Source organism: Ips typographus, linkage group LG8 (assembly GCF_016097725.1).
Source record: "Ips typographus isolate SLU linkage group LG8, UJ_Ityp_2.0, whole genome shotgun sequence".
NCBI lineage: Eukaryota > Metazoa > Arthropoda > Insecta > Coleoptera > Curculionidae > Ips > Ips typographus.
This window is the reverse complement of record NC_138429.1, coordinates 7,525,220-8,095,041: the sequence shown is the minus strand read 5'-3', so window position 1 is coordinate 8,095,041 and position 569,822 is coordinate 7,525,220. Positions and strand designations below refer to the sequence as shown.

Genomic DNA, 569,822 nt, shown 5'->3' with positions numbered 1-569,822 from the left:
GACTTTTAGAAACATTTTGGAGGTACCAGACACCTTCAAATACTCCTGATAACGTTATAAAAATTGTCAAAAGCTTCTATAAGTGTTCTAAACTTTCCCAGAAGGTTTTAAAATTGTCAGAGGCTTTAGATGCATTTTAAAGGTATCAGAAACATTTAAATACTCCTGACAACCTTCTAAAAAATGTCAGAAGCCTCTATAGGTATCCTAAACTGTCCCAAAAGGTTTTGAAACTATCAGAGGCTTTTAGAAACATCTTGGAGCAACCAGACAGCTCTAAGTACTGGTGACAACCTGATCAGAAGGCTCTATGAGCGTCCTAGAATTTTCCAGAAGGTTTTAAAATTATCAGAGACTTTTAGAAACATTTTGGAGGTACCAGACACTTTCAAATACTCCTGACAACGTTATAAAAAATGCCAGAAGCTTCTATAAATGTCCTAGACCTTTACAGAAGGTTTTAAAATTGTCAGAGGCTTTTAGATACATTTTAAAGGTATCAGAAACATTTAAATACTCCTGACAACCTTTTCAAAAATGTCAGAAGCCTCTATAGGTATCCTAAACTGTCCCAAAAGGTTTTGAAACTATCAGAGGCTTTTAGAAACATCTTGGAGCAACCAGACAGCTCTAAGTATTGGTGACAACCTGATCAGAAGGCTCTATGAGCGTCCTAGAATTTTCCAGAAGGTTTTAAAATTATCAGAGACTTTTAGAAACATTTTGGAGGTACCAGACACTTTCAAATACTCCTGACAACGTTATAAAAAATGCCAGAAGCTTCTATAAGTGTCCTAGACCTTTCCAGAAGGTTTTAAAATTGTCAGAGGCTTTAGATACATTTTGAAGGTACCAGAAACCTTTAAATACTCTCTTGACAACCTTATAAAAGTTTTACTACTTTCCGAGAAGGATTTAAAATTTTCAGGGACTCTTAGAAACATTTTGGAAGTGCCACAAACCTCTAAATACTACTGACAACCTTACAAAAACTGCCAGAAGTGTCTAAATCCTACTAAAAACCGCACTGAACTGGCAAAACATCGTCACAAACTGACTTAACCTAAACTTGGATATTCGAGATTTAAAGCACTTTACCTGCAGGACTAAGTTTCTCTCTCGGAATGTGTGGAGTCGGAATTCGTCCCCAATACCATGGCAAAGTTCGTGGATCTGTGGTCGCTCCACAAAGGGCTGCGTACCTGCTGCTCGCCGCTGCCAATGCCCCAAAATGGGACATAATCCCCAATCTGAAACAAATCGATCGGTATGAGGAAAGCGTATCAAAATAATCCGGTAACAAAGTCTCGAAAGTGATTCAAGTCAAAGCCATAAAAGGCGCTAAAAACACTGAAAAAATTTCGCTTAATTGGGAAATCTGGTTAAAACAAGTTGAAGGAATAATTAAAACCGACGGCGGAGCCCGGCTTAAAGCGAAAAGCCATTTCCCGACGTTTAGTGCTTCCCAGATGGGAAAATCGGCTCGTCTCGTTTGCTGTTCGCGTTTTAAAACTCTTAAATCACGTTTAAATATTTAGAAAAGTTTAATGGTAGGCAATCGATATTTTGTCACAGTAGCGTAGGATACGAAACAAGTATTATTAAGTTAATAACCAAACGCTAAATAGAAACCACCGTTCAAAGACCAAAAAGTGCTCCAAATGAGACTATATAGAGTATTATATTACGTTATTCGATTCAGCTTGTTATGGCCTACTATATGCTGTACAAAAAGTGTACAGTTTCAAAGATACAGGGTGAAGGTTTGAACCGAAAAACAATGTGAATTAACGTCCATTTTGGCGTCAATCTATTTCTGTTTTAATAGCAAAACCCATTAAGATAGTGGCTTATTTCAAGCAAATTTGAACCATAATGCTATTCGTTATTTTTGCTGTGATCAAACTTTTTTGGGATCTGAAGGAAATGAAATATTTAAACCTTCTAAAGTTGACTTTTACAGCAATCTGCAGATGTGTCAAAAACGTGATTGAAATTCTCTTCCAAAAAGTGCCTAGCTTCTTAGCTGATTTATGCCTGTTTTCCCGACACTTTCAAGGCAATTTCAAGTACAACTTCAGTTGAGGTTTAAATGTGACAGGCTAGATGCAAAATAACACAGACAAAATTGTTTGAAAGTAAATTTGATATAAAAATTTTGTTTCACACCGATACAATTGTTTCTTGAAGCTGCTTTATAAATAAATTGATAAAACTGTGTAAAACCGGCTTTAGACTCAAAAAGATCGGGAACAGACTGTAAATATACTTTCGTACGCCATTGTCTTTTCAGTTTTCATCGTTTACCATTCCAGTTGTGGCATTAAATTTGCATCAGCAAGTTGGAGTTCTCAAGCAGGAGAACTTCTTGAACGGAAGCGGCAACTTCCGCTGATTCCCTAAGCGGATTGAGCAGACCCTCTTAAGTGCTTCAATATATCGTTCATACAAAATAGCTAATGTTTAAAATAACTCACTTAAATATGCTTAGTAATTTTCACCGTTAAAAACTTTTTATTAAAGATGCTTTCCCCAATATTAAAAATCTTAATAATTATCCTTCTATATTCATGATATAAAACAATATGAAAACACATATTCATATAAAAGCAGAACATTTTAAACAAAATTTATACGGAAACTACCATTGACAATTCTAATTAAAATACAGTCATTTACCGATTAATGTCTCGCATTTTGGCTACCCATTTTGTTGTATACGAACAATATTAATTATAATTTATTGGGAGCTGCCGACTAAATCCCAATTTTATATGGAAAATTCGTTTTCCCTAATAGAACTATTATTATGCAATCACTATTGGTATTGGCATTAAACGATCATTAATAATAAATATTAAAAGTGTTAACCAAATTTAGCGCTGTTTTTGTAATAAGGAGTTTTATAATTATTTTGTAATTATTGCCAAACATAAACGATTCGCATGATCAATTTTGCTGTATAAAGGCATCGACCAATTTGTTAATTAACAGTGGTAACATGTTTTTGAATAAAATGGTTTCGATTTAGCTGTGATTGAACCAAACGAGCACATCAAAGGTGGAAAAATTGATTCCGACGGTTTATTTGCGCTACTCAGCTTTTTTCAATTCAGTGTAATTGAAATGATGATTTTAATTTGTTTAATTTCCTCAGTCAGTTTTATACTTGAATTAAATATTATAGAGTTACATTGCGCGAACATATTGATTTAAACAAAACATTTTCACTCGAAATTGAATTGCACGCTTTTATTGAACAATTTAATAAACCTTCCTAAATAAATACCAGTAGAAAACAGGCAAAAAATAAGCGTAATTAACAAATTAAAAAAAAAAAACAAAAAGTGTTAAATTAAATAAATACAACGAATTTGGATGAAATGGTAGTTAGTTAAGTGAAAATTGATTGAAATACTACAGGGTGTTTCATGAAGAAATAACGCCAAGGGCATATATGGTAAATAGTATTGTTTTTAGAGTAACAACTTTTACAAGGAATAATACCTTCATCATGAAACACCCGGTATTTATTTAAAAGACAACAATTTGCAAAGCATGTATGTCTCACCGTTTCTACGATTGCACTAGTGGTTTATAGTGTTTTAGATACACTGGTAGGCAGTTCATAGCACCATTTTTCTATTTTAATTCTTTAATAAATCGAGGATAGGACTTTGTGACAAGTCCACGCCCAATTTGTTGTGTTTTTGAGCAAGAATGTGTAGAAATTATTGACCAATTTCCCAGAAAAATCAAAATGTTAAAATTAAGCTGGCTAATCGCCCAGACAATTAAAAAAATTAGTTCATAAAAGAAGAGCCGAAGAATATGTAATTTTGAGTTACCAAGGTAATTAGAGGCCTCTGACAGTGTTATAATTTGCTTAGAAAGATTTTAAAGTAGTTTTCTGGCATTCTAAAAATTAATTTTTAGGTGGCTCTGAAAAATGTATAATTTTTCTAGAAAGATTTTAAAGACATTTTAAATATGATTTAAAGTACATTTAGCAACTTTATAACGATTCTAGGAATATTTTAGAGGCGTTTGACATTAAAGTTGAATCCTTGACAGGTTTACAAGATATTTGGAGGCTTCTGACAGTATTAACGGTTGCTTTGAAAGGTTTTGAAATATTCAGACATTTGACATTTATGATGGACGATTTAGGAGTTTCTAAGGTATTTAGAGACCTCGGACAGCATTAAAAGTTGCTTTATATTATTTTGAGATTTGTGGCGATTTAAAAAATTATCTTAGGCACTTCTGGCCGCCTTATAATGTTTTCAGAGAGATTTTAGAGACATCTGGCATTTATAATGGATGATTTAAGTTATTTAGACGCTTCTGACAGTATTAAAGTGTTTTAAGGTTTGTAGAGGTTTCAGACATTTAAAAAAAATTATCTTAGACACCAGGGAGAATATGTTGAGATGATTTAGTTTCTTCTAGGCAATTGCCTAGAAACTTAAAGAGAAGACAAGCTGTTATAAGAAGAGAGGAGAAATGTGATGAAATTATTGAGCTGGCTAGATGTAGCAGATCATTTTGCGAAGTATAAACTATGTACTATTCTAGTAATCTACTAAAAATTATATATTAAAAAACTTCAAGAGAAAACTAACTGGTAAAAGCAAACCGGACGAATATATGTTGAAATGATTGAGATGGCTAATTACTCAGATAATAAATTGATTTTTTTTATTGTTACGCCCTTATTTGATTGAAAGTTGTAGATACGAATGTCTAATATATTTTAAACAAATTTTAATTATACAGGGTGTCACAAAATTACATGGGCAAATTAGTGAAAATCACCAATGCACTTGTGGTTCCATACTACTCTAGTAATGTAAATAACTAATTTAGTCTAGTGTGACATAAATATTACCTTGACAGCATCGTACTATTCGCAGTAGTTGTGTCCAAAATACTTTGTCCGTTGGTCAACGAGTTCGTATTCAAGTCAAACCTCTTGGAAACCGGTTCGTCCCGAGACAAGATACTAGAAATGGAAAAGTTCGTGGAACTACCCGAAATTTTTTGCGTGGCGGTAATTTTCGACTCTTTTTCGTGTTTGTCCTCGTCGTCACTGGTCCTGATCACCGGAAAACACGTAGTGACGTGATGGTTCACCATTCTGCCAAAGTCCGGTTCTGGGGAATTATTTCGGCTGTTGGACTCCGGCGACGATACTACGTTAACCTCAATGTCCCTACCCGAAGAACTCATGATCACCCACTAAAACCACCAAGAAAACGAAACGATAAACGCGTATTTTTCCACATTAATCAAAAAAACCAGTCCGAACGGAACAACCACTGCTCCAGCCGGTCGTGAAATAGCCCTTTCCGTTTGTTTAGATTGCATTTGCTTGCTCGGGGCGGTCATGCCAAGAACACACCCCTAAACAGAAACGATCACGGGAGCCACCCCTAGTTTGTTCCTTTCTTTCTCTTGGACATTGCGGGCTCGATATCGACGTGAGGGTTTACTCGTGTCGTTTCTTTCTCCCACTTTCTCTTCTTATTTCATCCCCCACGTTTTGCGATGGGGCTCTATTTCCGCTCACTCTCGCTCATTAGGACAGTTATTTGACGTCTCTGTTCAGTCAGCAGCTTTTATAGTGGTGTTTCTTGGCAGTTGGGGAATTTTTGCGCCAAGGATTATGCCATATTCGCTTTGCCTAATTTGTCGGCGAGGCGAACTGTGAAATTGGCTGTTTTCTAGCTTACGAGCTGAGGGTTTTGTCGGGAAATTGGCCACTATTTTATCAGAATTAACCTGTTTCATAGTTTAAAAACCTTTTCAAATTTGATTTAACTGAAAAAACTTATATCGACACTTTTTCTTCTGAAAAGTTTCTCTCTAAAATTTGTCGTTTTTGAGATATTTACCATTAAACTTTTCAATATTTGGAAGGTTGTACAAGGCAAACGGTTTATGTTAAGACAAAACGGTTTGCATGTTTTTGATCTTACTTTTCTAAAATCTATATTATGACTGCATTTTCAAAATTTTCAAAAATTCAACATTTTGACATTTCTTCTGGTTTCAGAAATGTAATTTAGGAAGATGTAAACTTTTTTGCCCTAACATCAACCGTTTGATTTCTACAGTATTCCAAATATTGAAAATTTCAATGTTTTTAATGGTAAATATCTAGAAGACGAGAAAATTTAGAGTGAAACTGTTCAGAAAAAAAATGGTCAAGAAAAGTATCAGTTATTAAAGTGGTCAAACAAAAATCCGTTGTTGCCACTGATTTAATGTAGATGTGGCAACGCTGGAATTACAAAAATATTTTGTATGAGTTTTTCTTCGCTCAAAATTGTCAAAAATTAGCAACAACGCCTCTTTTGAGACGGTATCTTGAAAACACCACAGACTGCATTCACAGGTCAATTGTCAAATGAGAAAGTTTTTAAATGTCCTCTGTAAACAATGAACACTGTCAGGTGTCAAATGTCAATAATCGGTTATTATTTTGGATATGTTTGGTTCCAAAACCTTTATTGATTGGGATCGTCTGGAACTTATTCTGACATTATAAATGTATTGGATATTTGTTTAAAAGTAAAAATTGTTTAAATACTTATTTCTTAGGCACAATTAAAATTATGTGATCTGAACTTAGACTGTGACAATTTCCTAAGATATTTATTACTAGGCATCACAGTTTGAGTCTACATGTCACTTAATTGCAATTAATCCTAAGCTGGCACCCTCTACTTCCATTATCACATAATAGAAATGAATGTCATTAAAACAGAGAAGAAGTCAGAAGTCATCTGCCAAATAGACAGATAACACTGACGACTCTTTACTACAACAGAAATGAGTTTCTACTATTAGAGCAAGCAAACTAGGAAATATTAAACGTTGAAATAACAGTAATAATGAAGCAATTAACTGCACCACACGAGCCTCTGATCACAATCAAAACCGCCGGTGATGCAACGAGTATCAGAAAAGTGGAGGCATGTTAACACGCGTTAAGTTATGGCCATTTATCGCACGACCAAAGACGACGCAACAGTTGTAAATTTCGGCTCTGAAATCTGATTGGTCGACGAAGGGTGAAGGGGGTACGAGGAGGGCACACCCTTTTTATGGTGGGGAGAAGGGCGCGTCGCCGCTGTTCAGTTGTTTTGTTGTTTAGCTCAATAGGTTTGGGGAATTAGCCTGATTGTCCCCCTGATGATGGCGGGATAGTCGACGTTAAATACTGTTAAAAGGTTGATACAATAAAACTGTAAACGGAGACATTTTTAATGTTTACTTAACGTTATACAGTGTTTGAGGGTATTCAGTGTCATTGACGAGTTTTGTATAATCTAGATTGTGTGTAGAACTGGCTTTTGGCCGGCCATTTTGCTTGACCCGCAGCAATTTAGCTCAATCAGCGCTAATTGATTAAGACCGCCGTAGCACGCCTTATCGATTTCTACCAACAGACACTTGAGCCGCTGGCCACTGATTGATTGACTTCGGGCTATTGATGTTTAATACTGAATAGATAGTGGCTTGCAGTTTCGTAAACCCTCAATTCGATAACAATTAGCTACAACTGTGTGGAAATATCTTATTTCAATTTCTACGTCTTAAAAAAAATCGTCAGTTTAAGCATTCATAACTATACACACTCATTTTGCACAAAAAAGTCTGAGATTGATCGATGTCAGAAGCCCACATATTCTAAAGAAGAATTGTGTTCCTCAGCTTTCGAAAAAAGTGGAAAAAAAGTTTGATATGATTGACCTCTGGTTAATCGCCCAAAAATTTTGAAAAAAGACTGACTTATCAATTTTAAAAACCGACATATTTTAAAGAAGAATTAAATTGTATCAATGTCTTAAAAGCGGTATAACTTTCGAGTTGAAAAATTTCCTTTCTTGGAACCGGAAAATGACTTGATATCTATAATGCAAATTTTTCCTGATACTGAATGACGAATGTAAGTTTTTCCACTGTCAAAGTCATTGTCAAACTTGTGATTCAATGTAATGGGAAAACTCAAAAACATCTAAATTTATTAGGCGCTTTTTTTCGACCCGTTATTTCAGATCCATAAAAAATCACGTGACACTATGATTACAAAATCACACAAAGGTCACGTGACTTTGGGATCATGACGCGTTTGGATCCGAAAACACAAAATGTTGATAATCTAGTAATACAAGTCTATGGTCACATTCATAAGAACTAATCGATTAGCAATCGAAAAATCGGATTTTAAATTCGATGAGCAAAATGAGGTTTAAGTAATGCTTTTTGGATTAGTAATCGATTTATTTCAGTGCATTCAGAAGAAAATTGTCTAGCGATAGCTAATCGATGTGTTCTTATGAATGCGGCCGATTAAACTACATTTTGTCACACATTCCTTTCTCTACATAATTAAATTCACATACTATTCGACCAATATCATTGGATCATAATACCTATATAATATATTACAAAGCAAATCCTGGAATATACTACAGCTAACTCTTATCAACACTAATTTCTGATTTATTCTCTTTTTGTAGGAAAGTCCGATAGTAAAACTTCAGTAATTAAGTACGTTTATAAATTTTTTTATCACAAAGTAAGTCATCCGGTAAGTATAATAACTTAAATTACCATTGCAGAGAACAAACACTAGAATGTACACTTTCACAAAAACAGTACAGCAAACCAGACAGACCATATTAATATTTGGCAGACCATTGACTGTCTCTATAGTACCGAACCATTCAAAACTAACATAAAGAAGACCGACAGTTTTGAACGCATGAAGAGAAAAAGAAAAAAGAGTTGTCTTATTACGAAGATTAAACCTAATTCTTCAGTTTCCAGCTGGCGCCATCGTTTGTCTTCAACTAGGGATGTTTTAACGGATCATTTGGTGCGGTAAAGCAACAATAACCGAACCATGGAATAGTACCAATTTGTGCTGACAAGTTGGGTTATGGTGATTTGAGGTTGAAATTTTGTTGCATGAATGATTTTCTAAGTAATAATGTATTTATAGGTTTGTCAAAACCAGCTGGTTAGGAAGAACCAAAGATTTTCACCAGAGAAACTGACAGAATTTCTGAAAAAGTTTGCTTTTTACAGTGACTAACAAACCACATTTTAAAGTAGCTCTTACGAAAACATAATCATTGTCAAACAGTACAAAGGTTTCTTCAGTAAACACCTTTCAGTTTACAGCACAAAAGGCTTAAGTAGTGTAGCAATTTTAACAGGTCTTTATCCATGTGAAGATGTTTACCGAGAGACAAATTGAGTATCCTAAGAACGGTAAAGTGTTTTAACAAAAAGAAAGTAATTTTTGAAATTACTTTTAGTAAAGTTGTCAGCTTAAAAGTTCCAGAATGTTTATCATTCCAATTATAAACCTGGCAAAGGAAACTTCAACATACAGAAGTTTTGATTCGAAAGATATCTTTTCAAGTCCTTCGTTAACTCGGCGAGACATCAAAAGTAAAATTAAGGGAATCGTCGTGCTATTCACTTCTTTGATCAGCGATGAATGGCCCAGGCCAGAGGAAATGAAAATGGAGATGATTACCAACCACCGAGAATATTTTTTTTTTTGGATAGGCGCTTTTAATAACGCCTACAGGAGACAGTTTCACTAACGTTTTGTATCAAATATTGAACCTGGACAAGTAAGTACGTTAAGTACCACTTCCGAAAAATCGTTGATCTCGGTTTTAAGGGCTTTTCAAGAAACTCGTACGTAAACCAGAAGGGCCTTTACGCGACACAATAGGTGACAATAGATCTGTTTTGCTAACGAACGATCACTTATGTACGCCTGACTCGGTTCTATTGTGTCAAGAGGATTATACGTTTAACCCAAAGTAAGTGGTTGTGTGTCGGCATTCGCACGTCTTAAGCACCTTTAGTTAGGCTAATACCATTGTGCAACGCCTTATTTGGATATCTAATTCCCGTATTCACACATTTTGAATAGCTGCACCCGGACCAGGTAACATGATTGTTAACCATGAATGGACTGATGTAATATTAAAACTCCATCTAAAGTACTTCAGATGAACCAAATGAATGGTACCAATAAATGTTACATTCTTTTCTTCCTTTAGATCCTATAATCACAAGTTTGTACATTTTAAAATATTAGTAGCTAAGTGATGGTTCTAACAAGAATAACAACGAAATCAGCCAAATTGTGGGTTATTTGCAAGACAATTTGTCAGATAAAGCATAAATAAAGCAATCTACTGAAACTAATATAACTGGTAATACCAGAAAAAGTTAAAATAGGAACATGCAAGTCTGCTCTGACTCCTTCTGTTTATGACACTCCAAAATGTGAAAATATAATTTTTTATATGTCAATATCTCGAAAACCATTGCAGGTAGATATAGGTTATCATACATGAAACATACTTCAAATTGTTAGCAGAATCCAAAAATATAATATTATTCAGGCTGTTCTATTTAAAATAGTAAAGTTGGTACTTACTTCACGTAATTACCAGTGGTACCGCGAACGTAAAAATAATTTGGATAGGGGAGGCCCAAACGCAAATATTAAACCCAGAAATTTTCAAAAAATTATCTTTTACAGTTTTCGAAATATCGACCGCGGTATTTCCCGGTGGGACACCCTGTATAGTAGGTAAACATAGACTACACCATTTACATATGTAGTTTAGAAAATATCACTTGGATTTTAAAAATATAAGTTGGATATCAGAATCTATAACTTGTATTTCATTATCGTAAATTTGGTTTTTTTTAATATCACTTTAAGCAAAAAAAACCGCCCATCGGGAGTATTAATTTATATAAAATATACAGGGTGTCCCATAACTATATGACAATCTCTCGGGGGCATGCAGGGGAGGTCAAAATAATACGATTTGTTCATATAATGTTTTTTTAAAGTCACTCTTAAGGGAAATACTGAGCCCCAAACAACTGCCTTCCAATTAACGTTTTTGGCTGTAACTTTTGAAACATTTTGTATATTGTAATGATTATTGGGTTTAATGTTTTATCGAAAGAGACCTTCTATTTGACATGAGAACCAGGTATCTCGTCTTCGAAAGGCAGGAACTAACGACCTAAAACACAATTTGCTTAAACTTTGACAGCTGTCATTATTTTCAGCTGCAATCGCCATTAATGGATACTCTTGACATATTTATCGAAAAATTGTACTCTTCCTTTATTTCGATAAAATAAACGGTTTTCGAAATAAATCGATTTTTCATTGAACTGCTTAAACCACAATGTTATTAAAAATATTCGTTAAACTATTTACTTTTTTTACTTATTTACTTTTCCAAATTACAAATGACCACGTCTAAAATCCAACTGCTCTTTTCTATAATACAAGTGACTAATCTGAAATACAAATTGCAATTTCGAAAATCAAAGTTATTATTCTAAAATTGAAAGTACCTTTTCTGAAATACAAGTGATATTTTTTAAATCCATCTTATGGTTTCTAAAATTCAACTGACGCTTTCTAAACTAAATGTGTAAATGGTGTAGTTAAAATTGTTCTATGATAAAATCGTGCATTAAAGTAAAACAATTGAAAAATCATGCATTAATGGGACTTATTAATGAACGATTTTGTATTCGTTGTCGTCCATTAAAAAAAGCTGTTAATACATGATCGACGGAAAAAGTTTATTACGATCCAATATAAATAGAAAATTTGGAATTAAAAGAAATTTGATGAGTGCTAGGTTTTAAAAATATTTTCATCTCTCTGTCACTTCCGGTTTAACCGGAAGTTGATGTCGACTTGCTTATTTTAATTGGAACACCCTGTAGGATTGTGTGTGTTAGTTAGTTAGTCAGTTTTTCTTACAACACACAGTCGACAATAAAAAAAAGTTGTAAAATCAATTTTTTTTTAATTCTCATAAAAGAATTTTTTCTCCCAAACACGCTGGTGCAGTCCGTTTTTTGATATCACTTACCGTTCCCGAGATATTCCATGTCGACAAAGAAACAAAATATAAATTTCCTCAAAATTACAATAAAAGTGACTCAAATGTAACCTATATCTATCTACAACGGTTTTCGAGATATTAACGTTTGAAAAATTACACTTTCAGGTTTTTCAGTTTTATAACTCTTAACCAGAATGAGATAGAGCAAAACGGCTTGCATGTTCTTATCTTAACTTTTTGAGATCTATCATTTGGTAATATTTTTAATTTTGACAGGTGTCAAAAATGTTATATCAGTAAAAATCAAGACACCTGTCAAATTTTCTAATATGTTCACGCAATAGATCTCAAAAAGTTAAGATAAGAACATGCAATTTTCAAACATTTTATGATACATCAAAAATATTTGAAATCGACAGGACTGTACAAAAATACATAAATATACAGGGTGTTCCATTTAAAATAGGCAAGTTGACATCTACTTCCGGTTAAACCGGAAGTGACGCAATATTTGACCATAAGCATAGCCTAAGTTTATCGGAAGATAAACCTTTAATGAACGATTTGGGGGTCTAACCCTAGATAAGGAAAGTTTTAGAGAATTTTATGACAATCTCATACCCGGTTTTCAAATTTGATCTCTTCCCGTTTTTAAAAGAGAGTTTCTAAGTAACTTTGTTTAATCTTGTAGTGGGTAGTTGGGAATCATAATAAATTAGTAATAATTTTTTTAAGTGTTTTTTTAGTGTTTTTTTTACTTTGATACAAGCAAGTTTTTGTTAGAAAACTTTTTAAGGCCTCTTAACTTACTAAAAATATTTTTTACGTTAGGGACGTGCCAATAGTATCAATCGTAGAAAAGGAAACACGCAGCTCTTTCCAATAATGCAAAAAAAAATAAAATGGCGTCTATACAGGGTGTCCCACGACGAAAGACATCGATTGATATTGGAAAAAGTATAAATAGGAGAGTTTTGAAAATTTGGCAGGATACTGATGCCCACATCAATCTATCCCAATCTAACTAAAATATTTTCAAGATGGTTGCACTTCCGTTTATACCGGAAGTCGATCACAACTTTCTTATTTTAAATAGAACACCCTATACATTATTACGTATTTGAATTCCTCACAAAATTCTGACCAACTTTTGTGTACAATGCCGTATGCCTATCTCTAGCCGTTTTTGAAATATTTGATGTTTTTCCAAAAAAGTGACAGTTGCAACACTCAACATATTTTTTTATTCTGTCAAAACCGTATTTCATTTTGCAATGAAACTTTGGGTTATTGTAAATAAAGGATCGTTTTATTAAACTGAGGGTGCGTAATGACCCATTTGTATACAGCGTCGTCAAAAAAAATCATAAACTTGCCACTAAAAAAAATGAAAAATTTCAAGTTTTTTAAATAGAAACCCACATTTTTATGACGGAATCATTTTGAGCATTAAAAATTACTATACGTTTCAATTTACTTGCCTATACCTAAATTCAACCCATTTCGTTTTATTTGAGAATAAACATTTTTTTATTATGCTGCACGGTTGGGATTATCTGGTATTCTAGTTGGTTATGCTTTTGACACACGGTGATATTGGAGACCTGCAGGGCATGTTAATAACACTAATTTTGAGTGTTTTAACAACTACAAATACGCAATCGCGGTTACGTTATTCAAACCAAGATTACTTAAATCTGTTTATTATTTACGGAGAATGTGATAAAGTTGTAAGTAGAACATGTGAGGTATTTGCCGCTCGTTATCCAGAAAAACGAAAGCCATCACCAAAAGCTGTCAAGCAAATAATTGAACATTTTAAGAATACGGGATCTGTGAAGAGAAAACCTATGAAAACAAAACCAATCCTTAATAATACAAATGTAGAAATTGCAATTTTGGGCTATTTTGTTCCAAATCCAACTTCGTCAATAAGATAAGTTCCGTAGAATCAGGCATATCTAAAAGCTCAATTCAGAGGATCCTGAAGAAACATAAATTTCACTCTTTTTCATTTAAATTAGTGCAACACTTAAAAGAGGTTGACTTTCCGAAGAGAGTGGTTTTTAGTGAGTTTTTGCTGACTAGTCACTATGGAGAAGAATTGTTTTTGAATAATATTATTTAGAGCGACGATGCCAAATTTACTAAAAATGGAATGTTCAATAGACATAATTCACACTACTGGTGTGACATAAATCCACACGTAATTAGGAAAGAAGTTTTCAAGAAATCTGGAGTTTTGATAATAAAAAATATTTATTCTTAAATAAAACGAAATGGGTTGGATTTAGGTTAGTTTAGGTTAGGCAAGTAAATTGAAACATATAGTAATTTTTAATGCTCAAAATGATTCCGTCATAAAAAATGTGGGTTTTTATTTAAAAAACTTGAGATTTTTCATTTTTTGGCAGGTTTATGACTTTTTTTGACGACCCTGTATACAAATGAGTCATTACGCACCCCCAGTTTAATAAAACAATCCTTTATTTACAATAACCCAAAGTTTCATTGCAAAATGAATTAGGGTTTTGACAGAGTACAAAAATATGTTGAGCGTTGCAACTGTCACTTTTTTGGAAAAACCTCATATATTTCAAAAACGGCTAAAGATAGACATAGGGCATTGTACACAAAAGTTGGTCAGAATTTTGTGAGGAATCCAAATATGTAATAATATATAGGGTTTTCTATTTAAAACAAGAAAGTTGTGATCGACTTCCGGTATAAACGGAAGTGCAACCATCTTGAAAATATTTTAGTTAGATTGGGCATGCCCACATCAGTATCCTGCCAAATTTTCAAAACTCTCCTATTTATACTTTTTCCAATATCAATCGATGTCTTTCGTTGTGGGACATCCTGTATACAACGTGCACAGGTGTTTCTATGTATAATAAAAGAAGTTTTACAATTAGCTAAGTTGTGGAATTAAATCAAGGAAACATATTATATTTGATATAAAAGAACTGACTTTGATGTATTTTTAATGTGTTTATGTAAATCAATGTTTTCTGAGCTCAAACTAACTGGGTTATAAAACAGTTGAGAAAATACTAAACTTGCTAGTTCAATTATTCTATCATAAGTCGTTATAAAATCATAAATAAAAATGTCTGTCGTAAAACATTGACGAAAACTCTAGGCAAACACACATCTGTAATGCTATAAAGAATCTCGTATAAAATACATATAAGGCCGCTACAAAGGAAATAAGCACATTTCGATGTAAAAGCCTCTAAAGCCCCTGAGCCGTCGCAGGCTTCCAGAAGAAAGACTGCTAATAGAGCTTTTCCAGAGCTTTTACCGGGCGCGCTGAAACCCAATTCGTGATCCAATAACAAAAGACAACTATATTACCGGCCGCTCGGACAAAGGCACCACCGTTTTGCCTGAGATTGGATCATGTCGACAGGGGAAAATGGGGGCCGACTCCCCATTTTTACAGGGGGAGATGCTCATCCTCGAGTTTACGAGGGTAGTTGAAAAATGTGTTTTTTTAACAAACGACCATCATACTGTCACAAGTTATGAAATGCTGTCATTTAAGGAAAAACGTTTGGCACAATTATCCATTAGCCAACTACCATTCGTAAATTTTCCCAAATAACCGTCAATACAAATCCTAATTACATACAGACCATTGAAATGACATTACTCCTCTTAATTAGCGTTTAATTGAACTGGGGGGCGGAGCTTCTGCGGGAATATGCTAGTTGATGTAAGCCGCTGGTGGCAGAGCCAATTTCCATTTTAATGTCCGTTCCAAGTTGCCACGATAGCGGTCCAGGGTGGGGTCGAATGGAGGGGAACATGATGCCCACTATACGACACGATTTCGCAATTAGCCCGGTTGTCGAGTTCTCTTTGTTTCAGTTAATGGCCCTTTACCTGAACAAATATTGCAATACTTATGTTGCTGCTATTTTTGCATTTACAAAATCCATCCCTGTTTTGAACTAAGCAATAAGCATTTCAACTCTCATTCCATAAAAGACCGTAATGGACTTTTGATGTGTTTCCAAGAGTCTGGAAATCACCGCTGTTGACAAAACAAACGAGCCCGACTCCGGCAACTGTTTTTTTTTTGTTTTACCGACCCCGGGAATGACACCAACGCTTGTTTTATTACCGCCATGTTGCTTTGTTTTATTTGTTGACAAAATGGCCAAGCGCGTTAAATAAAATAAATAGCCGCCCCTTCCTAAAGTCCGAGTGGCAACAAACTTTCGCTCAATAACCGGTTCCTGGTTTACTAATCAATTGGACGGCTATTTAAAAAGTACTTAGTCACGCTATTGTCCCGCCTACCCCAACAGATAGAAAAGTAATCTAAAGCAAAAATAGAGAGAATAAAAGGCGGATTACTCAGTCAAATGTCAAAGTTGTATTCTCGTTCTGATTAAAAAGCGAGTTGCGACATCAAAAGCCGCTGCAGGGTAAACGACGACAATCAGGGGCCACAATCGGGACCCAATTTGCCCGCATTGTTGTCTTTTTTCAATCAATATCTGCCTTTGTGACTAGCAGTTTAATTTGTTAGTATTTCTATTTGCGGGGACCAGTCAACGCTAGACGATATTTTTAAGTTCAATTTTGGCATGAAATTTAGTTGAGATTTACTCACTGAAATATTTTAGGTATATTTTTTGTCGGTGCTGAAAACTAAAACTATTTTCTTGAAGAGCATTAAAAAGTGCCTCCAGAATGTGCCATTGATTTTCCAAAATAATCAATAATAAAGTGGTAAAAAAATAAAATAGAAATTTGACTTTTTCGGTTTTTGTCAGATATCTCTCATCGAATTTGTAACACCCTGTATACTGTATCAAAAATAAGTAAAGTGAAGTAGGTATGGTTCATTTTTTTTCCCGTGGCGGTTACGTCATCAAGGGCTCCGCCATATTGAAATTTACGCACGTCGTTTATTACAAGCTAGGCTATCCATCTTTTTAATCACCTGTTTGGACGTTGCCGTATTGACAAATTCCTCCTTTAAACTTCACAATATGTATCTTTCATTAAGCAATTATAAATGAAAATGAGAAAACTATATTGTTTTGAAAAAAAACATTCTAAGAATCTCAGATGTTTTGCATGCAATAAATGCTTTTTTTTTCGAAATCTGTATAATTTATCTGTCCGTTTATTACTGCAACCAACAATACACCAGGTTCACATCTGCTCGTGGAAGATGTAGCAACATAGAGCATTTGAGGTTAGGAATTTTAAAAAGTTGAAAAACACCAAAAACTACAAACAGAAGAAATAAAAACTTAATTTAGGGTTGTTTAAGTTTATTAATTAGTGTTGTTATTGCGAGACCTTTGTAGAATTTAAGATTTTTCTTCACCAAACTGGAAAACTTGCAACATTTGGTGGTAAACAAAGGCGGAAAGTTCCAATCAAACTTTGGCTTGGGAACAAGAACCACATTCAATTTAAATTATCTGGAAAGAACATCACAGATAGGTGCATTCAAACGAGTTATTAACAGCCCAATACCAACGTTTCAAGAATTATTCCATAAAATTTGCAAGAAAGGAAAGGCAATGTGTGTATCCTGGGGACTATTAAATCCTAAAGCAGTGTTTTAACTTATAACAGAATTGTTGGTGTTTTAAGAACTTGCTTCTTGGTTTTGTGATATAGATTGCTTATTTATTTCCTGTTGTAAATTTACCCAGCATTAAATACATATCAATTTGGTTTTGTTGTGTGATTTATTTAACATCTTTTTTCAATTTGTTCAATTTTTTGGAAGAGCAGGTAGGTACCTCAGTTAAAGAAATTATCTAATTTTATGATTGTTTATGAAGAAAACTAGACTTCTTAGATAAAAAAGAAATTTGAGTGTACTTTTTAAAGATTATATTTGTATATTTCATAGTGTGTAAATAATACAATTAAAATAGTAATTTAACCTACTATCTGATGGAAAAGTATTTAACAGTAGCACCATCTGTTTCTAGCCTTATAGTCAGAGAAGATACGGCAAAATGTATAAGGGCTAATTCTGCAAAATAATGGCAGTTGATCAAATTTATGTATTAAGTAACTTGTATCTTTCTAATATTACCTGAAACTTATTAGAAATTTGTTTTTTCAACACTCTGCATATGGATTTTGACAACACCATTATTACCATAGCTTCAAACACCTTTTGTTTAGAGTCTTTTACAGCAATTGATAATGGGACTTTTTAAATTTGGACCCTTTCAAAGCATGATAAGCAAACTGTAGATTAGGCAAATAAAGGTACCTGAAACATAAGCTATTTAGTATTAGCAGCTCATTAATACCTCTACCAGAGTCCTTTTTATAGTATTAACTTGGTTTTTGGTAGGGTTCTTGTAAAAACTCTTCTTGGGAGTAAGTAAATAATTATATAGGCTGTTTCATTGTGACAGTGTTTTCTATTAGAAAAGGCATCCTTTTCTGTTCCACAAACTCTAGTTCCTTCAGAATGTTTCACTGGGCCCCTTTTTGACCAACTGCCAAATTACGTCATTGTGACGTCAAAAACACTCTGCTCGCTCCATGGAGCTTGAAAACGAATGTAACTTCATTTATGTAATCTAAATATCAACAAACTTAAGCCAATGTCACTCAAATCTGGGGAATTTTTTTGGTAACTTTTGGTTGTGTATGTCAGATTACAAGCTTCATCATTTGCTCCTCCTAAGACGTATTTTAGCGTCAGTGTAGAATGTTTACGTCTTCTCATTTCAACTCATTCTGATAAAACAAGATGGCCTATGTTACTACAGCTTAAAACTTAGGTTAACACTGACGCCAAAATACGTTTTATAACTGTTATTTAAGACAAGAATTCACTTCCACAGTATATTATCCATCAAGTTTTGACATTTTATCTCAAGTAAGCAAATTTTTGATATTTAGAATAGACCGGTTTTTTATTTTTAATTGTGTTTTGGTTATTTTTATTCAATGAATAAAAAAATTGAAAACATACAAGGAAGGAGCAAATGTGACGGACCTAGGGGACAAAAGTGGTGTGGGCATATGGCGGCCGTAAATTTCCGGTTGGCACTGTCAGTCATCGTATATGTCAATTCATGTTCCTATTATATCAAATCAAGATTTTCTTTTATAATAAGAATTGTGTAAATTGAATTTCTGAATAACATTAAAGATGAAGAATGCTTTAAAATGTAACCAGTGTTGGTGGTTACAGTTTAGTAACCACTGACTCCAATTTACATCTTTTGATTTGCATAGTTCTTCCATTCTTTTCTAAACCTCAATGGTTATATGACAATAATTCTATTTCTTGCTACTTTGCCAACTAGTTACTTTCTGAACGAATAATAATGGTATGTCCAAGCAAACTAGGCTAATATGCTAAATGTCAATTAAACACAATTTAAGTGTCATTTTCTCATAAAACTCCTTGTATAAAGAGCACATTTTGTAATGCTAAATTATTTGGAATATAAGAGAATTTCCCATCACATTACAAGAGGGTTAACCCACATAATAGCATCAAAGCTGTATTAGGTGATTTCTAATGTTTGTGCACTTAGAGAAACTCGAGCACCTATCCATCCTCCCATCTGACAAATAGGGTTAATTTGACCAAAAATGTACCGCACTCGTCCAAGAGCGTAAGCTCGTTAGGAACAAAAGCGAATATAATACAATTTCTAAGCGAAAATGGACGTTACATTAACAAACACGTGTGAGAAGAGCACCAATTAGGGCGCAGCACGCGTACCTAAGGACTGGCTAAGGTCGTAAGTGGTATTATGATTCGTTGCTATTGATACACAGCCCTATTATATTCGAAGCTTTTTTTATACAATTAATTGTGATTGTTTGAATTTTAACGTGAGAGCGAGGGATTTACTCACCTCCCGGGGAGTTATAACAACCCTGCTACTGTGTTTCAACAGTTTTATTACCATATTGTGTTATGAAAGTTTCGAGCCCGTCATTGGTGCGTTAAGAGAAGTTTTTCACATGGCAAAAACCCTGTACAAAACGGAAAATTAACAGACTGTAAACTAAGAACTCCCCGAGCTCGTGTCTAAATTTCGCGGGCAAATAATCAGGAAGTTGTTATTTCCCTAAAGAAATCATCCAGGAGGTGGTCGGGCCCACAAACTCCCTCTGTTTATATTAAACGTGCTTTGATTTTATTATTTCCCTCAGTTATTAAGTTAATTTAAATTCAGAGTCAACCGTGGCAGCAAAACTTTTAATAGGATATTACGGACGGATGCAAATTTTAAATGTAATTGGATTTAGAAAGTTATTTTCGATTTATTACGTGCAGGTTTTTCGACTTACCCTCAATTGTGAGATTAGATATTTTTTAGTTAAAGACATCCTAAACATTGTCAGACGTATGTGTAAACCATAATCTTAATTATTATTTGGTTGGTTTATTTGTCCCTGAAAAGAAAATGACAAACTAATTACAGTTAAAGGCTAGACCAACACTGGTGATAAGCTAAAATTAGTTTTTGTTAACATTGATTACATTAAAAGTTAAAGTAGACTGTGTTTAAAAGTCAGTTTTACACAGTAGGTTATTGCTGAATTGATAAAAATTTAAGATTTATTAATTGAAATTTGACTATTTGAGATTATCTAATTTAAAATGTTCAAATTTTACTTGTCTATTTCAACATGTGAAATCGACTGTTTTATTGATGAAATTTAATTGGTTCCAAGCCGAAATTTTACGGTGGATTTGAAACTATCTAACTAGACAGCTGGAATAATAAATTTGTGATGTTTCAAACGCTGAAATCGAATATTTTTTTGCTAAATTCACCTGTTTAATTGATAAAATTTTAAGGATTGGGAGTCCAAATTTCACTTATAATATATCAAGTTACGTAATTTAAAATTTTAAGTGATAAAATTGCAGATTTTATAATGTAAAACCGAATATTTTTTTAGTGACATTATTCGAAATTATCGAATTTAAAATGTTCAAATTTCACTTTTCTATTTCAACATGTGAAATCGACGGTTCTATTGATGAAATTTGAATTATAATTCGGTTGAAAAACTCACATTTTACGGAGTGCATTTAAAATTACCTAACTAAACCATTGAAATAAGAAAATTGCAATGTTTTAAATGCTGAAATCGTTTATTTTATTAGTAAAATTACTTGTTTTATTGATACAATTTTAAGGGTTAATACTTGAATTTCCAGAATTTTTGATGTTTTTAAAGTTATAATAATGAATTGTTAGAATTCTAGCAACATTTGGAAGAGTTGCAGTATTTTACTTTACTTTTGCAGTATTTGTTAAAGTATGTAAGGAAGTAGTTACATATCTGTGTATTAAAAACTATGCAATTATAATAAAACATTGTCCAATGACTCCAATGCAATTACTTTTCACTATGGTTATCTACTTTTACAATGAATGTTTATAAAGCAACCTAACTCTAATTACACTAAAGTGTAGGCAACACTAAAGATTCATATACTTATAATGTGTCCTCACTGTAAAAATTGTTCCAAAATTTTCTCGTTTTATTTACTTATCTAATAGTTTCTCATTACTGCATTTGAAAGAAACAAATTTATTTAGGAAATTCTCTCGTTTTTTAAAACGTTAAATAGTCAGACTATTCTCCTGCCTTTTGAAACTTAAAAACCCTATTATAATCGCCCTAAAAATGTAGTCTGGATTGGCATGAAATGGTCCATGGAATTCAGTTTCAACAGTTGATCCGATTGTTATCAACAATTGAATATTTTGATATGCCAATATTTAGAGTTTTGCTTTAGTTTCCAATCTTTCATTCAGTTTTCCACTTGAATCTGATAGAAACGACTCACCCGACAATCACAGTTTAGTTAAACCTAACTAAAAACTTAATTTAGTTTGATGGAGTACGTTTGCAAATACTTTGAAAATCTGTACATCATATTTAGGAACACTTTGTATACTTAATGTTTGACATTATAAACTAGAGTTGAATGATCAAATAAATAGCTAAGAATTCTTTATTAAACAAAAGTATTAATGATTGTTATGACAAACAAGGTGAGCATATTGATTCCTTCTCAAAAAGTTACATGTTTATTACTAGGTGGCAAGTTGACTAAGAAATTGAAAAAAAAATTATCGTATAACCTCCAAGTTAAAATATCAATTATTAAATGAATACAAACTTGTTGAAAATGGATTTTTCTTTTCTAAGTGCCAGTTACAAACATCACTAACGAGACCCAGTGAACTACTAAATAACAAAAGGAAAGGATAAGAGACTTTTAAGCCGGAAGTAATGTCTGCCTCAGCATCAAGTTGTGTCGCCGACAAACAATGGATCATCAGTGAACGATGTTCTCTTGTTTTGTGTTTGTTTCTGGAGCCCACAGGCCTAACCTGTCCAATTAAGCTTTTATTCTGCTTCAGTCCTTTTTTTTCGGTATAATGCTACTCAATAATGCTAAGTCTACATGTGCAGTATTTGTGTTGATCATAGCAGAGTGAGTAATTTGTGATTGGTCCAAAAAGCAGTTAGCTGCTCAAACTTGCAGACTTTCAACACCTCCAGCTCCGCAGTGAGACGATTAGCATTCCGAATGCCCGGATTTCATAAACAGTGGATAGAATTGTACCTAGAAGCAGATTTTTAAAACCATTTCCGTCATTTTGGCTGTTCCAGACGTAACCATGATTGATAACTACAAAAAAGCAGCTTGCAATCACAAACTACCAACATGCTATAACTGACCATCAGTCATTCATTGTCAATATATTTTTCAACTGACGTTCATTCAATATGAAAAAGTTAAAACACTGGCCGATTTTTGCGCCGTTTGAAGTGGTGGTACACAACAGTCCCCATGATTGTTGGATATCTTTCCTGGGCAAAGTCTTCGACATTACCCCTTTAATAGCTGAATACAATGGCCAAAAGTGCATTAAACCATTACTGGCCATGGCCGGTAAAGATGTTAGTCATTGGTTTGATCCTGCCACCGGAGATATCCAACATTACATTCAGCCAGAAACTGGCGTGAGAGTTCCTTACTGTCCTCATGGAGTGTTGCCAGATGTTTCATGTGAAGTTCCTGCTACGTCCTGGAAACCGTTAGATGGAGTTCCTTGGTGGAAAAATGAAAATTACCAAATAGGACTTCTCAGCAAGAAAACTCGGCCAATTCGAATTATTAACATGCTAACTCTAGCTGAAGTGACCATTAACGTTTGCTGCGAAGACACTTTCGGACGTATTTTGGAAAGGTACACCTTGTTTAACAGCGATGCTAGCAGTTACACTTGGAGGTACCTGGATAAGAATATCGACATGTCTAAAACCATGGAGGAAAACGGAATTTCCGATGAAAGAGATGTATTCACTGATTTAGGTTTACCGCAAAATTTCTATTTACCCAGTATTTTTCTCTACTACAACGACGATATGAAATGGGCCATCAAAGATGATGAGGATTAACTACTCACTTTTTTGTACTGAAAGACTGAAGTAAACTTAAAAATCTTTCCAATTGTCGGTTAGTTCAACTTTTGTTTCAGCAATTTATACTTGGGTGTAACTATTTCTTGTAAGAGACAAAGTAGTTCTGGAAAACAAAAGACTGTAAAGCTTTCAGGGAGTAAACTTCTTACTTGTTTTATTAAGTTTTCGAGTTGTTCTCGAGAAAAGAGCGAAACCCGACGGATTTAATAAAACTGTCGGCTTGTTTCGATCTTTAATGGCCTCTTCAGATTCTTAATAGAACTCTGACGGTTTTAAGTGGCAAGAATTACCTGACTTTCTGGTTAGTTGCGAAAACGACTAAAAACTTTAATGAAATCCAGACGAATAATTTTTTTTTGTATAAAAGGCTTTAATTAGGGCTTGAATAATCGTTACGTGAAATAAAAGCGAGTAACTTTTAAGTAAGGCTCGCTTTATCATTCCGTTTTGAGTAGTCAGATTTCAGCATCCGTACATTTTAATTAATGAATTAATGTAGCTCGACTCTTAAGCAGTGTTTATGTCACGATAATTACAAGAGTTTCTGTCGGCAGATTATCTTTTAGACAGGACCGGAATTTTAGTAATTATATTTACTTTAATTGTATCCACAATTAACTATAATGATCCAAATTTTTACCCTGTATAGATATCAGTAATTAATTTACTCTATCACTTTAATCCAAAAAATTACACATAGTTTAGCCAGTGAACCAGAAAAAAAAAACTAATGAATAGTCTTTAAGAGCTAGATTCGGTTGAAACAGAATGCTATTTTAATGGAATTTTCTGTGATATTAGCTGATAATAGCATGCAAAATAGAATCTTACGAGTGTCAAAGAAATTTATAAATTTATTCATAAAGCAGCTTCAAAAACGAATTCTAAACGTCAAATTTACCTTCAAATAATTTTATATGTTGTACCAATTAAAACAGTGCAGTGTCGTCCACTTAATAATGAAGAACTGTCATTGGCGTTAACGAATGTAAATTTAACTATAGATAGACACTATAGGGTGGCCAAAAAAGGACTTTAAATGCTACAATTTACATACTATTAAGTGGAACTTGACGAATTTATTACTAAACAACTATTAAGTTAAGTTATTTGACACTTGCTACATCATCATTAGATCAAATAAATAGTACCAAAATGGCGGCGGATATCCAGTAATCCACGAAGGCAGAAAAACTATCACTTTTCCAAAAAATTCTCTATAACTCGCTTATTTGAAACATTCTGATTAAACACACCGTAATGATAAAAGAAAGCTAATGAATGGGGCTATCACGTGACGTTAACAGGACCAGGCTAAGTCATACAGGTTGGCCACTAGAGGGCGTTAAAGTTATTTTTTTTTTTTGATATCTCAAAAATGAGAGACAGACAGACGATGGGAGACAACTTTTACTACGTCACTCCCTTCTATTGACATATGGAATATGACATTTAAAAATAGGCAGGCAACAACGCTTACAAATATAAGTATTGGTTAATACTACAATAATTATAAATATTGGATTTAGTTTGAGTCCGTTTCTGCCTTGCATCACATGAACCAACTCCGCCCAAAATTGCGCCCGAGGAGAAGTTAAAATGTAAATAGGGACTTGGATCTTATTGCCATAAAAAGGGGGAATAACGCTGGGTGTAAACCCACTAATTAGAGATGTCGAGCTAATTATTATTTATTCGTTTTGTCATGTCGGGGGCACAGAATAACCCGCGTAAATGGTGGCGTAAATACGTCTTTGTTGTCAAGAATTAACTCTTTAAGCTACACCCCAATAATTGGGCTTCTTCTAGTGAAAACGTAAATATCTTTGCAAAGTTGGTGTTTTTGAACAAGCCCTAAGTTTACCGATTCAACAAGGCAAGGATAAATCCCTTTTTGAAAGCCTTTTAAGACCGCCTTATTTAAGGGAAGGAAGTAATTTGACGGCGGGCAGGTCGACTTGTTAAAGGTTCTTAATAAAGTAGTTTAGTTTATGTGAGTGAGTGGTAAGACTTAATGAATGTAGCTCGCAGGACAGTGGCGTAACCTGCTCAAACATACTTCAGAAAGTTTTGAAACTGAGCTCTTTCACTTTTAAAGTGCTTTTTTTGTACTTATTTGCTATGCATTGGAACCCTTATAGACCAAAATAAAAATTTGCTAAAATTGCAGTTTTGACAAAAATTTAATTTTTATACTTTTCGAAAATTCGTAGCTCTTTTATTTGAACCCTCAGGAAATTCGTTCATTCGAAAAAGCATGAAAAATACTACAAAATGAGTTAAAAATGGCCTCTCTAGCTCTTCATGTTACCGAGATATTGAATTTTCTAAAAGTACTTAAGAAACACCTCTAATGCTCTAAATTTTTTTAAAAAGTGAAAAATTTGAAAGTACTTTTTTTGTGCTTATTTCACCCAATTTAACGTTCCTTGGTGTAAATATGCCCTTTGCTGTGCATTGGAACCCTCCTGGAGCAAAATAAAAATTTGCTAAAATTGCACTTTTGACAAAAATTTAATTTTTATACTTTTCGAAAAATCGTAGCTCTTTTATTTGAATTCGCAGGAAATTCGTTCCAACGACAATCGAAAAAGCATAAAAAATACTACAAAATAAGTTAAAAATGGCCTCTCTAGCTCTTTATGTTACCGAGATATTGAATTTTCTAATAGTACTTTCTATTATTTATTATATTATTTATTATTTATTATTATATGAAAGAAGTAGTAGTCCATATTCTTTCAGTGGAGTCGCAGGAGTACGAAAGGAAGGAAATGACAAACAGTCTTCTCCACAATACTTTATTATGACCTTAGATGGTAAGGTCTGCTCAACAAGTTTCGGTCACACAAATGACCATCTTCAGGAGCTCAAATCAGTCGACCAATGTGACTACTGTCTTTTTACAAGGGGAGAGACAGAGAGACCCATGTTATGAAGAAATAGTGAAATTAACAAAGTTAAATAGGTGAACAAAGCTCATTATGGATATAGTTATTTTTTCTCCATAATGAGCTTTGTTCACCTATTTAACTTTGTTAATTTCACTATTTCGTCATAACATGGGTCTCTCTGTCTCTCCCCTTGTAAAAAGACAGTAGTCACATTGGTCGACTGATTTGAGCTCCTGAAGATGGTCATTTATGTGACCGAAACTTGTTGAGCAGACCTTACCATCTAAGGTCATAATAAAGTATTGTGGAGAAGACTGTTTGTCATTTCCTTCCTTTCGTGTTATTATTATATTCTTTCTGTTTTTTTGAAAAGTGAAAAGTGCTTTTATTGTTCTTATTTTACCTAATTTAAGGTTTTTTGGTATAAATATTCCCTTTGCTGTGCATTGGAAACCTCCTGGAGCAAAATAAAAAATTACCATAATTGCACTTTTTGCAAAAATGGCATTTTTTCAATTTTTGAATGATTGTAACTTTTTTAAAACACTTTCACCCTACAAGCGTCTTTATACACAGTATTTGTTTTATTTGAAAAAAATTTAAGGACGCCACTGTGATTCCAACGATGCCATCCAAAAGTTTTCATACGACAAACTTGGGGGAGCCTACCTTACAGGGGTGTAGGCTGACTACTAACAGGGTGAATTAGTCGAAGATTAGGGCACTACCCTTCGCCTATTCACCGCTCTGATATCAAAGATGGCTGATTCTTTCTTTGGCCAACTTTGTTCCCGATTTAAGAATATTAAACGGATAAATCAGGGGCAGTCAAGAGGCGGTAATAGTATATTACACACCGGGGTGGGAAGAGTTTCATTACTGTCGAGAGATTAGTTAGATAGCCGAGACGCGAAGCGTCGAGGTTTAGCTAGGATCTCGAGACAGGAATGAAACTTCCTACCGAGGTTTGTATACTATTTTATTTACAACCATCATATTTCTATCAAAATTTACAAATCATTGTTTCATTCTGAACATATCTAGAATATTAGATTTAACAAAAAACTACCAAGCAGTCATTTTTCTATATGCTTTTCTTCTGCTTTTCTGTTATGCTGTCCCAACGTGCCATGTCTTCTGAAGCTGTTGCAAGTAGTTCACAAACCTCAGTCATTCAGCAGCAAATTAATTTGTCGACCAAAGAGACAACTGTTGGAGACGCCAGTGCTGGTACTGGCCTAAATATTTCTATAAACACTTATAATAATTCAAATGTAACCATTAATTTCAATAAGTAGTTTGTTTTAGTTTAGATCATGTTAATTTTAGTATTGTAATGTATTATAGGCATTATAACCGTTAGAATGCATACAATTCGAGTTGTAATCCAGGACATTTTTCTCAATTTATTATTTGCGAACTGAATATCGATCCGACTTTATCTGACATTTAAAAAATTTGATTCAATCATCTTTTTTTTTTAAAAAAATATTAACAATCACAATTTTAGAGGGCGGGAAATGAGGGCGGGAAGTGAGGGCGGGAAGTGAGGGCGGGAAGTAGAGGTGCGCAATATGATACTTCCTAACCTTCAATGACGTTAGTAATGACAGCATTACATATATGGTTGTAAATAAAGTAATTTTATTTTCAGGGTGTTGAAATATTACTTATTATATTTTCATTCAAAACAAGCCAATATCCGTCGTGTTTGACAATTGACAGTTTTAAATTAAGATACAGATCATCGGATGTGGTGTGAAAATATAAAAAAGCGACAGCCAGTCAAGCCGGATAGCGAATCCCGGATTCCCAAGGGAAATATACCTGCCTCGCCGCCTAGAAAGGTGACGCCAAGACAGGGAGTCGCTGAAATATTAGCCAACTTTTCGTATGGACGAGCGCAGTCATTTGTTTTATGTAAATAAGTATCAAAAAGTTTGTCGTTTGTTATTTTGCTTTGCCGTTTCTTTCGGATTGGTTTGATAGGAAAAAACTTTGTTTTTCCCTCGCGTAATTTCGTTGCAACAAGCTTGTCAACCGACAAAAATATTATCCGATAGGGAAGCTTTATTTTGGGGTAAAAAAAAATCATTTTAGTTGATGTCAGAATTCGAAATCCGTTATTAACTCAAAAAATTATGGAATTTCTAAAATGCTAGAAAAGTAGACTACACGTCGCCCCGCTCCCCTGGATTTAATCTTGACATAACATTATTGACCGATTAGTAAATTGAAAAATTTTAGTTTTCTCTATCTTATTGGTCATTGTTGATCTCGGTCAAAAATAGAGTCTAATGTTTAGTTCAAGTCTGACACAAACACAACAAAAGAGCAAATATTATTAACCTAAGTTAATAATAAAGTCAATGTTTATTAAGACATATGAAATATACTTGACTTGACAGAGACAATCTAGTAATTAACTAAAATGAAAACTGACTTAATTAAGTACATTTTCGCCTGTTCAGTCAATATTCACGAAAATTCAATCCAAAATAAACTGACACTAGAAATTAACTAACACACAGTTTGTATTATTTGCTCATAGTGTACGGGTTTGAGGTTAAAATGCAAACAAAAATCGTCTCTTTTTTAGGGAAGCCACTCTCCAATCCCCCCCTGTATGGAGAATAATTTGAGAGGAGTAAAGATTAGCCAGAATTCCGCGCATGGATATGGCAAAAAGTGATTAATTCCACATCGTTCCGCCTCTTGTTCGTATCTCATCGATGTTGCATTCAAGTTATCATCGTTTTATTGCTCTTTTTATTCGATGCGATGCCAATGCGGCCTCCATTTTACATTTTCTCTGATTTACACATGTGATTGATCGCCAAAGCAAAGGCTTTTTACGTATCCCGACAGAGAGGCTGCCTTTTTATTTTCGTTCAGTCTCTCCGCATATGAGTATGTAAATTAATGGGATTTCATTACCTCATTCGACATTTCTGTTATTTATCATTTTTTGGTTCAGGAGACAGAACTTCGAATAAGTCTTGTTTAGTTTCACTTCTACTTTAGGCAGCTGAATGCAGAAAGTGAAGAGTATCGATTATTTGATTTGTTGCGTCAGTTTCGTGAAGCAAAAAAAAAAGCAACGATTATGCGAAAGAACTGAATCGGATAAAAGCCCTCAAATGAAAATAGCAAAGATGATTAGGGCCGGTATACTTAGCCACGATTACGGCACTATGGGGTGTCTGTTTACAATGTCAACAGCGGCACAAAAGGGGGCGGCAACAAAGAGAAGATCCACTACTGTTTCGTGGCATCAAAGAGCGGCTATAGAGCGATCACTTTTTAAGAGTCAATCAACCGAATGGTGTTTTTGTAACCGACACTAGATTACTTATGACTACTATACGAAACTAAAATTCAAACGTTAAATTATGATACCTTTTTGGTAACAGCTGCTCTCAGGTTCATAGCTTTATTTTGGTCTCAGAGAATTTTTCATTCATATTATATGAATAAAGGTTATTGTGCTAATAATTGGTCTTTTGTACTGCACTATCTATAACAATAACAATATTTGTTTTTGAGTTTAATACCTCGATAGTTAACTGTCTAAAAGCTACGTCCAATTCTCGAAAGTTAACCATCACATAACAAAGGCAAATCATACAAAGTATTTCTGAAACTGATCGTTAGCACTGAAAGAGCACTAGTACTATTTGCCAATCTGACACCTGACATTTGACATTAGTCATGACAAGACTCAACTTTTGAGTCAGATTATAGTTTGTATACTTTGTTATGTACTATTTTATTTTCAACCATTTATCAAAATCTCATCGAACTTTTAATAAATCATTCAGTTGAAATATTGATTGCTAATAGTCTCTAACAATAAGGTAGTATAGGTACGAGAGTAGTTATTCATAATAAACGACTGGTGATTTGTTTACAATCTTGACAACGTCAATATTGTGTTAATCTGTCTATAATATTTTGAGCTAAAACGTTTCTTAAAATGCTTTTAACATGGAGATTTCTGAAGACGCAGATGTGACTCATCATCATCTGAGCTGCGAGCTGTTGCAGAGGTGGCGACCCAGTCTCTTAACTATAAAAAGTAAGCCCTGAATATGACAAAACGCATATTGACATTCACCCGGGTGGAAAGTGACATTTACCCGGGTGGAAAGTGAGTACTTTCCACACACTTTCTTCCACATACTTTCAATACACCGAGTGGAAAGTAAAAGCAGGTACTTTTCATGTTTCCACCTGGTTTACTCATAAGAAATAACGTTATAACATACCTGGTTGAAAATAAAAACATTTTACAACGATTAAGCAAAACAACATTGGTTTGATTTGTTTTGAAACAAATCTTAAAAAATGGTAAAGTCCTTTTTTTGTACTTATTTAACCTAATTTAAGGTCCTTTGGTATAAATATGCGCATTGTAACCCTCCTGGAGCAAAATAACAAATTGCCAAAATTGCACCTTATTTAAAAATAGCATTTTTTCAATTTTCGAATGATTGTACCTTTTTTATTTCAACTTTAATCAATTTCGCTAAAACGCCATTTGAAAAAGCATAAAAAATACTACAAAATGAGTTAAAAATGGCCTCTGTAGCTCTTCATGTCACTGAGATATTGAATTTTCTAAAAGTACTTAAAAAACACCTCTAATTCTCTAAATTTTTTTAAAAAGTGAAAAGTTTTAAAGTATTTTTTTGTGCTTATTTCACCTAATTTAAGGTTCCTTGGTGTAAATATGCCCTTTGCTTTGCATTGGAACCCTTATAGAGCAAAATAAAAATTTGCTAAAATTGCACTTTAGACAAAAATTGAATTTTTATACTTTTCGAAAAATCGTAGCTATTTTATTTGAATTCGCAGGAAATTCGATCTAACGCCATTCGAAAAATCATAAAAAATACTACAAAATCAGTTAAAAATGGTCTCTCTAGCTCTTGATGTTACCGAGATATTGAATTTCAAAAAGTACTTAAAAAACACCTCTAATACCCCTCATATTCATTCACTTTTGTTGAAAAATGGAAATTTTTAAAGTGTTTTTTTTTGTACTTATTTTAACTAATTTAAGGTGCTTTGGTATAATTATGTCCTTTGCTGTGTATTGGAACCCTTATGGAGCAAAATAAAAAAATGCCAAAATTGCACTTTTTGAAAAAATATAATTTTGTCAATTTTGAACGTTTTGTAACTTTTTTATTTGAACTCTTATAGATTTCACTAAAACCCCATAGAAAAAGGTAAAAAAAAATATATATATATAATTATATTCAAAAATAAAAATTCCTAATGCTTAGTTTACATGAACAACGTTTACGTAAATCTCTGTACAGTGGGTCTAGTTTGTAAATGGTCAAAAGCAGCAGCTTTCAGCTTGGTGCTTTTTCCTGACCAATCACAAATTACCCACTGTGTTATGATTTACTCAAATGCTGCACATGTAAAATCATAAACGATGTTTATTTTACTTATAAATGTTCTGTAAAATGTAAATTTATACAGTGTGGAACAGCCAAGTGGAATAAATTCGATAAGACGAATAAATGAGAGCGTGTTGGGAAAAACGCTTGAACACGTCGATTTGTATTTTTAGATGCGCATTTAAAAAAAAACTTATATAGGGTGTGTCATGTGATAGTGGCCGATACCAACTTTCTTATTTTAAATACATCCCCCTGTATATTATTAGTTTTTTGGATTCTTTAGAAAATTCTAGACATAATTCATGTAGGTACAATGTCCCATACCTATCTTCAACTGTTTCGGAAATATTAAGTGTTTTCAGATGTATTACAAAAATTAACATTAAAAAAAGAAAATTATTTTATTTCACAAATAATGTAAAAAAAAACAAAAAAACATTAATTTGCCATACCCCACGGGTGATGTACAACATTTTATCTACGACCATCAGAAGCAGCGTAAAGTAAGAAAAAAATTAATATTTTGTGCAATGTGAACTATTTAGGAACGTCTCGTATATGCTTGCTACGGGTAGTTATTTGTTACCCTTAAATCTTGTCATCTACGCTGTACTGTTTTGGTGTTGTTGCTATGGTGGCCATTTGTTTCCACATATCACTTAAGCGACAATTTAACAGTGTCAGTCACAAATTTTTAAAAGTGCATTTCGTTATGAACATGTCTGAAGAACTTCCGTCAGATATTGAAGAAGCTGCCGCAAACGTGGTATCTGGCTTGTTGCCTGCCAAGTCAAAGGAGAAATATGAAAAAATGTATCAAAGTTATGTTTAAATTCAATAAACAATTACAGCAGAAATTTTCATTTAAAGTTGTTTTATCGCACTAGTGCGATAAAATCGATTATTATCGCACTAGTGCGGTAAAATCGCTCATTACGTAACTCAAAATGAGCTATGTAATGAATGATTACCATGCTAGGAGTAGATAAAATAATTTTCTTTTTTTAATGTTAATTTTTGTAATACATCTGAAAACACTTAATATTTCCGAAATAGTTGAAGATAGGTATGGGACATTGTACATGAATTATGTCTAGAATTTTCTGAAGAATCCAAAAAACTAATAATATACAGGGGGTGGTATTTAAAATAAAAAAGTTGGTATCAGCCACACACTCAATTTAAAAAAAAGAACAAATTTTTTTAGGTAAAACCTCAAAAAATTATCTGTGCAAATGTGATTAGTGTTTCACTCCACTGTATTTAATTTAATAGCAAAATTTATTGCGTCCATTAATTTAGTAAATTAAAGTTTAATCACGTCATTAAAACGTAGCCCCGTCATAAAATTAATTACACGTAATGTTGCCCGTAGAGTTTTGCCAGGATAATGCGCTCTAAAGTTAAAGTACACAAGGAGATTATTAGTCAATTAAGTTCAAATGTTTCCAAAATAGCTGCAGGAAGTAAAGTTATTGGTTTTACTTTTGTTCGGGGCGGTTTTGCGTTTAAAAGGTTGGCCCAATGGGTCTGGAAAGGTTTGAACAATACTCGATACACGGGAAAAATTAATAAAACGTCAAAACTTAAAAAAAAAAACCTTTTTCGTTAATGGGAAGCGGGAGGGCTTATTCCTGGGCCCGCTAATGTAATTTGTTCATCTGAACATGTTTAGTGGGCTTTCGCGTGACTGCCACTTTTTCAAAAGGCTTCGCTTTTATTATTCTTCGCTCGCTTTTATCTTTTGTTAATTATTTTTATGAATCCACGCTCTCAGCTTTAATGCCTTTTGTTACACGGCCACGCATAAGGGATTAACGTCTACCCTATAACCTTACATGTCTATGTATGCAAAAATTGCCTTTTTCGATTACATATAGATTTGAACGAGTTGACCAGAAACATATTTACTGTTGAATGAAGATAAAAACTATTTCAGGACCTCAATTCAGACAGAACTCGTTGACATTGGCTAGTTCCTATCACATTCCCTTCCAGTGTTTCAATAATCCTCCCCCAGAACACGTGATTTTGACGGATATCTGAGTGGTCGAATTGACTGGACTATTATAGTTTCACACTTTGGTGCCAATCGAACTTTTATCCCAAGAGCGTTTCGTGTTTATTTCCCTTCATCATTATTGCGAAACAAAAAGAACTAATTATCGGGCATCACTTGATGTACTACCGGTCATTATAAGCCACTAAGTAGATTAAACAATCACTTAATTACGGAATCATTGATATACGACCATAATGAGGCCCGAAACCAACCCGAGGCCACTCCAATAAAGCGTTAATTAGATTACGCTCTTAATTTTCCCGGTTCGAAACTACACGCAAAACAACATTTTTATATGTGCCACTTCTAAAGTATCTGGTGCCGATTATCATGGACTTTAGTCACGCAATTTAACGAAAAAAAACGCGTCGAAACAAAAGGTCAGATTTAGTTTTTGTAACGGAAAAATCAGACATAAAAGAGGACAAATGTGTTTAAAAACCTCAAATTTAAGGCACTAAGTTCTTTGGTTGCTGTTTTTTGGAATGAGCCTGAGTGTATTTTACCAGTAAGGTAAAGTAAAATTCAATCAATTTCGCCAGTAAATTCCAATTTGACCAGTAAATTTATGGGTCTAATTAAAATTTGCTTAAAAAATGTCTCTTTTTTTTGTCATGACTCTCATTAATTTGAAAGTCATAAATTTAACTTACTACACTTTTCATGCACCTCCTGTATAGTACCGACACTGACGAACTGTAAAACTTCCACTAAACAGTTCTTTACGAACTTTTTTGCTCACTTCAAAATTTTTCGTAACTTTAGAATTTGAGCTTTTTAAATTTGAGCACCCTGTAACTCGGTTATTTTTGGAAGTTCAGGGAGATTGAACCACTCAAATTAACCGTCTTCAGCTCCTCATTTTAGTGGTGTAAAGCAAAAAAATCTATCTGAAAAATTGCGTACAGGGTGACCAAAAACAGTCAATCACTATACTTTTCATGCACACCCTGTATACTGGAAGCAAAAACGGTCCTTCAAACTTACGGTGCTGAATTAAGGAGTTGATTAGAAACATTTTTGGTCTCTTGCAAATTTTCCGTAACGTGCACCATTTCTGAGTTATTTAGCAAAAACTGGTTTGATTCTACAAATTTTCAAGTGACACTTCAAAATTTTTCGTAACTTTAGAATTTGAGCTTTTTAAATTTGAGCACCCTGTAACTCGGTTATTTTTGGAAGTTCAGGGAGGTTGAACCACTCAAATTAATCGTCTTGAGCTCCTCTTTTCAGTGGTGTAAAGCAAAAAATTCTATCTGAAAAATTGCGTACAGGGTGACCAAAAACAGTCAATCACTATAATTTTCATGCACACCCTGTATACTGGAAGCAAAAACGGTCCTGCAAACTTACGGTGCTGAGTTAAGGAGTTGATTAGGAACATTTTTCTTCTCCTGTAAATTTTCCGTAAGTTTCACCGTTTTCGAGTTATTTAGCAAAAACTGGTTTGATGCAAAAAAATTTCAAATTAGTTGAAATTGTGGCTTGAATTTGAGCACCATGTAACTCGGTTATTTTTGGGAGTTCAACGAGGTTGAACCACTCAAATTAACCGTCTTGAGCTCCTCATTTCAGTGGTGTAAAGCAAAAAATTCTATCCGAAAAATTGCGTACAGGGTGACCAAAAACAGTCAATCACTATACTTTTCATGTACACCCTGTATACTGGAAGCAAAAACGGTCCATCAAACTGACGGTGCTGAATTAAGGAGTTGATTAGAAACATTTTTGGTCTCTTGCAAATTTTCCGTAACGTGCACCATTTCTGAGTTATTTAGCAAAAACTGGTTTGATTCTACAAATTTTCAAGTGACACTTCAAAATTTTTCGTAACTTTAGAATTTGAGCTTTTTAAATTTGAGCACCCTGTAACTCGGTTATTTTTGGAAGTTCAGGGAGGTTGAACCACTCAAATTAATCGTCTTGAGCTCCTCTTTTCAGTGGTGTAAAGCAAAAAATTCTATCTGAAAAATTGCGTAAAGGGTGACCAAAAACAGTCAATCACTATACTTTTCATGCACACCCTGTATCCTGGAAGCAAAAACGGTCCTTCAAACTTACGGTGCTGAATTAAGGAGTTGATTAGAAACATTTTTGGTGTCTTGCAAATTTTCCGTAACGTGCACCATTTCTGAGTTATTTAGCAAAAACTGGTTTGATTCTACAAATTTTCAAATGACACTTCAAAATTTTTCGTAACTTTAGAATTTGAGCTTTTTAAATTTGAGCACCCTGTAACTCGGTTATTTTTGGAAGTTCAGGGAGGTTGAACCACTCAAATTAATCGTCTTGAGCTCCTCTTTTCAGTGGTGTAAAGCAAAAAATTCTATCTGAAAAATTGCGTAAAGGGTGACCAAAAACAGTCAATCACTATACTTTTCATGCACACCCTGTATCCTGGAAGCAAAAACGGTCCTTCAAACTTACGGTGCTGAATTAAGGAGTTGATTAGAAACATTTTTGGTGTCTTGCAAATTTTCCGTAACGTGCACCATTTCTGAGTTATTTAGCAAAAACTGGTTTGATTCTACAAATTTTCAAATGACACTTCAAAATTTTTCGTAACTTTAGAATTTGAGCTTTTTAAATTTGAGCACCTTGTAACTCGGTTATTTTTAGAAGTTCAAGGAGGTTGAACCACTCAAAGTAACCGTCTTGAGCTCCTCTTTTCAGTGGTGTAAAGGAAAAAATTGTATCTGAAAAATTGCGTACATGGTGACCAAAAACAGTCAATCACTATTCTTTTCATGCACACCCTGTATACTGGAAGCAAAAACGGTCCTGCAAACTTACGGTGCTGAGTTAAGGAGTTAATTTTGAACATTTTTTTTCTGTAAATTTTCCGTAAGTTTCACTGATTTCGAGTTATTTAGCAAAAACTGGTTTGATGCAAAAAAATTTCAAATTAATTGAAATTGTGACTTGAATTTGAGCACCCTGTAACTCGGTAATTTTTGGGAGTTCAACGAGATTGAACCACACAAATTAACCGTCTTAAGCTCCTCATTTCAGTGGTGTAAAGCAAAAAAATCTATCTGAAAAATTGCGTACAGGGTGACCAAAAACAGTCAATCACTATACTTTTCATGCACACCCTGTATACTGGAAGCAAAAACGGTCCTGCAAACTTACGGTGCTGAGTTAATGAGTTAATTAGGAACATTTTTCTTCTCCTGCAAATTTTCCGTAAGTTTCACCGTTTTCGAGTTATTTAGCAAAAACTGGTTTGATGCAAAAAAATTTCAAATTAGTTGAAATTGTGGCTTGAATTTGAGCACCCTGTAACTCGGTTATTTTTGAGAGTTCCGAATGGTTCAACCACTTGCAAGAACCGTTTTTAGCTCCACTTTACAGTGGTGTAGAGTAAAAATTCTATTCTAAAAATTGCATACAGGGTAACAAGCTTCCAGCTTGCTGCTTTTTTGACCAATCACAAACTACTCACTCTCTGAGAGTTAGGCAACATGTGACACGTGATCATAAACAGCAAGATTTATCACTGAAATGACATGGTAAAATGGGCTTTCTAATAGGTTTCGTATAGAAATCCCCTGATGATTTTTAGCTTTAAATAAGCCAGTGGTGCATTTATGAAATGGTCAACGAGGCAGCAAACCAAAGCATTCTCCAGGGATTTTCCCTATTACCGGCGCTCGCGCCGTCTGTCGGGCACATCTGTTAATTCTTTCACCCTAACACCGCGCGATTAGTCCTTTGCGGCTTCACAATCTTCTCTACATAGTGAACCAAAATCTCAGCTAATCGAATCGTTTCTAACACTCAAAAATTCAGAAAAACCATACAGGTAAGAATAGTTCATGCAAACTCAATGCCTTACACGTACTACATTTCCAATAATCAAACACAAAATAAGACTGAAACATAAAGGTGTATTCACCCTGTAGCTGGTCCCCCTGGAGTTGCTCACAAAAGGTTTTAGAGCAGATATAAAGTGAAACAAGTAATTAAAATGTATGTGGTGTTTTGACAGGACAAGAGCCACCCTCCGTATTATCGGGACAAAAAAATATTAGGGCTCATCATCCGAGCCCTGTTTGGGTTATTAACTCGTTATAGGGCAAATCATTTCGGTTGAGAGGGAGAGTGCAAGGGCTTGATTTTACCAAGTCAAAATTTCAATATGTACATCAAATCTGATTAAGATCCAAAGGGGTTTTCCCTTAATAATAATTTGCGATTTATAAGAGATTTGGTAGGTTTGTAAAATTGCGGCACAGTGCAGTGATACAATTTAGAGTTCTAGAATTAGAACCCATATTAAGAAATAAATGAATAAATTACATTCACAGTTGAATAAGCACCTTAAAATTTGATACACCCTGTGTAGTAAACTCAGATATGCTCAAATGCGCCCTCTGTTGAGCAGCGAAACTAATAAACTTAATTTGTGTGTACTGAACTGCAGTTTGCTCCCTTGCAGCCAACCCTTAGGAGTTAACGAAGCCCTTTTGTACTGCAAAGAGCCCTTTAACACCAGTCTGGCTCCATCTAGGGACAAAAAGTATCAATTACGAAATATCGATTTTTATGCAGGGAACAGTTTATCCGGTTTGCTGAATATAATCAATAATCAATATTTCTATCAAACTTCCTTCCAAAGTTCCATTACAGTATTCTTTATTGTACGTTAATATAGAATCAATCTATCTAATACTACAACCAGATGGAGCTAGCAGCATCAAATCAGTTTTTGTTTGTCTGAAGAGGCCAGCACACTGGACACTGTTAAAAGTGCTTGATGGATATATTTTTACTTATTAATTATATAATTATTAAATCAAACAAAAATTGCAGCTAAATCTGTATACGTAGGTGGTCCTAGAAGGCATCAGAGACTTTATTAATGATCTGAGCCTATATTAAGCCCTAGTTAACATTTCAAGCATTCCCGAAATAATAAATCTCGAGGAAACGACAAATTTTTATTTCGAGAGAACCTCACGCAATTTGTTTGTGGTTAATTACCGGAGATGATTAATGAATCCGTATGGAAACCCTTAAGTTTTGTCACTTTAGTGTTGCAAGCGTATAAATAAAACATCATAAAGAATATTTTGTTCTTTAAAGTAACTTTATGATTGCACTAAAGTATAAGATTTTTAAATTTATTTTTTATTTTTTATGGTGGAAAGTAGTGTATTAGAGACTTATTGTCATTAACTCGAATTTTTATTCAGTATGTCTGTGTTATCATTTTATAATTTTTTATAGAATTAGTGTGCCAAGTTTCGTCATGATTGGTTTATTGATATTTAGGAGCTACAAGCTTCACCAGCTCCAAAAGTCCAATTAGAATTAATTAAAAAGTTTACCCTGTAAGGTTCTCAGATAATGGAGATATGCTCAGTCTAAATACAGTTAGTTTAAGAAAAGCAGTTTGGTCTTTTTTGTCTTGTAACTCCTTAAGGAGGGCTTAAAGGGCAAAAATACCTTAAAATACAATTTTCTAGAGGATACAATTTCGTACAACTTTATTTACATTTTTTGTAGCTCCTCAATTAAAATGGTGCTAATTTACAAAAAGCATTTTTGTGCAACCACTCACTCTTTGCCTTGTAACTCCTTATGGAGGCCCCTAAGCGTAAAAAAAATTTATGTATTATATAAAACATTCTATAGTTTACATATTCTACATGTATAAAATTATGTATTATACATGAGCGTATTATACTTCTCATTCCTGATTAAGATTTCAGAAAGTACTTAAAAAAAATTGTATTGGGCAAGTGCTCAAAACTGTCAAATATCAGTCAAAAAAACAATTTATGGCAAAATCACGTGTTTCAATCGTTTTCTAATTAGTTATTGTATATGTTTCTTACTTCTAGATAGTTTGAGAATAAACGCAGTTAAAAATCATAAATCGTAATCTTAAATGAGAATCACTTTAACAAAGAGAAATGTAAAAAGTACATTACAAAAATCTCAAAACAGAAATTACACCATGATAACTGTAAAAGGTAAAAATCCTGCTTCATTGGTAAAAATAATACTGAATTATATCACTTCTTGGTAATACATTACATATTTTTATACTAATAGCAAATTGTTTTAAATTGAATCAGCAATCAGTATTTTCAGAAAACTGGCTTAAAAAAAGTCGAGTCGTATACAAATAGGTTCATTAGGACATAGTATATCAAAAATAATGCAAAATTGGACGTGGGCCAAAAACAATTTGATGGATAATGGCCTGGGACCACGAACGTTTATGTCGCTAATATTTAATTAGTGCTGCTATTTGCGGTGTTACGATTGGGTTCAGATCCTATTTTTAAGCTGCCTTTTGACTGTTTGTTCAGAAAATTAAGTTGCAAACACTTCAGTCAGTTAGGATTTTTCAAACTTTAGTACAGAAAAGATTTTAACCTAAATGTAGCCAATTAAAAGTCGTGATTTCTTAATTGAAAACTCGAAGCCAAATGAGTTAATTGGCACCAACACTTTGCCGGCACTGATTGATGATCTGCCGATTTTTAATTAACCACCGCAAAGACATGTGATGGGTCTTTGTCGGCATTTTTGGCGGTGGGAGGTGTAGGAGTGTTTGTCATCGTTCCATTAACTCTCTTCCTGTGTTCCGAAATTACCTAAACTTTTGTAACAGGGGACCTCCAGACAAAATTTTGACATTTTCAGAAAAAGTAAAAAGAATCGTAGAATTGCATTGTTAAAAAACCAAAAATGGTCTGGTCTGCCATATGTTTCTAATTAACACGAATTATATCCAGCCGAATGGAAGCGACAATAAGTGAATTAAACCATAATGCCTGAAATCACAAAACATCTAAATTACCAGCCAAAATTGCCCTCCAGATTTTACTATTTGAGGTCCTAATTGGATTTTGTATCTCTGAGGCTTTCCAATTATTTTCGCCATTGTGAGCATTTTTGCCTCTTTATTGATTCATTCTACCTGCGATATGCAGGACCGTAATCACAGGGGAATGAACAACAGCCCTGTTGTGATTGATTAACTACTATATACACAGTGATAAACTAATAAACTTATTGTAAATTGCATAAAAACTCCTATATTGTTATTCGTTATTATGATTTACGTACCTGGATTGGCTAATGAGGTAATTAAAAATTAGAACTTCTCGGAACAAAAAGTAACAATTTTATTTCGTCATTAAAGTAGCATAAAATTAGCTCGTTAAAAGTTTTTTATTCGATTCGATTTTGTTGGGTGATTGTTTATCGTTACTCGCATTTTTTTGCAATTATCATTTTGTTTTTATTTTTGTCAACGCCAATTATATAAAATTCACAATTTTAATTTTTAGGCTTGAAAGCTCACCATTGTCGTTTGTTACAATATCTCTGAAAGTTTGAAAAACTGTATAAACTAAGTATGTGTAATAGTAATATTTAGCAAAGTTGCCAAACTAGAGAAAAATGTAAATCCCTCTTGTAAACTAGAAAATAATATTAATTAAATAAGTTGAATTGTGTAGTTTTGTAGTTAGGATTTTGACAGTTGTGACGTTCCAAAACTGTTTGCTGTAAATGTGGCAACTGGCAAAATTGTCAAATTCGTTCCATCGAGGTATTTAAAACCTTCTCGTAAATTAAAAAAAAAGTATAAAAAATGAAAAAATTGCTTATTTTGCATTTGGTTTAAAGACAGTGTTCTGTTTGTGTCAAAGGGCGGATTGGAAGCATTTCTTTTAGATTTTCTGGTCAGATAGGTTAGGTTAGTTTCAAGTTTCTGCACAAATGCAGAAATAATACATGAAAGCTTCTGGAGAAATTCATGTATTTAGCTTAATTTTCTAAAATGGATGTAAACAATTGACTTTAATTTATTACCGAATCGCCTTAATCTCGTTTAGAGCGATATACAACTCTATTAAACCACTTACTCTTCACATTGGCGTAAAGACCTTCGGCAAATAGCCGAGCGAGCGTTCGAATTAAACTTTATAATGCCGAAGGAAACACATCAAACAGGCTCGAGTGTCGGCAAATAGACCGAGGGCCGATTCCATTACCGGCCCTATTTAGCCCTGATTGAAATGAAATTGACACATCTGCTACTTACAATCGCTATCGACTAGTCCCATCCACTTGGCCCTTTTTAAGCGGTTTTAGCTAATACAAACGTACAAAAATATTCCAAGTAGCTTAATTTCCTGCCAGGACTATGTCTAAAAAAACAAAAAAGGCAACGTAAAGTGTGTTATGGAAAGTTAAAACTCAATTATAAAATCAACGAGACCATAACCCCGAAAATAACCCAAAAATAAATACAGACCCGAAGCAGTAAATTTGTCCCCTGGTATTTCAGATGGACTAACAAGACGTCGTTAACCTATCTTCACCCTGAAAAGTTCTCATATCCGGCGAACACATTTCAACAATTTTGCTTTAATTTATCGTATTAACTATTATTAAGATCAAACAGTCGAGTTTTCGGTTCAAAGAAAATATTTTCGGACCGTTTCACTATTAAAATATGATTCAGCCAATGACAGATATATTGGGATAAAATCTATCCGTCGTATTAATATCAGGTTTGAAAACAATAATAATTTGCCCGCAATAAACTGATACAAATATGTTCGGTATAGAAGAAGAGATGTAAAAAAGACTATAACATAGAGTATTTAAGTATTTGGTCAGGTTATATACAGGGTTTTTCAATGAAAAGTAGCCACCCTGAATATCTTCCAAAATAATTTCTCTGTTAAAAAATGCTAAGACACGTCAACAAAGATTGCAAGGGGGACATCTTTTTACGTAGGATTTGAATTTCTGCCATCAGCCCCTTTGCCGCCATAGCCACCCCCACTAAGTTTTCAAATGGCACCATACCCTGTGTGGCACATCGTTGGAAAGGGTATTTCATAAGGAATTAATTGCACTATTTTATTTGTACATTTGCTTTGAATTGAGACCAAAAAAAATAAAAAATTCTTTTTGTTATTTTGGTCAAACTGCTGATAACACTACCGAATACCTGTTTTCCATTCCATGTTTTTGCCTCAGTCGGTCAACTTGTAAGTTCGTTTTGAAGGAACATTGTCAATATGGTTTACAGGCCTGCCGAAAGAATAGAAATTGTACATTTTTATTTCAAACATAACGCTTTCAATGCAATCCATCCAGATAAATTAATTGGTTATCAATATGTCTTAAAGTTGATGCAAAAATTCATGGAAACTGGTTCAGTGACAAACAAAAAACATCTACCTGAAAGACAAATTATTAATGAACCAATTGAAGTTGCTGTTTTGGGACACGTTGCAATGGATAATAATCAGTCTTTAAATCAAATTTCCCATGCATCGGGTGTTTCGACAAGCAGTGTATGGAGAATTTAAAAAAAACACAATTTTCATCCATACAAGGTAAAATTGGTTCAGGAATTAAACGAAGATGACTATGATAGAAGACTACAATTTTGTGAAATTATGTCTACTAATCTGACAAACAACGTGAACTTGTTGGTCAATATTTGCTTCAGTGATGAGTGTATGTTTTTTTTGAATGGAGAAGTGAACAGGCATAACTGTAGGTATTGGTCAGACACGAATCCACATTGGTTTAGGGAAACCCATACCCAATATCCAGAAAACTTAATGTTTGGGCAGGTATTTTAGGAGACACATCGTTGGTCCGTTTTTTATTGACGGTAATTTGAATGGCGCTACTTATCTTGAGCTTCTTGACACCACTGTTGATCCGACCATAACAGAGCTACTAGAAAATGATGAAAATTTATTGGAAAATCAACTAATTTCCCAACAAGACGGTGCACCTCCACACTATTCACTTCCCGTTCGAGAATATCTGAACAATCGATTTCCTGGAAGATGGATTGGTAGACGTGGTCCCATGGAATGGCCTGCGAGATCACCCGACCTCACTCCGTTGGACTTTTTTCTATGGGGGCATTTAAAATCTAAAGTCTATGCAACACAGCCGGCCAATATTGCAGACCTTAGACAGAGAATAATACATGAATGCCGACAACTGACACCGCAAGTCCTCACAAATGTTCGCGAACTCTTCCAAAGTTGCTTGTATTATTGTATGGAAGTTAACGGAGGTTATTTTGAGCCATTAATTACATGATTTTTTTGGTCTCAATTCAAAGCAAATGTACAAATAAAATAGTGCAATTAATTCCTTATGAAATACCCTTTCCAACGATGTGCCACACAGGGTATGGTGCCATTTGAAAACTTAGTGGGGGTGGCTATGGCGGCAAAGGGGCTGATGGCAGAAATTCAAATCCTACGTAAAAAGATGTCCCCCTTGCAATCTTTGTTGACGTGTCTTAGCATTTTTTAACAGAGAAATTATTTTGGAAGATATTCAGGGTGGCTACTTTTCATTGAAAAACCCTGTATAATATTTCAAATACACTTGTTATTTTCAATTCCTTCCTGAAAAGATGATACCAAATTTTCTATTTGTGTGAGTATTTCTCAAAATGTCACCAAAACGTCTAACTTGTATTATTTATATTTTAAAAAGGAACTTACTGGGAGGTCTCTACTCAAAGATGAAACAAACATTTCAAACCGTCGAACTTCAAGTCCAGCTTAAGTTAAGCATGGTCCAGACTGTGACTTTTTTCAACTGTACACACACAGTCTGAACCATACTTAACTTAAGCTTGGCTTAAAGTACACCGGTGCAAATGGGGAGAAGTGTCATGTGTCACTTTGCTGGAACGGATGTGACGTCATTTGATAATCGATAAGGTAGCCATAATTCTTGTTATTATTACTCCTTGAGGGTGAATGATTATTAATATGACCCTGAATAATCGTTCCTTCATGAAATTTTAAAGACTCCTAAGCAAAGGAATCCTTGGCTTTTTCATATAATAGTTCATTTCTTAAAGAAGTAATGGTCAAGGAGAATATTTGAAAATTTGAGAGAGATTATTTGACAAAGTTGACGTCTGAAATCGAAAGGACAAATGGAAGTTTTGAGTGGAAAAGTCAATGAATGAAAAAATAAAATAAAAACATAAACCTATGAAAAGACCACGTGGACGCGGCTGTGAAGGTTATGCCCATATCCTCCATGTTGGTTTTGGGCTTTGTTGCACTTCCTTCCTGAATCCCCTATCTAACTAGGGGAATATGGCTTCTGCTCCATTTATGGGGCAATTTGCCAGTTTGCTCGCACTTACCCTTTTTAACTAAACAAAATAACTCCTTTAACCGTTACGTGGATAAATTTGGAAACGTCAAGCCGTATTTTGATTCTATTTGATCTCACGGTACACGACCATATGCACCATATAATATTCTTGTCGCTGTATACTGCACGCTTCAGGTAAACCAACTTTCACGCTATCTGAGCCTGAGGAGCTTAATACAGTTAGTGTAATTCAAGTTTTTACGTTCATTGAATTAACATACTAAGGATGTGATAGCAAGATCGACAACAGTTATTTCAAATTTATGTAATTTAATTGAATTCAGCCCAGTACTAGTAGGAGGGTTAGTATATATCCACGTCCAATTACCATCAACAGTTAGGAAGTCGCGACGAACTAATTCGGCAATTTGTTAGTCGTTAAAATTCCCAGCTGTCTGGATCTGTCATTTGACGGTCGGCTGATTTAGAAGTCGGCCGCGAACACGTGTGTCGTCGGTTCTCGAGCAAAGTAAGATATTTTAAGACTGAAATTAGCTGAATTAAATGAACGGAAAAAGCACCAAATGACTGATTTAACTAATTAAAAAAAACTAATTTTCAATGTGTTTACCATCGATTCCTAAGCCAGTTTGATGCAGTAGAGATGTCACTTTTCTCTGTTGAAGAATAACTAAATAATTTGTGGAGTTATTAATGTATCCGGCTCGAAGGACCAGTATGACTGACACGACAACTCTCTATTCGATTTATTTATTTTTGTTATTCAACCCCATGAAACCATATTTCAGTAGGTTCATTTTGTACTAAATTGGCTCGCAGAAGATAACGGGCCGCATCCATAAAACATCGGAATATTACGGGCGCTCATAAACAGTGATTTGAGGGCGGGCGCCATTACCCGCTTCACAACTCATCAAATATTCATCAAACAATCATCATTCGGCCATCAAGCGCAACATGGCGGCGGTCGCCTGGGACATGCCGAACTGTTATGAACCTCGCTTAAATATTTATGCCTGAATAGAGATACCTTTTAAATTCGCTGGCATTTTGGCAAACAGGGTTGGGAAAACTACAACAGAAACCAAACAGGAGGGGTTTTGTTTTTTCTCCCTTTCTTCTGTGAATTGGAAATTCACTAGCATGAACCTACATGTACTGTCCCGATTATGGTACAGATCAACTTAAGTGGCCTTTTTGTCATCATCAGAATTTATAGGGGCAGATCGAGAAGTTCTTAGACTAATCATAATAAGAAATAAATACTATAATTACCATAAACCTTTAGTTTGTCCTAAGAGTGGAAGGAGGATTGGTCAAAAATAGGTCTCAAAAAGTCACTTCTAAAAAGGGCAAAGTCAACTTTTTTCCTTATTTTTATAATCTTTTATTACTCCCTGTTCAAAATTATCAGATTGTATTAAGGTGTTTTTGCTTTTAAGGACCTCCCTCAGAAGATACAAAGCAAAAATTGACATGGGTGTACCAAACTGCTATTTTCAAACTAACTCCATTTCGACTGACGTTATATAGGTTATGTTATCACTTTTAGGGTCGGTATTTCCATCTGCTAATAACTATTTGGCCACTAAAGTGTATTCTAAAAATTAATTGTCGAATAAGTTCCATCCCTATTTCATTACAAAGTTATTTGGAGAATTGTTATTTGAAGGATTGCAATACAAAAAGGAGGAGAAAAAAATACTCCTCTTTGATGAGGGAAATAACGATATTTTTTAATAGAAACAATTTAGCAACAAGTTAGAATACTATAAAACTGAAAGAGGATTGACATCCATTCTCACAAACCTTCTTCCATGTATCTTAGAATTGTTCTTTGAATTACATTATTATTGTCCAAATTTTTATGCAAACTCAATGTAATAAGAAAATCAAACAAATCAATTTAGAAAACTTAAATTTTTTAAAACGGTTATGTATATGCAATTTAACTTTCTGTTGAGAGTAAACAAATATACATAATACTTCTTGTAAAGGGAACTAATTGGTTTGGTATTTTTTTTACTTGCTTGCCTAATTGATTTATTCCTTCATGTATAAAATAAAAATTCTTCAAATAAACTGCTTTATTCTTCCATAAATCTTGTTCCACGTTTGATATACACAACTAAGTTTTATTTATCTAATAATCAGGGTGTCTCTAAAAGATCTGTACAAAATCCTATAACATAATCCTGTGAAATCAAAATAAGCCGATTTAAAGCAACTTACCTCAGTCCGTAATTACTACGTTTTCGAAATACAGGGGTAAAGTTAAAAAATAAAAATCGATTTTTTTAAATACAATAATGTAAATTTTGTAAAGTATTACTTTTCAATCTGGTACTCAGGGGTTTTTTGAGATACGAAACCCGAATTTTGACACATTTTTACTGCGGCCGTTAGAAGGCGCTTTACAGTGTACTTCTGATGGGTTTTTTAAGTGACCGTAACTTTTTCCTCAAGGTAATTTTCTTATTTATTTTTTAAGAAAATGATGTGTTAAATATTATAAAGCGAAAAAGGTACTTCTGTTAAGAACCGCTAATGTAAACCTTTGTCGAGTTATTTCGGTTTTTAGTGTTCGATACTGTAGGTACCGAAATACTGTCACCTAAAATTTGTTCAAATTGTAAGTGTCCAAATTCTAGTTCTGCATCTCAAAAAACCTCTGGTTTCCAGATTGGATTGTAATATTCTATAAAATGTACAATAAATTTAAAAAAAAATAAAATTATTTATTAACTTTACCATCCGGTATCTCGAAAACGGAACAATTTCGGACTAAGGTAACTTTTGTCATAAGATATTGTTTTTAATTTAATTTAATAAGATATTCATTAATGTAATTTAGTTAAGATGTAATATTCCTTGTTTTTCTCTTTTGTATTATTTCAATATTTCTACATTCTCAAAAGGCTCAATGAGAAATAATATTTATAAGTATTATTGCATTTTCGTATGCCTGTTCTCTGATAATTTATAGGATATTTGCGTTTTTCTTTCAAAAGTCTACCAGCACCCAAATACCCAGCACCAACTGCCCAATTGCGGTTGGGATGACTTTTGTATTTGTAGGATAAAGTTCAATACTAGAGCCTTGCCAAAGAATAGCTAACAGGAAGAGACAGTTGAAAAGAGAAAGAAGCAAACTTAAAACACTGACTCAAAAGAAGTATAAACAATGATTATAAGAAATTAGAGTATGATTGATCCTGAAAATTGAATGCAATTTTTATTTCAAAATAAAATAAACAACCGGCAACATGTTTCCTACCAAAGGCAAACCGAGGTCAGCCAAAAACATCAAAGAAATTATGCCGGTTGTCCCTTCTTGTTAAATAATTCTTTGGCCTTGCTGTACTGTTTCAATGACGTTTGACAGAGGAGGATACACATACACTAATTGACTTATAATATAACGAAGTTAGTTAGGGCCTGCAGTTATGTCATTTCTATAGAAATTATTTTATATGAATAAACTTATCCGGAGGTGAAATTATCGGTCCTAAATTGTAAATTGTTCTTATAAATAGTTGTTTCTATTTTACCATATTTTAAGATGGTCCTGAATTAAAATATATATTTATTTTTGACTTTTATAGTCAGTATATTCGAGCTATAAATATAATAGTATACAGGGTGTCCCGCGTGGCAAGGGACAAAATTTCACTATGTGTTCTAACATAAACATGGGTCCGCAAATGCTACCTTACCAAGATATGATTTTTTTTAAATCAGTAGTGTTATTGTGCCAAAAAGTACAATGCTATAATTGGTATGGAGGTATGGAGTTAGGAATAATCCTAAAATTAGAGAATCATTAACGCTTTGTGTCATTTAGCGAAGTTGAGAGCGATAAGCACCCAGTCTGCCGAAATAACAACACACAATCGGGTCCCAATTAAGCGCTGACCATAACATTTTCACCGCTACTAAATTTAAATTGTTTCATCATGCCGCGGTGTATAAGTGCCTTTGTGCAACCGACTAATTTCCAGCGACTCCTTCTGTTATTACAAATCATATTCATAATTACAAAGCAAATAGAGCCAGCGGCGCTCCCCAGGGCTCCGCCTATGGACGAATGCGACGTCCAATCAAAACAGGGACGCCAACCAATCGGACTTTAGTACGGCCCACATCGCTGAAACCCAGCATCCATTCTGCATGTAGCTGCTTCCGGCAGAGTTTAGTGAGTGTATTAGGGCTTAATAACAGAGTCAACATCAGTAATTTGACTACTATGCCCTAGTGTTTACAAAATGACTATGCTGATGATGGAACGTTTAGTGTCGCCCACTCACAAGTCTCAGGAACTAGTGTTACCCGACAAGGACTTTTATATTCAACAGAAGAGATTATCCGAAGACTCACGCGACATGGAAATGTGCGAAGAAGACGAGGAAGATCTAAACGTGGACGTGGAGAATGACGAAGGTTCCTTGTGTCCAGTCGATCTCACGCGGAGGGAAAAGTTTCCTTTCTGCCCGAAAAGTGACTCGCACAGTGACTTTAGTAGTTATAAAGAAGACTTAAAACGGTCGGAAAGTGTTTGTAGTGATGTGAGTAGAAGCAGAAGTCCGCTAAGAGACCCAAGTCCATCGGTTGTTGTATCACATCCACAAAGACGTTTAGCGTTTTCGGTGGAAAATATTTTGGACCCTAATAAATTTACGGGACGACAAGGATTGTTTAGTGATGGCATTTGTTGTTGGAAACCTTTGGAATCTTCGAGAGACTCAGCTGATTTCGATGAAAGTGAAACAGGTGGGTTATACTTTCCATTCAATTACAATCTAACTAAATTCATATTAAGATAACGTAAAAAGTATAGAAAACCCAGGAATTGTGATAATTCAGTTGACTTTCCCATAAGTAGTAGGAAACAACAATGATAAGCAAAAACGTTAAATTATATTGCAGTTTGTATTCAAACGACAAGTAACCAAATTTCGTTGTTTATTTTTGTTGGTTTATTATGTTTGTATTATGGTCAAAATTAGCTTGAAACATTTTTCTTAATCAGCAGGTTTCTCTACAAAATTCTCCACAAATTTTATATGCTGTTTTAAAACTTAAACGAATTTAATCAGTGGATTTAACATTTTTGGTAACTTATTAAGTATTGAATATTTGGTCGCCTAAATGGTACTCAATTTTAGAACCTTTTCTGGAATTCTAGAAACCATTTGGTAACCCATCTTCCTAATGGCTTGAATTTTTATAGTAAACATGGAATTAGGGAATGACTTTCTTAATTTTTTATGCTTTTGGTCCTCCTAACATTTAAAAAAAATCATGATTGACTTTCCGGCTGTAGGCAACTTTGATTTTAAACAAATAAAGGACATCCATCCAACTTCTAGATGCAATATTAACTTGACGTGGTATATACTGGAAATTTTGTGATAAATATTCCAAGGAATTTGTTTTTCTCTTTATGGATAAGTCTCTAGTTATTATAGAACCAGAAAGACCGGACCAAAAATCACTTATTGGTAAATCACAACCAGATTGTAAATCTTTTACCTCAAATAATAAAATACGCTCAAAAACCAATATATCAATACTACCAATAATACTTACAGCCGTATTCACTACCATCAGTCATTTTGAACGTTTAGGCTTAATTTAAGTTTAGACTGTGAGTGTTCAGTAGCATGCATTACAAATAGAATCACAATCTTAATCCTTTAAAATGACTTTCAATGCATGTGACAATGACATTAATTGTCAAACCGGTATTTCATTAGTGCTGCCAACTTAATAATACTACAACAGTGTCTACTACTGTTGATGTTTTGTTTCTGATACTATACCCTTAATGCCTGTTTCCCCAACACTTGCAAGATGACTTTAAGTACAACTTAAGTTGAGGTTTGAATGTGACAGATCAGATGCAAAATAATACAGTCTAAACTGTCCTTAAACTCAACTTAGCTAATGTTGGGGAAACGGACATAAGACACTTTTACAACCAAATAAAAGCTCTATATACACTGGTCACAACAAAAAAACTGCTAAATCTCCTTGTAGAGTGTAAATCACCCTTATGAACGTTAAATCAATGCCCTAAAATTTTTCATTCTGACTTTATTTTCCAATTAACGAACTGAATCGGATCTTAAATTGGGGGTCGCGTGCGCAAAATATTATCCTCAGCGGAGCGAAAAATTAGGGGGAGTTATACTAAGACCCTTGCACGACATTGATGTATCGTTACTAGTAATCTGTCCCCCATAAATTGATTGGTTACACTTGCTAAACACATAAATGGGCATCGTTTGCCATTGTGATACCGTCGAACTGGCGAATCTATTAATTAGGGCGTTAAGAATCGCGATACGAGGGTTGAACTATTATTACGAAACTGTATGAAAAGTCAATTAAATTAGTTCATTTTGTGTTTTGTGAGTCAATGTTCGATAGGCTCAACCCAATATCAAAACGTGGCAAATACAAGGAAAACAGCACTTACTGAACTAAACTGTCTGTTCTTGGTGAAAGTTAATACGATGATAGTTCGTTGGTTCTAGATAATCATAACGAAAGCGGTAACAAAACCGAGGGATTAATTACCAAATTCACGGCTTGCTAACGAGCCCAAGAGCCAATTATGTTACGACGCCGACGCTGACGACGCTTTTAATTTTCCGACGGCGCTCATTGTCTTCTTTGTTCTGAGATGCCTCCTATACGTTTTAATGGCAACTTGAGCGTTCTCGTTTTAAGCACTTATGAAAGATTTTCAGATTTAATACGAAAAATTTGTCTGCTTGAAAACTACAATTTGTGACCTAATAAGAAATAGTAATAATTAAGTTGTTCACAAAAAGAGAGGTGGAATCTTCTTGCAGGAACTCACTCTGGGAATTATACTACTGTTCAACCCATTTTTCAGGAAAAATTTCCTCATATTTACAAAATTGAGTCTCTCTCGTCAGATTTTCAGCTGCTGAAATGACCTTATAGGTTGAAACCGGTCCACCAAAAGGACTTATAAGAGACTTGCACGAAGAATACACCCTCTTTTTGTGATCAATTCAACGTGCATATAGCGTAGCAACCCCTTTCAGTAATAATTAACCCTTAATTCAAAAAAAAAAGAAACACAGGGCTTGTTATTAAAAAAATAAAGTTGACTGTTGTAACTTTTTTTGGGCCACCTTGTATACATGATTTTACTACAAGAAAAACCAGAGAAAAAAATAGAAATTGACGAGTTTGAGTGTTTTTTTTTCAAAAACCGAACCAACGTTAAATAAAATGAATTTTTTCAACCTCACTGTATGTTTGCGCCTGTTGAAACGTCGGAGACATCAACAGTCGCGTACAATAGAAACCCAGTGAAAGAAGAATTAAATAAATGTTTATACAGATATAACAATTTTTGGGTTTATTAAATTGGAAATTTGAAAATGGTGGTGGAACGCCACTGTCTCAGCTTTCCCGTGTATTGTTTTCGCGGTTTTCCGCAGGCAAATGAATGTGGTTAACACGACTGTCACATCGTATTGATTTCACGAGCCGAGCTCATCTTCTCGCATTACCGCGCTTTAATCATCCCCAGCCCCCGGATTAGAGCAGCTCGTATTCCATAGACACACAAAAACCAGCGTTAATTTGACAATTTAAACGGATAAATTTGTTTTTGTTATTTTCAGGTAAGGACCATCAGTCAGACGATGAAGACGATCTTCGAAGCGACATTAGTAGCGAGGACATCAAAGACCCAAACGGTAAAAAGAAAAAAAGCGACTCCAAATCACAAAACACCGGAAAACCGCGAAGAGCCCGAACAGCGTTCACTTACGAACAATTGGTGGCGTTAGAGAACAAGTTTAAAACCACACGATATTTGAGTGTATGCGAAAGACTCAATTTAGCACTCAGTTTGAGCCTAACCGAGACTCAGGTGAAAATTTGGTTCCAAAATCGCAGAACCAAATGGAAAAAACAGAATCCTGGAATGGACGTGAACAGTCCGACGGTGCCACCACCTAACGTTGGTTCTGGAGGCACTTTTCCGGGTTTTCCCGGTCATCACACACATTCAGGTTTATTGTATTCGCACCACGTCCCTTATGGGGGAGTGTACCCTCTTCAGGCTGCTAGTTCTGGGGGGTACACTCCTTACTTTCATTTAGCCAACCATGCCCATAATTTGGGTTCGTGAAAGTTGAATCTATAAAATTGTAAATAAATTCCTTGTATTTATTTGTAAATAATTAATGTTGTTAACAGAAATAATGTCAGATTTTGTGATCTCGTCGTATTGTATAATAGCATTTCTTAACAGGATAATGTGGAATAAATGAATTAAAATTGTGTTATTTTTAAGTTGGAGTAAACGTGATTCATTTATTATTTGTTTACAATTTCACCAAAATTACAATATTAATGCAAATTGTCACAAAAGTAACGTTTTTGTAAATATAGAAGAAAATTGTTTACTTACCTACTTTATCTGTACAAATTGTCTATTATAACGTGCTATAAACTTTCATCTTTTTGTGCTAGATTAATGCGGTATTTACTTGTAAGTAAATCATCAAAAATGTACAGATATTATAAACTATAATATTTAATTTGCAGTTTTATTTCTGGCAGTCTGTGTTCCTGTTTCAAAACATAGTGTATTTAGAGGCCTCTCCAATTTTAAAAATTATTTTAGGAGCCTTTGAAAATTTTAAAATTATTCTAGAAACATAAAATCATAAATAAATGTAATGTAAGTAATCTACCGTTGCTCAAGCACCATAAATTTACATAGTTTTTTGCTCTAAGATTTTTTATTATGGTAGAAAAGGTTCTTGTAGTGTCTGTAGGGCAAATATTCATAACTGTTAAACGTCATTGCTGACATATTTTTGATACCGACTTGACTACGTTTCTATCGCGTTTTAGACGTAATATCTACGTTTCTAACGAGCTAAGTGTAAGATTCTGATCATGAGATTGATGCATAACGGGTTGCCTGAAATAACAGAGACTCAATCTGTCATGGTCGGGACCAGTAGAGAATCTCATACAAAAAGCTGAGAATAGAAAAAACATACATATTGGCATAAATCGACAATTAAGACATTTTGTTGCCATGTTTGTAATAACTGAATTTTTTGTCTTTTTAGTTTAATCATAGTTTAATTAAACAAAAAAACATTCATGTTTACAGTAGTTGCACCTCTTACATATGGTTGAAAGCAGTTATAACATCATATCAAGCAAACATCATTCTTTTAATGGTATGAGAATTCACAAGATTGTACATCTTTCACGTTTATCATAAAAAAATCAGATCTTAAGACTGTAAGTAAAAATTAGTCTGTGGTGAGAATGGTCATATCACATGTAAAAATTTCCCCAGCCTTAATTAAGAAAATAGGACTCCAGGGCCTTAATTCTTGAAATCAAATGTGACAGAAGAAACTGAATATGGCAGGTTTCTGTCACATTCTTCAGACTTTTCTCTTGATAACTCACTTCCCTTGTTTCAACCCTGGTATTAGTTGACACATAACCGATTTTGACAGAATGTTAATATGTGACGTTATGGTCGTCTATGACGTGCAAGCAAAGATTTGTGAGCAGTCCTATAGTATGAGATTTACTGGTTTATCCTTTAAAATGACCACTTTTCACATTACGGAGTGAGTGAGGCATCCAGTTAATGTTGCTTGTATGTCTTCAAATAATTCTCTCTTTTACTTCCTTTACAAGAAGAGAAATCTACTTCTATTAACTAATAATATCCAATGTTAACACATTATTGCCAAGATCACAAAGGCATTCGATACGGCCGTACCCTACAGTTTCCCTTTGTCATCGATGTTAATAAATAACCGGTCACGACACCCCCGAGACCGTGCAACGACACTAAACGATTGTGTTGCATTATGGCCTTATTAGCGCTCTAATGGCATCTATTTATATTATAATTGTGGAATTTTAAATGAGGGGACCGGAAATTTATCGACCTGAACATCGGCGCCCTTTTACCCAAAAATCAAATTAATTCAACAGTCCATTTCGACCACAACATTTTAATGTTGTTGGTTTTGATGTCTTTTTTATCAAAAAATGTGATTGTGAGTGTGAAGAAAATTGCAATTAGTACGCCCCTGTGCTATTGCCACGCGACCCGAGTAACAGAGCAGAACTAAACTAAATCGAGATCGTATTATGGCCTGGATAGTCTCATTGCGCATATAATAGACGAGGCTGTTTGTGCAGTTTAACCACTTCCAAGGAACAGCGGAGTAGAATTAGCATTTTCGAGCAGTTCCGAGCTGCTCCGCATTGATTATTTAAATTTAATACGGGGATAAAGCAAAATCAATTATCTGGAGGGGCTCAGTTTGCGTAGGTGCGATCGGGACTTGTACCAGTTAATTGGTTTTCTTTGCATTGGCAGATCGAATCCAATAGACGTTTTGAATGTTTGGATTTGTTGAAGAAATTGGATACTTGAAATGGGACTCTGGTTTGGTGAGAAAGTGATCGAATTTTCCTCAAAACGGCAACAATAACGATGACTCTCTTATTATAGCGTTGTTTATCTTTTACTTTTACTTAAAAAGTAAATACTGAAGATGACTTTCTACTCCATCATTGAAACGACTCAAATACGTTCGATAAAATTGCCAAACACGCTTTTTATTATCGGTTTAGGCCCAAAGATTTAGAAAACAATTGCCTGTCCAGACACCGGATCTATTCGAAGCTCGTTAATCATTTCTTGGCAAGCTGCGCCCTATCGCAAAAAAGTTACGACGAAATTGTGGCTAAACTTTTTTCTATTGATTTCACTTTACTGTTTTGCGAGACATCACAGGAATTATGCTTTTGTTTGATGTTTTAGTTTTGGCCTAAACTGTTTCAGTTGTCGAGCTGTTATGGTAAGTTAGTTCTGGTATATTGTATAGTTGACGTATCTGACAACTAGAGAGAGACGCAGCAATTGTCAAAACTTTCCACATGCAGGTATAAAACTACATTTATGGTTTATGTTCTTGCTTAATTTTGACTCATGTTTGTTTGACAGCTTTGCGCACAAACGTTGACAGCTGTCACGTGACCCAAAACTGTCAAATTCTAGTCAATAAACTTATAACACCCTCCTTGCCTGGAGGTTTCTGACCCTTAAAGATGTTTTACAAATTTTGTCTGCTTGCGAAAAAGTTTTGACACTTTTGACCTATCACGTGACCTTAGACTATGTCATAAATGGAGAGAGACACCAAACCTGTCAAAATGTTGCGCATGAAGGTATAAAATGACATTTTAATCTATCGTTTTGGCTGAAAATTGACAAATGTTGGTTTGACAGGTTTGCGTACAAACGTACAAATTTTTACATATTTTGCAGCTGTCACGTGACCCTAAACAAGCCCCTAAATTGTCCCTGACGTCACACCTGTCAAATTCCAGTCCATAAACATATAACACACACTCCTTATTTAGTAGTTTCTGACCCTTAAAGATGTTTTACAAATTTTGTCTCGTTTGTGAGAAAAAGTTTTGACACTTTTGACCTATCTGACAGCTGTCACGTGACTTTAGACTATGTCATAAATGGAGAGACACCAAACCTGTCAAAATGTTGCGCATGAAGCTATAAAATCACATTTCAATCTATTGTTCTTGATGAAAATTGACAAATGTTGGTTTGACAGCTTTGCGTACAAACTTTCACATATTTTGCAGCTGTCACGTGACCCTAAACAAGCACCGAAATTGTCCCTGACGTCACACCTGTCAAATTCCAATCCATAAACATATAACACACACTCCTTGTTTAGTAGTTTCTGACCCTTAAAGGTGTTTTACAAATTTTGTCTCGTTTGTGAGAAACAGTTTTGACACTTTTGACCTATCTGACAGCTGTCACCTTAACCATAAAATACGTCATAAATAGATACAGACACCAAACCTGTCAAAATGTTGCGCATGAAGGTATAAAATGACATTTCAATCTATCGTTTTTGCTGAAAATTGACAAATGTTGGTTTGACAGCTTTGCGTACAAACATACAAATTTTCACATATTTTGCAGCTGTCACGTGACCTTAAACTAGTCCCTAAATTGTCCCTGACGTCCCACCTGTCAAATTACAGTCTATAAACATATAACACACTCATTGTTTAGTAGTTTCTGACCCTTAAAGGTGTTTTACAAATTTTGTCTAGTTCGTGAAAAAGCTTTGACATTTTTGACCTATCTGACAGCTGTAACGTGACTTTAGACTATGTCATAAATGAAGAGACACCAAACCTGTCAAAGTGTTGCGCATGAAGCTATAAAATCACATTTCAATCTATGTTCTTGCTGAAAATTGACAAATGTTGGTTTCACAGCTTTGCGTACAAACGTACAAATTTTCACATATTTTGCAGCTGTCACGTGACCCAAAACAAGCCTCTAAATTGTCCCTGACGTCACACCTGTCAAATTCCAATCCATAAACATATAACACACACTCCTTATTTAGTAGTTTCTGACCCTTAAAGATGTTTTACAAATTTTGTCTCGTTTGTGATAAAAAGTTTTGACACTTTTGACCTATCTGACAGCTGTCACGTGACCTTAGATTACGTCATAAATGAAAACAGACACCGAAACTATCAAAACTTTGCTTATGAAGGTATAAAATCATATTGTTTGCAGCATTTGCGTGATTGGTAGAAAAACAAACAAGTTACCTAAGTCAGTCCAAATTTCATGCCAACCAAACTTTACCAATCTAGCGTAACCCGATAATTAATTAATTTAATATCGATTAGCCACTTAAATGGCACATAATAGTGTTAAGCAACGAGGCGAAAATCATTTCCTAAACGCGTTGATTAATTTTCGCATTAAATTTACAAACCGCGTCAATTAATCGATTTGCTTCCTGTTAGCGACGTGATTTGTCTACTAATTGTGACAAGTTAATTAATAATGCACGTTTAGGCGATCGATATTTGCGTTAAAAGCAGTGTAAGTTGGTTTTCAGTCAGAAATGGAATGACTTAATGTAAAAGTAAGCTTTTTACTGTAATTTTTGTTATAAGTATACAAGTAGTTCAAATTGATTGTTAGATAATTCAAAGGTGTCAAGTAAAGTGCCCTAAAGTACTTTCTATCTTCTAAGTATCCTACAATCATTTAGACTATCCTGTATATTTCCATTCAGGACCCTAATTCTTGAACGCAGGGAGTAGAATTATGGATAGAAGTGTTGATAGAATGTGACAGAACTGGTTGACAAAAGCAGGTTTTTGTCAAATTATGTGTTCCTTTCTCTTGCATGATAACTCCCTTCCCTCGATTCAAGAATCTAGAGCCAGGCATATTATACTGTTTTAGTATAAAATAGAGCAATACGCAATTAATCGGGGGAGCCCGTTTTTAAGCGGAAATCCGTTTTCTAGCCGGAAGTGTGAATGTTTAATGGCTCTAAGAGCGTGAATTAGGATGCGGTCAGCAGGAGCGTCCCGACGCTGCTGCTTGCGGTTTTAGCTCCTGCGGCACCAGGAGCAATGGCTGCCGACAACGACGACATAAACGGATGTGTAAATGCAAAATACCACCTGATTGTCCGAATTAAATCCTTTTTTTGTTTTGTAATTGAAATTTTATTTAGTCCAGAAAAATTTGCTAATTTTCACTATGACAATGTTGACAAAATAGTGTCATATAAATAGAACTATAACTGTAAAAGATGTACAACAAACGACAATAGATAGAAACTGCATGAAATGAATTTGTTCTAGTGGGAGGAAAGAAAAAGGAAATAGGTTGCTCCAGAATCCAGATTACACGTCGAGTCCTAGGGCGTCCTAAAGTGGTTGAGCAATGTGCCATGCGAGTCTATTCATTTTAAATGGGGTTGGCGGCAGCGCTTTCGACCCTGAATAATTAAGGAGGCCGTTTCTCCCTATCCTCTCAGGTGCCGTTTCGCGAAACAGCTCTAATATCCAGTGGCAATGCCATATCTGCGCTACTCCTGCTTTTCTTCCCTTATTTACAGTTCTATTACAGATTGCAGTTTTCTAACCCATTTATAACATCCAATCCTACAAGATATCATCAATTTCAATCAAGCACTCTATGAAGACAATAGATAAAATGCTTGAAGCATGAAAATTATGAAGAAATGGGCGATATTTTATCAAGAATGCAATTTTAGGACCGTAACTGAACGTATGATGATAACTAATAATTTGGTTGGCAGAGAGAACTAACTCAACTAGATATAATAAATAAATAAAGTAAAACAATGTTTGAATTCTTTTGAGTTGCAGGGGTTGCCACAGGTCAACATTTTGTGATCGTTATTGTGTTCTCGTTATTTATAGAAAATTATTATAAACGGACAGTAAAATTAAAAGATAAAGGGCAATTTATCAACGACATTTCAGGCTCCGCCCGTTTATATAGGAAGGCCTCGACGTCGGGACGCCTGTTTGGGAACGATAGGGACGTCGTGTCATCGACTTGTTGAGATTTCATTAGCCGCAGACCCACATCACTCAAATGACGATGACACTCAAACTTGGCTCTTTACAGTCAACTGACAAATTGCCAAGATATCAAACGTCCAATTTTCACAATGGATGTTGGTATTTAAAAAGTCTGGATCTATCTTACCCATGAAATTTTTTCTGTATTAGAAAATGACAAGGAATCTTCAAGACTTTTTTTGTTAAACATCAAAATTCACCCTAAATGTTATCACTTCTGTCTCTGGTTGAAACTTTCACCCTGTATATCCCTCAACTGTACAGGGTGGGCCAAATTGGACGCATTTAAAGTGCTCTTATTAATACAGGGTGGTCCAGTTTTAAATGTCAATAATTCACCAATCGATAGCCCATCAAAAAATAAGTTGACATGCATTATGGCATTTTCCTGAAGAACGCTTCTTAAGGAAGACACATGCCTCCAAAATTTAGTTTTAAAATCGTAAATAATTTTTTTTTGCTACAATTATCAGACCGTTGGATCAATTTTGATCAAATTGGGAACAAGTACACTGAAAATAGTCAAAAAACAGGATTTTTACTAATGTTTACTGCCGTTCAATTTTTTAAACTATAGGTAGTGTAAAACTGATCATTCAATTCAATTTTTTTTTAAATCAATTACACTGGTAACAGTCCGAATTTTCGGACTAATTTAATTCTAAAAATTAGTGTTTAAGACTTGATATCGTAGCATTTAATGCCAAAATTGTTTACTTTCACTAATGAAGAGTCTGAAACTTTACTTTTACTATAAAAAACAATTTATAATTCGATTTTTCAGTCTTAAAGCACAGTGAAGCGTCTAGAAGTTAATTTAATACTGAAAAAGCTTGAAATGGCATGTTTAAGGCTATGGACCATGTAAACATAGTTTCTTAATTCTGCTATGTCAAAAACTTGGTGAAGATAACCCTAAAACTCGATTTTCCAAGCTGACAGCAGTTTTTGAAGCCCTAAAAATAGTCCAGAGTTCTTCTTCTTCTTCTTTACGTGCCGTCTCCTTTAAGAAGGTTGGCTATCATCATGGCGATTTTTATCTTTGAAGCTGCGGATCTGAACAAATCAACAGAGCTACTGTTGTACCACTGCCTTAGGTTGTTCAACCAGGAGATGCGTCTTCTTCCTATACTTCTTTTACCCTGTATTTTCCCTTGTATAATAGTTTGCAACAGTGTGTACCTCTCCCCTCTCATCACGTGGCCCAGATACTGCAATTTTCTGATTTTGATTGTGTTGATTATTTCCTTCTCCTTTCCCATTCTTCTCAACACCTCCCTGTTCGTTGTTCTGCTCACCCAGCTTACTCTGAGGATTCTTCGATATGCCCACATCTCGAATGCTTCCAGCCGGTCAGTGTCGCACTTCTTAAGCGTCCAGGCTTCCATTCCATATAATAGTACTGGAAATATGTAGCATTTAAGCATTCTGATTTTAAGATGTAGACTAAGATCTGTTCTGGTTAATGCATTCCTCATTTTATTAAACACTGATCTAGCCTTTCCGATTCTTGATCTTATTTCTTGTGAATAATCATTATTGTCATTTACAATTGTTCCCAAGGACTCGTATTTGCGGACTTTCTCCACTGGCTCCCCTTTGATCCATAATGTTTCTCGCTGTTGCTGGTGTTTTGTGATTGTCATGAATTTAGTCTTTTTGGTGTTAAGTGTGAGCCCCCTTTCTTCGCTGATCTGTACTACTAGATCTATCAGCCTTTGCAGTTCTTCCAGGGTTTCTGCTATTAGTACTGTGTCATCCGCGTATCTGATGTTGTTTATAACCTTCCCATTAACTTTCACTCCCGTTGTTTTTTGATTTTCCAGTGCTTCTTGTACTATGTCTTCTGAATACAGATTGAAGAGTAATGGTGAGAGCACGCATCCTTGCCTTACTCCACGTTTTATTTTTATCTCTTCTGAAAGTTCATTTTGCACCGAAACTTTGGCAGTCTGGTTAAAATAGAGATATGTTATTATCCATTATTCATATCCATATTATCCAGAGTTCTAAGAAAATGAAAAGCAAAGTAAAAAAACCTGAAAAGTTAGTCTTCAAGTCAATTTTCATGAATCTAATGTCAATATCCTGTATTTAAGACTATTTTCAATACTAAAATATTGAAATGTATTTTCAAATTATGAAAACTTACTTCAAATGCAAAATTTAAGCTTCTGATGTCACTTTTCATTGGTTCAGAGTCACTTTTTGGTGTCCAAGTTATTTTTCAAGGTTGAAATGTATGAATTTGTAGTAAAAAATTCTAGATAAAGTAGTTTTTCATGCTACAAGTCAATTTTCCCTACTAAAGTTTTTCAACTTATCTGAAAACTATAACGACTGACTACAAAGACAATTTTTAAGCCTTTCAAGTCAATTTTCACTGTTTCAAAGTAAGTTCTTTGGTTTCTAAGTCAATTTTCAATACTAAAGACTTTCAATTTGTCTGAAACTATGAAAACTGGCTACAAAGACATTTTTTAAGCTTCTTAAGTCAATTTTCACCGTTTTTAAGACAATTTTTAAGTTGGATTGGGTTGGTTTTGGGTCTTTGAACGTAATAACTCAAAGTTTCAAATCAGACTTTTATAAGAGATACTTACTTTGTCAAATTGAACAAGTAAAGTAATAAAAATAAAATTTTTGAAAAATATCCATTGACGTAGAGAATAAGGCAGAAAAATGAAAACCATTTTTCCACCACCACTGGACAATTTCGACAAACGTCATTAACATCAGAATTAATTTCTTATAAATTTGTTCTACATTTCATTAAAATTGCTCCAGCGGTCTGACAGTTATGACCAGAAACCGATTTTTTAAACTGAACATGTATGGACTGTATTTTCCTTGGGAAGCCATTTTTCAGGAAAATGACATAATGTATGTTAACTTATTTTTTGATGGGCTTTCGAATGGTGAATTATTGACATTTAAAACTGGACCACCTTGTAGAGTTAGGCGAAAACTGATGTCGGTGTCTGAAGCTCAAATTTGATAGAAAACTTAATGGTGAAAACCGTTGGTTAATATCTGTCACCGTTTGACAGATATAGGGAGTTTCTCAGAACTCGTATTTTTTTTCAAAAATGGTTAGCGTCTTCCAGGTGCGTTATTTTTTATTTCTGAAAATGAATTTCTGCAGCAACTTTTTTCGTAGAATCCAGTAGTAAAAATAGTTTTTTTCTATTATACACGGTTTTTAAGCCACGCCCACAAAAATTGTTTTTTTTTTTAATGAAACAACCAGTATATTATTTCATTTTTGAAAAGATTTTTACTTCAACGATTTTTTTGTGCGTATCTCAAAAACCGTGTCTAATACAAAAAAAACTATTTACATTACTGGATTCTAAGCGAAAAGTTGCTGTATACATGTATTTTAGAAATAAAAAATAATACACCTGAAATTAAGAATGAAATTAGGTAGTTATCTCGAGACAGAAATTAAACTTTCCACCGTGGTTTGTATACTATTTTATTTTCAACCAATTATCAGAATCTTATCAAACTTTTACTAAATCATTCAGTTAAAATATTGATTGCTAATGATCTAGCGTAATAGACTTTAGTTTGGTCAATCACTACAGATTTAAATTTTGTAGTTTTGGTAAAAGAAAGTAGAGTTCATCATACTTAATTTATCTTGGACTTTAGTTCTACTACAATTGCTAATTTAAACAGAATACCTTAGAGAAAAACAAATTCAGTTGGCCAAACTGATCAATCCATGTTCCAAATCCCCAACTAGGCGACACAAAGCGCTTCATTAAATTGACGTAGCCCTAATAATCGAAAACAATCGCGTCTTTAAGATAAGTAGCGAATAAAAAGCTCCAGATTGAAGAGCCCTTGCTCTTATCTGACTCTCTGGCTATTGCAGTCTTTGTCGCTCCCGCAGAAACTCCGTATCGATCAGGCGCGACTGAGTTTATCCTAATAGGATTTCCTAGTAGTTGATTACCATTTCAATAGAGGGATTTGTCATTTTCAATTAAAGTTGAGTCCTGTATCTCTCAGAGTTAGCCTGGGCTTTTAGCGAGACGGCCGAAGGCAATCCAGAAGTGGACGGTCGGAATTTTTTAGCAGGTATTTGACGGGACAAAGTTGTTACATTTGAATGCCATTAAAAGTTGCTAACCAGACGCAACTTTTTTTATTATTTCAAGTAATCAAAAATGTCTGTCTTCCACAATAAACGAGGGTAAGGTTAATTATAAGCCAGGCGGGGACATAAAACAGAAAACAGATGTGGTTATCGTGTTCCTCCACTTATCGCCGTTATAATGAATGCAATTTCCGTAACAAAAGAAGTTGGAAATTTTATTACGCAGATTACGGCGGTGGTGTTCCCTGCTGAAAAGATCACTATTAATATTATTTAGGCGACACTTTGCGGGACATTAATGAAGTCCCCGGTGTAATATTCTCGAGGCCGTGTCATAATTCATGCAGCTCCGGCGGGACAAACGTGTGTCACTAAATAAATTGGCCTTCAACCGACTGGGATTACTGATATCTGATACGATCTCGCCATCCGATAAGAGAAATCTTTCCAAAATCAATTTATTATCTGATTAGCTTTTCTAAAAACCAATTTCAGATCGGATTTTTACATCGAGAGTCGGTTACAGATTTTATCACTTTTATCAATCAACGGTGTATCATATACAATTCAATTATGAAAGAAAAACTGTTTGGTTTACGAATTTGTATTAAATGTAATTTTTATAAAATACTTTCAGTTAAAATACACTTAATTTCAAATAAACTGTTAGCCTATCGAAATAGATTTTTCCAATTTTTTCGGTTAAAACTAATTTAGGTTTCTGGTTAGTCAGTATGCAAAATATCTTTTAAGTATACAGAGAAATTTATAAACCCCTAAAAATCTAGCGAAACTGTATTATAAAACATAACTATAAGTTTTTACTTATTTGCACCAATTTCATTACTGGATAAATATTTTTAACTTTAGATTTAATTTTTTTGCTTTTTTTAACTTGTGGTCAGTTATTTTACATTGTATAAGTATGTAGATACCTCAAGACAAGAATTTATCCGAAATCTTTTTCATGGCATTTCAAGGAGTTTGAGATAAGTTTTATTTAAGCAAAATTTGAGTTCTATTTTGACATTCTAAGCTATTCAAATTTCTTAAGAATCATTCACCAAATTAGTTACGAATACAAAGTAAAGCATCAAAGTGATATGAAATGGTTGAGTTAATTTAAGTTTTCGCTTTATCAAAGATATTTAATGCAAGAGGGAACAAAAGTGTAGGAAAAAGCGGAGCTAATGTGAAAAAGAACCGGTCGCCATCGCTTAACGTGGGGATTCATGCATGAAATTGAATTATACAAGAGACCGCCGTGCCATCCCTCGTTCCCAATACAGTCTACATATAAACTGCCTAAATATTTGACACCGATCAGATACACACCGCTCCATACGAGCGGAAAATCCAAATCGAAAAAGGTCCCGCGCTAATACTCCAAACCTTCTTTTGATCGGATTTATTTTGTTTTTCGTTTTTCTTCGATATATCCTCCTTCCAGGCGTCGCTGATAAAAATTCGGATGCTATTCCAGATAATACGGTTCAAGAAGATGGCTATATGGTGCTCATAATACTGCCATTTTCCGTATCTCCAAAGTTTCTTTATACTTCCAAAGAAGTAAATTAATTTATGTCAATCACTTTGCCACTTTGCACTTTGAAGAATTAGGTTGTTTTATTTTTAAAATAGCAACTCCAAAAATATATTATTACCTTTCCGATTTTTACAACTCCACTGAGTGATAATGGACTTCTACTTCTCATTAGGCACTCCAAAGAAATGTCAAAAACAGCTGATTGAAACTTTTGGAAGGGCCAAGCACGGCCATTAAAGCACACTTTCTTATGAATACATAGAGTTTTAGCTGAAATTTAGCGATTTTCTAAAGACTTTCAGTTGATATTTCAAAAAATGCCTGCCAAATTCATAAGAAAGTGTGTTTTAATGGTCGTGTTTGCCCTTCCAAAAGTTTCAATCAGCTGTTTTTGACATTTCTTTGGAGCGCCTAATAAAATTCACAATCCACTACTAATTATCCACAAAATGAAGGAAAAACGTCATATAACAGCGATCTCTAAAATGAAACTAGTGATAGCATTTCCTGTGTTTGCCCTTCCAAAAATGACATATGACGTAAACAGCTGATTTGCTGGAGCGCCTAATTAAAAACAAATATGTATGGTTATGGCTTGTTGAATGTTGAAATGACAATTAGTACGTTTCCATGCAATTGAAGGCGTTTTTAAAACGATCTCAGAATTGAAATTTGTTAGAGTTTTCATGCTAATTTTCAAATTGTTTTCAATTTTTTGGTTTTGAAACTAGATTGAGCTTTTGACAAAACGCATAAACGATTGAGATGTGTCATTTGAGTTCCGATGCACTTCTTTCTTCATATTCGTCAAGAGTGTCCAACCCACAAACTGAATGATGGTCTGGCACTCAATATTTCATCAAGCATGGCAAAATAGTTACACTCTGAACGGACTTCTCCACTTGTCCCATTTTTACGCTTCACTTTATAATACATGCACTTCAAAGCTTTCCATTTATTTTTAATTTGCAAAACGTTCTTAGTAGTTACACCTTTCTTTACGAATTCCTCATAAACCAATTGGTAAATTTCTCCATTTTTATACTTTTTGGTATCAAAATACCGATTGATGTTTTGTGTTTGGAAAATTTCCAGTAGAAGTTTTACTTCTTTATCCAGCCAAACATTTCTGGTAGCCATGATAAGGTAAAATGTAATTGTTGCTTACTTTATTAGTAACAACAATTAATGAAATTAGAAACAATTCAAATAATAAAATGAAAAATTTTTAGTTATGTTCTCTAACTTAAAGAAGTGAAAAATGACATTTACAGGTTGACAATACATAATTGTGATGTATTTTCTCGATTTCAAAATCGTTTTAATTTTTAAGGTGTTTCCATGCTATTTCAATCCTGATACGATCCCAAAAATCGGCGAATCAACCTTGTGAAATAAGTGAGTTAGATGTGAAGTGAAGTGAGTAAGATGAAGATGTGAAGAAGAAGTGAGAAATAAGTGAAATAAGATTGAAACCGAATTGAAAACAGGTTTACAAGGCAAAATTCAAAACTCAAAACGTTTTTAATTTGCATGGAAACGTAGTAAATGAGCCAAAAGCCAAATGTCAAATTGAATGTTAACATTTTGCACAGTTGAGTCGTCTTGTACCGTGTATTTGACTTGTTCTAGGCACGCTGACGATTTGACTGTGACAGTTCACGTGCAAAATGTCATAGTCAAGTTAAAACCTAGTCTAAGGTGGTCTTAAATATGTCGGAGCAATCGTCTCTTACAATTTTAAATTCTAAATTATCTAGACCATTACATGCTCAACCTATTATATTCTATTATTATACTTTTTGAATTAAAGTTGTCCTGTCAGATTTTAGTAAAATTTTAGTTTGTATGTTCAACTGTAATAGTATATTACATACTCAGGTGGAAAGTGTTTGATTTCTGTCGAGAAATTAGATAGTTGAACTTTATCTCGAGACAGAAATTAAACTTTCTACCGTGGTTTGTATACTATTTCATTTTCAACCAATTATCAAAATCTCATCGAACTTTTAATAAATAATTCAGTTGAAATATTGATTGCTAATAGTCTCTAAGAATAAGGTAGTATAGGTACGAGTAGTTATGACTTCAACCATAATAAACGACTGTTGATTTGTTTACAATCTTAACAACGTCATTATTGTGCTATTCTGTCTTTAATATTTTGAGCTAAAACGTTTCTTAAAATGCTTTTAACATGGAGATTTCTGAAGACGCAGATGTTGCTCATCATCACCTGAGCTGCGAGCTGTTGCAGAGGTGGCGGCACAGTCACTTAACTATAGAAAGTAAGCCCAGATATGACAAAACGCATATTGACGTTCACCCGGGTGGAAAGTGACATTTACCCGGGTGGAAAGTGAGTCCAAAAGCAGGTAATTTTCATCTTTCCACCTGGTTTACACATAAGAAATAACGTTATTACATACCTGGTTAAAAATAAAAATATAAATTCATCCCTATTAGACCTAAGTCTATACAGGGTGCCACACATTTTTGTCTAAGTATTGGGATCTCGAAAACGGTAAGAGATGCAGAGTTGGTTAAATGAAGGCAAAGTTGCAGAATTTGGAATTCAATAATCTTATGCCGTTTTTTTTTTGGAAATATCCGAAAAAACACGAAATTTCGGAAAAACGGATTTTATTTTATTGTAATCTTATTCGATTAGATAATTTAAATTTATTGACACTTTGTCATTGCAACTTTTTTTCCTCTAAAACTGGACATTTTCTCGTTTGGAACTTGTTTAAAAGATGACACTAAACTGAAACATTTAAGAGCGTAATTCAGTTGATGATAAATGTTTGGCAACAAAGCCAAAGCTACCGCAACAAAGAAGCGTAGAAATTAGTTAATGTGGAGCCGAGTTTCCGCCAAACCTCCCCCTTTAAACGGGGGTTTCATTTATCGGCAAAGATTGCATGACTGTCTAAACAAAAGCTAATCGGGATTGGCTCTTTTGGGGCGGCGGGGGCGGTGTGCAAACCCGCCACCGCCGCCGCTCTCTCTTCCTTATCGGCTGCTCTGTCACGTTGTTAGCGGTCTCGCTGGATAAATAAACACCATTGTCCCCGTAACCATGGTGAAATCAGCCGCTTACCGGATATATCTATGACAGCGACCGGGGACCGGGTTTGTTCGCTCATCGTTTCGTAGCGCACTCGAGGGTGGAAAATTTTAACTTGCTAAGGTATATTGCGGTTTACACCCCCTGCACTGGTTTTGCTCTTTTCCATATTCTCTTCAAACTTATACAAACAAATCATTTGACAAATATACTTACGTCAACGTCAGATGACAATTGAACATCCTGTGTCACTTGTATGATTAGTTATGGTTATGCTATTAGCTTTTTTGACGTCACAATGACGTAATTTGACACTTGGTCAAATTGTGATTTTGCTGAATTACGTCATTGTGACGTCAAAAACGCTCTGCTCGCTCCATGGAGCTTGAAAACAAATGCGGCCTATGGAGATCCAAGTGACAGTGACGCAATAAATGGTGACGTCAAAAAAAATGAAATTCACTCATGTCTTAGATTAGTTCCAAAGGTTTTCAATTACTTTTCATTGATATTTCGCGGTTGCCACCTTGAGCGTTCTATATAATACCTTTTTTACGAGAGCATTCGACAACATGGCATCAGTGTGTTTTCAAGGTTAGCAAATGACAGAAACATATTGATTGACAAATGACATTGACAATGCTTCAGTTGTTTACAGAATGTTTACAGGTTAAGCTGGTAAAAAACAACAAGAGCGGAAAATTAAATCAGTGTTGATATTACTACTTGAATTGTGCAGGCTGGTGTTAAAATGTCTTCTTTATGTCATTAGTCATTAGTGTCATTCGTAATGACATTTGCAGAAAAATTTATGAGGTTTTATTTGAAGTTATGTTTATTTGTGTAGTTAACTTTGGACTAACTTTTTAACGCGGTTTTTGGATTGGTTTTTGATTAATTAAAAAAAGTCATGGATGATCTAAATCAAATGAGTTTCGTACTCCTGGTGTGCTCTACCACCGCCCTCTGTACAAAAAAGCCTAGAATGTCACTTTTAATGGCGGCGTTAGCGGTTTTCGTTTTGTACACAAACCTATGCAGATGCAGTAGAAAATATGTTTTTTTTTTATTTTTTCGTGTAGTTGATTAGAAGTTGTGAGTGAAAAATCAAAGAACGCTTCATTCCTGATCCAGATATGTATAGATATGGCTTTTTATACCCAATAAAGTCCAGCCAAAGCAAGTTTGGTTAGAACCCTTTATCCTGGAAAGTACAACAAACTAATGTGAAAACTGCTCAATCAAAGAAAATTTGGAAATCCTTGAAGCTAGGTAAGCAAAACTGGTAAATGGGTTTTATATTATTACCAAGACCTTTCTTTTAAAATGTAAATGTGCCAATGGAACTTCTAAAAGCTGTCCTGTTTCTTCAGAGTAAACCTTTGTTGCTCTCAAAATGCAGGCGGCCCCAAATGTAACTCACATACCTATAAGAGGCAATAAGTTTACTAAATGAGAAAGCATATTGTACTTACCACTGAGTATTGTGTTGGAGTAAAATCATTCCAGTTCAAAGCTTTCAACCACTGTTGGGTTCGAGCAAGGTCTTTTGGAAAGTAAAAGACTGACACTTTTGGGCCTTTTGCCAAATTGTAAAAGCAATTTGGTGACAACAAGTGGACGGCATATTGTAGAGGCAATAGAATTTAAGTTAAAAACCCAACAACAAATTATAAAACAATGAAGGAACAATAACAATAGTGATAACACAATAAAATGAACACAAACTACACTTTCACTAGAACAATAAACATATAAACAACAATATATAATAGCAAACAAAAATTACTTTGGCAAGTAATCCCAAGTCTTGGCTTTAAACCTTAAAAATTAATTTAATCATCGAAAAACTCAATTTCCACAATACAAACAAATGCAAACTGTCAACCACTATTTCGGCCATATTGGAATTTTTGGCATGCACCTTCTTGGCTTTCTTGTACAGAGGGCGGTGGCTCTACTCCTCTCATAACATGCACGTAAAATCAAACCGAATTTTATTGAAGGTTAGGAAATTGTTTGTTTTCTGTTGGACCATCCTCATACACATAGAACCAGTTCTATTTTTCGGCCACATTCGTTTTCAAGCTCCATGGAGCGAGCAGAGCATTTTTGACGTCAAGATGACGTGATTTGGCAAAACCATAATTTGGCCAACTGTTAAATTACGTCATTGTGACGTCAAAAAAGCTCTGCTTGCTTCACGGAGTGTAAAAACGAATGCAGCCTTCTCGTCTATTTTTCAATCCTAATCAATTTTCGGGCCAATTTACTGTATGCTACTATCCAATCTACCTTGGAAAGAAAATTGTTCAAAATCTTGTATAAGAAATTGAATAATCTAAAACTGGCCATAATAACCTAATCTAATAAATAAATTTAAGTTGCAACGGGAAAAGTTTGAAGAAACTGTCAACTGTCAAAATTTATGAATAATGGCGTTGCGAACAGATTGGTTAAAGAACATACGTTAATGACGTCGAAATTCCGTCTCGATCAGTTCACAACTAATAGACAAGGAACGACAATTATCACGTCACTGCCGCTAGCCCTGGGATAGACTTTATTTTAAAAATGTCTAACGTCTTTCTTTTATTAATTAATAAACATCAGTTTTAATTACGACTTTCCTTAATTAAGCATCAGACTCAAAGCCCTTTCTTGACATGCTTCTACATCCGCCACTGTTTGGGATGGAACTTTTTATTATTATTGTTACTTAAACACCATGAATCACCCTGTATATTCCTTCGTAACAATTGGTTGTACCGTAGTGGATATTATTAGGTCTGTTCGCAGAGAGAATCTCCAACTAGTAATCAGAGAAATAGATACATCCATTGGCCATAAGTCAGAAAACGTGATAGTCACGTGAGCATTCAACCAATGAAACTTGACATTTACTGTTTCTGAGTCGGAATTTTATGTTTTATGTTATTTATCAAGGTTTGCCGGTATGTCACCTCTAATCGTGACTGTTTTACTTTGTGTCTTACCAAACTATTACTTCTGAGAATTTCAGAATTCTAAGGAAATTTGTGGAACCAACCCTTACTGTCTTCAGAAAACAGTATTTTACTTTATGGATCTTTTGCTCCTAATAAACCTTGCAGAGCTCTACTACTAATTTAATTTAACCTACTAAATATATTATTCCTTTTTTTTGTTGATGTTTTTCAGGATTATTTTGTTATTCCGAGTGAGTTTCAGTTTGCAGCAGTTGCAAACTAGTAACTCTTCCAAGATTTTGGAATACTTTAGCTTAAAGTCTAGCTAAGCAATATACTGAATTGCTTTTAGCTAGACTTTGAATAGGCAATTGCAAAAAGTAAGTAATTAACAAAACATGTTACATTTTTATGAACTGGGTTAATCTCGATTCAGCAATCGTATCAATATGCATTAGACCGCATGTTGCAATACAGCCGCAATCAATTTTCCGGAGTAATTAATAATGCCAAAAGGGAGTCCAATTAATCAAAAATACATTAGCAAAACAAACAGCATCGATTACACTTTTAATCTGTTCTGCGGCAGCGATTTAAAAGCACAATCGACGTAAAAAACAGACCCTTGGTAACCGGAACTATGCAAACACCAGCGCAGCAGCCGGCGAGCGGCGGAGCCCCGTCTAATAAAGAGCCCCGTTTACACAGGCCGTATTAAAAATGTATTAATCCATTTTTGAATCGACGGCTACAAACAAACGGCGAACGCCGGGGGTAATTATTCTACCATTTCCACCCCTAATCAATCTCTATCATTCATTGATCAAACTTGCGCTCGCCACCCCACAAAACGATCTTTATTAATTTGGCTTTGCCAGTATCGTTTATGTGTTAACACTGAAATAAACTCGTTTATGATAAGGGACTTAGGGGAGGCCCTTTTCTTTTTGTCACGGAATGGAAATGACCGTCTTGAGGTTGCAAAAGAACATCAATAACAGAATTAAATATTATTTTACGATCGCTGGCTAGGCTAATTATCTGATGTTCACTTGAACGAGTCAAAGGGACAGATAAGGGCAGAAGATTCAACAATAGCTGATAAGTTTGTGGTTGGTTGCACTGTCGTTGTACCGAAAGAATATAACGATCATAACCTAGCAGGTGTGTGACATCGCTCTTTTAACTTTTACCTTGACAACGACCAATTGCAGACTTGTATTCAGGTAGAATTTTCATCTGTTTTATAGTTTTAGGTTTATAGCGAGGTCCATCGATGTATTTAAAGGACGTCATAGGTCTCACTTAAGCTAAACTATACTTTGACTGCGACAGGTGAGGTGCAAAATGTCACAGTCAAATGAAAACTTAGCGTTAGGGTGCCTTTAAATATGTCATGGCAAATGGCCCTTAGAACACTTGTATAATCCTCTGGCAATTTTTAGAAGGTTTTCAGTAGGGTTTAAGGGCCTCTGGCAATTGTAAACAATTAATTCTTATACAAGGTTTAGAACACTTTAAAGAAGATTGTCATTACCACTTAGAGGTCTCCAGCAAATTGAAAATGATCATAGAGGTCTCTGACAATTTAAAACAACTCTGGGAAGGTTTAAGACACTTGTAGAGGTTGCTGGCACATTCAAAATGGTCTTAGAGGCTTCTGAAAATTTAAAATAAGTCTAGGAAGATTTAAGACGCTTGTGGCACTTTAAAGAAGGTTGTCATTAGCACTTGTAGGTCTCTGGACTCCCTGGCAGATGCAAAAGGGCCTCTGACAATTTAAAACAAGTCTAAGGAAATTTTAAGACACTTGTACATTTGTAGAGATTTCTGACACTTTAAAGAAGATTGTCAGTATCACTTAGAAATCTCTGGCAGACTCAAAATGGTCTTAAAGGCCTCTGACAATTTAAAACAACTCTGTGAAGATTTAAGACACTTGTAGAGGCCTCTGACACTTTAAAGAAGGTTGTCAGTAACACTTAGAGGTCTCCGGCAGATTGAAAATGATCATAGAGGTCTCTGACAATTTAAAACAACTGTGGGAAGGTTTAAAACACTTGTAGAGGTTGCTGGCACATTCAAAATGGTCTTAGAGGCTTCTGAAAATTTAAAATAAGTCTAAGAAGATTTAAGACGCTTGTAGAGGCCTCTGACACTTTAAAGAAGATTGTCAGTAGCACTTAAAAATTTCTGGCAGACTCAAAATGGTCCTAAAGGCCTCTAACAATTTAAAACAACTCTGTGGAGATTTAAGACACTTGTAGAGGCCTCTGACACTTTAAAGAAGATTGTCATTAGCACTTAGAAATCTCTGACAGACTCAAAATGGTCCTAGAGGCCTCTGACACTTTAAAGAAGGTTGTCAGTACCACTTAGAGGTCTCCGGTAGATTGAAAATGATCATAGAGGTCTCTGACAATTTAAAACAACTCTGGGAAGGTTTAAGACACTTGTAGAGGTTGCTGGCACATTCAAAATGGTCTTAGAGGCTTCTGAAAATTTAAAATAAGTCTAGGAAGATTTAAGACGCTTGTAAAGGCCTCTGGCACTTTAAAGAAGGTTGTCATTAGCACTTGTAGGTCTCTGGACTCTCTAGAAGATGCAAAACGGCCTCTGACAATTTAAAACAAGTCTAGGAAAGTTTAAGACACTTGTACATTTGTAGAGACCTCTGACACTTTAAAGAAGATTGTCATTAGCACTTAAAAATCTCTGGCAGACTCAAAATGGTCCTAAAGGCCTCTAACAATTTAAAACAACTCTGTGGAGATTTAAGACACTTGTAGAGGCCTCTGAAACTTTAAGGAAGGTTGTCGGTACCACTTAGAGGTCTCCGGCAGATTGAAAATGATCATAGAGGTCTCTGACAATTTAAAACAACTCTGGGAAGGTTTAAGACACTTGTAGAGGTTGCTGGCACATTCAAAATGGTCTTAAAGGCTTCTGAAAATTTAAAATAAGTCTAAGAAGATTTAAGACCCTTGTAGAGGCCTCTGACACTTTAAAGAAGATTGTCAGTAGCACTTAGAGGTCTCTGGCAGATTCAAAATGGTCAGAGAGAATTTTAAATCTGACAATTTAAAACAACTCTGGAAAGATTTAAGATACTTGTAGAACCCTCTGACACTTTTTAGAAGGTTCTCAATAGCATTTAGAGGTTTATGGAACTTTCAAAATGATCCTAGAGGCCTCTGGCAGGTTAAAACAGTTCTGAGAAAGTTGTAGAAGGCTCTGTGTCGTCTTTGGCATGTTTGAAACGGTCCTAGAGGTCTCTGGCACTTTATAAATGGCCCTAGAAGTTCCTGGTAATTTAAATCAATTCTTCGAACCATAGCGCGACTTGACCAACCAATCAAAGTTTATACAGGGTGTCCGGAAAATACGTGTACAACGTTTGACGACAGACTCCTGACGTCAAAATATGTCGATCTAAGCCGACTTAGTTATATCCAAAATTGTCTCGTTTAGCCGGTAGAGGGCGTCAAAAATTTGTAAAAATATTGGGTACAATTTCATTTCTTAAAGAGTATTGATAAGTGTATTCAGCAAGATGGCGGTCATTTTACACATTTGCTTAAGTAATGTTTTTGGTTTACTTAGTTTCTTACAATAAATAATTTCAACTTTATTATACCTACTTTGATGTATGCAGGTAATTGTAAATTTTTTTTTTCTGGCGAAACAGCTCATCCACCGGGAAATATTAAAGAGGTAAAATAGCTTCAAAATACTTCCGGTCACTCGACAAAAATATCTGGGTTGTCATAACGCCGTTCATATAAAAAATGAGGAGAAATGTTGACGTATTATATCACTTTTATAACACTTCCACTTATTTACAGCCGGTGACTATACTACTAGAAAACGTCATTTTATAGTATTAGTCTACATACTAAAATTAATTAAAATCCATTAGCAGGTTTTCACGTAATTTAGTAAAAAACCAATATTTTTACAAATTTTTGACGCCCTCTACCGGCTAAACGAGACAATTTTGGATATAACTAAGTCGGCTTAGATCGACATATTTTGACGTCAGGAGTCTGTCGTCAAACGTTGTACACGTATTTTCCGGACACCCTGTATATCGTTGGAAAACCCATTCCGCTAGTTTATTTTTTAAAACTTTTATCTTTGTTTACACCATTTTGTACGTTAGATTTGAAAATGCTTATAAAGCATCTAACCCTCTTTAAAATGTGACATCAGAAGCAAACAAAAACAGCGTTGTTAAACAAAAACTTACACTGAAAAAAGCGTAACTCTTTGTCTCATAGAAAGAAAAACTGTTGAAGCAAGAGAGCTCAACAGTCAATTAGTTCAGTAACACATAAACTACCAAAGGATTTATATGTAATGTTTTTAACAATTTTAGCAATTGTGTATTCCTTGTTAGAGTTCTTAGATGTAAATAAACGGTGTGTAATTTATTTCAAGTTGACAAGCCTAAAAACTTATTTTTTTCGCACAACGGTAAATATGAAAATAAAATCGCAGAAGTATTACGGCCTTTCAAATTTTATATCAAAGTATAATCATGCGGAAGCGTGTGTTCAAAGGCAACTCAGTTAGAAACTTTTCTGTCGAGCGAAACGTTATGCAAACATCTTTTTCCCCCACGGTTAATTTAACAAACCTGACACAGCTTGCCATAAAACTCTCGCGCTATCTCCCAAATTCGCCACTTAATAAAGGAATAATAAAGTGCCTCCCAGCCAGACACTCATACAAACTTTTCTTATTTTCCAAACACTTCTCTGTCCAATTTGCCAACAACGAGGGTGAACCAAAACCTCAAATTAGCTTGCGCTGTTGATTTAGCACAAATAATGAGCCGTATCAAACCAATAACCAATTTAATGTTTCCTGGTAGACGATTGTCAAATGCAGAAGTAACGCGACAAGATCAAAAGAATAAATGCGCATCTAACTCTTAAAAGACATTATGACTGGGATTAGTCACACATGTGCAAGTCGTTTGGGCACCACTGTGTCTCTGTGTGCGTAACCAATATGCTAACCGCTAATTGCCGTCGTGTAACTAAATAGTTGAAAATTACTATGAAGTCGGTATAATTTCTGTTACGGTTGGTATGCTTGTGCGCTTTGAACAAATGGCCACTGTTCTGTGATAAATATCACTGTGTACAGCATTTTGTTACCTACAAATATGGCAACAAGAAGTCAATTGAAATATGAAAATTATATAATGAAAATTTCATGTTTCAGTCAAGTCAATTATTCAGATTTAATGTACACCTCTTATTACATCCTAAACAACACTCAATGGCGTCAAATTTGATTGAAAAACCTTGAAATGTAACTATACCAAGTCAATTGTCACGTTTTCAATTTTTCATATACGATTGACAATTTGTAGTTATTTTTCTTTAGTTTCATTAGGTACTTTCCAAGAAATTTACTCAAGAGTTACAAATCTGATTAGGAAACCTTAAAATGTAATTACCAAGTCAATTTTCCTCAAGTCCGCAATTTAAATTTTAATCTTCCTAATAAGAAAATTGACTTTTTTCAATTTTTACCTTAGTTTTATTATTTTCAATTTTTTTCAAAGTTTTTAATTGTAATTTCAACAATTTTACTTTATGTGTCGCCGAGTTACCATCTTTGTTCTTTTCTGCTTTTTACAGAATTACACACATTAAACTACTTTTCATTTTAGTTTCAGATTTTTAGTCTTCCAAACTATAAAGCAAATAAAAGAACTAATACACTAAATAAATGTTGAAAACTATCCAAAAGTTGTTTTATCCTAACTCTAAATTCCCTCTGACTCGTATAGGCATCAATGATGTACATCAAACATCGTAGTGGCAGTTACATGATTCCAATGTAACAAACGCCAGATGTTTCCATATCATTCGGCTCTTAACGACCGCAATAAATTTACCAAAATGTACGATAAAATGATAAAATCTCATATTTATTAGGTGATTTAAATTCGAGGAAACAATAGCACTGTACGTTGTTTATATGGTTGATGATGTTATTAAAGTTATTTACCGGAATGACCAAAAATTGTTTATTGAAATATCAAAGCAATCCTCCCCAATCGAACGCGAGTATTAAGCCGTAAAATTGAGTTCCTCATCTAGAAAATTGGCAGTACGATTTATACTTCGAAGCATTAGCATAATTGCTTAATATTTTGACTGCAACTTAGTAATTTACATTTAAATGGCGATCAGCGAAAACCAATTTAAAGTTGTCAAATGTCTGAGCGCGTCCTTTGTCGTTTAATTCGGGATCGGTTAATCGCCGGATCGGCTTAAGAGAAGACGCATCCGACCGTGAATGAGGGTATATCTGCTTATAGGTCCAGCACAAGTGGACTCACATGGTTGCATAATTGTTTACTGTCAGATTTATGGCCAATAACAAATATTGAGGGTCATTAAATTTGAAGAAAATGTGAAACTGTTAAAAATACTGGCTATTTTTAATTGGCAAACGTTTCTAATCTGTAGTGCAAATCAAAATTCAAAAAAGGTGTCAGTCAGTTGTAAATTCTTGCAAAACTGAAAACTGTCCTGTATCATTTTAATTTCAGGCGCTTTTTCTGTAAATAGTACTTTCAATACATTCTGAAAATGTAGTTGGAATTTTACCTTTTGCAAATTCATCTTTTTACATCTTTGTTTCTCGCATATCAAACATATGAAATGAACAATTTTAGCAAAAAAAACACGTTGTTGATTTTGTCATCTTGTCTAATTAAAAACGTTGTCATTTGTGGTTGTCATTTACTGTCACTTTGATTGCTACACACACTTCTACCCTAAATTCCGAATAAAAAAAGTTCGAATTTAAGCTGACGACACTTATTTCACCAACATTTCTAAAAAAATGTCGGTCAGAATCCAAAATAACTACATTTATGAAGAACACAATGTTAGATCAAATTAATGTATGCTAAAACTCTAAAACAGAATTATTATGTAGGAATGGAAATTTTCCAAAAAGAATAATTATTGCACCAAGACCAACTTGCAGGGCCATTTCTGTCTTGCAAATATGATCAAACTATTGGTTTTAAATAGAAATTGACCAGTAAGTGCCACAGAAAACTATCTCCGACTGAACAATCAGTGAGTAATCTTTAGTAAAAGTCAAAAATGTTGTTAATAACCGAGCTGTGATTTATATTGATAAGCAGATTTTTACCTTTAAAAGTAGATACAGAAAAGAATATGTCATTAAAAAAATAAAAAATTTGAAAATTTAAAAGTTTTAAAGTGCTTTTCTTGTACTTATTTCACCTAATTTAAGGTCCTTTGGTATAAATATGCCCTTTGCGCATTGGAACCGTCCTGGACCAAAATAAAAAATTGCCAAAATTACACTTTTTGCAAAAATAAGGTTGTTTCATTTTTTGAATGATTGTAACTTTTTTATTTCAACTCTTATAGATTTCACTAAAACGTCATTAGAAAAGGGATAAAAAATACTACAAAATGAGCCAAAACTGGCCTTTCTAGCTCTTCATTTTACCGAGATATTGAATTTCAAAAAGTAGTAAATAAAAAAACCCTTACTTTGTAAAAATTGTTAACAACCGATAGATTTCCACTTTGAGTGTGAATGAATGATGAGTGAACCTACTTCTTGATCATCCAAGTTTACGTATTTAGTAACGCGCCATTTTTTCAAAACATTTGCAGGTTAAATTTTGTGATCAACTTCAAGACATGCGTGTTTTTTCACCTGCTTCATTTTAGGTAGGAGTAACATTTTGACTATATAAGAACAAGCGGAATGAATGCACTTTTTGACGAATCCTGTAGGCCAAAAGATAAGTAAATCACATTCGAGCATTATCCGAAAACCAATGGATTAGGACAAAGTGGGGTGTGATTGTTTTTGTCGTTGTAAGAAGATTAGTGTCTGATCCTTTCCGGGAGTGATGTGTGAACTGACGCCCGGCGTCGCAACGCCTCACCCTCTTTCCATCAAATCCGGTGCCATTAGCTCATCACTTTCGCATTTTAAATTAAGGACTTCCACAGGCAATCCGGGAAACTTTTCGATGTGGTTTCAGGAAGCGTATGTTGCCAAAGTGCTTTCAAAACGCTTTTGCTTTGAACGAATAACAGACCTAATTTTTTCCTCAAGTCATTAAATCAGACATTATTAAAATGAGGAATGGGCTGCTTTTAATTACTACCGCTCACACTAAATTAAACGTCATTTCAAAAGTGACATGTGTTGGTGTTGTCGGACTTTTTTTGCGGTCGGAACTGATAGAGACACGTCACGCCCTTGGAGTCGGTAAGATCGAATATCAAAGCACATTAGGGATATCGTCATCACATCTGTTATAACAAACAAACCGACAAAGATGCGAATGATAGCTTAGGAAAAGACTGGAGGTGTTAACACTTTCAACTAAGGCGTGAATGCTAAACTATGTTTTAATATAAACCAATTTCGTTGATTTATCAAATGTTATGAATACAAAACATTATGTGTTCACTTATTATAAACAGACAAATGTGATTTTGAGTTAGTTTAGAAAAAGAGAGTAATGGTAAGTCCACATGTGCAGTGTTCAGTGTAAGGTTGTGGTTTGTGATTGGTCGAGAAAAAGCAGCAAGCCGAAAGCTGCTTTTTTTGACCAATCACAAACTGTGCTGTAAATTTTATGCAAATAAAATTTTTATTAAAAAAAGTCAGTTTAGAAAAATCAGTTAGTCACAAGATATCAATCAGTCTTTCTAATGAAGTGGTCATCTGACCACAAAATTCGTTTTGGCAAACTACCACATACGATGGTATTGTCTAATGCCGATTTTAACATGTTTAGTGCAAAAGTAGAGTATTTCCACACTGTTTTAATGACATTTGATAGAGCAGGATACAGTTACATTAGTTTTGCACTAAACTTGCCAATCGAAAACGCCGTAACACTCTAACTCATTGATTTGTATCAGGCTTGCCAGAATAGGAGATTTTCTCAAAAAAATAGAAAATATTTCACTCACTACTCGAAACCACTCTTTTAGGAATAGTTTTTAAACGAACTATACCTTCAAAATCTGTTTTGTATTTAAGTTTGGCGTGCACCACAGTGTTCTAGGCCGGTTTTCTCAGTTATTAGTGTTGCTTTCATAAAAACTCTGTCTTGACAAACGAAAGTAGAAGTTTTAAGCTGCATTTTCACGTTGGGACAAATTTTCTAACTGTCACAGGAACCAAGTCAAAAGCTGTCAAATTGTGACATCTTTAAAAAGCTTGTTCACTAGGGCTACTCTATTTCCCGGCCAATATCTCGGTTATGTGCGATTTTTGAAAGCAAGTTGTGTTTAGATTAAAGATAGACAAAATTACGGACTATATTTTGTCATTTTGGACGAACCTCCTAGCTGTAGTAGTAACCAAGTTAGCACGTGTCAAATAAAGACACCTATCATTTTTAAAGAAACAGGAAAAAAGTGGTAGTTTTCAAACTCGTAGAAAGAGAGATCTCCAACTACACCATTTACACATGTAGTTTAGAAAATATCACTTGGATTTTAAGAATGTAAGTTGGATTTCAGAATCTATAACTTGTATTTCATTAACGTAAATTTGGTTTTAGAAAACGTAAGTTGTATTTCAGATTCGTCACTTGTATTTCAGAAAAGCTCACTTGTATTTTAGAACGCGTTATTTCAATTTCAGATTTTTTGTGTTTCTATGTGGTTATTAGTTCATTGTTTTTTTTTAATATCACTTTAAGCAAAAAAACCCGTCCATCGGGAGTATTAATTTATATAAAATATACAGGGTGTCCCATAACTATATGACAATCTCTCGGGGGCATACAGGGGAGGTTAAAATAATACGATTTGTTCATATAATTAATTTGTTTTAAGGGAAATATCGAGCCCCAAAGAAATGCCTTCCAATTAACGTTTTTGGCCGTAACTTTTGAAACACTTTGTATATTGTAATGATTATTGGGTTTAATGTTTTATCGAAAGAGACCTTCTATTTGACATGAAAACCAGGTATCTCGTCTTCGAAAGGCCGGAACTAACTACACCATTTACACATGTAGTTTAGAAAATATCACTTGGATTTTAAGAATATAAGTTGGATTTCAGAATCTATAACTTGTATTTCATTATCGTAAATTTGGTTTTAGAAGACGTAAGTTGTATTTCAGATTCGTCACTTGTATTTTAGAACACGTTATTTCAATTTCAGATTTTTTTGTGTTTCTATGTGGTTATTAGTTCATTGTTTTTTTTTAATATCACTTTAAGCAAAAAAACCCGTCCATCGGGAGTATTAATTTATATAAAATATACAGGGTGTCCCATAACTATATGACAATCTCTCGGGGGCATACAGGGGAGGTTAAAATAATACGATTTGTTCATATAATTAATTTGTTTTAAGGGAAATATCGAGCCCCAAAGAAATGCCTTCCAATTAACGTTTTTGGCCGTAACTTTTGAAACACTTTGTATATTGTAATGATTATTGGGTTTAATGTTTTATCGAAAGAGACCTTCTATTTGACATGAAAACCAGGTATCTCGTCTTCGAAAGGCCGGAACTAACTACACCATTTACACATGTAGTTTAGAAAATATCACTTGGATTTTAAGAATATAAGTTGGATTTCAGAATCTATAACTTGTATTTCATTATCGTAAATTTGGTTTTAGAAGACGTAAGTTGTATTTCAGATTCGTCACTTGTATTTTAGAACACGTTATTTCAATTTCAGATTTTTTTGTGTTTCTATGTGGTTATTAGTTCATTGTTTTTTTTTAATATCACTTTAAGCAAAAAAACCCGCCCATCGGGAGTATTAATTTATATAAAATATACAGGGTGTCCCATAACTATATGACAATCTTTCGGGGGCATACAGGGGAGGTCAAAATAATACGATTTGTTCATATAATTTTTTTTTTTAAAGTCACTCCTAAGGGAAATATCGAGCCCCAAAGAACTGCCTTCCAATTAACGTTTTTGGCCGTAACTTTTGAAACACTTTGTATATTGTAATGATTATTGAGTTTAATGTTTTATCGAAAGAGACCTTCTATTTGCATGAAAACCAGGTATCTCGTCTTCGAAAGACCGGAACTAACTGGACCTAAGATACAATTTGCTTAAACTTTGACAGCTGTCATTATTTTCAGCTGCAAACGCCATTAATGGATACTCTTGACATTTTTATCGAAAAATTTTACTCTTCTTTTATTTCGATAAAATAAACTGTTTTCGAGATAAATCGATTTTTCATTGAACTGCTTAAACCACAATGTACTTTTTTTACTTATTTACTTCTTTTTTTATTACTTTTTTTTGCTCCACTGTAATTTTCCAAATTACAAATGACCATGTCTAAAATCCAACTGCTCTTTTCTATACTACAAGTGACTAATCTGAAATACAAATTGCAATTTCGAAAATCAAAGTTATTATTGTTACGGTTTGGGCCTACTATACTCGAGTCAGGATGAAACCGATGCGCCGCAATATCTGGCCGGGCGCGTATTAAAGTAGGCCACAGTTAGGAAGCGCCACACCTGGAAGATTCGAAGCAAATCGCGAAGCGTTTCGCGGTCATTCTAGAACGTGGTTTGTGAATATAAAAGAAGCGGCGTCGACGAGAGACTTGGAGAGTAGTGTAGTGTAGTAGTGAATTTGGGAACGCGGTAAAATTTAAATAGAGGAGTAATTGTGGAATTGTAGTAGTGTTTTTATTAGCTGTGTTAATTATTGTACGGAGTGTTTTGAAGTATTAATAAATTTATTAATTGTTGAGTTAAATTGACTTTGTGTGAACCCACGGGAAAACCGTAACATTATTCTAAAATTGAAAGTACCTTTTCTGAAATACAAGTGACATTTTTCAAATCCATCTTATGGTTTCTAAAATTCAACTGACGCTTTCTAAAGTACATGTGTAAATGGTGTAGTAATCAGAGAAATAGATACCTCTATTAGCCACAAGTCAGAAAACGTCATATTCACGTGAGCATTCAACCAATGAAACTTGACATTTACTGTTTCTGAGTCGGAAACCAGTCAGGGATTGCCTCTGCGAACAGACCTCTAAATATATAGAGTATAAATGTCTCTATGTTTAGCTTTTATTGAGGCAATTCGAAAAAAACTAATTATATTGACCTAACTTCCGATTAAATCTCTTTAAATGCAGAAAATGATCTCGATTTCCTCGTGCTCTTGGACCAGCCATAGAAGTTGAGAGAAGTCGATCTAAATTCAGCAAACAACCCGTAGAAAGTTAGCTACAGAGTGAGGTTAAAGAGCCGAGACAGATAAAGTTGGTAATTATCGTCTTGCCGAACAATGTAACGGGCCATAACTTTGCTTAATTACGGAATATTCAGGACAATAACCGGCGGCTCTCATCTTGGCGTTAACTAACCAAGCTGGGTTTATCCCAATTAGCGTCTTCGCTATTGTTAAAGGAAAACACTGGTTTGTCACTTGACTTATAATTGCTTGACAATTTTTCCGATACGGAAAATCATAGCTACGCCACTGGGACCGTTGGAAAAATATTTCCGCCTCCTGGAGATTATAATTAGCACTTTTTTAGAGCTCCAACAGTTTTTTCATTTTTTCGTCCGCTTCGTTAGATTGTATAATTAGATACTTTTTGTTACCTTCAAGGCGAGTAGCGCGCAATTTTAACAGCATTTTAATTATCTCTCCATGAGGGTGAAGCTTTTATGCATTGTTTCGAAGACGAGCACAATACCGCGGATGCTAGGGAAAGTTATATGAGCTAGTAGAATCTGCTTAATTTCAGTGAAATCATTTATGAAGTTGTTTGTACGGAATAATGCGCAGTTTTTGGTGACATAAGCCACTGTTATCGACCATTTGCAGAGAGATCTTTCGATACACAAAAAAAGCTAATTAAGTGATCCATCATGCGTATATGGTTGTTGTAAAACACGTGTGGACAATACCGCACCGATTTTATCTACATTCAAGCTGAAATAGGGGGAGACTTAATTTTAAAATGATATGAAATTGATTGGGTGGTGGATTCACTGTGGGAATTTTCGAAACCATACAAACCAGATTTTTTTAATTTTAAAATTAGATGCAATATCAGAGAAACAAGCATCCTTGGACATGATATTAATCAACAATTTATTAAATAAGAGCGCGTTTTGTGTTATCATCTAACAGTTTGTCACATGATTATTCTTTTACAAATGGCAGCAATATCACGTGGGCTAGTGTCATTTGAACATAGAACATCTTTGTAAGAACATAGTTTTCGTTATTATTACGGCATTGCAAGACTACTTACATCATCGTAATGGCCCAATTCAAAAATGTAAAAATCTAATGTTGCATCCATAAGAGAAATGAAAGTTGATGATGGTAACTTAAAACCGAAACGTCGGATATCAAATATGACATTCCCACATGCAGAGATTAGACTGACTGAAAACTGCTCGCTAAATCAATTTTTATGATATTTCTTCGAAAATCCGAAAAAAGACTATTGGGCAAATAAAATGTTGGGTGTCCCAATTAAGGTAACACGTGTCAAAAATGTGACATTTGATTGACATACGTCAATTTTACTAATTTAAACTATACTGTCAGATCAAAATTTTACAGAGTTAGTTATTGAGTAAAATATAAATAATCACCTTGTACAGGGTGCTGCATTTTCGATGGTTTTACGGGGACAGAGAAAACGGTAATAGATAGAAAAAAAGTAGCATACGTGTTCTGATCTCTTTTTCTGAGCTGAGATGACTGGCGAAAAGTGGGCGGCGCAAACTTCTTTTGTTTCAAAGATACGGGGGGGTTTTCGAAATTTGGTAATTTTTGAGCCTCTTCTGTATTTCAGTTGCTCTTAAAGTTATCAAAAAAGGAAGAACGGTTTCCGGTAGTAGTTTTCATGTAGAATCCAATGGCGTAGTAAGTTTTTTTCTATTCCGTTTAGTTTCTGACATATGACAGTAAGTTACATTTTTTTAAATGGAAAATCCTATATATTTTTACGTCATTTAATTCAGTTGATTTTTACCTTTTCAACGGTGTATTACAACATATAAGTTTGTAGAGGTTAATCCTGTTATTTAAAAAAAAGACCTTTGCTAAGCTAAAAAAAGGCCAATATCTAAAATACCAAAAAAAATTGGAAATCATATAAATTAACACATCAGAAAATTAAATATTTTTAATAAATCTTATTAAAAATCTAAGTTACAAACAGTTTTACCGTCACTTTAATAAGAAAAGTGGCCATTTCTATTTTCTACTATTTTTAAGGTAGAAGTTGAAAAAACTGTTTACAAACAACATGTAACATGTTAATAAGAACATAGCCAAATTTTGTTTCGACTGTGGGTATTTTTATACATATTATTTAGCACTTTTTTGTTAAGGAAACGCTTTTTTTCTAATTACCAAGATTAACGTTTACAAACTTATATGTTTTAATACACCGTTGAAAAAGTAAAAATCATCAGAATTAAATGAACTAAAAATATATAGGGTGTTCCATTTAAAAAAATATAACTTACTGTCATATGTCAGAAATTAAACGTAACAGAAAAAAACTGACTACGCCATTGGATTCTACGTCAAAACTTCTACCGGAAACCGTTTTTCCTTTTTTGATAACTTGATAACGAGGGGGTTCCAAAATGACCAATTTTCAAAAGCCCCCCGTATCTTTGAAACAAAAGAAGTTTGCGCTATCTATTACCGTTTTTTCTGAACACCCTGTACATACATGCTATTGTATCACAGATTATTTTAATGGAAAATGGACTTGTAATAGACCAGTAACCCAGATGATGATGTATAACTGTCATTTACGTTGGGTTCAACCTTACTTTCGGAAAACTATACAGGGTGGTGCAGGGTGTTTCTGGTGGAGAAAAATCTAAATAGCACCAACATTTTTCATTCCTAACAATCCTTTCATTTACTCCCAAAATTGCTTGACAAATATTTCATACTCAGCCTGTACAAAAACATTCATAAATTTTTTTGGCTTCTGCGCAACAACAAAAGTATCACCACACCCGTAAATACTTTCGTCGTCAATAATTTAAACGTAAAAATGGAGTCTGGGAAAATCCTTAATATTAGGAAAAGAAAACGCTGCAGTGGTAAAGTGGGAACGAGCAAAAGCAAGAAAAATATATATGTAGCCGCCGGAAGACTGTGGGAATTAAAAATCTGTTGTTTTTCCAGGACGAAGAGCCAGATGGAGTTTCGGGAACGTGGAAAAAGGACGGAAAATAGCTACTTAAGAATTTAAAATTCTTTTTCGCTAAATCCTGCAAGTATAGCACTTACGGCATTGGATGGGGTAGGATCTATGAAATGGCATTTTAAGTTGGATTTAGGTTCAGATTTAAAACGTTGCCAATAATACGGAGAAGCTAAAGGAAGTGGAATTAAATTTGATCTTTTTAAGGAACTGAAATTTTAATTGCACATTTCGAAACAGTTTACAGTTAGTAGTGGTGTGTTTATTAAAGGAACATACTCACTCATCAATTGCACTAATTTAGGGAAGTTGGAGGAACATCTCATTGTCACCGTTCCGCCTCCGGCGTTGCCGAAACTTAAGGCAACAATTACAAACGTAACTTTGTAACCAAAGTGGTAAACTCCACTCCGTAACTTCCAACTTCCATATTTATGTCTCGCAGTGCAAGCGTTTTATCCGACAAAAGGGAAGTTGCCAACAAAAGGGAGCCTAACGCTTTACCCAAAACCCTCTTGACAATTATCGTCTTTTCCAACAAATAACAACCCGTCCAATTTATGCGATAGCTAACTTCAATAACACTTTGTATTTTAACAGATTAAAAAATATTTTGGTGCATCAAACAATGTGAATACTATGGAACGCTTTATAACAGGTAATTTCGAGAGTATTTTAGCCCTTATTTGCGTATATATTTGCGGAAGAACGTTTTAATTAACGTGATTAAGTAACTACCGTACCTCCTCCTAGTTTGTTCTGACAAATAAATTAACTTAAAAGTGAATTAATTGCCTTTAGACCCCGAATTTATCTTACGGAATTATGTACGGCTTAACGTGTTGTGGGCCTGTACCATAAATTAAAAAATCTTTCTTTCACCACTTTCAAGTTATTTAGGAAAAACTGATTTGATGTAACAAATTTTCAAATTAATTCAAATTGTGGTTTAAAGTTATTTAGGAAAAATATTACAAATCAGTAAAATTGTGATCTGATTTTTGAGTGATTATTTCCCTCATTGTACTAGCAGCCAATAAAATTCAATGAATCTTTCTAGTTCGACCAATGAGAGCCGTTATATACTGAATAAATCCCTAGTTGCTAAAATTTTACACTGAATAAACACCTCCTACCTTTTTCGAATACGTTTTTTTGAAGAACATTTGATATTAAACGAAACAGGATTTAGACACATAAAATTTAAGCTATTTTCTTCAATATTAACAATTAACAAATCACTATATCGTAGTTTCCATTAAAAAATTACATAAATTAAAATATTATGACGTCTGATTGTCAATCTGAAATGTAAACAAAAATATACATGGCTGAACGAAAATCTGTCGTCTGCTGGGGTGAGCTCAATATTATCATTAATTTCATCACGTTTAGTTTAATATTTGTGTTCTAACTAAGGTGTTTTCTTGTTAATAAACTAAAATGTGAGTTTTCAGGAAATAATCTTGACATATACCCCTCGGCGTTCACGTTTTATCACGCAATATGTGCATTGGTAGGTTTTTTGCAAAATTTTTCTTTTAGGCAAATGGTTTCGACTAAATAATTCGACGATAAAAAAAAAGAAAAGATCTTCTCCAAAGATCTCAATCATTTTCCAAGCAAAATTTTGCAAAAAATCACCTATGCACAGTTTACCCGATAAAACTTGAACGTCTCGGGATATAACCTATGAAAAAATGTCAGTTTTAAGCACATTTTGAGAATACTCATTCAATTTCCTATCCAAAAAAACACTACAAAACAGAACTGCCAGAAACTTTATTGGTAATTACAATCTTCTTAAATATTAAATTAAAAAAAATTATGGATTGAAGTTTGAAGATCTCAGTGGCTACTCTATTGGATGTCATCCATCAAAAGTCTAATTTTTTCCATTAGGAGAACATTTTACTGCATTTTGTAAAGTCTGTCCTAAAAATTAATCTCTACAACAATCTGCTAAAAATACTGAAATAAAAACGAAACTTCAAGCTGAAAAACGTTCGATAATAAGCTTTTAAAAAGTTTTTAAGTTTTAGAGTTTCTTTCTTTCCCCAGGGTTTCCGCAAGCAGCAAACTGGGAACGTTTCCGCCTCCACTCCTCCCGATTAGTAAGTTAATTAAGTACTCTAACTTAATTGGAACGCCGATTTATTAATTACCTATTATAATTAGATTCATTGTACTGTTTTAATACGGATTGAAGTTTGTTCTCGAGGAAAGTTTTTAGATTAAACGCTCTGCGAGAGTGTTCATTATCAAGCAAGCAGAGATTTCTCTCACTCTCTCTGATACTTTAATATGTATTTAACCATTTCAGAGAAAGCAGCCCTAAAGTGACCAACGAAAAGTTGTAAAGCTTTCAGCGTTAAAAATTTAGCTGCTGAAAAATTCAAGGGTGGAAAAAAAAAGACGAATCGAACTGACTGGATAATGAGGGGGTTAGACAATCGTTGATCGCTTGTAATGACGCAATTCGACGATATGTGAACAGCTGTTAGACAAATGACGGTCGAGGCAACAAGCCACCGGGATTTCGATTCCGGATCCCTGGGGATGGTCGCGCGTGGCCCAGGGAATGAAATATATCCGCAGCCCGGGACCGAGGCAAGATTTATTTTTAATTGAATTGAATAAGTAGTAGGGCCGAGAGGAGAGACGCGTCCATTGTTCGAACTAAATGATTTGGTTAATTTTGGAACAGGTTTTGTACCAAACCGGTTAATGATCATCTTCCAGGTTTCGTATTAGGTTTCGTATTTTGAAAGAAAAATGTTCTTATTAACAAGAGAAGTGTATTTGTATGATCGTCCTTTTCGATATGCTGAATTTTATCAGATCTATTCAACCAGAAAGTTATCCTATGAACACATAGGTATATCGTATTAAAATGTTTAAGCTCCTTTGAGCCAGTAAATAACCTTTCTGAGTGAGTGTTTGGATCTTCGACTGCAAATCGACTAAACCTGAAAAATCAAAGCCCTTCTACAGGGTGGTCCAGTTTTAAGTGTCAATAATTCACCATTTGATAGCCAAGCAAAATATAAGTTGACTTGTGTAATTGTGTAATTTTTCTGAAAAACGTTTCCTAAGGAAGATACAGTCTTCCAAATTTCCATTTAAAAAATCGTTTTATAGTTTAAAACTGAACATTCAAGACTTGTGAAAGTCCAAATTTGTACTGAATAATCTAAAAACTTGCTTTTTACTATTAGGAATGGTCTTATGATTCGCTTTCTCAGACTGCCATCCTGGCTGAGTGTCTGAAACTGGCATTCAAGAACTAAAAAAAGTCCGGAAATCAAGACAAAGATTGTATTGTGCATGAAACTCATTTTTTACTACTAAAAATAGTTGACTTTTAATGCTAGAACGAACCTTACTAGGACTAAAGAGAGTCCAAAAGTATATTTTCAAGACTTTAATTGGTGTACAACTCAATTTTCTGGACTGGACAACAAGTCTAGAAGTAAATTAAATTTTCGGACGTTTTATTTCTAAAAATTAGTTCTCAAGACTATTATTGTAGCATTTGGTACCAAAATTTTTTACTTTTATTAATGAAGAAACTTGACTTTTGGAAATAGTCTTAAACTCGATTTTTCAAAGCACTAAAAACAGTCTGAATTTCTTAGAGGTGCTACAATTTATTGCACCTATGAGTGTAGAAGTCAATTTAATAGTGAAGAAGCTTGAAATAACATTTTCAAGATTATGGTCAGTGGACACACTGGCTTTTAGGCCTGATAAGTCAAAAACTTTGTAAAGATAGTCTTGAAACTCGATTTAAGGCACTGAAAACAGCCTTAAAACACACAAAACAGTCTAGTTTATTAAGAAATACCCGAATTTTTAGCACTGAGGTGTCTAGAAGTCGATTTAATAGTGACAAAGCTTGGAATGCTATTTTAAGTCTATGAAGAATGTAAAAATTGTTTTTTAAGTTTGCTATGTCAATAACTTGGTAAAGATAGTCTTGAAACTCGATTTTCCAAGCTGAAAGCAGTTTTGAAGCACTAAAAATAGTCCAGAATTCGAAGAAACTGAAAAGCAAAGTAAAAAGCACGAAAAGTTCGTTTTCAAGACAATTTTCATGAATCTAATGTTAATGTCCTGCATCTAAGACTATTTTCAAGACTAAAATATTGAAATTTGTCTTCAAATTATGAAAACTTACTTCAAATGCAAATTTTAAGCTTCTGATGCCACTTTTCATTAGTTCAGTCACATTTTGGGGTTCAAGTCAATTTTTAAGGTTTAAATGTATGAATTTGTAGTAACAAATTTTTGAAAAAGTAGTTTTTATGTCTACAAGTCAATTTTCAGAATTAAAGTCTCTCGATTTGCATGAAAAGTCAATTTTCAAAACTAAAGTCTTTCAGTTTGTCTGGAAACTATGAAAACTGGCTACAATAATATAATATATACAATATAACTTCTTAAGTGAATTTTCCGTTTCCAAGACAATTTTTAAGTTGGGTTGGGTTAGTTTTGGGTCTTTGACTGTAATAACGTGTAATAAAGTGCTTGTTCCAAATTTGATCAATATTGCTCCAACGGTCTGACAGTTATGACAAAAAAACGATTTTTTAAACAGAAATTTGAAGCACTTTTTAGGAAAATGACATAATGAATGTCAACTTATTTATAATTGGCTATGGATTGGTGAATTATTGACATTTAAAACTTGACCACCCTGTATATGCTGTTCTTAACTCTACAACTCTACTAGATCGGTTAAGAGTCATTCTAGTTTAGTTTGTGATTTTGAGTTGACTTGACCAATCACAAACTACGAACAATGCTGTGATAGTGTGATTTTCGATTGTGTACAAAAGAAAAACATGCAAACTGACCGATTTTAATTTCTTCTATTAGAAAATGAAATTAAAACATTCAAAGGTTCCACAGTCCAAGCAACAAGCCAACTTAACTGTTAGCATTATGTAGATATCTTAAAGAAATCTTCGATTAGGTTAGTGATTATTTAAGTGAAGCATTTAGGTAGCATTTTGTTCTCGGTGACGTAATGGAGCATTGGATGAGAAGTCGCGGTGGCCAAGGGAGCGGCAAATTGAATCGTTACGCCCGGAGACGGAACGATTTTGCTCGACATGTTTCCAAACGAGCACGCGAAAATCGCTAGATTTACTGGCCCTGTCCAGCGATATTTTTTTAGATTTCGAATAAATGATGATCTTCTTGAGTGAATGCTACACTTAATGAACTCTAACAAAAATATGGTTACACTTAATGTAGCACACAAGTCAATGAACTTACAAAAAGATCTAAAAACTCAACTATCCTGGATCAGGTCTCGTCAGTATAACTTTCTTGTTAGCCAAAGTCGTAAAAGCTGTCTCATTCGGAGTCACTCCCAGAAAAAGAGTTTCCAACTAAGAGTAGCGATCGTTCGCTATCTAAACGGTCGTCTTAAGTATCGCTTACGCTAAAGGACCGTAAGGTGTCGTTAAGGAAGGACAATTCGGGTACCGTTTATCTGCTAAATGAGCCACAACAAGTAACAAACGGTCGTTTTCGTGCTGTCTGAGCGCGCGCGTTTTTTTATCGGTCCGACCAATCCGACCGGAAAATGAATACGGTCGCGCGGTGACAAAAGAGCGCTCCATCATTTCTGGAGATATGGCCTCCATTAGAGATGCATAGATGTGGAGCCGTGGCGGATTTTATTGTTATTGGCGCAAATGACTCGGCAAATTGCCGGCCAATCGGTTTTTAGATACGTCGCTAGCTGGAACATTTTTCGAGTAAGGACAAAGTAATCGATTTAGCATTTTTACTGCAAATCAATCCATACTACAGTAGACTCAATCAAATATTAAACTTAGTAGTATATCTGGGGTACTACTCCAAATAGCAACAAATGAACACGATTAAGTACATTACACTACGAAGTATTTATTTATCACAGATCTGGACTTCATACAAGTAGATGGAAAACTGGTTAAAACAAGTAAACTACCTGATATTTTAAGTCTTACTTTAAAAAAATTACTTTGTCCACATACGTCTTACGCCTACATTACTTATTTCGAACTAGAATGAAAAAACAACAAAAAAAACTCAACAGAGATTCTTACAAAATATGATTGGTGATCCACTTCGAATGGTTCAGTCAAACTAGCTGGTGCTACCCTGATTTATTCTGTACTTATTGACTTTGTCGTGGAAGAGTTTTACCGACTCGGCATTATCGTAGCTCTCCTTCAGGGAGTAAAGTCGAAGTTTGAACTCTTGCTGGCATTCCAGCAGTCCCCATTTTTGGTAAAGTTTAAAAGCATTCTTGATGGAATCTACTGATACTGCTTCATCTAAGAACCAAAATCAAATTATTGTAGTAAATTTATTATCTAACTGACCATGTGAGCAACTTACCATTCATAATATATCCTTCTCCTAATTGAAACTTCAGTTCTTCCATAACCTCTTCAACTAACTCGTTCTCCAGCAATTGTTTCTGAATCAACCTGTTCATCACATGACCGGTAATGGCGTATGTTTCTAATATCGGCATTAAAATATTCGATAAAAATTCAACAGTCTCAATCTGGTCCGGGTTGATTTCGTATTGTTTTTGCAATACTTGTTCGTCCTCGTCGTCAAACTGTTCCGCAATCTTTCTACTCTTTCTCACTAGTTCATTACTTTCAGGTTCCTTTAAATAAAGCCATTATTACAAATTATCCTCTAATATCTATCTATTTTCTGTTCCCGGAGAAATGACAGTGTCAACATTGACTGTAAAGCATATTGAAATTCACTTTTGTCTTAGATTAGTTCATAGATATTTTGTGGTTGCCCTGTAAAGCCCTGTTTTTGTTAAACCAGACATCCAACGAGGTTGGTTAAATTTCCTCTCTGTGGTAAAAAATACCTCTAACTTGAAGGGTTTCTGAGATATTCAAGAAAAACTAGAGTCAACTTTGACGATTTTTAGGCCCAGTTGTAAAACAGTGGTTCAACCTTAGAACCTGGTTCAAGTCAGAAACGTCATTTTGACAGCAATGCAATTCATATGGGAAAGTTTAAGTACCAGTCGCAGATCAACTGAACTGTCTTTGAACTGTGATTGTATAGAGTGCTGCATTTTCGATGGTTTTACGGGGTACAGAGAAAACGGTAATAGATAGAAAAAAAGTAGCATACGTGTTCTGATCTCTTTTTCTGAGCTGAGATGACTGGCGAAGAGTGGGCTGCGCAAACTTCTTTTGTTTCAAAGATACGGGGGGTTTTTGAAAATTGGTCATTTTGGAACCTCCTCTGTATTTCATTTGCTATTAAAGTTATCAAAAAAGGAAAAACGGTTTCCGCTAGAAGTTTTGACGTAGAATCCAATGGCGTAGTCAGTTTTTTTCTATTACGTTTAGTTTCTGACATATGACAGTAAGTTATATTTTTTTAAATGGAACACCCTATATATTTTAAGTTCATTTAATTCTGTTGATTTTTACTTTTTCAACGGTGTATTAAAACATATAAGTTTGTAAACGTTAATCTTGGTAATTAGAAAAAAGGCGTTTCCTTAACAAAAAAGTGCTAAATAATATGTATAAAAATACCCACAGTGAAAACAAAATTTGGCTATGTTCATATTAACATGTTACATGTCGTTTATAAACATTTTTTTCAACTTCTACCTTAAAAATAGTAGAAAATAGAAATGGCCTCTTTTCTTATTAAAGTGACGGTAGAACTGTTTGTAACTTAGATTTTTAATAAGATTTATTAAAAATATTTAATTTTCTGATGTGTTAGTTTATTTTATTTCCGATTTTGTTTGGTATTTTAGATATTGGCCTTTTTTTAGCTTAGCAAAGGTCTTTTTTTAAAATAACAGGATTAACCTCTACAAACTTATATGTTGTAATATACCGTTGAAAAGGTAAAAATCAACAGAATTAAATGACGTAAAAATATATAGGATGTTCCATTTAAAAAAATGTAACTTACTGTCATATGTCAGAAACTAAACGGAACAGAAAAAACTTGGCGTAGTCAGTTTTTTCTGGATTGGATTCTACATGAAAACTTCTACCAGGAACCGTTCTTTCTTTTTTGATAACTTTAAGAGCAACTGAAATACAGAAGAGGTTCAAAAATTACCAATTTTCGAAAACCCCCCGTATCTTTGAAACAAAAGAAGTTTGCGCCGCCCTTTTCGCCAGTCATCTCAGCTCAGAAAAAGAGATCAGAACACGTATGCTACTTTTTTTCTATCTATTACCGTTTTCTCTGTACCCCGTAAAACCATCGAAAATGCAGCACCCTGTACAATCGGACCTTAGTGGCCAAATGATACAACTTAACCCTACCCATTCAATGTCACGTGATATTTTGCTTTTTTTCGTCATATAGTGTGTCTATACAGAATGTTTCAAATAAACGAGTTATTGCCTACTATACTAACAGCGGCCGTTTTGGATTTTCCTTAACCAAAGTGAGTTTTTCACTAATTTGAAACTGGAAAACACGAATCTGACGTCCGTTTTGCCCTAACTGGCACGGTTTTGGAGATGACAGTTTTTAGACCCTTAAAAAATTATCTTGATAAATGACACTCCACGTCACAATTCTACCATTAACCTAAAGCTATCTAGGCAATTAAAAACACTTTTCAAAATTTAAAAATTTCCGAAAAAATCATCCCCAGCCACAAATTTAAAAATTTGTCAATAACATAAGTAAAATTTCCATCTCACTCAGTTCACATGTAACAGAAACGGAAAGACAATTATTACGTCACTGCCACTAGCCCTGGGACAGACTATACTTACTGCTAAAAACACTCCTTTAACACTCAAATCGTCTATACAGCTAGTTAAAATCTGCTCCAAATTTTGGCATGGTTTGTTGAACAAAAACTCATATTGAAATATCGAGCATAGTTCTGTAGCATTTTCCAATAAGTTATCGTGTGTCATTACAGTGCAACCACTTGAAAGAGATCGAGTAATTGCCAGGGCAATCACTGACTCTAAAGCATAATGAGTGACAACACTGTTACTGTAGTATGACAGTTCTATCACGTTAGGTAATATTGCGATGGGTTTAATTGTATCTTCTCCATTAATTTTTTCTTTCTTTACTAGAGCCGGCCCTAGTAAGTGAACCTACGAGAAACCCTTTAAAAACCGTGTTAAGGTATAAAATTCCGTTTTTTACTGCATAGTTAATAACATCAACCGAATCTCCACTGAAACCAACATCTTTGTTTGCAGCCAAAAAATCTCTTTTGAGGTCTTCCAATGCTCCCACTAACGTTTCCAATTTGGCACCGTTGCGAAATTTGGTCAGAAGGAGAAACGCCAAGGCGTTGGTTGACATGACTGAAGTAGCCTGAGCGCAATCTATGTAGGAAATTTATTAGACTAATAAAAATGAGTGTGTGATTATTACCAAAAATCACGTGTTTGGATATGTTTTCCACTAAACTCTTATGCTCGTCAGACACAACATCAGTTCCGTACAAACTGTTAGTAGACGGATTTGACTTTAAGACGCGACTTTTCACGTTCGGAGTAAGCATTCTGGTGTTAGAGTTAAAAGTATTAATAAGCTCCTACAAAAGATGCAAATTGTTGTTCTTTGCCTGGCTATGTCTAAAGTCCACTCACCCTTAACGAAAACGGCTGATTAAAATCAACTCTCATCATTCCATAGTTGCTATTCAGCACATGCCAAATACCCTTAAAAGCATTCCCGAATGTTTCCATTTTTTTCGGTTGCCCCAACTGTTCCTTTACGAAATTACCATCAATCAACTTTTCATAATTGATACTGACAGGCACCAGTAGAGCATCTTCAATGGTACCATCCATAAAAGTTTCCACGATAACACTCAAAACACCGTATTTTGGCATGCAAGGTTTCCCTAATAATTGTTTGCGGATTACGTGAATTTAAATAGGAAATACTGGTTAGTTACCCGTTCTTGTACGACCGCCTTCCAAGAAGAACTCAATATTATGTCCTGCCCTTAAGCAGAGATTCATGTAAGTGTGCAGAACTGCTTTGTAAACGTAGTCTTTACGTCCCATCACCGGGTCTATGCGACGTTTTATGAAAAAGGCTCCTAGTGCTCGCAAAAGAGAACTAAAATTTAACATTTATTAGATTTTAGAACTGCTCCCAGTTGAACACTTACCCAAAAAAGGGAATTTTCAAATTATCACCAGCAGCAACTAAAGGGGAGCGAATATTATTGTTCAACAGTATAAAAGAGAGAAGGATATAGTCTAGATGGGATCGATGCAAAGGAAGGAAAATTAGAGGAAGGTTTGTTTTGGAAGCCTGTTTCAACATTTCAACCTGTCCTGGAGGGACAACCACTGAGGTAAGAAAGCACGGAAGCAGTTTATATAGAATCCAAGACGTAAAACTGCAAGTTACCTAACTTATTAAACCAAAAAAACACACATAAAATAAAAAACAAACCGTAACAAAAAGTCAGATAAGGTAGAACGCATGTCAAAAGTAAGCTTTTTCGCTCTAGCTTGATTCTTTTGTATGAGCTCTTGGTAGTATTCATCTTCAGTACTATCGGAATCTTTAAGCTGTTGAAGAGCGGCTTTTTCAACCGCTGTTTTTACTCGGTCGTCTTTGAGTACCAAATCGGCGATTTGAGGGTATGAGTACTTTTTGAGCATTGACACTTGATGGAGATGTGAAAATATTCTGGATAGAATACCTCGACTTGCGAGTGGGGTCTGATAATTTAGTATGTTGATGAGCGCTAGATTTTCTGTAGTTCTCTTTACCAATGAATCCTAAAATATTTTTTTCCTAGTTAGTCACATGTATAATTCGTGTAATATTAGAAAACCCTCTTTTGCGTTTAGTGTACGAATAACTTATAAAAACAATAACAAAAGTCACTTAACTCTGAATCATTAAAGTAAATCAATTCATTGACCCTTCGTCCTGCATTCCCATACAATAGAATGAGTTTTTAAACTATTCTCAATCCACAACAACATCGATCAACCACCAACACAGTTAACAGAAATAGCTTACAAAAGTATAAATAGAAGGAATATTGCGACAAATTAACGAGCGAATTCTAAATTTAACAAAGCTTGGCATTGTTGATATGCTGATTAAACACACATTCAAAGTATAAATAAAAACTTACCCTGCTAGTTAAAGTGCAATTTTGACAGCATAAACCCATAAATGGTCTTCGTTCAGAAACGTGGACTTCCGGGGCGCTTTCCTTGATATGCAAAAGTTGACGGTCGCGAGCCTGATAAACCAATTTTTTAAATTTTTTTTTTGAAAAAGTAGATTTTAGTCTCGATTTTAGTACTTACATTAGCATCAGCCTCGCGAGACAGTATTTTTCGGTACCTTTGATCTTGTGAAAACCTTTTTAATGTTGCTAAAGATGATAAAGTTTCTTTCTCATGATTGGTTACTGGAGAATACTGAGTGTAGGTTTCAAAACTCCTATTGGTTAAAAAGTCCACCATCCTTTTTAAGCTGAAAAAGGTTACGTTAAGTATAAAAAAACTTTATAAGGAATATCAAGGTGCGTTCAACTTTAATAGCGATGCCTTAGTAGTAAAGTTGACAACACAACGTTTGGCCTAGCATTTAAATATTCTCATTGTTCACTAATTACACTCTTAATTTGGCCTAATACACACACATACATTTTATAAACATATCTTAATAAACTTGCACACTGTGGATAAACAGACCATACTGTTATCTGACTGAAAAGCATAGTGTCTAGATAAAGACTATTGATTAAACTAAAACAAGCCTGATAACCCAAACATTATAAATTTACGCCAAGCAATAATTGTGTAGAGTTCAAAGATCTGCAGTATTCACGTGTTTGTGTTAAATCCACTGCTGCAGGATGCAGGTATTACAATAATAATAATGTGTTAATCACCATTTTTTTAGTATTGCACAGGACAAAATCAGAAAGTTAAACACTACTTGAACACACGTTTTACAATAAAAAATTATAAACTTTAAATGCTCGAGTTTAATAAATGCATTCATATTTGCTGATATACTTGAGTAAAAGGAAAAACAAACTACTGTAACCAAAACTACATTAATATTAATGATAAATCCACCTTTTTGTGAATAAAAACGTCACCAGATAAACATAATACTTGAGGAAAGATTAACTTTTACTCATCCCTACCATTTTTGTTTTACAACTGGTTTTATTCAAAAAGGTGATTTATTCACCAGCTGCGTTATTATTAGGACACTCTGTTAATGTACCTAACTTACATAGTCCACTTCGACTTTGTACTTGCATATCTGATGATGTTTTTTCAAAAAATATTTGTATATTTATAAGTGTTTTCAAATCCTAACTCATGTATAAGACCAGTAAATTTTTTCCTGGTTTTGTCAGCTTAAAGAATGGCCTGACTTGAGAATTATGCAACTACACCAAGCCTATCACATCCAGAACTAGTGTTAAAAAGTATCAATGCACTTACCACCGAACAAAAAACAAAAAATAGGTAAACTGCAGTACCAAACATAGCTGAAGAGCGCCATAAAACGTACTTAAAAACCCAGTTTGAACTAAAAGGAGAAAACTGCAAAACACGCCACCCAACGTGAGATACATATTGAATTGAAGACGTCTACTATCCACATTAGACTGATAATCACTGTGAACCGTTTTGGTTAATGTTATCAGCGACAAGAAGACTGAAGATTTATTCTGACATGGTCATGACCTAGCCACCATCATCCAAATACAAAAAGTAAAAGGTTATCCGAAAATATTGTTTGAAGCGCGTTCGTTTGAGTACGAACACAGAAACTTATAAAACTTAAATGGAATATTTTGTTTTTATTTTACAGATAACACAGCTATTGTTATAGTTAATATCAATTGTGAATGTGGAACAATGTGAATGGTTATAGAAAAATGTTTTTCAAGAAGGTTTGAAATATTGGGTTAACACTATTTGATTGAATGTTTTAGATATTGAAGTTGGTTTATAAATAATATCCATGTTATCTGAAAATTGACCACCTATACCAAAGTACAAGTTGTCAGCTTGTGCAGCCTAGCCAGGATGTATTAAATTTAAGTTATTTCAGTGTTCCAATATCCAAATAGCAAAACAAACCAAATTTTAGTGGGAACTGGGATAACCAAAAAACAAGTAGAAATTTTGAACAAATGATCTTCTAAAGGCACACCTCTTAAAATTTCCTCACAACTTATAAAAAATCTAATGTATAAATTAATGTGTAAAGGACAACTTAAATAATAATTGCATAACAGTTTTGGAACCAATTGTAACTTTATTTTTTAATAAGCTGCGTATATACTTACGTGTCATTTACAAAAAAAAATCACTAAATATGTACCTTGAAAATATTAAATAATTACAAACGGTATACTAGTGTAATAGAAAAGTTTATTATTTAAACAAACTCCAATAATTCCACAAAATGGCACAAAATTTGTAAAATTAAAAAAAGTTGGGTTATGATAGTTGTCAACTACTTCTTTTCTTCTCTTTAACAGCTTTTAGCATTGTTGCCAAATCTATTCGATCGAATATAGGCTAACTGAATTGAGTTTCCAATTTGCAATCAATCAATAAAAAATAAGAGAAAAGTTTGTATTGTACACAGGAATAACACATTAGCTAAGTATATTTTTTAAACTCTTTATTGACAATATCAACTTTACACATCTTTTTTGTCTTAACAACATTAATTATTAATTATTACTCAACAATATAGGTTCCGTTTTGACATCGAAACTTGTACGTAAAAGTTTACGATTCTACAATACGAATACTGAAAGCTTTTTATTTCTGAAGAATTGAATATCCTTGAAAAACAAATTAAAACTTAGTGGAATGTATCCAAAAAATTATGGTTTTTTACGCCAAGGTTGCACAATTTAGGTTGGAGCAATATAATTTGCTCTACAATTAAGTAGTATAATATATGGAATCACTACAATATCTACATATGTGATTAACTGATCAATTTGATGTATATGGGAAACCAGGAAACAATCTATAATACAATAAAAATTGCACAACACATTAAAACTTACCAATGAATGGAGAGAAAAGTGACTTTCTAAAAATTACAGAGGGAATAGGACTCTCAAGTCCCAACGATAAACTAAAACACATATAGTGCGTAAATACAAAGAGAAAAACTAATGACGCGAATCTCTGGGATAAAATTCGGCGAGGGTGGCAGCGGGGATACGTTTCAACATTTCTTTGGGGAAAATACGCAGCAACTGCCAACCGATGTCGAGGGATTCGAATACGGTCCTGTTTTCGTAGTTTCCTTGCGCGATAAAGTTCTTTTCGAACTTGGTGAGGAACTCCAAGTAAAGGAGATCGTCAGGTGTCAACGCTTCTTCACCTACTACAGCTTTCATGGCTTGGACGTCCTTACCGATAGCGTAGCAAGCATACTGAAATAGATAAGAGCGTATTTCCAAAAGTATGGGTCAATTAAAACCAACTCACCAATTGGTTAGAGACATCAGAGTGGTCCTTCCTGGTCATACCTTCACCAATAGCAGATTTCATCAAACGTGAAAGAGACGGCAACACGTTAATTGGAGGGTAAATCTGCCTGTTGTGCAACTGTCTGTCAACGTAAATTTGTCCTGAAATTAATTTAGAAACGTTTAAAATTTGGTTACAGTGTTGTCATTATAGAGCACCTTCAGTAATGTAACCAGTCAAATCGGGAATAGGATGGGTGATATCGTCGTTAGGCATAGTCAAAATGGGGATCTGAGTGATTGATCCGTTTCTGCCTTCAACACGTCCGGCACGTTCGTAAATTGTAGCCAAATCAGTGTACATGTAACCTGGGAAACCTCGACGACCGGGCACTTCTTCTCTGGCAGCTGATACCTAACAAAATACAACTTGTCAGAAATTTACGGTCTTTCCAATAACAAAGATACAACATTTTTGTATTCTAACAATATATTACCTCACGCAAAGCTTCAGCATATGAAGACATGTCAGTCAAGATGACCAACACGTGTTTCTCGCATTGGTAAGCTAAAAATTCGGCAGCAGTCAAAGCCAAACGTGGAGTAATGATTCTTTCGATGGTGGGATCGTTGGCCAAGTTCAAGAACAAGCACACGTTCTCCATGGAGCCGTTTTCCTCGAAATCTTGCTTGAAAAATCTGGCGGTTTCCATGTTGACACCCATAGCGGCGAACACGATGGCAAAGTTGTCGGTGTGATCGTCCAAAACCGATTTACCGGGCAGCTTGACAAGACCAGCTTGTCTACAAATCTGAGCGGCGATTTCGTTGTGAGGCAAACCGGCCGCCGAGAAAATCGGAATTTTTTGACCGCGAGCAATCGAGTTCATTACATCAATAGCGGAAATACCGGTTTGGATCATTTCTTCCGGGTAGATACGAGACCAAGGGTTGATGGGTTGACCCTGGATGTCCAAGAAGTCTTCAGCCAAAATTGGCGGTCCTGAATTACAATATTACAAATTTATATATTTATGTTTCACCTATACGTTATGAACACATTAATACCTTGGAAACTGTGTAGGTTATAGTGTTCATAACAACCTGAGGGCATTATAAGCAGGCGTTATCTTAACCACATAACACTTGCCATATTACAAATTATGATAATTAAAAATATTATATTATTATTATTTACTTACTTACTATATACTTATTACAGTGCGTTTTTTTTAACGCGCAACATAGGATTTTACGTGTTAAATTTTTAAGCCCATGTTAGACCATGTTATTTTGGAACTGCAGGTATAAAACTTGACGGGTGTCTTTAGTACCCTGAAGCTTAAGTAAGTTAACCAATTTGGTCTAAAAAGTGATTAAAAACTGGCAAAAAATAATTTTTTTTTCGAAAAGATTTTATCGTTTTATACTCCCTGTATGCATTGTTCTTTTTTGTTTTTGATATCGGCAGGGCAGGTACCAGGTAGAGTGACATATTTTGACTGCATCACGACCCGACATCTTTTGAACGTCAAAAGAGGGCATTTTATGATTGTTTGGAATACTGTTTGGCTTCAAACTGAGGTCACTTTGAACAATTCACTTATAAAAATACCTCTTTTGTTCTTAACTTTCTTGATATAAAGTTAATGATCACCCTGTTTTACTTTCTACAACAAATTTTACCTGCTACCTGCCGTGCCACTATCAAAAACAAGAAGCACCTATCATACATACAGGGAGTATGGAAAGATAAAATCTTTTCGAAAAAAGATGATTTTTTGCAAATTTATAATCACTTTTTAGGCCCAATTGGTAAACTTGCTTAAGCTTCAGGGTACGAAACAGCCACCCGTCAAGTTTTATACTTGTAGTTCTAAAATAACATGGTCTGACATGTGCTTAAAAATTTAACACGTAAAATCCTATGTTGCGCGTTGTATAAGTGATATGTGATCATAACGCCCGCTTATAACGCCCTAAAACCTTTTTTAATATTAGCAATGGATTTTTTATTCTTTAATGCCATAAAAACTACATATTCCCTACCTTAGGTTGCTCTTGACTTTTGAGATAATAAACTTTTGTTAGCTGTTGCTGCATTTTCTTTTATACTTTCAAAAATTTCATCCAACTTTTGCCATTTTCACTGACTGACAGTAGTAGTAAAGTAAACACTAAACAACATACCAGTAAAGGTACTTTTCAATGCCAGAAACAGTAAATAATTGCTGAATTAGGTGAAACATAAAGAGAGTATAATGTCCATCTGGCTTCAGGACATTATGTTCCCTCTAACGCCCTTCATACATAAATAGCTATATTAGCTGTGTGGTTTTAATCAATTCATAATTCATATATTTTTATAGATGATACACACTGTATAGTTAAAATTAGTGGAAAATTCTGATGAGAAAAATTACTCACTATAAAAATAGTATTTTAATTTTACTTGTAGATTTTTGACTGACTAAACCTAAAATAATAATAAATCATTATTAATTATTGACCAAAAAAATAAATTAATATATTATATGTATATGCTGATGTGTCCCAAGATCACATCAGCTGATCAAGAGAATAACTAATATACCTACCTAACATAAACATGTGACCCATTAAAAAAAAACATTTTCAAATTCTACCAACAGGTATAGAAGATACAAGCACTCAACTAAGCAAATTAAAACATAACAATCCTCACCTTTGTCAATGGGTTTGCCAGAACCATTGAAAACACGCCCCAACATGTCTTCTGAGACTGGGGTTCTCAAAATATCCCCAGTGAACTCACATAGTGTGTTTTTAGCATCAATTCCCGAGGTGCCCTCAAACACTTGTACTACAGCTTTAGAGCCACTGACTTCCAATACTTGACCGGACCTGAGAGTTCCATCAGGCAGTTTGAGCTCCACAATTTCATTGAATTTAGGGAATTTAACATCCTCCAAAATGACCAAAGGTCCATTTACACCGGATACTGTCTTGTAGGCTAAATGTTAAAGAAAAATAAGGGTTACAAGCCAAGGAGTGGCAGTCACAAGAAAGGTCACATGACCAATCAACCCAAATGATATTCTCATTCAAAACATTTATACTGTAAATTTAAAGTAGAAAACTGCATTTAATTAACCAAAAAGGTGATTTAAAGTAGTTTTTGATTAAGGACCCACTTTGGTAAATAGATAAATGAGAAAGAACATGCATTAAGTGGCAAAAAACCTACTTACTCAATCTTGGCTGGGAGACAAAATCACGGGAAACAGCTAAAACATGCTCCCTGGCAGCTTGCCTCACTGATATGGACATCTTGAAAGATTTTTGGGAAAACGCCTCAAAATTAACTCACAAACCTAAACTGGGAGTTTGTGAGCTTGTAAAAGCGAACTGAAACGTAGGGATATGTGAGGACCAATTCGATTATCACACAACTATGAAACGTCAAACTGGATTTCACGTGACGTTCAAGTGACATTAATCATGTGGTAATAAGTTAAGGTAAAATTGAAAGAGGGCACTGCGGTTGGTCGGTTTAATAGAAAACTGTAACAGAAACGTTTTTAAGAGATTTTCTTGTAATTCAGATATTAATTTACTATTAATTTATCAATCAATACCAAATCAGTTTAAACGTTAACTAATTCTAAATTAATAAAACCTTTTTGTTTAAATAATTTAAAGTTAAAGATGTTCTGATTATTAAATGTTGCAACACCGACAACCCTGTATCAGTGTCAGTGGCTGACCGATGACGTCTTCAATGTCAGACGCAATAATTTAAACATATGATTTGAAGGCAATTAAAAGTTTTATTTTTATCATTTTAAATTTGAATTACCACGGTTTAAGTTAGCTAGCATTCATCAGACGGGTTCGGGCGCTCGTCGTCGTATCGTATTGCCAGCTAAATTAGTACGGTTTTCAGTCATAATAAACAAATTAAAATAGTCGGACAGTTGTAAAAATGTCGGTTTCTCTGCGGAGTTTATCCAGCAAAATTGGAGCCTTCGGACCCCTAAAAATTGCCTCTGCGTCTAGGACCTACTTCACCTACGTAAATGAACCTGCCCAACCCATTAAAGGAAAGGAGCCCAAATGGGTCACACCTGAGGAAGCATTTCAGGATTTACAATCCAGTAAGTGTTTATTTAGTAGTTAGTTCACACAAGATAAATATCAAAAATTATGTTCTATTTCACATGGTCAATATACTAATTATCATGGATGGACTTTGTTCATGTAATGGTTTTTTTATCACTATAGGAGATTGGGAGTTCTTTAGTTTGGTTCATCAGCTTTTAAAGCATTTTATTATAAGGTAAATATAAGGAATTAAAGGCAAAAGAACTAGATGAGTACCTACCTGTTATGAAACTTCTTATCTTTATCCTTCATAGTATTTATAAATAAGTAAATGAGGATTGAGATAAGTTCCTCTTTGACTAAATCTTCACACAGAAATCCCAGTGGTCAATTTAATTTATTAAAACAATAATGTCAATTTTGTTGTGCTCTATTATGGAGTGTTATCCTAGGGAGGTTATAATGGTCATATTTATCATCAAATGAACTTTGATCATTACTGTTTATGAACCTGTGTTTACACAATTCAAATCCCAACTACAGCAAGCAGTGTCAGTTTTGTTTTTATTTGTACACTAACAAAATTGATAGAACAGATTTAAACCTGGATTTTAACAGAATGTGCTGTAGGTATTATTAAAATACTATTTTAGTAATATGTATTATTAAGTACATTACCTAAGTAAACAGGCAGAATTTGCTTTTACAAGCATATATCAAAATTATTGCACATTGTACAGTGAATAAAACTGGCACTGCATCAATTTTAGTCTGATATCAATAACAAAAATATTGAGGTTGAATTCTAATTTTATTTTGTTTTTATTAAGGTCTGGATGTGCTTAATAAAAACCAGAACAGTTATAATAAAAATAGTGATTTTTCTACAGAAATTTACTAAATGTTACAATCTCTTTAACAAAATATTTAGGATAATACATACACGTGTCGGCAAACAAAGTTTGAGTTAGGTAAACAGAAACTCTATTAATCATTTGAAATTCTGAAACATGACAAACCCAATCCAAAGTTCACATATTAGCTGATGTCTGTTGAATTCTGGTTGAATCCAGCATCTATTTTAAAATAAAAATCATTTTCTGAACAAATGGAATATTTAATATTGTTGACAAATGTTAAATAAACCTGGCTTTTTGGTGTGTTGATGGACACTTTAGCTGAAGCTGAAAATAACTTTCAAAACATTATTGATTAAAAACAACTTTATCTTTAAAAAGTCACAGTAGGCAACAAACTTAGAGTCCAAATGTGCTTATAGTGCACACAGAACAGAGTGTAGAGATAAAGCAAATCATAAATATATATATATGTTTAGGCCCCTTTTATTAATTTTATTTTTCCTGGTTTTCAACAAAACTACTTAATTAACTTTTATCAGCTGTTTGCTGAATAAAAAAAGGTCAGTGATTCATTGTTTTTTATGCTTTAAAAGTTAGAGTGTCTCCAATCCAGATTCAGGCTCTTTAAATAACCCAGTTCGGCTATTTTCGATTCTTACTCCAACTATTTATTCTCCAATCAACATCACTTAAATGTACCTACTAATTACGTGGTTGTTGATCAAAGATTAACGGTAGCTATGGAAAACACCATGAGTTTTTAATTAATACTCTTATCTTTGAGTTCCTATACTTGTCTAAACCCTATTTATGAAGATATATCAAATACATTATGAGTATCCTAAAAATGCTATCAGTAGGTAATTTAATAAAATGTATTGCAGAGTAAGATGGATAAAATAATTTTAGCAAGCTTGAGCTTATGTTATGAAAATCATATAAAACGATTTTGGCACATACTTTAAAATCAAGAATGTCAAAAATAGGTCAAAAATTCAAAAATAAGCCGAAATCACCTCCCACATTGACATTTTATTAAAGGAGTAATCCTTAAATCTTGAATGAACACATGACCTATCATCACAAAACACATTGGTTTTGGCTATTTTAAATGCAAATAGAGATTTAAAATTACATTTTATAGCCAACATAAATCAGTCAATTTAAGGGTAACAAATTTTTCTAGATCAGACTGTATTCTCCCAGGGCGCTGCCGCTACTCCAGTAGCCCTTTTGACTGCCATGACAGAGGTGGGGAAGAAGAAGGGCTTGAAAAATGTTACAGTCTGTCACATGCATACAGAAGGTCCAGCAGCTTATACTGACCCTTCTTGTGAAGGCATTTTTAGGTAAGTCATAATTTGATTTACCTAAAACCGAGCCTAAAACACTACACTAAAAAATGTTTGTCAATGACCTGCTGAATTACCTTCCAGCTTGGACCCTGTATTATAAAATAGGCGCCAATTACAAATGGCAAGTTTAAAGCTTAATTTTGTTGGCAATCGCTGGAACGTAATGCTGCCAACAAATAAAAACACATTAAACATCCAGACACGTTTGCTTACGTGTATTGATGTTTTGGGATTCCAGTTTATAATTTTAAAACATATTTTTTTCTGCTGGATATAAATAGCAACCACTTTGATTTGTTCCTTTTAAAAAACTATTGAACTGGATTTGGTTAGGTCGAATTCGTTCTTTATGGGAGGAAACGTACGTAAAGCGGTGGCTGAAGGTCGCGGAGATGCCATCCCCATTTTCTTGTCCGAAATTCCATTGTTGTTTTACAAAGGAATAGTTAAGCCCGATATTGCTGTTATTCAAGTAAGCTAAATGTTTTGTCCTCTTAAAGAGGTTTATTAAAGTGTTTTTCAGGTGTCACCTCCAGATCAGCATGGATACTGCAGTTTGGGTACTAGTGTTGATTGTGTGAGAGCTGGCATGACTCATTCAAAAATAATTGTAGGTAAGTAACCAAAATGGTTCAAACAGAAAGTTTGTTTCCTGGTAGATTTAAAGGAAATTTGTTTCTAACACCTAAATAATAACCTTCCTAACAAGTATTATCTTTAAAAGGCAGCAACTTTTGCCTTTTATATAATAAGCACACTAGTAACATTTAGATTACACACAGTTTTGTGGGAGAAATTCGTACCAGCTGATAAGTTAAGTTATATTTGACAGGGTTTTCTTCCTAAATAGGTCAATTAAACTCACCAGTAATTAATTTGTAAATATTTTTATGGTCAAAGGAAGATAAAACCTAAACAAAATTTGACTAGAGGTTTTAACGACCGATTATTTGATAATCTTTGACATGGACAACGTTTACACAGGGAATCTAATTTTTAAGACTATACAGTGTGTCCCAAATTACAAGAGCTACAGAGTCGGTTAAATGGGGAAAGTTTTAGCGAATTTTATGTGAAACTTATTTCCGGTTTCCAAATTAAATTATCTTTCTCCGTTTTCCGGGAAATTGGGAAAACGTCAGAGGCTGCATTTTAAACACTCTTTAACAAAGCCAAAGAGAGTTTTGAAACTAAGACATTGTTAAGGCACTTTTTCACGTAGAATACGATAACGTAATTAGAAAAAATCTATTGTCATTGGTTTCCGAGATATGGATGATAACTTTGTAAATTCTTATGACCGCCTTCAAGATGGCTTACAAAATTATCATCCATATCTCGGAAACCAATGACGATAGATTTTTTCTAATTACGACATCGTGTTCTACGTAAAAACGTGCCTTAATAATGTCTTAGTTTCAAAATTCTCTTTAGCTTTGTTAAAGAGTGTTTAAAATGCAGCCTCTGACGTTTTCCCAATTTTCCGGAAAACGGAGAAAGGTAATTTAATTTGGAAACCGCAAATAAAGTTCTCTAAAACTTTCCCCATTTAAGCGACTTTGTAGCTCTTAAGCTGGATTTATAAACTCTGTTGTTCCCGTTGCTCGTAATTCGTTGTTCGTGATTGGCGCTGTTCCGAAAATAACACATAGGGATTCGCACGCATACATTTATAAACCTCGGTTATCGCGTTGCTCGTAGTTTCCATTGTTGCTGGCCGTTATTCTCTGTTGTTCCCATTTAACCAAATTTTATTTCTGTTGCTCGTGATTCGCGATTCAACCAATGAGAGTGCTTAAACAGATCAGATGATATTGACATTTCCAACATCAACACAAAATTATTAAAAGGCACGTTCCAGTCGTTCGACCGTTTTATTTAAAAAATTGAGGTTCATCTAGTTTTTTCATTTTTTGGTAGTAATAAAAACTTCCACCAACCATCCGCTGCCGATTGATGGGCCGAACTTTGTATCTGCAAACTTGCTTTTTTCTTTGTGTAGCTGATGCCAAATAGGCACATATAACTAAGCCAAAAGCACCAAGGAGAATCCGTTTATCCATATCCATTTTATACCACCAACTTGTCGAGTAAACTGAATTAAAATTGAAGCCAGGATAGACAAAAATATATGAAACAAATAAAATACAAAATAATCTTTGGTTACATTGGAATTGTGCTGAGATATGGGGTATGTCAAATGTCAAATATATCTGACCAATCAGAAACGAACAACTCCAACAACCAGTAACACAATATAAATTGATTAATCTGTTAACACACAAACAACCGGTCCGAGCAACGAACTACGAGTAACGTGGAAACGACGCGAATTACGAGCAACGGGAACAACAGAGTTTATAAATCCAGCTTTATGGTTACAGAGATCCTAATACATGTAGAACCAATTTGGAACACACTGTATAGTTTGGAGTTTAATTTAATTTTTCTAATTTTGGCATATAAAGTGACACTTTTCAAAACTGATTAGAGTGACAAAACGTTTTACTTTATGTAACTAGTTATGAAATAGCTATTTATGTAACCAGTTACGAAAAGTTAGATTTTGTGTAACAAATGAATGTTTGTAGGGCGAGCGCAGCGAGGTCCTACAATTTGAATGAGTTACACAATCAGACATTTTCGAAACGTGTTGCATACATAATTTTTTCTAATTTTGACCAAAAAGCGGTAAAAACCATCTTTTAAAGTGATTTAACACAAATATTCACTTTCATAGCACCTTGTATAAACTGTGACAACGACATGTTATGATGGATGTCGCCCATGTGTTTCTACGGAAATGCATAAAAACAGGGAGTGATGAAATGAACTTTTCATAACTAGTTATAAAGTGATACTTTTCGTAACTAGTTACGAAAAGTAAAACGTTTTGTCACTCTAATCAGTTTTGAAAAGTGTCACTTTATATGCCAAAATTAGAAAAAGTTCATTTCATCACTCCCTGTTTTTATGCATTTCTGTAGAAACATATGGGCGACATCCATCATAACATGTCGTTGTCACTGTTTATACAAGGTGCTATGAAAGTGAATATTTGTGTTAAATCACTTTAAAAGATGGTTTTTACCGCTTTTTGGTCAAAATTAGAAAAAATTATGTATGCAACACGTTTCGAAAATGTCTGATTGTGTAACTCATTCAAATTGTAGGACCTCGCTGCGCTCGCCCTACAAACATTCATTCGTTACACAAAATCGATATTTTCGTAACTGGTTACATAAATAGCTATTCTTTTAAACAAATTCATGACAATCCTACCAAAACTAATGTTATTGTAGAGTTAATTACCGTTTATTCGTTCAAAGGCAATTAGAATGGAAAGAGAGAGGGTTGTGAGAAAATAAAAGAATCTCCATTAATGTATTTTTGTCATCAGCAACACAATTCTTTTTACGAAGATTGTTGCATTGTTTCATAACAATTTTCGTTCTCTATTTCAGCACAAGTCAACCCGAAACTTCCACGTACTTTCGGAGATGGAATTATCCACATCAGTCATATAGATTATGCCGTAAAAGTGGATACTCCTTTACCGGCTCATGGTGGTAAGCCTGCGACAGCTGTAGAGACAAACATCGGCAAACACATTGCGGAAAATCTGGTTGAAGACGGTGCCACACTTCAAATGGGTAACAAATTACTGTTTTTGAAGTATTGTGGTTGTAAATCGCATTTTACTAGGTATCGGCAGTATTCCGGATGCAGTTTTATCCGCCTTAACCAATCACAAAGACCTGGGAATTCATTCAGAAATGTTTGCCGCCGGTGTGGTTGATTTAGTTAATCGGGGCTGCATTACAAACAACCGTAAAGTCATTCACAAGGGCCGAATTGTTGGTTCGTTTTTGATCGGTACCCAAGAGTTGTATGACTTTGTTGACAACAATCCTTTCATCGAAATGTTGGTTGTCGATTATGTAAATAACACCAGTAAGCAATCCTTCAGTATTTTTATAAATAAATTTTACGTGAATTTTTCTAGGTATAATTGCAAGGAATCCAAAAATGACAGCGATCAATTCATGCATCGAAGTTGATTTAACTGGTCAAATTGTGTCCGACTCTATTGGAACCAGAATGTATTCAGGCTTTGGAGGTCAAGTCGATTTTCTTAGAGGGGCAGCTGAAGGTTTTGACGGCAAAGGCAAACCTATAATCGCTTTGCCTTCGTCTACCAATAAGGGCGAAAGCAAGATTGTCTCCACACTCAAGAAAGGTAAGTCAATGTTACAGAGTGACCAAAAAACGTGAATCAAAATTTTTTATCTCTCAGGTGCTGGGGTTGTAACAACAAGAGCGCACGCACATTACGTGGTAACCGAATACGGAATTGCCTATTTGTTCGGTAAAAATCTACGTCAAAGAGCGCACGCATTGATCCAAATTGCTCATCCGGATCACAGAGAAACTTTGGAAAAAGAAGCCTTCGAACGCCTCAAATGCATGCCTTCCCCTTAGATATTATGACACAATAACTTTAAACGCAAACAAAACCAACCAACAGTAATAAACTAGGTAATTTTTTGTTAAATTTTTAAATTAATAATTCCAAATAACAGAATAGTGTTACAATAATCAATAGCAATTTAAAAATAAAACTAGTTCAACACATTTTATACCCGATTTTATAGTGCAAAATGAGATTGATTTTTCTTTTCTAAGTGATGTTAATATGTTTTAAGCAATTAGTCGTAAGTGATCGTGTTATTGCCTCATATTTCTATGTTTTTAAGAATAAATATTTGTAAGTCATAGTGTTTTACTGTTTATTCAAAATGTCTGGAAACAGACATTTTTCCATATTTGTCAAAACCAAAGATGTAAAATGCAACTTATCACAAACATAATAACAACTTCTTATTTGCAGAACCTTTTAATTCCTTAGAAATTTCACTTTGCTTTTTTCTCTTAAATTAAATAAAAACTTTCAACTAATTTTACTTAAAACAATAAACTAAGGGCAAAATAAACTTCAACTTCTATAGACAACCAAATAACTTTCTGTAAATTCTTATGAACCAGCCAAAAACAAATAGCATATTTTTACCTCTAGTAACTTTCTAAAAAGTTGCCCCTTAAAAAAATTAAAATTACCATCTCAAATAAATGTAAACACAACAAGTTTCCAGGTCAAGAGTTCTAATAAAAAATGGAAAGACAATTCCTAAAAAAACTAATACAAGTTTGATCTTATATACCTACTGTAAGTAAATAAAATTAAAAGCTTTTATATTTTTGATGTCTCAGTTGTCTTAACTTACCTTCTGAATTAAAGTACTTATAGTCTAAATAAATATTATCAGTCAGAGTCAGGGGTTTCTGGTGGGTCATATTGGTGGAGTTTGATCCTCCATTGCTTTATCAATCCCTCCCAGCCTCTCCTTGAATATTTTTTATACTTTGGAGGAGTTTGAGGATCTTCTCGTTGTCTCTCTGACCTATGTCACAACAATGTGATTTTAATTCCCCATTTTTTAAATTAATTTAACAAACAATGAACTAAAACTAAGATAACAACAAGTACTTACTTGGGAACAAGTTTCACATAATTTTCATAGCCTATAGTGTTTTTCCCATACTCAATTTGTTTTTCCCTTCTTGCCAGACAATCAGGATCTGTTTCCATGTTGCTGGCTTTATGTTTTGAGCTGGAATAATTAAAATTTTCATCATTACATACACTTTAAAATTGACAAAGTAAAATATCCCTACATAATAAAATCACCCTTGTCTGATTTCCTTTTTATTCCATGTCTGTGTTGGATTAAAACTCTTAAATCAGCAGTTTCAATACTGCCAGCACCAGTTTCATATGGTGATGGTCTATTAAACACTGTTCGCTTGGCACTTTTAAAATAATTTCTTGTTAAATGACTACTAGAAGGACCTTCACAGTCTTCCTCAGTTTTAACTGGTGTTGTTTCCTTAATATTCCAATTTTTCAACAACTCCTTGTTGTAGGGTGAGTGATCAAACATATGATCTGAGTGTTCTGCAGCACTATTTTCCTGTTTGGCCTTATAAAGTGTATCATCACAAATATGTGGAGGTGGTGGTGTTATTGGCTTGTTGATTTTCAGCCAAGCTGTTTCACAATTGATCTGAGGTGCTGTAGGTGGGTCAGAGCATTCAGTCTTTATAGTGCTGCATTTCTGAAAATCTTTATTGTCCAAATTAAAACTGTCTTGAAGCTCCACTTGTTCTAGTGTAGTGCCATCAAAATCTTTTTCTTGCTTGATTGGTCTATCTAATTTACACTTATTTTGTTCACCACCTGATAGTGATGGCTGCTGCTGTGTATCATCATACGAATCATCACTTTCTACTTTAATTTTTCGAACCGGAAATTCACCACTATCATCCCATGCATCCTTGAAATAACAAAAAAATTGTTATTATTCTTGTCTTAAAATTGCTTGAACATATCATACTTACATCGTCAAATATTCGTGCATTTTTCAAAGAAGTATTCATCGAGAGTCTGTGTATGGACTCCATTATAGGGTGGGATAATAAAATGAGAGGTTTTTTCTAAATAACAAGTAATAAAATAACTCAGTAAATCAAATAACAGAACAATGTTTAGCCATTTCTTTTAAAAAATTGACAAAAGTTAGGTTAGGGTGAACAAATGGCGGGGTTTTCTCTATCTTTTGCTTATAAACGGGCACTCACGTCAACCTAGCTGTCATTTAATTTTAATGAAAACTTCCTAGAGGGCGATGATCTCACCCTCCATTTTCCACCTGACCTAACCTCAATTAAAAATTTTTAGAAAAATTATCTGGGTTGGAACTTTTTCGATTTTATCTCATTTATTAAATAATTTGCTGGTACTGCGCTTTGTGTGATTGGAGCTACATAAAGGTATCTATCAAAATTTTCCAGTGTCATTTAAATTAGCGGACTATTTCAATGACTTTTCGACGTTAGAAAAAGTTGTGCAGAGACTTTTCAAGAGGTTCATTTCATTATTTATTTCAAATCCCAAGTGATCAATTTGATACCATGTTGATGCTAAAAATGATAGGCAGGCTCCTAAATCGTCGAATTTGTTGGGTAAGTAGTTATACACCCTTAAATTATATTGAATTCCAAATACATTTTCCAAGGTTAGTGTTATGTCATCTCTATTTTGCCTGAAACTTCAAATTTATTCTAACTGCTGTTTTTTAAAATTAGCCTTTGCGGTGTCTCCCTTTTTTATTATGCCGAAATCGTTCAATTCCCTTTCAGTAAGCAATTAACTCTAGCAGGTAGGTATTTTAGTGTTGTTATTTTTTTTTAGAAACTTTTAAATGCACCTCAAACTAAGCATCAGTGTTTATCAAGTTCTGTGAACTCTACTGTAATTAGTAGCCCTGGGACACGCCAGTACAGCAATAAACCCATTTGCCCTCCAGGTCAATCCAACAAGCATCAAGAATCAGGTGGAGGAGGTGGAGGAAAGTTTTTCTTAACTTTCGGTGAGACAAAATAAATTATACCATTTGCACCTTACAGTTGTTTTAACAATGTTTCAGGAGCCTTAACTTTGGCTGGGGGGGCAACCCTGGTGTATGCTAAGTATGATCCAGATTTTAGAAAAACATTGACTACTTATGTGCCATTCACTGAACCAATATTAACCACCATGGATGATCTGTCACCAGCAAAGTTGTATGACAATGCTAAAAATTCATTGATGAGCACATTTGGAGGGGATGGTCAGAAGTCATTGGGTGATAAACCATCAATTCCACCACCAAAAGAATATAAAGGTATTTTTTAAAAATTTAAATGTTATACTGAAGGGTGCTATGAATATGTTTGTCACCACTGTTTGATTGTTAATTCTCAGTCCATTTAGTGTGGGTTTAAACTACTTAAAAAAGGTTTAAATTTGATATCATCTGCCACTAGAACAAGGATAAATCAATGGAACAAGCATCATTGTCTTGTGTTTTACCTTTAACTTTAAGTTATGTTGTTCTTTTGCATCAGACAATATTGCAAATTGTTTCTAGGGTAACATATAATACAGCTATCTTGAATATTATCCAAAATGGTTAAGTTCTGTTCAGTGGCTTTTGACTGTTGAGTCACATCTCATTTTATTAGACAAAGATTGAATAAGAATATGTGTTTCATAAATAAACAGAGTGAGTCATCTTAAATAGAGCAGTTTTTAATTTATTTTTTTTGTACAAAATGCAGTTTAAGTAAAAACTTGCTTGATTCAATTCAAATTTGCCATGTTTTAAGGCTGTTTTGAAAGAAGCCAGAACCCTCTTAATTCTTTTGAGAACCTTCTTAAAAGTGGCAGAGGGTTCTGCAAATGTTTTAAACCTTCCTAGAGTTGTTTTAAATTACCAGAGGCCTTTAGGATCATTTTCAATGTGCCAGAGACTTTCTGAAAAGTACCAGAGTCCTCTACAAGTGTCTTAAACCTTTCCATTCCCATTGAAAGTGTCAGATATTTCTAAATGGTACTGAGAGACTTTTTAAAAGTGCCAGATGGTTATACAAGTGTCTTAAACTTTCCCATAATTGTTTTAAATTGCCAGGTGCTTCTAAAACAATTTTGAAAATTCCATACCCTCTAAATGCTTTTGAAAATGTTTTAAAAAATGCCAGAGGCATCTAGGACCATATTGAAAGGTCTAAACCTTCTAAAAATTGTTGGTAAATAAACATTGATTGGTTGATCATATACTGTAAAATTTATTGTAGCCTCTGCCTTAAGTCAGCTTTCACCGACATACGTTTTTTGCTGGTGCTTGCAAAAGTTACTGAACAGACTTGTTATTACCTGAAAATAAGGAAACAAGTGTATTTTAATTAAGTATTCAGGGTGTATTATTCAACATATTCCATACTACTAGACTTTTTCATTATTTTTTTCCTTGTTAACATGAAAAAATTATCAACAATTCACCTTCTAATAAATCATCAATAAAACAACTTTTTGAGAGTGTTGTCAAGAGAGTGGGCACTAACAAACACTAACTGCTTTGCTAGCTCCTTTGCCGATCTTACCAGCACTGGAAAAAGAGGCGAAACACCATGAGGAGCCTTACACAGAAATCCGGGTGGAGAAGAAAGAGAAGGACAGTGATAATAGTGAACTGGACATTGGTACATAATTTTTGCTTCACACATTTTCTGACATTTCCCTTGAACTTTGAATGAAATTTTTGCGCAATTTTTCAGCTGGAGAACCAAAGCCTCCCTTAAGTCCCACTGATTCTAAGTGTTTGGCTGATTTAGAAGCAAAAATTTGTCAATCGGCAGAAGAAGCGGTGAACGCGTACAATAAAGCTTTGCACGTGCTGTTGAGCTATAATCGCGACATTGAGTATATTATTGATGAGGCAGTGAACGAAATTAAACCAGATGTGTGGACTAGCATTAAAGAGAAAACTAGATCCAAAAATGAATGTATTAAAAGAGCGAGAGACAAAGCTGATGAGGCTACTAAGGACGTTAACAAATTAAAAGCGTTAATATCAAGTTCAGACTTTGATGCACCTGAAAATACCAAAGTTATTATTAGGAACAACATATCAAAGGTATGTGTTAGTAAAGTGACTGTTTTTTTTATTTTTACAAGATTTCTTTGAAGGTACAAGATGATATTGAGTCAGCAAAACGAGCGTTAGATTTGGAGTTGAAACGCGGCAGCGTAACCGAAAAATACTGGGATAAAGTCGAAAAAGCACGTAAAAACTTCTCAGAAGAGCTGGAAATCCTGTTCCCCAACGTGGACATTTCTAAAAAGCGGCTCACTATTGATCCTGAAGATTTAGATTTATTTGTTCTGCACGTTTATGCTAATGTGCTTTTCTACCAGAAGGTGAGGCATTTCAATAGAGCTTTCACTATCAGTTTGACGCATTTATAAACAGGAATTAGCAAAAATGGAAACTATACTGCAAAGCAAAGTGGATCAAGCGGTGGAACAAGCCCGAAGAGGTGGTCTGGAACCGCTTACAGTGGCGCAAATTTGCGAAGCGGTAGAACAAGAGAAGAGACGTTTAACCGCATGTTTTCAGCAGCAGGTAAACAAACACATTTTCAGCACTCCTGAAATTGATTTAGTGCGTTTAGGTGCTGAAATTGCGAAAGGAAGCCGAGCAGGAGTTGTGCCAACAGTTGAAACGACAATCGCAAGCTTTTAACGATCATTTGGCAGATGCGATCAAAGTGCGCGAAACGGAAATTGAGAGGTTGTTGTCGAGAAAGTTTGACGAAATGCTGGAGGAAGAAAGATGCAGGTTTAAGATGCAATTAGCCGCCATGGTAGGCAGACTAAAGGGTTTGGATGAAGGCATTAAAGGTAGGTTTGTTGTATGTTTATGTAGTTTGTTGTTTTAATCGTAAATAACGTTTTAAAAATGAGTAATGTGTTTTAAATTGTCAGAAGCCTCTAGGACCGTTTTAAATATGCCAAAGACCTCTAAATGCTACTCAGACTTTGTGAAAGGCTCCAGAGCCCTTTACAACTATTTTAAACTTTTCCCGAACTGTTTTAAATTGTCAAAAGCCTCTAGATCTATTAAGACAATCCATATCACATTTAATCAACGACATACGTTTTTTGCTGGTATTTATCACTAACAGCAGAATAACACTATTCGTCTTTGAATTACTGTTCTCGCGGACTGAATTTACCCGTGTGTCATCCCCCTGTGAGTTAGAAGTAGACATGCATTATTGACTTCATCCTTGTCTAGTGTTCACTTTCAGAAAGGGTAAATATCTAAGTGAATGTCTTCCAAAAAAAACATTTACTGATTAGCGCTTCTATTTCAGTCATTGTCAGTTTGACAACCATCGAAATTTATTTGATTTGTTTACTATTAATTCTTTTCCGTTTCTTTGTGTTATTAATCATTTATAAAGTTTTCTATTTACCACACCACCACAGTTCTTTTAAGAGCTATTGTTTCTACGCTTTTAACATTCTGTAAGTACTTTCATAATATTTTTATTTTTTTTATGTCGGCTGTCACGATCTAACCAAAATTGGCACAATTTCTAACCTGTTTTAAAAAAAAAGTGGGAGTGTCTATTAGGGTTTTTATTTAGCCATTTGGTTTTTCCTAAATTCGGAATTACTTACTATTACAGTAGTTTTTTAGAAAATGCCTGGAAAAATTCTCCACAGACAAGCCCAGCAGTTAATACTTAACCTTTGTGAATATTTTGAATTGGAAAAAAACAATGGAGGACCTTTAGAAGCTTTATCATCTATTCAGGAAGAAAATAAGAAATTTTAAGACCTTACATATTCTTACTGATTTTTTTTGATACTAGAAGGTTGTAGCTGCTTTGAAAATTTCCCGCAAAACTGTTTATTCGATTCGGAAAAAACAAGCAAGTAATCTTATGATTTTCTCACCTAGAAAACGTAAATCGAGATGTTATCGACGGGCCAAGACCACTGATTTATCTGAAAGCATTAAAATGGATATTCGAAATACATTATATGATATGTACAACGAACAACGATAGTATGTTAATAATAGTAAAATATATCTACTTTTGTAAGAAACATCTATTAACATTTCATTGTTTCCAGAGACAGATTTTTGGGTTGCATTATAGATTTTTCATAAAAATTTCTTGAAATATATTAATAATAAAGTCATAGAAAAATAAAATAAGCGTCTAAAATGTTTTCCAGCGAGTTTAAAATAAAATAAGTGGATTGCAACCTGAAAATGAGATATGAGATACTACAGCATCCCTCAAAATGTCTTATTGAATTTTTAATTTGTTGTATTTATTTTAGAGAAACATGTAACCATCCAGAACCTAAATCAAGAGCTTAAAATTAAAAAAATACTACATATTGATGATACATCTCTGCGAATTTTGGTAAATAAATTAGGTTTCAAATTTAGACGGAATTCTATGATCCAAACAGAGACTTCTCATAAATAAAAAATGTTATTTCGGTCAAGATATTTTTGATTTTGTATAAGGTTGTTTTAGTGCAAATTTGCAGCCAAAGATCTCTACTTTCTGACTGACAAAACCTGCAAAATTTTAAACGTGACGAAGATTTAGACACGCCCTTTTCTATAATATGAACACAACAGGTTTGTTGACGAAAACTTGATTTGATTCATATGATTATAAATGACGTAGCCTTCGTGACGCACGGGTAAACTCACTCCGCGAGAACAGTATAAGCACTTGTGTGTTTATGTAGTTTGTGGTTTTAATCGTAAATAACGTTTTAAATTGTCAGAAGCCTCTAGGATTGTTTTGAATGTGCCAAAGACCTTTAAATGCTACTGAGACTTTGTGAAAAACTCCAGAGCCCTTTACAACTGTCGTAAACTTTTCCAGAATTGTTTTAAATTGTCAGAGGCCTCTAGGACCATTTTGAAACTGCCAAAAACCTCTAACTGCTACTAACAATCTTCTAAAATGCGTCATAGGCCTCTAAAAGTGTCTACAAATTCTTGAACCTTCCAAGAAGACAATCAATATCACATTTACTTTGAATTATAAGCACTTTTTGACTTTTTAAACTTAATAGGTTTACGGTCTTTTATTGTTGAACTTAGCTAGAAACGATGCCGACGCATCATCTAAACAGGCTCAAGTGTTGTGGAGCGCTTGTCAATCGTTGTTGCGTGCCATTCGAGCAGGTTGTCCGGGAATCCCATGGAAGGACCAAATCAGACCTTTGGACCCTGAAATTAACGCCGTCGTACGTGCTGCAGGTAAAAAATCCTGTTTAGTTTCATTATTAAACTGTACTTGAAGGTTGGTTGACTTTTAGCTCCGAACGACGAACTAGTATCGGTCGTTATTGGAGGCATACCAAAGGAAGCCATTGAACGTGGAGTATTTCCAGAAGACGCTCTCCGAGAACGGTTTTTAAAAGTGGAACAAGTCGCTCGTACTCTTGACTTAGTACCCGCTGAAGGTTGGTGTGTACTGAACTTTACGTCTAGTACAAAGACACACAAAATCGTATGCGTTTTAGGTGCAGCTCTTCCAGTTCACGTGCTGTCTTACATACAATCGTTATTGCTGATTAAATCTCCCAGTCCCATTCCACAAGCTGAACTGAACGATGAGAAAGTTGATTTCGGTGACTTAAAAACGAACGATATATTGCAAAGAGCACGGTAAGTTCGGACATTAAATGGAAGTAAAGCGTTACTTACCTTACTTTCTAGATATTGGCTAGATAGAGGAGATTTCGCCCAAGCTTTAAAATACATGAATTTGTTGCAAGGGGCTCCCAGATGTGTCGCCAGACAATGGATGAACGAAACCAGAATTCTGCTAGAGACTCAACAGGCAGCTAACACTCTGATGGCCCATGCGGCCTCAAGTGGGCTGATGTACTTGTAATTTTAAACGAAAGTGGAAAGTATTTTGTTATTGAGTATATATTTTTTTCAAAAACTTATTGTCCGAAGTGAGTTGTACGAAATTATTTATTGTTAATTCGATCTTTTTAAAAATATACTTTAAAAGGAATTCATTTAATTGGATGTTATTTTATTTCGTTACTTTACGTCTAAGTAATGTTTCAAACTATACCTACCGAGGTTCAAAAAAAATAAAGGTTTTTATGCACTTTAGGGATTAAAAGTAATTTTGAGTGAATCCACCATGCAAACAACAATCAATAACAACTATCAGTAATACGAGAGTACCGTTGTAACCACTGTTAGTTTTGTAATTTTTTTTATTTTTAGTTTCTCGCATTCTAAAGTGCATAAAATAGTATATAAACCTCGTGACTAAAGTGTATCTATATACTATTAAATCCCCGGAAAGAATAAACCCTCATGCAGGCAACCAGAAAATATTAAAGAAAATCTTAAGAACCAATCTAAGACCGAAGTGAATTTCAATATGATGTCACAGTTAATGTCGTCCCTGGCATTTCTTCTGGGACAGAGAATAGTCAATGTTACAGTTTACTCTCTCAAGAGTAAACTACAGTTTTTGTAATGCCCTCGTACAGATCACGTTTACCACAGGGTTCATTTACCGAGTACAATCGATTAATCTGCAAAAATATCCGGTCTTGCGCAAAAACTTCTTTCTCTAGATTGATAAGTATTTATTTAACCTTCACACAAAATCATACTAATTACATTTTACAATAACAGGTGGCTGAGTATGGGTGTAGAAACCACAGTTTTACCACACTGTTAAGACAAAAATTAAGTGCTTTTTATCACTGAAAATCTGATCTAAAATTGTAAAATTTTCTACTAAATCAAAAAAAAAATTGATTGCGACTGGCCAACACGTGCAAAAACTATTTTAAAACGCTTTTATACACAAAGTATGGTAAATATTTTTTATAGAGCATATTTCACACTTGGTTCACATTTATCTGATATTTAGTATGGATTAAGACTAATCCTCTGTCTGATAATTTTTGTTTAGTTGTGGTTCTACCAGTATTAGGTGTACGAACCTAATTAGAAAACTTGCTGCAGGGTACCGGTCGTAAATTATCCTACGTTTTAGGTTGAAATTGGAAATCCGATATTTTGCTTCTACTGAATACAGTTTGTCGGTCGTGAATCTACCTGCCATAGTTAATGTCCTTTCTGTAGGCAGATTTCAGTTTATTTCAAGAGCCTTTAGTTGGAACGTTTTATCAGAACTCCAGTCATTTTTAATTAATAAACCAGCATTAATTATTACATCATAAAAAAAAACATAATAATCATTCTCAAGTGCTCATTATAATTGTTATCACGGTAAACATGAGTTTAAATCTCAGTGCACCTATTAAATTCGGTCGGAAAATACTACTAAAAAACGAATTATTCACTTTGTTTCGAAGCAGTGATCGTCATTTTTCATTATCAAGGAAAAACAACATGAGGTACGTTCAATACCGAAATAAGAATGGAGGACAGCAACATTTAGGGGCACAATTATCAGTTGGAGGTGATATTTTTGATATAAGTTCAGTGGATTCTACTATTCCCAATAATTTGGTGGATTTTTTGAAATTGGGACAGAGTACTTATGAAAAAGCTAGAAGGTGAGTGCTGATTTGTTTGTCTCAGGTTAGGTTAGAATAGTTTAAAGAGGGTTATTCTCTGATAAATATTGTTAAGGTTTTCTAGAGAGGGTTCAATTGAAAAGTTGTTTTTTGTTGTTCCAGTTAATTTCTAAGTTTTTAAATAAAATAAAAATTATTAATTATTTTTTTGTCCTTTTTAGAATAATTGCTGATGGTAAATCAATAACCCCATTATCAGATGCTATACTTCTTTCACCTATCACTAATTGTGATAAAGTGGCATGTGTCGGTTTGAACTATTCTGGTCACTGTGACGAACAAAACGTACCTTATCCTAAAGAACCTTTAATATTCAGCAAATTTTCTTCAGTAATTGTCGGCCCTAACGACAACGTAGTCATCCCTCCAATTACAAATGTAAGCTTTGTAATTTTTGTTAGAAAAGATAAATCAGGATTTTAATTGTAGCAAGTGGATTGGGAAGTTGAACTCGCTGTAGTCATAGGAAGACAGGCAAAAGCTATCAGACCGGACCAAGCTCAAGACTACATTTTTGGATACACGGTGGCCCAAGACATTAGCGCTCGAGACTGGCAGAAAAGCAGAAACAACGGACAGTTTCTGTTAGGGAAGTCCATGGACACGTTTTGCCCCCTTGGACCTGCGGTGGTAACCAAAAGTAAGGTTGACCCCAATAATTTGTCTATCAAAAGTTGGGTGAATGGAGTGTTGAAACAGAACGGCAACACATCCGAACTGATCTTCAAGATTGACTTTTTGGTGTCGTATCTTTCACAGTAAATGTTTCTATTAATTCTGTTATATATCCAGGGTAATTTTTTATTTTTAGAATAGTCACGTTGTATCCTGGTGATATTATTCTGACGGGAACACCTGCTGGGGTGGGTATGCACAGAAAACCTGCGGAATATCTTAAACCTGGAGATGTGTTGGAGAGTGAAATTGAAGGTATTGGAAGGCTGAAAAACACCGTTACGTCCAAATGATAAATCTTTATTTTGCAACATTAAAGGAGATTTTAAAATTTATTTTTTTAATTATTTCTGTATAACCGACAAGGCTGAGGAAATCTAATGAAGTAGCTAATTTATGATTATAAGCAGGTAAAAATGCATTTTGGGAAAAACCTTCCTACTAAAATGCATTTTAACTGTCTAGGGTCCTTAAGTGGTTCATTAGCTACCGCAAAACCGAGTTTCAGCTTTGTTAAATAACCAGGAACAGTTTTATTACCATTACAGAAATCTTGACACATACAATTTGTATACAGTGCATTCACCATGTGTCAGGATTTATGAATTGGTAATAAAACTATTTCTGGTTATTCAACGAAGCTGACACTTGGTTTGGCAGTAGCTAATTAACCACTTTAAAATTCTAGGAAGTTAAAATAGATTTTGAAAAAAGATTACTTTTTGGGTGCAGGCAACCAACCATTTATATACTTAGTTGTAATTCTGGTTGCATAACTTACACATATCATCAACATGCTGTTTGGAGTGTTTGGTAGGTTTAAGTAGAAATGAAACATCAGTAACGAGTATACTGAAGCCTGTATATGTCGATAGTTCAGTAAAGTGTCGATAATGCTACATAATAATAATATTTTATCAGCACATGACTATAATTATAATAATTATGTTTAGTAAAAAAATAGGAAAACTAGAGTACAACTCTTAATCTAATTTAAAAAAAATATATAATTTCAACTTTTGAGCACTTTTTAATCTGCAGGAATGTTCTACAAAACCCAAAAACAAAAGTTATTAGTAATTATTAGTGTTGTGTAAATACATAAAAAAAAACTTAAAATTTTAAAACTCTTGAAAATCAATTGGTTTGTCTTCATATTGAAGATGAAAATTTAATAAGATAATCTTACGTAAAACTCTCAATGCAGTTTATCTCTAGAGGTTGATAAGGGCTTAGCAGTTTTGTATTCGGTTTCAATACAATAGCAATAACAGTTTTCTTTATTGTTTTATGAATGCGACGATCAATTTTCCCGAGTCATTTAACTATTCAAAGTGCAGTTGGACAAAAAATAATACGATAAAAATAAAACTAATACCAGGGCTTATCAAATTCTTTCTAATCATGCTGACCTTTGGGCTGATCACTCAATTTACGTGCTGGGATAATGTGTCATCAACTGCGATATCTTCTAAAAATATTAATACTTGAACTTAAATTCGATTTGTGAACTTTGAGATCCGTTTAGAATATAATATTGGATAAGATAAAGGAAGTAAAAGGTCAATATAGCGATACGTATATGAAAACAAAACACTTTTGTGCTAGAATTCGTTTGTGGTGGTTCTCTATTTTTTTTTTTTGGTTTCTACTCACTTCTGGATCAAAAACATTAAAGGTAAGTAGCATTTTAATTTTTTTATGATTAAAGTTTTATTGCTTACACTGTTGTACTTTGTACTAAGAAATTTAAATAATTTTTAATCTTGATAAAATTCGCAAATTTTATCGATAATCTTTACATTATAGGTATAATAAAAACCAATAAATGAACACCTCTTTATTAGTGGATTACATCAATATCAGAAAACTAAAATTTGAATGAAACTTTTACATGAATTTTTTTAATTAAGTTTACTTACCAGAACTGAACTAACAAAGATTTTTAACGATTTACAATTATTTGAACATTCGACTTTAGAATAGGAAATCCTTTATTTTACGACCAAACGTACAATTTTGAGAATAATTAGTCACACATTCTAACTCAAAAGAGTTTCTCGCGTGTTTGTGACTTGGACACGTTTTTGATAGTGATTCCAAGGTAAATTCTATTACAGTCATATTTCAACGTTTTTCCAATTATTTTACTTTTCTGCAATCATTTTAATAGCACTATTATTCAAGCAAAACTGCTTAAATGTTGCAACAAGCTACTTATCAATTCTTTACAGGTTTACAAATAGGAGTGATTTAGAAACAATGGCGTCGAGATTTACCCTGAATTTGGACCCTCTCAGTCCAGAATTGAAGGAAAAAGCAGCTAGAGAACTTCGAGAAACCCCCGATGTTGTGCCTGGAGCTTTGTCAGAGTTGCGGGAACTGTTAGCCAAGGATGATAAAATTTACTTCAAGACTGACGATGATAAAGTCCTGATTATGTACCTGAGACCGTGCAAGTTTTATGCCAAAAGTGCCTACGAATTGGTAAGTAAGGAATGTCAAAGTGAAGGTATCTCAGTCACTTCCTAAAATAGAACAACTTACACACTATAGTTCAGTTCAAAATAAATCCTTTGTTCCTAAAAAAACTTTCAAATTAATGCGCACTTATCAATTCATATATCTTAACGTTCAGGAAGAAATTATGTTTTGCAAGTTTATCACTCAAATTCTTTTTGTTCCAATTTCCAAAATTTAAAATTTATATATAATTTCGTCACTAAAATCGAAGTACTACACTTTCATAATTATCATAAGTGCAAGCAAATGTTTTTCTTGTTTTCATTTATATTATTACATGAAAAGTAAATAAGTTCATAATCATTTCCTGGTTTATGAACTAAACTTGTTCAAGAAGACTAATCAGATTAAGTTAAAATTACGTAACTAAATATTTTCTGTTTTTTTTTTCATACACACTTGTACTGCAATATTTTGATAAACATTTTTTTATTATTTAAGTTTATTGAAAAACACTTACCGAGAAGTGCTATAATCTTTTTCCATGGCCACTGCAAAACGTCTGTGATGTATATTTAGTGATGGTAAATTTCGGTAAAGTAAATATTTTACTTACCAAAAAAATTTGACCGGTAAATTACAAATATTGGGTTTCTGGCAGGTCAAAATTTGACACCGCTTTTCTCCCTGACTGAAATTTTTGTAGTGTTTTTTCAATCAAATTTCAATTAATCCGATAAATTTACTGGTCAAATTGCAATTTTTCCTGATACAATTAGTAAATTTTCCTGTCACCCTGAGTTTTACTTTACCTTACCTGCCTTACCAGTAATTTGTATCGTTAATTTCAGATGAAAAGTATTGCCGAATTTAAAGACAAACACAGAGCAATCTTACATAATCTCTTACCGGCAGATGAAAAAGCTGCATTTTGTGAAAATGACATTGTAAACGTGCTTGTGGATAGAGATCATATAGGCAGACGAATTTTGATTGTTCATTGCGGTTGTAAGAAACCTCAGCACTACTTCTTACTACATTTGAACTGTATACTAACATTTTCTAGCAATTTGGGATCCTTCAAGAGTAACCACCGACCAAATGCTCAGATTATTCTACCTCATCCATGAAGCAGCATTGCTGGAAGAAGAGACTCAAGTGAATGGAGTTGTAGTTATAATGGATTTTGATGGATTAGGAATGACACAAGTATACATTTTTGTGACTAAAAAAGGACAACAATTTACAACTAATCGTTTCAGGTGAAATCTATGTCACCATCTTTCAGTATGAAACTGTTGGGTTTCATTCAGAATGCAATGCCTTTGCGTCTGAAAGAAGTGCACATGGTGAAACAACCTTTCATTTTCAATATTGTATGGAACATGTTTAAGCCGTTTATTAAAGAAAAACTGAAGAAAAGAGTACGTTTCTTTTTCTTTTATGTTTTGGTGGTAAAATTATATATTTATCTGATTGCAGATTTTCTTCCATGGTTCCAAAATGGGATCTTTGCATAAATTTATTCCTCCAACGCATTTGCCTGCTGATTACGGTGGGGTATTACCGGCCATTGATTATACCGGTAAGGACTGGTATCCAGTCATTGAAGACCAGTATGACCATATTAAGATGATGGACTCTTTTGGTAAAAAACTACAATAACTACAGTATTTTTATATTTTTTTATACCTCAGTGATGTTGTATTTTACTAAGCAGTTTTTTATGCTCATCTTTTAAGTTTGTAATTTGTACGAGTTCTTTTAATAAATTTGATAATTGTTGCTAAAAAAAAAGATCATTGCGTAACAACTAAAAATCTAAATAAACGGTCATTATTGTGGTGTCCTTTCTATGTATAAACTATCCGTATCATTGACCAAGAGCACAATCCTAGTTTGACAGTTGATGCAAAAATGGAGGAAGAATCATTAATAAGTCAACCTAACCTACAAAAAACAAAATTACACTCATGTGACATGTCATAAGTCATAACCTCAAAAATTATTAATAATTAATCAAAATTGAACAGAAAAAACTATAAATTGAACACATATCTGATTAATAATTTATTATTAAAATGGGTGATGTAGCACCTTTGTCCAATGAAGAAGCTTTGAAGCTTTGTGGTCAAACTCCTGAAGAAACCAAGGTTTGTTCTTAAATCCATTCATATTTTGGTTATTAAAGCATTAATAAAGTAAATTTTGAAGCTGTTTAACTATGCTATTTATTGACTATAAGAGATTTAACCTTTCCTAATGTTTATTTTGTACTTGCACTAAATGCTTTAAAAGTTGTAATATCTGTTTCTCCAATACTCACTAACTTGGGTTTGATGGAGCCTTAGATAAGTTTAGTTTAGACTGTGATTTTTTCTGTCTAATCAGTCACATTCAGGTGTCAGCTTAAGTTGTCCCTAAACCGTCTTGTGAGTGCTTGGAAAAATAGTTCTAGTTATTTCTCCCAATTATGATTGTTAGAGAGACTTTTTGGAATCTATTCTAGCTGTGATACTGATTACCACTTTTACAAACACATCTACGATTAATCCATGGGTTTGCAGTATACGTCAAATAAATTTAATACAAGAAAATTACAAAGAATTACATGATTGCATTTCAGTCTCTGTTTTATAGATTTAATTACAATTATGGATTTCCTGTTATATGCCAGTGTTTCAGTGTTATTGTGGGCAAGTTTGTGAAGTTTCAACATCTAAATATACATTGTCATGAAAATTTCACTTTTATTGTCATTTTTTATTAATAGCTAAGGTACTTAAGAGCTATTGTTTGCACAAGATAGTAAACTGTCTGCCTTATTTCTTAGTTCCTAACTTACTTATCATGCTTGCTTGGCTGTGTTAATGTTTAATTTATAAGAGCTGTAGAAGACAGAATTTAAGAATGCTTAATGTTTACAGCACCTTGTATGTTGCTGTGTTTTTTTAACACGCCTTTTAAATAATAAATACTTATTCCAAAAATGTGAAAATTTATTAAATTATTCTAGGACTTTATTATGCAACAGACAATGTATAGAATCAAAGATCCTAAAGTGTCCTTGCCGTTTTATTCTCAAGTTCTCGGAATGAAACTATTAACAAAGTGGGATTTTCCGGATATGAAGTTTTCTTTATATTTTATGGGATACGAGGAGAGCACGCTTGGTGAATTGGGAACCCGCTCGCGTTCTGAATGGGCTATTTCACGGAAAGCAACTATCGAATTAACTCAGTACATGCAATAAAAACAAAAATTCAGCATATCAATTAGTTAAATCTGGTTTTTTGCAGTAATTGGGGTACTGAAAATGATCCAAACTTTAAATATCACAACGGTAATCAGGAACCTAAAGGGTTTGGTAAGTTTGGTTTTAATTTTTGGAAGTTTCTGGAATTATAGTTGTTTTTTAGGTCATATTGGTTTAATGGTTCCTGATGTGTACAAAGCTTGTGAACGTTTTGAGAAATTGGGCGTTAATTTCATTAAAAAACCAGATGATGGCAAAATAAAGGGGATTGCATTTTTACAAGACCCTGATGGTTACTGGGTTGAAATTTTTAATAACAAAGCTATTGCAGATTTTGTTGAAAAATTCTAAATTTTAGTTGCTGCTTTATTTGTGAATGTTAATGTAAGTAATCATTTGAATTGTTGTCTTTTATACAGATTGTAAGGCAATTAAAACGTAATCAATCCTTAAAGTGAAGGTAATTATATCAAAAACAAGCATATATCAACGGCAACAGGAAATTCATGTTCCATTATAATGCAGTAGTCTAACTTTTCACTTTGAGGGAATAAATAAACTATTACGCATTACAAATTCGTTCATAATTGCATCAACTGGAATATTACCCATACCCACACATAGTTTTATCGACCCCTGATAATTTAATTAAAATCACTGGGAAAATTGGATTTTTGTTTTTTCTCCTCCTATCTGTGTCACTTTGCTGATTTATAGCATCCCATACTACATTAACCGCTTATCGTGTGTCCGCATTCAGTTTTGTTAAAAAAACCGGACCGCGAGATAATAATAAAACCAGGTTGCTTTAGTTTATTTATTGGAATTAATAATCAATGAGACGATAAAATTAATGCTAAATTTTAAAAGCACAAAATGACATAAATAAGCCATTTTAAAAACACATTTTTCTTAATTCTTTTACTTTTGCGTCAGCCTAAAAATATTGCATTAACCCAACTACAAAAGAATAAAGCTCTTAATAGTGTGCTCCGTTATGGAAATTTAAAACATGCTAACCGTAGCAAGTCATAAAAGCCTCCATTCATTTTTCATCTTTTTCTCTCTGGAAAGCCATTTCTAATAGATTGTACTTCCAGCGAAATATGGAGGTAGAGGGATGGAGTTTTAAGCAAATACAAAGAGTTAGCTTCGTATAACATTCATTAGTAAAGTTGCAAAGAGTCTTGAGAACTAAATTATATGAGTTAGTTTGAGGTCAGCAGTGATGTAGGTATTTCTGTTATAGTGTTACGTAACGAAAAAAGTTAAATTTAGAGAACGGCACTCAAAAATACGTATACTGACCACTTTACCAGAGCTGTTTTCAAGTAAAGTGTATAATTCTGCGATTTTTCTGTAGCAGTTTTTTTTACCAACTAGATTTTCATGTAGTAAAGTGGGTTTTTTTTCTTGCCATCGACATCCGTATAAAACAAAGCTCCCAGAACTAATAAAGAACCACTTCCATAAATTCACTTCCGTTTATTCTTTCCGTCATATAAGTATTGAGTAAATTGAATTTCTGGCTCTTGCCTTTTAGTAACTTTGGTTTTATTCCAAGTCAAACACTAAATAAAACACATCAAAGATTTTACACTCAACTTTTTTATTCCAGTACTAAATCTGCCACAAAAACAATGAAATTCAGATTGCCCTCAAGGGTCCACTCCAAATTTCCATTTGAGCTTCCTTCTAAATTTATCTCCAGGCCATTTCTCGCTAAATAATAAAGCACTTTACGAAACAAGATGACCTTTTTTATTGTTTTTGCTTTTTTTTGTAATTTTTACGATCGGTACACGCAAGGAAATTGGCAAAACTTTTTTCCTGTCAACACGTGTCGAACCGGAATGGGAAAAGCCTTTAAAGCGATCTGCGAACGTATGCAAAAGGTTCGTGAGAAAACAGATGCGAAGGCTTTTTGTTTAAGCTGGAATAAGTTCGTGGAAATTTGCCTTTCAAATTTAATCTTTTCGACACGACGACGTGGAATTTCTGGCCGGCTTGTTATTTAAGACAACCGAAAGTTTGCTTAAGGATTGTCCTTTTAATTTAAAATTGCAAGGACAATGCAGAGTAAGGTAAGGTTTTCAAATTAAATCAACCTATTATCATCAACCTAACCTTAGGTAGTAGGAACTCAAATATAAAACTCAGTGTTACCAATTCACTAGTGTAACAATAACACTATTAATGAACGGAAACTTGGACTAAATTACAATTCTAATTTTAAAACAGTTTTCAGGATGCAATTTTGATTAAACGGTTGAACGAACTTCCTTAGTTTTAAAGTTTTCAACTACCTACATACATTTTTTACGGACATCAGAGGCAAAGTTTCCTGCGATCCTTTTAGGAAACCTCTTACATTAGAAAGTCACTGGAAGAAAATTTAAAGACTCTGAATTCGAAAGCTTCTTAAAGATTTCTTACTTTGATCACAGTTTTAATATTTGATAAGTGTAAGTCGTTTGATATGGCTGGCAAAATCCTGAGAGAAGGATGACACACTTCTGGCTTACTTATTAGGAAATAAATGCAGTTTTTAGTGTTTTCTACACCTGTCATCATAAGCAATTTTCAAATTTTCATCAAATCTTAAACGTTAGAGTATAAACGCAAGCGCTCGGATAGTTTTCCAACTCCTTTTCCAATTTTCCATGTTCATTTTAGTATAAAACAGCGGTCTTATGCGAAGAGTTGTGCCAGAATTCAACGCGCATTTCCCGCAAAACTTTCAAAATGTTGTTCAGTTTTAGGGAATTTTCTTTTAATATTATTTATTTTAAGTTGCTTTTACCGTTGTGTTATGGATCTGGTTACGATGTGGGAAAGGAAAAGAATAAAAGTAAGTTTGATTCGATTTATGTCCAAAATACCAAAAATTATTTTGGGTGGTTTTAGTTCTTGAAATTCAAACTTTGACTACTTTTTAGTACTGAACGTCAATTTTTAATATTTTGTGGCTATAATATTTGACTGACGCATTTTTTTGTAACACCTTGTACCTGTATAGATTGAAGAAACTTTTAGTAGATACATAAATTATTTACTTATAAACATTCTTATAAAAGTTTAACAGTATCTTTTAAAGCTTCTGTTTATGACTTTTTTGTTAATGTTTTTTCCTTGAGGGTGAAATATAATTGGCGTTAGGAAAATGAGATTACGGACCTTTTCTTTTGGATTTTTCAGCTTATTCCCTGAAGGTGAAAGTGGAAAAACAGGAAAATTGTCCTTTTTGCGGGCACGAAATAAATGATTCAAATTCTCATTATGTCATAATGGTGCAGAGGATTAATGGAAATGCTTGCAAATGCTGAAATTGACAGATGGAATTTTAAGTACGACATGAAGTATTTGAAAAAAAAATAGTTTTTATGTAAGCGTGAAAATTGGAAAGTTCTAGTCTGGTGGTACCGCAGAAGCATTTTGGTTTAGCATTTATTAAACTCAAATTTCTATCTCATCTATGTTTATTATGTTTTCCGGTGTTTGTTCTAATTAAATTGAGACAGCAATTAACTTTCCTGCTCTATTTAATTTAAATTCAAATACACAAAGTTGTCTTTGTGCAGACAAGATCAGAATAAAGGAAAATTCCTACGCGATCTTATAATACATGACTCCAAAGAGTAATAACGTCTGAAAGGAATATTTCCTTTCAGAGTTGCATGTAAATTTCAAAGTTAATCCAACAAAATCAAATTTGTTTTGTAAATTTTGGAGAACTTTCCTGCTTTATTGCGTTACTATGAAAAAAATTTACCTCTGAAAGGGTCGAATTTAGGACAACCCTAAAATCTAGTGAAATCATTCAATGTGGGTGGCTAATAGAATTTAAATTACCTTTCACTAAATTTTTTCAAGTAATTAGGGTTTTTATGGTTTCATTATTGTGGTTCATATCTGCAAAGCACATCAGCAAGAAATTTTTGTATATGGCTGCCAAGTAGGTCAGCAACAAGGGTGTATTTTCGGTTCTTATTAAAAGGGATAAAAGAGAGAAAGGATAATGTATTTTTATGTTATGAACTACCTTCATCCTCAAATAGGGTACTGATAAGCTCATTTAACTGTTCAATTAGGTTGGTTTGAGTTCAATTTTTGTACGTATTTCTTCTGCTTTGTCTTGCTCTTATTCATCATATTTTATTACTAAAACTTTCCCATTTTAAGAATGTTTCCTATCGTTAAGTAAACCCACAAATCACGTTTCTGAGACAAAAGAAATTCTCGAAAACTTTCTAAGTTATTTCTTGCTACAGTCGATTGGCGTTTCCTAGTTTCCTGCAAAAGCTAAAACACCCGTTTTATGTCAAATTCTACTAGAAATCACAAGGATTATTCGTGAATTTAATTTTGGGCTTGAGCTTAGAACAGTGTCGTTAAAAGCAGATATTTCCTTTGCGAGATGATTGAATGACAAAATTCCTTCAAACTTTACAAAGCGCAGCTTAACTGTAAAGACATTCCGCTCGATATCAATGGATTTTACACGAAAGGTGTAAGTTTAGGAGTTACAAGTTTATTATAGAGAATTTGCTTTAAAATCAAATCACTTTTTGGTTTGAAAGCTAAACATTCGCCCACAAACTGATTACGCTTCTTGAATCCTTAATAACTGATTGCTGTTAACTCGATTATCTTAATTGCATTCACCCTGAATGTAAATAAGGGATTTGGAGGGATGGTTATTTAAATAATTATTGTTTCAGATTTAAATTGTGACCAGATAATAAGCAGTGATTCAAGCAAAAATGGCACTGTAACTAGTCCCTTGTACCCCTCGCCATATCCATACAAATCCTTGTGCAGGTATGAGTTCCAAGGCAAAGGAAAGGAAGTGGTCCAGATTGTTTTCCACGATTTTAATTTATTCAGTCCCTTTGGAAATTTGGAGTAAGTATCCACTTAACCACCAGCACCGTTTTAAACTGATAAATCATACAGATGTGATCACCAAGATGCTCTAGACGCTTTCATATACGTTGGAGAGAGAATGGAGAAGATTGATTCGTTTTGCGGATCAGTGATACCAAAACCAATAATGTCTAATGGACCCAAGTTAACTCTTCACTTTCGTAGTAAACTTCCTCCAAGATTTCCTAGAGGATTTAATGCCACTTATAGTTTTACAGAAGGTAAATCCCAACAAATTTCAAATTTTTTTTACACACTCTGTATTTATTCTAGACTATGGGATTAAAACAGGAACCCAACTGTCGGACTTTCGTTGTGCCTTTGAATATTATAGCAACAAATCAAAAATCGGATATTTTCACACACCAAACTTTCCAGGTTTCTACCCCAGAGATATGGAGTGTCATTATTTTTTTTACGGGAACCCAAATGAAAAGGTTCTGTTACACTTTATATATTTTGATGTGGAAGGTGTGCTACCGTAAGTGGCTTTATAAATTAACCTAAACTTTATCAGTTATAATAACGAAGTTTTGAACAAAATGTAGTTAAAAGTTTGGTTGTAAAGGGTCGATATCAGATTGACGTAACTGTATAGCATTTACGACTAGGTTTTACACCGCAGTTTGATGTAAAGGAAGTTGATAAATTTATTCATAATGCAGCTTCAAGAACGAATTTTATGACAAATTACATTACATTACATTTTACTTAACACTTAAAAAATTTATTTTTTACATATCTACTGTAGGTTTAAATATTCCATTTACTACTCAGGTCCTAAAATGCTTTAATTACAGCAAAAGCAAACAAATATCATTATTTTTCAAATTTGCTTGAAATAAGACACTATCTTAATCAGTTTTGCTCTAAAAACTGAGAGTAGTTTGAAACAAAACTGCTCCAAAATGGCATATTATTTATTACTAAACGAATTAAGAAATGAGGCATTTTTAAAAGATTTTTTCACGTTTTTGACACATCTGCACATTGTTGTAAAAGTGAGCGTACGGTTTAAATATTTCATTTCCTCCAAGTTCCAGAAAGCATTATTATGGTTCAAATTTGTTTGAAATAAGCTTAACTTAATGGGTTTTGCCATAAGAACTAAAAAATAAATGAACGTAAACACTAAATTCTCTCCAAATATGCATGCATTTGAGGCAGAAAGAGAGAATTAAAACTTTTGGTGTAAAACTTGCTTTAAGGGTGAAAAAAAGTTTATAGAGTGTCTCAAACATTTGCATCAAATATTGGTTTTTCTGTAGGTGTGAACCAACTTCAGCTAGTGATTACGTCGAATTTTCTGGATTCATGGAAATAAGGGACCGCAAATACGAAAAACATTGCGGTTTCTTCAAAAATGGATTTAACGTGGAGTCGGACAAAAAATTTCTCAGAGTGTTTTTTCGGTCTAATGACAGATTAGATGGGACAGGTTTTAATGCCACATACCACTTTTTGGATAGAGTCGAAGTTGGTAGACCTTCACCTACCACAAATGGTGTTAAAGCATTTTCAAAGAGTTTAGGTAGTTCCTGAATATTTTAGCTGTTTACTAGGTAAAAGTGTTGTTTTTTTGCTGTTTCAGAATGTGTTGCAGTAGCCTGGCTGGTTGTAGTGATATCACCACATTTTAGATCCCCATTACTTTGAAACTTTTTAGAGACTGCTGTGTATTAATAAAATCAACAATTTTTAATGTTTATTACTAACCCTTTATCAACTGGAAACACAAATTTTATGTTTGACAAAACCAAAATACCCAATATGTCGGTAACGACCTTTTAAACGTGAGTTAACATATTCCTAATGTATGGAAAGGTATTGTTTAATTTCAGATCAAAGGTTTCTCATTAGAAATTCATTTTTCTTGATTCAGTTCAGCGTAATATCACGAATTGAGGTTTAGATTGCTTACTGAATAGCACGATCATTTAGAGTCTATATGTAGTGATTAAATGGTGAGTGGTGAGTTAAGTAACATTAATAAACTAGTAAGTAATTTTTTTTTCAATTTATGAATAAAAATAAGCCAAAAACGTTCTATGATTTGACATGTTTGATTGATTAACATACACTTTTGTTAAAGGTATATTTAATACTAATATCTTGCCCCTGTAAATCACTTTACGTAACTTATTTACTTTACGCCGTTTTGGATCATAATTTACCAAGTTTATCGTCGTCCCTGGTATTTCTCTGGTATATTGATCGGTGAAATAAAAACGAAACCTGTTGATCATCGTATGTACGTAATTTCCTCAGTTGAACGCCACATTTAGTCTAGCAAACGACGAAAAAGGCATCTAAATTACGTAATTCCTATGGAAATTATACGCTTTCTCCTTCTGGTCATGGGTAAGTTGGAGTAATGAGATCAGTAGTGTTCAATTCCAAAGCTTCTGTTTGTTTAGTAATTTAGAGCATTGAGTAATCTTTGGATATCTCTGTAGTTAAGCAGTAAAGGGTCTGGCAATACTGGCATTTTTGAGTACCCACAGAAGGTCTCAAAAGATAATGGTTCAGATAAAACATTGTTATATTTTTTGTTGTTGTTAATGTAAAACTAAACGTACTTTATTGAGTAGCAAACAGAAATATTTTGATTTGCCAGACATGTTCCAACGTTAATATGTTTATAGAATCTAACAAAAATAATTTTTGGTCAGTGTTCGCGAAAAGTCTACTGACCATGACATTGAACTACTTTTAGTAGTTCTCACAATTTTGTTCGGCTAGTTAGTTTTATAAATATATTCGTGTTTCCCGATTCAGTAAGTACTTAAATAGGGACAAAAATAGCAACATAAATTATGCAAATAAACACTAAATTACCAGATCTATAAAAGTGCAAAGTGATTTTTAATGCTTTTTTGTACCCAATTAGGTAACTTTCCTGTATTTATTTATTTCATATTAGAATACACGATGCGAACATAGCAATCAAACTAATAAAGTTAGAAAGGTGTTGCAGTTGCTCAAAAAAGTATTACATACGAATTACCACCTACTACTCTAAAATTTATGAATGTAATCCAATTATCAATTACTCCTGTAAAGTAGTTGAACTACTCGAATTATCAACTACTCACAAATGACTTATGTGCAGTGCCAAATTAATATAATAGTAAAAAATAACAAACATATTTTTTAGCCTTGATTAATTGACAGATACATACATTTTAACTAACAACATTATATAATAATAAATATGGCAAAGGTAAATGTGTGTGTGTACTTTATTTACGTATATATTCGTAACTATTTACCAAAAATTATATGAAGTTCTGTAAGTGGACATTTAGGACACTTATTTGCCCCCATTAAACATTCTTAAGCAAATAACTCGCTTTTTATGAACAAAATGTATTTTTAAAGTTTGGTAGAGAATTAAACTATAGCTACAATTTTTTCCTTACACTTTTTCTCCGATTTTGCCAAGGACACAAAAATACAGAAATTGTTTTTCCTGGACTCACAGTTCTTGTCTTGGTTTTCGAAAAATAACTCTCTTCTAACGCTCTTGAGGTCAAAATGTCCCTCTTAGGTTTTCGTAGAAAATTAAATTTCTTGCAGTTTTTGTTTCTTAACATTTTCCTGAATTTTGCCATGTGGTCGAGTTACGGAGGATTGAAGTTCTGTAGTAGACATTTAGACACTGAGCTCACTAAACATCCTTAAACAAATTTCTCCTTTCTGAGGTTCTTAAGGACAAAAGGTCTCTCCAAAAATTTGGTACTTAGATAATTAAACTTCTTTTAAAATGGTTTTTGAAACGCAATTGAATTACAATTCTCAATTAAACAGCTCTGGTTTTACAGTATGAAGTTTAGCAAGAAATGGGTAATTATTACAATACTAAACCGTTTAAAAAACTCCATGTAAAGTCAGTAAATCTGTTAAAAAATAGAGCAATAATGTAGTCTTTAACATAACAAAATCGTTATAAAATTTTAGTAGCAGTGATATTTTGATTAAACAGCATCTTTCAAATCTTGGGACTACTGAAAATTCAAAAATATTTCTTTGTTTTCATGTTTTTTAACACTTTCACTTACAAAATTTGTCAACTTTTTAATAATCATATAATATAATTGTTTTCTGTAGTGCACAAAACTGTACTTTTTTCAATTTCACTCTCATTTTCAAGAATTAGTTATTGATAATCCATAAAATTCATAATGTTACATAAATATATACGCGTTCATTTACTTTAAACTGATATACATATAATTGGTGTTCAAATGAGATAAACACGCATGTTGACTGTAAATTGACCGACTTTTGCGATGTACAGAGTGTACATCGGTTTAGTAGCCCACAACTGATGCGTTCAATTTCAGTCTTTCGTTGTCGTTGGTTCTTTGCACAACATTAAGTGAAATTTCTGTTACTGTGTAGTAAATGCCGTTGACCAGATAATAAGAAAGGTACGGTATATCTGCGTTATTATGATCTGCAGTGGATTCGATTACGTTTTTAAACGACACTTTCATTTTCATCACAAATGAAATTGCTTTGTGTTGGTATCGTGATTCATCGCAAATATTTAATTGATTCTGCTAACTATTGTTTGATAGAATCCTGTTTTACGTATAAATATATTTTTAATATTGTCTAAAAGAGCAAAGTTTGACTGCATTGAAATTTTTTTATAAATGTTGTTATGGTTGTTAATTTTTTTGTCCTTTTTATTTTCCAGTTATATTACCAACTCTACTATATTTTCATTACTGATTTTTATAAATATTGTTTCATAAATCGACTCTTAGAAGTAATTATTCTGTCGGTTTTGGAGAAATGCTTAAAACTACTAAACTGTCATGGTTGAATAAAACACATTTGAATACAGAAATTAATCTCTTTTTCCAATCTTTCTTCTCAATATTTCCAATTAATTTTTAATGCTGTCAGACAATGAAATTGGTCAAATTCCTTTTCTATATAAATCCCCAACAAGAATAAACACTAATGAGTCCGTGCGGAACGTGCTTAAACCGAAATATCGCTATTTGTCTGAAAGTTCTATTGTATCTAATTGTGGAGCTCAATTAAGTCTTTCAGTGGAGTTCATAGGGTCAAAATTTGCAATTTTCTAATTTTGACGTGAAAAATCAGACTTTTACTTTAATTTAGGATATTTCAGCAATCAGTGAGTTATCAAGGTGAACTGTAGAGAATTTTAAGCAGAACAACATATCAAAATTTCACTGAGTTGAATATTGCAACTCTCTTTAGATATTTCAAAATCAAATATGTTTAATAAAGCTCAGTACAAAAACATCACCTTTTGACCTTAAAGAACAATAACAAATACCATTAAATCATTTTTAATAACAACAATTATTGTTTCAGACCTATAAATCACATAATGCCGATATGCGTGGAGACTGATGAAAATGGAAGTCCCTTTGTCACATTAGGACCCTACCAACTACGTTTAGACTTGGAAGAAATTAGCGGGGAATTCGAAGAACGGGCAAAAACTGAACTGCTGGAAAGTCCAGAACGAGTTCAGGAAGGACTTCACAAATTTAGGGAATTAATTAAAGGTAATGAGAGTCAAATTAATTCCAAACATGTCAAGATAGACGAAATAACAGGAACATTAGTAAAACATTAACCTTCACAGTCGAAAATGTACAGGATTTTAGAATAAAGAGAAATCAGTGATTCAAGTGCTATTACATGTCTACGCTAAAGATATTACAAGTTTGTGTTGCAAGGTTAATTATTTGGAAAAAAGTAGTTCTTAGCACTAGATATTGGTAAATTCTATAGTTAATATATGCAATTTCAATACTTTTTGTTGATTCAAAGGTAGTAAAATTTGTATTATAATTCTTGTTGCTATTAAACTTAATTCATTTAGAATTGATGATCGTTTTCAGCTGAGAAAGGTCTTAATCTTCCAATCGAAGATGAGAAATTCCTTATCAAGTTCCTACGACCCTTCAAATTCAACGCAGACCAGGCATTCAAAATGATGCGAAAATTCTACAAATTCAAAGTGAAATACCCAAAATATGGAGGATTTGGTATAACACCTGAAGGAGTACGTCACGTGTTTGATAGTGAAGTTTTTATGGTTTTACCTACAAGAAGTAAATACGGTGGTCGGATTATGATAATCAATGCTGGAGGTATGTCAGCGTTATTTTTCCAGTAATACACTGTATTTAAGTACTTAAATCAGCAAAATGGAAACCTAAAGAAGTAACGCTGGAAGATATGTTCAGATCCATAATGGTAGCGATTGAGATTGCAATGATGGAACCGAAAACCCAAGTTGGAGGAGTGAATGTGATTTTAAATATGGAGGGTTTGTCCATTACTCATGTGTATCAGTTTTCTCCATCAATGGCTAAATTAATCGCTGATTGGGTACAAGTGAGTGGTTTTTAATCAAAGTTGCTATTACAACAATTTAAAAAAATATTTTTGTAGGATTGCGCTCCAGTGCGTTTACGAGGTCTTCATGTGATAAACCAGCCATATTTATTCAACATGCTTTACGCGTTATTCAAACCAGTTTTAAGCGATTACATAAAGAAAAGAGTTAGTTATAAACCACTACTAAAACCCAAAAAAAAACTTAAGTAACGAGTGTTTTAGCTGTTTTTCCATGGAACCAATTTCAAGACGCTTTGCGAACAAATCGGTGCTGACAGTTTGCCTAAACAGTTTGGCGGAAATGCCAATGTACCTGAATATCCAGGATCAATATTTTCGGAAATGCTGTTTTACTATCAGCATGACTTTAAAGGTTCGTATTGATTTCATTTTCTCTACAAGTAATAAATAAAACATTTTTGCAGTTTTTAATTCTTATGGTTACTTTACTGAAATTAAAGAAGTGGAAGAAGCTCCAGAATCTGATAACAAAACTGTGATTAGTACTGGTAGTTCACCTGGTTGATAATGTGATTTAGTTTTTTTTTCAAATATACTAATTTTCTTATTTATGTGTCATTTTTATCTTCTCTATTTTCCTGGTTTTTATGAATGCAAATTATAAAGAAAGAGCAATCAGTATTGGAAGATTAAAACTGTGAAAAGGTGTAAGTCATAGTACTTTTTTATGGTAAACTTGATTGGAGAGAATGGGCTTTCCAGAAAATACATTAATTTCCAAAACTGTTTTGAATTTAATTGACATATTGACTGTAAATCTGTACAAATAAAAATGCATTTAAAACTTTCTCTGAAGAACTAGTCATAATATGTTGCTGATAATTATGTATTGACAGATCCCATACACTTCAGATTTTTCAGAAAATCACCCATAAACTTTAAGTTACTATTATTGCAATATCACTGCTTCAGTTAGAAAGGCTTCTCATGGATCCATGACAGGTTGGTGAAGTCATAGTACTGAAATGCAACATTTAAAACAAAACACACCAAACTTAAAATATTTGCTTTATAATCCAAAAACAGTAAAATTTTGTAACAAAAACTGTTAGTATATCTTTACTATAATAATATCTAGAAATGTTCAAACAAATAGTATTTACAATACAAATATATAGTAAACAATAAAAATGGCTCTTATAATTTAAACTATACATATACAATATTTCTATCACATTTTTTGATGACTTGTGTATAAAAAAAATGCGCTAAAATGGTACCCATCCAAATAAAATTTAAATTTATTGACGACAGTCGTTTATAACTAAATTATTCTGGCACTTGCTTTTTGTATCCATATTGATTGATGGCTATAAAAAAAGTTATGTTATAGTAACTAATACCTTATTAGAACAACCATTGTTACCTTTAAATTCCTCATCGCACTTTTCCAACAATTCCAACCATTGCGGACCATCAATTCTGGGTAAACTCAACGTACCACCATAACATTCTGGCAAGCATTGTGGATCCATGTATTTGTGCAACGATTTACGATCGGTACCGTGGAAAATGATACGGCCACGTAGTTTTTCCCTTAGAAAAGGTTTGAAAAAGGCGAACACCACTTTAAAAACGTACGGTTGGTTTACCACGTGGATGTTTTTAATTCTTAGAGGTACACTATCCTGAAATGAAAAATTGTAAATATAAAAGTTGTTCAAATTTAGACTAGCAGATTTTACCTGGAGCCAGTCTACGATTCTTTTCGCAAATCTTGGGTTAAAATGTGTGGCTTGCCCCATAGATAGTCCGTTCATGTCGAATATTACTACAGCACCACATACTTGGGTTTCTGGTTCCAACATGGCTGCCTCCAGGAATAGAACGCATCCTTTGAACACTTCGTCCAAGCTTACTTTGTCTGTTTTCCATTTTTCTTAACAGGCAGTTTTATTAATAAACCAATCATATGTTTTAAGTACATTATACTTACTTCCTAGTTCTATAATTAGGATTCTTCGTCCAAACTGATCTCTATTGGGTTGTACAGTGAGAATGTTTTGCATAAAGATATTTCTTTCATTACTAGGTAGCAGGTCTTTGTATATTTCGCGATGTGTTTGTTTGAAAGCGTAATATCTTTTAATCTGCAAGATAAATCATTATTTAATAGAGCATAGTTAGTCTTGTCCACTACTTATATCTTTAAATTCTTTCTGGAATCATTCTTATACAAAGCTACTTACCAGATCTCTGGCACTTTCTGGATAAAATTTGGTTGGTCTGAGAAACCTTGATAACCAAATTTCATTCTCCAAAGGCAGGTACAAGTCTGTTTCTTCTGTAACATAAATGATTTTCAATAAGTGTAAATAAAGAAAATTGTAGCTTTCATGCACTAGTACCAGTTTAAACTGTATTTCCAAGGAATTATTTTAATAATAGATAACTTTAAAGCTTCATACCTTTCAGTAATTCTTTTAGTTCCTGTACAGCACTTTGGGCAACTTCCGGCGTTTCCCGCAACTCTTTTCTGGCTATTTCCTTAACTTCCGGTTTCAGCTCTTCTAATTCGATAGTTAATGTGTAGTTTCCTAGTTCTACGGTGGGCATATAGTCCATATCAGAGAGCATTGTGGCTTTAACTGTAATAAATTAAACATGAAATCTAATTTGTGTACGTAGAAAGACAAATTTCTTATTTTCTTCACAATGTAGTAAATGAGTGGGAAATAATTATTAGTAAATCTGATTGTTTACTCACTAAATTACGATAATATCTGTTACATCTATATTCCTAAAAGCAAAATGTCAGAATTACCTGGAAGACAGTACATAAATCACTCAACCAATTAGCATGTTTTATATTTGACGACAAAAATTCATTTTTGCATGTTTGAAACATAATCACGATCCAAGGTTAAGATAGGTTGAAGCCAATAACATTTTATTCATTATTTTGATATTTTTTTTCAATGACCAAGTAGGAAAATTGGGGAAACCAAACAACATAGATTAGCCTTTATGTTAGAGAACATTCATTTGAACATGTCAGCTGTATTAGAGTTCTATACATTTATGATTGTAGATAATAAAATTACAAAAATGTGAACTTATAATTAATAACTATAGAGCAATAATTACAGCTAGTCATAATGATGCATCACAAAACATCCCAATCAATCATATAGCAATAAAAACTTATTTTTTTGTAGAAAAGTTTCCACAATTTCGCCAGCAAGTAATTGGAGGATGTGGAGACAGGATGAGCAAAGGTCAGTCATCAAATGACGCAAATTACTGGTCGGTAATCAGACTGAAATCTTTAAATTATGATAATTACTTGGACGTTTGGTCAACTGAACGATTTCAGTTTGTCCTGACGTAAAATAACTTTCCAGCAAGAACTATTTAGGTAAAACTAATTTAGAATTTGCCGGATATTTGCAATTAATATACGTACATATTGTTAATACCCCTTTTGATAGTGTATGTAGTTGATCTATCTTACGTGTTAATTAATATAAATACCACGAATTATTTCAAGCCTTATATGTGTTGATTAGTGTTTTTATTCTGTATTAGTTTTATACTTTCATTGTCGGACTAGTATATACTGGGTTTATTAACCCTGAATCTTCCCACTCAATAATTATGTTAATCAATAGCTGAAGGTAATCATTTACACACAAAACTGCAATAACCACCACAAATTAACCTTAATTAACTTTTTCAAAGTGGAAAGTAAACCGTTTCATATTTTTTTCCAAAATATATTACACCGTAAACGAGAGGTTGACATTTTTGTTTGGTATTAAAAAAGAAACCATCCTTGATTGAACTTATCGATTTAGCATGAACGACTTTGAATATATAAACTCACTTGACCCTGGTCAACACTGGTTTGTAACCGAAAATACAGCTATTAAGGTGAAGGTAAGTTGATAAAGGTTCCTCATTAATAATACTTGGATAATCTTGTGGAAAATGTTAATTAACAAGTAGGGCAAGGCAAAAAGAATATTCTTAAAGGATGCACAAGCCAATGTATAATTAGTATTTTACTAACTTTGCAGCTTTATTATTTACTGTTTCCTGTAGAACTAATATAAACAAATTATTTTATTAAAAAAATGTGTTTTTTACTAAAACAATCCGAAAAATCAATAATGGTCAAAAAAAGAAAAAAAATAGGATGTAATTAGAGACGTCCAAGTACAGGGTGATTTTTTAGATTTTGCTCAAAAGCTTACTCTACGGTTCATTTTGATCTGACAGTATAATTTGCAGTGTTTTTTTCTGAATCGCCAGAATCTGATTTTTCGACAATTTGACAAATCAAAATACTAATTTTAATTTCCTTAAATTTGACACGTTTTTCAGTCATTTTCTTTTACTGTAGTTCTGACTGGCAATTTTTGGCAGCGGTGCCAAACCTTCAATAGACCAGGATCTTCAGAGTTGAATGTGTTCATGATATTTGACTGATTGAAATTGATCAAAATGACCGCAAATAGTCTGGTAAGTCAATTTTGCATAAAATTTGACTGTTTATGTAATGTTGTCTAATAAACTTATTTACAAAAATAAAACCACAGACAGAACCATAAACTTTCCTGAGTTTTGTAAGAAACCCCAATAATTCTTCTACTAACATCTTGAAGCTTACTTTTAAACTAATAAAGGAAATTAACTAATTAACTTAAAGTTTCAAATCATTTAACCACATTTTTATAGTAACTAAGACAAAATAATAAAAATCAAGTGGCACGAAGTCTGGCCAGCACAATCGTCAACTCATAATGTTTGTAAATATAAAGTAATATTGATAATAACCAGACATCAATTTAAATCATAAATTATTTGAAAAAATTGTTTTTATGGAGACTTCAAAAAAACATCCTAACAAACTTACCTAGTTCCTGTGAAGGCATTTTTACTCTAAATCACACAAAAAATAGGTGAAAAACAACTAAACACTCTGTATTGGATACATGCACAAGAGAAATTAATATTATGTGCTAGTTTACTTTCGATCAGGCTGCAAAACGTTGACTGCAAGTGTTGATGGTGAAACTACCTGCTGAAGTTTGATAAGAGATGAAGGTGTATATATTTTCAAGACCATTGACCATTAGTTGGGTTGTTGCGCAGAACGGGTTCCCAAATTAACTTTTCATTAAGAAATTATAAATTTGTTTTCAAGTATTGTGAAGGTTGCAACAGAAGATGCCAATATGTATATTGTCGTATAATTGCTCAGCCTTGAATAACTAATATGAAAGTAAAACTATACCTACTGTACTAATCGTTTTTAGATTGAAACTACTTTGAAAATGCACTAATGAATTTGCAAAAATCTGAATTAACCTTTGAATTCTATTAAGAACATAAGTGTGCTTGATGTGTCATTATATACACTGTTTCCTTTCTGCAAATCAGTGAGTAATAACAATGATTAAATTGTTTCGTTTTTCTACCACAAACCATGCAATTGTTAATGATTTTTGAACAGTATGTAGTTTCATTTACAGAAACGTTGAGTTTTTGGTTATTTATAAGAAATACCATTGCAAAGGTAATATGTTTACTGGAACATATTAATGGATGTTGCATTGAAACACAGTAATCGAGAAGTTGACATTTCTCATATTAATTCCAGTAATAAATATCTGAAACCGGTTCTGCTAATTATCTTAAAGCAATATTACTAATTTCCAGTAATTATTATTATGTAGTACAGTTTTGAAGTAGGCTTGTATAATTTGAAAATTGATCAGAACAAAATTGTTAAAACCTTGATCCCTTTAAAAACTTTGAGCTCAAATACCATTGTTCCTGACATAATTATTCCAATTTTGTATCAAATTTGTAGAAATATCTGTATTTGATATATTTAACTAATTAATAATGAGACCAAATTATGTCTAATTTGTTATTAACTCTGCTTAACAACAATGCTCTATAATTTAGTACTCATATAAAATACACCTAGTAATTTTCACTTTGTGCATGTTATCACTGTTTGTCCATATTAGGTAGAATATTGATTAAAACTACCTAAATTACTATTATTAAGTAACAAATTTAGCCTGGTTTTACTGTTTTAGATAGTTTTAGACCAAAAATTAACAACATTAAAAGCAGTTGATTTCTCGCATTATTTAAGACACATTTTTCATATGAAATCTTCAAACAGTTTGCCGTAAGTATTTACCTAATTTATTGTGATCTTCATTTTTTGTTCAAAGTGTCAAATAATCGTGTTTCAGTGTAATTTGTTTTTTTCCCTTTAGGTAAATGTGTTTCATTATGTTTTTGGTAATTTTCTCAAATTAAGGTGTTCAGCAGTTTAAATGTTTTTCTTTCTTATCCCTTTAACTGTATAACTATCACAGATAATGCAAAACAACCGAACAAAATTTACCTTGTTTCATAATGTATTATAACTAGAAATACATTATAACAAAATTCCCATGTTCATAAAGTTGTGCCATTGTTTGAATGAGCTGTTAAATATAGAGCAAACTGAGCCTAAAAACTACATACAGAGCAGCTGGAACTTTGAAAAAATTAGACCAATATTATCAAAATTAAAGTGTGTAAAAATGATTCAGCTGGTTGATTTCCTAAAATTGTCAAGAGCAGAAGAATGTGTTGATATGATTGAGATAGCTAATTGTCTAAAACTTTTAAAAGAAGAGCGGAAAATTTTGCAGAAATGACGTGCTGGCTAATTGCCCAAAATTAGCCAAAAGATTGAGTTGAGTGTTAAAATGATTGAACTGCCTAATTTAAAGTAAAACATTTGAAATACATTTTTTGCCAGTAAACTCAGATTTTTCTACTATCTTCATGCTGTATTCCCTACTCACCAATAAGTACAGAGTAACATGCAGTCAGAATTAAATGTTTGTTAACATTTTTTTGGAAAATTCCAATAATTTTTTTCCAAAAACCAATTTAATCCCATTATCTTCTTTATTGTTATTTTCTGTTTTTAACATACATTTAAAAAAAAAAATAGGAAATAATCAAAACAACTACAGCAGATGGCAAGTTTGTATTTAAATATAAAACAAATGATTTAAAAAAAGTCATACATGTTCAAAAAGAAAATTTATATTTATGGCTGTTATAGTTTTCCAGAAAACAAGAAATTAATTTAGTAGACATGTTTCACTTAAATCGCAATTTAAACAAACACTTAAAAAAAACATAAAAACTTACATTTTTCAGTGGCTGGCACAAACACTACATTAGCTTTAACCTGATCCATTTCAAACATTTTTATCAACGCTTTCTTTAATTACAATTAAATCGTTACTGAACGTGTTTGATTGACCAAATACAATAAACACAACAATATAAACGAATAAATTCGTTAAATTGAACTCTCGTTATATTGAATTTTGCTAAATATTTTGCGAGTACAGCAAAGGTTACAAAAGTTCATGTTTAACGGGATAAGATCGTATATTTCAAAATGAATATATTTTTTTTGTTATCTAATTGTAACATCTAAAGTAAATGAGTAGTAGATTTTTTTAAGAAAAGAACAGTTTAGATAAATATGCCACAATGAATGTAAATTCATTTCTGTAACCACTGTTTTAGTACTTTGAATTGATTTGTTCTGTAACGACTTTTTTACTCCTGTACACTGCCAATGGAATAAAAATTGCTAATTTCAACTAATTTTACTTTTGTGTAATTGAATACTCACATGCATCTGAAGCAGGCACATATTTAATTTTTGACAAACCCGACATATTTTTTAGCGAAATTTAATTTTTTCACAAAATTAAAATTAAACGTAAATGTGACGGAGTTATATGCACTAATCGCGAAACAAAAGCAGCTGGTTGCCTTATCATAATACGCGACAAAGGAAATAATGAGGCGTTTAATGGCGATAAAACCATTGCAAATTAAAAACAGTTTATTTTAAAAATACACATAAACTCTACACTCGGTCAAAATGAACATTACCTGTCTTAATTTATTAAAAAATAACAATTAATCACTTACTAATTGTAAAAAGGCGCCAGACAATTAAATAGTGGTAAGTTGGTGTTTTTTTTATATTTTAAATTTAAAAGCCCAGAAACTATACAAAAATGCTGCCTACTGATTTTTATTCCGGCAGATCATGATCTGGCTGTGTCATCAGCCTACAAGCTTCCTACATATTTACTGAACAAAGTTCAATGGCAAATGAATAATTTTACATCTTGTAAAGTAAAACTTACGTGAATCAATGATAGGTTTGCTCCCAAGTTGCACTGATGTACCATGGTTTTGGTTGCTACTAGATTTCTTCTGTTTGGACATTTTCAATCAAAATCACCAAAATACGAGAAACTGGTCAAAAAACGCGATTGAACTGGTTTCAATATCAGTTTATTGCATGTTCAAGATGACCTGTGGTTTTATTGTATGCAAATAATATATCAAACAGCTGAATGACTTGGAAATTAACACGATTTGGAACTGTTACCACATGTTGTGGTTTTATTTAATTCCTGAGATCTTCAATTTACAAGTAGCATTTTTAGTCATACTGATAATACTTCATTGCGATCCTCCAGGAAGTTCCAAATGCCTCTAAAATGGTTAAAATGGTGAAAAAATTGGTCTATTTTTTGTTCAATTTTATTTTGTGTTTGAAAATATCTTTAATCAAGTTTTATGATAAAAAAATTGTATGTAAGTGAGTGAACATTTCCTCTTCAAAAGCTTGAATTGTGTCAATCAATCGAAGATAGGTAATAAAGACTGTTTACCCCAAAAGGTTGATCAATCTCGCATAAATCTAAGAAGATACATTTTCACTTTATGTACGTTATGGGTGAATTAAGCAGCCACAGTCCAGTTACCAGCCAATAAATAGACAGGGCTGTAGCATATTACGTTTCATAGACCTATGAGAGGTTCTTGTTAGTGGGTACCATTGCAGTTGCGGTTCCAGCATCACCTTGCATAATCTTCCATTCTGGGCGTTGCAGTTTTCGTGTGATTTTCCGCTTTGGGTCAACAATCTAGATAATCGGTGAGATATTTTTGATTTTGTTGATTAATTAAATTTTTTTATGGGTTTATGGGTTCATATTAATACAGTATAGTTTATTCTTGATATCTTAAGTAGTTTTAAATTGCTTTTACATAAGTTAAGTAGAAACGACTACCAAAATTGGGATTGAATCAATTTTACATTTTACTACAAATTTATATTAACAAAGTTTCTCTCAATTTACATTTTGTAGACATTTTTAATGACAAGAAAAAAAAGTTAATTTCAGTTGGAATACAGTTATTTAGGTGTGGAAAGTTGGCTAAATTTAAGTTTGTCTATAACTATCATAAACTTAAAATTATCTGGTATAGTTTAAAAACCAAAGCTAACAGTCATTTAACAACAATGATACACCGTACAAAGAGCAAAATTACCATTTTGTAACTCTTCTGTAAAATATTATTACATCAGCACCATGCATTTTCCTTTTTCATAAAAGGTTAATAGTCAACATAAATAGCAATAATCGTGCAAGATTTGAAGCTTGAGAACAATTTACCTCCATTATTTCCTAAACATTTCAAATGCTCTAGTTTTCTAACATTCTAAATAATATAACAAAAATTACAGAGAGGATTCAAGCAAAAACAAGATTTTCAAGCAGTATCAGTGTAAATCAAGATTGTAAGATTAGGAAGAGAAGGTACATACTTCTAATTGCCTTATCAGCATTTTGCCCAATTTACGTTTACTTAAAGCCATTCTAGTGCAAAAACACTTTGTCGGTATTTAATTTGTTAAATGCAAACATTTTCCCATAATTAATTCAAGAACAAAATTTCTACTAATATTGCGTAATAACTGCGAAAACGCATTTAAAGCATTCACTGTCGTGCCATATGTAGGCCAAAGGTCTTAAAATTAAGCAAAGTCTAATGAAGTATTGAGCAATTAGGTGATAATTAGCCACTAAGTTTTTAAGATAAAGCATGTGGTGTATGTTATGTTTAAAATATTATAAATTAGAGTAAATTAGTTTTTTTTTGGTATATCGTATGTTTTACTTTGTGTTCCTTTAGTAGGTACATCAGTTTTTCTGTGGGTAATTCTGCTGGATTTACTCCTTTTTTAGTTTCAATTCGTTAGAAACAGAAATGTAAACAACCATATTTAGTTATAGCTATTGGGTTTATAGGCATTTTAACGAAAACGCAAAAAACTGATCTAGGCAAGGATTAAGGATGCCACCTAGTTAACTATAGCGGAATTGTAAGTAAATAACCTGTATATGGAGTTCAGTTAAATTTGGTTTTATTTTTAACGATAATTGGGTTTGAATCCAGTTCAAGGTGTCATTATCGTCATGAACGTCCTCATTTTCTTTAAAATGAATTATTTTATTGCTATTATTATGAAGAGCCTATTATTGAGAAGATTTTCTTAATTACCTGTTACATAGTTCACTCTCTACAAAAGTTTTTCACTGAGGCAATAGTAAGCACAGTTTCCAATTTGACTCAACAACAAATTTTTGTTTTGAAAAAAATCAATACAAAGCATTTTGTATTATGTAGTACTCATTATTATTAACAATATTGGTTTTGGTATTGGTTTAAATCAGAATATGTTATTCTATGCGGATGACACAAGCTTCTAGGTAGGAAACTTTGATAACACACATTCTTTCTCTTATTGGAAAAATGATCAAAGGACAATTTTGAAAGATGTTCGGTTTTATTACATTTGACGGTTTGAAGTCACTTGAGCTATTAAAGTTTGCAAAATACAGATACTATATCAGTTGCAGATTATTTAAACAGTATACATCGAGGTGCTAACGTTAATTTGCCTTCACCAAGCATCAAGAAAACTATTATGTTAACGATTAAATTAATGATTGAATAGTAATTGTGAATTAGTGATCAAATTAAGAAAGTTATTACATATTTTTGTACCTTTAAGTCAAGTTTAGAGCCTAGGATTTCAAACCTTTTGAGACTATTCCATTAGTATGTAAAATCATTATCTCCTTTGGAGTAATTCTGGATTAAAATTATATAGAGCAATAACAGTAAAAATTAAATTTGTAACCCAAAAAAAAACAAAAATGTCTTTAACTAGAACATAATTTTGTATAATTTGTATCGTCCTACAGCATTATTTTATACAGTTAGAGATAGAAGAAGGGAATTTTAAAAATTTTAAAAGAATTTTAAATAAATGCACATCAAAAGCAACAATTTGGAAATTATAAAATGCCAAGTAGATGTGTTTCTTGGAGGTACCACACTATACTGTAAGTAGTCTTTATAGCTCCATGGAGTCAATTTTGACAGTTCTGAGGTTAAAAGACTCTTTTATACTTTTTTAAACGTCATAGCTAGTTTAAAACGAAATAAAAGCTTTTTGAGCTTTTCGACGTTGCCCAAATGACTGAATCAAGAGTTTTGGCTTTGGCAACGTTGATTTGAATGTATTTTTCAAGCTTTTCCACATGGAAAAAGTGTATTTACAAATATTTATCGTTTACCGTAAATTGTTTGTGAAGAAAATTTCCTTATGCAGTAAGATTTTCGTTACGTATTGCCATAAAAGTGTTATTGACATTTTTTATCTGAATTTCTGACCTGTCTGCACCAGAGGATTTTTTTTTTGCAAAAACGGACCCTAAAGGTTACATATTAAGTAAATTATGCTTAGAAAAAAACTGAAATTAATAATCACCAAGTAAATACGGTGATTATAGTATTTAAGTTGATACCTTTGGATTCCCAAGGAAATTTTTTTATGGAAAAGTGTATACTTTACCAAAGTCTCGCAAGTGAAACAGGTAATGCTTTTATTAACTTTTATTACAATTTATTGTAACTTTTAAAGTTTGTCCATATATTTTCTTTTATCATTAGAATTGATTGCTAAACTTGTTTTTATAGTTGTGAGTTATAGACAAACTGATTCTTAAATTCGCTGTTTTTTGTTGTATTAAATTTAAAAACCTACTACCAGTTAGTAAAATATTTGTTTACTATTTCTCGTACAGTCCATAAACACATGATTAATGATCATTCACACAAATAATTGATGAACTAATAATTAATTTCAGTTGCAATTTTTTAAAAAATTACACCTGTCAGACTAATATTAATTAGTCTAATAACCACGCTGTTTTTTCCTTGAAAATGTATGCCTTCAAGATCTGGCGGAACATGCTCAAAAATTGACGTTTTTATCGATCAGATGTTGCATAAAATTCAACCAAGCGAACTACCACTACCAGTTTACAAACAGGTCTAGTTGTCCGGCAGAACTCATTGTTGAAATTTCTTTAGTGCATGGTGATCGTTAAATGCCTTTAGATTGTGTTGTAATTTAGTTTAATTGTTTGGTAACGGACGGTTAACTACCAGAAGTCACAATGGGAAATATTATAGGTTATAAGCCTGAAGGTAGGGTTTGTCTGCTTTTTTCTATTAATAATTTTGTAGTTGACAAATTATGTTTGCTGTACAATGAGAAAAACTCAAAATATTTTTTTTAAATTGTGGTGTATGGGTATTTCCATCTCTTTACAAAGTATTTAAAATGTTCGCCTTAAACTGCTCATTTACTCTGCTAACCGTAAAACGAGTGAACCTATACAGGGCGTCCAAAAAACAGCTAAATTTGAAACTAACGCTCTGTCAGTTGTTACTCTATTTACTCGGTTCTAAGTAGGTACAAACCTACTACATTGGATGCAGAAGGTGATTCTTAATTATTGTAACCCACTGCCACATTTTCGTAATTCTATTTTTCCCGAGATATTTGATAATTGTATTTTTTTTATATATTGCACCGAAGTTTTGAAAATTCCATATCTCCGTGATTTTTGGAGTTTCAGCGACCGTAAAAAGCTCAAAATGTTTATCTTGAACTTCTCTTTCATTTTATGTTAACCGTAAGACGATTGAACATATACAGGGTGTTCAAAAAATAGAAAAATCCGTATCTCCTCCATTTTTGGGGTTTCAACAGACTATACCACCAAAACTGCACTTAGTTGATAGGCAACCAAAACTCTGCTATTTTGATTGAGACATAAAAAGAGCAGTTTGGTTTATAAACAATACGGTTATTAACAATAATTGATAAAATCTTAAAAAAAGTCCAGAAATCATGCACAAAAATATTTGAAAAAAGTTACAGTTTTTTCTAAATATCTCACAAAAAGTAGCATTATTGCAACTGTACAGGATGACATACAAGTCATTGAGAAACATCACGAAACAGCTTTACTGATAAAGTAAATTAAAACTTACTGTTCTTAATACTTATACTCAAAAGAATTTTCTGAAGTGCGTGTTAAAAATTTAAAAAAAAACCGTCACAATTATTTTTTTACATGATTACTGCATGAATTATTAAAACGCGGAACTAGACATTTAAAGTAATTAAAGATAGTTTTTACCGTAATTATTATAGTAGAACGCATCTAAAACATTTGATGGTGAAAATGATAATTAACTGTTGTTCGAGAGTAAAAGCAAATATTAAATTTTTTTAGAGTATTTTATCAATGTCACCTTGGTGCTACAGAATCGAAATTAGTAGAATAGAATTACATAATTTGCTCTGCCTCTATTAATGACAAATCAATCAATAAAGGTAGCATGATAATGAAGAGATTACACTGTACTCATGGACAAATGACAATACTCTCTGATGAACACTATCACAACTTCCAACTTAGTTAAAAACAATTTATTTAAATTAACAAAATTTGTAACTAAAGCAGAATGGATTTACTTTCAGATTGCAATCAGTTCTTAACATTCACTCTCTATGAGTCTAGTATTATACAACCTAAATAAATGCCTTGCCGCCAATAGCGAAATATGTAAGCGTAATAATAATTGATGCCTACTGCATTTACAAATATTGCAAAATCTATGCGTGTTAGTGTTTTTAAAAAAATACCATTTTATTACCAAGCGATAATTGCTTAAATACAGGGTAGCGCAAAAATCACGCATCCTTAGATTTTGTACCAAACAAAGTATTTAAAAAGTTAATTATATTGTATTTGCATAATTAGGAGAGAAGCCTCAAGGCTTTTTAAGTACCAATCTAAATTTGCCCCACAGTGCAAACGCATCGGTAATAATAAACTTGACCCCAATTGTTAAATAAGAAATATTTAGTTAATCATGTATAGTAGAAAATAATAAATAAATAACTTAATTAGTAAATGTATGATTTAATGAGAACCTTTTTTCCTCTAAAATTAACGCTCATTATTGTCCTTAAATAAATACAAAATATGGATTTTTCTATCTCTTAACTACTTAGAGTGAAAAAAATTTTACACAGTGTTGGTTTTACCACTTCGTAAATTCTCCTAACTCACACACAAGGGTAAGTGTTGGAAAAAGAAGATAACATGAGGATTTATCGTAAATGGTTTGTACACTACATTAAACCTTTGCCTGAATATCAAATTACACACAGGTTTTCCTATAGAAATTATTGAACAATCCCTAATTTTCCCTTGACTAATAAAGAATAATTATTTCTAGACGATATGCCTCTAGATCCAGACGTGGCATTCGTCCTGGATTTGGAAGAGCCTCCAAAAGAATTGCAGGAATGGGCAAAGGAAAATATTCGAGAGAATCCCGATACACGTTGCATGATTCTGGAAGATTTTAGAGATATGATTTATGGTAAGATGATCTAAATAATAGTCAGAAGCTTTCTTGAGAATTTTGAAATTAGTCCCTTAAAAAAATACTGCAAATCACTTTTGTTCACAATTCATCATTGCAACTTCAATCCGATTAAATTGATTGATTTACTTAACTGGTTTTCAGTCTCAAATGGGTTAACAATTTTTTAAGTGTATACATCCTTCACTCTGGTTTAAATAGTATCTCGTCAACTGCTTCAGAATAAAGCGTGTAAACTGGGCTAATAAGTCCGTTACAACCGTTAACCATTGCCTTAAAGTGCAAGCTATTTTTCTTAATCCTATTTTAAACTTTTTAGACAGTTATAACAATAAATAATACTTTGTATTGACAGAAGTAACATTTGATAAACAATTCAATTAGATTTTCCCTCATAGTTACTAAAATTATAACTTTTCTAGCTCGTGGTGAATGCACACCACACAGAACAGACGATGCATTCCTTCTTCGGTTTCTAAGAGGTAGAAAATTTAATGTGGAAGCCGCATACAGATTGGTAAGCTACTTACGGTTTATATCTACACTTAAAAGAATCTTTATAAAGATTTATTCTAGTTTGTCAACTATTACAATTTCAAAGAAGAAAACCCAGAATTCTTCGAAGGAGTCGACTTAAAACATTTGCTAAGTTTTGGCGATGAAGACATTATCACAGTTCCTCCATACAGGGAACAGACTGGAAGAAGGATATTGTTATATCGACTTGGTAGGTATTAAGTGAATATTTGTAGAACAAAAGCTTAATTGCAAATGCTTTGACAGGAAATTGGGATCCAGAAAGATGTACCGTGACCGAATTATTCCAAGCAACAATGGCAGTTTTAGAATTAGCTATTTTGGAACAGAGAGCTCAGATTCTTGGCGGTATTGGGCTCTTGGATATGTCTGATTTAACACTACAACAGGCTTACAATATGACTCCTAGTGTAGCCCATAAAATTGTGCAGATATTAGTGGTAAGTACTTCCTGAACCTGGAAGGAAAATTAACAAAATTGACATTCATTATATCTCTTTTAGACATCATTTCCAATGAAAATCCACGCCCTTCACGTGGTTTACCAACCCTGGGTTTTTGATATGGTCTACAAAGCCTTCCAACCCTTCATAACAGGAGCCATGAAGAATCGTGTCTTCTTCCACGGTGACAATATGGAGAGTCTTCATAAACACATTGATCCAAAGCATCTTCCTCAAAAGCAAGTTTTCCTTTTCTTATACTGCAATTTTTATTAACTTAATCAAATCATTTAGGTATGGAGGCAGACATCCGGATTATAGTTTCCGACCATGGATTTTAGAATTTAGTAAAACGCCACGAATATTAGAGGAACTGAAATCTCTCGGTTATGAGATTGAAGAGACTGAGTACGAGGAGTACAAAAGTGATAGTGAAAAATCTGTTAATTCAGTAGATTAACTTAATTCTTGTTATTTTTTATTGTGATGTTTTTTGTTATATTTTTAGTTAATAATTTTGAGTAAAAGATTTTTTCATATATACATATAAAGTGGGGGAATAGTGTGTAGGTACTTTAGCTCAAGTATGAATGTTGTTTATGGAAATAGCAATTTTCCTTAGTTTCTAAAAAACAAACAACTTTAAAAAGTGTATTTGCTTTATGATATAAATAAGCTTATTGCTTTATTTAATGTGTAAATTCCATCCGGAATACAGGCAAAAAAGTAAAAAATTACTTATTAAGTAGAATGTGATGAACAATCACCCTGTACATACAAAAGGATACATAATACCTATAAATAAAGCACGTTTAGTAAAATTTATTAGTAAATTTGTTTATATTAAAAATGTTAAACCAACATTATTTCAATTTTAATTATTTACTTTTTTGTAAATTGCAATCAAAATGTGTTCAATGTGAAATATGTACCTGTGTTGTAATAGAACATGTCGAAGTGTAAATGGTTTATTTTGTAAATGTTTTGGTTCAAATAAATGATATTTTTTAATTAGTCTGATTTCAGTGTTGGATAGGCTCATTCCTTTGTTTGCATAAGTTACCTACTATTTCTACAGAGTGATCAATAAGTATTCTGAACCTAAAGTGGTCACAGTATTGTTGAACTTCCTGGAAATATAATTTTTACGAAACTTTGAACACGCTTACGTGTGATTTGAATAATTAGGATTTCAAAGTAAAATGTCACTTTCGATCACCTCTGAACTGCCATTATAAACATTGTACTGCCATTTTTATACTTTGGTTTTTAAAGAGTAAAACCTTTCTACTGAATTTGAAAAAGTACAAAATGTTATTAAGAATGTTTAAAAGCACTCTAGTTGCATAATGGCAATAACATATTCACCAATAATTCAGTAGTAAACAGTTTCAGGTTTTATTTGTATACATTTTTAAAAATGGCGCTTTTTACACACAAATTTGTTATTTAATACGTACATACTTAAAAAAAAAACACAATATAATAAAACAAAATGTATTACACTATAGTCAGCAAAACAGTTGTTACTAAATCTCTGATTTTCACAGCAATTAAATTAATTAAAATATTTTGCAGTAAAAATCGAAAAGCTGCAATATTCTAGGTCATTGGTACCACATCAAGTGCTTGTAACCTCTGATATTGATCAATATAAACCACCAATTAATTACCCAATCGTTATGCACCATTTGAAATGCAATTTAAATCCCTGTAAAACAATATTGGATTTTTAAAATAATTTTTGTGTGGGAATTATTATGGATTTCACTCCTGGGGTTTATGTTTTGTAATTAGTAGATTAATGTTATAGAATATTCATTTTCGATGATACAATGGTTTTAGCAAAAGAGTGAAAACATTGCTCTTTCGCCCACACCCAGTACCAAAGTACCGACCAAAACAATAGTGACAGTGTTGTTTACAATTGAAAGACTTGCAGATAGCAAGGCAAAACGCAAACTGTTATACCATTCGCAATAAAGAGTCACATAACCGCCTAAAGGCGGCAAACGTTAATTCCGTTCAGCATTTTGCCAGCCAGTAGTACCTAATCAGGAACCAAATACATAGTGATTAAACGGTTAACCATTTCTAGTGCGATTAGTTAGTCAGTGGTACTGAGCATTGTTTTTTTTTTCAGTCCGGAAAGTATTGTTGTTACATTTGTTTGAAGGTAAGTTTTTGTTTGTAAATTACTTCAAGCTTTTAAGATTAAGATAGATTAGGTACTACTTTCATCAAGAAAAAAGACGTTTCTCTCCCATCAAAAGATTGCAGAAATTTTGAGATTAAACTGTTATTTTAAAATTAACTCTTTTCATTCCTACTTTTTTCACTCTTCTTTTTTTCTCCTTATCTGTTCTTCATCAACTTCAATATTTTGTTTTACTTTTTCACTTTTTTATTCCTGCCTTTGCTTTCCACTTTTGTTACTCCTTTATTTTCCGTTACTCTTGGCGTACAAAGCTTTATTCTGACCAGTTTAAATCCAATCGTTTATCCTAAAATGTACGTAAGCTGTTAATTACATAGATTATTTCCTTCCTATCAATTTTGACCAATCGCTATCAAGAATTAGTATAACAAATGTAAATTTTAAGTGGAAAAATCACTTGTCAACAACTGTCAACTTAGCTGTCAGCAGTTTTTCCGGAAAAAAAATCGAAAAAATTGCACACTCCTCACAACAACATAAAGAATAGTGTTACCCTTTCTAGCTTGAAAGTTATTGTTCCTATTAATTATTGTTCTTATTGTTTTAATTAAAATAAAATGTTTATTTAACTCAGGAAATAATCTTACCAAATATCCCTCGTGCATCTAATTTTTCCTGTGGAAAAAATTTAATTTTCTCATTTTTAGTGGTAAACTTGTTGCAAGTAACAAGCAAAAGTTAACTTAAATAGAATCTTATTTTATTTTTTTTTTAGTTTTGGCATTGCCTCCATTAAACATACACTGTTTGTTTATTAGCTTCTAAAGAGGTATCAATCATTATTTCAAGAATTCCCACTTATTCATTAATGTCGTCGATCATTAAAATGGGGTTTCAGGTGATTCACGGTAAATATAAGTTTTTTTTAAGTGTTACTACCAATTTTAATGCTACACAAACTATTATATATACATCAAAATCAAAAAGCGAAAGTTTATACTTTTAGCTCTCCAAAAAGTCTATAAACATGTGAGACATTTCTGTTAAGTTACTTTTTAACTTCGATATGAACAATACTGGTTTAGTACACAATTACTTGCAGTTTAAGTTGAAATTTAAAATTTACTGATAAAACTACTTGATCCTGTCTTGGTATCTTTCAGTCTCAATAAACAAGTATAACGTGTTTTTAATAACATCAGCTGCTTAAACTCTGCTTTTAAATAATTGCTTAACAATGTAGTTTTTCTTAATATTTACTTAGCAGTATAAAGAATAAATATTTCCTGATTTTTTATAAACTTCTAACAGAAAAAAACTAAATTCCCCCACAAAGCATGAACGCTTTTAACCTTCAGAAGAAACAATCAGCATCATCAAGGTTATTGAATAAGATCAATTATTGTTGTTGAACCAAGATTATTGTTAGTTAGATGTCGGTAAATACGAACGATAATAATATTGTACTAAAGTGGTGTTTTGTGCAAGATTAAAGTACCTAATTGTTAATATTTTGTGTGATGTTGGATTAGAACACTTGGAAAAAGCAACGTCAAAGTCTCATTTTCCATCAATTTAATTCAGGTAAATATATTTTCTAAGAATAAAATTGGGCTGTAAACTCTACCAAACTTTATTTCTAATAATTTGAAACTGCCATTATTTTCTAATAGAAAAATTTCAGTGTAATGAAACATTTTAACTATAAAGACAATAAATTCCTCTTGCTCAAGGAAAACTATAACGATTTTTCTAAATAGATTTATTTCCTGCAATATTGCTACCTTTCTACGGAAAAAGTTATCCAATTTTGTTCATCCCTTTTTACCTGTGAAAATGGAATTTATTGAATCCAGAGGGCGAAAAACGCTTAAATAACTGAAATTTTTCTATTCGGAACTTACTTTTGCAAAAGAATTTTATTATGTAGGTTAGAGCTTTAAATGTATTGACCGTTTTGTTAATTTTGATTGAAAACAAATTGAAAACATTTCATTAAATCAAAACCAATCATACAAATATTTCAACAAGTAATAACAATATTAAAAACGAATCTGTTTACCTTGATTTACCTATTACAAGAACGCCTTGAATAGAAATTGCAAATCATACTATAGTGTTTAAAGTAGAACAGTGCAATATTGTAGTATAGTACGAGAGTTATTAGCAACTCATTAAGACAATGTATGCAAACATTTTGTAATTAAAAGTAATTCAACTTTATACTTAAATGACACGGAAACAATCCAATGGAAACACACTGTAATGAGTGGTTTTGGTTAACTCACAAAGCTAATAAAAGTAGTTTTTTGGGATCAACCTGTGGTTAGTTAATTATTGCAGTCTATGGGTTTTTAATTGTTGTTTTTGGCTTAGTAATTGTCATGACCTAAAGGGCAATCAAATCGTGTAAGAGTTTACTCTCAAGACTATTAAGGCGAAGTGTTATGCAATTTGCCCATATCGGAAGTGGTATGATACACAAGATGTAAATGTTAAAACTTTCCACTTTGCTTACTTTCCGCTTCGAGAGACTGCATTGTAGCTGTCGTGTGCCTCGTGTCTCGTTAATTATGTAGAATTTCCTTTTCTAGTATGACTTATTCTAGAAAGCTTATTAAACGTAGAACGTATAGAAGTCATTTCAGTTTGGTAAAAAAATTCATGACCAGTATAATAAAGCAATTTCTTGGCACTAGCCAGAATACAATCAAAATTTGAAAACAAAACTTATAACAGATCGTTTATCTATAATTTACACGTATGACTTGAATTTATAGCACTGTAGAAAAGCCAATTATAACTTTTTTGCCAACAAAAACTAAAATACAATAATTACACCTAATCAGTGCTTTGTCTTTAAATTTATCTAATCTGGTACGACCAAGTACGTCCAACCTATTAGTTTAACAGATAATCAGTACTACGTATATGCGGTATTGTTTGTGGTTTTAAATTTAATTTTACGTGTATCGACTTGACTAATTTACATTGTAGCTAAGGTATGCGAGAATAACAATCAGTAAACAAAAACTCTGATGGATACTATGTAAAATCATCATTACAGAAGCTGCAAACCAAATATGTCTTTATAAGTATGCACTTTTGCGTAGCAAAACTTTGATCTATAACCTTCTCGTAATTTTACCCACAATTGCTATAATTTTTGGCATGCATAATGGTCAACATTGCATCACTGCTATTAAATAGTTTACAGTGTTATACGACAATTGAATTAAAATCATTCTATTGTTTCTTAATCGAGTACTGGCAGGAATACTTAACAAACTTTAAACCAACTGTTAAGGATTTTCTAACTATATTATTTGTCAGACTTTAAAGTAAACTGTCCAGATTAATAGTTAATTACTGATACTAAAATGTCAAGCTATTAATGGAAATATCCAATATCCGCGTTTGACTTCAAGCAATTCCAGTTCGTTTATTTTTAAACAGAATATGGATCAAAGACCGGATCCAGTGGTCCAAGAAACAGACAGAAATCATGACATATTGGAACCCAGCATTGATTTGTCCGAACCTGAACCGCACAGTAAGATGCTAAAATGGGCTGAAAGGAATATAGGAGAAAATCCTAACACTAAACTGGAACTCATCGAGGAACTCAGAGATATGATTTTTGGTACTAAACAACTAATTTGTTTATTACATAGTATAAAGTGTTTTTGTTTTAGAAAGAGGGGAATGCGAACCTGTAAGAACAGATGACGCTTTTTTGGTGCGGTTTTTGAGATCCAGGAATTTTATAGTTAAAATGGCCCACAGATTAGTGAGTATTTTGATAATTGAGACGCTTAATTAATGACTATTTAATTGGGCTCTGACAACTTGTCTATTTAAATTCCTAGTTAATGAAAAAATGTTAATAGTGTATCAGGTTAGTCAGTTTGGACTTTCAATAAATAACACCTTGTAAATGCTTCCTTGTAACGTAGCACCATCTATCCATAATATTAAGAACCAAACTGTAGTTGGTGAGATAATGGTAGTACTCGAGTCAATCGTGACTTAATCAATTTTAAATCTAGATGTCACTATGTTCTTACTCCAGTCCAAACTAAAGTAATGTTTATTACAAATTCCAGTTTGTTAAATATCACATCTTCAGAGAAGAAAACCCCAACTACTTCACCAACGTAAACTACACCAAATTACTAGCATTAGGAGACACTGACATCTTCAGCGTCCCACCTTACCTTGACCAGGATGGAAGAAGAATGTTATTCTTCAGAATTGGTAACCATTGACATTTTGAGGTAGATTGATTGGGTGAGCTTTGAATATTTTAGGAGACTGGAACACCTCAGAGTTCACCACAGACGAGTTATTCCAAGCTGTTATATTTTTAATACAGGCCGCCATATTAGAACCAAAATACCAAATTTTAGGTGGCGTTTGTATAATAGATGTGGCTAATTTAAGTGCAGGTCATGCCTGGTATATGACACCGACTATTGCAAAGAACATGCTTGCAGTCGGTTATGTTAGTACAACTTTCCCCATTATTAATTAAGCAAATAATTAGTGTGAACTATTTAGACTTCCATTCCACATAGAGTGGACGCAGTCCACATTATCAACGTGTCCAGGATTTTTGACTATGCATTTGGCATGTTGAAACCTTTACTTTCGGATCATATTAAAGCTAGAATTATTATCCATCCAAATTTGGAGAGTCTTCACAAGTACATTTCTCCCAAATATCTGCCAAAAAGGTAATAGAAACAAAGCTTTTTACAAAATATATGATTCTGGTTTGGTTTAGATACGGTGGAATCCACAAAGACTACAGATATAACGACTGGATTGGGGTTTTAAAGGAAAACCCGAAATTGATTGATGAAATTGAGACTTATGGATATGAAGGTGGACGTGAATTCCTTCAAAATATGATTTAAGCTCACTAGAACTACAATAGATTTGTGATATATGTTTAGTCTGTTAATATTTTTAGATCTATATCCATGGATTTTTGACTTTCTCCCCCCCTGTATATTTTTCTTTAAGTGTATAATATGATAATTTTAATGATTAATGAATTTAGTCATTAAAAAGGTTTTATTTTGATAAATTGGTCATTTCTAGGACAGTAAACACTAATTTTATTTACAACATGATATTACTGACTATTATATGTTTTCTGCTGCTACTCTCTGGTCATAATAATCATAATTGTCTAGTTAAATGTGACAATGTCCAGTGCAGTGTTGCCAACCCTTAAATGATATAATTTCCCCAAAAACGTTTTAAAAAAGTTGCCAGATTTCACTAATACTCTCTGGTTTCAACTCATGAACCTATAAAATTTTGCTTGAAATGATTTAGAACTGTGTGTACTTTTATATCTTCATAGAGTGGTTTTGTCAATTTGCAGCATTTTGACATATCCAATGCTTAAAAGAAAACAGCTTCTAACACCACTGTCAAAAATTCTGCTCTCTAAAAATCATTTAATCCGAATTTTAACAGATTGTACTAGTTTTAAGAAAATGTTAACATTTTATAGCTTTAGGGAAAAGACTGATAGTTTTCAAGTTTATGACAGATTGAAATATGCTTAATGATTACCATCATGGTGGCAGAACTTATGGCCTCTCTAGCTCTTTATGTTACCGAGATATTGAATTTCAAAAAGTAGCAAAAAGGTCTCCTAACACCACTTGAAAAATGACAAATTTTAATGTGCTTTTTTTGTATTTATTTCACTTGATTTAATATCCTTTGGTATAAATATGCTCCTTGCTGTGCATTGGAACCCTCCTAGAGTAAGATAAAAAATTGCCAAAATTGCACTTTTTGCAAAAATGACATTTTTTCAATTTTTGAAATGTTGTAACTTTTTTATTTGAACTCCATCAATTTCGCTAAATCGCCATTAGAAAGAGGATAAAAAATACTTTCTAGCTCTCTCTAGCTCTTTATGTTACCGAGATACTGAATTTCAAAGAGTAGTAAAATAAGACCCTTAATACCCCCCATTCTTTCCATTTTTTAAAAAAATACTAAAAAATAAGAAAAAAAAAATTATTACAATAATTAGTTTACAGTAACTGGAAAAAATAACCAAAAATTATACATAATTCTCGTTGTTTACATGTAACGAGATTTTAATAATAACGTATTGTACAATACACGTCAAATCCATGTAATTATACCGGGTGATTCAGTTCAGCGATTTATGTAAGTACCAAAGTTATACTTTAAAAGGTTGGATTAACAATTAATTTAGTTATTAACATAATCCCAACTCAATAACTGAAACCAATAACCTTTGCGCTCCATGTTTGATCCTTTGCTATGCCTATAAATGACTTCAGTGCCTTCGTTTATATTTATTCAGCAACTGTCTTTGCTAGGTTAGGTTAGTACAGCACCTCCGGATTTATAAAAAATAATAACAATTGATGTAAATACAGATTTACAATGTCGCTGCAGACTTTGTCTCAAGAAGAAAAACAGGAGAGAGTAAAGGAATTAAGAAAGAAAATTAAAGGTAAGATTGGACAAATTATTATTATGTTCTTCAGACTTCTGATTATTAGAATGTAAAGAAGCAAGTTTGTTGACATTCAACAAAAAAAGGACACACCAACATACACATACGACATACTTGCAAATTAACTTTCATTAGATCCCATCAAAATTCTAGACACGTTTGATAGGTTGTGCATTAATTAGCCTTCATATGACTTATTGTATTTAGGTCTGGTAAACAAGTAATTTAAAATCTAATAAGGTCTTAATTATTAATAATTTCTGTCAATTTTCGAGATACTAAGCAATAAAAACTTTTTAGCTGATCAACTATTCGAAAATTGTCCAAACGCGGATGACACCTACTTGCAGAGATTTCTTGGAGGAACTTCCTACGATGTGGACGCTGCTTTTGATCGAGTAAGTTTGATTTGCTAAACAACACATATGCAAACAATATTAAAATGTTTTAAGATGAAAACTTTTTACGAACTTTTGTTGGAATTTCCTGAATGGTTTACCATAGATTCGCCGTTAAAAAAGAAACACATTATAGAAGAAAATATCCGTGTAGCAATACCCGAAACTGACAAGGAAGGAAGACCTATTTATTTAGTAAAACTAGGTTTGTTGCAAAAACCAGAATAAATTAAATGACCAGAATTTAATGTTTAGGTAATTGCAACCCGGCAAAAATGGAGTTAATGGATGTGGTAGCAGTGGATGATATTTGGCTCGAATCGATTTTCCTCCATTACCCAACCGAATGCGGATTATGCGTTATCATCGACATCTCGAATTTTCCATGGAAGTGCTTCAAATGGATCACACCGTACAATGTGAAGATGGCAGTGAAGAAAATTCAAACTCTTCCATTCAAAGATTTTCAGTTTCACGTTGTAAAGAAGCACGCGATGATGCATGCAGTTGTGAAGATGATTTGGCCTCTTTTACCTGAATATTTAAAACAAATGGTGGGATAAATTCAACTATTGATTAATTTTGAAGTATACTATGAATTTTTGCAGGTAAAGTTCCATTTCAACGACTGGCAGTCCTTTCACAATTACATAGATCCAGCAGTATTACCAGAAGAATATGGAGGGACAAAGGAAGAAATCAACTATGACAGCATTTACCAGAAATTGTACGAACAGAATGAACAAATTTGGCAAAGCCTTACCTTGAGTAGAAATATACAGATTAACTAGTAATATTTAATGAATTTAAATTTTTTTTTATTCAGTAAGAACACTCGAATAATTGGTCAACTTATTGTTAACTTTGTGATGAATTTCCAAGTAAAAAAAAGTAAAAGTTTATCAGTTTGGCACAAATAACTGATAAAACTTGTTATTGTCCTTTTAAGTTTCGACATTACACTAAATTCGTGGAAACACTGTGAGTAGGTATTATGTAAATGCATTTATGTATTTTATCAGTAAATAAATTATAATCATCACAAACTATGAAGACGTCATTAATAAAGTATATTTGACATGCTTTTGAGAAAGATGCAAAAATATATATGGAAAACTCGGGATTTGAACTTTCTTGCTTTTTTTTGGTATAACTAGATTTACTTTCTGATCTTTAAACAAATTTTTGATTTTGCAGTAAATCAACCATATGTGATAACCACATCTGATTATTTCCAATCAAAAACTTTGGATTAAAAAAAAAACTGATAAGACACTGATTTTTTAAACTTATATTAACAGCCAAAATTAATTCCCAGTTAGATACTAGTAATTTTTTATGTCTAATAAGCATCATGGATTATTTATCGTAAATTATCCATTGCGCAATATATTGACATTGCAACAAGATTTATTGCACAAAAAGTACAAAAAAACCTCTAACAAATCTGTTAATTACTGAAAATTGGTATTATACAATTGATATTTGATTAACCACAGAGGATTTATAATTATACTAATTTTTGCATGTCGTTTGATAAAATAATCACATAAAAACTAAAGTAAACATTAAAAAAATAATTAATGCAATAATTTTTAAAGACACCTAGTTTTTGCATAATAATTACCAAACTGTGATTTTATTTAACGGTTAACAAAAATTATATTAATTATCCTTGAATTTTGCGCTAAATAAATAAGTGAGTAATGTTTACTTTTCCGTTAATACCGATTGACAGTTCAACCAAAATAGTTATGGTTGACGATACTAATATATCAGAAGGTGAAAAAGTCCTTAAACTAGAAGAACTCAAGGAAGTTATTGCCAGTAAGTTAAACCATATTAACCGAATAATTTTAAACTACAAAAGTTTGTTTTCCAGGGGATGAGCTTTTACAAAAGTATTCACTAAACGATGATTATTTGGAAAGATTTCTTTATGCCACATCGTTTAAAATTGAGGAAGCTTGGGCAAAAGTGAGTTTTGTGCTGGTGAAATAACATTCGTAACATAAATGGTCAATTTACAGCTCAAGTCACTCTTTCAACTAATCGAAAGCTTTCCAAAAGGTTTTCCAATTGAACCGCCTCTAAGTAGAAAACGGATTATAGAGGAAAATGTGAGAATGGGTTTGTTGGAAACCGACCGAGATGGAAGGATGATTTATATTTTAAAAATGGGTAATGTAATTGTTATTCTATTATAATTAAAATTAGTTGCTAAATGTGGTGGTAATTGCTTTAAAGATTCTTGGGTAAATGATATTTAAAAATTAAAACAGTTTGTTGCTTTTCTTTTTTTGACGAATCCAGTTCTTCTTTAAAACTCTGCACAATTAGGCAGCTCAATCCTATCAACACATTCTTGTGCTCTTCATTTCTGACGCTTCTAGAATTTAATTCTTTTTTAAAACGTCTTTGGCTTTTGGTGTTTTTTCCAAAGTTTCTTGGTAATTAGTCAGCTCAAAGCATTCTTCTGGTTTTTTTTCTAACTGGATAGAATGCAATTTTTCTTTTAAATATGTTTGGCTTTTGGTCTTTAAAAATTTTTCATTTCTGACTCTGATCAATGACATTACAGAAAATTGCAATACTTCTAAAATGGACTTCGTCGACTTACTGGCATTAGACGACGTATGGCTGGAATGGTTCCAGACGAATTCAGGTCCAAACAAAAGTCTCTGCATCTTAATCGACATGGAAAAACTACGGTACAAGTGTCTAAAATGGATGACACCCCAAAACATTAACTTTTGCATCAAAAAACTTCAGTGCCTTCCGTTTCAAAGTTACATGTTTCATGTGGTCAACAATTCCATTTTAGTTAGTGCATTTGTTAAAATTATATGGCCTTTGCTACCTGAAGATATGAAAAAATTGGTTAGTATAAGAGATTACGTTCTAAAATATATTTTTTCAGATAACAGAGTTATTTGGACTTTTTAGGTGGTTTTCCATTACGATAATCGAAAATCCCTTCATCAATACATCGATCCACAAGTGTTACCTAATGAATATGGAGGAGTCGCTGGACCGTTAGATTATGAGAAAATTTATGAAAGATTGTACGAGCAAAATGACCAAATTTTTAAAAGTTTTCTACAAAATAGGAGTTTGAAGGAAAATTCAGTTTAACAGTGTAGATTAATTGTTATTTAGTACATAAAAAAGATTGTGATTTGATTGATCGTATCTTTCTCCTATTATAGTGATTCTATTAAGCACTTTGTCTCCTGTAATATTTTAATTTTTGGTTTAAATTATTAATGCAGAAAAATTTATAACAGTGTACAATTTGTTTTCCTAAAGCTGTCAGTATCGATTTCGTGCCGTAAACGCAATTTACTGAACAACAAACACAATTTGAAAAACCTCCCTTTTTCTTTAAATTGTTTGATGTAAAAGTAATTCGTTTGTATAAAGCATTAAAGAAAAATTTTTCAATATTGGTATGTATGTATTACATTAATATTAGTTAAAACTAGGTCTGGATAAATTTATTTAAGGACAGAAAACCTATTTGCATTTCCACGAATTTAACATACCAATCGTCAATAAAATCACACATGGGCACAATTAAAGTTGCACCCTATTAAATAGGGCTCTATTGTGTAAATTCTATCATGAATCTCTACACGCACAGTATTTTAGCTTTGATTATGGAATTGTAGTCACGAAAGTGGCTGTCCTTGATACTTTATATATAAAACCCCCAGTAAATTAGTAGTTATTTCAAAGTTTAACAAAATTACAAACAACTACAAGCAGTGTTTATAGTAGGCCAGCTTGCAGGGTTAGTATAGTAGGTCGAGGAACATAAATACTCCAAAAAGGGTTGTTTTGTTGTGCGCTTAAATTAAGTTTGGGTCATCCAAATGCTAGAGTTAATTGAAAATATAGTTGATTGTTGATAATTTTATTGTTATTATATTATATAAACATTTATTGATGTTGAAACAAGGCAACATAACGTCAAATCTATTTATATTAGCAAATAAAACCGAAAGTTTAATGAAACGAAACGTATTTGATTAGAACGGTAACGCATTTTTAGTAATTGGTACGTCAATTGGTTTATTGACGTAAAAGACCACTCAAAAATCGCAAGTGACTACTCGAAGTAATCAAGAAATACATTTTCTAAACACTTCCTCAATATCGACATTTTCAGTTTAAGACTTCGGTTTTGAAAGATTTTTATGATAATTTTCTGTCTAAAATAGCCAAAGTTCATAGAGGTCCCAGAAATGCAATTTTGAGTTGCAACAACAACTTATTGCAGTTAATATAAATGGAATATAAACATTTTTGGACAAACGTCAATTGTTATGTTTTTAATTGATAAATTTACACTCACAAATCCTCTTCTAGATTAAGTATATTACTACAATACACTTTCGATCTATTATTGTATAGGCAATCTTTTTCGATTTACGTCATACAGATTTTTAAAACATATTTTAGTCTAAAGTGGACGTATAGGATCATAATAAGGTGCTTCAATTAATTGTTTGAATTCTGATATTTTAAAAAATCACAATCAAAAACTATGAAGAAAAAAATTGTGAAAGAAAGGAAACAAAATAAAATATAACTAGCAAAGATAAATTAGAAATCTCAGTTTTAAGCCCATTTTTAGAATTTTTACTAAATTTTCTATCCAATAACCTGAAAAAACTCTAAAAAATATGATGCGGTCAGTGAAAAAAGCTGTCAGAGTTTGAACTGCCAGAAACATAGTTCGAAAGGACAGTCAAGGATAAAATCGCGTGTAAAACCCACTTGGAGTGAGAAAATGACTGTTTTAAGCACATTTTTGGAATTCTCATTAAATTTCCTATTCCATAACTTAAAAAAACACTACAAAATTTGGTACAGTCAGTGACAATAGCGGTGTCAAAGTTCGAACTGTCAGAAACACAGTTTGAAAGGACGGTCAAGGATAAAATCATCTGTAAAACCCACTTGAAGTGAAAAAATGACTGTTTTAAGCACATTTTTGGAATTCCCATTAAATTTCCTATCCAATAACCTAAAAAAAACACTACAAAATTTGGTATAGTCAAGGAAAAAAGCGGTGTAAAAATTAGAACTGTCAGAAACAAAGTTTGAAAGGACAGTCAAGAATAAAATCGCCTGTAAAACCTACTTGAAGTAATAAAATGGCAGTTTTAAGCCCATTTGTGGAATTCTCATTAAATTTTCTATCCAAATACCTTAAAAAAACACACAACTTATTGTGGAAGTTGTCATTTTACTTTTCGCAAATTAGCCTTTATTAGATAAGGAAAACATTTTTAGGTTAAGTTAGGTTAAAGCAGTACTATCTAATGCAGTAAACCTGTATACAAGAATTATTTAAATTTCCTATGTTTTACCATCTAACCCACCATTATCAGTGTTACAGGCACACAGAAATTATTCCTTAGTGATGGATAAAACAACAATGTGTCTTTTATCTACCAAATGGTATTTTCTACCATTCTCATTTGTTTGTTACGCCTGGAAATTAAATCTACGTCATGTCTCCCTTATTCCAATTCCGTGTAAATTGAAAGGGAAAAAAATACCCCGTCTGGGAATGCTATACAGACCTCAACCTTATTAAATATAACTTTGACGTATACGGAACTGAAAAACGTGCTTTGTAACTTGAAATTCTGCTGAAAACTTTGACGACCGTAAAGAATACACACAAAACTTTTTCTGTGAATGTGAAAACCAATTTCATATACAGGATGATCCATAAAAATGTAGCAACAAAATGTAGAGTTAAGTGGAAAATTCAGATTCCACAACATATGATTTTAACAAGTTTTATATACATTTTCAATTATTGAACAAGCGTTAGAAGGTTCTAATAGTGATTTGAATGTGTCAGAGGCTTTTAGAATTTTTTAAAATTACCAGAGGCCTCTGGAACATTCTAATAGACATCTCCAACTGCCAGAAGGTTCTAATAGTGATTTGAATGTGCCAGAGGCTTTTAAGGAAGTTAACCGCTGTTACTACCCTTGTTCTTCATTGAGGTCCAAAATCACTAAAAAAATCTATAAAATGATAACATTTTATAATTACGCTTTAAAAAACAGTAAAGACTGAATGAATTGTTTTCCAGGACTCAGATATCTTAGTATAACTTCCTTCTGACACCCTTGAGGGCAAAATGTCCCTTATAGGTTTTTGCAGATAATTAAATTTTCCACAATTTTTGTCCCTTAACATTTCCTGAATTTTGCCATGTGGCTGAGTTACAGGGGATTTAATTTCCCTAAGTAGAAATTCAGACCCTTACTAAATACATACACAGTATCAGAAAAATCCCACTACAAAAATCTTGAAAATGATGACATTTTTGACTAGCATATTCCCAGACACTACGCCAATCAATAAACATTTTATACTAGTTTCAATTTAAATTCCTATTTAAGCCAAAAGGTATTAAACAATAATTCCACAGGAAGCATTTTATATTATCCGCCTACATTTTACAAGCTTAAAAACATGTATTCTAAGATGCCAAAAGTCAGCTCAGATAAGAAATCTTTTCCATTCCACATCAAAGTGGAAACACTTCAAAGCCAGCTATCTAAGTAATGCCTATCATCGTCTAAAAACGAGCATAAATAATAATAAAACTTAATCCAAATTGTAAAACTAAAGTTGGTAGCGTCTTTATGGTTGTGGAAAATTATAAGGAGTTCGAACGGTGACATTGAAATTTTGTATTATATTTTATTCAGGCGGTAAATAAGCAATAATAATTATCTACGAGCATTTACTGAAAAATCGTTCGATGGTAAAGTCTTACTTTAATATTGGTTTGATTGCAATTTCTACGGTTTGCAGAAAGAAAATTTGTAAATTGTGACACTGAGTGGGTGAAGAAGTGAAAAAGGTAAATTTAAAATGTTGTTTGGTAATTGAAACTTTCACAAAAACCACAAAAAAGATTCACATAAAAAATAAAGCAGAAAACACATCAAAGACTGAGAAATACTTCATTTTCTTGTTATACCACTTATACATCTACGTACTGATAATATAAATTATTTATTAGTAATAAATTATATAAACGGGAATTCCACGTCATTTCAGTGTAATATTACCTTTTGTTAGTTATTGATTTCCTTAATATCGGCTGCTAAAGCAAACAATTCTCTAGATCAATCTAAAATACTTCAAGGACATCAAATTAGACTAAATATAATAAACGTAAAAAAATTTGACAAAGTGTCTTGTTATCTCAACACTAGTTTATTCTCACGTTTTTAGGTTCAAGTGGTTAATTAAAGATTTGGTTCTAAATTTATTATTGACAAAGTGATATTACGCAATGCATATTAATAAAAGATCAATAAATTAGTATTGATAATACCTAATATTCAAGTTTGGTCTAAAATAGTTGCTCATAGTTATACGAAAATAGAACAGTAATTATTACTTATTAGCTTTCTAGTTTGTTAGCTGAAATATTTATGAAGGGACTAAGTTTTATCCGATTTTAGGGAAACGACAGGTAAAATAGATGATCAGTTTTGTTAAAGCCTTATAATGTTGATATCTATATTAACAGACATTTTGCTCATCAGTTTTGAGTTTGATTTTTAGGTAAGTGTTTTACAATATCAAAGTCAGTTTGTCTGCAGCCGTAAGCTTTGCATAAAACCTTTTTAAGTGCTTTATTTTTTAAAATGACAGTGGACTAAGATTACCACTACAAAACTGGCTAAACATGGTAACAACAGGCAGAGCGTTTAGTTTGAAATGTTTTTTTTCGTTTTTTGAACACCCTGTATATGTTCAATTATTTTGCGGTCATCACGAGGCGAAAGAGCAGTTTAATACAAACATTTTCAGTTTTATGCAGTGTTGAAACCCCCAACAATGCGGAAATACGATATTTTCAAAATTTGAATGCAATTTCCAAAAAAAAAATAAAAATAACAAGTCGAATATCTCGGAAACGATTAGAGTTACGGAAAGTTTACAAGATATCAAAAATATTCACAATGCCTTTCTACACCGAGTGGAGTTAAATTTGCTTAGAAATGATCGATAATCACATTTCCGCAACGCAAAATATTTCTCATGTAGTACGAAATCTTTGAAATTGATAGACATGATAAAAAAATCACATTTCCATAATGTTGGCAAATAGTTACGTAAATTTTACAAAAACAAAAAATGTTCGGAATGACTTTCTACACCCAGCGGGCTAGGTTTACACCCCCTTAAAACCGGTTTAACTGTCACTAACGTCAAAACTGTCAAACCATGCTCAAAAGTTGCAAAAATCAAGGTATAGTAATGTCTTCTTGCAGTATTTGATATAAAACGTGTTTTTGAGATTTATGATAGTTATTTTGCCAATTGTCACGTGACCTTCTAACTAAATAGTGTTCTACAATCACAAACATGTCACTAATGTCAAAACTGTCAAATCTTGCTCAAAAGTTGCAAAAATCAGGATTTAAAAACGTTTTCTTGCAGTATTTGATATAAAGAGTGTTTTTTGAGATTTATGATTTTTGACAATGGTCACGTGACTGCCTAGCTAAATTATCTTTTAAAACCACGTGATATCTGTCACTAATGTCAAAACATAAAAGCAATTATTAATAAAAACAATTAAAAATTTGTATTTTTAAAGTACGGTTTTTATAGCAAAAATAAATGATTAAAATTTTTGACATTAAATGACACCCTGTATAATAATGTAAAATGAATGAATTTGTTTTGATCTACCGTTATCTACCGTTTTTTAACTGATTATTCTACCGCCATTAAATATTTTGACTTGGCAACACTGGTCACAACAGTGAAAATTTCATTATTCAGAAAGACTTTATTTAACAGGTGTATCAGAAAGTGACTAATGCATCTTGTAAACAACATTTGGAATAATTAGTAATACGCAAGTAGATAATATTACTAATGGTGTTATATACTACTGGAAATATGTATAGAATATTTTAGTGTTAGTAGCTTATCATTTTCCACTTATTTCATATATAAGTAGACTTTAAAGAACAAACTAAAAACCCAATCATAAGCTTTACTTAGTTTAGTTGCCTTAAAACTTTTGCTATTATCTAACACGAAAAAAATTGTTTTTTATTGATAAACAAAATAGAGTATAGCTAATTGTTGAACAATATGTCTCCATTAAGGTAAAAATTAGAGTTTTTTACATATACAGGATGTTCTTCACTAACCAATTAAGGTTTTAACTAGTTATTAAAATTATTAAGAATACAAAAGTTAATTTCCTTCTAAGAATTCAGAGCTAATAGACTCTAATATTGGAAAAAAACTCGTATTTGTCCCCAAATTCCAAACTTTTATTAACTTGGCCCCCGATTTAATAAATCTTGAATGTTGGGATAAGCGTTTTCCTAATCACAGTTTACGTTATAGATTTATAGCAATTATAAGCAACTTCTAGTCACAGCTTTCAACATAAATATCTCTGAAACTGTACACTCTGTATATGGGACGTTTAGGTAATCAAGTAGAACTTGGTAATGAGAATTGAATGACTAAAAAAAACAGGGTGTTTCAGGTGAAATAGTGCAGTTACATGGCTTTGAATGCACGTACAGTTTGGAAGAAACTTCTGACAGCTTTGACCCTAAATATCTCGGAAACTGAACAACCTGTATATAGGACGTTTAGGTCATCAAGTAGACCTTGGTAATGAGAATTGAATGACTGAAAAAAATACAGGGTGTCCCATTTAAAATAGTGCTGTTTCAGGACTTTAAATCCACGTTGTATATACACTTTGGAAGCAACTTCAATTGATTTTGATTCACACTCTTTATACCTCACGGTTTTATTATTTTTAGTAAATAATAAAAAAATCACTTATCTTAACCACATAGTTTACCTGTGGACTTAACACTTCTTAGTATTTTGTAGAGAAAATCCCGTCAGCTTTGCAATATGTATGTGGATTTTCCTGCTGAGTTTCATGTTTGAATAAAACATTTTTAAATCAACATATCTCAGAGAATGTGGTTGTGTAAATTATGTTAACTAAATATCCTTCTAGTTTTTCCAGTTCTTTAAGGAATTAAAGGCAAAAATATGATCCATTCGGCAATATACTCTCCGAACAACCAACATGTCTGAAGTGTGTAGTAATAAACAATTAATACAATATATTGAAACTATTTATCTTTTGAGTACCGACTGATTACGCACACCCTTCTACAAGAAAAATAACACACAATCCGCAAATCTGCCAGTTATCTTATCAAAGTCTTTTTCAATAGATTTCAGATAAATGCAGACCCATTTATATAGAATGGATGATAGATTCATTGATGGTAACGTCTGTCGTTATGGAGTTGTGAGACGGTGGAATTCGGGCTGCAACAACGTTGTTTGATTAAATATTGATGATGAAGTGTCAAAGTATAGTTTGTTTGGTGCTGCTGGGAATTTTCGGTGTCTGTTCTACAGCCGGTAAGTTCATAATGCGTCACTTGATCTAATCCATATTAGTTTTTTTCCGTCCTATCAATTATCGCTAAAATAGCTGACTTTAAACTTTGAAATTATTAATCTTCTGGTGGAATTAAACTTTATTGTAGATTAAACAATTTATTGACGGAAGTCATAAACTATTATTTTTATTCAATTATTAATAATTATGTTTGGCTACTATTTTGAGTATCCACTTGTTACTGATTATAAAATTAGTAATTTTAATTTAACTGTTGATAATTATCCAGTGCCTTTATTACCATGAAAACAACAATTATTTTCCAAACAATAATACAAAACTTTGGCTCTTTTTTAAACCTCCAAGATCAGACACAATGAATTACTTAGATAATAAAGTGATAAATGATATGTAAAAAATACACTGAAAATTAAGCTGATACTCGTGAGAAATTTATTATTGTTTCTATTGTAGTTGATTGCTTTTAAAGGACAATTTTTAACTCCAACTTAAGGAAGAATTGTATAAATGGAAGGTATAAGGTCAAGTTTGCACTTTATCAATACTCTTCAGGCTTAAAGATACTTTATCAGAGACGTGTTTTAATTTTCATTATAAAATTTAATTAATATCTACAAGTGGCTATTGTTCTTGAAGGAAAAAATTCCGATAATTTTAGTGTGTAACACACAGACAGTGTAAACTTATTGTATTAGTATTGACCAATTATTGTTTTTTTTTTAATTTGCAAAAAGTTTTGACAAGTGTCTTATATGACTACAAAAATAATTTTATTTTGTTAGGAGAATTGCTGGACCAAGTTTTTGGAATCATATTTTATTTTATATTATAGCTTTTATAATAGACTTAAAAATTCCCGAAAAGGGTATTTAATAGAAGAAAAATATTTACACGGCTGGATTCTACGCAAAAAGTTGCTGTAGAAATATATTTTCAGAAATAACGCACCTGAAATACACTAGACACACGATGCCAGATAGTAATGGGCCTATCCCACATATCATAAATTTTTGTTTTAATGACTGGAATCGAAAGAATAGGATCAAAAAACTAATTTTTCATATTCTTGAAGAAAAAATTATGGTCGTAAATGTTCCTACATTAGTTTGAATTTGTCCATTAAATTTAAAAGATCTGTTTTGGCGCGCATGTGACGTACGTAATTCTGGGCGATTTTATTGGCTGTTGCACGCCAACTGTTTCACTTCTTGTCGCTGATTGGTTGATAGTGTAGTACGTCACCGGCGGCGGGCATTTAAAACATGAGATTAATGTAGTTTTTATTATCATTTTTTTTCTATTTAGACTTAATATTTTTGAAAACAAAAAAATACGGGTATAATATTTTCAATCCGTCTTTGTAGTTATGAAATAAAAAAAAATTGTGGGACAGGCCCATTCTAAGCTTGCAACACTGTAGAGGCTAGTTGACACCTGTCAAAATCAGTCACGTGACTTTTGAAATATAATTTTGAAAATTTGCTAAACTGTAGACACTTTGCAAAAGTTGAAATTGGTTGAGACATGCCACGTGACTTTGATAATCCAATTGTTAAGCTTGCAACAAAGGCCAGTTGACACAACACGTAAAAAACGGTTATCGCCATTTTTTTGCAGATTTGCGCTTCAAATTACAAAATGTCCCATTTGGCCCATTCTCTATACTTGCAATGTCAGTATTAATACTAATTTTAGTATTAAGACAATTTGTGTGTAAAATGTCGTCCAAATTAAAACTGATTGAAAATACTTTGCAGAATTTGACCTGTCACAACCGACAGAGTTACGGAATCCAACAGAAAATGTCAGTCAGCTCTTAATCAATTTGTTAGAAGAAAGTGAAACGTAAGCCTACCTTACTTATTTACATTGTGAGAATACTAATAAATTCTTAATTATCAGAGTATGCACAGAAGCCAATAAAACTGATGAGAGTGATGAGGACGAGTTTCCGCCATTTTTGAGTGACGACATTTTACGTCGTGGAGGAATTATCGTCTGCATTTTGGTCGGATCTTACTGTTTCACTCTTCTAGCTATCGTCTGTGACAAATATTTTATTCCTTCCATTGAAAGATTATGTGAAGTGCTTAATATTTCTGCTGTAAGATTTCGCTTGTTATACTATCATTTGGAGAATATACAGGGTGTTTTTAGGATGTTGGAGCTGCCACTTTTATGTCTGTGGCCACGTCCTGTCCAGAACTGTTCACCAACTTAATTGCTACTTTCATCACTGGATCTAATTTAGGTATTGGAACTATTGTAGGTTCATCTATGTTTAACTCGTTGGGTGTTGCATCTATTGGTTCTTTGGCTGCCATTAGGGTAAGAATTGTATTACTAATTCAAATTGTTAAAAACTTATTAGTTTTAATGCTGCTAGTTTTGGACTGATAGGGTAAGGTGACTAGTTTTACTTGCATGGCCTAAAACCTTCAAATCTATACCTTATAACACAATGTTCTCACTTTTCAGCCTATCAAACTGGATTGGTGGCCTGTTACTCGAGATATTACCATTTACATGATGGCTATAATGCTTTTGGTTGGAATTGTGTATGACGGAAAAGTCTACTGGTACGAAGGATTGGTGCTTTTCATTTGCTACTTCCTTTACTTCATTATTATGTTCCAAAACCCTAGAATGTCCAGATTTGTGAGAAAACATTTTGACCGAAAAGTGTCCAAAGCTGGTAAGCACTCCATAGTGTTGCTGGCCAAATTTTAACGTACGACTTTTAGAGGAAGGCAGCAAAGATCCTGAAAAAATTTACAACAGGGATTCGGTAAGAGCATCAGTAGCTTCAGCTTTCGGTTCCTATGCTGAAAACACTAGACGATCTGCTTTTGAAAACCCCGAAGAATTCAAAAGACAACGTGAAGCTTTGGAAGAGGCTGAAATTCAAGGTATGCATAAAAATAACTAACTAACTAACAACTAAAATTTGTTTTTCCAGAAATCAAAAAAAGCCCATTTAGGATACCCCAAGGGGGTTGGTTTACCAAGTTTTTATTTTTTTATACTTGGCCAATTAAAATGGCACTTAGATGCACAATTCCCAATCCTAAGCTGCATCCCAATTTGTGGCCGATAACATTCCTTTTCTGTATCTTTTGGATTGGTGGTAATTCTTATATGGTCTCTTGGATGGTTACTTTAGTTGGTAAGTAGTAACTAGCATGATGTGTGTTCAGTATTTCAGTATTTTTTAATTTCAGGTTCTGTATTAAATATTCCATCAACTGTACAAGGTATGACGTTTGTTGCTGCTGGAGGATCGCTTCCTGAATCACTTTCCATTGCTATAATGACCAGAAGAGGTAAGTCATCTGCATGGTATTATAAGCCAACACACACACTAATAATGTGTTTTTTGTAGGTGAAGGTAAAATGGGTGTTTCCAACTCATTAGGAGCAAATTCCATGAACATTCTATTTTCATTGGGCATGCCCTGGTTCTTCAAAACCATTCTAATGGGTACCAATGAATGCGCTTTTCTCCGAATTGAATCAGGAGCTATAGTGTATATTATTATGGGTTTATTGCTTGTAGCTATCGTTCTATACTTAACATTATTCTTAAACAAATTCACTCTTTCCAAAAGAACTGGTTTGATTCTAGTCTCAGTATACTCGGTTTGTATCGTATTGGCTTGCTTAGCAGAAATGGTTTGGTTTAAGACTGACGGTTAAGTATTTCAAGATGAAATTAAGGAGATTTGCTTAGATCTTATCTAGTGTATGATGTAATTGACTGATTTTTCAAGTTTACTCAGGGTGAATGCCTAACACAATATTTCTGCAGACTTTTATGTTTTTAGATAAAAGTTTTACGATTTATCAACACAACGAAATAAAAAGTGGTCCAAGTGTTCGACCAGAACAATGTTACTTGAAAATGTAAAAAACTTCTGTAAATAGATATTGTTGCTAAAGTTAAGTTTGAATGTTAAAACGCATGTTTATTGTTAAATAGCACAGTAAGATTTTTTGTAAGGTTAAAAATAAATATTTAGGTATATATTTGGAACAATATTGTATTGTTGAGTTTCACTGAGATTGAAAAAAAGAAACGCACTAGAAAAAACGATAAAACATAACCTTATAGATTTTAAATTTGGTTAAGATAGTTCTAGAAACCATTGCAAACATTTAGGGAGATAATCGCTCTAAATGATGAGAGTGTCTTAAAATTGTTATTCATGTATTACAGGACTCGTTTCTGGAAAAGCAGTTGGCAAACATCAAAATTGCCAAATCATTGAAGATATGTTCAAGAAAAGTTAGGAATTGAATGACCTACAAATTCACTTTTTTGAGTGATTTAGTAGAATTTTGAACAATTTAAGTTAATATTTAGTTTTTGTGTATAACGCAAAGAACAAAACTATCAAAATCAACAGATTAACTTTATTACAAATGGGTACATTTAGTTGAATTTCAAAACCCAAACATCATTTCTGTATACGGTAGCTTTGTCCGGAAATTGAATGGTAACAACTCCATCTTCAGACTTTGACCATTCCAGTACTTGATACGAGTCCAGAATTATAACTTCAGTAAATTCGTTGAAAATCTCCGAAACTGCACCCAATCTCAGCAAGTTGTTTCCTGGCCAGCTTAAAACCGAAGCGTAGGTGGCGCCATCTTTTTGCGTGTACCATACACCACTAGTTAGAGTGTCGTTTTGGTGTTCCACCCAAGGATTAGACTCGTAGATTGCTTCTCCATTGAGGGACAACCATTCTCCTAACCCAACTAAACGTTCTTGGTAAATGGGATCTATGTGTCCTTCTTTAGTTGGTCCAACGTTGATCAAAATGTTTCCTCCACAACTTACTGTTTCTACCAAAAGGTCGATTAATTGTTTGGTAGTGGCGTATTCGCCAATATTGGAGTTTCGTCTGTATGCCCAGGAATTCCAATCAATAGTCATAGCGTTTTCCCATTTATTGGCTTGGATCACTCCAGGGTTGTACCGATCAATACAGGTTCTAATATCACCATGATAACACGTGACGTTGCTTCCCCACCTGTCATTAGTTAATATCTCATCTTTTACCGGACTTTCGTTATAAAGCCATGCCAGAAACTTGGTTGATTTCCAATAAGTGTCAGGCATATCCCATTCACCATCAGACCAAAGTATATCAGGTTTGTAAGTGTTAACCAGCTCAACCATTTCTGGGTAAACTTTATTGTCCACAAATTCTGTAGTTCCACTTGCCTGGTCCGCTATATACAAGGGATGGTACCATTCTAACAATGAGTGGTAAAGGCCGTACCTAAGACCAGCGGCTCTTACAGCGTCACCAACTTCCTGCACTATATCTCTATGAGGTCCTTGATCCACAGAATTAAAGGAGTAAGTGTACTTTGAAGGCCATAAGGTGTATCCTTCATGATGTTTACTAGTCAGGACAACATACTTAGCTCCAGCTTTTTTAAATAGTTCAGCCCACTCAGTTGCATTGAAAAATTCCGCAGTTAATTGGCTTGCAAATTCCTGGTAAGTAAATCCAGGACGATAGTTTTTCTCGATGAAATTCACAATATCAGCGTTCTGGTCACTTTTCCATTCATGCCAAATCCACTCATTTCCATAACTGGGAACTGAAAATAAACCCCAGTGGACGAAAATGCCCACTTTTGCCTTATCGTACCATTCAGGAACTGTTCGACTGTCGATACTTTCCCAGTTTTCCTCGACCAAGGCACTGGCACACACCAGAATAAATGCTAAACTTAATACTAACTTCATGTTTAATACACAAGCTAATGTAAGAGAAACTTGTTTGGAGTAAGCTATTTAAAATAAATCTAAAGTATTTTGGTAAACAGTGATAAAAGCCATTAAACAAATTGTTTTCTTCACTTTGGAGTACTAAGTGAGGTGTTTTTCTTGTTGGTAAGTGGCACACAAACTCATAATTTAATCTTGCATAGATACGTTTGTGTAACGTATGAGCCTAATAAGGTGATTCAGCAACTTATTATCCATATTATGTAGCTCATTCATAAAATTTTCCTTGCATATGACGGAAAACAGGGAAGACCCTTTTTAGTAATTAAAAGTGAAAGGCAGTGTTGCCAACTAAAATTCTTTTTTTCTTGACATACACGATTTAACCATAAGTTTAGAGTTGATAGAAGTTGATGAGATATCAATTTAAATAATCAAAGTTTTCTCCTTAAGCGTTCTTCACCGATCTGGAAATTTAAGGACAAGAATATTAAAACTCTTTTCCTTGCTTTTCTAAGAGACAGAATTTTATTAATCACGTAAACCTTATTACCCATACGTCATTTCTGGATACAGTGGCTTTATCAGGAAATTGTATGAAAACTCCAGTATCATTCTTAAACCATTCAAGTATTTGGTACGAATCCAGAATTATAACTTCTGTCAATTCATTGAAGATCACCTGAACTGCCCCTAATTTCAGTAAATTGTTTTCAGGCCAATTTAAAACTGACGCATATGTGGTTCCATCTTTTTGTGTAAACCACACTCCTTCAGTTAAAGTGTCGTTTTGGTGTTCCACCCAAGGATTTGACTCATAAATTGCTTCTCCATTAATGGACAACCATTCTCCTAACTCAACTAAACGTTCTTGGTAAATTGGGTCAATGTGTCCTTCCTTAGTAGGTCCCACGTTGATCAGAATATTTCCTCCACAACTTACTGTCTCTACCAGAAGGTCTATTAACTCTTTTGTAGTAGCATAATCATCAATGTTGGAGTTTCGTCTATATCCCCAGGATTTCCAGTCAATAGTCATTGCATTCTCCCACTTGCTAGGTTGAATCACTCCTGGATTGTACCTGTCAATGCAGGTTCTTATATCCCCATGGTGGCAAGTGACGTTTTTCCCCCATCTGTCATTGGTTAGCACTTCATCTTTTACTGGACTTTCGTTGTAGAGCCATGCCAAAAACTTGGTTGATTTCCAATAAGTATCAGGCATTTCCCACTCACCATCAGACCAAAGTATATCAGGTTTGTAGGTATTTACTAGTTCCACCATTTCTGGGTAAACTTTTTGGTCAACAAAATCTGTAGTACCATTGGCCTGGTCAGTTATATACAAAGGATGGTACCATTCTAACAAAGAGTGGTAAAGACCATATCTAAGACCAGCAGCTCTCACAGCCTCACCAACTTCCTGAACTATATCTCTGTGAGGACCTTGATCCACAGAATTGAAAGAATAGGTGTACTTTGAAGGCCACAACGTAAAACCTTCATGATGTTTACTAGTCAAAACTACATACTTAGCTCCAGCTTTTTTAAACAGTTCAGCCCACTCAGTTGCATTGAAAAATTCACCAGTCAGTTGACTAGCAAATTCCTGGTAAGTAAATCCAGGACGATAGTTTTGAGTCATGAAAGTCACAGTTTCTTTAGTGTGGGAGGTTTTCCATTCGCGCCAAAACCACTCGTCTCCATAACTGGGCACTGAAAATAAGCCCCAGTGAACAAAAATGCCCACTTTAGCTTTATCATACCAATCAGGAACAGTTCGACCATCAATGCTCTCCCAGTTTTCTTCAATCAAACCACTTGCACACACCAAAAATGCTAAATGTATTAATAATTTCATGATAAACCTTCTAACCGAACTGGTTATGAGAAACAGGCTTGATGAGACTTAAAGTGTTTTGATAAAGGATGATAATTGTTTTTTTGTTCTTGAGTACTATAGCAAATATATGAGGTGTCTGTAATTGGAACAACTGTTAGGTTTGTAATAAATAACAGTGTAAAGTTGGTTAGGATACATTTCAATTACAATTTTGTGTCATATGTAATGCTCATCTTTTGAAGACAGCTTTGAAAGATATAGAGGAATGATTTGAAGATTTTGCAAGGAGAATGATTCCTAAATTTATTCTTGCTAATGGAATTGCAATAAAAAGTTTTGTTGGTTCATGTATTTTGCAAGAAATTTCAATGTAAAATATGATAGTGAACGGGTCAATCAATTTTTTGTAAATATTTGACTAACTTAGAATATGATTAGAATTAGTTTAATTATAATTATTCGTCAAAAGATAGTTCATACAACGTAGAAGAATGATTCGAATTTAGTACTTATCCTACATGGCAAAGAGCAGAAAACTCTCTAAAATGTTGCAATTTAGATTAGTTAACTAAATTAACCACTGTATAAATTGACTCTGGTAAAAAGTATGAGTGATAAATCAGTTTATACAAGATGAATCAAGTTTTTTCCCTTGGTAAAGGATGAAGATATTGACATCAATGTTTTAATGGACTAACGCACATTTTGGTAACCCAGTTTGCTTGTAATTAAACTAAAGTTTTTGTAATATCACTCATTTTATTTGCAGAAACAAGTTTTTTTACGTAAACTTCAAAACCCATACGTCATTTCTCGACACTGTGGCTTTATCAGGAAATTCTATAGAAACAACTCCATCATCATCCCTAAACCATTTAAGTACTTGGTAGGAATCCAACATTATAACTTCTGTTGATTCATTAAAAATCTCTTGAACTGCACCTAGATTGAGTAAATTGTTTTCTGGCCAAGTTAAAACTGATGCATATGTGGCGCCATCCTTTTGCGTGTACCATACACCGCTGGTTAAAGTGTCGTTTTGGTGTTCCACCCAAGGATTTGACTCATAAATTGCTTCTCCATTAATAGACAACCATTCCCCTAACTCAACTAAACGTTCTTGGTAAATAGGATCGATGTGTCCTTCCTTAGTAGGTCCAACGTTGATCAGAATGTTTCCTCCACAGCTTACTGTTTCTACCAGGAGATCTATTAACTGTTTTGTGGTGGCATAATCGTCAATATTAGAATTCCGTCTGAAAGCCCAAGAATGCCAGTCAATGGTCATGGCATTCTCCCATTTATTGGCTTGGATCACTCCTGGATTGTACCGGTCAATACAGGTCCTAATATCCCCATGCAAGCACGTGACATTGCTTCCCCATCTATCATTGGCTAAAACTTCATCCTTGACTGGACTTTCGTTATAAAGCCATGCTAGAAATTTGGTTGACTTCCAATAAGTATCAGGCATGTCCCACTGTCCATCAGACCAAAGTATATCAGGCTTGTAGGTGTTAACCAGTTCAACCATTTCAGGGTATACTTTTTGGTCAACAAAATCCGTGGTGCCACTTTCTAGATCACTTAAGTATAAGGGATGGTACCACTCTAATAATGAGTGATAAAGACCATATCTAAGTCCAGCAGCTCTTACAGCCTCACCAACTTCCTTCACAACATCTCGGTGAGGTCCTTGATCGACAGAATTAAAAGAGTAAGTGTACTTAGAAGGCCACATGGTAAATCCATCATGAAATTTACTAGTAAACACCACATACTTAGCTCCAGCTTTCTTAAACAGTTCAGCCCATTCAGTAGCGTTGAAAAATTCTCCAGTTAGTTGTTCTGCGAATTCTTGGTAAGTTGATCCAGGACGGTAGTTTTGATTAACAAAACTCACAACCTCTTCGTTTTGATCGGATTTCCATTCATGCCAAAACCACTCGTTTGCGTAACTTGGTACTGAAAATAGTCCCCAGTTGGCAAAAATTCCCACTTTTGCTTTGTCGTACCAAGTGGGTACAGTGCGACTGTCAATACTCTCCCAGTTTTCCTCAACTAAAGCACTAACACACACCAGGATAAACGCTGAACTTAAAAGGAACTTCATAGTGTATTAGCAAAAAGGAAATGAGCTACTTTAATAAAAGTGGTTTTTGATTAGCCATTATAATCGTTATCTTTGGAGTACTTAGTAGCAAATGCAAGTTTGACACCAAAAATTTTATTTACTAGCCACTGTTCACCTAAATCACTTAAAAGGATTAAATCTGATACTGGAAAGCTCTACCAGTTACTAAGATTCTATAGATATCACGTGCTTTCTTCAGGGAAATGAATTGGATAATATATCTCCCTTTGATGTCAGCCAGTCTTTTGTTGTATGTAACTGACCCTTTTCAGCCCCTTATAAACTCAGGATCAAATGTCTTCTATCACTTATACTGTTTATAGTATAATAAAACAACCCTTTATCCTACTCAAATGATAATATAGCTATACAAAATTGTCGTTTCCACTTTTTGGCTTATTTATACTATCAAATTAGGAACTGTTTCGAGACTAAATTGCTCATTTCATTAGACTGCAAAAAGCTGATTAATGAAACTGTAATTAGTGGTTTATTCATGTTTAAATTAGAAGGAATGAAGACTTTCGGTTTGCCTATTACACAACTTCCAAGTTTTGTTGGTATCGAAGCCGTTTTTAATCAATTTTATTACATAAGTTATTAATTTTAGGATATATATTTATTAACAGAAAGTTTGTGTTAATACTAATTTTCAAATTGTCACCCAAAACCCCGTTTTAAGTAGTATATTTAGCGCTATTAATTCTACGGGAAGAAACTAAGTTACAAAACTTTACGAAGTTCACTTCTTGTAAAGCACTTCATAAATACTCTAGAGACTGAGAAAGTTAAAATGAAAATTTGTTGAGCAAAGGGGGGATATATTCTATTTCGCATTTTGAATTTTGCTTTAATGAAATTATTATGTGAAGTCACGGGTTATATTATAAGAATGCTGCTGGGACTTTTAGAGAACTAGAATACTTTAGATTTATAATAATAATAATCTGACGATTTAGGAAAAATGTTGTAATTTTACTACTAGTTAATTCTCTTAAATGATAAACGTTAAATGAAATATTATTATAAACAACCTATAAAACACAAAATAATCATTTCATATGCTTTGTTTTGACGTTTTTATTTGGTTTACCAAATTCTAATTATGTGTAAACTTATTAAAAGACAAAGTACTCTTTTATTACAGTTTATGTGTTATGTGAAAATTACTGTATAAATAAACTGCAATCTGACTTAGTGGATCCACCTTAAAATTTTAGAAAATATTCATTACCTATATCAAAATAATTGCAGCAAAATTGCTTCACTGTTTGATTTACTTTAGTTACTTGAGTAATTTGTTTTACCCATTGTTGATGACAATTTTATATAACAGAAAATTTAATCTTTGACATATTCTTAATCATTATATTAATTCTATTATTATAACTCTCAACTTAACTGTCGGACGTCTGCATAAACGTTTGAAAATTCGATAAATTGCTATTAACTTGCAATTATTTTAAATTAAATAATACGTTCAATGTGGGTACATTAAAATATGGAACCTAAAGAAGCGTTAGTGTTGTCTTTAAATTTACGTGGATCATTGTGATCAACCGTCGTTTATACGAATACTTAACAAGGAAAGGAAAATGGGATGAATTTGAGCAAATAAGTGAAAGTGCATATTGATAAAAGTGATTTTTAGTGAGTATTTTTCTTGTTAAACCTAAAAATAAGTTTACCCTCACAAGATCAAACTTTAAGGCGGATATCCGTGAACAAACTTTCAAGATGTAACTTGATTTAACAGAACTCAGCTGGTTGAAATCCAGCAATCATAATGTGACCTTTATCAAAATTGGTTAAAGGAAATCACCTTGAATAGTATTTAGGGCTTAAAAATATTGTTAGTATTGTCAAAAAGTTTTTTTACACAAAACTGAATTGATTTAATCAATTTTGTGGATGAAATCTTTCTCTTTCAGTCTGTTTATCGTGACCCACCCTTGTTGTTTGATATCAAAGTTGTAAGGGAGGATTGTGATTCTTTTTGCCTGAATGGTCAATCAACATAACGTTGTTATTTTATACTCAATGTTTTTTCTTTAACATTTGGTTGTTAGAGACTGTTGTAAGTTTTGCTCAACTTTATTATTAACCTTATTTCACGGTTAATTAGTAAAACAGTAAAACTGGAAACTTATCTGGTTTCTCTACCCTTATAGCAACCCAGGGATGTTATAGGGTCGCATATCTAATTCGGATTAAACAGAATTACATAAATTTGAGATAAAGTCAGAATTGGCTGTGAGGCCTGATGTTATATCCAAAATGGAAAGTGAAGCGCAATTGCCGATTTCCAGTCTGGTTATCCAGAGTTTTGTCGGCAGTAACGGCGGAAATTTCGGAACAGGCGGCGTAAAATATCCAGAGCCAAACTCGCGAATTCGCTTACCTTGTATTTCACGAAGAAGTTTTAGATTAGCATATTGTTTGAGTTGCCGAAAAACTTTTTTCAGGACTTTCTCCCAATTGGAAATTAGCGAAAAGTTTCCCGAACAGGTGTTGATGATGTGACAGTTTTGGTTGGTGCAACAGTGATGATTTACTAAATTATTAGTTTTATCAACTTCAAATACTTAGGTAAGTTTAAATAGTAACTAACACTTTTATGATCAAATTTAGGTTAACAGTTTAAATAAGTTTTATAAAGCAAAATTAGGTTTAATTCCCAAAACAGTTCAATTGTGTTAACTTAAATAATGTTAACTACTAAATTTATAAATTTAATTAGGATTATTAGGTTTTATAGTAATTTTTTTTGGTTTTCTAGTACAGGGTGAATCAACAATAGAGTAAACTTTATCGTTTCTTATTCTTAATTTTAATATTCTCCTTGTCTTTTGTCTGTTATAATTACTACTTTCTCAATACAGTGACAGTTTCTTCACTTTGTTTTGTAACTTAGGGATAAGAAATGTTGTTTCTTTTCTACGAAAAATAATGAGGAAAATATCAAGTCACTTTTTTAAAAAAACCTTGTTCATTGCTCTTTTAAGTAAAACCAAAATGTCAATCTTTTTGTAAGTATTTTAGCTTTATTCATTGATTAGAGCTTCTAAAAAGGTAATCTATGGTAAAATACTTCCACTTCTGCCTTTCTGCAGGTTTTCTTGTAACATTTATGTAGAATTAGTGTCATTGATAATAGTTTTCAAGAATTACTATCAAAATTTGGAATGTAAAAATGCTTAACAGTGAATGTCAATATTACCTGTATAAACAGATTTTCTTGATCATCAACCATAGTTGCTCAAAATTACTAAACTTAATTCATTAACAAATTTGTATTCTGTGATCTACAAACTTCAGCTACTAAACTCATATTTCCATTCACAATTTTTACATTTCTGTCTTGTAGATAATGTTTTTTAAAATTGGATTTTATTGGACTTGATCTTTTTGATGGCACTGAAAGTTTATTCTCATTAAAAGTTCAGACATTGTCGGAATTTCTTTGATTCAGAGTTTAACGTAAAGTACATATAAACTTTTCAACTTATCCTGTTTATGCCAATTCGCAAACTTTGTTTTTAGTCTCCTTCATTCTTTTATCACGCTCGTTTTTGTTTGACAGATTCAAGGTTTTAATGTTATTTAACCTAATTAAGGTAATACTTTTTAACTTGAAAAAATAAAGTTTTAATTGCGTTCTAATTTTAGTGACAACACTAACCTAACGTAAAACCAGTGTGCCTCCTAAAAATAAATTTCTCCAAAGCAGCCAGATTTCACTGTTTTGAAAGTTTTTTGAAGTTTTGTTTTACTTTCTTATACTTTACACTGAATGAATTAGAACTGTGTAGAGTTGTATATTTCACAGTTTGCAGCATTTTGACTTCTTTGAAACTAGCTCCAAAAAAAAAACAACTTTACGTCGTATATGTCAAAAATTCTGCTCATAAAGCTCTAAAAAACTATTCATGTACATTTTAACTGATTCTACTAGTTTTAAGATAGTTTTGTCATTTTACAGCTTCATGGAGAAGATTTTGATGATTTTCAAGCTTATGACTTTTATGAAAATATACACGTCATGACTGTACAATTTCCACTCATGGACCTATAAACAAACATATTTGTATGTTAGAACTGCCAAAATTATATTCATAAAAATACTTTTTAACTTGCAAAAACATAATGCTTCTTTGCGTGTTCACTCGAGTAAATCCTAGGTTAATGAATATACCGAAAGCTTTATTAGGCGGAAAGTTTCACTAAAGCTTAATTACATCAAGGAATAAAATTATATGTTTTTGGTCAGTTCTTATACAAACGTCCCTTTTTCACGTTAAGTCCAAAATAATTTGAACAAAAAACCGTGAAACTCACTTGATATTCTAGCAACTAAATTGTCGTTTACCTAATTACTAAGAATAAATTCCCTGTCATGTAAACGGTATCATTGGTATATTGTGTCGAATAATTAATCACCTGTATTTGGGTTTGGGTCTAACAATAAAATTCTGATTGACAACCAAATCCATTTACTGGAAAACAACCAATGATTGACTATAGGTTTTCAACGTTATTGACGTTACCTTCAAACTTTTACATATTGGATAATGCTCGATAATAGCCTTAAAACATATCATCCAAGTTTGCCCATGTCAAAAACATAACGTCACTCAAATAGACACACCCCAACCTCTATCTAATTAATACACTGGATGCTACTCTAATGATTTTCATCCCCCATATTTGCCTCATAAATTATCGACGGACTATAAAAATCCCTCAATTTTTTCGACGCATATTCTTGAAGCTATTTACATGAATTATAATACTAAATCGCCGTTGATGTAATTTGCATAACAAAACAGAAAGTAATCTAATGTAGTCAGTAGTTTTGCATCTTTTTATTGACTGTGACGGTTTGTTAATATTTAGATAAAAATGGTATACACGGCAGCTCAAAACATTCTGCCACTCTTCTTTTCTGATGCGAATTAAAATCAATTCTTCTTGAAAATATGTTTGGCTTTCTGGGCAATTGACCACCTCAAGAATTCTTCCGCTTTGACTGAAAATTTTTGGTAACTTTTGAACGACTGTTTTTTCATCTTTAGACGTTTTCGCCAATTTGGTGATTAAGAACCGTTTACAAATTTTATTGCAAAATTTCAAAAATTGGGTTATTTTTACTTTTTTTGTTATTAATTTAATAATTTCTTTAAATTTTTTGTGGAAAAAGAATGGTTACACTTAAAACTACCCATTTTCAGTAAAAAGTTTCCTCTGCGGTACACATGGTCACCCAAATAAAACTTTGAAAACAAAATCATATTTTTATCATAAACCTTGACATGTTCAGTGATTTTAATGGAAAATAATGATATTGGATAAAGAAGCACACTATTTGTTTAATGATTCATATATCTAGACGTTTTTACCAGTTTGGCGATTAAGGGCCGTTTATAAAATTTATTGGTAATCTCTTTATTCAAATTCAACAATTTGTTTAGATTTTTTGCTGAATTACACTTAAAACTATCCAATTTAATTGAAAAGAAGTAGTCCACATTCCCACAGAGGAGTAGTGAGTGTAAATAAAAGTAAAAACACATTGAATTGAAATTGAATAAAAAAAATGTAAAAATAAAGTCATTTTTGAAATTTACCAACAAATTTTATAAACGGCTCTTAATCGTCAAACAAAACAAAATTGGATCATTAATCAAATAGTGTGCTTCTTAATCCATTATCATTATTTTCCATTAAAATCACCGAACATTCCAAGAGTTCTGATAAAAATATGATTTCGTTTTCAAAGTTTTATTTGGGTCACCCTGTATAACGCAGGTTGAGCTTTTTACTTAAATTGGCTAGTTTTAAGTGTAACCTTGCTAATCCTTTCCTCTCCCACAAAAAAATTAAAAAAATAGTTAAATTAAAAACAAGAAAAGTAAAAATTTAGAGATATTGACTACAAGGCTCCATTAAGGTTATTTTGAAAAAGAATTTTTTTTTGAGAGAAATGTCGTTAGATTAAATTTCGGATCCGTTAAAACTTTTGATTATTTAGGTCATCAGAAAGAGGAAAAAAACCCTTTAAACCTCAAAAAAAATATTTAAATCGAGTGAATCAATTTAAAGAAACAGCCGCTCAAAATTGACCAAAAAATTTGCTGTCCCATTCTTTTTGACGAACAGTCAAAAGTATATACAAAGTCTAGACATTATTACTAGTGAAAATGTTAATAAAAAAATTCGGGATTGAAGCAGTTGATGTATTCACCACTTCAAACTGTATTAATATCATTAATATAAAAAAATTATCGTCGTTTTGATATAAGAGTGAAATAATATATCAGAAAGGCTGGAGCCATGTGATAATGATCTCCCCTAATTTGTTTCGAAGCACTAAACCAGAGATGAAATTAACAGTTCAGTTAATAAAATATAGTTGCTTAATAAATAATTTCACTGTACCAGTAAGTTTCAAAGTAATTTTAGAAAGCGATTTATTTTTACTTAACAATTTTGTAATACTGCCAGAGTGCTCTGTTATAGCAAAAGTTTAAATTTCTACTCGGATATAGCAGACCAAATAAACACTTAAATAACATTTAATAATTGAATCCTTTTAATGACACAATAAATTACAAAATGTTAGACAAACTTAGAAAGCTAACGCTCTAAGAAAATAAAGAGGTTCTATACTTTCAGCTTTGCAAATTTACCCATTTTGCTCCTTTTCGCTAACTATATTGGATTTAACCAGGTAAATTTAATTACCTGCCAACACCAGAGTAGGTAATTTTTTATGTGATCTCTAACACGTCACTTTCAACGTTCAGCTTTCTATAAATACCATATTTACTTAAGGTTTATACTTTTAATATTTCACATATATTTGTTGACGTTAAGCGATACTAAACTCATCTATAATCTATCAATTTCATACCGACCGTCAACGAAAAAGTAATAGACATGCGATAAAACGATTTGGGCGTATAAACGTGTGGAATTAGTACCTAATTTGTTTAACGTAACATTAACCAAAGTGGTTTTTTTTTTCTGACGTGCATAGCTGAAGTTTTCATTTACTCTTAGGATTTACGAGTTTGTTATATTAATTTTGCCAAAACAGCCTTAAAAAGATTATTGCTGGCAGTAATGAGCAAAACAACAATTTGAACTAGGCTTTATCAGGTTGTTTCGGTTACCTTATCCCTGACGAATTGCCAAAGAGGGAAAACGGAAAAAAGATAAAAAGCCGATCATTAACAAACGCGTAAATTGAATCTAAATTCATTACCGTTGATAAATTAACAAAGTTAATGATATCAGAGTCAGATTTAGGATCACATCAGGTGGAATTTATTACTGCGATTGTTTTCGAGCTTATAAAGTTTTTCAGCAACATCTAAACTGTTGGGTACAGCGATTTTATTTGTCTCATAAATATTAGCCAAATTGACCTACTTTTGTTTTCCTATATGTATAAATCCAGCTGAGACCCAAAAAGTAATTTTCAAAATAACCGATTCAAAAGGGTAATCAATGGGGTAATTAAGATAATGATAATGGCTCTTCTGCAATATCATCTCTTGGAATTGCTCTATTTGTAACATTGTGTGAAATTAATGAAATATTGATAGATTGTTCGAAATTTGATGGTTCAAATTTGAGTTTTTCTTTTATAGTATTTAGAATCTAGTACATTAATGAGGAAAGGGACAGTTTCCACATGTATTAGGAAAAATGTGCAGTTATTATTCTTTGATTCTGAAGCAGCTGTTCTATGAAACTTTTTTCTGTAAAATCTATTCTTTATTAATTTTTTTTTAAAATTTTCTAATTAATTGGGTGTAATTTGAGTCACCATTACGTCCAATATTTCATTAACGTTGCATATAGTAAACTTAGATATTGAATTTTAGGATGAAGTTCATATAACTAGCAACAATCATCAAGCTAACAAAAAATTCAGAATTTTAATTTTATTAACCTGGTTTAATTCACCAAATCCTTGGGGATGATGACCAAGCACTAGTAAATTCTTATTAATGAATTTCCCTGTAATGCCTGACATCACTTAAACCCTTTCATGCTAAATCCCAGGAAGGTATTAAGGGCTTGTAGACGAATATTAAAGTTTTAGCAAATGAATATTTAAATTTGCTGTCGCTTTTATACTTTTGTTATCCGGCAGGAAAGTGAATGTACTTTACCAAATGGTGTTGCACTTGCAGTTTTTAGTAGCTGTATAACTTTCTTTGTTCCAGGAACAAATGTATAACAACAGCACAGTTTATGTGGACCGACCTAATGCCACTACTTGCGGAAAAACTAACAACACCATAAAAGGTAACTAATGTTTTCAGATGTTTGTATACGTTCCTTAATAGCGCACTTGCTGAGATTTGTAATGTTGTCGTGTGCAGCTGGTGTGTAAGAGTTATTGCCTCAAAATACCCGCAATCACAAACCGCGTATAAAATATATCATCAGTGTCGGTTTTTCAAATTCCGACATGATAACAAGTTTGAAAAATGTTTCAGGATGGTGTCCGGAAACATACGATACAATCCTTTGTTGGCCTCAAACACCACCAGGAACAAAAGCCAACCTTTCCTGCCCTAAAAATGAAGTGTACAGCACCCTTAAATATGCGTATAAAGAATGCATGGCCAATGGTTCTTGGTACACCACTTTTGGTAACAACAGCTGGTCAGACTATACTGAATGTATTAACTACGAGTCTTTAGAAGTTAGTTTAGTTTTCACATTTGAATTAAAATTTAAAAGGGTAATGTGTGTATATTTTGTAGTTTTACAGTTTTATCAACTTTCTCTACGTTATTGGATACTCAGTTTCTGTAGTGGCGTTGGTACTGTCGCTGGGCATATTTTTTGCATTTAGGTCAGTAATATCCACTTTACACAATTTAAAAATCTCTCAAAAAAATAAATTTTTAGGGGTTTAAGATGCACTCGAATTAAAATCCACGTCCAACTATTCCTATCATTTATACTGAACAACATCACCTGGATCATTTGGTACAGGGAAGTAGTTGAAGTGGTTTCAGTAACTATACTAAATCCTGTAAAGTGATTTTAACCTTATTTAAGTTCCTGGTACTATTTGTTGGTTTGCAGTACTGGTGTCAAGTACTTCACATTGTTAAAGAGTACTTCATGGTAGCCAACTACATGTGGATGTTCTGCGAAGCCTTACACTTGCATCTAGCCTTGGTTGTGGTCTTCGTCAGAGAGGAAAAAACCATCAAATGGTTTTATGCCATTGGCTGGGGATTTTCGTTTGTTATCGTGCTGGTGCATGCCTTAGTAAGGATATACTATTCAGAAGACACGCAGATGTAAGTCAAAATAACTTAAGTTTCAGAAATGCGAGCAATCTTGGTAAGACCATGTATGAGATAATTGTAGTTTGCAACTTTGTAGGTTTAGTTGCAGGAATTTACGGTAAATTAATAGCTAGGAATAGAGATTAGGAAACCTCAAACTCCCTCAAGTTGCATTATTATCTTAATGTAATACTACTGAAAATAATAACTGAATATTGCTTGAGATGCAAAACCTAATAGAGATGGCTTTGAGTCCACTAAATATCTCAAAGTATATTAAACTTTCCTAAAAAGGATCTGGGAAGAAAACTTGGACGTATAGACAAACTTCTGATTAATTTACCTTGTTCTGGAACTTTTTGAATAGAACATTTACCAATAGTTGTCCTGTACATCCATTTTTGTCATTAAAATCATCAAGCTAGATTCTTCAGCTGAATTTACACACTTTACTGCGTTATTTCCTAATACTGAACAAATCAATCAAACCCTTTTTACCCATATAGTTCAGGATTAAATTTCCAGTTTTTCTCTCATTGTTCTCAAAAAAATACTGAATAAACACTGCAAATTCGATCGTTTAATATGCGGGGAACGTTGTTTTTCAGTTGTATTATTTGGTCGTATTTATCTTCGAGTCCACCCATAAATCAGGAAACGCGGTTTTGTGTTGTTAATTTTGGATGAAGTTTAATTTCGAATAACCCAGTGTACTTTGGTTAGCGGTGTAACTCATTGGGATTGGATATTTGCAGATAACTCAGTTGAACTGTCGAGTGTTTTAACGCCCTGTCCATTAAAAATAGTAGAGTTGTTTGTGCGTTGAAGATTAATTTACTACGGTTTGTAGGAAATCAGTAAAAAATCAGGGTTTAGATCTAGTTTTAGAACAGCTTCTGAAGAACATTGAGACATAAAGCACTACTACTAAACCACTTTTGTAATTTTTTAAAATTAACAAGTTAAAAACTTTGTCCTAGGTAAACCAAAGACAAACCACTGCTTCGTAAATACATTTTTAATCAAAATAACAATAACAAGCTTCCGTGTATTAATTAAACTGGAATCAATATTTGAAATGCCAATACCTAGCTTATACGAATTTTAATGCAAAAACCGGAAAAACATTGATAAGGTCCATAAAGTTATCTCTTTCCGTTTGTTCCTAATTGGACTATCGTCCAATTAATTTTTTAATTTCAAATTTCTGAAATGTAAAAAGCTTGTTCCATGCTGCATTTTATGAAAAATTACTTAAATTCCGCACGCATTTGCTCTTAGAAATATGTTGTCAACGCGTATAAATCCTGAACAAAGAAATGATGGATTATTCTCTGAGTGTGTGGCTCTAAAACTTGTTATCCTTAGAGTTCAGTACTCAAAAATTACACTGCAACGACTATCGATTGGTCAACATGGAAGTATTAGGAACACATTAACTCTAAGGAAAAAACCACTTTGCTTTCTTCCTGCATCGTCCAATTTGGTCCTTTCTTTTCGCCATCAGGAAACAAAAAATAAACGAGCGCCCTTAATTTATTCGGTCTTTTTACGCTTCCAACCGAAAGGGTCACAAAGGAATTTCTCAGTCTTAAATATATGCTCGATTAAATATCAAAAACCCTGAATTTTGTGTTGAAGCTTTGAATCAAAAGCTTGTTTACGAAGCATTAAATCTCCTTTCTGGTAAGATAACAAATATTTGTCAGTTATGATTACTTTTTTTAGCAGACAAAATGAGATTTAAAAAAAAATGTCGTCTTTTTTGAATTTTGTTAGACGGAATGACCTCAAATAAGGTAAGAAGCACGTTCTTTAATCTCCCTCCCTCTATTTGAGATTTTAAGGGTGAGTTAGCTTTTTTTGCTTTTAATTAGACAAAAAGTATAGTATTAAATTCAACTTATTCGGAATTCAAACTTATATTCATTTATTCCTTGTACTTTTCCATAATCGAAAAATTCCAAGGCACCTGCAGACTTAAGGAGGTTTTACCTTGTTAGCCTTTCGCTTTCAACAAAACACGATTTCCAAGTAAGTGAAGGTATAAGAAAAGTTAAGATGCCCGAGTGTTTTCCTAGTGCAGACTCCTTTACAGTATCAAATTTATTGGACTTTTACAATCTATCGTCCTTCTTACTGATGAGAAAAGTCCTGGGTAAAGCAAGTAAGGAAGTAATTTAAAAACCTCATTTTAAATGCATTTCACCACAAAGAGTTCGTTTAAAGTTGAGAATGCAAATGCAAATCAGAAAAGGTGATTTTTTGAATAAAGTTGGTACCGACCAACCATTTTCTTTTATTCAGGATCAAATAAATGAATGTATTGTACAAGGTTAATGATCAAACTTTGTTTAGTCATTTGTCAACTTTAAAGCTCTGCAGAAGCCAAAAAATATGACCAACCAATCAACATTTATATACCGTTAGAAAGCCCATTTCACTGGCTATCCACTGATGTATAATAATCTGTAGAACGTTTTTCAAATAAGAAAGTTATTTAGGATTAAATGAATGAGTGCTAATGGTCAAACTTCGTTAAACCGCTAGTCAAGTTTAAAGCCCTGCAGAAGCCAAAAAATATGACCAACTTTTTTCAACTGAACCCATTTAAGCAAATGATTTTTGATTTTGATGATTTTTTACAAACTTTTACGTGTTTTTCTTTATCGATTTTAATTTTTTTAACTTTTTCAGGTGTTGGTTGCACGAAAAAGCTTTTGGATCCTGGTTTATCAGCGTACCAATAGTGTTCACCCTCTCCCTATCGATGAGTAAGTATTCCACCCCTAACTAAAAAACTCCAACCATTAAACCAGTGCATAGAGGTTTTATCAAACCGTTTACAAGACTTTTCTTAGATTCAATCACAAAACTAAATATTTGTTTAGGGTAAATTAGGGTTTGTCGAGGTAGAGGCTATATTTTTCCTCCCAAATTACGACCCTTATCCCTCATCCAACACTCCAAATAATTTTGTATTTTGTTGCAGTTGTTCTAATAAACATTCTAAGGGTGATTTTGACAATTATGCATCCGAATTCTCCTAATCCGGCCCCAGTTGGAATTCGTAGGGCTGTCAGGGCCGCACTGATTTTGACTCCCCTTTTTGGTTTGCAATTTATTTTGATTCCAGTAACACCCCATCACGAGGATTCCATGTATATTGTGTATGTTTACACTGGTGTCATTATAATACCATATCAGGTAAGTTAACCACCAGCAAATGTTGTCTTTCAACTTTTTAAATTTTGACACTTTTAGCTTGATAATGACAGTGGTGACAAAAGAGTTTCACACTTTGTTACCTAAATTTTGAAAAAATTACAGAAAGTGTTAGAATGACGGTTTTGTATAACGATCGTACAATTTTCTACTTGCCACTTTAAATTTTGACAGTTACAGATGACAAGTACAATGACAGATTGTGTTTTTTTTCTGACAGTTCGACCTTGACACTTGTCAGTTGTTACTTCAAATTTTCGTGTCTGCCCTGTTCGTAACTTTCTCAATTGACACTACAAGTTTTGACAGTTCTCGCGTAAGGATGACAGTTTTGATAAGTGGAATGACAGATACTGACACTTTACGTCCGGAATTTGGACATGTGACCTTAAAAATTACCGTTTCAATAACAAAATGGCAGGTGTGTTGTTGTCAAGTTTCAAATTTTTGCTTCAAATTTGACTGTGTACACTAAATTTGCAATTTGTTTTATCGGAATTAATCAAAATGCTTCAAAAATGTTCACTTTAGCAAAGTAAGTAACATGTCTCAATGGATAAGGATAAAAGTAATCGATTCCTGCACTCGTAAAGATAATAAATATCAATCAAGTTCAACGTTTAGATGATGAATCTCGTGAAGAGCATTAATTAAGGTTTTGGTAGACTAAATCGATATCTATCATTTAATTTTGCATTGCGTGGAGTAAACCAAGTTGCAATAACATTTTCCAAAGCTCCAAGTCGCAGCTCTATTTATCTTTGTCTCGTTCTATAATTGCCGACTTCCCGATGAGCACACAAAAACACGAAAACTTCTGCTTGGATAGATTGCTATTTGCTCTGGGAATGCTATTTAAAAGTAACTTAATTAATTGTAATGTATCACGTTTTATTGCAGTTCAGAGAGTAAATTTAGACTGATGTGGATCATCTTATAAAAATGCGTGTTTCCGTATCCAGATGAGTGGAACACAAATTTGATCTAATTTTTCATTCAAAATTTATGGCTGTAAAGGACTTTTCTCAATCTTCAACGCATTTTCATTAGCCATGCCATTGTAGTGGGTATCATTGTGGGTTAAGCTGACGAAAATTGAAAAGTTGAGGAAAAATTGCTTTAGATTTGTATAGTCTGTTTATGATCTTCAATGTGCACTAAATTTGTTGTGTAACATTCAGTGCTGTCTTATTTCATTACACAAGAAAAATTCCATAGATAGGGTAGATCTAAAAAGATCGAAATGACCTATATGGACAAAAATGAGAATTAAGCAGGCAAAGGTTTAAAATGTTTTTCAAATTTAAGTAAAAGTTGTTTCAGGGTTTGTGTTGCGCCATTTTATTCTGTTTTGCCAATCACGACGTCCATCAAGCTATTAAAAGAAGTTTTCAAAGAAGTTTAACGAGACAAAGCACCAGATGGAGCAATTACCAAACCGGAGACAGTGCAGCTGCCGTTTTTATGCTCAATGGAAATGGTCCATCAATTCGACGAAAATCCGTTCAGAGTTGTTCGGTGAAAGTTTAAAGTGTAAGTTCTCACCATTATTAATAGACCGTGGGCTAAATAAAATTTTATCAGAGCTCAAATGTCACCCCGAAAAGGAAAAACAAATAAGTGATATTTAGGATGAAAAAGAAACGGGAGCTGTTTCCCCCGATCGATATTGTCCACAAAGCTAATAACCGTGAAATGTCAGAGAAAATTAGGTAAATATCTTTCCGGAGATTCGTAATTTTCTCAGTCATTTGAAAATGTAAATTCGGTTAATGAATATCTAAATAGCACGAAATCAGTTTTTGTTTTTGTTTTACTCATTCAGTCGGATAATTTATCCAAAAAAAAAATCACACCAAAAATATTGAACTTAATTTTAAAATTATCCATACAAAAGTAACGGTAGTAAAATGTGATCTAATTGAGGAAATGCTTTTTGTGTGAGATATTTGATTGAACACGATGTTCTAGATTAAATCAACTATTCGCACACCACAGGAAATACGGAAATACATTGTTGATTATATTTAGAAATGGGAGAAGTTTTGAGGCTAAAGTTCAAATCAGAAGCAATATTCAAATTGCAATTGCTTGACTATGACAAAGCGTTGATCTAATGATTTTTGTTTTTGTATTGTTTGGTTACATTGCTGAAATTCTAAAATCACAATTTTCTACATTAGCAACATAATAATATAAAGTTTTTTTGACGGTTGATTTAGTCTGTGGTTTGAGCTTATGGCTCAAAAGTACTGAAAGTTAGCAATTTCAAGACAACCTAGAGAGAAGAGATAAAGTAAAAAGCTAAAGATGTCAAGAAAGAAATTCTGGAGACGTACTTTTTGAAAACCTAAAGATACTTGTCAATATCTCAGAGATTGCCATCATGGCAATACCAACGTACCTTTTCTGAAACTAACCATAAAACTTCTTTCAAGGCTTGTAAACCTTCAGCCAAGATGTAACCTGACAGATAACTTTACAACTCTAATTGTGCTGGTGTCATATTGTATGCAACGTACGCAAGATTATTTTGGACAGTACAATCTATTTTCATCCCTAAAACACCTTTTCAAATCTAAAAATATGCAACTTTTATGGTTCGGTAATGCAATAAAACTGCATCTCCGTTGCAATTTCCACGCCATAAAACTTTCTTCAAATGGAGCATTTGCTCTAACTGTTGTTAGATCCTATTAAAGTTGCATTCTAGGTGCGGATATTTCGTATCGTTAAAACACAAAACGACCACTTTTAAAATCAGAAAGAAAGGCAGATTTTATTTGCTTCACGTGTCCTACAAATTATGTTTTTTTTTTGTTTCAGGTTCAGTCAATGAAGCTAAAAAATGGAGGTTAAAATAAGGTATTCTTTCCACTAGTTTGTAAGGATGTTAGAGAGCAGAAATTACTACTTATGTGAAAGTTAAATATGTGTACAGGGTGATATAGACAGGTGCTCAAGACTTTTGATTGTCTCTGTTGTCTAACATATTCTGTATAATGTTTACACTTAAGGGTTATATAACCTATATCTATAGAAAATAAAAATTAAATTGTACAGCATTAAATTATAAGGGGAAAATAATGCTTAGACTTTGAATAATTAAATTCCATTAAGAATAATTCTGTAAATACAACTGCAAAAAATACTATTATACAGGGTGTCTGAAAATATTGATATAATAGGTTGGTTTTTGGGCAGTAAATTAAATAACTTTTTTTCTTTATCTTATCAGATATTTGTTCTCATCGACACCAAACTTTATAATCAACCGTAAAAATCAATACAGCAGAAGGGCAAACGCGTGGTGTGGAATTTTAAATCAAAGATTTTTTTGTGCTTCATTTTCCAGAATAATCTTAACGGAGTGGATTTTCTACTTTTATTAAAAATGAGTTTCACGTCTTCGTTAGCAAATAAATCACTAGTTCCCAAAATTTCAACATTATTATAGAGTTATGAAACTAACATATAATTTAAAAGAAAAAAACAAATTGGACCATTCCACAAAAAACAGTTAATATAACAAAAATGGACTAATGCAGTTCTTATATTTTCCTAAAATTTATTGTACAAAGTTTAAATATAGACTGGTATACGATATTACGCTATTACATTAAAGTTTTAATGGTTTAACAGAAGTATTAGGATGACCTATATTAATTAGCATAGTAAGGGCCTAAAAACTATTGGAATTGGGTAACTAAATCAGTGTGTTTGACGTAAGTGTTACTAGTTTAAGTGATTACAATTACAAAAATATGGGTGTTATAGTTATTAAGAACCAGGTTATGCTTAAGATGGGTGTGGAAAAAAATGTGAAATAAACATATCAAAATGAGATTTTGAGGTTTTATTTTCCTTCCTATGATTGTCTGTAGTTTGGTTGTAAACAGCAAAAAGGACTGTTTTTGTATAAAACTTCTGCAGCAAATTTGCGAATGTGACGAAACATATTAGACGTACAATTTGCCAAAATTAGTACCACTTTAATATACAGACAACTTTGTTTGCTTCAGCAATTAACGGGTAATGTAAACAAAATTTTAGGCAGGTCAAAATTTTCTGATCTAATCACACCATGATCATCTTCTGCGATAAATTCCTTAAAAAGAGTTTAAAGAACACTAAATAATAACACATCAAAGTTATTTACAAAGACTCAATTCATTGAATGACACAGTTTTTTAAAAGTTATTGAATGTCAAAATGTCTATATTTTTTATATAATTTTCTACACATCAATTTTTGCTTTTCTGAAAAACTTTTGAGTCATGTAGACTTACACCATGCTAATAATTTACAAAACCTAGTCAAACATTACTTAGCATTGGTGATGTTAATGACCCACATTTTGCTGTTGATTCTGATGGGTAACAGTTCAATAAAATTTATTGATTTTGATCGTTTAAGTTCTCCAAAAATGTCCAGTGGTTCAGAATAATTGAGTGCAAAACTTTTTGAGTAAGTAATTTCATAACCAAAACACTATTTACAGATACAAACATGGAAATTATCCGCCTACAAGTATAATTTGATTTGAATCTAACATCAAAAGCTTTTATTAACGTATTTGCATATCAGTGTCATAAACACAGTGTTTACACAACAACTTAATATAAGACAGTGAATCTACATAATATCAATACAAACTGCTTGCATACGCAAATTGTTCTAGCATTTTCGTGTTAATCGAAATAACAAACTAAAATTTACAAGTTTTATTGATACACGTTATTTTAACATGATTTTCGGAAAGTATGGACAAGTTTCCATAAAAAAAACGCAAGTTGAATCTATTTTTGGCATCGTCCCAGTGATTCGCAGCTTTGGCGCTCCAATAGGCAATGATAAACACCTCACCGAAGCAATTTAGGATCAATAGGCTTCTCTATTTACTATATGCAGCTAATAAGAGAGAAATTGTCGATCTCATAGCATCGCGGCATTGTAATCCGTGATAGTCGATTAGTCCGCATAGCTTGAATCGCTGATTGCTGACACTCGTTTCCCCAAACAAATAAGTGGCGGTTGGTTAAAATTTTGAGGGTCGGATTATAAATGAACGCACAACAAACGAACCATAAATTTAGCTGATTGTTTCGGGTTTAGGACAAATAATTTTAAACGTTTTAGTAGTTGAATTTCAAGCACAAGGGGCGACAATTGCTCGACTTGTCTCGAATGTGTGACAGTGTCTGCTTTGAGGATCGCTAATTGGATTTCCTAGGCCAAAAATGAAGAAAAGGGTAAGGTTAGATCTAAGAGTTTAAGCGGGATTAATTTAGTGCGAAAATCGCAATTTGTTGAAATTCAATTCCACTTGGACGTTACTAAACGTGTTCAAAATTATTTGTTGATTATTTGAGATTATAGTATATCTTAATCCTTCAATGATGATGATTTTTCTAGGCAAGTTAATAAAATAATCAGCAAGCTATTTTTGCACTAAGCGTATATTTTTTTAATTAAAACTATTCGAAATCAAAAATGTTCAACATCAAACACCAGCGTAAAAAAACAGCTCATATTTAACTAAAAGTAACTAGAAATCTGACATCTTATTTAAATTAGGAAAAAATATTATTTTCAACAATGTTACGAAAGATCATTTTAACACAGCCAACATACATGATATGAGAGTTTATTTTTTTTATCATCAAGCTATTAAACTGTAAAACTGACTTCGAAACTAGCGAAGCTAGTACAAAGTACATGAATTCAATTTTATAACTCTATAAGTAGAATTCCAGCAGGTGCAGTATTAGATAATCTACTTAAGACCTCACTTGTTTTATTAGAAGAATGACAACTGTCAAAAACTGTACTCCCTAAAGGTAAAAAAACTATAAATCTCACTGGGGAAGTAGGAAAATCATTACAAGCACTTTTATTGTATTTTATCTCTACGAGTGATATTTCAATGGTTGTGGGGTTGGGACTGTCCAATTAAAACATTACTTGGTCCATCAGCAGAATGACAACTGACAAAATGTGTTCCATGAAACTATTCAACTGTAAAACTTAGTTGGCAACTAGCAAAGCCAATATAAAGTACATGAATTCAATTTTATACTTCTATAAGTAGGATTTTAGCAGATCAAAACTACTCACCCACCAAACCACTATCAAAATTTGCTTCTTGAAACTATTAAACTGTAAAACACCTGAAAACTACCAAAGTTAATATAAATAAAGTACATGAATTCAACTTCATACATCTATAAGTAAGATTCTAGCAAGTGCAGTACTAGACTCTATTTAAGACCTCACGTGATCTATTAGAAGAGTGGTAACTGTCAAAATCTATGCTATAAAGTTATGAAACTATAAATCATATTTGAAAACACTTTTATAACAACTTATAGCTCTATGAGTGGTACATAACATACATGAATTCAATTTTATAAATGGGATGTTTAGTTTTAAGACCTCACTTGGTTTATCAGAAGAGTGACTACTGTCAAATCTATATCATGAAGCTATAAAACTGTAAATCCTATTTGAAAAGTTAAAAAGTGAGTGGTATTTTGAAGGATTGTGATTTTTGACTGTCCAACAACGTTTATTTAACAAACGGTGAAGAAAAATAAAACTTTGAACTAGCAGTCCCAAAATTAGCAGTTTATTAACGATGACTGATACATATTTCTTGGATTTTTATGCATTTGAATGGTAGGTTACCTGATTTAATGCAAGGAAAAGTTGGAATTTTCTTAAACTACCTCCAAAGCTGAAACATTAAGTAAACTCAGTTTAACAAGGATGTACCTTAGCATCATCCATGATCTTCTAACTAGTTTAATTTGACGTATTTGAATATCAAAAGATACATTTAAAACACATTTTGCTCTACCAACATATTAGATAATCTTAACTAAATTAATATGCAAAGATTGCAAAACAGATTGACGCAGTGGTTCAGTCCAAAATGTTTGTTGAAGCCTAGAAATGCCTTAGAGCGTGGCTCTATCACATTTTCCAAGTCAAGAGGTGCATTCCTAGTTTAGGTATTTTGCGATATTAGGATGAAACTTTACGGAAACGGTATTTCGCCCGAAACTTGTTATTGTGTATGTTACGAAGTTCACGATGATATAGAACGTTTCAGATGGTTAAGGTTAAGTTCAATGTACAATATCAAAATAACTAAAGAAAATAGAGCAAATTGTGAGCCGGTTACAGTTTGATGAACATTATTAAACGTGGAAAATGGTTAAGCAACAGTACATGGAAGCTTTATCGCCGGTAAATCATAATCCATCAAACATACCCGAAATGTCAACAAATAACACAATTGATTGATTAGAGTTTGCCAAACGATGAAATCATTCCAAGTGATTTGGTCCGAAAAATAACGAATTTAAATTTTTCCAAATTGTAGACAAGTGGGAGATAACTCAATCTCAATCTTTTTTTAGTTTCAAGTAGTCCATAATATACACAGATATAAAGCTGAAAAATTAGATCACAAAAATTTACAACCCATGTGTGTTGCGCTAAGGGACGTTAAGTTTAAAGGGCGTCTTTTTCATTCGTGCGTGATAAGAATAATGTTGTGGTTGGACAAGGATCTCGTGACTAATTCCAGTTTGAATAAAATGCCAAAATAACATTACTGTTGAAAAAATGTTTGGGTGATAGTTATTATAAGTAATGTTTTGCTGTAGTTTGGAAAATTAATCACAATTTTAATAAAGTAAAACAATGCTCAAAATTGAGTTTAAAAATTTCCAACATTAAAAATTTTCACCTTGTTTTTGAGATCTTTATTACTAGTTTTTAAGTTTTTACAATGGGCCTGTCCCACAATTTTTTTTTATTTCATAACTTCAAGCACGGATTGAAAATATTATACCCGTATTTTTTTGTTTTCAAAAATATTAAGTCTAAATAGAAAAAAAATGATGATAAAAACTACATTAATCTCATGTTTTAAACGCCCGCCGTCGGTGACGTACTACACTATCAACCAATCAGCGACAAGAAGTGAAACAGATGGCGTGCAACAGCCAATAAAATCGCCCAGAATTACGTACGTCACATGCGCGCCAAAACAGATCTTTTAAATTTAATGGACAAATTCAAACTAATGTAGGAACATTTACGACCATAATTTTTTCTTCAAGAATATGAAAAATTAGTTTTTTGATCCTATTCTTTCGATTCCAGTCATTAAAACAAAAATTTATGATATGTGGGATAGGCCCATTGTCTAAATTTGATTTACCTACCAATTTTTTAAAGTGTAAACTACATTTTCATTTGACATAAAAATCCATTTAAACAATAACTCAAAATCATGATATAGAAAATTTTATGGTTGTCTTATGTTACAGCAAAATATTAAAAATCTTTCCATGGATTAATTTTTCGATAAACAATAACTGCTAATCCACACAAACCAATTAATTACCTTGAATTATCTAGTACATACACACCTTATCAATAAGTTTTAAGATAAAATTCATGTGGTGTAAACTTTAAACTTATCGTTTTAATGATTTGATTAAAAATTTTTTATTTTAAACTTTGTTATAAACCGTTTAATGAGTGCGTTATAAATTAGGTCAGTTTTATCGACAAAATTAAAATTTGTACAAACTGGCCCACTTCAAAGCACTTTAAAATTAACGACACCTAAAGGTAATTCTATTTTTAGGATTATGGATGATTACTCAGGAACAGGTTGCGATTATCGGGCTTTAACTTTTAAATATTACAAATAACTTTGTCTGCTTTGAAAGTTTTTAATTTAGCACTCAAACAGAAAATTGCTACAGTCTTCCCTTTTCCTTAAATCTAAATTGGGCAACTTATTTTTAAGAAAACTCCTTCGTTAACTTTTTAAGGATGTTCGCCAGTCTGGTTGATTCTCAAAGTTTTATGAGAGACTGCTAAAAAAAAGGTTTTTTCTAGTAAAAGTACAAAAAATTATTTAAAAAAAACTTAATTACGAATCAATACTGTTTAATACTTATATCTTCACACAAATATAAATAAGGGAATGCCATCAAGTGTCACAGATATGACTGATTATGTAGGCAGCAAATAATATAGTCATGTTCGGGATTAAACAGTAATTGAAATGAATTGTTTTGATCGTGTTTTTTTTTTAATCAATATTAATTGTATTCAGTTTATTTGCTGTATTAGTGTTGCTCAACTAAATGTTAAAAAAAAGTAGTTTATTAAGTTTGTTTATAAAAGACACAAACTTTTGCTTTACTATAAAGCACTTATTTGAAAGTGAAAGCTTAAATATATTGGAAAACATAAATATGAATGTTAAATAATAGTTCCTTCGGTGAGGTTTATTTTATTAAGAATCTTTGAATTTGTGTGAAATTGATGCCATGTAAACATTCCTAAAAATAATATTAATATGCTGTTTTAAAGTTGATGTGCTTTTACGTACGAAGCGGATACAAATGTCTTTTTTTTTATTAATGTCTGTTTAGATTTGTTATTAGTTGTAAAAATAATATTTAAAATTGTGCTCGCTAATTAGCTAAAATTTATATTTAGAGATAAAGATTCTTGAACACAAAAAAAATAAAAATGTAGAACAGTTTTTCTGAACTGTGTTCAAAAACCATTCTCTCCAAAAAAATTTTTATTAAAATCAAATATACTATAATTATCGATAATTATAGCTAGTTTTGAATTGGCATCACCAAAACCAATCACAAAGATAATAACACATTGTTTTCCAAATTTAGCTCGAGTTAAGTAGAATAAAAACTGACAATAAATCAAACTGTATGCAAAACCACTAAAAATAGAAAATTCCTGACATTTTAATACACCATACACTAACAAAAACGCTTTGTTAGTACAATTACTATTGTAATTGCGCAGCCGAACATCAAACAAACCTAAAACTATCATCCAATCAGATCTAATACATCATTTTAACTGCTGGTTTAGATCAGCGGCACTGAAACGTTAGATTTGTGTAAACATTGTCATATCAAAACTGATAAATTTAGACTGTTTAACTGCAAATTCTGTGCATGACAATAATAGTTTCCAAAAAAATTTTTATTGTATCAATAAAGTTAGATTATCTTATCAAATCCGTGTAAATCGTGGTGAACTGGTCCAAACTTAGTCCGGTCATCTTTGAAGTATTAAGTTTTATTACCGAATTTATAAAAAAAAACAATAACATTGCGGTAATCTAATCAGTTAGTATAAATATAATAAGCAAGATTACAGGTTACTGACTGGTTAAATTTGAAATTCAAAGATTTAAATAAATATTGTGTCAAAAATTTCATTTTTTAGTCATAACTAGTAAATAATAAAACAAGATTTTTTTGTATTTGTAGCTGTTAAACCTACGCAAAGTTACAAACGTCCTTGATCATACTAATTAAAAACAATCGGTTGTTAATATTGCTGATAAGATTAGTATCTTAGGTGTTTTGTGTATCATAATCGAGTCGATTTAATTTCACGAAAATTCTGCGAAATAAGGTGATATCACATTTAATTAACTTCATTATTTTTCAGCATATTATTAAAAATTATGGTTACGGTCCTGGAAGATAAAAAGTGTTGCCATTTCTATATAGTACTTAGTTCAATTATTTCACCTAATTTAAGGTCCTTTGGTATAAATATGCCTTTTGCTGTGCATTGGAACCCTTCTGGAGCAAAATAGAAAATTGGCAAAATTGCACTTTTTGCAAAAATTGTTTTCAATTTCTGAATGATTGTGAACTTTTCTATTTAAATTTCACTAAAACGCCGTTAGAAAAAGGATAAAAAAACTACAAAATTAGCCAAAACTGGCCTCTCTAGCTCTTCATGTTACCGAGATATTAAATTTCAAAAAGTAGTAAAAAATACTCCTAATTCTTTCAATTTTTTTGAAATATGAAAAAATTTTAAATTGCTTTTTTAGTACTTATTTCACCTAATGTAAGGTCCTTTGGTATAAATATGCCCTTTGCTGTGCATTGGAACACTCTTGGAGCAAAATAAAAAATTACCAAAATTGCACTATAACTTTTTTATTTGAACTCTTATAGATTTCACTAAAACGTCATTAGAAAAAGGCTAAATAACACTACAAAATGAGCCAAAACTGGCCTCTCTAGCTCTTCATGTTACCAAGATATTGAATTTCAAAAAGTAGTAAAAAACTACTACTAAAAACAAAATGACACGAAAATGTAGCCGAAATTAGAAATTTTTGGGCCTATCTGCCAAATGGGTTTTGCTCAAAATGACTATTTTTAACTAACACGAATCAAGTGTCTATTTTCCTTCAACTTTGGTACTGGTCATTTTTATACATAACCCCCTAATTTCCGAGAAAAAGTGCAAAGATATACTGTTTTAAGGATAGTCTCCGACAAAATCGCATGGAAAACCCACTTGTAGTGATCGGATCACATTTTAAAGCACATTTTTGGATTCCTCGTTATATTTCCTATCTGATGAATCAGTCAGGGAGAAAACTGTCAGAAACCAACAACCAAAATAGGTTTTTCCAATTTAACACAAAAACACAGTATTTATACGTTTAAAAAAATCTAGCCAAATATCATGTGATTTAGATTATTAGTTTTAACTTAATAAACTTCCATGTTAGAAATCTGATTGCAATAACGAAAATTTATTACTGGCTGGTACTAAAATAAACCCATTTTGTTTGTTGTTAATTATGACTTTATTTTCATATGCAATTTGATTTGTTTTATGTACTGTTTTTGGCAATCGTTCCAGTTTGTATGAGATTTACCCAGAAAATTCGTTTCAATACAAGAATTTAAAAAAAATACAAAAAAAAGTAAAATTACACTAAATTTTTACACATACATATAAGAGGGCTTAGGTGAAGTGTAATCTAATCATCCATTAACTTAAAAGACTTTCTATAATCTACATTTAAGTACACTTGTTTTATAAGTGGACAGCAAAACACTTATTTCAATTCAGTAATCAAGCAAAAATAAATTACGACGTTTCTTCGAATTAAATATGATAATGGAGATAAAGTGAGTTAGTAACGTTATCCCTGAAGCTTCCACTATACAATCCAATTAAATTAAGCCACAAACTAAGATTCCGCTAAAATCCGTAAAGACTTTTGTCCCATTTTTATCCCCGAAAGTACAATATTTATTTAAGATAAGCGTTTATATAATTTTTCTTCGCAGTGGAATAATCACGATTACCGCGTTGTTGTTATATTAATATCCTATAGATTTTGATAATGATATAATAAGTACCTAATCATGAAATTACTTAGTAGTGCTGAAAATTTAATTCGGTGTCTACACATGGCTAAAATCTTATCTTTATTTTTAGGTGCATAGTACGTATCAAACGGGCTAGTGTTTGGTGAATTGATTGACTTGCTTGGCATATTAAAGCTTCTTGTGTTCCCACCTTAGTTTTGACGACAAACAGTAACTGGAAACAAAAGACGCCTCGACCAATTAATAACAAGACCCAACCTAATCGATGAGCTAATTATCAGTGCAGTCACATTTTAATTATAGACTGTATGCCACAATGGAAGACTCCATTAACGACGATTTTTATAGTGACCTAGCCAGTTTATGTGGAAACGAAACCGTGGAAAATGGTAAGTTATTGATCTTTAACTCACTTACAATGTCACTCTTTTAATGTAGAAAAATAACTAAAAATACTGAAATAAACCATTTTTGCTTCACGACCTTGGTAGAAAAAGAAACAAACAAGCGTTATCCAAAACAGTTTACCAACTTACTGAATTATTTTGGTGTATGGTAAAAAATAAACATCAAATTTAATTTTAACCTCCAGCAGGCTAAAATTTAACAATAAAGTGTTTTGTAGTGTTCCTCGTGTCAAGATAGGGAAACTGCAATAAGTGTCCTGTGTGCTTGTTTCCCTGACATATCCAAGCCGATTTTAAGTACAACTTAAGCTAAGTTGAAGTTTGAATGTGACAGATCAGGTGCAAACAAACACAGTCTAAACTAAACTTATCTAAGCTCTCCTTAAACTCATTTTAGCCAATGTTGGGGAAACGGACATTAGTAACCTATTTTTAGGTCCTTAATTCACTTAGTTTAAGGTCCTTTGGGATAATCATGCCCTTTTTGCAAAAATGAATTTTTTTAAACTTTTTAATGATTGTAACGTTTTTTATTTCAACTCTTATACAGGGTGATTCCAAAGTTGGGGCTTTCCTTTCACCTGCGAATAGGGCTTCAAAAAATAAGTTTTTTTCTCGTTTAATGTTTTTTCGAAATATGAACATTAACGAAGATACAGGGTGTCACAGTTTTACTGAAAAAACAAAATAAAAAATAACTTTAATTTAATTTCAAGAAACTGACAGTTTGTTCCTTATCAACATCAACAGACATAAACAAATACAAAAGATTTCAGCAGCCTTTCAACTAAGTTTTAATAATTTGACAATTTAAATTAAAACAGCATTTAATTTTAAGCACGCATTAAGACGGTTTTTATTTTTTTGCTCGAAAACGCAGCGTTGTAGCAAAAAATAAAGAAAGGGGTTTTATTTTTAGAATTGAATAAGGAATTCAATAATAATTTTTATGTTGAAAAAAAAAACCAGTAGGGTCCTATTTTTTTTCGAAAATGTTTTTAAAAATTATACGCGCGCCACTGGTAAACGCAAGAAAATTGTTGTTTCTTGGAAAATTTTCTTTCCACGTAGCTACTGACATCCACAAAATTTTGTTTAATTACTTCAAGTGGTTTGGCCAAAATCATTAAATTTTTATTTTTTCAGTAAAACTTTGACACCCTCTATCTTCGTTATTGTTCATATTTCGAAAAAGCGTCAAATGAAAAAAAAACCTTATTTTTTGAAGCCTTATTCGCAGGTGAAAGGAAAGCACCAACTTTGGAATCACCCTGTAGATTTCACTAAAAAGTCATTAGAAAAAGAATAAAAAAAGCTACAAAACTGACCAAACTGGCCAAAACTGGCCTCTCTAGCTCTTCACGTTACCGAGATATTTAATTTCAAAAAGTAGTAAGAAGAGACTCCTAATACCCCCCCCCCCCTCCATTTTTCCAAATTTTTCGAAGGTTGAAGAATTTTAAAGTGCTTTTTTTGTACCTATTTCACCTAATTTAAGGTTTTTTGGTATAAATATACCCTTTGCTGTGCATTGGAACCCTCATGGAGCAAAATAAAAAATAGCAAAAATTGCTCTTTTTACAAAAATGACATTTTTTAATTTTTTTAATTATTGTAATTTTTTATTAGAACTCTTATAGATTTCACTAATACATCATTAGAAAAAGGATAAAAAACACTACAAAATGAACCGAAACTCTGAGCCGAAAACTTCAGTCATTTTCATTTGCAATTCTAGGCTGGTGTCCATCAATGTTTGATGGAATGTTATGTTGGAATTCAACACCTCCTGGAACCATCGCAAACCAAACGTGCCCACTAAGTGGAAAAAACGAACCAGAAATCCACTTGGCTTTTAAAGAATGTTGGGAAAACGGTTCCTGGTTCGTAAATTCAAAGAACAAAACCTGGACCAACTATGCATACTGCTCTCAATCGTCTGATAAAGATTTAGAGGTAACTCTATAGTCAGTGAATTTAATTAAAAATTGCTTAAATGTTTATTCAGTTTTATAGATCCATTAAATTTCTTTACATAGTAGGATATTCGGTTTCATCTGTTGCACTAATAGCATCAATAATTATATTCTTTTCCTTCAGGTAAGTGTGCAATATCAAATACAATTTCTTCTGTAACATTGCTTATTTTAGGATATTGAGATGTCCCAGAATACGCATTCACGTTCAACTATTCCTATCATTTTTACTGAACAACATATTGTCCATAGTGTGGTACACTGAAGTTGTGTCAAACGTTGAAGTAACCAATCACGATCCGGTAAAAACTTCTTTCAAAAAACCTAATTTTCAATTTTTAATCCAGTTTTTCAATTTTGCAGTTTTGGTGTCAGTTTTTACACATATCTAAAGAGTATTTCATGGTAGCCAGTTACATGTGGATGTTCTGTGAAGCACTGCACCTCTATATTGCTTTAGAACTAGTTTACTTGAGTGAAGAAAGAACTATGAAATGGTTCTATGGAATCGGTTGGGGAGTGCCTGTGTTAATTGTAATCATACACAATGCAGTACGGATTTTTATTAGCAAAGATACTGGAAGGTAAGGCTAAAAACCAATTTGTATTAATTAACAATGCTGTCAAAACGCCTGGGAAAATTGCATTGTCCAGTTTATTGGAAAAATGCGTATGTTATTGATGGAAGTCATCAATCAAAAAACTGCCTATAAGGGGAAAAGCTTTGGCGAAAATTACCCTTACGCTTGTATATTATATAAGTGATTTATTTAGGAATGACATTGACGCACAAACAGTATAAATGGTTTAGGAAGAATTATGTGGTTAATAAAAACACAACAGGAACACTTAATGTATAGATAAAATCACTCAGACTTGATGAAATGACTTAATAATAGTCTTTTTAAGGCTCATAAAGGAATTTATTGCATTTGAGTTTAGTTATTGACCTCGTTAGATAACGAATATACTAAGTTTGCATAAAACTTTTTGGAAACAAAGGAAATAACTTTTACTTATTGTTAGTTCAGGTTTACACAAGTCATATTGGCAAAGTTCAAAACTAGGAAAAATTCTGTCTGACATGGTTTACTTATTTTATATCGGTCAAATCTAATCAATAAATCAAGCTTATTCGGTTTGTGCGAACAGAGATAAAAAAAGAAGTAAAGGAAGCTGTATTCTATTTAATTCCATATATTAAAATACTGCAGACTGTCAAATATTACTCTATGAAGCTGTAGAATTAAAAAAAAAACATGATCAACGTACAGTTCTAAATCATTTAAAGTGAATTTTATAGATTTATGAGTGGAATTTTGCTATGGTTTGGTTGGTTTTGGTATCAGCAAATCCATGTTGTAAAGCCGTTCATTTTAAAGATTTGCAAAGTATAAGAAAGTAGAATGAAAACAAAACTTCGAAAAACATAAAAAAATTCTGGAATTTTAGTTGAAAACTTTTTTCAAACGCTTTTGGGAAAATTATATCATCAAGATTTCTAATTAAATTTTTATTCTTAACTTAATTTTTAATTGTTGACCTTGTTAACACAAAAAATCTAAACCACACTTTTTTGTAATTTTCAGATGTTTTATGGAGCAAGCTAGTCAAAGTACTTGGTATATCACCATACCAGTGGCACTATCCTTAATAGCTTCAATGGGTAAGTTACAAATACCATTTTTACAGTAAGTTATCATGATTGTCTTAAATTTCAAATTCCTCCAATTTAACTGAAAAATAACAGCATTTAGTTTTACATGCCCAATAAAAAAACTGTTTTATCGAAACAAATAACACCCCTTTTTACATGTATGAAGTTTTTCTTGATGGATTTGGTCAACCTTTTGGATCTGGTCGAGTTTCCGGAAATGGAAATTTAATATCCTGATCCGTTTATCCAACAGAAACCCAAACTTCTTTGAGGCGATTCCAAAACAAGGAAAACGTAATAGAATAATAAATAAAATGGCGTGAGGTCATCGCCTGTAAAATACCCTTTAAGTTTAAGAGGATTTTGAATATACGAAAGGATGTTTATCCGGGAAATTAAGTTGTAAAGTGCTGAATTATTAATATTTTCACAGACATGTTGGAAAGGAACGATGTAAACAATATTAGGTAATGGAGAGCAAACTAAAATATGGAAAATGTTGGCTTTGAATGCTCAGATCATTTTCTGGCTAATGACCAATAGTAGGGCATATTCCTCTGATTAATTAGTTGGAGATTCTTTCTGCGAACAGACCTAATACAAATTTAGATTTGCCCTGTAAATGAGAGAAGGTTTGCGTATTTGTTTTCCAGTCTATTTTTACCTTTTCTTTGTTTATTTATCGTTAATTGTAAGTGAACCTTCAAACATTTCAAATGAGGATAATTGATGTGTTTATGTACAGATCTTACCGGGCTATATTTTTTTTATTTGAACCGTGATTACAGGTTTATAGAATTTTAAGCATCCTCTACCTTTATCGTCAATTTATGCTCGCAAGCGTCGACGGGTAAACTGTTGCTCGTTTTATCGTTTACATTATATAGCTGGTGTGGAGATTATCGATTGGGTTAAGAACCATTAAAAAACGAAAATTCTCGAGAAAATAACTGTTTCCATGAGTAATATCGATTATTTATTACAGTTTTCCTAGTTGACATATTGCGAGTGATCCTGACTATTCGCAATCCAAGCTCTCCAAATCCAGCTCCGGATGGGGTCAAGAAAGCACTTAGAGCCGCTTTCATCCTGATTCCGCTATTTGGATTGCAGTTTATATTAATTCCAGTCAAGCCAGATTCGTTGCATCCTTTGTACGAGACTCATCAATATTTCAGTGCCATAATAATATCCTATCAGGTAATTTGCTTTTATTCGTAAGAATAGGAAGATTTTCTTATTTTCCTATTTGATAATAGAGGCTCAAAATTGACTTCATCCATAAGATTCAATAAAGGAAATGTACGAATATGTAAAAGTAAGCTAGTTTTCATTTGGTTTCCTACTGCTTGGCGTTTTTTTTTTGGTATAACTATATTTTTGCACATTTTTTGTTAATTTTCCCTTCCTTCTTAAGGTCAGTGTATAGTAACTAATTTTTCTGTATAAATTTCAGGGATTGTGTTGCGCAATACTATTTTGTTTCGCAAACAACGAGGTTCACCACGCAATCAAACGTAGTTTCCAGAGAACCTTGAGCTATCATTCCAGATCCACGCACTTCCAAACTGGTGACACGAATGGAGGAATCGTTACGAATGGTCGGGTTTCAAATGGGAACGTCATTCCTTTGCTCTCTGTACACCAAACTGAAAAGTAACCAGATTGAATAGGAAAATTGTCTCGCATTTACTTGTCAAAGTCTAGTCAAAACCTGGATAAATCCAGTTTAGTACAAACTGTTCACAAATTTTAACAACATTTAGTAGAAAACAGTAAAACAAACGTGAAACAGTTTAAAAACGAAAAACTGACAGTTGTCAATTTGATCATTCCGTACATTTTTATAATATTTTGATTTGGAGAGAGTGGACTTATCTTAATTATTTGGTTGTTTCGTTTATAAATGTAAGTATTTTAGTATTGAAATTTCGTTAAAAACGTTTTTTCAAACAGCTTTTGTATTAATACGTATTTTTTAATTGAAAGTGGGTATTAGACGTTTTAAAGATAAGCAGATTTACCTTGTATTATCTTCAAACATTTTGATTAATTTCTTTCTATTTAATTATAAACTCTTTTTGTCATAGATGTTAATGAGATTCAACTTTATTTATGTAAAGTATTAGTTAAGTTTCATATAAGACAGTAGTTAGCTTCTTTGAATGTTAGTTATTAGTAGAGTTCGGATTTTTAGAAATTTTGCTTTTTGTAAATTATAAAAGCAACCAAACTTTAACATCTAATGTGAACGATTTGCGCAAAAACACGTCACTTAACAGACTTTTTGATGCTTTTTTTGATTTTTCTTCTTTTTGTGTGTGCTTATTTGCTTCTATTTTTTGAATGGTTTTATTTTCTATAGGTTAATTTACAATTGCAATAGAGATATTGAAGGCTTCTGAGAGATTTCAAGACAGTCTAAAAGCTTCCGTATGCTTCTAGAGCAGTTTAACATCTTCCAAAAGTTTCTAGAATCGTCTACAAGATTTCAAATGCCTTAAAAGTAGTCCAAAACCTTCAATTCTCTTTAAACTGTTCAAACACTTTCCAAATGCACCTCAAGTAGTTTAAAAAGGTTTTAAAACACTACGGGAACTCCAAAATACTTCCAAGCAGCCTTCAAAAACGGTTTAAAAGTTTCCTAATGCTCTTCAACTAGTCTAGAAGCACCCAAAAGATATCAAAACAGTCTCGGAAGATTTCAAAAAATTCTAGAACTGTATCCAAATGCATCTAAAGCATTCCAGAACCTTCAATAAGCTCTTTAAACTGTCCAAAAACCTTCCAAATGTTCCTTAAGTAGTTCATAAAGATTTTGGAAGTTTCCAAAACAGTCTAAAATTTTCCGTATGCTTCTAAAGCAGCAAAAAATGTCTAGAACTTGAACTGAAAAAAAGTAAAAAATGTTGCATTTCTGAAAGAATTTTGTGTTTTTTAAAGCTTCTTTACAGATTTTAGTGGTTTTTTGAGATAAATAATTTAGCTCCCGATTTTAGTGCTTTTTAATCCGAACTCTAGTTATTAGCTACTTAAAACAGGTACCTACAACATTTACGTTAATCTTCACTTATTTTGCAATGTAATTTTTCAATTAATAATGAACTTAGGCAATTCCACAAAACTGCAGCAGTGTATATGTGTTAGAATCATCATTATATTTACAAAATACGTGTAAGTTTTCTTGAAATAGACTGATCGTTTTTGTTATTTATAATAACGTGTAAAGTGGTTTTGATTTATAGCATTTCAATCCATTTTGCGTTAGATATTAAAACTTTTTATATTCTTTGTTAATAAATGTCGTTGACGTAGTATGCAAATTTTAATAAATGTCTTTTAGTTAAATGAGTTGATGATTTCATTTCTGAATAATTTTCCTATTATTCAAGATTTATTGATGATTTTCTTGAAGTTAATTAGTATTTATGATCTAATTATATTATTATAATTAAAAGTCAGCAATTGGAATATTCAACAATTTAAGGGTCAAAACGATTGATTCTAAAGTTAAAAATTGGTTAAATAGTTTTAATATCTAAATTTAGCGTGTAAAAATTACGAAACTAAAAAGTGGTGGATATTTGAATATTTTTTACTCACTAAGTTTGCTTCACAACAAGCAGATCACCCTGTTTGTACATTTTTCTTCTTTGTTCTTATTGGACACTAATCTTCTCTGCTTCCCTCAATTCATCTCCAGATATTTCAAAATATTGATGAATTTTTCAGGTATCAATAAGTACTCTATTAGACAATACGTAGTTATTACCACAAAAATCCATTGAAACATTCAGCTTTATTAATGGGTAAGCATATGGTAGTAAAAGGATGTACTAATATGAATGAATTGGGCGTAAGTAGCGATTTCAGATTGATAATGGAACGGAAATGAGTACGACATTGTTTTACCACCCACTTCCTTAGAAAAACATGTCCCTAAATAAGAAAAGCTGATTCTATAATTATATGTATTTAGTTTCAATATATCTTTAACATTATTGAATTGGATGATACTGCATGAAAACTTCAATTTGCTTCTTAACCTTTCCATGTCATTAAATCAAAGGTACAATTAGTTTTGGCTAATCAGATGCAAATTGTTAGTAATAAAACTGCCGCAAAAGGTATCCATTAATGTCAAAGTAAAAATTACGGTTCCGTTTCCTTATAAATAGACGGTTTATGGCTCCAAAGTTTGAGAGCTTTAGTCGTAAACCAACTTTTCATATCATGCTGGGTAAAGTGCTGATTTCTACTTTATTCCTTCTGATCCCTAACGTAATGGTGTGTATCCACATAATTTGCCCTAAAAACTCTTTGATTTATATGTTGACATTTCCTAGGGATTATCAGACGAAATGCAAGACTTGGCAAATCAACTGCATGGCACTTGCATTGAAGAAACTGGAGCTGTGGAGAGTAAGTGCCAATTTTTTTAGATTTCTGTTTATTTGCTTTATTAAACTTCAGGTGCAATTGACGATGCAAGAAATGGAATTTTTAGCGAAGCTGAAAGCTTCAAATGTTACATCAAATGTTTATTGGCACAGATGGCTATAGTAAGTAGCAGCTTTAATTTAATCTTTCAATTTATATGAAAATTACGATTGTTTATTATTATTCGTAAGATTGACGATGATGGAGTGATCGATGTGGATGCAATGGTAGCAGTTATGCCAGAAGAATATCAGGAACAGTCCGAACCGATTATTCGAAAATGTGGAAGTGTCAGTAAGTAAATATTCATATTCTTTTTAACTTATAAAAAGCAAGTTAATGTTAGAATAAACAGCATTCTGAACTGTTAGTCACAACTTAAAAACTAACCTAACTGAATATTTGCTTAATATAGAAACAGTGTTGCCAAGTCACTTTTTTTAACTTGAAAACTATCAAAATCTTCTCCATGAAGCTATAAAATGACAGAACAGTATTTTCAAAGTAAAAGATAAATTTTTTTCCACTTCTGGGGGAATTATAATATAACCTAAAAGTTGGCAACACTGTGTAAGAAAAACTATTCTAAACTATCATCTTTCTTGAGTTTGCTTTTTATAAGTCTTTTGGTTAATAATTTACAGAAGGAGTAAACGCTTGTGATAGTGCTTGGCTGACACACAAATGCTATTACAAGGAAAGTCCCAAGGTAAACTGAAAAATTGTTTTTGAAGAAATACTAATTTTTTAAATTTTTCCAGGATTATTTCCTGATTTAAAGTCGGAACGACCCAGCTATTTACATTAAAAATTTTGTTTATTCCAGATATCCTTAATAAAATATTCCTCCTGTAGTTCCAGTTCAGTTTAACCCAGTTCCTTTAGTACTATTCTAGTTTCGGAAGATTCTAGAGACAAAAACACAATTTACGGTTCACTGTGCATGTTACTCACCAAACCCAAACACAATAGATTTTCAAGCTCGTAAAAGAAATTTCTGCGGTTTCATGAAAAGTGTAGAAATCCAATGTTACTTAATAGTTCAATAGTTATGTTATTATTGAAATTATCGAAACCACCAAAAATCACTACTCACCTTTAGAGTGATTTGCGGAATTATTAATCTAACGTGTATTGAAATTTGTGATAAGCAAAAAACATAATTTATTCATCTAAACTTTTCCATAAAATAAAAATAACTGATACTAATTGCTGTATGTCATTGAATAATTCATTTTAATGTTAATAGTACCAGAGAACTTGAAAGATATATGCGAAAGGGATTACATGTTAGAGCAATACGTTAATACGATTAAGTCATATTATAAATTATAATTTTAAGTCCTTCAGAAAAGTGGACATTCAGTTTTTTTTTTACAAAAGTTACCTACTTTCTGTAGGTCGTTTCTAGCAGGTTTGATGATTTCGTTATTCAAACATAACAAAGGAACTTCACCGCAATTTTATAATCACCAGATATCTAAAGAATGTAAAAATTACACCTTCAAGGTTTGCCGGCATTTACCAATCGCAGCTTTTTTTCAGTACCATGTAACAAAATCAATAGGGAAAAAGTTCTCGACGATGATGAAAATTTTCAATTGCTGGTCAAACGGTTTGCGTAAGTCAGCGTATCAAATGCGAATCCATTCAACTCATAAAAATGGTTTCTAGCTAAAATTCCTGGCGTTTTGCCTTATGCCGGATTCGATACTGACAGAAAAAGCCAACGACCTTATTATTTATCGGATACGTTTTAGTTATGCTTAAAATATTTTGTAATTTCAGTCAGGTGACTATTGTTCGATTTGGTTGAGCATGCAGTTTCTGTTAAATCAAATTTATTAGTCAAATAAGAGCTTGGAAAACTTTAATCTGATACAACTTAAATTTATCTTTTTCTTTTTCTGTCTTTAATGTGTCATTATGATACATGATGTTCTTCTCTTTCTTCTTTTAAATACAGATATTTACAAGCCCCCCCCATCTGACACTTTGGAAAATTCTTGTAAGGTTAAACAGACTTGTAGAGGTTTCTGGCAAATTTTTAAGAGATTTTTAGTACTATTTAGAAGCATCTGACACCTTGAAATATCCCTGTAAGTTTAAACAGACTTGTAGAGATTTCTGGTAATTTTTAAGAGACTTTTAGTACTATTTAGAAGCCTCTGACACTTTGGAAAATTCTTGTAAAGTTAAACAGACTTGTAGAGGTTTCTGGCAAAATTTTAAGATATTTTTAGTAGTATTTAGAAGCATCTGACACTTTGAAATATTCCTGTAAGGTTAAACAGACTTGTAGAGGTTTATGGAAATGTTTTTTAGAAGCCTCTGACACTTTGGAAAATTCTTGTAAAGTTAAACCGACTTGTAGTGGCTTTTGGCAATTTTTTGAAAGGTTTTTCGTAGTATTTACATACATCTGACATTTTGGAAAATTCTTGTAAGGTTAAACACACTTGTAGAGGTTTCTGGCAAATTTTAAGAGACTTTTAGTACTATTTAGAAGCATCTGACTCTTTGGAAAATTCTTGTAAAGTTAAACCGACTTGTGGGGCCTTTTGGCAAATTTTTAAGAGACTTTTAGTACTATTTAGAGACCTCTGACCCTTTGGAAAATTCTTGTAAAGTTAAACCGACATGTAGGGGCTTTTGGCAAATTTTTAAGATATTTTTAGTAGTATTTAGAAGCATCTGACACTTTAAAATATCCCTGTAAAGTTAAACAGACTTGTAGAGGTTTCTGGCAATTTTTAAGAGACTTTTAGAACTATTTAGAAGGTTCTGACATTTTGGAAAATTCTTGTAAAGTTAAACAGACTTGTGGAAACTTAAGGCAATTTTGTGGATGGCTTTTAGTAGAATTTAGAAGCATTTGACATTTTGGAATATTCTTGTAAGGTCGCAGAAACTGTTAGAAGACTGACATTTTACAACAATGTAGCATGCAACATAATTTAGCATAAACTTTCTCCATTTTTGTCGAATTTATATTTTTTTTTTACATAAAGAACTGTTTAATCTTTTAATTTAATTTAAAGGTAGTAAGGAAGTAAGAAAAGACCAGATAAAAATTGACCCAATAAACCAACTGAATTAAATCCAACTGTATATGCTTATGTAGTTTGGTGATACATAGAAGTGCGTACTAATAAGTTTTTGTATTTTATTTTTTTGGAGCAAGTACGTGCAAATTCCTTGATAACATCACGAACGTCGAGCACATTTTTCAAACAGGTCAGTGTTCTTCTAGTAGGTACCTAATTCTCCAACTATTTAACATCACTAGTTAGTGTTTTTAATTTAATATTTTAACCGTTTAATAAGGTAAGAAGGTTTTAGATTTCAATGTTTTTGAGTAGTTTTTAACCAGGAATTTTTGACTTTTTGGCTAATTATGAATACTGTAAAATTAACCCTATTGAGTAAAATATAAACAATCATCCAGTACATTGGTAAAATACACTTTTTTCTTTACTACTTTACTAGTTCTAAGATTAGTTTTCCTATTTCAACTACAATAATTCTAAAAACGTAAAACTTTGGGTCTAATGAGACAAAAAAGTGATAAATTTCAATAAAAGCATGAAAATTCCTTTTAATTAACTACAATTTAAGTACTGGTTTCTATCAACTTTTTTATTCCATTCACTGTTTTAAGAAACACGAAAATGAATGTCAGAAACGTTGTAATTTTTAAGAACTAACAGAAAGTTTATGGCTGTCATCAATAACAATTTTAAACCAAAAAGACTTCTTATAATGTATATTACTCTTAATTTGGACACTGTGTTTAATAAACTGAAAACTAAAGAAACAAAGTCTTTATGTTTAGAAATGTCATATATGGAAAATAACACTTAACTACTTTATTATTCTTAGTGAAATCGTTTACAAATTAGATAAAACAGTATTTATAAAAAAAAAATAATTATTGGCTTTCGGAAAAAATTGTTAGTACTTAAATGTAGGTACTGCAAACAATTTTTTTAATTTACCACATAAACAGTGGTGTGTAAAAAATCCACCAATCCAGAATTATTTCGAAAAAAATTCGGAAAAAATTTCGACGTATTACACATACTTTTCATTTCACTGAAGACTTCTTTAAAACTTATTGGGCCAACTATGAAGGTTCTTCCATGTTAGTGATTTCCTGACGAACTTAATTAACTAACACGTTTTTAACAAAAATATTTTAGCACAATCCCGAAACTAATTGTTTATAATTTGTAATCAAGCGTTAACTTAAAAGTGCTTTTTCATTCTGTTGCGGAAAATGTCGCATTAAGTTATCGAATCGGTAATTCACATATATGTGTAAGTAATTTTTGAAATAATTTCTAAACAAAACAGGACAAGTATATCTTTAAAAGGGTGAACTGAAATAATAGGAATGTAAGGCATCCTGATATCCACCCTAGTCTTTCTCCTTAAAACAGTCCCTACAGACTTTGACGAACTTGGAAACACGATTATAAGTAATAAATTCGGAGAAGGACGTTCTAAAAGCAAGTAACGACTTTAGAAAAAAAAAGTTTTGTACTGATGTAACACAGTGAAGGCAATTTGTACAGTTACTGTAATAAAGTTATTAAAACTTTGCTGCTTTCATCTAATGTTAATGATATACAGGGTGGACCATAAGTAATGGGACATAGAGCTACAGCATATTCCTGACATCAAAATAATACGATTTAGCTGAATTCTCTCTATACCGAAAATTAACATTAAGAAAGATACAGGGTGTGAAAGTTGAAATTTTATTTTTGTTTTTTTATCATATCTTCACGGTCGTTTGATATAAATTATTGAAAGTTGGTATAAAGGGGTTTTGGCAGGCGTAAAATACGAAACGGCCATATGACCTCAAAATATGATTCTAAGATGTTTTCTACGTAAAAAAGGTATACTTGTAAGTCTTAAAAGTTTACCGTTTTCGAGTTATTTAATGTTTTATTATTGCATGCATTGTCGTATGTTAATACGATAATATGTGCTCTATTCCCTTATGTTACACACATAAGTAACAGTTTCTGTATGTAAATTTGACCGTTTAAAAAATGTTTGTAGTAAATACAAAATCTAAAACAATTAATTAGTAAAACTTTTAATAAATCACACAAGAAAGTGTAAGTAGGTATACACTCATGTGTCTTGAAACAATTACAAACTGAAGAAAGTAACTTGAAATTAAACAGGTTTTTTTGGGCCAAAGGATTTCTTCATTTTTAACTTGGTCAGCAGCATTAAGAATTCTTTCCCATAACTGGTCGCGCTCATTGATGGTCTCATTATAAACAATTGTTTTCAAATAACCCCAAACACAAAAATCTAATATATTAAGATCCGGGCTTCGGACAGGCCATGGAATCGGTCCGCTTCGTCCTATCTATCGGTGTGGAAAAATAGTATTTAGATAGTTTTTTACTTGTACAGAAAAATGTGCTGGAGCTCCATCTTGCATGAAATGTTCTAAAAGACCACCGAGTTAATTTTGAAGAAAATTTAGGTAAGAGTTTCCATTAAGATTTGATGGTAATTCATATGGACCTACAACATAATCTCCAATTATTCCACAACAAACATTTATTTTGAATTTTTTTGATTTTCCATATCCCAAGCATGCATGTTCCGAAAGTTAAATACACCGCGTCGAGTAAAAGTGGCTTCATCGGTGAAAAGAATGTCATTTAAAAATAGCGGATTTCTGTTTTGTTGGGTCCGGAAAAAGTGTGAAAACTCTAGTCTGCGGGGAAGATCGGCTGGTAACAAATTTTGCACAGGTGTAAAATGATATGGATGCAGACCTTCTTTACGAAATATTCGAAGTATTGATGATTTACGGACACCGCATTCTGCCTTCAAACGTCTTGTACTTAGTCTGGGATTTTCTGCTACTCTAACCAAAATTTCTTCCTCTTGGTCTGAAGTTAAAACTTTTGGACGTCCCAAAGTATCTCGCTTAGGTCGAAACGATCCAGTTTCACCCAAGTGATCATAAATACGCTTAAATATCTTGTGATTGGGTTGCCTTCTATGGGGATATATCTCAAAATACTTGCGACAAGCCGTTCGTCCATTAAAGTTTGTCTGCGCGTAGACACATAGCATATCTCTGATTTCTTGATTAGAAAACAACGTATGTCTTGGCATATTTTCACAAGAAAACTTATTTCAGCACATGAATTTAACAGATAAACATAACTTTAAAATAAAGCTAGTTGTTATGAATGCCCTTTTTGTTTTTGTATCTAAGTCTACTTAGACGTAGAATAAAAAAAAAGTAATCAAAAGCTGCTGTAGCTGTAAATGCATGCAATAATAAAAGCTTAAATAACTCGAAAACGGTCGACTTTTAAGACTTACAACAAGTATACCTTTTTTACGTAGAAAACATCTTAGAATCATATTTTGAAGTCATATGGCCGTTTCAGCTCCGTAAAAAAAAGTTTGAGCCTCTTGAAGGGACGGAGATGGTTGCAGCTAGCAAGATATGACAAAAAAACTAAAATAAAATATCAACTTTCACACCCTGTATCTTTCTTAATATTAACTATAGGACAATTCAGCTAAATCGTATTATTTTGATGTCAGGAATATGCTGTAGCTCTATGTCCCATTACTTATGGTCCACCCTATATATAAGTAATCTTTATTTCCGAGGAAAACGGCTATCGACCTACAATGGTCTTTCTGCCAATGTTACAGAAATAAATGTATTTACATAAATATTTACATGTTAAAAAAAAATGTACAAAAAAAAGTATAAATTTAATATAATATTTTATGCTTGAAAGTGTTCTAGCAAGGATTGAGCAGGAAAATGGAATCGGGATTGTCTTGTTTGTCGCGTTATACAGAGTGGGTTTAATATTGTCCAGTTATATCTGTTGTCTTTCCATTTTGCTTGAATTCGTGTCATTTTCGTGCGTTCATAGAGACAATGTTAATGATAAAACCTACTTTCTAGGAATCACCTAAAGTTCTCTATGATTTATGATCTGACATTCCAAATCTTAGAACTGACTAAACTGAATTAAAAAAGATTAGCCTTCATGAACCGGACTAGGATTTACCAAAACACTTTTTTATAAACTGTACAAAAGCAGATAAGCAAATAAACACAATCCACGATAATTCACACATGCTAATCAGTCGGTCGATTGAACGAATCGAAACCTATTCAGTTATTCGATTTCCTACAAAAAAAAATAACCGCCTGACCTAGCGGCCGTGTCGAGTAAAAAAAACGTACAAATTTTGAAACAAAAATTTCATATTAAGATCTGACCTAGTAATATGAACAATAACAAAGTCGTAGTGTTAAAATAATCCGGTCAGCAAATTTTCTTAATCTTTTTCAAACCGATCGTTACGTATCCCCCCATTTCGATGTGACAATACCATTACTTAAGATATCTATTGGTGCATAAGATTTCAACGATAATTGATTGTTTGTTTAATAATTTTTAGTGGTGTTGGATAGGGTCTGGTAGTGAGACATTAATGGTGCATATTGCCTAGTGACCAAAAAAGTGTCTTTTTGTTGCATCACTAGAAAATTGTGTGCACTTGTGCGTGGTTCGATATCTGGATATTCTTTGGATTTTAATAACCGGTAAGGCACTAAAGTTTCTTCAATTTTATTTTTAAAAACTTTAGTAATCTATTTTTTTCAACAGTTGTACATTTACGTCCTCACTGTTATTGTTTTACATTTTTAATTTAAATAACTGCTTCTAAAAATACAGTCTAGAAAGTGAGACTAAAAACTAAATGTTATAGAAAATAATATCAATCATATAAAAAGTTGTAGTTTACAAAAAAATTACTTAGAAACCAATTAGAAATCGCAGAGAAAGACAAAATATTTAAAAAAAAGCTCAGAACTGTGAAGTAACTCACAATTAGTGCAAAATGATACTATTAACAAAGTAAGAAATATTAGTGACAAATTGAAATCAATATGAATTTAAAAATATACAGCAGAACACATTGAAACAAGAACCAGAGAGCTAACATATTAATTATTTAAAAAGTGTAAATTGACACAAATAACAAAAATGAAAAAAGAAGGAAAAAATAAATGTTAAACTGTAATTTAAAATTGACTTGAACCGTTAATTTAAAGTTGGCAATATAATCATTTTCATTGGATTAAACTGATACATAGTTGTCAAATCCCTAATTTGTAATTCTACGAAATGACATGATCTTCACTGTATTGAAGAAATTCATGTCATTTCGTAAATAAATAAATATATATACCTTACAATAAAGATAATAAAAATAAAACAACATGAAAATGGGAAACACAGTATTTTGGTTCAGTAACTCTACTAATTAATGTTATTTTTCGTTTTTGCTTGTTTTAAATCAGTTTTTTTTTTCAAACTGTCAAAGTTGTCATTTCAGCACACAAATCTACTTGTTTAGTATATAGTGTTGCTTCCTAGATGTCGCGTCGAGCAATTCCACAGTACGTTTAACACTATTTCTATTCAAATTCATATAGTGATGTACAGATGTCACTAGGCGTTACAAACGGTTAATCTACGTTCTACAGGGTGAACAAATTTTCTGTATATATTTTAACTACTTACTATGTACTCTCCAAGTCATATTAGAATAGTCTGTTTTTTTTTTTCTGTAGAAAAATCAATCGTAAGAGTTTGTACAACTCCACCCTGTATGGTGAAGTGATGTATTTCTTAAAACAGTTTAAATCAATATAAAATTGGTTACTACAAAACGGGCCATAAATAGGCAAAAATGTCATTTTTCTATGTTCGAACAGCTGCAAAGCCAATATTTATTAGGTTCTAGACTTTTGTCATCAATTGGACATTGTATTGAGCAAAATTTAGACTAGAAAATGCCATTTGTGTATGTTAAAATAGCACCGGAAAAACTATTTGTTAGTTTTGAGACTTTTGACATAAATTGAAGAAATTATGCACTATTTTGAGACAAACTAGTCAAAATGTACACAGTAGGTAGTTTCCAGTTAGTTTAAAAATCCAAACCAATAAATAGGCTCAAAAATGCTATTTGTGTATATCAGAACTTTACGAGAGTCACTATTTATCAGTTTTCAGATATTTGGCATCAATTTCAAAGCCAGAAATTTGTACAACAATCTGTAGTGAAGGGATTCACGTTTTTGCGGTTTTTTGACCAATTAGATTCAATTTGCTCTTTTATTTTACAATACTATTATAGTTGCTTCAGCCTCTCTAAAAACGACGTTACACAAAAGTTAATTGGGCGTCTAAACCATGATTGGAAAAACTATACCAATTAACAAGTTTGCAGTTTTGAGTGGTCTTATTTGTGATTAGCCTAAGAATTATCAGCGTATCAGTCCAGAAATTATTAAGTAGTTACTAAAAGTCTTAATAATCATATTTTTGATTACAATAAAGGGGCATACAACAACAATCAAAAGTAATTCATAGTTATGTCAAGGATAGGTGTGTTTTGGCCACTAAATTGCATTTTCTTAGTAGTTTCGTTCATTTTTCCTTGCACGTACAGCAAAAAAGTCATTCCAATCAACTTAATTAATACAAATAAACAGGATATAGCATTGTGTTGCATTCATTAATCTTGCTTCAGGTTATAAGAATGGATTTTCCGACCTTTCCGATGCATTCTATCGAGTCAAACCCTTTTGATTTTTCTATTGCAACTTTTTTTACTTGACACCCCTTCTAATAAGACGTATTTTTATTGTCCTTGGCTTCTTACATAGAAAGTAGTATATTTATCAGACAATTATCTGTGTTATTCAAATGTCCCGCATAAAATTCATATCATTCTTGAATTTTCACATTTTTTTTGTAAAAAAAGGCTGGTACACACACGTAACTTGATTGAAATAACCGTTTGACTTGACAGGCCTTTTTATCTGCAACTGGAATAATTAATAAACAGGAAAACCAGCTGATTGTGGGTGTGAACCATTTTGCGTCAATTAACAACTTATGCAAAAATTTCTTGTTAATGTATTCTATAGTAATTCTCCATTACGTGTAGGGTGGCTGTAACGACAACAATACCCGGATTACGCTTTAAATCTGAATCAATCTCTATAAATTCGATACTGAACCATTATTTTTTTACAGAAGCGCATTTGACATTTGCTATAGTTGGAGGGAATACTTAATATGGATGACAGTGCCTCCGACGAGTTTAAGAACAAGCGTGAACATCCTAAGTCTAGAGCAAACTGTCTATCAAATTTGTTTTTTTGGTAAGTTTCCTAAGGAATTATAAACAGAAGCCATTAGTTTTCTAATATACAAATCGTGCGAATAAATTTGGTATTTTCCACTTGTTTGAGTAATGCATTAATGTGTATGTGTTTCTTCTTGGAATAGGTGAATCTAAGATGATGATTCATCATTAAAAGATTATTACACAAAATTTATAATCGTTATGCTTAAATAAGTTAACTCAATGTATCTAAAATTACCTTGACGACTTTAATTGCACGTCACAGGTGTCATATCAGCAACATACAGGGTGTCCAACAGTATATGGTACTTTAGACATTTATGGAGATCTACTTAAAAGTAGCAGCAACTTTGTTATTTTATTTGGAACACCTTGTAGATTTTTATAAATTTAAAATCTGTTTTTAATCATCAGCTTGTTTGTTTCAAGCAAAAATCCACCTTATTTACTCATCAACCACGTTACCCTAAAACTATTTTGTTTTTCTAGGGTATATTATTTAAAATAATTATTTAGATTAGCAGAACATCTAACTTTCTTCAATGCTTAATTTAAAAGCGTTTTGTTTGTCCAGTTTTTTTCAATTATGTATTTACCTCTGAGCTGTGACGTGCGTACAAAGTTACGTGAACTTTACTATACATAATCTTTATTTACAGCTGGGGACTTCCCATATTTTATAAAGGATGGGTCAAGGATTTTAACGAAGATGACCTTTACAAACCATTGAAAGAGCACGAGTCACACAAATTGGGCGACAAACTAGAAGAAGAATGGAAATTGGAACGAATGAATTATGCAAAACCGTTGCTGTTAAGGGCGTTATGGAGAATGTTTCGTAAAGACATTCTCCTTTATGGAGCAATTTTATTTATTCAGGAATTCGTTTTAGGGTATTTTTCCTCTCATTTTGGTGGTTTTTCACTACTAATTTTGACGTTTTTTTTTTCAGTTTGTCACAGCCTTTAGCCTTAGGAAAACTAATGAATTACTATACACCTCATCAAACTAGGGTCTCACTACAGGAAGCTTATCTGTACGCTGGCGTACTGATTTTAACTTCGTTTTTGTCAGTTGTAGTTTCTCATAGTTATATGTTAGCCTCACATCACTTAGGAATGAAAATGAGGATAGCTTGTTGCTCTCTAATCTACAGGTTTGTAGCTGAATTTACTAGTTTGTACTCACTCACTAATGGGAGTTTTTTAGGAAAACCTTAAAACTTAGTAAAACAGCTTTAATCGAAACCACAATAGGACAAATGATCAATCTACTATCAAACGATGTGGCTCGTTTTGATAACTGTATCAGATACTTACACTATTTATGGATAGCTCCTTTGGAAACTATACTGATCATGTATTTGCTCTACTATAACGTGGGATTCACATCACTGTCAGGGTTCTGTTTAATTGTAGTGTTTATGCCTTTGCAAAGTAAGTGGATTTTAAGTTTGTAGCTAGAAATGACAAAAACTGTGTTTTTTAGTGATTTTGGGAAAATTGGCTTCTAAGTTCCGTCTACGAACTGCTGTCGAGACGGATGAACGAGTTAGAAGCATGAGCGAGATCATTACAGGCATTCAAGTCATCAAAATGTACAACTGGGAAAAGTATTTTTCAACCATCATAGGAAAAATCAGACAGTAAGTTAGTCATATTTGAAACTAACACTTTGAAATTTTCATAACCTTAACTATTTCTAAGATATTCCATCATTAGTAATGTCTACCCAGCTGTACAAATCCGGTATAATAATCGTAAAAATCTAGATATTTACATAATATTAAATGTCAATCAATCAATCAATTACTGCCTATTGTGAAAAAAGCTTGATATCACTGTTTCAAAAATGCATTTGTTGCTAACATTGTCCTTTCAAGGTTTGCAAGGTTGCGACCTTATAGTTCTACCGTATTATTTACTATACCGTTTATATAACATTTCTTCAGGTTAGAAATTCGTCAGATTCGTCTCGCTTCCTACATTCGTGCTTTGCACGTGTCCTTCAGCAAGTTTATCACCAGAACCTCGATCTTTCTTTGCATTTTGGCCTACACACTAACCGGACATCGTCCCAATGCAGAATTCGTCTACGTCGTCCAATCATTCTACAACATCATCAAAGCGGCAATGACCAACAATTTTCCGCAGGCAGTGTCCGATGTTGCAGAAACTTTAGTTTCAGTGAAAAGAATCGAAATGTTTTTATTGTTTCACGAAGTGAAAACCCCGCAAGTCAAGTATTCTCAAAAGAAAATCATACATTCGTCTACGCCACTGCTCAACGCTGCCAGCAAGAGATCAGTTGGAATTTACTTGTATGATGTGTCGGCAAAATGGAATAGTTATCTGCACGAAGACACTTTGTCGGGAATTAATTTCAATGTGGGCCCCAAACAACTGGTGGCTGTTGTAGGACCAGTTGGTTCAGGAAAAACCTCTCTGTTGCACATCATAATGAAGGAGCTGTCATTAACCAAAGGCATCAAGGATATAGTGGGTTCGATTTCGTATGCTTCGCAAGAACCATGGCTTTTTGCTGGTACCATAAGGCAAAACATATTGTTTGGAGAACCTTTCGTTAAAAACCGTTACGAAAATGTTGTGAGAGTTTGCGCATTGGATAGGGATTTTGAATTGTTGCCCTATGGGGACAAGAGTGTAATTGGGGATCGTGGAGTCACTATAAGTGGAGGACAAAGAGCTAGAATTAATTTAGCCAGAGCTGTGTACAAAGATGCGGATATTTATTTACTGGATGATCCTTTGTCAGCTGTCGATACTCATGTGGCCAAAAAATTGTTTGAGGAATGCATTTCAGGTATTTGAATCAAAAAATCTTGAAAAAACTGAAAGAAAACTAATCTGTCATTCCTAGGATTTTTACGAAGCAAATGCGTTGTCCTAGTCACTCATCAACTACCATTCCTAAAATCAGTAAGCAGAATTTACGTATTAAACAACGGTAAAATTGCTGCTACAGGTAACTACAATGAAATACAAAGTAGCGGCTGCTCATTTTCCAAACTATTTAAAAACGAACCTGAAGAAGAACATCACGCCAATCTGGAACAAGGTGAGTGGATTTACTTTTACCCTACCACTCTTTCATTAACAATCCCAAAAATGTTTAGCTTCAAGATCCATCCCATTATGTGAACCCACGGAAGAGGAACCGTCCGAAATTAGGGAATCTAGAGAAACTGGATCAATAGCTGGCAAAGTTTACAAGGCATACTTTAAAGCTGCTGGTGGCTGGTGTACTGCTATATTTGTGCTCGTTTTGTTTGTTTTAACACAAATGGCTTCTACTTCCGCAGACTATTTTATTAAATTTTGGTAAACTGACCATCATTTAATACAATGTTATATTAACAGTCATATTATCTATTCAGGGTTAACTTGGAACAGTTACGACATGAAAAAAGTACGAAAAATGATACTCTGTATAAATCATACGCAGATGAAGTTTACCTCGAAGAAAACTATAACAAAATTATTAATGCTGGGCTGAAAGAAGTAGAAATAAAGTTAGATGCATTTTTCACCACAAGTACTTGTTTTTACATTTATTCGTCCATTATAGCATTGGTTATAGTTATAACTATCATGAGGTCCATAACATTTTACACGTTTTGTATGTCTGCCTCCGTAAAAATGCATAATAGCATGTTTGAAAGGTATGGAATTTCTTAATTTAGATAACTGTTAAGTATAAATTTTGATAACTATAAAGCATTTAGTAAATAACTTATTTTTATCACAGTGTTTTTGTCTTATTCCAGAATTATCAACGCTACAATGAGATTTTTCAATACAAATTGCTCTGGCCGAGTTTTAAACCGATTTTCTAAGGATATGGGAGCAATTGACGAGAAACTTCCTTACGTCCTAATTGACACCATCCAGGTTTGTATTAAATGTAAAACTAAGCTCAAAAGCAGAAAATAAAAAAATATATTAATTTTTTTCCTCCTAAAAACAGCACGTGGTGACAATTTACGTATTATAAAGGCCAGAAAAGAGAAAAATATATTATGAAACTCTTCGGAGCTGTTTTTTTGTTTTTTTTTTCGATTAAAATTTTGTTATAGTGGGTCAAGGTATTTGTTATGCTCTGAAAGCAATTGAGTTACTTTAAAGTAGTTCAACTACTGAAAAAACTGTAACATGAATTACCAATTACAACTAGTTAGTTAGTAACTAAAAAATCAGTTACAAGTATTCTTTTTGAAAACTTATTCATTTACTGGATAGTAATTCATGTTTCAATTAAAGTAATCCAATTATTAATAGCTCTGATTGGAACTAATCAATTTTCGTTTCTTTCAGATAGCTCTAAACGTATTAGCAGTAAACATAATCATCGCATCCGTAGATCCATGGATATTAATCCCGACATTCGTTATAGCATCCATGTTTTACTTCTATCGAATAGTATTCCTCAGAACCAGCAGAAATATTAAAAGAATGGAAGCTACAAGTAAGTTTTTGTAATATATAATGTCTCAGACTCGATAGTTTTATGGGATATCTCCAAAACTAGCAAAGGTAAAGGGATTTTGTGTAAACAACGATGAAGTAGTCGTATCCTCAGTTTCCGAGATACAGAGTGATTTTGAAAATTTGGAACCCTCCTCAAATTCAAATATTTAATTCGTTTTTTTCTGAAGCACATCGTTTTTAAGATATGAACCAAAAATACCTTTTTATAAATAGGACACCCTATATATTTTTGTAGATAAGCAAAACACTACGAATACATTAAAGATCAACGTATTTTATTCTGCAATCGAGTAAGACATTTATGGAGCAGTTTTTTTGCAGCTCAGAAACATCAAAATGCTATTAGTGACTCCAAAACTGTTTTCTGATCCTTAAAAAAGTCACTAGAAGCTTTCAAACGGTTTTTTACAGCTCCAGAAACACCATCAAAATGTCACCAGTGTTTTTCAAACTGTCTTCTGACTCTTAAAAGTGTTACAAGACGTTCTCAAACTGTTTTTGCAGGTCAGAGAAACAACACCAAAAAGGGCATGACTGATCCTTTTAAAATGCCACCAGAAGTTTGAAAACTGTTTTCAGTTGCTTGGATTTTTTAAGGTTTAGAGAAAAATTGGTTAAGTTTGACGCCCTCTAGCGGCTAAACGGTTTAACCTACCAACCAGTGATGTCATATCTTTAGAAAGAGTGAATTAAAAAATCAAAATAGTCACCAAAAGTCACGTGACACTTCCCCAAAAAACGATCAAAATTTGAATTGCGTGCGTTGTGTCACGTGACAAAACAGAAAAGTAGACAAATTTTAGAAAAGACCTGGGAAAACTGGTTGCAATTAAAACATGTCATAATGGCGGAAATGTCACGTAATCTTAAAAAGCCTGACTGAAATTAAACATATTATAATCTAAATTTTTTTTGAAAATTTTTAAAAAATTATGGGAGACCTCCAAGTTTAGCTAAGCTTAACTCGGTTATTTGGATACATATCAAAAAAGTGTAAAAGGAGAAAGTTGTAGCGAATTTTCCTCTCTAATCTCTAAACAGCCACCCTTAGAGAGATATTCCCTAAAAACTGTATCAATTTTACAAATTGTGATATTTTCAAAATCACCCTAACAGCTCAAAAAACGGTACCACTTCGAGAAAACCGCATAACATTATGAAACCCTGTAAAACCATCGAATTTGAGGTAAATCAATCTAAATAACTCAATTTCAGCACGTAGTCCGGTATTTTCCCACATAAACGCATCTCTCCAAGGATTAACCACCATAAGAGCGTTCGGAGCCCAGGAAATTTTAAGAAAGGAGTTTGATAATTATCAAGATGTGCACAGTTCAGCTTTTTATATGTTCTTGTGTTGCAATCAAACTTTCGGCTTCTGGCTGGATTTCCATTGCATTATTTACGCCTCCTTGGTAACTCTCAGCTTTTTCTTCATAGGAAATGGTAACAAATTGCTTTAGCACCACAGTACTGTTTATATAGATTGTTTTAGAAACGTTTGGTGGAAATGTCGGATTGGCTATTACACAAGCGATGAGTTTGACTGGGATGTTCCAATGGGGCATGAGACAATGGAGCGAATTGGAAAATAACATGACATCAGTTGAGCGTGTTGTGGAATATACGGAAGTGGAGCAAGAGACTAGAGGAGAGGAAGTTGCACCTCAAAAAACATGGCCTGAACATGGACAGCTCGAGTTTAAATCTGTTTATCTAAGGTTAGTGTGCATTTTCCAGTTTTTTATGCTAAAATAACGTGCGTTTTGACTTCAGATACGCCACAAACGAACCGTACGTGCTGAATAATCTGACTTTCAAAATAAAACCGAAAGAAAAAGTAGGAATTGTTGGACGAACTGGAGCGGGAAAATCTTCGATAATTTCCGCACTATTTCGGTTAGCAGACGTTGAAGGGAAAATTATTATAGATGGGATATGTACCAGGGATATTCCACTGAAAATTATGAGGTCCAAAATTTCTATTATACCACAAGAACCAGTCATATTTTCAGGTTAGTCATCTGCATATACAGGGTGGTCCAGTTTTAAATGTCAATAATTCACCATTCGATAGCCCATCAAAAAATAAGTTAACATACATTATGTCATTTTCCTGAAAAATGCTTCTCAAGGAAAATACAGTCCATAAAAGTTCAGTTTAAAAAAATCGGTTTCTTGTCATAACTGTCAGACCGCTGGAGCAATTTTAATAAAATTTAGAATAAATACGTATGAAATTAATACTCATTATGTGATGTTAATGACGTTTGTCGAAACTGTCCAGTGGTGTAAATACAGAAAGATGGTTTTAATTTTTTTTCTCACATCACTGGATTTTTTCAAAAATTTCTGTTTTTTTTTTACTTTACTTGTTCAATTTGACAAAATAAGTATCTCTTATAAAATTCTGATTTGAAACTTTGTTTACGAGATAATTGAGTTATTACGTTCAAAGACCCATAACCAACCCAATCCAACTTAATCTTAAAAACGGTGAAAATTGACTTAAGAAGTTTAAAAAATGTCTTTGTAGCCAGTTTTCATAGTTTCCAGAAAAATTGAAAGACTTTAGTTTTGAAAATTGACTTATTAACTAGTAAATTTACTTTGAAACGGCGAAAATTGACTTGAGAGGCTTAAAAATTGTCTTTGTAACCAGTTTTCACAGTTTTCAGACAAATTGAAAGACTTTAGCCTTGACAATTGACTTGTAAAAAACTGTAAAAATTGACTTGAGAGGCTTAAAAACTATCTTTGTAGTCAGTCGTTATAGTTTTCAGATAAGTTGAAAAACTTTAGTACTGAAAATTGATTTGTAGCCATGAAAAACTACTTTATCTAGAATTTTTGACTACAAATTCACACATTTCAACCTTGAAAAATGACTTGGACACCAAAAAGTGACATAAAAAGCTTAAAATTTGCATTTGAAGTAAGTTTTCATAATTTGAAAATACATTTCAACATTTTAGTCTTAAAAATAGTTTTAAATACAGGATATTGACATTAGATTCATGAAAATTGAATTGAAGACTAACTTTTCAAGTTTTTTTTACTTTGCTTTTCATTTTCTTAGAACTCTAGACTATTTTTGGGGCTTTAAAACTCCTTTCAGCTTGGAAAATCGAGTTTTAGGGTTATCTTCACCAAGTTTTTGACATAGCAGACTTAAAAAACTATTTTTAAATTTTCCATAGGCTTAAACATGCTATTTCACGCTCTGTCAGTATTAAATTGACTTCTAGACGCTTCACTGTGCTTTAAGACTGAAAAATCTAATTTTAAACTATTTTTTCTAGTAAAAGTTAAGTTTCAGACTCTTCATTGATAAAATTAAACAATTTTGGCATTAAATGCTACGATATTAGTCTTGAACACTAATTTTTAGAATTAAATTAGTTCGAAAATTCGGACTGTTACCAGTCTCTAATTGAATAAAAAAAAAGTTTGAATTGAATGATCAGTTTTACACTACCTATAGTCTAAAAAATTGAACGCCAGTAACTATTAACTATTTTCAGTGTAAAAAATTAACTCGTAAACTTCACAGATGACCAAATTTGAATCCTTTTGAACCATTTTAAGGCAAAAAATACAATAACCCAAGTAGACATTTTTGTCAATTTTGAATAATATCCAGTGAGTGTAGAAAATAAAGACTATCCCCCTATATTGACGCGTCTAAACAATTTTGAAGAATGTCACATCAAACAACGAGGACTCATTTCATAATTACTTGTTCCAAATTGACATCTGGTCTGACAGTTTTTTAAACTGAACTTTGGATGTCTGTGTCTTTCTTAGGAAGCGTTCTTCAGGAAAATGACATTATGCATGTCAACTTATTTTTTGATGGGCTATCGATTGGTGAATTATTGACATTTGAAACTGGACCACCCTGTATACAGTGTGTTGAATTTAAATTACATTGGTTCTATTGTATACTGCAGCTAATTTCTAGTTTAAAAGTAAAAAATCATTATTCAACCTGTATACGAAAAACTCCATTAAAATTCGCGTTGCCTCCTCAATTCCGGAGAAGGTAATTAACTGCAACTTGTTATTTCCGGAAAAAATTAATATTTTTTATAAAACCTTAAACTCTGCGGGAGTTTTATGGAAAAACTGGTTTGTTCCTCGAACCAGTTTAACTAAGATTAATATACTTCCTACTTCCGCATAAATTTTTAGGTACTTTACGATCTAATCTGGATCCTTTCAATCAGTACGATGACGAAACAATTTGGAATGCTTTGGAAGAAGTGGAACTGAAAGAAGTAGTGTCAGAACTAAAGGGAGGTTTGGACAGTAAAATATCCGAAGGAGGTGCAAACTTTAGTTTAGGTCAAAGGCAATTGATATGCCTAGCTAGAGCTATAGTACGGAATAATAAAATATTAGTACTGGATGAGGCAACTGCTAATGTTGATCCAAAAACTGATGCCCTAATCCAGACCACAATAAGAAAAAAGTTTGCAGATTGTACAGTTTTAACAATTGCTCACAGGTTTGTGTTTTTAGACTTAAAAAAATCCTAATTAACACTTAAAATTTTAATACATTTTCGCTTTATAAAACTCATCGATAATCATTTCGTATTTTATGGGCGTTTTGATGAAAAAGCCCTGTGTCAGCGCAAAGCCGTGAAGCTGAAAAAAAAATAAGCCCAGCATTTACAGTTTTTGGCATCATCTTTTCCAGGAACGAGCATTTTAAGCCGATTTTATGAGAAAGCTTTTTGCCAAAAAAAATTGATGTTATTATAAGCTTCCAAGACACTTTTTTTAAATTCTATTCCGAAATCATTTCAGTGAAATGGTCTGTCACTTTATATCGTAAAACTCCATTTTGTTTAGGAACTATCTTGTTCTAGTTTATTCCACGTGAACGTTTTGCTGTCTAAAGTCGTATTCTAGTAAATTGTGGGCCGTAGAGAATACAAATAAGACGGTTTTTCCATTTCTAGTGATGGATCCTCTCTGGTTGCATTTTGTAGCAAAGCTGATAAATCTTACACTTTGAATTCTACACACAACTGAATTGTTGTGTAAAAATGTGTTTAACGATTTGAAAAATACATGAGAATAATTACATGGAAAACTGAAATTGGTGAAAGGAATTTTTGAATAATGTTAATTCGAGTATTGTCCAATTTTTGAGTCTAGTTATCAGATAAACAATATTCCTTTGCAAATATTGGACTATGTTTTAATAGTCCACTCATAAGGTTATAAAATGCAGCTAAATTACTTAAGTCGCGTAAATTATAACCCAAGTTTTCCACTTAAAATTTGACTTAATAACAAAAAGAAGATAGAGAAACAGAAAATCATGCCTGACGAAGCCAACAAGCAGAAACAAGGTTGCCGAGTTTCACATTTTTTTGCGGAATTACCCAATAAACCACTTTTCAACATGTGCCTCTTCCAATTTTTTTAATAATTTAATAAAGTCACCCTCTTCTTCCAAAAATATTGATTTATTAATTCACTCTATCTCGTCCTTAAGCAGGAAATTTAATATGAAATTCCAGTAGAGAGCAACTTCCTCAAAAATATTGGATTACACAAACAATAGCTGATTCCCTCACTTTCGGAAATTGATACTCTCTAAAGAAAATCACAAGTTTATTTTTTTAGGATTGTTCCTATAATGGTTTGTCCAAATTAATCCGTACTTAAGTGTGTCCTTTAATTTTTTTAGGAATGGACAAAGTATCTCTTATCTTTGGTTTTAGTGTGTAAAATATTCAAAATCTCTCTCTCTCGGTCTAAATATATATTCCAAAAGTTTCCTGATTAAAGCAAAATGATAATATTCTCTAAAATTCTGTTTACAGGTAACATTTTCAGTATTCTGCCACTATAACTTCCAAGATTTCCAAGAATCGTTCCATTTATGTTACTCTTTGTGTCAGGTGTCCGTTCCCAATCTATGCAATTAAGTTTCTTATGATTAATGTGCAATTTGCAGTCTGTGATCTGGAGCGTAAAACTGCTTTGGTGTAGCTCGTAATTGTTCCCAGAATTTGAATTTGAACGTTCGCATAGAGTAATTAATATTGTCGCAAAATTTGTGAAAAAAAACAAATTAATAGAGTATAAATAAATAGTATATTACGTAACTAGTGCTGTTAAGTTATTTTAAAAAAGTTAGTTTCCATGAGTGCGTAATGCCTTAGAGCACGTGTGACGTACTATACTTTACCTAGGACCAAATGGAAAGTCAAGTTTTCGCAATTCATATAATTCAGAGTAACTTTTCATTAAAAAAGTATATTTTCAACGTATTAACATCATATTTGTACTAATCATAGGTATTATATGCCACTAAAGACAAAAATACTAACGTAATAAAAAAAAATTCACAAATCATGTCACTTAAATAATTATTAGTGTTGTTCTTAAAATAATTATTTATTGTGACATTACAGTTAATAAGAAGAAAAGGAAAACTTTCAGTAATATTACTTCTTGTGTTTGCTATTGCAGATAATATTCTAGACGAAGTGGTAATTACTTAAAACTGTATGAACAATGCATTACTCGATGATCTCCATCTAATATACTCTGTTAAAGAAAGAAATGTAAACAAAATCATTTTTTCCCAGCATTAGAGCGATAGTTTGTGGACCATCTTAAAACTGTGCGCTTTTTTTACAGCTGTGCGTTTTTTTTTACAACTGTGCGTAAATACGTTCATTACGTAACGGAAAACTATGCATAAATAGCTATTTACACTGAGGTCGTAGGTAAACAATTTTATCGTTAAGCTAGGAAGTTATATAAAATTAATGAACAAACATCCGATGGGAATCCCTAATCCGATATCCCTTATAAAAGGATAACAAAGTATATTACAGTGCGTTGTTTCATTTAAAAGCCAATCTATATCTGCAGATATACCAACACCCGACAAAATTAAATTATTATCCTTTATTTCATCCAGGGGATCAAATACGTCGTTCACTAAATTTTATTAAATGTTTTATTGGACTTCTAGCTGATATATGAACCAAATTGACCTGATTTCTTTGTTTCCTTCAAATTCGGTTTAAGGGCCATCAATAAATATTTTTCTTGTAAATTTATGTCTTTAAAAGTATATTTTTTTAGGTTAAACACTGTAATGGATTCGGATAAAGTACTGGTAATGGATGGTGGAGAGGCGATTGAATTTGACCATCCGCATCGATTGCTGCAGAAACCCAATGGAATATTTGCTGGTTTGGTGAAGGAAACCGGTAAAAGTTCAGAAGAATTTTTAGCCAATATTGCATTAGAAGTAAGTTTTTGTGTATAACAAAAATCATTGAATCTTAGATAGAGACACGCTAGAGCTGTCTCAATTACTTCTGTAAAGTAATTGAACTATTCGATAGATAATTAAAGTAGCTGCAGTATTTCTCTTTAGACTTTTCTGGTCAAGTAAAAAAAGGGTTTTCAAAGAAAATTCATTACAATTTTTTGTCCCTTAACATTTCCCTGAATTTTTCAGGTTTTTAGACACCCTGTATAATACTCTTATTTGCCTCGTGTCATGCATTTTACATAAGACACTATTCGTAAATTACATTGAAGTCAACAATAAGGGTCGTTTTAACATCATTTGAATAAAACTCGAGTTTTAAAATGTATGACATGCAAAAGTGCGAATAATCTTTTAAACGCCTGGAAAACAGAAAACATCCAGTTTTCCCTTGTTTTTGTTGGTTAATGTTGTCAGGAAATGAATTTCATTCATACAGACAGTTAATTATTGCCGGCTCTACAGAATATGTGGCGTACAACTCATCATGGTGTAATAAAGAACTGGAAAAAATTCATTTTAAATTCACTCAAAGAGTTTTAATTAGAATTTTAAAATGTTATTTTAATTTCCAGAGATTTGAGAAATATACAGAACGTGACTGACAAGGCGAGGTGATAACATTTTGTTCCTGAACCTTAGCAGTTTCAAGACTAAAAAAAAATTACTCACCCAATTTGTTATAAGCATTAAGCGCTTAGAATGTTTACCGTTTTATTATCAATATTTATTATTGTTGTAATTTAACGGAATTATAATTTTTTTATATAAAAAACTTTAGCAACAATTTTATTAGCACTTGCGAAATATTTATTTTGTAACATTTTAGTTTGTAAGTAAAAAAATGGCGGGTAAAATTTGATTCATAAAAACTCATCACAAATTTGTCACAAAAATACTTTGGTACAAATTATTTATTTTGCAATAACTAAATTGTAAAACGTACATCAGACTGGCTGATGTAAGTTTGTATTGTTAAGCAGTTTATGTTTTTATACATATAATAATATGTTATTTGTGTTTTTAAGTTTTATGCACTACTTTTAAATATACATTATTTTTTGTACTTGTTTTTAGTTTTATTTCTAAGTGATAATTACTATTGATACTTGGCTAGTTTGCATGTTTAACTAAATGATAACAATCAGTTGTTATCGCATTTAAAACATGTTCAAAAGGTCACAGAAACGCTGAAAAACAGGACATTACAATCATGGCCAAGGTAAAAGCCACACTGAAAAAGTTTACATCTTTTATTGCTCTGGAATGGAGATATTTTTGTGAAAAAACCAGTCTGCCAGGTTGGAGATACATTGTTTTGTCCAGAATATCAAAAGTGGAGAGGTGTGTATATTTATAAAAAAAAAAAACAGAGGTGATAATGTAATTTGTAGGATTTTTTGGCTTTTAATTTGCCTCAGTGCGGTAATTTATATTTTTGTGGAAATAAGGAAACACTGGGTGAACCTTTCGTTAAACTATACAAGGACCTTGACAAAGTCGACCCAGCATGGCATTTACTACTTCCTGTTTCCGGCCGTAACTATATGCGGTTTGAACAAAGTCTCCAAACAAGCTGCTTTGAGTTTGGTTGAGAATTTGTAAGTTCAAACTAAAAATGTATGTGTTTTAGTTTTCATGAGAATTGGAAAATGCAAATATTAGGAGCAGCAATTTACTTCCTCGTTTTTGCTCTATTGATAATATGGTTTTCGGTAAAAATTGAATTTTCTGCACAAAAGTAGAAGGAGCTGAATGAAACTAATATTAGGAGTAACTGAAATTTGCCTCCTCGTATTTCTGCTTTTTTGATAATACGCCTGATTTTGTGTAAAAAAATGGATTTTCTATCAAGTGCACAGAAGTAGCAGAAAGTAAATTTAGTTCTCTTGACAATTAGGAAGTATTAGGAGTAGTTAAAATTTACCTCATTGCGTTGCTGCTCTTCTTATTATATGACGGTCTGCTGCAAAAATTGTTATTTTTTAAAGGTTTTTCCGTAGTTCTTAAAGACCTCTGGCATATTTAGAACATTCTTGGAAGTTTTATTAGGACACTTATAGAAGCTTTGGGGGTTGTCAGAGGCCTCTGACTTTTTCAAAATGGTTCTAGAGGTTTCTGAATATTTTTGGAAGTTTTAGAAAGAAAAGGTTCTGACAGTTTTTTGGCATTGTCAGCAGGTTTTAGAGGCCTCTGGCATTTTCAAAAAGTTTCTGACAATTTCAGAAAATTCTTGGATGGTTTAGGACACTTGCAAATGTCTCTGTTCGGAGTTCTCTGGCATATTTTGGGGGTTGTTAGCAGTTTTCATATTCATTCACATTCTATTTTTTCTTGCCTTATTATTATATTTTACCTTCAAGAGAAAAAGCTAATAATCTGACTGAATCAACGTTAAACGCCGACTCTTTAAAACTATTTGCACATTTACTGGATTATCGTTATGCCCATTATCCACTGACAAATCAAAGTGTAAATGATTTCAACGATATTATTAAGTTAAGCGGAAAGTCTATGAATCAGGTAAATGCGATTTATAATAGAATTTTACAAATTATATAGAAATATATCAATTTTATAGGTATACGATGAGATTGCACCAAACTGTACAAGACTCTTCAAAAAATGTATGTGGAAAAGTGAAGTTACACCGTGCAATTTGGTAATTGAGCAAATTAAACTTCCAAGAGGGCATTGTTGCTCGTTTAACTACCAATCAAACGGTGGAGTAGTTCAAAGGTAAAAAAACTCATTAGTGACCCAGTTTGCAGTTTCAACCCAAAATTTTCAGACTTAACTTATCCAGTCTGGATGGTAGTGTGGTGAACACTACTAAATCCCCAAAAGTACTAACATGCTGTGGATATCAAGCTGGTTTAGAGCTACTCATAGACAACAATCTGGATGACCATTTTAGCACAATTAGACCCGGAATCAAAGGATATGTGGTTGGATTTGGACCACTGAGTATCTATTAAACTACTGAAACCCAACAATTTTAGGTGTTAATTCACAGTCCTTACGACTATCCAGATCGACTTCAAGCTCAGAATTTGTTTCTCCAGAGTAATACGAACGCAATGATAGGAATCAACCCTGAAATAATCGAAGTAACAGACGATGTCAAGGGTTTACCGGTGTCACTCAGAAATTGTTTCTTAAAAAACGAACGTCCTTTAGATAATTTCGACGTGTACACTTTGAGCAATTGCTTGGTGGAGTGTAAAGCAAATTTCATTTTGCATTTGTGTGGTTGTTACCCCTTTTACTTATACAACACTGATGGAAAGTAGTTCTGATTGATAGAAGCCTTTTTACTGTACTTTTTCCCTTGCAGGACCATATAGATCATCCAGAGTTTGTTCTGTAACAGATCGGCAGTGTTTACAAGAATCTGATGGTTAGACCATATTATTAAGTATATAGCAAAGTTCCTAAACTAGAAAGTTTTTATGTACAGTCAAATGGAAACAAAATCACACAGCACCGAAAGACTGCAATTGCTTGCCAAATTGTGAATTGCATTTGTACAGACCCGAATTATCGCATGGGAAAATTGACGCTTCATACGGAACTAATCAGTATTCCATATAGTAAGTATATTTTGCTGATTATTTCCTTCCTATCAATTTTGACCAATCGCTATCAAGAATTAGTATAACAAATGTAAATTTTAAGTGGAAAAATCACTTGTCAACAACTGTCAACTTAGCTGTCAGCAGTTTTTCCGGAAAAAAAATCGAAAAAATTGCACACTCCTCACAACAACATAAAGAATAGTGTTACCCTTTCTAGCTTGAAAGTTATTGTTCTTATTGTTTTAATTAAAATAAAATGTTTATTTAACTCAGGAAATAATCTTACCAAATATCCCTCGTGCATCTAATTTTTCCTGTGGAAAAATTGGAATACTCGTTCCGAGTCGAAGACGAGGATTTTTTCCGAGAAACTCGTTTTTCCGGAAAAATTAAATGCATTAGGGATATTACCCCCGAAAAATCCAGTAAATCGTCCTATCTGATTTGTAGTTCAGGAGCACATGTGGATAATCACACCATAATTCGAGTATTTTACAATGATCTGTTTGGTATACGACACAGCACAGATGTTGTATATACGTGGAAAGTGTTGGCAGGTAAATTTACTCGAAAAATCACCCCACAGAGTATACAGTGTGGTCCAAATTGGTGATGCATGTATTGGTGATCTCTAAAACGGTAAGAGCTACAGAGTCGGTTAAATGGAAAAAGTTGTTTCTTCTTCTTTGTTTTGAAAATTCTTAAGCCATCTTGAAGGCGGCCATAAGAATTTACAAAGTTATCATCCATATCTCCGAAACCAATGACAATAGATTTTTTCTACGAATGTTTGCAAATAAGCTACTTTGCATACGTAAAAGTGTGTGCAAAGTGGCACTTTCCCGCACACTATGCGGGAAAATTTTTTTCCCGCACACTTTTTAAAATGCTGATTATACCTTGCAACAGTGGTTTTATATAGACTATTATACATAAAATCTGCTTAGAATTTTGCGTAGAATTCAAAAATGTAATAATATTCAGGGGTTTCATATAAAAAACACGACTTTTTTCACATTATTCTTCCGTACAGTTTAGGTAAATAAACCACCTTGTCTCTGTCTTTGAAAATGAGGCTTGTTTCCTTAGAAACCAAAGCTCATTGTCAAACAACGCATTTATATGCAATTTAAAGTCTACAACAGTATTTATTCTTACTTATTTAAGTTAAAAAAACTATTTTAATAATGGATATCACTGAAGATGAACTTCCGGAAGATGTTCTAAAAGCCGCCAACATGGCTAGTTTGCAATTGCTGCCTCTCAAATCGCGAGAAAAATACGAGAAACAGTACGAGTTGTTTACCCAATGGTGCGAACAAAAGGGGATAAAAACCTTAAAGGAAGAGGTACTTTTAGCGTATTTTGTTACTTTAAGCAAAGAATTCAAACCTAACACAATGTGGTCAAAGTATTCAACGCTCAAAAATGTAATAAAAATAAAAAGAGACATCGATATCGGTGAATTTTATAAGCTCACTGCATTTCTGAAAAAGCAGAATGTTGGTTTTAAACCTAAAAAGGCGAAAATTTTTACAAAAGAAGAAATATTCAGTTTTATGAACTCCGCACCAGATGAAATTTACCTGTTAATTAAAGTTGCCACTATATTCGGACTTGCTGGTGCATGTCGAAGGGAAGAGCCAGCCAATTTAACCACTAGAGATATTGAAGACAAAGGAAACCTCATAATTGTTAAAATTAGGGATTCCAAAAATCATACAGCAAGAAACTTTATAATATCAGAAGAAGTTCATAACGGAACCTACCTGCAACTGTACAGAAGATACACCGGCCTACGTCCAAAAAAGTCAAACAATCGTTTTTTCCTAGTTTACAGAAAGGGTAAATATTTTTCGCAAAGTGTTGGAGTAAACAGTTTTGGAAAAATGCCTTCTGAAATAGCTATTTTTTTGAAATTGCCAAATCCAGAACTCTGCACAGGGCACAGTTATCGTCGATCATCGGCAACGTTCCTGGCCGATTCTGGAGAAGGAATCACTGACATAAAACGCTTGGGGGGTTGGAAATCGACTACGGTAGCTGAAGAATACATTGATGAATCCACAAGTTATAAAAAAGGATTAAGTAACAAAATTCTGACCTTCAATCCTAAAGAAAGTGAAGCAGTTCCAAGTACCAGTATTTTACCTTCAGTTGCTCAATCTGCGATCAATTTAAAAACCGCGACCAACTGTACATTTAACATTAATGTTGTTAATAACAATAAATAGTTATAAGTTGTTGTTTCTAATATCAATAAAAATTAAAAACAAAATGTATAGATATTTCATTCGTAGAAAAAATATTGTTCCTAACACGTGTGCAAAGTAGTTTTCCCGCACTTGAAGCTTATCCGAACTCCGCTTCGCGTCGTTCGTCTAACTGCTTTCGCGTGTGGGAAAACATAACTTTGCACACTGAATAGGAAAACTACTATTTTCTAATTACGTCATCCTGTTCTACGTAAAAAAGTGCCTTAATAATGTGTTAGTTTCAAGACTCCCTTTGGCTTTGTTAAAGAGTGTTTAAAATGCAGCCTCTGAGGTTTTCCCAATTTTCCGGAATACGGAGAAAGATAATTTAATTTGGAAACCGGAAATAAGTTTCACATAAAATTCTCTAAAACTTTCCCCATTTAACCGACTCTGTAGCTCTTACCGTTTTCGAGATCCCAATACATGCATCACCAATTTGGACCAAACTGTATATTCCGTCCTGTAACTCCTTAAAAAGAACAACTCAATGCAATCTAGTAGAGCATGAAGTTTGTTGTACATTATTTTTAAGTAAATACACCAATCATTATTGTACATTTTTTTACAGGTTATTATGGTTCAACCCTAGGATTTTTCTCTGGATTCAGCTTCATGTCTCTAATTGAACTGGTATACCTTGTGTTAGCTCCATTATTGGGTAAATTATTTAAAACTAAACCGAAAAAAGAAACTTTGAAAGTTGCTAAACCAGCAAATCTAAATTGGTACTAAAATAATTGCTGCAGTTAGACATAATAAATTAATTGTAATAGGTTTATTGTTTGTTTTTTATAACTTTTGTTTTGTGGGTGGTTACTGCACCAAAAACGTTTAAATCTTCAAATCTAGTATATGCCAACATTTATCATGTTGAAAACGTCTGTAGAACAGTTTGAAAGGTTTCATCATGTTGGAAAAATCAATTTTTTAGTTAAATAAAAAAAGTAAAAAAAGTAATACTTTACGACAGTAATTTATCATGTTGCTTTCTCTGCGAGGTAAACATTTATTCTACTGTTTTTGGGGTAAACATTTGGCTAGCTCCAGCTGTCGCAATTACTCAAAAAAAGTAATTAAATTACAATTACCAACTACTCTCAAATTCGTGAAAGTAGTTGAATTACAATTAGTCAATGTGTTTAAAATGTAGTTGAATTACCAATTACTTCAGTAAAGTGGTTGAATTAATAGACAATTACAGTAGTTCAACTACTGGCATTAATTCATATTACTCAAATGTAATCGAACTACTCAAATGTAATTAAACTACTAAAAAGTCATTTATTTATTGGAAGTAGTAAATGTACAGGGTGTCCAAATAAGAGTGGCACTCGGCTTTTTTGACTTAACGGTTAATCGTAGAGCTTTGAAAAAAAAAAATTTTGTTATAGAAAGGGGCCAAAAGAATCGCTAGAAAATATTTTCAGTTTCAGGAAATGTCCTCAACAGGGCGTACTAACAACTTTAACTTAAAAAGAGTGCATATCTCCAAAATTTCAAATACAATGGAACTTTGAAAATACTTGCAAACGGAAGCTACGTTTACTAGCAACAACTTTGATTAAAACCTTTTTTCTCCATTTCTTGACTTAAAGTGGTGGGGGTAAGTCAAAAGTTGCTTTAAAAAAACTGCGATAACTTCGAAACCCTTTGTCGTAGAACATTAAGTTTGGCACCATTGAAAAGAGCAGGTTTTTTTCTATTAGATGCTCCATAAATAATTATTTAAAGTTGTTTTCTTTCGTCCACAGGTGGCGCTTTTTACAAAGAAATATTATTTTACCGCCTAACTCAAAAAAATTAAATGCAACCTATAGCGTTGTTTAATGTTAAAATGAAGAGAACAAAATACTACTCCAGGCAGCAAAAATCGCAACTTTCTAACTTTGTTCTATTTTTTCATTTACCCAACCAAAACGTCGCTCTGAACCCGGTTCAGTAAACCGCTACTTCTCGACCGCGCAAAACACAACAATCGTATCTAACCTCAAAAACAAGTAGTTCCATATTACTTTAACATTATTTGTAATTCAACTACTCTGAAAGTAGTTCAATTACTCTGAGAGTAATTCAATTACTCTGAAAGTAATTCAATTACTCTGAAAGTAATTCAACTACTTTCAAAGTAGTTCAATTACAGAACAAATCGTAAAATCAATTACCAATTACAACTACTTTTGCTGAGTAATTGAAAAATCAATTACAATTATTGTTTTTGAAAAGTAATCTAATTACAGTAGTTCAATTACTTAAAATTAATTGAACTACATTTTCCAATTAAAGTAATTCAACTACCGACAGCTCTGGCTAGCTCTAGTTTTAAATAATAAACATATGATAATGCACATTTAGTAATAATAAAGTATAACACGTTAATTTATTTTTGTTTGGTTTTATGTCTCCGCAACTAAAACCTTTGTAAGGAAAATAATATTTTGTTCTGTTTTCAATTTGAAAACATCATTAACTTTTTACAGGCTTGACCTTGTTTCTTGAAAAACCTTTTAAAAGGTTTTGGGGAACAATTTTCCACCGCGTCTTCAGTAAATCTAAAAGAAAAACACACAAACAGACAGTTCATTTGTTGCTTCTAATTTCATTAGTAAACAGAACTAATAAATAATAAATTGATCAAATATTTAAGTGCTACAATAAAATTAAATGCATTAAAATACTATAAACACTAATAAATAATAAAATCTGTCAGAATTGATAATTATATTCTGTAAAGTAATTTGAGTGAAAACATAATCATAACTTTTTACTAGCCCAAAAAGGGTCTAAAGTGCTAAGTGGATCAATTTGTTGATTCTGAACATCACTTGAAACCTCCTTTACCTCTTCCTTTACCGGTGAGACGTCGTTCAATTTCTTTTTTGCTCGGTCTGAAATGTGTAAATTAGCCATAAGGGAATGTATTTCCATTACCTCATACCTGATGAAAGCATTTGCCTCATATAAAACAACATAGCCTCGTAAGCAAACTTAAGATGTTCCCTGTCTCTAAGAATGTTTTTCCGGAAATTTCCGAGTTTTACCGCCTGCACCGTTAAGTCCGGCAACGAATTAGGTTGATTAGCAACGTCTAAAATTGCATTTACTAGCAAACACAGCAAACCGCTTCTACCAATCCCAGAAGCACAATGCAATAAAATTGGATGGGACATTGATTTCTGTTGTTGAAACAAACTGATTACTTCAATTGCAAAGCTAAGGAATGCTTCTGGAGATGTTGGAAAAAGGCTAAAAAAATAAAATATAATAAAAGTGTCAGTTTTGGGGTACATTTACGATACCTGCCGGGCCAGGAAGTAAACTGTAAATGGATTATAATCCACGACTCCTTTTTGTCGGGAATTGTTAGGCAAATAAACCTTTCAGTCCAGTTTGGTTTAACGATAACACTTTGAAGAGTTATGACTAAGTTTTGGTTTAGTATTGTTAGCGATTGACCTTTTTCCTTCGGCCAATAAACATCCTCTACCTGAAATTAGAAAAAAATGTAAAAAATAGGATTTACAATAAGGATGATTTTAGAAATTGCTTTTAAACTGCTATAGAAGCATACCGAAGCTTTTAGCCTGTTTTGAAATCTTTTGACAACTTTACACTAGTTGAAAACATTTAGAAGATTTTAGACTGTTCTAAAAGCCTTTGTAAATTTCTATAACGTTTTGGAAGGTTTTCAAATCTTTTTAGACAGTTTAAAGAGCATATTAAAGGTTCTGGACTGTTTTTAGACTGTTGTAAAAGTCTTTGGAAGTTTCTAGCCACTTTCGAGTTTCTATAATGTTTTGGAAGTTTTTCAAATCTTTATTAGATGGTTCTAGAAACTATTCGAAACTTTAAAACTTCTCTAGAATCATACAAAAGCATTTAGACTGTTTAGAAATCTTTTGAAAGCTTCTAGACTAGTTGAAGTACATTTGAAAGCATCTAGACTGTTCTAAAAGCTTTGTTTTGGAAAACTTTTGACTGCTTTAGAAGAATTTTGGAGTTTCTATAGTGTTTTAGAAGCTTTTAAAATCTTTTTAGACTACTTCACGAGCATTTGGAATGTTTTTGGACAGTTTAAAGAGCATATTACAGGTTCTGGACTGCTTTTAGACTGTTGTAAAAGTCTTTGGAAGTTTCTAGACACTTTGGAGTTTCTATAATGTTTTGGAAGGTTTTCAAATCTTTTTAGACTACATCGGGAGCATTTGGAAGGTTTTAGGACAATTTAAAGAGCAAATTGAAGGTTTTGGACTGCTTTAGAGGCATTTGGAAACTATTAGACGGTTCTAGAAACTATTCGAAACTTTAAAACTTCTCTAGAATCATACAGAAGCATTTAGACTGTTTTGAAAGCTTCTAGACTGTTCTAAACGCTTTTGAAAGTCACTAGACTGTTTTGGAAGACTTTTGACTTGTTTAGAAGAATTTTGGAGTTTCTATAGTGTTTTAGAAGCTTTTAAAATCTTTTTAGACTACTTCACGAGCATTTGGAATGTTTTTGGACAGTTTAAAGAGCATATTAAAGGTTCTGGACTGTTTTTAGACTGTTGTAAAAGGCTTTGGAAGTTTCTAGACACTTTGAAATTTCTATAATGTTTTGAAAGGTGTTCAAATCTTTTTAGACCCTTTCAGGAGAATTTGGAAGGTATTAGAACAGTTTAAAAGGCAAATTGAAGGTTTTGGACTGCTTTAGAGGCATTTGGAAACTGTTAGACGGTTCTAGAAATTATTCCAAACTTTAAAACTTCTCTAGAATCATACAAAAGCATTTAGACTGTTTTGAAATCTTTTGACTGCTTTAGAAGCATTTCAGAGTTTCTATAGTGTTTTAGAAGCTTTTACAATCTTTTTAGACTACTTCAAGAGCATTTGGGAGATTTTTGAACAGTTTAAAGGGCATATTAAAGGTTCTGGACTCCTTTAAGAGCATTTGGAATGTTTTTGGACAGTTCAAAGAGCATATTAAAGATTCTGAACTGCTTTAAAGGCGTTTGGAAACTCTTAGACGGTTTTAGAAATTGATTTTAAACTGCTATAGAAGCATACAGAAGCTTTTAGGTTGTTTTTAAGTCTTTTGAGAATTCCTAGACTAGTTGAAAAGCAATTGGAAGCTTTTAGACTGTTCCAAAAGCTTCTAAGCTGTTTCAGAAGCATTTGGAGTTTCAGTCAGTCAGACTTTTTCAATCGCTTCTCCTAGTTAGCCAACATTTGATTTACTTCAGATAACTGGCAAAAACGAATATTGTAGTATATCTATTTGGAAATATCATATCCATAAAATTTGCCCGTATACCTGTTTTGAAAGCGGCCTAATCTTTAAAAAAGAGCGACTTTATTTAATTGGTCCGACTGAGCTTTACGAGCATATTTTTGCACAATACCCTAATAAAATGACCGCAATTTAAGGGCAATAAAAATCGAGTCCGAATAGTGCTTTGGGACTAAACTGAACCTCCAAATTGCCATCCATTTTTAGTTAATTTGACCCAAATTGCAATTTGCCAGTTTTAGATATATTTCAGTTACATTGAGTAAATTTACCCGTTTAAAAAATTAAATTACTTACCTCGCTATCATTCAGCAAACAGCAAATAAGTTCAATGTGTTGTTCGCTGACCATGGCCCAAAACTCTCCAACAGTGGTCTGAAGAGGGGCTTGGGTAACAATAAATTGCGGATTGTAAGGAGAAATTTGCTGTAAAACATGTTTTCCGTATAAAAAGTTACTAATATACTAAGTACACTAGTTTTCAGTTTCAAACGTCAAAACTAGAAAAATGCCTTGTTGATCAAGTTTTCAAGTCAATTTTTAAGCTGTAAATTTCATCAAATTATCAACTTTTCACGACCCAAACCAAGTGAAAAATAAAATCTCAAAATGTGTAGTCTTATTGCAGGCTAACTCTGGAACATCCTGTATACTATTATAACTTTGATTCTCCCCTATATCAACTGTTTTGTAACTTACATTATGTCATTTTCAATATCATCTTTTAGCCCGCATAAACTTTACAATTTTACTCTGACATTCAAACTCAAAGGACTTGCTTACCTTAATAAAAGAAGCATTAATATAATCATCTTTAGTGGATTTGAGTTCAACCCGGCTGTAATCGTACGGTAAAATATCGGCAAATCGATTTTTCATCGGGTAACAACGAGCCACTGAAATAATCCTTTTTTGAGCGTCCAACTCCTGACTATCCTGAATTTCTTTCCATTTCACGTCCAAAGTGGTTGGTCCACTTAACGTTTTAGTTGTTAAAGCCTCCACGTATTTCTCGTATTTTTCCAATTCTCTACTAAACAAATCTTTCACCTAAAACCAGCTTACTTGTTACTACACAGTTATTTGACTTGTCAAATATTACCTCTTGATTGTTCAAAGGTTTACTTGGTAGAACTCTAATCACTTCCTTTTTTGGAGCCACGTCTGTATTTGGTTTGGGCGGTTTGATCTCCACAACGTTAATTTTTTGCTCGATTTCTTTTGGAGGCACTTTATTCGGTTGCGGTATTAAAGTGGGCATGTTACTAGTTGCGGAAAAGTCCAAACCTTCAAATTTCCTAGTTGTAGCATATAAATTTACAAAAAATTAACTAACCAGTAAGTAAATCCATGTTAGACTCTTTTGCTTGGATATTTGACATTTGTGGATTACTTGAAGGAGCATAACCATACACACTACCATAAGTGTTGTTAGTATTACTGGTATAGGTTGCTGTAGATGCAGTAACTTCTAAAATCCCAAAAAAATAGTAACTAATTTTTTTCATGTGTGTGTTTAATTACCATCTGAAGTTGATGATGGAGTACTCAAAGCACTAGCAGACATGTAAGGATTGTTGGAACCAAACTGCACTTTGTAAGGATCCCCAGTAGGGGAAGAGTAAGTGGAGTAATTATCGAACTTTTCAATGTTACCAGCAACAGAAGTTGCATGCTGTTGAGTATAATATTGTTGCTGGTAGGATGTTAATCTGTAGGTATTCTCAGAAGATACCTAAAAAATAGCTATTTATGTAACCAGTTACGAAAAGATCGATTTTGTGTAACGAATGAATGTTTGTAGGGCGAGCGCAGCGAGGTCCTACAATTTGAATGAGCTACACAATAAGACATTTTCGAAACGTGTTGCATACATAATTTTTTCTAATTTTGACCAAAAAGCGGTAAAAACCATCTTTTAAAGTGATTTAACACAAATATTCACTATCATAGCACCTTGTATAAACAGTGACAACGACATGTTATGATGGATGTCGCCCATATGTTTCTACGGAAATGCATAAAAACAGGGAGTGATGAAATAAACTTTTCATAACTAGTTACATAAAGTAAAACGTTTTGTCACTCTAATCAGTTTTGAAAAGAGTCATTTTATATGCCAAAATTAGAAAAATTACTTTTTTGTTCAAACGGACGTGAAGTACTCACTTCACGTACAGTTTAGCGGCCGTAAAATGCACTTTTACGGCCCTACGTCCGAAAAAAAAATACAGGGAAAAAGTAAATTAACAATCAGTATGTCACCGTCTACGCTTAATATTGCTTGCTGGTTACGATTTCTCTATGTGACCACTGTGTTCACCAATTACAGCAGTACACCCATCCATATCAGTACAGCAATCTTCGTCTCCCAATTTCATTTTTGCGTAAATGAAAAAATGGAAAATATTTCTGACAAGAGTCAGTCTATTATTTAACGTCACATCAACAATGCATAACCAGCAAACTTAACGATAAACGTCACCGTGATTGCTAGACCCTTCTCATTTTATTCATCAAAAATTAAGAATTTCTAAATAAATATCGTTTGAACAAAAAATGTTGTGTACACCTCGGCCGTGAAATAATTTTTTCGTCCTCAAGATTGTTGTGACGGCCTCGGACGCCAAACTTTCTTTCGGCCGAAAAAATACCATTTCACGGCCTAGGTATACAAATAACTAATAAATGCTGACGTACGTAAAAAAATGGAAAAACCTACATTAAGAGGGTTGACATAATTGGGTGCATATCCTTGTGGAAAGTACGATTGTTGCGGTTGAGGCAGATACTTGGAGGCGTCATATTGATTGTATATGTCCGGAACTTTTGGTAGGGGAGATTGTCGGTAATATTGTAATCCTGAAACTACACCACCAAACCATACATTTGTGAACTAGAGTTCAATCCGATATTTTTTAAATCAATAAAATACACATTTTTTCTTTTTACACAATAAAAAAATGAATCCTACCTGTATTTTCGGCTGTACTTCCTGTTGTTTGCCCAACAAAACCTTGTTGTTGCTGATCAGCTGCAGCAGGCTGTGATTGTGGCTGATTATCCTTTAAAGTACCATAAACCAACCCAGTTTGTGTATTAGCGGTATTCAAATTAGCTACTTGAGCTGCAGTACCGTACGTTGCAGTGGTACTAGTCAAATTAGCAGCATCTGAGCGTAATGTTTGATTTGCGTACGGTTGTTGCAAATAATTTGCTGGGTAACTTTCCGACGGGTAAACGGTTGCTGTTGGCTGTCCGTATTGATAATAATCTTGTTTGGTTTGCTGAGTTGGTTGTTGATACTGTCCTAAGTATTGTTGAGTATTTGTTTGATTGTAAGCATCAGTGTATTGCATATGAGCTAGTTGAGAATCCTGATTTTGAGGCATAAAACTGGGAATGGTACGGTGATAAGAGTTTGTGGTGGCTGTAGACGCTTTGTTGCTGTCCTGACTAACTGCAGGACTTTGCGCCGTTTCTGTATTATTATAATATTCCGGTTGGTACGAAAACGACGTTGGAGTGTAATTTTGGGGAGTGTAACTGGTGTAAGGATAGCTGTAGCTGGTTGGAGTTGCTTGCGGGCGGGGAAGCAGATTGCTCATTCTAGCAGTCAAATGACTCACATCATCTGCAACTTTCATATCTTTGTTATGAAGATTTAGTTGCTGTTGGTATGTTTGTTGTTGCTGGTAGTAAGCCTCAGCAACGGCGATTTCATTAGATAAACGTCCTGAAGCGGGATTTGTTGTAATTTCTGATCCTAGTGGAGCTGGTCTGACACTAGGAGGCCAACTCTGAGTATCCGAAACGTTCTGGAAAGAGAATAAGTTGTTTTAAACCTTCCTAGAATTGTTTTAAAGTGCCAGAAGCCTCTAGAACCATTCTGAAAGTGCCAAAAACTCTCAGAATGTTATTGAGAACCTTCTAAAAAGTGCCAGAGCATTCTACAAGTTTTTCAAACCTTCCCAAAACTGTTTTAAATTGGCAGAAGCCTCTAAAACCATTTTGAAATTGTCAGAGACCTCCAAAGGCTACTGTGAACCTTCTAAAAAGTACTAGAGCCTTCTAGAAGTGTTTTAAACCTTCCCGTAACCGTTCTAAATTGCCAGAAGCATCTAGAACCATTTTGAAAGCGTCAGAAAAGTGTAAATGCTACTGAGAACTTTTTTAAAAGTGCCAGAGGGTTTTACAAGTGTCTTAAACCTTCCCATAACAGTTTAAAAAATGCCAGAGGCCCTTAAATCCATTTTGAAAGTTCCATAGACCTCTAAATGCTATTGAAAACCTTTTAAAATATGCTAGAGGCCTCTACAAGTGTTTTAAACCTTCCTATAATTGTCTTAATTTGCCAGAGGCCTTTAGAACCATTTTGAATGTACCAGAGATCTCTAAATGCTAAAAACTTTCTAAAAAGTGTCATAGACAAGTGTCTTAAACCTTCCCATAACTGTCTTAAATTGCCAGAGGTCTCTGGAACCATTTTGATACTGTCAGAGACCTCTAAATGCTACTGAGAACCTTTTAAAAAATGCCAGACACCTCTACAAGTGTTCTAAATTTTCTATGAATTGTTTAACCGGTATATAAAACATTGATTGATTGGTCACTAAGTCTAATGTCATTGTTTTTACATTGAATACCAATCAGTTGTAATAAGACTTTATAAACAAGCATAATAAAATTTTATAAACGTTTTTAATAATTTATTTACCACATTCAAAATATTTATGTAGTTTATTTACATATTTTTTTTTTAAGTTTTTTCATCCCATTCTTACTCTCTGCTAGACTCAATTAGTTTAAACCAACAAAAGGACATCAACAGTCAGAAAAAATTAAACTCCATATATCGGTAACTTACCCCATACGAAGTCGGGTACGACCCAGCCTTTTTTCTCGCTTCCAGGAAGTCTTTCAACTTTGGCGCCGACGCCACTGAACTGACGACTGGAGCATTAATTTCCTCCTTTTTCTGTACGCTTTTTGACAACATTTGTTCTCTTTCTTCTTGCTGTACCTTGCTGGCACTCTTAATTCTTTGCAATAGTTTAGAAACGTTTACTTCCAACTTAGTGTAGAATTCAATGCCTAAAATAAATGATATTACAGCAAAAGTTGGTATTCACCATAGACTGGCAGTACCTTTCATAGCTTTAGCTAGCAAATCGTCGTAGGAATCGTGAGAAGCTATTAAAGCTTGTATTGTAGAGTTTCGTTTCTGAATTAAGTCCTGAATATACCGTCTAGTGTTAACAGCTTTAGCGTAACACTCAATGAAAGCTTTTTTAATGTTGTCTTGCGCCGCTAAATTTTGGTCTAAGATGTCAATCTGAAATAAGAATTGACTGTGTCTGAATTGATCTTAATACGCATATACAGGGTGTCCCTGTACAGGGTGATTGATTGAATTTTGACCACCCCCTTAACTTCCATAATTTTGATTTTAGCAAAAAACGTTAAATACAAAACTGGAAGATATTTAGGTCTACTTTATTTTTAGATAAACAGTTATTATACAGGGTGTCCCAAATTTGAGTAACGAACCAAACTTATGTTTTTGTAAATAGAATGACCAACTTTTTATCCGATATTTGAATTCTACGTCAAATTCTAGGCCTAATTGATGTAAAATGTCTGTATCGATATTCAACTGTTTCCGCAGCAGCGTCCTTGATTGATTGAATTTTGACCACCCTCTTAACTTCTTTAATTTTGATTTTAGCAAAAAACGTTAAATACAAAACTAGTAGATATTTAGGTCTACTTTACTCTTAGATAGAGTTATTATACAGGGTGTCCTAAATTTAAGTAGCAAACCAAACATGTTTTTTTTAAATACAATGACCAACTTTTTAATCTATATTTTAATTCTACGTCAAATTCTAGGCCTAATTGATGTAAAATGTCTGTATCGATATTGTCTGTATAAATGTTTTCGCAGCAGAGTCCTTGATTGATTGCATTTTAACCACCCCCTTAACTTATCGTATTTTTGATTTTAGTAAAAAAAACTAGTTGTAGCAACAGTTATAGATATTTGGGTTCTACTTTTACTCTTAAATAACTTTCTCTTAATAAACAGTTATTATACAGGCTGCCCCAAATATGACTAACTAAATTAACCCTTAATCACATAGTCGAGGAAACATTGTTAAAGTAACAGATGCTGCGGAAACAGTTGAATATCGATACAGACATTTTACATCAATTCCTAAAATTTGACGTAGAATTCAAATATCGGATAAAAAGTTGGTCATCGTATTTAAAAAAACATAAGTTTGGTTTATTACTCAAATTTGGGACACCCTGTATAATAACTGTTTATCTAAAAATAAAGTAGACCTAAATATCTTCCAGTTTTGTATTTAACGTTTTTTGCTAAAATCAAAATTAAGAAAGTTAAGGGGGTGGTCAAAATTCAATCAATCACCCTGTACATACCGTCAATTATTATAGTAATAATATTATTAGTTCTATGAGTAGTTAAATTATAACTATTGGTATTACCAAATGGCTGTGTTTTTGCAATTGGTTCCTAAATACATCTTCCAAAGACTGGTTTGGCTGTCTGGTCACAAGGGCGGCAGTGATATCATCGTTGTGAATAGCATCCCTTAATTGGGCCCATAAAGTAGCTCGTTGAGTTTTCATTTCGTCGACCTTGGAATTTAAATGGTCCAGCTCTTTTAGGACGTTTTGATCGATATTCGCTGGAAATTGCATGATTAACAATCAAATAATTTAACTAAAGAAATGGATTATACGATTTAGAAAAAACATCAGCAATAGCCTTTATTATACCATGATTTTTAAGCTTTCAATTCACTTTAATGAATTAAAAAAGCACAAATTATCAACTTTAAAGAGTTATTTAGAAATGCCAGACTTTTAAAAAACCCTTTAACCTACCAGGTATCATCCAAGAAAGCATATACACTTGATTTTGATCGTTCTAGCTTTAATAAAGCAGTATTTTAATAAAAACCACAAATTCTCAACTTTGAGACTTTTTAAAATACTAGAAATCGCTAAAAACTACTTTAACCTCACAACAGTTGTTTTTTTTAAGTTTGTTGTACTTAATGTTTTTTGCCGTTTAGAAAGTCACGATTTTCATTAAACTCATTAATTTTAACTTAACTCGAAGAATTTATTAAAGTGCCACCCAAAAGGGTGATAATTTTTCTACAATGACGCTTTTTTCTTCATTAAGCACCTATCAATTTTTTGCCTGATTCAGTGTTATTAAGCCCAATTAATTAACCTAAATGTAACACTTTTCTAATCAGTATTTCATAGGTTTAACTAACAAGCTGAAAGTTAACTATCAATTCTTTGTTCTTGTGAAAATAACGGTAAGTGAAATTAGTTTTCTCACAACAATGAAATAAAAGGGTTTATCAGTCGCTTATTAACGTAACAATAATTTACTTAATCAATATGATCCTACAATCTAGAATTAGTATATTTACTAAATATTACAAAATTGAGACAATTTCAAAAATATACCGTTACAACCCAGAATGTAGGGTCAGTACCTACGTACGACCATCGGCTCCCACTACGACTATTGCGCAAGTTTCCGGCTCTCCGATTGGTCGACCTGAGTATTGTATATTACGTCTTTGTCTGGGTTCCATTTAGAGTTCAGTCAGTTCATGATCGCCTTAGCAAAAGACAGCAGCCTTCAAGTTTACTGAATATTTAGGTAAGTCTATTTGATTTATTTTATATTTTTTTCTGTGTTCTATATTTACGTTTGTGTATTACTCATATAGCTAAAATTCCTAGTGGCTACCCTCAAATATAATTAAATCAAATCTACTTTATTTTACATGCTGTAATAAGTTTTTAAATTTGTTTTTTTTTACTTGTTTTGGTAGAACCAACTATTCTAGTCCACTATATTTAATCCCTAAGACCATAAACAAGAAAAAAGTTTATTAAAAATTGGCATTTAGACAATTTTTGTAGTATCACATTGTATTTTTACTTTTTATTCACACCTTGACAATTAACACTTTTTTTGACATTACCACCTTGGTTTACCTATTATAATGCAATGACTTTTACTCATAATAACCAAGTACGTGATTTATAATTACCTCAATTCATATTTATTTCAGAATCATGCTTGTTGATCGCGTAAAAACTGAAAACTGTAGTACTGTCGCTGATGTTCTTTCTATAGCCACAACAAGCAAACCAAATGATGGTTGTGGTTATCATAAAAATGGCATCGACGTGAGACAACGAAAAAATCCACCAAGAAGTGCTAGATTTAATAGAAATAAAGCACTTATTAGGAGCGGACATATCCTGGACCACGATTTAAAATTTCTAGATGGTCCTATAGAAGAGGATAAGGTATTGACTTGAATTTTATCTCAAACGTTCAAAGTTTAACTTGATTTTTTTTTACAGATACCAATAGAAAAATCAAAAACCAAAACCAATAATCCTAAGGTAAGGCTTTACTCTTTTCAAGTAACAAAAAAGGCGTTATCCTGTATATTGTCATAAAACGTCAAAAATAAACAATAAAATTCAAATGAATGAAAAAATAGTTAGTGTATGTGTTTTAATAAATAATGATATTTACTACATAATGATGTTTCTTTTTACAGATGACGAAGCGTAAACGATGTCAATCGTCAATCGAACAACCAGTCGAAAAAGTGCCACTTACAGACTTAAAAGAACTAGTAAGCAACACATTAAAAGAGGTTCAAAGCTCGGAGATTATTACGCAGAATACCGGATCCAACACAAATAAACTAAAAAGGGTTTTAAATGTCCAACAACAAATGCTGGATTTAATTAATAAATTTTAAATATAAAATCATTTTAAATAATCTAAATTTGTCGTTTTGCTGCCTATACCTTATTTTTTAAGTGTCTCATTTTAAGTCTACTACTGTTCAGGTTAAACATACAATATGATAAAAAAGTGAATCAGAAAGTATTATTAAAACATAGTCATTCTTTATCTTCTTAGCCATTTTGTGACTTACCCTGTATATTTATGTGTGTCACATAAGGGCCGCATTCGTTTTCAAGCTCCATAGAGCGAGCAGAACGTTTTTGACGTCACGATGACGTAATTTGACAAAATCATAGATTGACCAATTGTCAAACCACGTCATTGTGACGTCAAAAAAGCTCTGCTCGCTCCATGGAGCCTGAAAACGAATCCAGCCAAGAACTTAATGATAAGGAGAGAGAACTATTGGAAATCAATGCTCCCGAGAAAAATAGCCAAAACTTGGTAAGTGAGATGAGTCAGACTGTCAATTACAAAGTTAAATTCATTTTTGTCGGTAGCATTAATTTCCTCTTTCTATCATCGAGCTCTTATCTATAATTTTGAATATTTCATACCTGTATAGGAGCCAAAAGCCAAGCTATGTCTTGGTTTATGATTGCTTATTGTGTCTACCTTCTAGTAAATTTTTTGAAATTTTACCATCTTTACTCACAAAACAAATATTCCAAATATAATAGTCAATAAGCAAAGAACAGCTAACAGGCTATTTTGCTCAAAGTTGCCGAACTAGTTTTTTCTAAATCAACTTGTTTAATTAGATAGTTATAATGTTTCAGATTTTCTCTACAAGATGTTAGTTTACGCAGGATTACGTCTATAAACTCAAAAAAGCAAACAAAAATGCTTCAAAACGAAACGTTTTTGTTTACTAATTATTGCTTCATATCATTATAATCAACCCATTCGAAATATATAGGGTGTACCTGAATTAGTGTCACAAACTGTATGAATAAGAGAAATACTGTTCTCGAGGACTGAGTTTACCCGTGCGTCATCCCCCTGTGATTTAGAAGTAGACATGCATTAATGTCTTCATCCTTGTCTATTGTTCACTTTCAGAAAGGGTAAATATCTAAAGCAGGTTTTACACCAAAAGTTTTACTTCAAAGAAATTGGACACATTTATTTGATCAAATTTTATGCATCAAATAAATTCATGAATTTCTTGAAGCATAATGTGATTTTGTTTTACACCTATCAAACTTTTATGTCAAAGCTGTCAATGAAAACAGTTTGGCCAACCAAGAAGATTATTCCTACTTTGTTTTCTTATTTATCTGGTTTTTTGAATATTTTGAAATCTTATAATCGCCTTGAATACTGTATTTATGTATTGAATTCTGCAGCTTCAACTGAATACTAATAGTCAGTCTCTGATTTTAACCTCACTTTACTTTTCGTTTTTATCTCTTGGCAGTTGGCATTTCGCAAAACGGCAAGTTTGATCAAATAAGTTGGATGAAAATAGAACCTGTCCTATTTGGTGAAAAATTTGAAGTAAAATGATTTGAAGGTAAATTTGACATAAAATTTTGTTTTACACTGGTAAAATTTGTCCTTGAAGCAGCTTCATGAATAAATTCATGAATTTCTTTGACATCAAAGCGCGGTGTAAAACCTGCTTAAGTGAATGTCTTCAAAAAAAAAAAACATTTACTGATTAGCGCTTCTATTTCAGTCATTGTCAGTTTGAAAACCATCGAAATTTATTTGTTGTTTACTATTAATTCTTTTCCGTTTCTTTGTGTTGTTAATCATTTATAAAGTTTTCTATTTACCACACCACCACAGTTCTTTTAAGAGCTATTGTTTCTACGCTTTTAACATTCTGTAAGTACTTTCATAATATTATTATTAATATTTTTATTTTTTTTATGTCGGCTGTCACGATCTAACCAAAATTGGCACAATTATTAACCTGTTTTGAAAAAAAAGTGGGAGTGTCTATTATGGTTTTTATTTAGCCATTTGGTTTTTCGTAAATTCGGAATTACTTATTATTACAGTATTTTTTTAGAAAATGCCTGGAAAAATTCTCCACAGACATGCCCAGCAGTTAATTCTTAACTATTTGTGAATATTTTGAATTGGAAAAAATCAATGGAGGACCTTTAGAAGCTTTATCATTTGTTCAGGAAGAAAATAAGAAATTTTAAGACCTTACATATTCTCACTGATGTATTTTTTTTATACTAAAAGGTTGCAGCTGCTTTGAAAATTTCCCGCAAAACTGTTTATTCGATTCGGAAAAAGCAAGCAAATCTTATGATTTCCTCACCTAGAAAACGTAAATCGAGACGTTATCGACGGGCCAAGACCACTGATTTATCTGAAAGCATTAAAATGGATGTTCGAAATACATTATATGATAGGAACAACGATAGTATGTTAATAATAGTAAAATATATCAACTTTTGTAAGAAACATCTATTAACATTTCATTGTTTCCAGAGACTGAGATTTTTGGGTTGCATTATAGATTTTTCATAAAAATTTCTTCAAACCTATTAATAATAATGTCATAGAAAAAATAAAATAAGCGTCTAAAATGTTTTTCAGCGGGTTTAAAATAAAATAAGTGGATTGCAACCAGAAAATGAGATATGAGATACTACAGCATCACTCAGAATGTCTTATTTAATTTTTAATTTGTTGTATTTATTTTAGAGAAACATGTAACCATCCAGAACCTAAATCAAGAGCTTAAAGTTAAAGAAATACTACATATTGGTGATACATCTCTGCGAATTTTGGTAAATAAATTAGGTTTCAAATTTAGACGGAATTCTATGATCCAAACGGAGACTTCTCATAAATAAAAAATGTTATTTCGGTCAAGATATTTTTGATTTGCTTTGGTATGAGGTTGTTTTAGTGCAAATTTTCAGCCAAAGATCTCTACTTTCTGACTGACAATACACGCAAAATTTTAAACGTAACGAAGCATTAGACACGCCTTTTTCTATAATATGAACACAACAGGTTTGTTGACGAAATTTGTTGACGAAAACTTGATTTGATTCATATGATTATAAATGACGTAGCCTTCGTGACGCACGGGTAAACTCACTCCGCGAGAACAGTAGTTACTATAGAGTGCAAATTTTGCTGAAATAGTCTCCTAGAAAATTCAGTTTTTTAGTGTAAATTGATTGAATTTGCATAAAACAGACAATGTTCATTTTTTTTTACCCTTAACTTCTACGCCACAGGATGGTCGCTTTGTAAACTTGGAGTGTTCCACGTCTACTAAACATTAAAATTTACAATATTTGGAAGGCTAAAAAAAACGGTTTGCATGTTCCTAACATACTTTTCTAAGATCTACATTATGACAGCATCTTCAAGTTTTTTTGGTACTTAAACTATGTCATATATGTGTAATATCAATTAATACTTACGATCTGGGAGCTCCACGCTCGGCAATCTCTGCTGCAGCTCCCTAATCGGTTTTTGTAAAATTTTCAAATTTTCCAGATGCGTCATCATGGCTTTGTGAAGAGTCTCATTCGATTCTTTGGCTTTGCTGTGTGCTTCCTTATACTTTGAGGCCTCTCTAGCCAAATCAGTGGTAATAATACTAGCAGGTCGTTTACCCATTACTTCCTGATAGTTCTTTTCATTCTCCTCTTCCTCCTGAAAACCTAATGATAATCCACCGGGTATCGAAGTAGTTTTATTACCTTTAGTAACAAATCAATTTCGTTCAGATTGGCCTCAACATCGTGATAAATATTTGAAAGTCGCGCCATAGAATCGATTAAATCTTGTATAGCTGTAGGTTTGGCAGACAAAGAAGCTGCCCTATCTATTAATTCCTGCGGAATTCCAGTTGCTTGATGCATCTAAAATTTTACTAATAACTAAACCGAATAGTGGTTGAGACAAACTTTAGATACTTTAGTCAGCAAATCTAACTGCATAGATGACATAAATTCGACCAAAGTCTGGTCTTTACTTTCCAAACGTTGCCCCATGTTTCTTAAAACTTCCGCTTTTTTCTCGCTGTAAACTGAAGCAGCTTCGTGGGCTTCCATTGGGATTAATCGTTGGAATATATCAGGTCCGGACACCTACATAATTTAAAACTATCCAATTTACTCCCTAATGTAGTTAGATATGCAAATACCTCTGGATCGTTAATGTTAAATTCAATCCCTTTGACCAGAGATGCTCCTTTAACTTCTTGTAAGTTTGATAAATCAGGAACTTCTTCATGATAAATGTACTCGTTTTCGTTTTTAGCAGCTTTCTTTTTTCCTTCCACCACGTCAGTTGTAAAAGCTAAAGCATCAGCTAATTCTTTTTGCTGTTAAAAAATGAATTCCATTAATACTTAATATAATTTTGCTTTTTTACAAGTTAGGTTTAGGTAAAATCAAATGTCAGTAACTTGTTGAGAGCCCTAAAATCAGTAATTAGCAGCAACGCTTATTCTGCTAAAGTAATTAACTGAAAATGGAGAGTAGTTTCGCATTAAAGGCAACAGGATAAACAAACTTTTTAATAGGATTGTAGTCAAGAAAATCCAGGTTACTGTGGCTTTGATTTATTACACGTAATTTCTGGCAATGTCAAATAGCTTCTGCAATATACCTATAATACAAAGACTTAGACATTCGCATGCTCTAGTAACTTCCTTCAATATGTTAAGGGTTACCAAATGGATTATCTGTTCCATAACTATTTAAGATCTGTCTCATAATTTTTAAACTTTTGAATACAGTTTGATAGTCAGAGACAAAATTGCTCGTCAAACCCACTTGGAGTGAGAAAATTACTGTTTTAAGCACATTTTTGGAATCCCTATTAAATTTCCTATCAAATAACCTGAAAAAACACCTCAAAATTTGATACAGTCATAGAGAAAAGCGGTGTCATAGTTTAAACTGCCAGAAACACAGTTTGAAAAGAAAGTGAGGGACAAAATCGCCTGTGGAGTAAGGAAATGACTGTTTTAGACACATATTTGAAATCATTATTAAATTTCCTATCTAATAATCTGAAAAAACATGGAGAAAAGTTGTGTCAAAAATTGAACTGCCAGAAATACAGTATTTGTAATTTACTGGTAATTTACCGGTCAAATTATCCTGGTAAAGTATTAGTATATTACACACCGAGGTGGGAAGAGTTTCATTACTGTCGAGAGATTAGTTAGATAGCCGAGACGCGAAACGTCGAGGTTTAGCTAGGATCTCGAGACAGGAATGAAACTTCCTACCGAGGTTTGTATACTATTTTATTTACAACCATCTATCAAAATTTACAAATCATTGTTTCATTCTGAACATATCTAGAATATTACATTTAACAAAAAACTACCAAGCAGGCATTTTTCTCAGAATAATCAATCAGGTATATTGTTACCACAGCTATGTGGTAAACAACTCACCAATATAAATAAATGTCAGAAAAAGTTAGATCGATATTCATTTCCGGATTAATAAATTGAGAAAAATGTCCTCCGGTGAAGAATTGACGTGTACCCCGCCAGAAATACGCAGCATACGGCTTGGTGCCAGAGAAAAGTAAGCATCGCTACCTAAAAGCTATTGAATTATACAGGGTGTCCCACGACGAAAGACATCGATTGATATTGGAAAAAGTATAAATAGGAGAGTTTTGAAAATTCGGCAGGATACTGATGTGGGCATGCCCAATCTAACTAAAATATTTTCAAGATGGTTGCACTTCCGTTTATACCGGAAGTCGATCACAACTTTCTTATTTTAAATAGAACACCCTATATATTATTACATATTTGGATTCCTCACAAAATTCTGACCAACTTTTGTGTACAATGCCCTATGCCTATCTCTAGCCGTTTTCGAAATATTTGATGTTTTTCCAAAAAAGTGACAGTTGCAACGCTCAACATCTTTTTGTACTCTGCCAAAAGCGTATTTTATTTTGCAATGAAACTTTGGGTTATTGTAAATAAAGGATCGTTTTATTAATCTGAGGGTGCGTAATGAGCCATTTGTATACAGGGTCGTCAAAAAAAAAATCATAAACTTGCCACTAAAAAAAATGAAAAATCTCAAGTTTTTTAAATAGAAACCCACATTTTTTATGACCGAATCATATTGAGCATTAAAAGTTACTATACGTTTCAATTTACTTGCCTATACCTAAATCCAACCCATTTCGTTTTATTTGAGAATAAACATTTTTTTATTAGGCTGCATGGTTGGGATTAGCTGGTACTCTAGTTGGCCATGCCTTTGACACACGGTGATATTGGAGACCTGCAGAGCATGTCAATAACACTAGTGACTTGAGTGTTTTGACAACTGCAAATATGCCGTCGCGGTTACGTTATTCAAACCAAGATTACATAAATCTGTTTATTATTTACGGAGAATGTGATAAAGTTGTGAGTAGAACATGTGAGGTATTTGCAGCTCAACCTCTTTTAAGTGTTGCACTAATTTCAATGAAAAATGGTGAAATTTATGTTTCTTCAGGATCATCTGAATTGAACTTTTGGATATGCTTGATTCTACGGAAACTTGTCTTATTGGCGAAGTTGGATTTGCAAAAAAATAGCCCAACATTGCAATTTCTACATTTGTATTGTTAGGGATTGGTTTTGTCCCGTATTCTTAAAATTTTCAATTATTTACTTGACAGCTTTTGGTGATGGCTTTGGTTTTTCTGGATAACGAGCGGAAGTTAGATTGGGCATGCCCACATCAGTATCCTGCCTAATTTTCAAAACTCTCCTATTTATACTTTTTCCAATATCAATCGATGTCTTTCGTCGTGGGACACCCTGTATAGGAAGTGGTGCGAAGAAAAAAAGGTGAAGAATACCAGTTCCGAAAGTGTACTCTTAGCATATTTTGGAGAACAATCCAGACAAAAGAAGCCGTCCACTTTGTGGGCAATGTACAGTATGATACGAACGATGCTACAAATTGAAGAAAAAACTGATATTTCAAAACATGGGAAACTGCTGGCCTTTCTAAAACGTCAAAATGTGGGCTTCAGGCCCAAAAAATCGAACGTATTTTCTAGGAAAAATATAGAGGATTATTTAAACAAAGCTCCAAATAATCTTCTACCGATAAAGATAAGATATTTGTGATCTTTAAATAGGTATTTTAAAAAAATTGTGTTTGAGCCTATACAAGTGCACAGTTATTATGGTATTATATTCTTCTTATTGTTTTAGGTCGCATTAATAATAGGTGTATCTGGAGCTTGTCGGACGGACGAATTAGTGAAAATGAAAATGTTGGATGTTACTGTTTTTGAAGAAAAAATTTCGGTTGAGATTCCAGATTCCAAAACACATACAAGTAGATCATTTCCCATTACTGATCCAATATGGGTGAAGATCGTTCGAGACTACATACATTTGAGAGAAAACATAGAAATCGATAGACTTTTTGTTCAGCTTAGAGGAGGAATAGCAAGAAATCAACCAACTGGGCACAATACAATAGCTAATTATTCTCAAAAAATTGCTACTTTTTTGAATTTAGAGAACTCGAAAGGCTTTACAGGCCACGCTCTAAGAAGAACCGCCGCTACGTTACTTGCCAACAGTGGATCAAATGTACTCCAATTAAAAAGGCTGGGAGGATGGAAATCTAGTACTGTGGCAGAAGGTTATGTGGATAGCTCAATGGAGAATAAAACCAAAACTGCCGTTATGCTGTCCCAACGTGCCATGTCTTCTGAAGCTGTTGCAAGTAGTTCACAAACATCAGTCATTCAGCAGCAAATTAATTTGTCGACCAAAGAGACAACTGTTGGAGACGCCAGTGCTAGTACTGGCCTAAATATTTCTATAAACACTTATAATAATTCAAATGTAACCATTAACGACACGTGACCCTCTTTACAGTGCAAATGGCCACGTGACAATTTTCAACTATTTTAACGTCAAAACGAAATCCTAAACGTCACGTGACTGTTTTAGATGTCAAAGTATTATTTGAACAGTCACCTGACTCCTTATAATGTGCAAAAGGTCACGTGACGATTTTCAAAAATAAAATATATTTTTAAAGGTCACGTGACTCTTTTTACAGTTCATAAAGTCGCATAACGATTTTCAATAATCAAATTTTTTTTAAAAGTCACGTGACTCTTTTAATGTCGAACCGAAATCCTGAAGGTCACGTGACTGTAAATATCGAAAGAATGTTTAAAGGGTCACGTAACCGTTTTTCAGTTTCAACTGAGATTTTTCAAATAATGTTACTCCTTTTAATGTGCAAATGGTCACGTGACGATTTCCAATACGGAAATTTAGTTTTTTTAGTCCACGTGACTCTTTTTTAACTTCAAAACGGATCCTAAAGCTCTCCTTTTTAATGCCAAAACGAAACCCTGAAGACTGTAAATGACAAAATATTATTTGACGGGTCACGTGACTATTTTCAATAATTACATTTAATTTTACGATTACGTGACCGTTTTTTAGTTTTAAGCTCTAAATCTCGTGACTCATTTTAAGGTACAAATGGTCACGTGACTGTTTTAAAAATGGAATTCATAATGTATAAAGTATAAAATAGCCCTTGATGAATATTAAAAATAAACTAATAACAAATAACTAAACTAAAAATACAACGAAGTGAAACACAATAATAATTAAAGAAAACACACATAAAATCAGTTATTTTTTGCCTAGAAACAAAACAAAAAATGTGATTTGTCAACTAGACAACGCCGCATTAAAACTGATGTTTTCCAACAGTCAAAAGATGGGAATTGCTGTGTCTGGCTTTAAAATTACGCGAATATGCGTTTAGTGGTGCCATCTCACGCTGCTTACTTAAATTAATTTTCAGCTCCATTGCCACTGTTTGTCTATACTTATCATTTAGTCTATGACTGTAGTCTATAATAAACGTTTATTATCCTAAAAAGTTTGAAAAAAAACGAATTATCAGTTATACAGGGTGGTCCGAATTATTTGTAGGATACTTAAAGGGTAGAAAGTACATGAAAAATAAACCTGTGTAAAGTGCCTTATAAACTAGGGTCGAAAAGTGCCACCTAGCGGAGCTAGCAGGCTTTAAAGGTGTGCCCCTAAACTCAGTTTTTTAATTTTAATTCCTGAATGAAAAAAGTTACGCGAATGAAATTTGGCATGCATGTTCACCATTTTGGATTTTTTTTGATTTTTAAAAATAATCTGAACAGATACGAGAGCCGTTCAAAAAGTTTGACAAGTTCAAATTTCTTTTAGCTGTGTTTTTTTTGGCATTCTGATATGGCACATGTGGTAGCCCATACGTTGTCCTAAAAAAAGCTTGTCTTGACATTTCTTTTTATTTTTCAGATATCGTCATTTTTTTAAGCTAATGCATGATGAAAAAAAGGTTGCACTAGAAATTAAACTGTATTTTTTACCTTCAAATGACAAATTAATGTTATCGTAATAAGAAAAGATAAACTAAAACTAGAAGATAAACAGTAACGCAAATTAAAACTAAGTAGAAATTGAATTATTACAAATCTTGCTCAAAGTGCATGCCAATGGCATCAATACATTTTTCACATCTCCTGGCCATGGAGTTTACGGCAGCTGATATTTGATGTCTATTGTTACGCAAGGTTTCACATGCGCCTTCAATTAAATGCACCAGCTCATCTCTCGTATTTATGGTATTCCCAAACAAAATAATCCAGGACATTTAAGTCTGGAGAGCGCGGGGGCCAGATAGCTGGTCCTTGGTTAGAAATGTATCCCTGCTCTGGCACCCTAGGCATACGCCCAACCCACCTTCGAGGAAAGTGTATGTCACACCACTCCCTAACTCTTCTGCCAAAGTGTGGGGTCGCACCATCCATTTGAAACCATGACTGGACTCTATCGTTTAAAGGAACGTCCTCCAAGTAATTGGGGAAATCTTCTTCCAAGAAGGATAAGAAATGCTCCGAATTTAGTCGAGGTGGTAAAAAATGAGGCCCAATTAAATTATCACCAAGAACTCCTAGCCAAACATTGACACTAAATTCAGTTTGAAAAGAGTGCGGCCTAATTTCCTGGGGATTTTGGTGAGCCCACACATGTAAATTGTGGAAATTTACTTTTCCTCTCCTTGTAAACGTCGACTCATCCGTTCAAGTAATTTTTCTTTGAAATAACTCGTTCCTATCAATTGAATTTAATATCCATCGACAAAAATTAACTCTTTTAGGGCCATCTTCTGGAAGTAAATCTTGAAGAGGTTGCAAATGGTATGGTTTTCTTTGATCCCTGTGGAGTACCCGTAGGACCTTACTTTTTGACACTGAACATGTTGTTGCCGTAATAATCGAACAGCATTTCGAGTGCTTAATCGGTTATCATCAGTAAATACATTTAAAATGTCATTACGGTGTTCTTCATTTCTTGGTCTTTTTTAAGCCACATTCACGAAACTTCTGATGGGTACTAATGAAAACTCGAGAATTAGGGCATGTTCTGTTGGGAAATCTTCTTCGGTACTGTCGACTTACTGCATTTGCGTTCCCGTTGCAGTATCCATACACAAAATGGATATCTGCGTATTCTGTGTTTGAAAATGTTTCCCTTGGCATTTTGTCTTAGGACACCTTTTTCAAAGATTTAAGTTTTATTGGAAGTTGAAGTGACAGACAATAAACAATTATAAACAAATGCGGTTTGTTTCATGGCTATCTCATATTATTGAAAAGCATGTTTTTATTTTTTAACGCAATCATACATTAATTGAAAAAAATGACGATATCTGAAAAACTGTGCAAAATAAAAAGAAATGTCAAGACAAGCTTTTTTTAGGACAATGTATGGGCTACCACATGTGCCATATCAGAATGCCAAAAAAACACAACTAAAAGAGATTTGACCTTGTCAAACTTTTTGAACGTATCTGTTCAGATTATTTTTAAAAATCAAAAGAAAACCCAAATGGTTACTTAAAAATGGTGAACATGCATGCCAAATTTCATTCGCGTAACTTTTTTCATTCAGGAATTAAAATTTAAAAACTGATTTTAGGGGCACACCTTTAAAGCCTGCTAGCTCTGCTAGGTGGCACTTTTCGAACCTAGTTTTTTTTTCCTGTAAGTATACAATTAATTCGGACCACCCTGTATAGGCAACACGGCAAACCGAAATCATAGGCACCCTTGACAATGACAGTGACAGTTAGTTCTGTCGTTAATGGTGGATGTCAACTAAATAATGTACGTCTATTTCTCTCTGTTTAATATAAAAAAAGAAGAATAGAACTAGACTCGGAGCGTATTTGGTTGCCAAATCCCAAGGATATTAAACAGTACAGGATTGCTCGATCGGCCGATTTTGTTTCCCGGCGGCGAATGAATTCTGACGTCACAGTGGGCCTTCGGGTGCACAATACGCTAAATATTCGCCCGAGATGCTATGTACGAGATCATGTTCGTGAATGATCGACTGCAATCGCGCATCGCGCAAAACAATCGCGCAAACGCGAGAGACCCATGGTGACGTAAAAATCGTCACCGGCCCGAGCCGATACCGGCAAGATTGCGCTTATGGGATTAAGCACTCCTGTACTGTTTACCGTCCTTGGCCAAATCCTGCATTAAAGTAAAACAATTGAAAAATCATGAATTCAACCACCGCCTACTATACTAGCAAGCCTAGAAGGTGCTTGTCAAAAATTCCAATATGGCGGGAATAGTGGTGGCAGTTTGTATTGTGGAAATTGAGTTTTTTGAGGATTAGATGAATTTTTACGGTTTAAAATCAAAACTTGAGGTTATTTGCGTAAGTTATTTTTGTTTGCTGCCGTTCATAAATTTTTCAAGCCACATTGTAACAGCAATTCAGGAAAAAGTCCACCCGTGTCAGGTTTTTACTTTACAAAAAACCGGATCTAACTCAACAGTGGTTGAACACTTTAAAGTGGGATGATTTTATTCCAACACTATACTCAATGGTAGGTACAAGTGCTATCTAGTACAGTAGACTTATTAGATACTTGTTACATGCGCAAGTATGTAAGTTTCATTTTAAAGCATCCTTCATTGTGAGAGCAACAAAAATAACTTTGAATGAATGTTCTTGGTAATAACATAGAACCATTTACCAATTTTGCTAACCTAGCTTCAAAGATTTACAGATGTTCTTACATTGAACAGTGTTTAAACTAGTTTGCTGTGTGTTGTACTTTCCAGGACAAATGTTCTAACCAATTTGTTTAGGTTGGACTTGATTGTGTCTAAAAAGCTATATCTATACATATCTAGATCAGGAATGAACCTTTTTTTGATTTTTTACTCACAACTTGCAATCAACTACACAAAATAATAAAAAAAAATACATATTTCTTACTGCATCTGCATACGTTTGTGTATAAAACGAAAACCGCTAACGCCGACATTAAAAGTGACATTTTAGGCTTTCTAGTATAGAGGGCGGTGCATATTGGCAACACCGCAAACCGAAATCATAAGCACCCTTGACAATGACAGTGACAGTTAGTTCATGGGTTTTGTTTAAGTTTGTAAAAGAAATATTTACTACTACCACAGCTACTACTTAGTTACCTCCATTTAAAATAACAAATGCAATCTAAAGTTTCTTTGATAATAACCCTTCAATTTCAATAATTAAATATAATAAGTAATTTATTTACCTGTTTGTTAGTTAAATATTTACTAGCTTCTTGCAAAGAATCACAAGCGGCTTGATAAAAAGCCAAACGTTCGCCCATTTTTTGAAGTTCTTCGGCTTGTTGGCCTTGAAACAACAAGGAAACGCATCGATGGTAAGAGATCTTAAATTGTAAGTATTTCATCCAGTCTTTGTACTTAATTCGTCCAACCACGTCTTCGCTAATGCCGCGCAAACTAGCCAAAGCTTGCCGGTAATAGTCCCAAACCTGTACAGCTACTTTGGCTGCAAATTACATGATTATTATTTATAAATGTTAAATTAAAATCATTAGCTCACAAATAATAGCGGATTTTCTGTTATCAAGCATGCTTTTTTCCAATATACACTCCTGAGCTTGTGCCAGGCAAACCTGCTTATAAAAATGTGGAATATCTATTGATGTCATGTAACCTAAAGCATCAAAGTACTTGTCCTTCAGTGTCTAAAATATTAAACAACAATGAGTTGTGCACAGTAAAATAAACTAAATTAGAAGTGTACTTGAAAAGCCCAAACAGCACATTGGAAATGAGCACAGGCACTTTTCATACCATCCGGATTGGCTCTGGAATCTTGAGCACCCAGTATAGTATGAAGTGCTCCAATGTTATGCAAAACGGCCATCAGTTCAAAATAAATTCCGCCTGAAGCTGTGCAAATTTGGTCTTTCCTGTTAATTAGTTAGTTCATTGAAATATCAAATTGTATTAATTAGTGGTATTTACCATTCAAATTCAATAAAACAGGGCTTCCAAGCATCCATTGGAAATCTGGATTTCAAAAAATGGAGCTGGCAATAGTACTTCTTGAGAGTTTCCAAGCCAGTGACGTCATGAGGAGGGTGTGTGGCATGCGCTCTTAGATTGTCCAGCTTACTAATTTCAGCAATATAACCTTCTGGATCTTCATTGTAGAAACTGGCAATATACTGAAACAAAAAAGTATAATGGGGCGTTGTATCATGTTGGGCATTACTTTTGATTGTGGCATGAATTGGCAGGATCATATAAATATACTCAGTGGTAGGCTGCGCAAAAGCTGTTATGCTCTTAAATTTATGGCCAATCACTAAAATTGATGTGTTCCTCTGTATTATGCAAACTTTCATTCACACCTGCATTATGGCATACTAAACTGGGGTCTCAGTGCTCATGTGTCGCGAATATTTTTAGTTCAGAAGTACGCCATCAGGATAATAATAATAATAATAATAATAAAGCCGTTTATTTCCAACAGGCCGAGGCCCACTTACAGGAAATTGAAAAATAGTATACGAACACAAACTTAAATAATTAATAACTAAATACTAATAACTAAAAAAAAAAAAGACGAACAAGAATGAAGTTACACAATACAATCAGAAAAAGTTACACAATACAATCACATAATGACTGGGATAGGTCCACGTCGACGTCAGTCCTGTAGACCTATGTTTAAACAACTTGGAATTCTTCCTTTGTCTTCTGTTTATATTTATCAAGTATGTGTTTTCATGTTCAAAAATAAAACCAAGTTTGAAACTTATCGTACATCGCATTCACACAATACACGTAATAAGGACCAGTTGCTGCCGAATTATCACAGAACTGGGTTATACCAGAAAGGTATTTTCTTTAACGGGTGTAAGTTTTATAACCGCATTGACGATTCCATTAAAACTTCGCCTAAGGTCAATGTGTTTAAGTCTAGATTAAAGCGGCTCTTACTTGAGAGAAACTGTTACAGTGTGGAAGAGTTTTTAGATGTAACGTAATTTATGTAGTTTTGTATTAAGTTTGTCAATTTGATGTAGTCGCATTATTTGAGGATTCTTGTAAATGTATTGACGTTTTCCTCAGTTGCATGTTTTGCATGGTTAATTGGAGAAATAAATGATTTATTATTATTATTAATAAGCATGTAATCAATTTATTGTTGAGTGACCTTAATTGTGTGAACCATATAAAAATATGGAAGAAGTGAAACCAACAGACACAAAAAATTAATGAGTCAATAGTTGCAATTTGATTTGGGAAGGTTAAAAATAGGGATTGACAAATTGACTAAGATTTTAAATAACTATCTGCCATGCTAAAGTTTTCTTGTCATGGTTATGATCTTAACACTCTATTACTAACACAAATAGATAGAGTGATATTACTAACAAATGTAATAATATAAATCTGACAGTAGGCTACCAAATATTCATCAGTGTTGGCAATCAAGCTATAACATGATCAACAATCAAATAATGTCCCATTCATTCTGTGTCTGCCATCTATCTTAAAATTATCTTAAAATAAGGTATAGTAAAGCAACTAAACAGAACTTTTTCACCACCCTTGTCAACTTTATACATTTTTAAATTATCATTTCCCATCAAGTCTATAAAAAGCACCTATTACAAAATATGTCACCTTGTGAATATTGATAAGTAAGCTCTAGTTCAGTTGAAGAGTTTGTCATAAATTATAAAATAGTCAAAAGCAAGCCCTAACATAAAACAATATCAACTGAATATAGTGATATTAGTAGTCACTTACTCATATATCATTATTTACAGTTCATTGCTTTTAAGTAAAAGTCTGGTTTTTATCTTATCTATCTCAGAAAACTTCCAGAGCCAAAATTTGACATTTTGCAAGTAGGACTATTAAACTTTATCACCCTGTCTGAATGGTACTCAAAATAACCAAACTACTGTTATTCAATTAGCTGCTAAAACCTTGAAAAAAGCCTTCAAAGTAACAGTAATAAAACTACTAACTCCTTCTAAAAACTAAATTTTAAACAAAATCTCTCTATTTCATAGGTTATTTAAAAGCCAGTTAAGGTTACATTTCCTGTCAAATTCTCTATTACAACTATTTTAAGAACACACTTACCGGTTTTAGTTTTTTTCCAAACTGGATATTTTCAGTTGTGGACCACAACTCAAAGCTGAGCATAGGCAAGCGAGGAGCAGCCTCCATAGTGTGCACTCTGTGTTATCAATGTTCCATAAACTGCAACAACACTATATGCTTACGTTATACCAGAAATGTGTGTAAAAACAATGGTTTTCGAGCATATAACTGGAATTTACTGCATTATAAACAATGAAAATGACTCTTGATGGGGTGACTGACTGAAATTTCCTGCAAACTGTCAACCTAAAATTTTTGGCAAAACATAGATCTAGAAGTTGATAAATTCAACACTGCAATGATAGTTAACTTGTTTTTTTTTTTGGTTTTTAACTTGCTAGACAAAAACTAGAATTGTAAAAATCCCCAAAATATCCGATAATGCAACAACAAAAGTGACTCACACTGTCAAAACTAACAATTTTGAACGACAACTGACTGACTGATAACATGTGATTTTGCTGCTTGAAATTTGTCCGTATTAGATATGCCAGCGCCCTCTATACGCAAATTACGGAAACAAGAGATGCAAACGGTCCTGCAAACGTTTCTGAGTTAAAAAGTTGATTAGAAACATTTTTCGTCTCCTACAAACGTTTCGTAGCTTTTACTGTTTTCGAGTTATTTATCAAAAACTGGTTTGATGCAAAACAAATTCAAATTAAAAGTGATGGGAAAGAACACACAGCCTTCTCCACAAAAAAATTATTCAAACCCCCCAAAAATGTTAGAGGGGTCGCTCGACATATGTTTCGGGCACATAAGTACCCATCTTCAGGAGCCCATATGACAAGGTGAAACGCCGGCTATCTTTCTTTAAAGGGGAGACAGCAAGACCCAAGTTTAAAATTAGTATGCCGTAAGGCCAAACATTACTGTTGTGCTTAAAGAAGTTTAAAAAAATCTTATTATGGAGAAAACACTAAAATTAAAGTAAACACTAAATAATTAACATTATGTGTTAAGTAGGTCGACCCTTAGAATTTAGAATTAAAATTTCAATCATCTTAACTAATGCCCAGTTGCACGAAGCTAACAGAACAAAAAAGATTTTCACCACTTTTACACTTACACCTCCACTTTGAGAAAAATGGACTACTACTTCACATTAAAATTCAAATTAGTTGAAATTGTGGTTTCAAATTTGAGCACCCTATAACTCAGTTATTTCTGGGAGTTCAGGATGGTTTAAACACTTAAAAAAACCGTTTTGAGCTCCTTTTTCTAGTGGTGTAGAATGAAAAATGATATCTTATAAATTGCGTACAGGGTTTATAAAAATAATGAATCACCATACTTTTTTGCACTTTCCTGTATACTGGAGGCAAAAGCGGTACTGCAAACTTACGGTACTGAATTAAGAGTTGATTATAAACATTTTTGGTCCCTTGCAAATTTTTCCTACTGTTTTTGAGTTATTTATCCAGAACTGGCTTGAGGCAACAAATATTTAAAATAGTTGAAATTATGGTCTAAAATTTGAGTGTAAAACCCACTTGGAGTAAGAAATTGAATGTTTTAAGCACATTCCTATCCAATAACATGAAAAAACACTAAAAAAATTGGTACAGTCAGGAAGAAAAGCAAAATTTGAACTGCCAGAAACACAGTATTTGTAATTTACCGGTCAAATTTCTCTGGTAAGTAAAATATTTACCGATAATTTACCCATCACTAAGAATATTACTAATAATGATGATTAGCGATTTTTTGGTAGCGCACCTGTTCCACCACTGTTCCCTTTCCCTTTTCGAATTAACGTGACGTCGACGGGGCCGCCGCCGCGACGCCCTCCCCCTTTGCATCCGCCCTTGACGCCGCAGCTCACCCTCCATCAGGGTAACCCTTTACTAATGTTTGTACTAAATTTCGTACACTCTGTGTATTATTCTAAGGTATATTATTTATTAATAAAAATATCACTACATTTATTAGTTTATTTCTGTGATAAGTCACAAGGGAAGTGTTTGATAGAAATTTAAATTTTTATTTTTTTAGTAATGTTAAGTTTTTAAACAATTTCTCTGCAATAAAAAGCAAAGTACATTAAAATTTACACATTGTTTTTAAATTTAGTACAATTCAGTACTATTTTCCTAAAAGTTGAGAGTACAACTCAAAAATGGTTTGCGGCAACATTGCTCCCCTGCAAAAAGCACTACAAGGTGAACGAAGCTATAGGGCCGTCATAGCCCATGCGCCGAATAGGTGCAAGACCATTCGGCTCTAAACTAACACTCTACTCTACTCTAAATTGATTGTTTTTGGAGAAATGCACTTCTGAGCTGGCCGGGACAGCTCCATCACATTCGCGTTATATAGGCAATTGGCTCCGGGGTCGAAAATTGTGATAATTGTGATATATGACTAGATTAGATAGTTCTGGAGACTGGAATCGCGCGAATTATGGAGAAATAGAGAAGGAGACCTCGGAAGACTAGGGTGCATTCTTGCAGGTATGTATTGACCTATATTTTTATTATTGTTACTTTTAGTAAGAAAGTTTTTACTGTAATTTTTACCACAAATATCACATTTTTTGATATTTCCTAAAAAAAAATTGCATTAATAACTAGTTAACTTGCACTTAGAATTTGTATGTGTGTGTGTGTGTGTAAATTCCTGAAGTGGAACAAATTTGTAGGCTATTGATTTGCAGTTCTGCGTTATGCGTTCTCACTTTAAATGGAAGACAAAGAATCCTGCACGCAGCTCAATTAGTAAAAGCCAAATTTCAAATATCCCACAATATATTTCGTTTGCTTCAAAACCATTTGATTTACAGTTTAAATTTCCACTTCTGATCAAAGGATTTAAAACTGGACAAGAAACCTCTCTCGATCTGCATAAAACAACAAAAAAACCCTAACTTATGCACCTATAAGGGGATGACTATTGATTTGCGTTTGTTATGCAGCATAACAGGTTTCTGGTCCATTGTCCACCTCACTATATGGAAGTAATGTAGGTTTTAGTCTTATTATACATGCACCCTTTCCTACTTTCGTCTTAATGCTGCATCAGTCCACCTTTTGATTGTTATACCTCTAAACTTTAAAAAGACAGTTATGGGAAAACATACGAGTATCATCGGTTGTTAATGCATTGTTTATAACTTTGTATTTGTTATTATTATTTGTTTATTTACTTTAGCTAGTGCAGTGAATAAATGTCAGTGTGTGTGTTCCAAACATACCATGAATATAAGTGCTTTTCAGATTATGTACAGTATTGTACATTGTACAGAGTAACTTTTTATAATATTTTTCTTTTTCTGGAATCTGTCGTAGTCATAAAGAAACAATAATTTAAAGCAAATAGCAATAAAATAGTTCAAAGTTGCCAAGTTTTTATCAATCATATGACAAATGCCTAGTTGAGATTCAGTCAGGTGTTATTTGCACAGATTTATAATTGGTTATTTAACGAAAAATGTTAATAAATATGCATAAGAAAATTCATTCATTTTTAATTTTAGAAGTTATTTTTTTTGGAAAGTCTCCTGACATGTCTATTTCAATTTGTGAGTACTGAAAAATAATTATTTCTACAGAATTGCCCAAAATAATACTAAATTCAGAAAAAATATTTTTTAAACAAAATTTGTATATTAACATGTAGTGGAAGCAGAAAACAAAGTTTGAAAGGAGAGTCGGAGGCGAAATTGCATGTAAAACCATCTTGGAGGTAGAAAATTACTGTTTTAAGCACATTTTTGGAATCCTCATTAAATTTCCTATCCAATAACCTGAAAAATCACTACAAAATTTGGTACAGCCAGGAAGAAAATCTGTCAAAATTTGAATTGTTAGAAACACAGTTTAAAAGGACAGTCAGGGACAAAATCGACTGTAAAACCAACTTGGCGTAAGAAAATGACTGTTTTAAGCACATTTTTGGAATCCTTATTAAATTTCCTATCCAATAACCTGAAAAAAGACTACAAAATTTGGTACAGTCAGGAAGAAAACCGCGGTCAAAGTTTAAACTGCCAGAAACACAGTTTGAAAAGACAGTCAGGTACAAAATTGCTTGCCAACTTGTAGTAAGAAAATGACTGTTTTAAGCACATTTTTGAAATCTTCATTAAATTTCTTATCTAATAACATGAAAAAACACAACAAAATTTGGTACAGTCAGGAAGAAAAACGGGGTCAAAGATTGAACTGCCAAAAACACAGTTTGAAAGGACAGTCAGGGACAAAATTGCCTGTAAAACCAACTTGTAGTAAGAAAATGACTGTTTTAAGCACATTTTTGATATCTTCATTAAATTTCTTATCTAATAACATGAAAAAACACAACAAAATTTGGTACAGTCAGGAAGAAAAACGGGGTCAAAGATTGAACTGCCAGAAACACAGTTTGAAAGGACAGTCAGGGACAAAATTGCCTGTAAAACCAACTTGTAGTAAGAAAATGACTGTTTTAAGCACATTTTTGATATCTTCATTAAATTTCTTATCTAATAACATGAAAAAACACAACAAAATTTGGTACAGTCAGGAAGAAAAACGGGGTCAAAGTTTGAACTGCCAGAAACACAGTTTGAAAGGACTGTCAGGGTCAAAATCGTCCGTAAAACCTACTTGGAGTGTCAAAATGTCTGTTTTAAACACATTTTTTGGAATCCTCATTAAATGTCCTATCCAATAACTTGAAAAAACACTACAAAATTTGGTACAGTCAGGAAGAAAAACGGGGTCAAAGTTTGAACTGCCAGAAACACAGTTTGAAAGGATAGTCATGGTCAAAATCGTTTGTAAAACCTACTTGAAGTGACAAAATGACTGTTTTAAGCACATTTTTGGAATCCTCATTAAATGTCCTATCCAATAACTTGAAAAAACACTACAAAATTTGGTACAGTCAGGAAGAAAAACGGGGTCAAAGTTTGAACTGCCAGAAACACAGTTTGAAAGGACAGTCAGGGACAAACTCGCCTGTAAAACCATCTTGTAGTAAGAAAATGGCTGTTTTAAGCACATTTTTGGAATCCTTAATACATTTCCTATCTAATAACCTAAATAAACACAACAAAGTTTGGTACAGTCAGAAAAAAAGCGGTGTCAAATTTTGAACTGCCAGAAACACAGTTTGTATTTAATATTTACGTATAGAAAGCAATTTTTCTGGTTTGCCCATTCCGCTCTCCAGACTTGATTTTCTTGATTCTTACGTAAAAAATTGTGAGTCAACAATCAAACAATTAATCCCTGCAATCTTTGGGTTTGAAACAATGTACTGATCACAAACACTAGAAATGTGTACAAAAAAAAATTTGACTGATGTAGAGTATTAGTAGTATAAATTCATTGCATAATAAAGCAGCATATTTGAGCGCTGAGCTTATGAAAGTCCAATTTTACAGGAGGATTTTCCACTGCTCTACCTGATTCAATATGTATGCATTACGTTATGCACCCCTTTCGCTCGCGATTCCGGCAAAATACAGCGGAATTGTTTTTAGGAGTCCTAGTTATGTTTAAAGGGGTGAAAGAAGGGGTGGAAACCCAGCGCGATATGAACCGAATTTATATGGACGTTTATATTATTCAGGTTGGAAGCGTGGTTTTACTGTTACTCTGGAGTGTAATTAGTGTGGTTTCTTAACATTAAATTGTGTGCTAAGTGGTCGTTATGATTATCTTTCTTGGATTTCGATAGAGGTAGTAACTGCACAGAGTGTAACAAATATGTCACCAATCTACTAAGCACAAATTGAACCACTTAAAATGTAATATGTAAAGCTAAAATGCTAGACGATAAAAACATGTTTATTCATAGTAAAATTACATTAGCAACACCCATCAAGGTCTTATCTCAACGTCAAGAACATTACAAAGCAAAACAAAAACACAAAACCCTTTTAGTATAAACTTTCACTTTTCCCCTCCTTCCCCCAACCTCAGTTCTCTCCCTAGAGTTACGCAACTTCCACTCCTAACATAGTTCTCCTTATTTCCTAGCACAGTTTCTTGCCACCCTATACCCGGTCTCCCAGGTCCCCAACTCCACCAAGGCAACGGCAGTGGAGCACCATACAAACCTTAAAACGAAAGTGAAACTCCGACAGCGGCAAATTGAAACGGAAAGCGAAAACCTCGTACAGCTGGCTGACTCTGTCGCTCCCCCCATTTCCAGTGCTCCCGTTCGTTTTGGGGGAGCAGTCTGGGCGGCACTGGGAGGAGAGAAATGACAGAAAGCACGGCAACGGGCGCGGCGTCGTTGCCGAATTTCCTCTAGTTCTGGGTGGCGGTGGGTGGCACAAAAGTTTCCAATTTCTGGCGTACTAAACTTTCGATAACTAAGTTTGATGCTTATGGCGTGTTTGGTGTGGAAGGAAAGCTCCTTTAAGTTCAGTTTTGTTATCCAGCACCCAATTTTTTGTTAACTGAGTTTCTGTTATGTTTAGTCGTTAATTAGAGGTATTTATAGTTGAAAAAGAAAACTTTCTTTTCTCTAAAAAGCCTCAAAACATCCATTGGTTTCTAGAATCCTTTTGGAACTGTCAGACAGTGTCAGAGAATTATAAATACTACTGAAAATCTCCAAAAAGTCTTGGACTCCTGGAATTGGAAGATTCCTCTAAATACTACTTGAAAATTGCAAGAAGCTTTTGAGAATGTCCTAAAAAAATTAAAAACTGTCAAATGAATAGAGAATCATTTTTGAGGTTTTATGTTATATTATGCTAAATAATACCTAAAACCTTCCAAAACCGCCAGATGTCTATAGAAATGCCGTAAACTTTACAAGAATTTGTTAGAATTGCTAGAACCCTCTACAATAATTTTAAATATGCCAGAGTTATCTCAATACAAATTAAAAACTGACAAAAAGCCTTTTAAAACCTCTAGAGACCCCTAAAATTCTTTTGGAACTAACCTTTTGAAACCTTACAGAAAATTTTTAAATTGCCCCTTTTAAATGTCTCTTATTCTTAATATATCAGAGACATCAAGATACAACTGAAAATCTCCAATTTTTTTCCAATCACCAATAGAACCATTGTGGAAGTGCCAGAACTCTCTAACTACTACTGAAAACCTTTCAAACAGTGCTAAAACTGACAAAAAGCCTTTTAAAACCTCCAGAGACACCTAAAATCCTTTTAGAACTATTAGAGACCTATAATTAGTGAAACTACCAACAATTTACAGAAATAAGTTTCGAAAAGTGTCTTAAACTTTTACATAAAATTTTAAAATTTCTTAAAATCTCTAGAACATATATCAGAGACACCTAAATAAAACTACAACTCTCTAAAAAGTTTTTTTAATTGCCGAAGACTATTAAACCATTTGTGGTGGAACCGTGGATGGAATAGGTTAAAGGATTTTATGATTTGTGACTGTATGATTTTAATATTTTATGCTTTATAGGCGCTATTTTGTATGCTGTTATTTACTTAAGTTATCCTTTTTGTTTTTTATATGTAGCTATTATGCTAAATAAATCTCTCTTACTTACTATTTTAAAATTTGCCAGAAACCTTTAGAATCGTTTTGAGCATGCCAGAGACATTCAAACACTACTGTAAACTTCTTAAAAATTGTTGAAAAGCTTTGCAAGTACTTTTCCTACATTTTTTACGAGAACTTTCTAAAGTCGCCAAAGACTTTTAGAACTGTTTTGGGAATACCAAAAGTATCTAAATACTACTGAAAATCTCACGAAAATTGGCTTTTGAAGCTGAGCTTTGAAAATGGAGGCTTTTCCAGAATTATTTCGGAATTTTTGATAATGTTAGAAATCTTTAAATACAAAAAAATGCTAAACACTTCTAAAATCATCTTATAAACGCCAGACGAGTCAAAAAGCTAACTTTGACAAAAACTGCTATGGAAAACTGACAACATTGCTACCAACTTAACGTCCGCCCAATTAGTTTGTTTTATTGACCTTCCTTCTTGAATAACCCGAACTGAAATAACATAACATAAATGGGACATTTCAAAGTAAAAGAAACTGAATCTAGAACAGCAAAGTTGTTCTTTCAAACTTAGTTTTTCCCAGGACTGTTGTACCGTTTTCGTCGTAATAAAAGCGGTCAGTCGTGACGTTTTTCTCCGGAAAATTCCGGGTACAAAATCTACTTAAGCAAGACACGTAACTTTTTTGTTGTGTTGTTAACATCAAGAGAGATTATCGGGTTTCGTGTTTCTCCTTTGTTCCTTATCCATGTCTAAATTGTTAAGTATCCGACAGACAAGCACCTGCCAAGCTTTCGTTTCCAGGTTATATCTGGATTGTCGTAACGAGCCTTTTGATCTAGAAAAGGCACTTTGTTCTCGAAGAAAATGAAGCTATATTATGTCGCTCGGAATTAGGTTTTCCACTGAAATATTTACGTGAATTTTCTCTGGGTGTATAAAGTCAGACGGGTTTGAAATTGCAAAATCATTTTCAGTCATAATTTAGGACAGTATGATAGTCACTTTATTAAAAAAGTTTTTTTTAGATACAAACCACTCGATGCATGATAAACATGAAACCGTGTTCATAGTTGACAATTTTCCTATTATTTTCACTATTTTCAAGCTAGAGCATCATATTAGTTTTATATGCATAAAAGTTTCCGCACGATTACTCTGATAAAGAAAACAGGACATTTTCACAAAGTAGTTTTAATCACGGCTCGTCAATCGCGTTTGGATTTTCTAGCAAATTTCCACGTAAAATATCAATTTTTTTTGCGTTTCACGGTTTTCTTTAACCACAGTTCACTCACCCTAGGTTAGGATAATGACCATCGATCGGCCTGTTTTCCGCATACAAAAAAAGCTTTGACCGAAAACTTGGTCGGGAAATAACCTTTTGTACCGTTCTTTGTGTTTAATTGTTTCTTAGTGTAAGCTAAATAGTTCAATTTAACTTGGGTATTACAAAAAGAGCATTATTTTGGAATAAGGAAAAGAAATCATTAAGAAACAAACATTAAAAAGTTGATTTACTTTCTCTGTATGTTAAAAAGTGTGACAAATTTTACACTTTTGCAAAAATGAGTGTATGGTGAAGACACAAATTTAGATATTATTGTTTATTTTTCACAACACACAATCAAAATTAGTGAGTTTTGACTTAACTGCCTATTTCAAATTTGTCTGAATAAAGCAAAACATTGAAAAACTAAAGTTTTGAAAAAAATATAACCAACCAATTTTCTCCATTAAAGACTGAAACGTAACCTTTTCAGGTCAGCCCTTTAACATTCGGCCTATCAGTTCTAATTCGTATTAATTACGTAATATACTGAAACATAATCTGATAATCTCCGCCCTAGAGGGCTGGAGGCAGTACAGATCGCAACTCAACACTTTCCCCCCATCAACGTCGGCAAAGAAAAAAACAGGAACCTGGCAACTCCGAGAAGCGGCATCAGCAGCAGCAGCCGGGAAAGGCCTTGGCCCTTTTGCGTGGGCCCATTTTAGGGCGCAAAAGGGAGGTATCCCGGGGGGAGAGGGGACAGACGACGCGCAGACATCTTGCACCCGCCTTGCAGCGGTCCTGTTCCTGCCGGATGTGGGGAATGATGGATTATGGCCAATTTGGAAAGTGAAAATGGGTTTACGGTTTGATTATGCTCTCGTAATTTACCTTTTGATGCAATGCAGCAGTTTGAGTCTTCCTTCAGTTTTAGATCCTACATTTTTTTGATTAATTTTGATGATAACTAATAAGTAAAAATAAATTTTCAACACACAACTGGGTTGCTACAACAACAAAAAACTGCCATGAATATTGAATTAGGCCCCGTTTGAACCAGCTTAATAAAACATTCATAATTACTAGCTATCTCAGTCATCGAACCAATCAGAAACCGGCATCCTCAGGGATATCTGTCGTCATCTTTCCTGGCCCGATGACCTCCCCCAAGGTCGAAATGGAATTCCGCTTTCGCTGGCAACTCGATGTCGGGCCGTCGTTAGGGACGCAAGGCAAGGTTGCGGGGGTGCATTTTGCGATGTTGCCACGACGTGGGGGATGAAATAACCCTCGAAGCCGCTTTTCGAAAGTTTCAAAAGCAGCTGGTATAGAACATTCCAAATTAGTCTCATTCAATTTTATAAACAGATTTAATTTAGCAAAATCTGTATAATATATTGTGAGTGTTACATTACTTTTATTCTAGAACAGACTCTACTTCTACGCTAGGGGTGGGAATGATTATTAAATGATGTAGCAGGGTAGAAACTAGATCACTGTAATTATGGAAGTACCTATACGTAGATTGATAAATAACTAATAATCATTGAAAGAATCAATTATTGATCTGGACAATATTCTCAAGCATTTTTTTTATTGCTTAACAGAAATGTAATATTTTTTAAACGATTTAAACTATCATTTCTACCAAATAATGAAAATGAACGCTTGATTTTATTAACGCTACGTTAAATGTCAGAGTGACCAGGGAAGTGAGTTTTCAAAAAAATGTATTGATTTTTGTGTTTTAATAACAACCAAATTTGAACAAAAGTTTCTTCCCCATCTGAATAAATTTAGACAGTTTAAAAGTAACTGAAATGGTTATTATCCAGTTTTGATTTTACTAGAAACACTCATCGTTTTTGACATATTATTTAATAAACTTTACCATGTTAGTATTTGTTGTACTTTTCATTCCAATGACTGATAAAGCATGACATATTTAACCAGAAAGTATTAATTTAATGTTTTGTTGTTATGTTTAGTAAGTTCTGAAAGTTTTTTAATCTCCAACACTTTATTCTTATTGAGAAAAAATTATAAAGGGTGTCTTCAAACATTCATCAATATCCATTAACGTCTTTGCTAATAATTTTTTAATTTCTCAATTGTTCAATATAATCGTTATTAAATTAGCCTCTTCCGCATTTCTTGACCTTTCCCCAGTGTTTCAAAGGCCTGTCGAGATTATTGTGTTTCCTCTTTATTCATCCTTCTTTCTTCCGTATAATTAATGGTTATTCGGCTGCCAAAACAGGAATATCAGGTCTTCGACTGCCGCAAGTGACTACACAATGGACTTTACGGTGTCTCACTAACGGTTTAGGTATTGGAGAATTTTGTTAGTGCTGGATAATATTTAACCCAAAATGTGCAGCAGTTTTTTTGTAAAGAGGATTTACTTAGATGGGGTAGTACAAAAAAGGTGATTATCCTTCCCCTCTTCCACAGCAATCAATCTTATTAAATGCGTAAAACATTTTGTCGTATTCTCCTAATTCCATTGATGAGTAATACACCATACGTAATTTAATATCAAACGCAAAAGTTCCTTATTTACATTGCAAACTTTCGTATTTTTAGTTGGCCTTCGATTGATTTACAATAAAGCCTTTAGTGAAGCTTTTTGGCCTCGTGCCAGTATTATGCACGTTCGTCTAACTGAAATCAAAAGTGGTATCCTAAATAATGAAAATATTATTAGATTTCTTTAAATTTAGCTTGTTCGTTTGCCAAACTAAATTTCCCGGTTCTGCTCGCGCAAGTTTTTTTTTTCTCAAGGCTTTTGTAAAACTTGTAATTTGTAGAAGAAAAACCATTAACTTATATTAAAACTAATGAACAATACGTGATGGGTTCTTCTATCCTAATCAGTAGCAAATTACTGTTTGTGTGCAAAACAAAAAAATCAAAGGGGTTTTGATCTGGCAATTTAACTGACCAAGGCAGAGAAAACAGATTTTAGTTTTTCAGTTTCTCCTAGATAATATTCAATACAATTAATATTGCAGTTCACACCAATAAATAAAAAAAAATTTAAACAAAGGTGCAACTCAAAACAGGGAATAAAAGTGTTTATTGCATATGACGGCTGTTAGAGAGAAAGAGACAAACATTTTTATTGGATTTACAATCGTAATAGTGGAATGTAGTCTAAAAAGCAGCTGTGAAGTCAAATGGTTTGAGCACAAAGAATTTGAGAATAATTGAGTCTTTCTACTCTAAAAACTTTATTTTGGTAAAAAAGGTCCTTTTATCAAACCAAGATTTTAGGTTTTAGGTCACCAAATTTTAGCACACCAATTAAACTTTTTCTGATCTACTACACTGACTGTCGTCATATTGGATTTAAACGTGTCAACGGGGCCATTTTAACTAGTTTTGGTATGTAGAACACGAATCTGGTGTCTGTTTTGCTGTAACTGCAGCCATTTTGTTACTGACTTTGAAATTAGGGCATTTTGGACAGTTTTTAAAATATGATACCCATAAACAATTACTTTGATTATTATTAGTGTTAAACTAACTAAGGCAGTTGAAGCAGTTTTCGAGTTTTAAGGTAACCACCACACATTCATACAAACGCGCACCCTAAAGTGGTTGACCAATATGGCAACTTCCGTATCTCTTCTTAAATCCTGATACTTCTTTTTTTTACTCAATGATTTTCACCAAACCCATCTGTTTTCCAGCTTTAATTAATCCTCCAGACCATAACGTGATATTTTTATATTGTGAAGTAATGCAAACTTTGCTATGAATTAATTTGAAAACTGCATTATCGAACATACTTTCTGACAAACATATTCCACTTAGAACCTTGTAAACAACTGATGTTATCATGTTTTCCTTTTAATGAAAACCACTCATCTGTCCTAATATTTACTAAAAACTGCATAATATATGATTTTTCCTAGTTTAGTGTTTCGAGAACAAGCTTTGTGAGGGACCAACGTACGGAACCATAAAAAGTCCTTGGCCTCTTTCTTGCCTACGGCTAAATTTTGGCATAGGAATTAGTTGGGAGGTTTCTGATATCAGTGAAGTAGGCATATCAACCAGACAAACCGAACTAGATAAATTCAATGTCGATTGGTCTTATAACGTACCAATATTTATCTCACACGAAATGCGTGTAGATTGGTTTAAAGTGTTTGTTTTGTGATGACCCTGCTAGCTATTAAGCAACATATAAAAATACATTTCAGTTCCGCCTCTGTTCACAATAAGAACCGATCAGTGCCACACACGCACTAGAGGCCACGGCATGCACAAATTCTGTACAGTGTTGCCAAAAACCTATAGAAATAGTTACACAAATACCATTGTATAACCCCCATCCTCGTCGTGAGAAAATTTGCATGATTGGTTTGACTGAACCAAGATTGTTGGCGGAAAATTTGCCCACAAAATGGAAATGTGGCAACGTTGATGATTCGCACCAAACTTCGTCCTTAACTGCGGCTAATGCTCCCGCGGCCCCCTTTCGTCCCCAACATTTCGGCAGTGCGCGTGGCTCAGGGTCACCGTGACATTTTGCGATAGGATATCTGCACGCGTGCATATCCAGGACCGCAATCCGAGAAATAGATATTTAGGAAGAACTACACTCAAAATCACACCAAATTAGGATGACGTCATAGAAACAAAAAATGACATTGTTGCCAGAATGTCTTTCAATTACTACTCTGTTTGAATTGGACGAGCATTTTGAATTGAAACACATTAAACTGTCCAAGGTAATAATCCTGTTTACATTTTATTCCTTCATGAGCTTTTTTTAGATAATCCGTGAAACTGACAGAGAAACATTGATAATTTCATAGGAGAAACACAGACAGAAAACCCAATAAAAAGTCTAGCAGGCTAAAAGTCGTGGCAGTGTTGTCATATGTGTCTATCCGAATTTAACGGTATTATTTAGTTATTGGACCAATCCTACTAATTTCAATGAATGAGTCTTCTATTTGGCTTAATTTCTGCGTTTATTTTTAAATAAAATTATTGAAAATTTGTTTACTTGTTTAGCTTTGGATTTTTTGTTGCGTTTTTGTTTAAAAATTAATTTTGCAAGTAATCTAGTCGATGTATTCAAGAAAGCATTTTGGAACATCGCAGCAAAATGTTCGTGTGATTATTTATGTTTTTTAGGTTTGTTATGTAAATTTCAGTTTTCAAGTTTCAAATGTCAAAATATAAAAAATGCGTTGTTGATCAAGTTTTTAAGACTCACTTAAAAATAAGAAAATACGAAAATTGTCTATAATCATATTATTAAGTCAATGTTTTAGGTATGAAATGTCAATTTGATCAAATTATCACATTTCAAGATAATTTTCCAGTTCTATGTGTCAAAACATAAAAAAAGGACTTGTTGATTGAATTTTCAAGTCAGTTCTCCATCTTGAAACATGAAAAAATAAAAATTGTCTATTTTGTTATTATTATTAGAAACCTTATCTGTAAAGTCATCCAGGACATTCAAAATATACATTTTTGCTTTAAGTTAAGCTTGATTTCCGTCAAAATTCTTAGTGCTCGTTTTTGGTAGACCAGTATTTTATTTATTCAAAATTAGTATCTGTAGTCTGTCCAAATATGTAAATAAGATTCTAGAATTCTTTATTTAGCTTTTTAGAGTAGGAAAGAGTTATCAACATTTATCTTATACAGGTTTATTGAAAGAGTCGTATGTATTGAAAAGGCATTTTTGTAAAATATCCGAACATTTTGGACTGTAAATCTAAAGACTGTGAAGGGAAAAATTTCTGTTACAAGAAAAATTGTGTCGTCGGCATAGTTGCCTTGCATTAGTGTTGATTTCTTCTGGAACCATCCATTCAAAAACACAATAAATCCGGTTCTGGCTTATTAATAATACAAAATACTTCATTTTGTTACAATGTCTCAAAACCTAATCGTAAATTAAATAGCATTGAAATACATTATGTAGACGACCATGTTGATAACATATTATTTCGTATCAATTGCGACTATGAATCTTAAATTCGTGTTTACGTACATTATTATTTTATTGCATCACCTGATAAGAACTCTTAATAATCCGATAAGACAATGCATCTTAATTTTTTTTCCTTGAAACCTGCTGCCAAAATATGAGATAATAAGTAACAATTTTATCGGTTCACTTATGTTGTTTACGACTTGCACACATTGTCTGGGTTTATTTTTATGTATTACACAGACAGATTAGAACAAAGTATTGTGAAAATGCTTGGATGTAGTAATTTATACACTAACAAATACATAAAAGTCAACGTTAGGACCGTGTCGTGACCTGTAAGAAGGACGTAAAAGGGCGAGGTTCTCCTTCGGTTATTTATGGGAGGTTAAAGGAAACACACCTGCATAAATTAGCAGTATGTTTATCAGAAAAGCTATTTCCAGATAATAGTGTTTTTGCTATGATTCTCAATTCTGCCGCATGATAAATTAGGTTTCAGCTTATTACTTTCAGGAAAAAAAATATAGCAGAGAAACTAACATTATAAATGTTTTATTATTATAATGTGCTTTCAGTCTTAAAAAACAAACGTACAGCTATTAATTAATTGTAGATTGTGCGTAATTAAATCAAATTACAATAAGTATACAGGATATCTAAAATTCAGACCCAAAAATTCATATTTGTGACGTTGCCAAAATCAATTTGGTTATGTAATTTGGTAAGCATTTTCAGAAGCAGAATTTACCTGGATGTGTAGGTCACACTAATTTGCAGAGAAAGAATGTTTTTGCCCGGTTATAGATGTAGATAATTAATCTCATCCGTTGTCTATAGGAACAGCAAAAAAACTTGTTGTAGTCAACGTACTGGTACGATCATAATCTAAATCTATAACCACCAAGCTGTAAATTTTAGATACCAGAATTGAAGCAGAACTCAAAAGTGTCATTAATCCGGTCCTGCTTCCCAACTATTACAAACAAAAACTAATGAATCTTAGAGGAACCATTATGCGCGGTCAGGTTCACCAACGACTCTCGGGTTCTCAAGTTCAACAAAGTTATTCACATTCGCACACCAATCAAATTTCTCGGTCATGACGTAACGTTGTTCTGTGGTAACCGAAACGACTTCCTCAACCTGATATTCGGTTGTTTATTATTACATCCTTCTGTGTTCCTCTATGATGTTGGTTGTTTACAAATTTGAGTTGGTTTGATCAATTTTCAATACATGCTTTGTTCATCAAAATGATTCAGGAGGAACTGATGATCTTGTAGAACTTTGTACTAAACTAATATTATCAATTACAAATTAACAAATACAAAACGTGTTTTCAATTATTGTTGATTTTGAATTAGCTACCAAACTTGAGGTGATGTAACTAATTAGCAATAACATTTAAATGTCACACAAGATTAGTAAATGCTGCACTACAATGTTTGCTGTTTACTACAAAACCATGTGAAAGTTTTAGTTATTTACACAGATCGCATTAACTTGGGGAATTTTAATATCCGGAATGACGAATATTTGCTTTGAAATCACCTACATTTATTGGTCTAAGGCTGTAAATGCATTTTGGTCGTAAATATTTAAACAAACGTAACTGGATGGAGCCAGACGGTTTTTTGTTGGTTGCGAGAATTGATTAACAACTGCAAACATGCTGATCTGATGTAATGATGATGCATTCAATGTCATTTACGTAAATAAGGTCAAAAGTGTTGCCAAAAATTTGAGCGCAACCAAGGTCTCGGCTTTGTTTGTTAACCGCATGCATACTTAACAGGAAGTTTAATTTGTCAGTATTGTTTTCAGCAAACTCAATATTGACTGTAATAATGAATCAAACTTATTTGAGTGATTTGACCAGAAAAGATTTTAAAACAAAAATCAGTTTTTGTACTTAATTACTACTTATTAATTACCCCAAATTTATCGGAATGACACAGTTTCCTTACAGTTTACTAAACTAGGTTATTATTGTTATTTCAGATAAAGTATATCATCCAACTTTGAAAGAAATGTCTTGACTAATAAAATCGACGTTTTTCTTAAATTATTTATGTTTTTCTTGAATCAAAAAAATCTGAGAAAGGGCAAAATTAGTTGATTGAATTGAATTACGAGATGATTTCACTGAAGATGAAAACTTCTAAATAACTTTTCTAGATCATGGAATAGAGAACCAATCTGACTAAATGCTGCAAATTCTTTGTCGATGATATTTGTAGATATCTGGGTAGTTTGTACAGATTTAAAATGGATTTTTGTGACAAAATTATTTGACTATTGAGTTACTAGATTATTTTACTGAAGAAAACTCCAAAATGTTTTTTCTGGATTATGGAAAACTTGGAACAGCTGAAGGACTTGAAGAACAAATGCTGCAAATTCTCTGTCGATGAAATAGGCTTAATATGGATTTTTCTGACAAAATTAGTTGATTATTGTATTACAAGATGATTTCACTGAATATGAAAACTCCAAAACGACTTTTCTGGACTATGAAGAACTTGGAACAGCTGACTTGTAGAACAAATCTGCTTAAGTGCTGCTGTAAATTCTCTGTCGATGATATTATTGAAGATATCTGGTGGATTTCAACATGCTTCAAGTATGAAATAATGAACTGATGCTAAACAAGTCATTTATCCGCTAAAATTTTGTTTTTAGAAATTTTGTTTTTCCTACCTGTTTTTGTCTATTAAATTTGTTTAGAAGAAAGTGAAGGCTTTTATCTTCTTCTCGCTCTTTCTCGATTTCTCTCATCACTTTTCTAGCTCTGCAGAGAAAACCATCAGTTGCAACAAAACTATTTAACTTTTGGCAACTTACTAGCAACTTTTAAGTGTATAATTTCCACATTTATAATAAGCTGACATAAAAACATAATAACTAAGGATTAAGAGAAGATTCCCTGCAGGCGTGACAGTAACACCCTTCTTCAGGAAAATTTTGCAGGGAATTTCCATGCAAAGGGTACACTCCAATTTATCCCTTCCGTAGATAATGCTTTCCCTACGACCTCCAAAGTCACAATCTCGAGGGTAAACCGAATTAAAATACTCATTGTGTACTGTGTGTGTATTCTGCAGAGTGTTATGTCAGCGGAATTTAGATGGGAATCTCTGCAAAAAAGCGTCATTGCCGTCATTGTTTCAAAGAATTAAATTCAGGGTAAATAACTTTAGCTTATTCAACACACCTGATTTGAATTTTCTGGTAGATAATTTTTTACAAGGATTTTGTGGGTGGAAAAAATGCAAGTATTGGCAACACCGCAAACAACTATAACCTTGTAAAATGTTTAAATGCGGCGTACGACGCGCGTTCGTGCACCAAGACTTACGTAACCCAAAATAGTTCTCTATGCGAATTTTTGGGGCCCCCTCGTCCCTTGCCGCTGATTTTTGGCAATAAACTGCGGCAGCATTAGAATTGTTTGCAACGTTGCCAAGTGGGTGCAAAAATCGACAATTTAGATGTCAATCATTTGTCAAGTACTGAAGAAAAGGTCAAATTACCCAAAATGTGTAAAGCAATTTCTAAAGAATGTTGTAGGATTTTTTAAAGTTATAAAAAAATGAAACAAATTATGCAAAATTATTAACAACAGTTCATGTTTTTTGCAAAAAAAATAATTAGTAAACTAGCTACATATACACAGTTTCAAAATATCTTAATAACAGAGTAATTAAAATATAAAAAAAAAACTTGTATAAATCGAATATGAACAGATGGGTTAAATCAAATATAAGTCATATGAAGCTTCCATAGATACCTGCTATTAATCCGCATAATTATCCGCACTATGTGATGATGGTTTTCCACACGTGTCTGCTATCTAAATTGGCAAAACATGGAATATAACAAAGTTGCAAATGCATATAATCTATAAATACATAGAACTTCAAACCAGATCAACGTATGACCGGAATTAACGTCATTGCAACCTGACTTAAATGATCAACACGTGTACCATCGAATGTGCAACAATGTAGTTTTTACGATAAAAAATTTAGGCAAAAACAAATTAAGTAGTGTATTTACTTTGAAAATGTTTGCTTTTCTATTAAGTGCAACGTAAAAGTGATAACATCGTGCAAACTGCAATGTCAGAGATTAGTGGTGGCGTGTGGGACGTCGATAACATTGTAGTTACATTGTAACCAATTTCTATTTGTGATTTATGACTGTTTGCCAAAGTGCATCATCAGGACAAATGACAAAAGTGTGGATACCTACCCAGTGACTCAAATATTTCATGTTTGATTGCTAAATTGACGTTGTTGAATTATATTAACGACAAATCAACGTTACCTAATAACCTTAATTTATAATTTGTTTGTCAATAACAAAATTTCTTAACACAGTTACTCATATGTCGAATTTCTACGTAACTGCAACGTTTCTTAATCAAAGTTGAATCAACGTTACACATTTACCGTTTTTATAACACATTTATGTTAAACTGAAACTCAAAGTTGATTAGGATGTTATTTTTAAATTTTGACGTTTTTGTACTAAACCTGTCAATCAAGTTAAGTGTACAGTGTGTCTTGAAATGAAGGAACTAACCTATATTCTAACAGAGAGTTTTATTGCTGTTTGGGTTGTCTGCAGCGTGAAAAATAAAATTATACAGTGTGTCCCAAATTGGTTCTACATGTATTGGGATCTCTGTAACCGTAAGAGCTACAGAGTCGGTTAAATGGAGAAAGTTTTAACGAATTTTATGGGAAACTTATTTCCGGTTTCCAAATTAAATTATCTTTCTCCGTTTTCCGGAAAATTGGGAAAACGTCAGCGGCTGCATTTTAAATACTCTTTAACAAAGCCAAAGAGAGTTTTGAAACTAAGACATTATTAAGGCACTTTCTTACGTAGAACACGATGACGTAATTAGAAAAAATCTATCGTCATGTAAATTCTTATAGCCGCCTTCAAAATGGCTTACAAAGTTATCATCCATATCTCGGAAACCAATGACGATAGATATTTCTACGTAAAAAAGTGCCTTAATAATGTCTTAGTTTCAAAACTCTCTTTGGCTTTGTTAAAGAGTGTTTAAAATGCAGCCTCTGACGTTTTCCCAATTTTCCGAAAGACGTAGATAGATAACTTAATTTGGAAACCGGAAATAAGTTTCACATAAAATTCTCTAAAATTTTCCCCGTTTAACCGGCTCTGTAGCTCTTACCGTTTTCGGGATCCCAATACATGCATCACCAATTTGGACCACATGTCTACCGGTTGGTCTAAAAAATGAACCAAAAGCTTAGAATGTGCTTAGCTCAGAATTCGACCCTGAAGAATAATAGAAGTCAGAAGACATTACAATTACAGGAGTTATTAATTGAAGTAAATATCAACAGATTTTAATGTTGAATTTTTCAAATATTTTTAGAGTAGTCAAAATCAGTCACGTGACTTTTAAAATATAGCTTAATCGTTGAAAAACTTGGTAAATTAATTTTAGACAGTTTGTAAAAGTTGAATGGTACGTGAAGATGATAATCCAATTTCTGAGTTTGCAACACTGCAAAGAGCCCAGGTGACATCTGTCAAAAACAGTCACGTGACTTTCAAAACGTAAATTTAGACAGTAGTACAGACTTTCATAAAAAATAGTGTTTACTTAGTATAGAGTGTCGTAAAGGGGGTGTCGTCGTTTTTAGGGTTGTCTAGGCTCAAAATTTTGCAATTTTTTTTTGGGACACCTTGTAAAATTACTGAACATTCATTAATCCCAAATATACAATATTAACGTAAAACTGATCTCTGTCTGGTATCTCGCCGTTATAAACTGATGCACGTCTCTGGCGTCGGTTACTTGTTTAAATAACGTTCACTATCGGCTAGATAAAAAAAAATTGGTCGATAAATTTGGCAACGGTGGGGCCAAAACATTTGGCGATTCGAATTTTTTCCTGGTTGCCAGAATTAGGCGGCCTGCAAAAATACACACAAGTGCAATTTGTGCGTGCTTTAACTATTGTTATAGTTTGAACAGTACTTTAGATCGTTTTTTTTTTTAATCAAAAAATTGTTTAATAATGCAATCGGTTGAGAAAAAACTGTCATCCATCAAGAAAATTGTCTTGTGAATGTGATTTGGATTAACTTTAAAATTATCAAAAAAATTGAGGTGAGTTCCAAGGACCACATCCTACTGAGTTGGTAACCTACAATGGAAATGCGTGGTAAGTGGCCCTGATGTTTGAACTATTGCCTAAATTTGATAATCTAGGGCCGGCGTTTTTATTTTATTTCCCTGAAAATTGATTAAGAAATTACATTTTGATAACTGACTGCGTCAAATTATCAGTTGTACATTTTAAAGTATTGTAATCAAAAAATATGCAGGTTAATAGGTTAATTTTATAATAATTATTTTAGTAGATAAGGAAAGTTGAATATTTTTTCTACTACTCACTCCACTTAACCACTATAGCATAACCATTTTACTATTATAATACAGTGGTTTCCAGTTATCACACTCGGGTGATAGTGATGAGTCAAAATTCAAAATTGTTGCTTGTATAGTTTAGTTTTTCCTTAAAAAGCGGTTATGTTAGCGATAGCGCTGCTATGTCGGAAATCATAAAAGTACTGGAACTTCCAAAAAAAATTTAGATAACTGGACGAATATTTAAGACTCATATTTGTGGAATTTATTTTATCAAAATTTATATTTGATTTTATCAAGTTTGGATTATCCAACAAATTCTAAGAAACCGTTCATTACTTGGTACTACCTACTTTACTTGATGTACCAGAAGTAAAATGTTAAACAAAAAACTTAAACTAGACCCATTTAGGGCTGGGTGAGACCCTATGGGGAAAAAAGAGTTTAAAATTTGTACACCATCCATCACATTTTAAACTCTTTTTTCCCCATAGGGTCTCACCCAGCCCTAAATGGGTCTAGTTTAAGTTTTTTGTTTTAATTTTTAATTTAATGTGCTAGAGTTAGTTTTTTCTCCATAATGAGCTTTGTTCGCCTATTGAACTATGTTAAATTCACTAATTCGGTTTAACATGGGTTTCTCTGTCTCTTCCCTTGTAAAAAGACAGTAGTCACATTGATCGACTGATTTGAGCTCGTGAAGATGGTCATTTATGTGACCGAAACTTGTTGAGCAGACCTTACCATCTAAGGTCATAATAAAGTATTGTGGAGAAGACTGTTTGTCATTCAAACTCTTCAAAACTCTCTTGGACTTCATCTGATCGTCTTCAAACTGATTCCTTTCGTAAATATATTACATTTTTTCTCGAAAACATTTTAGGTCATTTAAAACTGACCTCTGTTGCTCTTCATGTTACCGAGATATTGAATTTCAAAAAGTAGTAAAAAAAGACCCCTAATACTCCCTCATTCTTTCAATTTTTTTGAAAAATTGTAAAAAGTTTTTTTGTACTTATTTCTTCTTCCAAAATTGCACTTTTTTGTTTCGTTCGTTTTTGAATGATTGTAACTTTTTTATTTGAACTCTTATAGATTTCATTAAAACGCCATTAAAAAATAGATAAAAAATACTACAAAATGAGCCAAAACTGACCTTTTTAGCTCTTCACGTTACCGAGATATTGAAGTTTATACACAGGGAGACGTAAATCAAATATTAAAAACGAAATTTTTGGATAGTTTAACGTAAATACCTATATGATTTTTAAGGTTCTTTGGTATAAATATGTTCTTTGCTGTGCACTGGAACCTTTACGAAGCAAAAAAAAATTTTTCCTAAAATGTCATTTTTTCAAATTTCCAAAAGTCGTTATTTCACCTAATTTTAACGGTTTTAGAAGAAGCGGCTGGAAGAAACAGGTTTCGTCTCATGTAGTAAAAAGTTTCTATAAAGCAAGTCATTGCAGTTGGCGGTTACGTCATCGTGGGTGATAAAATTGAAATAACCGACATTGACAATTTTAAACTGTAGCATATTATGTAGCAAAATTTTCGTTTCCTTCAGCTTCAGATATTTTTAATGTGACAACAATGACAAGTGACAGCAAATGCATATTTTTCAATTAACAGTCTGCCAGTTAATGCAGGATTTAAAAGAAAGTTTAGATTAGGTTAGGCTAGGTTACATTTGCGTAACCCTCAGGTACGTGAGCAGCTAGTGATTGGTCAAAATTGGTGGTGGTTTTTTTGACCAATCACAAACTTATACTTTACGCAAATTCCGCACATGTAGACTTTAGCAATCACTTTTATAACATATTAACAAACATGTGACACTTCATTGAAATCATGACATCATTTGCCTGAAATAATCCATGTGAATTGAGATGTGCATAGTACACGTAATAAGGAAATAAGATAACGAAGAATAGACTTGCTCATTTTCATTGAAGGTTATCTATATCAATGAGTAATTAGTTTTCCAAGTTGAAAAAGCGATATGCAGTTTAGCATTTTTGGTCGATCACGTTTTGTGGAATTAATGCGCGCGTTGGCGTACTGCATCAAGGACCATCGTTCAAAACAAGATCGTTTAAAGTTATTCGTAGAACGACGATATATACTAAACACAAAGGTGTTTGTCATTATCTAACTTAACGTTTTAACGTGCGTAAAAATCACGTCATCCTGTAATGCGTTCTCAAGGATAATGATCACCAAAAAAAGTTGAGTTATGCCACAACCTTGATGGAACAACAACTGTCTGCTGCATTTATCTCTGTTACCTTTAAAATAAAAGTAACGTGCTTCCTGATTGTTTATTTGACCGTTAAATTTTGCTTTTGCGTAACGGATTTGAAAAGTTTATAGTAATGTTTAGAGAACAAATGGTACCGATAAATCACCCAACAAATATCCATAGTTCGTAAAAGAAAGGAACTAAAACAAAACATACATAATATATTAATAAAAATTAACATACATATTAATTTCAATAACTTGATTTGAAAGCTCCCAGAAAGTCAGTTGGCAGTACAACTCCTTTACATGAAATGTAATAATTTAGTATAATGCAAAGTAATTTTTAAATTATAGGTCATGTTACTCTCCAATTTTTTATCCTGAAATTTACCAAACCCTTAATTTGTTTTGCTAATTAATAATAATAATAATCCAGAATTTGAAGACCCTTTTTACTTTATTTTCTAGAATTGCTACAAGCTAAAAATGGTTTTAAAAATGAATTTGAATTTCAATAAGGCTTTATTGCAAATTTTGTTGAATACAAAATGTACACATATTTTGCAGTCTAACTTCAAAAGGTCTGTTTGCCAAGTACTACAAAAATTCTCCGTCGTTATTTGTTCTAGATCCTCAACTGATTACAAAAGCAATTAAAAATACCTGTAACATAAACGTTTGAGTATATTGCAAGTAGTTATAAATCTTGGAAAAAAAAAATACCTGCCTAGAAACACGTAAATTAATCGATCAGTATTGTTCAAGCCGATATGAGACAAAAGAATATTTAATATAAGTTTATTAGACGACCTTACACATTTAGACAATTCAAAAACAAAAAAAAATCAATTAACACAGTACACGTGTTGAAATGTTCGTTTTTGCATGAAATTGCGTTTCGATTGTTTTACACCATTCAATTACATCACAGATAAACATTTTACCAAGGAAATATTAACTGGAGTTCTCAAGATAAAAATTTGGGTTTTCCTTTGAAATCAAACAAACTGCAATTGCTGGGAACAGGTTTGTGTGTGTAATATTATGATTATGACAAATTGTAAGTTGAAATGTTTCTAACCAAACAATCATTTTTCACGCAGATTACGTTTTGACCAGGAACCATTATTGAACGTTTTAGAGTGGTGCTAATTTTAAACACCGGGCTACTAATAAAACGCAATAACATTATGCAATCACGACAGAGGTTAATGGTATTTTCAATGCCAAACCTCCTACTCTGCAGCCTGCAAATTTTACTTACAAATTGGTACGGTTCGTTGAACACCTCTCCTATAATTATATGAGATTCATACAGTCACCTCAACGAATTTAGAAGAATATTTTTCGGTTCCGCGACGCAATACAATTTTTATGCTTTTATACGCACAACGAACAAAAGTTTTACTCTATTGTACACATTTTTTTATTATTATTGAATCAATTTGACACTATTAAATTGTCATTAATAGGTCCACTGAATAGAACTTGAAAGAGTAGAAAATGTGTGTTGAATTTAAAGTCAGTGCTGTTAAGTGCAAAGTTCCTCAACAACTTTAGTACAACATGAATTTTTTTGTCTATGCTCTTCAAATACGCAACTTACAAGGTTCAAAGAGGACAAGAAGACTGCTATAGCCACTTTTCTATATAGAGAGGAATCTTTAACCATGTCTCACGACAAAGGACAAAGCATGGAATCCTCATCTTCGTTCCGAATACTGCCTGAATATGATGACTTAAGTTTTAGTAATTCTCTTTCTTTCTGGTGGTCTTCTGCCATAAACTTTCCCTTGCAGAACGTACTTTAAAAGGTGATATTTGCTTTCGTTCCTCTTCATTCTCTTCATCATTGGAGAGTTTAAGTTCTTCTTCATTCTCTCCATCATTGGGCATCCCATTGGTCCTCCCATGATATTCTCGGCATCCTCCTGTAAAGCTACATTTCGATGGCTTCGAGTTTTCTTGGTGTTGCCTCTGTGAAGGACTCATCGTCAAGAAGCCTGAGGAATTCCAAATGTACTCCATCCGACTCTAGAGTCTTTCCTTCCATTAGAGCATGCTTTAACTTCCGCAATGCAACTCAGATCCGGACTCAGTCTGAATGGGATGTGGGTCTCCGCTCTCATCAAAAAAACAACTGTGCTATATACTTTTTCCAAGTTTCTCTAATATAATCTGTATCCACAATCAGCTCTTCTGCATTATTTACAAGTTTTCCGGCATTTTTATTTTTATAGGTTTCCTGTAACTTTGCTATGTACATTGAACTCATGGTTTTGTATGTTGAGAAACTGTCCTTTTGCTTTCTCCGTTCTTCCATGAGTAGTAGTATCTTTGCCATCAGTTGTGGTTTGACTTGGTTATTCAAGTTGTAAAAAATCATCACATAACTGGTGAAAGATTTTGGCAACTTGATTGAAAGAGCTGAAAATGGAGTTATCATAAAAGCAGTGGGCATACTTGAAGAGCAGATCCAATCTTCTTCTCCTCCCGTATTTATCCACTCCTGGTAGGCCTCTTCCAAATCCTTCCACGCCTTTCTATTTCTAGCAGTCCGGATCCAATTCCTTCCTGCAACATTCTGGATATCGTCTCTGGGGCCTACCAATGCTACGTTTGGTATCTCTTGGGCGCCAAAGTAGTATCCTATGTGCCCACCTGTGGTCGTCCTGCCTTGCCACATGACCAGCCCATCTTCATTTCAGTTGTGCCATAAGCCTTAGAATATCTGTCACTTTAGTTCTTCTTCGAATTTCCCTTAATTCTATCCCTTAGAGTGATTCCCATCATAGTCCTCTCCATTACTCGTTGGGTAGTTTGCAGTATATTGGCAAATTTGCAGATTCAATAGTATATTATTAACCAAGGTTTTGACAGAAGCTTTGATTGACCGTATGTCAAGTTTAAATCCCGAGGAGTGAACCGACAAGGGATTTAAGACATAAGATCAATAAAAGCTGTCTAATCCGTGGATAATATAGCGTTTTTTCCACTATTAACCATATTTTTGATCTAGGATAACAACAAAACAACATGAAGACCCAACCTAACTTAGCTGTCTGTCAAGTTAAGCATATGTCTTAATACATTGACATTATTTACCTAGGTCAATAATATTTTCTTTTTTGTTGTGAAAGATTACACTCTAATTTTGACCTAAGTCAACAATGATCACCATTAAAGTAGAGATATCTAATTTCTCAAGTTACTAATCGGTCAATAATGATATGTTTATCATGTTAGTAGTGGAAAAACATTACTATATTTTCACTAACTATATCTAGACGCAAAACATTTGTCACAATATTTTTTCACCAGTATTTATTTATTCGTGTCAGAAGCATCATTATACAGTGCGTTTTTTTTAACGCGCAACATAGGATTTTACGTGTTAAATTTTTAAGCCCATGTTAGACCATGTTATTTTGGAACTACAGGTATAAAACTTGACGGGTGTGTCTTTAGTACCCTGAAGCTTAAGTAAGTCTACCAATTTGGTCTAAAAGTGATTTAAAACTGGAAAAAAATCATTTTTTTCGAAAAGATTTTATCCTTTCATACTCCCTGTATGCATTGTTGTTCCTTGTTGATTTTGATACTGGCAGGGCAGGTAGCAGGTGAAGTTACTTATTTTGACTGCATCACGACCCGACATCTTTTAAACGTCAAAAGGGCATTTTATGATTGTTTGGAATATACTGTTTGGCTTCAAACGGAGGTCAATTTGAACAATTCACCTATAAAAATACTTCTTTTGTTCTTAACTTTCTTGATATAAAGTTAATGATCACCCTGTTTTACTTTCTACGCCAAATTTTACCTGCTACCTGCCCTGCCAGTATCAAAAACAACAAAGAACAACAATGCATACAGGGAGTATGAAACGATAAAACCTTTTCGAAAAAAGATGATTTTTTGCAAGTTTTTTAACACTTTTTAGGCCGAATTCGTAAATTTACGTAAGCTTCAGGGTACGAAATAGCCACCCGTCAAGTTTTATACTTGTAGTTCCAAAATAACATGGTCTAACATGGGCTTAAAAATTTAACACGTGAAATCCTATGTTGCGCGTTAAAAAAAACGCACTGTATAACAATAAATACTAGTTAATTAACACATTATATCAAATGTCTATAATCACAGACGTGAGCTAAACACTTTGTGCCCAGAAGCGGGAAGAATTATTTTATCATTTTATTTTATTTTATCATTTTTTAATTTTTATAATTTTATTATTTTATCATTTATTTTATCTTCTATCATTTTCACCAGTATGAATCTTACTATACTATTTAAAGTTGACGTTGGTACAAAACGTTTTCAAATACATTTACATTTAGCATACTTCTTCACCGATGATATGGAATCTTAAACAAGATCCAGTAGAAAAACATTTATTACAAAATTTAAATTTTTATGGTTTTTCACCTATATTGAAGTTTAATAAAAATTCTTAGTCGTAGATTCTACAAACATTTCCTACAACTTTCTTGCATTGATACAGGTTCAAACAACAACTAATGATCGATGATTACTGAACTAAATTGTGCTCATCACGGTCGAATAGCATAAAAATAAATTTTTTGGCAATTAGAAAAAACCCAAAATAATGTTTTTTTTCCAATTTCGTTCAACTGTGGGAACGTGTTGCTTGACTACACTTCATCATTGTTTTCTAACTAAATGTTCACATCATATTATCAGATAAATTGTTTAAATATTTTGGTGAGCGAAATTGTGTGACTTTTTGGTTTGTTGATGGGTAAAAGTTTGGCACACACTCCTTGAATATTATCAAATTGTTAATACATATTCAAATAAAGATAGTGCTGTTACACAATAATGTCGTTGACCCTGTTAGTGCAGTACATAAACGGATATTGTCACAAAATTAAAAAATCTTCTTCTGCCTAGTTTTGGTTTGATGCCTAATCGAAAGCGGGAAAATTATAAAGTTGCGGTCAATTAATTAATTGGTTCGACATTGACCCAAGTTAACTGTTTATGTCACGGTTCTAGGAAATATTACCTGCATCGTTTAGTTAAAACAAAAAAAAAAAGATCCATTCTAAATTGGTCTGCGTCGCAGAACTTCCTGATTGCGCAAAAGGACAAAGAACCTCTAAGTTTAAGGTGGAGGTCAATTGTTTAGGTTTGTCTTTTACCATCGACCTTGCGAATTAAATACGCTTTTGATATTGCAGTTATATTGTTTTAATCATGAAATTTAAGGCTTCAACATATTGTAACCATCACATGTTGTACAAGTTGAGATTCATGATTCAGTGCTCCTTCAAGTCGGAACTACTAATGAATGCTCCCACGAAACATGACGTAAGGCCTATTTATAAAAAATCGCCTAGCTCATTCTAGTAATAAAGATCGTCTAATAGAAAATGCTAATGCAGGACAATGCACTTTAAAAAAGCCATTCGGGTTCGAAGCTGGTTTTCAAGGCCAGGTTTGGAAAAAAATAGCAAATTATTTGGTCAACGTTCACTATGTAACAAAGAACGCGTAGAGCTTTGACTATGAAGAAGTTTTAATAGTCGTTGATTAAGTATGTATTGTGTGAAGTATGCGGTACGAATAAATTACTTAAGTTGATTTATTAAAAATAGTTTGCCAAAATTTATGAGCTACACACTTTATGTTATCAACATAATCAATAATTAAGCGACTTTAAAATTCAGCTTGGGATGTTTTCTCTATTTTATATAAAATGATTAATTTAAGTTGGAAACACACTGTATATGTATTTTCATACGTATTACTATACTGCGTTTTCTTGTTTAGATTTAATAAAAGTTTAAAATATTCGTCCTAAAATTTGATTATATTACACAAACCTGACATTCATATTGTGCATATTTGTATAAGCTACATACAAGTTTTGAATATTGGTTTAACACATTATTGCTCATTTCCGCTTACGTTTGCTATTTATATTTGAATTTGCCACAATTTTAGTATTTCAAATGAATAAATGCATTTTGATAATTTTTATTTTATCCCTTGTATAACAGTAGTTAGGTATTATCCAAGGACGGTAAACAGGACGGTAAGGATTGCTCAATCGGCCGATTTTGTTTCTCGGAGGCGTACGGATCCTGACGTCACAGTAAAGTCTCGAGCGCACAATACGCTAAATATGATCGACTGCAATTGGTTAAAAATCGCGCGAATGCGTGATTCCCGACCCGATGGTGACGTAAAAATCGTCACCGGCCCGAGCCGATACGGGCAACATTGCGCTTATGGGATTAAGCAATCTTTTACTGTTTACCGTCCTTGCCTAATACCCCCCCATTCTTTAAATTTTTTTGAAAAATTAAAAAATGTAAAGTGCTTTTTTCTACTTATTTCACCTAATTTAAGGTCCTTTGATATAAATATGCCCTTTGCTGTGCATTGGAACCGTCCTGGAGCAAAATTAAAAATTGCACTTTTTGTAAAAGTAGCATATTTTTTGACACACGTTGCTTTGACCCTAAATTACTCCCTTAATTGACAAGCTACGTCAAAATGTCATAGAAAACAAAAAGATAGAGCAGATTTCAAGCTTTCTAAAAATATCCCAACATGAGTTGATTGATAACACCGTTTGGTCGCTAGAGCTCGTCAAATTTCCTTTACCAATATCACATATTATATTGTAAATATTTTTTAGTCAGATTTCATGTATCTCTTAATCCGGCCGAGTTCCTGGCAAAGAAATGGTTAAAATGTTAAATTTTAGGTCTAACTCTGTTAGTTTTTGAGATATCAAAAAACCGACTGCACCAGCGTCTTTTATCGTCAAAATATTGACTTGCACCTCATTCTGAAGGAAATTTCACGTAGTTTCAAGAAATGAGACAAAATGGCGTCGCAGACCGCCATTTTGAATTTTCTGTCAAAATATTGACTTGCACCTCATTTTAAAGGAAATTTTTCGTAGTTTCAAGAAATGACAGACAAAATGGCGTTCCAGGCCGCAATTTTGAATTTTCTGCCAAAATATTGACTTGCACCTCATTTTAAAGAAAATTTCACGTAATTTCTAGAAATGACAGACAAAATGGCGTCGCAGGCCGCCATTTTAAATTTTCTGTCAAAAGATTGACGCACCTTTTTTTTTTTTAACTTTCTTTATGGCTTTCACCACTAGGGAATTCAGCCAGGCCAAGTTAGGTTAGGTCGAAGGTGGCCTACGCCACGTCAGAGCTTAAGCTCCTCCTCTTAGGTCTGATTAAGAAGTTAGCAAGACAACACGACAAAGGATTCAAACTCTTCACGCTCCCGGGCTCTGGAGGAGCTGTCACACTTTTGGAAGAGCCTCGGATGGAAAGGAAGGTGTCAGAGATCTGGAAATGATCCAATAATGTTCAAATCATAAATCAATATTATTAACTTTCAAAAAATGACAAATGAGTTTAATTATGGTGGATGACGGCGAACCCAACACACCCCGCAGGCATACAGGAGCCTGGATTCCACTTTTAATTAATTCCTGGTACAAATCACCATTCATTCGGTCATATTGGAACAAAATATGCTCCAACGTGCCCTGCGAACCACAATGACATAATGAAGAGTCCGCTCTTCCCAACATAAACAAATGTTGAGGCACCAAGCAATGCCCAGTCCTAATGCGAATAATGGTGGTAATATGCCTTCTATCTTTATAAGTCAGTCCAGAGAACCAAGGCTTAGAGGGAAACGCATCAGACTCGCCAAGATATTTACCACCCTTGCTCAAAAATGTTCGCCTCCAGGCAGTTTGCCACCCAGCAAAATGCCTACGCTTAACCTCCGGGTAAAACTCATCCCAGTCGCACCCTATTTTAAAGGAAATATTGCGTAGTATCAAGAAATGACACCGGCCCGAGCCGATACGGGCAACATTGCGATTATGATTAAGCAATCCTTTACTGTTTACCGTCCTTGGGTATTATCTACTATATCATTACGTCATGAGTATGATAATTTTTTTTTCTGTGTGTAGTAATATGCTTATTGCTCACTAGTTTTGTATAGATAATAATACCCATTACCTACCCGTGAGTAACAAATCTATATGTAGCAAAAATTAAAATAATAACCGTCTAAATCCTCTCCATAAAGCCGGAAAACCACAAAACTCTCTTTTAAAATCCAAGCAGCATCAAACGTATTTTACAGCTTTATGGGTGGATATTTGACAGTTATGACATTTGGCCGTCAGTTGTAAACCTGAAAACTGTCAAATTTAATCCCATCAAGGTACAAAACAACGAAACAACATTAATGCGTTTTACATCTTCATCAGTGCATTTTTAGCATTTATAATATTATTTGGTTGTGTATTTCTGACTTCTCACTTAATTTTAGTTTTTTTTTAAATATTACCGTCAAAATCCTCCTTATAAAGATCCGAGACACTGATTATAACGTTCTGAAAAGCTTGAATGAAATCGATGTTGTGGACACGATGGTGGTCGAATTGACTGCAGTACTATGGTGGTACTACTTAGAAATACATACGCTTCATCATCATTGTTAACCTGATTTAAATTGGATTTGTTAATTTGTTAACAAAGTATGGTTTCTAAATCAGTAATAACAAAGTAAGATTCAGCTTTTCAAATTTATTCTTGATGGTCAAATTGGGCTAATAATACCTCTATACATTATGTAAATGTAAATACTTGTTTTTTACCAAATCTTGTGATTTTGATAATAATTTTTTTGCAAACTTATGATAAAGAAAGACATTGTTCTTTAACATAACTTCAAAACGAAAAATGTTGGAAAAAATCACATTTAAATTAGCTTACCAAATCTACATTACTTCCAAGCATCAAATCGTCAGAATTATCGTGCTTTGTTTGTCTCCGAATTGGTTTGGTGTTTTCGAGTTTGCTTTAACGGCAAAGCCACACTTTTCACATTTTAACAAGAACAACAAGAGTACAATATTAATGACGTTTTATGAAAAATTAAGAAGCAACAAAATGGTCAAAATTCAAACAGGCTTACTGTCAAAGTAGCTAAAATACGAGTTAACCACACGAAGATATCAGTTGCAATCATCAATTTTGGTTTTACTGTCTTTTTAAGACAAAATGTTGCAGTTTTGTTATTCCTTCGTTCAATTGTATGCAAGCTTATTTCAAAGTGCATATTGAAAAATGATAATGAGGAGAGTACTAACCTTTCTGTACCATTTTTTGGGTTTTAGAGTTTTAAACCTGAAACGTAACAGAGAGAACAATAACACACAAAACAACCAGACAAAAAGAAAATTGGCAGCATACAGCCATGAACATTAAAACACTAAAAATTTGTAACTACTCTTTCCACTAGAATTCAATTATAAAAATATTGCAAGGATTAAAAATTTCTATTGTAAAAATTGTTTCGTTTACTACGTTGTACCTTTTGATGGCCCTCACTCCAAGATAAGCATCCTAAGATCGTATTGTTTTTCAAAATCTCTGCGTATTCAAGTTATGAATTATTAGTAATTATCATTTGTTCTAAATTTCTGCGTGTATGTCTATCCAACCTCCTAAGTAATCCAATTTACCTCCATGAATATACGAAATGTGTGATGGAATAGATCCTCAACCTGGCAGAGCGTTGTATTGATTTTAGTGTTGTATACTTCAATTAATGTTATCAAATATTTAAACTACGTTCTCATCCGTTACTGTTTTCCTAATTTCCTAACTAAATAATGAAAACTTCATCACGCATCCCACCGCGATAAAATTGGGGAGTCGAAATATAGAACGGTGGAACCTACTAATTTTCCTTTGTATACTCCCTTTGGGTGGATATTAAATAGACACAAATAGGAAGTATATTCTAAAATTGATTGAAATTTCTGGGTATAGAAGGAATAGTTTCTAAATTTGCTTTTAGTGGAGTTTCAAATTGGTTTTCAGTCCAATGAATGGATTTTAACGTTCTTGCATATGCTAATCAATTTTAGTTTCGACTTCAGATGTTGTCGAATGACATAATCATTTGCGTATTTACTGTAGTAGACCTGCTGGCCAAAAGTTAATTAATTAGGCTATTGACCTTCGGTCTGACCGGTTTTCAAGTCAAAAATTGCATTGATGTTTCTTAAACAAGTCATCACAATATATTATGGTTAATATTTATTCTGCGTAGTCCTGTCCAAAACCTTGCAGAGAATGTGAATAGGGCAATATAAAGCGAAGGATCAAAAAGGAAAAGGAAAAACAGGTCAACTGAACCAACCAGAATGCAAAGATGAGGCTTTTCTATTAGAGATGATAAAATTTGTATGCGTCTCTGAAATCCGAGATTGACACTGTTGCCACAATTTCCAAAAAGTTTCAACTTTAACCAGCTAAAAACAAACATCAAAACTATTTGCAATGGCAACACTGAACACATTTTCTACATTAATATTTTATTCGGCGAGGTTGTCGCTACTACAAGGACGACTAAAATTATTCTTATGTGTGACAACCATATTATTGTATGTAATCAAAAAGATTAAAGTTTAATTATGTGCGTTGCTGTAGAATGTCGATATGCGTATAATATTGATCAATTCTTTGTTGCGGTGCCAAGAAAAATACAATTCGTGCACCAAGATGTTTGTGAATATACCAAAACTGGTTGGAATTTATGATGTAAATAGAGAATTTCATGTAATTCATTGATTAGAAACGATACTTTAAATATGCTTTAAACATTTTTTAGCAAATTCTTGTTTTTGCTCAAATTATCCAAAGGGCTTGAATACAAATTAAGAGTTTGCTTTAAAAAATGGTTTTCTCTTGCTTTTTGTCAAATTATACAGGGTCCCACGATGAAAGACATCGATTGATATTGGAAAAAGTATAAATAGGAGAGTTTTGAAAATTTGGCAGGATACTGATGTGGGCATCCCAATCTAACTAAAATATTTTCAAGATGGTTGCACTTCCATTTATACCGGAAGTCGATCACAACTTTCTTATTTTAAATAGAACACCCTATATATTATTACATATTTGGATTCCTCACAAAATTCTGACCAACTTTTGTGTACAATGCCCTATGCCTATCTCTAGCCGTTTTCGAAATATTTGATGTTTTTCCAAAAAAGTGACAGTTGGAATGCTCAACATATTTTTGTACTCTGTCAAAACCGTAATTCATTTTGCAATGAAACTTTGGGTTATTGTAAATAAAGGATCGTTTTATTAAACTGAGAGTGCGTAATGACTCATTGGTATACAGGGTCGTCAAAAAAAATCATAAACTTGCCACTAAAAAAAATGAAAAATTTCAAGTTTTTTAAATAGAAACCCACATTTTTTATGACGGAATCATTTTGAGAATTAATTTATTAATTATTAATTTATTATTTACGGAGAATGTGATAAAGTTGTAAGTAGAACATGTGAGGTATTTGCCGCTCGTTATCCAGAAAAACCAAAGCCATCACCAAAAGCTGTCAAGCAAATAATTGAAAATTTTAAGAATACGGGATCTGTGAAGAGAAAAGCTATTAAAACAAAACCAATTCTTAATAACACAAATGTAGAAATTGCAGTTTTGGGCTATTTTGTTGCAAATCCAACTTCGTCAATAAGACAAGTTTCCGTAGAATCAGGCATATCCAAAAGCTCAATTCAAAGGATCCTGAAGAAACATAAATTTCCCCCTTTTTCATTTAAATTAGTGTAACACTTAAAAGAGGTTGAATTTCCGAAGAGAGTGGTTTTTAGTGAGTTTTTGCTGACTAGTCACTATGGAGAAGAATTGTTTTTGAATAATATTATTTAGAGCGACGAGGCCAAATTCACTAAAAATGGAATGTTCAATGGACATAATTCTTACTACTGGTGTGACATAAATCCACACATAATTAGAGAGAGAAATTTTCAAGAAATCTGAAGTTTTAATAATAAAAATGTTTATTCTCAAATAAAACAAAATGGGTTGGATTTAGGTATAGGCAAGTAAATTGAAACGTATAGTAATTTTTAATGCTCAAAATGATTCCGTCATAAAAAATGTGGGTTTCTATTTAAAAAACTTGAAATTTTTCATTTTTTTTAGTGGCAGGTCTATGATTTTTTTTTGACGACCCTGTATACAAATGAGTCATTACGCACCCTCAGTTTAATAAAACGATCCTTTATTTACAATAACCCAAAGTTTCATTGCAAAATAAATTATGGTTTTGACAGAGTACAAAAATATGTTGAGCGTTGCAACTGTCACTTTTTTGGAAAAACATCAAATATTTCGAAAACGGCTAGAGATAGGCATAGGGCATTGTACACAAAAGTTGGTCAGAATTTTGTGAGGAATCCAAATATGTAATAATATATAGGATGTTCTATTTAAAATAAGAAAGTTGTGATCGACTTATAAATATAAACGGTATAAACGGAAGTGCAACCATCTTGAAAATATTTTAGTTAGATTGGGCATGCCCACATCGGTATCCTGCCAAATTTTCAAAACTCTCCTATTTATACTTTTTCCAATATCAATCGATGTCTTTCGTCGTGGGACACCCTGTATCTACTAGTTTAACAAGTGTTTTTGATTATATCCCCTACGCTGTTTTGGTTACTCAAATTACAGCAAAAATACTTGATAATTTTTTGAAACGGTGATAATGCACCACATTTTCTCTTCAAAAATTAAATTTCTGCTTTAAAGTCTTATTATCTGAAGTATTTGTTTATGGTGCAGCAAATGGTTTTTCTTCTACTGTAGAGCAAGTGCTGCAAACTTGAGAAGAATTTGAATGAGATGAGTGAGACATGGATTACTTGGAGACTCTCATGTTTTTAAGTGCATCTACACGAGCAAAGGTAGTTTACCACCAATGTTATGGTTTAAGTCACTTTTATTTTCTGGAGCCTAATTCGGGAATGCAGAGAACGGAATTCTCAAGAGTTAATATAATGTGACAGACCTGTTTGGCAATGGCAAGTTTCTGTCACATTCTATATGCTTTTCTCTTGGTAACTCCATTTCCACTTTTCAAGAATACGGACTTTGCGAAGAAAAATACTCTCACTTATTGGGGAGTAAAAGTTTTATTTTCTATGGGAGTCCTATAAAAGCATTTTTTTTTGAAAATTTCAAGTTAAAATCATAAAACTGCCTGACATTTCCCACTACTAGTCCAAATGTATTGTATTGTAATTCGGCCTATTTGTGGTGTGGTTGAAGCGAAGTGAAAGTAAAATCGCCATCGTTCCAAAACCCAGTACCTACTATGTCAAAGCCAGTAGAGACTGGCTGAAATAGAGAAATGCATAATCGCCCGTGACATTTAGAATCCTGCCGACAATCGAAGCTCCGTTTGCTGCGAATTTCGCCGATAACAAGCCTGCGATGCGTGTGCGTGTAGCAGGAATGCCAGTCGCCATAACGGACGTGGTGCGTGCAAACGCAGCAGCAGCTCGATTTTCGCTCTCGAGAATGCGTCGCAAAGTGCGTGAGTGCGAATAAACAATTTTCGTATACATGCCTAGGATTTAGGTTTTTTTTCGGCTTGCTGATATTTATAGTACGGTGGCACTGGAATTGTCACTTAGTTGGAGTACGCTGAATTTTTCGCAGTAAGTCACCGAAATGCATTCCACCCAAAAATTGCCACGCTGTAGCAATTACTACTATCCGGACCCCTTGATTGATTGCGGCCTGTAGTTAGATTAGATAAAAAAAAATTATGTAATCCAACTTTTTCAACATTTACTTAACCTATATTTATTCTTATAATGGTGCAAGACGCATTACTCTCCTTCAGTCGCAAAGTCTCGCAGCATGAGTTGATGAAAATCTTTATGAATGTAATATTGGGGTGTTCTCTGTTACCCTCCTGAATGCAAGGCTGGTTATTCAATAGGGCAAGAATTCAAAAGCCCGCGACTCAATGGGACGGGAAAGAAAAGAAACGTAACCTGATTTCGTGCTGGTATTTAAGTTCATTTGTACGAGATCTGATGATGTTTAAGGAAAATATCAGTAGACTGAATATACCTAGCTGTTTCCTTAAAAAAATTTAATTGATAATGTTTTGGATGACTCGCATTTTTCTCTACTTCTGTCACTGTATTTATTGATAATTATATCTGTATTGAATGTGCCAAGCTTATAAACCAAAATCATTTGTTTCGAGAAATACAGAAAATGTTTAAAAAATAGTGAGAGGCATAGTTTACGATTTCTTTTGGATATACATGGTGTTTCATAAAGCCTGTATTTGCCACCAATGTTTGCATACATCTAATTTGTCAGCCTTGTAGAAAATTCATCCCAAATATGAGTATTATACTCTTAATTAAGCAAAAGTTTATTTAAACCTAAGATTGGTAATGAAGTAAAGTTTTTCAACAGAATTTACTCTGCAAAATGCATCATTTGTACCATTTGTTCCATTAAGCCTGAGTTAATCGAGATTGCCAGTTTGCGCCAGGATTAGTTGATCTTCAAGAAATACTTGACAATATTGTAAAATTTGTAAATGTACGCCACTACTGTCAGTAAAAAAATATAGAACAGAAAAAACACCACCATAATTTACTATTTGAAATAAAATTTAAATTTGTATCATATTTTACTAGCAAAATCGCGAAATTTTTGGCTTTTTTCAAAATTCACAGAAAGTGAAAAGTTTCACCTAATTAACTATTAATAGTAAAAAATGTCTATGATATCCAAATTGTTCTCTAAAGATTATTTTATCTTCTAGTTCCATTTTTCTATAATGAAAACACATTTTACCTTTTCGATTCCGCACTTTGAAGTTAGAAAATCAGGCTTAAGCGGTCGAAATTGAAGGATTAGTTTTAATCGCGATTAAGACGCTCTAGAGCCTAGGAATACATAGAAAATTTGAACTTTAACTTTGATTATAATTTAATCTGGATTCTATTAGTTTGGTGTATACTGGCCTTAAATATGTACCATCATTAGGGTCAATATTGTATTTCTGTACTAAATAGCTGACAGTTCTCATGGGTTTAAAATAAAAAGTTAAAATGATTAGTTGCACATTAGAGTACTTATTTACTTTTTTGTACCACTAACACACTTTTTCCCTTTTTTTTTGATTTAAGATATTTTTCCTCTTGATTACTGACAATTTTTTAGTCCAGGATGTAAAATCCATTTTTGACTAGTTTATTATGTTCTATTTCTCGTCGCAATTTTGTGAACAATGCTTGCAAATCTGCCAAAAATAAGCATCAGCCTAGACTAGACTAAGGTGAATGATCTCTGTTCTCAGAACTGTTTTTAACTCACCAAAAACAATTTTTGGTTAACAAGAAGGAAGAAAATTGCAACTTTTAGTAGAACACGTGAACCATAATTTACGGTTGCCATTTAAAAAGTCTATTTAAGGTCAGACGGAATTATTATTAAACGTCGAATGAATTTTTTTGGTTCGTTTTTGTTTAAGCATTGTTCAATGCCACACGCCGAATTTCACTTACGCAATTGCGTTAGCGGTATGGTACCACTGATCTGATCGAACCAGGCAATGCAACCATGGTCAACCGGAATGGATATGAATAATTGTTAATTGCTGAAAAATATTGTTTTAATTAAATCAACTAGTAAAATGCAATCTAATTATTGTTGGGTATTTCTCGAGAATTGTCAGAAGCTTGAAATGATTATTTATTTTTTGGATGAAATTATTAAAGGAGTTTTTTGCCTTTGATGATGAGTTTTAGTAATTTTTAACGAGTGTTATAGGCCACACTGTAAAGTGTTATTAAGTGTCAAAACTGTCAAACAAAACGAGACATTTTACAGTTTCACGGCACTGTTTAATAAGTTTTGACAGCTGATAATAAACCTGTCATTCTGGTTCGTCAAAGTGGCCTACGTTTTTCCAATTACAAGAATTCGTTGAGCTTTTCGACGTTGCTGAAATGACTGAATCAAGTTTTGACAACGTCGATTTTAATGTAATTTTCATACTTTTCCACCTTAAAAAAGTGTTTTAGAGTCTAGAAAATTGACTTTTTTTCGGTGTGTGAAGATTTAAAACGTCACGATCACTCGTTAAAAATTCCATTGCCTCAATGAAATGAATGAATAGAGTATAATTTTCATTGATATACAGACATCTAACTGCATCATATCTGGAATCTCCAAGTGACTGAATGAATTCAAGATCTATCACTAGTAAACTTATTTTGATGTTTTCATTTTGCTGGAAACTAAATAAAAAATATTTGTCGACTCTAGTAAGAATCATTATAAACAATATTTTAGGTGTAAATATCATCATTCAAAAATGTCATTACAACATATAATAATATACCACTTAATGTTCCAGCTTAGGTGGAATTAATAAATATTTGAAAACTATTTCGCAAAACTATTCTATCATCATAACCTTCGATTTTGGTAGAAAAAATCCACCTCATGCACTCGTGCACTTTTACGCAACGATATTTGCTCAAGCAATTGTGACAAATTCAGCAATTTTGTTATCGTCATCGTCAGTTAGCAGAATAAACACATTTAACCGAAAAACATATTGTTAATGTAGTTAAAATTAAATTGTATTGATGCAACTATGTATGCACTTGATGTAGTGTGTTTTTCCTAATCGAATCGTATACTAGTGCGTTGCAGTTTGTTTTGAGAGGATGTTTATAATTGCAGATAGTTTGATTTGGTGACTAGTATTGATTGAGCATTTGTTTGATTCACATTATAAAGTGTTTTACTGATTATTCACTACTAAAAATGGCACGTAAGTGTGTGTGTTTTTTAATTAACTTTTCAGTCACTAAATCACCATTTTTTTTATTTTAAAAAATTAAGGTTTTAAAGTTTTTTTTTTATTGCAGCTCACCACATTTTTCACTCCGGGTTTGAAATGGACTCTCAGCAGCAACAGTTTTGTTTGAAGTGGAACAGTTTTGGATCAAACTTGGCTACATCTTTTAGCAACCTTTTCAAGTCTGAGAGTTTAGCTGATGTTACTTTGTTTTGCGATGGTAAGTAACAGTCAAAACTTACTTAAATCTTTAAAAGGTGCCTTTGTTTGACATTTAGGTACTCTAATAATTATTTTTAATTATCCACGGAATTGGTTTTAAACTGTGCAGGCATAAACACGAACATTTGATACTTTGTTGGAAAATTTTAATTTGTAGTCTAGATAATTTGCAGCTAAAATAGGAACTAATTATTGGATTATTTTACTATCATGATGGTTCTGTTAGGTTGCCAGACCTCAATCTTTTGGATTATTGTCTTTGGGGATGGTTATTCATGAGTATATTCAAACTAAAAGAAACTTATTAACTTGTGGTTATTAAAACCACATTAAAATATGCTAAAATTGCTGGATGAAAATAAAGTAGCAAAAGAATCTTAAAAATGTTTTAAAAAACAAATTTTAACAGGGAAATTTACTGATAATTCCAGTCCATTCAGAGCTTTCACTGATAATCTTGATCAGTTGATCTGAAATGATAATACAAAACTGTGTAGAATTTAAAAAATGCAGTGTTGCAATAAAAGTAGTAGCTTCGAAGCTAAACCGAAAAAAATTCAACCTCGATTTTTCGGATTGATCAAAGGTAGTACTTTCATTTCGAGGTGGGCTATACGGTACATGGGAACCGTTGTTTCTAAGTTACATTGTGCGTTCATGTTGCATTTTGGTGAAAAAGAACAGATTGCCACATCCATACCGTTAGATCGAAATTAGTTTTGGTGCATATTTCTTTGTTCTTCGTTTCCGTTAGTTATCGCTTGGTTGCGCTTGCATTTCGGCTTGATAGAAGATGCCACACAAGATTACGTAGAGAAAAATTGTAAAAGAAATACATTGATCTTAAAGGTCATAGTTTTTGAAAAAAATGTTTTAGGTTGTATATTTATCTTTTTTAAAATAAAAGTAAGTAAAACTCCTCTTCTTGTTTTATTAGGCAAACTTGAAGACGTGATCATGAAATGTATAGTAGAGTGGATAGATAAACCTTACATTGTATTTACCATGAAGTTTCAAATTACTAGAAATTGCAGTAAACATAATTATTGATGGTGTAGGCAAAAGTGCATACAAATTTTCAAATATGTAAATAGTAGTAACCATAATGAAGCTTTCATTTTACTTTCACCAAATTTAGCAGAGGACGCAGTTTGACTAGGCCCACCTATTCAACTACTATTGATCAGAGTACCAAATAGATGCCACCTTGGCTTGATTTCACTTTTTTGATGCGTCGATTTCGACACGTCACACAAATGCAACTAGCACGAAACGAAATCCGTTAGATGACGAAACTAATAAGGTCATTGATTTTTAAGTTCCTGTAGTGGATTTTAATCAATTCCACACTCTTACATAGTCCAGAAATAACAAAGCGAGGGTATTATTTCAGTTTGATTTTTTTTTGAAGGGTTTATGTAGCGTACCCCTTTGTTTTTGTGAAAACTCATAAATCTGTCTTGTTCATGGTTGAGTTTTGCTCATTGAAAGTTTCAAATTATGTGCTGACGCATTTTTTGGATACATAACTCTCCCACACAACAATATCCTTTACTCGGTTGTTCAGCTAATTTAAATTTATTTCGTAAGCAATGAAAAACGAACGTAAATCTGTCAAGCATATGTGGTTACATTGTTTTAAGTCAATAATGGTAGAACAGGGTGATTGTTTATAGTTTTTTTACTCAACTCCGTTAATTTTGATTGGAAAGCAAAGTTGCAGTATTTTTCTCTCGCTTCAGTTTGACGCCCCCTATCGGCAAAACCTTACCACGAACCCAACAACTTTTATACACCAATGAAAAGCCTGTTTTATTGGCTATCCATTGACGTATAAAAGTCCTAGACAAGTCTTGGAAATAAGCAAGTTATTTAATGTTAAAGCAAAAAATGTCAAAATGGTTGAGATGGAAAACCCATGTTCCTCTAGCTCCAAGCAACTAACTTTTATAGGTTGATGGAAAACCTGTTTTATTGACTATTTATAGACCAAAAGAAATAATAAAGTGTATGAAATAAAAGATTTATTGAAGGTCAAAGCAACAAATGTTAAATTTGATTTGAAAATTTGAAAAAAATGGAGTTTTTGGTCTCCAAATTTTCTAGAATACCTCCTAATCTAGTAGAAATACGGGAAAAGTGCACAGAATGAAAATTGTGTAGAAAAGGTCAAAAATCATTGTATCCTGTACTCCAAAACCCACCAAGGTGGTTTTGGAGCACACTACTTGAAAAAAGAGAAAAAATAACATTTTTTGAGTCCTGTACCTCAAAAAACATCCGAGCTATATAGACAGGCAAAGTTTTAAGGCACTTTTTCAGAAAAATAGTGTTTCTAATCTCCACAATCCATTTTGTCGAATATCTTATAACCTAGTAGAGATACGGTAAAAGTGCAAAGGATGAAAATTGCGTAAAAAACTCAAGAACACTTTATTCTTAAACCAACAAATTCTCTCTGAAACTGCCTACAGAATGACCAAACAACAACTTTCTTTTTTTGAGTCGTCATGAATAACAAAGGCTGCCAATGTGATTTTGGAGCACACCACTTGAAAGAGGAGAAAAAACGATTTGTTTTAAGTTGCTTACCAATCCTGTATCTCAAAAAATAACCGAGTTATGGACAGGCAAAATTTTGAGGCACTTTTTCAGAAAAATGGTGTTTCTGGTCATCAAAATGGATTTGGTGGAATATCTCCTAACCTAGTAGAAATACGGAAAAAGTTCAAGGGACAAAAATTGCTTGATACAGAGTGTTAACATTTTTGAGTGTTTAGTTCATATCAAAATGAACTGAGCTAGCAATTGAGTAAAATATAAAATAATCGGCCTGTACAATGTTTCTAATAATTTACATTTTTGATGCAAGACGAGTCAAAGTCGTACGTCGACGATATTATCAAACAAAAAAACCAGGAAACCAGGTCAAATCTATTATAAATTTAGCTGCAACCTAATTATACATCGAAAAATGCTTTTCTATGCATATCGCCGATATACCTAGAAATTTCATTCATTTTTCATCCAAACACTACTAACGGTGTTGTAGATTATATTATACGCTTTACGATGTTTACCAGCAGGAATTTTAAAGTATATAACGAGAGATGCACATGAGCTTTTAACGAACTAGGCTTTTAGGTCAAGTGCAGCTTGCAGGCGGATGTAATCGATGATGTTTGGCTCTTATCTATGAAAATAATTAGGACTGTTATTATTTGTCTTGGAATAATCACAAGATAACACTAAATTTAGAGTAGAAGGTTTTGTCATTTGAGTCGAGCATTTTGACCTCAATTAGTATTCAAATCAAACTATCCTCTAGGCATGGCCTTAGCCAAAAATAGTGTAACATCCAATAGAATTTGGAAAACCATAAACATTTTAGGAACCATCACTTATTTAGTTACATTTTGTCACTTTCTACATCTTGACATATTTGTGATTAAATAAACAAATTAAAATCTTTCAGGTGTCACATTCAAAGCCCACAAACTTATACTGGCGGCGTGCAGTAAACATTTGTCCGACCTCTTCGAGACCGCCCCCCTTCACCAGAACCTTTTGGTGATCTTGGACGGAACGTCGGCCTCAAACATGGCCGCCCTCTTGGAATTCATGTACAAAGGAGAGGTGCACGTGTCGCAGGACGCTTTGTCCAGTTTTCTAAAAGCTGCCGAGTGTCTGCAAGTCAAGGGACTAAGCATCGAGCATGAGAAATTGGCGGTGGCTCAAAGTCACACCCAGAGAGCGCCAGATATGGAGGGAGCTCCTCCACCTTTGGATTCTCCCACTAGGAAACGATTTAAGGTGGTTTTACAATGGTTTTTATAAGTATTATTATTTTTTTGTGTAAAAGTTTTTCAATGCGTTAGATTAAGTACACGAGCAGCATTATCAAGCTTTATGACCTCCAAAAAATTGCGATAAGAACGCGTTTCAATTGATTCGTCTGGCTGAAGACCTTGTACGTTTTTTTAAATAAATCCTTCAAAATTACATTACTTTAAGCCTTACAAGAAATTTTTATTTTGCAGATTTTAAAAGAAGACACCGAAAACAGTCAACCGAATCATCAACAACAGCAATCGAGCCCGTCCCCCAGCTATTCCCCTAAAATGTCACCATATATGCCACACCATTACAGGCCCTACGAACGACTATCTTCAACGAATAATTCACCATACGAAATGAAACACCCAAGGTATATAAGCAATCTTTCATTACGTCATTACATTCATCACTATTTGTTATCAAACATTAAGTTAAACAATCTAAAAATTGATGTACCTGACATTTTTCTTGTTCAGACTTGAGTAGACTCTTAAATAGTAATGATTGTTTGCATTAACTAAAGCACTTACATAGATTGATCACTTTTGATTTTGGTTATGAATTTACATCAGTATTTTAGTTTCAAATTGCTCATGTATGTTTTTTTTGTCTACTGTCATTTATGTTGGCTGTATTGTCTTTTTTCTTTCCCTCTTTGGTTCTAGATTCTTTTCCCATTCGTAATTCTAGAGAGTTGAGTAGGATCATTTATTCTTTATCAAAGGATTTTTGGTTTTGTTTTACTTACAAAAATTTGAAAGTGCTTTTTTTGTACTTATTTTACCTAATTTCAGGTTCTTTGGTATAAGTATGCCCTTTGCTGTGCGTTAGAACCCTCCTGGAGCAAAATAAAAAATTGCCAAAATTGAACTTTTTGCAAAAATAAGTTTTTTTCAATTTTTGAATGATTTTAACTTTTTTATTTGAACTCTTATAGATTTTACTAAAACACCATTAAAAAAGGATCAAAAACACTTCAAAATGAACTAAAACTGGCCTCTCTAGCTCTTCATGTTACCGAGATATTGAATTTTAAAAAGTAGTAAAAATAGACTCCTATCTTCATTCCTATTCTTTCAATTTTTTTGAAAAGTGAAAAATTTTAAAGTGCTTTTTTTGTACTTATTTTACCTAATTTAAGATTCTTTGGTATAAATATGCCCTTTGCTGTGCATTGGAATTTTTTAGTATTGTCAAGTTTTTCATATTATTTACATCATCCTTTCCTCTTTTGAATTCTTCCTCTTTTCTCTGATGATCAAAATTTCTGATATATCATTGAATTACTGTTTTTTTTCTTCCAAAGCATGATCCCTGTTTTTTTAAGTTTTTGGGAATTGTTCGTATAGATATTTCTTTTAGATCATTTAGTTCTTCCTTTTGTTCTCTAGCTCTTTTAGAGCTTCAAATTTAAATATCATACAGAAAATATAAAAAATGAGCAGTATTCTGTGATCATTCTTCTTCAATTGTTTTTTCCCAGTCTGTGTTCAGCTTCTCTGTAGGCCATTTTTCTTCTGTCAGATTAAAGATGGAAAATTTCAGTCACTTTTGCGACTCAGATATGTTATCAGTGTGTCCTTTGTTCTCAATTCGCCTTTCGGTTTCATTATTATAATTTTTGTTTCTGTGGTTGGTTTTCCTTCTTTTTCCCCATTTCTTGCTTTTTGTTGTGTTAACTGTTATTAGTTAGCTGTGTTTCTGTAAAAAAAAACTACAACAAACAAATATTTGAAATTAGTGTGTGTGTTTGTTTTGATCATTTATCGTTTTGTGGTTTATATCGTCCGCATAAAGATTCGGGCCAAGTTGGATGATATTGCCACAACAAACACGAATCCACAGATAAAAAATGTGAACATTTGATAACATAACGCTTCATTCATTGTGCATTACACAATTTCATGTAAAGCCAGAAATTCCGGTCCGGCGCCGTAAACTCGATAAAAATAAAAATTATGCTCCGACTTAATCTTATCAAGTAATCTGTCAAACCGTAATTTCTTTTTAGAGCCACGCTCGACCGAATTCTGATACATTTTAAGTCTGACGTAATTTTATTTTAGATCACCAAACGAATTGGTTCAAGAGAATCGCGCGTCGGTGCTTCGGGATGGCAGCAAAAGATCGGTATCACCAACGCCTTTGTCTTTGGCTTACAGACCTTCTTCGAGTTCTTCGTGCTCTGCCCCTCACAACGAGGCCGATGCCCCGCCTGCCGAAATCTACGAGGCCAATGATAGAGCAACGGCCCTCATTTGTCCAGAGAGCAACACTGCGGAACGGTGTCAAGATCCAGGATGTCCAGAAGGTAGATATCATTGTAATCAAAGATCTTATTGTGTAACTAAAAACTAAAAAATTGTATATCTTATTCATCTGTTTTGTTTCTTGTAACTTAACTTAGAGATATTTAGTTGACATTTGTCTTCTAGATCTTCGAATAAAAATGGAACCATCAGCAGTACAACAAGACGAACCGCCTTCAAGTACGGGGGGTGGGGGAACAGGAGGAAATCACGCGCCCAGAATGTCACCCATGAATCATGGAAACTCTCCAAATGGAAATATTGGACATAACAAATTTGAGTACGATCGTGACAAAACGGATATGATACCTACTACATTATGGAACTCGACAACTGGAAAACTAGCGCATCACAAGCAAGCCACGATTAATACACCAGATGGTAAGTAAATCAATATAAAGTTGGAACGCAGGCGACATCTGCACTTTTCGAAGCTAACTAGGCTTTGTCAGTTGGAATAATAAAGTATAGATGTCGCAAGATGTATGTCACTCACTGATGATAACAATTTTACCTTCGACCACACTGTAAATAGATAATTACGCATAGTTTTTAGTTAGGTAATGATCTTCTTTACGCACAGTAGTAAAATAAACGCACCGTTCTAAAAAGGGACACAGTTTTAAGATTAATCATGAACTAAATGCCCTAATCCTGGACAAAATCGATTTCTGTCAGTACATTGTACATTTTGCCAGTTTTTGGTATGTAACTCCTGAGGAGGACCTTAAGGACAAAACATCCGTATGCAGTCTTGTAGAGCATGAAATTTGCTACAACTGTCTTTCTTAACACTTTTTGATAGCTCCTTAAATAATGGAGCTACGCTAACTTGACAAATCAAACTAGTTGAAGAAGAGCACTAGATTGCATTCTATCACTTTTTGCCTTGTAACTCTTTGAGAAAGTATTTAAGAATAAAAACTCACACATGAATTGCAAAAACAGGAATTTACACTTGGTCGTAGGAAAAGTATTGTCGCTTCGACGCGGCTTCGTGCGTAAAATGTTTCTTGCAACACTATAATTACGTAATATACTATTCAGATCTTTGATGAAGATAACGTAGGATAATTGTTATTTTTACACTTTTAGGTAAAAAATTAAAGTGTCCTTTCTGCGAAAGACTCTACGGCTACGAAACAAACTTAAGGGCTCACATAAGACAAAGACATCAAGGCATTCGAGTACCATGTCCATTCTGTTCTCGTACATTCACAAGGAACAACACGGTACGACGTCACATAGCGCGAGAACACAAAACTGAACTCAGCTTAAAGGCTTTCCACAATCAGCAACAACAGCAAGTGCTGAATCCTTAATTATTACAATGGATACCTGAGGAGGAAATTGGCGGACAAAACGTTGTTGAACATCGTTTGTTCCGCTAATTTACATACAATTTGAAGACGGGTGCGAAGATTATTACGGGTAAATGGATGTTTATTTTTACTACTGCTACAAGGATTTTTTGTAGTAATTCATATTAAGTGTAATATGGTACAAACGTTTTTGTTTATTTGTTGCAGTTAAACAATGTTTTGTTGTACTTATTCTAAAGCTAATATAGGAAAGGTTATATCCTCTCTACAAATAATAGAGGGAGCGTTTGGTAGGGTACGTGTTTGTTAACCAGAAAATTATCGCTGAAAAGGCCACTTTTTGAATTTCGTTTTATTTGTTATTTTTTTAAGTTATGGAATAAAATTCCAGTTAAAAATATATATTTTATATCCGCTAGTCATAGATACTATGATATATGCGAGTAAAACTTGTAGAAAGCCTTTTTAGCTCAAGATAATTTAGATTGTAGTCAATGAATGCTTTATTATGTTTTCTGATTTTGTCCACTGTTTGGCTATAAGCTCGATTCAGACATTTGTCTTCTGGCTCAACTAAAAGAAAATATAATAAGTTGTATTTTGTTTAAGAACCCTGAGTGATTGCTTGGATTGTATAGTAACGGTCTCCACCGAATAAAATCAATATTTTCAACAAAAAGCGGTACTAGTCAATATAATTCTGCAACAAATTTCATAACAGTATTTGTCATTGTAAATAATATTCTTTTACGGGTGTCATAGTCATTTATGTTTTAAAATAATATTAAAATAACACTACGGGCAAATTAGAACGCAGTATTTTGTTGTTAAGGGTGAAGTTCTAATTTACCTTATTGTTGTCAGCGCCTTGGGTTGTAACTCGTCTACCTCATTTTACATGACAAGTTTCTAGTTTAACTTACAAATAGAATTAAGTCTACTATTCAGGGATTATTTAAAAGTTTATTAATGGATTGACGAATGGTATAAAAAAAAACTTTGCTAAAGTTTTGTACGCAGATTATGCAGTCTTGCCAAGGAATTTCAACTTTGGCAAAGTTATTTTTCAATAATTTGTTGGTCAGTGCAATACATAGAACAGTTTCTACTTTTATACTACCTACTACCTCAAGCCACTGCCTTTCAATAATTCAATAATGTTAACAAATAAAAAGTCTTTTTGTTTGACCGTAAATAAAATAAGTACATTTTTCTACGATTGTTTAATAATATGCCGATTACTCACTAATTTTGAATAGATACACCTACTATCTATCTGTGAGTAATGAGAAATTCGTCACTGCTATAACTCACTGGTTCAGTCCATAACCGACACGACCAATATATAGCAAAAATCAAAGTAAATTGAAGTGACGTGACCAAATAAATGTTTAGAATATAACCGTTTGTGAACATTGCTTCTTTACTTGTCAAATTTACTAGTGATGGGGAAATTACCTTATTTAAGTAAATATTTTACTTTTTCAGACAGTTCAAACTTTGACACCGCTTTTCTCCCTGACTGTACCAAATTTTGTAGTGTTTTTTCAGGTTATTGGATAGGAAATTTAATAACGATTCCAAAAATGTACTAAAAACAGTCATTTTTTCACTCCAAATGGATTTTACAGGCGGTTTTGTCTCTGACAGTCCTTTCAAGCTATATTTCTCGCAGTTCAAACTTTGACACCGCTTTTCTCCCTGACAGTACAAAATTTTGTAGTGTTTTTTCAGGTTATTAGATAGAAAATTTAATAAATTCTAAAAATGTACTTAAAACAGTTATTTTCTCACTCTAAATGGATTTTACAAGCGATTTTGTCTCTGACAGTCCTTTCAAACTACATTTCTCGCAGTTCAAACTTTCACACCGCTTTTCTCCCTGACAGTACAACATTTTGTAGTGTTTTTTCAGGTTATTAGATAGGAAATTTAATAACGATTCCAAAAATGTACTAAAAACAGTCATTTTCTCACACCAAGTGGATTTGAAAGCAATATTGTCTCTGACTGTCACACTGTCAAACTATGTGCTCAAACGTTGCAAAAATCAGGGTTTAGAAAAGTTTTCTTGCAGCATTCGATACAAAACGTATTTCTACGATTTATGACAGTTATTTTGACAGAGGTCACGTGACTGCCTAGCTAAATTATCCTCAAAAAACCATGTGATATTTGTCACTAATATCAAAACTGTCAAAATTTGCTTAGAATTTGCAAGAATTACAGTTTAACACTGGTTGACGCAAGCAAAGTATTAAAGTCTACCTTAACGTCTCAACTGTCAAATTTGGCTCCATGGAGCTTTAAACACAAGTTCCAGTGTAATTTTCTGAAATTAGCAACTATTTTTAATTTTGTAGTTTCAAGTCACTGAAAAATTTTAAAAATTTTTGAAAATGAAAAAACAACGCAAAAATGACAAGTTAGAAATTGCAAATCAATCTCAGATGACTCTAAAAATTATGGAGAATCAATTTCCATAAAAAAAAACAATTTTTTTTTCAATTTTGAAAATTTTTGAAAATTAAAAAACAACGCAATAATGATACGGTAAAAATTGTAAAAATCAATTTCTATAAATATATTGTATAATAATACTTTGCAAAGTTGTCGGTATCAGACGTGTTGAGACGTGCTTCTTCATTTGTCAAATTAAAAATATTTCTTTTATGTACATAAATTCATAGTGTTATTCCTAAACTTGATTTACATTGTTACGTCATCTTAATTTACTATGATTTTTCCAATAGGCGCTAAATGACAATTATACCATAAAGAGTCGTGGAAAAAGTATAATATTCCACTTGCATGTATTGAATATTACTCACTCGACGATTTACAATACTTGCTTTCGGCTCGTGTCGTGGGTAATACTATCATTACATGTTCATTGAATAACTTAAAAGTGAAAGGACTTTTGTCATCTGATCCATTTTAAAATAGATCTGGTCATCTTCATACCCACAGTTCGTTCAATTCATACCAGTTCCATCACCAATTATTTGCAATTGGCCACATTGTGATTTTTTTACTTTACATTTTAGTACCTAATAACTTATAATACTTCCATAGATACGGCAGGGAAATAGCTTTTATTTATTACAGTTTTGTGCTCTTTCGCATTTAAGTGAAATGAGTGCGTTTTTTTTGTAAGTGTAATACGGGTAAATATTCTAGATTTAAAGCATAACTTAGCCATTTAAGATTCAATATTTAAAACTATACATTCAGGGTTCGTTATTTAGCTACGACTTAGTTTTTAAGCATTTTAGTTCTGTAGGAAACCCTTTTATAAAAAGGCGGATATCAAATTCGGTTTAGTTTTTATTGTTTATGTTAAGGTTTATTTTGTATGTACAAATTAATATTCGGTGTAAGGTGACGGACCTTTAATCAAAAAAAAAAATAAAATTTGTTAATCATTTGGTGTTCAAGTTTGGTAAAATTTCATTTGAAATGTGTGGCAATGCAATGTTTAATTAAAAAAATACTTGCTGTCGACTGATAAAAGGAATATGGTAATTTGGCCCTACTTGTAATCGTACGTATTAAATGTTAATTAATAATCTCAAAAATAGGTAGTTCACATTATTAATGTTGTTGAATTTGATGGTAAAATGTTGTGTGGCTTATTCTAATTGAACATCATCGCAAAACACGGTTTAGTTCAAAACTCTCAACATTTTTTTAGTATAGCTGCCTATAAATACACACATGGAAAACATAGCATTTTACGCAATAAGGCTTATTTATCTCAGGTAAACTGTTCAGGGACATAATAGTAAGTTATTTACACAGAGTGTTCATCCTACGTGCTGTTATCTACATGTTAAGTATAAATTTAATATACTAATACCTCAACATAGTTGCATAATGAACTAAAGTGTGGAATGCATTAAATGGTCAAATACATAAAAGAAGTGTAATAGACACACACATCACAATTTGTAAATATGTGGCACTGAAATTAATAATAATTGTTATGGTATTTTTATTTTTGGAAATATGAAGAGTGGAGAAGTACAAAATATACAAAATCTACCTCAAAATTTATGTACTATAAAAAACGGGTGTTCTGCTCAGTGTTTATAATAAAAATAATTAATCCTAGTACAAAACGATATGTGTGTAAAATAATAATTGTTCTTTCTACAACTTACCTAGATGTTTAATGTGGATGTTAAAATGTAGTTTTCAGAGTGCAAGCAAATCTCAGGGAGTATCTTAAAAAGTACAAATTGTTGTACCCTTCGTGGCAATGTTTACACATAAAATGATATATTAAAAATATTATATAGCAATCGTCTTTTATAGGGTAAGTGTTATGGTATTTCCAAAAAAAAATTCTTAACGCAGTTGCTATTATAAAGTTATAAAATAAGTCAATCTACCTCATACTTGAAAAAAATCTACCTCAATTATCTTCCACAATACTGTGTATAAGTCTAACAGAGTCTAGGTAAGTTTTTTGGTAAAACAAAATATGATTGTAAATATAGGCGTGCACAATTGCAAGAACATTTGCCGTATTACGGAAGGATGGCTAAAATATTGTACAGGAACGTCATTAGTTAGAAAAGAGGACATATTTTTATGTCAACAATATGCGTGATAGTAGTTTTTATATTTTTAGAAATATTACCGAGTCCATATTAGGCACTATGTTCTGCAATTGTTTTGCTAAAATTTTATTTTCGACTTCTAGTAAAAGTTTTTAGAAATTAAATGTTATAAATGTATTCCACTACTTAAATGTAAAACCATCACAGAGCTGTGTGTTCCTCGTTAACTTAAACGTTACATTGTCACAATATCCTCTATATGTGAATACTGTGTAAGTTTAATAATAATAATAATAAACCTGCATTCGATGTAAACGGACCATCGACAAAATTACACTCCACAGGAGTATAAATAAAACAAATGGGAATTTACTGTATATAGTTTAAACGCAAGTACTATGTATGTTTCTGTTTTACTTATTGATTTTAATAAACATTTGTCGTTTAAAAGTTTGTTTTGCCACAGCGGTCAACTCGATTTCCCCAGTCGAAATAAAAAAATCCCCAAACTGTCTTCTGTTTCTTTTAAAGGTAATAGGTGTCCTTATCTGACACGTGCTAACTGGATTACTATGACAGCTCGAAGGTTCGTTCAAACGTCAAAAAGCAAGCTCGTAATTTTGTTTTTTTTTACTAAACAATTTTCTTGAAAAAATCACAAAAAACCGAGATATTTAACATGAAGTACAATAGTGTAACTGTACTAGAAATATTGAAAGTGACACAATTTGACAGGTCTTAACTTGGTTCTTATGACAGTTAGGAGGTCTTTTCAAACATAAAAATGTAGCCCAAAACTTACATACAAAATTTTAGTATATCCTCTTCCACAGATTTTGTAGGTATAGTGTAGCATAGTCAAACTATTCCAAAAAAATGGTTCTAATTAAAGCCAATTTGAGAGCGTAATCGTATTCCTGAGGTCAAAATTAGTATATAAATACCATTTTGTTGAGGGGTGGTATATCAGCAATTTACAGAATACCCTGTCGAAAGCATTGGTAAAGTCTCATATTTAGTGTATCAGTCCAAATCGCGAATATCTGGAAGTTCAAATTTTGACACCGCTTTTCTCCCTGACTGTACCAAATTTTGTAATGTTTTTTCGGGTTATTGGATAGGAAATTTAATGAGGATTCCAAAAATGTGGTAAACATAGTCATTTTCTCACTCTAAGTGTATTTGACAGGCGATTTGGTCCCTAACTATACATTAAACCCGTCTTTTGGCAGTGTATACTTTGCACCACTTTTCTCCAAGATTTTACCTGATGTTGTAAGGTTTTTTTCAGGTAATTGAATAGCAAATTTAATGAAGATTCGAAAAATGTGATTAAAAACATGATTCGGTTACTCTAAGTGGGATTTACAGGCGATTTTGTCCCTAACTGTCCTTAACAGTATTCAAATTACAATTTCACTTATTTCTAAATTTGTTGCACCAAACAGTTTTTCCTAAATAACTCTAAAACGGTAAAAGTTACAAAAATTGCAAGAGACCAAAAATGCTTCTATAATCAACTCCTTAATCCAACCTCGTAAATTTACAGGACCGTTTTTGCTTCCAGTATACAGGGTGTGCTTGAAAAGTATGGTGATTGACTGTTCTTGGTCACCCTGAACGCATTTTTTCAGATATAATTTTTTCTCAACACCACTGGAAAGAGGAGATCAAGACGGTTAATTTGAGTGGTTTAACCTCCCAAAAACAACCAAATTACAGGGTGTTCAAATTTCAAATCACAACTTCAACTCATTTGAAAATTTGTGGCATTAAACTAGTTTTTCCTAATAATTCGAAAACGGTAAAAGTTACAAAAAAATTGCAAGAGACTAAAAACGTTTCTAATTAACTGCTTAACCCAAGACCGTAAATCTACAGGGCCGTTTTTGCTTCCAGTATACAGGGTGTGCATGAAAAGTATGGTGATTGACTGTTCTTGGTCACCCTGCACGCAATTTTTCAGATAGAATTTTTTGCTCAACACTACTGGAAAGAGGAGCTCAAGACGGATAATTAGAGTGGTTTAATCTCTCTAAACTCCCAAAAACAACCAAGTTACAGGATGTTCAAATTTTAAATCACAACTTCAACTGATTTGAAAATCTGTTGAATTATACCAGTTTTTGCTAAGTAACTCAGACACGGTGAAAGTTTCAAAAAATTTAATACAGAGTAAAAATGTTCGTAAAGAACGGCTAAACTAATCCCTGGAAGTTTTACAGTCCATCAGTCTCCCTACTATACCGAGGGTACATGAAAAGTGTAGTGATTCAGATTTATTACTTTTCAAATTAATGACAGCCATGATAGAAAAATAAAATCTTTCAAGTAAATTTCAGTTACACCCATAAAAGGGGTGTACATTTTTTCCTTATAAAAACTAATAAAAATGTATGCTTTATTCAGGTATATTGTTTCTACGTGTTCGGTTCACCAGGGACAGAACATTGAATATTCTGGTCTTTTTTGATTTCAACTGAAGTTACTTAAGAATTTCGCCCTATTTTAACAAAGTGAGAAAATTTTCAACCTTTTCAGAGGAAATTGTTGTATTAGAGTGTCCCAAGTTCCGAAATAATTGACAACCTGACATGGAAAACTTTCTAGAAAATGGAATAATGAAGATTATTTAGTTGCAAATTGCAATTTACAAAACAAATTGCAGTAATTAAAGTCATCTTCAGAAAATATTGTGCTTTATTAAAATATTCATATAAATTCACTATTCTCATGTAAAAATATGTCTTGTCTTAAATACGTTAAGCTATAAAATAAAAAAATCACATCATTATTGACTAGACTGAATTGACCAAATTACTGTTAATAACAACACTCTCTTACAGCAAAATTATACATTTTACCACTTAATTCTATTAAAAAAAAATCAAATATTGCATCAAACAGATTTAGTAAATGTTGCATATAAGGCTACGTTGGTTCTCTCATATTGTACGCATTTAAGTCATACATTATGTTATTGTTGTATCCACTATTAAACCGACTGGAATACTGATCGTTGCAATAACTAGTATTATATGTGCTATACGAATTGAAATTTTCACATTGATACGGTCTTTGATAGTTTTTAGACCCGGTGGGACTTAAAAATCCACTATTACTACTGCTATACATGGCGTTATTGTAGTCTTGCATAAAGCTTGCGTTTGTAATGCTTCCACTGATTACCGAAGCATTTGGTTTAGTCGCTCTTCTGTCATCAAATTCTTTGCTTATAATGCTGTTTTCTTCTTTGTTTATAGAAACTGTCATGTTTCCAACGTTAATTATTATACTGTCTTCTGTCGCGTACTTGTCGACATCCTTAGCAGCTTCCGAAAGTGCATGAATGTAGTTGTGCGCAAATCGCAACGTTTCGATTTTAGTCAGCTTGGTGTCTTCAGGAAAAGTTGGCAGTACACATCTAAGCTTGTCTAGTGCTTCATTCAACATATGCATTCTGTTTCTCTCACGATCGTTAGCTTTCAGTCTTCTCACTCTCTTAATCCTCATAATTTGGGTTGGACTTTTGGCTCTGGATACTCGATTTCTTCCAGTGGCGTAACGTTTTTTAGGTTTGTCTTTAACATCAATCTCGGTGATACCCTCTACAGGACTGTTCTGGTTAAACTCGTTGAGCAAGTTTCGTCTACAACTTGGTTGGACTGATGGTCGTCTGTCCAATTCTGTCAGACTGTCGTAAAATGCCGAATTAAATTTGTTATACAAAGCAGGATCAAAGTTCGGATTGTTTGCTGATTTTGTTGGCGTGTAGTAGTCATGGTCCATGTCGTAGAGGTCGCTGCGGTCATCTTTTGGTTCGGTTGTTTCGGATCTGTAGGAATAGTCAAAACCAGAATCGCAACTGTCTTCATAGGATGACTCGTACTTGAAGCTGGCAGCATAATCACTCATTCTGAAAATGAATTGAGAATTAAGGAACAATCAGGCAAAAGCAGATAAATCTATTTTTTTTCAAAATTGACTTCAATAAGGACTTTTGTTTAGTGGAGTGATATCCATTTTGAGCAAATTTATTAAATCCTATTTTAAAGCCAAAATATGGATTTAATCACTTTTGTCTGATTATTGCTCCTCAATTAATAATTACAAATGTTGAGCATTGTAAGACAACACACTGCAGTTTAAACTACTAAAACATGTGTTAAATTCACTTTCTTAACCAAACTAAATGTTGTAAAGGGGAATTTTTCTCTTAATCTATATTGGTTCCATCAAAATTACATGAACGGAGTGAAACACTCAAAGAAACACTCTGTATCAGTTGTTATATTATGATTACAGTAAAATATTACCTTCTGTGCATATTTAAAGAAAAACTTTTTGAACTTGATTTTTTTTGGAAACATATCATTAGAATTGTTTCTATTATCAAATCATTCTTATTTTAATTATTAAAATTTCAAATTGACCCTTTCAATGCACCCAAAAGGAACAGTAAAATTGAAAACTTGTGCTGCAAAATGTAACTTTCCTTACTAACATTTACATATCTACAATTGTTTGGGTATTATTAAATTCATAGCATAAAGTTGTCAAATTTGTTATTTGAAATCTTCTTACTGTCTCTAAATCATTTAAAAATATCTCTAAATCCTGATAATTGAAATTTTATACCAACTTTGAATTATTACAATAAACTGGGATAAGACATATTTGATGTAAACTGTCTAGCTGAGATATAGATAAGTATATTTTTTAGAGTGTTTTTCTCACTTAAAAATGGTTAAACAAAACAGTTTTTTGACTAGCTGAGGATACAAAGTTTCCTTATTATATTTTAATTAGTTACGTGAATCTTCTTGTTTGTTTGCTTTGAAATATTGTGACTATTCGGTTAGAAAATGTTGAATTTACTATTCTTAAACTGCCAAATTGTAAAAGCTTTGTTAATATCTTTCTGCTGTCAGAATTGCTGTACTTCCTTTTGAGGGTCTTAGCACTTCAGTGCTTTGCAGAAATTCTATTATTTTTTATATGAAACAGCAAAGTAAGTAAGTAAGTACTTTAAGAAGGATTTCCACTGAATGCAGATCAGAAGCCAGTTTCCAAAAATACTACAAATTGACAGCTTATTGACGTACTTTGCAAAACAGAGTTTTAGAAAAATTTAAAAATGTTTTTCACAGAAGATTTTCAGAAGTTTTTCTTCTTCATTCTTTAATATAAAACTACATTTTTGTTTTGTATTTAAGTTACTGACTAAAAAAATTGCTCTACTAAACTAGTACATTTCTAAATATAATTTGATGGTTAAAACCAAAAATGTTTTATTTGAAACTTACCTAAAAAAATTCAAGTTGATCGTAATCCAACACAAATCACGAACTCAAACCACAGGTTTTCGACAGTCAACACGTGGACACATCATGCAGTTGAACACCAACGGGGTTTTTTGCCAACTAACCCAGGAATGGGGTGGCTGATTTACCCAACTTGGCCCCCTCCATCGTTTAGACTCCCATTTAACGGATAAAGCCAACCTATTCATTGGTTAACGGATGTTTAGTTTGGGAGGGGCATTGTTCCCATAAATTGATACAATTTTTTTCAGCCAAAAATGTTTGATTTTTTCTCAAAAACGGTTGTCAATTCAGTAATGTTAGAGAGCAGCAGAATACTAAATAAAATGTAGTAAATATCTGCTAGACAGTGTAGAAAAACATTCCAAAACTCTTTTGACGTTATAGTTTTTACATAAAGTTATTTTCTTAAAACCTGCTTATTTTACATAATTTTCACGTAAACTCAAATCATTTATAGTCCCAAATCATCTGAATATATCAAATTATCCTGCCAATAAAAATCGCATAATTCTTCGATAACAAATTGGTTGCCAAATACATCGTTTCCACCCTAAAAATTCCCGTTTGCAAGTGGCGTGAAATTGCAAATTTTATGGAAATCCGTAGGCACAATAGCCATTTAGACAAGATCTTGCGCAACTTATATATTTTTAGGACTGGGTCAGGACAATACAGCTTAGTCACCCCCAATGAGGAGATTATGACGGATTTGTGCCTCACTTTATTTTGTTACTGGTTTCGCTATAGCGATAATCCTCAGGGATTTACCCGCAGTTTTGTTAATTGATTGTAAAGATAGATTTTCTATATGCGACTCGCATGTATTGCAGATAAGATCTTTAGTTTCATTCAGATACAACTAGAGATAGAAAATTCTCAGAAATTTATTTTTGGAGAAAATGCCAAGAAAGTTTAATTTAAGGGAGTCAAGAGAATGATAAAGAAAAGGCTAATGCTCTTCAAAACCAAGCTTAAGAAGCAGATGTGTTTCTTGGAGAAAGCACTCTGTAAAGTTGGAGTTTTACAGCTCCATGGAGTCAAATTTGACAGTTCTGACGTTAAAAGAACACTTATACTTTTCTTACACGTCACGTGACAGCTGTCATAACTGTCGGAACCCGTCCACCAGTGACCTGAAACTATTACTACAAATAGTTGCTAATTTGAGAAATAACACTGGAAGTTGTCTTTAAAGCTCCATGAAGCCAAATTTGACAGTTGTGATGTTAAGGAACACTTTACTACTTTGCTAGCGTCAGGTGACAGCTGTCATAATGCTTAAAACTCCTTCACCAGTGACTTTAAAGTATAAAATACCAAAAAATTGTGTTTCTTTGAGGAATTGCACTGGAAGTTGTGTTTACAGCTCAGACTATAGTCAAATTTGACAGTCCTAACGTAAAAAAAACCCTTTCATACTTTTCTTGCCTCACGTGACAGCTGTCATAACTGCAGAAACGATGACGTAACCGTCATTTGCCCTGGTTTTTATTTTATCTTAACATTGGCAAAACCAACATTGGATTTTTTCCATCGGCCACTTTACAGTATGTCTAAAAAAAAGTATGATTAGTTCACACCCATACACTAATAGCCTAATAAAAGAGTGACAATTGAGTTAATAGAGTAACCGACACTTTCCTGAAAGTGTGTCGGTCACGTGCGGTAAAAGATACCATACACAAATGTTCTGGACACGTGTCTGGCACGTGCGCGTGGTTACAGATTCCACACTTAAGTTATGGTACTTAAATCTCTAAAAAAATTTAGTGTTATTCTAAAGAAGTAATTTGAAAGGTGTTAGCTGTTTTGTTAAGATTTTGAAGTAGATTATGTGAAGTGTTCCATTCTCGTGGGAAAATAGCTCATAGAGAAAAATTACGTAAAAATTTTTGTTTTATCGAGAAGAAGTAATTCTGCTTGCACTAGAACTTATATAGAAAGAAAGCAAATTAACATTATATGAATAAAAAAGTCAACAAGCAATTAATTAGAAGTTCCAAATCACTTAATTAAACCTAAACAAACCAACTCAAATTATTTATTCATGGCAATGCAGTCAAGTAGATGTTTGATTCGCATGAAATGCGTTCGTTGGCGTCACGTTTTCACCCTCTGCCTTCTTCAGAACCACCCTTCCTTAACACGTAAGCACATAAGGGTTAGTTTGGACCATTCCTAGTACAAAAGTCCTGCTCGGGCACCCCACTGATTGCCAATAGCAATTATTTGCTCCCTTTGAATAATTAAATTTCCACTGTGCTCGAGTTTATGGCCATCTGTCCGTTGGGTCCTTTCGCCGACATATCTGACCGGAATATAGAATTACCGAAAAAAGTTTTATCAATATTTGGAATTTCTCCAACAAATTAGGTCAGTGTCTTTAGGGTCCAGAGACCCTAAAGCGTTAGTTAATTAGGAACGTTAATAGAATGTAAACACTACTAATAGAAACCAACAGATTGCGGGTAGTTTAAAAGCCGACCTGTAAAAAAGCAAAAAACAATTATGTATACAGTGTGTTCTCAAATTAGTTCTACAAATGACACACTGAGTTAAACAGAAAAAGAGATTTTGTATACATGTACTTCTATCCAGTTTTCCCACTGAAACTTTTTTGAATTCTGAAAAAGTACGCAAATTACACACATTACATTTCAAACTCATTCTAAATTAGAGCAGAGACTTGTAAAAGTGCCAGAGGCTGCTAGAATGCCATTCTAGCCAGAAGTCATTCTAGTAGAACGGCATTTTGTACTGCCAGAAGCCTCTAAAATCAGTTTCAGTTTTCCAAAAGACTGTTAAAAGTGCCACAGGCCTTTAGAATGGTATTTTGTATTGCCAGAAGAACCTTCCGAATTTTCAACTTTCCAAGAGATTTCTAAAAGTGCCAGAAGCCAACAGAATCTCATTTTTTACCGCCAGATGCCTCTAAAACCATTTTTAGCCTTCCAAGAAACTTCTAAAAGTGCCACAGGCCTTTAGAATGGCATTTTGTATTGCCAAATGCTTCTAAAATCATTTTCAACCTTCAAAGAGACTTCTAAAAGTGTCAGAGGCTAATAAAATAGCATTTTGTACTGCCAGATGTCTCTGAAACCATTTTTAGTTTTTCAAGAAACTTCTAACAATACCAGAGGATTCTAGAGCGGCATTTTGTAGGTACTGCCAGAAGCCTCTAAAACTTTATTAAGCTTCCTATAAAACTTCTAAAAGTGCTAGAAGCCTCTTGAATTGTATTTTGTACTACCGGAAGCCTCTAAAACCATTTTTAGCCTTCCAAGTGACTTCTAAAAGTGCCAGAGGCAAATAGTATCTCATTTTTTACCGCCAGATGCTTCTAAAACCATTTTTAGCCTTCCAAGAAACTTCTAAAAGTGCCACAGGCCTTTAGAATGGCATTTTGTATTGCCAGAAGCCTCTAAAACCATTTTCAACCTTCCAAGCGATTTCTATAAAGTGTTAGAGGCTAATAGAATCTTATTTTTACTGCCAGATGCTTCTAAAACCATTTCTAACCTTCCAAGAGACTTCTAAAAGTGCCACAGGCCTTTAGAATGGAATTTTGTATTGCCAGAAGCTTCTAAAACCATTTTCAGCCTTCCAAGAGATTTCTAAAAGTGCCAGAGCCCAATAGAATCTCATTTTGTACTCCCAGATGTCATGTTCCATTTCAAGGAACTTTTAACAGTGCCTCTCTAGAGTGGCATTTTGTACTGCCAAAAGCCTCTAAAATTTTCTTCAGCTTCCCATCAGATTTCTAAAAGTGCCAGAGTCGTCTAGAATGACATTTTGTACTGCCATAGTATAAGCTAATAACATAAGCTTTTAAAACTTTTTTAGTTGTTTCCAATTAACATAACTGTGACGTAACGTAAATTTTCAATAAACTTAGATTATATTATAAATTTAAAAGTTGTTGAGTGACATAAAAAAAAACAAAAGTTTGGAAAAGTCCTCAGTTAATTCACGTATACAGGGTGTCCTTAATTTGGTTCTATAAATGGTACACAGAGAAAAAGAGAAACTGTAAACCTTTACTTGTATCTAGTTACGAAACAAAAATTACCACAAATTACACATTATAGAACTAATTCTCAATTAGAGCAGTTTTAAGTGTTAAAAATTAATTTTAACACTTAAAACTGCTTAAGTTGTCACAAATTTTGAACTGTGACGTAACGAACATTTTCAATGAGCTTGTTTTATAGATTTAAAAGCTTAACGATGTAACGAGCGTAAAAGCTCCATTGTAAGGTTACGTACACATACAAATGCTTATACGAACATGAAAAATGCGGGACAAGGTGTTTAAATTCTGCACGGTTAAACCGGGGATAAAGAACCGAAGGGCGTTTTGAATACAACCCTTTTAGGGCGTACGTTTTTTGATGTCGAAACTATTTGAGTAATGGCTGGTGCACTCTTCAAGCTACTTTGCATATTTTAATCGTAAAATTTTCACTGTGCTTAATGCTAATACCAGTAATTGTAATTATCACTTATAAAATTTTAAAGTGTGCTTACAAAAACTAATTTTAAATTTAAATTATTGTGAACGTAGGTTTAGAGAAATCGATAAAATGTAGAACTAAATGTATCGTTCAAAATAATATCTAAATTATATTGTTTGTTTTATTCAACCAAAATTTAAATAATGTAAAAATTTGGAATTTGCAATAAAAGCACGAAAAAACTTCATTTGTTAGATATTTTAGGACATCCATGGAGCAAAATAATTCTGTAAAATACATTCTACATTTTTTAAAAAATTTGAGAAAGTTAATGGTTTTTAAATAAAGTATCAAAACCAACAGACCACGCAGACCAATAAAACTGATAAGCGTTAAAATCTCAATGTCAAATCTGTAGTATTAACCGAACAGGTGCAACCGGTGCTTTTGGGGTAGTTACTTTGACCCTCCCCTTAACATTTAAAGTCTGCACACAGGGAGTGTAGCTAAAAAACAGTGGCGTACAAATTTCCATACAATCTACTGTTCAATAAAAACTTTCAAATTTAAAACTTCTCTAAATTACTCTTTCATTAGCAAGTGGGTGGTTTTTTTGGTCTTTGCAAATAAAATATTATACGCAGTATGCATGAAAGGTTTAATAACAATTTTGTCGTTTTGTTCAGCCCCTGTATGCCGCCCTCGTTAGTTTTCTAACTTGGGGTGGTTTTGTTCGTATGCAACATTGAAGTTTGGGTCGCTCTCAATGTGTACTTTAGTTGGTCTTACATTGTCAAGTTGCGCGTGTAAATAAAAGTGCAATTTTGATAGTTTGCAGAATGGAATTTACAATAATTTTTAATTTGCATGGTAAAGCTGTAAAAAGTTTGGGTTCTAGACGAATACCTCATAAGTACTGAAACTTTATTGTCCCAAAACTATTCAACTTTATTTAACTGAAAAAAAAAATCATTTTATTTATCTATCATGTCTTGTGGAAATAACCAAACTTTAACATTGAAAATCAAGAGAGCATAATTGATCAACACACACAAGAACCTTTCTATTTAGTATTTAGCAATAACCTACAGCCATTTGCTTGCCTATAATAAGCAGCCTCATAAAAGTTGGCTCAACAACCATAAAAGACTGAAATCCTGGCCCAAAGGTATATTTACGTCCCTCAGGAAGAGAAATGGGGTTGTTCTGGTCTGTTGATCGGGACAGCTGCACTACGTTTCGTGTTTCTGATTTTGGCTTTGATTTGTGTAGGTATACGGTTCATTGTTGGCATGAAATCAAACTTTTCCGCTTATTACTGTACTCAATATGTAGTACGAAATATGTTACAAATGTCCACAATTTGGAAATTACTATTTAATGTATGTTAATGATGGGTGATTTCAATCGAGAGAATCCAGAGATTTTTTATGTCTGGCGATCCACATCTGGGAAGTTTTACATAATATACTTTTTGATTTTTCTTTAGTACATTCTAGAGATTAAAAATAGCTTAAAACCTCGTTCTACTAGCAACACTATTAACTATTATTTCCACCCCTAAACGTTATCTGGAGCATTACCTGGTGATTATTCCAAGTGACATCATTTGAAACGTAAAGCTGCATACATTAAAGGTGTTAGACCCCACTGTAATCTTTATAGGTCCTATGAGGCAGAAAGTGTTTGAAAAGATTTTTTTACCTTGCTGAAAGAAGCCTTTTTTATCGGTTTTTGGGATTTTTGAAACTTTTTATAGCAGATGCTGTATTTCTGCTCCTGTTCTTTAATCCAGTGCAGATGGTGGTGCAAAAAATTCGTTTAATTAAAGAATATCTGAAAATTTGTATTAAAGCTGTCCACCGAGACTAAATAAAAGATGTACTAATTTTTTATGCGGCCCTTAGAACTCTCATAAAACGCTATTATTTATCTTTCTGAGCTGTTTCATAATGGAGAAGAGAATGGGGCCACAAGGGCCTCGGGGGGCCTTTACTGTCGGCCCTAAAAATCCGATAATTTTGCCCTATTGTCTCATGACTAACAAGAGATTAGGGTTGGGGTGGTTTTAAAACGTCCGAAGGTACTTAACATGCCAAAATAAACACAAACGATACATAGAGAGAGAGTTCGATAATGTTTGAACAACACGTGACCAAGTAGCAAGTGAAATTTTGAATTTTGGTACACGGTAGTGAAGGAAAGGGTTATATTATACAGAATTTGTGGAATTGTGTAAGTAAGCCCAAACCTTGCAATACAAGCTTGCATTCGCATTTTTTTCAGTTTTTGTCAGTTTTCTTTAAAAGCGTCATCATGGAGAGGTTATTTGACATAAGTATTTAAATAATAAAATGGTGCTTTAAAAATTGAAAATTTTCCAGTATTTCCGGAGATATCCAAAAAAAAATCTATATATTTGATGAAAAAATTGAAAATAAATTACTCTTTACCTTATTTGTTATATTTTAAATCCGAAGTAGGTTCTTAGTTACCATCATCAAAACTTTGATTTTTCTTATGGGTGCCATATTGGATTCGTTTTGGTATACAATAAACTAATATTGTTATTGAATATCGCCAACATCAAAATTTCCTTAGCAAAAATCGTAAAATTGCATGTTTTTAGCTAAATTTACGTTCAAAAACGTACGTTTTTTCTGTGTAATGTACCTTATTTTTAAACTTTTATTTTATTTTAAACTTTATTTACTGTTCGTACTTATTACAGAAATATTTCATCAGCTTGACCATAACACTCATTAACTTAAATCAACCTAAATTTCAAGCAAGTAATTTTTTATTGTCATGTTGGTAAGAACATTGATGAAAACATATAAACTTTTTTTATTTTCTCGTTGTAATTATCGCATTCATTTTTACAGTAAACTTCGCATAAACAACTGCTCTTTCTCAGACCTTTAATCTATTATTGTTATTAACAGTTCCAGGCTTGTAGAAAATTCCACTCAAATACTTGAAATATACCACAAAAAGACTTGTCTTAAAAAATATTATTTGGAAAAATGATACTAGTTTTCCAAACAATTCTTTGGCTTTATTGTTACTTCCAAAAATATTTAGTTGTGTTTAGTGGTTTGATCTCCAAGTTGTTCAGACCTTATAAGTATTAAATATTTGCTTTATATTCTCAGTAATTAACCACTTAAGGCTAGATTTAAGGATTATTAAAACTTCTAACCTGTTGTAGTTAATTAAAGTGCACGTTCCTGAAAAAGTAGCATAAGATCAGTGTTACCTCTCCTTTTGCTTACGTTAAACTATATATTTCTTAATTTTTTACCCATAAACTGGTGTAAGTTCTAAATGTGACTTTCACTTTGTTGTCTGTAAGGTAATTAATTTTTTAATAACACAAACGATTACATATTTGCACAAAATCCATTAAGTTGCACTGAAATTAATATTGATACAAGGTTTGTTCCTAAAGTCTTCATAACTCCCCCGAGTAAATAACTTTCAATAGGAATCGGTGCTAATTAAAATCATATCTCTATTTGCTTAGGTGGATTCAATATGAAGAAACCCTAAATTTTCGGTGTTTTTTTTTCACAAAAAAAATTACACGCAGCACGTGCTTCTCGGGGGGCTAATAACCAGAAGCTAAACATAATATGTAATTTTCCTATTATGTTATTTGAATTAATTGATACAATTATTTACAAATCACTCATGAAGCTTACTGGTTTGTTCGATAACAGCCAGATAATCACTGTTACCCATTATTTGTGTCTTCTTACAATAAGGATATAGTTTTATATTGGTATTTCGCACTTAACCAATAATCCAGCCTGCTATTAATATTTCAATAAATTTAATGTAACGAACCAACTAAAGAATATAAATTAAATTATTTAAATAATTACTCAATAAATTACAACAAAAATTAACTTAGTCACGTTCAAAGTAATTAACGGTGACTAAAATGAGCGGGATATATGCACCAACAACCTGTTGAACGTTATTACGATAAAGGACTATACGTTTACCTGTTAGGTAAGTGTAACTTTATAACAAATTTGTAACTGTAACAATGAACAAAATAGTAATTTAATTTACTGTCTTAAAATCTACTCATTACACTTTATTTGGTTGAACAATTAAATAAAAAATAGTTTAGAAAACCGAACTATATACGACATAAAAGTGATCCTGTCAGCAGGAAAAATTAAGTCATAAAGTCTTAAAAACTATTACAAAGTTTATCTTATATTAAATTTTAATTTAAATGAAATAAAAGTTTTCCAAAACTGCACTCACTGTAAACCTAAATTATGTCGCTTTAATTTTTAAAATTGATAGACTAATTAACAGAAAATAAAGCAATTTTTCATTATTGTGGATTAGTTACACACAAATAACTTTGAATATCAAAAATATTCAGTAAAATTTCGACCATCTGCTCTAAATATAAGAAAGGTGAAACGGCAATAAAATTTTCTGTCGTAATTTTTCTCGAAACATTAAATTTTCGATCGTGACTAATTCTCTTTAAACATTTGTATAGCATTCGTAACCCTTTTTGCTGATCTGTCGATAGATATTTATTGCAGTTTTTACGGTCATCTTTGGCGTACCGAAAGGATTTAATAAAAAAATAGGGGAAAAGAAATTTCAGGGCTTGTTACCCTTTTCCGGCATCTGATGGTGCGTTTTGAAGGTAATAACTCATAGTTTTGTATGAAATTCTTTATGTAGAAAGTTTGAAATTAATCTTTGACAGGTAGGGAGATTTCGACTGCTTTAAGTAGTAAAAGTGTGCTTAGAAGCACTCACGTGAAGACCACAACAATAAACACTCAAGTAAAAAGTAAACTCATTATTAACAAATATAATATGAGTCTTGTTGATGATTATTTATTTGTTGGGAAATTGTTAATTCATTTTGTATGCGGTTAGCAGCAATACATTATAACTAAATATACTGGACAGCAAGATATCCAGATTTGAATCTAGGGGACTCGACATATACAACCAAATATTAGGATCAATTTTGATTATCTGAGTGCAAATGGACTGTACCTATAAGGACATATTAAAGAACTGACAATGTTTAAAGTTTTAAGCATAAATAAATTTTGTACAGAAAATTAGCCTTAACAGAACATATTTTAGGGTTCATTTCTATGTGTAGGTATATGAACGGGCTGCTAGTATATGAACGTTCTCGTTCTGACAGACGACGTCACGTCACACGTCAGCACTGTCACTTTGTCCTTTTTGCGTTTGTTGACAAGTGTCAGGACAGGACAAAATTTGTGGTTGACCAGTAAGTGGTAATCACAAATTAATCGAATTTTTCGTTACAGCACGCTACTAAACTGATGGCAAATCGTATAATATCGAAGGCAGCTTTGCTGAAAAATGGTACGTATTTTTGTGCTATCTAGAATTAACCATTGCAATGATTTCAGGTGGTTTAACAGTACACCCTTAGAGTGTATTTTTTATTACATAACTGGAACAAACTACTCAATTTTTAATTTATTTAGAGTTTTATTAAGTATCAGTGTATTTACCCAACCAAAAAATGCGGCTGTAAGTGTGGTACCTATAAATTATGAGTTTTGGAAGGTGCCCCAAGAGCTAAACTTTTTGGCACCTTGTCAACACCACTTTATTCCATAGTTTATGAATTGTTTATTTTGTTATTAGTTTCTTCAGTTGATTGAGGACATAATATTTGGCATTTAACAATACACACTAATATTGCAACAAATATGCTTTTCAGTGGTACATCAGTGTCCTGTGTTAGTGATCAACTTAATCTAGCAGAATTTGTGTTTAGTGTTTACATTTACTAAGTTTGTCAGCTCTGAAGACTATTTTAAAGTCCAATAAAGGCATAATTTGCAAAAAATGTTGTCTACACTTGGGCCTAGAGCATTTTAAGTGCATTTACAAACTCAGTGAATGTCATTTATTGTAGTATTGAATATTGCATGCAAGAAGAGATAATAAAATATTCATGTTTTGCTTATTTACTTATGTTAATGTTAAGCTGAATTTAAGTCTATTATTTTTAAAAGTTGAGGAGCAAAGATTATTGGTTTTATGAAAGGTAAAGCTTCTTCTGAAAAAAAGAAATGTTTTATTGTTATCTGTAATAGTTGGCAAAGAACTGATTCAACCCTTTATAACATTAAGTGTAATTTTATTGTCTTTTTTCAAAAGGTTATACCAAAAAGAGGTTATTTTTAGTAGTTAAAATATCATCATTCCATCTTCATTTGATTGACAATTAGAAGGTAAATTTGGTCTTGTAATAGCTGCTGCTAGACAGTGCTAGTCCTGATTACTAAACCATTTTGACTAAAACTGTCAGATATAGATTTAGTAGAATTTGGAACAACTCATTTGACTGATCAATGTGTGATTTTTAACAAAAAGAAGTGCTACCTACTTAATAAAAAAATCACATGACAAGACTGGTGTTGTGGTGGTTTTCTGATATTTATATGTATTTTGTAACAAACATTTAACTGAAATTTCCACATTTTTCTGTAAATTAATAAACATTCTTAATGCCTGGTTAGTGAGTTTTATCTGATTATTTTAAGGTTGTCCATCAGCCACCATTCAGTTCAGTCTTCGTCCTCTATCGTCGGCTCCTCCGCCAGGAACACCGCCACCTCAAACCAAAACGAAATTTGGTCCTTTAGCTGATCAAGACAGAGTTTTTACAAACTTGTATGGCAAATATGACTGGAGACTTAAGGGGGCCATGAAAAGAGGAGATTGGTACAAAACCAAGGAAATTTTGATAAAAGGAGCTGACTGGATTATAAGTAATTATTACAGTTAATAAAGTATAATATCTGGTAAACCATTTAAATTTTCAATGCAAATTTTGGGTGATTTTAATGGGTTTAACTGTCAGAAATCAGCATTTAATTAAGCAATTTGTATTTATTTTTAATTTTTCATTCCAGCCTTGTAAACAGATTGCAACAGGTCAAGAAAGATGTGATAAGTATTTTGACTTTGATATCAAAACTCAAAGTCACTTCCTGTGTGTCAAGAAATATTGATTTTTATGAAAAATGCGAGACAGCAATGCTCAAGCTTGAATTAAGGCTGTAATTCTAAGTCAGGTGTAGATACCATATTATATCTTACATAATTTTAAGTCATCTCCATCGACAGATAGAACTATACAGGGTGTCTAGAGACAGTTAATTTCAAGTTTTGCCAGTTTATTTAAGTCCATTTATTATGAAACAGAGTTATTTATTAAATTATTGCTACTAAACTCATTAGTCATCTGATAATAAAAATCTTGGCTTAAAATTTCTCTACATCAACTTCAGGTTGTTATTAAAATTTTCTTTTCTTCTTTCTTTTAACACTTCTAGCAGTCTTTTACTGAAATGAAAAATATGTTCTTTTTGCTGGAAATGTTTGTAATATCTGGTTAAGTCTTGTAATTTCTGGTAGATGAAGTGAAAACATCAGGATTACGTGGTAGAGGCGGTGCTGGTTTCCCTTCAGGAATGAAGTGGTCCTTTATGAACAAACCTGGTGACGGTCGTCCTAAATACTTGGTAGTAAACGCCGACGAAGGAGAACCGGGTACTTGCAAAGATAGGGAAATTATGAGACACGACCCACACAAACTGGTTGAAGGATGTCTGATTGCTGGACGTGCTATGGGAGCCAAAGCTGCGTATATTTATATCAGAGGAGAGTTTTATAATGAAGCTTCTAACATGCAAGTAGCAATTGCTGAGGTAAGTTTGTGATAGGAGTTAGTAGTTGGTTTGTAGGTAAATATCTCTTGTAGGCGTATCAAGCTGGTTATTTGGGCAAAAACGCTTGCGGTTCTGGTTATGACTTTGACGTTTTCATGCATCGCGGCGCTGGTGCGTACATTTGCGGTGAGGAAACCGCCTTAATCGAATCCATTGAGGGTAAACAAGGTAAACCACGTTTGAAGCCCCCATTTCCAGCTGATGTAGGAGTGTTTGGTTGTCCTACAACTGTTACCAATGTAGAAACAGTGGCAGTAGCTCCGGTAAGTTTTCATAACACCGGCAAACTGCAATTTAATTAAAATTAATGTTTCAGACCATTTGCCGTAGAGGTGGTGTATGGTTTGCCTCTTTTGGCCGAACACGTAATTCCGGCACCAAGTTGTTCAACATTTCCGGTCACGTGAACAGGCCTTGCACTGTCGAAGAAGAAATGAGCATACCTTTGAAAGAACTCATCGAGATTCACGCAGGTGGTATTACTGGGGGCTGGGACAACTTGTTGGCCATTATTCCTGGAGGATCTTCTACACCTTTGATTCCTAAAAAGTCAGTTTTTTTATTTTGTTTTAGCTTGTTAGTATATTGACAAATGTTTGTTAACAGGGTATGTGAGGATGTTTTAATGGATTTCGATGGTTTAGTAGCGGCCCAAACCAGTCTTGGAACGGCGGCCATCATTGTGATGAACAAACAAACAGACATTGTCAAAGCCATAGCCAGACTTCTCATGTTTTATAAACACGAGTCGTGTGGTCAATGTACGCCTTGCAGAGAAGGTATATTAAGTTTATTTATAGTTTTTTTTCGTAATTTAAAATATTGTGTTTTTATAGGTGTAGACTGGATGAATAAAATTATCTACAGATTCGTGGACGGCAACGCTAAACCCGAAGAAATTGACATGTTATGGGAAATCAGTAAACAGGTGGAAGGTCACTCGATCTGTGCTTTGGCCGATGGTGCCGCTTGGCCTATCCAGGGCCTGATCAGACATTTCAGGCCGGAACTAGAGGAACGAATGCAAAAATTCCAGGAATCACAGCCCCAAAAACAACGCGCCGCTTTGTAATACTATTGTGAAATTATTGTTTTTGTTCTCTGTACATACATAGGCCGATTATCGTTTACTTAGTTTGCCCGCGAACGTTTACTTGATAATTTTTGTTTAATTCCTTTGTAAAGCGTTATGGTTGTTGGGGTTGGTGGCTGTAAATTGTTTGTTGGCAAATTATGTAAAGTAATAAGTATAAAATAATAACTGAATTTTATTTAATTGTGTTAAGACGATTTTATTGGTTGGGCTAAAATAAAAGTGCTGGCTGGCATTTTTCCTCTTAGAATAATAATTACAACTCAGGTAGTAACTTTACAGACCTTGCTTATAGAGGGCGCTGCATTGTGCAGTCAATAAGCGAGCGTGTAAGATGCACCACGTGATAATATATTCGATATTTTGAAAATAGTCACGTGATAACGTTCTATTTATTATTTTGTTTTCCTTTTCCATCGATGACATAACCTTAAATTTGCACGTTGTTAAATGGTTGAGTTGTAAGTTCATTTTGATTTGTAAACTGCAATGAATAAACTTTAAATAACTTAGTAAAGTATATTGTGCAACTTCTAATTAAACTGTAAGTATTTTTTAAATTGAATATGAATTTAGTATGGATAATGGTAACACTACCCACATAACAACAAAAGTATTTTAGCAAATATGCTATAAACTGGGCTAAAATTCCAATAATAATAGCAATATATTCTTAAAGTAATATGTTTTTGTGTATTAAGTTGTTGGTGAGGTTATCATAAGCTCCTGAATTGTTAAAGTTGTAAAATCTTACTAATTTTCCCAATTAGGTGTTCAGGGTTTTTTAACAAGATTTTAAATAGGTTTATGGTATAGTTAAACATTTCACTATGCCATCAGGCTTTTTAATTTCTAAACATAACAGTACCTTAATTTTTCCCTGTTATCATAAAAACACAGCACAATGCATTGATTTTGTTGTTTTCCTAACACCAGTGGTTATTTGTTTAAAATAAATCTTACTTTCTTACTATTAATAAATTTTGGTAAGAAATCATGAGATTAGTTCATAGTCAATTAGTTCAATTACTACACTAAATGCTCAAAATGTCCCCCATTTTCTAATGAGTAAGCCTCGGAGTAAGCAAGACAAAGCAAAAATTCACATTACCGCAATTCTTAAGTTCAAGCTGATAATCAGTTCTTCAAACTTTTTTTGTGATTATCTTCAAACTTGCTTATATCACCCCTTATTTGGTATTGAAATGTTGCTGTAAATTTTTGATGGCAGGTAATCCCAGAGAAATAGAAAATTTGGGGGAAAGTCCATGGGGCCAAAGTAGTAGAAGCAAATGAAATGTTCCACTAAGATAATCTCTAATGGTCTTGGTAGCACAAGGATTTTTAGTTTTTATGAATTAACCATGCAATATGATAAACTGTTCTAATGAAATGATTTCTGAACTCTGAACAACATTCAGAGCAGCCAGATGCTGTTGCTATGTTTTTCAGTTATTTGCTGTCTGTGGCTTTTTCTTTTTGATGGTGCCTAATTGGTACTGGTTTGTATTCATATACCTATAGTAAAAATAGTAGGTAATTAAAAATAAGTTTTGAATATCAATAACATATAACACAATTTTTCACTCCACTCTATGTTCTGAACAAAACATTGGTTGTTATTTTTAAATATTATTGTCTTGCTATAAAAATCCCATCCACTCCACCATCCACCATCACTTCATAAGACAAGCTTTTTGTGATACCTGTTATAAGAATTTTCTATAACATTTTACAAATGGGACAGATACTTGACTGAAATTACTATTTTGTTATTTAAATGTTTTAACATTGAATAAAGTTTTTCTAGTCTCTTTCTAGTGGTCCTTAAAGCAAACATTTCTTGACTGTTAATGTAACTAGAGCAGGTTTGAGTAGCAACTTGTGACATGGGTACAATTAATCACAATTGCAGAGCAACTATAGTAAAATTGTCAGATGATGTTACATTTTGATCTGCTTATGCAAACTTAGGTAGAAAAATTGACCACATTTTATATGTACTTAATTATAAAATGTAGTAATTCTTTCTTTCAGTACTACAAAAATATATTATAACAATTTTTTTTAAAAATGGTGAGGTTTTGTTTTTTGTTTATCAATCCCAATCTTCTGACCGGTTTCGCCGTATTACGGCTCATCAGAGAGGCTATAGGGCTTGATAACCAAAGAACAAAACCTTCGTTCCAGTATAGTCAACTGGATGCCAGAAATGATAGTTGTGTGCAACATCTGGTGACATCTGATTGGGATTGATAAACAAAAAACAAAACCTCACCATTTTCAACCAATCAGATCGGTGTTTACCGAATGATGCGGCATTAATGGTGCTGTTCCTAGATTTTGGAACGCCATCTGTACTTTCTAACTCATAGAGTTGAGTACAGATGTCACCAGATGTTGCACACAACTATAATTTTTTTTAAGTTGTCTTTAAACCATCTATTTTTAATAATTTTTAAGGTGTAACTGAACTGAAAGCGGACTTTGAAAATGTCGACGTCATTAGCAGCGCAACTCCGGCAATTGGCGGTGCCATCTACTAGTGTCCTCCAAGATACGAAAAAACGACCATCTCTTCTATTTGACCCTAGAGAAGCAGCCTCAATCAGTGGAGATGTCATATTTGAAATTGGACAAGAAGGATTCCAACAGTTGACTGATAAAGATGAAAACTTTGAACAGTTTGGCAAGAATTTGTTTCATGTAACTGCAAAAGAGGTGGACAGAAATGTGCAAAGTCAGGAGAGCAACAAAAAAATTGACAAAACTGTGAGAAAGTTCTTATTTATGGTCAGTCCCTACATTTTAACTAATTCCGCGCATAAAAGCTTGGAATGGTTAATCTTCCGTTATAGAATCCATGAATTTAACCACACTGATCTTATTACAGCCATTCTTCCTTTCTACACATCAAATATATTTGTACGTATCATACAAATGTGTAAATTTGATGATGAAGGAGACCCATTTAATTTCTTAAACGCATCCAAGAAGTTTGGCGTAAAATTAGACCGGCTTACCTTATTCAAACAAGTACAGTCCAACACAAGAATTGTGAAATGCTTAATCAAATTCCTTAATCAACTGTTGAAATTACACAACAGTCAAGTTCTGACTGTTCACTTTAATTTTTATTGCACAACCTTATGCGGAGCTTTAGAAACATTAAAGGAAGTGCGAGAACCTTTTCTTACTGAACTAATGCCGCTAATTCTCAACGGACTGAACACTGATGTACCAGACTTTGCTTCCACAACATACATAATCATTGCTAAAATTCTGTCCAAGACTTCCGTATCTGATAAGTTACTGGACATGTTTGTTAAAAAACTTGCAGATTTAAAGTGCAAATCTCTAAAACTTGAGACCACATTATTGTTGGTTTTAATTTATCAACTTCAAATCCAGTACAACAAACTTCCAGCTGGAGTTTTAGACCAGTTAATAAATGCAGAGTGGCTGCCTGAGTGTTTAAAGTATCTACACGCAAATGGCAATTGTGTGTATTCTTTTCTGAAAGTTGTAGCTCAGGATGCTCTTGCAGAGGGAATTAGCAAAAAACAAAGTTTGTGCCGGAGTTTTATTGGACAAATTGTGGATGAAATGGAGTTTGATAAGCCTTTTGTTTCAATTTTGTTAAGGTGAGTTAATTTTATAGTGTTTCTTTATGCGGGTACAAAGAGTTGAATTAAGGGTTGATAATACTGAAATCCCGAATATTTAAATTTATTTTACCTCTTTACAGCAAGTTTTATAGAAGAAAATTGATTTAAAAAAGTACCATTTGCATTAGTATGAAGTAATTGAATCATTATTATTTAAATGGGCTTATACTTCTCTTGTCAATATGACAAATGATAATAGAAAAGTTTCTGTGTGTTATTATTTTATAGGAGGTTTGATCTGAAGCCATGGTTATTACATTTTTACTGTCTTGTTTGTTAAATCCTAGTAATCTGTTTTTGTATGCCATATGAAGTATGTGGTTTGCAGGCTTATTATTCTGATGTAAATCCAATGCACCAGGTTTGAATTTAAAGCACAAGTTTTACTGTAATTGTGACTGTCAAAACATTAGTTTTCACCTTTTCTGCTCTTCTGTTAATCTAGTTTAGAGTATAACTCCAAGAAACTCAACTACATGTGAATCTTTTCATCTTTTTCAGACCTTTTTAGTTTACCCATTTAGTAGGTTTTCTGTAAATGCTAATTTAACAGTTTTGCTGTTGAATTTTCTATAGTTTCTAAAGAAATTGATTTTGGAACTAATGTGAGATTTTCAGGCATTTTGCAGCTAATTATGTACTTACTTTTACTTCCTAAATTTCATATTCTCTCAGTCTCTTTTAATGCTTTTAGAGTAATCTATCTTTATTTTACTCTTAAATCATTTGTTCTAGTTTTCTGCTGGACACACTGGATAAAAAAGCCTTAAAGGACAAAGAACTAAAACCATGGATCTTCGGCATTTTTAACAAGCTTCAAACCAAATATCACACTTTCTTCCAAGGAATTATTCTGGAAGTTATCAACGATGATAACACACAACATCGTGAACAAATTATGAAAGCTATTAAGTTGTCAATACCTAAATCCAAGTCTAAGACAATTAACGTGATGTGGTCAAATATTGAGCTTAGCAAACCTGATTTTGCAGAATCCACATTTGTGGTTTTAAATAAAATCCTAAAAATTAGCAATAGAATGATGTTAAATGTGAACTTAGAAAATGACTTGGAAAGTGTTAAAAGTGATTTAAGTAAACTTGAAGCTGATCATCCAGATAAATTTCACTACTACCAGACTATCCTCAGATCTCTTGAAAGTAAGATTGAATCAATGACTGATAATCTGGATAACGTATTACATATTTGTGCTACTGATTTGCTGGAAGAGGTGAATTTGCAGAAACTACTAAACTCAATTAAAACCACCTTATCTATCTGTGAAACTTATGCAGTGAGGAATTTTTCAACGTTCATTAGTTTGATGTTGTTATTATCACATACAAATCATGATGTGAGAATAGCCACTTTGGGTATAATAAGTGAGTTAACTCAAAGGAAATGTCAAAAGCATGTATTGTGGGTTTTGTCCAAATTTCTGAGCTACAAGGATGAACTACTGGCTGAGGATGATCAACTTCCTACAATTTTTGCTAATATAACAACCAGTGCTAAAGGACAAGAAAAAAATATTATTTCTAACCTCTTAGATACTGCTTGTTCTCCGGATACTTCCCTATGGATTGTTAATGGAATTTTAAAGTTTACGGCACAGTTTAACAACCTGGAGGTGACTGAAAAGCTTTGCAAGTACTTTACGGAGATTTTCAAAGATAAATCTGAATTGAACGACATTGAATCCAAAGTTGCCCTAAACGTAACCACTAGATTGGATCAAGCTGTGGCACCATACGTAACTCTTGATTCGTACACTTACAAATTTTTTGTTAACGTACTACAGAAAAATTTTGCCTTAAAAATTGGAGGAGAATCATGTCAATTTCGTACTTTACTTCTTCGGCAATTATCCAAAGATGTTTACATGCTTCTACCTGAAGAAGTTACAGCAAACCTACTGGAAACTATATGCAACTTGGCTATTACATCTGAAGACCCTGAATTTCTAGCTCTGTCATCTAAAATCTTCAAACACGTAGATTTAAATGCGAAGTCATTGTGTCATGTTTTCACAGCAATGAGTGAAATTAAGCTCAACAGGCCTACAAACTCTAAAGCGAAAAGAGTACTAGTTCCCACAGTAGAAGTGCTTGACACACCAACTTGGAAAAAAGGAGTTTGCTTGTTGGAGTTCATACAGAATAAAAAGAAAATCAGAAACGCTCAGGTACTTCTACCGGTACTGTTCGACATTGTGAAGAAATGTCTCGATTTTGAGGAACAGGCAGTTGTGGAGTATCCCAAACAACTGGCACTAGCCCTAATTTTGCTAATTTGCAGCAAATTAGACTACAAAGAGTTCTCGGAAAAGGACTTTAATATTGAGCTAGTCATTCAATGTATTCGAGCTTCACAAAACCCCCAAACTCACTATCATGCCCTGTTAGTTTTGACCCACGCGGCTAAAATAGTTCCCAGCAACGTATTACAACACGTAATGACCGTCTTCACCTTTGTGGGTTCCACCTTAGTTCGACATGACGACGCTTACAGTTTTGAAATTATATCCAAGATCGTCAACACGATTATTCCAGTTCTGATCGATCAGAAGAAAACCACCACCATAAGTGAAGTTTTACGGGTATTTGTGGACGCTTTACTTGATGTGCCTGAACATAGAAGAATATCACTCTACAATCAGTTGCTGAATCACGTCAATGCTAAGGAGAATTTTTACTTGTTTTTGGTGTTTCTGCTTGAAGCTGAGATCTTCCAGACTGCCAGAGATAAGAAGAAGGCGGAAAAAGGTGAGTTAAATTTGATTAGTTTTGTTCTCGGTATTGAGGCTTGTCAATGTAAACATGTAATTGAATAATCTACAATATGCATCTCTAGAATTTTGAATTTGAGGTGAATTTAATGGAGCAGTATTCTGCATAGTAATTAGCTTAATGGCTAACGATTTTTGATTATTTATGATATGTCTTGACTAAAATCTAAACTTATTAATGTTGTTGACTTTTGAAATTGAGCAGCTGTTCAAGCAAAAGTTCAGGTAGTAATTACTTTCCTAAATATTCATTTTGTTTTCTTCTGGACTAGATCAAAGAAAGATACCAATTGATCTAAAGAAAAAAGTCGATAATTATATTTAACCTCTAAGAATCACTGGGTATTCAAATTTCTCTGCATTTGCAGATTGCATGTCGAATACAGCAATAATCTATTTATTAATGTGTTATTGTCATTTTACTTCGGATTGATTTTCAATCCCGCATACATTTCTAATAATTGTCGATCGGCTCCAGTTGGTCCAATCTACTTGAAAATAAAGCTAATTGACTATTAGTAGAATACATAACCAGGGAAGGATCAAGGGATCAATAAATCATCATTTTGAATATCTGTTGCTCCTGTCTGTTTTAGCAATAATTCGCGCTAAAATTCACCACTGTACCTCTTATAGGTAGTTCTGGAAATATAGATTTTTTTTGTGTTTAGTTGCGTTTTGGGTCATTTTCTCAAGTCCAGTCCTGTGAAAACCAGAGAAGGAGATAGGGTATGACTGTCAATTTTGGATATATTATTTCTATTTTAGTAATAATTGACACTAAAATTCTTCCCTGTACCTCGCATAGTTCCGGAGAAATTGTTTTTTCTTTGTTTGGACGGCTTTTTAAAATTTCCAGTCCTGTGAAAACCAGGGAAGGAGACAGGGTAGAATTGACAATTCCTTGACTGTTTTAGCAGTAATTCACACATAAATTCACCACTGTACCTCTTATAGTTCTGGAAGTTTTGAATTTTTTATATTTGGTTGCTTTTTCTGACATTTCTGGCAAGTCCAGCATTTTAATGTTCAATTTCAAACTGTATTTCTATGTTAAGCGATTTCACCATACAGCAAAATGGTAATATGATGTTTGCCTAATCTTGAAATATAGTTTACCTTGTACATGTAAGAATCTTAAAATGTAGGCCAGAAGCACCTTGTTGAAAACTCGTAAATGCAAGAAATTAGCGAATTTTATTACAAGCTTCTGTTGACCTTAATTTGCAAATAAGTGAATATGTAAAGGAAACATTAACTTTGAGGAGGACGACTGTAACAATTAGCACAAGTTTTGAAAAGTAGGCCGGTAAGGCAGACAAACATTTAGAATATTTTACGTTTATAGTAATATACAACTTAAAAAGGCTTAAATTTGCATAAAAAATTGTATTTTTCTTGATTTCAGATGCGCCATCAAAACGAATCCAGTTTGCCCTAGAACTCTGCAACCATTTTTCTTTGGAAGTGGTCCTCAACACTTGTTGTCTCTTAACAAAATACCTCAACAATCTGCCGGACGATAAAATTGCAATTCATTCAAATCAGTCTGATAAGTATTTAATATATCTGAACAATTACACCGCCAAACAGTTCAGGCATTTTAAATACCTTATCATAACTTTTTTGTCCACTCTACTGTCTTCAAAGCCTTTGATGTCTAAAGTGTACACTGAACGAAATAACTCTCACATTGAGTCCCTTTATAAAGAACTTATTATCAATGTTCTATCGTATATACAACGGACACAAAAAATTTGCGATTCTTCTACCAACAGTCCTCAAGCACTTTACTGGAAAACTGTGTTGTATCACAGTTATGATTTGCTGGATCGTGTCAATGATATGTTAACATCTCGTATGTTTTTACTGGTTATCAAAGGACTTTTAATGCACAGTATGGTCACGGTGAAAAAAAGAGCGTTGGAGTTGTTAAACACCAAACTTCAGAACGATTTTTCCACCCTGAAAGATGAAGATAGGGATGAGTTGTTTCTTCTTACCAAACCAATTCTGTTGATTATCGAGCCTGTGGCACAACAAGATGAAATTCCAAGTGACCACGAAGCACTCGTGCAAACCGCTTTACTTTCTGTGAAACTTATAGTGAAAAGTTTAGGGCCTGAGGAGCCTGAGAAGTTTGTTCCAGTTCTTGATTTTGTAGGGAATATATTGCGTTCAGGGAAATCCCAAGGGAATATTCTGGCCTCAGTTCTTTTGTGTTTGGCTGAGTTGTGTGTAGTTTTACGTGGACATGCGTTATCAAGCTTAACATCTTTTATGCCAGCGTTTCTTTCTGTCTTGAAAAAGCAAAAGTTTCAAGAAACTTCCAGTCTTCTTCTTCTTAGTGTTGTAACGGCCACCACCAAGTTCTTAGACAGTTTTGCATCTCTTTTGAGTCCGTATCTAACGAAAATTATATGCGAGTGTTCGGTTTTGATTAGTAAGTGGAGTTCTTCAGCTGATGATGCTAAATGCCAACCTTTGATCGCCAGGTTAAATGGTATTAAGAAGAAAATTGGAGTTGTAATTCCTGCCCGAGTTTTGATACCCACTATTGATGAGTGTTATGATATTTTAGTGGCCAAGAAATACTACAATGCGGTTGTGGCTCTTATTGGTATTTTAGAGGAACAGCTAACCAGTATGAATACTTCTGATGCTACTTTAAATCTACAGACTTTAACCAATTTGTTTCTTAAAACTTTGGAGTTTCGTTGTGCCCAAAGTCCTTCAATTGATATAGCCAACTTGGTTGAATGCCAAGTGGTGAACACTGTCACTGTATTTACTCTCAAATTATCCGAAAGCACGTTCAGGCCTTTGTATTTGAAGTTTTTTGATTGGGGTGTACGATCTGGGAATAACACCGCCAAACTAATTACTTTCTACCATTTGTCTGAGAAGGTTGGTTTAGCCTTAAAAGGATTGTTTGTACTGTTTGCTAGTACTATACTAAACAGTATTGCAGATGTATTACGTAGTATTGGTTCTCCTGAACAGGACAGCAGTACTGAAACCACCTCTTTACTGTTAGATTTTGTTTTAAAAACTCTTAAAGTCGTATTTACTTACGACAACAAACAACTAATAAACCGGGACCGATTTGAATTGCTTATGCAACCATTAGTTGACCTGCTGGAAAAAGATTTTGACGGAATTGATTCCTTAACTAAACGCAATGTTGAGCTGATCACACCTACTATTGTCCAGTTTGCCGTGGCCGTTGCAGATGATGGTTTATGGAAAGAAATGAACTATCAAATTCTTCTAAAAATGCGCAATTCCAGTCCGGAAATTCGTTTGGTTGCGTTGCATTGTTTGGCCGAATTGGCGTCGAAGTTACGGGAAGATTTTATGCCTTTGTTGCCTGAAACTATTCCATTTTTGGCGGAATTATTGGAAGACGAGGATGAAAGGGTGGAACGTTCGTGCCAGAAGGCGATACGTGAAATGGAAAAAGTATTGGGTGAACCTTTACAAAAATATTTCTAGTTGTATAGTAATAGTAGAGAAATGTGAAGAAGAATATTGAATAAAGTTTGATATTTTTCTGTTCTTTTGTTTTGGTTCGCATATTTTTTAGTGGGGGAATATTAAAACTCAAAATTCGATAATAGATACGCTTTTTATTAATAAATTTTAATCAAAAAAATCGTTTTTTACGTTGATAATAACTCCGATACACACTTACGATAATTATGTCCTTAATCAAAAATCTTAATAATCGTCTTATTTCGACTTTAACATAAGTAATTTAATATTTATGTATAGAAACTATCGGTTTAAAATATGGGTCTCTATAGTTACAATCCTTAATGAATAATATAGACATATATTTAATGCAAAACTTAACAAATAAATTAACGTTAAAAATACAGAAGGTATAATGTATATGAATACTCTGAAAAATAAATTATCTAAATAAAGAAACGTACAGCGCATGCGTGATTTGGTATTTTTTAAAATCTATATGCTTCAAATATCATGTATATTCAGTGTGTACAAAAGTACAAGATTCGTCTCGATATTCCTTGTTTTTGTCGTACAGGGCAAAACAAAAAATATATTATACGTCTCTATGTTAATACGCATACACGCTGAATACAAAAATACTATTTTATATTATTATACAGTATTATGTTTCTCGAATGGTGTTCATTGTCGACTGGAAAAATTACTGCCATAATAACAAATTTTTGCTAAAACTGAGGTAGACTATAAGAACATTGCAAATTCCACTGAATAAAATATGTGCAATAATTAATAAAACGAACCATCCTAATGCAACATAATATACTCTTATAACGACACTAAACATTAATATATGTACATCTTTTTGATTACTGGAATAATAAACAAAACTCATTTCAGCAGTTCTGTTGATGTATTTGCTCGAAAAAAATCAACAAACATTATTTTGATTATTATAATATGGTAATAATTGATTGAGAAACTGTGTATACACTATAGTAGAATGCCAAAGGTTACTGACCGAAATCTGAGAGCATCAAAAACATTGTCATGAAGATTGAAATAAATATTTAATATTAACAAAAATAATAATACAAAATAAAAACTACTCAACAATAAAAATTACACAATAGAAAATCTCATTAAAACCATATATTGAGCCATATTGCCCCTTATTGATAACTATACAAACACCGAAAGCCTTTTTTCAAAGATTACATTATTAAAATGGCAGTTAATTCACTTTTACCCGGCCAAAACGTGTCGGCTAACAGGACTTTGGACGAGTAAAGTACAACCTACATAGTGTGAAAAAGAGAGAGAGAGATGAAATAGAGCACTCTATTATGGCTTTATTACGATCTAGAAACTTGAGGTTCACCTCCAGTTTATGGTATTTTTTAAGGTAAAGTAGCGCGACGTTCACAATATCGTTTTTGAGATCGTCTTGTACATAAACTATACAGGATGAGACGTTTGGCTTTCAAATTGCCAAAAGTCGAATCTGCCGAACAGAACACCATTACTAAATCAATAATTCTTACTATTTAATATTATTAATATTATCATTTACAAATGTATCGTTCACCGATTGTTGTTGACTGGTAAACAAACATTTACTCCAACTACATAGGAGAGACATCAACAATACCGTGAACTGCTAAAACTTTCCACAAAATGGCGAATAATAACGAACAAACACGTTAAAATATCCTTAAATTACTAATACAAAAATGATTGCTTAAAACCTTAAACGATACAAGTGTATATTTAAAAAAAAAAAACAGTTATCCAGTCGATTTTACGATTATTTTTTAGCCCAGGAAGATGCACTATAGGTTGATGAAATCTGGCAGTGTCAGGCAAATTTTATATAAGTACCATTAAACGATTCATCTTCCTTTTCACATTGAAACATGACCAACCTCCGTGTTTATCAGACCTAGTGCTTGTTGATTAATTTGTGGGTGTGTTTATTTTGTAGACCAGTGAGATCTACAAAATGTGCTGAAAAAATGATACCACAATACTCTTGAGGCGTTAATTTGATGATCCAAAGTGTCAAAAGTAAGTACCATATTTTTTAATACTACTAAATTAAATATATTCTTATTCTCTGGCGTAATGTATCTAAAAAAGGTATATCTCTGGTAAGAGTAACCACAGACAAAAAAGATGGAGGGGACCAATAAAATGAGTACTAAAAATGATACAGGGGATCAAAAGGAGCAACGGAATTAGGGAGGAATGCAAGCCACAGAACGTGGTTAGATGGACACGAGCTAGGAGACGCTACTGAAATGAGCATATTTCCAGGATGGAAAACTACAGACTGGCAAAAATCGCCAGAAATAAAAAACCAGAATATGGCAGAACACCAGAACAGCCTCCCAAGAGTTGAAAGAGCCGGAAAGGACAAATAAACCGATAAAAGGTAACTAAATTGTTGTTTTGACTTTCTCTGCGACATTATTCACTTTTGGATTAAATCGTCATATTTAAGCTTCAAAAACTTTGTGGTAGCAGTTTGTCCACACATTTTTACCTTGTATAGACAATAGTGCAGAAATTAAACTGCTTGTCCATATTTGTTATTACTATTAGGATATTTGTCACTGAATTTTTAAAAATGTAGATATTATAGCCTGACTATTGGTGTTAAAAAATCCAGAAAACGTAATTAGGCCCAACAAACCATACCGTAGATGTAAGAGCGTCCGCCCCAAGTGATTCGTTTCTTACAGCTACTAACACAGAAATATCACACGAACCTTCAGCTCTTACACCCTGTATAAAACAGTATTTGGTCGGTATCATATATCTGGGATTAGTGTACTTCCTGGCTAAACACGACACGGAACCATTAAAGTCTCTTGTACTCTAGTCAAAAAGGATTGAGATCGGGGGCTCGGTACGGCCCAGTGTGTGTTGAATTACAAACAGCGCACACTCGACAATTGTTCAGTCTCCGAAGCGCGAGCAAGCCTTCTTCCATTTACACTGAGTGCACCATTGGGACCTTTGGTCCATGCCGTACACTTTTCGACACTTTTTGTTTTCTCCTCGTACTCGACGCGGCGAGTTGGGCATTTTAGGGCTGTGCGGGCGTGGTGACAGTTTGAGAAATTTGTGAGGGCTTTGAGGAATAGGCGCGGGTACGGACATTAAGCTTTGACGGATGTTGCCCACTAGTTGACGCTGGTAGTCAGGGTCCTCGTGAGGCGGACGAGCCATGTCCCGGTGCGATAATGTGGGCGGGGGACTCGTTAGGCCCATTTCTATTTCCGTGTAGTAAAATTCCTCTTCTCTAGGCGATACACTGAAAAAAAAATTGTTATTTAAATCTGCTGTTTGGAATGCTGTGGTAGTTGCGTCGATTATTAGGTAATAGATAATTAAAAAAAATATCGTGTATAACGGATAAATGTATTTTCGGGTGTTCAGGGTCAACAACTAGCTGCAGCTTTTTCGGTAGTACCGGAATTTGCTACTAACGGTCCAAGGCTGACAGGATGACGCCAACCTTGAGTCGGTGCGTGACTGTTTTGCGTCGTAAAAGCCGGATTAACCAACCAATTAAAAGTGACTTTTTTCTTAATTATGTATATTTAAACATTGAAAATCAAACGCCAGACAGTCTACTAGCCCATATAAAATTATTGTTGGCATCATCGTCTATGCCGCGGTTCACTATTGTTTATGCAAACCGAGGATTGTTTATAAATTACGCAATTCTTTCGGACGAGCTTGCCGGTAATAATGCTACTGTACAGCCTTGGGTGATGTTTTTAAATTGGCAGGGGCGTGCCAATGTTAAATTTATTAATTCGACCTGGCTTGTTGGCGGATTGTTCCTTATTGGACGCCAGTTTACCAGATCTGGGCACGGTCGATTAAAGGTTACATAACCATTCATCTAGAAAATTCACTTCCAGTTTTGATGATATCTGATTATTAAAAAACAACGTCCGGACGACTGAGTAATTTAAATAATTATCAGAATAAATAAACAGGACCTAGTCAATTTATGATCACTGGCGCTAAGAAAATTATTCAGTTTTACTTTAAATCTAACAAAACAGCAAATTTTTATTGGAACTCGTGTGATTGTGACCATCAGACAAATTTCTGTGTATTCATTGGTTTTAATTAAAATTTATTACAACCAGAGCTGTTGATAGTTGAATTTAAAATTAAAATCTAATAATATTATGATTGGCTATGTCCACTTCTACGTCGATGCGCCCATATAGCCAATCAAATGTTGCACAAGCCGACAACTCAGTACAGACATTTGACGTTTACGGTTTTAATTTGGTCCTTCGAAACCAAGTAAGGTTAGCTCCGTATAATGACCATTCAAACTGTCATATGATCGTAAAATTGCTTGCGTTATCTCAAGTCACGTGCTTCTGATCCGGCTCTAAATGAGTGTACGCATTTAAAAAAACAGTTGTTAATCTCAGGTTTACCCGACGTTGCCATATTGCTGCTATTTCAAATATTTTTAGTTCAATTTTTTAGTATAAAAAATCGAATTAGTTGATTTTTCAATTACTAAACAGAAGTAGTTGCAATTGGTAATTAATGTGTTTATTTTTATAGAAGCTCCAGTGTTTACAGTTTTTAAGTTTCAAAAAATTACCCTCGATTAAAAATATTATGTCAAATTGACATCGAATCACTTATTGTCAAAGACATTTAATTTAATATATTAAAACTAATTGAGATTTCTAGCTAAATTGATTAGTAAGAAAAATGTACTTACTTATGCTCATTGCGCACATGACTCTCAATGTCATCGTTAGTGTGAGAAGACTTGGTGCAACCCCTGAACGTGCACTGGAATACAACGCGGGTAATGTTCTGCTGAAACAAAAAAGAAAAAAATTTTAATAGGTGTTGGGTTTTGTTGCAGCGATATTGATTAATGGATTCCGCAACAAGAACATTAAAACGAACGGCAACGTCGCGTTAATAGAGCCGCGCTCTACTCGCCCTTAGAGCAATGGATCGCAAGGACCAAAATCCACCGAATCCTTTGTCCCTGCTGATGCGGTTCCTATCCTGTGTTGCCACATTCTTTTTATATCGTTCTACGCGATGATTGTTTTGTTTTTTTCCTCTGTATTTTATTTGACGTTTGGCTAATCTGTGACATTATGTACAGGCCCCGCTTGATTAGTATTCGGTTTCAGGGCAACAGTGACAGAAAGGAAAATTATAGCCTGGAGCCCCTTTTGGGACTTTTTGTTACACGGGCCGTAAATTACGCGGTCAGACTTCGGGGTTGACATTTATGATAGTGAGTGGCAGCTGAACCTCAACCATATCATCCTAGTCTGGTTATTATGACCGAATTTGAGATGGAAAGCTTTTGTTGACTTTTGATTATCAGGAAATGAACGCATACTACGTCACATAAACAGTTACTAGCGTACCTTTACAACGTCTGTTTTATTCAAATGTAATAAACCAACACTGGAAAAGAAGTACCGTTAAAACTATGTGCCACTAACACCGTTAAAAAGAAGCCGAAGAGTTTTCGCTAAAAATTGATCGGGGTCATCAAACAAATGATCGAGGACATGGCAACGTTGCCCAAGCACGTGGCTTTGTCTATAAACACATCGATCCCTGGCCGAACCGGAGGCATGATCTAGCGATCCAGCAGTCAGCGCTGTTAGAGTGAGACGTATAGCAAACAAACCTGTTATCTTCATCTAATGCGCTGATTCTTTGTTGGTGCTCTTCACTAATATGCACAGACGTTGATATCTATGCCAATGATTAATTCATAGTCGTGTATTTATTTCTTCATTATTTGTTTTACCACGTCGCAGTTGATGATAGTATGTGGTAATGCCAACATTATTGCAAAATGAGATATGCTCGAGTCTGTGTAGTAGATTGTAGGCGCATCGTATTTTTAGGTCAATGCTGATCTTACATCATATGTTTATTTAGATTTTAGTCTCCTTTCGTTAAATGATAGAGAAGTTAGAGTTATTTATCTGAAAGAGAGAATCTCTGCTTCAATGTGACGTTATTTAATCAGAAAGATAGCATCATTGAAAGAAGCTGAGTCTCTCTAATCTATATCATATATTAGCAGACTGTATTGAATAATGTAAAATATGTCCTCAATTTTAAACCAGTGATATAAACATTAATCAGCTTGAATTCGTTGACATTTGGAACAGTCGCAGGAATACAATCCAATCCTGGTCTGTAAATGATGCGGGGCTAAAGGAAGCTAGTTCTATTACAACTATTTAGGTCACGTTCATATTATTAGTCGGAAAAGATTTAAATGACACGAGACTGGCAGTAAGCGATGAAGGAAATCAGTAGATTTTTACTTTTATTACTATTTTGCTCTAATTTTTCAAACGTGAAAATACATTTTCTCTGCGGTTTGATGCAAAAGATTGACTTGATTGAGTCTGAAATTTCGATCTGATCTACGATTATGATGTACAGATTCAAAATTGCTAAATACAGATAGTATATGAATAAGGTGTATATTCAAATCTTTTGTGACTGCCCTTTTTGTAGATATCATTCCAACTTTCGTGTGCAATCCTATGATTGGAGCTGCTCTTTTAAAAGTTGTGCCACTTTGGTATAAAAGTTCTTCCCATATTTGCAATATTCATTGTTCCAGTAGTTTCCTGTAGAAACGACAAAGAACCCAAATAAGTACAGCATTAGTTTGAATTACTGTATCTATTTTGCTAATAAGTCTTGTTATTGAACCTTGATTAGAGTTATTACCATTTGGCATGATGCTATCTGTGTATATATTGCACAAGCTTTGTCTTCAGTATAATTTGCCATTACAGAGTAAATTCCTTGAAAGAAAATTACTGAAAGCGCTATGGGAAATCCTGCAATACGTAACATACTTTCATATAAGCGCAACGTCAGATTGAAATGAAATTGTGGCGATAACATGGCCTGCAATACCGTTCTGCTGTTATTAAAATGTCGACAAGGTCTGTAATTTTGCCGTGTTTCGAGTTGGACTTCGTCATATCAAAACCGTTATTACTCACGCGTATTCGCGTGTGAGAAAACTAAATCATTCTAATCAGTTTAGTAAGGTGTGGTCTTATGTACACTATTGAATAGCTAGACATCACCTGTTGGCCACCAGACTACCAAAAAGGGAACAAAAAAGATTTAGCCTTGAACCAAGTCTCCGAACCGTATCAAAAAATTCTTGGGGTTGTTGCATCGAAGTTCTGGGATAATGTGCAGCTGTGCTCTTTAGTACCTGTTGCTCGGGTTTAGTAGGAGTTCTTCGGACCGTTCCCAGAGGCGTAACCGGTACTATTCGATTTAAATTCAGGAAGAGCATTGACGTGCAAGAATTCATGATCGCTTTTTTGTTTTGTGATGGTTTTCATATACCGGCCGGTATATCCCTAAGAATAAATTAACCGCCAACGTATAATTATGTTTAGATTGTACATGTGAAACGCGGAGAAACTGAGCAGAACGATACTGATACGGGATATATGTGTACTTCCTGTTCCTCCGCTGCGATATCGCCTTAATGATCGCGTTTCATTCTAATGTGAATTCCGGTGGCGCCACTGTTGTGCCACCCCTGGTTTTGGCGCGTAAATCGTAGAGGCGCAAAGTCAATGCCCCGAGTGACCACGTGGTGGTACCCGGACCCAAGAAGCCGGTACAAACAACAACAAACGCTTCGCCTTTTCTTTAGAAGCGTCGTTGCCATTCTTTTTTTTAGTTGACTATCAGGTTTAAACCACTTCCCGATCAATCTAATTTTTTTTTATTCTAACATCCAGTTCACACACCTCCATTAGAGAGATTACAGGAAAAAACACACAGGAAAAACATGTGAGAAGTGTGACATTGACAACGTCGCATTGGTACGGCTGCACTTCAGGGCCATCCCTATTGCGATGTAAACATTGAAGGGTCAACGGCCCCAGTCTCTCCCTTCCCTCTGTATATAGTTCTTTGTGACTGACGTCACGTCTTCACCGTGTTTTGGCCTCCGCTGGCAGAGCAGGCCCCCAAAATTACGGATGCGTGCCTTTACGTCGTTTCGAATGATCTCGATTTGAATTTTTTACTTTTGGGAGTTTACTGCACTTCTTTGATCCAAGAACAGGTGTCAGTGGTGTATCCACTGTTATAGACACCGCAAACAGGTTTTCTTTTGTTTATTTTTGTTCTCCAACGTGTATGCCTAAGTTATCTAATATTTTTTATAAAGTTACATGATTAATGTGGCGTAACAGCCCAGGTATATTATTTTAATACCTCCATAATGATGGTAATATTACCTGTGTGTTTTAATCAATAACGGTACTAAAAGAACAGCGTTTTTCACCAATTTTGACAAATAGAATGATATATGGTGTGATACAGGTATAAATACTAGTTATCAAATATTATCTATAACAATATACATACCAGCCTTTTATTATTAAATGTCAAAGACAATGAATGATTGCAAGCCATTTTATTCTAAATAAAGAAAGGGTTGTGTGGTATTATGCATTTTGTCTATGCTAAATGTTCGAAGGACCATTTCTACAACGGCATCAATATTATCTACTACTTTTAGTAGATTTACTTACTACACAGTGAGAGACAAAAAAACAGACAAACCTAACGTTAAGGTTTATAATAATAGTCCAAGTATAAACAACAAAATTCTCTAGACTTGTGTGGCCACCCCGCAGTTCAGACTTGACACCAATTGACTTTTCCTTGTGAGGCTATCCAAAGAATACTGTATACTTGTCTCAAACCAATAATTTAGAGGGTTGATTTAAGAAGGTCGCCCTGTATAATACTTTTACTATTTAGAGTTTGGCAAAGAAGCTAGTATTAGAATAACCAAAACTTTCAAATAAAGTACTTGCATTTAAGATTGATATTAAAAAGAGGATGTACATCTGAAAGAAGACTATTTTAGAAACAGTTCCTCAGCTGATTGAAATCCTTTTTGAATGGTATGAACATCAGAGGTTGCCAGACTGAAGAGAAGTTTTTGTAATAAATATTCTAAAATTCAGACAGAAAGCACAAACAGAAGACAAAAGAACACAAACTTCCGAAAAAGATGGCCAATCAGCTGGTAGCAGTTATATCAAGCAACACCGTAAAATATGTACTAAGATTGGAAGAAAGAATCAACAGTTAACTCTTCTCTATTTCCTATACTAAATCGTTATTTATCCTATGAAACACCCATTGACCCTGTTTGATATTTTCCAGCTGTTTACACTGAAGGTATTGTGTTTCTTTTCAAACTCCTATCTCAAAACATGGTTTAGTTAACCACTAAATAGCATCAACTGTTTTGAAATCCAATCGCTATTATCAATACAAGTTTGAATAATCAAAGAAGTGGGAAATGTATCGAAAACTACCTGCTGAAACAATGCCAATTAAGAGTGGAACGTGATTTTGATATCCTGGGTTCAAGAAACCATCGCCTATTTATAAAATTATATGCCTTCGAAGGACGGCCGTTCACCCGGCCGAACCTGGTGTTCGGGACCGCAAAGTTATCATTTTCGTTTTGCCGTTAACGAGTTCATCACTACTTGACCAGATAAAATTGGTCTTCTTTTCCGTGTGTACAGTAGCGACAGCGCAACTTAATGGGGCTTCAATAATCAACTGCACTATAGGGGAGTCGAAAAGGGCTTGGCAACGTTGCCAAACCTAGATGTCTTAAGATTCAATGTCAACATCCTCGATAATCAGAACCAATGAGTCACGACACCGCTAAAAGGTAAATAACCCTGATGGACCAAAAATGGCAAGAGACAAGTTCAATGGGGAGCAATAACATATCGCACAATTTGATTGGTGGATATAAAAGTGCAGGTATACCCTCTCAAACCAGATAGAGCGTGTACAAACAGGATAAAACAAACGAAGGTCGTTGGCTGGCATATAGAATCATCATCCCAACAAGTATGGGTTTGATGACCTGGAATAGTAGGCCGCGTTGGCCAAGGGTAACTCGGATTCGTTTTGCTTTTGTTTTTCGATTTTTCGTCGCAGGCATTTCTTTTGTTTTTGCCACGACACAAATAACAAAAGAACGGTGGTCGCCTTTGTTTGTCTCATTTTTCCTTATCTATAAGTTTCGTCAGACTGTTTGGTAACAAGATTTCGATACGGTCGTTATCTATCAATTGTATTCACATGTGTACTATTTAATTGCAATACGACAATACAAAGACCTTTGTGTTTGGATATGTTCGAACGGTTAACTTGTCTCAGGGAGCCACACCCTATAAGTTTCCGAGTCCTTTCTAGATCCTGTTATTTGTTTATACTTGTTTTACGCGGAGTAGTTGACCTTCGCTAACTCTACAAAACTGGCTCGGGAGAGCAAATTTCTCACTTATTTAGTCGCAAACGCTCAATTGTTTCGATAGCTCCTATATATAATGGATTATCATAACAAGATATTGTTTAACAACTGTTTTCATGGCCGCGGCTTTTAAATGCTGGCACGTGTATAGTTTTGCAAGGACGATTCCAATTTGTTTATCTCCGTTAACTGCTGCGCACGAACGTGATGTTCCGGCTAATTCAATAGCGGTGTTTATCTGTTTTTCTTTAGTATTTTTCGAAGTAAAGTACTAAGAAATAGAGCGTAAGCAGAAAGTCCCAACGTGATCCAATTTTAGTCTATTAATGATCCCAATTTACTCCCTAGTGTCTCAATAGGACTTAATCTAGTGGGATCATATGGGACGAACATAACATCCTATATTGACATATCAGGAACGCCCCTAGTACATATTAATGTTTACTAGGGCATAACCAAGACTTTTTGAACAGTCTGAAATCATCCAAAGGTCAGTTGGTTTCTGTGATATCATGATAAATAGTATTCCAATATTAGTTTCGCTGTTATTTAGTATTTTTCTTGTCATACTTAATTATGCATTGAGATCAGTGTCGCTAACCCTTTAAATGATATATTTTCCTCAAAAGCATTTAAACCAGTTGCCAGATTTCACGAACACTCTCCACATTTTGAAGACTCATCAGCTCATTACAATAGACTATAGAGAACTCTATTGGTTGGATTGGTAGAAAAGATCCACTTGTCTGTGGTTTCTTTCTTTCTTCCTTTATTTCTACTAGTGCCATCGCCATCGAATATGGTGTGAAATTGTTCAAGTTTATAAATAAATTCACTTAATAATGGCTGATCATTTTTGTGGTCATCAGTGTTGCTAACCAAATTAAAAGATGTAAATCCCTTGATTAATTTCAAATTCAAGTAAACTGTTTTTAAATAGACTCCTGCATTGTGTGTTGATAAATAATCAAGAACCAATAAAGGAAGATTATACAATATACATATAGAAAACAGTGCCAGCTATTTTATTTTTAATTTTGAGAAAAACAAACTCTACGTCGTGGGACACGTGTCTACAAACAGGAATTTTGAGCGTATAGTTATGCATCAGTGTTAATTTACGAATGAGTAGTGAATAAGGTCTGTTTACTATTAGTTCAGCACATCAACAACCCATTAAATCTACGACGTAACTTTTGAGTCACTCGCAATTTCGTTTCGTACACACTCTCTGCATCTTATAAGGTAATGTGGATCAAGCTTTACGACCTCGCTCAATAAAAAAGCGATTGGCCATCAGCATCAGCGCGATCAAATTCGCGAACGTTGAACTCCCCCCAAAACTGTACATTTTAATCCGGCCTTGGTTTTTGTTTTGCAAGAGGCAAAGGTAAAGTTTTCGGGACTTTAGAGCATGATATGACGCGGTAAACCAAGATTGTTGATCGAAAACAATTGAGGAATGTTATGCAGTGTGTGCAACCGCAAAAACAATCGCCTTTGCGTTTCAAAGATAAAATAGACTTCTTCGTTTTCTGTGGGAAAAACATGTTTGCCACGTAGTGGGGCTCCATAAACGGGCAGGATTTCGAAGAAATGACGCCAGTTACACTGTTATTTCATTAAAGGTGTAATTACATAATTGGCACGAAAAATTTTATTGCTCTGGGCGGAAAAAATACGCACATGGTTGGTTTTTTTGTGCCGCATCATCGTCGTGATTGTCAAGCTTCAATCACTTGAATTTATACAGACAGGAAGCTATTACTGAAGTTCGTTTTTGTTTGTAGAGAGATTTAATGAAACAACTTCTTATTTCCAACAAGTTAGGAATGTCTTACCACAAAAAGATTATGCCTAAAACTTAAGAATAGTTGAAATTACCATGAGATACAGTTGAAGGGGAAATAGTTGCTATTCAGATTAACCAAAGTAGCACTTCATGCAAAATCACATGATCAGATCATCCTAGAGATTCAAAATAACTCTTAAGCACAAAACTTTAATAAGACAAAACATCTTGGTAAAGAAGACAATCTTCCAGCAAATTAATAGATTTTCTGTATGACTCTCTTGTTATTTGGTAATCCTAGATAATGTTGGATGATCGGTGTAACAGCCAGTTGCATCATTTGCTGTTTTATGCTGCATTGCTAAGTTTGGTCTTCTTCTAAAAAAATTCCGCCAATCATTTCTTTCTGTGACCGTTGGATAACAGTAAAACTATCAAATATAAGAATGATTTCAAATCATTTTGGCATATAATTGATACTCACCACTTTTACAAAACATACTACTAACACTTTTTGGCGAATAGTTTAGATAGCGAAATTAATCCCAGAGATTCATACAATATGTATGAGATTAATTCAATTGAAACCTACGTTTAGTTATGTATGCTTTCGAAACATATTGGTAATCATCCAATACAATACTACCAGTGTATTAGCAATTCTCACAGGATGGTACACGTAAGGAGTTTGTTAAAGTTTTGATTTGTTACTAAAAGAGTTTTGAAATGTTTTTGCAATTAAATAATACGTTAGATCTGGTGTAAACTGAAATATAAACCAATAAAAACCCATCTGGTGTTAGCCTCTATCAAAACGTGTGGGTTTTACTGCATAGTTTACCCAAGCATCTCTTTAGTTGGTTGTATATGATATGAACAACTTTCAATTTGTAAAGAAGGAAAAAGCAGCAAGTTTCTAGATAAAATGAGTGACAAACGTTCCAAGATGTGCAACACTGTCTTTATTTAGCCTCTACCATAAAAGAAAACTGAACTTTTAGGAACAACACCTTATATTTTTAATGGATACATTGTTTGTAACGACCCTGTAACGCTTCAAGACTTTACAAAAACATCCCATAATGGATAATCCACATGTTTCATCAACTCTGTAAACATTTCGACAAAAAAGGTTTTGCTATACACTAAGTCACACTGCATTATTTAGATTCGCATTCATCTGAAAATGAACACTAATTAGTTCTTCTGAGAATAATTATTGAGAAGTCTATACCTCAGAAATACTGCTCGGGCGCCACTTTAATTAATTGTTATTTTGCAAGCGCTAATTAAGGTAAAGTGCTCAAACAAGTTTTAAAGGCAGAATCAATGAAATTGATCATTATTAAATTGGATGTATATTTTAAACGTTAAGTATACACCACCACTTTTTATCTTTATCCATCTTTAAACGCAGAACTAAAAGTTTCTAATTTTTGAGAATCCCCATGTCACAGAATTTAAAAGATTATTTTAGGAAGAGGATCTACATAACTACTACTACCCTACGTTACACTTCTATTCCAGGAGATTGGACAAATAATTAGGTTAAGGTTAGGTTAGAATATCTTTTCCACCAATGGAATCAGTCAGTTTAGTCTCACTACACTCTGTCTTCAATCCGTACCAAAACTTCACTTACTCTTTTGACTCGTGGAGCACGGTTAGGGTAGGCCAGTGAACTTGTCAATAATGCTTCCAAGAAGTCCAAGGGCAGTAAAACTGCCTTTTCAACAATTTACGAGCAACTTTCTTATCGTTTTGTGTTCACTGAATTTCACTGTGACGTATCTAGTTCCCGAGAACTTGACACTCCCGTGCTGTTTCATTTTTTTTCTACTTCTCGATGTGAACTGTGTAAAATGACGTGATGCTGACGCAAACCGACAACTTCGTGCGCAATTTTCGATTTTAGCTTCCAGCTAACTATTCCGCCGGCCGGCTTTTTCCGACCTTCCTAACCTTTAATGGATCAGATCTCACTACACGCAATTTGCGTGATCATGACGGCGGCAACGTTGATTTTTTTCAAATCGGTGCAGAAGTGAAATAGCGAAATTCAATGCGAATACTGAGAGCCGGTTCCAAGGCCGCAAAATGGGTGTGGGCGCTTTCAAAGTCGTTGACGAATGATTAATTACATGTTTAGTAAGGTGTATTCAAGGACTTTGTCGGCAAATTGACGTAGATGACATAACTTTTGGATTTTTCAAACAATCCAGGACCGGTTCTTATAGATCAATCTACTTTTGTGCCAACAGGGAGGTGTTGATTGCAACCGACATCGAACGCATAGCGATTTGTTAAGTGGGTTAATAGTTTCGTGTTCGGAGGCCATTTCCTGCCTTTCATATATATTAATTGGAAAATAAAAGCAAGAAGCGATGCGAACGTAAAATACTAAGGCAAACAATTTATTAGCTCTTGCGTCATGATCGTTTCCTCTCCTTAACGCAAAAGCAAATCTAATGCGTGTGTAGACTACTACTTATAGACCAGCCCTAATCTAATCTACTGACTAATAGCAGTGCACTAACTTAACATTTTTCTTTATGCACACGTATTATAAAACTGTAATTACAGAACTGAATTGGTGTCAATTAGACTTAATATACACGTACACTCAAAGGCCTAAATGCTTGAAGTTTTTCTCTGACCCAATTCGAATTGGAAGGCCTTTTCCGCTCCCGGGCAAAACAAACATGTGTAGAGGTTCGATGTTTGCGTTCTCGTAGAAAGCAACAAAATGTAGCACAAAACCATCTAAAAAATTTTCTACTTTACACAATACCCAGCAATTTCTTCCGGACGATTGAGTGAAAGTGCGCTTCTGTTAAGCAATCCCAGTTTTATTTAATCTGTTCATTGAGAAACATTTTTATGCAATGTTTTCATAGTGGCCGTCACTTTCCTGTTTTGTATCCTAGTAGAAAATTTACGACACTCCTAGACAAAATAATGATTTGTTGTTTATGCAAAAGTTAAATAAAGACGAAGCCTTATAATGTGATTCTAACTTCTGATGTGAGAGAATACAGATTGAGTTTAGAAGTTCAGCAGATTCATCATCACATGCATACAGGGTGATAAAAAATTGTTTGATATACTATAGAATGTTTTATATACTGAGTGACCAAAAAGGAGAGTATTTCAGAAACTAGACAGGACAGCCTGAGAAAACTGCTGGAAATTGATGATGGTTTCGTTAGTCACAAATATAGTAATTATGCATTCTTGCATTTTTCCTATTTCTGGAAATCATGTAAAAAATTACGAATAAATCGGGAATCTCTCATCTGATTTTCCAACTTATAAGCTTAATGGAAAGAAGACACTTTTTCCATTTATTGTATTGATACTTGATAAGTTCAATATCAAGCTGTTCGAAGGCGCATATACAGGGTTAGCCACCCAAACCGTTCATTAAAAGTGTATCAGGATTAAATATAGAATATAAGTAAGATAAATTCGAAACGTGCTATATTTTAAAAATATTTTCATCTTTCTGTCACTTCCGGTTTAACCGGAAGTAGATGTCAACTTGCTTATCTTAAATGGAACACCAACAACAAAATATTTTTGATGTATCATAACCTAAAGCTATCTGCAACGGTTTTCAAAATATTGACGTTTGAAAAATGATATTTTTAGTTTTTGGAGGATCGGAATCTTATCTTAACTTTTTGATATTAGAAAGTTTTACAGGTGTTGTCAATTTTTCTTACTGTCAAAATTAAAAATATTACCAAATGATAGATCTCAAAAAATTAAGACAAAAACATGCAATCCATATTGTTCTATCTCATTCTGGATAGGAGTTATGACACTTAAAAACCTGATGAGTGTCATTTTTCAAACCTTAATATCTCGAAATCGTTTTAGATAGATATAGGTTATGATACATGAAAAATATTTGAAATCGATAGGACTATTCAAAAATATAATAATATACAGGGTGTTCTAATTAAAATAAGCAAGTTGGCGTAAACTTCCGGTTAAACCGGAAGTGTCAAAAAGATGAAAATATTTTTAAAACAGCACTCATGAAATTTCTTTTAATTCCAAAATTTCAAATTTCTATTAATATTGGATCCTTATAAACTTTTAATGACCGGTTTGGGTGACTAACTCTGTAGATATAGCTACAAAAATTGCAAGTTTTCTAGAAATTATCAAATGCAAAGAAGTATTTTTCTTTAAAATTATAGCATGAATTTATTTATGTCAAGATGTTACTATCATTAGAATTTTACGCTCCTTCCAGGGGGATATCCAAAAATATCACTTTGTATGTGAAAATTGTGAAAAGACTAGAAATTTGTGTGCATCAATAAATGATAGAAAGTCCTCTTTTTAAAAAGCTTACGAGTTTGAAAACTTTATAAATTTACTACTATTATGTCTCAAAATTACTTTAGAAAGTTATTGTAATTTCAATAACATATACCGACTTGAGTTGCCGGGTTTCTGATTGACAAGGCCTAAAATAAGGAAATCAAAAGTTGCAAATTACTAAGGTTTCATTTTCATTCACTGTGCCTACTTAATTAGATACGAATCTTCAAAGTCGAGTGTAAGGTTTCCGCGTTTTACCAGCGCAAAACGCAAGTTGCTAGTTTGCTTTATTCACAAAAAACCTTGATTCGCAATTAATATGACCATGGACAACCTAAAAATAAAGGAGGTGCTTGGGATTCATAAATATTTTTTATGACATTAAAGTAGAAAACCTGTTTCGACATTTTTTGCTGAAGAAAATTCCAGCAAGTTCAATGTGATTTTGATTAATATCGCATACATGACAAGGTTTCACTTAGATCCTTTTTTAGTTGGGAAATGAGTGCGTTTACATATGTTTTCTTGCTAAAACAGTCCATTGTTCTGCATTTGTGTTTATTAAATGAACTATATGGGTTTTAACTTGAGTGGTTTCTGCATTTTATATCCGTTTTTTTTTCTAACTAGTATGTTGATCATCTCCGAAGGTTACAAAGAAAAAAGGTGACGGCCACGGCATTGCTCAACCCTATCATTGTAATAGCCCGAAACAATGGGAGGAGGAAATAAAAATCGCTGTAATCTAGCTCTCAGATAAATAATCTGAAAGTATCACCTTCCATCCTATGTAATCGTAACCTTTAGGCGTTGTATTAAGAGTTTTAGCACCGATCGTTCATACCAACTGGTTTTACAAGACAGGAAGAGACTCCGTTATCTTTGGTACCTTGCATGTTGCGTAGTACGGTAGCTGACAGGCGGTTGATTACAAACCATTTACCCAAAAAAAGAGGTCAGCGACTCACCTTCTTCTTTCTAGGTTGATCCTCCAACATGTAATCCATGACGATACCTTCGTCCGAGGCGGAACTGAACGAATTGATGGGTGAGGTACTTGGTGGTGGTGACGGAGTTGATCTGAAAGAGGCGGAACTGCTGCTGCTACTTCCTGGTGACGTGCCAAACATGGGGAAGGCTGTAAAAAAAACATAGTTGAGGTTGTGGAATTCCAAGTTTTAATAATTAGGTATACAATCTGGGTCGTTGCCATTAATGAGTGTGGGGTCACTGTTCTTGATTTTCAATATTTAGTTAGGAATCTGTAATGTCACATTCAATGCAGATTGTTTGATTTACACTGAAGTTCCTGAATTTATTACACATTCAGCAACTTTGATGATACCTTTTTAAACATGGTGTAGTGTAAAGCAGACAAAATATTTTGAAGATACATTAAAAAAGTAAAAAAATAATCATTTAAAAAGTAATTATTGCACTATTAGTGACTTGATGGAAAAACCAAAAGATAATAACCTCAATTTGCGACCGTGTATACCAAATAATCTAAGGAACTATACTGTCCATCAACCTGATTAAGGGCTTTATTATGTTTTCTGATATCTCAACAACTTAAAACAATTAGAAGAAACTGAAGCTTTAGTTCTATACTGTTTTGTCTTATTGTATTACACACTATTTTGATTTTATTACTAACCACATAAAAATACATTTATTTAGGTACCAAAACCATTATTGTTACCATTTTACTTAGTATGGTATTCACCACGTATGTAAACTTATCCATCCAAATTGTGACATTATACCTGGTGTCCCATCGGGAACTACCGCGGTCGATACTTCAAAAACTTTTTGAAAATTTCAGAGTTTAGTACATCTGACCATAATGTAATCTAACCTAACCTACAACTATCTCTGCAGCGGTTTTCGAGATATTCCCCTTAGGTTAGGTTAGGAGGTTACTGGTGGAGCTTTTTTACCAGAAGTTTTGATGATTTTCAAATTTCATCTATGCAAAATAACTAGAAATATATTGGCAGGTAAATGCGTGCAAGCAACTTATATCTTTACAAATTGATCTAAAAAGAAAAAATTTACCATTGGTTTTCACAGAGATCTTCCCAAAAATTTTGATCACTTTAATGAGATTTGTAAATAAGCTGAAGCAACAAGACGCCATGACTAAGGTCGGGTTTTCCCAACTAAAGAAGCTAAATTAGGTATTTTTATTGTCAGACCTAGTTATTAGAAGCATTTAGATATTTTAGTAAATTCTTGTACAGTTTAGGATATTTGTAGAAGCCGCTGGCCTCTGGTATTTAGAGGCCTCTGAAAATGTTAACAAACTAAGGGTTTAGGACACTAGAAAAGCTTTTTGGCAAGTTTTGGATAATTTTCAGTAGTATTTCAAGGCACTTTCAAAATGATTCTCAAGTCTCTAAAAAAATCTTTCTGAACTTTTATTCTGAAACCACGCATTTAAAACCACACGTGTCTTACATATCAAATTATTTTTGCTGGCAATTCACACTCAACAAATTTGTTTTAACGTACACGTGTATGCACAAATAGCGTCTAGATAATACTTATCTATTGTAGCAATAATTAACAACAAATCAGTAACTTTAGCAATTTTGGTTTGACTAGACCTACTAACAAAAAACTGGTTACATTAACCAACATTTAACGCAACATTTCCAGTTTTATGCAATTAAATAATTTATAAAAAAAATACAACCAGTAACGACAATTATCAGGTAGTAAATTGAGATTAAAAAGGAGCTTTGTGTGCAGATAATTGAAAAGTTGCTTACTACAGCAACAGTGTTGCCGAACAACTGATATCGAATCAAACATTGTATTGATTGATGTTCCGCATGAAATTCGGCCAAGAAAGCGTAAAACCGGTTGTTTACATGTACAGAATTATTTTAAAATCGCTAAAGCAAGCGAACATTAAACAAAACAAATACGTAATACTGATGGCACGACACGCTCAGCTAAAAATGATCGGAACCCGTGCAAGTCATTAAAGTCATTCAAAACATGTGCCGGTCCAAGGTTGAAAGAGATGCAACTGATTCGTAAATTTATATACGTAAATATTCTGTTTTTTTTAGCAACTTTAAAGTGGCATACTTATAGACAACTTCTAACTACGTACAAATGGTTCTGCTTTGTTCCAAGAGGGATCGGATGTGGGTCAAATAAGGCCCGCATTAAGTGTGCGATATGCCGCTAACGAACAGTTACTTAATAAAAAGAACATGAAAAGGATCGTCGAACTCTTGTCTTCATTGTTCAGCTCTCTTATCAAATTAGTCACCTACGTGGAATATCACAATGTAATTTTGTCGTTATAATTGACCTCCTGGTTCGACAAATTAGGTAACAAGCCTAGTATACTGAACTTTGATTGTGACGAACCTATTATGTTGTGTGTTAATTTCACAAGTAGATGTTGTTTGGTTAGAAATATCTTAAATGAAAACAAAGAAGATTTGTGTTCTAAGTTTTAAGTACTTTTTGCAAATGTGGCAACTTTGCCCTGGTTTTCATAAACGAATATTCAGACGAAAAGCGACAAATGCCTTAAGTGATTTAAATATGTAGTTCTCATAAGCTTTGTTCGAGTTATTGATTCTGAACTGTTTCGAATATGGGCTTGGACCATTTGCACGATCATTTGTACCTAGTCCTGTAAATCAGTACACAGTAATACTTATCCCATCCATGCAGATGGCCTAAGTCAGTTCGAAAACTGTTCCTGAACGGTTCAGAATTATAATTCTCTGACAATTCTATGTCTGACTGAATATTATTGTTAATTGTTTTAATTTCATCTTCGGTAGAAGGTTTTTTTTTTGTTAAAAGAACTAGTTAGTGCTATTAGGGCACCAGCAGTGTTACCAAAAATGAAGATTGAGGAATGAGTGAGAAGTGATTTTTACTGGATGTTTTTACATTCACATTGTGTCATTGTATGTGCAAAAATCCTGAAATTCGTATTTGATTCCCGGCAAACGTGAAATTTAACAGATATTCGTATTTTTTACCGAAATATTCGTTTATTTATGGGAACCAGGCTGAAAATCGAAATAAATGACATTTTGTTTTATACATGTTTTTTCAATGCAACATATTTTCTGTAAGTTTCTTCTTCTATTCTTTATTTTAAAATCGTATTCTTTATTTTAGACTTTTTTTGTCTTCTCTCCTGTCAAGTATTTTTATTTTTTATATAATATGGGGAAATATAGTTTTTGACCCGAAAATAGCATCCAATCGATTTTGAGACTTATTCTCTCTTTTACTTCTTTCCTGTCAATAATTTCTCTTTTCTTCGCTCCTCATTAAAAATAACTAGAAAATTTTTAATCTCGTAGAATACATTTTGTGACTCACTAATTTTGGTGTCTTAATGCCAGTACAAAGGTTTTAGTACAAAACATGATTAAATCTGTGATCAAAAATATAAGATAAAATATACGAAAACATTACAGAAAACTAAAAGTCTGCAAGTATAAGTCCTCTAAATTACTAATAATACTTAAAAGATTAGACGAAATCTAATAAGAGGGCTCTTGATATTGTAATTATAATTAAGGATTAATATTTTTTAGGTGATTTTTTTCTGCTAAAAATCCAATATGAAATATTACGGGTTTCATTCACAGATAGCTTTTAAGATATTTAAAACCTTATTTATATAGGGTGAATTGGAATTTTCACACTACAGACTTAAAAAAACGAGATTAAAACAGTTTAGAAAGTAATCTTATCTCAGAAATTGTCCACAAAAACCATCTTCCAATTGACGTCAGTAAATCATATAAAGAGCACTTTGAAACCGTTAACAAAGAGGCTCAATATACGTTGTATTGGCTGTGTCTGAAGTGAATTACAACGAATTACCTTTAATTAAAAATGCCATCAGAACGTAGATGAGAAAATGCGCGGATACTACGTCACTTATTGTTTTGTCCGAGCGGGCATATCTATTTTCAGCTTCCCGCATTTAATGTCAGTTTATTTTCCCGGAGGCAACAAGACGAAATGACTTTTCTAAAGGTCATAAAGCTACTTTTAGTGCCTGCACTATTACTGGGTACCGCTAGGAGTGCGTGAAGTGAAAAAAAACCTTTTCCGCATTTCCATGCTCGTCCTAAAAACAAACAGCGTAATTTCTATATTTACGACAAAACAAAACAATTCTAAATGATTGCCATATGACGTCACCTTACGGTAAGTGTTTGACGCCAAAAAAAACGTCACAAAGCTCTGGGTCGAACAACGAGCAAACAAAGGAAATGCTTCCTTGAAAACTGAGCAATACCGGAGGAAAGATAAGGTGAAACGACTTCGGTATGGCCTCGCCTTAAGTACGAATAACTTTTCGCATATTGCACGATCAATTCCGATAATTCGGAAGCAAAAGTGCACTGTTTCTTATCTAGTTTCGAGTTTATCAGCTTGACGAAAGCTTTTGTTAGGATCTAGTGGAAACCTACCATTTTGAGGTGAACACGAAAGGCTCATTAGGACTAAGGCCGCGCTGCACTCGTCCATTGCCGTTGTTGGATGAAGGCTATCCTCTTGGCTTGTACTTGGACGTCTTTTACGTGACCTGGAAAAAGTTAGTTTTGTAAATATTAGGAAATCAAATAACAGAAACGGACTCTATTTTATGACAAACTAAAGCATATTGCTAAAGTACAAATTCCAGGTAAATTGCAACTTTTATAATTGCAATATTTCAGGATGTCATTATTACATACTCTACTCAAGTGTAGAGATGGCCCAAGGTAATTATCTCCACGAAGAATTTACGGTAAATTATCGAGATTTTCTCTAGTTATCTTTATAGCTCCATAGAGTTAAATACAACAGTTGTAATATTAACAGACAATGATATAGTTTTTAAGTGTCATAAGTATCAAAGTGTTCCTAAAAGTCAGAATTGACAAATTTGAGCTGTTAAACAACTTACATTCCTCAAAGAAACCTATCTATCTGGCATTTTATACTTTCAGGTCATTGGTGAGTGAGTTTTGACAGTTATGACAACTGTCACGTGACGCAAGCAAAGTATTAAAGTGTTTCTTAAGATCTCAGTGTCAAATTTGGCTTCATGGAGCTTTAAACCCAACTTTCAATAAAACTTCTCAAATTAGCAACTATTTCTAATTTCATGGTTTCAGGGCACTGGTGAACAAGTTTTGACGGTTATGACAGCTGGCACGTGACGTAAGAAGAGTATATAAAGCTGTAAAACTTACAGAAACACAAATATACTTTGCCATTTTATAATTTCCAAATAGTCTATTGCCTGAGTTGTTGCTTTTGATGTGCATTTCTTCACCATTTTGCTTGTTATCTTGTCTTGGCATTCTCTCCAAAAAAGCTATTGAAGCTACTCCTCTGTCGCAAGTAATACAATTTTAAGTTCATCCTCAAATATTTATAATTAATTGCAACCAGACGGCTTAATTATAATAATAATAATAATAATAATAATAATAATAAAACTCCTTTATTCTATTTGACATACATAATTGAAGGTTTCCATCCAATGGAAAAATCAATGGTTTTCGTATCGGACAGTCAGGTAAACTGAATAATAATGTCTCGTAAAAAATACCAATAAATTACCAATAATCATCGGTGTACGTCACCTTCAAAGGTATACGACATGCAATGGGTGCAACGTAACATTGACCTCCGCACTTGCATACCTTAGCAACCGTACCTCAGTTAATTATTGGTTTTTAAATACTCGACAATACACAAAACCATATCGATAACCAATGACGCAGGTTCGTCATTACGTGATTTTAATTAAATCTCCGTTCAGTCAGACAAAAACCAGTTAATTGTATTCATAATTTGTAAAAATGTGTTGCTTTGATAACTTTTCCAGAACTGTGCAATAAAGTAGGTCAATACCAAAAACTGGGTTAGAAGTAAAAACAAAAGTTTCTTTCAGCAAGATTGTTATGGTTGAAATAATGGAAAGGCCAGTAAAGAAAAAAAAACAGTTCAACTTAATGGGCCGTATCTGAATTAATTAATCGTATTGGGATTAAAACAATTACATTTTAACATACAAAGTATGACCTAAAAACTGTTTTTTGGTATAAAACAACACTCTTTAGGCAATTAATAATAAAAACAAACCAGAATTAATTGAGGAAGTTAACGAAAAATGATAAAGTCGAGCTAAACACGATCCCTTGCAGAACATATAAATTATATGCGATATAAAAATGTAATAAACCTCGCCATAAACAAAAGATAAGCAAGTGTAACTAGTCTGCATATTTTATTCCGATTTGTTCTGATAAGAAACATGTTGTTACTATAGACACTATACAGGATGATCCAAAGATGATTTCAAGGGCTGTCCTGGCTGTTGAATTGTAAACCGTCAAACTGCCGTTGTCATTGTCTGTTATAGTTTAGACATATTCAAACATGTTGTTAAATGTTTAATTTGGTTGAAATGTTACTAAATATACGGTGTGTCTAAAATGTGCGGAAAAATTGTTTTAGAGTCTTTTACAGGAATTACAATGTTAACCAACCCAAGCTGTTAACAAATGCTATTTAAAAACTTCCTGTACACCATCCCTAGTAAAAAGTGTACAATTTTTTACTTTTTTAACTATTTTTTTTAGAAATATTAGGAATGCACTATTTTAGTACGTAACACAACAAAAACCGTGGTACAGTATATTTATTACTGAATATGCATTTGGCATGTAGATGTGTCAAAAGCAATTGTGCAAATTGCACGTATATTCAGTCAGTTGGTAGGAAATTCATAGAATAGAAATGACTTCATAAAGACTTTGAAGCTAAAAAAGCTGTTTTTCTTTTGTAGATTGGTTTCTTATCCTCCAGTTTCCTACCAAATTATCATTATTGATTTGTTTATTCGAATATTTTCATGGTTATTCTAATCTTTTCTCCAAGTACACAAACCAAAACAATTGTGATCTTAATCTTTTATCACCGAAAGTAAATTTTGTTCAAAATTTGTTTAGGTATTCAAAACATAATAATTGAGATAAAGCAGCAATTAAATCAGAGTACTAACAGTTATTACTATATAGTATAAATATGGCAAACACTTCTAAAATTAATTGTATGAATGAAATTCATAGTATCCAGTGGAAGAAGAAAGTTTTTCTTTATTAGGAATTATTGAAAGACAAAATACGTTTTGTTTTCTTCCAAGCTTTAATATTTAACTGTTGCATGTCGTTTTCAGCATTATAAGGCAAATTATACTGTCACAGGGGCGCTTTTCTACAGAGGAGTGTGGCGTGCAGGTAAGCACGACTGTATTCAACGTGTTCCTAGTAATTTTCTACAATAAAGGCCACTCTCTCGAGACTGTAATTTTTGACTATGTGGGATGCATTTAAGGGCGTGGCTAGAGCTTCGTCTGAATTTCACTTAAATCTCTACAAAAAAAAAACTCAATTTCATGCGAGACAAAGCTTGTGCATTGTCTCCAACAAGAGGTCATTCAAACTCGTATACATGTCAGACCTTGTCACAAAACGACAAGAAAATTACCCGCTTAGTTATTGTTATGTGGGTTTAAATCACAATTTACGACGCGCTTGTGGTGTATTTTTGGCGCAAAAGAAATTAAAGTTATTATTCAATTTCACGTAACGACGAAGTCAGCCTTTAAACGCGAGATTGTACTTTCGACGACCATTTAAAAGTAAAAGGACAAACGTCATTCGTGGCTGAACGAAAGTACCACCGGGCCGAATAAGAACGAGGTCGTTCGGTACTGCCGCTTACGACCTGGCGATTGTAAACTGAAATCGGTTTACGCACACTTCCTCGTTTTGCGGATTTTTTACAATGTCACGTCCCTATTGTTTCGGCATTTTCACGTGCATAATGTCTTCATTTTGAGGTTTCCTGTTCGCCTTTAAAGTAAAAAGTTGTCACTGACCGGTTTGCATGATTGATTTATTATCATTTTGTTCCATAATGATTGCTTCTCTGTGTCTTTTTTTAAACTATTCTTATTCCAACTTTTGTTTTTACTTTTATGACACTTTTTTTATACATTTTCACTTCGTTTTATAAAAGTTTTTGTTAATCCTGATTCTTACTCACAGTGCCTGACTAAATTTTAACTACCTTTTAAGTGTTTAAGATTGCCAACTTAAAACAACAACCACAAAAAAGTGTTTATTAAATTAGGTAGGAAGTAGGACAAAAATAATTGGTAAAGAAATTTAAAAATATAAAAAGTTACCTTAAAGTACAATGAACTATACACAATTGTACACACATAACATATAAATTCACTTTTTTACATAAAAAATTTATGTTTTTCACATTATCAAGACGTTTTATGTGTATAGGTTGACCGGTTATTTTACTATGGTTTATCGCTTTTCGGTTGTGTGTGTGTATATCAAGGAATCTGGACGGAATGTCAGGAATTCTGTTATGGTTTTTTTGTTTGAACTATAGTGTAGTAAAGAAAGGTCAAGAAAATATAATAATAATTCTTATACAGGGTGGTCCAGTTTTAAATGTCAATAATTCACCATTCGATAGCCCATCAAAAAATAAGTTAACATACATTATGTCATTTTCCTGAAAAATGCTTCCCAAGGAAAAAATACAGTCCATAAAAGTTTAGTTTAAAAAATCGGTTTCTTGTCATAACTGTCAGACCGCTGGAGCAATATTTTAATCAAATTTAGAACAAATATATGTGCAATTAATACTCATTATGTGATGTTAATGACGTTTGTCGAAACTGTCCAGTGATGTAAATACAGAAAGATGGTTTCCATTTTTCTGCTTTATTCTCTACGTCACTGTATATTTTTCAAAAATATTTTTTTACTTCACTTGTTCAATTTGACAAAATAAGTATCTCTTATAAAATTCTGATTTGAACCTTTTTTACGAGATAATTGAGTTATTACGTTCAAAACAAACCCAACCCAACTTAAAAGTTTTCTTGAAAACAGTGAAAATTCACTTAAGAAGCTTAAAAAAACGTCTTTGTAGATAGTTTTCATAGTTTTCAGACAAATTGAAAGACTTTAGTTTTGAAAATTGACTTAGAAACCAGTAAATTTACTTTGAAACGGTGAAAATTGACTTGAGAGGCTTAAAAATTGTCTTTGTTACCAGTTTTCAGACAAATTGAAAGACTTTAGCCTTGACAATTGACTTGGAAACTGTGAAAATTGACTTTAGAGGCTTAAAAACTGTCTTTGTAGTCAGTCGTTATAGTTTTCAGATAAGTTGAAAAACTTTAGTAGTGAAAATTGACTTGTAGCCATGAAAAACTACTTTATCTAGAATTTTTGACTACAAATTCACACATTTCAACCTTGAAAATTGACTTGGACACCAAAAAGTGACTCTGTACCAATGAAAAGTGACATAAAAAGCTTAAAATTTGCACTTAGTTAAAAAAACACTAAGCATGCACTAAGTTTTCATAATTTGAAAATACATTTCAATATTTTAGTCTTGAAAATAGTCTTAAATACAGGATATTGACATTAGATTCATGAAAATTGACTTGAAGACTAACTTTTCAAGTTTTCTTACTTTGCTTTTTATTTTCTTAGAATTCTGGACTATTTTTAGGGCTTTAAAACTGCTTTCAGCTTGGAAAATCAAGTACCTATTAGGGATATTTTCACCAAGTTTTTGACATAGCAGACTTAAAAAACTATTTTAACATTTTCCATAGGCTTAAACATGCCATTTCACGCTTTGTCAGTATTAAATTGACTTCTAGACGCTTCACTGTGATTTAAGACTGAAAAAACCGAATTTTAAACTATTTTTTATAGTAAAAGTTATGTTTCAGACTCTTCATTGATGAATGTAAACAATTTTGGCATTAAATGCTACGATATTAGTCTTGAACGCTAATTTTTAGAATTAAATTAGTCTGGAAATTCGGACTGTTGCCAGTGTTTAATTGAATAAAAAAAAAGTTTGAATTGAATAATCAGTTTTACACTACCTATAGTCAAAAAAATTGAACGCCAGGAAACATTAGTCCAAAAATCCTGTTTTTTGACTATTGAATATTTAGTGTCAAAAATTAACTCGTAAACCTCACAGATGACCATATTTGAATACTTTTGAACCATTTTAAAGTAAAAAACACAATAACCCAAGTATACATTTTTGTCAATTTTGAATAACATCACAGACAAGCTAATATATAACATTGGAGGTTTGTGTCTTCCTTAGGAAGCGTTCTTCAGGAAAATGACATAATGCATGTCAACTTATTTTTTGATGGGCTATCGATTGGTGAATTATTGACATTTAAAACTGGACCACCCTGTATGACTTACTGCATTTTTATATGGTCTGTCCCTTCACAATTTATAATGCAATAGTGTTTTTACTACTAAACCCTCTCCCCTACCCCACAAATCTGATACTAATTGCTCTAGTAAAGATAATGCTCACTTTTCATAAATACTGTTTTAGCCAAAGTTTATTACAGTTTGGGCAGATACGTTACCGTTTAGTTTTTTCTGTATTTATCCTATTTGGTCCATATTCGGTGTCTGTTTTTATTATCCACTGATTTCCCCTCCTGAAGTATCAGAAGTTTCTCGTATGGTGGCATCATAGGACAATTTTGCCTATTTGTCATTCTAGAGTGCAAGTTGTGGATCGGTGGCTTAACAAAAATAGAAATCCAATACGAGTGCATGTTTTGAATAGACAGGCATACATTTAAACGTTAATACCAACTTAAAAAAAACAAACCGACACACTGGGTGCACTCAAACTTAAATAAACATGGTTGATTTCTAGTTCGTACTTTTCACACCCTCCATATATATCTTCGGGTCGTAAACGTTATTTACGCCTTCGTAATTGGTTTCGGATTCCACTGCTCTGGTTTCGTGTTTCGACCCTTGAAGCGCATCGATTTGCATCTCCTATCGTTCCTAATTGAAACGTACACCGATGGTTGTCAAGAAAAGTTGACTTTGGGCGTTTAAATGATTGACGCGATAGCAAAACGGAAAACAATGCTCAAAACCCGGAGGCCGGTAATTTATCAGCTAACTGTTAAAACGCGAGGCTTTAACATGACTTCGGACACCTGATAGAAGAGAAACGGTTGGTTTGATTGTTGTTATGAATATCAATCATGTTCGTGCTCACGGCCGTTTTCCGATTATTGCTCGAGGATCTGATTTAAAGCTGGTTTACTTTATCGTTCTTCAAAGTACACGGTGTGTTGGTTTGGTAACAGGTGCTTGTCTTTAACTCCCATCAAAACGATTCTACGAAACGATTACTCAAATATTAGGTAACGTTTTGCGATGGATATGTACGATGTCTGATAATAATAGTGTTCTGGTATTCTAGTAGTCAGTTGTTCTAAGAAAGTTGTAGTAGCGTAAATAATAGATATGTCCGTTGTGAAATTTAAGACGATAGATTCCCTTATAATGTGTTGTTGAACCATATCCCACTCTTACAACAAAGTTGATTTTCTTCAAAAAGTTGGAACACTAATTTCCAGTCCAATTAATATTGCTTCAGTAGTCTAAGGTAATTGCACAACTTTTTCTTCCAAATCAGGTGCAGAAGCACCTGTCTCCGGAAGCTTCTTCTTCATTAACTATGTCTTCGATTGAAAGTGTTATGCAATCAGTTCAAGTACATCGTTTTTATAAATTAACATCTTCCCCAGCTTTTTTTTTCAGCTATTAGCAGATGATTTGTGCATTGGTGTGCATGTGATGACAATTCTCAACAGTTTTCAGAACACTATCAAATTAACAAGACTTTCTAGAATTACCAAAAGACCATATTCAAAGGAACAGTATCAAAGTTGGATGCCTAACAAAACTAGTTTGGCCTCTTTTAGCATCTATTCTACTAAATGTAAACAGATACGAATTTCTAGTTTTTTTTCATAGGACACAAATGGTGAAGTTCTAAATAGTGTTTGTGATGGAATTCATTCAGTGACAGTGTTGACTTTCCAAACTTTTAGTTTCTCTATCTCGGTAATTATTTGGATGGTAGAAATAGTAAAAAACTCAATTTACTTCTCTGTTTTTCTTAAGGTAGCAAGCCTACCAAATGGTCTCATTCAGACGATAATAAAAGTTTATTTGCTTTTAATAAACATTTATCTGATTTTTTTTTACTATCTTTATGTATTTTCTAATACGCCCATTATAAATTAAAGTCTATTTGCTAATTGATTTTTAAGGGCTTGTGAGTATTTTGTTAGGTTAGGTTGAAGCTGAACTTCAATTAAACAATACTTACCCATGGTAAGAGGGTGCAGGAACATCGATGGTGTGCGAAGCAGTTCTTTTGCGATCACCGGCCATATCGGCCAACCGGGCAAAATCGGTATCCTGATCGGCTAAACGGGCGGACTTGCGCGATTCCAGCAAACGCACCTCTTCCAGTTTCTTTTGGACCTCGAACGGATCCTGGAAAAATAAAAAACAGCTGGTAAAAATTGCGAATGTCGCCTTGAATCGTTCTGCTTTTACAACGCAACAAAAAGGTCAAACATAATGACGCCGTTCGTGATGATTGCCGGCTGTGCGACTAGTTTGACTTTGACTGTAAGTACTAAGTACATAATGTACTATCCGTTTCGGATCTGTGTTTCGTAATACGCGTGGTACCAAATCAGTAATTTAATCCTAATAGTTTTACGAAGCAGGAAAGCCAGAAAGTACTGTTAAACCTTAATTTGCAAGGACCCAAGTGTACAGGTTCTGATTCCGTTAGGTCGCATGTAAGAACTGCCGTAGTACCTCGCATCGGCAGCGGTTCCGCTTTAGCAACAAATTTTTTATTATTACTGCCAATAAGCAGCGTGTGGTACCGCATAGTTAGTAGGTAACTAGGTCGTCACTTGTATCTACAGAACCAAGGTGATACAACAAAAGGTCAGGTTAAACGAGGGAAACCCACGACAATTTTGTCCTGATGCAAGGTTGATGATGACGTATATTACGAAACAGCTACCTAAAAAATTGTGCCAAATATTCAGTCCAGTTGATGCGACCGCTATTTTTATTAACCTCAATTCCCCCCTTAGATGGCGATGGTACCAGTCATTTCTTGCGGGTGAAAGTGTGACGGTTTTTTAACAGCTGATTAACATTTTACGACCGTAGTATTGTCAATTAGTTGCGTAAGCGACCTTCACCATAACACAACCAACCTTATCGCTACGAGATAATGCCACAGACAGACTTAATAATCGTTTGGCAAACAAACAGGGGAATAAAAAATATCGTTTTCCACATACTTCCTGAATTTTGCTTGAAAATAGTTAATACTTTACCAGATTCTTTCTGAATATTACCGGATAATTAAATAATTACAATTTGATCCATGTTGTCAAGAGAGTTTAATAATAAAATAACAAAACAACGGTACATTTGTTCTTGATATTCTTACGGTAAACCACTGTGTGTGTGTGTGTTAGTAAAAAGCCTTTCTGGCCTTCGTTTTGTTAAATTACTCATAAGTAAACAGCGATTACTACATCGTTTGCGTAACTGATTGGTTACGCTTAACATTTCAATTTTTCATGTTTTATTATTGGAGAACCCTTTGCTCACGACTTAATCGTGTAATAACGTTACAAAATCAAATGCATTTTATCTGCATGATTGGTGCTAAAATCTCTACTTAACCACTATTTGTTCCAACAGATGATTTATATTTATTTTCCAGTTCAACTGCAAAAAAAGATGAATTAAAGCCGTAAATTCATTGAATCACAACAACCTTACATGGCAAAATCCGTATGTTTATAAATGATGACATCTAGAGTGAAATCCATTAATTAGATCAAGAATGCACTTCTTCATGACTGATTTTCAAAAAGTAATAAATCTTCCCTTCTCTTTTGATGGTTTCTTTCGTGATTTGATTTGAGTTTTCTTGAAACACTATATTATTTTTAAATATCAACATCAATGAATGTCATTCAGTGTAGACAGTGTACAGTCTGTTACGGTTCAATTTCTTCATTAGCTTAACTCATCTGTTTTTGACTTAATTAGTTAGAATTTATTCTGGTTTCACACTTATTATAAAGTTTAAATTATTATAAATTACAATTGACTTTTGTTCTTTTGTGGATGAAAAAGTGATCTGAAATGAGTGATCTTTCCGGACTATTTAAACTCGGGGAAGCCATTTTGACTGTCCATTTGACTATTGCACTCCTCTAAAATCACAGCCACTTAGGAGGCTCGACTTTAACTCATTGTGAGGATTTAGAGTGTGTACTGAATTTTACTTTTACTGTTTTAATACCCAAATCATAGGATTTCAAAAAAGTTAAGCCATATAATTCTGCTTCTTCTTCATTCCTAACCTTGGAAACTGCTGCTCCGCAGTCAAAATATTCTTCTTCCAATTGACCTTTTGCCCACAATCTTTCCCTCTGGGTTATTAAGTGCAGTATATCATATTTTAAACCCTGCATTATTTGACCCAGCTAGGTGATCTTTCTCCTCTTCACTTCCTTCAACACTTCCAACTCTTTATTCATTCTGGTAAGCACTTCTAAGTTGGTCATGTGTTCAGAAACTGTCAGTACATCTGAAGGTTTTCCACTTTTAGGTCTCCCATTTTCACAAGAGCTAGTTGACTGAACCAAAGTTGCTTATTGATCTGATTTTATTATTACTTTTACAGTTTACTTTGGTTCATATGCTCTAACCAACTTTACGTATAGTAAGTGAATTGTCACACTTTGAAGAAGACAATGATTTTGTTGTTCAGAGTGAACCAAATTTCGAAAAGTTGTTAATGAAGTTGTTCGTTTCTATGATGAACACATTGTTGACATCATCGTTATCGTCACGGTCGTTGTGTAGAGAAACAATTGATTTTCCCAACCTTGTCGGCAAATATTTACCCGACCAAAATCCATTTTTCATTGCCTTCCAAATTAAACCGATCTGGGTTAAAGGGTGCGACACGATTCAAACGAGAGGGGAGCGTCGAATGAAAACCGGGTCACAACTCGCCATTGTCCATCACGGTTTTCCATTACGCAACGCGAAAAGCCGAAAATAACTCATACAGAGTGTGGCAGGAATAATCACAATTAAATCAACAGAGCTAAAGCAAGCGCGTCGATCGACCCAGATTGTTGTTGGTAGAAGTGGGTCAACGAAAAGTCTCTCTCTCTCTCTCTAAATCTAACCTGCGTCGCAAGCTTAAAATAAGGTACCTTTAATAGGCATGCGCGACTTTGAGAGAATGTGACGTTCTCTTGGTCGACGACGTAATAAAGCCGACCTATATATTTTCCCTACTATGCTAACAACTTGCGATTTCAACGAAAAGAACTATTGTTTGTTGCGTTGTTCAGTGAAAGTTAGTCCATATACACAGGGTGGTTGCAACAGTCGTAACGTTTTCATTGACCTAGTGGCCCGCAAACGCGCGCGTATTTCGCACATTCTTCTACTGCTAATTAAACGACGCCATCGCATCGTTTCGCCTAAATTAGAAAACGAACCCGAGAAAATCTTGTATTTTGTTTACGCATCTGTGACCAGCGGAATGTATGCTGGTAGTCGTTGTACATGACCCATTTATTATACCAATGAAAACCACCGTTGTTGGGCTTACGCCATATTGGCCAAGTGGTATCGTCGAGCTTTAGTATACATTCCGGTATTGTCCGCGATGTTTAATCGACCATAGCTGCTGTTTCCGACTTAGGTATACCTATGACCTCCCTTTGCTTTTTACGTGATGGAGAACGATTCGAATTCTAATGAGATTCCGTCATGGGAAACGTTTTACGCCTTAAGCCAAGATGTTTTTTGCTTTGAGGTCACGTTTTTCTAGTTTTCTTTCTATTCGATATTCTCTATGATTTTTAAATCACTTTTCATTGTAAACAAATTGGTTAAGATAAAATTGTTACTTATTTAACTTTAAATTAAATAAAACTTTAACAAAAAAAACATGTTAAAATAAGCATACTGCCTCAAAACCAACTGTGATATCTCAGTGTGTCAACTGACAAAAGTAGAATCCAGTAACTAAAGATGAGTAATGAATTTAATGAATTAAAATATTTTCTCAAATTTAACTCGTTTGCAAAATTCTAAAACTTTAATTCTAGCTAACGTTCCAAAATAATATTAGAATCAGTAAAACTCCTCACTCATCATTCACATCACTCATAAAGACAATCCAACGATTTAATTATTTCTTAAATTAACAGTAAAATTAGTATTTTACTAATTTTGAAGAATAATGAATGCGTTTGACCATGATTTACAAATATTCAATTTTTTCGAAGACGGTTTTCCGAAGAAAGTGCATGAAACGAGGAGTAACCTAAAAATTAGGAAAACCCTAGTAAAGTATTACCTAATAATATTTCTGTACAAACGGGCATTAGAGTATTACTACTTTCTTCTTAGTATTAGTCAATTTTTGTAGAAGGAAAATTTGATTAACAATTAATTTAATTGATCTCAAAAAGTCAGAAAGTGATGTTTTTCAAATAGAACACCCCTATTTTCATAATTTTATTCTATTTTCTGTAAAATTTGGGTAAGTTAGTATTAGGCATTACATACTAATAAATTGTATTTTTCTAATTATGGCATATAAAGTGACACTTTTCAAAACTGATTAGAGTGACAAAACGTTTTACTTTATGTAACTAGTTATGAAAAGTTCATTTCATCACTCCCTGTTTTTATGCATTTCCGTAGAAACATATGGGCGACATCCATCATAACATGTCGTTGTCACAGTTTATACAAGGTGCTATGAAAGTGAATATTTGTGTTAAATCACTTTAAAAGATGGTTTTCACAGCTTTTTGGTCAAAATTAGAAAAAATTATGTATGCAACACGTTTCGAAAATGTCTTATTGTGTAACTCATTCAAATTGTTACTTGTTACTTGTTAAAACATTCATTCGTTACACAAAATCGATCTTTTCGTAACTGGTTACATAAATAGCTATTAAACAACTACCTTTCATATTTAATGAACGGTGTGGGTGGCTAACCCTGTATAAAGTGGTTGAAAGAAAATTTCAAATTGATATATTGTCACTCTGTAACTTTCAAAATAACTGAGCTGGGCTGTTGAAGGGTAAACTGTCAAAATCAGACTTCATTCCATTTAAGATTCTTATTGTAGCCGATATGTGAGTGGTTCAAATAAAATTTCAAAGGCTACAAATAATTAATATTTTACTTATACACAACTTCATGTTCCTGATGATGAATGTGCTCTTTTTCAAAACATGTTGAGCAGAATTTCATGATCCTTGAATTAACTTTGTAGAGAGGACCGTGTTTAGAAATGCCTCAGTCTTTAGAATTTGTAAAAATATAGTAAAATTCCTTGAAAAGCTGAGAATTTACCATATTTTTGTTTTGGTAGGGATATCAGAGAAATAGTTGTTGAGAAATATTGTAAATGATAGTGTAACTTGACTGATTTGGGATCAAAAGATATTATACAGGGTTTCTAAAAAGTCTTAAAAGGAATATTGCAAATATCTCGAAAACTGCTGATTTTATTTTTCTCAAAATTGTTATAGTAAATAACAGCGCATGACGTGAGGGTGAAATGAGGTTCGCAAGTATACAGGGTCAGTCACAAAGTATACCAACTTTCTTAATTCAAACCTAACACACTGTATATTACTTCAGATTTTAAGAGTACTTATAAAGGCCTATTCAACGATATACGATTTTATTATTATTATTTTTTTTTGTACCTACCTATAACAATGATAGGTGTAACAATGACAGCTAACGTCAATATAATGTTAAATTAATTGGCAAATTTTCCTATTACTTAAAATGGTGTTTTTGAGTGAGAAGGAAAAGACTGACATCTTAAGTATCCTTCTCACTCAAAAACACCATTTTAAGTAATAGGAAAATTTGCCAATTAATTTAACATTATATTGACGTTAGCTGTCATTGTTACACCTATCATTGTTAAAGGTAGGTACAAAAAAAAAAAAAAAAAAAAAAAAATCGTATATCGTTAATTGGCCTTTATGAGTACTCTTAAAATCTGAAGTAATATACAGTGTGTTAGGTTTGAATTAAGAAAGTTGGTATACTTTGTGACTGACCCTGTATACTTGCGAACCTCATTTCACCCTCACGTCATATTTACTTTAACAAGACGCAAATTTTGAGAAAAATAAAATCAGCAGTTTTCGAGATATTTGCAATATTCCAGACTTTTTAGACACCCTGTATATAGAATTTTATGTAAAACTAGTAGTTTTGAACCAAACCCAATTACAAATACAACTATTACCAGTTGCTCAATATGTAAAAACCCATACATACAATATAGTTGTTATCTAAGTCAATAATCAAGTATTATAAAGTCAGCACTGATTGTACAAAGACCTTAAAAACGGCTTTACTGTTCAAACATCGGTAAAATGACCGAGAGGTGTGTCCAAACCGCTTGACATCATGTTAAAACTCAATTTCAAGACCCGAAAAATGTTCCGTTACTTCTCTTAGCAGGTCGGTTTACCAGATTTACTTGCCGGTGATTTATCCTGATTTGAAATCAATAGCGTGTTGTTCGTTTATGTGTCGTCGGTTTCAACCGGTTACTGCCAGCTGGATCTCAATATGATTCCCCCCTTTTTAAACAACCCTTAGTAATGGAATGGGGAAAGAGCGAAAAACCGGTTTTCCCGCTTGTAGATGCATTACATTTTACAGGATCCTAGGTTGCCATTTATGTTTGAACCTTTTGGAGTTTGGTGGAAGTTTCTTTGTTTCTACACTCTATCCAGACTGGATAGTGGAATAGCGTTGGCAACGCTGTTTTATTGGATCCACGGGGCACGTGTTGCCCAAAATAAGTAGGTCGCAGGTCGATACTGAATCGGGTCGAACGCGTGCTGTTCCGGGATTGCCGCCGGGTTTCTAGGGCAACTGGACCCGCGTCCCGTTTAACGACACTGCAAGTGCCGCTTTCAAACTAACAGCTTTGCCAAATGCGCATGTTTATCGTCATTTTCCGATATTTTTAGCAAAGGAAGAACGGTCACACAACGCTAGATCGGGCAATCTGGATGGATTGAGAAGAAACACCAGAAGCGATGTCGTAAGTTAAAAAACAAACGCAAACCGATGGGAAGAAAAGATGTGCCAACGGCCATTCTAAGGCAATCGCTTGCCGGTTTTGAAATTGTTAACCGTACAAATTCAAGCGCCTTGGACTTTCACTAGTTTCTGAAAATTCCGAGGAACGACCCACTTTTGTGTGATATTTGCAAAATGTCGCCGTTCAATGAAAAAAAGCAGCTAAGGCAATTTGCAAAGTTTCAATTTGGTTTGGCTGTCGAAGTCATGGTAAATCGCGCCCTAAATTTGCAATAAGTAATAAAAGTACTAATTTGGTAACTACAGGAATGTCATGCCGCATTTGAACATTTTAAAAATACATATGAAATAGTCATCTGACTATCATTTTGCAGTGTAAGGTGGTTCACAACTATATTTGGTATTATTGGTTTTACATGACGTAAAATTCTAATAGCCTGTAAATGACTCAAATCCTAAACTATCTCATTGATTAACAAAGATTAGATAAAACATGAACAAACTTGAAAATTAAAACTTATGTACTATAATACTTTATTTATTCCTTTGTCAAAAACTAAAGTTGGTCTGATAAGTGTGGAATTTTAATCAAATATTACTTTGATATTGTAAATTGCGGGTTTTATACTTAAATTTGGTTATACATAGTTGGTTTTTCCTATTTTGATGGTTTGTCACTTTATGCCTTATTTTTCGGAAATTTCACTTATGTTAAGCTGACGGTTAAGGTGTATGAGTACTAAAACGGGGAATAACACACAGCCTAAAAGAAATGCCCATTATCAGGAGCTTATCCAATATTTAAACTTTTGTTTGCGGTTTTTCTACCGTAGACCGTAGATTTTCTTCTGTAGAAAACAGGAAACAACAATTGTGCTATTGTTGTGGAGAGCACATTCGTGGTTTTGGCATTGTATCGACGATATATTATAAAGGCCTGATAATAGGCTTTGTTTTTAGTGGTCTACAATAAAATCATAGTGAAAAAGACTGGGTGTTATTCCCTCTTCTGGTGTTTTTATTTTACCTTTCATCAGTCTTCTTTAACAGGAATTCTACTGGAACTTCACTGGAATAGCGAACAGTAGAAATGATTGTTCATCTATTTTTCTGTTGGTAATCGGCGAAAAACAATGCTCATTGATAATTTCTATAATTGGTGTGATTTTAAAGTTGCCTGTTCTGACAGAAGCGTAAAAATGGAATTTGAATTTCTTATTAATCAAGGGTTTTTATAAATAACACATGGATGTTCTGTCAACTAAAAGTTACATACCAATTTAAGTTTTTGTGTCTCTTGCCTTGATAGCTATCACAAAAAGAAGAAACGTTTATTAACCTAATATAATTCTGAACTGAAGAAAGAGAAGATATGAGTGACGTAGGTGAAGGACAATGAGCAGAATATATAGGATAGTAAAGAAGATTACAGTTTGTGTTATTAGTAAAAACCAACCAGTGAAATCACATTTAATATTCCATCAGAATTGTTATACCTGATCTAATACACGCATTTTCTTCTGAAGTATGAAACTCTCTTACCTAGAAAGGACCATGACCAATGGGTTAATCTTCGTTGAGCCACGTTTTGCCGGCATAGCCTTGGGTCAAAAAGAGAAGAGTTTCCTTATCTGTATATTTTACAACCCTCAAGCCTATAAACCTTTCACTTCAACCCAGTTTCCTATGAATATTATTCCTTAAGTTGATCATAATACCCCAGACCAAAGGTCTTGTTCCTTGTCATTGGCAATGGCAAATTATTTGACAATCCTCTGGGTTATAGGTTAGAATGGCTATAGGTTGTTGTGTGTTATTGACTTCCTCTAATAACTAAATAACTTTTCATCAATTGAGCAGTTGACTAGACATCTAAAAGACTTCAGTGATGCTAATTAGACACAATTTTTAGTATTTATTTCCTTGTTTTTATGGAACCATATTGAAGATATGTGATGTGAACAGAGGAGGAGAAAAGAAGAATTTTACAATTTACAACACTATTGAGTTTTTTTAGTGTTTTTTCTCGGTAATCCTTTTGTTTTGTAATGAAGAGATTAGATAAAGCTTTAACAAAGAAACTTACTTGGAGTTCAAAGTTTTTGTTCTTTGTTGGAAACTAATCTGACCATAAATTAAGGATTTTGCTGAATTTACTCTTCACTATGTTGGTAAGAGTTTACCGAAGCAGGTAATCTTATTTTTTTTAAGACGATAATTGGTTATTAAATCGCTATCGTGAAAGTAAAACAGGGAAAGTTGTGAAAGCAGCCTTGGCTTGTTCTAAGAGCGGTAACAGGTGGATCACTGCGCAATAGCACACGTAACCTGATTAGATGTAAATTTGAACAATAATAATTTGCTAAACAAGGAAGTGGTTGGCTTTGGTTAGCTTAAATGGCCATTCTCCATTTACAAACCGACACCGCATGACGATTACTATAATAAATGATTTTAAGGAATCTTGAACAGGGAGAATCTCTTGGGTAATGAATACTGAATAGTGAGCTAGGCTTTGACTAAATGAAGCTCTAAATAGATTCAAGTTACGTAAGGGTGTTGAGCAAATCGGATTATTGGCACGGTTCGACTTGATACACATCCAGATGGTTTCGTAACTCTCCGCGAAAAATCATGTCCTTGTCCAACATGCAATGTCTTGGCAAGTGCAGGCTTATGTATTATTTATTCCCCACTCAGATCGATAAAAATAATATCCTGCATGGGCGGCAGTTGAGTAAACAACAAATTATTTGCTGTAGTAAATGATACGTTGAGCCAATGACGTATCATTGTTTTTTCTCCTCAATTCAAATTCTTAGGACTATCAATGACGAACAACTGATAAAAGCCACGTAACAAAACCGTGGTTTTGCTGGGTTTTGGGCCATTTAAAACACATTGTCCTTATTGATAATAAACACTAACGACCTTATAAATACACCAATTATCGTTAAATTCTCGTTACAGAGATAAGGCCAAATCTGGTTGGGTCTTGTCTATAAGAGCAAACCGGCTGAACACCGGTAAATAAACAAAGCATTCTGGATGGTAAACTGGACTTAGATCCGGTCAGCGGTACGACCATTTACTAAAGTTATTGCGTAGTACTTACCTCAGTGCCGCTGGGATGAATTCTGATGATGACTTCATCAGTTTCTAGATGGTGTTTCATGACTTCCCCGCATACTTCACGGCCGTTAAACGTGACAAAACATTTCTGATGAGGTACCAATTCGGTACCTAAAACAGACTGAAATCCCGGACCGATTAAATCAGCTTCGAAGAATTCAGCTGTGGTACGTCCTAAGTTTCCTTGTCTCGAATCGAACCGTACCGAGTACCGGGTGTTTGGAGTTAAATTGATACAGTTACTGTTGTTTTCCACACTAGCGGGGGTTTTAACCGCTTGTATTACCCCCGAGTAGTACTTTCCGTCCTCACCAGGAGCACATACGCGAGTACCGATAATTGATCGCTTTGCGATCCGCTTTCCTGTAGACATTTTGATTATTCTACTTCTAAGTCCAATGAAGAATGAAGAAAACTGTTCACAAAACAACGTGGTCCGTAAAATAAAGTCTTCGGACCAATAACTTTTGAACGGATTCCTGTTTGTAACTAAAACACTCTACAGACACATCAAGAACCAATTCTATGATTTTGTTATCGTAGGATATGCACATACTTGAGAGCGAACGTCTGTCGTTGATAACACGCCAATCGAACGACTGAACAGCAACTAAACTCCGGCCGGCCGGCTTGTATAGCGATGCCGTAACAAGAACAGCTGATCGGCAACTCGTGCCGTCTTTGTTGCGCTTTCGATGGTACCAAACTTGAAAATGGTCGGACAAAAATCGTTGTTTGGTTTTCAGGTTCCCTATATTTTAATATCGGAGAAGCTTTACTTGATCAGGGTGAAATCAGCGCATTTTTATTATACTTATTTCCATAACTTTTGAAAGTATGATTAACATTTTGTTTTTTATTTCACCTGTCCAAACTTATAAACGCCAAATTGATCCATTCTAGTGGAATACGTAAAGTTGTAGTAAAATAGTGATTTTCACCAGTAATCCAGTAATGTAGAGCAAAAAATAGACAAAAAAATTTGCGGTAAATCCACTATTTTCTTCAGAAAATTGCCATAAAAGAACCACACTTTACAAGACAGGAAATCAGCTGTTCGGCGTTGTGTCGGTTCGATGTTGCCAAATTATCTCTGATGTGAGTGCCAATATTTGTTTATTGCAAATTTAGGAAACAAATATGCATTAATAACTCACCTAGACTAACCAAGTGCGAAAGTGATTCATCCACCCTTCTCGTAAACAAAGGAAATAGGCGGCAACTATGCTTTAACTTCATAATTGAAAGAACATTGTATGACATCTGACATACTGTCAAGTATCAGTTATCCTCTGTGAATTATCCGACGTTGCCAGAAGCTTTTTTTTCGTTATTACTTATAACGAATTTATAGTATAGGTGGCAAAGCTTGTTTTTATAAATTGTAACTAATTGTACAACTCATTGTGTAACAGCTATTTAAGCCTATATTTGACAACATCGCAGCAAGGTAAATTGTAGTTTCTCCACCAAATCATTGTAAGTTTTTGGATTTTTATCGGAGTTTTCTGAAGATTATTTCCTTCCTATCAATTTTGACCAATCGCTATCAAGAATTAGTATAACAAATGTAAATTTTAAGTGGAAAAATCACTTAACAACTGTCAACTTAGCTGTCAGCAGTTTTTCCGGAAAAAAGTTTGAAAAAATTGCACACTCCTCACAGCAACATAAAGAATAGTGTTACCCTTTCTAGCTTGAAAGTTATTGTTCTTATTAATTATTGTTCTTATTGTTTTAATTAAAATAAAATGTTTATTTAACTCAGGAAATAATCTTACCAAATATCCCTCGTGCATCTAATTTTTCCTGTGGAAAAATTGGAATACTCGTTTCTAAGTAATTTGTTTTAACAAATAGCATGAGCGAGAGTGGTTTTAAAAATCATCCGAGTCGAAGACGAGTGCGTTTTTCCGAATTTTTCCGGAAAAATTAAATGCACTAGGGATATTACCCCCGAAAATCGTGATTTTACCGCAAATTTTCTTTTTTGTCTGGACTATAGAAGCCATAATCTATATGCAAAAAAAATTTGGTGACCAAACTTGTGGATGCTTAACGTTTACAAGACCCAAAATGGTGAACTAACATAATTTACACAGTGTTGGGTTAAGGAGTTGATTAGGAACATTTTTGGTCTATTGCAATTTTTTTGTAACTTTTACCGTTTTCGAATTATTTAGGAAAAACTGGTTTGGGGCAACTAATTTACAAATCAGTAAAATTGTGTTCTGAAATTTGAACACGGTGTAAAAGACAGTCCCCCAAAAACCCACTTGGAGTGGGAAAATGACTGTTTTATGCACATTTTTGGAATTTTTATTCAATTTCATATCCAATAACATAAAAAACACTACAAAATCTGGTACAGTCTTGATATTGCAAAGATAGTTTGCCATTTTTTTAAATTTATTTTTATATTTTAATTTAAAAACAATAATTTTCAAAAATCCTCTTTGTTTCAAACTTTTTAGTTTCTCAATCTTTGTTATTTGAATGACGAGCACTTACATGACATAAATTAGCTCAATTAAGCCATTTGTGTGTAGTTTAGTATGTGAACAGAGAGACCTCAGTTCTCTGAGTTTAGAGACTTTTGACATCAATAGAGAATATATTGTACTACTTTAGTGACCTAAACTAGCCGAATTCTGCAATCACTTTACTTCTTCTCTGTGCAAAAGTCGTTTTCTTAAGTTCCCTTAAGTGCCAAGATACAAAATCCGAGAATTTATTGTAAACGTTTTTATTACACTTAAATAAAAATTAAAAGTTCACTGATATTCCTTTCAACCAGCACCCTTGTAAAAGGTTCACTATTTCCTAATTTGCCTGGTTTTGCTTTATTCTTAAATAGTAGTCCTTTCTAGATGTTTATTGCATTTTACTGTAACCAAACCGGCTGCAATTAGGTCTTTCTGTTTGTACGAGTAAAGTTCAAGTATTATTTATGACAATGACAATCAAGTTTTTTTTATGACTCTTTAGTTTGACATCATTTAGTAAATGTGGGCAAATCTAAGCCTGGAAGTTGTAATTGATGGTGATAAAAGCACAAGACTGACAAGAGTTTGAAAACAAGTTTAAATCTTTCTTTCTTCTTTATTTATGTGCTTTTTGGACTCCACATAGCACCAATAACCAAGTAGTATCAGAAGCATCTTTTAAGCTGTCTTTTGTGGTTTATTATCCTTCTCTGCTTGCAGAATGTGAGAAGGATTTCCACTAACATGTTAATAATTATTCATAGTTAATCAGTCATAAGAATTAAAAAAAAATAGAATTGAAAATGCAGGGTGACGAATATGATACGACAGATTAACAAATGTTATGAAGGCTCCTACCACTCTGATAAGAGCTCATTATATACAGCAAATATCAAATCAACTTGTTGGTCGTAGTGACGTCATCCCAATTTAATTTAGTTTTGCGTATACAATCAAATTTTGGCTTTTACTTGCCGATAAATGAACCACTGCACCACAACCTAGCTGGTCATAGACGCAGAAGCTCAAGCGGGACAGGATCGCGCATAGCGGCCCGGCCACAGCTGATGATAACAACAAATCCACGTGACTCGACATCGAGCGTTCCGATTGGTCGATTCCGTTTTGACCTACATCGGATTCAGGGAAGGGAGAAAAGGTCAAACAATGGGCTATGCCAAGACCGCTGGTGCTTCTTTCTTTAGGTCGGTCCTTGATTTTTTTTTTGGGATATGGGGGATCCTAGGAGGTGGTGGTGGTGTCACCTTCACGTAGGTGGAGCAGGTTTACGTAACAAAACGCCTTTTCGTGGTGCATGTCTTTATTTTTATTGAGCGTGACGTTGTCGATGCGTGGTATTGTATTATATCTCAATAGTACATTGTTGTTGATTAGCAGCAGCTAAACGTTGACTTTAAACACACAACGAACCGTGATAATTAGTTAATACGATATGTGTTTAAAAATTCACGATTGTCGCCTTTGATGGGGTCACCAGAATCAGCTAGCTGACACGTTAACCTATTGCTTTTTTTACTACTGGAAATATAAACAATCGTGCGTTTTGTTTACATATTTTATGGCGTATTTCGTGCTTAGACTGTTACTATCATGTTAACGATTTTTCAGTTTAGCGATTAATTTGAAGGACGATTACACTACAGTTACAAAAACTTTTTAGAATGTAGGTGAATATTATCAGTGAACTTGACAGATGGTTGCAGAAGTTCAATAAAAGTGATCATGTAACCAACCGTCAGGGAGCCTATTCTTGAAAGCAGGGAACGGAATTCTCAAGAGAAGTTAGAATGTGACAGAAAAAGCTGACAATGGTGGGTTCCTGTCACATTCTACAGGTCTTTTCTTGATAATTCCCTTCCCTCGTTTTAAGAATACGCAGTCAGATGTCATCTGAAACTAAAAGCTTCTAGCTATATGAGTTATATGACTCAAATCTTGTCTTGTTATTTTGAGAACTCGGCCTAAATGCAAGAGAATTCTGGCAGAATTTGGCTTTGTATAAGAAACCTACTTACGAAACCATATTAGCATTTAATTATAATTTTCTCTAGATTCTTTAATAAATTAATTTTTAGCTTATAACATACGATTTTTTCCGTATATTTTAAGCTAAATTTTATGTTATTTGCGATTCTACCATCTATTCTAACCTAACCAGACACAACTTTACTTAACACAAACCAAAACTCAATTCATACAGGGTGGGTTTAATCATCGATTCGTGTCAAAAATTTTAATCATTGATTTTTGCACTTACTATCATGTTAACAATTTTTCAGTTTAGCGATTAATTTGAAGGACGATTACACTACAGTTACAAAAACTTTTTAGAATGTAGGTGAATATTATCAGTGAACTTGACAGATGGTTGCAGAAGTTCAATAAAAGTGATCATGTAACCAACCGTCAGGGAGCCTATTCTTGAAAGCAGGGAACGGAATTCTCAAAAGAAGTGTTGATAGAATGTGACAGAAGAAGCTGACAATGGTGGGTTCCTGTCACATTCTACAGGTCTTTTTCTTGATAATTCCCTTCCCTCGTTTTAAGAATACGCAGTCAGATGTCATCTGAAACTAAAAGCTTCTAGCTATATGAGTTATATGACTCAAATCTTGTCTTGTTATTTTGATAACTCGGCCTAAATGCAAGAGAATTCTGGCAGAATTTGGCTTTGTATAAGAAACCTACTTACGAAACCATATTAGCATTTAATTATAAAATTTTCTCTAGATTCTTTAATAAAGTAGTTTTTAGCTTATAACATACTATTTTTTCAGTATATTTTAAGCTAAATTTTATGTTATTTGCGATTCTACCATCTATTCTAACCTAACCAGACACAACTTTACTTAACACCAAAACTCAATTCATACAAGGTGTCTTTAATCATCGATTCGTGTCAAAAATTTTAATCATTGATTTTTGCTGTAAAAATTGTACTTCAAAAATACAAATTTTTCATTTTTTGACATTAGTGACAGATATCACATGGTTTTAAAGGATAATTTATCTAAGCACGTGACCATTGTCAAAAATCATAAATCTCAGAAACACGTTTTATATCAAATACTGCAAGAAAATGTTTTTAAATCCTGATTTTTGCAACTTTTGAGCATGCTTTGACAGTTATTGATAATTTATTAGAGAAAGTCAAAGTAAACACGTGATGCCTTTTTTTCCCATATAATAAGAAGAATAAACCCAGATTTCCATAAATTAATAACTGCTCTTTTTTCATATTTCTTCTTCTTTTCAACATCATTTGCATCTGATTAGGTGGTTATTAAGTCAACATTTAGATTTTGGTAGGTAATATCTGCTGTTATATGATGTTGTACCTCTTAAGCTATCTGCAAACACATAACTAAACCAATAATGCAACTTTTGACCCTCTGGTAAACTAGGAATATTTTCAGTTTCTTGTTTGCTGGTATTTCAAATGCATTTGCAGTGTAGGATTGGCGATATTGATATCATTATGCAAAGTAGTAAAATAGTTCATCCTGCATTGAAACGGAAAAATGACGTATTTTGATATCGGGCAGTCTGGGATATGAAAAAATGGGAAAATGTTTTAGTTCGAGCAACCAAGTCCTTTTAAATTGGAAGTAAACTTATAATACATACAATTGTCTATGTTAATTGCTGGAAATTCTTTGTTGAAATAATTCATTGTGTAAATAGTACAAAAGTAATGTTAACGAACTAAAAATCATTTCCATATGGGTTCAAAGGCCATTAAGTTGTCAAGAGTTTAAGCCTATAATCACCCACAAGCAGGAAATTGTTTTTATATTGTAGTAGCGGTTATAAGCCCAGTAGCAAAAATCTTTATACATTAAAACTTATAAATAACATAAAAAGTCAGAGTAGTAAAGTATGTTTATTTATTTGGTCTATACGATAGTCGAGTAAACCCAAATGGACAGCAAATTATATGAGATTATGAGGATTTGTTGGTGTATTAACTGGTTTTTGTCACCCTAACCCTCAATTTTTTTAAATAATTGGCCTAAACGTACAAAATCTTGTACATTTTGTACACTTTCTGATACTACTGAATCACTTGACATTCGAAAAAAAAAACATTCAATATCTGTCCAGTCTCCAGTTTTATAATCAGAGTCCAATTTGGACTGGGAGCGTTGCCAAACCAGAAAACGAAAGCAAGGTCGTTCAATTCAATTTACTATGCCCGGTATATTTGCATAATAATTCTTAACATACAAAGATCTATATTCCATCTAGTCTTGGTCGTATAAAAGCGTTTATGAATTCTCTTTAATGCATCAATGTCGATTTTGCGGGGGCTTTCTACATTTAGGTCAAGGCTCGAAAAATAAATTAGACCGCCCTAGCTCGACTTTTGCCGGATAGAATTTGTACACACTTTATGTATCTATGGCGCCTTTCCTGTTTGACTTGTTCAATTTATTTAGGCCATAATATCTGAACCAGTTTGTCAGAGGCAATGTTGCCAGGTATGGGAAATTCGAACCACATTTGGTTATTTAGGAAAAAACTATTATACTATTATTATTAACTATAAAACTATTATTTATTAAAGCAACAAAAATATTTGTCTAATATACAAGAAAAATAAATTAGACAGTCATACGACCACTTTATGAAGCTATAAAAGTAAAAAACAACGTGCCCAAAATCAATACAGTTCAAAATCATTTTATAGGTTTATGAGTTGAATTTTGCCGGTTGTGAGTTATTTTAAAAATGTTTTAAAAGTTCTGTTTGTTTGAGTACTGCAAATCTGTGTTGAGTAGACGTAAAAATAGCATTTTATGGGGACACTTAAAGGATTTGCAAGAAGTATAAGAAAGTAGAATTAAAGCAAAACTTAAAATAAAATCTGGAGAATATTGGTGATCTGGCAACTTTTTTAAAACGCTTTTGAGGAAACACACACACACGTGTTGTTTAAAAAACAATTTAACTTTTTTTTTTGTTAAAATTTGTAACATAATTGTGACATTACGCAATCGTGAGTAATTGATCTGTGCAGGGAGAAAAAACAACTAAGGACCACTGTTGCGTAATTATAGTCTCATTGGCCCAGTTTAGTATTTCAAATAAAGCCTTTAATTAGCAAATGAGTAGCTCATTAAGCAGTCGTCATTGCCACTATTTAACTAGCACGTACATTTACCTTTCAAAGGTCAGCGAACATTGCAAACCCTTCTAACTTTCCATAAATTTGAATAACGGCCATTTCCGAATAACTGGTTTTTTAAAATGCTAATAAGGTTTTTTCTATTCAACGGAAAAACTAATTTCAGTTAAAGGACCTAGAAAAAAACACGAACACTAGCAACAATGCGGACGATTTAAGTGAATTCTGAACTTTCTGCCGCATTCTAGGCCATCAAGCACATATTTCATCGCGTTTAGTGTGAAAAGTACATATTTGGTCGGACCTCTTGTAAGATTTTTTTTCTTAGCTTGTGGGCTGTTGAATTTCAGGTTTGAATTTAATTTTATCTTTATAATGCCTCAATTATGGAGGGTTACTCCAACGCGTCCTCTAAATGGATCTGCCCACTCAATGCTCCTACGTTTTATACGTCATACTCTTTTTAGACGGTGACGTAGTTGGAATATTTTCGTGGCAAAATTCGTGGGTGTATTTGAACTGCAACCCTTCAAGGATTTGCAAAATTTATTAAGTCTGCTGGTTAATTTTAAACTGAAAAGCTAACCCTACTGGACAAATTGAGACATACTCTTAAGCTAGTAGTAGTAGTAGCAAAGTAATATCCATATAATAATAAGTAAAATTTTTATTGTTCTCTTTACTGAGCTGATCTAAGATCATCTGACTTTTTCTTCACCTAAACTGCAAGTCATTAGGTAGTACATCAAACAAGATATGCCAAATTCGCAGTTTTTTTTTAACTTATTTAACAGACTATATTATGAACTGGTTAAAATGGTCAAAAAGTGTCACGTCACAAAAGTGAAATTACTTTTAAAATGGTTAAAAACAAACTAAACAATAGTATATTCACATACACATACAATTCGCTAAGGGATTAAAAGACACTTTAGTCACGAGGTTTATATACTATTTTATGCACTTTCGAATGCGAGAAACTAAAAATAAAAAAAATTACAAAACTAACAGTGGTTACAACGGTACGCTCGTATTACTGATAGTTGTTATTGATTGTTGTTGGCATGGTGGATTCACTTAAAATTTATTGTGCCCTGGAAGTGTTGCTATGGCACAAAACAAATGTCAATCAGTTGTTATCAAACGGTGAGTCCAGAAAAATCGTATTTTTTGAAAATGAACATTGAAGAGGCCGCCCAAGAGGCCATCGCTAGCCTTCTTCCAGAAAAATCTCGCGAGGCTTACAAAAAACAGTTTCTTGTTTACCAAAAATGGTGCGTTGAACAGAATGCAGAGAATTTTACGGATGAAAAGGTGCTCCTGGCTTACTTCCTGCAGAAGTCTAAGAAGCTCAAGGCATCTTCTCTATGGAGCCAATATTCCATGATCAAAGCCACGATAATATCTGAAGCAAACGTCGGTCGACATCAGCAAATACAGTAAACTCCCTGCATTTCTAAAGAGACAGAATGACCATTATCAGCCGAAGAAGTCCAAGACATTGGATTTCGACCATATAAGAGATTTTCCTCAAAATGCTCCAGATGAACAATATCTAGCCCAAAAGGTAAGATTATTTTCTTTACTTTGAATATTTTCCTGATAGTACTACTAAAAATAACACCATTGATTATTTTGATATTTTTGTCTACAAAACTACAAAATGTACTGACAGGAGACAATTTTGTTGCAGGTGGTGCTGATTATGGGAGTCGCTGGAGCATGTCGAGGAAAGGAGCTCTGCCAGCTAGACTGCAACGATGTCTCGGATCATAAAAGCTTTTTTCTGGTAAATCTACGGGGTACAAAATCAGGAAAGGATCGCTTGTTTGTGATAAAAACGTCTGGCAAAAACTCTACGAATTAGTGAGAAAGTATATTGGTCTAAGGCCACCTACAAAGCATACACGATTTTTTGTGTCTTACAAAAATGGGAAATGCATGACTCAGCCCATAGGAAAAAATACATTTAGACAGCTACCAAGGAGAATTGCTGGCTACTTGAGACTACCAAACGCAAACCTATATACTGGGCACTGTTTTCGCAAATCATCAGCTTCTTTACTTGCCGACTCTGGATCAACCATAGATGTGTTGAAAAGACATGGTGGCTGGAAAAGCAGTTCTGTTGCTGAAGGTTATGTTGAAAATTCATTGTATCAAAAGAAGAATGTTGCCGATCAAATATTCACCAATGTCTTCTCCGATGTTGATATGGCATCAGCATCAACCATAGAAAGATCAATTTCAGAAAATGAGACAACGGCAATGGCGACTGCTACGTATGTGCAGAATATGTGCACTTTTAATCCCTAAAGTGCATAAAAATTTTTAAAGTCACGTGTTTATACGAACTTTTTTTTATTTTTGTATGTTCTACCACTTGCTTTACTTTCTCGATAAGAAAAAAGTGACCACCCTGTACCAGTTACTTCAGGTTTTTATTACTCTTTTAGAAAGCAAAACTTTTTTTAAGAAATAACTTACACAGACACATAATTTGGCAAAATTGAGTGGTTCAACTAGTTTCAAGCATTTCAAGACGAACATTTGGAGTTTTTACAGGAGATACAGAATTTTTGAAAATTTTAATGCAATTTACAACAAAAAGTAAAAAAAAGTCGAATATCTCGGAAACGGTTATAATTTTAACGAAAATTTTGCAAGAAACCAAAAACATTCAGAATGACTTTCTGCAACTAGTGGACCTCTTAGTTCTGGATAAACGCGTTCAGTCTAGTAAAAATTTTGCTTTTTGCTGAACTAATAATGAAATAATACATTTTCCGGACTGAAACCGACAATGTATTTACTAATACAGTGTGAAAAACGTTAAATATTTTGTTTCATTACCATGACCAAAAAAAATAATTAAACTAAATTGCCTTCAAGTTCACACTTTTACCAAAATGAACTAATCTGATTTTCGTAACGTTATTAATTAATTCATCCATGTGTAGCGGAAATACAATCTACAATGTATAAGTATCGAATAGAATGACCGGCAAACTAATCAAAATTCAAGCACTGGAAGTATTAGTTAACTTTAAGATCAAAGTGTGAGAATTGGCAACAAACTGTATAAACTTGATTACATAATCTTGATTTTAAAAATGTGTGTGCAACAATTTGGGGAATATTGTCATAAATAATGAGTTTGGCTGTAATTTCCTCTGTTAAATTGGAAAACATTAATTAAGTAGACTTTTCCGATATTTACGTACAATATCTGGCGAGCTCGGCAAACCATACTTAATTGGAGAGGTCAGCATTTTTCATCTGTAATTTAATTTATTTCAGTAAGGCCGGGTAATTACTGAAGGTGACTAACAAAGACCAATTCCCGACCTAAGCCAAGCCATATAAATATGAGGTTGCCGAGCCAAGACCTATAATTACCTTGGCCTTGAGGTGTTTTTTTCCTGCTCGCTATATGAAACTAGCTAGCGTCATCAGAGTTTGAGTTTCCCCCGCAGTAAATCCAATTTAAACTACCAAGAGGGGAGGAATCGATAATGTAGGTCACAGGGACCTGCTGGAGGGATGGGGTGGGTGGTTGATCGATGATCTACAGGGAGACAAGGAGAAGGACATTTTTTTGCTATTCATTGTGATATTGTAATTTAAAGTCTAGACGAAAACCAAAAAAAATCATTAGACCAAACCAGGACCGTGAATTCGTTTTGGTATTTTATTGACAAAGAGGAAACGTACACAGTTCTGCACAATCATGTTTTCCAAACATTTTAATCATCTCACATTCTACGCTAGAGTGATTTTCCGCATAGTTGCAAAAATATTTTTTTGCGAATGTAATAAGCTGAGATTATCCGCTATTTATTAGCCCAGGTCAAGAATGCTAGTTTTGCTGCCACCTGCGTCATTTTTCCGAACCAATCATGGTAATCAGTTTAAATCAAGGTAATGAGCCGCTTTCACTGAATTCCACACCGCTATTGCGTTCATATTATTGGCCTTAAAAGGACTTTCCTTATTATACATTCCACGTTATCAGTTTTCAAGATGCAATTTACCCAAAACCTGCGGCAAGGTCACGACAACGTTTTGCAACAATCACTTTAATGATGAGCACAACCAGTGACGGAGGAGTTATTTCAGAATAGTGTTTGAATTTTATTCACAATTATTGTTTAGCAATGTTTGGCTTTGTTACAGAATTCACGCTTTCTATCAGTTACACTACAAGGAATAAGCCAAATTTTCATATTGCTCACCATTTGTTTGGGTTTATGATTCTGAACCGTTCAGGAACTGTTCTACAATTAATTTGGGTCATCTGCATGGATGGGATAAAAATTGCTGTGTACTGATTTACAGGACTATCATTCTTTCACGATGAGTTTGGAGGCTATGGTCCTTGTCAACTATAATGTTGAATGATTGAACAATACTAAATGTTAATTTTCATTTATATTTTATTTAAGTGAAGTTTTGCGAATAGTTTTACATTTGTTTTGGTCTTGGAAATAACTTTCTAAATGGGTAGCGTTATAAATAGAAAATGAACTTAAATGTAAATAAAAAACAGTTCATCATTTTCAAGAGTATCACATTATTTCATACTCATAACTGAGTTAGAAGATACGAGTACATCTGCTCCATATGGCATCTTCAGTATGTTCAAATTTTTCCAAAATCACAAGAAATGTTAGTATCAAGTGGAACATTTTTTAGTTAATAGTTTAAATGTCATTCTGAATATTGCCAGAGGTAAACAACCATTAAAAAAAAACAGTTATTCTAGTGAGACTACCTAGGAAATATGCATTAATTGTCTCCAGCCATTATGGACTTAATTATACAGATTCGCCTAACAAACAACAAGAATTATGCGAACAATTTTCGGAGAAAACGAAGTTCTTAAAAGCTTCTTCTGTACTATTACCAATAAAACCAGCTTCATGGTGTTTGGTGCATGTTGGTGAAGGACTTTTGATACAAAAGGACATATATTTATATAAATATCTTTTAGTGAACCTGGGTTAGTTATTAAAGTATCACTTCTATAGAACTAATTTTAGTGAAGACCATCAGTCGAAGAGAAAGAGAGAGGTGGTAAAGTAGTTGGCAACGTAGCTAAGTAATTGAAATTGTCATATACCTAACTTTTAAGAAAAATTTGTGTCAAAAAAGGAAATATGTTAAATGTCAAAATTGCATGGATAGGCTGGATCCAAAAAGATCCTGAACATACTGTCAAGATTATTATCATCCTGAAGATGAGATTTACTCAAATCTCCCTCACTTCCTAGTTGCAAGATAATATCATCATAACTGGCATCAGATTCACCCTGACCATTCATTCTAATAATCTAGTAAATAAAGAAAATTTAAATAAATAAGCTTGAATAAAAATTCTATAATAGGGATGCCAAGTTATTTTTAAGGTAAATAACTAAACCTATCTAACTTACTTTCTACCTAAAAATCCTGCTTCTAAATATATCATTGAAACTACAAATGTCTTTAATACAAAAATTACAAACTACTTACAACTAATACTCTTCGTCAAAGAGTCCAAATTGTCCAAAATAAACCGTCAGTTGACCAATCTTCTTCTTTTCCTTTGAGGTGGATTTTAAACTGCAAAGGCTGTACCTCGGTAACAGCCGGGAGGCCTCCTCGGTTATCGATTTAACCACTTCTGGAATAGGTCCTCTATCACAATCTGCTCCATGTCATAACGTGTACTAGACGGAACCATTGCTGGTAGCACTCGGTATTACACCCAGTAACTTCCGTTCCGGAATGAAAAAGCTTTCTAATATCCCCTGATCTTCAATAGTCTGATTTTTGCTCGAATTTCTCTTTTTTTAAAATTGACTTTTTTAGCTCTCTCAAAGTCTCTCTGACAATCAACCACCATAAAAACAAAAAAAAAACCTTTTTTCCCACCTTCTACCTCCACGTACCACCTTTTTCACCTCCTTTGAAGTTCATCAAGTAATACTGTTAATTTTCTTAATAACTACATACAATCCTACTAAAACTAACTATAATGGTAAACACTTGACATCCCTACAAAAATGTACCTTTTCTATAAATTAAATAAATATTATTTTCAAGACAATACTTTATCATTTTCTGTAATTTTCAGTAGATAGTGGACCAATCCAGGAACAATGCAACCTAGCAGAAGACTGTAACTATATACAGGGTGGACCAGTTTTAAATGTCAATAATCCACAATCCGATAGTTCATCACAAAATCATTTTGCTGAAAAACTCTTCCTAAGGAAGATACAGTCCTTCAAAATTTAGTTAAAAAATCGTTTTTTTGCTATAACTGTCAGATCGTTGGAGCAATTATGATCAAGTTTTGAACAAGCACTTATGAAATGAATGCTTGTTATGTATTGTGAATGACGTTTGTCAAACTTGTTAAGTGGCGTAGATGGTGTTCATTTTTCAACTCTATTTTCTAAGCTGACTGGATATTAAAAATTACAGTGTTTTAATTTCCTTGTTCAATTTAAAAATTCAAAATTTCTTTTACAAGATAACCGAGTTATTACGTTTTAAAACCCAAAAAAGAGATATCCGGGCAGCAAAAATAGTAAAATATCATGTTATAAAATAAATCTGCAAAAAGTGGTTTCTCCTTCAAAAAAATAAGTTGACATTCCTGAGAACGAGTTCTTTTAGAAAATGACAACATGCATGTCTACTTATTTTTTGAAGGACGAACCACTGTTGCAGTTTAATGTTTATGGAATAAACTATCCAATTTTTGCCCGCCCCGATACCAGTTTTTTTGGGATTTTAAAACGTATAATAATGAAGAATGAATAATGACTATGACTATGATGATTTTCATAGTGTTATATTATCTACTGATGATTCTGACTACTGACATTTAACTTGAAGTTGATCGAGCTCTATCTCAAAGAGTCAAAATTATCATTTTTGGAAATCTACAACATATGCAGTCCTGACAATGACGTCCTGTTTGGTTTACTTGAGCTATTATAATGTGTTAATTATAATCTTGAAGAGAATCATGTAAGCAGTCAAACGAATTAGCCAAATGCTCAACCAAGGTCGCAGCCGAAATAATAAATGTGCAAATTATCGCAATTGTGACTGCAAGCAAGACCTTAACATTTTTTAACACACCAATTTGAATAGACCGCATTATTTAGCAATCCACACATTGGCGAAGGTGTCGATTGTTAAGGACTTCCGTATCCATCGTACAGGGTCATTTCATCAATTGCAAATTGCGCAGCCTTGCTCACCCAAATGTCTACCAATCCGGTATACCCGGTTATAAAAAAAACCACTCGGGTATCATTATGTGTAGTAGTATTACATTTGTTATTGCTATTACGTCCTTCTCGACATTCGAGTTGCAATTTATGCTCGATTCCCAATCGGTTGTGACGTTCGCTTTGTCCTCTTACGTGCCTTTCCCCTCTCGGGTAAAATAGTTTACTTCACGACCGTGTTATTATTATATTATTGCCATTAAACAACCGGGGTAATTAAAGGTTGCCAAACGAACGATAGGGTAATAAAGAAAAAAAAAACTGATTGCGTCACGCAATGCACACTGCAAGCTTCGAGCAGACTATATAAAAGTAATAATTTGTTGGCAAATCGGTAAACTAATAAACGGCGATATGGTCCGACGATTCCGATTGATTGGTCTTATGGCTATTGAATAATAGAAAAGAAACTCAGTCAAGTTTTTTGATGTTGACCCACTTTGAGGTTGCGACGCTTGTACAAAATGTGACCCATTTGCTAAGACGCAATAATCTATTTGAAGAAACGATCGAATGACCAGTCTCAAGGGTAAAATCTATTTACGGGGCAATCCGGGGATAATTTATCAAGACCTTTTCTAATAAGTATGTATCCACAGTGTCTAAGGTGATCTAAATCGTTTTAGTCTCTTATTTTTTACAGAAAACACTTTTTAGCAGCACTACACAAAATCTGAATCCAAAATCTAACTCGATGTATTATCGGAAAGTTGAGCATTTTGTAAATAATATGAAGGTTGTTGTTCTGGTTATAAAGAGATATAATACTCAATGATAACAACACACAACAATCTGGTGCAATCAATCAATACTTTTGCATTATTATTTTTGAAAACAATCAAAAAACATACATTAACATATAATAAAATTAAAATGTTTTTTTTGTGCTTATTTTACCTAATTCCAAAAACATCCCATTCCAAAAACTTTAGACCCATTACTATTCCTGTACTGAGCAAGATGTTTGAAAATATTATAAAGAATAGACTACAACACTTAATTGGACAACACATACCGCCATACCAATTTGGTTTTAAACCTAAGCACTCAACTGTTCACCGCTTGTTTATACTAACTAACAATATTCAAACTACGCATCTTGAAAACAAGAAATCAGCATGTCTCTTTATGGACATCAACAAAGCATTTGACAGCGTATGGCACAATGGACTACTATACAAACTACACAAACTGAATACTCCAAAATACCTAATCCACATTATTAGAAACTTACTGGAAAAAAGACAATTAGAAATACGTATAGACAACTCCCTTTCCTTTTCTTTTATTCCTGAACAAGGACTACCACAAGGATCGCCTTTATCACCCTACTTGACAAAAACTACCTACATAAGCAAACATGACTACATTCTACAATATGCTGACGATACAGCACTCATAGTTCATGCCAAAACTACGGCAAAAGCTGTAGAGGAGCTTCAGACATTAACAGACCACACGACGGCATGGTTCTACAAATGGAGATTAACACCAAACCCCACGAAAAACCAACTACTCTTACCAAATCACAAAATAAACGACAACTCTCCTACAATAACAACAGACGGTAATGTAACTACACCAAGCCCAGAAATAAAATACTTAGGTATAACACTTGACCAAAAACCTCAAATTTACAAAACATGCACAAAATGTGAGAACTGAAATTATTAAACGAACTAAACATTTCAGAGCCCTGACGTACAAGAACAGAGGTATAAGCACAAAAACTGCAACTAAAATATACAAATCTATTTGCAGACCTCTACTCGACTACGGACACATACTAAGAGTTAATGCGACCAGCAAAACAAAAAAACACATACAAACTACAGAACAAATTGCATTTAGACTAGTAACCAAGATTAGACATCCTCAAAACCCGCTACATAACCCAACCAACGAATTACTCTATGAACGGATACAAATGACAAAAATAACAGAACGATTAACGAAACTAGAGGCAAAATGGAAAGGCAACCCCCACAACTGGACAATTATAAACCCCATCTCCCTCACAATACCAAATAGACAATCTCGCTACGCCTTTCCTCAATATACTCTGTTGGAACATTTTACCTAAAAAAAACGGACTAACTATTAATTTTAACCTTTTCTTTGTAAAACATAATTTTTTTTTTTTAACAAATATTTATGTAGATACATTAAGCTTTGTTTCTGTAACATTGGCAGAAAGACCGGTAGGTCGATAGCCTTTTTCCTCGGAAATAAAGATTGTTTATATATATATATACTACAAAATGAGTTAAAAACTGCCTCTCTAGCTCATCATGTTACCGAGATATTGAATTTCATAAAGTACTTAAAAAACACCTCTAATATTTTGAAAAGTGAAAAATTTGAAAAGTGCGTTTTTTGTGCTTATTTCACCTAATTTAAGGTTCTTTGGTATAAATTGCTGTGCATTGGAACCCTTATGGAGCAAAATAAAAATTTGCTGGATAAATAAAAATAAAACATAGTTTTCGATAGATCATTTATTTATTGTCCTGCCCGTGTTCGGGCTGAATAATGGGATACATCAGTCGATAGTAAAACGAATCGAGACGGACATTCAGTGGACTTAATATGCTCTCCGATAATATGATATGCGCCAAATTTTAACAGTTTTTCTCGACTCACTTCAGACAACCTCAATAATTATATGGTATCACAAAAATTGCATAAGGAAATTCCTCTGCGACTTAACCATCGTTTCCCTACCTACTTCAAGAATTTTTGAAGTGTGTCGAGGGAAAATACACGTCTGATTACAAACAAAAAATACAGATCGTTTTCGACTAGCCGGTACAGTGATTTGTATGTATGTGTCACAAAACAATTATTGAATCTGATATTTGAAAAACATTTTTTTATATATAAAGGTTTTCTTCGTTAGATTATATTTTGAATTCAAGCTGGTTGAAGCTTCACTATATTGCTAAAATTTCTGCAAAAAAAATTATATTTTTCTCTGGTTTTTCCTAATCATATAATTATTTACCAATAATACTAGGCGGCAAACTTAATCGAAACACTATAACATGATTGGCCATCAGGCAGAAAACAAATTTCTACTTCACACTTATGGGTAAAAACAACTAGAAATACAAAAATGCGTTCTGATATTCAATTTTAGGACTTAATATAATAATAATAATCATTTTTGTTTCGAATACTATTTCAGGGTATTTCTTCTAATTTAATTTGATAAAAAAGTTCGCGTTAACATCGATGTTCTGTACAGTGTTATTAAATGATTTTTGGTTCTTTTTGTTACTATTTTAATCCACCTTTAAGAAACAGTTAGGTAAAAACTACATGCAGCAGTATACTCAAACTAGTTATATAGGAACAATATAGTTTAATAAAAAGTTTCTAGATAAACCCTATAATTTTTTTTTCTATAACAATACTGATAATTTAACATTTTGGCATTTGCGAATTAACTTGAAAGCAACCTTATTAAATATTCAGCAATAACTGTCTTAAAGGTGGACACTCCAAACACAAACATTGTAACTATAATTTTGTCATTTAGACATTTCTAACATTCTTCTTTACAAGCAGGAAGGAGGTATGAACAGCCAACATAACATCGTGTTTATATCACATGCACTTGGTTTGAAGGTTAATAAATACTTAATTATTACACTTTATCGTGGCCCTTTGCACGAGCCTCCACCTAACTAACTTTGTCTCTTTTCATTTTTTTTTGTTAAAGTAAAAAAACACTTTTACTTGTTTTTAGTAATCAATTCCAATAAAGCACACGAAGACAGGTACGGATCGCACTCCGTTGATCGTCCTGTATATTTATAATACTTCGATATGATGATTTTTTTATGTGAGGCTATAACTGTTATGTGTGCGCGATATCTAAAGTAGTTTCACCCTTTTTTTTACACTACCACTAAGAAAGCAACTCTTTCTCGACGTTAATAGTAGGTATGCTATTTATATTTCAGTATTTTTTTCATTTTTTAAACTTGTTAGCGGTTGCTTTACGACCCAAATTTTACCATCAGGTTAGTCCCAGTCTTTTGGCAGAGATATAGTCCTGTGTATATCTTGGTTCTGGAACGGTAACCTGAAGAAGTTTGGTCAAAATGTGTATTTTCAATATCTATAAGAACTGTATGAGGGTTGAAGATTCGTTTCGATGGAGTTTACGTTAGTCCCAATGCATCTGTAATAAACGTGATTTAGGAGGAATAGCAAAAAATATGTAATGTATGTAATACTAGAATTGAAATTTGATTGTTTTAATAAAAGGGCTCAAATATGAGGATAGGATGAAAAGTTAATTGAAATTTGAGACAATTTGTAAATTAGTTCTGAAGTTTTCGTTTCCTTTGTACTTTGTACTTAGTACAGTTAGGTACAAAACCACGAAACAGACTTGAAAAGTAATTAAATCAGTGTGACTTTGGTTGAATGCATTTTATACCCTCATTTTTGGCCTAATGCCTAATTCTGACTTATGTTCATCAAATTTAGCCTGTTTTTAATTTGAAAAAAAAAATAAAAATCAGACTAATCTTTTTAAAAATGGCATAAAGGCCTTAGAGCATCATTGGTGATCTTCCAGAAGATTGTATCAAAAAGTAAGAGTTAGTACCACTTTTGATTGTATTCTTTAACAAGCTGGAGGAAATGTTTTCATCCCATCCTCGTCATAATGTGACGTTCATAAAAGAAATTCTACATTAAGAAATTTACCTTTGCCAAGTGAAGATTTGTTGGACCCCACTACATCGGCTGATCTTATCTCTGAAAAATTAATACAGAATCACCATGTGTTTGCATTGATTACTATGCTAAAAACTAGTAACATAAAAAGCTAGGTATTAATAAATATCAAACAAATAGTACATACAGAGACCAGTCTTTCAGAAAAGACATACTAAATCTAAAAAGTTTAATTAAACAATCTGAAGTATGGTGAACACAGACAGACCCCAGCCATTTTCGTGCATAAGTCCATGGTCATTCAATTCGAATGACCGTGGTGTTTTGGACATAGACGAACATCCAACATCGATAGATAAAAAAAAAGAAGTTCACCTTACTAACCAGTGAAGTGGTACCGAAGAGCTTGTACCATCCGATGACGATGTTGCTCAAATTCAAATCGTCGAGCATAATTTGGGCAACACCCATGAATACTTTCTTACCCTCGATTCGGCCGTAATCACCCCATACAGTGACCTAAAGGTAAATAAAACCTGAATTTTTACCAAACATACTGAAAAGGAAAAACTTACTTGCAGAATACAATTGGTAAAATTCTCCTTAAAAGTGAGCTGTTTTTGATAAAGTGGATCTAAAGTGCGCCTGGCTTGTTGTGTTTTAGCTTTTGCGTAACACTTTTTACCGCACACCAGATATACTTTAACATAAGGGGCTGCAATAATAAAGGTATGTTAGTAAAAAATAGCTTTACAGGTGATAGAAACATACCAGGAAGTACTTTGGACCCGGGTCTGGCTTGCAGACCACGAGCTCGTATAATTTCCACCTCCAAAACTCCTCGTTGATGGCACAATGAAAGTTGAATGTCACCCAAAGAAGGTGCTCCCAACACTTGTCGCCCTACTAACTGACCAGGTCCTAATCCTTCAATAAATTCAGCGAGTTGACCTTCTCCAGTCAATCTCAACGATGGTGACCACCTAATGAATATTTAGAATTTAACCATTCAACAATCTATTATTTGTTCCACAATACATTATTTGTTTATTAAGTTGGTAGAATGGGATAGTAGAAAATTTTCAAATATATAGAGCAAACACAGGAATGTACATAGAGAGAGATAGAGAAAAACCGGGCTAAGAACTAAATGCTACTGGTGTGAGTGAGAATGACGGCTAGAAATCGGTGTATATTATTCAATGCCAGTTAGTTTGTACTTGTATTGGTGCTCTTATTTCCTAAATACATGCAATTTGTACATAGTTGTGACTTTAACCGGTAACATGCATGAATTTGTATAGAAGTAGAAGAGGTACATACCAGCCTTGGCGAAGAATGAAGAAAAGCAGGCGCACAAGCTTCATAGTACCATCTTAGAATGTCAACTGATGAAATCTATCGTTCGTTGTCAACTTTTTAATATTTATGCTAAAATCTCAATACTTTCATCATTAAACAAACTTGCTGAGATCATCAGTTAACGTATTCCTGGTATTTCACAACAATCACAACAAAATAAAAAGAAAGGGCCAGTCAACAGCCAAAAAATAAAGTATAAAATCAAAAAATTAGATAAACCGTCACAATGCAACACCGAAAATTGCCGTTACAAGTCTGCAACCCAACTTACGAAGATCCCTCGGAACTGGAAATCGAGTTTAGACTCGACGCCCTCTGACTACTTTCCGAGGATCTGGACGGGATCACCGGAACCACTTCCTGGGACCGTTGGATGGTGGGTGGTGTCGTCGTGGAGGTTCGTTTCCTACTTCCGGTGTCTGAAGAGTGAAGCGGGTGCGAAAAATCAATCACATTTGTTTTTTTTTTTGGTTCATTTACAATCAGCAATCGCTTTCCGATGAATACCTTTTATTTTCGTATACAAAGCGTTTTGAGAGACATAAAACATGTAAATCATATCTAACAGGTCTCTTATATAAAAAAATCGTTTCGTTGAGCTTTTGTTTGATTAAAGTTCTAGGTAAAGTACATAAATACATTCGTAGAAAAAAATATACTTTTGGAATAAATTAATAGTCACTAACTATACAGGGTGATTCATATTCTTTTGAACACAGAGCAAAGGCATGTAGATGACGTCAAAACTAGTCGAGTTGCCATTTAAAGTTTTTTTTCCATGGTTAATGAGATACAGGGTGTTGAAGATTAAAAAAATATACATATACAGGGTGGTCCCGGTCCAGTTGTAAATGTCAATAATTTACCATTCGATAGCCCATCAAAAAATAAGTTGACATGCATTATGTCATTTTCCTGAAAAATGCTTCCTAAGGAAAATACTGTCGTTTAAAATTCAGTTAAAAAAATCAGTTTCTTGTCATAACTGTCCGTTGGAGCAATTTTGATCAAATTTGGAACAAGTACTTATGAAATTAATACTCCTAATGACGTTTATCAAAACTGTCCAGTGGCATAGATACAGAAAGATTGTTTTCATTTTCGGCCTTATTTCCTACATCACTAGATATTTTTCAAAAATTACACTTTTTTTACTTTTCTTGTTCAGTTTGAAAAAATAAGTAGGTTAGTCAGGTTATCTACTTCTTATAAAATTCTGTATTGAAACTTCGTTTACGAGATAATTGAGTTATTACGTTCAAAGACCCAAAACCAACCCAACCCAACTTAAAAATTGACTTGAAAACTGTGAAAATCGACTTGAGAGGCTTAAAAACTGTCTTTGTAACCAGTTTTCAGACAAATTGAAAGACTTTAGCCTTGAAAACTGTGAAAATCGACTTGAGAGGCTTAAAAACTGTCTTTGTAGCCAGTGGTCATAGTTTTCAGGTAAGTTGAAGAACTTCAATATTCAAAATTGACTTATAGACATGAAAAATTACTTTCTCTAGAATTTTTGACTACAAACTCACACATTTAAACTTTTAAAATTGACTTATTAGACACAAAAAACTTGTGACTCTGAACCAACGAAAAGTGACATCAGAAAATTTGAATTTGAAGTAAGTTTTCATAATTTGAAAACACATTTCAATACGTTAGTATTGAAAATAATTTTAAATACAGGATATGGACACTAGATTCATGAAAATTAACTTGAAGACTAACTTTTCAAGCTTCTTTACTTTGCTTTTCATTTTCTTAGAACTCTGGACTATTTTTAGGGTTTTTTAAACTGCTTTCAGCTTGGAAAATCAAGAATATCTTCGACAAGTTTTTGACATAGCAGACTTAAAAAACAATTTTAACATTATCCATAGGCTTAAAAATGCTTTTTCAAAGCCATTTCAAGCTTTGTCACTATTAAACAGACTTTTAGACACTTCAGTGTTAAAAATTCGACCATTTCTTACAAATCTAGACTTTTTTAGTGCTTTAAGGCTGATTTTAGCCTGAAAAATAGAGTTTTAAGGCTCTTCTCGATCTTCACAATGTTTTGACTTCAGGCCAGTTTGTACAGTGTCCATTAGTCTTGAAAATGTCATTTCAAACCTCTTCACTATTAAATTGACTGCTACACTCATCGGTGCAACAAATTGGAGCATTTCTAAGTAATTCGGACTGTTTTTAGTGTTGTAACACTGAAAAATCGAGTTTCAAACTATTTATATTAGTGAATATATTGAAGGTTCAGTGATGAAAGTAAAAATGTTGGCACTAAATGCTACGATGTTAGTATTGAACACTATTTTTTAGAATTGAAATAGTCCGAAAATTTAATTTGAACTGTTACCAGTGTTTAATTGAATTCTAGACTTATTTTAATCCAGAAAATTGAGTTGTACACCAAATCCGCCAAAGTGTACGACCAAAAATCCTGAAAATAGACTTTTGGACTATCTTTAATCATAGTAAAGTCATTTCTACCTTTAAAATTAACTTTTAGACTACTTTTAGTAGTAAAAAATGATTGTTTTTCGTGTGAAATCCAGTTTCAGACACTCGACAATGGATTGCAGTATAAAAAAACGAATTTTAAAACAATTCCTAGTAGTAAATAACAAGTTTTTAGACTATTTAGTCTTGAATAATCAGTTTTACACTACTTATAGTCTAAAAATGTCTGGAGAAATTTCTGGTATAGAAACTTGGGTTCTGTCTTCCTTAAGAAGCCTTTTTCAGAAAAATGACATAATGCATGTCAACTTATTTTTTTCTGGACTATCGAATGGTGAATTATCGACACTTAAAACTGGACCACCCTGTATAAACACTGCTTCCTTTCGCAAATATTTCCAAAGTGCAATATTCCGAATAAGCTCTACGATTGACATCTTACTTGAACACCCTGTATATGTTGCTGATAACAATACATTGCTGATAATATATTTATCTTCACTCCTCTCCATTTAAATCTAACCATTATGACTCGACTATACTTCGTTTAAGTGTTATTTTAAGGCTTTTTGTTACATTAAAGATCTGATCTGAAAGATAACAAAAAACTCAACGAAAACAAATATAATAGTTAATGTAGTATGCCACTCAAAACTACAAAGTGTTTTAGAATAACATTAATATAATAACAAGGGGTTGTGATTCTAGAACACTCCGCAATACTATGATATTGCTCGCACATCCAAATGCACGAGAAATACCCTGAAATATCTACTAAATAAAAAGCCTGCTATATACTGATATTAGCAAACTGAAACCTATTTGATCGCCAATGTAACATGAAGCGGCAGCTCTAAAGGATCTACGGTCTCGCTATTGAAGAAGACAGGCAGAAAGTTCGATCATCTAAGACTAATATATGAAAATTAGTAGGTAGTACTGCTAGGTAGCACTTTTCAGATAATACAATGTTAAGAGTACTTCTAACTGTCTAAAAAATATGCTAAAATACGGTCTTTGGTGTGTTAGCTGCTAACGTTTAGGTCGTCTCTCTATGTACCGACATACGTGTTTGCTCTGGGGATCAGGATAACGTAGGAAAAGGGATTGTACAGATTAACAATCGAATAAAGCTTTCAGATATCGTTTTACTGTGTAATTTAAACTTTAAATTATATCTTCAGAGGAATTAGAAACTATTGGCCTTAACGAATACACAACCACGAGCTTTTGGTAGAGAGCTTTTTTTGACCAATCGAAAAAAAAAACTAAAGGAGGAAAGTTTAGCACCTGTCGCCGTCCGCTGAGCCTTCACCATCACTGGACGCTGAGGAACCCTGTTTCGACAGTCTAGTGACATCACCAGGAAGTACCTCTTCGGACCGATGTACTGTAAAGGAGGTTTTGCCTCTGCGACCAAATCCCATGCGTCGTTTACGACCTATTCCCAAAGGACGATATGTTCTTTAAAGGATTTTTGGTTAGTCGGGATGAGCAACACGCGTTATTTAAATTTTTCCGGTCATGAACTACACAAAATTGTCTAAAACTCAATTTGGAGGTGATACAATCAATCTGTCTTTCAAATCTAATTTGGTTTCGATGATGAATACTTACAAAACGTTTTTGTTATTTAAATGTAAGCTGGTGGATAGTGACCGTAACATCTGTAAGTATTCCTACCGAAACTGCTTTATAGAGAGCCAATAAGGATCAGAAAACACTAACACCTATTTTAGTGTAAAAAAAAATTCAGATATGACTACAAATAAAAGGAAGACCTGCCGCGCACATACACTTTACACACCAAATGAAGATTTAATAAACACTAGTCTTACCAGTGGCAGAAAGTTGACTAGTGGAGTTGCTCTTTTTATTTAAACCTGAAAACTGGCTTTGGCGATCGCGATCTCTTTCCCGATTTTCTTTTCGATCCCTTTGGGGTACCTCCAGTCCATGCAAATGGCTTACGGCAGTATCGCTCAAGCTTCCATCTAATTACATACAAAAAAATGTAGGTTTGATTGATTTAAACTGTTATTTGTAGGCAAAGAACCATGTTATTTGTAGGCAAAGTTGGTTGATTATATTGATTATTGATAGGTAAGTATTAAAAATTTGGTAACATTTGGTACCAACTTGCTAATTTTAAACTGAACACGTATTATGTATTGTATTTTTGAATTCAAATATTTTTTATGTTCCATAACCAATATCTATCTGCAACGGTTTTCGAGAAATTTACGTTCGAAAAATAAGACATTTTCAGTGTTTTAAGCTCATATGGTCAACTGAATAACAGCAAAATCCTCACCAGCTTTATCTTCTGAGGGAGCTTCCGTATTGGACAAACTCCTGGTGAATTGTCCACGTTTCACCGTGTTGTCTCTTCTGTGATGGTAGTGATGGTGGTGATGATGATGGTTGTCGAAGTCCTCTGGGTATCCCTGGTGGTGATCCGATAAGGAATCCATCCTCTCGCTGGCCGATGAGTTTCTTGTCGGTCTGTATCCTCCAGAATATGAGGTGTATTCAGGGCTAGAAGCCATAAACGTCTTGTCTTAAGTAACTTTGCGTTTTTTTTGCGATGTTAAACTCAAAAAGATTGATTTAACTGTTGCTTTGAACTAACGACTAACGAGATCAGACACCATGTGTCTGGCACAATGTTAGAACGAAACTATGAAAACCATGCCAAAATAACGTTTCTTCTAATTACAGGTTTAAGAGGATGGTAGTACTGGCTGCATTGATGGTATTGGTTTAGTAGTAAAGTTTACAACTTTGATAAGAAAAGTTTAAATGGATGAAAAGAATGCTTCAAAATAAAGACAGTTTTATGAAACATATGTGAGTGAAAGAAGTAAGATAAGACAACAAACTAGCAAATTCTGGTCTTACCCTATAATTCGATTCCCTCTCGGTCGTTCACTCTGTGTGGAAAATGAACTACTCGTAACCGAAACGACCGATTCCATATCGCTATCAAAGTCTCCCAGTCCTAAGATATCCCTATCCCTATCTGGGGATAGTGGTCGTCTATAACCTGAAGATCTCACGTGACTGGTCGTTAAATCACTGTCGCTTAATCCACTATAACGTCTTTCCCAACTCGATCCGCTACTTTTGTAAGCGTGATGGTTATACCTCACTCTTCTACTGTTGGCGGTTCTATCCTCCAAATCTTGGGCCACCCGTTCCTACATTAATCAGCCAAAATTTGGTTTGTAATAATGTTTTGACTCATTCACAATTTGTCAATTAACTTTTTAATAAAAAAATAAAAGACGGACCTGTAAAGCACGAGCCAAAGCTTGGGGCACTTGCGGTAATTGTCTCTTCTTGGGTGAACCTGTTGGTGTTGCTGTTGCTGATCTAGACTTGAAACGAGTACTAGTCATGACGGTGTCGCAATCTGGTGGCGAGAGCGACCGATAGTCAGTAGGCATGCGTCTGGGTGACTTTGATCGCGACCGAGACGAATGATGGTAAATCGGTTGAGGGTCGCCAGGGGCCGCTGAGTGTGATCGGTGAGCACTCACACCATCCTACGTAAATATGGAGTCATTTTAAAACACATAAAGATAAAACAGAAGCTTACCCTTCTATATCGGTAAGGAGTGACTGGTTCCTGATCTCTTCTAGACCGTCTCTCATTCTCTCTAGGTGGACTTGAAGAACTGCCAACGCTACTAACACTAGCCCCATCCGCCCCTCTCCTTTCCCTTCCCCCATCGACCTCACATTCCGAAGGAGTATCGCTGTCCGAAAATCGACTTCCTGTGCTCGGTGGTGACAAATGTTCGCTAGGAGTGAGAGCAACTTCTTCATGAGGACCCAGTTGACGCCACGTGGGCTGTTCGTCCAACGGCCATAGTTCCACCACCGTTTCCCCCAGGAAATCGTTGGCTCCATATCGGACGTAGTCCCAAACCGTAATTTCCACCGCTCTGAGGCGAAGATCTGCTCGACGCAAACCCGAGTAGATAAAGGTTTGGTTCCACATTGGTTCTGTTGTACCTGGTCGTAAATCCGAATATTTAAATTTTAAGCCAAGTACAAACTAATTTGAAAATTGTTACCTGCTAACGTTCTTGTTCTCCTTTTGCTTTTCTCAGATCGATCGGGTAAAAGAAACAATTTACAGTAAGGATTGCGAGGCTGTTGTTCGGCTCTTGGCCTCAATCCAGTGGCGCACACAATGGTGACCAGCAATTGAAGCGTAGCAGCATCAAACCCCAATCGGATTTGGATTCGACCGCCGACACTGCTGGGGGCGGACGCCACGCCCTCTTGCCTCTCAGGGCTGCCCGGTGACGTCACCAAAACGTGAGGTCTTTCGTACAAATCTGAATCCGGCCAAGATACGTTCGGTTGTCCTAAACAGAAGACACGAAGTTCCAAATTTTATTGTAAATTTATTTTAAAGTTTGCTTTAACAGTAGTTGTTGCTCCCATAAAGACTTTTTCCTAACCTAACTTTATTAAGACTATATGCTATTATAATAAGAGGCAAAATAAGGAAGAAGGTACACACCGAATTAAACATGAATGCAAACAGAGAAAGAGATTAAAATAAAGTGCAAAACAAGTATAAATGGAGATGAGTCCAGTGATAAAGGGATATAGTACCTCTTTGGGCTGCGAATTGTCTCCAAGTAGCTTTGGCCACTCTTCGATTGCCTATAGGTCTACTGACTATAAGTTCGACGTTTGCTTCTTGTTTGCTTTCTGCTATTATTTCAGCTACTTCTTGATACGATTTGCCTTGGAGTAATCGCCCGTTCCATTCGATTACTTCATCTCCTAAAACACGATAGTATTGGATGCCACAAGTTGGAAAAAAGATGTAGAATACAGTTGTAGTTTTTGTATTTACTCGTTTTGCTTATTACATTCACTTTGCTTTAGTACTACAAGTGTCACATGTCAGCAAATGCTTTGAACTTCTATAAACTGTTCTTTATCATGTCAGGCAAAGTATGTGATACCAGCAGAAAGACAAAATCTACTAAATATAGGAAATTTAATAATACATTTGATTGTATGTTCAGAGATAAAACAAAATAAATTGCCTCTAATATATGTTTAGTAGCAGAAAGTTTTTAAAAAAAAATTGTTAACTCACCAGGTCTAAGTTGGCCATCCACATCTGCAATGCTGCCTTTCTTAACTTTGTCGATTATGGCACCTTTGCAGCCGTTTTCCAACACTTTACCGCCAACCACTTTGAGACCCAAAATGGCGGCGCTGGAGCCAGCTGCCTCACTGCCGCCCCTCCTCAATATCATATGTCCCAGCATTTTGGTACCATCCGAAGACACTTGCCATTGATGGGGGTGCTGTCAAAACCAAGGTCACAATGGAAAAAAAAACAAAAATTGTGCCGCTAATAACATTTGCGACTAACACAGAACGAGCTGAGCGAAGCAACGTGCGTGCGCACACAGAAAAATCAAATTGGATAACAATATAGACAACAATAATAACATGCAAAAAATATGAAAATGCGATAGGCAAAACAAGCAATTAACGAATATTCCTCCTCCTCCTAGAGATGAGGAGGACGGCGTTCTACGTAGAGGCGCATCGTCTACGTGTTTTTTTTTTGATTATGCACCTTTGGAAAGTCTCCTCGGGTTGAGTCCTCGCTGGAAGTAAAAGTGGAAGACGTGTCGATTCCAGAGTCGCGATGCGAATCTTGAGAACCCTGAGAACCCTGCCGACCCTCCTGATGGTCAAAACGGACGGTTTTCTTTCTGCGTTCAGTGAATCCTCGATTGTCCGCCGTAACGTCTTGGAGGGGTCGGTGAGGGGGCGCTACTATGTAGTGGCTCAATGGCGGCCAATCATCAGTCATCTCCACTCCTAAAACGCATCCCCTGAGGATTCTAGCTATCCTACATCTATCTAGATGGGTTCACCGTTTGTGAATCATAATATAGGGTTGCCAGATCATTTTAAAAAAGTGGGAAATATTTCCAATAAACTCTCAAGGAGATTCTACTCTTTGTAACTCTGTTTGGCAAAGTATTGTCTTTCTTTCAAAAACTTGTCTTTCTTGGAAAAATTAAGAATAGTTCAGTTGGAGAGAAATAAATGCTCACTCTAAAAATATGTGAAATTGCATGATAAGAAAACAGGACAAAATAAAGTTATTGTAGTTCAACCCATTTAGCATAAATTTAAAATGATACTTGGTTGCTAACACTCTCTAATCCAAACTAAACTGGCAACCCTCCTACCCTAACTAATTAAATTAACATCCTCTTAACTGATGGCTGTAAAAGTTAATAAAACAATGTAAAAAAAGAGCAAAAATCGAACGATGCATCTGACAAAACACAGCAAAGAGAGAAGAAAAAAGTGCTGAAGCTGCGTGAAACACCGCCAATATCATCGCATCGTCATGCATACCAGCGGCGTATCCACCGGATATTTAGCACTGTTCTTGGAGAGATACGCCACTGGTTGGCCGATCATTAAAAAAAGAAAAACGACAACATTCATCGAACGAGTCAGAGTCGTCCCTCACCGCTAGAAATTTTTTGATTTTTTCGTCGAGGAGCGCTTGCTTGGTCAATGTTTCGGATAATTTATCTCCGTCAGAACTTTCCTGCAGGCTTCCTATAAAATCCCCAAGATGTCGCTAAATTTAGACTTGTCAGTGTCATTTCTCAAAAACTCGGCAAGGTGTCTATTGTTTTTATAACTAAAATTCAAACAGTTAAACTCCTTGCAGAATCTTTGAGTTGGACACCACTATGCATCACCATCACAGTGATAAGAAATATTATTTCCATCATCATTACTATTTACCATCACCATCACCACTAAATAAAACTGCTTAAATGGGAGCAACAACCTCATATAAACAACCACACATAAAACCAACCAATAAGCAAAGCTACGCTTACCTTTTTCACTGTCGCTGCCATACTCTGGAGTACTCTTAAGGTCCTCCTCCGAGCTGGAGTAGGAGTGCATTGGAGGCTGTGGAGGGGCTATCGACTGTTGTTGGTGTTTTGGTTGGCGTTTGTGTTTTTTGGGAGCGCCACCACCACTTTGGCCTTGTAGGCGTTCTTGCCGGATGTCCGGTTGATTGGCTGGATTTGGTTCCGGGTAACTACTGTAAGTTGAAAATTGTCAGTAGTTTAAAACAATGAAGAAGATTGCAATTTTGACTGTTAACAATATACTTACATCCTAGGCAATAGATGGGGATGAGCTCTCATCAGTCCATCCAACTCTCCTTGATAAAACATTGGATCTTCCTCGTTGTATTGTTGTTTGTATCGATCGCATGAAGGTGTTCTTGATTGTTCTTCCGAATATTGCCTACGTAAAACACTACCCGACCTATACCATCATTAATGATTAAATTTCAAAAACACACCAAACCTAAACTTACCTTTGTAGAGGTTGATTTTCTTTTTCGGCCGCCGAGTGAGCTCTTTCCAATTTTGGCCGTTTATCTGATTGCGACATGTTAGTAAGAATGGCACTTTCTGGATCGGATATCACAGCTTGCATACCACCCTGGATCCATTGTCCAGTGCGACCGAGAAGTTCCTGTTTCTTTCGGCAGAGAATACAAACCCAAACAGACTGAAAGTTAAATTGGATTAAAAAGATAAAACATTGACATCCACATATTTTAAAAACTAATGTTATAAATAGAAAGTTGAATTACTGAAAACATAATTTTGGTGCATCTTCTTCAAAAGTGTATCATGAAATAGAGTTTGTATTTTGGCAACGTTGATTTTAATGTAAATTTCAAGCTTTTCCATGTGGAAAAGGTGTTTTAGAGTTGACATTATTTCATTCTGTGAAGGTTTGGCGTGAACTTAAAACGCTGTGACACTTCTTCCAAAATTCCATTGCCATGGTTGTATATAAAGTCATATTTTTCAGTTTATTTTTGGAATCTAAATAAAATATTAAGCAATAGTATTTATATCTAAGAAGGATAATTTAAAATACTGAGAACATTTTTTGTAAAAAAAATTCTCGATAATTTACAGTTTTTCCTAAATTCTTTGTGAAGAAAATTTCTTCTTTTTTTGAAAGGTTCTTTATTATTTTTAAAACGAATTCAAACGAGTTTCCACCCTGTTCCAAAGTTGATACTGTTTTATTCTGCGTGGGTTTTCTATTACACCACACGTAGGGGTGCGTGGGGTCAACTCGTGACGTTTAATCAAGGTGGTAAAATTTCAATGTTCAAACAAAACAACCCTATATAAACAGAAACTTGTGTTTTCTCTGACGTTCTTTAATAGCGTCTATTTGTGTGTTCTTTACCGAAGCTAATGACGTAAATCACTTTAATCTCCCCCCTATCTTCATTAATGTGTGTGTGTGTGTTCATTTATCGTGTCATTCATGAAAATGTGCATTTTCCCATGCATCAGAGTCGGGTGCTTTTTGTCAATAGAGAGGTTTTATCTAATTTAAGGAAATAAAATTGGTTTGGATATTGATAAACTAAATCATCAGGATACTAGGTCAAATTGATATATTGTGTTTACCTTTCCAGATCGTAACGTCACTTTTCCTCCACACCTGGCACAACATCGAATAGTACAATAGTTGCAAATGTGGCCTACACCATCCGCAAACTTAGTTTTGAGGCAAATGTGACAGGTTGCTTCCAATTCCACTCCGGCTTTCTTTTGTTGCTCGTTTCTGGCTCTTATTTGTTGTTCTAGAGATTGTACTTCGTCAGCCTTCTTCCTACAATTATAATTATTATTTATGAAACTATTTAGATTTAGTTTTAATGTCAAAATTCCTACTCAATATAAGAGAAAAGGGGAATGTTTTGTGTGTGACATATTCTGACTGAAATAAAAAAATAGTAAAGGTACCAGCTTATATTAACTCAAATATAATTAAAAAAAGAAATACTGCTGTACTGCAATTTGACTTTCCATATCACAAAAATGCAACTTTTAAAACTTCCTAACCCTTATCATCTGGTGCATTCTGTCTATTCAAAATCAATTTGGGACACTCTGTAAAGCCCTTAGAAAAGCTTCTATATCTAAAGTAAAACATTTTGCTTAAATTGCTTTGTGCCAGAAAGAGATAAGATACTGGTTCTAGTATGCCATGAGCTGATAATTTTAACATACAGGGTGTCACACGACGACATTTTAACTGAAAGTTTAGTTAATAGTTAGTGTTGCCATATTGGTTGAGTGCTCTAAGGTTGGGTGCAACATATTGCAATTTTTTAATATCTCTGTATAGGTACCTACAATACAAAGTTAAATAAAAATTTAAAATTTTGGATTTTTCAAAAGGAGGTTATGCGGAAAATGCGAAAAATTTCTTTTAAGGTTACTGAAGTAAAAATCACTGAAATTAAACAAATGATCTATTAAACAAAGATAATTTTTTTGTCATTTATTCCCATGCTATTCAGAATTACATACGCTTATCTTTTTGACGTCATTTTAAGGCATATTTATTGACTTATTTCAGGACTAAAACTAACAATTTTCCAACTATCGAATTTTGTAATTCGGGTTTTTCCATACTATGTAGGTATTTGTTATGGAAATTATATAATGTTCATGTTAAAATGTTTTGTTAATGTTTAAAATGGAAAGAGAATTTCTAGAAAATTACAGTAAAGTGGGGTAACCTAGGAAAAAGTGAGTAAAAATGTGATGTTTCAAGAAAACAGATGACAAAATGAACAAAAAATTGGAATTATGTATCAATAAACTTTCATTAAACTTGTTCTTTTACTTCTTGATAGATTTTGCCGTACTGCTCGGATTAGTGGGTGTCATAGATGTTAAAATTAGAAACTCGCCTACCTCATGACCTCTTGTTCCCGTTCTTCTTCCTCCTTCTGCCGGACCATAACTGATTCGATGATGGCCCGCTCTTCGGGAGTCAAATGGGACAAATCCGGCCCTTCTTCCATTCTAGCCCCCCTCGGGCATCACCCCGGTTCTCCAGCCTATCTCACCACAAGCCAACCATCACTTTCCATTTTCAACATCTTACACTATATGTACAAATATCACCTGATTTTATAGCAACCCGACCTCAAAGCTTAACAAATTCAGTCACCAAATCGGAATGAAATCACTGAAATCAGGTAAAGTATGGGCTGAGTATATCCAGTCGAATGTCCACTGTCATATTTGATAATATTAAATGTCGTGCCCTTTTCGGTCGGGCTATTATGAAAAAAGGAGCCAGAAATGTGATAAATGCTGTCCTAAATGAATCGACGATCGCGGACACATACACATAAAACTGCGAATAAAGCCCTTAAGGGCTCGATTATTGAAGCAGTAAAGTGAAACACCCTTTAGGGTCAGACAGTCAAAAAACTGCACCGCAGCATGCGGAACTGCTCCCGAGACTCGATCCGGGACACTAGCAGGATCGCTCGCACTCGCACTACGTCTTTAGTTAACGGACTGGGAATCTTTTTAATCGGCCTGTTTGTGTCCGACGATCTACGGCCAAATATCACAGTTGCTATTACCCATTCATAGGCTTTTAATAAATAATGGGATGAGTGAAGACACGGCCAATGGCAACGATGAGCGCGGTGACGTCACGCGATAACGATATTGATCTGGAACGCGGGGCAGGCGCTCCCGTAGTCTCAAATCGCCCCCTTACGACTAGCCAGACCCATATAACGTGATAACAGGGTGAGGTTGTATATCTGGCACGTTATACGTTAATATCAATAGTCACAACACCAATATGACGCTGACAATCTATAGAATGTCATTGATGAACAGAGTGCAAGTTGCTGTTGAGTATTTTCAGTAAAATCCTATACTGTGCGATTTTGTAATTTGCAACATCAACTTTCACCTCAACACAAAGAATTTACAACTTTCTTAATCAACTTAAGTCATTGTATAAAACCTTTTTGGTATATGAAGAAGGTGCAGTTGTGTGGCCTGCTAAGTCATCGGATCTAACACTTTTAGATTTTTTTATGACCTAATTGTCACTGTAAATCCTCTGCCACGCAATAAGTAAATGCTACAGGAATATTTCGATAGTGAGACTACTTTAATATTGAAAAATGTAATTCAAGTAATTGAACTACTACAGTTGAATTACTTTTCAAAATCAAAGTAGCTGCTAATGCATGGTAATTATTGATGTTACAGTTTTTTCAATAGTTGAAGTCAATCACAAATTACTTTCAGAGTAAATTATATAACTACTTTGTTTTTAAGTGTTGTTCTAATTAAGTTTTTCGTGCCTTGAATTATATTTATTACATTCAAGTATCAATTACTGTGAGTCCCTGAGAAACAATTTCAACTTTCTGTATTTTCTTTTCCTTGACAGAGTTAAGGAAAAGTCTAAAGAAAAACATTGTAGCTAGTTTAATTTTCTACTAAAACCTTAGAAAGACATTTTGTCCTTAAGGGCTTCAGAAAAGAGATATTTACTTAGAAATGAGAATTAAGCGCAAAGTGTTTAAACGTCTACTTACGGAAATCCCTTGTAACTCGGTCACGTGACAAAATTCAGGAAAATGTAAAAAAACAACAATTTTAGAAAAATTAATTTTCTACGAAAACCTGAGAGGGACATTTTGTGCTTTTCCGAAAACTAAGACAAGATTTGTGAGTCCCTATAAATACAATATCAACCTTCTGAATTTTCTTAAATATAGAGCTCAAAACTCAACAGATCTCTATTCATACAATAGTCTCATCTTTGTCTGACACCACAGTACCAACAGAGAGGCCCTAATAAAGATGCGCGGTTGTCATATCTATAGATATCCATAGATTTTGAAAATGGTGGCAAACTCCTATAGTTCGTCAAATGAAAAGTTTCAATATACTCAGGTGTATTCCAGAGCAAATTACGGCTTAAATCGGATTAAAAAACGTGCGGTGAGTTTAGATATTCGCCGACAAAGGGAATTATTTATGGATGATGGACACTTTGAGCGTTAACACGCAGAAAAAGCGCGGGTCTTATTTTTAGATCATTCAATATTTTTTCACATGTGTAATATAAGGTGTCCATACGAAAGAAATTGTTTTAGTATAAATTTATTTTTAAGGCTCAGTTTGCTGGATATTTGAAAAATACTTTCCGCAATTAAGGAAAAAAATGCAATTTCTTTCATTCAACTAACGTAGTAGTTTAAAGTTTTGAAATTGTCAACCTAACACTCATTTGCAAGAAAATGTGCAAAATCAAATCTCGAACGTACCTAAAAGAACGCTAACTTACAAACGGAACGCGCTTTACACTTGACACTCGACATTATTGACGCAACGACGTTTACACACACAAAGTTGAGGTTAAGTGAGCTTGTTAATCAACATAAAACAAACAAAATATTAGAAATATTTTCTTATATTGTACAGTTCCCGTGCTTGAGTGTGTGTAAAAACTTTCCCCATGGCTAATGACAAAAAAAGACGGTCACGTAGCAAGGAACGTACCGATAAAGACCGCGATAAAAGAGCCAAACGTTCTCGTTCTAAAAGCAAAGATAGAACCCACAAAAGACACAGATCACGATCCCGGGAAAGATACGACCGACAGGATCGGCGAGACGATAGATTCGATAGAAGGGATGATAAATTTGACAAGGATAAGCACAGAACTGACCGAGATAGAGACCGAAATGATGAAAAGGATAGGAAACAGAAGGATTCAAAGAAAACCCCACCGCCTGAAGAACAGGATGTGAAAGCTGATGCAAAACCTGACGTAAAGCCGGAAGTACCACACAAAAAAGAGCCTTTATCTTTAGAAGAGTTGTTGGCTAAAAAGAAAGCTGAGGAGGCTGCAAAAAGTAAGCCAGTTTTCCTAACCAAAGAACAACGTGCCGCTGAAGCATTGAAACGTCGCCAGGAAGAAGTGGACAAACAACGTAAACTACAAGAAGAGGAACGAAAAATCATCCAAAGTCTTCAAGTCAGTCGTCAGGAAGACAAGAAGGATGATAAAGACAGAGACAGAAGAGCAAGAGATCGCGAGCGCGAGGAAGAAAAACAAAAAGACAAAGATAAGGAAAAAGAACAAGACGCGATTAAAGAACGTTACCTAGGTCTAATAAAGAAGAAACGCAGGGTAAGAAGATTGAATGATCGTAAATTTGTGTTTGATTGGGATGCTGGTGAAGACACTTCACAAGATTATAATTCTTTATACAAGGAAAAGCATCAAGTTCAATTTTTTGGTAGAGGCAATTTGGCTGGCATTGATATAAAAGCCCAAAAAAGAGATCAAAGCAAATTCTATGGAGAACTGCTTGAAAAACGCAGAACTGAGGCTGAAAAAGCTCAGGAAAAAGTCAGACTAAAAAAAGTGAAAAGAAGGGAAGAAAAACAGCTGTGGGACGACCGGCACTGGTCCGAAAAAGAAAAAGAAGAAATGACTGAGCGAGATTGGCGTATTTTCCGTGAAGATTACAACATCACCATTAAAGGTGGCAAAATTCCTGAACCAATACGCACATGGAAAGAATCAGGCATCCACAAAGACCTGTTGGAAATTATTGAGAAAATTGGCTACAAGGACCCCACTCCCATTCAAAGGCAAGCTATTCCCATTGGAATGCAGAACAGAGATATTATAGGTGTGGCCGAAACTGGTTCAGGAAAAACTCTAGCTTTCCTGATTCCATTATTATCCTGGATTCAATCTTTACCAAAAATCGAACGTAACGAAGTAGCCGATCAGGGTCCTTACGCAATAATTTTAGCCCCGACTCGTGAATTGGCCCAGCAAATTGAAGAAGAAACCGTCAAATTTGGACAACCTTTAGGCATTAGAACTGTGGTGGTTGTAGGAGGTTTGAGTAGGGAGGAGCAAGGTTTTAGATTGAGAATGGGTTGCGAAATCGTTATTGCCACGCCTGGTCGTCTTATCGACGTATTGGAAAATCGATACTTGGTTTTGAACCAATGTACTTATATTGTTTTGGATGAAGCTGACAGAATGATTGATTTAGGTAAGTTTGATTTAAATGCTTTTCTGATTTGTCTGCAATGGTAGTAGGTGTGAACCACCTACCTTTATTCTAAAAAATCAAGAATTACAAGGGATTTCTTCATATTGCCCTTATTACTTGGAAACTTAATGGATTTTAAAAAAGTATGACTAGTTTTATTAGATATTATCTGCTGTTACGGAAATATTACTTTACTTTATAGGGCTTGATAACCAAAGAACAAAAATTTCATCCCAGTATATCAACTGGATGACAACAATACTTATCTAAAAAAAAAAAATGTTCAATACAATTTTGTAGGAAATTATAGGAAACAGTAGACCAAACATAAATTTTATGGGAAAGAGGTGTTAAGTTACCCATCAAAATTTGAATTACAATGACCTTTTCACTTTTTTTACAGAAAATCCTTAACATTAAATTTAAATACAGGTAGGTATAATTATAAAGCTCCGCACTCTGTTTGCCGCGCCAACGGTTTTAATATTTTACATTCAAAGTTAATTAGTAGACAAATATTTACATTGTATTTGTGCATCTATTACTTCAGCTGCCTTACTCCTTGGTAATTTCTGTAGTAAAACATTTAAATTTGTGTTAATTACTGTTACTGACTTTATTTACTTTAATTTTATATTTATATAGGTTTCGAACCTGATGTACAAAAAATCTTGGAGTACATGCCGGTATCTAACCTAAAACCAGACACTGAAGAAGCTGAAGACAGCAAAATCCTCCTGGCAAACTACAACAGTAAAAAGAAGTATCGTCAAACTGTCATGTTTACGGCAACCATGCCTCCAGCTGTGGAGCGTTTGGCAAGAAATTATCTTAGACGACCAGCCGTAGTCTATATTGGATCCATTGGTAAACCGACAGAGAGAGTGGAACAAATCGTACATATCGTGGGCGAAAACGACAAAAGACGCAAACTCATGGAATACTTATCGAAAGGAGTTGATCCTCCTATTATTATTTTCGTAAACCAAAAGAAAGGTGCGGACGTGCTGGCTAAAGGTTTGGAAAAACTTGGATACAACGCCTGTACGTTGCACGGTGGTAAAGGTCAAGAACAGAGAGAGTATGCTTTGGCTAGTTTGAAATCTGGAGCCAAAGATATGTTGGTGGCCACTGATGTAGCTGGGAGAGGTATTGACATTAAGGACGTGTCTATGGTTATTAATTATGACATGGCTAAGACCATTGAAGGTATTCTAGTAAAGTTTACACATTTTCAAGTTAATTATGTTATTTCACTTTGTTTCAGATTACACACATCGTATCGGTCGTACTGGTCGTGCAGGCAAAACTGGTATTGCTGTTAGTTTTTGCACTAACGACGATTCGGCTTTGTTCTACGATCTTAAGCAAATGTTGCTTTCATCTCCGGTATCCACATGTCCACCGGAGCTTATGAACCATTCAGAGTGTCAGAATAAACCCAATCAGCCCAAGAGGCGACGGGATGAAATGATTTTTGTCTGAATTTGGTTAAAAAAATGTAATTAAGCTTGAATAAAATATTCGTAACTGTAATGTTTGAATTTAAATATTGAACGATTAGAGGTTATTAAAAATTGCACTTTGTGGCCAAGAATAGTTCTTTAGATAGAGTGGCGCTGCCAGCACATAAAAATATTAAAATGGCTGACGGTCATCTGTCAAAATGTCATGTCACCAAACTTGAAATATCCCATATATAAACAAAAACGAATTTGAAAAAATGTATTAATTTAATATTTTTTTATACATACACCCTACTTTGGACTGAATTTTACGTTCCCAAAGTCTTAAAATATAAATTAAAAGGGTACTGAATTTGATAAGTTTAGTACCCCATAACCTCCATATCATTATATCCGTCCAGTAAACCCTGAATACTCAGGGGGCCCCTAAAAGATGTCTATAAACGTAACAGTGTCAGGTAACCCGGTTAGTATTAAAAGGGGCAAAATGATAACCACCACCGACCCCCAAGCCGCCAAAAAAGAATTCGATAAACGCAGATTGTTAAGGTTAGAACAGGTTCGACAACAGTCCAAAGAGCTAGCAGAAAATGTACGTAACAAGGTGCAACAGGAAAAGAAAAGGCAACTGGGACAAATTGAGAAAGATGGTACGTATTTTAAATTTTCTGTAGACAATTAAGGTTGTCTTATACATATTGTTGTTATAATGCCAAAACCAGGAATATGCTGCTATTGTTTAACATAGCACATTTGTGGTTTTGGCATTGTATTAATGATATGTAGCTTTCTTTTTATTTTGTTAAGTTTAAAAGCCTCTTGAATGTTTTTTGCTTAATCCTTTGTTAACTCTGTTTATTTCACTGTGTAACAGTTTATTATTAAGAAAATTAAAAGCAAAGGTTTGCACCTTTTCACTCTATTAAGATAAGACTCTTATTGGACATTATGTTCTTGTAATCTGTCCTATAGACAGCTCAGTTGATATGTGGTCAAATTTATTAGACACAATTTCACAGTAACAAGAAAGAATCATATATTAATAGACATAATATACCTACTAAAGTGCCCAAATTTTCCAATTAAAAAAGACAGAAGAAGTTCACTTTGCCAGCTATGAAATGTTTGTTACTTTTGTAGGAGTGGTATTATGTTAAGAACATTTTTTTTAATTAGTTTATTTAGATATTTTGAAACTACAATAGTTTTAATAAGTTTGTAACCATGACACCACAATTACCTGTAACTAACTGTTAATATAAATATTTCTGAAATACAAGTAATATTTCTGAAATGGTTTCTAAAATACTTTCTAAACTACATGTGTAAATTGTATAGTTTCTTTTAATTAAACTTTTAGTTTCAATTATAATTGATTGCAAAAGTTAGACACAAGTTATAGGTGTGATAAATGTTTGGTACACAGAAAACCTTTCTGAAAAATTTTGGTTACTAGTTATTGAATTTTACAGTTATTTAATTTGAAAACAGAGGGTCTGATATTGAGGGTCCCATTGTTTGATTTAGCTTGATTTACTAAAATTATTCTTTATTAAATCAGACCTTTAGAAACTGCTATTAGTGCTAAAACATACATTTTTCTGTTAAAGGTAAAGAAAAGTTAAAAAACTGGCAAAATAGAAAACTACTTGAAATTCACAATCAGTATCTTGATGCACTAGATGAAATAGGAATCGGTCATAAAGAAGCGGAAAATCTAGCTGATGAAAGTGACGAACTAGATCGAGAACGCCAGTATAACGAACAACTAGCAAAAGATCGCGGCAGAATAGCAGAAACTAAGCTACAAATCGAAAAAAACGAGAAAAGCTTTAAAAAAGCCTTACCAATCCAACATAAAAAATTGGTGCGCGACATCGAAAACACTCGAGCTGCAATGGTGTCCACAATGAAACGGAAAAGTCCCACAAAAAAGAAAGTGTACACAAAACCGAAAAAGAACAAAACTGACATAAACATCAGCATTCCCAACGATTCGGATTTTAGTGAAGCATCCACTTCCAGTTCAGATTCTTCCAAGCAACTTCCAAGCATTCCGGAAGAAGACAAAAACGCTGATGATAGTGAAGGGTTTTGCGAATGTTCGGAAAGCTCTGAGGAGGCTGATAAGCTTGAAGAAAAGCGCAATAGTGCAAAGGGGACGTTCGGGCGACCTAAAGACTTTCAAACTTCTAGATCAAGAGAAATGGATACGCGAATATCAGACAGGATTAGACAGAGACGTTTTAAAGCTGCAGAACCGGATTACTGTGATTCTGCTGAAGATTGTTTGCAACCAAAAGTAAGTATAGAAGTTTGATTTTATTGTTTTATTTGAACATGTGTTTGAAGTGCCTGACTTGGTAAGTTTTAATTACTACACATTTTCCATGTAAAAATAATGGGAAAATATGATAATCAATTAAAAATTAGCATTAGCTAAAGCAGTACATTTCACTAGATATGTACTTCATATCCCTTCCCTACACAACTTCCTGTAATTTTTCTAATTCTTCCTTTAATTCGAATTGCTTTGGAATTTCATTTCTTTTTATTTAAAGCATAGTGTTTTATAGGTATTTGATGCGCCTGTTCTCCCCCAATCGGACACTCACTTTGTGCAGAAAGTTCGAGATCCTTTAGAGCTTAGCAGTGACGGTTGCGTTTGTACCAAAAAACGCGCTTCTTGTCCTTGCAAACCAAAAAGCTACATTAAATCAACAGCCGTTCAAACTGAGTCAATAGCAAAGAATAAAACTTGTAAATGCGATTTATCCGGTAACCAGACTAGATTGACTGGCGATTCATCTGCAGCAGTTCCCACTAAATCTCCCATTAAACTTAAAAGTGTGGACACCGCTTCAAGTAAACCTACCAGCGAAGCCAAAGTCAAGCATTATGATTTCTCTAACAGGTATAACATTGAGTCTTATAGGTTTTCATTGATTGTATGAGTGTAATAAACTAGGTATGTTAGCGAACAGCCATCCACGTCACAAGTTGAACGAATTGATCACGAGAGTATCGAAGTGCTACCCAACTTAACTTCCGAAAGAGAACGAATGGAAAAAATGAGACAGCGAGATCGAGAAGCTCAGGAACGAGGCAAAAAAGCTTTGGAAAAAGAACGAGTTCGTCGCGATTACGAAGAATTGATGAAGAAACTGCCAATGTTGCAAAAAAAGGAGCACATTTCTCGGATTGGGAGCGATCGGCCTGAATATCATATGTCGGAGGAGCGGTTGAAGGAAAGGGAGAGAGAAAGACAGAACAAGCTTGAAAATATTTATTTGCAAGCTGTACCGGAGTTGAAACCTAAAATAGTGACTTTACCCAAGACGAAACCGGTGCCACAGAAGTCTAACCAACCTTTTGAGATCATTGATGGTGAGTCATTTTTATACTGCTTTTTTACAGTTATTGTGCTTTAATTTGGGGTATTTTAAGAGTTTATCTAACAAACACTTCAAAGCAAATTTACTATACTTACTAGGAGATTTTACTTAAAACAGTAGAAAAGCGCAACTTTTTTACTTTAAAAAGATTTTCTATCAATAACCTACCAATAGTTATTCCCCTGGTAAATATTTTTCCCAGGAGTAACCAAAGAAAGAAAATCTCAATTTTTTTGGGAAAAATGTAGTAGTGCATCAATTTATGAACATCTTCTGTATGTTATGTTATTATTATACCTACCTTTTTACTAATAAAAACCATTTTTTTGACCTTGTCATATTATGAAGAGTTTAAATTTTGTAAACATCTGGTAAAAAAATATTTAAATTGGACTTTGTTTATATTGCTAAACAGACCAACTTTTACTCAAATTTATAAAAGTTCCTAAAGTCGAATTTAAGTAAATATAGTCAAAAATGTTTGTTGGGTATGATTTATGTATTTTTTACTGGTAGTTTTAAAAACACTATAACATCAACGATTTATTTGTTACATTATATATTTTTATTTAATTTCTAAAACGCAGGAGACGACCCTAGATCTGTAAACTTGGGTAAATGGGACACGGACACCCGTCCTAAAACTATGTTTACAGCAGAAGAAGTGCAAGAGATCATTAAAGCTTTTACAGTACAAAAACCGGAAGATCGTAAAGCTAAACTGAAGCAATTGCTGAAAAGTCTTAAGCTACAAAAAGAACAACTAATCAATGAAATAAAAGCGCTGCCTAGAGATGACAGTATTGACGCCTTGCTGGGAGATCTCACTTCGTTTGATAATGATCAAAAACCTAAAAAAATCGCAGAGCAAAAACGCAGAATGGAGGAAAGCGACACTAGCAATACTTCACAGGAAAGTATCTCAAAAAAGTCGGGTAAACCGAAAAAGAAAAAGATTAAGAAGCCTCCCCAGAAAGTGCTTGTTCTACAGAACACAAGCACGCAAACTACTCCAAAGGCTACAAAAGAGCAATCGTCATCCACACCTTCAGAGTCGGAACCTCCAAAAGAGGAAGCAAAAATTTGTAAAAAATTGCATGCTCCTTGTGATTGTCGCAACGGACAATCTTCAGAAGAGATTTGTAAAATTTTTATTAAACTCGGAGAGGAGGACAAATCCCCCAAAGTTGAAGTTTTACCCAAACCAACAAAAATTGCTGAAAAAGCTCCTAAAACAAAAGATGCAGCGACTAGCCCGAAAGAAGCCTCTAAAAAACCTTCAGAGTCAAAGAAAAAAGAAAACATACCACCACCAGCAACTAAGAGAAGTAAGGAGGTTAAAAAAACTCAACCACGTACAAGGCAAGAGTCTTGGAGGGAGCAACTAAGCAAAAATTCCACATCCAGCACTTCATATTTAAGCCCTCCAGACTACACAAAACTACAAACTACGTCAGACACTACCGCCAGCTTTTACACTAGAAAACAGGACCCAAATTTAATAAACTACATGAGGCGTTTATTGAGCATGTCAAAGAAAAGCGTAGACGATTTGGGAGTATCTTCCAGTGACGTCCCTACTCCAAGTGAAAGTATCATAGAAATTGAGTCTAACAACCCTTTGGGGGCCCTACAAGACGCTTTAAGAGTGATCAGTTCTTATACTAGTAAAGATTTGACATCTTCAGGCACTCCAGCCCCTCCTAATACTTCTGTGGATACTTCAGGGTCATCTTCAAAGCAACAAGAAACTGAAAAAGTCACTAGTGATTTATTGTCCCAGTATGCAGATGTGACTGATTCTTGCACGAAACGGATAGCCAATTTGGCTGCCATGATTGAACAGTTAAGGCAAGAAAAATTGAGAATGATGCAGAGTCCACCTTTAGCTGATGCTCCGTTAGTTAGTCCCAATTTCAGTGACGATAAAGACAACACGTCCACCAAATACTTTGATTTCCCTCCTCCAGGAGCCAAATCTAACTCCACAGCCAGTATGGATGAAGAAGAACTCAATAAGCGTTTACTGGAGATTGATATGAGCTTAGCAGAGAAATTGAAGAAGTTTAGAGAGAAAGAAGTGCAATCCCCTGAACAACCGGACCAACAATTTTTAGAGCGTTTGCAGAAGTTAATGCGTGATGACAACCAACCTGAAGAAGAAAACGGGCGTCCGTTTGTAAAGTTTTTAGTTGACATTCCAAAACTTCCAATTCTAGAGCCTGAACCAGAGGGAGCACCTTTGAATGAATCTGTCAAAAAACGTCCACCACCTTCCAAAGGGTTGTCCACGGCTAAAAAATACAACGGGGATATTTCTTTAATCCCACACGAACTCTCTACTATAGTGGAAGCTGATAGCCAGCTTTCTACAAAAATCAGTCCAAACACTTCAAAAACTCAAACCATGAAGAGTCCAGAAAAAACATCACAAATTCCCGAAGAATCTCAAGCTTCCAGTAAATCTCTGACCTGCACCGAGAGCAATTGCACCAACATCAACTCATCTTGGAGCAAGTCATCCTCTTCCAACTCAAGCAGTGACCTAAAAAGTATCGAAGCCATGTTGAAAAGCATCGGAATGGACTGGGCCATTCCCACTTTACATAAAACACAAGAAGCTCTGGCTTTGACTTCAAGTTCCAGTTCTGCGGATCTGAGCACTAGCAAGAAAAGAGATAGCGCTCGCAAATCGACCAGTGCTAGTGAAGTGAGTCTCAAAGAGTTCCTGCGCAAGCAAATGATGTCCAGAATATCATCGAGCAGCCTAAACAAATCGGACGCCAGTCCGGCAAGTTTTGTACGAGAATGCTCGGAAATTTCAGCGATCCAAGTCACGTCCAGTGCAGACAAATCAAAACAGAGGACTTCCACACCGGTTATGTCGGGTAAAAGTAGCGCGGACAAGTCCAAGGACGACCAGCATCAATTGTTTACCGGTGTTTCTGATATTTCCTCAGTGCGGAATAGTTCAGGAGACGTTATGACGAAGCGGACTTTTAAAAGTTTAGCTGGTGAAGATGATTCTTCATCTAGCAAAAGTTCAGTAGACTGATGGTTTTATTTATGTTATTGAACAATGTGAGATTGTGCTTTTTTTAAATAAAGATTTATTGTGGAGTAGGTTATTGACTTTTTATTAATTGTAAAGTAAGTCCATTGTATCACAGTGAAGATGTATCAATACCAAACTGAAAGGAACACACAAAATACTGGAAATTAATTAAAAATTATATAAACAGTAGTATAGCAAGGGGGATTCTGCCTCATTTTGATGAAATGGTGAAGGCGCGAGGCGTAGCGTGTTGCCCCCGTAGCCCCGTAGCCCCGCGCCCCGTGGGGGCCCCCTCGTGACGTGGGGCCCCCTGTCACTTGTCATACGTCACCCCACCTGTCACTTGTCATTTTGGTGGGCGCGTCCCGGTGCCTGCGTGTCACTTGTCAAAACAGGTTCGGTGAAGGTCCATGCATTTTGGGTAACTCGGTTGAGTTGGCGGTGCGGACCAATCCAATGACATATCAATAATACTTGGGCTAATATCTAAACCATTGAGAACTTTTTCTAAGAAATCTTTATTTGCAACACTTTTAACGTAAACGGCGTCACAACCGTACAGCGCTCGTTTAATTATATCATTTATTCGGTTATAATTAATATTACCACGCGCAAATTGAAGTCCATGGTAATTAAATGTTGCCCGACTGACTATTTTCTTATTAGCAGCAGATAAGGATGCGTACGTCATTGGCGATTCAAACAGGTAATGGTTAACTTGCGACCCATTTGAAATGGTAACTTCTTTAGCAATAAATTCTGAACCTTGCACCCCGTTTAAGGTAAAACCTTGAATATCAACAGCAAACACTTTCATTTTTTTCAGAGAGAGAGCTCAACTTTTTAGGTCAACAGTCGGACACCTACTGAAAAATGATCAAAAAGTGATTTTTAATTTCATACATGGTCTGACCAGGGTCACTACGTAGTAATTTTTACGCTTATTTTTCAAGTAATTAGGTATTTGGTTGCAAATATATTCAAAAACAACAAATTATGCTTTTTGTTAATGTCCTATCAGCCCATATTTGGTGCTGCACTTTTCCCACCATTGACACATAATTGTTGTTGATGTACGCTTATTTTTCATGTATCTACCCACAAAATATATTTAAAAACAACAAATATGGGGTTTGTTAATGTCCTATCGGGCCTACTATCAATACATAATTGTTGTTTTTTGAAACTTTTAACTACTTTTTATAAGAAAGAAAAATATGTCATTCATTACAAAAATTTAAAACAAGCGTTGAATCATGGAATTCAACTGAAAAAAATTCATCGTATTTTAAAATTTAGTCAATCTCCTTGGTTAAAACCATATATTGATTTAAACACCAAATTACGAACCGAAGCCACAACTGGTTTCGCAAAAAATCTTTTTAAACTGATGAATAACGCAGTTTTTGGTAAAACAATGGAAAATATTAGAAAACACAGGATTGTCAAATTAGTTAACCGCTGGTATGGCAGGTATGGAGCTAAAAATCTGATTTCCAGCCCAAATTTTGATAGTGTTGTAAAATTTACTGAAAATTTAGTGGCTATTGAGATGAAAAAAACTAAACTTGTTTTTAACAAACCACTTTATGTAGGTATGACCATATTAGATCTTTCCAAAACCATCATGTATGATTTTCATTATAGCTACATGCTTTACAAAGTGCCTCAGAATAATCTTAAATTAATGTATATCGACACTGACAGTTTTATACAGTGCGTTTTTTTTAACGCGCAACATAGGATTTTACATGTTAAATTTTTAAGCCCCTGTTAGACCATGTTATTTTGGAACTACAGGTCTAAAACTTGACGGCTGTGTTTTTAGTACCCTGAAGCTTGAGTAAGTTTACCAATTTGGTCTAAAAAGTAATTAAAAACTGGCAAAAAATCATTTTTTTTTCGAAAAGATTTTATCGTTTCATACTCCCTGTATGCATTGTTGTTCTTTGTTGTTTTTGGTACTGGCAGGGCAGGTAGCAGGTAGAGTGACATATTTGACTGCATTACGACCCGACATCTTTTGAACGTCAAAAGGGCATTTTATGATTGTTTGGGATACTGTTTGGCTTCATACGGAGGTCACTTTGAACAATTAATTTATAAACTTTCTTGATATAAAGTTAATATTGGCATTTTGATCATCCTGTTTTACTTTCTACGTCAAATTTTACCTGCTACCTGCCGTGCCAGTATCAAAAACAACAAGCACCTATAATACATACAGGGAGTATGGAAAGATAAAATCTTTTCGAAAAAAGATGATTTTTTGCAAGTTTTTAATCACTTTTTAGGCCGAATTGGTAAACTTACTTAAGCTTCAGGGTACGAAACAGCCTCCCGTCAAGTTTTATACATGTAGTTTCAAAATAACATGGTCTGACATGTGCTTAAAAATTTAACACGTGAAATCCTATGTTGCGCGTTAAAAAAAACGCACTGTATATGAAATTACATGTGATAACGCCTATGCGGAAATCATCAAAACTGATTTGCAATATTTCGATACTAGCGATTACCCAAAAGACAACATCTATGGGATTCCTCAAGCTAACAAGAAAGTTTTAGGTCTTATGAAAGATGAAACTGCTGGACGAATTATTACTCATTTCGTAGGTTTACGATCTAAAATGTATTCATATAAACTTGACAATACAAAATGTGTTAAAAAATTAAAAGGTATTAAATATCAAATTGTAAAAAATAAAATCACTTTTGATGACTATGTAAAATGTTTAAAATTTGGTGAAAATAAAATTGTTAAACAAATAACTATCCAATCAATTAAGCATAATATATTTAGTTGTAATGAAATTAAGTTAGCATTAAATTCATGTGACGATAAAAGGTTTTTATTGAATGACTGTTACAATACCCTTCCATGGGGACACTAGGTATAAAATAAAAAATAATGTTCAATAGTTATAAGAGCGTTTTTTTTTTTCTGTAAGGAAAAAACAATGTTGCTGCTGCTGTAAGAGAAAGAGAGTTTTTGTGTGGAAAAATAAAGAACCAAAAAAGTATAAAAACACATTCGTTTTATTTTCTACCTCGCATATGTTGTACAGAAACTGCAGCCGCCAATAACAATATAGATAAGGTAATTGTTATGGTGCACCAAAATATATCAATCCACAAACACGCTTCACCACCACCACCACAATCACTTGTCGCAACTAGTTGTGTCAGGTTTCGCCAGCCGCTATCGCCGTGTGTTCGATTTGGGTACCAAAGCCTCAGCTTATAGTTGGTGGCGTTAAGTGGCACTGTTGCTGACACAATTAAGTCATTTTTGCTCATCTTCACCCATCTATCAGGCCAGCTGTCATTCATCTTATCGAAACACACGTATACATCAGGATTCTTTTCAGGTTGATACACGTATAGGACATTGTTGATTATTGCAGTGAGAATTAAAAAAGTTGGATGTAACAAAGCCATGTTACTAGAACGAATGGGAAATGTAATTAACATTGCACTCTATTTATATGTTTACAAACTGATTAAAACATTTCAAAGATAAGTACATAGCGTGTGAAACAACAGAACTTAGCAACCAAAAATCGACGATTTAAAAGCAAAAAAGTGTTTGTATTATATAATAAGTAATGTTTATTAAGTATAGGATTCATATATATTATTGTATAAAAAAATAGTGTTAGCTAGAGCACATACAGCGGGCGATTTTTTGTGAGACCCACACCTAACTTGTTGGGACTTGATATTTATCGGTACACATATTTCCCTAACAGGTGTGGGGAAGCAATAAGGTTTTAAAAATTCCAACTTTTCTAAACCTTTAACACATATAACATCGGCCTCCCTCGTAACTCTTTTGATAATCGCCGGCAGATGGTGCAGTGGGGTGAATCCTTCATCCCACTGGATATAATGATGGTTGTTCATCAGCCAATCCGCCTGCTTTTGGTATTGGACGGGAAGCATCTCGATCTTAAATGGCGGTTTGAAAATGAAATGGTTCTGCACCTCACCATCAAATGTGGCCAACTCTTGACACGCAGGCACCGGGACGCGCCCACCAAAATGACAAGTGACAGGTGGGGTGACGTATGACAAGTGACAGGGGGCCCCACGTCACGAGTGACAGGTGGGGTGACGTATGACAAGTGACAGGGGGCCCCACGTCACGAGGGGGCCCCCACGGGGCGCGGGGCTACGGGGCTACGGGGGCAACACGCTACGCCTCGCGCCTTCACCATTTCATCAAAATGCAGAATCCCCCTTGCTATACTACTATAAACTACAACTTGTGCTTGTTTATAACTAATTTCTAATGTGTAATTTTTTTGAAAATAACCGTTTTTTCTCTGTGATAAGAATCATTTTATCTTTAATACTACCTACAATGGTCAGTTTCTTACTTTTATAACTTATCATCTGTCTTCCTTTTGTAAAAAGATAGAATACAATTTTTTTTGACACAATAAAGCTCTTGGTGATGGGTTCTTATAGCCCCGAAACATAAACACAAAATAAATTTTATTGTGGAGAAGACTGTGTGTTCGTTTCAATTTAGTGTTTTTATAAGTTTAAATCAAATTTAATTTAAGTGCGGTTCAGACTATAATTTTTTCATCTCTAGTGTCACAGTCTGATCAACCCTTAACTTTGTTCAAAGTATGACGATGCAATAACTTCTTGGGATCGGTACTGCTTTTATTATATGACAGAATTGACCAATAGTGTCTGCTTTAATGGTTTCCATAGAAATTATCCTTGGAATAAAGTTATTTTCAAGTGAATCTATCGGTCCTTATTTGTAAAAATAAACTAAAAAGGGAATGTTGAATCATTAAAGTTGGCAAAATGTTTTATAGAATTTCTATATTTTCTTAAAAGTCGATTAATTTATATACAAAACAACCATTATCACTAGCAAAACTGATAACAGCGACCGGAAATACAGTAAAGTGGAAATTTTTGGATAGAGTAGAAAACAACAATTTGCAAAAAGTGACATTTTAAACAACATTAGTATGCAAACACCTATAGTCTTTCAACAATTGAAACCGGATAAATTGTCTAATTAAAGCTTAACGGGTAAAGTAAATTTTACAAATTAAACGCTACGACTGTAACAAATAACAATGGTAAATAACAAAATTGGCTATTGGAACTGAACTTTTTAATTTGACATTTTCAGCTTATTATTCAATTTGTTTATAAAATTTATTTACACAGACGAATTACATATTTACAGAACGGAGTAATAGGTAAAATAGACTAGTTTCCAAAATGTAATTCATTTATTAGACTGGTCAGTAATAAAGGGAATATAATGAATGTCAAATGAATTTACCATGTTTAGTCTAACATAAGTTTTGACATCAAGTGGATTTCAATAGTTTTTCAATTCAATTTTTTATTATAATATCAATTGTACTCCACATGGTTTAATCACAGGTTAATGTTTAAAAAATGAACATTATTGGTTGATATTTTTGTTATCTAACAAAGTGAGGATCTTACCAATTTAATTTTACATTCAACAGTTACTTACGCGAATTAGATCCATCGCAGATAATTTATAAGTACCTACTTAAAATGTAAATTGCGAGACTATTTTTATAAGTACACCTATTAAGTATGAACTATTTACAAATTTGTCTAAAAAACCTAGTAATTGTTTTCCGCCTTATTATTTCGGGATATAGTAAAAAATCTGGTCTAAGTTCACACTGATGGTTTGATTGACCGCAAAATTTATTGTAACAACTGAGCCGCAGCATGAAAGACGTATTACTTACTTTAATATATCATTATTAGTGATATTAAAGTATATAATAACACACAGTAAAATCACCATATTACTAACAAGTTAAGGACTTAAATAAAGCATTTAAATCACAAAACTTTGTTATTACGTTGTGGTTTGGTGGCAAGTTTTTACAATAAGTCCTTCAATTACTTAACTGACTGCTCCTGAATTTTTTTACTAATTTCAGAGACGATAAATTTTCAGTTTAAGCAGCACATTTAATCCACAACCACCACGATTACGTCACTGACGCTAGGTTATAACCGGACACTGACCAAATCCAGAGCTTCCTGGTCCTCGTCCATTTCGTCGCTTCTGGAATCGCTCATCGTCGGACTGTCATGACGTCCCGTCATTACCGATGTCTCGCCAAACTGGATATGACGTCCGGTTCTGGCAGGACCGTGACATGCCGACGATTCCGAATGCTATACGGAAATTTCCTGGATTTGGACACGTTTCTTGGCGGTGCCAGTCGGGTTGCTTGAGGTGCGCATTGGGGGCGGGGGTTTTTCTTTACGCATTGTGCCCATTGATGTTGGCGGTCGTGATATTGGTTGCATTCTGGGTAACTTAGGAAATACATAAAAAGTACATTTTTTTGTATATACTTATTCATTAGATCTTACGGTATTATAACAGGGTGGAACATCTGAATAGTCTCTTTCCCGACGTCCCATCAAAGGAGACTGTCTGGCACTACTTCCGGGCGTGCTCGGTCTCTGCGACATTGGAATACTTTCCTCAGTAGATGGCGTCGAATTGCTTCGAGAGTGTCTCGAATTGCAATTAGGGGCACCAGCTGTGTTTTGGCGCAGTCTTCTATCTCTGTCACGCTGCAATTTCAGAGATTACAATTTTTTTCTCTTCTTTCAGAAATTAACAGAATTTTTCTCACCTGATAGTAGATGCCTGCGAATATTAGCATGTTAAGGACCAATAGAAGGCAGCCCACTCCCACTGTTACTCCTAAAGCAGCAGTGTAACTGTAGTAGTGTCTTGTAGCCAAACGTTCCAGTAATTCCTCACTGGATTCGTCCTCGTCTTCTTCTTCTGTATTATTACCTGTGTATTTGAATTGTTCGGTCACGTAATTCAATTTTGTAATCATTTTAGCATGTTATGGTGCTAAAGTCCATTATTCGGATTATATTAGGCGTCCCTATAAACGGGAATAGCTCCTTTGTCCAACACTCGAGTTCACTAAATCTTTGTTTGGCTTAGATTAGTGAACTGGTGCGTTATCGAATTGTGGCGATGTTATCAATTCAAATCAAATTAATGGGAGAACAGTAAAATGTGGAGTATGGATTTACTTATGTATACAACTTGTATCAAAAGATTATTTTCAGGTATCAACTATAAAATAAATGAACTTACCAGGTTCATCAACAACTTCCATCAAATGATCATCAGTGGTGGTGGTTTGGGGTAAACATTCGGTACTAATCCCTGATGCGCCTTTGATTAATTGAGAGTCAGTCATGGATGCTGGATGCATCACTGGGGGTAGCCGGGTGAAAGATTCAGCTCTGACAGCACCTACAATGTTGCTATTGTTTTAAAGCCCGGATGTCACATTCACCGAGTTTTTCTCCTGCTATCGATTTTGCATTGGAGATTAAACGTTCAAACGCGTTTGAATGGATGGGGAGAAAAACTGGGCCGGGATGCACAAGAAACTTCCTAAAATGGGAGAGAACAAAACCCGAGTCGTTTGTCATCCAATTGGGAGCCACTTAAGCTAATTGCCAACTTATTAGAGACTGGTAAATGTCGGCGGCCGGCTGCGAAACTTTCATTTCCGGCTCCGATCTTTCTCCTCAGAATCAGAGAAATCGGGATGATTAACTGGCTCTGCTCGGTTCGCGTTCGAATGGTTTTCTTATTGGCGGAGGCACCGTTCGGGCTCGAAAAATGTTCGCTCGATTTTCGTAATTGCCCCTTTGGTTTTATCGAGTTTGTTTGGCTCTTAATCAAATCGATTACAGTTTTAAAATTGGTAAGAAAAACCATTCAGATTGGAATCTACTGAGAAATCAATACTATAAGATAGTATGATAGTACACAAGTAATCGTGTACTCTGAAACATTGTTCTCAGAATTGTTAACATTGGTTTTATAAGCCATCTACATTTACAAAAATATCAATAATATATAGTAAACGTACAACTGACATCAAATATGTTTTGGTCCTTCGAGCCCGTTTCCAGTAACAAGAACCCGATTAGTGTAAGCTCAACTAATCCATTCAAATTACCTACAAATACTGTTGTATGAGAGCTTTTGCGCATCACTTAAATTGCCTTATTGTTTGTAACCATCGATAAAAGTTAGGTTTAAAGTTTAATCTTATCTGAAGTTGACAGTTTCAGTTCAGGTAATAAATTACACTAGAATAGGGGAAAGATAGTAGTTCCTGAAGGTAAAGTGTGTGTGTGTGTTTATCTTTCGACTTAACGAGTTTTATAATTTTGTTTAGTAAAGTTTTAAATGTCAACGAAAAAATGTGTTCCTTATATGTATTTGAAGTTTATGAGGTTTATTCCAGAGAGCTAAATACCCTTACCAAACGTCTTAAAGTTTCCAAGCAAATTTCTAAATTTTCAGAAGCAGAGTTATCGTGTCAGAAATGTTTTTAAAAATTTCAGAGGCTTCTACAACAGTCCTGAAAACTTGAAAAGCAACTACTACTGAATTTTTTTAAACGGCCAGTTGCTTCTAGAACTGTTTTGGAAATGCCAGAAGCACAAAATCCAACAGAAGAACACCTTCAGAAAATTGGTAAATACCCTTACAAAATGTCTTAAAAAAGCCCGGACAGGACTTTTCGGAAAGAAACTTCGGAATAACGTATTGTAGCAAATGAAATGTTGATGATATTTTGCAAAAAAAAAAAATAACTAAATCAGCTTCCAAAATACTATCCGAGCAGAAAAGAGCATGTTACCCACAGATTTTCCCAGGAGAAACATTACAACAAGTACTATATGTAAGTAAATAATATTTTTGTAGAATAAACTAACGTTAGTGAATTAGAATTTACTTATAAAATACTGACAGTAAAGTTGGTATGAGTTTTTCCAACAAATCGAATTTCGATTTGCATAAAGCAAATTAAGAAGGTTGGTCGGTTCGGGCAAGCTGAAATAAATACAAACAGGGAAAGGAAAATTTGCTGAAATCGTGCCGAACAGTTTTAACGAGAACTTTCCGACGAGGACGAGATAATGCCCGGCGGCTTAATTAAAATGTCTTTTGTGCGAAGTGTTTTCCACGAAAATTTAATTACTCCACCTGCAAAAGTTTAAAAAGAAAACTGTTATAGCGACTTCATAAATCCCTTTTCTTCCGTTTTTGCTTTATGGCGCAAACACGATAAGACGCACTCGCTCCGTTGTGTTTTCCGTCGAAACGAGTTAATCAAATTGCAAAATACGAAGATGGAGAGACAGTGTCACGTGAGCCCCCAGTTTTTCGCCCATCATTCGGAGAGCTCAAAGCAAATGGAACAACATCAAACGGATTGAATTCCCTTGTCGGAAGTTGCCAAACAAACACTTTTTCTCGCAATAAAATATTTCAAAAATTAGAAAAGTTCCTGGTGAAATCGAATTATAAAGCGATTTGATTTAAAGAGGCGGTCCGGACGTCGGGAGTTTTTCTTGTTTTCGCTTATTATTAAAAGTTGTCAGCGGAGTCTGGGAGTTGGGGAACGACGAGTGTTCCCGGAGCGGAACGCGACAACTTTAATGATTGTTGAGCGCTAGCTGCGGCATTAAAGTCTAAAAATGGATTTCAAATCCAGCAAATCCCATTTGCCACTTTAAAATTGGTCATAAATTTATTTCCAACAAATTGAAAGTTTTAATAGGCGCCCTACTTAAAACAATAACTCTTAAACCTTCAAACATACAAAGTGAGTATTGTAAGACAATGGTATTTTGAATTATTTCTAAATGAAACATTGTGTAATAGACATAGAAGTACTTAGGTATTTCACACAATGGCTTAGGGTAGGCAGTAAGAAAATTATTGTGATTTTGGTATTTGTCTAAAGATTTGTTAGTTTTTCAGGCAGATATTAAATTATAAGGAGAAATATTTGTAAAGTTGGATTAGTGAGAAAAAAATTAATCTACACGAAAGCTAAGCTATCACTTAAGTATAGTGTGATTACAAAATTGTATTGGAAATGGGGTAGCATCTAACAAGATCAAACTTGACACAGTAAAGACCTAGTAATATCACTGGAATTCCAAAGTATTCCAAAATTAGCACCTAAAAATGCAATGTTGCCAGCAAGTTTTGGTTTCCTTGCTACGCAGGGTTAAGGATGGTGCAATTACATTTTTAATGAAGGAAACTGTAGTAAAGTTCTAACCTAATCATAATACTGTGCAAACAATCATAACAACATGATTTTGAAACAAGAATCATTTTTGTTACTTTGCAAGATTTTCTGGGTGTTTATGTTGAACTTTGTTCAAAAGTTTCTATTTCTTTTTCAATTCTGTAATTATTATCAAGTATAGGTTTCATGTTTTTCTTCCAAGTTCCAGTTCCAGGTTATCTTGTTCTCCGAATCCATTTATCTAAGAATAACTTTGTTTAACCCAATCACCTTTTCAATTGTAGACATTTTAAAAAAAACATAAGACAGTCAATGTGAAACATATACTTCATGCAAAATTCCAAAATGAAGTAAAACACAAGTGTAATGTTTTTATTTGAAATGAGAACGGAATCCTGCTGACTTATTTTTGGGCTTCCTTGTAAGTGTCACAGTTCAGATGAGCTTTTAACTTTTCCAAAAAGTATTGTAATAATATCTCAGATTCTCCATACGTACAATTATTGACAATTTCTGAATTTGAATATTGGAAATATGTTGTAATAAAGTGCAACTGGTGACATTTCTGTGTACTTTACTTTTTGAGTTAGGAATACATAAGGTTCACGCTAAAACAAATACGTATGTACAACATGTACATCTCTTTCACCTTTTTTCTAAACTAATCTTGTACTCTATTATACTAACTAATTTAAATGAAATTACTCGAGCAAAACACGCAAAGACTAACAAAAAAACTTTTAAGTGAAGGGTGCTGTTGTAAAGCAAGCTTTTGTCGTTATCGGTCCAATCAATCACCCTCCTCCGCTCTAAAACTAGACGTGATCGAACACCTCCACGACCCAGTTTTTTTTCCCTTCGCTTTATTGTCGCGGATAATTTACTAATTTACCTGCGTAATAATGGGGCTCCCTCTCGTAAAAATGATGATGTCTCATGCTGACGTCATCGTCCCCCGGCTGATGCAGTTGGGGGATCAGGTTGAGCCACACCGCCATTTTGTGGCCCCGATAATGACTTTTCATTTTTGGTTTTTGAGCTGGAAAAAAAAAGTTTGAGGGTTCTAAGAAAGTTGTAGTTTGTTATCTTTAATATGTGTTCATTGATCATCCTGTATCACACACTTGTAGTTCCCTCTGTCAATTACTACTAACAGTATACTTAAATTAATCAACATCGTAACTAAAAGTAGCAAAGTACGGTATCACTCTACATGATTAATACATCACAACTTGGCAATTTCGATAATTTGCACTAGCAAAACAAAGTAAACACCATCCGAAAATTGGAAAGCATCCACAAAAATAAACACTGAAATACAATGAGAGACATTTTAAAAGTAGGAAACACGATCGAGCAGTGTCCCGTTTCAAATCAATCCAAACATAGACATCGGAAAGAATTTGAGTTGCTTGAAGAATGACGCTTTTAAAAATAATATGGAAAGCTCTTAGAAAGTTGAGGTTATACTAGGTATTTTTATAATACAAACAAAATAGGTTCTATTTTATTCAACGTACTTTTGGTGTGCCATACGTAAATATTGTTGCTAAAATGTAAATAAGTTCACTATATTGTGGGTTAAATTCAAAAAGGTGGAGTGAAAATTTGTGGTGTTGAAAAGGGTTTGAAAGTTGGCTTGTATTTAAAATATTCGGTCGAATAGTTTAAAACCGTTCTGCAAGAATACGGCTTGGAAAACTCGATTCCGCCCTCTTTCACCAACCCAAGGGAAAACTTTACTTTCCCGAAACTAATTCGAGTTTCTGCACGGACCCGTGTAAATCCGGTTTACGTTTTTCTTTCGTTTCGCCGCTTACTTTGACCGCAGGTGCTCGATCCGTGTACGAAATATCCGATGGTTTAAGCTATCGCTCTCAATTTAACAATTTTGCTTTGTCTCAGTTATCGAGACGTTCATTTTCTTGGTAATTGGATATACTTGGAAAACTCCCATATAAATTTCGTCGTGTCGACGCTGTGCAGGCACGTAAACCTGCTAGCGAACGTATCGGTCACGTTTTTACTGCATATTTTTCTTTAAAATAAATCTTGGTAATTTAATTAACGTCCTTCAAATGTCTAAATTAATTTGAAACATAAATCTTTAAAATATTAAACCAAGTTTGAAGTTTTATGCTCAAAATAAAGTACGTCAACAAGATGAATTGCTTGCAATTTTTATTATTTACAGTGATGACGGTAACGAATTACGAAACAGTGTTATTTTGTATTTGAACTTTCATATTTCTATGCTCATGTGTTGCAGTTAGTACATTTTTTCTAATAACGATACAAATTCTTCTACTGGAAATTTGATTCACAATTTCATTCAAAAATGCAATACTGCCATATAATCTCGCATAAAAATCTTCTAGCAATTAAGAGAGATATAGTCTCTATTCCCACAGTGGAGTATGAGATTTAGCAACATGCATATTTCCCGACAATGAAAATTGGCTTAGAGAAGTTTTTTTGGAATTTGTTATTCAATCCGATCCAGGAAGCTACTTTCCTGTAAATTAGGTTAGAAAAGGATAAAAACTAATCTAAAGAAAAAACCAAATAGTCATATGTTTGACCTGTAGATCGTTTCAGAGTTCTACCTAGTATTGAATTATGATAATCTTTTGTTCCAAATATTAATTTAAAATGAGTAAAACCTGTATTGTTGTAGGTTGAACAAAATAGATCTATTTACTACTATGGTAGTCACATGTTGTCATTTCAATCCGGATTGGTTTTCAAACCTGTACGCTGAAAACAGAATCCGCTTCGTTGATCTAATCTACTTGAAAAAGAGGATTGGACTGAATTACTCTGTCGGATCAAAATTTGACCTTACTAATATTGTCTTAATTTCATATTCAATTAATCCGCCAATTAAAAAATGGAGAAATCTCTGTATTCAAATTAAATCATTTTTAAATATCGAGTTAAAGAAATATCACTTAAATCCTTTTGCTTCTAACCTTCTAAGTATGTATTGAAATGCAATGTAATATAAAACATTTTTTTATTAACTGTTCAATTAAAACAGTCATAAACTAAACCATAACTTTCTTAAAAAAGTTGAAATCGGTGCCTCTGAAGTTACACAGATTGGTTCACTTCAAACCTGATTTCAAAGCTCTCGAGGGCCGGAAATGGCGAAAGATTGACGGGGCGAAAAGTTGAAATTTGATTTGCTCGCGAAAGGAATGTTGACGTTTGAAAAATCTTTAATGCAGTTTTTGTTTCGCGCCAAACTGTTTTCCCATTCAACGTGCGTTGTGCCATTTGTCAAATCGGCAGTAGATTTTTTGCTAAATATGTAGGTGAAGTTCGGTTGTGATTGGATTTATACAAATCAACTTCATTACAAAGTTCTATTGTTTAATAATCAGCTTATTACTCACTAGTTTTGAATAGATAATACTAAATAACTGCTATTACCTACCAGTGAATGAAGAGTAGTTACTCACGAGTTCAGTACACTCCCGGGTATCACCGATATACAGGGTTTTTCAATGAAAAGTAGCCATTCTGAACATCTTCCAAATGCTAAGACACGTCAACAAAGATTGCAAGGGGGACATCTTTTTACGTAGGATTTGAATTTCTGCCATCAGCCCCTTTGCCGCCATAGCCACCCCCAATACCCTGTGTGGCACATCGTTGGAAAGGGTATTTCATAAGGAATTAATTGCACTATTTTATTTGTACATTTGCTTTGAATTGAGACCAAAAAAAATAAAAACATTTTTTTGTTATTTTGGTCAAACTGCTGATAACACTACCGAATACCTGTTTTCCATTCCATGTTTTTTCCTCAATGGATAATAATCAGTCTTTAAATCAAATTTCCCATGCATCGGGTGTTTCGACAAGCAGTGTATAGAGAATTTAAAAAAAACACCATTTTCATCCAAACAAAGTAAAATTGGTTCAGGAATTAAACGAAGATGACTATGATAGAAGACTACATTTTGTGAAATTATGTCTACTAATCTGACAAACAACGTGAACTTGTTGTACAATATTTGCTTCAGTGATTAGTGTATGTTTTTTTTGAATGGAGAAGTGAATCTTTGTTGACGTGTCTTAGCATTTTTTAACAGAGAAATTATTTTGGAAGATATTCAGGGTAGCTACTTTTCATTGAAAAACCCTGTATAGAAAATCAATGTAAAATGGAGTGACTTAACAGTGTAATAGAAACATAAAAGTTTTGAATGAAACATAATCTAGTTTTAGTGTAAAATTTTTTAAATCGTTTAATGAACGTTGAATAACGAACTTTGACTTGTACTGTTGATATTAGAAGTTTACTTTTGTCAATAATTAGAATGTTGGAACTGATGAAACAAATTTTATGATACAAGCTCTTTAATCAATGGGTCTTTCAACTTTGGTGAAACTTTGCAAAACTCTACCTTTTAAGTGGAACTTGGTCGGTAGCATTGGAACTTCCTCGAGGCCGTTACGAAACTTTGATAAAGTGATCTCGGTCGACTTCAGTGTTTAATAAAATTGAATAAAACGCGGTCTTTCACGACGGGAGTTAATACGACAATTTGTCGGATGGCGGCCGTCAGATCCAGGACTTCCTGTAGATAATGGTTTTCTTCAATAAGTCGCCGATTAATTGCCGGGGTAACGTCGTCGTCGGTCGTTCTGATATCAGATGACCGTCCGGACAATAATCTCCCCTATATTGCCGCCCAAGACGGGAATAATTCCCGGGTCTGCGGTTTATCAATGTTCCGACTGAACAGACCGACTTAACGGGAATCGAGATATTAAATTTGCCATCCTATTACTTGATTTATATTGTACGGATTTGGAAAAAGGATTTGTACGTCCGTTTCCTAAATAATCCTTTCTACGCTCTAGTTCATAATAACGACTTTTGTGCTATATATAATTATCGAAAACTGATTACCAATACAGTTTCAATATTTGGGCGAAACAACTAGAAAATTAACGGGAGTTGGTCAATTTACTTTCAAATTAAAAGCTCTGCTGCATATCCCAAATGTTTACCTTTATATGGGTTGGAAATGCTAATTTTGGTTGCAAACTACAGATTTTCGGAACTATTAGCGATCGGAACTGTGCGGATTTCGCACACTAGAGCGACGTATACACACATACAATCGATCATAACAGTAACAGAGCGAACAGTTATACGTATAAATCGTTGCGAGGCGTTGAGATGGATGGATGTTTGGTACAAATATTATAGCTACTACTTTTGAGTGATATTGCTATTCACACATAATTACTTGAACCTGTCATTCATTCATTCTTATATCTAGATTATGTATACAGTCCAGTGACATGAAATTCTTGAGTATTTTTTGTAGAGTCGGTTCGTCAAAGTCTACTTTCACCAATTTTCTAGCTCTATACAGAGTGGTCCAGTTTTAAATGTCAATAATTCACCAATCGATAGCACATCAAAAAATAAGTTGACATGCATTATGTCATTTTGCTGAAGAACGCTTCCTAAGGAAGACACAGACCTCCAAAGTTCAGTCAGACCGTTGGACCAATTTTAATCAAATTTGGAACAAGTACACTGAAAATAATCAAAAAAAAAGATTTTTTGACTAATGTTTACTGGTGTTCAATTTTTTAGACTATAGGTAGTGTAAAACTGATCCTGGTATCACTCCGAATTTTCGAACTAACTTATTTCTAAAAATTAGTGTTCAAGACTAATATTGTAGCATTTAATGCCAAAATTGTTTACTTTCATCAATGAACTGTCTGAAACTTAACTTTTACTATAAAAATAGTTTAAAATCCGATTTTTCAGTCTTAAAGCACAGTGGAGCGTCTAGAAGTCTATTTAATACTGACAAAGAGTGAAATAGCATGTTTAAGCCTATGGAAAATGTAAAAATTGTTTTTTAAGTCTGCTATGTCAATAACTTGGTGAAAATAACCCTAAAACTCGATTTTCCAAGCTGAGCAGTTTTAAAGCCCTAAAAATAGTCCAGAGTTCCAAGAAAATGAAAAGCAAACTAAAAAAAAATGAAAAGTTAGTCTTCAAGTAAATTTTCATGAATCTAATGTTAATATCCTGTATTTAAGACTATTTTCAAGACTAAAATATTGAATTGTATTTTCAAATTATGAAAACTTACTTCAAATGCAGAATTTAAGCTTTTGATGTCACTTTTCATTGTTTCAGACTCAAAGTCACATTTTGGTGTCCAAGTCAATTTTCAAGGTTGAAATGTGTGAATTTGTAGTCAAAAATTCTATATAAAGTGTTTTTCATGGCTACAAGTCCCTACTAAAGTTTTTCAACTTATCTGAAAACTATAATGACTGACTACAAAGACATTTTTTAAGCCTCTCAAGTCAATTTTCACAGTTTCCAAGTCAATTGTCAAGGCTAAAATCTTTCAATTTGTCTGGAAACTGTGAAAACTGGCTACAAAGACATTTTTTTAAGGTCAATTTTCACCGTTTTTAAGACAATTTTTAAGTTGGGTTGGGTTGGTTTTGGGTCTTTGAACGTAATAACTCAATTATTTCGTAAACGAAGTTTCAAATCATACTTTTATAATACTTATTTTGTCAAAAAAACTGAAATTTTTGAAAAATATCCAGTGACGTAGAGAATAAGGCAGAAAAATGAAAACCATCTTTTATATTTATTAATTGCATATGTATTTGTTCTAAATTTGATTAAAATTGCTCCAGCGGTCTGACAGTTATGACAAGAAACCGATTAAACTGAACATTTATGGACTGTATTTTCCTTGAGAAGCATTTTTCAGGGATTATTTCCTTCCTCTCAATTTTGACCAATCGCTATCAAGAATTAGTATAACAAATGTAAATTTTAAGTGGAAAAATCACTTGTCAACAACTGTCAACTTAGCTGTCAGCAGTTTTTCCGGAAAAAAATTCGAAAAAATTTCACACTCCTCACAGCAACATAAAGAATAGTGTTACCCTTTCTAGCTTGAGTTATTGTTCTTATTAATTATTGTTCTTATTGTTTTAATTAAAATAAAATGTTTATTTAACTCAGGAAATAATCTTACCAAATATCCCTCGTGCATCTAATTTTTCCGGAAAAATTAAATGCACTAGGGATATTACCCCCGAAATGACATAATGTATGTTAACTTATTTTTTAATGGGCTTTCGAATAGTGAATTATTGACATTTAAAACTGGACCACCCTGTATAACAGTTTATTTCAGAACGTTTGATGAAATCTCCGTGTGGAGAGCTTATAATAATAATTTTCTATATTTCTCATACAAGTTTTTTCACTTTCTCACATAAAAACCTGTTTCGTAAAATAGGAATTTACATAAAATGGTCTGAACAACGTCTGGGCAATGTCGCATCAGAACAAACATTAATTATTCGTAGCTGGGGCGGGTAACCGTGAAAAAACCAGCAATTTTCCGTCGGACACGACATTATTTACTCTCACGTCTGCGGTTTAAGCATCCCGAGAGACGAATTTTCTAATTACGACGGTGCCACAGTAAAAAATCCGTATAAATTTAATTGTCGTAGGGTCCCAAAACAATCCCCGTGTGGCGGTGGCGCCCCCCCGTTTCCGAGATTTATTAAGGTCGGCACAGGACAAACACAATTAAGAGATTATGAATATGTTCGGGAAATAGGGAACGATAGGATAAGGAAGAGTTTTACCCTTCAAATTGGAAAACTTTTAATTGGATTTTCACTGTTATTCTTGCATCGCAAAGGTGAGTATTTTTACGCTGAAAAATAACGTTTATGGTAACTAAAGCGGTATCTCTAGGCCGAATAAAGTTTATCTGCTTTACGTACAGGGCTGGTTTTAATAGAATTTTTACTGAAAAAAGTGTTTTAATGGTTAGTCTCTTAGATTCAAGTGTACAGAGTAATTGTTTAAATTGTACTCAATTGTAATCAATGTTTCAAAGTTTAAACTACATTTTGAAGGTCACGTGACTGTTTTGACAGATGTTGTAAATTTAAAACTGCATTATCAACTATCTAAATTTGATTTAGAAAATGTTCTCAGTTGAACTGTTTTTTTATGGTCACGTGACTGTTATCCATGTGTCAACTGGCATTTCCAGTACAGCAAGCTCAAAAAATCTATTTTTTTTAAATAATCAAGACATGTGTCAAAAGTTTGACAATTGATTAAAGTTTAAACTATATTTTGAAGGTCACGTGACTGTTCTGACAGATGTTGCAAGTTTAAAACTGCATTATCAACTAACGAAATTTGATTTAGAAAATGTTCTCAGTTGAACTGTTTTTTTATGGTCACGTGACTGTTCTGACAGATGTTGCAAGTTTAAAACTGCATTATCAACTAACGAAATTTGATTTAGAAAATGTTCTCAGTTGAACTGTTTTTTTATGGTCACGTGACTGTTATCCATGTGTCAACTGGCTTTTACAATACAGCAAGCTCAAAAAATCTATTTTTTTAAATAATCAAAACATGTGTCAAAAGTTTTAAACTACATTTTGAAGGTCACGTGACTGTTTTGCCAGATGTTGAAAGTATAAAACTGCATTATCAACTAACGAAATTTGATTTAGAAAATGTTCTCAGTTGAACTGGTTTTTTAAAGTCACCTGACTGTTATCCATATGTCAACTGGCTTCCAGTACAGAGCAAGCTCAAAAAATCCTTTTTTTTTAAATAATCAAGACATGTGTCAAAAGTTTGACAATTGATTGAAGTTTAAACTACATTTCGAAACTCACGTGACTGTTTTGACAGATGTTGAAAGTATAAAACTGCATTATCAACTAACGAAATTTGATTTAGAACATTTTCTCGGTTGAACTGTTTTTTTTATGGTCACGTGACTGTTATCCATGTGTCAACTGGCTTTTACAGTACAGAGCAAGCTCAAAAAATCCTTTTTTTTAAATAATCAAGACAAGTGTCAAAAGTTTGACAATTGATTGAAATTTAAACTACATTTCGAAACTCACGTGACTGTTTTGACAGATGTTGAAAGTATAAAACTGCATTATTAACTATCTGAATTTGATTTAGAAAATGTTCTCAGTTGAACTGTTTTTTTATGGTCACCTGACTGTTATCCATGTGTCAACTGGTTTTTACAGTACAGCAAGCTCAAAAAATCTATTTTTTTAAATAATCAAGACAAGTATCAAAAGTTTGACAATTGATTCAAGTTTAAACTACATTTTGAAGGTCACGTGACTGTTTTGACGGATGTTGCAAGTTTAAAATTGCATTAACAACTAACGAAATTTGATTTAGAGAATGTTCGCAGTTGAACTGTTTTTTATGGTCACGTGACTGTTATCCTTGTGTCAACTGGCTTTTACAATACAGCAAGCTCAAAAAATCTATTTTTTTAAATAATCCAAACATGTGTCAAAAGTTTGACAAATTAATTGGCATATGTCAATTCTGAAATCAGATTCAGGAAAAATACTGTAACTTTGCTAATTTAACTAAGCTGTTAGATCAAAATTAACTAAGTCAGCTATTGAGTAAAATATAAATAAAAATTGTTTTCAACTTGTTTTATGACATAATTGCATGAAAATCATTTGTTAATCAACTTAGAGAGAAGCTATGCAGATCTAAGTGTCCGGTCCTAAGGCCGCCTCTGCTATCGGTATTTTCTAAGAGGATCGAGAAATTAAATTTACTGTATCGCCCACCCAGATTCGATTAAAGCGATTCCCATTACACGCCAGAATAGTCACTTTAATTAGAAATTTATACTTACTTATGCTCAGATAATACTGAGAGCCGATCTCGTAAGGGTCCCACGTGAGACCTCTGTAACGCGTCTTCTCTCTGGGCGTTCCGTAATCGGGCACGTCTTTGTTGATGCCGGGCACATTCGGATCTCCCGTTTTCGCAAAATTACTGACGAATATCAGCAGAGCCTCGGATACGCCCATGTCTTGTCTCGAATAGTTCAAAGGGAAGTAGGGCAGTCCACCTACGAGCGGCAGTCCTAGGATGTAAGTTAGATCTTCTCCGCGAACACTTCCCAAACGCTACAAACCAAGAATCACATCAGAATATGTTATAAATACGTCAATATGTTATCAACTGTTAATTTGATCGTAAAGATTATACTTATTATGTCCTCTTACACAATGAACTGGAAAGCATCAATCTTTTTCGTCAATGTGTTTGAATCAAATATTCTATTATTCCATTAACAATAATAACATCAATTATTACTTCCTACACGATCAATGAGTTGACAATTTTTACAAAGAGTCATGTTGTAGTAATTTATCCCAACACGAGCGCAAAGTGAGAATTTTAGAAATTTAGAGTGTTTTAACAGGAGAAAGGAATCAGTAGAAGAAAACTATGCACGCCACTGAAAACATACCGAAAAAGTGCTTTAAGAACGTTTTTGTTTTACTTCAATATTTTCAAAAGAGTTTTCAAAATGGGTGAAATTTGAAAAACGCCCTCTAGCGCTTTAAATTGAAAAAATGTCTTGCTATTAATCTTTTCTCAAAACTCTCCAAACACATATACTAGTTTTTCTGTTATTTAGCCAGTTAATAGAGCTTTCTTGACAAAACAGTCTGTACAGGGTGCTGCATTTTCGATGGTTTTACGGGGTACAGAGAAAACGGTAATAGTAGCATACGTGTTCTGATCTCTTTTTCTGAGCTGAGATAACTGGCGAAAAGTGGGCGGCGCAAACTTCTTTTGTTTCAAAGATACGAGGGGATTTCAAAAATTGGTAATGTTTGAACCTCTTCTGTATTTCAGTTGCTCTTAAAGTTATCAAAAAAGGAAGAACGGTTCCCGGTAGTAGTTTTCATGTGGAATCTAATGGCGTAGTCAGTTTTTTTCTATTCCGTTTAGTTTCTGACATATGACAGTAAGTTACATTTTTTTAAATGGAACATCCTATATATTTTTACGTCATTTTATTCTGTTGATTTTTACCTTTTCAACGGTGTATTACAACTGTTATTTTAAAAAAAGACCTTTGCTAAGCTAAAAAAAAGGCCAATATCTAAAATACCAAACAAAATCAGAAATAAAATAAACTAACACATCAGAAAATTAAATATTTTTAATAAACCTTATTAAAAATCTAAGTTACAAACAGTTCTACCGTCACTTTAATAAGAAAAGTGGCCATTTCTATTTTCTACCATTTTTAAGGCAAAAGTTGAAAAAACTGTTTATAAACGACATGTAACATGTTAATATGAACATAGCCAAATTTTGTTTCGACTGTGGGTATTTTTATACATATTATTTAGCACTTTTTTTTTAAGAAAACGCTTTTTTTCTAATTACCAAGATTAACGTTTAAAACTTATATGTTTTAATACACCGTTGAAATTGTAAAAATCAACAGAATTAAATGAACTAAAAATATATAGGGTGTTCCATTTAAAAAAATATAACTTACTGTCATATGTAAGAAACTACTACTTGCGCCGCCCACTTTTCGCCAGTTATCTCAGCTCAGAAAAAGAGATCAGAACACGTATGCTACTTTTTTTCTATCTATGACCGTTTTCTCTGTACCCCGTAAAACCATCGAAAATGCAGCACCCTGTACATAATCAAAATATACAACCTAACTTATTTGCAGATGCCCGTAGTTCAATTTAACAAAAAATCAACAAATTTAAGGTTATCGCGTTACTTAGATTAAGGGTGTTTTGATCAATTCCAACTCAGCAAAAAAATTCAATAAGATGTGACGTAATCGCAATTTGAATCGGATATGACTACTCATTTTCTAATTTACAGTTTTACTACTCTGTTTCATTTCCCGGTCTTATTAATTAGAAACAATTCGTTGAATTAATTTATTTAAATTTCCAGACCCTCGGAATTTTCGCCTTTGTTCACTGAAGCCAGACAAATAATTTGGAATTCATAGGTTTACTTATTTTGCGGTTTAACTTTTAGCATCTTACATCGACCAATTTGCATTTTTCAGAATTATGTTGATATTCAGACTGTTTTATTTGGTTACTTAACAAATTTATATTAGAAAGACAGAATAACAATAACTAATTTGATTTTTAACTACGTAAATTTATATTAAAAAATATTTAGGTACACATTTTGAAGATTGACAAGTGGAAGGAAATCTCTCCCTATTTTTTTATCTACTTCTTAACTAACAAACATAAATTGATGACGAGAACTTACCTGAGGATAATCACTATCTTTTGTCTGATATCCGAAATGAAAAAAATACGTTTTGGCCCCGCGTCGTGCATGCAAATATGCCACTCTAATGGAGGGAGCTACCGTATGTCCATCACTCAAAGCCTCCATGGTAGAGTCCCGAATATTGATAGGATGCGGGATCGGTTTATCCCAGTCCGTATATTCGTTACGCACTGCACTAAATATTTCGTTCAAATGATAAACGTAAGTATTCCTAATGAATGTTCGCAACACTCGGTTTCTTTGGTCTTCTTCGAAGCCGTACTGTATATCGTTGGCGTTAAAGTCCGCGTAACTTTCGGTGGTAGTAATGCCCAACATTACTTCGCATGTGATGAAGGTGTCGCTGGCGTGTTCCATAGCAAAACCTGGATCAGTTGATTCTGAATCCAGGGGTAGCGATGGAGCTATACGTGGCATGAAACGAACGGTGTCTAGGTGGACGTCTAGGATGGCTTGTAGAGGTCTAAAAGATAAAAGTATATTACAGACGAGAGAGTTATTTTTACATCAATTAGTATGTATTGGATATCAGCTAATCAAATCAGCCTAGGGCCAATAACTTTAATGTTTTGATTTTCAGCAAAAATCACTGGAAATAGTCCGGTAAATCAATTTATATGAAATTTTACTGTTTTTTGATGTTTTGACTTTGAAAAATGACAGCAAATGGTCCAGTAAATCAATTTACACAAAAGCTTTTTTTTTTCTAATATTTTGACTAAAATGACTGAAAACTAATCAGTGTTCATGGTATTTGACTATTTTTTTTATCGTTTTTACTGTGAACTGTTGATACACAGACAAAACACTGTTGTTTTAATTATCAAAATATGGGATAAGGGGAATAGCAAGTGAATGGATAAAATCATATTTGTCAAATAGGCCGCAAAGAGTGGTAATAAATTCGGCAAAATCCGAAATAGGTATAAGCAATAAGGGGGTTGCTCAGGGAAGCATTTTGGGTCCAGTTCTTTTTGTTATTTATATTAATGACATGTACAATATGGGAGAAGAATTTATGTTAACGAGCTATGCAGATGACACCAACATTCTACTATCTGGCTCAGACCTGCCTGGCCTTGTGGTCAAGGCTCAGAATGCCTTACACTAAACCTCTAATTGGCTCAAACAGAATCAGCTAATACTGAACACCGAAAAAACAAAGTTAGCAATTTTTATAACAAAAAATAAACGTCTAACTGTTAATGATTCAATACATGTAAATAATGAAACTTACAGACTAAACAGTAACGTGCAGTTTCTTGGAATTACACTTGATGAGTTTTTGTCATGGGAGAGACATATTGAGCACTTGACCGTAAGGTTAGCCAGAATAGGTTACGGAATAAAGACAATCTCGCAATATGTAAGCTTGGACTGTGCAAAAATTATATGTCATGCCAACTTCGAATCTGTATTGCGATACGGAATAATTTTTTGGGGAAGTGATTTTAGAATACAGAAGGTTTTTGTAATACAAAAAAGGGTTATTCGAATAATACGGAAAATTAGTCCAATAACTAGCTGTAGAGGTGTTTTTAAAGAACTAAATGTGTTAACAACAATTGGTGTGTACATTTTTGAATGTTTAATGTTTGTATATAAGCATAAAGATAAGTTCAACATGACCCAATTACGTCAATATAATACCAGATCTAATAGTGTGCCTCTACCAACTCACCGCCTGAAAAAAACTGAAAACGGTCCATATTATTCTTGTATTAAGTTATATAATAGTTTGCCAATGTCACTTAAGAATCAAACCAACGTAATATTTTTTAAGAAAGAGCTAAAATCATTGTTAATTAAAATGAAGCCATATTGTACACAGGAATATTATAACAAACTACAAGGTTGAAATTTGATCTAAGTAAGTAATGAGTAACCCTTTCTTTTGATTTATGTTGGCATTGCGGATATTACAGTAAGATAGGTAAAAGCAGCATCCACCTATTGATTTATTGACACTATTTCATTTTATGTACTGTAAATATGTAATTTGAAATAAAGAAACATTATTATTATTATTATTATTATAGTGTTCTTCCAACTTATTTTCTCTCAGTCTCGAGGAAATGTATTTTTCCAACATTTCATTTTCATACTATTAAAGCCACAGAGAGTTTTGTTGGTGCAAAAAACCAACATATAATTATTTTTTCTTTCTAAAACTGTATTTTTTAAATTTTCTTCCAGTTTCATATCACTTTTATAGTTGCTTACGTTTATCCCTGAAAGTGTGAAATGTTAGGTTAACTACTACACTGTGAGCAAGTACTGAATGTAATTATTATACATTCATTAAGTTGCTAATGTTGTTCTAACCAGTATTTTGATACTACAAAGGTAAACATGTCTTTCCAATTAACTAAAATTCATAATTACCCTTTAATTACTTTGGATCCAGCAGAGTTAATTAAAATATATATTTAATTTATAAAATTCAACTAAAATTGTATCTCTGTTGGAAAATACAATTTTTGCATACGTGCAGTTATTTAAAACCTATCCAAGCGCAATTTTTATCAGGTAATCGTACGTAGCAAATTAATGAGCACCCTCCCAGCTAATTGGCCTAAAACAAAGCAGATAAAAGGGCAGGAAATTAAACGTACAAACCGCTCGAATATGTACTCGTTTATTTGCAACGACCGGTATTTATCAGTCTACTTCTAAATGCAAAACTATCACTTTCCGGCCACGCCTCTTTTTTTCAGTTCGATCGGGCCCCATTCGAAAAACAATTTTCCACCAAAGTGCGCAATTCGTTAACGAGAAGTATTTGTTCGATTCGAAGTCGCTTAATTCGACATTGTTTATTCATTTGCAACGTGCACTCGTTCGTTTTCTGAATGCTCAAATTTTAAAGTCTTTCAACTGAAAGATTACGGTAGTAGTTTACGAAGGGAGCCAGTTTCGTATTAACACGGATAAATTGCTTCTCTTGAAATGATGAGAAAACGTTTTAAAGGCTGCAAAATATGGCTCAGAGAAAAAAAAAATGATCACTCTACCACACCTTTGATAATAACTGTTAAAAAAAATAAAGTGTATCTTCTCGTACACAAGAAGTGAAGCTTTTGTTAACTTTTAGTAACTTCTAGTCATTAATAGACAAGAAGTTTCGAAATTACATTAACATTCGTATGCCAGTTTTTTCAAGTAAACTCCTAAACTGTGCATACGAAGGATAATAATTTTTACATTTTCTAGTCTAAAATTCAGCAACCAATCTTTACGTACAAACCTACAAAACTAATTTTACCTGGATCTAATGCAAGCAGCAAGATCCTCCAAATCATCCCCTTTGGAATCCTGTGGTAAACAACCCATCTGCTTACCAATACTAACCCTAATAGCATCAGGATTGTGCATGGTAGCCCAAGGGCTTAGGGCAGAACCACTTAACAGTACAACTCGTCGAAACAGCCCTGCAAAATTAAACAAAACTTCACACCGGGCCACTGGAAATATGAATGCCTGAAAATAATAATTATTATTAAAAAGCATCGCAATTTTGAAATTTAATATGCGACCTGTTTATTTAGAGTTTACAGGATATTAAAGGCTAAATAAGTGCCGCTTGCATTTAAATTGAAAAATTAGTTTCGAAGCAGAGCGTTTGTCGGACGTCCTTATGAAATGGACGGAAGCCGGAAGGGTTGCAACGAAATTAAAGAAAATTGTCCTAGAATCTGGTGCGATTCCAAAAAGGGTCGCTTAATTTATGTTCTGATGAAGTGGATTTTAATTGAAAATAAATTGACAAAATAGAAGGAAGTGAAAACTACAGCTACACAAAGAGACTATGAAATGAAGAGCCGATTGACTGCGTTTGCTACATATCATTTTTGTTTCAGTACATAACACGTTCTTAATTAACAATATAGAGTAAAAAAACTGCAATTTACAGTCAACATTGTATAATATAATCAAGTATTTGGTTTCGAGTGAAATATTACAGAATAAAAGTCTCATACCGCTAAAACTTTAGTGTTAGTTTCGGATTAGTTTCGATAGGACTAAAGCTGACGTTGCATTGCAGTAATTCCTCTGGAATTAAGGGTATTTGCCATAGTAAATCGATCCGTACTACAAACAGAGCATTAGAGCTACTTAATTTACCACGACTGTGGGATAAGTGAAATCACATCTAATTTACACTTTTATGATGGTTTAATTTGAATAATAATGACAAAGATATTATAAACACAAATGTGCTTGTATCAAAGTAATTTTTGTAACTCTTGTTTTCAGTAAAAATTTAAATTTGTGCAAAAAAGGTACATAGTTGCAAAACTCTTCTTCCTCATCGCTTTGAAACTGGTTTCAACTAGGCTTTGAATTTCAATTAGTTGGCTGTTTTAGTTAGTTTATTCCTTGGTGTAGATACAGATTTAAAACTATAGTTACTTACCTTTATACTTGGGTGATAAAAACAATAAATTAGCAATTGCAGCGCCTGTATCTTGTCCAATCAAAGTCACTCGACCTGGATCTCCACCAAAAGCAGCGATATTCACTTTAACCCAATGTAACGCCGCTGCTACGTCCCTGACACCAAAGTTCCCACTTTCCGGAGCTCCAGGATCTGCGCTGGATTTCGTTCGGAGAAATCCTGGAAAAATAATCCGGATTACTCGCACGCTAAGGGATGGTGTGAGGACGATCAAATAGGCGAGAAAGTAACATATTTACATCAAAACTCGACTCGAAATTAAATTTTGAGGGGTTGCTAAGCGCCAATCGGGGATGATCCCGACAAAGCAAGTTCAATTATCGGGGAGTTACCGCAGGTAATGAGTTTTCTGGAGACCGAAATTTCTGGTTTGTCGCATGCTAAGGAGTTGTTTTGTAGGCCCTCGATGTTAATTATTGCTTTCCCGTTGGAAAGTTATCTGCTTTGGAGCTGAGATGTTAATAACGAGGTGAAGTGAGCACCATGTGTGCGCTGACAGGAGCCTCCTCGTTAAACCCCAATACGTTACGTTTACGAGTTAATTTATGATCCTTAATTGATATTTATGTTTAGCACTCGGTACTTGCCTCAGAAACTGGTTTAGACCCACTGCCCTTGTTGGACATATTTGTAAGGTCATTCTAATTCGACGTTATTATATTAAACTAATTTCAAGATAAGTCTAGGAAACATCTCCGTTGATTTAAGTGAAATGATAATATAGAACTATTCAGGATTTTAATAGAAGAAACATATAGAAATTTCCACTTTGAAATTGTGAAATTGACAATTTCTGAATTGCAATTAACTATTCTAAATTACCCTTGACTGTTTCTGAATTTCAAATGACTTACACTTGACTCTTTCTGAATTACAGTTAGAAATGGTGTTACATCAGTCATGTTTTCACATGAGAACTGTTCTGAAAATAACTTTGATAATAAACCCAGTATGTGGTTCAGCATCCATATCTTACTATCTATATTAGACTGTCAATGCAACATTCAAAACAAAAAACAAAATTCATATTCAACGTTCTTTTTAAACAAACGTTTTAAGAACCAGAAAAATGCTTTTAGTGTCGACTTTTTAGCTTATTTCGTTAAAATAGACATAAGCATAATCAATTCGCCATGCAAAAGCTCCTTTTTCCGGCACGTGCTCTGAGGATTTGGCAGATTTCGTCTGGGAAGAAAAAGCCTCCAGGTTCGACTCTCGGAATATGAATTACTTCGAATACGTTCCAGAAACATCCACTTTATATAATACCGGAGTTATGAGGGGGATTTTCGTGCTTGGCAACGTCTTGTATAAGTTTGTAGGTAGTGTTTATTGTACGGTAAAGTTTCGGACGTCCCTTGGTATTTTCGGTGGGGTGGGGGCCAGCTTATCGAGGCTCAGATTGCGGCAATCAAAACTAAGGAAATTGCAACTAGTTCGAGAGATTGGAATCTGCATAAATCCCAGGTTCCGTAAACTTGAATATGTATTAGTTTGGGGTGTAGCGTAATCGGCCATAATTATTGTACTCCATATTCTCTCTGGTTTCATTTGAAATTTCTCGCAGCTGCCTCTTTAGCCAATAAGCAGAACTGTTTTCTCTTATCGGGAATTGTATGTGCTTCGAACTCCAATGTAAAGAAGAATTTGTTGCAATTTTCACAAGCGTAGTAATACCAGTCAATTTTTACTAAAATCGGTTGTTGAAGTTGGTAGAGAGGTACTTTTCAACGCAAATTCGCCTCATTGCCGATGCACGATATTGCAAATATTTTATGCTGTTCTTGCAAAGAGAAGATAGCGTTTGAAACGTGGCCCTTTTGTAAGAAATACAGCAAATAGGACGCCGCTGTTGATATGTGTGCAGGGTTGAGGCACGTCGCACGGTTTCGCCAGATAAATCCAGTTTTGTTCTTTTGATCCATTTGCTTAGACGAACACGCTATCCGTTCCAGTTCATTTTTATGGAATATACAATATATTTCATAGCTCCACGGGTTTCGAGAGGAAAATTGCCGTTTTTGTATTATTAGCTGCTATCATAGGAGAATATACAAGTTATTCATAAAGCTGGAAATGACTTTAAATCTCAAAGCGTGTTGGTATGTTCCGTTAAATAATTCGTTATAATGTTAACTAACAGTTATCATGATATTTGACTGTTTTTCATTGTTGTGGCTTTGACAATTGACTAGAATAACTGCAAATAGCTCGATAAGTCAGTTTTCATAATAATTCCACTGTTTTTCACTGTTGTGGCTTTCAAAACTGACTAGAATAACTGTCAACAGTCAAATAAGTCAGTTTTCATAATATTTCACTGTTTTTCATTGTTGTGGCTTTGACAATTGACTAGAATAACTGCAAATAGCCCGGTAAGTCAGGTTTCATGATGTTCGACAGTTTCTGATTGTTTTGGCATTGAAAATTGACTAGAATGACTGTAACGTATCAGGGATTTTCTTTTAACCGTCATTTGCACCGTCGAAGCCCCGCTTAAGTTAAGCGTGGTCCAGACTGTGACTTTATACATACCTGAACCACCACAGTCTAAACCACCCTTAACTTAAGCTTGGCTTAAAATACGACGGTGCAAATGTGGGTAAATGTTTTGAAAAATGTTTGTGGTATTGACACACTCAGATGGTTCTTAGGAGGATGGATCCACAAGATATTTAGAGATGCCAGAAAACCTGTTAAATCATTGTATTTATTGTCTAAGTTATTTTTAGGACAATTTTCGTGTGAAAGCATGATTGTAAGAGTCTAAAATTCAATATCAGAGTTTCACGTTCAACTAAACGTCAAATTAAAGTCAATGCTTATTTTTAGACTAACCTGTAGATTAAAGTTAAACTAAACCTATACAACTAATCCTTAGACAATAAGAGTTTTACATGTGTTAGAAGCACTACTATTTTATGTTTTGTTTTTCAGTTAGCTTTTTGGTTGCAAACCAGAGTTTAGCATGTTTTTCTAACAAACCTTTTGCTTCTAAGAGGAAGAGTTTAAGTTAAGATGGAGGTTTTAAATTAAAGTCACGTATATTTTGTTTTTATGGTCAAGTTCACCAAACATTGGAGAAGTATAAAGAAATATCTTGGTCGATTTGACATTGTCAATACGATAAGAATACGATAATGGGCAGGAAATATAGCACGATACTCAACAATAACACGTCACTTAGACCGCCATTAGGCTGTCAATGGAAATTTAGCGACTGAAAAGCGAGAGATTCCTTCAGAAATGTTTCCGCAATTTTCCTCCCCTTTTTTCCGGCGTTCCACCCCCATAAGAGAAGAATTTGCGGTCCTCCACTTTCCCACTAGAAGATCGTAATGTAATAGGAACCGATTACAATCTTTTTTAATTAAAGTTTTTAAAACGTTGTTCATTCTTAACCGGGCTCCGATTGGCTCGATTAACTCGACCCATTTTCCTTAATGGACTTTTAAATGTTTCCGCTTATATTGGGAAAAGTTATTGTTTTCTGCAAGTTTAATCAGAAAAATATTTGTAGGGTCTGAGGGAATTCCGCAGGATTTAACGGAAATAGGGAATTCATTCATTTAATTTGTAAATTCTTGAAATTCTCTCTGTTATGTGTTCTACTAGTTTAATTCAATCAATGTTTTTTATGGTTTACTCACTTTAAACATGTTTTATGATTTTAATTAACAAAATTAGTTGCAAATATCCTACTTTGTCTGACAAGACCTTGTGACATTTTACAACCTAAATAAAATGTGCATCATATACCTTTAAATTATGTTCATTGTAAAATAGACTCAAGTGACTCGTTGCCTTTAACTTTGTCATTATCTTTAACATCTCTCGAAAATAAGGTGTAATATACTTTTGAGTTCGCAACACAAAGAGTCTGAGAAACACTTCCAAAGGGTTTATATAGTAGAAAGTAGTTGCAAAAGCAAAACTTTCCGAGTCAGAGATAAAATGAAACAGCGCAAAAAGGCAAGATAAGTTTACGTAAAACTCGTTTTTTGGTGCCGCATTTTATTTGCCAAAGTGACGAATCGAGTTTATTTTCTGAGGTAAAACAACAATTTTGTATTTTTAAATTCATTCTTGTTTTTTTGAAGTAGTTTTCATACTGTTAATTTTACTAACTTTAAAATTTAATTTTTATAAACCCGCAAGCAAAAATCTTGCACCCGCTCTGAAAAATTAACATTCCAAAAATGTCTCGCTTAATGAAAGTTTTAATTAAACAGCACAACGTAGTTTGTTTCAAAATATCTTGGGGGCTCTACAATATGGAAAATATGTTGAAAATAACAGCCGAAAAATGTTTGCAACATAATATCGCGTTTCAGGTTTTGGATTCATGCATCCTGAATTTTGCAGGAAAATAAATCAAATCTGATCCCTCAGAGTTTCTAGCGGATGTTATAATTCTAACTGGGTGAAATTTTTTACCAAAAACTTGAAAATATAAGAATGTGTTTGCCATACATACATATATGTTTGAATAGTGAATTTAATCATCCGGGAAGATTTTTCTGAGCTAGTCTAATCTTTAATTTGTTATGTTAGTTACATTAGATTATATTATTAAATACAGGGTGGTCCAGTTTTAAATGTCAATAATTCACCAATCCATAGCCAATTAAAAAATAAGTTGACATTCATTATGTCATTTTCCTGAAAAGTGCTTCCTAAGGAAAATACAGTCCTTCAAATTTCTGTTTAAAAAATCGGTTTTTTTGTCATAACTGTCAGACCGTTGGAGCAATATTGATCAAATTTGGAACAAGCACTTTATTACACGTTATTACGGTCAAAGACCCAAAACTAACCTAACCCAACTTAAAAATTGTCTTGGAAACGGAAAATTCACTTAAAAAGTTTAAAAAATATTATTGTAGCCAGTTTTCATAGTTTCCAGACAAACTAAAAGACTTTAGTTTTGACAATTGAATTAGAAGAGATAAAAATTTCAGAAGCTTAAAAGTTGTGTTTGTAACCAGTTTTCATGCAAATCGAGAGACTTTAATACTAAAAATTGACTTGTAGACATAAAAACTACTTTTTCAAGAATTTGTTACTACAAATTGACTTGAACCCCAAAATGTGACTGAACTAATGAAAAGTGACATCAGAAGCTTAAAATTTGCATTTGAAGTAAGTTTTCATAATTTGAAGACATATTTCAATATTTTAGTCTTGAAAATAGTCTTAGATGCAGGACATTGACATTAGATTCATGAAAATTGTCTTGAAAACCAACTTTTCGTGCTTTTTACTTTGCTTTTCATTTTCTTCGAATTCTGGACTATTTTTAGTGCTTCAAAACTGCTTTCAGCTTGGAAAATCGAGTTTCAAGACTATCTTTACCAAGTTATTGATAGCAAACTTAAAAAACAATTTTTACATTCTTCATAGACTTAAAATGCCATTCCAAGCTTTGTCACTATTAAATCGACTTCTAGACACCTCAGTGCTAAAAATTCGGGTATTTCTTAATAAACTAGACTGTTTTTAGTGTTTTAAGGCTGTTTTCAGTGCCTCAAATCGAGGTTCAAGACTATCTTTACAAAGTTTTTGACTTATCAGGCCTAAAAGCCAGTGTGGCACTGACCATAGTCTTGAAAATGTTATTTCAAGCTTCTTCACTATTAAATTGACTTCTACACTCATAAGTGCAATAAATTGTAGCACCTCTAAGAAATTCAGACTGTTTTTAGTGCTTTTTAAGACTGAAAAATCGAGTTTAAGACTATTTCCAAAAGTCAAGTTTCTTCAGTAATAAAAGTAAAAAATGTTGGTACCAAATGCTACAATAATAGTCTTGAGAACCACTTTTTAGAAATAAAATTTAATTTACTTCTAGACTTGTTGTCCAGTCCAAAAAGTTGAGTTGTACACCAATTAAAGTCTTGAAAATATACTTTTGGACTCTCTTTAGTCCTAGTAAAGTCAGTTCTAGCATTAAAAGTCAACTTTTATATTATTTTTAGTAGTAAAAAATGAGTTTCATGCACAATACAATCTTTGTCTTGATTTCCGGACTTTTTTTAGTTCTTGAATGCCAGTTTCAGACACTCAACCAGGATGGCAGTCTGAGAAAGCGAATCATAAGACCATTCCTAATAGTAAAAAGCAAGTTTTTAGACTATTCAGTACAAATTTGGACTTTCACAAGTCTTGAATGTTCAGTTTTAAACTATAAAACGATTTTTTAAATTTAAATTTAGAGGACTGTATCTTCCTTAGGAAACGTTTTTCAGAAAAATGACACAATGCAAGTCAACTTATTTTTTGATTGGCTATCAAATGGTGAATTATTGACACTTAAAACTGGACCACCCTGTATACGAATAATTTAACTACATACATTTACGACATTGCCTCTCTTCAAAAATACGTTCCCTTTTGGTTTCCCTGTACTGCATATAGTTTAAAACTATGGTCATAACTGCCAAAGGATTTTTATTTGATTGAAGCTTTTTGTCTAACTTTTGCTAAGTACTTACCTAACACTCCCAGTCGGTAATTTAGAGTTACAACAATCACGTGACCGTACGAAGCCAATACACTGCCGTCGTAAGGATGACCAGCACCCCACTCAAAGCTCTCACCATGCACAAACAGCAAGACAGAATAAGGAGCTTCAAATCCACGATTTCCTGTAAAAAATCCCCTCAGTAATCGGTTTAGTAAATAATATCTATTAAATAAGAAATGTTTTATAATCCACTTTCTGTAAATGTTTTTTTTCGTCTAAAATTAAATTATGGTGGTTCTGTTACTGTTTAAAAAGGTCCCAAAGGATCGCAAGATAAATTCTCAACATCTGGAATAACAACATTCTTTTAACGAACCGTGGTTAATTCTGCTTAATTATCCCAAGTGCGATTAGCGAAACAATACCAAACTCCATAGATAGTAAACCGAGTTTAAGGGCGATTCTCCCAAGGGGTATAGCACCGACTTATGTTTACGTTATACGGATGCTTAATTTACTGTAATAATAGTGTATGTTTTGCAAATAGCTCTGCAGTTTGTGACCTAAATTGCATTTCACAGAATGGACGACTGAGGGTTTTAGGGAATTTATAAAACAATTTGTCAGGAAATTTGGATTGAAACCATAAAAAGCAATTTACAATTGGAGTAAAGCCTATTTTGATTGGTTTTTCTTGAAAAACTTGAGCGGTTTATGGATAATTAAAAGGTCCAAGCAACACAGGAAATTAAACTGAAGCAAAACTTATGTGTATTTGCACTGCATATAACGCTAACTCTCAGTGCTAATTATTATGAAATGAGCTTACGAAAGTAAATACAAAAAACTCACAAACAGGGCTTCTAAAACAGCTAAACCTAGCAAAAACAACCTCATGTTTCTATTTCGGAACCAACTAGCACAAATTAGCAGCAACATAAACCCGAGACGGAGTAGTTTGCATTCAAATGCAAACAACCTTGTTAACGACGTCAATTTGACCCTTTTCCCTATTTGGTGCGAAATAGTCAAGCTTGAAAGCATAAGCAAACAACGTGTACATTCGAACTGAGCAGCAACTTACCACTTCCGGGCACGTAAATGTTCAAAAACAAACAATCTTCCGATTGATTGACCAAAAGGGGTAACAGCTTTTTAAGGTATTGGTAACGCCCTTTGGGCATCGATTCGAGGGCGGCTGTTCTGTTGGTGATGTCTGGATACTTTTGAGGACAAACTGCACCAAATGAGTCTGCAAGTCTCGTGCCTGGCCAGAGCAGAGGTGGTTGAGGAGGGTGGAATCTTAGAGGACCGACTGGGGGTGCTGCATATGGTACTCCCATAAAAACCTAAAGAAATATCAATGTAAATGTTTAAGAAATTAAGTGATTTATTTTTGAACAGTCTAAACTAAACTTATCTAAGCTGTCCTTAAACTCAACTTAGCCAATTTTGGAGAAACGAACATAAAAGTGTTTATTAAAGTTAAAACTGAAAAAATTTGTCTTATCGTCACATCAATTTAAGCCTGAGTTTACTAAACTTTGATATTCTTAAATTTTTTTGGTTTCTTGGCTAGTTTGTTAAGAATAATTAAAATCATTATTACTGCCACACAAATTGTTAAAGCTACACTTATTGTTAGAAAGGAAAATAATAATTAGTTCCTTCAATTAACCAAAGATGACTTATTGTTAGTTTATTTTATCCACTGAATTTCAGAAAACAGAGAAAAACGTTTATTTTATGATAAATACAGAGTGAGTCTGGGAAGCGACACCCTCTTGTTATTTTTTAAACAAGAAGAATTAAAAAAAAGGCTTTATATAAAAATTGTATGTGTGCATATGTACTATATTATGCAACCACAAACTATTATACAGGGTGACTCATAATTAAGATATAAAGTACAACAATATTTTTTTTAAATAGAACCCTGTATATTTTATTTCATATTTAAAATAAACACAAAATTTACAACATGTTTTGTTTAACATTGAATTGCCAGATATTAATAATCGATCGGAAACTTTAACTTAAAAAATAAAAAATATGAATTATGAAGCAGTACAAATGACAGTAAATTACAGTACTGACAGCAATGAAAATACCAGACAACAAGTACCAGCTAATAGAAACTATATTATTTTTATAATATTTTTTATTTTTTTAATTGCCTAAGTTAAAGTTTCCGAACCATTATTAATATCTGACAAGTCAATGTTAAACAAAACATGTTGTAAATTTTGTGTTCATTTTAAATATGTAATAAAATATCCGGGGTTCCATTTAAAAAAATATTGTTGTACTTTATATCTTAATTATGAGTCACCCTGTATAATAGTTTGTGGTTGTAAAATATAGTACATATGCATACTTACAATTTTTATATAAAGTCTTTTTTAAAAATCTTTCTTGTTTAAAAAATAACAGGGGGGTGTCGCTTCCCAGACTCACCCTGTATAAAGCGACAACCAAAAAAGATCAATTGACTGAGTTATGGTGAAGAAACAACATGTTTAAACAGATGAGTGAAAAATTACAACTAATATAATCTAAAAACTCTATTTTAAATAATTTTGAGAATTTTCAAAGAAGAGAAAGAAGCATTTTCAAAAATTTACTAAAACTTGACTTTTTACTTCAAAATTGATAAATATGACAAAATTGTCTTCAACTTTAACTTAAAATGACACTAAAATCTGATTGATTTTCCCATTTTCGTAATGTTTTATTTATCTTTTTCAACTTGAAAGTCATGATTTTATTTATAATTGATTATTTTGAGTATAAAGTTTAGATTCCGATGCCTAATTGTGACTTTCTAAATCTTTTACTTTATTGTAAATTTTGACAAAACAAAAATGTTTCAGGATTTTCAACTGAAATAATCATTTGTATTGATTTGACTCCTTACAGCTCCAAAATACTGTTTTTTTTTTAAGTTTTAAGACTACAAACCTAACCTTATACTACAAACCTAACCTAACCTTTCAGTTCTTTTCAAATCATCAAAAAAATATATAAAAAAATATAAACATGAACAGTTGAAATAACAGAATTCGGTTCCTATTTCCGTGTCTACTCATAGTTTACATTGTACGTAGATTACATGAAAAACTTCGAGTAGACAGTAGACTATTGACGTAAGTTACACTTGGTAATCTACTGCCCATTTCTGGTTTTAGAATGTGTAAATTTACAATCATGATGATGATACACTAATTTACCTCGACAGGTTCCAAATGTCTGGAATTCAGTTCTAAAATGATTCCCCTGATGGCGCCACTCTGTATTTCGACGATTCGAGAACTGTAACGGGGCGGTCCGGCCCTGGTGGTTTGACCGACTAGAAGAAACACAACGATCAAAGCTAATTGGCTGCGGATTGGGGGGTGAAATTTAAGAATGCGACCAGTAGCGGAGCATCGGGAAAGCATGATCTGCTACAGTACATGGAGGCCCCGGCATTACTGTGGCCTCGGACGCCAATGGTTAGTGGCCTGGACGACAACCCACCGTTGTCCAGCCCTGTTGAAAATTATATTCTTTAATAAATTAACTAGAAAAAAAAGTTTTTATTAGCAAGCTCTGACCTTAAATATGCTCAGAATATTAGTAAATCAATAAAGTCACTTGACAAAAACAGCAACGTTTAAGCCAATTTTATACAACATTCCTCTAGTTTCAAAACTATTTAAAGTCAAAGTAGAATCGTAAAAACGCATTAAACTCATAAAATAGACGTTACAGAATCAAACTGAAACTATAAACTAACTCTTCCCTGGTGGGTTGGTAACTGAAAACTGCATAATAAAGTTGGAAAAGTTGAAATCTGCAGGTGAAGTGATGTCACAAGTTGTACATTTAAAAAAGTTATATTATGAGTTGCATTGATTTGAAGTTTCGAAGCTCCTTGTCACTTTTATGGGCGGTAGTTTTAAAAGTTTCCTTCTGGAGATACCGCTTTTCTCGTGAAGAATGGCAGTTTTAAATCACTCGACTGAAGGAAAAAGTAAATTATAAAAAATCACAGTTTAAAATGTTCCACCAGTTTCCGCGTAGTACAAAATCCAAATGGATGGATTTGCTTCGGAAAACTTCTACGTTTCGAGTCGAGGTTATAATCAATCTTACCTATATCTGTAACAAATCCCAGACGTCATAGTTTTCCAATACTTGAGCAGCCATCTTTGACCTTTAGAAATCCTTTGCAATTGCTCGAGTCCTCCATTCGCGTCCTTCAAACCCTAAAACAACAAAAAAAATTGTATTTTTCTTTTAAACGCCCGTCCCTATCAAACACTTTGATCCGAGGCAATAATAGAGAGTGAAACTCGATAGCGGAAGAACAAAAGCTCATTCTTTTCCTTGATAAAAGGGCCTCTCCATAGATAAAAAAGGAAGGATAAATGGGCGTTTGAATGCCGGTGGCACATGCATTTTGTGAATTTAGGTATTTAATTTCCAGTATGTAATTATACTTAAGACCAAAGCAGCAAAGCAATTTAAATGTCGTCTTTTTTGTGCTATGGATTAATTTAAACAGCTAGTCAATTAAGTCGTAATTTGTGGGAACACATTACAAGCTTGTGTAAATTTGTTCTAGTCCGGGCTTGTCCTAAATTAGACCCACATTATGCAAATGCACTCTACAACTTACGGATATTGTAGTTTCTGTAATGTTGGCGTAAATTTGAGTTTCAGTAGTTGTAATCAAACTTCAATGATGATGATTTTGGAATAGTGTTTTGATTTGGTTTGGGTTTACTGCACAATGTAAAATGTTTACATTTTGTATGACTTATCAAATCCATTCCACATATGCAGCATTTGCTTAAATCTCAGCACTGTTTGTAGTTTGTGGTCAAGAAAAAGTAGCGAACTGAATGCTGCTTTTTTTTGACTACCCACTTATAATTTTTTGTGAACATTTACTAGTCTACCACTAATTCCCACCCAAAAATCAGTATTGTAGTCCAACTAGTTTGGCGGTAATACATTATTATCCAACGCGATGAGGGTAAAGAGTTTTGTAACTATGTAAACAGACACTCTAAGGAATAAATACTTTGATTGATACAGGAAAATTTATTGTAGTTGTATTTTAGTTCATAAGCAAAATTAGATTGATACATGGTGACATACTTCAGGACTAGCTTGGGAAAATATTCTAAATTTCCGAGATACATTACTCAAAACTAACTTGATCAGCAGGACTATTATCTTTTTTTAAATTGGTTTCTTCTGAACTCGAGCTTGGTCAAAATTCCTAATTAAACGACACTAACTACAAAAAATTATGTTTTGAATATATATTTTCTACCTGGCTGTCTAATTTAAAATATAAATGGTTCAATCCAACCGTGCCTGTTTGAAGAACAAAAACCCTACTCCAGAGCAAAAACACTGGGTTTCTGCTCTTCTTTACCATGTGTTAACCCTCTCAGGTTCTTTTCGGGAAGGTCGGTAATGTATGAAATGTCGCAGCCGGAAGATTGATTTTCCTTCTTACTCAAATTGTAGCGGGCCATAACTCAAGAATAAACTAAATTACCAGGGCGGATTTATGAGCAAAGGGTAATGGGTTTAAGTACACTTTTGGGGCAAATATGAGCGAACGAAAAAAAAAAACGATATTTTTGACGTTGCTCGTTTCAGATTTTCATTGCGGGATTAAGTTTGGCAATTTATAAGACAAAGATAACATCGCGTGTAAAAATTGTTTATAATCAATAAACGGAAACATACGGTACGAGTCTTATACATACAGTCTTATCTGTATAGTGTATTTTTAAACTGTTAGATCAAATAAAATATACCTGTAATAGTATATTACGAAACCAGTGCTGTAAGAAGCATTTATCACACATAATTGGAATTTTTTTAATGCAATTTTTTTGAAACCCTCAAAGTGTGTATAATAATAGTTTGACATTAAATACTCGATTACACGGTATAGAGACAAGATAATAAATGCCAGTTTCCTCCTGGTGTATTTCCAACATAATATTTCAAGGGGATTAAGTCAAGCCGGTTTTTATGGGAAACGGGGCCGTAAAAATTTCATTTTGCGGCTTTTTTTTTAAAGCTGGAAGAACGTAATATGGTGACGGCACTTAGCGCTACGTTAGCGCTAACTGCCACTGTTAAGCTTGCTTGCTAGAACAGTATTTTAGATCGATATAATCTTAAAGTGGAAGCTATATAAGATGACGTAAAATAAAATTGCCTTTGCCTTGAGGAGAACAACTGCAGTCTTTGTTGTAAATATGTACAATTTAAAACGTAATCATGGCTACATAACTCCCCTGATCGAGCTGAAAAGCTATTAAAATGCAATGAAACTGGTTTTAAATTTGAATTTCCCTATTGGCATTTCATATAACGTATTAGTCGGGGACTAAATTTAGTTTTGGCTTTTACGTCCCGCATAGTCATTAATCTCGTCCGGATCAGCTTAAACGAATCGTCGAAAAGTTCTTTTCCAGCTATTCGGCAATCTTGGCTCGAAATGTATTCTTGCTACGAAGTTTATCCTATGTCGTCTTTGTATTTTGCTCTAGTTCATTTGGAGTGTACTAGATTGTAGATAGGGTTTTGCTGTTACTGCTTCAAAAGCAGTTTAATGTGACACTATTTAACTAACTTTTGACAATGTTTAAACTTAACGTATAAGTTTATACATTTTATTGTTTAACTTTTTATCAACATTTAAGGGCAATACTACGATCCAAAATAACCAACCATTAACGATTTAACTAGAGTCTGAACCCAACAAATCCTCTTAAAACACCATTGCTCTGTAACAATCGGATTATTATTATGTTGAGGACTTAGCTCTTGTCTGGAACAAAGCTCTGACTCCAAAGGGGCCGTCACTTAATAAATCCATAACAATTAGCAACAGTAGACTTATTATTTGAGCAGAGCACTTAGGATGCACCGACCCGATCCAATTTAGAGCAAACTGGACTCAGATACAACTTTCGGGAACATCTGCAATTACTAGGTCGTAATCGGTCGGATAGTGGCTAACTGGGATCTTGAAACACTGTTTTATTTAGACTCTAACTGGAATATACGGGAAATATCTCCGAAATGTTTACCTAAGGCAGTAAAGGGGAAGTGTAGATTGGATTATAGGTTTGCTGGTATTGCTAGGGTGTTGCCTTTTAGTCCTTATCAGGCTGATGGTCGTGTTGGATTATTAAATTTTCATTTTGCTATGCTACTGTTTAATGTTTATTAACGGAGTTCTTAATTGAAGAGAATAGGGAAGCCGAAACGCCGACACGTAAATAACAATTGTGGAGAGAAGTTTACTTACTGTGAGTGTTAATTTCTTGATTGTTTTCTTCAGAGAAAGTTACGATTCTAACCTAAAAATTGTATTCAATGTTATGTTTTTTAACATTGAAACACGCACAAACGAATGACACAAAAACCATTTCGCATTCATTAATAATGGCATAGAATGATTTCCCTTGGTCGGCATGAAAGCTTTTAACCGCCAAAACAAATGATAATAATGTTATTTCAACACAGTTTCGGAATTGTGATTAATTAATTGGCCATATTTCGCCGTTATCCATTATCCGTCGTTTCGAATGATGGCTTTTGGTTTAATTTGATTTTTATTATCGACGAAAACTAATAAAGGATGTCGAATTATGGTGGTAAGCAATGTGTCGTAAATAGACTTTTGTGTTTAACATACGATTTTAAGTGGACTGTATTTAAATTAAACGATGCACATTAATAGGACTCACCTGCTCTTGTCGTTGTCACAAAATTATCGGTACCGAAGCCAGACTATTTGAAGCGGCTGTACGACGCGTACTGCCGGATTTTGTCCGCATAAATGTGCATTAACGCGAGGAATTTGTACATAAAAAATTATACTAAAAAAAACATGAAATCCCCGAATTAGTTCATTCGATCAACAACAGGGAATTAAAAAAAAACTGTATGAGTTTCCAACATTCCGCCCACCATAAAACCTATGGTTGTGGTTTTATCCCAAAAAAAACATATAAATGAAATTAGGCAAAAAGGAGAAAAGGAAAAAAAAAAAGAAAGAAAAAATAAACTAGATTACTAAATCAAGAAAAGGCAATAAAAGAAAGGTTATGTTTGCAAGTCATTGTCCTGGTAAAGGACAAAGCTTGACGACTGGACGCTGCAATAAACCGCCTTGTACCTTTAAGGTAACGACGCGAACAGTACCGTCAGCACCTGGATGCACCTTGATCACCCGTCCTAATAGAGCTCGAATCAGATGAGAAAAGGCCACCGCATCATCAATGACGCAGTTTTTAAAACTATTTCTTTCTCCTTCTACAGTTGCCGTCGCATTAGATATAATCAGAGGCGTCCTATTAAAATATTCCCGAAAATATATTGTTAAGCGGTCAAAAAGCCACTTGGCAACGTAGTACGGTTTTTACTTGGACACAATTAAAACAGATGCGGCAGCGGCCAGGTACATTTGGACCTTTTTATATGCTTTTACTAGCCGGCACAATAAACGGTGTTGCCAAGTTTAAAAAAATGTAGTGGCGGACAGGGAGACTTAGGGGGTTAGGTTAGGTTCCGTTTTAGTCTGGTGTTTTGGTTGTATTGTTGATGGTCGCAGTTGAAGTTCACATAGTGTTATGAATAAAAAACGTTATTTTGTCAAAATGTCTTTCAAAAAGGTTGGAAAGAAAGGTGTTATCATATACAGCCAAGGCCGTGAAATCGTCAGTAACGTCTTACAATTTATGAAGAAAGAAGCAGAAGGAGTTTCCATTCCTTTGAAAAACTTGTTGTCTTTTATTTTCTTTATTAAAAACGACGAAAATGTTTCATTTTACTGATAAAATAATAGCACGCCACTGACTGGCTGCAACAACTTGGAAAGTAACGAGAGCAGCAATATTTAAAGCGAGACGTACAGAGATCGTGACATCATCGTTTGATGACGCCTGTGGCCTTTTCTTAGCTGATTCGAGCTCTACCCATTGCTTAGGAGGCGTGCGCTCGTCTTTGATAAGAACCAACGTGTTTGGCTTAATGTTAGGCAGACGGGTTAGCCATTTAGAGCGCTGTTGCAAAGTATGCAAGTAATCTTGGTTCCAACGCTTCCAAAAATCAACATGCATCTTCTGCAGAAGCTGCCATCTATCCAAACGATTCAAAGGAATGTGTGTTACGTCTGGCTCGGGGAACCCCGTGAGTGGTTCCATTGTCAAGAAGTGACCAGGAGTAAGTGGAGACAAGTCATTTGGGTCATCACTAATAGGTGAAAGGGGACGTGAATTTAAAAGACACTCAATCTGGGTTAGCAGAGTGTAGAATTCTTCGTAGGTAAGAATTTGTTCGCCAGTAACACGGTACAAATGACTTTTCACAGACTTAACTCCGGCTTCGCTGAGGCCGTTGAAATGAGGAGCACCTGGAGGGTTGAAATGCCACTTAATTGACAATTCCTTACAAGCCATTTGAGAAAAGGCAAGAAGCTGATTATACGCTCCTTTAAAGTTTGTTCCCTGGTCTGAATGAATTTCGGACACTCGACCTCTTCGCGCCATAAAACGGCGAAAGGCCGCTAGAAAGGTATCCGATGACAAATCGGAGGATAATTCCAAATGAATTGCCTTTGTACTGCAACATACAAAAAGACAAATATAGGCTTTAGTAGGTTTTCCTCCCCGATACCTTCCCATAGTAATGGAAAACGGTCCCGCATAGTCAAGACACACTTGAGAGAATGCTTTAACTTGGGTTAGTCTAAATGAAGGAAGATCGGCCATGAATGGCGCATAAGAGCGAGGTTTCATGCGAAAGCATTTGATACATCTAGACAGGCAGCGATAAATTGCGGAACGGGGAGATAATATCCAGAAATTCTGAATGATTAAATTGTGCAAAGTCTTCATTCCTGGATGAAAATTATCATTATGACTCTGTTCGATAATCAGTTCACATAATCTGTGATTTTTCGGTAATAAAACAGGAAATTTAGCGTCTATAGATAACGAGGAGTTTCTAAGCCTGCCGCCCACCCTAAGGAGACCCACTTCGTCTATAAAAGGGGCCAACTTTCTAAAAGGTTTAGGTAAAGGGCTGTTATTACGACAGTTTTGTAGAATATTCGAAAAACTTTCTTCCTGGGCGTGTAATAGGAGCAGAACCATGGACCTTTGCATAGCATCCTTTGGAATAGTTTCCTGAAAGGAAGAAATCTGTCTTCTGGTGCGAGAAATAAACGTTAAAACGCAAGCAAGGACTCGTTGAACTTTTCGCAATGAGGAAAACTTAAACAGAAGATCTGTTAAAATAGAAGAATCAGCCTTGGTTACGTGAAGAGACAACTGTTTCTCCTCAGAAGATGTTTCAGGGGTACCATCCGACACTACTGAGCGCTGAGTTGGCCACATATGACAAGGGTGAGTAAGAAATTCGGGACCCTTCCACCACAATTTATGCTCGAAAAGTTCTAGAGGAGTGAGACCTCTGGATGCGCAATCGGCTGGGTTCAGGTCTGTAGGAACGTATTTCCATGAAGAAGAAGGAATCAACTCTTGAATACGGGCCACTCGATTAGCCACAAATGTTTTCCATCTGTGTGGCGAACTAAGAATCCAAGCAAGAGTGACTTGCGAATCAGACCAAGCATATACTGCATCAATGGTGAGCAGCTTTTCATAAGAGGATATAACAAACGTTAGTAAGTCGGCTAATAAATAAGCGGCACATAGTTCGAGTCGAGGTAATGAAACTATTTTGAGTGGCGATACACGAGATTTGCCCGCTACCAAGGAGCATTCTGTTTGTCCGTTACTGGAAATTGACCTGAAATACACAGCACAACCGTAGCCGCAAGAACTCGCATCGCAAAATCCATGGACTTCCACACGCGTAGTTGATCCTAGGCACGACATAAGACGAGGAATGCGAATTTTAGAAATTTCAGACAATTCAGAGGTTATTTTTTCCCAAGTTTTTACAATTTCATGAGATGGTATTTCATCCCAATCAGATTTGGACAACCATAAAAGTTGCAAAATGCGCTTAGCAAGGAAAATCATTGGAGACAAAAACCCAACAGGATCAAATATTCTAGCAATTTGAGACAATATGTTCCGTTTTGTACAGGGTACGTTGATTGGAGTATAACAATATGAAAATATGTCATTTTGTGGATGCCATTGGAGACCTAAAACCTTTACAAAATTAGGACCATCACTATCAAAAGTCAATGGCATCTGTGGATCAATAGCTTTTACCGCAGATAATAATTCGGAGCAGTTGCTGGCCCATTTTCTCAATTCAAAACCTCCCTTTTCAAGCAAAGAGATCAGCTCTTGTTGTAATTTAAGAATGTCTTTCACTGATTCAGCACCAGCAACGCAGTCATCTACGTAGACCGATTCGTCTAAAACCTTGGCCGCTAGAGGATGATTATTTCGCTCAAAAGCGGCTAATTCTTTCAGGGTTCTTAAGGCTAAATAAGGCGCAGAAGATACTCCAAAAGTGACCCGATTTAAATGGTATTCCTTGATACTCTCATCGGTCGAAAAACGCCAAAGAAAACGTTGATATTTTCTATATTCTGGCTTGATCAGTATTTGGCAGTACATCTGTTTAATGTCGCAAACAAATACGTATGGGTATATTCGAAATCTTAACAAAATAGAGGACAAGTTTTGATGCAGTTTAGGTCCAGCAAACAGTGTATCATTCAAGCTTAAACCCGCGGTACCCTTTGCGCTAGCGTCGAAGACAACACGGAGTTTAGTAGAGACGCTGTCTGGTTTAAGCACACAATGATGTGGCAAATAAAATGCGGTTTTAGACTGATAATCTGAAGTAGAAACCTCGGAAATATATTCCTTTTCAATGTACTCTTTTATAAAATGTACGTATTTTAAATGAAGTTCAGGGTTTTTATGTAATCTAGACTCTAGATATGTAAATCGCCGAAGGGCTTGTGAGTATGTATCACCAAAGTTCGGGTCTTGATGTTTAAATGGAAGTGGAACTATGAATCTACCTGAAGCCTCACGAGTCAACAAGGAAGTGTAGATACTTTCACAACGCTGTTCATCAGGAGACAACAACTTCCTAGAAGTTGGCACTTCTTCCAGTTCCCAGAATTTTTTAAGTGCTAGTTCCATATGAGGATTCAAAGAAACATGACAGCTAACGAGAGAAGAATTTGATGGTACATTTCCAGCTGGACCCTGTAAAATCCAGCCAAAGATTGTTCTAAGTGCAACAGGTTGACCTGCGTGACCAAAGATTTGACCAGATCGTAGTATATAAGGTACTAATTCTGCACCCAACAGAATATCTATGGAACTAGGGATTTGAAATTGAGGATCAGCTAGAGGTAAGTCTTGAATGTGCTGCCAATTGGTGGTATCAATTACCATTTTCGGTTGGTCTGAGAAGACTTTGGGTAAAAGAATGGCTTCAAATTCAAACCCTGGCTCAGATTTGCCAAAAGGCTTAATAATACAATGGGCTTTACCATAAGTCGGATTAGAAATTTGGTTATTGATGCCTTCAAGAGGAGTAGAGCACGGGTAACGCTTTAAGCCTAAACGATTGGCACAGCGTTCCGAAATGAAGTTGGCCATGCTAGCCGTATCAAGTAAAATTCGCGCCTTTTGATAATTCCCGAAAGCATCAAGAATTTCAACGATAGCGGTAGATAGTAAAATTGATCTTTGGTGCCCAAATGGCGAGGTGCACGAGAGTGCTGCAGCCGTTGAGGCAGTTTGAGAGTTTTGTACTCCATCAGAGTTTTGAGCTGCATCTGCAAGGTTATTTGAGGCTTGTGGGCCGTGAAAAAATGATGATTGAGAAGTTCCAGAATTTTGATTGTAAATTCTTGGAGAACCTAAATGAAGCAATGTGTGATGTTGTAAGTTACACATTTTACACCGCACTGTAGAAAGACAGTTACGTACGGTATGACGTGAACGCATACAGTTGACACACAAATTGTGACTCTTAACCAAAGCCAGTCGTTCGTGAGGTGATTTAGCTAAAAATAAAGAACATCGATACAAAGCATGAGACGCTGTACATAAGGGGCACTTTCGATCGACTGCATTTTGTTGGCCCTTATCTAAAACATTATTATTAAATAAAACATCGGTTCTATGAGTGTCTTTGAACTGACATTTGCTTCGGGGATTTTGATTAGCAACCTCAGATTTACCTTTAGAAGCAGGCGTCATAAACTCCACCGACTCCAAAGCCTTGCATTGATTATTCAAAAAAGTTGACAGCATAGCATATGTGGGAAACTCTACAGTACTATGTTCAATTTCAAAATCCATTCTGGTTTTTGTATCGAGTTTTTGTAAAAGTATATTGAAGATTATGAAATCCCACGAATTTGTATCAAAATTCAAACCTCTCAAAGAAGCAAGATTTTCAGAAAAGGTGTCAATTAACCGGCGAATATCTTTAGCCGTAGGCTTGAAGATGGGTTGTGTCAAATAAATTTCATTGAAATATGCAGTGGCTAAAACACGCTTATTTTGGAAACGAGTCTTCAAGGCATCATATGCTATCTGATAATTTGGGGCAGTTAACGGAATGGACTTGATTAAGTTGAGAGCATCAGCTTTAAGTGATGTCGTTAAATAATGAAACTTTTCTATGTCTGATAGAGTTGGGTTAGTATGAATAACACTGTTAAATAAGTCGTAGAATGCAGGCCATTGCTTCAAATTTCCATCGAAAACAGGTATGTTGATTTTTGGAAGTTTTGGAGTTAAAGTTGAAGTAAACTGCGTTGACGTTTCCTGCTGAGCAGTCTCAGACAATGTAAGTTCAAATTTTTTCCCTTTAACGTCATAAACATATTTATCTGCTAGACTTCGAATTTTATCTTCTAACTGAAATTCCGCGTCAGTTGAAATCAAAGAAACAATGGAGTTATGATACTCTCTAAACTCATCATGAATAGAGTCGACAAATTCCAATCTTGCAAACAAGTTTTGCTTATAAAACTGATCATCGGTATTATTCACCGCATAATTATAAATTTCTGACAATCTTTGTAATGACACTTTACGTCGCAGTCTAAGTTTATTCAGTTCGACAATGATATCTGCATCCGTCATTTTAGCTTATTGTTATTACTATACAAATTTAAATCAGATTTATATTTTAAATTGGTTTAAGAAATTGTCGACCCAAACTGAAAGTATACTACAAACTTGGTTTTTATCGCACGCAGATAAGCTAAAAATAGCCCAAACCCCAAATGCCTAAAATGCCCGAATGTACGGGTGATCAAGTGTACAGCAAAAAAGTGTTCAAGTTGTTTTAAAGTAAAATAATAACGACGTACAAATCACAAAATGCAGATGAGTTGCTCAAAAATGTTTGTTGTGTGACGATTTTGCCAAGCAATTAGTAATTCTGAAGAGAAATGAGCTAATTGTTGGATATAAGTAATGTAATACTAATTAGATATTTCTGAAGAGAAATGAACTAATTCGAGAAAATATCCGGCTCGAAGTGGCCAAAATGTCGCAAATAGACTTTTGTGTTTAACATACGATTTTAAGTGGACTGTATTTAAATTAAACGATGCACATTAATAGGACTCACCTGCTCTTGTCGTTGTCACAAAATTATCGGTACCGAAGCCAGACTATTTGAAGCGGCTGTACGACGCGTACTGCCGGATTTTGTCCGCATAAATGTGCATTAACGCGAGGAATTTGTACATAAAAAATTATACTAAAAAAAACATGAAATCCCCGAATTAGTTCATTCGATCAACAACAGGGAATTAAAAAAAAACTGTATGAGTTTCCAACACAATGGAAACCAAAATTGATTATCGATTTCTACTTAAGACCTAATTGAATTGGATAAAGACGATCGACTGGCTTGTCGCCATTTCCGAATTTCAATCGACCGGATTTTCGTATTCATTAAAAGGTCTAAATTGAATGAAATGATGAAAAATGATTTATATTATTACCTAAATATCTGGACTATGCTTATTTAAATCATTTTTCACAAAAGAATAGTTTGTTTTACTGGCATTTTAACAAAAATTGTTTGACTTATATGAATAAAATGATGAAAGAGAAAAAAAAAGCAACGACAAATACGAGCTTAAAAAAATCGTATAATATTACAATACTAAGAAAGTGATTACGTAAAAATAACGTCTCTTTCCTAAATTCTTTATAATCAAGACAAGAGATTTAGACCTTTACACTAAACTAAATTGAGCTTTATTGACTAATTTGAAACAAAATACTGTTCGATGGTACAAAAGATTAGTACGACTGCAATTAACTCTTCTTTGTAAACCATCAATTAAGTTGCAATTTAGGTCAAATCAGGTATTTCTAATAAACCAAAAAGGGGTAATCAATATGCACACATTGTTTATTTTAATTAAAACTGTTTTTTCAACCATACTAAATATTTAATAATTGAGAATTATTCCAATTAAATTGAATGGAACAAATACCACAAAAACTAATCTAATTCCAAAATGCCAACTTATCATTTTGATCCCAATTAATAGCGATTCCATTAACTTTTTCATGTATTTTAAGTCAATTCATTAAAAATCGCGCCTATCTTACCCTTTTTATTACTTGTCGTTAGTAATTTAATCGTCCAGTTAGGTACAAAATGGTTAACTGATTCGGTTAGCTCGCCTTTCAAGCAAATTACGAGCTTATTTATCTCCTTCCTTCGTTGAGCAAATTTGCACAAAGAGGTCCTTTCCTGAAATTTCGGTACGATCCCAAACTACAAAGCTCAGATAATTTACATTAGTATATCATTTCAAACAGGTGACAAAGTGATATTATTTTACACTAATTATTTTTTAATAAGGTAATTTAAAATGGTTCTAATTTAAATTATGTGCATAGTTTCATTTAAAGCCTTTGTAGCACTGCATAAGTTATCTAGCTTTTCCAGACTGTTTCGTCTCAAATTTTCCTTATTTTCGTAATTCCGTTTCGTCGCTCTTCCAATTCGATGGAAAGTGGCCTTATAAATCAGAATCATTAAAATTAATAAGAGCAGCTCGCATTTGCTTTAAATTATCTTAGCTTGGGTATTGGGAGCAATAACTCTTAATACAGTCAAGAAAAATTTGATATACAGAATCAATATCTATTTTTTTTTTAATCTGAACATTCATCAATATTTATAACTTTCTAGCACCAGTTCAGGGTAGCCAAACAAAAATAACGAGGTTGAAAATACTCTCGAAACAAATTTATTCGTAAAGCTGAGGGGAAATGCAGCTGAACCGTCGAAAACTTTCCCTATTGTCCAGTTTGGAACGGATTAGGCGTGACAAAAAGCTTTCCGCAATTTAAAATGCCCGTCCGCATATTACCGAATCTCTAAAGTGGGGTAACTAGCAATGTAGGTAATTAAATTTATTTAAAGTTTGCTGATTTATGACACCGTATTTAATTTGTCATAATTTCCATTTTTTGCACGTTAACAAGGTTCGTCTTCTTCCCTCCTTCCCTGTAATAAGACCGTAAAACATTCATGGTTGAACTTAATTTAAATAACTCGAGCTTAATTAACATTAAAAGGTATTAAATGAGAATGAGGTAGATAATCAGTTTATTAAAGCTAGGTGATGGATATGCTAATTTGAATAATTACCATGTTTTAATAAGTTTTGGGAGGTGAAGTAAATGGAAAGTCTTTATTTTCCATAACTTGGGAAAATTCATAACCTGGATTGTTATCAAGTTTGAAGATGAATTATGAAAACACGAAGGAGAATCATAATTTTCAAACAAAACAGAAAACAACAACATTTATTTATGAAAGAAACTTATGCCAAGTCTCTACAAAGCTTGAGATTTTGTTTGACCAATCTCAAACCACAAACTGTACTGTGATTTACACAAATACATGTGAACTGACCATTAGTGTTCAGTTAACATTACTATATTATACTCATTTTTAAACGTATTTAACATTATATTAACCTTTCATTTATTATTAGGAACGTCATAATATGACCAAATAATTAATCTTTAGTGAAAAATGCTCTATTAGTTAGTTAACAATCCTTAATATGTAATAATAATTATTGTACTGTCATAATATCAGTTATTTATATAATTACTTGGATAATTATATTCTATGTGAACTTTGTTATTAATTTGAGGATTATCATAAAAGATAAAAACTAAAAATAATCCTTTGAAGCTGAATTTTCTGTTTGTTTCAGTTCCAATTCACCGGATTTCATATTGACTGAATTGAACTAATCCATAACCCAGATTCCTTCCAGCTCAAGTGTTCACCAGACCGTTAAACTACTTTAATAACCTCCTCAAAAGAGTCATTTCCTTTGCCAGGCCAGAAAGAAGTTTCCGTACAATTAGTCGAGAAAGCCCTTGTGTGTATAAGGTACGGGAACTAAGTTGAGTTGGTCAGTTTAAAGTACCCTAATCGACAGAAATGAACAGGTCCGTTCCGAAACACCGTCAGCTCGTCTTTTGACAGAACGTTGATTTATGGAGGTTTAATGACCAAAAGTTTTACACTATTGTCAGCGGATTCGCAACGGTTTTTGCCTAATGAATCAAAACCAAACGGGGACGACCCAGTTTTTGTTGTGCAGTGCTTCCAAATCTCGGCTACGTAGCATATACTATATACGACGTCATGAAACTGTTCTTAATGCGAATCTAATATAAGGTTATTACGGTGCTGACCCTTATTTTGGGGATGATTTACTTTAACATTTTGAATTTCTCATCGGAAATGTTTTTATAGCAGTGCCTTCTCGGCCAGGATAATTAAATTGGTAACTCGGAAAAAAGAGCGTAAAACAATAGATGAAAAGGGTTCATTTTTTATTGTCACGGAACAAGAAACCACTCAACTAAATGATATAAATCAGCTCCAAACTATAGAAATGTCAGTGAAAAACTTCCACTATTGTTTTAAATCAGTTAAATCAATAATATAACAAATGTTCTAATATGTAATTAACTGCAGTGTACTTTTAACTACAAATCAAAATGTATTATCAGTACTTTGAGCACATCAATTAGAACAAAAAACAACTGTATACTCAGTTTACAGCCTTCATTCTGAAAGGGTATACACTGGGCCAGTATTGTGATTAAAAACAAAAACAATTTGTCGTGTTAGGCGAGGTAAATCCAGTTAATGGTCGTTAACAGATATCAAAATACTACACCCAAACTGAAACATGAACTTTAGCAGCAAATTTTCCAGTTAACTCAGTTTACATCCGACTAGTAAATCTAAACAAATTTCGAATAGAAACGAAAACTTATCTCTATTATTCGAAAGAGGCTGTCAAACTTACGCCATCCTAATTTTGTTTGATATTCTGTAGAGTATAAATTTCTTTTAATAATAAAGCTGTTATTGAATAATTGAAGCAAGCGTATGTTATTTATTATAAATAAACTACTGAAATGCAGATTTTCCATTTAATTGTATTAATTAATGATATGCTGATTATATTATATTAGCGGGTAATGAAATGTTAACGGTTTGTTATTTCGTTTTTACTGCGCTGCTAGATAAATGGATTTTTAATATTTAATAAACAGGAGTTGATTATGACTGTTGTCAATGTTTTTCAGCTATTTTTTTAAGAATATACTAAATAAATGTAAATATTATCTGCATGCAAGTCCTGTCTAAAATACACTCGGCTATCTAAAAGTCAGCAATTATAAAACTCGCTTCCTTCATCGCCCTGAAAGATTTTTTTTTCTGCGGTTCTGGTAAGAAATAAACTCTAGTAGATAATTAGGAAGTCAAAGAACATAATTCATATTCCATAAAGTCTTACGGCAAAAATGTTTCTTTTCATTCAATTAGAACAATTAGGTAATGTCTCTTTAACGTTTTTTCTCTTATTGTGCATAATAGGTTGGCAATTTCGTTTCCATTGTGGTTTATTTGTAGCCTTTGCCATTTGGTAGTCTCGGATAGCGTATTTAATAGGCTAATTACGCTTTGGCTTTTACTGATTTGGCTATTCAGTTCATATCCAATTATAGATCAAGCTAAATCCGATTTTTTTTCTTTGACATGAAGTTATTTCGTGTATTCGAAAAACATTTTTGTAATTCTGCTACCGAACTGCCTTCATTCTGAAATATCATTATAAAAACGGTATTAAACTTCACAAAGCCTTACTGAATTTTTATGTTACCGCGGGTATATTAAATTTACTTTTAATATTTCGGGCTTTTGATGTTGCAGCTAACGCTTCGGTTGCCTCGCTTTTCAAGACGTAGTACTCCCCTTATTCACCAGCAATATAAAAAAACCAACAGTTTATTATTATGGTGCCTGACGTATTTTTTTGTGTTTTGCAAGTTAGCTTAGTAGGGCTTTTATATAGACTGGCAAAAAAATATAAACCAATATTACAAGAAAAGCTTAGTTGATCGGTGCCCGAACAATAACTCAAAGAATTTCCCGATTAGGGCGAGAAAATTGGCCGCCATTCTCCAATACAGATTTATCACCGTTCCCGTTCATTAAAAGCGCGTTTTGTGTGATTTATATTCGGGTTTCGTGTGTGTTCGTTTACGAAAATAAATATGTACCCCATTTTGTGGCGAAAGCGCAACTTATTAAATATTGTTTTCCATCTCTCTCCGGCTTTTCACTGTCTAGACTGCTATAATTAAACCATGTTAGTTTTTGACTAATTAAAACATAACGTACAAAGTTTGTTAATACTAAATAACAAGTGAATTTTCGCGTTTTTCATCTCTCTCCATCTCTACAGGTGATTTTTTTAATTTACTCGTTTGCTGTTGTACTTTGCTTAACGAAACCTAACACACATTCATCTGTAAATCCTGAGAATTTCATTAAAAGCTCTTGATTACCAGTTCCGTACTAACGAAAATGTGTGTATGTGTGTAATGAGTTAAGGGTGGGTTTACTCCAGTTCTTAGTCGTAGTCGTAATCATAAACTTAATTTTTGTGCATAACAACACATATAGTAAACAAGTAACTTGGACTATTTTGTTTAAAAATGGACTAAATTTAAAAATACTATAGTAAAACACGTCAAAGTATACGAAACCAATATAAAATTTTCATTTTTTCAAATTGCAACACTGAACAAAAACAAAATCAAGTTGTGGCAAAAAGACCAAATTACAGTTTGATAATACATACTACAAAAATGTCAAAAAATGCGCTCAAAACAAAGTAAAACATAAAATTTTTAATTAGTTCAAGTACAATGTACCGGGTGACCCAATAAGACTGTTCCTCGACCATATCTCATAATCTCATTTTCTCAATATTTCAGGTTAGGAACGAGAATTTGAATATTTGGCTACATTTTCATAAAGAAAAAGTCATATCATTCCATTTGTTTTTTTTAATTTTTTTTGGAGTTTGAGTCATGATGCCAAAAGTAGCCCCCTGGCGCAGAAGATTCAACTAAATTAACTATATTTTGGTTGATTTTTATTGCCCAAGAAATGCACTTTTCAACAGTACTGAATTTGTTAAAATTGGTCAAACCGTTAAGAAGTTATAGCAGGTTATTGCAAAAACAATTGCACACCTCACGTCATCTTTGTTTTTGGAGTAACAGAAATTTATTTTTTACGAAAATGATAGATAACTTGGTTCGCTAAACCGTACTTAAAAAAGTCAAACTTTTCACATTTGATAAGTTTAACATTTTTTTGAACTGTTGAAGTAAAAAGCAGTGTGAAGTTTCAAGAAATTTCAAGAACGAATTTTAATTGAAGACAATTTGAAAAAAGTAACTGTTATTTTATCATTAAAACACTTGTAGGAATCCAAATTATTATCAAAGTTTTAAGAAAATGTATCGTAAATTTAAATTTTTGAGCACGTAAAGACAGAATTAAAAAACTTGAAAACTACGTGAAACTCTATTTTATTTGAAATCGCCATAACACAATGACAAAATGTTTGAAATTTGAAATAACAATATAAAAATAACAAAGTTTGTAAAGTAAACTTACCAAAAGGAATAATGAGCTGTTTTTAAAGTTGACTGGTTCAATCTTTTGAAAATTTGTCGTAAATGTTAAGAATGTGTTTTATTACATTTTGTCCTCTGAACTTTATTATTTTCAGACCAATAGGATCTTTTAGGTTACTTCCAAAAACACGATGGAATGTGAAAGGTAAAAAAGCCTTCTGAATACTTTTGCCAATTTATTGTGGAATGGGAAAAAGAAAGAAACCATCATAAACAAAGTCCATGTTTAGTGATTGTCTGGGAATTCAATCAGTATATTTCACCGTCCCATAGATTTCCCATTTGGTTTTTATTATGATATCTGATCTAAAAAGACCGCAAACAAGGCTGAGGGTTTATGCTAAACAGTCAGTTCCGGCTGGATTGTTTTTCATTTACATGAAAACGTTTAGGTTCGCAGAGCCGGGCTCTATTTTCCTCCAAACTCATTTTTCACTACCCACACACTTGTAAAGAAAATTGAGCTCCCCGCAGGAAACCCGATATACTAAAGGCAAAACTTTCCGTTTGACGCTTCGAAAATGTAATGGATATCCGGTCCTGTTGCCCTTTTACCTGAACCTTGTGTTCAAAGCGGAAGTGACCCTTCGACAAAAATGGCGACATGATTTATGTGCAGGCCTTCGTCCAACGGGTCAAACAAATATGAAAAAAGATAGGTTCGACGCTTAAACAGAGCATGATAAAGGGGTAAACCTCGAGGTTAACTTTCTTTAAAGGTATATTTTTCCTGGAATTAATCAGTTAGACGCAAAGGTCGTTAAAAAGCTTTCTATAATTTTTCACAGGAGCAATAGAAAAATAGGGCTCGTTAAAATTTCATCTCGGCGATTTTTCTTTGCCCAAAGTTTCAGCCATTACGTCCCGACGAACGGATGTTCATAGAAATTTTCCGGAAAATATTAGTATTTAAGATGAAACTGAAAACTACGTGGAAAGCTTAGTAATTATTTCGTGACGGACGAAAGCATATCATACTTCTCGTGCAAAACTACTTGAAGTTTTAGTGATAGCTCCTACAACATTTTGTCAAAAACACGCCTCCTGCTTAAATAATAGGTCGTAATATTCGCCTTTATATAATCCTGGAATTCCGGCTCGAAATGCAAATTCTAAGGAACAATCTAATACATAGTTTTATTTCCGACTTTAGCGAGCTACGACATTATTCAGACAATGAAAGAGCGGGGCCCTCGACCGGGGCTGCTGCACCGCGCCAAACGACAATACATTCCCGCGATTATATTATTTACCCATTCGGGGTGAGATTAACAAGGTCTGGAAATTCCGGGACTAGCTTCGTTGTATATACTACATTTGAAGAAATCGTTTTACCCGTCAAACGCGTTATTAATCACAATAGTTACAGAAACGAACGCCGCGCTTGTTTCCATTGGTAATGAATCCAGAAACAATCAAACAGTGGCGCAACAATGATATTTAATGACGGGAATATTAATGAGACGTTCCATAACGAAGGGGGACAGGTGCCGATCTACAAATGGAAATGACATTAAAATTTCTTATCGATTTTCTGAACGGCTGTCAAATTTTATTTACCGTGAAACTCGTTTTGTCTGTCTTTTTTGTTGTTCTTATTGTGTTTATTACATTAGGCAGCAATCATTCATTTTTCAAATGTTGTTTTAAGTAACTAAAGTAACAAATAAGATAAAAGTAACGTTTCTCATTTATACAGAGAAATATTATAAAAAATGAGATAAAACCAATGAAAGAAAAATATTAATCTACAGTGTGTTCAACTTTTCATGAGTACATTTTGATATGTCAGAAAAATTATTTGGCATAGTAAACATTTTGATTTATTGAAGAGTGTTTATGTGGATGTAATGAATTACAGGAAAGTGTTTATTGGATAATTCCGCAAAAAAGGTGAAGCAGATAGGAATTTCAGGACAAATTTCTACTTTTTTGACATCATCAGGCATATAACTCCATCTGTATGAAATAAGATTCAAAAACCAACTGACATACACATAGAGACACATATACGAGTGTAACCTGGAAAAGGACGGTCACAAACAGGCGTTGGGGGGTAAAAAGGGGTTGATTTTTCGGAAAAAATATTAGGGCCAATTTTAGTAAACTTTTTCTACCAGACTTAGAATCAGCATCCCCAAAAACCCCTTAGTACCCCTTATTTCCTTAAATAGGCTTATTATCCCAATTGAGAGGAGTTATTAAAAAAAAATTAAAAATATTGATTAAATAGGTACATTTTTCTTTTTGTCACAGTTAGATTATAAGACTTTAAAATATGGACAAAGGGGTTTTTGGGGATACTAATTTTAAATCTGGTAGAAAGTTAACTAAAATTTGTCCTAATATCTCTTTTCAGAAAAATCTACCCCTTTTTCCACTCCCCAACACCGCACGCCAATGGTAAATAAGAATGTTTACCAAATACTTCATTTTTTTGAAAATCGCATTATTATTAACTGAGATATCAAGGTGTACTCATAAAATGCGGGACACACTGTATAGTTGAACAGCAGAGGTTTCTTTAATAATACTGTACACAGGGTGTCTTTAAAGGAGCTGTACAAAATCCTATGACAAATTCCTGACATCAAAATGAGCTGGTTTAAAGCAATAACTTACCTTAGTCCGAAATTCCTTCGTTTTCGAGATACAGGGGGGGTAAAGTTAAAAAATTAAAATCGATTGTTTTTAAAAATTTATTGTGCATTTTGTAGCATTTTAATTGCAAATCTGGAAGCCAGAAGTTTTTTGAGATGCAAAACCCAAATTTGGACACTTGGTGACAGTATTTCGGTATACGGTATCGAACACTAAAAACCGAAATATCTCGACAACGGTTTACATTAGCGGTTCTTAGCAGGAGTACCTTTTTGCTTTAAAATGTTATAAACATGATTTTCTCAAAAAATAAATAAGAAAATTACACCGAGAAAAAAGATACAGTCGCTTAAAACCATCAGAATTACACTGTAAAGCGCCTTCTAAGGGTCGCATTAAAAATGTGTCCAAATTTCAGTTTCATATCTCAAAACACCTCTGGGAACCAGATTTGTAAGTAATAGGTTATAAAATTAACATTAGATTTAAAAAAATCGATTTTTCTTTTTTAATTTTATCACCCTGTATCTCGTTCTGTTCCAAATCACTCCCTTCATAGAACATCCTTTATCTCCGGCAAAATACCATATCTCTCTGGAAAGTAAACTTTGTATGTAATAACAGAAAAATTAGGTAAAAAATCACGGTTTTCACTAGTTTTTTAAACAACTGACAGACCTTTTTACAGAAATTTCAAAAATTTGTAGTTTATTACCATTGGCAACATGTATGCAGATGATACTTCCGTGGTGGTTGGTGAGGTAAATTTTAGTCCTTTATTGATAATAAACTAAGAAAAAATTTTATTTCTGGCAAGTTACAGTGTATTCATTTTTGTTCACCTTATTTTGGTAAAATATGACAACAACATTTGGATAGAATTATTTCAGGAAGTAGTTGAGTTTTTATATAAATTTTGCTTTTAAAAGACAATTTAGTAAAATTAGTAACCTGAATTTATTCAGTGCATCACAAAACCATGCAAATTTAAACACAATTTGATAGATTAAAGTTAAGGGCTATAAATCGGATAATAAAGCGTCCTATTGGACTAGTGCAGTAATTAGACGATATACGCCAGTTAAGTTAGCAATTTACCGGCAACATATTACAGAACGGTGTAAATTTGTTCCGGACCTGGGCCTAAATTAGTTCCCGCATTATGCAAATACACCAGAACACACAAGTACTTTGCGTTATATCGATATATTACCCTCTCTAGGGGGTTCGATATCCCCTGCAGCGTCATCAAAACACAAAACACTGCTGTTCCATATTTTTCCAGAAAGTCTGCCGATATTGTGGGCTAGGGTATTCAAGTTCAGCAAACTGATTTTCGATTAAGTCACGTCAAGTGCACTATATTGTGGTTTAGTCACAATAGTTTCCTATTAATTAATGTCTCCCAATTTGACCGGATCTTAAATTTAAAAGTAAAAAGCATAATTATAAGTACATGAGAAACAAAAGGAAAGTTTGAATTGAAATCCAGTTTTGAGAATTGAAATATGCAGACAACTACAAAATTAAGCTAAATTTGAAAAAAATAATTAGTGTTTGTGGAGATTGAACTGTAATGTTTATTTACAATTAATTACTTTGTGCTACTGTACAAGCTATAAAAGATGATTATAAATAATTTTCAATACCATTTTGCAACATTTTTTGGACTTACAATAATTATCAAATCAAATATTTCAATGCCTGGAAGATTCTTTAGAAATCCACAAAGCATCTCGCCTGCCAATTTATGGTTTCATTTCTTTGATACACGTGAATTAAGCGACAAATAAAAGTTAATTTTCATTCACCTGTAATAAATAAATTCTCCACTTTTTTCCTATTTATTCTATATTCTTCTTACCCATTATTCACCTTCTTTTTAACTTCTTTGATATCATCAGGGTACTAAGTTAATGACACTTTAAAATTAAGAAAAAATTCAACAAAACAAAAGGGCTTCACAAAAAATGTCAGCTTGTCCTGGTCCCAGAAACCAATTTACATTTAAAGCCTAAAATAAACTTGAGCCGAACACAAAGACAACATTAAGAGAACTTCAGAATAATACTTCCCCATACTTTAGATTTTAGAGGGAAAACTTTTCGGCAATTTGTTTAAGCTGATGCGAGTAAGATAAATGAATAGGGCTTCGAATACACGCGAGATGAACCAAATTCGAAATGGATTTGTATTGTACGAATTTGCGAAACCTAGCCTCGGGGCGTAATAAGAATATGAGAATCCAAAACCGAGCTCCGGAAACCTCTTTTCCTCATTACACTTTAATAATATTAATCCCACTTTCTCTTGCTGAGAGCTTATGGGAATACGTCGTTCTTTTCCAGGATCCTGTAAAGCTGTCTTGTAAACGTTTTAGCTGGTAGGGTAAATAGTACCTTCTTGGATATTAGTACAGTGGTGGGTAGGTATAGAATTTCTCTTTTTAACTGATAGTGATTTGAAGGGAAATAACTCCGTCACTGGCAAAATGTCAACGCCGCAAGCGAAAGCAATATATCTTTGGGTTTTAAAGCCGAAGGGCTCCGCCCCTGAGCGGTAATAACCGTAAATCCAAAAGGTAAGATACCTTTATTACAGTTTAGAGTTTTGGTAATCTTCCGACAATGCCAAACGAGCCGTCGACGGCCTATCTTTATTGGATCTTGTCGCGTTTCGCTCGTAAAAGTGATCTGTTGTCCTTCTTGATTTACTTTTTATTATTCCAAACTTAAAAAATGCATGACCAACATTTTTTTGGAAAATATTTCGAATACATATTCCGCTGTGGTTGCCTGGGGGGTAAACTGTTTACGTGACAGTTAATGTTAACGCTGCACAAAGTGCAGCCGTATCAACACAGACTAAAAAGCGAGAAAATGAAAATTTAACGTTCCCCTAAACCGGCACGCTTAATCCTCCTAAAATATTATGCTTGAAATAGACCTCGCAAAACACTTTACGCGTTTTATGACTCCCCCCGGGACAATATGAAAGTTTCGCGTTTATGCTCATGCAAATTTTTCTTGACGCAATGTCGGTTGCATTATTAGCAAAAAATATAAAATCCAACTCTCGAAAACGCATAAAACAAACCTTTCAAAATGTATTATTCATCAAAAATGCACTTGTAAAACGTTCAAGACAAGTTACCTTAATGGTAAGTCTACATGTGCAGTATGTGGTAGTTTGTAATTGGTAAAACGAAGTAGAAAGCTGAAAGCTGATTTTTTTACGAATTACAAAACTACCCACTGTGCTGTAATTAGAGACTAAATTATTAAACTCTTCTTCTTCTTCATAAACCGGAGTTTCTCCACTGCTGGAGATAGGTCTCTTCAAGTCTCTTCCAGACATCTCTATACTGCACTTTTGTCTTCAGTTTCTGCCCGCTGCGGCTTTAATATCGTCAGCCCATCTCTTCATTGAAAAAAATATTTAAACTATCAAACTAGAGACTAAATTATTAGTATTATCAATAGAGCTTGGATTATCTTGGTGTCATTTTTCAGGCTAGAACTAACTATCGTAGTGTCTAGCCATATGGATGACAATATCTACAAAAACATTTGGTTTTTTTGGACTTTATCAACAGGCAAAAATAGATATATCATTTATTTCACCATTATCTACACAGCAAAATTCATGAAGAAATATTTTTATGATGTAGGTATAAGTATGCTTTTGTGGAACTGTACTTAACTAAAATCGATACACCATCTTGGAGTTTTATAACTTCATAGCACTACCGAGTTAACTTTGACAGTTGTGACAGGTGTCAGGTGATTGCAAGTTATGACTCATGAAACGTCACAACTGGCAAATAAAGTTTCGTGTATATGTAAATAAAACTTGAATGAAAATAATCGATAAACCATTTTCCTGTTTGAATATTTTGGAGTTTTGTTGTTTCATATCAAATCAATTTTGACAGCTTTTGACAGATATCACGTGACTACGAGCCACATCTAAAATTGTCATAAGTGCAGCTCTTATACTCGTGAAACTGTAAATACAACTTGAACTGAACTTTCAAATACAGATGATTGAAACCTTTGGTAGGGCAAAGACGGCCATTAAGACACACTTTCTTATGTATTTGGCAGACATTTTATGAAATATCAACTGAAAGTCTTTTGGAAATAGCTAAATTTAAGCTAAAACTCTATGTATTCATAAGAGAGTATGTTTTGATGGTCGTGTTTGCCCTTCCAAAAGTTTCAATCAGCTGGTTTTGACATTTCATTGGAGTGCCTAATTTTCTGCACGTATTTTAAATTTTAGTCATTTTAAGTGAATTCACAATCCACTATCCACGAAATAAAGGAAGACCGTCATATAGCAGCTATCTCTAAAATGAAACTAATGATAGCATTTCCTGTGTTTGTCCGTCCAAAAATGACATATGATGTAAAATGTGCCTAACTAACTTGTTATAACCATGTTTTTACTTCAATACAAACATTCAGGTTCTGTTAGGAAACTCCTGCCAAATGTTCAACCTCATTCTGGCAATAAATTGTAATCTTAGCCATGAAACGCAGCCTAATCCAACCCCACCTTGAAGAGAAATCCCTAATGTTAGGGCTTTATCCTATTTAGACTATGGCTTATATAAGCGAAAACGACGAAAGTTTAAAGATTTACAGTCATGTAATTGCGTTCTGCATTGTTTACTTTTAGAATGAAATAGCGATTATTCATTAATGAAACTTACCTACCGCACTACCGTAGTAATTTCCATTTAATTTGATTAATACGTGAGGTTTTAATTACACTACATTTTCAATTAATAATAGTTGTCGTTTAAGGGTATTGCTCAGTGGTATTTATTATCCACGCTGTCATTCTTAATGATAAATCTGAGTTTAATTTGATTTTTGCCATTAACAAAACTAATAAAGGCAGAAGAATAGTGGTAAGCTTCGGAACTAAAATTAGATATTGATTTCTACTTAGGATCGTCGAGCAATGTTCCTGCATCTAATTGAATGGGAGGAAGACGGGCATCTTGTCACCCCGTCGGATTACAACTAACCTGAATTAGCTCGTTTCCAATTAATTAGCCCTATTTACAATCTAAATGGAAAACTTGCTACTTAATCGATTTGAGCCTTATTTTTTCGCAAATATTTGGGTTGTGCGAAAACGTCAGAATAAAGATCTCAGATTATCTCGTTGCTCTTTCCAAAATATATGATATCTTTTTTCCCCTTTTTATGTGGTAATGACAACCTACTGCACTGTTTAACGAACTAAACTACTGTATAAATTCAATTTAATTACTGGGAAAATATAGACGAAAGCTTAAAATTATTAAAACTTCAGTAATTGGTTTTGAGTGTACAGTAAATGTTATGAAAATATATAAGTTTTTTTAAATTTTAAATTAGTTAAAAATGTGAACTGCACTACTGTTTTAAAATGGTAGAAAATTGAAAAAGTTTTATAATTTAACAATTTTACATTTTTAGAGAATAATTTTAAGTTTTAAAGCAAGTTTTAATGTGTTGAGGTCCTGTCTTCAACCTGGACATGTTATTGAGTGCTGATGATGGCCTAACTGGGCGAAACCGGTTAACAGAGAATATAATAAAAATTTGCATTTAGCATACGTTTTTCTGACGAATTTTAGATCACCCACACAATTTCTTTTAAGTTTGTATTGTTTTTTGTACTGCCTTAATAAGTTCGAACTAAAAGGTCATAAATATTCTACAACTATAATGAAGTCTATTCACACTGAATTATTTCAAGTTGGAGGGAAATGACAGGTAATTAAAGCAAACAATGCTCACAATTATTAACTGCTAAATATACTTCTTTAAACCTTTCATAGAGCATTTTGGTCCCCCAATTCCATTCACCTACAAACTTTGTTACGCTTGGCCACCATTAGAATAGGGAAAGCAGTTACCTGAATTAGAAACCATTCCGCCATATGAAATAATAATTGAAAGTCGAACAATGCAGTCTCGACAATCAAGACCTGGAAAAGTTCTCTTTTTGGTTTCCCGAACTTAATCAAATCCCGGGAATAAATAATTCGCGCTCGAACGGGCTCCGAACTCGGCCTGACTATATCCGTTTGTATTGAATTTTAAAATTTTTATTAAGTTTCGTAATCAGAGAGCAAAGTTTCGACGGCTCGTTCTGTCGATAACAAAATTATACAGATTATTCATTAAATTTGGAATTGGTTTCATTGCTGTTGTTTTTCTCATAAATCCTTTGACTTAGTACGATTAGTTTCAACTCCAGCTTGCCTAAAAAGCTTAATTCAACGTTTTCCCTATTTCTTGCGACTTGTTTAAAAATTCCAAGCAAAATTCAATAACGTTTCATATGGAGGTATGCAAAACCACGTCGATTTGAATAATCACCAATTCTATCAAAATAATGGCGAAATTATTATTAGTATTTCGAAAATGCTCCCCTATAGCCCATTCGACACGGTAACAGCTTTTCGGTATGGCCTCTCTAAATTTCATTATACATTCGACAATATGAAAATGAATTAACGGAACACAGTACGTATTTTTTAGGGTAGCAAATTTGATACAAAGCTCCGAAAACGCAATTATTTCATAGCACAACGAACACGAATTCTTTCAAAACTCATTAAGAGACCCCTAATGAAGGGTAATGTAATATTAGTTGTGCCTAAAGAATTCACATTAAGAACTGAGTATAATTGGACATTTTTCTACGAAAAATTAGATACGTTAATCTGTAAAATTTCTAAATGGTTGTCTGGCTTGGTTTGACTTTGAAGAAAACCATTACTGCGATTTTAAGAGCTTCATGTCCAGAGCTTCACGTGACAACTATCAAACTTATTTCTATTTACAGTTTATTATTTTACACTGTGATTTCTTACTGCTTCATGCCCCGATTGGGTAAGATTTGACAGTTCGAACGTTTGTGACATCTGTCACCTAAAACTCGAATAGCATTTGCAAAGACAGTCACGTGACAACTGTTAAAATAATGGTTATGGAATCAAAAACATGTATTCACTCGAATACTGCAAGAAAACTGTTTTAAACTGTGATTTTACCAGATTTTTGCCCACGCTGAGCAATGTTTGACAGTTTCGATTTTTATGACAGTTGTCACGTGATACTGAAATACTTTTTTTTTATAGTCACGTGACGTTGATAGTTATCAAATTAATTGTCAGGAACCTGCAAAAAATTATGTCTTGTTTCGAATACTGCAAGTTAACTATTATTCTACACTGTGATTTTTTAATGCTTTATACCCTGATTGGGTAAAATTTGACAGTTTGGACGTTTGTGACAACTGTCACAAAAAACTCGAATATCATTTGCAGAGACGGTCACGTGACAACTGTTAAAATAATGGTCAAGGAATCAAATAACATGTGTTCCCTCGCATCAGGTTTTAAACTGTGATTTTAGCAGCTTTTTGCCCACGCTGAGCAATATTTGACAGTTTTGATGTTTATGACAGTTGTCACGTGATACTGGAACACTATTTCCTTGGATAGTCACGTGACAGCTGTCAAACTAATTGTCAGGAACCTGTAAAAAATTACGTCTTGTTTCGAATACTGCAAGTTAACTATTATTCTACACTGTGATTTTTTTAATGCTTCATGCCTCGATTAGGTAAAATTTGACAGTTTGGAGGTTTGTGACATCTGTCACAAAATACTCGAATATCATTTGCAGAGACGGTCACGTGACAACTGTTAAAATAATGGTCATGGAATCAAAAAACACATGTTTTTTTCGCATCAGGTTTTAAACTGTGATTTTAGCAGCTTTTTGCCCACGCTGAGCAATGTTTGACAGTTTTGATGTTTATGACAGTTGTCACGTGATACTGGAACACTATTTCCTTGGATAGTCACGTGACAGCTGTCAAACTAATTGTCAGGAACCTGTAAAAAATTATGTCTTGTTTCGAATACTGCAAGTTAACTATTATTCTACACTGTGATTTTTAAAGCTTCATCCCTCGATTAGGTAAAATTTGACAGTTTGAACGTTTGTGACAACTGTCACAAAAAAACTCGAATATCATTAGATAGTCACGTGACAGCTGTCAAACTAATTGTCAGAAACTTTTAAAAAAGGAAACTGTTTTAAACTGTGATTTTAGTTTGCCCACACTGAACAATGTTTGACAGTTTTGATATTATGACAGTTGTCACACGTTTGAGAATTAACTTAGACAGTCACGTGACACCATTCAAAATAATACCTAAATTACTATACTATGTATACCTAATTTTAATAGTTTGCGAATTTTATTTTTAATTATTAACTTTTACCTTAGTTTTTTGTTATCTTAACTAAAATCTGAACATTGTCTTTGACATATCAATTGAGTAAGAATAAGAATTTTAAATTTTTATTGTGAAGTGACATACAAAAATAAAACAGTTGGTCGTAAGCTACTTAGTAATAAACTTAGTTTAGTTAAGATAACAAAAACCGAAAATCAGAAATCAAATCAATCAATTTGTAAAAACTGTTAAGAAAAAGAATAATACACAGAGTATTCCGTTTAAAAAAGTGTAAATTTCTTAAGTTGAATTAGTCAAAACACATGCAAAAAAATTGAACGCCCTGTAGCATCTAACGCCAGTTTATTTGCATAAATCTTTTTTGTCGCCCCTATAGAACAACCTTACCAAATATGAGTATTCTATCTTTAGAGGATACAGTTAATTTTCCATCATAATAAAAACTAAATCATATTTTTACTAAACTTTGTTCAGTGTCTAAGACCAAAACAGGGTTGTCAAATTTTAATTGAAGTTATTTAGGTAGAAAAAGTTAAATTCTACGAACTCTTCGTTCCAAGTTACACTTATTACATCCGGCGCTTAATGTTAACTGTTGTTGGTACAAGTGCCTTTTAAACGGATAAAACCCTCCCTCCGGCCAGGACAAAACCTTATACCTTGCGACAAAAATACCGTTTTTATTTTTATTGTCCTGCCTGCCCTTTTATCTCAGACCCTTAAAGGGAGTTAAATTTGCTCGTTATTGCAGTCCAAGCCCATTTACCTTGCAGATTTTGTGTTGTGAAGTTGTGCCTCTGACAGTGAAGCAAAAAAATGTAAGTTCCTTTCAGGTTCATTTAAACTTATTATAAAAGTTTTTCGCTTCTTTGGAACTGATTGTGAGTTATTTTCTTTCTCAACTACAACAAAATTCTATCGTAAATATCCAGTTTCTTTAACGGTAATGGGATTTTCTTGTTTGCACGTATAGTTTACTTTCTATGAGCCCTATATCTACGCAGTAAGAAAAATAAAATGTTCCGTGTTTTTGTGAAAACATCTTCACTCCAATAACTGTCCACTCTCCATGTAAATATTACACTTTTCTTGAAAGAGACCCTCCAGGGCAATAAAAGTCCTAAAAGTTGTCCGTTTTGACCGTTTGATTTCCATAACAAAGGCAATATTGGCTGACAAAGGAAATCGTCTTGTTACTTCAGTGACTAGCAAACTCTCGGAGATCCAGTTGGAGCATTTATAAGAAAGTTCTTTCTTAATTTAGGAAAGGGATGCTCTGGATATTTGGACTTGTGGTAGGCGGTTGTTTTATAACCGTCATTGCCAAACCTACACAAGATTTTCCACCAATGAAAACTAATAATGAAGTTACATACAATCCGTTTTCATCTGGTTTCAAATGGACTAAAAACAGTATTGCTGCAGTTACTACAAGTGAGTTATACCTAACTAAATATATAAAAAAAACTGAATGTATTTTTTTAGCTGTGGTCATCTTAACTGTAGGGTTGGCTCTACTAAGTATGATGTTTTTCCCTTTAACCGTATATAAAATGTGCTACGCCCTTGGAGGATGTCAAAACACGATGGATTTCTACTTAGACAGATTACTGGGAGTAGAAGGAAATATCAGGAAACGTAGAGACGTAGCAAGTCAAAGTGATTTGGATTATCTCGTGAGTTTTATAAAAATGGCTGTGGACAAATATGGACCAAGTAGTGTGAACAATGAAATTCAAGACAACGTAAGTTTTTTCTAGAGAATGTTTTTTTTATCGCACTGTAGCAAAAATGTGTCAGAATGCCCAAATCTGAAACACAAATTTTGCATTCTTGAATTGTTGTAAGCTATATGAAACCTTCAGTAAATTCCTAAAATCGACAAAAATTTAAATTTTGTTAGGATTACTGTACAGTTTGGTTTTATAAAACCTGTAGAAGTTATTGAACTATGAGTGGCAAGCCTAATCAATCACCGACGCCAAAAACAAAACACTTTTCTTGTTTACAACTAGTTTTTAGTTAGGGTTATATTTCATTTAAAAGCGATTAAGTTTGGAAAGAAAACAAACGTCGACGACGTTATTTTATGAGTAATGGACGGTAAAGATAAATTAATGCTGATTGGGACACAAATCCATAAAATCGAAAAAAAGGAGTGGTATCAGTAATTCCATGAATTCTACCTTCATTTCAGGAAAGATAAATTGCACCTTCAATTGCCTGAATTGAATGATAAATTGATATAATATCAATCCACAATTTTTTGAAGCAGAATTACAATTTCATTGAACACAATAAGTGAATGAATTTTTATTACTGTTGTCAAAGAAGAGCAACTGGATTTGGGAAAGTTTAGTAATTTGATGATCTTCATATGAACGAGTTCAGCAGACTTTTGGTGATTTTACGCTCAACCAACCGCTGTTTTCTAATAAATTAGAAAAGTATTTTCCATAAGTTTTAAAAAGTTTTCTTTGTAAATTTGAACTTTAGAAATTTTACCTATATTAGCAAACTTTAATAAAATTGAACGATTGTGTTTTTGCGTTGTAATTAAGTTTTAAATTTTAATGGCCGTATATCCGCTTTAATTACAGAAATAAACAACAAATTAGGATCAGTTAATTGAGCTGCAAAAAGCCTGCAGTAGTCGTGTTAATTTGGTTAATCTAGATTGTCATTCACGCACCTCTATTATTGAGGCATTTGCATGCAAATAGTATGGAGAAAAAAAAATTGCTTTATATGCTTAATAGCTATGAAATTCTGAAAAATTTAAATAGTTTATAAAACTAATAATGTTCTAATAACCCTTAAAGTAGATTGCTACTTTAAGTTTACAATTTTTCTCTTTTGAAAGACTTACAAGTAACAGTTTCTATTGTACTGGTTTAATAATACAATTTTGTTCTAGCAGAATGTAATGAAAATCGACACTGACGACCATCAAATTGGCAAACGTTCCCCCATAGACTACATCGAACCAATTTTGGTCATGATGTCGAAAGCCTACAATGAATACATCAATCCAGAGCTAAAAAAAAACTTCAAGAAACCGCCGTTCATAAGATAGCGGTCATATTTCAGGTGGTTCCTGTCTTCATCGGAATGATGAGGAAAATGTTCGCTTTGTACGAAAGTCTCGTGGCGTTTCTCGAGGTATTAGGCAAATTTTATACCGTGTCACGTGAGCTTTATGAGTAAAGTGGTGTAATAAACTTTTTATAAGGAAGGTTAAAATAAATTTTGTATGATATTAATAGTGTTTTCTTTTGGCTGTTTTAACAGGAAAGTGAATTTTTGCCAATAGTGAACACAAATCAAGCAAAGTATCGCATTTACAACACGCGAAATTGATGAGCGAACCATGTCGGCAACAAAGCAATTTACGCTGACAGGTCCGCCATATTTCAAAGATGGCTGATTTGCGGCCGTGTCTCTCTCCACAAACGTAAAGCGAGCCGGAAAATTTGTGGGACCGCTGCAAAAATTTCGATTTATCATTTCCATAACGGTTTATATAAACTCTAAAGGACTTATGCGTTTTAAAGTTCGAAAACAAATGAAGTAATCAACTCGCAAGATCGGTTGTCGGTTCACTCGGTTTCCAAATTGGAACTTCCTCTCCTCTCTAAAACATACATTTTTATCTTTACGGCAGTTCGAAGAACCCATAAAGCCGCACGGTTCATTGTTACACAAGAAAGCAAAGGCCCCCGCAAGCTCGAGTTTTTTTTTCCAATTGACGATATTGAGACGTGGGCCCAATCGTGCGTAAAATAATTGCGATACTCCTGTTCTAAAGAGCGATGAAGAAATAAAATGTTAAAACTGATTCAGTCTGGTACAATAACCGTATATCTCAGTTCGCGTCCTTTTATTTGCAGACCGTGGACAGTCCGAGCAAAATAAAGCCGAATTTATTTCTAAGACTCTCTGCCCGCTTGCAGGAAAATTAAATATTTTTCTCGCTTAATAGCTTGGAAAACTGGCGCCATCCGTTTCGGTTCTGCAATACAAAAACAATGTAAGTTACATAGTGACCTGAATGTAGTAGAGTGCCAACTCACAACGATTTTAATAACAACAGAAATTTGATAGTTTTTGTACAACATCTGTACTGTCTACGAGTTATAACAAGCTTCAAACGACATTTTCAAGACTATCAACACTGTACAAACTGGCTTTCAAGCCTGATAAGTCAAACATTTTGTGAAGATAGTCTTGAAGCTCGATTTTCCAAGCTGAAAGCAGTTTTAAAGCACTAAAAATAGTCCAGACCTTGAAAAGTTATTCTTCTAATCAATTTTTATGAACCTAATGTCAATATCCTATATTTAAGACTAAACTGTTGAAATTTGTCTTTAAATTATAAAAACTTTAAGCTTCTGATGCCACTTTTCATTGGTTTAGAGTTACTATTTGGTGTCCAAGTCAATTTTCAAGGTTTCAATGTGGGAATTTGTAGTCAAAAATCTTAGAAAAACTCGTTTTTCATGTCGACTGACTACAAAAACAGTTTTTAAGCCTCTCACCTCAATTTTCTAGACTAAAGTCTTTCAATTTGTCTGAAAACTGTCTACAAAGACAATATTTAAGTTTCTCAAGTCAATTTTTAGTGTTTTCAATACAATTTTTAAGTTGGGTGAGGTTGGGTTTGTGTCTTTGAAAGTAATAACTAAATTATCCTGTAAGCAAAGTTTCAAATCAGAATTTTACAAGAGGTATATTCTGGTTTCAAATTACACAAGAAAATTAAAAGAAACTCTCATTATCGAAAAATATTCTGTAACTGAGAAAATAGGACATTCATTCTTCAAAACTTGTAAGTTACATTGTATATTAGGTGTAACAACAAACTGGTTCTGTCACTTGCTTTTATGTTATGTCAATTAAAGTGAACATATCAATTACAAAAAGGGAAGTACATGCACCAGTTTGAGTATTATTTGCTTGCAAAATGATGTAATGAAAACCAGATGAAGAGCTTGAAGATAAACTGCTCCTAGTATTGAAGAGTACTACTAAGCTAGAAAAAATTTAGATTTAGCAAGCTACTACAAGTTATTTTTTGAAATGAAGGATTATTGATTTTTTTTTTAGATAAATATATGTAAATATAAATTTGGTTCCTAACACTTGTGGAAAGCATCTTTTCCACACTCGACAGCTTGGCCGAACTCCGCGTCGTTTTAGATGAATAGTTTTAACATGCTCTTAAGTGCTTTGAACATCTGTTTATGCATTTGAGAGACAGAAAATCACATATTCTTAACAGTCAGTCCAAAATTCGATGCTCACATTGGGATCTCAGTTATTATCGAAAGTACAAAAATGTTTAAATTAGAAAAGTTTTAAAGAATTACATGGCTAATTCAAATCTCTTTTGAAAAATAACCCAGCATTTTTTGTTTTCGAGATATTTGAACAAAACTGAAAAATGATGATTTTTTCTTTGGCCATAATTGTGCTTCCATAAGTAAAACAAAAGTTAGTCCTAACCTCAAAAATAAATAAAGATAGAACATTTTTGGGACAACCAAATTATTCTTCAGAACAAAGTGTCACAATCTCGAAGTTTACCGGCTGTCCAACAAACAGTTTGCAAAATAATGGCCATGTAAGAAATCATCACTGTTCAGTTTTTTCGAAATAGCTTGAAAACAAAAAATAACAGAATATTTTAGAAAAAAAAGATTTTAATTAGCCATATAATTCTTTAAAACTTTTCTAATTTAAACATTTTTGTTACTTCAATAATAACTGAGATCCCAATGGTGAGCATCAAATTTGGGACAGACTGTATATAATTGATATCTAACTAGTTTTAAAAAAAAAAATGTCAAATGTCTGGTTTTGCAATCAAACGCCTCATGTGAAAAAAATTCTAGAAAAAAACACGCCACCATTTTCTATAGCAAAAACTCTATGAACATTTCTTTTTACTTTTTCGATAACTTAACAAACAATAGAAATACAAAAAAGGTTTCAAAATGCGGACTTTTGAAAAACGTCCTGTATGTGGGCAACTAAGTTAAAAAATGAACACTTTGTACATCAAAGACATTAGTTTTAATACTTTCTGTGTATAAATGTAATAATTAAGACTTTAAGATTATATGGTAACAGAATACATTTTTAGTCAAGGTTTTTCAACCACTTTAAAATTAATCCTTTATTGACACAATAAACAACACCAGGCATTAGAAAAAGAAAATCAATAAACTTTATTTTATCACTTCGAACTCAAACACCCTGTATATTTGTAACAAAGCTTTTTAACGAAAAAAGAATAAACGAAAACCCAAACTGAACTATTTATTAATAATTAACTAATTAACGCCAGAAATCAAGTATGTTAAATTACAAGTTCTTAAAAGGAACTTCATAATTAAAAAAACGGAAAGAATGTGATGTCCAAAAGTGAAAAAAACGTACTTTTCGGGTATATTACTTTAGGGAATGTTACTGTTATATTATATTCATATTTTTTGAAGAATGTTTTTTAAGGTACGTCGAGAGAATCTGACAAAATCGTAAAAGTTATTTCACTGTCACATGAGATACATTTTTTTTTAAAGTTTATGTATACATTTTTTGATTATGAGATATGCAATGAATATCTCTCCCAACTGGTAATATCTATGTCACTCTGTAAAGATAATATCATTAATCAAAAACAATACAAGAATAAAACAAAATACAACCGGTTGTGACAAAAATGTTTGATTACCAGCTGATTATGTGTCAAAATCGAAAATTTGGTTGGAATGACTTGTGTGAATGAAGTAAAAGAGAGGTTAAACAAAACCATCATCATTTTGTTTATAGGAAGGAAAAGCAATCTAGTTTGTGGTAGCATTTATTTGCGGGTAACGAGCAACAGTTGCACAATTGCTCGCATTTAGTGGCTTTCAATTAACATGGTCGTGCATTGTCCGCAGTGCGGTCATTAATTACGGGGCTACTAGCATAGGACACATAGGATTGATTCAATAAAATATATCGTTATTCGTGTGACGTTGCTGATGGGACATTCCACTGTCTATTTTGTACCGTTTTGGTGCGCCACTGCCGTTAAAACTTGGAACGGCAGCAAAATGGCAGAAATTTGGAAAGTGGAATAAACAAATCGTTAAAATGCCGGGCTGTCGTCGGTGTCGCGAACATTCTAAAGCACTTCATACAGTTATTTTTTGATGTTTTTCCACGTCGGTTGCAGTTAAACTTTTCAATAAATCAACGAACGGAAACGGGATTCCGAAAGGTAACGTTTTCACTCAAACGCTCGATTTTAATTTGAAAAAAGACTTTGCTAGGGGGCGACTCGTTCCCTTTTTCCCGGTAAATGGCCGTCATTATTTTATCGCCAGATAGCGGATGAAAAATGACGGGCTTCACTGGTTGCGTAAATTGACCCGAATTTTCGGGACGAGAGCCACTTGCTGGCCCCAAGTGTGTTCTCTAATGGCAAATTTTTTACTTAATACCCCCACATTTTCCACTAAACGATTTCGTGTTTTATATCTAAAACCTCACTATCTTCGCAAGAAGTCTTGCTGCAGTGACATTTGAAAAATTATTGCCGTAGGTATTACTGAGACTGACCGACCGACTGATTATCTAATCTGTCATCTATTCCAACGAATGTGTCCGAATCGTGATTAAACTTTTTAAATCCAACTAAAAAATATCGAAATATTAGACTTAAATCTTGTTACAGATATAAGTAAAAATTGATAGAGCCTAAATTTGAACTTACATTATTATGAGTAAATGAATAGACTCAAACTTCAAACAACACTCATTAAAGCTAAATCAAAAACTTGATTATTACAGATGATTGAAATGTTTCTGAAAAACTACCACCAAGCAGTCTGATAACTGATCAACTAAAACAGCAATAAATCCAAGCTGTTCAATATTCAAAAAGCAAACTGTAGACAACCGAGTCCAACTTTCCACAATCTAACATACTATGATAGTCATTTTTATTGTTATGTGTAATAAACTTTGGCAACGTCGACGTATCTTGATGTATGTTATTCGATTTAGCATTGTCGCATGGTTCTATGCATTGTAGATCTATAAAGGGTAACCCTTGAACCGAGAAATAAGCGGGCGTTGTTGCTGTTCCGCGACCGGGTCCGGAAACACGACCGGATTTCCACTTTTCCACACAACAACCACAATTTACTGGTGTTAATTTTTGGATGATTTTCATAAACACCGGAGTTAAGTTAAGCCTGACCTCCGTTAGTCCGTAAGGGATTATCAGTTGATCCAACTTCTCGCGATTACATGCAAAAAAGGAATCCCTAAATCCAGCAATTAAAATAACGTTGAAATGAGAGTATCCAAAACATTTTTTTTTACCAGCGCAATGTTTAATCCTCGTGAAATGAATACGATTTTAAACGTTATTATTTTTTGAGCTCGGAATGTGAAAAAATGAGTTTTATTTTCGACTGGATTCGATATTATTTGTTCAATAACTGGAAACTGTGCACACAAAAAGATTTATTGCGCTTATCCTGGCGACAGTGGCGCGTTTTGTTATTTAATTTTTAACGTATTTATAGAGTTAGTGCCCCTAAATTCTTTTGCAAGCCTATCACGTAGTAGCAAAGCCGTCTCAGAGTTAAAACAATTTATCCTTTTATGACGGATAAAGCGAATAATGTAGGGAAATAAGGGCCATAAGTTTTTCTTTCGCGATAACGCCCTTGCAATAATAATGGGAAAACTTCGGCAGCGAAAATGGGATAAAAAGGATCCGATGTGCTGAGGGTAGCATAATAAATTCGTCTTAGTTGGAAAGTGTAACATCAAACTTAGCCGGCACCTTTGTCACTGTGTCCCGGAAAAATATTCAACAAGTGCCATTTTCAGCTGCTTGGTGGATGCGTGTGCAGCTTGACCTCCCCTCTACAAGCTAATTTATTTCTGGAAAAGTCCAGATACAAAGACCGGAAAAAATTGATGGCACGGCCATAAAAACGACGAAGAAAGTCGGCTTTTGTCACCGTTCCCATTCGTTATTTTCCGGTCCGACCAGGGACATTATTCGTTCTGCCGGGAGAAAGAAAACACCAACTTTTATTAATTAATTACTGTGACCCTGCCTTTAAGGCAGAAATTGAGTTTATCGGGTCCGGTTGTTAATTCAATTGACAACACTGTTTTTTTTTTTGGGTTTCTCCCCCTTCATTGCAATCCAACACCAGGCTTTCAGGTTTTATTTATCTTATCTCGAATATTCAATTATCCGTTTTCCTGATTTGGCTTTTTTGGCTTTTACCAGAAATTTAGTTAACATTGTTGGTTAAAAGCTTTGATTTTGAGGTCCACACTTAAGTAACCTATTATTTTGGTAATCAGGTTACCTACCAGTTTAATCTAGAATCAACCTCACCTATTTTGTACAAGGTGAGCTAATAAGCTTCCAAGATTTCTTTAGTAAATGTGATCAAAAGAAATCGTTGAAAATTAGTCAGATATTTCCAAATCTGACCACAAAAAAAAAAACAGTAACAACCCTAAAAAAAGTAAGATAAATGTACGTACTCTATTGTGGCAGAAAATCCAATATTTTCTGGTTATCTTTTAGCTTATTTTCATCATGAGGCATTTGGATCCGAAATCAAGGTTATATTGTACACATATTTTTATCTAATGTTTTATTAATATTGGAAATCAAAAGATTTTTATATATTTTTAAAATAAAGATAAGCAACATTTCTGAAATATATTAATATAATATTTTTAAAATTGATTATGCAAAACACTCTTGTAATATTGGTTGGCATATTGATAAAATGTTTGATAAAAATATGTTTGCAATAAATGTGTGATACTAGGGAAGGCTTAAAATCTTTACTATTACTATTATTATTATTTTAACTAATATTTTCTATTGCAACTTTTGAATATCATTTTGTAGGTCCCAAATTTAAAATTGTTGACTTTAGTAACTTTGGGCCCAACCACAAGACTTTCTAAGCAATCTCATCAATTTTTTGATATAATATGTGTTCAGGGTGACGTTTAAAAATTTTCTGTTTTATGATTGAGGAAAAAATACATGAATAGAAAAAGACTATAAAATAGTTCTTCTACCATCCGAAATAAACTTAAAATACAAAATTAAATGCAAGCTTTACAAATCCTTTCTAGTTCTATAGACCATTAATTCAAATAAAAAATGCTATAGCTGATAAAGCCTAAACGTGCCTCTTGACATAATTTTTTTCTTGAAGGCATAAAATATCTAGTTTTGGATAAAAGTTTCAGTTTTTAAAGTCAAATTGCTTTTTACTAACAAGACTGTTTTGAATAAATACTTTTGTTTCCACAAACTGTGTCAACTGTGAATTATTCTCAGTTGTTATGCTAAATTATTTTGAATAAATCAAAGACGAATGAAACATATCCGCTTCTTCCCTGCAATTTAAAATAACCAGCGTAGGGATGGAAAGTACAATATACATAAAATACGTTTTAATACGACTTTTTCGCGATTTTTAAAAGAGGAAACTAATGACACGTTTGGCATCCGGCCAAACTCTCAAGAAAAATATTTAAAACTTCAAAGCGGAATGCATCCCGACAAGAATTTTTTAAAAATCCATTAGAAACTTGGAAACTTTACCAAGTCAAATGATGAGCCGATTACTTTCGCCCAGACACTTTGTTTGGCTTTGCCTTGCGAAACATGCAAATCGTCCCCCTTCGACCTTCCGGGAATATGGTTCCAATTAAGAGATTTCCATTTTTATTGAAACTATGAATAACTTTGAACCGCAATTTTCAGCCTAGACCAATAATAATTGACGAAAACCCGTCGAAATTTAATATCGCCCCTCCATCTTTATTCAACCAGGGTTCGGCGCGTGACTCAAATATCGAACAACCGAATTGTGTGTCTGAAGGTGTATTTTGCATATATATTTTACCTTTATGCCATTCCTGGATTTTGGATAGCCGACTGATTTATGTGAGCAGGTTTATAGAATAGCTCCAGAAAACTCCCGTTTAACAGCTCCAATAGAAAAGAGATCGTCCAAGTCAAACAACTGACGTGTAACGTTGAAGTCTATTTTGTCCTGTTCCCATTGTCAATTTTTAAAGCTTTCAGCAATATCCATCAAAATACATATTAATATGCAAGGAACGAAAGACTATACAGGCTGTCCCAAATTTGTGTATAAGTATGGGAATTTCGCAAATGATAAAAGATTCAGGCGGCGGTAGCCAATTATTATGGCAAAATTGCGCATTTTGTTGTGTTGCCCACTTTCAGTTATACAGGGTGGTCCAGTTTTAAATGTCAATAATTCACCATTCGATAGCCCATCAAAAAATAAGTTAACATACATTATGTCATTTTTCTGAAAAAGGCTTCCTAAGGAAAATACAGTTCTTCAAATTTCAGTTTAAAAAATCGTTTTTTTTTGTCATAACTGTCAGACAGTTGGATCAAATTTGGAACAAGCACTCTAGAAATTAATACTCATTATGAATGACGTTTGCCAAAATTCTCCAGAAGCGTAGATACAGGTGTTTTTGTCTTATTTTGTAGGTGTTTGGATATTTTTCAATAATTACAGTTTCTTTTAATTTTATTGTTCACGATGAAAAATTAATTATCTCTTATAGAATTCTAATTTAATACTTCGTTTACGAAATAATTCACTTATTACGTTCAAAGACCCAAAACTAACCCAACCCAACTTAAAAATTGTCTTGGAAACGAAAAATTGACTTAAGAAGCTTAAAAAATTTTATTGTAGCCAGTTTTCATAGTTTCCAAATAAACTGAAATTCTTTAGTTGTGAAAATTGATTTAGAAATGATAAAAATTTATTTCAGAAGCTTAAAAACAGTTTTAATACAAATCGAGAGACTTTAGTATTAAAAATTGATTTTTCTAGAATTTTTGAGTACAAATTCATACATTTAAACCTTAAAAATTGACTTGAACACCAAAAAGTGACTTTGAACTAATGAAAAGTGACATCACAAGCTTAAAATTTGCATTTCAACTAAGTTTTCATAAATTGAAGACTAATTTCAATATTTTAGTCTTGAAAATAGTCTTAAATACAGGACATTGACATTAGATTCATGAAAATTGTCTTGAAAACTAACTTTTCGTACTTTTTACTTTGCTTTACATTTTCTTAGAATTCTGGACTATTTTTAGTGCTTCAAAACTGCTTTCAGCTTGGAAAATTGAAGTTATTGACATAGCAAACTTAAAAAAAATATTTTTACATTCTCCATAGACTTCAAATATCATTCTAACCTTTTTTATTATTAAATCGACTTCTAGACACCTCAGTGCTAAAAACTCAAGCATTTCTTAAAAATCTAGACTGTTTTTAGTGTTTTAAGATGCTTCAATACTATCTTTTGACTAATCAGGCCTCTTTGACTAATCTAAATAAACGCCAGTTTGGACACTGTCCATAGTCTTGAAAATGTCATTTCAAGATTAGTATAGGTGCAATAAATTGTAGCATCTCTAAGAAATTCAGACTGTTTTTAGTGCTTTTTAAGACTGAAAAATCGAGTTTAAGACTATTTCCAAAATTCAAGTTTCTTCAGTAATAAAAGTAAAAAAATTTGGTACCAAATGCTACGATATTAGTCTTGAGAAGTAAAATAGTCCGAAAATTTAATTTGCTTGTAGTCTTGTTTCAGAAAATTGAGTTGTACACCAATTAAAGTCCTGAAAATAGACTTTTGGACTCTCTTTAGTTCTAGTAAAGTTAATTCTAGCCTTAAAAATCAACTTTTAGATTATTTTTAGTAGCAAAAAATGAGTTTCATGTACAATACAATCTTTGTCTTGATTTCCGGACTGTTTTTAGTTTTTACCAGGAAGGCAGTCTGAGAAAACGAATTATAAGACTATTCCTAGTAGTTAATAGCAAGTTTTTTTACTATTCAGTACAAATTTGGACTCTCCAAGGATTGAATGTTCAGTTTTACACTATAAAACGATTTTTTTAATTGAAATTTGGTGGGCTGTATCTTAGGAAACGTTTTTCAGAAAAATTACATAATGCAAGTCAACTTATTTTTGATTGGCTATCGAATGGTGAATTATTGACACTTAAAACTGGACCACCCTGTATTATCAACTAAATCAATAAAAACTGATTTTATACATTTTGGATAGCTCTCTGGAATCTCTGGATGTTTTTTGAAATTTTGAAGTGCATGCATATTTATTAAACTTCAAAATGGGCAATTTTGCTATAATTTTTCTAACTCTGTATCCTTTAGTTTTCCAGATCTCCATACTTACACATGAATTTGTATACATTATAGTCTCTAAATACTTAATTAAGCACGGTTGTTAATATCTTAGATTAGTTTACCCAGAAAGTTAATAGTTATAACAGTAATTCTCGTGTACTGGTAAGTAAATTTTGCTAATCTGTATGTTTTGTTAGTGTAACTGTTGATATAATTCATTTGATGACACACAAATTTGGATAAAACGACTAATTTATAATCGTTAAAAAAATGAATTTTTAAACCCTCTGTTTCTAAAGTTTTCACTTCCATAAATCTAGCGTTAATAGAGCAACCAAAAAACTACTTTTACTCTACTTTTTGTGAAGAATGAACCCGAAAAGTTTGACTATTTTTAACAGGAAACCAACAAAATTGTAATTTTCTTTTAAATAGAACGCCTGGAGTAGTGCTCTTTTGTGCTAAGAAAGTTTGGAAATTTTATTAGTTTGGCAACAAGAAAAGTTTGACAAAAACGTTGTGCAGTGTTTGCACCCTACTACTTGTACCAATCTATTAAAAAGGACGATTTTGACTATATTCAGAATAGCAATGACTGAGTTTTGTAAATGAACAACAAGGGCTGATTTCGATCCTGCATAAATACACAAATCTTGTAAAAGCCAACATTCTTGCCCTCTGGACTATCCGTCAATAACCCTTACGATCAATCAATGGGAATCCTCTCATTTCCTTATCCTTCACGCATAAATCTCCTACATTTGAAATTCTTCGAGTAGAGTGAAATTGTCTTTTCCGAAGTTCGTCGGCTCTTGTATGAGATAATATTTTTAATTACATTAGCAAACGAGCGGCTGATTAAGTTTTGATTAAAATTTCATTCCTTGTTTACCAGTTTACCTACCTGTGAACTCAGCTAACTTAATTAGCTGTGTCGCTAAGGTAACGAGGCTTGAAGTTCTTTTACTGAGCAGGCAAACAAGCGATCTTTTCACCAGAAAACAAAGAAAACTTTCTTCAATAAAGTTTCTACTGATGATAAAACTAAAGCCAATTTAAACTTTCATGCATGCGGTCCCAGTTTGCTGACTCTAGCTAAATGGCATAATATACGAATTGTTTGCGTTTACGGTTCTACTGTTTCGTGGTTTTGTTGCGGATGAAGTTAATTCTTTTATGTGGACCACACCTTTCGCTCTTAAAAAAGTCGTAACTCTGAGCCACAAGTCGGACGTGAATGTGGCAAGTCGTAAATTGTTCCCAAGAAGTTTTAGCCGTAAATTCCGCTCAAGAATTTGGAAGTATATCGGCAATTGTCACGGTGCAATTATAAAATGCTCGATTGTCCCAGTAAGCGACAGACAAAAAGTCAATAAACGCAATTTGGGACCGACGTTTCCCCTGTCGATGCAATTTTGGTTGCAATTTATCTTTTCCGGTCAGTCGTTAAATGTGGAAAAAAATGCCTGAAATTCGGTCCATTAGTTTAACATGATATCATTGGTTATTTGAACTGTCCTCAAAATGATTGAAACAGATGAAAATTAATATTTGTTTTTTTTAAATTAATATTCAGGGTGAATTAATGAGCGGTGCAACAGTAGTAGCTTAAAATATGACCTAGAGCTTTCAAAAAGAATTACGTTATTAACTAATTCAAAAAGCTTAGAACTCTTTCGAAAGAGTAGCGCAGCTAAAATGGAGATGGGCTGGCCATATTACAAGACAGAGATACATATTAACAGCTTGGCAGCCAAGAGAGTGTTGGCTGACCTCAAAAAACCTCCTCATTTTTAAGCTGATGAAATATTTTCAGGTAAAAAACGAAATTAATAAAGTTCTGTTTTACTGAGAGTATATTATATGTATCCCCAATATTACAATTACCAACTAAAATTACTCTGAAAAGTTGATATTTTAGGTCACATTTCCATTCGCAAAACACTGTATGTTAAACTACCAAGGCAAATTTCTAGAGACACATATACACTCCTAAAACAACTTGAATAATCTGGGAATAATATGGAAATTAAATGTAGAATTCTAATTTGTCTTAAGCAAACTATATTTCATATGCACATCTAAATTCGGGCCAAGAAATTGAATACATTCTCCTCTAGGTCAAATGGAATAGTACATGAGCAAAGACCATAAATTCTCTGTTTACTATGACGTTTAAATCAAAAACTCCCACTAGAGACTAGGCAAGGTAACATAGAGTCCCCAAAGCCGTAATTCCTCTGTTTAGCATCTGGGGCACGTCCGCGTACCCGGGATGCATAGCAATCGTGCACCAGGTCAAATTTCTCGGAGCTGAACAATTTACACGAAATTAGGCGGCAGCTTGTTCAGACACATATTCATATTTATTCACTTCTACGAGACCACTTTGCACTAACCAAATCAATTTAATTAGTTTTGAAGCAATTTCAGCAATCCCTTTTGCAGTAGCAACTTAGTATGTATATTGTACAGGATAATAATAATTACTGTCTATCGCAGAGAAAACTTTCCTTTTCCTAGGGCTTGGTTTATAAAGGTGATTTGTGTGGCTTGGGGAATGGCTCGGAAAGCACAAACGGTTAAGTAATCAATAATCGAATGGATAAGAAGGAAGGAGATCCTTTGAGTCTTGACTTGCTTACATAGTAGACAATAATGGTTTGGAGTGCCACTCTCAGTCTATTCCCGATAGAATAGGGCACAGTATTACACAAAAGATAGTTGACCTATCTAGTTTGAAAAATATATTTCTTTTGGGTAACTAGACTTTACAATTTACTTGATGCAGTTATTCTAAGAGAAAGTTCGTAAACTGCATTACTTATCCATAGAAAATCACAAACTTTCCGACGCTTTCAAGCCCCCTGCGGGGTTGTTTTGATCCCCGACCAACCATAACAAAAGAAATATATCCTCAAGGGACGCCATTTTAATTTTGGCTAACGAAGAACCCCCTACAAAAAGCCAATCATAAAAAGCTCGAGCACCTAATGGGGCTGCTGTTGATTTAAGACCAAGTTGCTTCACGTGCAGGATGGATTAGGTACGGCCTCTTTTTAAATTTAATACCCTGTAATGAACAATTTAAGGAAATAAGATGTCAGTGAAGGAAGAATGAAATCGCATTTTCCGGCGGCAAGATATTTTTCCGGAAAGCCAGAAACGGGCGATATATTATTAGGAAGTCTGGCTTACCTGAGTTCGAGGGGCCCGTCTGTTTGAAATATTAAACGGCCGCGGATCGTATGAAATAAATATGTGTTGAAAGGGTCCGATGAGAGATTTTTCAAATATGCATGCAAGGTTTCTGGGGAAATTTTGTCTATGAAACCCCTGTGAATTAAGAAGTTTGAAATTTCAATAACCTAGTTTGAATAGACATTGTTTTGTAGTTTAAGTTTATGGAATTGTTCCTAGCAACAAAGAGGAAATAGTATTTTCTTCAACGAGCATAGAATGAGGTCAAGATGATCATTGGAGTGAATAATATCAATGATGATACATGAGTCTAATTAAAGGTTAGTTATTAAAAAGAAAACTACTTTCTTCCACATTGGAAAAATAGAGTACACTATTACATGCTATTACTATGTATGTAATTAAATACTAAAATAGTAATAATATCAGCAAAAAAAATAAGAGACTTATACAGGGTGGTCCAGTTTTAAATGTCAAGAATTCACCAATCCATAGCCAATTAAAAAATAAGTTGACATGCATTATGTCATTTTTCTGAAAAATGCATTCTAAGGAAAACACAGTCCTTCAAATTTCTGTTTAAAAAATCGTTTTTTTGTCATAACTGTCAAACCGTTGGAACAATTTTGATCAAATTTGGAACACGCATTATGAAATTAATACTCATTATGAATGAGGTTTGCCAAAATTCTCCAGTAGCCTAGATACAGGAAGATGGTTTTAATGTTTTTGCCTTCTACGTCTCTAGATATTTTTCAAAAATTACGTTTTTTTTTTAATTTCATTGTTCACGATGAAAAAGAAATTATCTCTTATAAAATTCTGATTTGAAACTTATTTTACGAGATAACTCAGTTATTACGTTCAAAGACCCAAAACTAACCCAATCCAACTTAAAACCTGTCTTGGAAACAGAAAATTCACGTAAGAAGCTTAAAAAATTTAATTGTAGCGCTGTTTTCATAGTTTCCAGACAAACTGAAAGACTTTAGTTTTGAAAATTGACTGAGAAAAGATAAAAATTAATTTCAGAAGCTTAAAAATTGTGTTTGTAACCAGTTTTCATGCAAATTGAGAGACTTTAATATTGAAAATTGATTTGTACTTGTAGACATAAAAAACTACTTTTTCTAGAATTTTTTACTACAAATTCATACATTTAAACGTTAAAAATTGACTTCAACACCAAAAAGTGACTATGAACTAATGAACAGTAACATCAGAAGCTTAAAATTTGCATTTGAAGTAAGTTTTCATAATTTTAAGACAAATTTCAATATTTTAGTTTTGAAAATAGTCTTAGATAGAGGACATTGACATCAGATTCATGAAAATTGTCTTGAAAACTAACTTTTCTTGCTTTTAACTTTGCTTTTAATTTTCTCAGAATTTTGGACTATTTTTAGTGTTTCAAAACTGCTTTCAGCTTGGAAAATCGAGTTTCAAGACTATCTTTACCAAGTTATTGACACAGCAAACTTAAAAACAATTTTTACATTCTTCATAGACTTAAAATGGCATTCCAAGCTTTGTCACTATTCAATCGACTTCTAGACACCTCAGTGCTAAAAATTCGAGTATTTCTTAAAAATCTAGATTGTTTTTAGTGCTTTAAGGCGGTTTTCAGTACCTCAAATTGAGTTTCAAGACTATCTTTACACGTTTTTGACTTATCAGGTCTAAAAGCCAATTTGTACACTGTCCACAGTCTTGAAAATGTTATTTCAAGCTTCTTCAGTATTAAATTGACTTCTACACTCATCATAGGTGCAATAAATTGTAGCATCTTTAAGAAATTCAGACTGTTTTTAGTGCTTTTAAAGACTGAAAAATCGAGTTTATGACTATTTCGAAAAGTCAAGTTTCTTCAGTAATAAAAGTAAAAAATGTTGGTATCAAATGCTACGATATTAGTCTTGAGAACTAATTTTTAGAAATGAAATAGTTCGAAAATTTAATTTACTTCTAGACTTGTTCCAGTCCAGAAAATTGAGCTGTACACCAATTGAAGTCCTGAAAATAGACTTTTGGACTCTCTTTAGTTCTAGTAAAGTCAGTTCTAGCTTTAAAAGTTAACTTTTAGATTATCTTTAGAAGTAAAAAATGAGTTTCATGCACAATACAATCTTTGTCTTGATTTCCGGACTGTTTTTAGTTCTTGAAATCCAGTTTCAGACACTCAACCAGGATGGCAGTTTGAGAAAACAAATTATAAGACTATTCCTAGTAGTAAATAGCAAGTTTTTAGACTATTCGGTATAAATTTGGACTCTCACAAGTCTTGAATGTTCAGTTTTACACTATAAAACGATTTTTTAAATTGAAATTTGAAGGACTGTAAGTTCCTTAGGAAACGTTTTTCAGAAAAATGGCATAATGCAAGTCAACTTATTTTTTGCTTGGCTATTGAATGGTGAATTATTGACACTTAAAACTGGACCACAATATGTTTTTTAAGATACTTGACAACAATTTCCTAAGCTACTAAGCGTAATTTCACCTTAAACTTGAAAAAACGTAGGTAAGTAGGTAAGTAAAGGATAAGATGGAATTCCCTCAACTATTTGTTGTTTTAATAAAATAGAAATGTTAAGCTAACCTAACCTAACAGAAAGTCCGTTACTCTAACCGTTTCCGAGATATTCCACTTGTTTTTACTATTTTTTTAAATCATATTCAAAATGTACAAAATTCTTTATCTCGGTTATTTTTTGAGTTTTAAAGACCGTAAAATGTTTGCAAAGACGACTAATAAATTTATATTTTTCATGTTAGATAGAAGAAATGCTACAATGACGAGGTAAAATGCAATGCTTTAATGTCAACTGTCAATTCAAATGACATAATTTTCGCTCGTAAATTGTCTCTATCCATTCAATTAGCTGCAACTAGCAATTAATTCATTCTTTAATAAACTGTTTAAGGAAAAATAGTAAATCTGCCTGTTGGAGTAGAAAAGCTTGTTTGTTTTGTCAGTATTACCATTTTTAATTTTAATTAATTTTTAATGTAATAATGTTTTTTACCATTTATTTTGAGATTAATTAATTAATTTTGAATTAACCAAATTAATGTCCTTATGCACTACAAAAATTTTTGTTATACCCCGTGCAAATTTAATAAAAATGAGTGTGCGTTGAGCAGTTATGGAATTGCATAATTGACTACGTGCAGATCAACTCTGTCCAACTTACGAACAGTACAAATCCCTAAACGATTATAAATAGACAATAAAACCAGCAAAAAACCGAATCGTAATCCGGTTAAACAGCCTGAAAACAGAAATTCCTGGACATTCTTGGCATGGTCGCTCGAACATCTCTTATCCGACTAAATCCGGGAGGTTTTTGCGCGAAGCGAAAAGTTTTGAAAATGTAAACTTTGTTCCATTGTTGTTCCTGTTACGTGTGGTTTTTTTTGTGACAAAACGTCCTTTTCCAGTGTGTTCTCGCACATGACAGACAAATAACCTTTCAAGATTAGTTCAGTGCAACCGCATATTTTATGGGTTGACAGTTTCTACATTTGTTTTGCCCGTGAAATTACCTTGGCAATACCATATTCGGTCCATAAATAAACGTTTTAGCAAGACAGTTGCAATATGTAACGTGTTTGGTGATCCTTTAAAGATTTAAACGGGGAGTTTCGGCCCCCAGCAACCCAATTATCTGCAGGGTTAGGGTTCCAAACCGCAAGCATAGTCTAGTTAACCCTTACAGTCTTGCCATGTTGGCCCCTTTTACTTTCTGGAAACCACAGTTTTGCTGCGGTATGTTTGTGCACAGGAAGGCTTTAGTTTCAAGCCCGTTACTAGAAAAACTGGCTAAGCTGAATTGTTTTGCAGAAATTGCAAAATTTCGCAACTTATATTACGTGTCGTGTCGTCGATGCCAAGAAAAATAAGCGTTTTCACTCTATTCTATTCACATTAGCCGGGGACGATAATTTACTGATCTATCCCAGAACGGGACGGCTATATTTCACGGTTCTATTCACGAAAAATGGCTTAAGGCAGAAGGTTTTGATTTAAGGGGCCGCTCGGGACGACAGAGATTAATATCGAATTAGATGGTATTCAACAATCTTTTCTTCTCTATTAAGAATGTCGAAGGTTGAATAAAAATTGTGCTAGAAAATCTGTATTGTTTTTTTTATAATTAGGTTAGGTTTGTTGGTATTACCACTTGTTAATTCCTTCAATACCAGTTATCCAATATGGTGGAAAATAAAATCCAAACTTTAATGGAGAAGAATATACAGTCCTATTAAGACCTTAATATAAAATAGAGAAAGATGCACTTTCAATTATGACTTTTCATGTTTTCACTAGGAACGTTTAAAAACTAAATAGTTACCCAACAAAATTAGCGCTAAATAAAAAAAAATATTGGTGTGTGGACTTTTACATAACAGAGTGCCCAGAGTGACTTTGTTACATTCAATTATTAAGTTAAAAAGTGGAAAAAAAGTCAGGTTCTCTCATGATTTGTCATATAAAAGAGCCAGAAAAAATTGCCACGCCATTTTACGGTCTGTGTCCATGAAAAGATCTAATCTCTGGGGTTTTTCCCTTTATTAGGATTTACTGTTCCCTTGTAGAGAGTGACAGGCAGCTGATTCTTCAAAAATCCTGAAACCATAAATATGTGCGTTAGTTCTGGGAAAGTTTGAAGAGAACGAGCCTAAATCAACAATTTGAAATTATGCTGTTCTACTTTTCATTCTTCAAAAAAAAAACAATCAAATCGGATGAAAAAAAAAAAGTTTTATATTAACTATCTCATATAAATTTTGGTTATACATTTCTAATTTTCTATTGATATGGAGGAACTGTAGCCTGAAAAAGGAAAGTCGATCCTTATATTTATTATTAATAACGCCTCCGAAATTGATGAATCAACCCACATGGTGGAATGATTCATAATTCCATTATCCCTTGAACCTCTTTTCGTGACCGGTGGACCGCGAACGATTCAACTAATTAGTTTTTCGCCAATCCTTCTTTTTCCCTTTTCCCTGAAATATGAGGCCGGATCCGGCGGATGACGGAACTGAAAGAAGAATTGCGTTACAGACAATTTTTTTGGTTAATTTTTTTTTTTCTGAGAAGGTAGGGTAGGCGGCAACAACGCCAACTCACCAAAATTGTTGCCAAATTTTCCACAGAAAGTTTCACGGGACGTAGGGATGCCGGGGGGACAAAAACATATCTTTCCGCTTAAAAGCAAACAATAATTCTTGGCAAAAGTTCATAGCTCCTTCCCCGTCTCTTATCGTTATACTCTTATTATCGGAAGCTACGCTTTCTCCCCTCTCTAAGAAATTTTTTATGAGGAGTCAAAATTTGGTTTTTCCCGTGCTAAAACAATATTTATAGTCTTACAAAACATATTCCACGCCTTTTAATTTTTCTGCGTACTGCTTAAGAAGCGAAGACAAAAAAGGTGTGACAAATGCTGACGGGAAATGCTCAGAATATTCTCGGTTATCCGCAAAACTTTGTAATAAGGCCGCACCATTTACATCGGAGAATCCATCCGGGACAGTTGGAGGAACGTAAATATCCAGATTTCGTTGGCATAAATAAAATAAAATGGCGTCCATTTATACGAGTCCCCCCGGGAAAGGCCATTAACTATCCCGATTTGCGGAAAATCGAGCAAAAAATCGCGTCGTTTGAGTTACGGCTGCTGAAAATTTTATATCCGAAAATGTATGTTTGGCGAGTCTAAAAATATACTTTGTCCAAGAACGAGTTTACCTCCCATTGCGAGCTTGTCGAAACAACGCGGCAAAATTCAATTTTCAGTTAAAAGCTTTTCACTTTGAGGAAAACGTTATTAGGGGGGGTAATCCTACCTGAAAGTTTTTTAACTTTATGTTCCAATTTTCCAACGGTAATAACATTTTACGCTCTTTCCCCTATGGTAGGTCTAATCAAACAAAATATTTTACGCGCTTTTTAGTATCAAAATTCTTTTGACGGTAAGAGTAAATACGTGTAAAAACCAAACACAAAACAACCAAATTTAACCATTTACTGAAAGACCATTCCATTAATAATTAGTATTATTAATCATCTAAACTAAGTATATCAATATTTAATATTGATTTTTAGTTATTACATATTTATGTTATTTCAGTTTTCCCAATATTCAGGATTAGCCACCCAAACCGTTCATTAACAGTTTATTAGGATCAAATATTTAAAAATATTTTCAACTTTCTGTCGAAAGTCTAATCGGAGGTAATGTTTAAAATTTTTTATTTTAAATAAAACATCCATTTTTGGATTCTTTTTGCTATTTCGGAAACATTTTGTATATAATGTCCCATACCTAGGTATAATCGTTTTGGAGATATTCGATCTTCAATTAAAAATGTTCCATTTGAAGAACAAATATTAAATTGCCATGCTTATGAAAGATATAAACCTCATATTTTGAAAAATGTTCTGCCCTTTTCTGGGATTACAATTATACAGACTGTCTAAAATTCAGATCCAAAAAATTCATATTTTTTAAATTGCCAAAGTTAATTTGTTTGTAATAAAATATAACTTTTAAGCATTTTGAGATATAAAAGTAAAAATTTACCTGTGTTTATAAGAAAGTTATTTTTATATTTTAAGAATGAGTTTAAAGAATAAAAAAAGTCAATTTATACGTATTTGAGATATAAAATAGTTTATTCTTCATTACTTACTTTAAAAAGGTTGTTTGATATAACAAAACACAAAAACCAAGAAAAAACAGTATTCTCAAATGTGTAAATTAAAATTGTATTGGGGACTAAAAATGTCAAATTTTCAATTTAATTTAATCCTGCCACTTGGTTTAAATTAGCCATCGAATTGGTAGTAACATCACGTCAATAGTCACGTGACAACTGTCGGAACGGTTCAATTCACTCGACACTGACGTAAAACTGTGAAACTGAATTTAATCCTGTCACTTTGAGTTGTATTAATAACCTTTTAAAGTTGTGACGTCACGTGACAGTTGCTGACAGTTCAATGGTCACGTGACAACTGTCGGACCGGTTAAAATCCACTCGACAGTGACGTAAAACTTCCTTCTTTCGTTCACTTCCATTTAGAACAAAATTCAATTAAATAAACTAATTTCGTGATCGCATTCAATTGGGAAAATACGTTTCAAATACTAAAGAACTCTTTTTGTAAATATTTTACTAATATCAGTTAAATATTAATCATATTTCAGTAAATACCCTATTATAATAAAATATTAATTTATCGGAAAATTATTTCTGGAATTAGCTTGATACATTTATAGTACAAACACAAGGATTAATTGAAATAATATGTTTGATATCCAAAGAGTTATTTGGGCTTAATTTATTATCGGATTTAGCGTTAATTCCCTGGTTGCCACACCAGACTGTGAAAAGTGAATGAAATACGTCTTTTTTTTAATCAAACCTTAATACACAAACGAATAAAGTGAAATGGTACCGTTTTTTAAGCTGCTTTAAAAATCTCCATGAATAAACATGGCGCTTAATCATCGTTGCTGACGCTGACAAACAACATACACTACCTACGTAATCAGAAAATGTAAATTTACGTTGCACTTTGGCGCTAGTTTACTCTGGTCCCGTTTCGTCCCTTTGCCAATACGGACTTTTTTCCAGCGAGAAAAGAAACAACCATTTATTACTTTTCTGTAACTTTGTTGCAAAAGAACGGATCTTTTACAGCCCCGATAAGCCACGTACAAATTTTCACCTGTCAATCACTCAACGTTAACGTTATCTCAACACCTTTGGTGCACCTACGTCAGGTCTGATGTATTCAAATGGGAAATGGCGATAAGCCCCTTTTTTGGACAAAAAGCCGTAGCCCTAATAAATGGCTTGATCTCCATCATTAAAAATGAAAAAAGTGCTTTTTTGTACTTATTTCACTAAATATAAGATCTTTTGATATAAATATGCTATATGCTGTGCATTGGAACCTTCTTGGAGCAAAATAAAAAAATGCCAATATTGCACTTTTTGTAAACAGATAATTTTTTCAATTTTTGAATGATTGTAACTTTTTTATTTGAACTCTTATAAATTTCACTAAAACGCCATTAGAAAAAGGATAAAAAAACTACAAAATGAACCAAAACTGGTTTTTCAAGCTCTTCATGTTACCGAGATATTGAATTTCAAAAAGTAGCACTTTTAACTTTTTTTGTACTTATTTTACTTAATTTAAGGTCCTTTGGTAGAAATATGCCCTTTGCTGTGCATTGGAAACTTCCTGGAGCAAAATAAAAATTGCCAATATTGCACTTTTTGTAAAAATGGATTTTTTACAATTTTTGAATGATTGTAACTTTTTTATTTGAACTCTTATAGATTTGACTAAAACGCCATTAGAAAAAGGATAAAAAATCTACAAAATCGTCAATCGCAAAAATTATGATTTATGGATGTAATAGAAAGAAATGAAATAACTTTGCTACTTACATAAAATTAATAAGAAATATACTGAAAACCAGCAAAAAACAATGCTAATAACTTCTAGTGGTTGAATAACAGACCGAGTTAACTTAAAAGGATTAACAGACTCGTTTTAAACACTGTACCACCGATTTGAATCTATGATTATCCAGATTGTCCAAATTTATTCCGAAATATTTCGTGAGGGTAATTCTGTTGGCTGAAAATACAGAAACACGTCTAAATCCGAACCGTAATAAAATCGATGAAATCGCACTGTTTAATCCGGGTCTCTCCGCGTCTTTGTCTACACTTTATGTCCCAATTTGCTTTTATGGTCGTAATTTTAAAATATTGTCGTCGAGAAAATAGAAAACGCTTTCCGGGCGTTATTCTTTTTATTTAGTTACTCAATTTTGCTGGATCGGAAAAATTGATTTTGCCCTTCGGTATTCACACGGTCGAGTCGGTCCGAAGGTTCGTTGCATATTCCACCTGCGTATGCACTTTCATACACCGAAAAATAAAATGTTTACTTTTTACCCGTTTGGAAATTGCTGCAAAGTTAGTAGGTCAGAATAACTGGTAAGTTTGCAATATCAGGCCACTGAAGGTAAATGTTTCTTTCATTGTATTCCGGCTAGTAGTTGTAACTTGCAATTTTTAAGCTTAAAACTCTAAAAAACGATCATCCTGTATATTAATTCACTTAAAAAGCATTTAGTAATACTACCAATGCATTACAGCAACGTTTAATTACGAATGTCCATCAATAAAAGGAACATAAAATAAAAATTTCCAGTAAAAAGCTAAAACGTGCCATAAAATTTAAAAGTGACTGTTCAGTTTTACCATTTATAATGCCTGTTAAGTGCCAGTAACAATTGCAAAACTATGCTAGATATTAGGCTACAAAATCAGACAATTTAATGGAGATTCTCTTCTCTTTCAATCTTCCATTTAAGTCCGGAATAAACCCGTCCAAACCAAGAGTAATTCTCAATTTTTCAACCCGAAAAAAATAACAGGGAAAATTCTATTTCAGGAATTTCTTTTACCGAGATTACAATCTCGACATTACCTGTTCGCAGAATTAGATTCAAAACTCCAATTTCTAGGCAATTTTACCTCTTTGATCTGATAACCCTCGTTCGGATTGTCCGGGGCCGGTTTTTTGGCAAAAAAAAACGAAAATGTTTCCCATGGGAAAGAAATTTTAATTTGACAGAGTCACTGCCAAGACAATCATAAAAAAGTCTTCAGTTTTAATGGGGCTCCGCTGATTTAAGTACTCGTCCTTTTTTTTCAAACGTAAAAGGAGTAATTGGAAGAATTTGTGGGTTTTAAATCCCACAACGAGTGTTTAAAATTGAATTGAAGAAAAAACGGTTTACCTTATTGAATTTACGTATAACAGACTGTCAGAAAGAAGGTTTGCAATAACCAATTGTGAGAGAAATTTACAGGGTAATTTAATCACACAAATTAAAATAAAATATAAAAAAATCCACATAGAATTATTATTATAATTATTTATTGCTTAAACAAAATAAATAAAAAAAGTGCTAAAATTTAAATTAAAAAAAAAAATAAAATTTAAATTTATTAATTTTTTTTATTAAAAAAAAAATAATTGTTTGCTTTTTATTTATTTTTTACATTGTAAAATGTTGCGCAATGCTTTATTTTGAATAATTTGTAATTTACCAATTTTGCAATATGGTACACTATGTTCTTTAGGGGTTCTTGGGGATTATGCAACTCCAAGGTTAAATAACCATAAAACACAATATAAGAAACTCTATCCTAAATTGAACTAAGTTTGAAATAATTGCCATGTCATAAAGGTTTTTCTACTTTACGTAAAACAACTACTTTTTGGAGCCTTTGCAGTTGTAAAATGTGTTCGAGCATTTGTTACGTAAACTTTAGCATTGCGGAAACTGAAAAGTAAATAAATAAACGAAAATCTGTACAAACAAGCCATTACTCATTGTCGGTGTAAATTGTTCGGTACAGGAAGAACTGCAGGACCGTTGTTATGCAATTGGCGTCATGCGAACGTGCGCCAGATGTTAAACAACGGAATTATGGCTTGGGAGACTTGTACGTTACCTTGCCGTGCCCCCTAGTGGGACTTTTTGACTTAAACATTCTGGTAAGTGGAAGATTTATGGGTGTGCACTCGGAATTAAGAGTAGAAAAGTTAGTTCTTGCCACTGAAAAATGTTGTTATAATGATTACGCCCATTAGTTTGAAATAGGAATGGAATTGACGATATTAGTTTCTCATTATTCGCAACAAACTATAATTATTGAAGTTCCGGGAATAACGAGAAACTATATCGACTGAAATTGCTGTTGAAAATTTATAGTATAATAGCAAGTAATGAAACAACTTCAAACATCGTTGAGCAGGTATAGTTAGGATTAAACTTTACCCCAACTCAACCTCCAATTTTTAAGAAGGAATTCCCCCTTTTAACACTCAAATAACGTTAGTAAAAAAAACATTTTTTTCTACCATAAATCACCCAAACCTTCCTCCCTATAACATCCACAACCGCGTTGTATACGACACACCGTTCATCTTGCGGACACACTTTATGGCTGTCATAACCCAACAGTATATATTTTACGTCTTTCTCTCGTAAACAGCGTTTTGGGTGCAATGGCGGGGATCAGGACAAATCCAATATGTCGCCGATAACGACCGACACATTGTTACCCGACTCGAAGTTTATAAAGGGGTGCAGAATCACTCCCCCGGATCACGTTTCTTTCTATTGTCGTTTGCCAACAATCGACTATTGGATTGGTAAAGATCGTACACTAAACTGCATTTTCTCAACTATTTGCAGTTTAGTTTAAAAACGTGATTGGTCTAGAATTAATATCCAGTGCAGGGTACGTGCAGTTATCTAAATCCTAACACAGATTGCTCGTATATTAGTTAATCTCAGAGAGATATGCGTGATCACGAGCAATGAGCTCATCTCACATAACGTAAAACTGCATTTCAATACAAAGTTTAATCTGAAATGTCGGAGAGTAATAGTTTATTGACAAAAAAAAATGTATTTTGGTAATTTACAGGACTTTGAAAATATGTTAATAATTTAAAAAATACGTGTTTCATATTGTTTTCAGTTCTATTCAAATATGAGTAAATAGTGTCATCACTTTAAAGAAAAAAGTGGCATAATAGATCGATTAGGGTTGGGAGTTTTAATACTTTATTTTAAACGGAAATCAAAAGAGCGTTGTTTTCCTGCTAATAAAATTTAATTATCGATCCCAATTTGTATTCAGCTGAATTAAATTTGGCCTTCACAAACATCCGATGTAATAAAATTTTACGGTTCCGCACTTTCGTGAATTGACCGTTAACTTCCCAACCTCACCTCGTAGATATTCGTTATTTATAAGGGTTTCTCTATCGCGTAGTCCACCACAGGAAATTTCACATTTTCGGGTTAATTCGAGACCTCTTCGGACACTTTATGACCCCAAATAAAACCGACGACATCGAGCATATTTTCGGGATTAGGCAACGATTTTAAACCGCGCTCTTTTATCATTTCCGCGCAGCAAACTGCCGGTGTCTAATTGCCCGAGTAATAAATACATATTTCGAATATTAAAACGTTTCACCTGGAAATTTCTCTTATTACCGAGCCCTTTTAAGCGCTGCAAACAGATATTTTATATTTATTTTCTCCGACGAGTTTTGCATTCCGCGGGCATTTCAGCACCAGCCGTGATAATTGTGATTAACGGACTTCACTTAATTATGTCTACCCGATTATCTAAAGGTTTGTACCTTTTTTATGACTTTAAATAAAAACGTTAGCTAACCCAAGGATTGAATAATATTTGTTTGTCAAATACCGACCTTTATGCTTCGTCCCTTAGTAGACAATGTAGACTTTGTTCCCGATTTTTACTCAAGGGATTACTAAAATAAGAGAAGAAAAAACTCAAAAGGTAAATATTTGGTTTGCAAATATAAACCATAAGATTATTAGACAATATTTTTTATTAATGGAAATCCTAGTACATTTATTTTTAATGTGTATAAGGAAGCTAAACAAATTAGGTTTTTAAAACAACCATTTATGTCTTTTTGGGAGGTGAAACAAAAAAGGTATAAAACTCGTTACCATGAAAAAGTAGTACTGCTTCTTTAAAAAGTAAGAAGTATGTTTATCTAGTACATCCTTTGATTATAGTTAAAATCTAACTGTAATCTCCCAAACAGAGAACCTACTAAATCTACATGGATGTGCTTAAAACGCCCTGGAGGAATTTTTAACAAAAATATATCGAACTAAACCTGTAATTCCCGTGTGAGAAAACTGCTAAAATTAAAAATCTGAGGTCTTGAAAAATATGAAAGCAATTTGCAATTTCACGTGACGTGCCAGTATTGCAAGCTCTAAAATGGCATAATCAAAATCATGTGATGTGTCTTTTGCAATTTTAGCTTTTACAACTGTCTAAAATAGTCTAAATTGAATTTACCAAATTTTTAAATTTTAAATAAGGTTTTAAAGGTCACGTGACTAATTTTGACAGATGTCAACTGGCCATTACAGTGTTGCAAGAATATGCAGAATTGCATTTTCAACGTCACCTAACGTGTATTTTGCAATTTCTAACAAATTTTTAAATTTAATCTACTATTTTTTAAAGTTTAAACAGCGTTTTGAAGTTCACGTGACTGTTTTTGACAATGTCAACTGGCCTATACAATGTTGCAAACTCAAAATTGTATTATTAACGTCACGTAACGTGTATTTTACAATTTCAGCTTTTACAACTGTCTAAATTTAATTTACCAAATAATCAAAATTTAAATTACATTTTAAAGTCACGTGACTATTTTTGACAGGTGACAGTTGGCTTTGCCAGTGTTGCAAGCTCTAAAATGGCATAATCAAAGTCACGTGATGTGTTAAAAAAATCAATTTTAAGCTTTTGGGCCTTTAAAATTTGGAAAAACAGTTACGTAACCTGAAGAAGTCATTTTTATTGAATCATTAATTTTGATCGACATTTTGACAAAAGTAAAAGACACGTACAAATTGTAAAAGCAGACATGCTATCTAATCCAACCTAAAAACTGTCACGTGACTATAAAAAATTAATTTCAAGGGTGGATTTCATCAAGATTTATCATTATCTCAATACCAGGGGACTTATAACTAAATTTAAGAATGCCACAAATGTATAAACATTTGAAGGTATTCTGACGCAGTTTAAATAATCAGCAGCAGTTTGAGGCATTTTAGGCAGTCTTAAGGCATTATCACTATGAGGCATTTTGAGCCATAATAGAAGCATTGTGAGGTATTTAAAAGGCATTTCAAGGTATTTTGTATGCAAAAAAGCATTTTGGTGTACAAAAAATTATCGGCGGTCTACCCCTCGATTAGATCGTATCAATAATGCACATAAAATTTTTAAAATGTTGTCAATCGTGTTTTTAGGTCAGTTAAATTAATTAAAATTTTTTTTTCCACCAACAAAATTGTAGCAATAAAATATAAATTTGTTTGTACAATTTACTTTTTTGATTTTTTCCTTTTTCAAAAACTCAAAATTATTTATTGCATATAAATACTGAAAAGAGAGAGTTTTTAAAAACAACCCTAATTTAACATGTAACAGACGTTTTAAATCGGATTTTTTGTTTAATGAAAGCTTTTTGGAAAACAAATATTCGAATTGTATTCCGTGTCGAATGTGTTGCATTGCGGTTGGGTTTGGAATGAAAATAAAATATTATTTTTTAATTGCATTCACTTCACAGCTACAAAACAAATGAAGGGTTAGCGCAAGTTTAATAATTAATTGTTTTTTTGCGCACCAATTATAAAACGCGTCCGTACTATATTGGTGCTACTGTATAAGTGCTAATATAAACGAATAGTCTTCTAAACTTCAGAAAATTCAATAAGTTCGCACAGTTAAGGGAAAAAGAAGTTCAATATTGGTAATACACTATACCAGTTTTCAAAGTATTCAATAGGAGGTATATCTTGAAAGTGCATTAAACTACAGCGTTAACATTTCATTTAACGTTTCCTAACAATGTAAAGTACGATATACTGACTTTACACACAAAGAACGCTAAGGAGTTTACAGCTTGAAGTAGTTGAAACTTTCAATTCGAAATAAAAAGGGCGGCACGAAAGGGTAAGATAAATTTACCTAAGGCTCATTTTTCTTTTCCCTTATTTGCGAAAGTGCCAAATCGCGTAGCTGCAATGCGCGGTTTTACATTTAACCTGTTTTTTCTTTTTCCTGGATAAAAAAAGAGATTTGAGTATGACCGCACTTTTAAAGCTATTCTTACTTAATGATCGTTGGTTTTATGTTTTATCTGATATGAAAAAATGCGATTTACTCGAGGCACTTTTGCAACAAACATTAAAATTCCGTAAGCGCTTTTTCCTAAATGGAACATATTTAAATGCTTTAATTAAACGGCAAACACGGTAGCGTTGTTGGGAAAAGTTCCGCCTGAAAGTTGCCGGAAAATTGCCATTTTTCTGTCCGGTTCTTGATTATGCGGACGCACACACGTTCTTCCACCTAAATAAAAAGTCGAATTGAAATTAATTTCCGTATTTCAGTATCTTTCTTTTCGTTGAAAATTTGCCCGGAGTCGTTTTACAGTGTCTCGGCTTGAGAATTATTCGTGCGGAGATCTGACGAATATTCCAGAAAGTAATATCCGGTCACTGGGTTTCTATCGAAATCCGCCGTTTGAAAGGAAATGCAGATTGTAGCTGCATGTTGCGTATGAATCATCTTTCAACGTTTGGATCTTCGTCGTATAGCAACTTTGTAATACCAGTTAAATACTCCACGAATGACAGCATATACAAGATAATTGGTTGAAAGCTTTGATATTGACATATACGAGTGTAATGAACTGTCAAATTGTGCCGGATTTGATGGGATTTTTATGAGGGTTGTTTCTGCGCTGCCTGACTGCCTGACACATTTATCTGTTCTCGCCGATGCAATCAGCGCATCCTTTTTTAAGGCAGTTTTCCCATCATGTCTTAAGAGGGCTCAGGTTAATCCTCTTTACAAGATGACCGCACCTGCCCCTGCTTCCGGCACTGTCTAAGGTGCTGGAGAAGCTGGTCCAGAGGCGGATGATGTCGTTTCTGGAGCGTCATGAGTTTCTCAGCCCATCTCAGTTTGGCTTCCGGCCAGCGATGGGCACGAGTGATGCTATTTTTTCTATAAGACCAAGATCCTATGGATCCTCCATTTTGGATGCTCATCGCAGGAGATTTTTGTTGAGGGTGCGCCCCTGGAATGAACAAGTTTCTTGGTCTTATTATTGACGACTCGCTTCGATTCGCTGAGCATGTGGACGGTCTGTGCTCTAGACTGGCGTCGGGTTGCCATGCATTGAGGGTAATCTCTGGCAATCTGGATTACCATGTAGCTAGGAGTGCATGGTAGCTAGATACCATGCACTGATTGACTGCCATCTCCGCTACGGCATAGATTTCTGGGGAGTTTGTTCTCGAAGCCGCTTCAATTCTGTGTTTCTCCTGCAGAAGCGAGCATTGAGGTGCTTGTGTCGTGTTGGATACAGGGCCTCATGTAGACCCCTCTTCATTGAACATGATATCCTCACCTTGTGCTGCATTTTCATCTTGGAGACGATTTGTCTTGTCCGTGGCAAGTTTGGGGGGTCAGTTGTCCGAGGGCTCCGGCTCAGTAGATTCGTTTTGAGGCTTCCCATTCCTCCCACGGAAAAGATTAAGTCGTCGCTTATTTACGGTGGCAAGAGACTTTTCAATAACCTTCGTCTCCACGTGAGAGGCCAGCCATCTGCGCATGGATTTAGGCGTGAGGCTGAGAGGTTTTTGCTTGACGGGGCGTACTCTCTCCAGACGAATTCTACTCCAGTTCTTAAGGCGCCTTGTTCTACTATAAATTGACCAAGCAGCACTGTTTGTGTTTTTGATCCTCTTTCTCCTCTCTTATACAGCGAAACTGCTGCTTTTTGTTTTGTTTTTATTTTAATAATTGTAAGGTGTAATTATGTGTGATTCATATTGTATGTGTAGTGTAATAACTATGTATGTTCTTTTTTTGCTGTTTTTGTATGTGTTTACAGGGCTTTGTCAATGACTAAGTTTCCGACAATAAAGCTACTTTTTTGATTGATTTGATAAATATGTGCTGCAATAATTCTCAATATATTGAATCAATCTCAAAATATTATTCTAATTTTTATCATTACAGGTGAAAAACTTTAGTTTGTCGAATTTTCCTTTAAAAGAATTGGATTTTCGTAGCTTCGACCTTAAGTCTTATTTACCTTCCTCTTTCTCTCTGATTTTGCTGTTGTCCTTTGAGTTGGACGCAGCTTTAGAAAGTCGTCCTAATCACTTCCCCCTTGAAACGAGCGTTTCTTTATGATACAAATATTTTATTTAATTTTCAAAGTGAAGAGAGGGACCATTTGTGTTTGAATAAGAAGTTAAGAGACTCATAACCATGGTTAATATTAATTCCAAAAACCATTTTTTTACTCAGTATTAATTACAAAGGAAACCAACCTCCCGCAATGAGTACACCCACTCTTAATAACTTAATCCCCTTCCTTAATTTAGGCGAAGCACAATATAACAAAAGTTTCACCCCTTTTAGGTTAACCATAAATTCAGTTGTCGGATTTTTACGTTCTTGAACCGTTTTCGGTTTTTAAAACGCATTAAAATGCGACATTTATGGCCGGCAAAGCGTCACTTAAAGATACATTATAGTGCTGACCCAGCGACTCTCTTCACTGTGCCCTTTAAGTTCGTTTTAAATTTAGAAAACTAAAACGGTTTTCAGTGGCGTCTATTTACACTGAAACGAGAAATACATAGAAACCAACTGTGATATTGGAAACATATCGAAGAAAATGTTGTGCCGGAGGCTAGGACGGATTAAGAGATTATCCCAAACACCCTCAACGCGAGGACTATGTTTTTTCAATCGAAATTTCCGGGATTTATTATGGACGAGAGGCAGGATTAACGGACAACCCCTTTATATTCACCCGGAATTTAGTATACTTAAGTCCTCTACCGCTGTAGGACACATTTGTTAGATGATTGATGAAATGCCAGTGTAACATACCCTAAACTATTGGAAATTAAACTTGGAAGGAGTTAAATTAGTTTATAAAAGTATCTAATTGTAACTTTATTAACCTTTACAATGTTATTTTGTTACAATGTTTTTTATTATTGGTGTTTTGCAAACAGTAACATTTACAGGATTGGTAAAAAACAGTTGAATATCTGTAACGGAAATATTAAGTTGTTACATTTCCTTCACTATACAGTGTGGTCCAAATTGGTGATGCATGTATTGGGATCACAAGAGCTACAGAGTCGGTTAAATAGGGAAAGTTTTAGAGAATTTTATGTGAAACTTATTTCCGGTTTCCAAATTAAATTATCTTTTTCCGTTTTAAACACTCTTTAACAAAGCCAAAGAGAGTTTTGAAACTAAGACATTATTAAGGCACTTTTTGACGTAGAACACAATAACGTAATTAGAAAAAATCTGTCGTCATTGGTTTTCGAAATATTGATGATAACTTTGTAAGCCATCTTGAAGGCGGCCATAAGAATTTACAAAGTTATCATCCATATCTCGGAAACCAATGACAATAGATTTTTTCTAATTACGTCATCGTGTTCTACGTAAAAAAGTGCCTTAATAATGTGTTAGTTTCAAAACTCTCTTTGGCTTTGTTAAAGAGTGTTTAAAATGCAGCCTCTAACGTTTTCCCAATTTTACGGAAAACGGAGAAAGATAATTTAATTTGGAAACCGGAAATAAGTTTCACATAAAATTCTCTAAAACTTTCTCCATTTAACCGACTCTGTAGCTCTTACCGTTTTCGAGATCCCAATACATGCCTCACCAATTTGGACCACACTGTATATTCATTCTCGCATTTTTCACTTGTTTACATCACTGTAAAGCATAATCATGACTTTAATTTAAAAATTCAAGGCTCAAAACCTGAAGCATCTGTCCTCTGAAAGAACATTTTGAAACTGTTTATTGTTGTGTAAACTATAAAGTTGATATGTTGTAATATGCAGTAGGTTGTTATGTTAAGAGTATGTTTTTCCACGCCCTCTCAATATAAGTTTATAACAAATAAGAAAAACTACTTGACGGAAAAAGTTCCGAAATCAAATGCAAATTTATCCCGTTTGAATGCGATTTGAGTCGAACGCGCGTAAGCCTGTTTCACCTTCTTCAGGAAAATCCGCTTTTTCCCATATCTCCAGCTGAAATTAGATTTTCGCATAACGCTTCCCCTGTCAGGATTTCCGGATTTGCGAATAAGGAGTACGTTTTAAAGCTTCCGGCTTCGTATGCGAACAACATACCAGATATTTTGGAATGCCGTATGAATCGCCTTCTTTCCTGCTAAGAAAGTAATTACGGGCGTCTTTGTTTTAATTATTGTCGACCCCATCAATCTGTTTTCGACCGCAAAACCCTACCGGGCATTCGGACCTGTCACTAAGGTCCGACCCTTTTCAATAAAGTTTGGGAAAGTTCCAGAATTTTGGTATGGATTGCCTTGACTATTCTGCTGTTCCTATGAATTCAAGATAAGTTATATGTTATATGTATAGTATCTAGTAAAAATAATTGTTAAAACACATACATGTCAATAAACAAGACAACATTTTCAAAATATATAATATCAAACAAAATTAAATTCGTTTTTGTATTGTGATGAAACGAAATACACCCCTAATGCCAAACGTTCAACTCGAATTAATTATTTCAAGTTGCGACCGCAGTTGTTAACTGCAAAATGTTAATTAAACAGGAAACATCGCAATGCAGTTGGTTGTTTAAAACAATAATCTGTCTTGGCTTTAGTCGTGGGGACTCCATTTCGTGGAGAACAGAGTTCATTTTCGTTGGTTTCCGTAGCTTTTGTCCACGCTTCAGTATGTGAGATTTAGGGGGATTTAACGAATCGAAAAGATTAACTTTAACAAGCAATATGTTACGTTTAATAATTCTTGAATTTTGATAATGGACTCAGCTTAATGCAGATGGACAAGAGATAATTAGATCTTGCTAATGCAATACCCTGTAACATGATCCTATACTAGTTATTAAGGTCAATTTAGTTATTGTTAGGTCACTTACTGTCAATTTCTTTTCCTCCCAAAAACACAATAGAATTACCTGCAACTGAAAAAAGCGACAATCTCAACTCTTGACAATTAACTTAAAGTGACTTTTTCCAGCTCAGTTTACTGTATTGTGCCTCTGAGATACATTTTTTGCTTTATCTCTCACTCTCCCCCGAATAGATCACATCTTTCCCCTCCAAAGAAACACTTACAAGGGCAATAACAAAAAGAAACTTAGAGGTCCTCAGAGAAAGAGAAGTGCCAGGCTGCGTTCGTGCGTGTCCTTCGAGGATTGTTTTTCTTCCCTTTACTTATCCCGGACCTAACTTGGTCACAAGTGCTCTGATTTGTCGGAGTAAACTTTCGTGTTACCACTCGATATTTAATTAACCATTTTGTCGCGTACACCGCAATTACGTTTTATTAACATAATTGCTATGTCGACAAGAGAACCAAATTGGAGACGCTGGTAATAATAAAAAAGTTTTTTGTTTGTAAAATTTTTGATACCAGACAACCTACAAAGGAGTTGTATAGTTATCAGTCAGCCCCTCATTAAAAAAGTGCGATTAATTTGAAGCTATTTAAACTGTTCACGTACCTAGTTGGTTATTGTTTCAGTTAAATTGGTAAGTCACTGAACTGCATTATCAAATTATGCACTATCGTTAACACTTCAGATGATTTCATTAATTACTCCTTACTCAGAAGTATGATAGGATTAGTCTCAGAGACTAATCCTATCTAACAACCAACAAAGCATCCGATAATTTATTAGTTCCAAACGGTTCACAATAATAATTATTTTAATTTAGTATAACCTTTGGACGTTTCATTAATTACAAATAAATCTAATAATCACTAGGTTTAATTTGATGTTATTTCAATTTCCATTACAGAATAAATTATTTTTGAAATAGGAAAATGTCCTGGAATCAACAACTGCAATAGAGATAAAGTGAATACAATTTATATAAATAATTGTTTAAAACTAGCGAATAACTGAAAGTTTTGTAGAATTAATTATAACCAATTCGAGTTCGGTTCGGACAAGATTGAAATTTTGATCGGATAGTGTAATTCAGTCCAATTCAAGTTGATTGAACCATCTGGAGGAAATCCACAATCATGCATTGGTTTGTAAACCAATCCGGATTGAATTGGCAACAAGGTGACCAACACATTAGTAAATAAATCAAGTCTGTTCAATCTATAACTATACAGGGTGGTCCAAATTGATTGTAACATACTTAAAGAGTAGAAAGTCCATAAAAAACAAACTCGAAAGTGTCATATAAACTATGGTCGAAAAGCGCCCCCTAGCAGAGCTAGCAAACCCTAAAATATATACCCAAAAAACAAGTTTTTTTAATTTGAATTCCTAATCAATAAAAACAAATAAAATTTGGCCAATTTGTCACCATTTTGAAGTAACAATTTGAACATTTTTAATTTTTTTCAATATTCCGAACAGAAGCGATTTTTTTTATTTACGCACAAGTTTATAAAAATGACTGTATCTGAAAAACTATGCAAAATGAAAAGAAATGTCAAGACAAACTTTTCAAAAGGGAAAAAGTATGGGCTATCACATGTGCCACATCAGAATGTCCTAAAATTATAGCTTATAGAAATTTGAAGCTGTCAAACATTTTGAACGGCTTCCGTAGCTGTCCGGATTATTTTCAAAATTTGAAAAAGTTTCCGAATAAACATATACAACATAGCAAACATGCATTCCAAATTTCATTTGAGTAACTTTTTTCGTTTAGAAATTAAAATTTAAAAAATTGTCTTGGTGCCTCACCTTTACAGTTCGCTAGCTCCGCTAGAGGGCACTTTTCGACTATAGTTTATATGACACTTTGTAGTTTATTTTTTATGTACTTTCCACTCTTGAATTATCCTACAATCAATTTGGACCACCCTGTATATGTTTCATCAGATTTTTTTGGGTCATTTTTAAAACCTCGTCAGTTCAAAACGAATCAACAGATTTTAATGCGGTTTGAACTGTCATTGGGTTTGGTTTATGGGCTTTTCACTGATGTAAAAAACGTTTGCTTTAATGCTTTCTAACTGTCTTATACAGGGTATAAAAGAAATGCGTGCAAAAAAGTTAAATTTTCAAGTAGTCCTTAATAATTTTTTTTGGTTTGGTTTTAACATAAGGAAGTGTTATTTAGGTCAATATCTCGGGACGTTTTTGGGCGTTTCCCAATTAACGTCCCATGTCTCAAGAAATATTGATTTATCCAAAAAAGACGACATTAAATCTGTTCTGAATTAAGCTATATTAGCAGTATTTATATATCTAATTATTATCTAACCATATTTGGTAAAACCTTACAGGACAGGGTGTCCAACGACAGTGAGTGAAACTTGAAATTGGTTGCACAAGTTGTTCTTTCACTTTAACTGTCTCTAAACCCTCTGTATAGTTCTATTGGTCAAGGAAGTTGACTCAAAATTATGCAATACATAATATGGGTCCTACACGTGATTTAAAATAACAGTTCAAAGCTACTGCCTTGCTTTTAGAGTCACAGGATGTTAATTGGAATACGGCCAAAAACGTCCCGAGATATTGGCCTAAGCAACACTTTCAATTATTGATCAATTGGAGACTACTTGAAAATTTTACTTTTTGTTGGTTTAGGTGGCACGCAGTTTAGTTTCAGTAATTTTTCATTAATATTCTAAAGAAAAAATAAATTATTAATAATCACAAAATATGTGTGGATATTCTGACGATAATAACTTGTAACTATAACGATAAAATATGTAAGTTTTTGTCATTAATGGAATTGAGATAATTGACTCGTAAAAAGACTTATATAAACCATTTTCTGATACAAAATTTATCACTTCAGATTACTGCAATAAAAATTTAAAAAATTGGAGTAAAACCAAATACTGTATAGAACTCTAAAGGCCCCCATACACGTGCGAACAATTTACACAAATTCGGTGTTTGAACAAACGCCTGTTTGTTCATACGCTAGCACATACACGTAGCAACCTATTGCGCAAACATAATTTCGATTTGTGGTATTGTTCGTTGAACATGTCAGATTGCTGTGCCGCCATTATTCTGACCCTAGTAGCTGAGAAACGAATAGTTAAAAAAAAAATAAGTAAAAAGTGTGCTTTCCGCTGTTTGTCTTATTCGCCATATTGGAGAAATAAATAGCAACAAACTAAAAAAAATTACCAAAACAATACGTTTTCAACTACAAAATATAAAAGAAACTGCCTGACAGTGTCTAGAAGCATAAGTTGACTAACCCAAAGTTTGCACGACCGTACCATACACGTCAAACAAGTACTCAAATAAGGAGTATTTGTACAAATTATTTCGACCCTGACCGATTTTACTCAAACAGTTTGCGCAACCATTCAAGCCCCATAGACGGTCAAACTGTTTGCACAAACACCGAATTTGCGCAAATTGTTCGCACGTGTATGGGGGGCTTAACCGCAAATAATATTTTTTTTCGACTACTGATTTTGAAAGTACCTCATGTACGCTTCCATTTCAAAGCAGAAAGTGGTTATTTGCCGCACGTGCACAGAAAGTGAATCATTTTCTGTCCTAGAGCGTTTTCGCTTTCTACTAACAATCTACTCACCAACTTTTTCATAACACCGCTTGACATACCTGTTTGAAATAAAGCCATTCCGTCAAAGTGATTTATCGGTGACAATGAGTTCGAGCTACGAAAATGATGTGAATTGTCCTTCTACTCCACCCCACAGCAGTCGTCGAAAAAATATCGTCTATATTTCGAGCCGAAAGTACTTTTGCCGCTTTTACATGATTGCTGCAATTCGGCTACGCCTCAAGCTGCAATTTTCATGTGCAAGCGGCAAATATCTACTTTCCGCTCTTAATATAGAATATACTATTTTATTAAATCGTGCAAAAAGTACACTTTTTTAATGATTTTTAGTGCAAAAAGTTCCTCTTTTTTGTTTCTTTTTTGTATTTATTAAACTGCTTCATAACATGGAAGTCTGTAAAACCTTTCAATTTAATTTAAGGTAATAATAAGACTTTTACTACAAGTCAATAATTAAATTAAAATGTCTAAGTTTGCTGTGTGTTGGAAGGTCCATAATTTTGTGTTGTTAGTGAATTAAATTTACGAGCAAACTCAAAATAATACAAACTTATCGCTTAAAGAGCTAGGGTGTAAAATTTAAGCTGCAATGACTATTCAATCAAACCTCAACAACAAAATTTTGGTATACTATACATGAAAGTACTAATGAAGTAGTAGAATAATTGTAAATTACTCAAGAATTTTAAATAAAATAGTTATTTTCGTTTTTGGCAAATTTTATGATAAAGTGAAGTTATGGATTAAAAGTGATCAACTTACCGATTATCTACCAATTAAAAAAAAATCTTCTAAAGTGTAATCACAGATTAACCATAAAACACCAGGAACTAACAAAACAACACCACAATTCCAATTTGCGAGTCACTAAACTCGTAAATTAATGGATCGCGTCTCCAAAATTACAAGAAACTAGACGTCGCGACGCGTACCATCCAGACGCTTCGGCATGCGGCGCGCCACTGTTTCTGGAAAGGGCGTCGTGAGCGCCACCGCATCGATTTCGTAGCGCTGCTGGTGCAGAATTTGTTTACTCCTTCCTTCTGGTGGTTGCTCAAGAAGATGACGTCCCGGCACGCCACAAGGGGGCCGAGGATAAAAGAGAAAAAAAACGTACCAGCACGAACCGAGCAAGTTTTGGGCCCCCATCGGGGCCACAATACGAACCGAGGTAAAACTTCATTTGCAGCGTTTTTATCTGGGGCGTCATTTGGCCGAAACTGTCTCGGTTTCAGCTGCAGTTACGGCACCGAATGGAAATTGCATTCGGCGTTATGCCGATTAAGATTCTCCTTTTGTAGTGTTGTTTCGTAAACCGTTTACTGCTTTAAAAGTTTGTGTTGAGAGTTTTGGAATTGCCTGGCTGCAGGTTTTAGTATAAGAAAACACACCTGGAGGATTCAAAGTACCTTAAAAAATCGAATAACTTATGGTTTACTGATGCTGGTAACTGGCACTTTTAGTGTAATTACACTGTTTTGCAATAGCTATTCTGATGTATTTTGTCATGCAGATTTTCATATAATGGCTAACAAAATGTACAGTACAGTACAGTAGAATTAAACGAGATTCGTTAGGACGGTTGTCCAATTAAACGGAGGCCCTTCCCAGGTCCAGGACCATTATAATTTTGATCGAATAATAAAAACGTCGAATGGTTTGTTTGTAGCCAGATTAACTGCTCGACTGACCACCAACTCTGGTTAGTGGTAAAATATTGGTTGCGTAACCGTGATTGACCAATACAAATTGCAACAAAAATTGCACGTTTCTAAACAAAAACGGCAAAAGCTTCGAACGGGAAAACCGTAAACAGCATCGTAACTGTAATAAATTATAATGGAGGTAATTAGAATTTAATAAAAATCAATGACTATTGGCAACGGTCCACCCAAAACAATTATTCGCACAATTCTGTTCGGAAAATGAATTATAAAGGCCATTACTTTTTAATGTCGTGTCGAATAACGATGAAAAAGCATTTTATCCAGAGCTAAATAAAGGCACGAAATATTTGGTTGACGATTCACTCTCATCCTGTTTGGAAGCTCCATTTTCCTATAAGCAAGATATTGGCTTCAACTCGCGCTTTAAAAATTTTTCATACGTGATATAGCTCACATCGGAAAAGCCTTGAATATGTCATTACGAGACGAAGAATAGTCGCGATATTTCTTCCGATTTCCAGTAATCTGAGACCGATTTATCCGTGTGCCTGGCGCGATGGAAACGATAAATTAAACTGGCGAGATTTGCGTTTGAAGGCTGCCATTTCGAACGTGTTAAGTGTCCCATTTATTCCATTAAGATTTAAATTAATGACAGATTTTTCCACTTTGTTTATCTAATAATTTATGCAAGATATGCAATCACCGCCACGCGTTTCTGCTAATCGTTTTCTATCCTTTAAATGCGACTAAATCGAAACATTAGGCAAAATAATTAAACTTCTCAATTAAAGCAAGTTGTGCTGGCGTGTAATTATCTTAAGCCCAACCCGTGAATAAGCGGTTTAGATTGACATTTGCCATTTTACTTGGACTTGGAAACTACTACTTACAAAGAAAAACAGGTTTTCCACGACTGAGTGAAACAAAAAATGCATCATTATTGAATGTTTGTAGAAAAAAGTCTACAATTAAAAATAATTCAGTAAATTTATTCCCCCTGCTTAAAATAAAAATAAAAAAACAATTCGCACAAACTTATCACTTTAAAAGAAAACTCAGCAAATTACTTTTTACCTTCAGACCCAGTTTCGACAAGTTAGAAAATCTTCTTGGATGCCGTCTTCTATTATGCAAATAATTTCGAAAACTTTAAAGTAGTTGTATCACAGGTTAAATTAAGCCAATTAGCTCTTGTTTAACAAGCTTGAATATTTAGTAACTCTAATAGATATTTGTGATGATATTAAAAGTGAAATGTATAATTTTCACAACTCGTCACCTACATCACTTTATTCGACGAGTTGGTGTTTTAATTAACCAACTTTAATACTTGATTAGACTACTTTTGTCCGAATTAAAAATTAATTATTGAATTAAAGCTGGTTTTGTTCAAGGTATGTTAAAATGAGTTAAAATATTCATGTCGTATAAAGCAGACCGACAGAACGTGGCTTAGTTTCTCTCCTTTAAAATCTCGGTTTCTCAAAGACACAAAGAACCGTATTGTAAGATCGGGGGTACGTATTGTTAAAACATAATTACAGAACTTCCGTTCCTTCATAAAAGTTATGAAAGAATAATTGAGGCACAACTAGTTTCTGAATTATTTGAAGAAATAAAAATTTTGTTTAGAAACTATTCAACGTGCGACATTGTCATGTCAAACAAATAAAGTGAAATTTAGCAGGTTTTACACGGCAGTTTGATGTCAAAGAACTTGATACATTTATTCATAAAATAGCTTCAAAAACGAATTTTATCAGTGTAAAACAAAATTTTGTCAAATTTACCTTCATTTTTGTGTTTTTGGAACATCTGCAAGCTTGTGGGTAACAGAGTAAGTTAAAAAACTTCAGAAAAGTTAATTTTCAATGTTCCAAAGTCAAATTCAACAGGCAACAGTCAAAAAACATAAAAATTTTCATGATAAACCTATTTTAACCTTCAAAGTCAATTTCAAGCGTTTCAGAACCAAATTCTGGGCTCGCAGATGGCGGAACAATCTAAACAAATTTCCAAAAAAGCAATTTTCGAGGTTTCAAAGTCAAATTCAACCATCCACAGTCAAAAAACATAAAAATTTTCATGATAAACCTATTTTAACCTTCAAAGTCAATTTCAAACGTTTCAGAACCAAATTCTGGGCTTGCAGATGGCGGAACAATTTAAACAAATTTCCAAAAAAGCAATTTTCGAGGTTTCAAAGTCAAATTCAACCATCCATAGTTAAAAAACATAAAAATCTTGATGAACCTATTTTTAAATTTAAAGTCACTATCAAAGGTTTTAGAACCAAATTTTGAGCTTGTAGAGGACAGAGTAAGCTAAAAAAGTCAATTTTAAAGGTTTAAGTCAAGTTTAACAGTCAAACATAAAAATTGAATCATTTTCAATATTTTAAACAGTAAAAATACATGTAATTGACTTGCTGGAATGCTTTAAATCTTAAAGTCAATTTCAAAGGTGTCAAAACCAAATTCTGAGATTGCAAATGGTAAAGCAATATAAAAAAAAGTCAATTTTTAAAGGTTGCATTTCTCTAGATTTGAAAAAGCTTTAATTATAGCAAAAACAACAAACTTCAAAAATGGATCAAAATGACATCTTATTTGTTAACCAATAAAAAACGCATTTTTACAAAAAGTATTTAGATGTTTTTCATTGTTTTTCATCTGGTTTAGTTATACTGTCTTTTCGTATGGATTACTTGTGTAAGTAATATTTGAAAAATAATACTTTAAGGAATCCGCAGTAGCAGTAAAGTAAATCCGTCAATTTAAACCGATCCTTCGGATCTTACGACACAGTTAAAGCTTTTTCCATCACAGATTTGATTTGATATTTTTTACGACTTTAATATTTCTTTTCTATTTTCTTGCACAAGAAGCTGTAAACCGTAACTGCAACCCGTCTAAATATTGCAACTAAAATCTCCATAACATAAAACAACGGCGCGTCATATTCGAACGAATTACGACGCTCTATCCAGACATTTCAACAAGCTCGTAAAACTACAAATTTTCATTCCTCTAAAGCTTATTAGAATTTTTCCGGTTTCCTTAGTTGACAAACGGGACATCCGGCCGGCCATAAAGGGTATCTAATATTACGTGGAAATGTGCAAGGATCTACAAATGACCTCATAAATCTTAATGATCTCCATGAAGTTGTGAGACGAAATTGTGTGTGCATTTTGAGTTTGACGACTTGAAGACCCGACAACTAATGAAAATGCCCGTCTACACTCCCTCCAAAAAAAACCGCAATCTGCTTATGACGTTTTAGAATTTATGATGCGAAATTAAATCTGCTTGCGGTGGTTTTTTACCTATATTTTGCCATGTTTGCAGCAGGTCTTGAATGCACAATAGTCTTGTCGAACATGGATCGTGACAGAGTGAATATGAATGATTTGGGTGGATAATGCATGTCGACCTGTCTGCTACTAGATTCATCGTATTTTGCTCTCTTCCCAGTTTGTCGATTCTATGATTAACCGATGGCCACAGTTAAACAGGGGATTTAGGTAAATGTGTTTATGTTTGACCATTAGGTATCTGTCTAAGGACTCTTAATCAATACAGACCCGCAATTATGTCAGGAATTTGCTAATTGCCCAACATATTAGATTGATTTAATTAAATTCACTATTAACCCGGTATGTAGACATCTATTTGCTTATAAAGGTTAAATGCCGCTTTACCTTCCATAATAGTTGATTAATGATTACGTTGATCTTTTCACTGCAACTTGGTGATGATTAATAACGGCCGTTTGTAGTTTTATTTATACACGTTTTTTTTTCCAAGATTAAGAACGCATTTATCATGCTAAAGCTTTGACTTTTGGACTCTTGTTATTGTTTGTTATAAAAGCTATCGGATTAGCTAAACGTGTGAAAAGACGTTGTAAATCTCAGACAAATATTTCCACCTTAAGTAATTAAATGAATCTATAGGTACCTTGTAGCTTGTAGCAATGAGAAGAGAAATAACGTCAAAATTACGTTACGATGAAAGTCTTTATGCCACTTTCACAATGAACATTAACGTAATAAAATTAAACATAAACGTAAAGAAACTAGATTAGATAAGATTCTTTACGAATTTCGACCAATCATTACATACAGGGTGGTCCAGTTTTAAATGTCAATAATTCACCATTCTATAGCCCATCGAAAAATAAGTTAACATACATATTATGTCATTTTCCTGAAAAATGCTTCCCAAGAAAAATACAGTCCATAAATGTTTAGTTTAAAAAATCAGTTTCTTGTCATAACTGTCAGACCGCTGGAGCAATTTTAATCAAATTTAGAACAAATACATATAAAATTAATACTTATTATGTGATTTTAATGACGTTTATCGAAACTGTCCAGTGGTGTAAATACAGAAAGATGGTTTTCATTTTTCTGCCTTTTTCCATTTTTCTCTACGTCACTGGATATTTTTCAAAAATTTCAGTTTTTTTTTTACTTACTAAAATAAGTATCTCTTACAAAATTCTGATTTCAAACTTTGTTTACGAAATAATTGAGTTATTACGTTTAAAGACCCAAAATCAACCCAACCCAACTTAAAAAATGTCTTTGTAGCCAGTTTTCATAGTTTCCAGACAAACTGGAAGACTTTAGTTTTGAAAATTGACTTAGAAACCAGTAAATTTACTTTGAAACTGTGAAAATTTACTTGATAGGCTTAAAAACTCTCTAACTGTTAAGTCTGTCGTTATAGTTTTCAGATAAGTTGAAAAACTTTAGTAGTGAAAATTGTTTTGTAGCCATGAAAAACTGCTTTATCTATAATTTTTAACAACAAATTCACACATTTCAACCCTGAAAATTGACTTGGACACCAAAAAGTGACTGAACTAATGAAAAGTGACATCAAAAGCTTAAATTTTGCATTTCAAGTAAGTTTTCATAATTTGAAAATACATTTCAATATTTTAGTCTTGAAAATAGGATATTGATATTAGATTCATGAAAATTAACTTGAAGACTAACTTTTCAGGTTTTTTTACTTTGCTTTTCATTTTCTTAGAACTCTGAACTATTTTTAGGGCTTTAAAACTGCTTTCAGCTTGGCAAATCGAGTTTTACGGTTATCTTCACCAAGTTTGTGACACAGCAGACTTAAAAAACTATTTTTACATTTTTCGTACGCTTAAATATGCCATTTCATGCTTTGTCAGTATTAAATTAACTTCTAGACGCTTCACTGTGTTTTAAGACTGAAAAATTGAATTTCAAACTATTTTTTATAGTAAAAGTTAAGTGTCAGACTCTTCATTGATGAAAGTAAACAATTTTGGCATTTAGCTACGATATTAGTCTAAAACTTTAATTTTTAGAATAAAATTACTCTGACTCTGTCTGTGGTCTGTGTTTTCCTTTTGAAGGTCTGCGTTCTTCAGGAAAATGACATAATGCGTGTCAACTTATTTTTTGATGGGCTATCGATTGGTGAATTATTAACATATAAAACTGGACCACCCTGTATACTTAACGTAACTTTAATGCCTCTTTACACAATAAAAGTTAACATAAGAAACACGTAAACATAAACGTAAATTTTTTAAAACCCTGTTTATGTTATAATTAGTTGAAAATCGTAAAACAAAGTAGCATTTCTATGTGAAACGTTCATATTTGTTCATTTTAACGAAAATTAATACTCGTAGAAAAAATGTTGTACCTAAAACATTGCAATCTCGTGCTGGTAGTACCACTTTTCGCACTTGGAAGGTAAATAACTGTTTCAGAGTTTTATGGAAAATCGAGCAAAACAATCAAAATAATAGGTTTGTTGACGAAAATTGATTTTGGATGATATTAAAAATGCTAATTAATTAATTTCCAACAAAAACCAACGAAAAAAAATGAGTAGCTCATCTCAACCTTAACTTATACAAGATTATAGTTAACCATATACGAACTGTATATTACTACAGAGCAAGTAATGATTCCTTTTGCCATTTGAGCAAATTTAATTTAATGAACTCGACAAAGTCTTAAAGGAATTAAATGTAATGTTCGACTGTGACTATAAATATAGCTTCTGGCTATATTGTATCCAATAATAGAGGTTTCCGTAATTCCATAAAATCAATTGGGGAAATTTCTAGCTTAATTACCGGGCCTATTGGCTAGAGATTTCCTAAGGGAATTGAAAGCTGACGAATTTCATTCAATTATTTCGTTACGTGGGCGATTCGATAACAAACTGGAAACTTTTCCATTGATCCATAATTACGTCAATGCCTGGAATTTTCGATACAATAATAATTTCATTATGGTCGTACAACGGCCAAACGGAAATTGGCCCTCGAATCCAATGCAAATACGAAAAAAGCCAAAACTGTGGAAAAACTAAAAAAGCTTTCGTTTCGTTAAGTGTTTCTTTTAAGTCCCCTTCTTTAAATTATACTCGCAAATCAAGGATCTCACGTTTTATTGGCGCTTCGATTGAGACCCTTGTTTCCCACTTTTATTGCCAGCATTTTATTTGAATATTTTTCTTGCAAAACAGCTTGTTTTTGGCAAACAAAATCTTTAATAAACTTTTATTTATGATCAATTATTATTAATGTCGCATTTGCCCTTTACCTTTTACCCGCAAACTTCCCGGGTACAATCCTTATTACTTTGTTACTATACACAAACTTACGCTAATAAGAACATGAATAATTAATACAGGGAGGACTATTTAGAAGTTTTGGCCGCGCTTGTCTGCGTGTAGCGTAAACTTCTAGCAAAACAACTACCGTCAACATGTAAACTGTTATTAGACCGGTTTCACCTCTTAACAATGCTGCGTCCTGCTCTCGAACATGTAAAGGTTGGTTTTAGCCTCTTAAAGACGGAATTTTCCATGGAAATGGTAGTTTCGAGAGGTTTACCCAAAATGCTCATATTAGGACGAAACTGGGAAGTTAACAAGTTTCGATCACTTAATTTGTGTAGCTTTTGTAATTAAATCAGTCAAGTAGGGAGGTCGTTTCTTTGTCAATCACAAGATAGAGTCAGTTTTTAGATCAAAATGACGTAATTTTCATTGGGAAAAAGTATCTGAATCTTTCCCTGCATAACATTCTGCAACAATACATATTTCTCTCCCCTCATCACGTGGCCCAGATATTACAGCTTCCTAATTTTATTTGTGTTCAATATTTCCTTTTTCTTTCTCGTTCTTCCCAGTACCTTCTCATTTGTTGCCATGTCTACCCATTTAATTCAATCAATAAATCAAAAAAGTAGCTTTATTGTCGGAAACTTAAAGTCATTGACAAAGCCCTGAAAACACATACAAAAACAGCAAAAAAAAACATACATAATTATTACACTACACATACAATATGAATGAATCACACTTTGCAATTATTAAAATAAAAACAAAACAAAAAGGCAGTTACCAGAGATAAGAGAGGAGAAAGAGGATCAAAAACACAAACAGTGCTGCTTGGAGTAGAATTTGTCCAGAAAATAGTACGCCCCGTCAAGCAAAAACCTTTCAGCCTCACGCCTAAATCCATGCGCAGATGGCTGGCCTCTCACGTGAAGAAGAAGGTTATTGAAAAGTCTCTTGCCACCGTAAATAAGCGACGACTTAATCTTCTCCGTGTGAGGAATAGGAAGCCTCAAAACGAATCTACTGCGAGTCACCGAGCCGGAGCCCTCGGACAACTGACCCCCAAACTTGCCACGGACAAGATAAATCGTCTCTAAGATGAAAATGCAGCACAAGGTGAGGATACCATGTTCAATGAAGAGGGGTCTACATGAGGCCCTGTATCCAACACGACACAAGCACCTCAATGCTCGCTTCTGCAGGAGAAACACAGAATTGAAGCGGCTTCGAGAACAAACTCCACAGAAATCTATGCCGTAGCGGAGATGGCAGTCAATCAGTGCATATTATGCACTCCTAGCTACATGGTAATCCAGATTGCCAGAGATTACCCTCAATGCATGGCAACCCGACGCCTGTGTAGAGCACAGACCATCCACATGCTCAGCGAATCGAAGCGAGTCGTCAATAATAAGACCAAGAAACTTGTTCATTCCAGGGGCGCCCAATGGCTCACCCTCAACAAAAATCTCCTGCAATGAGCATCCAAAAATGTAGGATCTTGGTCTTACTGATATTGATCTTACTGATTTGATATTGCCGCTCCAAAGAATGGTCGCGTCATCAGCGAAAACAGTGAATTGTCCGTTAAGAGGGAGCGAAACAATATCATTGATGTATATCAAGAACAGCAAAGGTCCAAGAACAGAGCCTTGAGGGACACCCGAAGTTAACATTAACTCTCCAGAACCATGGCCCCCGATGAAGACCTTCTGGCTCCGGCCGGACAAGAAAGAGCGAAACCACAACAAAGAAGCGGCTCGGAAGCCATAAGCTTCAAGCTTCCAAAGCAAGATCTGGTGGTCTACGCAGTCAAACGCCTTCGACAAGTCGCAAAATACCGCGGCCGAAATATCGCCGGAGTTCATGCGACCATACAGATCCTGAAGAAAAGAAAAAATAGCATCATTCGTGCCCATCGCTGGCCGGAAGCCAAACTGAGATGGGCTGAGAAGCTCATGACGCTCCAGAAACGACATCATCCGCCTCTGGACCAGCTTCTCCAGCACTTTAGACAGTGCCGGAAGCAGGGCAATCGATCGATAGTTAGTAATAGATAACCTTAAGACAAAATGGGAAAACTGCCTTAGAAAAGCATGCGCTGATTGAATCGGCGAGAACAGTCTCTCTTGATAATTCTATCTGACCATATTTCAAATAATTGATCACTTAAACTCTAACGTCCATGATTCCATCCCATACAACATCTGAAGATTCTAACTATAAGTTGTAAGTTAAGATCTCTACTGTATAGCACACTTCTTATTCTGTTTAATATGGTTCTGGCTTGCCCAATTCTTAAATTAATTTCTTCAGTGTACCCATTACCTTTATTGAAAGTTGTTCCTAAAAATTTGTACTAACGTTTTCTTGTAATTGATTTTGTAATGGGCATAAATTTGGTGACATCAAGGATCTTCTTGCTGCTCGTCACTACTTGCTCAACCAAGCTCTATAAATCTTCTAATGTTTTGGCATAAGTATGGTGTCGTCTGCATACCGGATATTGTTAATTGGTATTCCATCCAGTGGCTATGTTTATAGGAACTTTTCTAATACTTTTGGCTGTACTACCTCTTCTTACAGTTTGTAATACCAATTCAGAGACAATCTGTTATTTTTTGCCATTTTTTGTTGAACTCTTTTTCTGTGTCCTTTTCCACTAATGCTATAATTTCACATCTTGCTAGTTTTCCTTATTATTTTGCTATTTCTATGTAAAAACATATTGCTGTTAAAATTAATTGTCGCATGAAATTCGTTTAAAATCAATAGCTCTCAACATAGTTAAACGTAACTTATAGAAATGTGCTCTGCTCTTGTCTGCTAAACTTTGCCTTGAAGACGCAATATATCCTAATAGAAGTAACACATTCCGGAGAAGTTTAAGCAGCGCCTAAAGCTTCCAAAGTTTCCAGCTTTGCATGTTGAAAACTGTCATATAATAAAGTTGGAAAATCTGAAATCGGTAGAATGCAGTTGTTGCTAAGTTATACGATTTTACGTTATACAGATTAATATACATGTAACATCGTCGTTTCTTTGTCTACATCAACAAAACAAACAAGATGCGCCTAAGGAAATAAGAGTATAAATAATTCTTTTATTTTCCATAAAACCGCGCTCAGCCTCGTAACGGCCCCGCGAGTAGCTTTTCCAGGTTTTATCTCCGCAGTCATAATTTTGGACGAAACAATGGCTTTTGTGCCTCTCCAATGGAATTATTCACTGTTACTTTTCGACAAAGAGGCTTAAAGGAAAAAAAACACTCGGATTGTGCCGAAAGTTATCGATCTTTTATGGGGTATTGAAACGAAAGTTACGGCCGTGATCATCGTGTGTAAATATTGCTACACATTCGTCATTGGAACATAAATTGTACGAATATTTTCTGGATTTTCCACGGTGTCAGATCGTTTAGTTTGCATGTTTTATCTCTGAAACAGAAGTAAAATATTGAAATATAATTATAAGAGAGTCAAAAAAGTGAAATTAAATTTAAACGCTTAGTTACAACTATTATTTCTTCCGGACTACTTTCCTCCAAGATCGAAGACGGGAATTATAGACGGGAACTGAACGTTATTTACCTGAATTCTTTGAACAATATAATCCAACTTAATTTTTCTTTGTAGTGGAAAAATGACTCCTTCGCTTAGTTTAGACCAAATTAATCTTCATTTACTTAAACTATTTTATTAACTTAAACTTGGTTTAAAGTATGCTGTTACTATTTATCTTTTATTGGGAAGGCAATTGAATGATTTTTCCGTTGATAATCATTCCAGACGGTAATTAAGTTAAAACTAGGGCCACTCTCTCTAAAGTGCTTTTCCAATAATACCAATAATAAATTGTCCCAAAATAATAAGCGAACAACCTGGAAAGCCGTAAGGTAATGTGTCAACGATGAATACAGCGAAGTGTCTCGCTCAGGACTTTCCCGGATAATTAATTCCTCAGGGCCCGTGGTGTAAATTTTAAGGACGAACCCAGTTTTGGTGCGACATCTATTGTTTCGAAATGACAAAAGGCTTCTGCCGTATATACCGGCCTAATTTGTTTCAGCAAAAACGCTCGAAATTAACCGAGTTTTTTCCGGTAGAATGCGAATTCGGTACAACCAACGACATTATATTGCCGAAAAGCCCCACTTGCTACTACTACTGTTCTCCGGAGGCGTCCTAATTGAATGGAATCGCCTATAGAACCGGACAAAGTCCCTCGGGAGTACAAGTTGTGTAATTGTTGTATATTTAACGAGGAAGCCTGGCAGAATCTGTAACTACTGATTAAAGCTCGAATCTGTTAAGTTACGTTCAACTTGTCACCTACTGTTCTGTATGTATGACAAAGTTTTGTAAAAAAGTGTTTTATAGAGAAAAATATCATTGAAGCTGTAGTAGTTACTGTATTAAATAAACTGGGGTAATACAAATAGAGTACCTGAAAAATGAAGCAAACTTGCCTGCAATCAAGATTTCTCCATATTTACCCAACAGGTAAACGAAATAACCGGCAAAGTTTTTGCTTGGCTGACCGGCGGCGCTGAATTTAAAACCAGGAAAGCCAGGGAACGCGGTTAACTTCCTGTACAAATATTTCCTGGACCGGCGGCCGGACGTCGCTAAGTGCCTCTGTATTCCAGAAATATTTACCTAAAGAATACTTTGTCAAGGCTGAACATTTTTGCCCTTATTCCCACCGAGATAAACGAACAAAACGAAAAGTCCCGCAAATGGAACGGGAGAACGGCCAAGTCTGGGAATCCTCTCTCCTAAAACACTTCCGACTTGTTTTCTATCTTCGTTTTTGTTTTTCTCTTACTTTCTGCACTTTGCGTGGACTTTATTACCTTTTTCCTTGCAGTTAATTTAACTCTGTTAAAAAAAAAACTTGACTACAATAATTCACTATGCAAACTAATGACTGTACGTAATCCTTGAATTTTAACAAGGTGAAAAGTTTTAATCGTCCGACTCTCGAACTATCGCTCTCCTTCTTCAAAATTATTCATCGCTAAGTCTTCTAATACAATTAGCAAGAGTTGATATTGAAAAACTTCCGAATCCACTTTGCGGAGTCGTTCTGAACAAGTTTGCAGACTTAATGGATCTTTGGCGAACTGCTTCGAAAAGTCCTCATTACTTTAGTTTTGCCGGAGAGGTCGACACTCTTTAGTGAAGTCAAAGTAGTATAACAAGTTGACGCTTGTTTAATACTTTAGCCAAGAATCTCTTACCTACTTGGTAACAAAAGTTTTTAAACGCTAGTGGAAGAAGACAAATTCATAAATAAGCGATTATCGCCTTAAAGTCTGTCCTGTGTTAATTAACTTTAATTTGCCTGCCTATGATAAGTTAGTGATTTGTTAATCCTCAACTTTTGTCGCCATAAATTTCGTGGCCAACCTTCAACATTTTCACAATGTTTAAAAAAGACAAGTCAGTTAGCAGTAAGTATGATAAATCTTCCTAGATTAAAGCGACGCCACTGAAACAACACCCACCGGTAATATATCTATTCAAGAAGAACAGTCTGGATAAATTTAAAGTTTATAAGCTTATCGGTTCGTTGTAACGATCTAAGTTAAGCAGGATAAGCAGGCAATTGTGGTTTCGAATAATAAATTGCAACTTCCTTTGGGAAATTCAAAACACTTCAGATTAAGTAGGATTTTGTTTGCGATAGTCACGACTTAACAAATAACTTTGTTTTGAACTTTACTGATATATTTTTTTATTTAGTTTGAAATGGTTACCATACTGAAAATTAAATAAGTCAGTATGTAGCACAGAAATTATTATGTGAACAATAAGGATGATAGATGATATTTTGATGTTATTATAAAGAATGTGGTAGGTAGTGTGTGAAATTAAAAAACCGCATAAATTACTTGCTAGCGGAAAAATGATTACCATGTTTTAGTAAATAAAAACCTCTCCATATGAAAGCAAGTTAAAATAACGGTAATATTTCATCCTCCGGCTCTAAATCTGCGAATAATTATTCAGGGCCAGAACAACAATGATCATTGATTTTTATTGAATACAAATTACCCCCGATTTGATTTATCGGCAGCGGCATTATTGTTTGCGGTACTCGATGCCCTTCGTCGCCTCGAGCTTTTATTATATTGTTTATAAAGCCGGAATTTTTGTTACAATATTTACCAGCCAATCGCGGCTATCCAAACCAAATTGCCCACAGCGCTATTCCGTTCTGGGGCAGTTAATCCACCTACAAACAGACCGTTCGACGTTTTTATTATTGGATAAAAATTACCGCGGTCAAGCTAGGGGATGGGTATCAATTCAGTTTCGACATTTAACTACTTTGGGATAATTGTTGTCGTTTCACCTGGGAAATGTTACACTGTCGATGTGTGTTAACTGTCAGTAAAACGTTTTTCTACTCCTACAGGGATATTGGTTCATTCCTTAACATTTTAGAGAACGGATAAGTAGGCAATTGCCAACGGTTGAACGAATACATAATCCTAGACAATCTTCAGCGTGCGTAAAGATTTAGACCAATTACAGACAATCTTCAGCGTTGCGTAAAGAAATAGACCAATCACAGACAATCTTCAGCGTGTGTAAAGAAATAGACCAATTACAGCTAATCTTGAAAGTAAACAAAATAATTTTTCTGATTGTCATCCTCACTGACAGTTGGCATCAAAACATTGCATTTTGGCTTATGTTTTGAGGCAATGAAAAAGCCGTTCAAGTTTCAGTTAGTGTTCAATTATAGAATAAAAACATCTACTTTATTATATGAGAAAGCAAATGATACAAACTTACAATTTACAATGAATCAAATCCATTCAACACATTTTGTAACCGAAAAAAAATCTAAAGGGTTCCGTCTATCATATCCAAAATTTTCGTGTTAATAGCTTCTATATTCTAATTTTCTTTAGCAGTTACTAAATAATAACCAATTTCAAAATTTACAACATGTTTAATGTTGTATGTATTAAACTACGTGGTTAACCAAATTTATCTTTTTTAAATTTTACTATTCTACGATAAATATTCTCACATTTCTCAACGTATTTGTAAGTTGGGTTAGCCAAGTAATTTTAAGACACCTTGTATAATTAAAATTTGTTTTAACGTACTTAAAATTTTCTTCTAAAACTAAAAATAAAGTTTGCAATGAAGTGATCTAAATTCTTGTACTATCTTCTTTCCTTACAGTTTATGACACCAATTCAAGGTACTTATATTATTTAAGACCGAAACTTTAACATATTATTCCTCTATTTTTGTTATTACTTTGCTCTCCAACAGTGATACTAAAATACTTTAACAGTATTGTGACACCAAGTTTGTTTATTGCTTGCATTTTATTTCTTAAAATTTCTATTTTATGAGATTTGAAGGGTGAATGTAAAAATAATGTTCTAGCTGTTTTCGAGTTAAAATATAAAATTTCGTCTGTATTGTCATGATTATTATTATTATGGTTGAAGATGAGATTCACCCAAATCCATTTATTTTTCAACTTGCACGATAACACCTTCATAACTGGCATCAGATTTACCCTTCATTTTTATGCAACAAATAAATTTAAATAAAAAAAATATATACAGGGTGTTTCACGATAAATGTGTCATATTTTATGGTTTGACTAAACGTCATGGTCCAAATGTATTTCGTTATAGAGATATACAAAAATCTATATATTTTTTGAAAACGGATGCAGACGGAGAGAGATTTTGAATTAAAAATGGTATTTTTTTATTTTACCAGAACAGGTTACTAAATGTTTGTGCCAAAATATGTACGCCACTGTTTTTCAAAAAATATGTGAAAATCAGTTTTGAATTCCTTATTCAATTTAGAACAGAAAACGTATCTTGTAAATTTTAGGTGTCGTTTTTTAAGTTTTTTGGTACGTTTTTTGTTTTTGAGGAAAATATAAAAAATCATACAAAAAGTACCTTCGTCACTATTCAAATTACAAATTTTGATTTTTTCAGTTTTTTATTGAAAAAATGGCAAGATACTGCTTGTTCCTACCGAATGAAGATTATAAATTTTGAAAAATCTAAATGACTAAAAATTTTTAAATTGATTAGTAAAGAGAGTCAACCATTGAGTATTGATTTTATGGGTACAATTTTATGATTTCTATTTTTTATAATATTTACTAGATAGCTTTTCTGTTCTAAATTGAATAAGCAATGATTTGCATTTTATGGAAAAACATACTCTTTATGCCAAAATATCTACTAACTTGTTTGATTAGGCGCCATTAACAAAATTGAAAAATATCTTTTTCGACGACTGACTTTGAAAGTACCTCATGTACGCTTACATTTAAAAGCAGAAAGTAGTTATTCGCCGCGCGAGAGCAGAAAGTGAATCATTTTCTGCTCTAGAGCGTTTTCGCTTTCTACTAACAATCTACTCACCAACTTTTTTGGCGTTTCCATAACAATGCTTGACATACCTGTTTGAAATAAAGCCATTCCGTCAAAGTGATTTATCGGTGACAATGAATTCGAGCTACGAAAATGATGTGAATTGTCCTTCTACTCCACCCCAAAGCAGTCGTCGAAAAAATATCGTCTATATTTCGAGCCGAAAGTACTTTTGCCGCTTTTACATGATTGCAGCGTTCGGCTTCGCCTCAAGCTGCAATTTTCATGTGCAGGCGGCAAATATGTACTTTCCGCTCTTATATAGAATATACTATTTTTATTGCAAAACATGGTTTATATCTTGAAAATTGTGATTTTTAAGACAGCATTATCATGCTAATTAAACTTTGAAGGACTTTTCTTCAACAAATGGCAGTTGTTTTTAAGTTTAAGAATTGAATTATTTGAAGAAAAATTGTATAATATTGGGCTTCTGAAGCACCTAAATAAAAAACTCGTTTGTTTCGAATTATTTTGATTTAGGCAAAAACAGTGCTGATAAACTAATTATTTCGCTGTATAATTGCTTGGGAAAAACAATACAAAAATGACCTACCTATACCGTTTAATTAAACGTACGTAAAGGCACATCGAACTAGACATATGACACCGTAGTGTTTTGTGAAACAAATTAAATCCAATATTCAAAGCCGTTTTAATTGCAACAAGAGCCGATAGCGCCATAAAAACTAGCTACACAAGCTATCGCTTATTCCGGAGGATAATAAACGAGCCCAGTAATCCTGGCATAAGCCAGTCGCAGGACCTTTTCGCAGGAACGAGGCAATTTATCAGTTCACGGGGACCTGTTTTGTTGGCAGACATCGACAAGTGCATTCAGTGATTAAGCGCGTATCCGGAATCTTTTTAGCTACCATCGATCTGGGAGATTCACGTCTTTTGGACGTTCCTGGACGTTCGCGTTTTTATACACAACCGATCCCTTTTAACTCTCAGATAGTCCTAAATTGATGTGGTCGATTTGTTCAGGTGTGTAACAAAGCACCTAAACTCCCAATTTACAACAAACACAACATTTTACTCAAAAAATTGTGCAGCTGCTGTAGTTAATAAACTCTTCTACCAGAGGCTCGACTATAAACTTCTGGAATTCATTCCCTAGCCGCGTTTGAGGCAAAAAGCCCTTTCATCTAAAAGCCACACTAAAATGCAAAGTCCTCAAAATAAGTTCAAATAGCCCAAATATAACATTTCTCGCTCTCATACACTTACAAACATCAACCGAGGGTCTCAAATTAGCTTTTCAAATTACTTTGGAGGGTTAGCCCTTACATCTACTACTTTTCAATGTTACTAAAAGTGATATAGAGCGGAACTAAAATAAACAGCACGAAAACCAAATCCGGACGGGTGCATGTAGAGGCATTAATACTTTTCAGCGCCATAATTTGCCTAATTTGTCAGACGCGTTAATGCAAAGGCAGTAATGCAGGGAAAATGCTAAAAAATGGTCGGCACAAGCTTTTAGTCGGGACTATAAAAGAGATTAAGGGTTCAAGTGGCTTAAACGGACTGTTTTCCGCGAGAAATGCGCGGAAAGCGTTATTTACCTGGCTGCCATTTCCCGGTATTCCAGGATTATGATTTATAGTACCCGGGTGCGACGTATTGCGAAATGCTTTTGTTATCTACTTCCTCGGTTTCCGAAAGATAGCAGAGAGGCAGGTTTACGAAAAGAATGCATTTCATGAAAGGGAAATTGTAAATCTTATTATGTCACCGGTTTCCATATAGATGGGATTACGAAAAATAAAGTCTGTTTCCGGAGTTCTATATGCGGAAATGCCAGGCAAGGGACAATGATGTTGAGTCTAAAAATAGAGATTTTTATCCAAACTGTTTCAATTTACTTTTTACCAAAACAATTGTCATTTTTCCAATTAAAGTTGTTGGACAAAAAATTTAGTACAAAAGCTTCAGTAATATTAGAAATATTATTTGTTGGAATCTAATAAAAAAACAATATTAGAAAACTCGTTTCCTAGATCACTGTGCAGCAATCAGCCATCTCAATTTCAACACATTTTTCCGCTCTTTCTTTGTTAGCCTTCTTTTAAACATTGTGAGTAATTAACTCAATCATTTCTAACACATTATTGGCCATTTTTTCATCAGTTTGTCGTTTTTTGAAGTTTCTCTTAATCGATTTACATACTACAATAACATGACATACTGTTTTTCAGATTTAAGTGTAAGATAGTGTTAGTATTACGAATTAAAATCCACATTTTTGGGTTTTCAAATGGCATTTTTTGTGCACAACTAGTTTAAATAACACTTTTTCATCTGAAAAACAGCTATGTTCTGATTTTTCTGTTCTGCTTTGTAACCAATTTATACGGTTAACCTACTTGGTATCTACTGAGGTTTAGTTATATCTAAGCACAATGCTAGGGAAATAAATACATCCAGAGAAAATCTGTACTTCCATGACATATACAACCATAACAAGCAAGACAAAAATCAAATTGACAAAACAGCATACATATTACAATACGCAGACGACACTGCACTTGTTGTTCATGACAAAACTACGACAAAAGCAGTTTTAAAACTACAATCATTTACTGACGACATCATGACATGGTTCTACAGATGGAGACTAACGCCCAACGCAACTAAAAACCAGCTTTTATTACTGAACCATCAAATAAAAAACGACTCACCAAACATAACCGCAGACGGACACACAACTGATCCCAAACAAGACGTACAATACTTAGGGATAACACTGGACCAAAAACTAAAATTCACAAAACACCTTAAAAATGTCCGGACTGAAATTATTAAAAGAACAAAACACTTTAGGTCACTAACATACAAAAACAAAGGCATCAGTACCAAAACGGCAACTCAAATATACAAATCCATCTGTAGACCGGTCCTGGACTACGGACACTTACTTAGAGCAAATGCTACGGACAAGACTAAAAAATATACACAAATTACTGAACAGATTGCTCTAAGACTAATAACAAAAATACGACATCCTGCAAACCCACTACACAACCCATCCAACCAACTTCTCTACGAACGTACGAACATGACTAAAATAACTGACAGACTCATACAACTACAAACCAAGTGGAAAAATAACCCAAACAACTGGACAATTGTAAATCCACTATGCATAACAAGACAGACCAGACAATCCCGTTACCTATTCCCCGCTCTCTCCCTATTAGAACATTTTAATTGAAACTATTTTTTTTTTTTTTTTTCTTTAGATAATTAGAAATAAGATAACCTGTACATATAAAAAAAAACCATGTATACATGGGCAGAAAGACCGTAACGGTCGATAGCCGTTTTTTCTTTTGAAAAATAAAGAACAACTAATACTAAATACTAATATATATATATATATATATATATATATATAATGAAGGTAGAAATATTATACATTCAAATTTTTGGAACTTACAGTAGAAAATTAGAAAATTCTTTTCATAGATCACTGTGAAAGATGATCATTTTCATAATATAAATAGTATTCCACAAACCATTATTTTAAAAATTTTTCGATTCAGTTTTATTAGATTCAGTAGTGAACAACAAAGTCCAGATAAAAAACATTTTAAAATTACTACAACATCTACACTCAAAGCTTCTTGTGTGTATAGCCTTAATGTAGAGGCGTTTCATATTATGCCTTTACAAGCCATCGGTTCAACAACGTCTGTAAACATCACTAAAGGTTAATCCCTAATCCTTACGTAAACATCGCCGCTATTGTAGAAAGTACATATTATAGTTGACTGAGCCGATCTGTTTGTTTTTGTAGTTTCGCATTTGCCATTAAAAATCAACAATACAATTCGTCAGCTTTAAAGTTGGTTAAGGTCTGGTATTCGAGAAGAAACGTATTGAAACGGTAAATAAATCAATACATTGGAGAATAAACAGTTACAAAGTTCCTTCCGATTTCCTGCAATCGCGAACTAATTTATTCATACTCTTGGGTGAAAACGATAAATTATTACTCGGGAAATTTGCGTTTTGGCGCCTGCAATTTCAGTTTGTTTTATTTACCTAGTAGAAATTAGAATTATTAAAATAGCTGTTAATGTCCCCTAATAAATAATTCATGTAAAAACATCAAAAGCCAAGCGATAAAAATGAATAAAACTGCTTCTACGTTGCGTGAAACTGGAAATGCTCCTGGAAGTAGCTTTTCCAGGTTTTATCTCCGCATCCATAATTCCGGAACAAAACAAAGGCTTTTATACTCCTAAATAGTATTATTAAAAGGAATGCCTTAGTATAATATCAAAAATTAACGTTAAACGACCACAAACACGCTAATATATTTCATTTTCTTTATGACACACTTTACTCTCTTTATCTTTTACTTTATTATAGAATACGTATTTTAAAAAATACAATTGTAAATCCGTACGTATGTGCCTATAATTCAGACGAGTGGAAACAAGGATTTAATAATGATCTGAATGTTCTGAAGTTTAAAGCGTTACAGTTTAAATTGCAATTCTGAGTACTAAACATACTTCAAAATGTAGTTAATTCCACAAATGCAGCAGCACAGTCGGTCGTCCATAGATATTAAATGTCGCTTTTTAATTTTGAATGTTTCACTTTCTGCATATGGATACGATTTAGTTTATACCGATGCCAAGGGCTGTATTCTGGAATAAGTAATACAAAACTAGAAAAAGTTTAACGTCGAGTGGAATTTGTGATAATGACGTTGTTTTATTGTACTGAAAGAGTAAATTTTTTATATGTACTATGTAAAACATCTTTTCATATGATAATAATAATAATCTTCGAGGGGTTTAATTTGCTCTCGAAGATTGGAGAATCATTAAAAATCGCGTAAATGTTATTGAAATGTAACAGCTTGATGGAAAAATGATTAATAAATGTCCTGAGCTTCTTTTGTCGATTGCGAAAAAACTCGATGATATTAGGTAAAAAATTCTTTATTAACCAGGAAAATTTCAGGTTTTTAACGTAATCGATTATTAATCATAGTTTATTAACTAACCCCGCTGACGTCATTTTCGACAGTCGCTTCGACGTCCTCATTTATCTTTTGTTTCTCATCGGTAGGAATTTGAAAATTAATTAATCTTTTATATGACACTTTTTTTACCCCTTCATATATTCAAGGGCGAATTTTCTTATTAGTCATTGCCGGTGGCGTGTGAATATTGAATTAGGCACTTAATTACCCATGTATTCATCACATATAGGAATGCCATTCAGATTATTACCCGATTAAAATAATCACTTTACAGTAACATGCAATTGTTAGTAGTTTTCAGGAACAATAAAATAGATAGTGGAACAATATGCTGATGATAAACGACCATTCAGAAATTATCAAATCGTCAATGTTGCATTATATGAAAGCTTTCTGATATAAGTCAATAATGCTGTTTGTTTGTTTCAATGAAATTTTACGATTTGCATGGTAATGTAAATTCTTGATAAGCCAACTAGAGTCATCCAGAGAAATGTAAACTTCAATCCTCACATTTGGTTAATTAAATGAGAGAATAGAGATATCAATAAGATAAAAGATTGTCATATACAAAGTGTCTAAAAAAATACACACTCTGTACGAGAATATAAAATTATTATGTCATAAAACAAGCAAATCGTACACAAGCTATTCATTTAGAAATATTGAGGTAAAATGACCATTTCCTACTATATGTCGGCTAAAGTTCTGAAAAAGTTTACTTTAAGTGGAATTTAAACCAGCCAGACTTGTTAATTTGTTTAAAAATATAACCATTTTACAAAACACCCTGTATACACTAGTTTAAAAGATATTTTTCAAACAGGAATAGACACTTTAAGTGTCAGGAAGACGTAATACGTAATACTCAAGATGACGTACGTATTTAAGGATTTTGCGTTAATGTTAAAATTGACTTTAAGTACGTTTAATGTTTTACCTTACACGATGTAAGCTATTTCAGGTTTCAAATGACACTATAAGTCAGGACATCTGTCAACCTCGTGTTTTCTCTTAAATTTTCTTTAATTTTTTTCTGTTTATTTTGTGTACTGTGGAAGTTCTTATTTTCTTTGTATGTTGTATACTTATCACAGGCATGCTACATAATGGATGACATTTTTGAAATTGCCATTCTCGATTCCGATTCGGAAGATGAATGATTTGCTGCTTATGCACTTGCATAATGAAAATAATATAGTGATAAGAAAAGAGCTCTATGGATCTCCTATCTCTTGGGGTCTTCACAAGGGTTTTGCCCATACACTTCCCTTGCCAAATGTAAATCTTTGTAAATCTAAAGCGCAATTTGAAATTTGATTGTTCCATGTTTTGTTAGAAAAATTACAAATCATAAAACGTTGATTGAGAGAAACCTGTTTGCGGGTTGAGTATAGCGTACACGTTATAGCCCGTAAAGTTACGTTACACCGTTAAGGCCATTATCCGTTATTTTTGCATGTGGAGGTGGTGAAATAGCGTATTACGTATAAGGTTTTGCTGC

The 569,822-nt window shown here is 33.6% G+C and overlaps 37 protein-coding genes, 6 long non-coding RNA genes and 3 pseudogenes across 81 annotated transcripts in view; 29 read left to right on the top strand and 17 right to left on the bottom strand.

Annotated features, from left to right (window-relative positions):
- Positions 1–5,432, bottom strand: part of Hmx (H6 family homeobox) — a 9,066-nt gene extending 3,634 nt beyond the window's left edge. The window contains exons 1-2 of the mRNA XM_081984762.1: positions 4,892–5,432; positions 1,099–1,250 (exon numbers count right to left, since the gene is read on the bottom strand). Of these exons, the coding sequence (XP_081840888.1) occupies positions 1,099–1,250; positions 4,892–5,232 (493 nt within the window). The 5' untranslated portion in view covers positions 5,233–5,432. The remainder of the gene's footprint in view (positions 1–1,098; positions 1,251–4,891) is intronic.
- A 12,354-nt stretch (positions 5,433–17,786) lies between these two features.
- LOC145732535 (uncharacterized) lies at positions 17,787–18,148 on the bottom strand. The gene is made up of 2 exons (XR_014179025.1): positions 18,007–18,148; positions 17,787–17,943 (listed from the first exon to the last, which is right to left on the bottom strand). It is a non-coding gene; the product is annotated as an uncharacterized LOC145732535 (long non-coding RNA).
- A 3,918-nt stretch (positions 18,149–22,066) lies between these two features.
- On the top strand, positions 22,067–23,435 carry LOC145732475 (cytochrome b5 domain-containing protein 1). The gene has a single exon (XM_081984761.1). The coding sequence runs from the start codon at positions 22,707–22,709 to the stop codon at positions 23,379–23,381; it is 675 nt and encodes a 224-aa protein (XP_081840887.1). The 5' UTR covers positions 22,067–22,706; the 3' UTR covers positions 23,382–23,435.
- Positions 23,436–48,644: 25,209 nt separating this feature from the next.
- On the top strand, positions 48,645–53,499 carry slou (homeodomain transcription factor slouch). The gene is made up of 2 exons (XM_081984898.1): positions 48,645–49,696; positions 52,594–53,499. Exons 1-2 carry the CDS (start codon positions 49,192–49,194, stop codon positions 53,103–53,105), a joined length of 1,017 nt encoding a protein of 338 aa, XP_081841024.1. The 5' UTR covers positions 48,645–49,191; the 3' UTR covers positions 53,106–53,499.
- Positions 53,500–92,258: 38,759 nt separating this feature from the next.
- Positions 92,259–99,881, bottom strand: mino (glycerol-3-phosphate acyltransferase mino). 5 transcript variants are annotated; one of them, XM_081985197.1, is made up of 12 exons: positions 99,702–99,881; positions 97,690–97,858; positions 97,512–97,622; positions 96,815–97,146; positions 96,525–96,758; positions 96,306–96,472; positions 95,995–96,251; positions 95,777–95,939; positions 95,543–95,727; positions 95,155–95,490; positions 92,756–93,035; positions 92,259–92,691 (listed from the first exon to the last, which is right to left on the bottom strand). In XM_081985197.1, the coding sequence occupies exons 2-12, from the start codon at positions 97,846–97,848 to the stop codon at positions 92,501–92,503; spliced, it is 2,415 nt and encodes an 804-aa protein (XP_081841323.1). In that variant the 5' UTR covers positions 97,849–97,858; positions 99,702–99,881; the 3' UTR covers positions 92,259–92,500. The 5 variants fall into 5 exon arrangements, with proteins under 5 accessions (XP_081841323.1, XP_081841324.1, XP_081841320.1 ...); XM_081985198.1 differs by having other exon boundaries at positions 99,737–99,881; XM_081985194.1 differs by lacking the exon at positions 99,702–99,881 and adding an exon at positions 98,848–99,161.
- A 146-nt stretch (positions 99,882–100,027) lies between these two features.
- Positions 100,028–104,293, bottom strand: Vha55 (V-type proton ATPase subunit Vha55). Its single transcript, XM_081985203.1, has 6 exons — positions 104,081–104,293; positions 103,555–103,842; positions 101,348–101,853; positions 101,070–101,265; positions 100,870–101,012; positions 100,028–100,814 (listed from the first exon to the last, which is right to left on the bottom strand). The coding sequence occupies exons 1-6, from the start codon at positions 104,157–104,159 to the stop codon at positions 100,548–100,550; spliced, it is 1,479 nt and encodes a 492-aa protein (XP_081841329.1). The 5' UTR covers positions 104,160–104,293; the 3' UTR covers positions 100,028–100,547.
- A 343-nt stretch (positions 104,294–104,636) lies between these two features.
- LOC145732734 (succinyl-CoA:acetate/propanoyl-CoA:succinate CoA transferase) lies at positions 104,637–111,924 on the top strand. Its single transcript, XM_081985204.1, has 8 exons — positions 104,637–104,986; positions 106,980–107,142; positions 107,482–107,620; positions 107,672–107,762; positions 110,613–110,801; positions 110,854–111,102; positions 111,155–111,388; positions 111,446–111,924. The coding sequence occupies exons 1-8, from the start codon at positions 104,815–104,817 to the stop codon at positions 111,628–111,630; spliced, it is 1,422 nt and encodes a 473-aa protein (XP_081841330.1). The 5' UTR covers positions 104,637–104,814; the 3' UTR covers positions 111,631–111,924.
- Positions 111,925–112,026: 102 nt separating this feature from the next.
- On the bottom strand, positions 112,027–113,804 carry Slbp (Stem-loop binding protein). The gene is made up of 4 exons (XM_081985217.1): positions 113,608–113,804; positions 112,885–113,543; positions 112,701–112,820; positions 112,027–112,610 (listed from the first exon to the last, which is right to left on the bottom strand). The coding sequence occupies exons 1-4, from the start codon at positions 113,668–113,670 to the stop codon at positions 112,472–112,474; spliced, it is 981 nt and encodes a 326-aa protein (XP_081841343.1). The 5' UTR covers positions 113,671–113,804; the 3' UTR covers positions 112,027–112,471.
- A 107-nt stretch (positions 113,805–113,911) lies between these two features.
- Positions 113,912–120,669, top strand: Mitofilin (inner membrane mitochondrial protein mitofilin). Of its 4 annotated transcripts, XM_081985201.1 has the most exons (13): positions 113,912–114,039; positions 114,106–114,231; positions 114,461–114,638; positions 114,696–114,932; positions 116,173–116,289; positions 116,365–116,723; positions 116,777–117,007; positions 117,060–117,212; positions 117,262–117,490; positions 119,733–119,891; positions 119,951–120,097; positions 120,158–120,302; positions 120,354–120,669. In XM_081985201.1, exons 2-13 carry the CDS (start codon positions 114,181–114,183, stop codon positions 120,529–120,531), a joined length of 2,184 nt encoding a protein of 727 aa, XP_081841327.1. In that variant the 5' UTR covers positions 113,912–114,039; positions 114,106–114,180; the 3' UTR covers positions 120,532–120,669. The 4 variants fall into 4 exon arrangements, with proteins under 4 accessions (XP_081841327.1, XP_081841326.1, XP_081841325.1 ...); XM_081985200.1 differs by having other exon boundaries at positions 113,941–114,231; XM_081985199.1 differs by lacking the exons at positions 113,912–114,039; positions 114,106–114,231 and adding an exon at positions 114,366–114,407.
- Positions 120,670–121,311: 642 nt separating this feature from the next.
- LOC145732739 (oxaloacetate tautomerase FAHD2B, mitochondrial) lies at positions 121,312–123,225 on the top strand. Of its 2 annotated transcripts, XM_081985216.1 has the most exons (5): positions 121,312–121,485; positions 122,018–122,194; positions 122,377–122,593; positions 122,645–122,973; positions 123,027–123,225. In XM_081985216.1, the coding sequence occupies exons 2-5, from the start codon at positions 122,028–122,030 to the stop codon at positions 123,181–123,183; spliced, it is 870 nt and encodes a 289-aa protein (XP_081841342.1). In that variant the 5' UTR covers positions 121,312–121,485; positions 122,018–122,027; the 3' UTR covers positions 123,184–123,225. The 2 variants fall into 2 exon arrangements, with proteins under 2 accessions (XP_081841342.1, XP_081841341.1); XM_081985215.1 differs by lacking the exon at positions 121,312–121,485 and having other exon boundaries at positions 121,537–122,194.
- Positions 123,226–124,426: 1,201 nt separating this feature from the next.
- On the top strand, positions 124,427–127,195 carry LOC145732744 (clavesin-1). Its single transcript, XM_081985226.1, has 6 exons — positions 124,427–124,568; positions 125,125–125,377; positions 126,205–126,361; positions 126,420–126,562; positions 126,616–126,777; positions 126,836–127,195. The coding sequence occupies exons 2-6, from the start codon at positions 125,153–125,155 to the stop codon at positions 127,016–127,018; spliced, it is 870 nt and encodes a 289-aa protein (XP_081841352.1). The 5' UTR covers positions 124,427–124,568; positions 125,125–125,152; the 3' UTR covers positions 127,019–127,195.
- A 101-nt stretch (positions 127,196–127,296) lies between these two features.
- On the top strand, positions 127,297–129,185 carry Glo1 (Glyoxalase 1). The gene is made up of 4 exons (XM_081985230.1): positions 127,297–127,506; positions 128,370–128,593; positions 128,653–128,720; positions 128,773–129,185. The coding sequence occupies exons 1-4, from the start codon at positions 127,435–127,437 to the stop codon at positions 128,958–128,960; spliced, it is 552 nt and encodes a 183-aa protein (XP_081841356.1). The 5' UTR covers positions 127,297–127,434; the 3' UTR covers positions 128,961–129,185.
- Positions 129,186–131,276: 2,091 nt separating this feature from the next.
- LOC145732735 (suppressor of lurcher protein 1-like) lies at positions 131,277–135,243 on the top strand. 2 transcript variants are annotated; one of them, XM_081985205.1, is made up of 6 exons: positions 131,277–131,460; positions 133,331–133,514; positions 133,566–133,756; positions 133,809–134,016; positions 134,804–135,066; positions 135,127–135,243. In XM_081985205.1, the coding sequence occupies exons 1-6, from the start codon at positions 131,355–131,357 to the stop codon at positions 135,189–135,191; spliced, it is 1,017 nt and encodes a 338-aa protein (XP_081841331.1). In that variant the 5' UTR covers positions 131,277–131,354; the 3' UTR covers positions 135,192–135,243. The 2 variants fall into 2 exon arrangements, with proteins under 2 accessions (XP_081841331.1, XP_081841332.1); XM_081985206.1 differs by lacking the exon at positions 131,277–131,460 and adding an exon at positions 131,820–131,956.
- A 149-nt stretch (positions 135,244–135,392) lies between these two features.
- On the top strand, positions 135,393–140,501 carry LOC145732737 (alpha-tocopherol transfer protein-like). Of its 4 annotated transcripts, none has more exons than XM_081985212.1 (7): positions 135,393–135,532; positions 138,894–139,090; positions 139,430–139,681; positions 139,735–139,928; positions 139,986–140,096; positions 140,154–140,304; positions 140,357–140,501. In XM_081985212.1, the coding sequence occupies exons 2-7, from the start codon at positions 138,910–138,912 to the stop codon at positions 140,455–140,457; spliced, it is 990 nt and encodes a 329-aa protein (XP_081841338.1). In that variant the 5' UTR covers positions 135,393–135,532; positions 138,894–138,909; the 3' UTR covers positions 140,458–140,501. The 4 variants fall into 4 exon arrangements, with proteins under 4 accessions (XP_081841338.1, XP_081841339.1, XP_081841340.1 ...); XM_081985213.1 differs by lacking the exon at positions 135,393–135,532 and adding an exon at positions 135,746–135,896; XM_081985214.1 differs by lacking the exon at positions 135,393–135,532 and adding an exon at positions 136,171–136,312.
- Positions 140,502–140,946: 445 nt separating this feature from the next.
- On the bottom strand, positions 140,947–148,299 carry LOC145732736 (alpha-tocopherol transfer protein-like). Of its 4 annotated transcripts, none has more exons than XM_081985207.1 (7): positions 148,148–148,299; positions 142,361–142,540; positions 142,142–142,236; positions 141,889–142,042; positions 141,638–141,831; positions 141,319–141,580; positions 140,947–141,262 (listed from the first exon to the last, which is right to left on the bottom strand). In XM_081985207.1, the coding sequence occupies exons 1-7, from the start codon at positions 148,227–148,229 to the stop codon at positions 141,222–141,224; spliced, it is 1,008 nt and encodes a 335-aa protein (XP_081841333.1). In that variant the 5' UTR covers positions 148,230–148,299; the 3' UTR covers positions 140,947–141,221. The 4 variants fall into 4 exon arrangements, with proteins under 4 accessions (XP_081841333.1, XP_081841334.1, XP_081841336.1 ...); XM_081985208.1 differs by lacking the exon at positions 148,148–148,299 and adding an exon at positions 147,622–147,755; XM_081985210.1 differs by lacking the exon at positions 148,148–148,299 and adding an exon at positions 146,323–146,474.
- On the top strand, positions 145,317–156,607 carry LOC145732741 (clavesin-2-like). 3 transcript variants are annotated; one of them, XM_081985220.1, is made up of 7 exons: positions 145,317–145,336; positions 154,467–154,613; positions 155,039–155,133; positions 155,193–155,343; positions 155,400–155,593; positions 155,657–155,835; positions 155,891–156,607. In XM_081985220.1, the coding sequence occupies exons 2-7, from the start codon at positions 154,472–154,474 to the stop codon at positions 156,054–156,056; spliced, it is 927 nt and encodes a 308-aa protein (XP_081841346.1). In that variant the 5' UTR covers positions 145,317–145,336; positions 154,467–154,471; the 3' UTR covers positions 156,057–156,607. The 3 variants fall into 3 exon arrangements, with proteins under 3 accessions (XP_081841346.1, XP_081841345.1, XP_081841344.1); XM_081985219.1 differs by lacking the exon at positions 145,317–145,336 and adding an exon at positions 148,795–148,947; XM_081985218.1 differs by lacking the exon at positions 145,317–145,336 and adding an exon at positions 152,174–152,357.
- A 974-nt stretch (positions 156,608–157,581) lies between these two features.
- On the top strand, positions 157,582–162,846 carry LOC145732743 (clavesin-2-like). 4 transcript variants are annotated; one of them, XM_081985223.1, is made up of 8 exons: positions 157,582–157,679; positions 157,740–157,772; positions 161,211–161,397; positions 161,450–161,544; positions 161,861–162,011; positions 162,065–162,258; positions 162,315–162,490; positions 162,541–162,846. In XM_081985223.1, the coding sequence occupies exons 3-8, from the start codon at positions 161,214–161,216 to the stop codon at positions 162,671–162,673; spliced, it is 933 nt and encodes a 310-aa protein (XP_081841349.1). In that variant the 5' UTR covers positions 157,582–157,679; positions 157,740–157,772; positions 161,211–161,213; the 3' UTR covers positions 162,674–162,846. The 4 variants fall into 4 exon arrangements, with proteins under 4 accessions (XP_081841349.1, XP_081841347.1, XP_081841351.1 ...); XM_081985221.1 differs by having other exon boundaries at positions 157,584–157,772; XM_081985225.1 differs by having other exon boundaries at positions 157,587–157,752; positions 161,192–161,397.
- Positions 162,847–162,996: 150 nt separating this feature from the next.
- Positions 162,997–165,463, top strand: LOC145732746 (alpha-tocopherol transfer protein-like). The gene is made up of 6 exons (XM_081985229.1): positions 162,997–164,136; positions 164,192–164,268; positions 164,572–164,669; positions 164,724–164,874; positions 164,925–165,223; positions 165,278–165,463. Exons 2-6 carry the CDS (start codon positions 164,199–164,201, stop codon positions 165,458–165,460), a joined length of 801 nt encoding a protein of 266 aa, XP_081841355.1. The 5' UTR covers positions 162,997–164,136; positions 164,192–164,198; the 3' UTR covers positions 165,461–165,463.
- Positions 165,464–165,868: 405 nt separating this feature from the next.
- Positions 165,869–167,852, top strand: LOC145732745 (clavesin-2-like). 2 transcript variants are annotated; one of them, XM_081985227.1, is made up of 5 exons: positions 165,869–166,496; positions 166,552–166,646; positions 166,700–166,850; positions 167,251–167,549; positions 167,616–167,852. In XM_081985227.1, exons 1-5 carry the CDS (start codon positions 166,376–166,378, stop codon positions 167,802–167,804), a joined length of 855 nt encoding a protein of 284 aa, XP_081841353.1. In that variant the 5' UTR covers positions 165,869–166,375; the 3' UTR covers positions 167,805–167,852. The 2 variants fall into 2 exon arrangements, with proteins under 2 accessions (XP_081841353.1, XP_081841354.1); XM_081985228.1 differs by having other exon boundaries at positions 167,590–167,852.
- Positions 167,853–174,959: 7,107 nt separating this feature from the next.
- On the top strand, positions 174,960–179,179 carry LOC145733297 (sodium/potassium/calcium exchanger 5-like). Its single transcript, XM_081986063.1, has 9 exons — positions 174,960–175,142; positions 176,901–176,988; positions 177,046–177,247; positions 177,301–177,471; positions 177,622–177,838; positions 177,888–178,052; positions 178,103–178,309; positions 178,365–178,466; positions 178,526–179,179. Exons 1-9 carry the CDS (start codon positions 175,076–175,078, stop codon positions 178,837–178,839), a joined length of 1,533 nt encoding a protein of 510 aa, XP_081842189.1. The 5' UTR covers positions 174,960–175,075; the 3' UTR covers positions 178,840–179,179.
- Positions 179,180–179,542: 363 nt separating this feature from the next.
- Positions 179,543–180,948, bottom strand: LOC145733298 (alpha-L-fucosidase pseudogene; annotated as a pseudogene).
- Positions 180,949–180,982: 34 nt separating this feature from the next.
- LOC145733301 (calcitonin receptor-like) lies at positions 180,983–201,255 on the top strand. 4 transcript variants are annotated; one of them, XM_081986066.1, is made up of 11 exons: positions 186,391–186,516; positions 187,332–187,455; positions 193,104–193,185; positions 193,380–193,588; positions 193,650–193,741; positions 193,798–193,924; positions 193,978–194,198; positions 196,884–196,960; positions 197,179–197,393; positions 198,735–198,944; positions 200,238–201,255. In XM_081986066.1, the coding sequence occupies exons 3-10, from the start codon at positions 193,110–193,112 to the stop codon at positions 198,939–198,941; spliced, it is 1,224 nt and encodes a 407-aa protein (XP_081842192.1). In that variant the 5' UTR covers positions 186,391–186,516; positions 187,332–187,455; positions 193,104–193,109; the 3' UTR covers positions 198,942–198,944; positions 200,238–201,255. The 4 variants fall into 4 exon arrangements, with proteins under 4 accessions (XP_081842195.1, XP_081842191.1, XP_081842192.1 ...); XM_081986069.1 differs by lacking the exons at positions 186,391–186,516; positions 187,332–187,455 and adding an exon at positions 180,983–181,054; XM_081986065.1 differs by lacking the exon at positions 187,332–187,455 and having other exon boundaries at positions 186,377–186,516.
- Positions 181,389–183,268, bottom strand: LOC145733300 (alpha-L-fucosidase pseudogene; annotated as a pseudogene).
- LOC145733299 (alpha-L-fucosidase pseudogene) lies at positions 183,472–184,872 on the bottom strand (annotated as a pseudogene).
- Positions 201,256–202,321: 1,066 nt separating the features above from the next.
- On the top strand, positions 202,322–217,017 carry LOC145732550 (calcitonin gene-related peptide type 1 receptor-like). Of its 2 annotated transcripts, XR_014179027.1 has the most exons (10): positions 202,322–202,663; positions 209,739–210,018; positions 211,775–211,992; positions 212,045–212,136; positions 212,188–212,314; positions 212,376–212,596; positions 213,602–213,678; positions 214,655–214,869; positions 215,126–216,308; positions 216,350–217,017. XR_014179027.1 is itself a non-coding variant. In XM_081984890.1 (9 exons), the coding sequence occupies exons 2-9, from the start codon at positions 209,946–209,948 to the stop codon at positions 215,327–215,329; spliced, it is 1,227 nt and encodes a 408-aa protein (XP_081841016.1). In that variant the 5' UTR covers positions 202,322–202,663; positions 209,739–209,945; the 3' UTR covers positions 215,330–217,017. The 2 variants fall into 2 exon arrangements, 1 of the variants encoding a protein (XP_081841016.1); XM_081984890.1 differs by having other exon boundaries at positions 215,126–217,017.
- LOC145732555 (uncharacterized) lies at positions 214,968–217,565 on the bottom strand. Its single transcript, XR_014179030.1, has 2 exons — positions 217,273–217,565; positions 214,968–215,318 (listed from the first exon to the last, which is right to left on the bottom strand). It is a non-coding gene; the product is annotated as an uncharacterized LOC145732555 (long non-coding RNA).
- Positions 217,566–217,798: 233 nt separating this feature from the next.
- On the top strand, positions 217,799–218,963 carry LOC145732552 (general odorant-binding protein 83a-like). The gene is made up of 6 exons (XM_081984893.1): positions 217,799–217,956; positions 218,016–218,091; positions 218,143–218,231; positions 218,301–218,403; positions 218,754–218,818; positions 218,871–218,963. The coding sequence occupies exons 1-6, from the start codon at positions 217,855–217,857 to the stop codon at positions 218,886–218,888; spliced, it is 453 nt and encodes a 150-aa protein (XP_081841019.1). The 5' UTR covers positions 217,799–217,854; the 3' UTR covers positions 218,889–218,963.
- Positions 218,964–221,294: 2,331 nt separating this feature from the next.
- Positions 221,295–241,236, top strand: LOC145732545 (putative multidrug resistance-associated protein lethal(2)03659). Of its 3 annotated transcripts, none has more exons than XM_081984876.1 (18): positions 221,295–221,436; positions 228,240–228,367; positions 229,011–229,244; positions 229,304–229,507; positions 229,561–229,787; positions 229,840–229,996; positions 230,303–231,174; positions 231,232–231,429; positions 231,488–231,692; positions 231,749–232,033; positions 232,139–232,262; positions 232,686–232,836; positions 234,075–234,305; positions 234,355–234,580; positions 234,636–234,874; positions 237,054–237,369; positions 239,978–240,146; positions 240,746–241,236. In XM_081984876.1, the coding sequence occupies exons 2-18, from the start codon at positions 228,282–228,284 to the stop codon at positions 240,773–240,775; spliced, it is 3,954 nt and encodes a 1,317-aa protein (XP_081841002.1). In that variant the 5' UTR covers positions 221,295–221,436; positions 228,240–228,281; the 3' UTR covers positions 240,776–241,236. The 3 variants fall into 3 exon arrangements, with proteins under 3 accessions (XP_081841002.1, XP_081841004.1, XP_081841003.1); XM_081984878.1 differs by having other exon boundaries at positions 221,328–221,346; XM_081984877.1 differs by lacking the exon at positions 221,295–221,436 and adding an exon at positions 225,281–225,730.
- On the bottom strand, positions 223,699–224,265 carry LOC145732413 (uncharacterized). Its single transcript, XM_081984653.1, has one exon. The coding sequence runs from the start codon at positions 224,263–224,265 to the stop codon at positions 223,699–223,701; it is 567 nt and encodes a 188-aa protein (XP_081840779.1).
- A 37-nt stretch (positions 241,237–241,273) lies between the features above and the next one.
- Positions 241,274–246,782, top strand: LOC145732546 (sodium channel protein Nach-like). 2 transcript variants are annotated; one of them, XM_081984879.1, is made up of 10 exons: positions 241,276–241,514; positions 241,565–241,771; positions 242,534–242,693; positions 242,752–242,909; positions 242,962–243,118; positions 243,173–243,457; positions 243,510–243,570; positions 243,631–243,763; positions 244,199–244,305; positions 246,575–246,782. In XM_081984879.1, the coding sequence occupies exons 1-10, from the start codon at positions 241,384–241,386 to the stop codon at positions 246,736–246,738; spliced, it is 1,563 nt and encodes a 520-aa protein (XP_081841005.1). In that variant the 5' UTR covers positions 241,276–241,383; the 3' UTR covers positions 246,739–246,782. The 2 variants fall into 2 exon arrangements, with proteins under 2 accessions (XP_081841006.1, XP_081841005.1); XM_081984880.1 differs by lacking the exon at positions 244,199–244,305 and having other exon boundaries at positions 241,274–241,514.
- Positions 246,783–248,577: 1,795 nt separating this feature from the next.
- mop (tyrosine-protein phosphatase non-receptor type protein myopic) lies at positions 248,578–276,027 on the bottom strand. The gene is made up of 23 exons (XM_081984875.1): positions 275,844–276,027; positions 275,601–275,789; positions 273,462–273,664; positions 273,238–273,406; positions 273,034–273,178; positions 272,717–272,979; positions 264,235–264,414; positions 264,005–264,178; positions 263,789–263,950; positions 263,507–263,741; positions 257,786–257,988; positions 256,421–256,607; positions 256,140–256,366; positions 254,247–255,090; positions 253,995–254,140; positions 252,797–253,007; positions 252,609–252,743; positions 252,375–252,559; positions 252,056–252,322; positions 251,570–251,698; positions 249,303–249,490; positions 248,942–249,249; positions 248,578–248,891 (listed from the first exon to the last, which is right to left on the bottom strand). Exons 2-23 carry the CDS (start codon positions 275,685–275,687, stop codon positions 248,758–248,760), a joined length of 4,782 nt encoding a protein of 1,593 aa, XP_081841001.1. The 5' UTR covers positions 275,688–275,789; positions 275,844–276,027; the 3' UTR covers positions 248,578–248,757.
- On the top strand, positions 259,409–260,139 carry LOC145732786 (uncharacterized). The gene is made up of 3 exons (XM_081985280.1): positions 259,409–259,645; positions 259,703–259,744; positions 259,906–260,139. The coding sequence occupies exons 1-3, from the start codon at positions 259,409–259,411 to the stop codon at positions 260,110–260,112; spliced, it is 486 nt and encodes a 161-aa protein (XP_081841406.1). The 3' UTR covers positions 260,113–260,139.
- A 12,399-nt stretch (positions 276,028–288,426) lies between the features above and the next one.
- LOC145732653 (uncharacterized) lies at positions 288,427–289,348 on the top strand. Its single transcript, XR_014179043.1, has 2 exons — positions 288,427–289,072; positions 289,160–289,348. It is a non-coding gene; the product is annotated as an uncharacterized LOC145732653 (long non-coding RNA).
- Positions 289,349–293,128: 3,780 nt separating this feature from the next.
- On the bottom strand, positions 293,129–294,224 carry LOC145732556 (uncharacterized). Its single transcript, XR_014179031.1, has 2 exons — positions 294,089–294,224; positions 293,129–293,435 (listed from the first exon to the last, which is right to left on the bottom strand). It is a non-coding gene; the product is annotated as an uncharacterized LOC145732556 (long non-coding RNA).
- A 1,975-nt stretch (positions 294,225–296,199) lies between these two features.
- On the top strand, positions 296,200–328,424 carry chinmo (Chronologically inappropriate morphogenesis). 5 transcript variants are annotated; one of them, XM_081984886.1, is made up of 7 exons: positions 296,200–296,455; positions 315,790–315,939; positions 319,417–319,754; positions 319,982–320,148; positions 321,845–322,089; positions 322,214–322,468; positions 323,183–328,424. In XM_081984886.1, exons 2-7 carry the CDS (start codon positions 315,819–315,821, stop codon positions 323,407–323,409), a joined length of 1,353 nt encoding a protein of 450 aa, XP_081841012.1. In that variant the 5' UTR covers positions 296,200–296,455; positions 315,790–315,818; the 3' UTR covers positions 323,410–328,424. The 5 variants fall into 5 exon arrangements, with proteins under 5 accessions (XP_081841012.1, XP_081841009.1, XP_081841013.1 ...); XM_081984883.1 differs by having other exon boundaries at positions 296,202–296,510; XM_081984887.1 differs by having other exon boundaries at positions 296,212–296,510; positions 321,941–322,089.
- A 13-nt stretch (positions 328,425–328,437) lies between these two features.
- LOC145732551 (uncharacterized) lies at positions 328,438–333,584 on the bottom strand. The gene is made up of 2 exons (XM_081984892.1): positions 333,281–333,584; positions 328,438–331,890 (listed from the first exon to the last, which is right to left on the bottom strand). Exon 2 carries the CDS (start codon positions 331,887–331,889, stop codon positions 330,906–330,908), a length of 984 nt encoding a protein of 327 aa, XP_081841018.1. The 5' UTR covers position 331,890; positions 333,281–333,584; the 3' UTR covers positions 328,438–330,905.
- Positions 333,585–342,983: 9,399 nt separating this feature from the next.
- ND-51 (NADH dehydrogenase (ubiquinone) 51 kDa subunit) lies at positions 342,984–346,803 on the top strand. The gene is made up of 7 exons (XM_081984882.1): positions 342,984–343,143; positions 344,337–344,564; positions 345,214–345,506; positions 345,560–345,790; positions 345,844–346,076; positions 346,134–346,306; positions 346,364–346,803. Exons 1-7 carry the CDS (start codon positions 343,101–343,103, stop codon positions 346,597–346,599), a joined length of 1,437 nt encoding a protein of 478 aa, XP_081841008.1. The 5' UTR covers positions 342,984–343,100; the 3' UTR covers positions 346,600–346,803.
- Positions 346,804–346,939: 136 nt separating this feature from the next.
- On the top strand, positions 346,940–356,628 carry l(2)k09022 (HEAT repeat containing 1 homolog l(2)k09022). Its single transcript, XM_081984874.1, has 4 exons — positions 346,940–347,164; positions 349,084–350,264; positions 351,024–353,053; positions 354,485–356,628. The coding sequence occupies exons 2-4, from the start codon at positions 349,114–349,116 to the stop codon at positions 356,569–356,571; spliced, it is 5,268 nt and encodes a 1,755-aa protein (XP_081841000.1). The 5' UTR covers positions 346,940–347,164; positions 349,084–349,113; the 3' UTR covers positions 356,572–356,628.
- Positions 356,629–356,685: 57 nt separating this feature from the next.
- On the bottom strand, positions 356,686–396,931 carry Glut4EF (Glucose transporter 4 enhancer factor). 2 transcript variants are annotated; one of them, XM_081984888.1, is made up of 6 exons: positions 396,298–396,931; positions 386,340–386,509; positions 378,527–378,642; positions 374,024–374,193; positions 361,319–361,419; positions 356,686–359,869 (listed from the first exon to the last, which is right to left on the bottom strand). In XM_081984888.1, the coding sequence occupies exons 1-6, from the start codon at positions 396,685–396,687 to the stop codon at positions 359,512–359,514; spliced, it is 1,305 nt and encodes a 434-aa protein (XP_081841014.1). In that variant the 5' UTR covers positions 396,688–396,931; the 3' UTR covers positions 356,686–359,511. The 2 variants fall into 2 exon arrangements, with proteins under 2 accessions (XP_081841014.1, XP_081841015.1); XM_081984889.1 differs by having other exon boundaries at positions 361,319–361,416.
- On the top strand, positions 361,128–361,701 carry LOC145732554 (uncharacterized). The gene is made up of 2 exons (XR_014179029.1): positions 361,128–361,408; positions 361,469–361,701. It is a non-coding gene; the product is annotated as an uncharacterized LOC145732554 (long non-coding RNA).
- LOC145732553 (uncharacterized) lies at positions 366,879–374,146 on the top strand. The gene is made up of 3 exons (XR_014179028.1): positions 366,879–367,418; positions 367,577–368,173; positions 374,038–374,146. It is a non-coding gene; the product is annotated as an uncharacterized LOC145732553 (long non-coding RNA).
- Positions 396,932–413,718: 16,787 nt separating the features above from the next.
- Rim (Rab3 interacting molecule) lies at positions 413,719–430,721 on the bottom strand. 6 transcript variants are annotated; one of them, XM_081985247.1, is made up of 21 exons: positions 429,796–430,720; positions 429,583–429,728; positions 428,284–428,488; positions 427,161–427,357; positions 426,953–427,108; positions 426,667–426,878; positions 425,370–425,617; positions 424,878–425,091; positions 424,382–424,555; positions 423,832–424,128; positions 423,351–423,769; positions 423,043–423,297; positions 422,651–422,949; positions 422,064–422,287; positions 421,588–421,743; positions 421,040–421,190; positions 416,702–416,913; positions 416,506–416,645; positions 416,306–416,449; positions 415,961–416,011; positions 413,719–415,427 (listed from the first exon to the last, which is right to left on the bottom strand). In XM_081985247.1, the coding sequence occupies exons 2-20, from the start codon at positions 429,690–429,692 to the stop codon at positions 416,006–416,008; spliced, it is 3,819 nt and encodes a 1,272-aa protein (XP_081841373.1). In that variant the 5' UTR covers positions 429,693–429,728; positions 429,796–430,720; the 3' UTR covers positions 413,719–415,427; positions 415,961–416,005. The 6 variants fall into 6 exon arrangements, with proteins under 6 accessions (XP_081841373.1, XP_081841374.1, XP_081841375.1 ...); XM_081985248.1 differs by lacking the exon at positions 421,040–421,190 and adding an exon at positions 417,564–417,711 and having other exon boundaries at positions 429,583–430,721; XM_081985249.1 differs by having other exon boundaries at positions 416,315–416,449; positions 429,583–430,719.
- Positions 430,722–432,049: 1,328 nt separating this feature from the next.
- LOC145732767 (putative ATP-dependent RNA helicase DDX23) lies at positions 432,050–435,266 on the top strand. Its single transcript, XM_081985256.1, has 3 exons — positions 432,050–433,730; positions 434,376–434,939; positions 434,998–435,266. Exons 1-3 carry the CDS (start codon positions 432,170–432,172, stop codon positions 435,213–435,215), a joined length of 2,343 nt encoding a protein of 780 aa, XP_081841382.1. The 5' UTR covers positions 432,050–432,169; the 3' UTR covers positions 435,216–435,266.
- Positions 435,267–435,452: 186 nt separating this feature from the next.
- Positions 435,453–441,714, top strand: ana1 (anastral spindle 1). The gene is made up of 5 exons (XM_081985246.1): positions 435,453–435,846; positions 436,807–437,498; positions 437,773–438,110; positions 438,165–438,583; positions 439,179–441,714. Exons 1-5 carry the CDS (start codon positions 435,630–435,632, stop codon positions 441,644–441,646), a joined length of 4,134 nt encoding a protein of 1,377 aa, XP_081841372.1. The 5' UTR covers positions 435,453–435,629; the 3' UTR covers positions 441,647–441,714.
- A 4,761-nt stretch (positions 441,715–446,475) lies between these two features.
- On the bottom strand, positions 446,476–547,522 carry LOC145732762 (neuroligin-4, X-linked-like). The gene is made up of 14 exons (XM_081985253.1): positions 547,337–547,522; positions 479,029–479,141; positions 478,122–478,422; positions 475,976–476,240; positions 474,920–475,072; positions 468,384–468,584; positions 467,232–467,397; positions 463,943–464,429; positions 461,517–461,793; positions 452,672–452,818; positions 448,806–448,967; positions 448,324–448,490; positions 448,055–448,261; positions 446,476–447,997 (listed from the first exon to the last, which is right to left on the bottom strand). The coding sequence occupies exons 3-14, from the start codon at positions 478,329–478,331 to the stop codon at positions 447,854–447,856; spliced, it is 2,586 nt and encodes an 861-aa protein (XP_081841379.1). The 5' UTR covers positions 478,332–478,422; positions 479,029–479,141; positions 547,337–547,522; the 3' UTR covers positions 446,476–447,853.
- On the top strand, positions 508,095–510,048 carry LOC145732785 (uncharacterized). The gene is made up of 3 exons (XM_081985279.1): positions 508,095–508,257; positions 508,309–508,568; positions 509,744–510,048. Exons 1-3 carry the CDS (start codon positions 508,095–508,097, stop codon positions 509,897–509,899), a joined length of 579 nt encoding a protein of 192 aa, XP_081841405.1. The 3' UTR covers positions 509,900–510,048.
- Positions 547,523–569,822: the final 22,300 nt, after the last annotated feature.

Coding starts and splice junctions, on each gene's coding strand:
- Glo1 (XM_081985230.1), top strand. CDS start 127,435: ATGGGTGATGTAGCACCTTTGTCCAATGAAGAAGCTTTGAAGCTTTGT. Junction 127,507..128,369: donor AAACTCCTGAAGAAACCAAG/GTTTGTTCTTAA, acceptor AAATTATTCTAG/GACTTTATTATGCAACAGAC. Junction 128,721..128,772: donor TCAGGAACCTAAAGGGTTTG/GTAAGTTTGGTT, acceptor GTTGTTTTTTAG/GTCATATTGGTTTAATGGTT.
- LOC145732739 (XM_081985215.1), top strand. CDS start 121,911: ATGAGTTTAAATCTCAGTGCACCTATTAAATTCGGTCGGAAAATACTA. Junction 122,195..122,376: donor ACTTATGAAAAAGCTAGAAG/GTGAGTGCTGAT, acceptor TGTCCTTTTTAG/AATAATTGCTGATGGTAAAT. Junction 122,974..123,026: donor TTGGTGTCGTATCTTTCACA/GTAAATGTTTCT, acceptor TTTTATTTTTAG/AATAGTCACGTTGTATCCTG.
- LOC145732413 (XM_081984653.1), bottom strand. CDS start 224,265: ATGCCAAGACATACGTTGTTTTCTAATCAAGAAATCAGAGATATGCTA.
- LOC145732734 (XM_081985204.1), top strand. CDS start 104,815: ATGTCGGTTTCTCTGCGGAGTTTATCCAGCAAAATTGGAGCCTTCGGA. Junction 104,987..106,979: donor ATTTCAGGATTTACAATCCA/GTAAGTGTTTAT, acceptor AAATTTTTCTAG/ATCAGACTGTATTCTCCCAG. Junction 107,621..107,671: donor CCGATATTGCTGTTATTCAA/GTAAGCTAAATG, acceptor AGTGTTTTTCAG/GTGTCACCTCCAGATCAGCA.
- LOC145733301 (XM_081986069.1), top strand. CDS start 193,110: ATGTATAACAACAGCACAGTTTATGTGGACCGACCTAATGCCACTACT. Junction 193,186..193,379: donor AACTAACAACACCATAAAAG/GTAACTAATGTT, acceptor AAAATGTTTCAG/GATGGTGTCCGGAAACATAC. Junction 194,199..196,883: donor TATTCAGAAGACACGCAGAT/GTAAGTCAAAAT, acceptor TAACTTTTTCAG/GTGTTGGTTGCACGAAAAAG.
- LOC145732736 (XM_081985207.1), bottom strand. CDS start 148,229: ATGTCCAAACAGAAGAAATCTAGTAGCAACCAAAACCATGGTACATCA. Junction 142,541..148,147: donor CAAACCTATCATTGATTCAC/GTAAGTTTTACT, acceptor AATTTATTACAG/TTAAAGCCACAATGCTCTCT. Junction 141,263..141,318: donor GTGCGATGAGGAATTTAAAG/GTAACAATGGTT, acceptor CTTTTTTTATAG/CCATCAATCAATATGGATAC.
- LOC145733297 (XM_081986063.1), top strand. CDS start 175,076: ATGATGAAGTGTCAAAGTATAGTTTGTTTGGTGCTGCTGGGAATTTTC. Junction 177,248..177,300: donor AAGTGCTTAATATTTCTGCT/GTAAGATTTCGC, acceptor GGGTGTTTTTAG/GATGTTGGAGCTGCCACTTT. Junction 178,053..178,102: donor GGAAGAGGCTGAAATTCAAG/GTATGCATAAAA, acceptor TTGTTTTTCCAG/AAATCAAAAAAAGCCCATTT.
- LOC145732745 (XM_081985227.1), top strand. CDS start 166,376: ATGTTTACTTTTCCGTTAATACCGATTGACAGTTCAACCAAAATAGTT. Junction 166,497..166,551: donor ACTCAAGGAAGTTATTGCCA/GTAAGTTAAACC, acceptor TTTGTTTTCCAG/GGGATGAGCTTTTACAAAAG. Junction 166,851..167,250: donor GATTTATATTTTAAAAATGG/GTAATGTAATTG, acceptor ATGACATTACAG/AAAATTGCAATACTTCTAAA.
- LOC145732762 (XM_081985253.1), bottom strand. CDS start 478,331: ATGCTTTCCCGATGCTCCGCTACTGGTCGCATTCTTAAATTTCACCCC. Junction 461,794..463,942: donor AAGATAGTGATTATCCTCAG/GTAAGTTCTCGT, acceptor CTTGGTTTGTAG/CGTTTGGGAAGTGTTCGCGG. Junction 452,819..461,516: donor TCAGTATTATCTGAGCATAA/GTAAGTATAAAT, acceptor TTTTTTTTCCAG/CTCAAAAACCAAAAATGAAA.
- mino (XM_081985194.1), bottom strand. CDS start 98,981: ATGTATCTCACGTTGGGTGGCGTGTTTTGCAGTTTTCTCCTTTTAGTT. Junction 96,759..96,814: donor TTATCTGACTTTTTGTTACG/GTTTGTTTTTTA, acceptor GGTAACTTGCAG/TTTTACGTCTTGGATTCTAT. Junction 95,940..95,994: donor ATCAGCCGTTTTCGTTAAGG/GTGAGTGGACTT, acceptor CATCTTTTGTAG/GAGCTTATTAATACTTTTAA.
- mop (XM_081984875.1), bottom strand. CDS start 275,687: ATGGAGGCTGCTCCTCGCTTGCCTATGCTCAGCTTTGAGTTGTGGTCC. Junction 264,179..264,234: donor TTAACATTAACGATCCAGAG/GTATTTGCATAT, acceptor TAAATTATGTAG/GTGTCCGGACCTGATATATT. Junction 257,989..263,506: donor GAGCGTGGAGCTCCCAGATC/GTAAGTATTAAT, acceptor TGCAATTTCCAG/CGAATATCGATCAAAACGTC.
- ana1 (XM_081985246.1), top strand. CDS start 435,630: ATGTCTATAAACGTAACAGTGTCAGGTAACCCGGTTAGTATTAAAAGG. Junction 438,111..438,164: donor CATTATGATTTCTCTAACAG/GTATAACATTGA, acceptor GTAATAAACTAG/GTATGTTAGCGAACAGCCAT. Junction 438,584..439,178: donor ACCTTTTGAGATCATTGATG/GTGAGTCATTTT, acceptor TCTAAAACGCAG/GAGACGACCCTAGATCTGTA.
- Glut4EF (XM_081984888.1), bottom strand. CDS start 396,687: ATGTCTACAGGAAAGCGGATCGCAAAGCGATCAATTATCGGTACTCGC. Junction 386,510..396,297: donor TTCATCCCAGCGGCACTGAG/GTAAGTACTACG, acceptor TTATTTTTCCAG/GATCCGTTCGAGGTCCAAAA. Junction 361,420..374,023: donor ATCAACCTAGAAAGAAGAAG/GTGAGTCGCTGA, acceptor TTTTTGTTTCAG/CAGAACATTACCCGCGTTGT.
- LOC145732550 (XM_081984890.1), top strand. CDS start 209,946: ATGGAAGACTCCATTAACGACGATTTTTATAGTGACCTAGCCAGTTTA. Junction 210,019..211,774: donor AAACGAAACCGTGGAAAATG/GTAAGTTATTGA, acceptor TTGCAATTCTAG/GCTGGTGTCCATCAATGTTT. Junction 214,870..215,125: donor CCATAATAATATCCTATCAG/GTAATTTGCTTT, acceptor TATAAATTTCAG/GGATTGTGTTGCGCAATACT.
- Slbp (XM_081985217.1), bottom strand. CDS start 113,670: ATGGAGTCCATACACAGACTCTCGATGAATACTTCTTTGAAAAATGCA. Junction 112,821..112,884: donor GACAAGGGTGATTTTATTAT/GTAGGGATATTT, acceptor TAATTATTCCAG/CTCAAAACATAAAGCCAGCA. Junction 112,611..112,700: donor TATGTGAAACTTGTTCCCAA/GTAAGTACTTGT, acceptor GTTGTGACATAG/GTCAGAGAGACAACGAGAAG.
- LOC145732785 (XM_081985279.1), top strand. CDS start 508,095: ATGCTCTGGATATTTGGACTTGTGGTAGGCGGTTGTTTTATAACCGTC. Junction 508,258..508,308: donor TATTGCTGCAGTTACTACAA/GTGAGTTATACC, acceptor GTATTTTTTTAG/CTGTGGTCATCTTAACTGTA. Junction 508,569..509,743: donor ACAATGAAATTCAAGACAAC/GTAAGTTTTTTC, acceptor TTGTTCTAGCAG/AATGTAATGAAAATCGACAC.
- LOC145732546 (XM_081984879.1), top strand. CDS start 241,384: ATGGCCAAGGTAAAAGCCACACTGAAAAAGTTTACATCTTTTATTGCT. Junction 243,119..243,172: donor CCGGAATCAAAGGATATGTG/GTTGGATTTGGA, acceptor CAACAATTTTAG/GTGTTAATTCACAGTCCTTA. Junction 243,764..244,198: donor ACTAATCAGTATTCCATATA/GTAAGTATATTT, acceptor TCTGATTTGTAG/TTCAGGAGCACATGTGGATA.
- LOC145732767 (XM_081985256.1), top strand. CDS start 432,170: ATGGCTAATGACAAAAAAAGACGGTCACGTAGCAAGGAACGTACCGAT. Junction 433,731..434,375: donor TGACAGAATGATTGATTTAG/GTAAGTTTGATT, acceptor ATATTTATATAG/GTTTCGAACCTGATGTACAA. Junction 434,940..434,997: donor CATGGCTAAGACCATTGAAG/GTATTCTAGTAA, acceptor ACTTTGTTTCAG/ATTACACACATCGTATCGGT.
- ND-51 (XM_081984882.1), top strand. CDS start 343,101: ATGGCAAATCGTATAATATCGAAGGCAGCTTTGCTGAAAAATG. Junction 345,791..345,843: donor AAACAGTGGCAGTAGCTCCG/GTAAGTTTTCAT, acceptor TTAATGTTTCAG/ACCATTTGCCGTAGAGGTGG. Junction 346,307..346,363: donor ATGTACGCCTTGCAGAGAAG/GTATATTAAGTT, acceptor GTGTTTTTATAG/GTGTAGACTGGATGAATAAA.
- LOC145732786 (XM_081985280.1), top strand. CDS start 259,409: ATGCTTGTTGATCGCGTAAAAACTGAAAACTGTAGTACTGTCGCTGAT. Junction 259,646..259,702: donor GTCCTATAGAAGAGGATAAG/GTATTGACTTGA, acceptor TTTTTTTTACAG/ATACCAATAGAAAAATCAAA. Junction 259,745..259,905: donor CCAAAACCAATAATCCTAAG/GTAAGGCTTTAC, acceptor TTCTTTTTACAG/ATGACGAAGCGTAAACGATG.
- LOC145732746 (XM_081985229.1), top strand. CDS start 164,199: ATGTCGCTGCAGACTTTGTCTCAAGAAGAAAAACAGGAGAGAGTAAAG. Junction 164,269..164,571: donor ATTAAGAAAGAAAATTAAAG/GTAAGATTGGAC, acceptor AAAACTTTTTAG/CTGATCAACTATTCGAAAAT. Junction 164,875..164,924: donor TATTTATTTAGTAAAACTAG/GTTTGTTGCAAA, acceptor TTTAATGTTTAG/GTAATTGCAACCCGGCAAAA.
- Vha55 (XM_081985203.1), bottom strand. CDS start 104,159: ATGTCCATATCAGTGAGGCAAGCTGCCAGGGAGCATGTTTTAGCTGTT. Junction 103,843..104,080: donor TGTCTCCCAGCCAAGATTGA/GTAAGTAGGTTT, acceptor TTTAACATTTAG/CCTACAAGACAGTATCCGGT. Junction 101,854..103,554: donor TGGCAAACCCATTGACAAAG/GTGAGGATTGTT, acceptor ATTGTAATTCAG/GACCGCCAATTTTGGCTGAA.
- LOC145732552 (XM_081984893.1), top strand. CDS start 217,855: ATGGCTCCAAAGTTTGAGAGCTTTAGTCGTAAACCAACTTTTCATATC. Junction 217,957..218,015: donor TTCTGATCCCTAACGTAATG/GTGTGTATCCAC, acceptor GACATTTCCTAG/GGATTATCAGACGAAATGCA. Junction 218,232..218,300: donor TATTGGCACAGATGGCTATA/GTAAGTAGCAGC, acceptor ATTATTCGTAAG/ATTGACGATGATGGAGTGAT.
- LOC145732741 (XM_081985218.1), top strand. CDS start 152,327: ATGGGAAATATTATAGGTTATAAGCCTGAAG. Junction 154,614..155,038: donor TTTTAGAGATATGATTTATG/GTAAGATGATCT, acceptor TAACTTTTCTAG/CTCGTGGTGAATGCACACCA. Junction 155,344..155,399: donor GATATTGTTATATCGACTTG/GTAGGTATTAAG, acceptor ATGCTTTGACAG/GAAATTGGGATCCAGAAAGA.
- LOC145732744 (XM_081985226.1), top strand. CDS start 125,153: ATGGCGTCGAGATTTACCCTGAATTTGGACCCTCTCAGTCCAGAATTG. Junction 126,362..126,419: donor TTTGATTGTTCATTGCGGTT/GTAAGAAACCTC, acceptor AACATTTTCTAG/CAATTTGGGATCCTTCAAGA. Junction 126,563..126,615: donor ATGGATTAGGAATGACACAA/GTATACATTTTT, acceptor TAATCGTTTCAG/GTGAAATCTATGTCACCATC.
- LOC145732737 (XM_081985212.1), top strand. CDS start 138,910: ATGCCGATATGCGTGGAGACTGATGAAAATGGAAGTCCCTTTGTCACA. Junction 139,929..139,985: donor TAATCGCTGATTGGGTACAA/GTGAGTGGTTTT, acceptor ATATTTTTGTAG/GATTGCGCTCCAGTGCGTTT. Junction 140,097..140,153: donor GCGATTACATAAAGAAAAGA/GTTAGTTATAAA, acceptor CGAGTGTTTTAG/CTGTTTTTCCATGGAACCAA.
- LOC145732735 (XM_081985205.1), top strand. CDS start 131,355: ATGTTGTTCAGTTTTAGGGAATTTTCTTTTAATATTATTTATTTTAAG. Junction 134,017..134,803: donor GATGTGGAAGGTGTGCTACC/GTAAGTGGCTTT, acceptor GTTTTTCTGTAG/GTGTGAACCAACTTCAGCTA. Junction 135,067..135,126: donor AGCATTTTCAAAGAGTTTAG/GTAGTTCCTGAA, acceptor TTGCTGTTTCAG/AATGTGTTGCAGTAGCCTGG.
- Rim (XM_081985247.1), bottom strand. CDS start 429,692: ATGGAAGAAGGGCCGGATTTGTCCCATTTGACTCCCGAAGAGCGGGCC. Junction 425,618..426,666: donor TGGCAGCGACAGTGAAAAAG/GTAAGCGTAGCT, acceptor GATGCGTTTTAG/GAGTGGAGATGACTGATGAT. Junction 422,288..422,650: donor AGAGGGAATCGAATTATAGG/GTAAGACCAGAA, acceptor TATGGCTTCTAG/CCCTGAATACACCTCATATT.
- LOC145732551 (XM_081984892.1), bottom strand. CDS start 331,889: ATGAGTGATTATGCTGCCAGCTTCAAGTACGAGTCATCCTATGAAGAC.
- slou (XM_081984898.1), top strand. CDS start 49,192: ATGACTATGCTGATGATGGAACGTTTAGTGTCGCCCACTCACAAGTCT. Junction 49,697..52,593: donor TTTCGATGAAAGTGAAACAG/GTGGGTTATACT, acceptor TGTTATTTTCAG/GTAAGGACCATCAGTCAGAC.
- LOC145732475 (XM_081984761.1), top strand. CDS start 22,707: ATGAAAAAGTTAAAACACTGGCCGATTTTTGCGCCGTTTGAAGTGGTG.
- Mitofilin (XM_081985201.1), top strand. CDS start 114,181: ATGTTGATGCTAAAAATGATAGGCAGGCTCCTAAATCGTCGAATTTGT. Junction 114,232..114,460: donor TAAATCGTCGAATTTGTTGG/GTAAGTAGTTAT, acceptor ATTTTTTTTTAG/AAACTTTTAAATGCACCTCA. Junction 120,303..120,353: donor GATATATTGCAAAGAGCACG/GTAAGTTCGGAC, acceptor CTTACTTTCTAG/ATATTGGCTAGATAGAGGAG.
- chinmo (XM_081984883.1), top strand. Junction 319,755..319,981: donor CCACTAGGAAACGATTTAAG/GTGGTTTTACAA, acceptor TTTATTTTGCAG/ATTTTAAAAGAAGACACCGA. Junction 322,090..322,213: donor AGATCCAGGATGTCCAGAAG/GTAGATATCATT, acceptor TTTGTCTTCTAG/ATCTTCGAATAAAAATGGAA.
- LOC145732545 (XM_081984876.1), top strand. CDS start 228,282: ATGGATGACAGTGCCTCCGACGAGTTTAAGAACAAGCGTGAACATCCT. Junction 229,508..229,560: donor TGTTGCTCTCTAATCTACAG/GTTTGTAGCTGA, acceptor GGAGTTTTTTAG/GAAAACCTTAAAACTTAGTA. Junction 232,837..234,074: donor TAAAAGAATGGAAGCTACAA/GTAAGTTTTTGT, acceptor ACTCAATTTCAG/CACGTAGTCCGGTATTTTCC.
- LOC145732743 (XM_081985223.1), top strand. CDS start 161,214: ATGGATCAAAGACCGGATCCAGTGGTCCAAGAAACAGACAGAAATCAT. Junction 162,012..162,064: donor AATGTTATTCTTCAGAATTG/GTAACCATTGAC, acceptor TGAATATTTTAG/GAGACTGGAACACCTCAGAG. Junction 162,259..162,314: donor ACATGCTTGCAGTCGGTTAT/GTTAGTACAACT, acceptor TGAACTATTTAG/ACTTCCATTCCACATAGAGT.